The sequence below is a fragment of the Canis lupus genome, chromosome 16 (genome assembly GCF_011100685.1).
Source record: "Canis lupus familiaris isolate Mischka breed German Shepherd chromosome 16, alternate assembly UU_Cfam_GSD_1.0, whole genome shotgun sequence".
Classification (NCBI taxonomy): Eukaryota; Metazoa; Chordata; class Mammalia; order Carnivora; family Canidae; genus Canis; species Canis lupus.
In genome coordinates this window covers 6052049-6597107 of record NC_049237.1, presented here as the reverse complement: position 1 = coordinate 6597107, position 545059 = coordinate 6052049, and the positions used below count along the sequence as shown (strand labels likewise).

Genomic DNA, 545059 nt, shown 5'->3' with positions numbered 1-545059 from the left:
GTATGGCAATCACCTGTTTCCTTGCCTGTGGTCACTAGGGGTTGCCCACAGTTCCTTGCAGTCTCCCTTGTTCTCTCCACCTTCAGAGACAGAAATGCACATCAAATCCTGCTGATAGTCTGAAAGCTTTGTGGCCTCCCCTTCTGCTACCAGCTGGAGAAAACTGTGCCTTGGACACTCATGTGATTAGGTTCGGGTAGGGTCATGTGGATAATATCCCTTTTGCCAAACAATGTAACTCAATCACAGGAGCGAGGTTTTATTATATTTACCGGTACCTCCTACACTCAAAAGGGGAGGGGATTACTCACAGGCAAGGGGCACTGCAGGTTGTTCTTAGAATCTTGTCTACCACACCAAAGGAGAACAAATGCCAAGATTATCGGGACAAGAAATACAGAGAATTAGATGCAATCAAATACATTGAATTAGAATTCAAAACTACTTGAGAGAGATTTCTGAGTCCTGGACACAATAGATCAAGTTTTCCTCCTACTGTTTTATCAAGGACACAGTATAAAAGTAGAGTGGCCTGGAGTTTGGTAAAGGGAGCAAAGGGAAATTATACAAAGGAAAGATAAAGAGGAAAGATCTAGCTCCTACTGGAAGGACACCAAAGCCTCAGGGTAAGATACCAACTTGTTTTACTCCATGGGTTGAGGAAAAGGATGAGAAATGAGACCAGAACAGCTGCCAGGGAAAGGGATGGAATGAAGGTTGAGAGAATTTTTTAGAAGAGAATAAAATTGTTTGGCAAAGGGAATGCAATCTACAATGAGCTTTGTTCCTATGAATTTTGAGGTAACATAGACATAACTTTTCAGTTGATTGATTATTTGGGGAGCACAATCCTTTGAAATTCCAATTAGTCAGAAAACTAGCAACCTCAAGGCAAGACCTTGGGGAAAACAACAAATACCAGGATCCAATTAACAAGACAATATCTAGTGTGATTTTAATTTTTTTATCAGCCAATTTGTGAAAGTTTCCTGGAGAAATTGGGGATCATCTGAACACTCATCAGTGTCTTGGGGGGCAAGCTGTCTTTCTCATGAATTGACCTACCCCTTCCATGATTAGACAACAGAACTCTCTTTGGGGTAGCCTAAGTATTAATGAGTTAAGCAGGACTGAATTGCCACCTGCTGCCATAGTTGGAGAGACTGATAACTAGAAGAGGAAAGAAAAGTTAATTTCTTAGAGAGAAAAGGTACTTTCTGAGATGGCATCAGTCTCCTGTCTTTCTCTATAAGCTGGCTGCTGTCTGCCATCCCAAGATTGGGGCTGGGAGCACAAGAACCTTACTTCATAATAAATGAAACCGAGATCCATCCTCTTCACCCTGATTCCTAATTTGAACTTAAGTCCATTCAGGAGACCAACTGAACACCTCCCCCTGGAGTTTGGATATATGTCATCTTGGCCCTGCAAGCTATTCTCTGGTTTCCTGGTTTGGTGAATTGAAGTATGAGTCATTTACTTGCATGAGATTGAAGCTGTGCTACATTTCTCTTCCTCCTTTACCCCGGACACCCACTCTTTCTCCAAGAGCTTTGATTTCTAACTCCCACATAACTTTTCTTTTCATCCATTCTCTCAGTGCAACACTGTCACGTTTATGCTCTTATCAGCTCCACAGGTAAGTTTAGTAGCCTCTTTATCCATGTCTCAGGCTCCAGCCTCCCCCAACTAATGAAGCATCAGCATCCCAGTACCAAGTGCAACTTTCCTAATTGCAAAACTCTGGCCATGTCACTCCCTTCCCCTTCGTCTTTCCGTGGCCCTCTGTGGTCTAACAGATATAAAATCTAAACTGATTATCATGCAAAGAAACATATGATGATTCCTTTAGTATTTGGAAAGGAAAGAAATTAAATCCCTTGCCAAAAAGACATCTTTGTATTAGAATGTCAAGTTCTCATGAGAGTCTGGGATAAAGAGCTCTTTATTTTCCTTCTTGAGTTACAGATCCCTTTCTCCATTAAGTCCATCACAGTCGGGCACTGGGAAGGACAGACCCAGTGAGCTGGACGTAGCTGGAATGGGCCAGTGCTTCAGACTCTTCAGGCCTTCTCAGAGGAGGAGGAAACCAAATGACCTGACCAGATCCAGCCTCCGACAAACAAAGTAATTGCCCCTCTGTCTCCAAATGCTTACCAGCATTTAAAGCATGTGTATACTCTGCTCCCAAGCTTGATACAGGCCAGCAGAGCCCTGCGGATGGTGGTGAGTTTGGGAAGAGACATAAGTAAACTATCCAGGACAGAGGTGTCTGGTGGTGGACAAACTTCCTGCATATATAAGGTAAAATGACAACCCTACTAGAAAATCCCACCATACCTTCTAGCACTCACGTTCTCGCATGCTCTACTCTAGCAACGTTGAACTCTAGCACATAATATTTCCCTTGAATGGCCCATCTGACAAACACATTTTGTTCTTCAAAATATTACTTGAAATAGCACTATCTAAAATGTGCTCTGTTTTCCCAAGATCGTGGGCTCCTTCCTCTGTACTCCCACTACACCTTCCACAATTCTTCCTTTCTGCAGATGCCAAATTAAAGTGATTACAAAATCTTTATGGTAAGAAGATACGTGTTTCCAGCATTCCTTTCCCAGAATCTTCCTTCGTGCGTGGCACACAAGTTCAGTCAATCATCAATATGAAAAATCATCAGCGTCTTGGAGACAGGCACGTCATCTTTTTTGTTCGTGTATTTCCATAGTCTAAAACAGCACCTGCCACATAATTGATATTCATTATATGTCCATTAAAGGAAACGATAGAATGGCTCAGCAATGTCTAAGAGGACTGGGCCCTGGGCTTGCCTCCTCTCCTCCCCCTAAAAATTATATTTCTTACATTTCAACAGTTCCCAGTCTTACCTTCCTTTTCTAGCTAAGGGTTCCTAATAAGCCAAGTAATGCCCCACCCCAAATATTCATTTGCTAATCCTCAGAATCTGTGAATATATTGCCTTACAACATGGTAAAAGAGAATCAAGTTTGTAGATACAGTTAAGTTTGCTAATCAGTTGACATTGAGACAGACGGGGAGATTGTTCTGGATTATCCGGGTGGGCCCAATTAAACACATGGGTCCTTACAGAGTGATGTGGGAAGAATGCCACCTGCTGTGGCTCTCTTCAAAGATGGAAGAAGGGGCCCCAGACAGACCGGAGGTGGCCTCCAGGACTTGGAAAAGGCAAAGAAACAGATTCTCCCCAGAGCCTCCAGAAGAGCACATGGCCCTGCCACACCTTGATTTGAACCCAATGAGACTCGTGTCAAACCTCTAACCTACAGCAAGATAATAAATTTGTGTTCTTTTAAGCCACTAGGTTTGCGATCCTGTGTTACAGCAACAATAGAAAACCAACATGGGGCCCTACTTCTGAGCCCCTGAAAGAAGGCTGCTGCTGAAGAAAGCCACTCTGGGAGAAGCTGAAGAGGCAAAGGGATATTAAGGACAGGAGTTTGAATCAGATGATGCTGTTTTTAAAGGCGGATGCTACCAGTTTCTGCTCTTGGCATGCTCCATTTCTGCAAATGCCTCCTCTGCACAGGCTTTGGATCAGAATGTTCCAGCAGGTGTTACTGCCAGCCTCTGAGGGCCTATTCTCTTGAGAAGAATTTTGCCTTTGGTGGGACCATCCGTGGCTGGCACAGTGCACTCCATGGCCTCTGCTAAGTGGCACAGAACCAGCGAGGTGCGGTGGCTGAGGCCGGCAGGGAGGATGTCACTTTCCAAATGGCAGGAAAGTAGAATTTGTTGTCTTTGTGCATAGCCACAGAAGCCCATACATTTTGCAGCTTCCATCCCCCTGCAAGATGACCACACAAAGGCACTCAAGTATGCAGAAGGAAAAAGAGGGAGGGAGAGAGAGAGAAAGGAGAAGAATGGTCTCCCCTTGACCCTTGAACAGTCCAGCAGGAACCTGATACCTGAGTCCCTCTGCACCAGCAGTTTATCAATGCAGCCACATCCTCTGCACATAGATGGCGAACCCAAGAGGCACAGAGCCTCTGCTGCATGGCCTGACCCCCACCCACAAGATGGCCCGGATGCTCATCAGCACCCAGTTATTAGCCTTTCCTTCGCTTTTCCCCATCTGAATCGCTTTTTTTTAAATATTTTATTTATTTATTTATTTATTTATAGAGACACAGAGAGAGAGAGAGAGAGAGGCAGAGACACAGGTAGAGGGAGAAGCAGGCTCCATGCAGGGAGCCTGACATGGGACTCGATCCCAGGTCTCCAGGATCACAAACCCAGCCGATGGTGGCACTAAACTGCTGGGCCACCGGGGCTGCCCCTGAATCGCTTTCTTACCACATCTCGCTATGAATTTATAGTCTCGGTGATTGCACGCTAGAACAAGTTAACACACACTCAATGGCTTGAAATAACACAAATTTATTATCTTACAGTTCTGGAGATCAGAAGTCCAATACCGGTCTCATTCAGCTAAAATCAATGTTTTGTCAGGGCTCTATGTTTCTTTCTGAAAGCTCTAGAAAAGAATCAAATGCCCTTGCCTTATGACCTGCTTCCTCTACCTTCATAACCAGCAATGTTCCATTTCCCAGACCCTGTTCCATACCCAGGTCCCCCTCCAAACACAGCTGGGAAAGGTTCCCTTCTTTCAAAGACCCATGTGATTAGACTGGGCTTCCCTAGATCAAGGCCAGCTGATTAGTAACCTTAATTGTATGCAGCACCTTGGTTCCCTTTTTAATTGAATCCAAACATTCACAGTTTGTGGAGATTAAAATGTAAACGGCAGGGGCACCTGGGTGGCTCAGCAGTTGAGCGGCTGCCTTTGGCTCGGGGCATGATCTCGGAACTGGAGATTGAGTCCCACATCAGACTCCCTGCAGGGAGCCTGCTTCTCCCTCTACCTGTGTCTCTGCCTCTCTCTCTGTGTCTCTCATAAATAAATAAAATCTTTAAAATATAATGTGAACATCTTCAGGGCATCTGGGTGGCTCAGTGGGTTAAGTAACTAACTCTTGATTTTGGGTCAGGTCATGATCTCCGTGACCTGGGATTGAGCTCCCTGCTGAGTGGCGAGTCTGCTTCTCCTTCTTCTCTCTGTGATCTCTCTCATTCTTGCTCTCATAAATAAATAAATAATAAATAAATAAATAAATAAATAGATAGATAGATAGATAGATAGATGATAGATAGATGATAGATAATCTTTTAAAAAATAATGAAATGTGAACCTCTTTAAGACCATTTTTTTTCTGCCGATTTCAATAAGATTCCACTAGAGGGCACTAACGCATTCCTTATGAATGTTTCACTTCAGATCTTGATAAAGGGGAACATTTGATAAAATTGAACACCGTGTCACCAATTAAAAGAGAACTCACTATATAAAAGTCTCTCATGAGATCTTTCAAAGGTTAATCATATAACATGAAAATATAGAGGGCAGAGCAACTTCCTCACAACTCCAAGGGCCTGAGCATAAGTAAAACAGGATTTGAGGTGTAGTGAACATTCTAGAGTCTATAACTGGGCTCTGGATCAGCCATAGGAGACATTTTGCTGCGCACTTAAAGGGCACTTAATGTTCTCCTAAAGGGGTTTTTCAGAAATGGCTCCTTAGTGGAGTAGAGGCAGGCATAGATATTGCTGTCCAGAGACTGTTAGCCCAGAAGGACGGCTGGGAGACGCAACAGATTTGCTAAGCAGTGCCTCCGAGGAGGGAGGCCGAGAGCAGACACCGAAGAAGTCCTGGGAGAGACATGGACAGATGGACAGCACACAACGGAACACATTACATTAAAGTACAAAAAGTACAAAAGATGGAGGGAGATGTTTCAGGGCTCCTGGCCATCTCCAGGATTCCCAGACTTAGACGCCTGCCGCACATTGGGGAAAAGTTTCCAAAGTCTTGAAGGTGGTGGCCTGAAGAAGGAGAGATCAGAAGGAAGGTTCTAGGACAGAAGAGTGGGAAGGTACAGCAATTGGCTCACGATCTAAGGCTATTAGGGACTCAGGTCAACAACATCGCTTTTGATGTAGAGAAAGAAAGGAGAGACCAGAGCAGCCTCCCTGTCAATGGGGTGCAGAGGAGGAAAGCAGCCTGTTGAGGAGAGTGAATTTGCTGCTGGGTTGGGGGGAGTTTGGGAATATAAAATCAGGTGCCTCCTGACTCTTGGGTTAATCTAATATGGAGAATGCTTGGGATGAACTATAAATCTATGAGCTGTAATTATCCACTTCTATGGTGTTGGAAGCACCATAGAACCTGGGGAAATCCACTGGACCGGGGTGTAAATAGAGAGTTGGGTTTAGCTTTGTAGACGCAGGTCAACTGTGAAAGATTTCTAAAGACGAAATTCGGGATGCCAAGCTTTACTAAGTAATAAGGAAATTGTTGGCTTGAAGAGGGTTCTTGAGAATGAAAGCTGCTTGCTTTCCCACAGAGAATACCTGCCCCACAGCTAGAATATGGAAAACTCCCAGGACAACAGAAAAACACCAAGGGCTGACGTGAAACCAAGCCTGTTCCCTGCCATGCTTTTCCTGAAAGGAACCACACCGGTAGCAACGTAGGAAGAGAAAACACGCCTCCGCAGGGCAGAGTTGCTGTCCTGAGAGCAGATGCGCCTCACTGGCCGGGAATGGGGAAGGTCAGAGATGCGCCCCCAGCATGAAGGGGATTGCAAGCGGAAAGCCATCTCTGAGGTGTGAGTGCTGCCCCCAAACTGGGATGAGGACCCACCTCTTGCCTGGAGATGACAATGATTTGGCAAAATAGAGAAGGACTCCGTGAAGCCCTGGCTGTGGTTGGAAGCAATTGGGGGTGGGGGGGGGGGGGGGGGGGCGGGGAGGGCAGTCTCTGCTCTCTCCTCCTCCTCCATCCCCCACTCCCACCCCAGCCAAGAATATTCTGGCTCCAACAAAGCACAAAACAAACTTGAAGGTATCCAAGAGGGAAAACACTGTGCAATCCCCCACAAACGTCACCCCAACGCAGGAAGGACACAGTGACCCAGAAAAGGGAGCAGTATGTCGCAGCTGGACTGCCGAAGAGACGCCCTGATGCCCCCCAGCCACGGCCGGGATTCCCCCAGGACTCTCAGCACCCAGGGGCACAGCTGTGCTGCTGCGTGGAGCAGCAGGTGGAGACCAGAAAGCCAGAAAGAGGTTGCATGCCCGCAGCAGAAGAAGAAACCACGTTGGCTGGTAAAAATGTGAGGTGACGGAAGTTAGCAGCTGTCATCCCTGCCTGCTTCAGAGAAAAGAGGAGAAAGAAGAAAGATATAGCAAACCCCAACCTTGAGGAAAGCAGCCACCAGCTCCCGCAACTACGGGGCGTGTAGTCGGCTAACGAGGATAGAGCCCTGCGCCGAACAGTGTGAACTGGGTACAGACCCGTGAACTAATCCACGCTGGGGGCCTGTCCGAGGTTTTACAGACGAGCCTCTTGGAAAAGGTAGTGGCTAAAAAACCCATGCCCATGCCGGTGGAGAAGCAAGGGTAGGAACATGCTTGGACTTGCCTCTGCAGGGTGGACGTGAGGCATCTAAAATACCAAAGTGCAACTGTGACGACAGTGGAAGTTTCATGCTCTCGCAGTTCTAAGTGATAAATGTGCTCTATCAGTTTTCATCATAAAGATTCAGAATATGCAGATACCCTCCAAGTTTGACAAGAGTGTCCTGCTAGCCTCAAAGGAGAGCAAGGCTAATAAATGTTGGTGACCATAAGCCTCGCCAGCCCACAGCGGCCACCACCAGTCGCTTGTGTTTCCCTTCAGCCCCGCGAGAAAGGGAAGTGGCTTCGCTCCCGAAAATGGGGGCCAAGTAGCTGCAAAGAGGGAGATGCCACAGAAGCCGACTGGAGCCCCCGGGGCTGGAGGACACCCACGGCTTTCGGGCTGCTGGGCTGGGTGGTGCTGTGTCTCCTGGGAGCAGGTGAGTTTCAGGACACCTGGGCAAGGTGGCTGCACCTTGCAGGTCTCATCTCGAGACATTCTCTAGAGGCCGTGCCCTTCTCGGCTGACTCTAGCTCTGTTTCCTTCCCTCGCAGGCCCCGTGGAAGCCGGAGTGACCCAGACCCTGAGATACCTCATCACAGGGACCAGGAGGCAGTTGACACTGCTTTGTTCTCAGGATATGAACCGCGACGCTATGTACTGGTACGGACAAGACCCAGGGCTGGGTCTAAAGCTGATCTACTCTTCAAGGAACGTTCAGTTTACTGAAAAGGGAGATGTCCCTGATGGGTACTGGGTCTCTCGGAAAGAGAAGAGAAATTCCCCCCTGGCCCCGACCCTGGAGTCGGCAGGCACCAACCACACCTCGCTGCACCTCTGCGCCAGCGGTTTATCCACAGCGCTGCTCAGCCAGATGCTCGCTGCACAGAAAGGGCACCTGGAGAACAAGGAGGCGCCTTCCTGGGGAGCCCCACCCCAACCACGAGGAGAACTCCCTCCACCATCTGCCCCATAGTTGTCCTTCCCGGGCTCCCCAGCTCCGCAGACGCTGTCAGGGCAGCTCCCCTGCAGGGTGCTGCTCTCCTGGGGCCTCTCACCACTAAGGTGCTTGTCCAAGTCGAGGTAGGACACGCTGGCCGCGGTAGGTCTACTGCCAGGGGCAAGGGACTCTCTTCCTAGAACAGGATAGAACAGGATTGCACACAGTGATCCTGTCTCCCTACTACTACTACTATCACCCCCAGTACTCCTTACTGGGCTTCACTGTTGCCCAAACCAAACGCCGCATTTTCAGTCCAGTCACTCAACAAAACCTTGTCCCATATTCCACGTCCTATTCCCGGTTGCTTGCCCCGGGGGGAAGAGCACGCTCTGAGTTATTCACAAAATCTGACGTCCCTCTTTCTTCCACATCTCAGCAAATGGTCCCGCCCTCTGGCCAAATGTCCAAGCCAGGAACGGAGGGGTCATCCCCACCATCTCTCAGAGACACCTAGTCCCGCATCTCCTACCCTGCGTACGTGCAGATGTTACATCCCTTGCAATTTTTACTAATGTTTCTAACTTCAGTGACAACGCTGTGGCCCAGCCAACGTCTCTCACCTGGATTCCTTAACCGCCTTCCACGTAGTCGCCCCCACTGCCAGTATAAAGTATAAGCTCAAGACTTTACAAGCTCCTCCTTGACGAGGTCTTTGTGTACCTACCTGCCTTCTTGACGTGAATGTCCTCTTTCCCTCAGTGACCACAACTACCACGTATGCCCTCTGCTGACTCACTGCTGGGTGTTCACCACCAAGGTTCACTCTCCCTAGAGCGCCCTTCCTCTCCCTACCTACCCGGTCACCTGACCGATCGCTCCTCTGGATGCTAATTCGGAAGTCACATCCTCCTCCAGAAAGATTTCCTTGAATCCCTGGCTGGGTCATTTCCTCTGCTCTGTGCTCTTATGACAGCCTGAACTTCTATCCTGATGGCAGTCAACACACTCAACTGTTTATTGTTTAACATTTACAGTCATAAATATCCAGGTTAAAGAGAATAAGGATCATGCCTCTATTGCTTATCTCCGTACTTACCAGAGTCCCTGAAGGCAGTAGTAGTGTTAAATGAATGAGTGAATCAGTCTTGTCTCAAGATCCTCTTTCCAACACCCCTCTGACTAGTCCAGTATCTAGGTGCCCCGCGAAGTCCTCTCCTACACATAGTCTGGGGAGATTCCAGGGTTTTTCATATGTGTATCCAAGCAAGTCAGATCGTGTGCTCTAACAGAGATCTATTCTTCTACTCCAGCCCCTGAGCTCTATGTCCCCCTGATGACGAAGTTGCCTCCCTGGGTACCACTGTTCCCATGGGATCTTTTTCTTTTTCGGGTGGGCCCTAAAATACCTGCCAGCCACTGCTGATGCTTCAGCTCTGTACCATTTCATTTGCCATGCAGCACAATACAGCAGACTTCATCATTGCTGCCCACAGGCTCCAACATCCCTCCCAGGTAGAGCCTCCTGCAGAGTGGCACCTCTATTAATGAAGCACAAGAAGAAAAATTTGCTCAAGCTTTTCCTTTTCTTTCTTTGGGTTGGAAGGGCAAAACTACAGCTCCTCATCTTGATCCCAAATATCTTATCCAGACTTTGGCATGAAGGCTCACTCAATTACATACATTCCTCACTAACCACCAAAATAGTCGTTATATCCTGGGATAAGGAAATGCAGAGAACCTCATCCAGGATGCAAAATCCAGCAGGAAACCCAGCTGAACTCCAAATCCACTCATCCCTCCAAGAACTGGCTGTATTACTAGGTCTTCCACCCCGTAGGCCCCTTGCCCTAATCTTAGGATGAGCTCCCTCTAGGAGGCACCTTATGTTGTTACACACAGGGGCTTCCAGTGGACGTATCTCTCCTTTTTGAAAGATTGGCTCAGATATTTCTGAACTACAAAAATTGTTGCTTCTCACGTCTAAGTTGAGTTTCCATTACTACTTTTATCACATCCTCAATATAAATAGAATTATACTAATTAAATCGGAGATGGAAGTGGAAATTATAAACTCAAAGATTGTTCCCCCTGGAATGGGGATCTACCATCTAATGACTTAGTCTTATTTCCTGGAAGTCATCTTGGGTGACCCTGTATCCCATGGGAGCCCATGGGACCGTGATGTAGACAGACGCCTTCCTACTTCTGTAGGATCCCACACACCTAGAGCCCTCTGTCAAGGACCTAGAGATGATAGCTACAATGCCCTGATTCTTAACATGGACCTGCTTTAGGCACCAGGTTACCCTGCTCGTTACTCTTATTTCCCAGGACCAGCAGGGCTCAGGTTCACAGAGTTCTGAAGAGGCATGTATCCTCAGCTACTTTATGGGATCTACTCTTGATTACTCACACCTCAACCAAACTCACTCATGCTAAAGAAATACCTACAAGATTTAGTGAATTTTCAGATTTGGACACTAGTCACAGTTTTTTTTTAAGTATTAATTTTTGGTTCACCCATTGTCAATGTCCTTGGTACCCTACTCTTTCTATATATACTCTTCCCTTACAAGTGGGCTCACGAGGTATTGTTTCACTAACACCAGAGCTAATGCAGACACCCCACCATGAACTCACCTGCTGTGACATCCTCCTTGGGATAGGTAGTTCATGGGCACAGGTCTATGTTCTTGAACTTGGTTTCTCGACCTCTGCATTAAGGCTTTGTCTGGTGGTTTATACACTGGCATCCCTCTGAAGCTCTTTCCCTTGACTTACCATCTCACTTTATCCACCAGTGTCCATGGATGCTAGTGTCGCTGAAATCTCAGTGTCGGCAAAAAGGGTGACTGTGTTGTGGCCAAAACATGTACCATGACCAGTATGTGCTGATTCAGACAAGAGCCAAGAATGAGGCTACAGTTACTGTTTTACTCAATGCCAAGAACCCCGACAGATGAGAAGTCCCTAAGAGATATGGTGTGTTTTTAAATAAGCCTAAGCATTCCTCCCAGCCTTCAGACGTCCAGCCTTTTTCAGACACTTCTGCCAGCAGTGAACCCACAGCGCTGCACGGCCACTTCCTCTCTGCACTGAAAGGGTTGTCACAGGGGGGAAGGTGGCACCCACAGGAGACAGTGGTAGGGACAGCACCTATGAATGAGATGCCAGAGTCCTCACTTCCCTTCGGGACTTGCATGGGGCTTGCGCAGCCCAGGCCACCTAAGAGAACTCACCTGGTACCAGTTCAGCTTCCCTGGCACCACCTGCAAGAGGGAGCGTCGTTCCACCCAGATGCACTGATCTTCGGGGACTGTCTCCAGGGCCATGGGCCACCAGCCCTGGGCAGTGCCCTGTTCCCCATCACCCACGTTCCATCTAACACTTGCACTCCACCTCTAGACAAATTGCCTTCCTAATTTCAGGTGTTGGCTTCTGGATTTCATTACTCTGGGGCTCAACTTCTTATTCAGCATTATTTTCATGTCGGCTGTCACTGGCTCTGATCATGCTGTCATTTGCTCTGCCAAGCCCACCCAGCAAACTCATTCTTACTCTCCCGATCTCATGATTGCTTCGCATGTTCCCCAGAATGTCTCTGGTCATTTCCCGAACACACACCCTTTCTATACATCTCAGTTCAGGTCTGCAACAGCTTCACTGTGTCGTTGTTATTGTTTGCTATAAATCTCCCTTTGGGGCCATCTGTTCTTTGATTTAGGGTAATGTGTCCTCCCATGTTTGCATCACCAAACCATCATTATGCCTGGTCCACTGGCTCTGGAATGGAATGAATGCTCTGCGAGGCACGGAGCATGTGTCCATGGTCTGTGACTGTGTTCCCGGTGCCCAGCACATAGCAAGTGTTCAAGAAATATCAATGCAAGGATTCTAAGATGCCTTCAAGAATTTTAATCAGGATTTGTCTTCCTTATCTCTCTTTCCTAGCTATGAGCCTTTTAATAAGCAGCTTAAATAACAAAGCTTATGAATAAATTCTCTAAGAGACAAGCTCTTCACTTGGATAATGCTATTATTGAACACAGAGGCTACCAATTTCTGCTCTAGACATGCCCCATTTCTGTTACACGCTCACCATCACAGCTGCAGGGACAAACTTTTCCAGACACAGACTAAAATCAGCTCCAGGCCCAGAGAGGAGCTGTGGTGACTGGGGATGAGGGAGGTGAGTTCTCCTGGGGAGAGGCCCCTCATGTGAACTGCCCACGTCACAGAGCTCAGAGCGGGCAAGCGGGCCCGCTGCCACCAGACTGCTCTTCGGAGGACAAGAAGAAGACTCTGACCAAGGGATCCTGTAGAAGTAAGCTTCAAAAAAATAAAATAATAAAATAAAATAAATAAAATAAAATAAAATAAAATAAAATAAAATAAAATAAAATAAAATAAATAAAAAGAAGTAAGCTTCACCCGAGTATCTGTTAGTTTGGAATTCCTCTTCATCATAACAAATAGCAGAAAGGGCCATAATCCTCTGCCTCCTACCCATGGCGTATCATGCCTACCTGGCTGCCAGAACAAATAATATTTTAGCATCCCCTCCTGTATGCAACGATATTATTTTCATTAATAGTCATGTACATAATTACAAATCTCCATGTGCACCAAAATCACCCACTGAGGGTTTGTTTTGGGCTTTTTTTTTTTTTTTTTTGCTGTTTTTTTTTTAAAGATTTATTTATTTATTTATGATAGACATAGAGAGAGAGAGAGAGAGAGAGAGAGAGAGGCAGAGACACAGGCAGAGGGAGAAGCAGGCTCCATGCAGGAAGCCCGATGTGGGACTCGATCCTGGGTCTCCAGGATCGCGCCCTGGGCCAAAGGCAGGCACTAAACCGCTGAGCCACCCAGGGATCTCCTTTTTTGCTGTTTTTAAAAATTGTGTGTGTGCACGTGTGTGACAAGGACGCTTCGCATGAGGTCTCTTTTAACAAGTGTTTAAATGTACACTCCAGCTTCCTTAACTTTAGACACAATGTTGTTCAGATGTCATCATCTTGCAAGACTGGAACTTGGTATCTCGTGAACAGCTACTCCCGTTTCCCCTTCCCCAGCCCCTGGCAACTGCCATTCTCTCTGCTTCCAGGTATTTGTCCCTGTGCTAAGTGAACTAAGGCAGTCCCAGAAGGGCAGATATTACACAGAAGGAAGGAGTCTTTCATCACCAAAATTGTTTAGGATTTCTGGCACATGGTGATAACACAAACAGAATAACTTTTAATCGGATTTTATTATTATATTTTTATATCAGTATCTATTACTTTTTTCATATTTGGCAATTGTCCAAATAGTGTCCTTTGTAACAAAAAAGGAAAACAGATTCTGGTCTATAATCCAATCCAGAATTACATTTTACATTTAGTTGTTATTTCTCTTTACTCTGGAATGCCCCTCCGTCTGTCCTTTGTAATTCAATACTTTTGAAGAGTATAAACCAGTTGCTTCGTAGAGCCTGGTACTTAATGTAATACTATGGTAAAGCATGTTGAAGGTGAAGCATTAGATGAAAATAATTCGTACTTTCCATGTTCCTCTTGATATAACATTTTCAAGCATTTTATTCAGAAAATTGTCAATCATGAAAGCAGAGAGAGTAATACAATGAGCCCTATCGCCCAGATTCAATAATTAACACCTGCCACACTTTTATCTTCCATTCCTCCAGCATTTTTGGTTGATATCTTTTGAAGCAATTTCCCAGACATCATAATATTTTATTCCAGATTTTAGTAAGCTCTAAAAAATAATATTTTTATACAGTCATATTGCCAACCTAACAAAATTATTTGCAATTCCTTCATATTATGCATAGCCAAAATCATATTTAAACTTCTCCTATTACCTGGAAAATGCCCTTTTAAATCTTTGCTTTTGCATTTGATTGTGATGTCTCATCTTCTCACCTCCCTCCTGCACCCCTCCCCTTCTTCTTTCTCTTCCTCTTCCTTCTCCTCCTCCTCTTCCTTCTCCTCCTCCTCCTCCTCCTCCTCCTCCTCTTCTTCTTCTTCTTCTTTCTTCTTCTTCTTCTTTGCAGACATTGCACCTCTAGTGACTGCACCCCATCATTGGTACCCTACTGTCTCCACTACATCTCCAGGGGGAGCCTGCACATGTGGGCACCATCATGTCTCCATTATGTCTCCATTGTGTCTCCACCACCAACACAATGGACAGAAAAGGCAAGTGTTTTATAAAAGGAATGAGATTATTGCTTATGGGAAGACTCACACCTCGATGTACCTATATCTATGAAGGCAAATCAGTAACAATTAGAACAGAAATATCTACAACTAAATACTTTCAGCACACTAAATGTGTACTTTAGGACAGACAGATAAGAAATGTGGACTGAGGAATTGGTAAATTTTTGCAATATGAGATGCCACCTGAATACGAGGATGTGCTCTGGATGGCACTTAGTATAAGGGCTACTAAGGCATCTGATAAAAATCCCCTAAATGCTAAAGCTAATCATTTCAAAAGCAGAGAATAGCAAAACATGAAGATAGAATTTGAGCCAGAACCCAGAGTTAGGCATATTTCTTCTGGTCACTTCTGGTTATGAACTTCACCAGGAATTCAGAGAAAATAAATTGATGGCTAAGTCAGAATTATGTTGGGCTTTGTAGCTTTTCCTTCCTAGTGAGTGAGCAGGATCTGATGCTGTCTGAGTGAGGTCCCTATTACACAAGTACCATGAAGCTTAGAGACAGTAGGAAAGCTGTAGGACGCTTGGTAACGAGCCACAATTTAATATCCATGGTGGCCTAAAAGGGCATAGCAAGTGTGCTTTCAGTTTTGTTGCTTTGAATTCATTGAAAAACAATTCCTGCAGAAACATTTTGGAAGGCAAATCTAAAAAGACAAAGATTTGGGGCGCTTGGCTTCCTCAGTCAGTCGAGTGTCTGACTCTTGGTTTCAGCTCAGGTCATGATCTCAGGGTCAAGGGATTGAGCTCTGCATGGGGCTCTGTGCTCAGTGGGGAGTCTGCTTGGGGATTCTCTCTCCCTCTCCCTCTGTCCCTCCCCCTCACTCATCTGCATGCTCTCTCTCTCAAATAAATCTTTTAAAAAATGTAAGAAAAATAAAAAGATGGATGAAGATTTACCCCAAAACGGTAACATAAGGATGAGTACAAGAAATCATATCAGTGGAGAATTTTAACACACTGTCTGACACAAAATTAGTATTCAGTAAATGACAGTAGTAGTAGTAAGACTTCATGGGTTTAAAGGCTGGATTTATCGAGGTCTGCGATGATATAACCAGTTCATACGTACCAATCTGTTGCGTTCTTACAGTGGTTGGTACTTTTATTAATAGTTGATACTTTTATTAGTCCAATTTTCCATATAAGAGCACTGAGACCCAGAATTTGCCTCTGGTCATGGCCAATTAACAACAGAATTGAATTTCAAACCCAGACAGTGTAGCTCCAAAGCCTGCCTTGTAACCAACACATTACTTGTGGTAATTCTTGTTCTTTAATAAGATTGTATGAAAAACTAAAATTGCTGTGAAGGAAAAATATATGGAGAGGGAGGGAGGGAGGGAGGGAGGGAGGGAGGGAGGGAGGGAGAGAAATACAGACAGAGGACAGTAATGCTTTCCTAATCGGAATTGATCAGGAAAAGAAAATCCTTGCTGGTGGAGATTCACTTCCTGAGACTCACTAGAAGGACTTTAGGGGACCCGCATTTCAGGCCATGTGGTTAAGACTTACTACCCAGACCTCGCTAGGATACACAGGCAGATTGGAAGGGAAAGAAACCAGCCAGAGTTTGGATGAATCCATGGAGACTTCCTTATGTTCTTGCCCTCCCCGGAGGATGCACTCCTTCCCCAGCAAGGAAGATGCAGGCTCAGCATCCTAGACACTTTTGGAAGCTAATGTTATGGGCTGAAGTATGTCCCCTCAAAATTCATATATTGAAGTCCTAACACCCAGTACTTCAGAATGTGACTGTATTTGTAGATAAGTTCTTTAAAGGGGTAGCTAATGTTAAATGAGGTCGTGGAGGTGGCCCTTTCCCAATATGACCAGTGTCCTTATAAGGAGAGGTAATTAGGACACAGACACAGAGAGAGGCAACACTGTGTGAAGGCAGAGGGACGAGGCCAGCTGCGAGCCGAGAAGCAAGGTCGCTGGGAAACCAATCCTGCCAACACCTTGATCTTGGACTTCTAGCCTCCAGAACAGTGAGAAAAGCAGTTTCCATTGGATTAGTCACCCGGTTCGTAGTACATCGGGGCAGCCCTGGAACAGTAACACAGCTGATCACACAGGCACTCTCTGCCTAACACACACCCAAATTGCAGACTTGAAGAGACAAAGTGGGTGTTTGGCATACACTACAATGTTTGTGCAAGCAGTCCAGGCAAAATGAACAACACTTACCAGTTACTCAATGGTAGGAACACTCCTGAAATCCAAGTTCCCAGACGCCAGCCTGGGGCCTACATTGCAAGAGCCGGTCCTTCTAAGGGGACCTATTGTGTTAGCTGTTTTCTGCACACACACATACACACACAGACACAAAGGCACGCGCACACACGCACACACATGCACACATGCACCCACACTGCCACGTGAGACAGAGATGGCTTTCACTTTGGCAACTCTAAACTCTCTTAAATCTAGAAGATGACTAAGGGATGGTGAGCGTGGGCAGGGACAGTGACATCACAGACAACCAGCCTCCAGCCTGAGCCTGAGAGGAGCCAGTCCTGCCTCAAGTCTGCCATGGGGATCGGACTCCTCTGTGGTGTGGCCTTTTGTTTCCTGGGAGTAGGTGAGTGTGGAGTGTTAGGGGAAAACCCCTGTGCTGTTATTTCCAGGCCCTGATATGAGCCTTTTCTTTCCTTAGGCTTCCTGGCCTCTGGAGTCACATCCTCTGCTCTTCTCTCATAGGCCTTTTGAACGCACAAGTGACTCAAACCCCGAGACAACTCATCAAAAAAGTGGGAGCGAAAGTTTTGTTGAAATGTTCACAGAATATGGACCATGAAAGAATGTTCTGGTATCGACAAGACCCAGGTCTGGGGTTGCGGCTGCTCTACTGGTCCTATAATATTGACAGTGTTGAGACAGGAGACATCCCTTATGGGTACAGTGTCTCGAGGAAGAAGAAGGATGCCTTCCCCTTGATTCTGGAGTCTGCTCGCATCAACCAGACATCTGTGTACTTCTGCGCCAGTAGTTAGCCACAGTGCTCCACAGCCACATCCTCTCTGCACAAGATGCACAGAGATCATGGGGAAGTGACCTTAACTCAGGGCTGAGCTGCATTGGCTCCTATGGCACATTTGTGCCGATTAGAAGAAAGGCAGTCTCTAAAGAGGAACCCAGGCCACAGGCGCACACCTGGGCCAGGGGAGCAATGTTTCTCAGGCCTCATTCACCAGCCCTTTAAAACTCAGGGGGCCTTCCGAACCCAACCAACCCAACCTTATGTGTCATCCCCAGCCTAAAACCATGAGACCCCACCCCAGCTAGAGGAGACGTATCTCACATATTCACACCAGAGAGGCCCTGTTCATTGGTCTTTCCTCCCCTTCCTAACCTGCTCCCTACTCTGCTACTTTGCCCCATGTCTTTGCTCTTGACTGATATTTCGCTAGAGGTCATTCACACATTCTAAACCCTTTCTTTAGATAAATTTTAGTATCCATGTGCTGATTCAAGAGAAAGTTGGTGAAGTTTGGATCCTGTTCATTCAACTGAAAAAGAGAAAAATACTGACAAAAAATAAATCTTTCTGAGGTTCCCTAAATGGCCAATACCGTTGTGTTGGAAACTTCTGATCAGAGGAGTACCCTGTGACACAGAAGGTGGTAAGAATGAGTCAGGCCATACCTGTAATCACAATCATCAGGAGTAAGTATCCATTTGTTTAGTTTAGGAATGAGACATACACGATCCTGCCAGGAAATATTAATTGAGCCTATTCTGCTTTGGGAATGCAAAACAAATATAAAGGGTGTTGGAAATCCCAAATGTTGGGGAATTTGCCAAAGTATTAATGAGACAAAACAGGTATATAAGAAGTTTTGATTCAGTGCTAATTCTTTATGTTGTAGAATTCAGAGAAAAGAAAAAATCAGTGTGTATTACACTATTCAGGATCAAGTTCACATGAGTGATAGGACTTGAGCTGATTTTAGATCAAAATAAAGGCAAAAGGAAGTATCAAAAGAAGGAAATATCCTGCAATGTTTTTGTGAGAGATCCTGCCAGAATGAAAAAGTGAATTTTTTTTCTCTGAGAAAAGGCAGGGATCAGAGGTCTCCCAGCAGAGGCCAATGCCTAGAACAGAGAAAACAAACCTTCACAGAATATTATTAAATGACAAGACACATTTACAAACATTTATTTTCAGGGGGCTTTCAGGGTGTCTGGGAGTCCTGTGATGTCCAACAAATTATTTCTTTCCCACCAGAAGCATTGTACTGACTCAGAAGATCAACCTTGAGAGAGGAGAACAGTTACAGGCACTGTGGTTTCACTCCCAGTGCTTTCGGGGACCATCCTCACCGCAACTGAGACCCTTATAGGAAGAGCACCACCCCAGGCCCAGCGGCTGTCTCAACAAGGTGCCACCTGTTTCTTCTGATGCATCTCATCTCACTAAGGAACTGTCGCCCAAGCAGAGATGTAGAATACATGAATTAAGTGCAGAGACTGAATATCATACATCTCATGAATTACACAAGATGTCTCAAGAGGTTGAAAGGATTGTAGATTGGGGTAGGAGGCTTGAGTTTCGAGATAAATCGAAGTGTTCTAAGGAGAACTCACAAAATACACTCTCCAAAGCACATAAAATGTTAACTAATGTTTACCATAAGAATACAAGGAAGAATTCAGAAAATGTAAACCATGATTTTAGATAAAGAGTCATCACATTAACATCCTGAAAAATTCATAGAAGGAAAAATGCTATTTTCCTTCTATGAATCAAAGGTTTAAAATTCTGTGACATGGGTAAATATAACAAATTCTTCTGTATTAAATGAAAATAAAAGCAGGGTTTACTAGGACATGATGGGGAAGAGGAAATGGCTTCTTAAGAAACAGGGGCAATGAAAGGGAAGGAAAAAATGTTTCCTTTTTTCTAGAAAAGAACTGAAATATCAAACAAGGGTGATGCTACAGAAGAAAGCACTTCCCCTTCTTTCTAGACAAGAGTGAGATATCCCAACTAGTTTATCTGAACATACACTTGTGACATACAAGGACTATTTTCTACTCATTACAAATGAAGAACCTAAATTTAAATAATTTGCCCAAAGCCACACAGCTGGTAAACTCAAGTTGAGGTAAACTCAAGTCCAAGGTGGGTAAATATCCTTGCTTCAGCCAAATGGGTCTCGAATCCTACCGTTAATGCAAAGATATGATTCACACAGCCAAAGAATTGGACCCCCTATCTCTGTACCAGCAGCATAGCCAGCACCAAAGACACTTTTCATGATATAGCGTAAACTTCCAACACTTCCATCTTGAAATGGAATGATGAAGTGTTAAGGGAAGAAATGGTATCATCCTAGTGATGGACAAATGGAGACAGCCATAAAAAGAAAAAGAAAGTCAGGTGTGTTTGATGAATATAAAACAACTGAAACTAAGGCATATCTTCAATCAATTTCAGAATGAGGTGGATAAAATGATCTTAAAGTGATGCAAGACAAGGAAAAGTGTTAAAAACCAAAACAATGTATAAATGAAGGAACGAGAAACACAATGGTTCACATTTCTCAGCAGCAACACTGAATGCTAGAAAACAACGGTGTAAAAAATAACTATGAAATTCCGATAGAATATAATTTTCAGCCTGCATTTCTCAACTAACCCAAGCTATCCATAAAAATGTGATTTTTGTTTCTGCCAGGATCTCAAACCTAAATAAATTCTTATTTTATTCTTCCTTAGAAAGTTCTTGGATAATGTGTATCAGCAATCTGTGGGAGAAAATCAAAAAGAGAAGAAATCATAGGATTCAGGAACTAGGGAATCCAACTCAGAATAACAACAAAGAAAAGCCCTAGGATAGGAATTGTGCAGTAGAACTGGTTAGCAACGCATCCAGACAGAAGCAGGGAGACTCCAGGGTACATTTTCAAATATTGCCCAAACATAGGCTGTGATACACGAAATGAGAAACTCCTCCATAACATAATCTAGCATGAGTTAACATGTGCAGAAACCCAGATCCAGTCTGGAGAAGATGACTCCACTAAAAGGAATCTAGATTATTCAGAGGTTTCAGATATAGGTAGCAACTAAACCACAAAGTCTGCTGATTACTAGATAGCCATTTATTTATCTATTTCAAAAGATTTTATTTATTTACTCATGAGAGACACACAGAGAGAGAGAGAGGCAGAGACACAGGCAGACGGAGAAGCAGGCTCTATGCGGGGAGCCCCGATGCGGGACCCGACCCCGGGACACCAGGATCACTCCCCAAGCTGAAGGCAGATGCTCAACCACTGAGCCACCCAGGTGTCCCACTAGATACCCATTTAAAAGAATGAGGTAGGTCTTCTGATGATATGGGAACTCCTGTAAGACTCATCCTCAAATAGCAAATATACTCTCCAGACAAAAAAATTTAAAGGCCTCCCTTAACACACTGAAAAGCAATCAAAAGAAGGCAATATTTACAGGGAAGTCAACACTTGGATGAAAAGTCAGTTTTTGAGGCACCTGGTGGCTCAGTTGGTTAAGTCTGCCTTCAGTTCAGGTCATGTTCCCTATGTCCTGGGATCAAGCCCTACGTGGGGCTCTGGCTCATTGAGGAGTCTGCTTCTCCCTCTCCCCATGCCCCTCCCCTCTGCTCATGTTCTCTCTCTCTCAACTAAATAAAATCTTAGAAAAAGAAACTTCAATTTTGAGGGGCACCTAGTTGGCTCAGTTGGTTAAGCATTTGAGTTCGTTTCGGCTCAGGTCCTGATCTCAGGATCATGAAATGGAGCTCTGTGCTGGGCTCCACGCTGGGTGGGGAGCCTACTCAAGATTCTCCCTCCTCTCCCTCTGCCCCTCCGCCACACACTCACCTGCACACACACTCTCTCTCTCTCTCTTTCTTTCTTAAATAAATAAATAAATAAATAAATAAATAAATCTTTAGAAAAAAGAAAGAAACTTCGATTTTGAGGTGGAAATGAAGAGCGCAGGAAATGAAATGTAGATAGATATTAAAGATTTTTCTTAAATTCTTTGTAATATGTACGATTAGTGAAAGCAAACATTTCAGCATTGTCTTGTGAGACATGTAGTGGATACACACAGTAAAAATGACAATAATAGTGATCCCTGGGTGGCGCAGCGGTTTAGCGCCTGCCTTTGGCCCAGGGTGCGATCCTGGAGACCCGGGATCAAATCCCACTTCGGGCTCCCAGTGCATGGAGCCTGCTTCTCCCTCTGCCTATGTCTCTGCCTCTCTCTCTCTCTCACTGTGTGCCTATGATAAATAAATTTTAAAAAAATGACAATAATAATGTAAAAGATGAGGATGAAGAAAACATGCACATTTAGTTGCAAAGTTCTATATTTTAAGTGAATCTTTACCATATTAATTGTAAGTAAGCTGTAAAAAGTTTAAAATGAGTATGATAATTATTAGAGCAATCATTAAAAAAATTAAAGAAGTATACCTAAAATTCCAGTAGTTAACAAATTAAAATAGCATTAAAATTTTTTTTTCAAATAATTAAATAGGGTCTATCTATCCTAGGAATATGTTTGCTCTGACATTCAAAATCAGTCATTGTAATTTACCTTATTAATACGTGTATAAAGACTACACAGTTATTATTAGAGATAGAAAAAACACTTAGCAAAATTCCATACCCATTGATGATGGCAACACTCAGAATTGGGAGCAGAATAGAACTTCATCAATCTAATGAAGGACATCTACAAGAAGCCCACAACTAAGAGCATACTTGATGGTAGAAATATTCAACATTTTAGCTCTAAGCTAATAAACAAGTCAATAATTTCACTAACACCACTTGTACTCCACATTATTAAAGGTGCTATGCAGCACGTTAAGACAAGAAAAAAGATGAAAGGGCTGAAGAATAAATGATAAAGTAGAACCTTTTAAGAGATGAAATCACCGTTTACATTTAAATATCAAAAGAAACCTATAAAATTATAAAATTAATAAGTGAATTTCTTAAGGGCATGTGTTACAATATTAACATGCAAAAATCGCATTTCATATACTATGGCAAACAATTGGATAGTTAAATTTTATTTATTTTTAAAGATGTTTATTTACTCATAAGAGACACAGAGAGAGAGGCAGAGATATAGGCAAAGGGAGAAGCAGACTCCCTGTGGGGAGCACAATGTGGGACTCAATCCCAGAACCCTGGGATCACACCCTGAGCCAAAGAAAGGCAGATGCACAACCAGTAAGCCATCCAGGCATCCCAGGATAATTAAATTTTAAAACTTGCATTTAAAAGAGTGTAAAAACAACCCAAATATTTAAGAAAAAAATTAACAAAAGATATGCAAGACCTGTAAACTGAAAACTAAAAAGCAATACTAAGAGAAATGAAAGACAAGTTTACAACATGGAGATACATATCACATTCATGAATTGGAAGTCTGACTATTGTTAAAAATGAGTATTCTCCCCAAATGGATCTATAGCTTCAGAAAAATCCCAATTATTGTCTCAACTGGACGTTTTTTAAGAAACTTAAATACGTATTCTAAAATGCATATGGGAAAAAAAATAAAAATAAAAATAAAAAAATAAAATGCATATGGAAATGCAAAGGTTCTACGAGGAGGCAGGATCTGGTTAAAAGCCTATGTGGGATCTTTCAGGCCTCCCCAAGGGCTGCTACCCAAAGGGTGGCACACTGTGGTACTCCGTGATGGATGGGGAGGGGTGGATACTCGGTGGACACCTGACAGTGACTCACTTGTGATTCCTTGTGAATGAAGACCCATCCAAAGTGAAGAGCCACATAGCTCCACTGGGGGGCAAATAAAGCTTTCTGCAGAAGCTCACCGTCCTACTACAAGAGGGGAACAGAAATGCAGTAGGGAAGGAAGAACCCACTGGGGAGGAAAGAGGCCCTGGAGTTTGCCTTTTTTCAAGGACGGTGAAGGGCTAGCACCTAAAGATGCTGACTTGCCTGCTACTTCTCCTGGGACAAGGTATGAGGCTAATCCCATGGGGAAGTTTGGGGTTAATGTTGATGCCGAGTAGAGGTGCAGAGGGCCTGAGGCCACCCTTTGGAGGATGAGGGAAATGGGTTAAGTGATTAGTGGATTCTGACCCAATAACAGTTGGAAGAACAAAACGGAGGCAGTGCCAAGGGTTCTTTGGGATCCGAAGTGACACTGAAGCTAATGGCAAAAAGACCTTCCTGCCTGGGGACAGGCCTGTCAGCTCTCTCTCGCTCTCTCGCTCTCTCTGAAACTAGGCTCTGTGTTTGGAGCTCTTGTCTCTCAAAAGCCGCGCAGGGACATCTGTCAACGTGGGACCTCCATTACCATCCACTGTGAGGTCGATACCCAAGTCACCTTGATGTTCTGGTACCGTCAGCTCCCAGGACAGAGCTTGATACTGATTGCAACCGCAAACCAGGGTGCAGAGGCCACCTACGAAAGTGGATTTACCAGGGAGAAGTTTCCCATCAGCCGCCGAACCCTAATGTTCTCCACTCTGACTGTGAGCAACCTGAGCCTCGAAGACACCAGCTCTTACTTCTGCAGCACTAGAGACACAGCGCCCAGCACGGATCAAAGATCTGAACAAGAACCTCAGCTGGCTCCCTCCCACCCAGCTTCCAGCCTGGTGAACTCAAGGCCCCAGTCAAGGCAGGTGGGAGGGGAAGACCACAGCTTGAGCTGCTCATTGTGTGCTTGTTGGCGGATCTGGGTGTGAATAGGTAGGTCAACTAGCCACAGGGACACAATCTGCAGGACGAACTGCAGGATGAAATACAGGGAAAGTGGCTACCAAGAGGCTAAGGATAAAATTCCTTCCACGACAGTGTTAAGAAGTACTTAGTAGAGACCATCGGATAGTTTGCCTTCCAGTGGCAGGGTCAGAATGAACCTTTAACTATTTTATCTCAAAGCTCTATGTAGCTTGTTTTCCATCAATACAGTCCAGAAGGCTCTTAGTCACCTTGATATCATACAGGTCCATTAGACCAATGGCATCATGCAGGATGTTCTCAGTGAGTAGGAATTAGAAAGCACTCGCAATGCCTCAGCATGACATATGCACGCCAGACCAATGTAAGATCCCAGAAGTTCAGAGACCTGCCACATTGATGAGCTCACTGTAACATATGAAATTTTATCAGTAGCCACTCCTTGCTCAAGGCTAGGTATCATCTTCTCTGGGAAAATTTCATTTATTATTGCCATCATTTCTCTTTCTTTTAGCTATTTGCATTGCAAAATCAATGCACATTATTGTAAACATTGAAATTGCTTGTTTATTTCTTTTTTTTTTTCAAGTCCACAATTCATTGTTTATTGTTTGCTGAAAGCAATTCCACAGTTTGTCTTTACCAAATTACATCATGATGGATAATGGGCATTTGGGGCTTACAAATCCTTTAAGAATGTACCTGGAGATCACAGTATAACCCAATCCTTAATACAAATAATCTAAGGGCTGTTGTAATATGATAGGAAAAGCCTGTGAAGTTAATAGAGGTTTGCCATTACAAGCTATGATTTCTTTTCAGGATTTTATTTACTTGAGAGAGGAGAGACAGGGAGACAGAGAACAAGCAGGGTGAAGGCAGAGAGAGAATCAGACTCCCTGCTGAGCAGGGAGCCCGACGCGGGGCTTGGTCCCAGGGCCCTGAGATCATGACTCGAGCCAAAGGCAGATGCTTAACCGACTGAGCCACCCACACACCCCTGAAGTCACTCATTTAAATAAAGTTAGATCATATGATACATACTGTTTTACCATTTATTCTCTCAACCCAAGAATATTTCATAAATACCCTTTCATGTCAAAAAATGTACCCTGCATTAACTTTTATAAGACTATTTCAATATATTGATGACTGTCCTTTATATATCAATTTTTACAATCAAAACCAATGGCAAGGTAAATATCATATGCTAGATGACAAGGTTTAATTTAAAAGCAACGGCGTGTGTACTGATTTATTTCTATTGCAGTCTCGGCAGGGAATAATGGAAGCTCTCCCTGTCCCACCTTTCTACAACTGGCCCTTCTTAGTTAGGTCTCAGCTCAAATACCACCCCCCCTCCCAAAGAGATTTTTCCTGACCACCTTAGCTAACAGAGCATTTGCCAACCTGGCATTCACTCACACCTATTATCACTTTATCCTATTTTAACAATACCTAACCACCACAGTCTGATATAAATATATATACTCTATATACACGACATATATACATCATTTGTTGTCTGCTTCCTGTCACTACACCTCCTCACAGATGTGTGGACACATACACACACAAATACACATAACTGCTGTGAAAGCAAGGACACTTCTATCTTCTTCAGTGCTAGTTCCTTTCATCTTAAGAAAACTGCAGGAACGCTACAGAAATTCAGCCAGTATTTACTGAGAGTTACAGACTGAATTCGACTCCTCCAAAATTCACACAATTACAGCCCTGAGCCCCACTATTTTAGAATGTGACTGTATTTGGAGATTTGGCCCTTACAGATCTGGCCTTTAAAGATGCTATTAGAGTGACCCTAATCCAAACTGGCCAGTATCCTTATGAGAAGAGATGAGGACATCCTAGGAGAGACACCAAGGTTGTACCCATAGAAGAAAGGCCACATGAGGACGCATTGCCAGCCAAGGAGAGAGGCCTCAGAAGAAATCAACTCTGCTGACACCTCTATCTGAGACCTCTAGCTCTCAGAACTAGGAGAAAGAAGATTTCTGTTGTTTAAGACACCTATGTCTATGTTCTTTTGTTATGGTAGCCCCAGCAAACTAATACATTGACTAAATAAATATGATTCAAAAGAAAAGAGGAAAATTTGACCAGCAGTGTGGATTTCCCTGGAGAAAAAGTCTACAAAAGTATTTGAGTTTAGACAATGTAAGCCAACAAGCAAATGAATTGTTCTAATGGGGACAGAACAGATGCTTCAGCTTATGTTTGAATAGAAAGGTGGCCCAACTATCGCCAGCTCCCTCTGCTGCATTCCCACGGCTGGGAAAGGGAGTAGATGTTATGGGTTCTAGAGACCAAAGCCCAGAACGTGCTCAAACCCAGTGGCCCTGAAGTAGATGGTCCTCAAATTGGAACTGTCTTGGTGCCTATGTGGACTAAGCACTCAATGCTGAGCCTTGGAAGCCATTTGGAGATCTTTCTGGATAGTTTGGTCAATAGGAATTGGAGTCACCAGCAGCTGCCTTCCAAATGGACAACACATTCTAGAGTTTTTATAAGCCAAATGAGTGGAGAGAGCCCAATTGGGCTCTGATTGGACTTATTATTGAACTTGGCTTGTGGAGCTCAATCTGGACCTAACACGATTTAGAAAAATAAAAACACATGTTATTTATTAAACTTTGAGTATCATGGAATAATTCACGGCTGCTACAATAATAACAGCCCACATGGGTATTCCTCTTGGACTCTCTCCTGCCTTTCTTCTGCTACTACCTTCTAGAAGATGCTGGAGCGACTTAAGAAGATCTAATAGGCCCAGGAGGGATGGAAATGTGAACAGAATGACCATTACATTACAGGAAACAGTCTTTCGTTAGTGTTAAAACCTCAGTTGCTAGACACTGCCCACTTACCCCTCAAGCCTGAGCAATAGATAAAATATGCAAATGGAACTTTGCTCTGGGCCTGAAACTCACTTGTCTTCTTTGGCTTCAAGGTGGGGAGCAAGATGTAGGGGCGAGAAAGGACGGATACCCCCATTTAGCCAACTAGCATGGCCCGTCTACACATCCTCACCTCTGTCTCAGTGTTTCTCTTTCTCGGGACCACACAAAACCCCCTTCACTATTCAGAGTCAGCAACTCCCAGGCTCCAATATTCAAGAAAGCAGTTCTTACTGGACAAGAAGAAATTGTGCCATGGAGAAAATATGTAGTTTAGAAAAAAAATAATGCAGGAAAGGAGCTGGAAGGTTGGAGAGAAGACAGCTCAGAATTTGACAACATGGTTGAAGAGCGGTGAAGGATATGGGGCACAAGGCGGAGTTGACTATGAGTGGAGGAAAAATACTTGAGTCAGGGGGAAGGGCTTAGGAAGAAAGTGTTAAAAAAAAAAAAAAAAAAGGCTAGAATTTGGAATCTGACCAAAATCTACTTTTCAGACCACTGAAAGGTCCAACAGCCCCCTGTGTGTAGCAACACAATGGGAAATGAACTACCCCAAGTAGGGGAAGGCCCAGGTGTCAACTCCATATTGATTGTCCAGGTGACCCAGCAGAAGTCACTTAACTTCTGAGCTTTAGGTTGCTTGTTTCACGTTTTTATTTATATTCTAGTTAGTTAACATATAGGGTAATATTGGTTTCAGGAGTAGAATTTAGTGATTCATCACTTCCATATAACTCCTAGTATTCATTATAAGTGCCCGAGAAAGTGGTGTCTGCTGCTTCCCTCATGGGGCTGCCCTCGGGATCAAACAAGAAGACAGGAAGCTGAATGGTCTCTGGTAGAGCGGGCAGGCTCTAGAGTCAACTATCATGCTAAAATCCCATCTCTACAACCTACTGGCTGTGTGACCTTAAGCAAACTACTCCATCTCTATAAGGCTTGTTTTGTCATCTATGAAATGGGTAACCTCATAGTTGGTTGTTATAATAAAGTGAAAAAAGGTCCATAAAAGACTTAGACAATGTCTGATATAGTCAGAAACTATAGTGAAGAAACTATTCACTATTATAATTAAAAACCAGGAATGGGGCACCTGGGTGGTTCAGTGATTTAAGCGACTGACTCTTGATTTTGGCTCAGGTCATGATCTGAGTCCTGGGATCAAGCCCCGCATCTGGCTCTGTGCTCAATGGGGAGTCTGCTCCCTCTCCCTCTGCCCCTTCACACACTCTCTCTCTTTCTCTCAAATAAATAAATCTTTAAAAAAAAAAAACTCAGTGATTTGATAGGCTAATTATTAACTATGAACTATGAGAATGCCTTAGAGAAATAGTTCAGAAGGAAGATTATAAGAGTTGCATAGACTTAACCAAACCAAAGTTGGGCAAAGCTGGACCTGAATCCACCCTACCTGTCTGAGCCTAAAGCATGAGGTCATAGTCTCACTTAGAGCTATTTTCTCTGCCTATAAAGTGATTCCTTCTACATTCAACAAAAACTGACTTCATACTATGTTGTGGGTATAATAGTTTATTCTGAGGAGGAGCACAAAATATCAGGAAAAAGCTAGTCTTAAGGCTTTAGACACAGAAATTCCTTGAGCTCTTGGGTGTTCCCTTTTAGACAGAGTCAAGGCCACAAACATTTTCTCCCTATTCCTCAATTTCCTGTCTTCTCCCAAGGGGCACCTCCTGGTAGGATACCTGTCCAGGAACACTGGTATGTGTTCTTCTCCTTCTCTGCTACAGCAGGACTTCCTAGAAAAACCCCACGACAAAGGGACAAAACTAAATAGCATATTTGGTGACATTATAGGGAAAGCCTCTGTTATAAAGCTCTACAACTTGGTTCAGCTACCCATGAGCACAGAGACATGTCATCTGTGCCTTAAATGTGGTTTAGAGTAGACCAGGGCCATGGCAAGGTAAAGCTCTGAGACCAGGTGCGAGGTGGAATATTCATTCAATCCCTATTTCTGCCAGGGAGCCAAGCACCAGGAAGGAGCTGAAGGTACATTTTGTCCTCTGGGAACCTCTGGCTAAATCCCAAATAAACCTTCTCATGTGGCACCTGCCCCAATTCCCAAACTTCCAGTGCTGTCCACATCTTCTGGTAGCCTTGAAGCCAGCTCTGCCATTTTTAGATCTGTATTTGTGGGTAACACAGAACCGTGCTGTTCTCTTCTTCTACAAATGGAAATAATTTCATTTTGTATATTTCACAATTAAAATATTTGTGAAAAGACAAGTTCAAAACTCAATGCCAATGAAGACCAGCATACTGCTGTTGTTGGGGTATGTGAAGCCTTATAGAAGGCTGTCGGACACTGTACAAATATAGCACCTTCCCACAGAGGTGTGAGCCCATCAGGATGAGAGGGGGTGCTATCAGAGAGGCCAGAGCTCTGAGGGCAGTGCTCCCGTCATGGGGAGGCCAGCCTCCAGCCATGCCAGGCAATGGACTGGAAGACTTCCTATGGGCCCCTCCCAGCTCTGTGAACCCACAAAGGCCAACTTCTGCTAGTTTCCATTGACTCCATTCCCTCAGCCCACTTCCTATTTTATTTCCGGATGTCTGAGCCTTTTTCACTTTGTCCCAGAACATTTACTCATTTCCACTTTTCAAAAAATTCAAAAGTGAACTGTGTCCAGCCCTGCCCTTCATCACCTCAGAGCTCAGAGGAGCTGGGAAGGAGAACTGTCTTTGCAAGAGGGTTCCTTCACCTGGCTCATGGAATTACACTCAACACACTCTCTCCACCTCCATTCCCCTCTGGCCAGGTTGTGCCTCAATAAATTACGGGGTTGTGTTTTGGTCGCATGGAAGGTCCCAAACTGAGGCCATTTCTGGGAAGATTACCTTTGTGCTGAGTCCAGCACAATAATCTCACTGCATCTGCAATAGAAAATTCTAGAATTTCCCCCGTTCCACTGTAGTGAATGATCACCAAATACTCCACCCCTTCACTATGTGCTAATCTCTCTACCTACTGCTGATTCTTTGATTGGAACCTACATTTACCATCACCCAGAGCCTGTCTAATGTCTGATCTGGAGCATACAATCAGAGCTCAGGCTGTCAGCCCCTAGCAGGTGGGAGCAATTTTCATCACCAGTGGTGCCGATTCTCAGGGCAACCAGGAGACTACATAAAGTGAACCCATAGGGATCACCGGGTGGCGCAGCGGTTTGGCGCCTGCCTTTGACCCAGGGCGCGATCCTGGAGACCTGGGATCAAATCCCATGTCGGGCTCCCGATGCATGGAGCCTGCTTCTCCCTCTGCCTGTGTCTCTGCCTCTGTGTGTGTGTGTGTGTGTGTGTGACTATCATAAATAAATAAAAATTAAAAAACAAAAGTGAACCCATGACAATGTGAGTGATGAGAAAGACCAATGTCCTAATGGTGAGAAAGAGGAAGGATGTGATCTTGAGCTTACATCCTCCAAACATATCAGGTAAATGCCCACTGAACTTCTCCTTCCAAGTGCTCCTGTCCACAAGCCTTGATGGGAAGGAAAGACAGCTGAAAGCCCAGACTCCCATCTCCCGTCTCCCTTCTCATCGCCTCTTGACATTGGGATCCTGGTTCCCTAAAACCTTGGATGTGACCTTCCTGCCCAGTGGTTTAAACTTGGGAGAAGGGTCTTCATGCTTATAGATGCAAGACTTTACTCCCCTCGTAGGGGTTCCAGGTCACTAGCAGCCAGATTTCCTTCCAGTATTAGGCCTTGCTCAGAGCAACTTAAATGAACTCCATGTCAGAGGTCCCAGGCCATTCTTCCTCCTCTTCTCATCTCAGCTTCAGAAGGTCCAGCTGTGACATATGGGGACTTGGCTTCTTCCTCACACCCCAGAATCCTCCCAGGAGTCAGTTGTGTCTTCCTCTCTGCTCTCACAATGTAGGTTTTCTTATCACCTGAGGGTCACAAATCCCCAGACAGCCAAACACAGCAGAGGTGATACAAGGCCAAGGGAAGGGAAAGCTACAGGTGTGTTTGTCCTGGGAGGAGTGGTGACCCTCCACCCTGGAGTACACCCCCTCCCTCACCTTGGGAGGTATAAAGGCTCTCCACCACCCATTCAGTTATACTTCTGCCATCATGAATCCACTCCTGATCCTTGCTTTTCTTGGAGCTGCTGGTGAGTTCCATACATGGCTTTGGACCCCACTCGCCTCCTTCCTGGCAGGAATTCTGCTCCACTCTTGCTGCTCTTCTGTATTTGCCTGGGCTCTGAGAGTCTATCTCCCCTGCCCGGCAGCCCTCTTTCTCATTCCTGGGCTCTCTGTAAGCCCCATCTCTCCCACCTTGCACTGACCCCACTCCAGACCCTGTCATTCATCCATTTTGGGACTTTGTTGGGAGAGCCTGGAAAGGGAGATCAGGTGCAGGTAGGCCATGAAATGAAATAGGGGGCTTGAGGCTTAGTTCCATCAGCTCTGGGATAGCTCCCCTGGAGCTGTTCTCAATCCCAGATACGCCTAGGAAAGCTGAAAGAACATTCATGTCAGAGTCTTAGCCCTAGAAATTCTGATTCAGTTGGCCTGGGGCTTCCTCTCCCGGGCCTCATGGTGCAGATTTTTAGCAATGGGAAAAGCTAGGTATAGCCAGGGCTACTTAGCCAGATTTTCCTAGCTAGACCAACCCATCCTGACAATCTGGGGCTCAAACAGCCATGAGGAGTAGACCAATGATGAGGAAGAGAAGCATTCAGTGGATGAGAAAACCACATTCGGACCCGTGTTACATTGCGTGCACTGTGTCCTCACCCTGGCACCCCCAGAAGAGGTCTGGGCCGGAGCCCCAGCAGGCACCTGGCCATGTGCCCTGTAGACACGCCAAGAGTCTCAGCAGAGCTTCGCACTATGATGCCTATCAGGGATGTAACACTCCCCACTGGCCCATCTATCATCTTTGTGCTTGCTGAGGGCTTCTAATCAGCATGATCCAGCCACACGGGCTCTGGGCTCCACCTGCCTACATCTACTGAATTGGCTTCTCTGTTCCTGTCTCCATTCAAGTTGCTACCCCCACAGACGACGATGACAAGATCGTCGGGGGCTACACCTGTGAGGAGAATTCCGTCCCCTACCAGGTGTCCCTGAATGCAGGCTATCACTTCTGCGGGGGCTCCCTCATCAGTGACCAGTGGGTGGTGTCCGCGGCTCACTGCTACAAGTCGTAAGTGCTCTGTCTCCCACCTTGTTCTCCATGCCCAGAATCCTCGTGGAGAGCTGGGGTCAGCCCAGGAGTGTGGAGGTTAAGGAAGAGGGGCGGGTGGGGACAAGAAGTTGTCCCCAGCAGCCCCACCCACTCACCTAAGCTATGTTCAAACAATACTGATGTGCAGCTCCTATCCCAGGGCACTTAACTCAGAATTTTCAGGAAGATGAGTCTGAATATTGGTGATTTTTTAACGCTTTCTACCTCTAGTGACTCTATTCTGCAGCAGAGCTGAAGGTCACTGCCTAGACCAAAGGTTCTCAAACCTGAGTGAGCATCAGAATGACTTACAAGGCTTCTTGCAAAAATATGGACCACTGGGTCCCACCCCAGAGCTTCTAATTCAGCGGGTCTGGGGTGGGAACAAAAACCTATTGCTGCTAACAAGTTCCCAGGGGATGCTGAGGCTGCACATCCCAGGGCAACACTGAGAACCACTGGAGTAGATCATACAGGATGATGGCACGGACCAGCCCTAGAAGGGAGGGAGTAGAAGTCACTGCCTGTAGTCAGCAAATTACAGAGGATAAGGAATACATGGGGAACTTCAAGTCAGTCATGTATGCCTATGGCACCAGGTGCCAGGGAAGGGGTGGGGTGGGGAAGGCAGCTGGAAAAGCAGGCTGAGGAGCAGTCCCCACTGGATCCCTTTATGTCACCCCACTCTATGACCACCTACCTCTCGGGGAGAAAGTTCTTGGTCTCACATTTGCACGGATCCACCACCCCTCTCCTGCCAGGTGATATTGCCACACTCCCACTCACGAGCAGAGAGCTCGAGAACCCTGGAGAAAAGCGAACATAATGGAGAAAAGGGTTTCCCTGTGCTTGTCTTCCCAACAGCCGCATCCAAGTGAGACTCGGAGAGTACAACATCGATGTCCTGGAGGGGAATGAGCAGTTCATCAACTCCGCCAAGGTCATCCGCCATCCCAACTATAACAGCTGGATCCTGGACAATGACATCATGCTCATCAAGCTCTCCTCACCTGCGGTCCTCAATGCCCGGGTGGCCACCATATCTCTGCCCAGGGCCTGCGCAGCCCCTGGCACCCAGTGCCTCATCTCCGGCTGGGGCAACACCCTGAGCTCTGGCAGTGAGTGGGGCCCTCACTACTTCATCCTCCAATGTCCCCAATTTCCCGAACCAGCCATGCCCTGGAGCTTGAGTACCACTACACACAGGACTTTGTGCTGGGTCCTAGAAAGAGGCAAAGCTTTAAGGAGTTGACCCCCTAGAATCAAAATATAGGACAAATAGAGCACCTACTATTGTCCCATCAAGGGAGGGGCTTGGCAGGGTTCAGCCTGGAAACCAAAACCCATTGTTCCTCCGCGGGGCTTACATTCTTGGCATTCTCTGTGGGCTGCCCTCAGTGTTCAGCACTGGATCTGTCCCCATGCTGGCCTGACTCACCTTTCTCCTTGCCTTGATCTCTCCCTTCTCCTCAAAGCCAACTACCCCGAGCTGCTGCAGTGCCTGGACGCCCCAATCCTGACTCAGGCCCAGTGCGAAGCCTCCTACCCCGGCCAGATCACGGAGAACATGATTTGCGCCGGCTTCCTTGAGGGAGGCAAGGACTCCTGCCAGGTGACTGACCCTTCCCATGCCAAGACCCTTGCCCATCCACCTGCTCTACCGGGGAGCAGGACTGAGCACACAGGACTGTGGAGCTGGGGCAGGAGGGCTCCGTGCAGAAGAGAGGACTTCTACAGGGCGAGGCAGGCCAGGCTGTATGACAGTCACTGCCTTAGTCAGGACAGAGATGGGACCACCATGGGAAACATGCAGAGCCACAGAGCTGACCAGAATGCAATCTTTAAAGGTTCCGATTATATAGGTGCCCTTTCCACCTTCTCGATAAAACCTGTCCCACCTTCTTCCTCCCCAGGGTGACTCTGGTGGCCCCGTGGTCTGCAATGGAGAGCTCCAGGGAATCGTCTCCTGGGGCTACGGCTGTGCCCAGAAGAACAAACCTGGAGTCTACACCAAGGTGTGCAACTTCGTAGACTGGATTCAGTCGACCATAGCTGCCAACAGCTAAAGCCCCACCCCCACCTCCATCCCTCTACCATCACCATGCTAATAAAGTGTAACTGTCTGTCAACTGTCTGTGTCTGTGCCCCCTCCTTCTCCGGCCACATTGGTCCGACAGGGCTCCCCCTTAAAAATGAACAGAGTACCCCATTTCCCAAAATGCGTTCCTTGGAATATCGGTGGAGCATGTAAAGAGAAAGAATCCAAAAACTAATAAGCAGGAGATCATGGGGGGCTATTTTCTAAAGAAAAAGACATCTCAGAAGGCTGCATTAAGGAAGTTCCTGGTTATCTTACCAGCATCCTTGGCCAGCACACAGAAAACCTTGGGGTTTGGCTCCCTGCTAGCCTAGCCCCATAGCGTGAGTTCTCTCTGCCCACCTGCTGCAGCCGTGGTCTGAGATGCTGCTCGGCCTTCAGCTCCGCTCCTCCAAGGCTCTCTCTCCTCCAGGCCTCTCTCTGCCTCCCTGCACTTCATCGGGGCTCTGGCCCCTGGCCACCTCCCAGCGCTGAGCTCCGATTCTGCATGTTACACTGATTCCTGATTAAAACCCCTCCTGACCCGAGCTCCTTATCCTGCAGAGGGAAGGTCCTTCCTTCTCTGCCACTGCCTACATTTCCAATCTCTTGTCTCTCCCCTCCTCCTCTCCCTGACTCTGCTCCAGTGCTCAGAAATCCAGGTGGCTCCTCCAACAAGCCACGGACCTGGTACCTCTGGCTCTGGGCATTACTGGTCCATCTGGCTTGACACCCTTCCCACTTGGCCCTTCACCCTCTTTAGAAAAGTCCTTTCTGACTCCTTTGGATCTGGGATCCCCCCACCCCCACCCCTGTGCTGGCTGTTGGCCTAGTGGGCCCAGCGAGGGGTCCTCCTGCTGCAGATGTTTACTGCTGTCACAATCCTGCTCCTGCTGCCTAGTAACTCTGGATGCATCTACCTGGCATTCAACTGTGAGCTCCTTAGGCAAGAAACCTCATCTTGTTCATCCTGGCATATCTAGTGATTAAACAATACCTACCGGGGCGCCTGAGTGGCCCAGTTGGTTAAGCGTCTGCCTTTGGCTCAGGTCATGATCTCAGGGTCCTGGGATCCAGCCTCAAGTTGGGCTTCCTGCTCAGCGGGGAGCCTGCTTCTCCCTCTCCCTCTGCCGCTCCCTGCCCCTCACTTTGCTCTCTCTCTCTCTCTCTCTCCCTCTCTCAAATAAATAAAACCCTTATTAACTAAAAATAAAAAATAAACTACGCCTACAATATAATAGGTTGAATAATTGAATGACTAAAGTATGAGCTGGGACCAGAGGGAAATATATGGAAGGAAAAAATTGCCTTCCAGAACACTGGTTCTCCAATGCGGACTCTGGCCCGGTGGCACCAGAATCACCTGGGAATTTAGGAGAAGTGCCAGTTCCAGGGCCCCTCCCAGACCTACCGATTCAGAAATTCGAGGTGGAGCCCAGCCACTTGCATTTTACAAGACTTCTACTTCATTCTGATGCACGCTGAAGCTTGAAAGCCAATGTGGTCGAGGTGTTCCTAGGCCAGTGGTCCGTGCGAAAGCAGCAGCCACTCACATTTTCACTATTTTCAGGCACCACAGTGAAGCTTGGTGTGCACTATCTGACTTAGATCTCTCAGTAACTCCATAAGGTAGGTGGCTTTATTGTTAAAGGGGCTTAGCAGCACCCCCCCAGGCCTCACCCACCGGCCAGGAGGGCCAGGCAGTCTGGCTGAGGGAAGCGCAGTGGCCCTTCCTCCTTCCTCAGTGGCCCCACTGGGGCCTCAGAACTTAAATATGAATCCTGAGCATTGGTTCCAGCCAATGCATGACATCATCAGGCATGACTGCAGCAACTCACTTAGCCTCTTTGGGATTCAGTGTCATCTGAGGAAATTCGGAGACAAATTTGTTTTTTTTGTTTTTTTTTAGGATTTTATTCATTTATTCATGAGAAACACAGAGAGAGGCAGAGACAGAAATAGGCTCACTGAGGGGAGTCCAATGCAGGACTAGATCCCCAGACCGGGATCACACCCTGAGCCAAAGGCAGAAGCTCAATGGCTCAGCCACCCAGGCATCCCAAATTTGGGATTTAAATGAATCTATGAACATGCTCCAAAAGTTTCAAGAAGGGGCACCTGAGTGACTCAGTTGGTTAAGCCTCTGATTCTCGATTTCTTCAGCTCAGGTCATGCATGATCTCAGGGTCCAGAGCTGGAGCCCCACAGCGCAGGTGGGGGGGGGGGGCACGCTCAGAGGAGAGTCTGCTTCCCCTCTGACCCTCCACCCCCATGCATATTTTCACTCTCATTCTAAAATAAATAAACCTTCAAAAAAAAAAAAAAGTTTCCAGAATTACACATGTGAGAGATGCAATTTGTGTTTCTCCTTCCCACATCTCAGCCTTGGGAAAGGCAGGCAGGTAACCCAGTTTCCCCCTGCGGGGTGTGGGGTGATAGTGGTGGTGGAGGGGGTCCCCTCCAGCACCAAACACATTCTTTTCACGCCCTCAAGTGGTCACCCTGAGCGGGCAAGGATTTAGGTCTAAAATAAATAAGGAAAGGCTGCCCCCTTCTGCCCAAGATGTTGAATGAGCTCCCTGGACTCGCCTAAACTTCTAAACTTGGGTCACAGGGGGTAAAAAAGAAAAACCGCATGCGCTGCTTGGGCATAGCACCAGTGTGACTGAGTAGCAAAATAGGACAAACTCCATCGGGACTGAAAGCAGCTGTGACACCAAGACAGAGTGGTAGTCTTTGTAAGGCCAGTTGGGTTGAGGGTCCCCAGCCAGATGGTCAAAAAGAAACGTACTTAGAGAGTAAATTACTGATAAGCAAAAGGGGTAAATAGGACAGGAAGTTCCACTTGGTGAAAGCAGTCGACGACCTTTTATCCAGGCAAAGGCAAAGTGCTGTGAGATCCATCACTATTCCTGAATAAAAGGCACAGATTGTCTCTTTTTCTCTTTTCCCTAAATTCTAAGAGGCACCACCAGATAGCACTCTGGCATTCACCACAGCTGACACCTGCTCAGGGGGCAGGAGCTGAGTCCCAAGCCCCATGCTGAAATGGAAATATCTAGGATAATTTTGTGCCTGATTGTTTATTTAAATATATCGATAAACCCACTCCCGGAGATCTTTAACACTAAAGATCCTGAGGACTCCTCAGAAATACGCATTTTTCACAAGCTTCCTGAGTGATTAGAGACCCCATAAGCAAAGTCAGGACCATAACACATCTTCTTACATAAATTGATCTTTGGAAAAATAATGACTTTGTAAATTAAACAAGTAGGGTTTTTTTTTTTTTAAGTGGCACATTTCAAAATGTTACTTAAAGCAATAATTTGCTGGTATTTTCTTGAAAATTTTTATTAAGTTTGATTTTAAATAGATAATATAGCCATATGGCTCAAAAACTGAAACAATAAAGTTGAGATTTAAAAATCTCGAGTAATCTCAAGTAAAACGCAAGTAAACTTTGCATTTACTTCCACCTTGTTTCTGTCTCCTCCACTCATTTTTTTTTAAAGATTTTATTTATTTATTCACGAGAGACACAGAAAGAGAGGCAGAAACATAAGCAGGATCCCTGCTGGGAGTCTGATGCAGGACTTGATCCCAGGACCCCAGGATCATGACCTGAGCCAAAGACAGATGCTCAACCACTGAGCCACCCAGACACCCCCTCCTCTACTCATTCTTAGTAAGCAATGCTTTTGATGAGTATCTTTTGTGACTTTCCAGTGTGCCTCTGTGCAGGACCCCGGCTAATAAATGTATAATTCGTATATTTGCTGGACAAAAAGTGGTGTACAGAAATGCTGATCTGCAGCTTTCTTCCTTTTTTCCCCCAGTTAACAGTTTATCTGAGCTTTCCACAGCAGTGAAACATTTGTATTCTCTTTTAACATTGAATAGTATTCTGTTTTGTGGATGTATCCCAGGTTATTTCTCCAGTCCCTTCCTGATGGGCACTTGAGCTTTCCTGATCTTTTTGCTACCCCAGATAATGCAAATATTTTACACACATTTTTATTTGTATGCAAGAATAATTATAGGATAAACACCCAGATGAGGGAGTTCCCGGTAAAAAGGTAAACACATTTGTAATTTTCATAGATATTTCCAAATCGGACCAAGGATCCACTTAGGTGGTATCATTTTATGTGAAGTGTATGTTCCATGACACACCAGCTAACAGAACGGTCTTCCCTAGTTCAATGTCAATCACATTGGTGAACAGAGATATTTTGATGCAATTTTTTTTTGCAAGATTCCCCCCCCCCCCCTTGGCGAAGCATTATTTGCATTTCTTTTTCTCTGAACCATCTGTTCTTTGCCACTTTCCTTGTGCTGCTGGATTATTTCCTTACTGATTTCTAGGAGTTCATCATATACTGGGGAGATCGGCCCTTGCGATGAGGATTGCAGATGTTCTTTCCATATTGTCATTTCACTTTTGATTCTGTGTATATTTTTCTGTGAAAGTGTGTCATCATTATGTAGTGAAGTCTGTCTTTCTTCTTAGTAGGAGGAGGATGAGGATGGAGGAGGAGGATGAGTGAGCGAGGAGGAGGAGGAACAGAAGAAGAAGGAGAAGAGGAGAAAGAGAAGAAGAAGAAGAAGAAGAAGAGAAGGAGGAGGAGGAGAGGGGAGGAGGGATGTAGGAGGGGAAGGAGGAGGAGGAGGAGGAGGAGGAGGAGGAGGAGGAGAGAATAATAAGTAAGAAGAGAAGAGACGAAGCCTACCTCCTCCTCCTCCTCCTCCTCCTCCTCCTCCTCCTCTCTTCTTCTTCTTCTTCTTCTTCTTCTTCTTCTTTCTTTCTTTCTTTCTTCTAGATTTTAAGTAATAGTTTGAAAGGCAATAAAAGGACGTACCGTCGAGTGAAATGAGACCTAGGCCACTCAACTGGAGGTTACATTTCACGGTCATCTGACGCAGGAAAATAAAACACCTACCAGCAACTTAAATGGGTCTGTCCCACAGGGGAAAAGTGACATTGATTACATTTGAGTGTTCCTATGACTTTATGGATGCAGCTCTCCATATCCACTTCCCCAACTCCCTTTTCCTAACCCTGAAGTCTGAAATCCACGGAGAAGGGAGGCGGGCTAACGACACACGCAGTCCTCCCACACCAGTACCCTTTTGGAAATACTCGAGCTCTCGGCTGTTGTTTTGTCTCTACATAGGGAGCCCTACCGCTGAGCAGCTCAGGTCAGTTCCCTTCCAGATCACCCTAGAGATGGTCGAATGGATGGTCTGAGCATTGAAGGATCCTATTCCCAGATGAAAGGTGTGGCTTCTGAGTGACACAGTCCCAGGGGCAGGCCCTGGGTAGAGAGGGGGGTGGTGCTGCTTCTTGGGGGATAGCTTCCCACGATGAATGACGATGAATGACGACAGTTTGCAGAGGGGCGGATACCAGTGAAAAGCAGCCCCTGGGACAGATGGCCTGCAAAGACACCCAGCTCTGGGGAGCCAAGAGTGTCCTGAAGAATGGGCATGGGGGTGAGGAGGGCCCCCCTGCCTGGCTTCGTCTGTTCCCGGCCACAACCTCGCAACATGGGGAGTGATGTCACCGGCCTGCCCTCCAATGCCCTGGAAGAAGCAGCTGCTCTGGTGGTTTCTTCCAGGCTCTGATGGGCAGAACCATGGGAGGGGTCGTTTTTTGTACAAAGCTGTAACATTGTGGGTACAGGGGGCCACGGTGATTCAACTCTATGGGAAAGCTTTACAAAAACCTTTCTGCCTGTCCCAAACCACAGTTTCTTCACTTTTGTCCTGGGTCATGGACCCGAGGGCAGTGTGAGTCAGGATGCCTTCACCTCACCCCTGTTCACCTGTCAAGCCAAGACCATGGATAAGAACGGGCTTAGATCGGGACGGAAGCTTGCAGAGAGTCCAGATGTAAGAAGAATGCCTCAGTGGCCCCTCAGGTGAAGGACTCAGGGAGACTCCTTCATCCTAAGCCCCGCAGAACCCAGGGCAAGGTCAGTGTAAAGGTGAATGGGAGGGGACCCATTCTGTAGAGGAAGGAGCCAGTAATAGTCCCACTCTCCATGGACATGGTCAGTAGTTCCAGGGCCCTGCCCTCCTCTCCAGACCCACATTTTTTTTTTTTTGATGGACCCTCAGAAAGAATCAAGAAAGTAGTGTAGGGCCCTCTGGATAGACTCTGGCCGTGCTCTGTGGTCCCAAGAGTTAAAAGTTGAAAACGTTGTTCCATGCAGTATCTCTAATCCACAGAAGGGGATCCACAGAGTCCTCCAGACACCAACCAGGGACCCCTCTTCTTCCCAGGCCTCAAATTTGTTTGCCTCCTTGCCCCAGGTCACTGTGTGAACACTGAAGTGTTCTTCGGAAAAGGCACCAGGCTCACAGTTATAGGTAAGACGTACTCTGGGTCTTCCCAGAGCCCTTGTAGGTGAAAGCATATCCCAAGTGTCCATTTTAGAGTGGCCATATTCTGATGTGTTATGATTTTAACTTTGGCCCAGGGACCAAGCTGACAGTCGTAGGTAAGGTGGAGGGGGGTCTCCGGCAGGGTCCTAAGGGGAGGATTCTAACCTGGGAAATGCGGGAGGGAGGGGATCACCCAGTCTTGGGTCCTGGTTAAGGAGAGGTCGTCCCTAATTCTGGGAACTGTAGGAAGGTCCGGGTCAGGGCAAATCCGTTCAGCTATGAGGGGGGAGGGTCCTCTGTAAACTCAGAGCTGAACCTCGGTGTGTAAGGCAGAGGAGGGAAAGGAGATGGTGCTGCCCCTCTGAGTAGTTATCTGACAGAGGGAAGCCTCGAGAAAGCCTAGAAGGCAACTCATGAGCCCCTACGCTGGTCCATCTTCCTCACTGACTTGGGCTCTGGGCAGGGGCTTCATATCTTTCCTTGCCCTGGATTTCACAGGAGGCCACACTGCGGCTCCTTTTTTATGACTGTCCAGGGGCCTGGGTGAGCTCTGGAAGGGAGTGGGGAATATGTGAAGCAGGGCTGGGAGCTCTGTGAGGGGAGAGATCTGTCCCTGAATCCCAGCTGAGCTCAGCAGACAGGGGGAGGTTCTGAAGTGGATCTGGGAGGCTGTGCTTTTGAAACACCTTGCACTTTGGGGACGGGAGCCGGCTCACTGTTGTAGGTAAGTACATCAGGGATGGAGGGCTGGGAACTCCCACCCAGGTTGGGGCAGGGGTCCAGGTGGAACCTCTGTCTTGAGGGCTTGGGTTAAAGCACATTTTTATAAAAAGATCTGGATTCTTGTCTTGATGAGGACAGGCGGGGACGGCCTTCCATCTCCATTATTTCATGGACGGGCGATGCTAAGTCTGGGTTCCTCTATTGGGAGGCAGGTAGTCTCCTCTTGGGGTCACCTTGTCCATCTCCTGTCTCCTTGGAGGGCACCCCATCATGGTCACATAGATGAGAAGCCTCCGGCCTCAGAGCTGCCTTAACCCCTGCTCAGAAAGGAGAGGGACACGGGAGAAAGGAGTGGAGGCCACATGGCCAAATCGGTCCTCTGACCACGGCACTTCACACGGTACACTTGTCCCCCCACTCCCACGTTCTGGTGACAAAATTCTGCTAAGGAAAGGGAGAGAGGGCAGGAACACTTGGGAGGACAGGAATAGGATGCAGTCAGGACAGTTTTCCTACCAGCCTGCAGGGTTGTGTAACAATGAAAAATTGTATTTTGCAAGTGGAACCAAGCTTTCTGTCTTGGGTAAGTAAGGGGCTTCCCTGGGGGTAGTGTGTTGGGAGAGTGCGGTCCCAGGATGACTCCTTGGACACAGCAGGGGAAAGGCTCAGAGAGTGCTGGTAAGCAGAGGAGGTGCCCGAGTCCCTGGACATTGGGTGGAAGGAAGCTTCTGGAAACAAAGGCCCCAGAGAGCACCTCTGGGGTTTGTCACACTCTTGCTGTGCTGTGGAACAACCAGGCACAGCACTTTGGAGACGGGACTCGACTCTCTGTCCTGGGTAAGGAGCAGGACCGGGGTGGTACAGGGCCATGGTCGCTTGGACTCAGAGGGTCCCCGTCTGTCCTCCCAGCCCTGGCTGTCGGGCGTCAAGTAAGCTCTCTCATCCCTGGGGAGCTTCCAAGGAGCTGGGGCTGCCGTTCCTCGTGGTGTGGCTTGGTGGGTCCTCTGTTTCTCTTCCCTGAGTCTTCAGCCCTTCATATTTCCTCCTTACTCTTTCCTTGGTTCATCCTTCTCCTGTGTTCCCCCGCTTAAGCCAGCATATTATGGGGACCTTGCTCCTAATGGGACCCCCCTGGTCCAGAGCCAGGCATCCAGGCAGGGAGGGTGGCTGAGCCCTGTCCCTGGGAGTGAGGACTCGCCCTCTGGCAGGAGACCTCCACGGGTTTTACCACAGCTGCCTGCAGCTGTGTTTCTATAACTCGCCCCTCTACTTTGGAACAGGCACCAGGCTCACCGTGACAGGTATGGGGCTGCCCTCCTGGCTGGGGTGCCTGTGCATGACCGATCAGCCCGGGGTGGGGTCAGGGGTGTAAGGATGGGGGTCAGAGCTGTCCTCTCCCTCCTGGGGCTTCTGGGGTTGCTCTGCAGTGCTTGTCGTGGATCCTCGGGTAGGGGGCTCCGGTTTAGTCTTCAGACTTGGTATTTCCTTGCTCTGCTTCTCATTGTTCTCTGGGACTCCTCTCATTTCTTCTTTTTTAGGGGTGTGTTGTTTTACTTTCCCTTTTCTTCTTTCCTGATTCGGATCTTCTCCACTTTGCCTCCTATTCCACCTCCAATCATTCACCGTTGACTCCATTTTGGTGAATGGGTCTGGCTTCTATGTTGAAGACCTTCTAGAATCTACCCCGCACTCAGAACTCTGTGCTTGCTTTCATTGTCCTCCTTCTCTGTCTCAACTAACTTCCAAAGATCCCTGCATGCCTTCCTGAAGTGATCTAGGGCTCAGAAGGTAGTTGTGGGGAGGGGGGGGCAGACTGATGAGACTGGGCTGTTTTGAGGGGTGTTTCTGAGCCCCAAGGGCAGAAGTACATGTCACAGTATGGGTGTCTGAGGGACACCCTGCTTGGCAGAATCAGAGGAGATACAACAAGGAAAATTGTGCCATCTTAGTAAGACATAGGTTGTAGAGAAAATAGACAGGAGGCCCCACTTTCCCAAACCTCGGGATCTCTGCTGGGCTGATAGGGTAAGGAGCCCATCAAGAAACACAAACACCATTAACATGCTTGGGAGGAAGGGGCAGGTGGAGGACAGGCCGTGGAGGGATGGGTCTGTGCTGGGCCATAGAGACAAGGCCCGAGGAATGTGACACTTGGTCCTACCAGACTGGTTGGCTGGAGCAGACTTTGTCCGACAGATGGGTGCCTATGCCAGCAAGTGGATTAAGAATTAGAAAGTACAGGGATCCCTGGGTGGCGCAGCGGTTTGGCGCCTGCCTTTGGCCCAGGGCGCGATCCTGGAGACCCGGGATCGAATCCCACGTCAGGCTCCCGGTGCATGGAGCCTGCTTCTCCCTCTGCCTGTGTCTCTGCCTTTCTCTCTCTCTCTCTGTGACTATCATAAATAAATAAAAATTAAAAAAAAAAAAAAAAAGCTTTAAGAATTAGAAAGTACAATTACTGGGTTCCAAATACTTGGGCTCATGGGAGAGGATGGGGTTGCTAGAACAACTGAAAAGTGGAAATCTCAGAATCTCTGAGATGTATAAAATGGGGATGATAGCGCCAGCCTCTTGGGGTGTTAAATTATTAGGGACTAACTTATATTGAAATCCTTGTAAAAGGCTCTCCTTACTGTGGCCATCCTTTCCATTCCTGTTGTGCATCATCACTGTGTCACAGACTTTGGCCTTTTTCCCAAACTGCATCTCAAATGTGGATAAAGTGGAGACATTTGGGTTGCCCACATTTCTGCTCCCCCAAACCACTCCTCTAGTCAGTATAGAGCCAAGCAGAGGGCACGGCCCATTCCAGCAAAAAGATGGGAATGTGGGGGCATGGAAGTGCCTTCTCTCATCCGTTTGTGTCTGCACATGAGGCCCTGCCTTCCAACAACTCCAGAAATTCTCTATGCGTCAGGCACAAAAAAAGGGCCCAGGACTTTGCAACATGAACACTCTGATGACATGGCCCTTGGACTTTGGAATTTGCTCATACCCATCAAGATTGGCCGTGAACTAGTATTTCCAAAGCTGGCAGGGAGACTTGCTGGGTGCTGGAAAGAAAACAGATTCAACCCAGGAGTAGTATCTTTCATAGGATTACAGCCATCCCGGGCAAGCTACCACATACCCCGTGCGCCCCAGTGCAAATGAAGTAAATGTGGAATGTCTGATAACATAACAGCCAGAGGCTTCTTGGCTCCTCAAAGTAGATTACACATTTAACACACACACACACACACACACACACACACACACACACAAGAAAAGGGGGGAAAAGTGACTTGGGAAAAACATTTAGAAAAAAGTAGAGTCAGATGCAAGGGGACAGGGTCTCCTCCAGGCAACAAAGGCGAACTCTCATATGTGCTATCGCCCAAACAGACCGCCACATGAGAATGATCATTAGAAGGAGTTGACTTGGTTCCCAGGATCATGTGAGAACGCTCAGCCTCAAATCCTGGGCCCACTCAATTCTGTCATAGCTGCTTCTAAGTTTGAGGGAATAGATAGTCATGCACCGAAGAGGGCTTTGAATGAGGAAGAAAAAAACAGATAGACTCTTGATAGATATGGGCCAAGGCCTTGAGAAAGAGACTGTCAAGCAAGCCAAGGAAATCAGGACACCCTGCTGCCTTAGGGAGATGGAAGAGATAGTTGGCAGTATGCGTCCCATGGGGTAAGCGAGAAAAGTGGCAAAGCTGAGGGAGACTAGAACACGACGGAGACCCCAAACACACAGGACCTACTACTACATAATTTTGTTTTATGATGACTCCATTTCCAGCTCTCTCTCTCTTTCTGTCTCCCTATTAGTCTCTGTTTCTATCTCTGTTCTCTCTCTCTCTCTCTCTCTCTCTCACACACACACACACACACACACACACACACAGAGCAAACCCAGACAGCTGTCAGCCCAGCCCTGGTCCCAACCTCTCTTCCCTTGCAGAGGATCTGCAGAAGGTCACCCCTCCCACGGTCACAGTGTTTGAACCATCAGAAGCAGAGATCTCGCGGACCCAGAAGGCCACGCTCGTGTGCCTGGCCACGGGCTTCTACCCCGACCACGTGGAGCTGAGCTGGTGGGTGAACGGGAAGGAGGTCACGAGTGGGTTCAGCACCGACCCGCAGCCCTACAAGGAGAGGCCCAGCGAGAATGACTCCAGCTACTGTCTGAGCAGCCGGCTGAGGGTCTCTGCCTCCTTCTGGCACAACCCGCGCAACCACTTCCGCTGCCAAGTCCAGTTCTATGGGCTCGGGGACGACGATGAGTGGAAATACGATAGAGTCAAACCCATCACCCAGAACATCAGTGCTGAGGCCTGGGGCAGAGCAGGTGAGGGGGCCCTGGGGGATGGGCGGGGAGTGAGTCAGAGCCCAGCAAGGGGGCGGGGCGGGGGGGGGGGGGGGCGGGAGGGGTTCCAGGCAGAAGACCAGGCAGGCCACATGCAGAGGTAGAGTTCAGAGATGCATCATCAGTCTTATACGTTCATTAATCCAACTTAAATTGCAAAAAAAGAATAGGCACCCCAAGCCTTTTGTGGAAGGCAGCGAGATAGAAATAAAACATTCCCCATGAAAAACAGGAAGAAAGAAAAACCACGTGCAGAAAACCCAGGACAGAGCAAGGAGACTAAAGGCCAGCATGAGGGGGACGGGGCGCCTCGGGCTCATTCCTCCCCCAGATCCTCAGCCCAGGAGAGCCTTGCAGCGGAGGCCCTCACTGTCCTAGCCTGTAGGGCTCCGCACCGAGGGGTGCCCCCAGCCCCACCACGCTCCACGGGGTTCCGGGGTGGCGTGGCTCCATCGACACAGGCCCAGAAAGACAGTCCAGGAGCCTGCGAGAAGGCCGGTCCGGCCTGGGGTCCCTGCTCCCCAGAAGGCTCACTTCCTATGTTCGTGTTTATTTTGTTCTTGATTGAAGCCCAGCTGACAAGTCATATTGCGTTAGCTTCAGGTGCACCTACCTGGGCAGCTCCCCACCTGCTTTAGAAGATGGGGTGTCTCATCCGTTCCCTCCCCCTTTTCTCTTTCAGACTGTGGCTTCACCTCGGGTAAGTGCCCCTGTCTGCTGCTCACTCTGCCTCCCGTGGCTTTGCCCTGGACCCAGAGCACGGGGAACCCATGGGCCCTGGGGTGGGGGTAGAGAGGCCAGAGCTCACGGGTCCTGCTGCTCACGGGTCCCCGTGTGCCCTCCCTTCCCACCCGCAGTGTCCTACCATCAGGGCGTCCTGTCTGCCACCATCCTCTATGAGATCCTGCTGGGCAAGGCCACGCTGTATGCTGTGCTGGTCAGCGTCCTGGTGCTGATGGTAGGGGGGGCCCATGGGGCACTGGGGGGGGTCACACTTGAAACAAAACAACTCAGAGCAGTGAGTAGCAAGGGACCCTGCCAGAGCCAACGGTGGCAGTAGAGGAACACGGAGGTAGACCCGTGTGCCTCAGAAGACACATTGTGCCTCTGGGATCACAGTGGGGAGAGCCATGCAAGGAAGGAGAAGCTGGGGTCACCTGAAAACCCAACAGACATTGTAAAGAGCCCTACCGTTCATCTTGTCAGTGGACCCTCCTACTTCCTCTCAATTTCTACCACTCCTGACTCCCAGTAACTCCCTGAAACCTTCTCTTCTTCAGGTCAAGAGAAAGGGTTCCTGAAACTAGTTCAGAGGCAGAGCCAGCAGCTTCCAGCCTGCTGTTGCCCCAGGACGGATTCTCCTTTTTCCACTTCTAGCCAGTGCTTCTCAAGAGCTGTCTTCATCTCTCTGCTCACCCCCAACACCTATCCCCTATGTTTGTACACACCTGAATGCTCATGACCCAAATCTCCCTAACCCCGGGGGTCCCTAGTGTGACCACATTGACCGAATCAATAAAAATGGCCTGACCTGGTTTGACTGCCTTGTGAGTATCTGAGTACATCTTCTCAGACCTCCTGTGTGACTCCAGACAGGACAGAAACAGGAGGGATTCAAGGAAAGGGCAGGCCCTTCTGGTACCAGGGCTGAGGGACCCCGCCTGTGGCTGGCACTGCCCCTCCCGTCAGGGGAACCTGAGTAACTGTGAATGGGAGATGATGGGATTGAAGAGACTTCCTTAGGAACAGCCCAGAAAAATGGTGCCATTTCCTATAAGAACTTTGCGTCCTACCTGAACGAAGGTGCTCTGAGGAAGAGTCTGCCTACACAGGTGTGTCTCTCACAGGTCATACATGCTTGGCTAACAAAGCTTGCTTTCATACCCCTCACCCACATTCCCTTCAGCTGTGTCCCTGAGGCCACTGTGCTCCATTTTTCACCAAGTGGGCTTCCCGGCCAAGAAGACAAGGTGCTGACTTCTCAAGTAGCACGCGTGTCTTCCAGTTTAAGTCACAAGTCTCTAGTGAATTAAATGGGTGTGAAAATGTGCCCTGACCACTGCTGGAGGGATAGGAAATAAGGGTCCCCCAAATCCAGAATCAGCCGTAGTGCTATTTCTAGAAATCCTCTGAGGGCTCTTCAATGTCCCGTTGCCACGGAGGGGATGCAGTGCACAGTCCTGAGGATGGCATCTAGGACATGGCAGTGGTCCTCTGCTCCCTTGCTCCGCACATACCCCGCTCCTCTCACCCTGTGTCTTCGAGCCACCTGCTCTCAGACTGTTTTGCACTCCTTTACCTGGAGGGACATCGTACTCCAACCCCTACTTATGCTTGAATTTCAGCTCCAACATCCTCCCGCCCCCTCCCAAGAAAACTTCTCAGGCATTTCTTTGCCCCCTACTCCCCTGCAGTTGGCTTAGATGCACCCTATACTTTGCTATGACAGTGCCCTGTGCACACCTCCGTCAGAACCCATGCCACACTTGATGGGAACAATCTCTTCACTTGTCTGACATCCCCATTTGGCAGGCAGTCCTTGATGACAGGGATATGTTTTATTATAGTCTCCCTGGGATACAGCAGAGGACCTTGGTTCCGTGGACGTGCATAATCAATTATCTTTGAATAAGTGAATGGAGAAATGAGTGAATCCAGTGTGACCCAGTGCAAGAGCAGATATTGCCACCAGGCCTGCCTGAACCAGCCATCTACTCTCTCACTCACGGGACTGTAGCATGTGGCCTTCTCTCTCCATCACCACACACGAGGCATTCAGATGTGTGTGCTCACTTCTATAACACACACACACGTGTGTGTATATACGTATTTACATACATGCACATGGGCGCTACCACACTCATCAAGCACACATCATTGCAGTGCTCTGCCATTAACCTTCAAGAAAATAAAGACATCCAAGTCACAGTCCCCAAGGAGCCTGCCCGTTCACGAGGGGGTCGTTCATGAATAGAAATTTTGAAACACAAATAGAAATTCAATAGAAAGTTGAAATGCAAAGTGGCCCTTTCACATAGCACTGCCAGCTGTCAACTCCAATGCAGTCAGAGGCTAGCACCCGATTTCCAACTGGGATCCTCCAGGAAGAGTCTGAGAAGTTGGCAAACTCTTCAAAGCAAGAGTTGGTGCAATTATCCATGGGAGAGGGTGGTGGTGACAGTCAGAGGCGTGAGCCAGAGCCGAACAACAGGGTCGGGTACTCCTGGGTGCTTAGCCGGGGCCACGGCTCAGAGGTAGGAGGCTTGAGGCATTGGGCAGAGCTGGTACATGCTCCTCTGAAGGTGGACTCCCCGGCAGGAGGCCTGGCGCACAGCAGATGTTCATGGAGCTTGTGGAATACACGAAGGGAAGGAGCTTGGACTCTGTTTAGGGAGCAATGGGGAATTAGAGGGGTTTCCCACCCACTTGTCCCCATGCCACAAACTGCCATCACCTGCTCTGTGGGTTGCACCCCTCGCTCCTCCCACCCCGCCTCACTATAAATGCCAGTCTGTTCAGGGGGGCACAGTGAGTCCCAGAGGGGAGACCTGGTGACATAGAAGGTCCCCTCAGAGTGGTGTGTGTTCCACAAAGGGGCCTCTCTGCCCGCCCCCACGAGCTCTAAGACCTTCCTCAACCCCTCCCCACTTCCAATGTACTGGGAGTTTGCTCCTAGCCCCAAGTCAATACAACCTCTGTCACCTGCACTTCCTGTCTCTGCCCAAGGGTTGGGGGAGGAGACCAGAGGGAAAGAAACATTTTTGTATCCTGCTGTAACATTGTGGGAACTGGGGGACTCACCATGATTCAGGTGGAGGGGGTCCTTTTACAAAAAGCTCTGCCTCAGGAAATCTCTCCAGCCAGCCTAGGGGGAACACAGCTCCTGGATGGGGAGTGGCTGGGAGGTGTCTCTCTAGCTGGTCCCTAAAGTGCTGGACTCAGGGAATACCTCTGCGTCTCCCGGCTCCAGACAGCCTCCCAGGAACACAAAAGGCAATGCATCGAAGTGGGATTGTCATCCAGCACTTTTCAGAACACTTGCCCTTGACAAAAGTACTTACACAGGAGCTATTTCTTGAGAACTCATGACACTGTGTGAAAGATACCACCCCATTCTTCGGATGAAAGAGCTGAGAGGCCAGAGAGGTTGCAGGTCCTATAGGGAGTAAGAGACAGTGTCCCCGGAACACTTCCCAACTCCATCCCAAAGCACCGTCACCAGTCCTCGTTCACTTTCCACCTCCACTGTATTGTCCCCAAACCAAGTTGATTCTTCTCTGCAAATTGGAGGTGACCTCATGTAGCTTCCAGATTGCTATGTCCAGCTAGCTCTGGAGGTGGGGAGGGAGAGGCCCAAGAGGGGGGAGGAGAGCGCCCCTCAGCTTGTGCCAAGGGAAGTAGGGAGGAGAGAAATTCTTGGCAGCCCCTGCCCACTGTGCTAATATGGGGAGCAGCACTTTGGGCCAGGGACCCGGCTCACCGTCCTAGGTAAGAAAGGCGCTCCTGGGTGCGACCGCGGAAGGGGTTGCCCAGCCCGCACCATCCCAGGACCCTGGCCCGCAGGGAGCGGGCGCCTGGTCGGGGAAGGCGGGTTTGCGCCTGGGCCCCCTGAGCTGTGCCAACACGGGGCAGCTGTACTTCGGGGCCGGTTCCAAGCTGGCCGTGCTGGGTAAGGAGTGGAGCGGGGTGCCGGGCGCTCGCGGGGTGGCACGAGGCCGGCGGGCAAGTGCCCAGCTCGGCCTGGGGCTGCGCTCAGAGGCGGGGCTCCCTGGGCGGCGGGACTCGGGCTTGGGGACGGGGTGCGCAAGGGAGCGCGGCTGGCCGCAGAGGACAGCGCAGGATTTTTTTTGTGCTGGGGCTCCGGGCTGTGAGCACAGAAACTCAGTATTTCGGCGGGGGCACCCGGCTGACCGTGCTCGGTAAGGGGGGGTGCGGGAGGAGGGCTGGGGGGGGCGCCGGGGAGCGCGGGGGGGCAGGGGACGGGGCTGTTCCTGTGCTGCGCAGGGCGGGGGGGCGGCTGTGAGCCTGGACACCCAGTACTTCGGGGCGGGCACCCGGCTGACCGTGCTCGGTAATCGGGGGTGCAGGGGGGTGCGGGGGGCGCCGGGGAGCGCGAGGGGCAGGGGACGGGGCTGTTTCTGTGCTGCGCCTGGGGGCTGTGAGCCAAAATACCCAGTACTTCGGGGCGGGCACCCGGCTGACCGTGCTAGGTAAGCGGGGGTGCCCCGGGGGGCAGGGGACGGCGGGCCTGTTTCTGTGCTGCTCCGGGGGTGGGGGCTGTGAGCCTGGACGCCCAGTACTTCTGGGGGGCGGGCACCGGCTGACCGTGCCAGGTGAGGGGGGATGCCCCGGGAGCGCCGGGGAGCGCAGCGGGGCAGGGGACGGCGGGCCTGTTTCTGTGCTGCGCCCTGGGGGGGGGGGGGGGGCTGTGAGCCTGGACACCCAGTACTTCTGGGGGGCGGGCCCCGGCTGACCGTGCCAGGTGAGCGCGGCCCCCGGGTGGGGGGGTCTTGGCTGGGGGCCCAGGGCCGTGCTCTGCAGCAGCCGCTTGACCGTCGTGGGTGAGCGGGCAGCGCCGCGGGGTGGGCGACCCCAGAGGGGAGACCTGGTGGGCTCCCGCGCTGGGGGCTGGGGCGCGTTGGGGCGCGTTGGGGTTTGCGCGCGGGGCTGGGCCTCTGTGCGCTACGAGCAGTATTTCGGCGCCGGCACCAGGCTCACGGTCCTCGGTGAGATGCGGGCGTCACCCCCCCCACCCCGCCCAGCCCCTGGGACCCCGTGGGGCGCTAACCGTCCCGGGGAGGGGCGGGGGTCAGACCTTCCAGGTGGTGGGGACCCAGTCCGCGCAGGCCGGGACGGGGCGGAGGGCCAGGGCGCTGTGGGGCTCTTTTCCCGCGTCTGGGGCATTTAGGGGCAGGGCGAGTGGGGGACGGACGAGAGCGCTGATGAGGACTCCGAGCCGCTGGATTGGGGCACGGGGCTGAGGAGGGAAAACCGGGGCTGGGGGAGCATAGCAGGGGTGTAGCTGCTACAGAGAGGGGCACCGAGCCTGAGGGGCAGGAAAAAGCAGCGCCGAGCTCGTGATGGGTGGGGGGCACCCAGCCCTGCCGGCTCCTGGGAGAGGTAGATGCAAGGGAGGCCGCTGACCAGAGGAGAAAAGGAATGAGAGACAAGGGAGGCCAGAGAGAAAGGCAGATCAATGTTGAGTCAGTGGAGAAAAGACTCAAAACAAGCAAGGTGAGTTGATTTAGTCTTTAGCATGTAAAATTAGAGTTAAAACCCCTGCCCTTCTCTCCTAAGCCCGAGCCCCCTGAGGTGTGTCCACAGCACCCATTGCCGGCCCAGGGCAGCGCTGGAACCTTGGCCACTGGGGTGCATTCACCCCTCCCCCTCCAGTTGTCTCCCTCTGCCCCCCAGCCTGCAATCTTGGGCCTCACACTAAGTATCCCAGTTTCAACAGACCAGGTGGTGCAGGAGGGTCACTCGGGATACTGGTACATTAACCTGGATTGTTTGATAACAACAGGCTCCAGTTATAGTTAGGCATTAAGCTGGAGCCAATGGGGCTCAGCTAAGCTTTGTCCAGAGGAAATGCCAGAGTCCTGTGATCAGCCGGGGTGGGGAAAGACCAGACTTTAGAGCCAGGTGGACCTAGGTCCCAATCGCTGGCTGGCTAAGGATTGGGTGGTCTTGGGCAAATGAATCTATGTGAAGCTCCATCCCCTCTACGGTATAGGGTCATCATCAATACCTACCCCTTACCATTGCTGTGAGGGTGTTGAGTGGGCAAGGAAGGTGGATTGTTATAATTCAGTGCTTCTCCTCTCCACCCTTCCCCTAGGTGGTCAGTGGGGAGTGAGGGGAGAGGATGAGCCCAGTACCTGAGGAGGGATGCGATTTGGCATATGGATAATGGAGGGGAGGGCTGGGTGGGCGTGAGCCATGTGTGGGAACAGGAAAAGATAAACTTCACAATTCTGCCTAAAGCCAGTCCAAGCCACAAACAGAGCATATACAAACAGACTCTCACTAGTACACACACCCACGTAGGCACGCTCACCCACATCCCACAGGGACTCACAAACACGGAAGGATAAACTGACCCTGCCCTCACGCAGAGCTGCGTAGACATGGCATCCTGTTTGTCCTGCCCATTGCATCAATAAGCATTGTGCAGAGAGCATCGCACATTGTGCAGAGCATCACACATCATTAATTCTGCGGGAAGGACAGAGTGTTTACCGGAGAGGGAGGGTCAGAGAAGTACATTCGGTAGTGCGCCAGGAGGGCTGGTACAACTTCAGAGCCAGGTCTTTGAGAGGAGAGTGAAGACACCAAGTTGAGCAGAGACATTGATGGAACCGGGCAGTGGAGATAGGCTGTTACCCCTTCTGGTGGGTCAGCCAGTAAAGACCTAGAGACATAGTTTCGCAGTTAGCAAACAGGAGTTGCAGGGAGGGGAAGCTGATAGGAAAGGAGGCCTGATCAGCTCAAAATGAAAATACCAGGTTCTCATTAAAAATAATTTAGAATTTCAAGATGGCGACAGCAGCCATTAAGCCGGGCGGGGGGGGGGTGGACTTTGTAAGGGTGGGGTCCCATACACCCTTGAAGCTGGCCCTGGAGGTTAGGTCACATCCGTAGGAATGTGAAGTGTCAGTTAGAAGGACATTTTCTCCATCTTCCGGGCTAAACTGGATTCTTCTTATAAGAAGATTTTTCATTTTAATGGAATTGCTAAGAAATGAATAAAAAAAAAAATCAGTGAAAAGCAAAGGAGTAGGATATAATGAATGGAGAGCAGACCCAGAAGAAGTGAGCCAGCCAAATCAGAGGGTGGTCCGGGCCTTCACCCAAGACTCTGCAAAGGAGAGACTTTGGACAAAAATTGTATCAAAACTAGCAAGAAGCTGCCCTGATGATCTCAGATGCTTATTTAGGAAGCTGATGGGTAGAAAAAAGTATAAGACTGAGAAAGGAGTGAAGAAGGTCGATGAGCCCCTGAACTTGACATAAGGAGCGATTGTTCTCTATGTGAGCTAGGAAGCTCAGGGGGCACCTGAAGGCAGAGCAATGGCTAGGGTGGCCTCGTGAACCGCAAGAAAGTCCAAAGCTCCCACATTCTCAGGAGCACACCATAACACCAAAGGGTACCCTCCCCTGAGTGCACAAAAATATGCCCTCTGTAGACTATCATCTGAAGAAAACCCCCCAGCCCCCCAATGACCCCCTAACCTGCAGTTCCTCTTTACTCCTTGGCCACTTTGATTTAGAAGTAACACACGGGCTGAGGACAGGGCCTTTCTGAATACTAACGTCACTTAGCCTCCATAGCCACTCTGGAAAGTCGGTGTCATGATTTTCCCTTCACGAGCAGGGAAATGGTGCATAGAATTTAAGATGTTGTCCCAACGTCACACTGGTGGGCAAAGTCAGCTTTAAGATTTGGATCCTATTATTCTGATTCCCATCGTGTGCTTGATCCCCTCAAATAACTACTACCTGATATGGAGAAATGTAGACAGATAAGGTTTCACTGCTGGAGAAGAAATCAAATAACATCGGTGAGGGGACATTACTCAGAATGCCTACAGGGTGACTACAAAGGACACACAGGGCAGGAGAACAAATACAGAGGAACATGATGGAGACCCCAAACACACAGGACCTACTACTACATAATTTTGCTTTATGATGACTCCATTTCCAGCTCATTCTCTCTCTGTCTCCCTATTTCTCTCTGTTTCTATCTCTGTTCTCTCTCTCTCACACACACACACACACACACACACACACAGAGCAAACCCAGACAGCTGTCAGCCCAGCCCTGGTCCCAACCTCTCTTCCCTTGCAGAGGATCTGCAGAAGGTCACCCCTCCCACGGTCACAGTGTTTGAACCATCAGAAGCAGAGATCTCGCGGACCCAGAAGGCCACACTCGTGTGCCTGGCCACGGGCTTCTACCCCGACCACGTGGAGCTGAGCTGGTGGGTGAACGGGAAGGAGGTCACGAGTGGGTTCAGCACCGACCCGCAGCCCTACAAGGAGAGGCCCAGCGAGAATGACTCCAGCTACTGTCTGAGCAGCCGGCTGAGGGTCTCTGCCTCCTTCTGGCACAACCCGCGCAACCACTTCCGCTGCCAAGTCCAGTTCTATGGGCTCGGGGACGACGATGAGTGGAAATACGATAGAGTCAAACCCATCACCCAGAACATCAGTGCTGAGGCCTGGGGCAGAGCAGGTGAGGGGGCCCTGGGGGATGGGCGGGGAGTGAGTCAGAGCCCAGCAAGGGGGCGGGGCGGGGGGGGGGGGGGGGGGGTAGGGGTTCCAGGCAGAAGACCAGGCAGGCCACATGCAGAGGTAGAGTTCAGAGATGCATCATCAGTCTTATACGTTCATTAATCCAACTTAAATTGCAAAAAAAGAATAGGCACCCCAAGCCTTTTGTGGAAGGCAGCGAGATAGAAATAAAACATTCCCCATGAAAAACAGGAAGAAAGAAAAACCACGTGCAGAAAACCCAGGACAGAGCAAGGAGACTAAAGGCCAGCATGAGGGGGACGGGGCGCCTCGGGCTCATTCCTCCCCCAGATCCTCAGCCCAGGAGAGCCTTGCAGCGGAGGCCCTCACTGTCCTAGCCTGTAGGGCTCCGCACCGAGGGGTGCCCCCAGCCCCACCACGCTCCACGGGGTTCCAGGGTGGCGTGGCTCCATCGACACAGGCCCAGAAAGACAGTCCAGGAGCCTGAGAGAAGGCCGGTCCGGCCTGGGGTCCCTGCTCCCCAGAAGGCTCACTTCCTATGTTCGTGTTTATTTTGTTCTTGATTGAAGCCCAGCTGACAAGTCATATTGCGTTAGCTTCAGGTGCACCTACCTGGGCAGCTCCCCACCTGCTTTAGAAGATGGGGTGTCTCATCCGTTCCCTCCCCCTTTTCTCTTTCAGACTGTGGCTTCACCTCGGGTAAGTGCCCCTGTCTGCTGCTCACTCTGCCTCCCGTGGCTTTGCCCTGGACCCAGAGCACAGGGAACCCATGGGCCCTGGGGTGGGGGTAGAGAGGCCAGAGCTCACGGGTCCTGCTGCTCACGGGTCCCCGTGTGCCCTCCCTTCCCACCCGCAGTGTCCTACCATCAGGGCGTCCTGTCTGCCACCATCCTCTATGAGATCCTGCTGGGCAAGGCCACGCTGTATGCTGTGCTGGTCAGCATCCTGGTGCTGATGGCCAAGGTAGGGGGGGGCGGACGGGGGGGGCGGCCTGGAGGGAAAGGATAGAATAGAACATCAGGCGTGGAACACGAGGGGATCTCAGAGCCTGACTCAGCCTGATATATCCTCTGTCTCAAGGAAATTATAATGGGACTGTCAGACTGGGGAGAAAGTATGGGGATCGTTACAGGATGTCGCATCCGAGGATGGGGAGAGTCAACCAGCCGTACCCAAAATCAGGCCCAGCGTCAGGCTCCCCAGCCCCCTCCTATTGTTCATGGCTCCTGGGACCTTGACAATACTCTCTCTCCTTCAGGTCAAGAGAAAAGGTTCCTGAGACCAGCTCCAAAAGTGCATCCTGAGATGATCATGAGCCTCACCCTCAATTCTCCTTCGCACGCTTCCAGTCTGCGTTTCTAAAAGAGTTATTCTCTCTCTACCTCTTATCACCTTCCTGCTGGGATATCTGTCCCCTCTCTCTGCTTCCCTGCAGACTGAGCTCCTCAAGCCTGATCCTGAAATAGACTAAAACAATAAAAGTGTCCTGCCAGGCTGTGTGGTGTCTCGGGAGTATCTATGAAGTTCTGTCCTTTGAAGATTCAGGAAGGCACCATCCCTGACTGACCCTTCTTCCTTCTTTCTGAGCAAGACTGCTTTCTCCTGTCCATCCTGCTGGAGGACGGCCTCCGTGGTCCATACCCAGGTGTTCCGGGATTCCTTGGGTGTAGGGTTGGCCCAAAGGGCACAGAGCGGGGAAAACCTGCATAAGGATGAGCAGAGATGAGCCCTAAGATCACCTCACATGGGACCCAGGACAGGGTAGCCTATGGTCTGGAATGCTTGGTCAGCTCTCAATTCCAGACTCAGGTTTCATTTATTATCCATTTAGGTGTTCTCTGGATCTGTTCTTAATGCCTCCATCTCATCTTGTTTTGAGATTTCGGCAGAAGATCTAACTCTCTTCTGCATGTCTGGGTTAGAATCCTAAAGGAGGCACAGAGTTGCAACTACTGATGAATGAAGCCCAGAGATTTCACAGAAACGGGGCGGGAGGGGATCATGCTCCAGGGGTGGGGGGTGGTGAGATGTTACACATGAGGAGCCCCTCACTTGATGCGGTAGACAGCCGGCCACCCCAAGCGCAGCGTGTCAAGCGCATCCACTCGGGCAGAGACAGTTACTCATCTTACTGGGGGAAATCCTCCAAGGAAGTCACAGTCGCTGCGGTGGAACACACAGCAGGGGAGGGAAGGGACACAAACAGGGGAAAGAAGGACACAGACCCCCAGACCACTGAGAGAGGAGACGTGAGCTCCTTTAGGCAGAGGTGAGCAGGGAGTCCGAAAGTCAAGAAAGGATGGGGAAGGTGGAGTCCCTTGCTGGTAGCCTGCTTGTTCCAGGCTTGGGGCTGGGCGCTGGCACAGGTGTCCCGGCTCATCCCCACCGCGCCCCTGGAAGCAGGTGTTACTCTCCCTCGGCCACGGGTGAGGAAGCCACAGTTCATGGGTCACATGGACCGGTAAGCTGCGAAACCGTGGCACGTTCTCATGAAGATGGAAATTCAGGAAGCCTGTTCTGAATAGTGGCCAGAATGGTGTGACTGTCACAGGCTGACATGGAGTAGCTGCCCCCAGCTTCCGGTGCAGGACCTACAGGCACAGACTATAAACAGACCTTGACTCCTCCTGAGTGTATTCATTTCTTAGCATTGCAGTAACAAAGAACCACACACTTGATGGTTTAAAGCAGTAGACGTTTATTCTCTCCCAGTTCTGGAGGCCAGAAGTCCAAAATCAGGTGCGAACAAGGTCACACCCCCTTGAAAATCTCTAGGGGAGAATCTTTTCCGCTTCTCCCTACCTCTGGCACACTTGGTGGTCCTTGGCGTGTGGCAACATCGCTCCGACCTTTTGCCTGTCTCCACATCACCTTCCCCCTGTGTCCCTATGCCTGAATTTCTCCCTTATTTTTTCTTACCAAGACCGGAGTCATTGGATTTAAGACATACCCTGAAGTCAGAAGGATTTTGTCCTGAGATCCTTAACATGTACCTCTGCAAAGACCTTATTTACAAATTAGGCCACTTTTTGTTCTGAGGTTCAGGGTGGGCATGAAGTTTGAGGTGATGCTATTTACCCCACTGCACTGTGTGTCCAGGAATGGGAGGTGAGGGGTTCCCCAGACACAGCTGACACAGGCCAGGAAGGGACAGGACAGGACAGGGAAAGGAGAAGCTAAAGGGACTACTAAGCTTCTCAGAGAGAAGAGGGCATTGTGGGGACCAGAGGGGCTTCCCTGGGACAGGGTGTGGAGGACGGGTGTTTGTGGGCACAGAGCAGTGGCGGGGGTGGAGAATGCTGAGCAGAAGCAGGACAGAGACGGAGGGGCAGGTGGAGAGAGGGTAACCCCACACAGAAGGGAAACAGGGCTCACTGAGCAGGGCATAAGCAGCTGGGGAGGATGTGGGCAGAGGAGCCCGTGGGCACCTGGGGTTTGCCAATGTGAGGACTGAAGGAATGTCCTCCAGAGAACAAACCACCCTCCACCCTTCCACTCCGGGAGACATAATAGAGCTGGAGAGAATTACAAACATCACCTAGTCCCCACACCCACCCCGCACCCTGCTCGACCCTATTCTTACAGCTGTTTCCTTGCCCCCTCAGACAACACCCTCCCTACCTCCTCAATATTCGACTCATAGCACTAGGGAGTTAACCTCTTCTGCCTCGGCCTCTCTCTGTAGAATCCAAGTAGGTCCTTCTGGACCAGTTCTGGGCATCCCATCCATCCTTCCTCAGGTGAAACTGAGCAAAGACAGGTTAGATGCCAGGTGACCGTGTGATTTATTTATTGCACGAGCGGGGACCCTGCTGACTGTGAGAGGTAAGATTCTGGGACAAGAGAAGTGAATCAAGGGGCACATGGGTGGCTCCATCGGTTGAGCATCTGCCTTCAGCTCAGGTCATGATCCTGGGGTCCTGGGATAGAGCCCCACATCTAATGCTCTGCTCAGCCAGGAGTCTGCTTCTCTCTCTTCCTCTGCCTTACCCCTACTTGTGCTCTCTCTCTCAAATAAAATAATAAAGTCTTTAAAAGAAACAAAAAAGAAGGAAATCAAGATTGTCCCTGCAAACTAGGATACATGGCCATTCCAATTAAAAGGGCTCCCAAAGAGTTTCTGAGCCCAGAGAATGAATGGGAAGCACTGAAGCAATTCCTCAGGGGCCTGGGCCTATCAGCCTATTCCAATCTCAGGGCTCATCTAAACAGCATCCTGTTGAAGAGACCTGAGGGCAGAAGGTAGTCCAGGGGCAAACTCCAGAAGTGAGCCCAATACAGGGCAAAGCGTGCTTATTGATTGAAAAGACTTAGAAGCCAAGCATCTCTAAGGGAATGCCCGGGGTCCCCAGGTTCTCACCTTTCCCCAGGGCACGGCTGGACTCACGTTGGGAGAGTGAACCAGGAGAGCAACCTCAACCCTGTGATCTATAGAGATTTACTTACAAATTAGGAGGGAAATGGGAGCATCCCACTGGTCATGTAATCATGAGAACATCCTGGTGGGGGGTGAGGTTCCTGTAGGGAAGGGCTGCTCAAGCCCCTGTCACTTGCCCAGAAAAATGTTCCTATCAGCACTAGTATCCACGAAAGACCCACATGCCCTCCCACCGCAGGGCTTATTGCCCGGATACCCAGGCTGGGTGGTGGGGATGGGAGCCGAGGGTGCTGGGACCTTCCAAGAGACAAAGACTTCTTCTCTCTTAAGTAAGTGATAGGGGAAGAGGGAGGGAGAAAAGAGAGAAAAAAAGATTTTAGAACAAGAGAGGCCAGAAAAGGAGCAATGGATCCTGATAGATATCAATATCTCCATTTCCTGCCCTGAAACATTTCCCTATTTTTCTTCTTCCATAGGGACCCAAGGAAGGGCAGCCTGGCTGATCCCAGCCCCTTACAGTCAGAGAGACACACAGCCCTAAATGTCCCTGTGTAGGAGGAGTTTCATGAGGTCACTGCTTAGGGATGGATGTGGGAATGGGGGATTGGTACTTGAGACCAAAGACACACTCATGCCTACATGTGTTTTCATCTAGGGTGCCAGGAACTGCTGATGGAGATCAGGAATGGCTAAAACCCCACATCAATTCTTAGCACTACTACTGACCTATGGGTGAATTGCTCTTCTGCTCACCCATTGACTTCCTCTCTTTCATGACCAAGTTCACTTTTACCCTGTCCATGGAAATTACCCTATGCCCATATAAGAAGAATCAGAGTATGGAAGGCCACCAAGCCTGGACAACAATGATGACAGTTCACTCCCATTGTCTGTGGCAGACTCCTGTAGTCCCCAGAATAGTGATTTCTGAGGCTTGGTACCCCATAATCTGAGATGTTATCCACCCCATCTGGGCCCTAAACACAAAGAATTTTCTGCCTCAGTCTTGGGCTAGATATCTCCTTTCCCCTCTTGGAAACTTTCTGCTCTCAAGCTGTGTTTATGGATCTGAGGTCTCTGGGTTCCTTAACACACCACACCTCTCCATCATTCCTTAGGATTTACTGTGACAGCACTTGGCCGTATCCTGAATCATGTCCCTCCAACAGAGGACCTAGTCTCTGCTCAGCACACACTCACAGTCCCCACTACATGGTGTTCCTCCTCCATTTCTACCCATTGCCTTTACTTTTGCTGCACTTGGACTCCTAACAGGCTCCCCTCCTTGGGGAGGATGGAGTCCTGGTGATAAGGGAGTGGATCTGTAGGTCAGATCTGTAGGTCCACCAGAGTCAGAGCTCTGACTATCTCCCCCAGGAGAGTCATCAGCCAGCTGGAAGTATCTCAGCTGTCCTCTGGGAGTCTGAGGGGTGGTCCTCACAGGAGACTGCACTCTAGGGCTTCCTGCGGGCCCAGCACCCTACTGCTTCCTGATCAAACTCACTAATGGTTTCTAAGTGGTTTTTTAAAATAGCGACTTGAGGGTGGTCCTGCTAGGATGATCCTTCCTGCCCAAGTCCTGGGCCACTCCAGCAATCACAGCTGAGTCCTCTGCACCCTCACTCCCATGGTGAGACTTTAACTGGACCGGGTCTGGGAACTATACATGCCCTCACTGATAAGGGTTCTTGTATCCCCCCATTTATGCTTGACCTGTCCTGGGAACAGTGAGCTCTCCATCCACCTGAGCAGCCATTTCATCCCCTGATGGCTCTTGTGAAGAATTCTCTCCTATTTCCATATCCATCAAACTCATTGTCATACCCTCATTGGCCACTGAGATAGTCCCATGAGAGCCAGCAAGCCCACCCCAGTCGAGTCCACAAATCTAAGAGAGATAGAATAAGCACAACTTTTAAAAGCTTGAATTTGAGTTTGCAGAGGAGGAAAAGGACTCAGCAGAGAGAGAACATTATGATGACAAAGATATGGACTTCTAAGCCAAAGAAGCCTAGACCGAAGCCTTAGGTCTCACCACCTTAGGACCCCCTCTGAGACTCAGCCTCCCTTCCTATAAAATGGGCTAAATCACAATCCCGACTCCATAAGGTGGTTTCATCTTATTAATGCACACAACAGGCAAAGCTGCTATCACAGCCTCAATAAATTTTAGCCACCATCATAAAAATTGTTAGGAGCCTAAAGTCTATTTTCTGGCTAGACATTTCCAGTTCTCTCAATGTCTTTCGCATATGACCCAGTTTTGAGCACTTCCAACTCCCCACAGCCCAGCCACCCTCTTCTGAAAACATTTATGTGTGTTTTCGCCCTTCAGTTTTCTAGAAGCCTGGTGTTCGGAACGGAAGACCGTGCCAGGTGGGTTCTGACCTATATCAGGGAGACAGAGCGCTTACCCCCTGAATCTCGATATTGCCTATACTGGGTCTGTTAGGGCAATTTTCAACATCCTGTACCCACTCACAGAATTCACTTTTGACTCAGACCCTGAGTCTTTTTCACAGGTCCTGCTATGAGACTTGCTATGTGCCGACAGTTGCTTTTCTCTTTTCAGGGGAAGATGAGGGGAGATGGGGGGATTTGTTGAATTGTATCGCATTTCTTCAGCTCATCTCTTCAACCTGTCTGATTTCTGAGGAATCTAATTTTGTGGGTCATTGTATGGACCCCTCCATCCTCATGCCACTCAGGGCTGATGGTTGAACCTTATGTGTTTCTACAGAAGTGGCTCATAAAACCCACAGCAAGATCATAGTTCAATACAGAGTCCACGTTCCTCTAAGCTTTGTCTGAGATCCTGGAGCTGCTCAAACATAGATAATTAGCTTCTGATCCTCCTCTGTCCACAGCTGCATGGCTCTGGATAACTCATTTTGCTTTGTGGGGCTTCTGACACCTCGTCTGTGAAGTGAGGAGATTAGGTAAAGTGATGTCTAAAGAATCTTCAAACTCCGCTCTTGAGATTCAGTGATTCACAGTCTGCAGGCCCCAAGTCACCATGAGGAAGAGAGCTTTGGGGATCTAATTCTTCCCAGATGCAAATCATTCGCACAGTGACATGGCCCCAGCAGCCGTCTCTGGTGGGGAGGCGGGGTGCCAACCCTGGAAGCCCGCAGTTAACAAGAGGCACCTGGTACCCTGACACCTGTTCGCTGGCTCTCCTCCAGAAGGAGACCTGGTTAGGCAGTGAATGAGGAGAAGAACATAGTGTTTGAAGGAGAGTGGCCTTGAATCAAAGGCAGGAAGTAAAGAGATGCAGATTGGGGTCTTTTAGGAGACAACTGGGGGAGGTTTGGGGATGTCTGAGCCCAGGGCTGGCTGCTGAGCTGTTTATCTCTGAGCAACATCACAACAGCCACCCACCTGCCCCTAGCTCATCTCAGGGACTCACAACAGGATGTGGTTTGACATTTACCAGGTCCTGCATCTGGGGGCCTGTGAAAGCCCCCCCCCCTTCTGAGCATCATGAGAACCACACTCCCCACATCCTGCCCCAACCCCTTCCCTGCCACTCTTTCTACTGGGCCTCTGGTGAGCACCCTAGCAGTGGAAATAGAACTACAGCAGGGAGAAGAAAGGCCCTCTAGAGGGGGATCTGGGCACCTCAGCTCCCCGTGCAGACCACCCCACCCCCAACACAACCTCTACACCTGCTGGAGGTGACCCCTGAGATCAGAGAGCAGATAGTGAAGACTAAAAACAGCTGCAAACCGCTCTGACCCAATTGGGGTCCCTCCTGGCCCCACATCACTCCAGCAACTCCCTCCTCCCACCTGTTCCCTTCATGCACCCCCCCTCCTTTGCAACCTCCCGCTTCCTTCCATTCATCTAATGAGAGGTGCTAATGAGTCACAGGAAAAGAGCCCCAGATAATCAACAGACAGAACATGGGCAGTCCCTGGATATCTGAGCTAGTCTGTGTGCTGGACTCACCAGGCCTCTCTAAAGCCTCATCCCCTCCTGCTGAGGCCTGTGAGGTCTGTGTGATGGACAGTTTCTATCTCAGCTGGGTAAGAGGAGGAGGAGAAGGTAATGCAGAGAGAACAGAGGACCAGACAGAGAGAAGCCTCCGGAGGAGGGAGTAGGTAAATGATAGGCTGTGTCACAGGCCAAGCGTGCTTGTAGCAGCTCACGGGGCTATAACATTCTCAACGCAAAGCATATGATCCTGGACAAAAATACGAAGCAGCCTGATTTCAGCATCACCAGCTCTCCCACCCTGGGCCTTCCCTGCCTTCCTCAGCTGCTGAGAGGCCCCCAGCTCACTCCATATCAATCCCGTGAGTGCCCGACATTCAGGCAAAACAACTTGAGAGGAGTTTCTTTGGCCAACAGCATGTGGCTCGGTGCCCCCCACGTGCCAGTGGCCCAGGAATGACATGCCTGGGAATTGTCATCCTGGCACGCCTACAAAGTCAGCCAAGGAAGGGGTCCTGGAAGCTCTCCTAGAAAGGAGGCAGCCTCATCTGCCCCAGGCACAAGTGAGATTGATGAATTCCTGGCAGGGGAGAGTGTATCTGAGCAGCATCTGCCATCCTGAGCTGGTTTGCTTTGTCCCCCAGAAACTAAGGTAATTGTAGATTCCTGAGTCCTTAGACTTAGGGAGACCATTGGGGAGGAGGAGTCTTACTCATGAATAGGGCAGGTAATATGGAGGATATTAATTTGTTTTGATGAACTTGGAAGGCTTTCAAGCCTCTCCCTCACCAGCCTCCCCTTTCCTAGTAACGTCCTCCTGTCTCTCTGTCACTCTGTGCAATGATCAGGGTTGTTCACTCACCGCTTTTCTAGAGATCACAGTATTCACTGGGACTTCCACATTTCTATTCAAACAGACTCTCCTGCTGAGAACGTCATTTTGCTTATCTAAATCCGAGCCTCCTAAAAACCTAACCTTCACTAAATGTCTATCTCCTTTGTGAAATTTTGCAGAACTTCTGAATATCTTACAAAAATGAAAATCTGGGGGCACCGGGGTGGCTCAACGGTTGAGCGACTGCCTTTGGCTCAGGGCGTGATCCCAGGTCCTGGGATCGAGTCCCACATCAGGCTCCCCAAGGGAGCCTGCTTCTCCCTCTGTGTCTCTGCCTCTCTCTCTCTCTTTCTGTGTCTCTCATGAATAAATAAAATCTTTAAAAAAAATTGAAAATCTCTTTTCACTCTCCCATCACTTGCCTAGTAGTAGTGATTACCTGGACCAGCTCTGTGTTAGGAAGGATTCTGAGGCTGCATAAAACCCCACCAGAAACCACCTGTATCTGAATGGGTACCACACAGGGGACAAGTTTCACTGGCTTGCCATCTGAGTATATTTGGCATTTTAAAATATTTATTACATAGCCTAACATTTAATATTTTATTTTAAGTAAGTCTTTCTTTCGGGTAAGTTGGGATCAAAATATCTTGTAAACTAAAAGAGGAAAATCGTATCTATTGAAAATCGGACCCTGTGATGAGGCTTTAGAACATCTCATTCACTACACTGAGTCCAATGAGGGAAGTTTGAAGGTGAGGAAAGAGAGAGATGAGATCACGAGCCCAAGTTAAAGCAATTGGTAAATTTTGACTGAAAGACCGAGATGCCTTACAAATACAGAGACTGGGACAAGATCAGGGAACGAGAGAAGTCAGTAGGTGAAGCACAGGAGCTCTGGGCTAGTAAAACTGCCTGCAGGACCCTTTGTCAAAAGCCATAGACAGGTACCACATAAAAAATAACAAATGTGCCAGATATTAATAACGGGAAACCAGGAGAGTAGAGGGACAAATATGAGAATTCACTCAATTATCTGCTAGTGTTGGGACACCCGGATGGCTCAGCGGTTTAGCACCTGCCTTTGGCCCAGGGCGTGATCCTGGAGTCCAGGGATCGGGTCCCACACTGGGCTCCCTGCAGGGAGCCTGCTTCTCCCTCTGCCTGTGTCTCTGCCTCTCTCTCTCTTTCTCATGAATAAATAAAATCTTAAAAAAAATTATCTGCTAGTGTTTATGTTTCTCTAAGCCCATTCCAAATCCTGAAGTCTAGTAACTGAAAGTAATCTGGCAGGACCGGGAGAGATCCAGGGAGAGATCCAATTCTAAATAACCAGCTAACAAGCAAGCAATAGCTTGAAACGTTGTTTACTTTTAGGTGTGAACCAAATTTGAGTTGTAAACCCGTCTTTACTTTTACTGTCGTGGCACTACCGCTTGCCTTAGTAACTGAGTATTTCCATAAAGGGGGGGGGGGGGAGTAAACCAAGTGCCTTGATTAAGCCATGCTGTGACTCCACCCAGCACCATCCTGAGTGCACTTCGTTTTTCTTTCTGATCCCTCTGATGGCTCAGAGTTCCCAGCACGGGAGAGCTGCTTAATGCAGAAGCAGGCTGTGAGAGCCCCCAGGAATTCCTAAATACTGTCTGGATCACCATGCGTGGCCGTCTCAGATTTTCCTCTGCAGATCCAATGGCGCTGAAAAGAAACAAACATCTGAACTGTCCTAGACAAAGTGATGCCAGGAACAGAGTATTTTAAGATTCGTGTGCCCCCTCGTGGAGCACAAGGGACAGTAGAAAAGAAAAGCTTGTTAAGAATAAGGAGGATGAGGGAGGGATGAGGGACCCAGGGATGAGGAAGGAAGCTCGGTTGCCAAGGCAACCGTAGCATCTCTTCCCAGCCACCCCCAGAAGCCTTTTCCTCTCCTTCATTCTCATCCAAATAATTTCTCTTTTTTAGGGTATTACCATAATATACGCATGTCCTCAGCTTTTTCCTCGTCTCTGGTGTGTCTTTGGTCACCATCCGCTTCTCTGCTCCCTTTTGCTACAAGGGAAGGGATGAGACACAGTAGGATACGAATTAAAAAGCCTAAAATCCAAAACAATAATCAAAGTCCCTGAGTGTGGTTTCTGATACTAACAGGAGCACACTGCCAGCCCACCAGAGGACAGTCTCCAGAAGGCCTCGCCCCTTCCCGGACACAGAGCCTCATCAAAGCTTCCCCCAAGACGTCTACTCTCTGCAGAAAGGACAACAGAAGGAGACTCTCCAGGTGATGAGAATTAACCACTGAAGTCACCCGAGTGGGCCTCCTCTCACTCGGCCACCTGCCTGCCACCACGCCGCAACCCGCTACTGGTGCTTCCCACCTGCCTCCCTCCCCAGTGTGGACAGACAGGAATGGGGGGAGAGGAGAGCGTGAGGCAAGGCCCAGATCACTCTGAGGGCTGGAGGTTAACAGCCTGGGACGATGCATCCGTGCCCCATGAGCTCGAGGACATGCGTGCAATCCACAGGCCCTACACGCAAATACATTTTGTTCTCCCTGAGAACTCAGTCAACTTCTTTGGGAGAATCAGACTTGATTCCGTTGTTCTCATAGTGCCTGACAATCAGAAACCCGGATATCCTCCACCCAGCCCCAGAGGGAGGGCTCTGGGGGAGGGTGGGTTTTTTGCACAGATGTCTCCCCCCACCCACTCAGTGTGAGACTCCAGGCGCAGAGGTAGAAGCCAGAGTCACTGAGAAGGAGCTTCTTAGAACTCAGGATGAACTGGCCGTTCTGGGGCCTGGAGGCTGTGAAGTTGTGCGGTGTCTCAGGGACTATCTGGGTAACACTTAATGAGGAGAAGAGTAGCTGGGGCGCACCTCCCAGGGACTGCCGGTACCAGTAGAGATAAGGGCTCGATGCCCCCTGCACGGTACATTCCAGGGAGAGCAGGCTGCCCACAAGCTGCACCCTGGCAAGCGGCCTTTGGTGGATAGTCTGAGCTCTGACACCTGAGGGAAGTGTAAAAGGCCATTTAGAGTGAAGAACCCCAACTGAACTTGCCTTCCTCCTTGACCCAGGGGTGGCTCAAGTCCTCCCATGGCCCAGGCATATGGGATCCACAGCAGGGAGTAGACTGGAAAGGCCAAGGGTGTGGAAGGGCCCTGGTCAAAGAGAGACAAACAAAGCGAACTCCTTCCCAGAGGATAGAGAAAACCAAGACTCAGCATACCAACCACTAGGATTAAAGCCCAGTAGCCATTCGAGAAAATGGAAGGAATGTACTAAAGGGAGTCAATCCAACAACTGAGACTCTAGATTCATAGGGTTAGCATTGAGGGTGAGGACTTGAGAGGACGCCTGCCAGAGAGAACAGCACCCACCTAAGAAAGTGCCCAGGAGAAGGGCAAGGAGATAGCAGGGCATAGTTCAAGCCAGCTTCAGCTCAGCTAGTATGGTTGACACCTCATCTGGGCCAGAGTGGTGACAGGGCTCCTCCCTCTTACAGATCTGCTGCCACAGAACTGAGTGATCATTTCCCCTCAAGCTGGGGAGGAAATGAGGCTGGTCCTTTCTTAAGTACGTGATGAATCACCCCATCCTCCCTGGGAACCAGCTTTACCCTGTACGTTATCTTTACTGAAATCCTGCTGAAGTTCTAGTATGTAAATATATTTAAAGGGTTATTATTTACCTGTAAACAAGAGATGACTCTCTGGCTCCTCCAAGAGACCATTGAGTCTTTAATAACCATCAGAGAAAATGTGACATTGGCAGGATGATGAAAAGGGATTTCAGTCTCTGAAGCTAGAAACCTGTTAGAGGACGTCACCTGGGTAGCTGAAAAGGAGATAAAAGTGGATCAGAGCTCAGGAGATTTAGGTCTCCAGGATATTCAAAGCAAAAGAAGCTCAGCTCTGAGGAAAGGAACCCTTCTGACAGCCAGCCAAGGGATCTGTATCCTCTTCATCCCCGCACATGGGATCTGAGACCTGGACAGGCGGAGTCAGCTACTGAACTGATCAAAGCTGGACTCTATGTTCCATGTGCCGCTAATGACCTCACTAGATCTCATTTACGCTCCAAATGCAACATGAAGTAGAGGAAACATCAGGGAGCCTTGGAATCAAATAGATCTGGGTTCAAATCACAGCTCTACTGTGCTGGTTTAGGAACCCTTAGAAAATTCTCATCTTCAATTTCCTCACCTATAAAAATAAAAGAAGGATTAGAATATTTCCAAATGGTTGAAAGATCCATGTTGCCTGCTGTGGGCAACTCTTACAAGTATTGGCTGGCTGTTTTTTGGACCCGAGGGAAAACCTGTGCCTGCAGCAGACTGGGAGATTTCCAGTGGGATGGGCTGGAAGGTGGGGACTGAGAGAATGACACCCAAGAATCATTGCCAGGCCATGGATCCATAATAGGTAAGGATGAGAATGGGCTAGGCAGCTGGTGGAACCTCATTTGATTGAAATGAGACATAAGACCCCAAGATGCCTGGAGGACAGCCAGTGTGTCCCAGCCAATCTCCTCTTCCCTTTTCCTTTGCTATGCGAGTATGCGAGGTCCTCTGAAGGATTCATTTTCAAACTGATTATTCACTTTGGGTTGGATGTGATGGGGTGCTTTAAGGTGAGTACCTAGGAAAGGAAACGGTAGAAGTGGTCTAACAGGGAGAAGGAGCCTGAAGCAAATCAGTCATTCATGACCCATCACCATTTCATCAGGGCCCTAGTGATGCATTATCTTTGTTTTTATTGCCGATGCCACAGTAACACAATAAAAGTTAGTGTTAGGGTTCTCACTCCTAACAGGGTGTCAGCGGCAGCACTATATTTGTGGGAGAGTATTTTGGGTTTTTGTTTCTTATCCTTTCTTCATCTAATGTATTCTTTAATGATATCCAAATAATGGTAAAAATCAAGTGGTAAGCAGAGTGTGCTTTCTGTGAGCATTTGGAACATGCAGAAAATTGCTATCGCCAATGAGTTGTTCAATTTTCTTTTTTAGAAGTCCATTGATAGAAAAAAAAAAGAAGTCCATCGATAGGATTCAATATAATATGTATGCATGTCAGGGACACCTGGGTGGCTCAGCGGTTTAGTGCCTGCCTTTGGCCCAGGGCGTGATCCTGGAGTCCCGGGATCGAGTCCCACGTCGGGCTCCCTGCATGGAGCCTGCTTCTCCCTCTGCCTGTGTCTCTGCCTCTCTCTCTCTCTCTCTTAAATAAATAAATAAATAAATAAATAAATAAATAAATAAATCTTAAAAAAAATATGTATGCATGTCGGGATCAGAGAGAGTGAGCCCAAGATGGACCCGTGCCCATAGGCACACATGCAGCATCTTTTCTCCTTTTCTTTCCCTTCTGTCCTTCATGTCTGCTCCTGGAATTTTTATTGAGCCAGTGAAGGGAGGGAGACAGAGGGTGGCTGCAGATACAGGGAGAAGGGACCGTTCCTGCTCTTGATGAGACCACGTCATCCCTCCATTTAGCTGGCAGGCTTTCACACAAGCTAAGGCTGTGTGGGTCCTGCACAGCCCATGACAGCTGACGTAACCAGTCGCCTGCATTGGCTCAGTGTCATCATTACGCATAGAGAGCAATGTGGTCTTCCTCCCTAGAGATGGCACAACAGACTGGAGGGTGAAGAGACATGTCAGCCAGATCAGGGGAGCCAGCTGGCTCCTGACTCTCTGATGATTGTCGCAACTCAGTAGCTTGGAGCAACTTCCATATGGCTCCTGCCTTAGAAAAATTTCTCCTCACTCTTCATCCCCATCTGTAATATCACTTATTCATTCAAGTCATTCAAGTCATTCATATATTGAAATGTGGTTGAGAATATGACTCCTCTGCTCTGTTACAGCTGATCTCCAAGAGAAGAACTAGCCATATATCAGATGAGGAGGTGTTGACCAGACAGGCTGAAATGAAGGCTAGATTGAACTACGCTCTGCTGTCTCCTTGCCCTTCTGGGACTTTCTCAGGTGAGTGCCGCCTCTCTGGCAAGCCTTCCCTCAAACTCTTTTGTTACCGTGTTGGGTTTCTCTCTCCATGCTAGATTCTTAATGAATTGCTACTGACAGGATAAAGCTTTGTACGTGAAGAGAATGATAAATTTAACTCTTCTTTTTTTAATTTTAAAACTGAAATCTATCCCTAAATGATGGATTTGGAAGATACTTGCAGGGTCTATTTGTTCTTCTATGAAAAAGCTAAAATTACTTTGGCTAAAGGAAAGGGAGGAGAGTCAGCCAAAGAGGGATTCCTGCATTTCCCTAATCTCTCTCTTTCTCTGTGTCCCAGCCTCCACATTCTGATCTGGAAAACAAAAGAGAGACAGGTATAGAATCAGGAGCTCAATATTTCTTGCAGAGGAGAGTTATGCCAATTTCCAGGGTGAGAAGAACCAGGCCCTGGGTTCCTACGTATCACTCACACCAGACTGGTAAGTAGAGTGGTAAGCAGAGTAATGCCCCTGCCAAGTTGTCAACATCCTAATTCCCAGAACCTGTGAGTATGTTGGGTTACATAAGAAAGGAGAATTAGAGTTAAAGATTGGATTAAGGTTTCTAATCAGCTTTGTTTAAAATAGGGACAATATCTTGGATTATTTAGGTGTGCTCAACATAAGCACAAGAATCTGTAAACATAGAAGGGGAAAATGTAAGAGAGAGAGAGAGAGAGAGAGATGTGGTAATAGAAACAGTCAGAGAGCTGTTGTATCTCTAGCTTTGAAGGTAGAAGGGGTGCAGATGATCTCTAGAAGCTGCAAAAGGCAGGGAGATGGATTCTCTCCCAGGACCTCCAGAAGGGAACACAGCCCAGCTGACACCTTGACCTTAGCTTAGCAAAACTTATGTCAAACATCTGAATTATAGAACTATAAGCTATTAATTGTATGTTGTTTTATACCACTAAAGTTCCAGTAATTTATTATAGCAGCAATGGAGAGCAAATGCATGGCTCTATGATGCTTCTTGACAGAGAGACCCAAAATAGTCTCGAAGGACCCCCAAGGCACTCAGGATAGATTAGGAATAGCCATGCTCTCATTCGCATGAAAACAGATGAAGTGAGAGAAGCCATTAAACCCAGAAAGATCTCCTGCTTGAAATGTGGAAGACATAGAGCATCTTGCATGGATCAACGGGGACTGAAGGACAGCCACACCAGTGAGGCAGCAGATATAATTGGGGAAAGATGCTGAAAACCAGGATGAATGAGAATTCTGAAGAAAACATAATCAGTGACCAAAGACCAAGTACCCTCCCTGACAATGCCTTGACACTTTGTAAACTCCCCAGAACTTAGCTTCCACCAGGAAGAAAGATAAGGAGAAAAGCATGATCTGACTGAGAAAAACCCCTTAATAAATACATGTACCCCAATGGGATGGGAACTTAAAATGATATTCATTTTAGAAAATAAAATTATTTTGCCTACCCAATATTTGAAGCCACAAATTTCATATCTACCTTATGCATGTTAAATTCAATGGTAAATAGGTGGTATGGAAAACACAAAAAATAAATAAGATGTGATACTTGCCTCCCAATAATTTATTATCCATCTAAGAAGGTGGGAAAGTCATTTAGATAGCAAATGCTAAAGGAGTTTGGGGACTTCTGCTTCCCGCCATGATGAAGAAACTGGTATCCAATGAGTCCTCCATATTCATTTCCTTGAGCTGCTGTAATGAAGTACCACACCCTGTGTGGCTTAAAACAACAGAAATTCATTGTCTCACAGTTCTAGATTGTAGAAGTCCAAAATCAAGATGATGGCAGGGCCATGCATCCTCTGAAATCTGGAGGGGAATCCTTTCTCGCCTGTTCCTGTTTGTTGACTTGCTGGCGATGTTTGGCACTCCTTGATTTGTAGCTATGGAACTGCAGCTCTGCTTATTCTTATTCTTCTTTTTTTTTTTTTTAAGATTTATTTATTTATTCATGAGAGACACACACAGAGAGAGAGAGAGAGAGAGGCAGAGACACAGGCAGAGGGAGAAGCAAGCTCCATGCAGGGAGCCCCATGTGGGACTCCATCCCGGGTCTCTAGGACCATGAAGGTGGAGCTAAGCCTCTGAGCCACCCAGGGATCCCCAGCTCTGCTTCTATTGTTATGTGATGCTCTCTCTGTGTGTGTCTCTCTTCACTGGCTGTCTTCTTACAAGAATACCAATTGTATTAGATTAGGAGCCCACATTACTCCAATAGGACCTCATCCTAACCCAACTAATTACATCTGCAATGACTCTATATCCAGTGAAAAGGTCTTTCAAAAAAACCCTGCAAAAGCTATAATAATTCATCGCCAGGAGACATACACTACAAGAAATGTTAAGGATACATTTCAGGCAAAATTTTAAAAAAGAAAAGGTCCAGATAGATTGGTAAGGTAGCTGTTGGGGAGAGGTGGGGAGCTATAATATAAAAGGAGAAGAAATGCTTGGATATATAGCACTGACCAATATCATGAATAAAAATCTTTTTTCCATTTCCTTCATGATAGCCAATTCAAGCTATCAACAGTTTAGCAACTAGGTCATGATAGTTCTGAATATCTAACAGTTAGGTCTCATGAGAGGCTATAAGCCAGTTATAGAATATTACTGATGGAATATCAATAATACACATATGTGATAAATATTAAAACATTTTAATTTTCTTTAAAGATTTTATTTATTCATTTGAGAGAGAGAGATAGAACACAAGCAAGCAGGGTGAGAGGCAGAGGGAGAGGGAGAAGTAGCCCCCCTGCTGGTCAGAGAGCCCATCCTGGGGCTTGATCCCAGGACCTGGAGCTCATGACCTGAGCTGAAGGCAGACACTTAACCATCTGAGCCATCCAGATACCCCAACATTTTTTATTTTTTAAAATACTTTTGTAAATAGCTGATTTTCTACTTCGAGCCAAGATGAAGTATGGAACAAAATATCTAAAACAACAGTTGTTAAGATGTTAGACATCGAGCAAGACAAGACCAGAAAAGTCAGGTGAGTTTTATAATTGCCCGAGCTGCTCATTTGAGAGAATTTCCAGGCTGTGGCACACAGAGGGGAAACCCAGGTGGAGACCAGCAAACCCCTTGAGCTGAGAGAGGAGCCAGCTGCCCAAAAAAGAGAATTTTAGAAATCTTTAGATCTTTAGTATTTAGCAGAGTGCTGATCAGAGCACGGATGTGAGGAAACTATCTGAGACTGGAAAAACCATCACCCAAAAGGATTAAAGAGAACACTGGATTTCACACAGGGCCAGAAATAGTGCATATTCTCACCAGCCAGACTAGAAAACCTTAAAATTCACAGAGTATTGTGTAGAGTACTCAGAAGTGCTTTGCCTCAGGGGTAGAGCATAATTATCCCTAGCCTAAATGCTGGTCTAGTCCTACCTAACAAATATTTAAAGCCAGACACAAAAGGATCAGATTGTTTCCAAGGAAGTTAACTGTTCTAAAATAGAGACCCGAGAATATTTATAGGAATATAAAAATCCCAACACAAAAGTAAAGCTCAATACGTGGCATGCCATAAAAAAATTACCCAGCTTGCAAAGAAGCTGAAAAATATAATTCATAATGTGGAGAAAAATGAAACCATCAAAAGTAACGCAGAACTGACATAGATACGAGAATTACAAGACAAAGACCTTAGCAAGGTTATTTATTATGTGTATCCCATATGTTGAAGAGGATAGAGGAAAGATGTTAAATACAGACATAGAAGATATTTTTTAAAAGCCCCAAATCTAACTTTTAGAGGGGAAGATTACAATGTCTGGAAAAAAAATACTGGATTAGATCAGAACTGCAGAAAAAAAAAAAAAACTATTCATGAACTCAAAAAGCATGGTATTAAAAATAAACCAGAATAAAATCCACAAGGAAAAGGAATTTTTGAAAAATAAACAGACTAGGACAACTTCAATCACCTAATATAAATGGAATCGCAAAAGAGAAGGAGGGGGATGGAAAGAAGGGAAAAAAATTCGAAGAAAGCATGACTGGAAAAATGTTCAATTTGATAAAACTCTAAACCTACAGATCCAAGAAGCCTGACAAAACCCAAGCACAACACTTACACACACACACATACACGCACACACTCCAAAGAATACCACAAATTGCTCAAGACTATTGTTAGAGACATCTTAAAAGCAGAGGGAGAATAAAGACATGTTTTGCACAGCAGAACAAGATAAGGAAGCAGAAGTTTTCTTGATGAACACAAAGCAAGAGGAAAGATAGAAGAGTAACAATCAAAAAATGGTGCCAATCTATAATTCCATACCAGGCGAAAAGCTTTATAAAATCTTTCTTCAACGCGCTTATTCTTTAGCCAAACTTCCATTCAGCATGCCAACTACCTTTCTCTTCCTCTTTCCACAGCGGCTCCCATCCTCATTACTGTCCCAGACAGCTCAGCTCTTGAAAAGCATAGCTAGCAAAACCAAAGTGGACCAGTGGGTCAGCCCCACTGGCAAAGCAGTTCCAGCATGACTTTGTTTTACGTAAGCTTCATTGTTTCTGATATCTCCCCACCACCTTCACTGAAAGTGATTCATCAAAGTATTTCATAGACAAAGTAAGTTTCTATCTATGGAGAATTCTGCTAGTTAGAAAATAAGATTTTTCCCTCTGTTGTTTACCACAAAAATTGGTAAAATTACATGGATTGTTGAGGTGGAGGGGGGTGATAAGTGTAATTTAGGGCTCGGATCTTGTAGTTACTGTGTCCCAATTCAGTGGGGGGAAAGTCCAAGTAAAAGACTGGAGCTTTAATGAGATATCAGTCCTGATGTGGCAGTCCTTGGCAGAAACAATAGTTGAAATGTTTGGAATGGGTGAGATCTCCAAAGTGAAGGAAAAGAACAAAAGTCCAAAAACAAGAATCACTGAAAATCCACACATTTGTTGGCAATGGAAGGAAAGAAACCTTGAGATAGAAAGAAAGTAGTCCTAGATGTAATAAGAGAAGTGGGATGGCCCCTAGCAGCTCAGAGGAGAGGGTAACCAAAAAGAGAGGAGGAGAATATTTAAAGGCCATAAAAAGGTCAATAAAATCTGGAGTGGAATCACTGGGATTATTGATGCGAGGCGGTGAGAGCAGCAGATGAGGAGCACTCCTGTGACAAAGGGCAGGTGGGTGGAGAGACTAGAGGGGAGATAAAGGGGACAGTAGCATTAATGTAAGTCTTTTTTTCCCCAGGGAAATTGCAATCTGGTTGTGTTCATCAGGTAGAGGAGGAAATCTGCAAAGACCGAAGGACCGGAAAAATGAAAGATGCCAAAGAGAGAAGGTAATTGAGAAACAAGGAAAGCAGGAAGAAATTAATTCTTGGGTACTAAGAGAGGGAGAGTGCTTCCTCTGATATAGGAGAAAAGAAATTTTTAAAAGAATGTCTGAAAGATAGACTTGCAACAAGGACAGCCACTAGACATATTGAAAGATGCCAAATCTAACTCATTATCGGTGAAAGGTAAATTTAAAAAAACAAACAAATAAACATCATTTCACTCATCAGATTGGCAAAATTAAGAGAATTAATAATATCTAACGTTGATGAGCATACCAACGTCAGATATTATTCCCCCATGTATGGGAAAATACATACTCAGTTTACACAGCTAGAATGGAAGCGGCAATAATCTTTGTCGAGGGCAGTTGGCAATGTTTATTAAAAATGCACATAGTATTTACATTTCAAAGAAATAATTCCATAAAAATACATGTACATGCAGGCAGTCAGTTTTGCTAAAATTTATGCTATAGCATTTTTTATAAATGGCAACATGTAGGAAACACATAAATACCCATCAGTAAATGGATGGAAAGTAACTATCCATAACATGCCATACTAGGCAGCGGTATTGTTGAATGAAATAAGGCAGTTTGCGGTACCATGGAAAGATTCCCAAGATATGCTGTTAAGTAGAAAAAAACAAGTTGCCGAATAATATGTATAAAGCAATATGATTTATATCAAAGCACATTCACAAAAACACACGCAAAGCAGTTTCTATGTATACCTATGTGTGCCTATGCACACTCATTCACTCAACCAGTAGTCACTGAGCGCCTGCTATACATTCCCCACGTGGCTTATTTTAGTAAGGGATGCAAATAAAGAGAAAGAAAGGGCTGGAAAAATGCACGCCAGACTGGCACTAATAGTTATTTCTGAAAAACAAAGCAACAAAAATTGTCAAGAGAGCCTTTGTTTGATTTGCAGTGTTTTAAATTTTGGAGCTAGATGTATTTCTGTAACACTGTTGAGTACCATCGACTGAGCCCGAGTCTCACTCCCCTTATTTTGAGCAAGTAACTAAAGGAATTAAGGTCATTAGGCTCGAACTCCATTTACTATTTCTCAATAGTAAATATTTTATTGAGAAAGGCATCTAAAAAAAGGTGCCAGAAGAGTTCAGACCCACAGGAAGTCGGGAGGTCCATCTGCTGCTGTATAAGTGAAAGGAACAAGGAACGCACAAGCCAATGGTCCAAGACTGGGAGAAAGAATGTGTGGACTGCAAAAGCTGAAAGAAAAGATGCTGAGAACCACCTGTCTTGTAAGGTAAAGGCATAGTCAGTGCTTGGCCCCAGTGGTGTGAGATTGAAGATCTGGAGGGGTTCTACGGATTGAGAGAGGAAGCTCCTACCTGGATGTGGGGCCAGAAAAAAAGAACATAGATCTGCTCTTGAATCTTTCTAGCATGTGAAATGGGTCAGTAGAGATCCGTTTCAAGATGAGTGTGGACTTGAAATAACGCGGCGTGGTGGGAGGGCGGGAGAAGTACCCCAGTGCACTTGCTCCAGCCACCCCCCTCCCGGGCCCTCCCGTGGGGCCCACCTTGGAGAGCTCTCCGGGAGGAGAGAAAAGTCAGAGAAGCAGTAGCAGAAGAGGACAACTAGACAGACAAAAGGAAAAATATGCACAGCAGAGCAGACACTAGCTGCATAAAGTCAACAGCAACGGGGATGAGCCCGGGTGCTACCAAGAGGATGGAGGGTGGGGACCCAGTTGCAGAGGCGGGAGAAGCAGGCGCCTAGAGCTCCGGGTGTGGCTTCCTGGGATCACGGAAACCTTGGCAGGAGGCAAAAAGGACAGCCATTCAGGGGAAAGTCAGGAGAACCAGGGCGTCCGGTTGCTGTCACTCCCAGAGCAAGGTGTCCCAAAGACCAACCATCAGACTCAGGCTGGGAGAGGCCAGTGCACATGCGCACACCCTTGCACCCCTTCTCTCCTACGCACACCCTAAGATCCCAAAGCAAGCCTTGTGATGAGTCACGTCAATAGCAACAATTGTTTGACCTGGCAGGGGTGTTTACTCATGACTGCATTACTAAGAGCACAGTGACGATGTGACCAAGCCTCACAGCTCCGCTCAGAAACTTACAGAGCTCTGTTGGAAGGTGGGTGCTCCCTGATAATGGAGTTTCTCTTACTGGAGCAAGCTGAGACAGAGCAGGTTGGGAAATTTTCAGGAAAGTAGAAGAGTTACTAAAGAAAGCGCCTTAAGGGAAAAAAATGATAAGCTGCATATGCAAATTGAAAAGAAATGACAAAGCAAATCCCAAAACGAGTTTTAAAATTAGTGGATTAATGAGGTTGAAGGCATGGGCAATTTCTTTTTTCTAACAGAGAACACAGGATGGGCCCTTGCTGTGTTCAGGTGCAATCGAGTTGTCTCCTTCTTCATCGCCCTTCAAGCTGCATCATCCTGTTCCATGCAACTGACAAGGGCATTGAGGCTTGGAGAGACGAAGTCACTTGCCCAAGGTCACACAACACTGGCATCATCTGGGTTCTGTCTAATGCTGACCGACTACAAAGCACCTGTGTTTAAGCTGCTACACTTCATTATTGGTCACCAGAGAGTGGGAACAGCAGTGCTTCACACTGATGCTGCACAGAGGCTTGCCCTTCACCCCGACCATCTATTCATGTTGGTGCTTCCTTGGGCCCTGTCCTTCCTATGGAAATGTTTAACAACTCTATCCTAATAAAGACCCTGGTTCCAAGGGCTTTTATTATCAACCGCACTCCACAGATAAGAAAGATGAGGCACAGATTAGTTACATAATCCTGCCCACAGTCACAAGATTAACGGGTGGTTGAGCCAAGAGGTCAACCCAAGGTAGTCTGACTCCAAATCTCCAATGATGGTGGTGGTGTGCCCCGTTATCAGGGTAAATGCTCGCTTTTGCTTCCCCGGGGGGACACAGAAACAAGAAAAGGCTCGGATGGGAGGCAAGAGATGAATTAATTTTCCTCTTCATAGGAGGAAAACAGGCAAAAGACAAAACAACAAGATTGAGTTTTCTGTTAGCAAATACATTTGCAGTGTTAGGAATTTCAGATATTTGAAAGGCAAGGGGGATTTCACAAAAATCGGGAATTTCAGGAAATGGGTCTCGAAGTGAATCCAAATATGCTCAAAGGAAGAGTGTTGTGAAGAGGTCAGGGAATATGAGAAAGGAAAAAAAAAAATCCAAAGTGAGTCGAAAAAAAAAAAAAAAAAACAAAGTGAGTCGAATCAGACTACAAAAATATTACTACTACTGCTATAAACATTTATTGAATACTTACTATGTAGCAGCCACGGTTATAGACAGCACGTTCCCTGGGTTAGAATGATCAGCAAACACACTCAGAACCTCCTCAAGAACATGGAGTCAACAAGCAATGGATAGATTTGATTACATGAGCAATAATATCTCTTTATATCTCTTTAACTGAAATTCATTTTAAAATATTAAGTCAATAAGGCTTAGTCTTTGAATGATTCTAGATTCTATGATTCCAGATGCAAAACAAGATTCTAAGGATATAGCCACAGAGACAACCTGCTTGAAGAGTTGATTATAGTAAAACAAAACAAGCAAACCCCCCCCCCCAAGCTAGAAGATGACATAAACCCATGACAGGTTTATGTAAAATGTAGGAGCTAGGAAGAAGCATACTATGAGGGTTACCCGAAGGTGAGAAAACGAGACTTCTAGGAATATTGTCCAAGGAACACCACTGATTTAGGTGTAGCTAGGTGTAGCTAGAAGTCAGTAATAGATATACTCAGAGCTCAGGTAGGCCTAGGGATATGCACTTTGACAAAGAACCTTCCTCTACCTTTTTCTCGTAAGCTGGAAGTCTCCTAAAGACACCATAATTTCATTTGGTCACAGTAGTAAAAAACAACGTACATAGTCGCTAAGTATGTCTACAGAGACTTACTCATTAACATATCTAAATTTGAAGCATATTTGCTTAAATTTCAAATAGCTCTCTACCCATAAGGATAGAAATATTACATTTAATATGACCCATGACTGATGGAAGCAAGATGAACAATGAATAACCTAGGAGCTCCTGCATGGTGAGGGTATGGTGTTTGGAAGTTTAATATTCCTTCCCTAAGGAGTTGAAAGGTACAGGGAGTCAAGGTGAAGTGAGGACCCCTAATGGGTGTATAAGGTCATTGTTAGGGATGAGCTGTCCCTCCTCCAGCACTCCTCTGCACCACCCCTCAGGTCCTTGGTGAAGTAGTTGAAGCAAGCTCTGCCACTCTGTGGGACACACACACACACACACATGCACACACACACACACACACACACACACACACACACACCCTGGGAGAGAGAGCTGGCTTCTGCACATTTCATAAGAGCCTTAGGTGTGGCCATTACCTTTAAGCCTAATGAAGCTATAATTAAGGAAGAGTGAAACATGAAGCAGAAGAAGCCCCTATTGTGGTATTTTCACTAAGAGCAGAGGCTCCTCTAGGTCAAGTGAACTCCCATATTTCTTCCAAAAAACATCTCCTTGTCCAGGGAGAGTAAAGGAAAAGAAGACAAAGATTTAAAAAAAAAAAAAAGAAAGAAAGAAAGAAAAAAGAAAGAAAGAAAAAAAAGAAGAAGAAGCTGGTATGAGAACAACTGGCCTAGCTAGACTTCAAAGATTTCACTGGAAGGAAAAACCAAGCAGGAAGGAATTGCAAGATATTTGTAATGCGCATGTGCTGTACAACTTATAAATGGCACATATCTAACATTTCTGTATGTTTCATATCCAGTGTTATGAGAGCATTAGAATCTGTTAGAGAGACCAGAAGGCAAATAAAGAAGGTAAAGAAACTGAATGTAGAGGTAAGGAGCTTGTGAGATGTTGGCAGTATTCTGAAGATGTGCTCAATATAGATAAATAAGTTAGTGACTTCTGACACACATATGACTAGATAAAATGTAGCCTGAGTGTGTCAAATACAGATAGAAAGGCATGGAGGGGAATGGGAAGGTAGGCAGGAAGGAAGAAAGAGAAGGAAGGAAGGAAGGAAGGGAGGGAGGGAGGGAGGGAGGAAGGAAGGAAGGGATAGGGGGAGGAGAGAAAGGAAGCTAGAAAGTAGCTGGTGCAAGACTGACCAAGCCAGCAGAGGGCAGAGGGCCAGGCCTTTTTAGGAGCAGTTTCCAGGTAAGGCAGGGCAGCAAACATAGGTGAAGGTCTGGGGAATGTGAGTGATTATAAGGATCTCATTAAAGGAGTGGCACTGGTCAACAGGGCTTTTAAGAGGGGGGACACTTGGCTCCTAACTTGGGAAATTATCGCATAGTATTAACCATTGTCTCTAGGATAAATAAACAAAACAATTATTGTCACTTTGAACCCTTGAATTATATAAATATAATTATAAGTAAAAATATTAAATGATTATACTTTAAAAGTATTTTTAAAAAATTAAATCATAAATTTAAAATTCATATGTAAAAATAAAATAATAAAATCTTCTCTTTAGTTGATTATATTGGGAACTGTCAGTTCTAGGGAAGCCCACCTATGAGCCTACAGATTCATTAATTCTAACAATGAGAGGGCCTCCTAGCTTACCAAGGCGAGTCCATTATATTTATGGATGAAAATAAGGAGTCCTAAAGTTGTTAAGTAATTTGCATCATTTGACACCCATAGCTTGGTAGTGGTGGAGCTAGGACTTGAACCCAAGCATTCACGGACTAAGAAACTAGGACCTGAGAATCTAAGATAAGGCGCAGTTGGGACAGGAGTGGATGTTAGCAAGGAAAGAAAAATATTCTTTCCTGAAATGAAGCTTTGGCTACAAAGAGGAATATGAAAGGACTCACAAAATGTCCAAGTACAGAGAGGAAGATCAGTTGGTCAATGGTAGAAGACAACTTTAAAGAAACCAGCTTTGCCCAGTTTTAGGAGAGTGAAGGTTTAACTCCTTAAAACAAAACAAAAACAAAAACAAAACACACTGCCTAGATAATGAGAAGGAAGTAACAGAGGGATGACGTCTCCAGGACCTCTGCTTTGTGGGCCACCAAACGATTTCTCTGTGGCATCGTACCCCTCATGGAAGTCATCAAGGCCCAAGCTGCAATCCCAAGCTTTCTAAGCTCGTAAATTTGTACCAGCTCAGAAAAGGTGGTTGAATCTATCATGGTCTACCCACATTCAAAGGTTGCTTGATAAACTAGAATGCCAGTTTACAAATTTAAGATTCGACAATGAAAAATCATCACAGGTTCTGGAGACATGCTCTCGAGCCATCTACTTGAACGAGAGGAATTCTGAATTCAGAACCACTCATTTGTTCCTTCATCCATTCATCCAGCATATAACTTTTGTATCATCCACTCAGATCACAGTGACATCCTCTTGTCTACTCCAGAGTCCATAGAAGGGTTCTGCTGCGGTCATATCAACCAATTGATATCATCATTTGGGAAGGAGGACCTAACCAGAGTGTGATGGTATTGTCTTCACAGATGAATATTTAGTTTGCTTATCCCTTCTCTTCACTAAGCCAATACTCCCACATAATTATATTATTATTTATATAAATTCTCTATTGATTACTTTTGTACCTCCAAAACATATTCACAATCGACACATCCTTACATCTTTATTTCTTTTATCCTGTAAAAATCCATACTCTCTGTTGACTCCTTACTTCATAATGTGATGTCATTGGTGTCCTAAATTTCATCTGTTTCTTTTCCTTCCTTCCATGCACCAAATTTGTCATCTGTAATTTTACTTATACATTAATCGAGGTTGACACAATTTACATTCTATTCTGTAGCACAACTGAGCATTATGTGCTTCGTCTATAAAGTCAACTCTAAAAGCTGAAAAGTTAAAACTGTTTATGTTATCATGACCTCAGAAATAATTATTTTCTGCAAAGTCATACAGGTATCAGTACAGTTACTCTCTTGTATCACCTTATTGGTTTTACTGGAATTAGAATTCTGGGTATTTTTTAAATAAGTTGATAAATTATCATATTTTCAGTTTATTTTTCCATGCTGTCTTCCAAGTAAATTATGCGACTACTAGTTGTCCCCCAATATCTGCTCTCCATTCTTCTACTCTAAGAAACCCAAATTAAATTTAGTTGGGCATATGGGGGTGCCTGAGTGGCTCAGTCAGTTAAGCATCCAACCCATAACCTCAGCTCAGGTCTTGATCTCAGGGTTGTGAGTTCAAGCCCTGCATTGGGCTCCACACTGGGCATGGAACCTACTTAAAAAAAAAGTTAGGTGAGCATATGGAGATTTGGAATTAAAGAAGCAGATTTTCCAGATTTGCTTATAGCGAGGCATAGCCATGGGACTAGGGATGTAAGCTCCAGTGTGGTCTGCAACTGTCACTAAAAGTCCTAAAAGGAAGTGGATACATTCATTCTGGCTGCCTTCCCCTATCCTGCTCCTTTGTGCCTGAGTGGGACGCCCTCACTCATGTTTGGATCGTTAGTGCTCTGGGGAGTGCAAAGCAGAAAATTATTCTAGGTCCTAGTCACCGTGTAGCTTCTACAGCTTCTACAGCTGCCTTGAACTACTGACATTCAGACTTCTATGTAAAAGAGAAGAAACATTGATCTTGCCCAAACCACTCTGCAGTCAAACCACTTACTAGCTCTCTGCTGCCTCACTCTGGGCATCGTTTATGTAAATGAAAGCAATAATGTTTTGTTTGTTTAAATCATGTTTACTTAGCATCTCTTACCTGCAGAAGAATGCATAACCTAATTGATATAAACTCAGAAAGGACGCTTTTGTTTTCCACGCTTGCCTGGCTCCTTTACTTCACAAGGCAACAACGTAGAAGGTGCCAGTTGATTTCAGGACACACACATAGGAAACAAAGGACACAATGACCATGTCAATGGGTTTGGTGACATTTATTCCTAATCAAACGTATTTTATTTGAACTGTCGATGTAAAACAATGGATTTACGTAACTGACTACCCCCAGGACAGGAAAAGCAGAGGGAAAAGGAAGAAAAGAGGAAGAAGAAAATAAGGCTTTTAACACAAAATGTTCCGTGTAGCCAAGACCCAGAATTTACAGAAAAGTTCAAGGCAGAAGCATACCTGGTCAACCGTTCTTCTGTTCCACCCAAATTCTCTTTGTTCTATCATTTCTGGACCTAACTTTCTAACAATTTTATATTCATCTTTCCATACCCAAGTAGTCCCTTTCAATACCCAGTTTATTTGGCTGGTTCTCTCCTCTTTATTCTTTTCAAAACTCTGTCCTTCCCTTCCTGCCAACTGTTATCAAGACCCCCAGTGTTCTGGAGTGAACCGGAAATGTGTCCTCTCCCCATCCCTGGGTCATGTTCATAGAAAGACTCAGTGGGAGTGGGGGAGAGCAGAAAATCACTTAGCCACAGGAATGGAGCAGAGGGAGGAGACAATGGCAATCTGGTGGATAAATTGCTCACCCACAGATGCTCAGATAAATCTGTAATCAAAAGGAAATCTGAATGCTTGGCCAAGGGGAAGTAAATTGCCTGAAGTCGATCCTTTGTTGGTGTCTTTGATCTTCTTCAGTGATGGGTCGGTCCTGCCACCCACCCCCAAGCTCAGATGCTATCCGCATGATTTGCTTGCTTTTCTGTGCCTGAACTAGGGCTTTGGGATTTCAATTACTGTCACATTCAAGAAGCCTGGATTAGAAGGACAGGGAATTTAGCACTTGCATACTACATATATGCCCCTTCTATGTATTTTCACACATATTATCTCACTTAATCCTCATAATGACCCTGAAAGACAGCCAGCTGGTTCTTTTTTTAATAATTCATCATTTTTGTTTTTTCTTTTTTTTAAAGATTTTTATTTACTTATTCATGACAGACACAGAGAAAGAGGCAGAGACCTAGGCAGAGGGTGAAGCAGGATCCCTGCAGGGAGCCCGATGCAGGACTCCATCCCAGGACCCCCTGGGAACACGACCTGAGTCAAAGGCAGACACTCAACAAAGGAGCCACCCAGGTGCTCCCAATAACTTATCATTTTTAAAACAAAATGTATCATATATTTAGTGTGTGGTGGGCATGCCTGAGGTGCACGTTTAATCTTTACAAGATTCCCAATACCTAGACCATACTTTACAGTTGAGGAAACCAATATGCCCAATAGTAACTGCTATTAGTATAAATACATTGATAAATATTTTTAAATGATAATATGAACAGCTGATGAGCTTATACAACAGTATGCTATTTCTGGAGGGCAATTCGTTATATATATATAAAGTCCTAAAAAAGCAAATACCCTTGAGTCAGCAATTCCACTTCAAGGAATGTGATCTAAGAAAATCTTCAGATATTTCACATCCCAAGTGCAAGAATGTCCATTGCAAAACTGTCTTTTTTTTAAAGATTTTATTATTTATTCATGAGAGACACAGAGGCAGAGACATAGGCAGAGGGAGAAGCAGGCTCCCTGCAGGGAACCCGATGAGGGATTCGATCCCAGGACCCCAGGATCATGACCTGAGCCAAAGGCAGACGCCCAACCACTGAGCCTCCCCAGCGCCCCTGCAGAGCTGTTTATAATTGTCAGAAACAGTACCGAAATAAGCTAAATATTCAACCAGAGGAAGTCAGAAGACACATTATGGCCCACAAAATGGACTAATTTTCATAATTCAAAACTTGTCTTAGGAGATCATTTAGTGTTACAGAAAATAATTGTATTCACGTGGAAAACCATTTATTGCTATGTGAAAAACATATAGCTTTTAATTTAAGACAACAGATTGAAAAAAATCATTGACCTCTCCTTATTAAAAAAAAAAAAAGCCACGAACTATCAAAGTATAGGTTTTGGTAAAGATGCACAAAAGAAAAGAAATTAATATAATTGCTGAATGCTTAAAAGGAAATAACAAAACAAGACTTTATGCCTTTCTGAGAGATCAAAACCAGCTATGGCCAACGTGATACAGAAATCAGAGCCGAAACGCAGCTTAGACAGGTAGCAGAGAAAGCAGAGAGTGGGGGGCATTTTCAGGGTTCCCTCAATCCACAGGGACATGATCAGGGCATGAGAGAGAACTTAGCACAGTTGGTTGAAGAACTGTGTGTTCAAGGGCTGCTGGGTCAGAGTCTCCTTCTGACCTCCGTATGTGTATGACTAGGTGTAGACAACATGTCTATAATGTGAAGCCGGAAAACACAGCTTCCAAAGAATTCAACTGTGAACCTAAGAGGGGCAGTGGCTTTCAGAGAAAGGGTTGCCCGCTTGCTTATCTGAGAGCAAAGGCTGCCAGTCCACCCACCACACCCAAAAACAGAGAACATGCGGTCGTCTTCTCATGCAGGGAACTGGCCAGCACTTCGCAGAAAACGTGAGTCAGTGATAGGTAATAATCAACTTTTTTTTTTTTTCATAAACGTGGTTGGATAACAGTATCAGGAGACATTTGGTTTTAAAAAGAAAACAGCTGTGGTAAGGAGAATGTTGTGGATTTAACAAACCATTTAATTATCCTCTTGGGATTCTGGAAAAATGGTATTTCCCAATTCCCTAGGGTCTCAAGGAGACCAGATGACTAGTTCTGAAGAGTGGAATGTGAGCAGAAGCGTATGACGCTTGCAGGTTTGGCCCCAAACTCCTAATCTCCAACATATGATCCTCCTCTCTTCTCACCTTTTCTGTCAGCCTTGGGGAGCCTTGGGCACTGACCTCCTGGATCTGAGTCACCTCTGTAGGAGAGCTGCCCCAGTGAGCTTCCTGACCAGGAAGATATGCAATGGCCTTCATGTGAACAGAAAACAAAACAAAACGATTTCTACTGGATTGAGGTATTAAAAACTGGAGGATTGTTTCATTAACTACTCTTACTTATGTGGCAACATTAAAGGGAAAGACCAAGGTAATCGAACGAAATACAGATTTCAGGGAACAGAGATAAATCCCAAAAAGACAAGGACATTTATTTAATTCCAAGTGTCTTTTTTCTTTTCAGAAAAATCTGAGGACATATTGCGCTCATTGATTAGAGAAAGGATGAAGTAAAGACAAACAAACACCAAAGAAGAAGAAAGAGTTCATGTACATTAAAAAGTATTGCTTACATGAAAATTTCCAGAGAAAAACTGGAAAAATATAGATATAGACCCCAAACAAGCAAACACCCCTAAACAGGTGCATAACATGAGGGGGAACGGTAAGCAATAGTGGGTAAATGCTTTTGACATGTTTTCATCATCTCAGTGGTCGTGATCTCAGTTTCAATGAATGATCCCCACAACCCAAGGGAAATTTGGTGGCTACTGCATAATAGTGACAAGCTGGACAAAGCCCAGAACGCAGAGAATTCCCTAGGATATGTTCCTCTGTCCAGTATTTCTCGGTAACAAAAACTGCAGCAACCCAATGAAGCTGGGGCCCCATAGACTCAGCCCTCTGCCTCTGGGAATGCATAGACGTGATGCATCCCAAGAAGGAACTCAGTCGTGCTGAGGTGCCAGTGGAGGGTAGAGGGAAAGTGGACTGGCAGGTGAAAGAAGGTCACAATGACTATGAATTTAAACCTTGTGACCAGCTACAGAAGCCAGGACCGAGGTAGATGTGTTTTGCGTTCTCTAATGCTTTCTTTACCTCCCTTCTCTGAAACGTAGACATTATAGGAGGAGCCCCGCGACAGAGGATGACATTGGAGGTTTTGAGTGTCTCCAATTCAAATTTCTGTTCAATCTCCTGGCCTCTTAATACGACCTAGATAACTGCTTTCTCTGATCCTATGACTTCAGCACCCACAAGCATGATCTGTTTTCTCCATGTACCAGCACAGGACATTAGAGACACATTAGCTGTTGTCACAAGCAAAACTCCAAACTTCACTGTGGCACAGGCATGGTAGAATTTTATTTCTTGCTATGTGAAGTCCTCACTGGTTGTTTCTGGGTGACGGTTACCTCTCCACTACTCCAAGGAGTAATTCAAAGACTCAAGAGTGGCTGTTTTTTCCCATCTGCCTTTTTAAAAACATAACTTCCAAGATCCTTCTACTCATCTATATCAAATTGGTAAAAAGTAAAGAGAGAGATAAGCCTACCTGTCTACTGAGCTTCTTGACCTGGAGGTGACCACAGGTTATCTGCAGGTGGAGACACACTCACATGGCTTGCCTTGGGATCTCCCTCTATCTGTCTCTGTCCCTGTCTCCCTCCACCTTCCCACTCCTCACATGGTCCAGCTTCACTGTGTCTTTTCTATTTCTGGGTCCTCTTCCTTCTAGCTCAGATTCCACGTGAAAATCTCCACACAGCTCTCCAGGCAAAGGTATATGGTGATTTTTTACGTTTTTGGGAAAAGGAACAGAGCCCTTAATGAAGAGATGATAATCATTATCTAAAGAAAAGTAACTCAGGGTCACTGCATCCTTTTCCTAAAAAGCCTATCGATACTTTCTTTGGGAACCTTGTTTGCTTACACATCTGCTTCAGTTAGCAGGTTAGAAAGAAAGTCACTCTTTAATATCTCAAAAAGCAGAAATCGTTGTTCATGGATTTTCCCACAATACACTTGGAAAGTACACATAAGGTCCTGCCCTGGGCAGAGTAATAATTATGACCATGATACACTTTCTCTTTTGTGGTAGCTTTAAAGCCTTTGGAGGACCCAACCTCAGATGGCCACCGACGGGCCACCGGTGCCTCTGTGTTGTCACCCATCAGTCACCGAGGAAGCCCAGCACTGAACTAGTGGAGCTGACAACTACATCTCCTTCCACCAGTACATTTAATTCAGAAGAAAGGAAGTTCGAGTCCCTTGACCACTCCTTTTTCATTGGTGTTCTGAAATTTCCATCCAATTGCTGTTTGAAAAAGAATTAAACACAAACCCCTAAACACTCATCCCTTTATTGTGTAAAGCAGCTCAGCCCTGCTCCCACCCCTATATCCAAATTTACATATGCATACAATATTCAGCTAAAAAAAATTGAGGGAAATGGTGCTGGGAAAATTGGACATCCACATGCGAAGAATGAAACTAGACCAATCTCTTGCACCATACACAAAGATAAACTCAAAATGGATGAAAGATCGAACTGGAGGGTATTCTGCTGAGTGAAATAAGTCAATCGGAGAAGGACAAACATTTTATGGTCTCATTCATTTGGGGAATATAAAAAATAGTGAAAAGGAATAAAGGGGAAAGGAGAAAAATGAGTGGGAAATATCAGAAAGGGAGACAGAACATGAGAGACTCCTAACTCAGGGAAACGAACTAGGGGTGGTGGAAGGGGAGGTGGGTGGGGGGTGGGGGTGACTGGGTGACGGGCACTGAGGGGGGCACTTGATAGGATGAGCACTGAGTGTTATTCTGTATGTTGGCAAATTGAACACCAATAAAAATAAATTTATTTTAAAAATTGAGGGAATGACAGTCAACCTGACGAGCGGCAGGTGGAAGCATCCTACGGTACCCGAGTACACGCTAACCCCCCAGAGCTAACCAACAACACATTTCCTCCAAACAAAACAAAACAACTTTCCTCAAGGAGAGTATTCAAGCAGCTGCTCAGAGGAAAAAACCAAAAACACTGTCTTATGACACTAACTGCTATTGCTTGAATGTTGTCTCTCTGCCAACCAGTTTCTTAGCAGTCTTTTTTTAAAAAATTATTCAATGGCATTTAGCAGATGGAAAAACCATAGATCACAGAGAAAGGCACACATCATAATCATACACAAACTTACCAGTCTCAACAAAAACAGTCTTAAAGGCCTTAATCATTTATTTACAAAGACATGAAAATGTTTTCCTTTGGAAAAATAGACTAAGTGATGTAAGTGAAGAATACACTTATCAGTAACAAAGCAGATCACATAGGAATGGACACACAGTAAAATAATGTCAATATAATTAATGTGAACTAGAGTAATTCCCCATTTTAAGTAGCACTGAATCCACCATCCTTTCTACTATCACTACTAAAAAAAAAAAGAAAAGAAAAAGAAGAAGAAAGGGAAAAAAAAGAAAAAGTAAAGTAGGAGAGTTGCTTTGTAAATATGCTGATAGGATAAACTTTTGTCACTCTTCTCCTGGGTGTTCTCAGAAGTCAATCTTCTTCAGGGTATTCAGAATCTAAGGCATTCACCAAAGAAGCTATCCTAAAATCTTAAATTTTTGAGTCAAACAAGAAAAGAAAAAGAAAAAGAAGAGCAAATCTCACTCTTTTTTGTTATCGTTCAACTCTTAAACTATTAGCAATTGTGTGAAAAGCTATTGCAGGCTATGGGGTATAGAATTCTATAATACGTCCTGCTCTGCTAGTTTATTTGAAATCCATCACAAGGCACATAGATTCTCATAGGAAACTTCATGTGCCATGATTATTCGTCTTCAGAATGAATTACCAAAAATCAGAATGTGTTGCTGTGCCTTTTGCTAGTTAGCTACCTCACTCAGTTCCTACTAAATTCGAGTGAAAGAAAATGATGGCTTTTGAACGCCATTAGGAATAATTATCCCTTCTACAATCTATAATTTGATCATGGATAATTACGTGATGTAACAATAGAATAATTAGACTTGTTGCCCTGTGTTTGTGTGTGGCCTCGTCACGCCACGTTTGCTAAATGATATTTTTATATGACCTATTAAACTTAGTCAACTTTACAAATGTCATGGCTAAGAAAGATTTAGATAATTGCAATGTGTGTGATACTCAAGATTGTAGTGTAGTGTCCTCTAATACTAGGAGCATTCATCCAATACAAGCTTTTATACCAAATTATTTCAATGGGCTAGACACCGTCCGGAGATAAGTAACCAAGCCTGAGATGGAAATCATTATGGAGCCCATGGTCTCGGGAAGAGAAAGACATTCTCAAAAATGACACAAATAAATACATATTTACGCACAAGAGTAAATATGATGAAAGAAAAAAACACAAACCCTGTGAGTGTAATAGGATTTCAGAAGGTTTTCCTGAAACAGCAATCTGTGAGCTGAGGTGGGTTTTTTAATTGTAGTAAAAATATATGTAACTCAATATTCATCATTTTAATCACAATTCAGTGGCATTAAATACATTCACAATGCTATGTGATTAGCACCACTATGTGTATCCAAACATTTTTTCATCTTCCCCAACAAAAACTCTGTCCTATTAAACAATAACCCCTCCCCATCCCAGTCCCTGGTAGCCTCTATTCTATTTTTCTGTCTCTATGAATTTGCCTATTCTAGATACCCTATAAAGCTAGAATTATACAGTATGTGTCCTGGATCTGGTTTATTTCACTACACATAATATTTTCAAGGTCCATCTGTGTAGCATACCTCAAAATATGGTTCCTATTTCTGGTTGAATAATATTCCATCATGTGTTTATACCAATTTTTGTTTATCCATTCATCAACAGATGCTTAGATTGTTCCCACCTTTTGGCTATTGTGAAGAACGCTGTTATGAACATGGGCATACAAACATCTATTCTAGTCCCTGCTTCAGACTCTTGGAGCTATACCTAGGAGTGAAGTCGCTGGCTCATGTGGTAGTTCCACGTTAGCTTTTTAGAAAACCGACTAATTGTTTTCCACGGGTGCTGCATTATTTAGCAATCCCATCAGTGATACATGAGGGTTCCAATTTTTCCACATCCTCAGTATTGACTGGTAATTGTCCAGTTTTTAAATTCTAGCCATCCTAGTAAGGGTGAAGTGATATCGTATTACGGTTTTGATTTGCATTTCCCTGACTGATGAACGAGGTTGAGCATCTTCTCTATGTGCCTATTGGTAATCCGTATGTGTTCTTTGGAGAACAAAAATTCTTAATTTTGATGAAGTCCAATTCCTCTGCTTTTTGTTTTGATGCCTCTGCTCTTGGTATCATGTCTATGGAATCATTGCCAGATCCAATGGCATGAAGATTTTCCCAATTGTTTTCTTCCAAGATTTTTATAGTCTTAGCTCTTAAGTGTAGGTCTTTGCTGCATTTTGAGTTAATTTTTGTATCTGCTATAATATAAAGGTCCAACTTCAGTCTTTTGCATGTATACATCCAGTTGACCATGTTTGTGAGGATTTATTTCTGGTCTGTGAGCTGAGATTTTTAAGAATAAACAGGAGGTAACTAGCTGACCAAAGACAGAAAGTCTCCCTAGGTAGTTTGAGCAAAAGTATGATTTTCTTTTTAAGAAATGCATGCATGAATGTATTATTTTTCTATTCCTCTTTCATATACTACACTAAATTAATCTGGCATTTAAAAATCTCCTTTGGGGGGAATCCTGAATTATTTACTCTACTCTGGGGCCTCTAAGAGAACAATAAAGAAGGTGATACTAAACCCATTTTTCCTTCTTCATCTTATAACCAACATGAATCATTACTATGCCACTTTTTTTTTCTTCTAGTATCCAACAGGTAGCAGTGATTCAGAAAAGCGCAACTCACAAGGCCAAACATTAATTCTCATAGATAGTACAGAACAAAATTATAAGGAGGAAAAACCTAATTATCTAACAATTAGTGAAGCCCACCTTGCCTGTAATAAAATGAGTAATTACACTATTATGAAGAGCAGTGTTAGCAAAGCTGCTTCTGGGCAATAAGACTGCGGGAGAGAGGAAGAGCGAAGTTGGTATTGTCAGTAGAGATTTAATGAGAGTTAATATGGGAAATTTCTGTAATTTTTATTAGTTTTATTTAACATTTTACACGTCAAATGTCTTTTTGTCATTAATTTACTTTCAGTGGAATGAACGAATATAATCCAGTTAAGGAGTGAACTCTATCTTCCAATACAGAAATAATTCCATGTTTTAATTTAAAGTGATTAAACTTTTGGGGCACCTACCTGGGTGGCTCAGTCAATTAAGCACCTGCCTTCGGCTCAGGTCCTGATCCCAGAGTCCTGGGATTGAGCCCCGCAGACATCAAGGTCCCTGCTTCTCCCTCTCCCTCTGCCTGCCACTCTGCCTACTTGCACGTTCTCTCTCTCTGTCAAATAAATAAAATCTTAAAAAAATAAAGTGATTAAAGTCTTTAAGCCTATATTTTGTTTGAATTTGAATGTGACTATACTACGATTTAAAAAAAAATCATCTCTCACCTTCACACTGCATCCTCTTGGGTATATTATAATAAAAAGGAAGCTCATTTCTAAGTGTTATCTCTTTTCATGATTGCTACTTTAGCTACACAAAGACTGGAATGAGCTTGGAAGTTATTGCTTATAAGAACCTAATCAGTGGCACCTGGGTGGCTCAGTGGGTTAAGTATCTGTCTTCAGCTAAGGTCATGATCTCCAGGTCCTGAGATCAAGCCCTGCAGCTGGTGCTCTTCTCAGCAGGGAGTCTACTTGTCCCTCTGTTCCTCACCTCACTTGTGAGCTCTCTCTCTTTCAAATAAATACATAAAATCCTAAAAACAAAACAAAACAAAACAACCATCAATTCTGTAGACAAGTCAACATCATCTTCCCATCTCTCTTTGGGTTATGAGGGTGCAAGGATGAAATCAGAGGGAAGGTGGGAAACAGAAAAGATGGCAATTTTCTCCTTCCTGGTGTGTGTGTGTGTGTGTGTGTGTGTGTGTGTGTGTGTGTGTATTTTAATTCCTTGGTTTAAATATTTCAAAATTATATATTTAATTTTAACAGTATTATTTTGTACTATCACCAATAGTTCCACTTTCATCTGAGAGAAAAGGGTCAAGTTTCTCCAAATACTGTCTCATTTATATAAATATTTTTAGGCATGCAAGAGACAATAGTTCATTTCAGTGTATTATAAAATGTGGAAGAGACTCTGTTACTTGCTGCATGAGGAAATTTCACAGCGTACTTATTCCACTGACTTACCATAGAAATTGTTCTAGAATATTATGCTTATTAGGACATTGTACTAGGCTTGACATCTGTCACTTTAATTATCCTTTCTATGTTTTAATGCTTCCTTGTTATTTTTTATCTATTTTTCCTTGGATGAATGAAATATATCCATTTGTTTTTAGCTTTTATCTCTGATTTGTAAGGTTAACACTCTTTTTAAAAGATAATCTTTTTGCCTAGTTATGTCAACAATAACTATTGACTTCCTTTGATGGGCATCAAGGAAATTAACACCGATGATATCCTCATCTTTGCTATCTCCCTTTCATATCTTGCAGGCTGCTAAATTGGAGTTAAAATCTCCTTTAAGAAAAAAAGACTTTCTTTTTATGTTTACATTGAGTATTTTTCTTCAGTTGCCATAATTACCCTCAATTACTGAATTTTCCTGTTGTTATTAGTGTTTTGCAAGTTTATATTTTGTTTTGTATTTTACTTATCCTAGAATTTCATCCTACAATTTTAGATAGTTTCAGTGATTATAGCCACTTTTTCTCAATCACAACCTCCCTAATGAAGAATGCAATTGCTTATTCATCTCTTAATTATTTAGAGTACATTTGTTGTGTGTCTTGCTGGAAAACAGTCTTGAGTGGTAAATCTTCCAAAAATTTACAGATCTGAGAACGACCCCAGCTTGATGTTCAAAAAGAATAAGCCCTTAGCTGGGGATGTAATGTTTGAGTCTAACCCAATACAGCTGTATGAAGCTACAGGTAAAAAAAAAAAAAAAAAAAAAAATTCCACAATTACAGATGTTTATTTTTTCTCACGTAACATAAAAAGTATATGTCGTTGCCGGCTTTGGCTCAAGTGCCAATATGGACACTGATGCTCCAGCATCATGTCTGTGGTAGGCAGAATAATGGGGGGATCCCCCAAAATATCCATATCCTAATCCCTGGAATTAGGATGTTATGCTGGTTTACATAGTGATGGGGAATTAAGTTTGCGGATAGAATTAGGGCTGCTTATCACCTGATTTTGTGGTAGAGGGATTATCCTGGGTTGTCTGGGTGGACTCACTATTACTAGAAGTGGGAGAAGGAGACAGGAGAGAGTCAGCAAAATGATTCAGCCCAACGTTACTGGCTTTTGAGCTTAGAGAACATCAGTTAAGGAATGCAGTAGACCCTAGAAGTCACACTAGAAAAGGCAAGAAAACAGATTCTCCCTAGAGCCTGGACAAGGAACACAGCCCTACTACACCTTGATTTTTTTTAAAAACAGATTTTATTCATTTGACAGAGAGAGAGAAAGGAGAGGGGTGGGGAGAAGGAGAGGGAGAAGCAGACTCCTTGCTAAGCAGGGAACCCGGTATGGGGCTTGACCCAGGACCCTGAGATCATGACCTGAGCCCAAGACAGACGCCTAACAGACTGGGCCACCCAGGTGCCCCTCACCTTGATTTTTTTAAGCCCAATTTAGCCACATTTTGAACTTCTGACCCAACTCCAGAACTGTAAGGTAATATTTGTGTTGTTTTCAGTCACTAAGTTTTTTATGGCATCAATATCCCTATACAATGTCCAAGGGAGGGTTTCAAAGTGAGGCGGAGGCAAAAGAGCCACATCGGTCAAATCTCCAGCTCTTTATAGAAATCCAAAGGCTTTCTCAGAAGTGCTGTCAGCATTCTGTTTTCTTCTCAAGAACCAGGGTCAGGTTTGGTATCCACCCCTAACTGTAAGAAAGGCCGGGAGGGCAGATATTTAGCCCCTCACCTCAATCCTGTGGGGAGCTAAGAAGAGCTGAGAATGGCTTTTGAGAAATGGACCAATAGTGTTATACTTTCCTTCTAAAAACTCTGAAGGTATTATTGACTACCTTCTCATTAATCAATGCTCCAGAGAAGAAACAGGAAGGCATCTTGATTTTCACTATTGTTAAATATAAATACTGTGTGTGTGTGGATAACATAAGGTATTCACTGGAAAACTTTCCCCAGAATGTTTGTTGGCATTGATTTTTGCTTTTCAGTTTTGCATAAAAATGGCAAAATCTCTATATTTTCAGTCTCATGATTTTTTTTTACTTAATTCAACTATTTAATAAATATTTGTTAAGTTCTTAATATGTGCCAGATGCTAAAATAAATTTTGTTAATTTTTTCTTTTTTTTTTCCTTTTTGTGTATTTGATCTCTCCCATTCTGGAATTATTGTTATTTTAAGGTTAGAATTCCCTACTGTATTTTACAAACCTTTTACCTTCTCTGTTATTTAAAAACTAATCAACTGATGTCTCATTTCTTGAGCCTTCCAGGTTCATGTAATGTAACATGGTTTGTTTTTTCCCAGAGTTTTGTCATTTTTTTTCTTTCTGCATGACTAAGATTTTATTTTGGCTATTGTGCTTTTCTCTTTTTTTTTTCCCACTCCTTTTTTATTCCAACCTTTTAAAATAGTTTTTTGAGTCTGCTTTTAACTCAGCAAGAATATAAGGTGAAAACATGTTCTTTAAACTCTTACACCATTACTCCTTTTCTACTTTTCCTCAGATTTCTTAAAAGGCTCAAGTTTTGTTGGGGGTGTTGTTTACTCATTCTTGATATTGACTTGTTCCTTTGTTGGTGCTTCAAGGTCTGATGTGAGAGATTCCAGTATCCTGTATAAATGTATAGAGAACTACCATCTAAGACAGGGAACGCCCGCACAGTCCAACAACCAGAAGATGTTCCAGCCACATCTAGGGCTGGAGGCAAATCTTGCAGTCACACAGATCACCTTTCCCGTTTAGGGGGATGCAGGTGTTTTTAGAGAACACCATCCAGGACCAGAGTGAGAGGACGAGACTGCATGTGGTGAGAAGAGCAGACGAGGGCATCATCTGCTCCATGTTGTGGATCATCACATCTCCTGTCTGGATCTGAAGAACGAAGACACAGCAAACAAAGGAAGTGGCATGCAGTGCTTATCAACCCTGTCCTGCCCATGGGGACTGCCCCGGTTCCCATTAAAATGTAGAATGTTAAAAAAAATGTAGAATATTTCCAACTCTGAGTGTTTATAAGAGTAATTGCGGGGGATTTGTTATTTTTCTTTTGAGATGATGTCATAGTTATTTTAGTGATGGGAAGCTCTTAGCATTTCCATTCACTACAGTAACTTCCTAGGAATCACCTTTGAGCATTAAAAAGATGCATTAAATATGATGGCCCGGGAGAAAAATAACCAGCAAAGATGCCTTACAAAAAGCTGCTGTTTTTCTAGATTGCAGGCAAAGATACACATAACTGTGATCATCTTTGCTCATTTGTGACAGAGCCTGCTGGCCGCCTGTCCAATATTCTTTCTCCTCTCTCACAAACAGAACTTGAATTTTATTTGGTGCAGCATGCATTTCCCTGTCCCTTTCAGGCAGGGGTGGTCAAGCAACAGGGTCCTGGCCAATCAATACAAGGAGAGGGCAGGGGGGTGGGGATTCCAGAAAGGTCCTTTAAAGGGTGCTAGCTCAGCCAAAGCTCTGCTCTTGGTTTTGTGTCCATCTTCTTTTTCTGAGCTGAAGCTAACAGGCATTACAGCTGGAGCTCTGCTCACATGTAGAGAACCGGAGAACCAGGCGTCCTGGAAGACGGAATTATAAGAACCTAAGTCTTGTTGACCTGGGGCTTGCATAGCATTCCTGGATCACTCGATTTGTTTAAACCATGGCTGTCCAACTTTTTGCATTTGTTCTGTACAACTCTGCTCCTGTCTCAAGCAGCTGAAGCCAATCTCTAAGTGAGAAAACATTCTATTACAAGACAAGAGCCCTCCTTTTTCTCTCTGTGCACTAATGCTTCTGAATGCCTTTTGATTACTGCTTGGTTAAGGTTGGTTAAGGTTATGGTTAAGGTTACACTCAAAAGTGTAAGGCTCGCATTGGGGAACTTTGAGGATCACTCACTTTCAGTGAGCATCCAGGATATCAATCACCATTGGTCTAAAAATCACTTGCAGGGCAGCCTGGGTGGCTCAGTGGTTTAGCACCACCTTCAGCCCAGGGTGTGATCCTGGAGCCCCTGGATGGAGTCCCACATCAGGCTCCTGCATGGAGCCTGCTTCTCCCTCTGCCTGTGTCTCTGCCTCTCATGAATAAATAAATGAATAAATCTTAAAAAAGATAAAAAATAAAAATAAAATAAAAATCACTTGCAGACTAGGTTTGTCCTTCAAACAAACCTGTCCTGTAGGAAAACCCTAGAATGCTCTAGAAGTTTCTGGACTTGGGGGGGGGGGGGAGTTTGAATTGGATAAATGGGCACTTGACATTTTTATTGGGCAAAATATTTGGAGATCAGACACCAGCTTTTGGGGAATAAAACCGTACTTAGAGGCCACAGGATCTCGAGACAGTTCGGGGAGGTGCCTGGGTCCCTGTGAGGTTGTGTACATGGAGCCAAAACTAATGTCTCAGGATAAGAGATCTGGGGGTTTTGCAAATTCCTTTACTGATTTTTACTAGAATGCTAATCATGGAAATTACTTATAAAGCTCTTTGTTTATAATAACATCGGCTTGCATTAGTCGTTCTACAGGGAAATAAGGAAGAAGGAAGAAATTGAGCATCCTTGGGGATTTAAAAGATGCGGAAATGGAAAAGCCTGAGAAGGAGTAAAAACAGACAAGGCAAAGAGGCAGAATCAAAGGCCCATCCCAAGCCACCTGGCTTGCGCTCTCTGGAGCTTCTTTTGGCTCCAAATTCACATTATAGATGGCTGTGTCTCAGGATAATGAATTCTGTGAGCCACAGACTTTATTGGGTCCTGCCCCTCAGCACAGAATAAGTTTAAATACTATTATTTTTTATTCACTTATTCTAAAACACTTCTAAGTACCCGATGCGTGCCAGGCTCTGAACAAATTATAGCAAAGATTTATGTTCAACTTTAAAAAGGGATTCATTACTTTGCTTTTTAATAGCTGCAGATGGCAGCATAACTTAACAATGCATTCTGTGCTATCCACCTACCTTTAAAACTTGGTTTAACACATAGGAGATGATGATACGGGGCCAATTGTAATCACATATTTAAACCTCTTTGCTTCCTGAGTACAATGGAGCTTTCTTTGAAGACTGGATGCCTCTCCAATGTTATCAACAAAAGAAAAATACTCATTACATAAGCCTGGAACAACAAGAACTTAATTTCATATTATAGATACTTTACGGGCAGTGTAAACAATGAGCTCTATCAGACAAGGGAAAGGAATAAATACTTTTACTATAATGTCAATAGATGATGCATTGCAAATTACCACCGAAAATTTCTGGGGTTTATAAAGTAACTGCTGTTTTTGTTTTGCTGATACTTTTTAAACATAATTTCATCAGATGCATTAAAAAAAAAAAAAGGTTTGCAATTTACCCAAAGCTTTCTGGCAGTCCTGTTGTTACTGTAACTAGGATGAGTTATATAATATCGCAGACAATGTAAATTCAGGTTTCTTCGCAGAAGTGTTTCAAGGCCTCGGAGAGAACTGGTTTGGAAATGAAAGGAAGGCAGCTCTCCATCAGTGAATTTCAGGGCAAGGGGAAGAAACAAAGATATAGCTAGACTATAAATCCAGTGCAAGTGGATTTATTAAAGGTGCCCAAATGCGGAATCATTGAACATCATTAGGCTTATTAGTTGACTGCAGATCTCCAGAGTGAACAATCCCTCTGCCAAGCTGGGACCAGCTCAGCCGCCGGTTTCCATCACTCATTCAGCCAATTCATTAAAGCCTGTTTGTTTCTCCCAGGTGCCTCCTAATGAGTCGCATTGTTTTGCTTATTGTGCTTGTTGGCTCACGGATCTCTTTCACAATTTTCCTTGGTTTCTGAGTGCTCCTTAAGTACCAGTTTTGATCAGCCCGTTTGCAGGGAGTGCTTTACCTTGACTTGGACAAACGAAGTAAGTGGGAGAGTAAGATGCAGCCGGGAGGTATGGGGGGGGGGGGGGGGCGGAGGCCGGAGGGAGCTCCAGCAGCCGCCTGTGCTCCTGGAAAGAACCAGCAGGTGGTAGCAGCACTTCGTGGGAAGGCCCCAGCCCCGCGCCGCAGGACCCGAACAATAGACCCCAGATCCCGTCCTCGGAGGGAGGAGAGGTTAGGGGCGGGCGGAAACCTTTGTCCCGGCGGCGCCCCTCGGCTCCTCAAGCCCTCCAGGCACCTGCTGAGCACTTCCCAGGGCCTCAGGTGCCCCCCCCCCCCCCCATCCCGGGGAGCGGGGCAGGGGGAGGAGGCGCCCGGAGGTGCACGACTTGCCCGGGCAATGCACAGCCAGGCAGGCGCCCCGCATCTGGCCTTCCCCGTTGAGCCCCAGGCTTCCCGGCCCTTTGGGGAGGGTGCGAGCCGAAGCCCCCACGTTGACCAGATCCGGGGGCACCCACCGGGAGGCAGACGAGTGTAGGGCTACACCAGGGCCACTTTCATAACCCAGATGCCCCCCCCACACACACACAGTCCCAGCCGCTTCCTCTTCCCCACCCCACCCCCGGAACCCTCCGAGATTTCTCAGTTTGTCTTTCCCTCCACCCCCTTCTTTTCCTTCTTTCTCTTCTTCCCAGCTCACGCCCACCTCAGTGCAAACCTGAGCAGGAGCTGACACAGTGGGTTTAGTTCCTAGAGTTGAAGCAGAGAAGCAGGGGTGGGGAGAGGGCGCGGGTGCTGGGCCCGAGCCGGCCGCCCCGCCCGCCCCGCCCCGCCCCGCCCCGCGCTGGGCGCCTCGCTGCTGGGACCGCAGCCCGCGCGCCGCCCGGGGTTCGAACCCGCCGCCCCGCAGCCCGGCAGCGCGTCCTCCGGGGCCCCCGAGGGCGAGCCCCGCGCCGCGCAGCGCCGCCCAGGCCGGGAGGGCGGGCTCGGCTCCCCGGAAGGGGGAGGCGGGGGGGGGCGCAGGGGCCGGGCTGGGAGGGGCGCGGAGGGGCGGGCCGGGCTGCGCTCGCCCCTGCCCGCGCCGAGCCGAGCTGCGGGCGGCGGGCCCCGCGCCATCCCCGGGCGCCCCGCCTCCAGAGCAGAGCATCCCCGCCCCCGGCCGGCCCCGAGCCCCGGAGACGCGCGGCGGCGGCGCACCGGGCGGCGGGGAGCGGGGAGCGGGGAGCGGGGAGCCGGGAGCGGGGTCCCCGCACCGGGAGCAGACGCGGGCGGCGCGGCCCCATCGCGGGGCCTGGGGGGCGCAGACCGCGGAGCCTGCGGCGGCGGAAGGTGAGCCCGGGGTGCCGGGGGGTGGGGGGCCGTGGGGCGGCGCGCCCGGGGACAGAAGCACCAAGGTTCGCGAAAGTAGAGGGGCCCCCGGACTGGGCCTCTGCGGACGCCCGGGGGCCTGCCGGGGCGGCGGGTTCCTGGCGGGTGCCCGGCTCCCCGACCCCGTTACCCCGGCCGCTGCGACCCCCCGCCGCGTCTCCGCCCACCGCGCGCGCTCGGCTCGGGGGTCCCGATGTCGGGGTCCCTCGCCAAGGCCGGACTCCCCGCGTTCTGAGGAGGATCGCCCACCCTAATGACTCCGGTGGCATCTCTCCAATCCCCGCGGAGCTGGGAGGAGCAAGGAGGTTGATCCCACACCGCGGCCCCCCCCCCCCCCCGCACCCCAACCCCCATTATCACGCACAAGCCTTGGAGTGGAGAGAAGGCTTGGTTCATGCTCCCCAGCCATAACCCCCAAGTTGCAACCAAAGTCGGCTGCGCTGCTGCCCCAGCTCCACCCCCTGCTCTTTACATCTGGGTGCTTGGCCCTACCTGCCCTACACCCCCATCCACCAATCTTGGCTGTCTGGCATCCTCCCTCCTCCCATCCCTGGGGGAGCTGGCTCGGGGCCAGCATAGCCGATGTTGTAATGTCCCTGGCAGTGCCCATGGAGAGAAGCGGCTGGGCCTGTTCCCAATAAGTTAACCAGGGCCAGGCCCTCCGCCCCGCCAGGAGAACTTGACTCAGGTTCTAGAAGGGGAGACGCTGGTTGGGTGGGAAGGAGCTCTGGCGTTGGTGGTGGCAATGCAGGGGAACGTCCAGGTACTGGGCATTGCAGGATTGAGAGTCGTGGTTCGTGGAGGGTGCTAGCAGAGGGGACATTTGGTTCTCGCAGGGCAGTGGACCTTTCTCCTTGCGGGGAGATTAGGGCAGGGGCTTCTGTGTACCTACCCAGTGGCCAAGGGAGGAGGACTCCTTTGGAGTCTGTTGGTTCACTCAGGGTGCAGTGACCACTGTGTCACCGGAGTGCCTAGGAGCAACAGGCAGCGGTGGTCTGAGCATGGAAAGGGCAAGAACATTCCTCCTCGGGACCAGCTGCTTTCCCAGCTCATCACCATTTCCTGAGCTGGGCCCTGAGTCCTGTGTCCCCCTACTGGCCTGCCCACTAGGGGGAAGGGGATGGTGGGGTTTGGGGGGCAGGGAGCCTCAGGTTCCTCTTTCTCTGCTCCCCTGGTCAGCTCCCTCTCCCAGCCCAGATGTTTCTGCAGCAGCAGTGCCTGGGGCTGACTCGGGGTAGGGCAGGGACAGACCCAGGGTGAGAAGGGCTCATGGGCATCTGTCTCCAGTATGGGGAGCTCTCTGGCTCTGCTCTGATGTACATGCTCTCTCTCTCTCTCTCTCTCTCTCTCACACACACACACACACACACATCTCTCCCAGCGTGTGTGCTGCTCCATATCCATCTCACCTCACACACACTCCCTTACACACTCTCACACCTGCTCCAGCAGGCACTGGTCACGGCTCCTGGGGGCTTCTGCGGTCTCCCATTTGCTCATCTCTCACAGACACGTACTGACTGTCCCAACACCCTCCCTTGTGCCCTTTTCCAAAGCCACGCATGTCCCCGGTCAGTGCACAGCCAGAGTGGCTCATTCTAAGTGGCTGTCTGCCACTCCCAGACACTGCCTGCATCTTAAAAGCCTCCCCCAGCTCCACAGCCTGGGAGTGGGAGGCACATTCATCTGCATCTGCGTGCTCTGGGGGACATTCTTGGAGGCTGGAGGCCTCGGGGGACACAGGACTCTCCTCTGCTAGGTAATCCACAAATTGGCTTCTCGAACCAGGGCAGCAGGGGCTAGAAGCACGGGAGGGCAGCCACCTCCTCACTGTCTGCTCTGGATGCCTCTGTAAGGGCTGATGGGATCCCTTTCAAGGCAGGCGGATGGAGCTCTGAGACTGAGACCATATCCAAGGTGGAGATTAAAGGGTAGCAGCATTAAGCTGAGCAAGGATTATACTGGAATTTCCTGGGCGTTTAACAGCTGCAGAACAGGACAGAGGACAGGACCTATGGTGCTGACCCCTCCCACGCTGACCCTGTGGCTAACAGGTGTGAGGACCAGCTCAGCAGCCACACCGCACATTAACCACTGGCCCCTTTGCCCTTGGGACCTTCCTTGCCACCCCCGTCCCCCCTCGGGCCCTGCAGCCTGCTTCGCCTCTCTGACTGTCCCGGCCTGGGCTCACTTTGCAGCGAGGCCCTTGTCATGTGTCCCCGGTGTACAGCCCTCTTGGTCTCCCTGGTCCCTTTAAAGCCACAGTCCTTCGCTTAACACAGAGCAAGAGAAGCCTGATATTATCAGTGGGGGCAATTTGAACTTCTTTGGAGAGCAGCCTAAAGAAAATCCAGAGATAAAAGTTATTTTGCTCATTCATTCCCAACTCCTACTGCCTCTTTATCTCTGCTTTCTCCTTATACGTGGAAATTTCTACATTGTTTTGAAACCTAGAGAGCATTGGGAGGGGACGATAAAATGTAAACATATGCTATGCTAGTCTAGGTTTTAAAAATCTTTTCCTTCTTTTTTGTTTAGATGATAATTATGAGATTTTGTTTTAATTGGAAAAATAAGATATGCTCATTGTAACATGAAAACCCGTTCAAATATACATAAGACAAAATTAATACCCGCCTCCCCCCCCCCCCCACCATCCTTCATTTCTCCCTCTTGCAGTAACCAATTTTAATGTCCGGTACATTTTCTGCCATCATTTCTTCCAAGTTTATTTGGCTTATATTACTTAATTTTTTTTAAAAAACTCATTTTGTGGACTGAGGTGCATAAACTATTTTTAACCATCTCAGTTTGTTGATAAAATTATCACATTTAACATTTCAATTTGAGGACAGTTAATTTTTTAAATTCCTACAGATCTACTCATTTAATTTATTTTTAAATCTTTCATTTTTATAGATAACAGAACTCAGAAGCTACAATTTATAAGCTAAGAGTCTACACATCTTTAATCTTTGCCAGTTTCTGGAAACAAAACACAATTTTGATGCCTACGGACTGTCATATTTTTATAAACCAAAGAAATGTAGCAGGCTTGCGGATGCAGTGTCTCTACTGGAGCAAAAAGATGTAAAGTGATATATGTAGAGAAGAAGCTGAGAAAAAAAAAATGTGAAGTCATAGAATGCAATTTTTGTCATCTGAAATTTTGTGAAATGAGTCTTATTTTCTGAGCTACCATTTTCCATCCACGTTGCTGCTGCTTCTGGTGTGTTGTATTTTTAAAACCATGTACACATCTGAGACTTGAATGTTTTCCTGATTGAGAGAAGTCTTCTGCTCTTTCACCGGGTAGAAGATTTCTAAGCACTGACCGATGCCTTTCAGGAGCTGGAGAGGAGAGGGGGATCCGAAGCAGGCCTGCCCCCCTCTGTGTTGCAGAAGGGACGCACTCAGCAGCTTCCAGGATGAGCCCCTAGACTAAGCGCACGCAGATGTCCTAGGCCTCAACCACTGAAGGCACCTTTGAAAACCAAGTTCTAAGTCTCTCTTGTTCAGTATTCCAGGCATGTGGATGGAGCTGCGTGTTCTTGTCACTTATATTTCTGCCTTTGAAACTTGTTTCAAAAGAATCTGCAGCGGTAGGAATTAGCTGACAGCAGTTTCATCCGTATCTTAAAGTTTCGTCCTTCCTTGTTTTTATTCCTGCCGTAGAGGTACACCCAGGTTCTTTTTATATATTAAAAAATAAAAGATTTGCATTTATGTTTTGTTTGATAAGCAGGGATTGACCTCGCTTCCCAGTCTCACTCGACCACAGTTTTTTGGTTTTTTGTTGTTGTTGTTGTTGTTTTTCCTGAAGAAACTTGTTTATAACCTTCGGTCTTCTGGATTCAAATCTAAAAGAGGTCCCTTCAAACAGCAAGGAACACTTCTGGGCACTTGAGAATCCTCCACCATTTTTTTTTTTAATGAACATCTTTGTTCTTGGTAAAAAATTTTGAACGATTATGAAAGCGGCAGTCCACACACCATGTCTCCATTTAATTCTTTTCTTTCTGATGCCTCTTGAGGACAGAAGCTGAGTGGCTTTAACATGTTCCCTAATTGCTTTTGCTCTTTTCTGGATCCTCTGGAGAGAGGCCAGCTTCATGTTGTCATTAAGATGCATGCTGAGGCTATGCATACACGCCCTGCTGCAGCCACAAGCGACTGTGTTGCTTGTGTTGTGGGTCATCAAAGCAAATACTTTGCCATTCCTCATCCTCTAGAATGTTCCATAGTGCACAGCTGATAGGATCTGCAGTACATCTCTTCCCTCTTGTTTTGCTGTCTCTCTCTCTCAAAAAAAAAAAAAAAAAATTCATTGAGATGCATCCGAAGTGTTTATTACGCCTTCTCCATGATTATTTGTCTTGATATAAGTTTAGGAAGACACAGTGCTTACAGTTTTCTTTTTGTACAGAATCCAGGATCCATCCATCTTCTGACTGAAAGAGGCTATTTTAGAGAATATCTGCTGAGCAAATGATATAATAGCTTTTATTGTTTAAAGACATTTTGCTGGCATTTTCAGTTCTTGATAACAGCATTCCTAAAGACCCTTTGGCTCTGGACAGTCTGGTCTGCCCTGGTGTGTCAAGTGTGTCTCCAAATTAAGCCACTGAGCGTTTGGGGGATGTGCCTACAGCATACGTTACCTCAGGATATTTATTAAACAGCATTAGTGATGGGGCCGTGTTTTTTTTTACTTCACAGTCTCCTTGTTCTTCTTTGAAACATTTCATCTGTGAATGATGCTAGCATCATTCGGGAGTGTATTTGCAAAGAACCTCTGTTTCTTAGGAATAATTTGCCATAGGGAAATGCTTCCCTTTTTTCTGGCTTTATTGAGGCACAACTGATGTATAAGATATAAGATAGTGTAGGTTTAAGGTATACAACTTGGTGATCCGGAAATGCTTCTTGCTTGCCTCCACATGCTCTAAGTTAAACTCCGCCTCGCGAGCAGGGTTCTAGGGGCAGGGAAGGTGAACTGCAGTGGCTGGTGGGCGAGTGCCCATCATGTGATCAGCCCACCCAGCTCTAAAAGCAGCGCCTTTTTGTGATGACCATGCGGAGGGACACCGAAGGCTTTGGCTTGCACCAGAGCCAGTGTTACTGGGAAAAATTAGATTAGCAGGAACCAAATTAGGATTTTCTGATTTATCGAAGTTAAATGGTTTAATAGTTTGGCTTGGACTGCATCGTGAAACATGCAACTTTCAGGATGGCTGTGGGTCGCCTGGCCGCACCTGTCATGGAGGAAATAGGCTCCATTTCTCAACTCCTGTCTTTGTTCTCCCTCTCAGCATCATGTCTTTGAACAACCTGCCTCTTATTTTCTCCTCAACAGAAATAAATGGAATGGACTTGCTCTTGTTCATGCAACTCACGGACTTTTGAGACTCAGTCCCAAGGGGACAGATGGGTCACCACTAATCTCTAGACCAATGAACAGAGGAAGGCCTGAACCCATTTGGGTCTTCACTGTGCCCCCCATCCCCCAGTCATGCCCTTGTGAGCTGGAGGAGGCGGGTGCTTGTATATGGATGGCCTTCTTACCTTAACCAGTGGGGATCATACTTTACACTGTTCTGCATGGACTGCTTTCCCTTGGAAAGTATGTTCATAATCAGTGCAAAAAAACACCTGCCCTTGCCCTTTCGTAAGGTTGTACCATGCTTTATTGGATATCTTCCTATTGATGGACGGCTACTTTACAGTCTTTTCCCTTACAAACACTTCAGCCACACCCATCCTTGTTTGAACATCCATGCAAACAGATCCAAGGATACGGCACCTGAAGGACAAGCTCTCGGAAGGGCAGCTGATAGGTAGACATCACCACCTGTCCTTCCCACAAGACACACCAGTTTGAACTCATAAGCACCGTGGATATAGAGAGCCTATCCCACATACCTTCTTGAACCCGGTGCACTATTAATCCCATAGGACAAGGTGGCCTGCCACTGCTGCTGTCCTCTAGTTGTGAGCAAACCAGGAGCGTTTTTCCCAGATACAGATAGAAGGCACACTTTTATCTTTCTGTAAGCTGTAGAAGAAATGCGCCCTTGTGGAGGGAGGACCATTGTTCACAAAATGTAGTTATGCCAGACCCAGGCGGCTCTACTCTGTGCTGGCTTACTCATCAGATGGGGTGGCAGGGACCTACGCCTAGGTCCCTCTTGCTCCTGTTCTCCTATCTTCCCATCCGTCACACCCCACAGCTCTCGTCTGCGGCTCCTCTCAGTGTCCAGATCTGATGTGAGGGAGGAGGTGCTGGGGAGAGGGAATCGTGTGTCCCAACGGAAGGCGTAGCTTCTACTCTGCTTGTTTTAATGAGAAGAATCTTCTGACTTCTGATACAGGGTGGCTCAAGGAGGAAGAGGACGGGAGAGTTAATGAAAAGAAAGAACTGAAATAGCTCCTTCCAGAAGAAAAGGGTAAGATTGGCCTAGAACTATATCCTATGCTCTAAGAGGGAGGGCTGTAAGGGATGCCCAGAGATGGGTCATCTGCAGGACGTAGGAACAGACTCACCTACTAGATGGCCCTCTAAGGTGGTGGACTTGGCACAGGTCAGGAGAGAGTCTGCTTCCGACAGGCCCTTACCCTGTAGTTGGTGCTGGGGTGGTTTGAGAGCCGTAGGACGAGACAGAGAGTCAGGTTTGGGAGTCTGGGCCATCCACGTAGCAATGTACTTACCTGCCACCTGCCTCTTCTGGTCCTGTGTGCCTCCCTAGGAAGCCAGCTTGGCTGCAGACCCCAGGCTTACAAAGCAGCAGCCCTGCCTGCGAGCAGGGTGGTGGCCAGGGCAATGGTGGGAGCCCCGAAGATGCCCCATGGCTGCTGAGGGGGCTGCCCGGGCAGGGAGCAGAGCGGCGGGCATGCTGTGCAGTCTCTGGGTCCTGGTGCTGGTGTCCTCAGTTCTGGCTCTGGAAGGTAAGAGGGAAGGGAAGACTGGAGAACCCCCACCTGCCAGCACAGGTGGGGATGGGAAAGGTTCCGAAAAGGCTGAGAAGCCTGAAGACGTCAAGCAGGGGAAAGGAATGGGGAAGCTTCCAGAGAAAGGCTCCTGACAGACAGCTGTGCCCCTGCTGGTGAATGAAAAGGACAAGGGAGGGATCTTTCTGGTTTCCCCAAGGGATGGGGTGACAATGAGCAGTACTAGCGGGGGGCTTGGCCGCTGAGCGCCCCTTCTTGTCTCCGGGCAGAGGTCCTGCTGGACACCACTGGAGAGACATCTGAGATTGGCTGGCTCACCTACCCCCCAGGTGGGGTGAGTGTCACTCTTTCATCCCCCACCCGGTGCTCCTCCCCACCCTGCTCCCTGGGTTGGGGGCGCCCTGGGGAAGGAAGCCCTGGGTGGAGACTAGCGGAATAAGGCTCCTGCCCCCCCAGAGGCCCGGACCTCGCCCTCTCCTTACCCCGCCTCCCTGCAGTGGGATGAAGTGAGCGTCCTGGACGACCAGCGCCGCCTGACCCGGACCTTCGAGGCATGCCACGTGGCAGGGGCCTCCGCGGGCACCGGGCAGGACAACTGGCTGCAGACACACTTCGTGGAGCGGCGCGGGGCGCAGAGAGCCCACATCCGCCTGCACTTCTCCGTGCGCGCCTGTGCCAGTCTGGGCGCGGCCGGGGGCACCTGCCGGGAGACCTTCACCCTTTACTACCGCCAGGCGGAGGAGCCCGACGGCCCCGACAGCGTCCCCGCCTGGCACCTCAAGCGCTGGACCAAGGTGGACACCATCGCGGCCGACGAGAGCTTCCCAGGCTCCTCGGCCTGGGCGGTGGGGCCCCGGGGCGCCGGGCAGCGGGCCGGGCTGCAGCTCAACGTCAAGGAGAGGAGCTTCGGGCCGCTCACGCAGCGCGGCTTCTACGTGGCCTTCCAGGACACCGGGGCCTGCCTGGCCCTCGTGGCCGTCAAGCTCTTCTCCTACACCTGCCCCTCCGTGCTCCGCGCCTTCGCCTCCTTCCCTGAGACGCAGGCCAGCGGGGCCGGGGGCGCCTCCCTGGTGGCGGCCGTGGGCACCTGTGTGGCCCACGCGGAGCCGGAGGAGGATGGAGGCGGGGGCCAGGCAGGGGGGAGCCCCCCCAGGCTGCACTGCAACGGGGAAGGCAAGTGGATGGTAGCCGTCGGGGGCTGCCGCTGCCAGCCGGGCCACCAGCCGGCCCGCGGAGACAAGGCCTGCCAAGGTGAGGCTCTGCTCCAGACCTGCCCACCTGGCCCCCAACCTGGGCACGCCTCTCCTGAATGCTCCAGACTCCTTTTGTCCCCCCAGAAGGTCAGGAATAAGCTATTTAGGAAAGGACCCTTGTTATCTCCAGATTTACTTTCTAAAGCATACACGTTTGGTGTCATGCGCTCATCTCCAATTTCTAGAGCCTTCTGGAGACTTCCACAGCCAATGCTGAGCATCCAAGGGCTGCAGGCCCGAGTAGTGATAGAGGTCAAAGGGAGTTAAACTCCTGGGTTATCTTGCGATGGGTCCTTTGTCCCCATTTGCCGTCTAGTTAGGAAGGGGTCATCACCGGGCCAGGTGACCAGGATGCAGGTAGGAAAAGGCAGTGGAGACCAGCTAAGGGGAATCCTTCGGCTTGCAGGGCGGAGGCTGAGGAAGGCCTCTGCACAGGGAGGTCACACAATCAAGCCAGACACCTCTAGGGGTGCTTGGCCTGCTCATAGCCCCCAAGGCACCTCACTTTTTCCATCAGTGGAAATGCGGGCCATGGAAGTAATATCTGCCTGAGGGAGAGAAAGAGGGAAGGGGAGGGGTGGGGGTGGGGGTGGCCAGTAGGTCTCAGGGGGACAGAAGAAATTGCCCTGGAGAATGGAAGGCTGGAGGCATGTCTGTGGGATGGCTGTGGTGGGGCTCAGGAGGTGGAGGGTGGGGTGAGCCTAATGTCTCTGCCCCATTCTGCCCCCAGCCTGCCCTGAGGGGTCCTACAAGGCCATGGCTGGGAACACCCCCTGCTTACCGTGCCCTGCCCGCAGCCACGCCCCCGATCCTGCAGCCCCCATCTGCCCTTGCCTGGAGGGCTTCTACAGGGCCAGTTCAGACCCCCCAGAGGCCCCGTGCACTGGTGAGTCCCCCACCAGCCCCAGGGGTGGAAACAGGACTAGGGGTGGGCCCAGAAGGGGAGCCAGAGGGCACTACAGTGGGGCTGGTTTGCATTCGCAGTGACTTTTCTCCTTTTCGTTTTTTCCCTCCACTCACCTCCTTCTCACCGGACCCCATCCACGCTGGCCTGCCTCCCGCCTCCCCCCATCACCCCACCACTCCTGCGTCTCCTGGCCCGTCCCACTGTCCCCACCGGCCTCCCCAGGGCCTCCATCGGCTCCCCGGGAGCTTTGGTTCGAAGTGCAGGGCTCAGTGCTCATGCTGCACTGGCGCCTGCCTCAGGAGCTGGGAGGGCGAGGGGACCTGCTCTTCAACGTGGTGTGCAAGGAGTGTGGAGGCCACCAGGAGCCGGCCCCGGGCAGCGGGGGCGCCTGTCGCCGCTGCAGGGACGAGGTGCACTTCGACCCCCGCCAGAGGGGCCTGACGGAGAGCCGAGTGTTGGTTGGGGGGCTCCGGGCACATGTGCCCTACATCTTGGAGGTGCAGGCTGTGAACGGGGTGTCAGAGCTCAGCCCCGACCCTCCCCAGGCTGCTGCCATCAATGTCAGCACCAGCCACGCAGGTGAGCCTTTTGCTCTGCCTCCTTGGGAGCCCTCCCCTCCTCCTGCCACCCATCGGGGCCCGTGGGAACCCACCCACTAACCTCCCCCACCCCAGTTCCCTCCGCAGTCCCGGCGTTGCACCAGGTGAGCCGGGCATCCAACAGCATCACAGTGTCCTGGCCGCAGCCTGACCAGACCAACGGGAACATCCTGGACTATCAGCTCCGCTACTACGACCAGGTGGGGGGGTGGGGGTGCCCAGCAGGGCTGGCGGGGGAGACGGGAGGTGGGCCAGGGCCAGGACAGAGAGGTGCCAGACGCCGGAGGGTGGGAGCAGGGGTCGGTGGCTGGGACTGAGCAATAGGGAGTGAGTGGCTGTCACCCCCAGGCAGAAGATGAATCCCACTCCTTCACCCTGACCAGCGAGACCAACACGGCCACCGTGACACAGCTGAGCCCTGGCCACATCTATGGCTTCCAGGTGCGGGCGCGCACAGCGGCAGGCCACGGCCCCTATGGGGGCAAGGTCTATTTCCAGACGCTGCCTCAAGGTGAGAGGACGCCTGGATAGGGCAGAGGCAGCACCGGGGGTGGGGGGATTCGTGAGGAGAGGCCCAGGGGCCCTCAGGCCTTGAACCCTCATCTAGCACCCTCCAGACCAGAGGCCATGTGGGGCAGGCGGCTGTAGGGAATACTCTCATGCAAAACAGCTGGCCTCTGGGTCTGTGGGTGTGAGTGGGTGCATGGGGGGTGTAGGTGGGTGTGACTAGGTGCATGGGGGTTGTAGGTGGGCGTGAGTGGGTCCTTCGGGGTGTAGATGGGTGTGAGTAGGTGCATGGGGGGTGTAGGTGGGCGTGAGTGGGTGCATGGGGGTGTAGGTGGGTGTGACTAGGTGCATGGGGGGGTGTAAGTGGGCGTGAGTGGGTGCATGGGGGTATAGGTGGGTATGAGTACTTGCATGGGGGGTACTGGTGGGCATGAGTGGGTGCATGGGGGTGTAGGTGGGTGTGAGTGGGTGTATGGGGGGTGTAGGTGGGCGTGAGTGGGTGCTTGGGGCTGTAGATGGGTGTGAGTAGGTGCATGGGGGCGTAGGTGGGCGTGAGTGGGTGCATGGGGGTGTAGGTGAGTGTGACTAGGTGCATGGGGGGTGTAGGTGGGCATGAGTGGGTGCATGGGGTGTAGGTGGGCATGAGTAGGTACATGGGGGGGTGTAGGTGGGTGTGACTAGGTTCATGGGGGGCTGTAGGTGGGTGTGAGTAGGTGCATGGGGGTGTAGGTGGGCGTGAGTGGGTGCATGGGGGTGTAGGTGGGTGTGACTAGGTGCATGGGGGGTGTAGGTGGGCATGAGTGGGTGCATGGGGGGGTGTAGGTGGGTGTGACTAGGTGCATGGGGGGCTGTAGGTGGGTGTGAGTAGGTGCATGGGGGGTGTAGGTGGGTGCGAGTGGGTGCATGGGAGGTGTAGGTGGGCATGAGTAGGTGCATGGGGGTGTAGGTGAGTGTGAGTAGGTGCATGGGGGTGTAGGTGAGTGCAAGTGGGTGAAGGGGGGTGTAGGTGGGTGCGAGTACGTGCATGGGGGTGTAGGTGGGCGTGAGTGGGTGCATGGGGGTGTAGGTGGGCATGAGTGGGTGCATAGGGGGATAGGTGGGCATGAGTAGGTGCATAGGGGTGTAGGTGGGCGTGAGTGGGTGCATGGGGGAGTAGGTGGGCGTGAGTAGGTGCATGGGGGGTGTAGGTGGGTGTGAGTGGGTGCATGGGGGTGTAGGTGGGCGTGAGTAGGTGCATGGGGGATATAGGTGAGTGTGAGTGGGTGCTTGGGGGTGTAGATGGGCGTGAGTAGGTGCATGGGGGGTGTAGGTGGGCATGAGTGGGTGCATGGCGGTGTAGGTGGGTGTGACTAGGTGCATGGGGGGTGTAAGTGGGCGTGAGTGGGTGCATGGGGGTGTAGGTGGGCATGAGTAGGTGCATGGGGGGTGTAGGTGGGTGTGACTAGGTGCATGGGGGGCTTTAGGTGGGTGTGAGTAGGTGCATGGGGGGTGTAGGTGGGTGCGAGTGGGTGCATGGGAGGTGTAGGTGGGTGCGAGTGGGTGCATGGGGGTGTAGGTGGATGTGAGTAGGTGCATGGGGGGTGTAGGTGAGTGTGAGTGGGTGCATAAGGGGGTGTAGGTGGGTGTAGGTACGTGCATGGGGGGTGTAGGTGGGCGTGAGTAGGTGCACGGGGTATGTAGGTGGGCATGAGTGGGTGCATGGGGGGTGTAGGTGGGTGTGCGTGGGTGCATGGTGGGTGTCGGTGGGTGTGAGTGGGTGCATGAGGGGTGTACGTGGATGTGAGTAGGTGCATGGGGGGTGTACGTGGATGTGAGTGGGTGTATGGGGGGTGTAGATGGGTGTGAGTGGGTGCACGGGGTTGTAGGTGGGTGGGAGTAGGTGCATGGGGGGGTGTAGGTGGGCGTGAGTGGGTACATGGGGGGTGTAGGTTGGTGTGAGTGGGTGCATGGGGGTGTAGATGGGTGTGAGTGGGTGTATGGGGGGTGTAGGTGGGCGTGAGTGGGTGCATGGGGGGTGTAAGTGGGTGTCAGTGGGTACATGGAGGGGTGTAGGCTTGTGAAGCCTTGCCCACGTGTGATCCTGGGTGGCTGGTTCCTCAGGTGAGCTGTCCACCCAGCTTCCGGAGAGACTCTCCTTGGTAATTGGGTCCATCCTGGGGGCCTTGGCCTTCCTCCTGCTGGCAGCCATTACCGTGCTGGCCGTGGTCTTCCAGAGGTGAGCCCCTCCCAGCCATGTCCCCACGCCACTCACCCCGCAGCACAACCCCACATCGTGGCAGCCCCGAAGCCCACTGCAGAAACCCCGGCCCCCAGAGCCCACCTCCCATCACCAGGCCCTTGCCCCTGGGCCGGTGCGAGGCGGGAAGAAGGGATCCAGCAGCCTTCACCCCACAAATGCCTGGCTGGAGAATGGTGCACATGGGGGCCGAAAGGGGGAAAGTGGGAGTGTCACTCCAGGACTCTGGTTTGTCCTCAGGAAGCGGCGTGGGACAGGCTACACAGAGCAACTGCAGCAGTACAGCAGCCCAGGTGTGGGATCGGGATTGGGAAGGAGGGTGCTCACGGATGGGGCTGAGCACAGGGGGCAAGGCTGGGTTCCCCTGAGGTCGAGGGGGAACTCTTCGGCCCTGCCTTTGTAAGTGGGAGGGCATGCTGGGGTGTGTGGGCAGCCTGGCCTTGTACCACCCACGCATAAGGCACCCCATTTGCCTACAGGGCTTGGGGTGAAGTATTACATCGATCCCTCCACATATGAGGACCCCTGCCAGGCCATCCGAGAATTTACCCGGGAGGTGGATCCTGCATATATCAAGATCGAGGAGGTCATTGGGGCAGGTGTGCAGGGGCCGAGGAAGGGCACGGGAGGGACCGGAGCCCCGCGTTTAGGATAGCTCCTAAATATGGCAGGACACCGAGAGCCCACATCCTTCCTCAATACCCCCTGACCTCCACCTGTCCTCCCAGGCTCCTTTGGAGAAGTCCGCAGGGGCCGCCTGCAGCCCCGGGGACGGCGGGAGCAGGCTGTGGCCATCCAGGCCCTGTGGGCTGGAGGCGCCGAGAGCCTCCAGATGACCTTTCTAGGCCAGGCTGCAGTGCTGGGCCAGTTCCAGCACCCCAACATCCTGCGGCTGGAGGGCGTGGTCACCAAGAGCCGGCCCCTCATGGTGCTGACGGAGCTCATGGAGCTGGGCCCCCTGGACAGCTTCCTCAGGGTCGGTCTGGCCTGGGGACGGCGGGCAGGCGGGCGGGCGGGGGGCCTTGGGTCCGGGGAGCTTTGCCGTTCTCAGCCGTCCCAGAGATAGGGGACAGGGCCCTCTGTCTTTGCTGCCACCTCCCGGTCTCCTTCACTCCCAGGCCATCTTCTAATTCCCCACCCCCCTGCCCTTCCGTGCTGAGGTCTGCATGCGGTAGCTGGGGGTCCCCCCCTCCCCCCGCCGGCTGCTGCTGGCTGACCTCTGCCCCCGGCCCCTCAGCAGCGGGAGGGCCAGTTCAGCAGCCTGCAGCTGGTGGCCATGCAGCGGGGAGTGGCCGCGGCCATGCAGTACCTGTCCAGCTTCGCCTTCGTGCACCGCGCGCTCTCTGCCCACAGCGTGCTGGTGAACAGCCACCTGGTGTGCAAAGTGGCCCGTCTCGGCCGCAGTCCTCAGGTGAGAGCACAGCCCCGCAGGCTCAGGCTTTTGCAGAGGGCGCTGGAGGCGGAGCTGGGGCCGGGGTGCCCACCGCCGCTGGCGTGTCATGGCATCTGTCGGAGTGGAACCCGCCTGTGCGCCATCCAGGAGGGCACCCTGGGCAGACATCCCGGCTCGACACGTGTGACCGCGGCCGCAGTGATTGCTATCGTTGCTTCTCACCCTCCCCCCCGCCCAGGGCCCAGGTTGTATGCTTCGCTGGGCGGCCCCAGAGGTCATTGCACACGGAAAACATACGACTTCCAGCGACGTCTGGAGCTTTGGGATAGTGATGTGGGAAGTGATGAGTTACGGAGAGCGGCCCTACTGGGACATGAGTGACCAGGAGGTGAGCTCTTGACGCAGACATTGCTGGCTCCCCACCCCATCCTCCAACCCACCAGCCTCACAGGCTCGTCCGTGCTCAGCTTCTTAGTTTAGTTCTCTAATCCGCTCAGATTCTAAATTCCCTGGCTTCCTTCCCCCCACTCCAACCGCATGCTCCACCCAATCCCAGCCCACCCACTGACCTAACGGAACGCTCCTTTCCGCCACCAATCTCTTCCCATCACCATGTTCTTCTACTAACCCCCAGGTGCTAAATGCAATAGAGCAGGAGTTCCGGCTTCCCCCACCTCCAGGCTGTCCTCCTGGACTACATCTGCTCATGCTAGACACTTGGCAGAAGGACCGTACCCAGAGGCCTCATTTTGACCAGCTGGTGGCGGCATTTGACAAGATGATCCGAAAGCCAGACACTCTGCAGGCTGACGGGGGCCCTGGGGACAGGTCTGGAGATTGGGGCTGGAGCCCGGGACAACCAGGGAGGGTAGATGCAAACCGGAAAGCGAACTGAGGAGAGGGGGCTAAGATGAAGGGGAGATTTTGACACCCCCCCTTCCCCCACTTAGACCTTCCCAGGCCCTCCTGAACCCTGTGGCCCTGGACTTTCCTTCTCTGGACTCACCCCAGGCCTGGCTTTTGGCTATCGGACTAGAGTGCTACCAAGACAACTTCTCCAAGTTTGGTCTCTGTACCTTCAGTGATGTGGCTCAGCTCAGCTCGGAGTAAGCAGGGAGGGCCGGGGTGGGGGTCCCTCTGGGCCCTAGGCTAAGGGGTCCCACCTGGGATCTCAGAGGAGCTGGCCCAGACCTGACCCACTCCTTCCCCACCAGAGACCTGCCCGCCCTGGGCATCACGTTGGCTGGCCACCAGAAGAAGCTGTTGCACAATGTCCAGCTCCTGCGGCAGCACTTGAGGGAGCTGGGCTCGGTGGAGGTCTGAGGCCTGGGCGGGCGGCTGTGAGCTGAGGAGGCCTTTGTCCCCGCCCTGGCACTCGGGTCCAGGAGCGACACCTGGAACGCCAGAGACCATCTCTGTCTTGGCCTCAGCGAGAGAGGCACACCTGCCACACAACACCCAACCCTCTGGACGCTTCACTCCCTAGTCCTCCGCCCTCCTCCGCCCTCCCCCGCATTAAAGGGAAAGAAGAAACTTTGCAAATCGGAGGTGTAGTGAGACCTCAGTCTGCAAGGAAGGGCTGGGAAGGAGGCCACGGAAGGAGCGCGGGGCCACTGCCAGAGGCGACACTACCCAGCCGAATGCACGGGGCGCAGAGCAGGGAGTGACTTTATTGGAAGGTAGAAGGTGGCAAGACTCCACCCGCTTCACCCCACCCCCAAAGCGGTACCTGCCCCCCATCACTCGTGTGCTGTCCGCAAGCCTCCCTCCCAGCTGTCTGGAGCACCCTGGGAAGGGCTCTCCCCTTCCCACCGTAACACTGGGGTAGAGACGGCAAGCCTGTCCTTAAAGTGCTTTGCTCTGACAGTGCAGAGTGCTTGGGTGGCCCCGGCCCCCGTGCTCGGGGTGAGGCCAGGGCCACCGCCCTCCATGGTTTCCCATCGCCTCAGAGCTGGGGGAGCAGCGGAACCCAGCAGTGGATCCCGGGGCAGTTATTGCCACCGGCGTGCCTGGGCGTTCATTCTGCTTCCCACCCACCCCCGGGAGGGAGATTGGACCTCTGGGTGTCTCGGTTCTGCACCCCGATGGCCCCAGGGAGCCGAGAGCAGCTGCAGGGGCCCGATGGCCCAGTGGAGTGCGAGCGCTCAGATCTGGTACTCCCAGCCTTCGCAGTCCTCCAGAGCCCTGTTGGCCAGGCCCCGCACTTCCCTACGCAGGGTGCCCTGTCGGAGCCTCTCCCAGTTGGTGCTGCTGCGGGAGGTACTTCGGGACACCGAGGGGGTCGGGAGGGCCAGGTGGAGGCCCAAGGGGTGGCCCAGCTGCCCTTTTTCTGAGGCTTTATCCAGGTCGTCGGCGCCCTGGCCGTGGAAGGCCTGTGCGTAGCGCCGCGCGCGCTGCCGGTTGAGATCCTGTCTGTCCTCCACCCTGTGCAGAAGGAGGACATGAGAGGCAGCCGAGGGCGGACAGGCTGGTCCTGGGGACCCTGCCTCTGTCCTATGCGCACCCCCTCCCACTGGGACTAGCGTTGTTGCTCCTGTGCAGCTAGCTGGTGTGGCCACAGGGAAGGGCCGGGTTCCAGCCCCAAGCACCTGGCAAGGGGGGGGGGGCTCCCTTAGCAGCGGGGATCCAGTGTGGGGACTTCAGGTCAACACAGGTCACTGGGCATGTCCCCCCCCAACTGGAGGCTGTCTGAGCAGAGGGGTCGCAAGGTCACTCACCGCAGGAACCAGCGGTCCCCCAGCCCGTACTCGCGCCCGCAGATCCCCGAGCGAGGCCACAGGCAGCGAGGCAACTTCCGTTCCAGCATCACCGTGGTGGCCACCACCTGCGCGTGGGGACAGGAGGGGCCTCAGGGGTCGGGTGCAGATGGAGAGAAGGATGGGGAGAGGAGAAGGTGCAGGGCAGAGGAAGGACAGCGTAGCAATAGGTCGGAAACGCAGGGGCTCGGGGTCTCCAAGAAGGGACCAACAACACCCTGAGCGAGCACGAGGGTGGTGGTGTCCGCTTGGCTGACCCTCTTCTGCGGGAGACAGTCAGTGGGACACAAGTCCTGCAATTCTTTGCTCCATGACTTGACATCCACGCCGTTCCTGCAGGAGTTTGAGAGACCTCGCTCCAAGGAGACAGGAAGGAGGGCAAAGCAAACAGAAAGGGATCCTCGGGGCCACAGGATATTTTGACCCTACAGACATAAAGGCCATTTATAAATGCTAACATCCTACTGAGAAATCTAATATCAATACATTTGCATGGAAAACATATTTTCCTGAGCAAACCCCATTTAGCCAATTTAGGGCCTTTTAACTCTGTTTTCTACATAGCACAGTTAAGTGCCATTCAATTTGGGGGGTTTTCATTTTTAATTCTGTTGAGAGAAATTATTTTCTAAGTATATTTTCAAACGATTTGATTCATCGAAGGGCCTTCTGTCTCCATCGTGACGATCTGACTGAGGATGACTGCTGCTACTCTGGGAAGTTTTTGTAGCATTTTTTTTTTTAACCTGTCCGATTTTTCTGGGTCACGTTTTTTTACAGACTAATTTACTAAATGCACTTTTAGCCACCATTGGCTTTATTTCTTGTCGGTTGCTTTCTTGTTGACTCTCCTAGAAAAGCCTGAGGTTTTCATTTTTGAGAAAACTGGGAGGAATTCTTTCCAGGCGTTCAAGTCCTGCTCCGTTGGATTGCCAATCCCGTGCTTCTGTACACCCCGCGTTACCCGGTGTACCGTGCAGTGACCATGTCAACATATGTCGGGTCAAAATATCCTGTTTCTGTGTGAGCTCAGCCGGGTCCCTGGCTGGGAGGGAATACCCGGCATGAACCCACCCAGCCGCCAGGGGCTCACCTGGGCCCTCCAGAGCTCATCCCGCTCATGGGCCACCCGCCAGTGAGTGTCACCCATCATGGCGATGAGGAGGTTGAGCATGAGCAGGGTGGCGATGATGGCGAAGGCAGCGTAGGTGATGCTGTACATGAAAGGCAGGTCCACGTCGTAGTTGGCAGGCCCGTCGATGACGGTGAGGAACAGCTCGAAGGTGCTGAACAGTGCCATGGGGTAGTCGTAGAAGTGGCCCAGCTCGTCGGGGTCCTCTGTCTGGAAGATGATATAGAAGGCTGCTCCACCCAAGGGGGGGAGAGTTACCATGGCAACCATATACGTGGCTGGACCACGGCCAGCCCTTCGCTGCCCAATTCAGGCCCGCCCCCCGTGGCTCCATACTTTGGGTTCTGATATTCCCTTATTTTCAGTGTGGCTTATCCCGATCCCCAGAGCCACGTCTCCACAACACTCCCCGTTTTGTCTCACCTGCGAGGGACGTTCCATCCTCAGACCCTACAGCCCTGTGTCTTGGCCCTCGCTCCCACCTTCCCCCGGGTTTCTCTACAGCCATTCTGGACTCCCCGGGCTCCTCCAACCTCTCCCCGCCAGGGCCCCATCCCAGACCCGTGATTTACCGGAGGCAAAGCCCAGGATGACCACCGCCATCAGCCAGCAGAACCGCATCAGGTCGCCAAAGATCATCTAAAGGGAGGAGGGAAGGAAAATACTTCTTCAGGGGTCCCCTGAGCGGCTGCCCCTTGCAGCCTCTCCTGCGTCGAACCCCGTCAAGTCCAGCAGCTCCTCCCTCCCGGGGTTAGAAACTATGGTGCACACCGAGTCTACTTGGCCTGTTCGAGTACAGCCCTTACAGAACTAAGAGTGGCTTTTACATTTTTAAAGGCTTGAGGAAACCAAAGGAAGGAGGAGGAAAGGAAAAAAAAATATGCAGTAGAGACTACATGTGGTCTTGCAAAGCCTGCGAATCTGTCATCTGGCCCTTTACAGAAATGTCTGCAGCAGCCCCTGCTCTAGCACCTTGCTCTAGAAAGCTTGGGGGGGAGGCACAGACCTTCTGGATCATGATGGTGAAAGGGCCCAACATCTGGAATCCTCGGGCGAAGTACATGACATTGCACCAGCCCAACACCAGGGCGAAGGACATGGGCACCACCTCCCCATTGGTGTTCGTGAGCCGCATTACCATGGTCACCAGCACCATGCAGGCGTAGGTGATGCTGGGGGTGGGGAGCAGACGGGGATGTGAGAGGAGACGGGGATTATCCTGGGCACGCAAGAGCAGGAGTGACTGGGGGATGCAACACCCACACACTCAGATTTGGCCTTCGCACGTTCAGTACACGCGGCCACACACGCCGCCACACACGCCGCTGGAGAAGGACCTTGAGTTAGTTTTCTCCAGGGATTGTCCAGGGGTCAGGAATCCAGGGAGTTGAGGGAAAGGATTGGCGGGGAGAGAAAGGAGACTCACATGAGGACGTGAAATGGCCCCCCGAGGATGGTCTGTCCGAAGAAGCGAGTGACCCCCACCCTGAAGATGTCTGGAATCTGGGCGCAGGCCAGGAAGACACAAAGGCACTTGTAGCCTGGGGCTCTGGCTGGATCCCTGGGGCAGGCAGCCTCGTCCCGACCCTGCCCCCCTCTCACCTCTGCAAGCAGAATGATCACAGCTCCAATGACGGTCACCAGCTCCCCCACCAGGCGAATGTCATCCTCGGGGGTCACATAGGCCTCCTGAGGGGGAAACATGGTCAGAGGCGGCAGGCCTCCGTGGGCACCAGTCAGCGTCCCGTGCATAGGTGCATAGGGCATCTGTGTTAGGTCTGGCCAGCCCAGGCTCTGCTCTTGGAGCCCACGCGTGTTTCCGTGTGACTGTTTGTTGGGTTCGTGCCTGGGTATTCGGGAGCTGGGTGAGGGGAGAAACACGGGCCGTAGAACAGGGCCACGGTGCGGGCCTGTGGAAGGGCAGGGAGCCGAGCCCGGCCCCGAAGCTCTGCTGCTCCTCGGGCTTCACCTGGAGGAGCTTCTGCTGTAGGAGGGTGTTGTCCCGGGGACCAGTGTGGTTGTTGGTCCTGGGCTTGAGGGGGCGGTAGACGCAGCACATGGTGAAGCAGATGATGTACAGCAGGTACAGGGCCCCCAGCACGCAGAAGTACGGCCGCCCGTATCTCTTCCACTTGAGGCTCACCAGCTCTTTCACTGGGGTCTGGTCCAGGATCTGGCGAGCCTGTGGCAGGAAGGAACGCGATTCCGGCTCGGACCGGCCCGCCCTCCCAGGCCGCTTTCTGACGGGACCGCCCCTACCTCCCGCTTCTTGGTGGTGACGATCAGTTCCAGCAGAGACTGCTCGTCCCCCGAGGAGTCGATCTCCGTGAGGTCGTAGAGAGTGGAGGTCAGCGGCCCGTACGTCCACTGGATGTGCTTCCGCTTCTGCATCAGGTGCTGGAACATCTGAGGGGACACGGTGCGAGCCCGGGGTCAGCGTGAGGAGCGGCCGCGGGAGCCACTCCGCTGGGAGGGCTGCTGCCCCCCACCCCCGGCCCCAACGACCCGGGCCCCACCTCCGTCGCCCGAGCCCCCCTGTCTCTGCTCACCCGTCTTCCCCACCAACCCTACAAAGATCTGAAGGACAAGGACAAGGACAAGGACAGGCAGAGGGACCAGAACTTGGGTGACCAGAGCCGACACCCCGGGGGGACCTTCTCAGAGCCTCCCGGGCAGGGATGCCTGAGGCTGAGGCTGCGCAGGGCGCCCTCGGGGGAGCCGGAGAGAAGCAGGACCCCCGGGCCCGCCGAGTGTCCCTCACCACGGTGTTGCCCTCCACGCCGGCCAGCTTGAAGGGGGTGAGGCCCTGGTGGTTGGGCACGAGGTCCAGGGACTGCAGGTGGTCCCTGCGCCCATCATAGGACAGCAGCAGGTTGTACATCTGGCAGGCGAAGGTCTTGTTGGGCTGGAGGATGAGGATGTGCAGCACGGTGTTTCCTGGGGGAGGACGCGGGGTCACACGGCCGCCGCACCCCGGGCCCCGGCACCCCGGCTCCCCCGCAGCCCGGCTCTCACCCAGGGAGTCCTGGGCCCGGATGTCAGCTCCGTGCTCGATGAGCAGCCTCACGATCTCCTCACTGCCCACGCAGGCGGCGAAGGACAGGGGGTGCTCGCCTGTGGACACACGGGGCTCCTTGGCACAGGTGCCCGGTGGGAGGGGCACCGGCCACATCTCAGCTCTGGGCTTGGCGACGCTCGTCAGCGCCACCAGGGGCAGGGATGGAGCGAGGGCCCTGGGGAGGACTGGCTCTGGGCCTCCGCTTCCCCAGGCCTGGAGCCCTCCTCAGCCCACCCGCCCTGCTCTGGGCCCTCCCCACGCCCCTCCTCCCAGCCCGGGCCCCGCTCCCACCAAAGTAGATGAGGTTGCGGGGGCTGCGGCGGAAAGCGGTGCCCGTGGCTCTGGCAGAGACGCTGGCCCCGCGGGCAAGCAGGGCGCGCACCAGGTTCACGTTCTGGTTCACGATGGCTATGTGCAGTGCAGTCTGACCTGGCCCGGAGAGAGCCCTCAGTCACGGGGCCTGTCCCCAGGATCCTGCCGGGGTCCCTCCCCTATCCACAGCCCGTCCTCCTCCCCGGGGGCAGCCTGAGCTGGGGGGTTGGGGGGAGGAGCCCCAGGCCTGCAGGTCCCCAGGGAGGCCAGCTGCTACCTTCTCTCCCTATCCTAGACCCCTTGCATCGCAGGGGCCTGGTGCTCTAACCGGGTGCAGTGAGGCGGCCAGGAGGCAAGGGAGATAGAGAAGCATGAGAAGCAGGAGTCTCAGACTCCCTCCCCAAATCATCCACCCCAGACTGCCTGGAAATATGCAGCAGGGCGCCCCTTCCCTCCGTCCTGGGCCCCGTGGCCCCTCACCCTCATACAGCTCGGATGTCATGGGCTCAAAGACCAGCTCCGGGGCGGCCTCCATCAGCACCATGGCGGCCTCCAGGTTGTCGTAGAGGGCTGCTATGTGCAGGGCCGTCTCCCCCATGCCTCCTGGCATTGACAGAAAGCCGAGTTATATGGCTTCTCTGGGGCCGGGCTGGTGACAATAGGGACTTAGCGGCCACAGCAGAAGGGCCTGGGCTGGGCTGGGAGCCGTGGGGGGCGGGGGGGTGTCTGACGGGTGTGAGGGCTCTGCCTCTTACCTTTCTCGTGCACCTCACAGGCCTGGTACTTGAGTAGCTTGCTGAGAGCCTGGACATTGTTCTCCTTGGCAGCCAGAAGGAGAGGAGACTCCCAGATCCTACAAGGGAAAGGGATCAGAAAGGGGGCGATGCTGAGCATGCCCCGTTGTGCAGCGAGGGGGGTGATGGCAGGGCCCCCCCCCAGATGCAAACATGAGCACTTCCAGTTAGTTAACCCAAGCCAACTTCCCCCCTTTCTGTGTGTGTAGGGGAGCACCAGGACTGGCTTCCCCTCCCCTGGGGCTGGGACCAGAATGTGTGTGAAGGTGTTATCTGTGCACATGGGGCATGGAGGGGAGGAGTTTCACTTAAGTACTCATTCACCTCCTGACCTGCTGACCTCTGGAGCAACCCTGCTTAGCTTCACTAAGTGCCCTGTGATTACCCCCCAAGATAAGCCTTGTTTTCATGGACTAAGGGTACAAGGAATTCCTCCCTCATATTTATGAAGCAAGTCAACACGTGGAGGCCAGCAGGTTTCCTCCGGTGGAGCGATGCTCTCCTTTCTAGACCTTCTCAGCAAAGCCCATTGATCCTGGCACTCTCCTCCTGACAACAGCATCCTCAGAGCTCAATCGGAAAGCAACAGCAGATCCTTTTTGTTCTGACCCTAAGTCAGAGTATACTCTCTTCCTACTTCCTGTCTGCTTCTCACTTGTTTTGGGGGGAAAAAAAAAATTGTCCTCTGTGACTCACCAGATCCCTTCTTGAATTTTATTCCTACAATGAACTAAAAACCAAAATTATAATCAAAATTTAGCCCAACTAAGACCTATGGGGCCCCCTTTATTCCACTTCTCTCTTGGCCCCAAGCCATCGTCTTTTTATGGGAGCTAAATGAACTAAGACCATTTAGCCATAGATGGTCAGCTAGGAACTATGTGAATGGGACTCGCACACTAAAGTGCTGGTGGTGGCAGGAAACCAACTCCAGGAGCTGAGATGGGAGGGCGATCAGGAGAGGAGGAATGAGCACCAGACTCACACCTCCCCAAACATTGGCCCCAGCTCCCCAACCCCCATGCCACATGGGAGGCTACCAGGCCCTGCCAGTTCAACGTTGAGTGTTCTTCCCCCGCCTCCAATCCCTACCTCCTCGTCCCTCCTGACCCTCCTCAGTCCAGGTCTTCATTCTCTGTTCTGCCCCTCATTACCGAAATACTCCAACTAGTTTCCCGATGTGCTCCTTACCCCCAGTCCATCCTTCTGCATGCCGCCAAAGTGCCCCCTCTAAATGGCAATACCATCCTGGCTCAGAGAAGTCGGCCCTTAAATGCCCACATAAAAGGAACACGGAGGTCCTTTCGAGCCTCTGTGCACCTGCCTTTCCACTCTCTCCTCCTCCTATTCACTCCTCATGCCTGATGCTCCGGCCTCAGCACCCCCAGAACACCTCATTCTCCCAAAGCCTGCACCGAACGCTCCTCCCACCTGGAACCCAGCACCTCCTCCTCACCCTGGTCATTGTCTATTCCATGATCCCAGTGCCTAGGGTTGTGCCCCGCGTGGGCCAGACACTCTCCCACTATCTGCAGGATGAATGAATTTGTAGCAGTGCCAGAAGGTAGTTTGGCTTTACTGCCCCTCCTTATTATCTCCAGCGGCCACCCCCTAAGCCAACCTCAGGCAAACATAATCTAAGGAAAAAACAGTGTGCTTGATATACAAATGCAGCTGCAAAGCAAATTTTCTACAGCCCCTTCACCACCACCGCCGCCCTTTCTGACAATATGCCCAAACCCCTCCTCTATAAATATTCTAGAGCCCACTCTGTTCCCCAACAGACACACACACACACACACACACACACACACACACACACACACCGTCCCCAGGCAGTTTCCCACACTATCCTCTGGTCCTTTATTTTTGCATCTGTCACTGCGTGTTGTGATTATACTGTCTCTTCCTCTGCATTAGGGGTACTTAGAGCAGGGGTCAGTCACTTTCTCATCTTTATATCCTTTCTCTGCCCTCCTTCAATGAGCTTTACGCCCTATTTTGGCTAAAGTTTTGTGTTTTTTTAATTTTTTCTTTTTTTTTAGATTTTATGTATTTGTTCATGAGAGACACACAGAGAGAGGCAGAGACATAGGAAGAGGGAGAAGCAAGCTTGCCATCAGGACTCAACCCAGGACCCCGGATCATGACCCGAGCCAAAGGCAGACGCCCAACCACTGAAACACCCAGGTGCCCTATTTTGACTAAAGTTAATGGCAAAGTTAGAACTGGATCCAAGGAGGCTTCTAACCCACGTGCAGAGTTCTGCCCCCTGCTTCCTAAGATGAGTGGGGAGGCTAGCTGGTGGCCGGCCTGCAGACGCCCCTTTTGGTCCCCACACATCTCTAAAGCCCACAAATGTCCCCCACAAGCCTCCATTCCTATGTGTTCTTTTTCTTGCCTTGCCGACTGCCCTCGTGGCCTGGGAAGGATGGAGTTACTGTCCATCTGGGCTTGCCAAATAGAAATACAGGACGCTCCGTTAGATTTTAATTTTAGACGTACAGCCAATAGTTTTTAATATAACTATGGCCCACATGATATTTGGGACAGACTCCTGCTAAGAGCTTATTCATCACGTATATGAAAGTCAAATGTAACTCCATGTCCTGTACTTTGTCTGGCAACCCCAGTCAGACTACACTCTGGGTGAAGAATCAGCTCATGACCCAGCCCAGCGAAGTATGTGGAGAACTGGTCCCTTCTGGGTGGCAAACTCCAGAATTCAGCCAAAAAGAGGGCAGGGTAGATGAATGGTTCCGAAGGGAGCAGAGCCATTACGTGCAATGGCATCTTAGGGCCACAAGGGAGCAGCAGAGAAAGCCCTCAGTCAACTTCTTGGCTGTTGGGCTGACCCCCCAAAACCTGACTACTCTTGGGACCCATAAAAAAGGCACAAGATTATGCTGAGTGAAATAAGTCAATCGGAGAAGGACAAACATTATATGGTCTCATTAATTTGGGGAATATAAAAAATAGTGAAAAGGAATAGAGGGGAAAGGAGAAAAATGAGTGGGAAATATCAGAAAGGGAGACAGAACATGAAAGACTTGTAACTCTGGGAAACGAACTAGGGGTGGGGGAAGGGGAGGAGGGCGGGGGGGTGGGGGTGACTGGGTGACGGGCACTGAGGGGGGAACTTGACGGGATGAGCACTGGGTGTCATTCTATATGTTGGCAAATTGAACACCAATAAAAAACAAATTTATTAAAAAAAAAAAAAAGGCACAAGAGCAGACTCGTCCAAAGACTCATGCCCGAGATACAAGCAGGCCCTCCCATAGCACCCCAGCCCAGAAGTTTAGATCTGGAGCAAAATCTACGCATCGTCACCAGGTCTCAGCCAGACACCTCCTTCATCCAGGGAGAAGAGGAGGTACTGATAAAAATATGTCCTGGTTTGAACGGTTAAATTATACTCGTTCCCTTCCAGGGGAAAATTTTACTTTGTTTAGTAGAATACTTAATATTTCGGCCGGAATCTCTAATTCATAAATGGTGGCTCTCAACCAGGGGGGAGCCCCTTCCCCCTCCCCAGGGGACTTGGCAATGTCTGGATACATGTTTGGTTGTCACAACTGGGGGTGGGGGGCGGAGGGGTGCTACTGGCATCCAGAGGGGAGAGGGCAGGGATGCTCTTAAGATGCATCTTAGGGATCCCTGGGTGGCTCAGCGGTTGGGTGTCTGCCTTCGGCCCAGGGCGTGATCCTGGAGACCCGGGATCGAGTCCCGTGTCGGGCTCCCTGCGTGGAGCCTGCTTCTCCCTCTGCCTGTGTCTCTGCCTCTCTCTCTCTCTCTACGTCTATCATAAATAAATAAATAAAATCTTTAAAAAAAAAGAAGCATTTTTGGGACCCCTGGGTGGCTCAGGGGTTTAGTGCCACCTTCAGCCCAGGGCATGATCCCGGAGACCCAGGATGGAGTCCCATGTTGGGCTCCCTGCATGGAGCCTGCTGTGTCTCTGTACCTCTCTTTGTGTCTCTCATGAATAAATAAATAATCAAAAAAATAAAAAATTAAAGAAGAAGCATCTTAGGCAGGGCAGCCTCCTGTAACGAAGAATTATTCCGTCCTGCCAAGGTGGGGAAACTCTGACCTACAGGTAGAATTATTCACCAACCATCTTTTTAAAGAAAAGATTCTTCACATTAAAAACAATGAGAAGTCCCCTCTCTGTGTTTGCTCACACATCGTTAAATATTTAAGAGGAAAACGAAAAAGTAAAGCCTTTTAAACACTCACAGATCGAGATGCAAAAAGAAATTACAGAGAAAAGCTGAAACTCTAGCAGGGTGGAAGCTGTTTTCGGGATTTAGAATGTTTTATTTCGCCAGACAATTAATTATAAACTTGAATGATTTAGTGCAATGTAAGACTGGTCAAAACTGTACTTACAAACCCTAGCCCATTTTTTTTTTTTTTATAGGGTAAACAAGTCCCTGGCCTGATCTTCCCCCTGCAGTTCCCCCTGGGCCACCACACCAGGTTGTCTCACTTCCTTCTGCCGGTTCCCTGCCCTCCGTCCTCCCCTCTCCTCCTCGTCCTCCCCTCTCCTCCTCCTCCTTCTTACGGATGTGTACACGGATGTGCACATGTCTGTGTGCACATGGGCAGAGTGTTCTATTTGGTTGCTGGAAACAAGACAGAATCCAGAGTGCCTTGGAGGAGAATTCAAATCAGAATTTTAGAGCCGGAAAGTTCCTAGAAATATGGTCTATCTGTTCTTGTTACAGATGGAGAAAGAGGCCCAGAGTCCCGAGGCGACCTGGCCAAACAAGTCGGACTCAGAGCTGGCACCAGGACCCCCTCGGCGTTTCTCTGTCCCAGTTCTCTGTGTTGATCAGGCTTTGGAGAGGGCTTAGAGACACGGGGGGCTGCTGTGTCCACGGGCCTGGGTGCTTAGAGACACGGGGGGCTGCTGTGTCCACGGGCATGGGTGCCACTGGTTTCTCCACAAGCACCCCCTCAGACAAGCGGGCCATTTGGGAAGGGGAGGGCTCACACCATGTACAGGTTCCCGGGTGCGAATGGCTCTGCCAGGAGGAGATGCCCAGTCCCTTGACCTCCCGCCAACATCGGGCATAGCCTTTTGACCACCGTGGCTGTTTTCATCACAGTAATCCCATTTGTTAAATGTGCTTTTCAGCTTCCAAAGCAGCATCTCCCTTACGATCCCTTTTGCTCCTTACAACCCTGTGACACAGGCCAAATGATCCTTTCATTTTTCAGAAAAGGAAACTGAGGCAGCACAACCGAATCGCTGGGAGGAGATCCTGCAGTTACAAGCAGAAGGCTTGGCCAGGAACGTAGCCTCAGGCTCCTACCACTCAGTTATGTGGTTCTTCTAGTTTTATGGCTCTTTCCAGTCTTTCTCAGGGGGAGCCCAGAAGACTGATCACAGATGAAGGAAAGAGCAGTCATGTGTGGGGAGGAGGCATGCACCGGCCACGCGTGGGCCACTTCCCACCAGCTCAGGTTCTTGGCAACCAGAGGAGGAAGCCAGAGCCGGAAGGGGGGGGGGGGTGCAGTAGTGGTTGTTTGCAGACTTGGAGTCAGGCTGCCTTCTCTGCTGCAGCTCTAGCACATGTGCCTACAAGTAGGCCTGTCTGACTGTACTTACTGAGGCCAGGGGTCCCAGTATACCGGAGAGCCCCAGAGCTTACTTTTCCAGACACATCACTTCCCATGTACTTATACAGGTATCTATCCAAACCTCCAGTGATCACTGCCCTCCCAGCATCTGGTGGGAGGGAGAAGGTGCCAGCAACAGGGTCGGGTGTGGGCCTCTGGGAGCTGGCCATCATACCCCACACCAGGCAGAAGCAGATACCACAGCATCCTCCTCTGTGCTCTCACGACACTCGCTTATACCCTTCTTGGTGAGGACACTCCCCAAGCTCACTTGTCACCCAAGTAGGTGCACATTGGTACATTTTGTCCATGAGAACCGTGAGCTGCTTGAGAGCAGGGATGTCACGTTCATTTTCTGCAAATCTAGCAGAGTGCTCTACGCTCAGTAAGTAGTTAATACTTTGGATCTCAGGAAATAAGACAATTCAAGGTCCAGGGAGAGCGGAAGAAGAAATGGGAGAAAGATAGTGGTTCAGTTTGGGTCTGACAATGTGGATTTAAGCATAGAGAGGCGAAGACCCAAGACTCATCTGCTAGAGAGAGAGAGAGAGAGAGAGAGAGAGATGCTGGGTTCCTGACCATCTTGGCAAGCCTATAAAGCCTTCCACTCTCACTGGACCATTCTCTACCCTCATGGAATCCCCAACCCCACCCAGACGCCCTCTCTGAGCCGTTGGCTGAATCCTGACTTCAGCACTTGCTCACTCCGGGCCTGCCTTGTTTTCGGGGGGATAACAGGCCCTGACTCCCATAGGTTTGGGGTTACAGAAGATAAGGTAGGTGCTCCACACATTGTTCACGGCTTTCCACCATCAGCCTGCCTCCTCACCCATCACTACTGTCCTCACTTGCATGGTTCTCTATTTACCTAGTTGCCTACAAGTCTTCCCTAAGGTTCACCGCGCAGCCTGGGACACTCCCGCTCCGGCCATCTCAGTGTCCTTCCTGGGAGTGCCCACTCAGAGGCAGATCAATACTCCAGGCTCTGGGTGGGAAGGAGGGGGGCCGAGAAACTGTGGACACAGGCAGGGAGATCAGGATGGGAGGAGGATCCCTCAACGTGGCAACATCGGGCCTTCAGGACCGAGGCTGCAAGAGGAGGCCCACTCGATGGTCTTGAGAAAACTAGGGGCAGAAAGGACAGTGGAAGCAGCCAGGCTGCGGTCCTTCACTCTGCCTTGGCCTCGTTGGCACACAGGGCAGCTCTGCTGCCCCTTCCAAGCCCCGAGCCCTTCTGTGCTCTGTGTCTGGCTCCCCCAGCCCCGGGGTCCTGAGTGGGAAGGGAGAGGTGGAACCAGGGATGGCCTCTTCTCCAACAACAGCGCCATTCTGTGCCTTAAGATGTCATCAGCCAAACATGCGCTCAGCCCCTGCTCTCCCAGGCCTGGGGGGAGAGAAGTGGGTGGCTGGTGTGAGAGTCGGGGAAGCCAGTGCTGAATCCTGGGGCGAAGGGAGAAGAAACACAGGCACTCCCAGTCAGGCTCGGGCGGGCCTCCGCTCTGGGAGATGGAGAAAGACCCTCAGATACAAAAACCCTGCGCTTTCCTCTATGAATCAACATGGATTATCTGCCTTTAGTTAGGGACCTTCCTGCCCTAAGTTAGGGGGCCTTCCTGCCAGCATGCCAGCATCTGGTGGGGAGACCCAGAGAGTCTTTGGAGAGGGCATCGCACCCAGGGATGGCCTCAAGCTTTCCCTCTCCTCTCCTTTCCTCCTGGGGTGGGACATTTTCAGGGGCTGGAAGCAACAAGTGCAATCTCCTTGGGGCTCAAACTTTAGAGCCTCTCAAATTCCTCAGCTCGAATGAGAGAGTGGGTGAGCACTTCTGGTGTTGTGCCCGGGCACCCACCATGCCCCCCTCCCCAGTAGAGTGTCATGAGCCCCAGGGCTGGGTCCCAGCTTTGTTGGGCTCCATAACACCCCCTGCCCCGCACGTGCCTGGCACTCAGCAGGGCCCTGGGCAATGGCTGGTGATGGTGACCGTGCACAGGAATGACAACCATGGTCACATTTTTGTCTTCTGTGGTTACTGGCGTCTGCGGCTCCTTCCTGCCTCATTCATTCACTCCCACAGGGCTACATGCATACATGTATGTGTTACGTGTTTCTGCAGGAAACACTGCTCTAGGGGTAGGGGGTAGATATCAGGCTTTGTCCGGACCCACCAGCACCTCTGGGGTGGTGGTTTCATGATGCCATGATCTTTCCAAGGCCCAGGGAGCTGGCTGGCCTTTAGGGAAGTACAAGAGGCTTGCATAATTGAATAGGATCTTAAAGATAGTGAGCACCTGTGCCCCCCTGCCAGCCTCCTCCCCTCTACCCCTGACATCCTGGGGTGCTAACCCCACAGGGCCAGCACCTTTGAGACAAAATGATCCCAAGGAGCCAGGCCTAGAAACACAATCTGTTCAGATAGAGATGCCAGACAAAGACTGGAATGGGGTGGGAGGAGGGGAGGAGGGGGAAGGGGGAGAAAGGAGGAGCTAGGAGGGGGTGAGGGACATGCTGGGGGGTGCAGATTGAGGCTTACCTCTTCTGCTGCTGCAGGTTCTGCTCATCTCGGCTCTGAGCCCATGACTCCTGTCTCTGGAACCATCTACAGAATTTTCTCCAAAGGCAGAGAATGAGCCCCTTCTCCTTGGGCAGCGGCAACCCCATAGAGCGCAGGGCCGGCTCCTTGGGGGGCTGAGGCCGAGGCCAGACCCCAAACGGACTCAGCCTAGGGGCCACATCAGCCCCCTCAAGGGCCGGCCTGCCCTCGCCCTGTAGAGGTCCCGTCTCCTGCCTTCCGGGTCCCCCGCGGAGTCTCCGTGTGGCGCCAGGGCAGGGCTTGCAGAGGGCTCCGGAGTTTCTTACCCTCCGCAGAGCTGGGGCTCCCTCCTCTGGCTCCTCCTCGGGAGCTCCTCCTGGGAGTGAGCAGGAGCCCGCAGACACTCCCTCCCTCCTCCCAAATTACCTGAGATTTAAAGAGACAGGCCAGCTGACCTGCCCTGCATCTGCGGCCTGGCTTCAACTCCTTCCACACCTGGGTCTCTCTCCCTGCCCCCAGGCCAGTCCAGGAAGGGGAGGCCCTCAAAGAGGGGAGAGGCCTCCCTTGGACTTTGGGACACCTGGTGACCTTTTATAGAAAGGCCTGGACAGGTCAGACTAGCCTGAGGGCCTGGGGTGAGGGAGGAGGGGAGCAGGGGAGGAGGGGAGGAGTCAGGCCGGCCTAGGGGATAGAGGAGTGAGTGGAGCTCACCTCTCTCCCTGGGGTCTTCTCTGTGCCTGGCCCTCCTGGAGATTGAGCTTCCCTTCACCCTTGCGGTTTAGTCTCTAGCCTGGCCCAGAATAGGTGGTATAAACAAAGAAAACCCAGGGTGCCCCGCAAACCTTTTCCGTAAAGGGCCAGATAGGAAGAGAAGATATGTTAAGTTTGGCAAGCCACCTGCAGGCATATGGTCTCTGACACACAGGCTTTATTTTGTTTTGTTTTGTTAGCCCTTCAGAGATGTGTAAGCCATTCTTAGCTCAGGGGCCAGGGCATAAAGCGGAGCCATGGGCAGGATTTAGCCCCCTGGACTTCATAGACCCTCCCCCACCCCCGAGTTCTAGAACACTCCCCCAACATGGCATATATGTATTGGATTACCAAATAAAATACAGGACGTCCCATTCCATTTGAATTTCAGATAAACAATGAAGAATTTTTTTTAGTATAAATATGCCCCCAGTATTGCAAGTATGTTCTCTGGCAACCTCCCCCAGGGGTTCACCCCCTCCAGCCTGCTGGGCCCAGCTAAATGCTCCCCTGTAAACTCACACTGAACTTGCAAGGCAGGCATTATTGTCCACATCCTACAGGTTAAAAACAAAACAAAACAAAAACAAAGTCCAAAGTGGTAAAGTAAATCACCCAAGGTCACATAGCCAATTTAGCGGCAGCGGCCAGATTCATACCCATTCCCACATCCCCAGTGGGTGGGTAGATGGAGGCCCAGGGAGGTGAGGTGGCTTGCACAGACTCTGGGACGAATGGTAACAGAAAGCACAGCCCGTCCTGGTCCCACCGCACGGAATTCGGACAGGAACAGCTTGGGAGCCATCCTGGTCACTTGGTTCAGCCTTCCGGTTGGAGAGAGACCAAAGCCTTGGATTATGCAAAGTCCCATGGCAAAGCAGGGACCTGATGGCCTGGGGCATGGGTGTCTGGGCATCTCGAGTCACTGGAATGTGTGGGTCACTCCCTAGCTTCAGAGTCTGGTTTTTTTTTCTACTTGTCTCTGATTCAGAGAGCTGGAGGACACAGTGAGGAGTGTGTGTGTGTGTATGTGTGTGTGTGCACACAGGTGTGGATGTGTAGGAGAGAGGGGGAAGCTGGGGGGCAGGGTGAGGTATCTCTGTGGGCAGGGTATAGAAGGGCCGCCCTCAAATCTAAGGGAAAACCACTCTCCCATCCCTGCTCTTGGGCCCAAGGCCAGGCCATAGAGCCCTGAGCAAACACTGCAGCTCAATTAGCTTCTCCCCACCCACTCAGGGGTCAGTGGGTTCAGGTTGGGGGGGGGGGGGGGAGGCGCTGGGACCCAAACCTTCAACTGGGAACTTTGTGCCCATTAAACCAGCGTGTGTCACCCGCTGACCCCCAACCTTCTCCACACTGCTCAGCTCCAGGCAAAGACCCCAGGTCAGTCCCAGGTGGCAAAGGGAATAAGGCAATGAGGCATCTGTCCTGTGGAGGAGGGAGGCTGCCGAGGACATTCCTTCCTCCACTTCTTCCACCTGCTGCTGCCTTTGCGTGGGGCGCCACGACTTCCTTCTGGGAAATTGAGAACAGATTCAAAATGGGCATGGAGGGGGCACCTGGGTGGCTCAGGGGTTGAGCATCTGCCTTTGGCTCAGGGCATGATCCCGGGGTCCTGGGATCGAGTCCTGCATCAGGCTCCTTGAGGGAAGACTGCTTCTCCCTCTGCCTGTGTCTCTGCCTCTCTCTGTGTCTCTTATGAATAAATAAATAAAATCTTTTTAAAAAATGGGCATAGAGGGCTGGGAGGAGCGGGGGCAGGTTGCTGGATTCAGACTTCTGTCAATAGCGCCCTCGCAGTTCTTGGACCTGACGTCATGTCCTTGGACGGTGGGGAAGTGGGCCTAGGGTTGGGTGACCCTGCCTGCACAGGTCCTCTCACATCTGAAAGTCCCATCCCCTGTTCCCCCAGGGGTTGCTGGCTCTGAGCGGCAGGGAGGATGCCCTGAAGCTCCTCTGTCTTGCGGAGCCTCGCAGGGTTCCCCAGCCCACTCCGCAATGGCAGGGCTGGAGGGGACTGGGGAGATGACGTGTGTATCAGTGCGTGCAGGACAGGAGCACAGCCGGCTGGGGCTCCGGGCTGCCTGTGGCTGCTGCATTTCAGGCGTGGCATCTCAGCCTGGGCACCACTGCTATTTTGAAACAAATCATTCTTTAGTGTGCGTCCATCCCACACACTGCAGGATGTTTAGCTGCCACTCACTGGGTGACAGGAGGATCCCCTTTCCCTCAGACATTGCCAGATGTTCCTTGGGGGGCAAAATCACTCTCCATTGAGAACCACTGATTTCGGGCAAACGCGTGTATCTATTTCTCTTTTTCTGGTTTTTGTCCCTTTATGTTTATTCTATGTCTCTCAGTTTCTGTTTTTCCTTTCTCGTTGGCTCTCTTTGCAATTGTATCTCCTCCCTTGGTCTTAGACTGTGTAGTAGCACATGTGGGGTCTGTGTGCATGTGTATGTTAGGTGTGCAGGTGTGCAGGTGTGCATGCAAGTGTGTGCTGTGGTATATGATGTGGTGTGTGTGCACGTGGTAAGTGTGGGGTTGTAGCGTATGATATGCTATGTGTGTGTGTGCATGTGTGTATGGTATGTGAATGGTGGCCTATGATGTGGCGTGTGTGGTCTGTGTGTGGTTGTAGAGTATGATGTGAAGCGGGTGCGTATGTGGTGTGTGAGCAGCAGTCTATGATGTGGGTTGTGTGCATGTGCGTATGGTATGAGTGTGCGCGTGCATGTGTGTGGTTGTGGTGTATGATGGGTATGGGGGGGTGTGCCTGTGTGTGTGAGCGGTGGTCTATGACATGGGCTGTGTGTGTCCACGACTCTGAGTGGCCTCTCTGGATCCCCTGGTTCTTTTTCCTCTTTCATCTCTGCTCCCTGTGTCCTCGTCCAGCTGGCCACATCACGCCACGCCTGCTGCCCATACCTTCCAGGAGGGTGTCTCCTTCGCTGTGAGGGTGTGCGGTGCATGCCGGCCTGGCTACAAAGGAAAAGCAGGCGAGAGGCTGCGAGGATGGAGGCGGCACAGGGCAGCGAGGTCAAAGCCGCTGCTCACTCAGCCTGGAGTTTGTTCCAGTCACTGGGTTCACAGCCCCGTGTGCCAGCTCATGAAGGCTGCACGGGAGCGGGCGGCAGGTCAGCAGGTGAACAAGTGCGCGCACACGCCCTTTCCCCACCCCTGCCCCCCCACACAGGCAGGCGCCCAGCGCCGCCCAGGGACTCTGCAGATGGTGGTCTGCTGAGCAGCCCGACTGGGAGCCAGATGCACTGGGCCCTAGCGCTGGATCGGGGGTCCCCGGGGGGCAGTTTGTGCTAGAAGCCCTCCAAGCTTCTTCTCAACTCAAACATCCTGCGATTCTTTTTTTTTTTTTTAAGATTGTATTTATTTATTTATTCATGAGAGACACAGAGAGAGAGAGGCAGAGACACAGGCAGAGGGAGAAGCAGGCTCCCTGCAGGGAGCCCGATGTGGGTCGATCCCGGGTCCTCAGGATCACACCCTGGGCCGAAGGCAGGCGCTAAACCGCTGAGCCACCCAGGGATCCCCTCATACCAAGATTTTAGAGCGGTTGTGGTGTGTGTGTGCATGTGCATCTGTGTTCTGGTGTCTCCGGTGTAGGAGCCATTGGTTCTCCTGGACCATGACCCCCTTTCAGAATGTGCTCAAAGGTGGGCATATGGGCATGGGATGTAGGAAAAAGAACATTCTTCTTGACCCATGCCCGTGTCCCTCCACTGTCAGATTCTCCCCTCCCCCCACCCCACCTGGAATGAAAGATTTTCTGAGCCAGCCTTGCGGGGTTTCCCTGGGTTGGTAGCCCCTCCATCACCTTCTCAGAGCATCTTGTCTCCTAAACCCTCTATCTGGAAGGTGAAGCTTTAGAAGGAGCCTGAGCTGCCTCTGATTCTCCCCTGAGGCCTCTAGAGACTGGAGTCCTATGGCCCAAGGCCTGGGCCAGCCCCTCTGGAGATAGGGCAGTGTGCAAGAGTGTGTCAAAGTCCACAGCCCTCCTGCTGGCCACATTGTCCCAGCCTCCTGCACTTCCTCCCCTCCCCCAGACCCTGAGGTCTCTTCCTCCCAAACCCAGACCCCTCTGCTCAGCCACCTGCCCTACCCTCTCTCGTCCCACCATACCTGGAACAGAGAGGTTCCTCTCCAGCAGGTGCTGCAGCCAACTGCGAAAGAGGCTGAGGGTGTGCAGCCCCCAAAGACCTTCCCAAATATGCCAAATGTGCCATGAGGCTGGTTTCTGGAAGAGGTGAAAGAGAGCAAGATGTGTAACCAAGACAGCTGCATTCCAATCCCAGTTGGACCAGAAATCACTGTGGGACCTTGGCCAAGTCACTTACCTTTGAGTTTCCTGATCTGCAAATATAAGGACTCTTCAGTTCTCAAGTTTTCCTGTTCCCTTCCACACTCCCCTTCCCCAGGGAGCCCCTCTCACCTCCTAGGCGTGGACAGGATGGAGCTCAGAGCAACCTCCTCTCTCTCCGGGGGGGATTGTGTGTTCTATGTCTCTGTATCACTGGGGCAGATGCTCTTCCAAGCAGAGAAGAGAAAGAGAAGGTCAGCAGGCAGGACTTGGGGCCACATGGCTCTGATCACCCTGAAGCTTTACAAATGGCAGGATCCCGTGACCCCCTAATTATAAGTGGAGAGAGGGTAAAGCTCCCCCCCACCCACCGCCACAATTCCCAGAGCGCGGACACCCAGAGACGAGGCTGTGGCCATCCGCCAGGGTGGGAAGGGGCTGGCTCTCCACTCCACTCTGTTTCACTCTGGGCAGCGTTCCCCATGCTGGGCTCAGGGTGCGCGAGGAAGGAGCCGTGGGGCCGCTGGGCCTTGAGTAAACAGCCTTGGTTTGGGGCTCAGGAGAAAGGGTCTACATAGCCATTATCCCAAATCGGATCACTGTTATTAAAAACCCCCAATCAAAAGCATGTGCTCAAACTGGGGGCCATAGCCTTCTCCGCAGCAGCCCTCAGTGGCAGCCCTTTATCAGCGATCTTCCCCCAGATTTGACCCCACCTGCACTTCTTACTCTTTCTCTGTCCCCACCCGAACAAACTCAGTGAAAGGGCAATGGGCCGTGATAAGAACTCTTTCAAATTCTATTTATTTAGCTCAAGCACTCACGCAGACACCCCAGCAACTTCGTCATAAAAACCAAGCAAAATGCCAGACTTGTTCTCAAAGCAGGGCCGTTGTTGAATGCTTACATACGGGCACGTGCAAACCGGGAAGGAAGGTGAGGGCAGTCTGCCTCCTCCTGAGGGCTGGTCTGGGAGCCCAGGGTGAGGACTCAAGGAGCAGCTGGGTACAGAGCTGAACGGGGAGGGCAGAAACGGGCTGGGCTTCGAGCCCAGGACCCTGAGAGGCAAGATCGGGGCAGGAGCTGGGACTCCTCTTCCCAAAGCTGGGCTTGGATGGACCCCAGCAAGAAGGGGAGGCCTCCCCACGTGTCCAAGCAGACTCTGGGGCAGATACCTGAGCAGGGCGTGGTGGGAGGCTGAGAGCAAGGTGGAGAGGCAGGGGCCAGGGGGCCAGCAGGTACAAGGGAGGGACTGAGGAGCATTCTCCAGAAGGCTGTTGGGCAATTCTGGACCTTCCTAGGCCCCAAGAGCCTGAGGTCGTTAGGAGACGCTTGGAAATAAAAAGCTCTTCGCTGTCGGGCACCTCCCCAGCCATCTGAGCCCACAACGCATAGGCTTCCCCCAACACGGCGCCCTCCGTGTGGAGGACCCGGTGCACATGGGGCGTGTGGCTGGTACTGGTACCTGCAGGGGGGCACTTGGTGGAATTTCCTGATAGGGATCTGGTCACAGGCCCCAGGGAACCAGCGCTGCCATCCACACGCTGTGCCCTGGGACAGTTCTCAGGCCCCTGGCTGCCCTCCCCGGTCCCTCCCCCTTCTCCTGGCCTTGCTGAGGCTCCCAGCTCCAAGAGCTGACTTTGATGTGTCCAGGAGGCTACAGGGAAGTCCAGGAACCATGACACAGTCAGGGCTGGGCCTAAAAGCCTTACACACAGACCAGAGTACAGGCGACGTCAGAGCACACGGCTGCCTACCGGAGCCTATGTGGGAGGTGCTAGTATGTGACTCAAGTTAAAATGCAGGCTGTCCGGGGGTGGGAGGGGCCATGGATGTACCGTCATAGGTATGCAAGTGCCGTGAGCTAGCATCACGCCTGGGGGCCTCTGAGTTCCATCCTCTGCAGGCCGGGTGTAGAGGGTGGCGCCCCCCACCTGGGTCTGGATTTGCCCATCTGTCCACACAAGATATCGAGGGAGCTATTGTGGTGACAGGTCTCTCCAGGGGCCCGGAAGCCCGGATTATCGTCCTGCCCTGTATTGGAGAGATCAGCAACCTCGATCACACAATCTCTCCGAGAATTGGCTTCTTTATCTGTAAAGTGAGGATAGAAATCTTGCCCTGTTTACTCTAAAGGGTGGTTCTTTGGCTTAGAGAGGATAATGGACTCAAAAGACGCTATGTACAGTGTCGCATGAATACAAGTCATTTGCTTTATCATTGTTGCTTGGGTGGGAGTCTTTGAAATTGAAACAGCCAGGAAATCACTTTCTGGTAGAAATGTTAGACTCTCTTGCTTCAGGGACCCTGAATCTTGTAGGGGAAGGAGCACGTGCCTCGAGACCAAATGCATTTGGGTTTGAAGTCAGACCCTGCTGGTTACTAGTTGAGCTCAGGCAAAGGAGGCCACCGCTCGGGCTTCAGCTTCCTGTCCACCAAATGAGCAGAGTCATACTCATGTGACCTCAGGCAAGGAGCTCCCCTCCCCTCGTGAGGAGGTGACCCGCGTGAGGCTCCTGGCCCACAGCAAATGCACAGTCAGAGCCTCTATTTCTAGTCCTTTGTCCCTCTCTTCTGCTGCTGCTTTTGTGTCTTGGAGCCCTTTCAGTAACCAGCTTACCCTCCCATGGGCCAGTCCCCCTCGTGGGACCAGAGCAGATCTGACCTGTTGCCGCCTGCACAGGATGGGTTTCCATACGGTTCATCCCATAGACCTCACCCCTTGTCCCTCCCAAAGAGGCAGTTTCATCAAACTGAACTGCCTGGCTCACCACTGAACTGAGTAGGGAGGAAATAGGGTCTGTGGCATTTCCCTCACACCAGGCCCCGTGACCACGACAATACTGCCCCAGTTCAGGAGAGGCCTCAGATTAATTATCTGGCTCACAGGCTCCAGCTCATCCCTTGAAGCGGAAGTCAAAATCCCATCGTCTCTTGTCTTCCCCCTGTACCCCCCCTCACTCTGTGGGGCCTGGTCCTGCCTCTTCTGTGCCCGATCTCCCTTCTCCGTGCCCTTGTGCGAAGCAAGAGTACGGCATTAACATTGTCCCCTTACCTGCCTATCTCCCCCATTGGCGGAGCCTCACAGGAAGAGGTCAAAGCACATCGCGTCTTCTTTGTCCCCATCAGAGCACCTGGTGTAGAGTATATGTTGAATTGTGTTTTATGGAGAATGATCTGCGCCGAGGAAACTGCAAGGTATTTAGTGGGTACATTTTCTTTCCTAAGCCCCAAAGGGAAAGGTGGGTCGGTGTGCAGGAGAGCGGCCCAGAAGGTGACAGGGGAACAACGGAGGTGGCAGGGGACCCTGCACGTGTATGTGTGTGTGTGTGTGTGTGTGTGTGTGTGTGTGTGTCCCCTGGGAGGAAAGGGGATATTTGTCAATCCCCAGCACACACCACAGAGAATGACTACTGCCCTTGGAAGGTGAAGTGAGCAGCTTCGGGGCGGGGGCGGGGGGGTGTACACTGAAGCACCTAGGGCTGTCCCAGGGCTCCCTCCAGCCCACCCTCCTATCCTGAGCACCCCTTCCTGGCTGGCCCAGGACCCCGGGGGAGGCAGTGACCCCTGACCTAAGACCCAGAGGGTCTGGGACAGAGGCCACGGGGCCTGGGAGCTGTCTTCTTGTCCACCAGGTTCACACGAGGAGGGGCAGGGAAGGTGAAGAGGCAGACAGTTCCTCATGTCTGGGCAAAGGAAGAACAATTTGCCACTGTCCTCTCTGGGCCTGGTTTACGTGGTGAGAAGGGCTGGAGTCTGGGAGTCCTTGGGAGGAGGGACTAGACCTCATCCATCTGGGAGTGATGCTCTCTGACCCCGGGTGGAGTCTCTGAGGACTTGGTCAGAGGTCAGTCACCTAATGGAGCCACAGTCACCAATTTCTCTCTCTCCCTTACCTTCTTGTCTCTGAAGCAGGAGGAGGTGCTCGGTGAGGGTTGAGGAACAGCAGAGGGAGTGAGAGCATGAGAGAAGTGAACTCGCGCAAGGCAGAGACAACTGCCATGCCAACTTGTAACATCAGTAAGACCTCGGTGGCCCACGTGCTTTCAGGCGTGTGCCGCTACTATTGTCACAACCGCGGCAGGTGGACGACGCAGAAGGCCTCAGCTAATATTGCAGTGAAGTGAGGGAACTGAAATTGGGTTTTACCTGCACCTGTCATCCCTAAAGGGCTCCACAGCCTGGGCAGGAGGCTGTTCTGGAAGCACATCCAGCAGCAGGATGGGAAGGGGCCGAAGCCCTGCGGGGCCGCAACGATCACCCATCACTGGGCATGAGCACAGGCTCAGATCCCCCCTCACAGGAGCCCTGCACGGCCTGGGAGAGCTGGGGACCCACGCTCTGTCCCTCCAGCTGCAGCCTGGCCTTGCACAAGCCTCCCTCCCTCGGGCCCCGTGGCCATAACCGCCACCTCCTCAGTGCCAGGGTTAACAGAGAAGTGGCACAAACAAAGGCAGGTGTGCCTGGTCCTGCCCCAGGTGGCTTCTACCTGGCCGCACCCCCCCCTCCCTAGCGGAGACAGGGGGCCAGCCTCTCCTGTTGGGGTGACACCGGTTCAAGTATTCCTTTCCTTGCACATTTCTCATTTTCGCCTTTGTTAGGCTTCTTGACACCCCGTGGAGGCATTTTCTCAGCTACCCACTGAGTGATCTTGGTGGGGGGGCCCAGAGGATGCCACAGTCCGCCCCTCCTCCGGTGCCCCTTCTCCGCCCACCCGGAGCATCCACCCTCCAGGACCCCGGGGCCAGCGCTTACTTCCCTCATCTGTGCTTGGGCTCTCCCCGCCCCGTCTGCGTCCCAGCGCCCCAGCTTATCTTGCAGTCCTCCAGCCCAGCAGGCGGGAGGGAACCGACCTCTGCCCTTCCTTCCAAGGCTGCAGGCGGCCCATTCCTCAAGGGCTACCCAGCCATTCCTACCAGAACCCAGAAACCTGTCAATAAAATGCTTTGCAAACAAGCTAGAAGACGCTTTTGTAAAGTCCAGTGATGCCTTCTTCGGCAGCAAAACCTCCTGTGCCTTCCTGCCCCTCCTCTCCAAGGTGCCCAGGAGCTAGAGTTTTCCGGAGGAGACGGGAAGGAGAATGCGAACTGTTTGGGGGTACCCAAAGAATTCCTGAGACAGGAACATGAGCATCTCTTTTGCCCTGTTCCCCATCTCCCATCCCAGGAGCCTGTAAATGAACCTGGCATCCACTTGGCAGCACAAAACACCTGCCGACTATTTTAACACGCACACAGTTCGCTTGCTGCGTCTGCTGTGCAGTACATCGATGCCTGTGCATGCTGCTTCCCCTTTTTCACCTGGGCTCCAGAGGCAGGTGCAGAATCTTGTCTATTGCCTTGAATGCTTTTTTCAGAGGGTGCCACATACCAGAGGTACAGTAAGATCTGTTCCAGGGCTTTGCTGTTGGGGTTCTTCCCTCCTTTCCCTCTTCCTTATGATATTCCACATCTCTTCCTCAGCCTCCTCCTCCTTCCCACTCTCTTCTCTCTCTCTCTCTCTCTCTCACACACACACACACACACACACACACACACAGAAGTATATTTAACCTGAAAATTTCCCCAGTAATCACATTTGCATTGGTTTTTATCTTTTTCAAAGTGTTTCTACCCATATTATGTACTTACCTTGATTATTACAACCCCACTAAAAGGCAGGTATTTTTTTTTTTTTATCACCTTTGACAGATGGAAAAAAACTCAAGCATGGCCAGTGAGAGAGCTTAGAATAAAAACCGGTCAATCATTCATAGATCTAGTTAATGAATATTTATTGCACACTACATTGTACTAGGAATTATGCCAGACCTTGGGAACACAGTGATGAATAAGATAGACACCATCTTTGTCTTTGCGGAGCTTACAGTCTACTAAAGAAAACAGACATTGAAACAAATAAGTACAGATAAGACGCAGGATGCATATACAAAAGAAAATGTAGGTAGCCTGGAAACATAAAGCAGATGGACTCTAACCTAGCCTACGGGCCAGCACCCCCACACAAGTACACACAACCGATGTACGACCATGAGGCTGAGACCAACAAGATGACTGGAAGTCAGCAAGATGGAAGGGAGAATGGTGCAGGGAGGTAGAAAGGTCCAGAGATTGTGAAGGCCAAGAAGAAGAAGAACATGGCACTATCCAGGAACTAAGAGAAATCCAGGGCAGTGAAATAAAAGCTTGAGAGAAGAGAGGTGTGGGGAGGCTGGAGGGTTGCCCAGGGTTGGCTTATGGAGGGTTTCCAGAAGACCACACTTGGGACAGGAATCACCTCTTACAAAAAACCCTCCTGGCGTAGTGTGGACAATGGATTAAAGAAGACTGAGACTGCAGGCAAAGAGAGCAGTTAGAAACCTACTCTTGGAACACAGAAGGGTTCTGAGAGGCAGAGACAAATGGAAGATTTTTATATTGGTATGGAACAGTCTTCAAAATGTATTAAGTGAAAAAAAATGTATTAAGTGAAAAAAAGCAAAAATTGGTTTTCTAATAAACTGTACCATTATATGCATTTTTAAGGGGGATACCTACATACATGTGCTTGGGTATACACAGAGTCTTTTTAGAAGGATAAACTTTGATTGATGAATGTCCCTGGAGATAATACCAGAGGGCCCAAGACAGAGGTAGGAAAGCCTTTTTTGCCTGTATATCTTACGTGCTCTTTGAATTCTGTGCTATGTCATGTATTATCTAATCAAAATGAATTCTTTTCAAGGTCAATGTTTTAGGGAACAGAATCCACAAGATTTGAGATTTACTGGATCTGAGAGTTGAAAGAAATGTGTTGAAGATGATGCCCGGATTCTGGCTTAGGCAACTTTGCCTACCATTTGGTCGGGAACTCTGGTGGAGGAGCAGGTTTGGTGAGGAAAAAAAGCTGTTCAGTTTGGGACATGTTGAGTTTGAGGTGCTTGTAAAATATCCAGGTTCAGCTGTCTAATAGATAGGCATCCAAGCTGTTCATGCCTGGAGCTTAGGAGACAGATCTGAACCAAAGATAGGGAGTGGGGAGTCATGAACATGTGCATGTTAATACAACCTGCAGAAGCAAATGAGACTGCCCAGGTGGTGAGAAAAACAGAGAGCCTTGTGGACCAAAAATATTTAAGGGATTTGTGGAAGAGAAGCAGCCAGCGTGGTAGGAGTGTGTGGCACTAAGGTGGTGAGATCACGGTGGTGAGTGGCCGACTACAGTCTGAAGGCTACTGAGAGTTCAAGCAAGATTGAAACTGTTTGGCGAGCTTAGCCAGAGGTAGATAACATGAGAGATGTCAGCAGCATGGAGAGGCAAGGTCAAATCACAATGGGTTGAGGACTCAGTGTGAGGTCAGTAGACAATGGAGGCTTCTCTAAGAAGCTTGGCCCTGAAGAGGGAGTAGAAAAGATAGGGCAATAGCTGGAAGGAGGGAGAAGGGTTGAGGGAGGGTGTTTGCCTTTCCTTTGAAGATGGGAAAGAATAGAGCATGGTTATTTGCTGACCCCCAGGGCTAGCAGAGAGGGAGGGGGTGCGATACACAAATGAGAAGATACACAAAAGAGGATGGTGATGGACATGGGTGTCTGAAGAGAGAGAAAGAAAACTGAATGTGGAACTCAGATGGAAATTTAGCTTTACACAAGAGAGGAAGTGCTTCTATTGTAAGGAAAATAAGAGGAATCGATGACTGAGCACTTTTAGAAACCCTGCCTGTGGTCCAGCGTGTAGAACCCTGTGCCTGTGCATTCCTGTGATCCCTCATTGTTCCACACTTATCTGTGCTTTGTAGGAGTACATGGATGAACCTAGCAGTTTCACAAATCCCACTTACCTCTTGGCTATTCCAGACCACGGTCTTCCTAAACGATATTATGGCTTTTGCGTGAGGGTGTTGATAGGGCTGGGGTGAGGTGCAAAGGACTGGAGACAAGAGGGAGGCTGCCATAAGCCCGGTACTGGGTGCCCTGGACACTGGCTCCCAGTTTCCACCCTGGAGAGGGATGGCCCACCCTGCATTGTTGCTGCGACCCCACAATTCAGCACAGGGGCAGAGGGAGCCAATTCAGGTTGGCTGCTGCAGGAGACGCAGCCAGGAGCCTGCTAGCTCCATGCACAAGGATGATGAGCTGCTAATGAGCCACCTGAGGGACATACCCAGGACAGTCCCATAAAAGAAATGATTGAGCTGTTCAAGCACAGAAAGGCATAATTTACCACACTTATTTAAACATACACCTGAACACACATGAGATACAAACACTTTAGACTGTGAACCTCAACAAGCAAGGATAAGACAACTCAAAAACAACAAAAAACACGATTCAAACATAGCTCAAGCACTTGAATAGCTATTTCTCCAAAAATAAATATACAAAGGGCCAACGAGCGTATGAAAAGATGTTCATTGTCATTCGTCATTGGGAAAATACAAATCAAAACCACAATGAGATACTACTCCGTATCCATTAGGATGGCTATTATCGAAAGAAGAAGAAAGAGGAGGAGGGTAGGGAGGAGGAGAAGACGGAGAAAGAAAAGAAAAACAAAAAACAGTGTGGCAATTCCTCAAAAAATTAAATAGTAATTGTCATAAGATCCAGCAATTCCACATCTAGGGGTATACCCAAAGGAACTGCAAGCAAGGACTTGAAGAGAATTATACACCGATGTTCATAGCAGTATTACTCACAATAGCCAGAAGGTGGAAACAACCCGACATCAGGGGATGAATGGATAAATAAAATATGGCCTATCCATACAGTGAAATATTATTTGGCCTTTAAAAGGAATAAAATTCTAATACCTGCTGCAACATGGATGGATTTTGAAAATATTACGCTAAGCGAAATAAAACAGACACACTAGGACTAGTAATGCATGATTCCACTTCCATGAGTCACCTAGAGGAGGCAAATTCATAGACACAAAGTAGCATATTGGTTTTCAGGGGCTGTGCGGAGAAGATAGTGGGGAGTTCATGTTTAAGGAGTACAAGAGTTCCGGTTCCAGATGATGAACTCGTCCTGAAGATGAAGAGTAGTGATGGTGATGCAACAATATAAGTGGACTTAATGTCACTGAATTGTATCCCTGGAAGTGGTTAAAATAGTAAATTTTATGTTATCTGTATTTTCCCATAATAGAATTATTTTAAAAATAAGACAAGGGTAAAGAACATTTCTTCTTGAAGTTTTCTAGTTGGGGTTTGGTTGCTAGGTAAGGAGAGAGTCCTACAGGGGTATAAGGCAAAGGGAAGGGCCACGGACCTTAGTGCCACACCTGGCTCTTCCCACGGTAAGCCTTGTGGGACCAGGCAGGCTTCACAGCTTACTACGTTCTAGTGCCTGTGTGAGGCAGAGAGAGAGATGATTCACATGACAGTCTAGTACCCCTACCTCTTGTCTTTGATGGCCAAGTCCAACTTTGCTTGAAGAGATACCTTCTTTTCTCAAGATGTGGGACTTCCAGGAACCAGGGAGATATGTGGGGCAACAGATGCCCACTGCCCATCTCCAGAAATGCTGATGTGAAGGGTGAGACATGGCCTTTAAGAATTATTCTGTTGAGCCCCTCCCCATGATTAAGAGGCATGAACATTAGATACTGCCCCCCATCTAGGCCCACCTGTTTGCCAGGCCAACAGTAACACGGGTCCTCATCATAAATGATAGATATTGTCCTCTCCATCCCCCTCGCCAAGGTCCAGCCCGAGATTCACATGTCCCAGGGTATTGCGACGAAGGATCTCCCAGCCCCGGTGGCTGCTGCTGTGGGATGTGGTCCGGGACAGGGAAGGGGTGGGGGGGGCCAGAGAGGCTCTGGCTAGGGTCCCACTTTCAGTCACAGAAACAGAGGGCTGTTTATCAGAAAGCTGCTCTTGTCCATCCTCCTTGTCTGAACCCTTGAAAGCTTCCACGTAGCGAAGCACTCGCAAAGGATTTTGATCATGGTGGTTCTCGACTCTGAGGAGGGCAAAGAGGAAGCGACTCAGTTGAGGTGAAGAGAAAAGGACTGTGATGAGAAGGAGAGGTGGAAAGAACGCATGAAAGAAACATAATCAAGAGGACAGGGGAAGGAAGGGACCAGAGTCCCAGGATCAAATGGAGGGAAATTCAGTAGAATGGAGGGTAACGTGGGATAGAGACCAAAGAGGTAAGCAGTCAGGATTTGGAGGGTAGTGGGGCATGTGTGTGTGTGTGTGTGTGTGTGTGTGTGTGTGTGTGTGTGTGTGAGAGAGAGAGAGAGAGAGAGAGAGAGAGAGAGAGATAGTGAACATGAAAGAGAAAATGGAGAGGGGGGGAGAGCCAGGTCAGGAGCTGAAGGTAGAGTATGGAGAAGGTTAGCATCAAGGCAACAATATACTAGAAACGAGGGTCAGGTAGTGAGAAGCCTAGAGCAAGTTGGGTTGCCGATGCCCACATCTGAGCACAGACACATATATGGCCTCACAGATGTTACTGCCCTGATGTACCCAGAGCCTGGCATCAGCTATCAGGGGTCTTGTCATCCTTGTCATCCTCCTTGTTGGCTCCACCCACCTTTCCTAACAGGTTAATGCAGTCTCACTTTATAGAGTGATGTCTTCTTTGGGTCCAGTTGGGGATATTAGGAATGAAAAGGTGTGTAATAGGTGTGGAACTGGCCACCTTACTCCCATGACTTCACACTTGTTGGCAGTTCACACGTACACACGGTCACTCACCGCAGGAACCAGCGGTCCCCCAGCCCATACTGGCACCCGCAGATCCCAGAGCGAGGCCACAGGCAGCGAGGCAGCTTCCGCTCCAGCATCACCGTGGTGGCCACCACCTGGGAGGAGTGAGAGGTAGAGGAGACTCAGAAAGTCATGAGGTTTCAGAGAACACTGGAGGCTGCCGACATAGGGAACAAAGAAAAACCTGTCAGATAAGGACACCAGAGACTGGGGAGATGACAGTCCTTTAGCCATGCCCTAGCCCATGCCAGGCATCCTGCTACGTGCTTTACTCATCATTCATCGTAAAAGGAGAGAGAATATCTTATGAGTGTTTACAATAAAACTGTGACCCCTACATTACTATTCACATTCATAGAAAATGAGTCACTCCAAACTAATTTCATTTGCTTTTTTAAAGTCAAGCCATAGACTAGCTATCTTGATTTAAATAAAATGATTAAACAGAACCTCTATGATCATGGGGAATGAAGCGATGCTACCAGTGTTGAGGGAATTTGCAGCAAATTAAATACCCATATCCTACAAAGAAAAAGAGTAGGTTAATGACTGTAAACTTGGCAGGGAAAGTTCCAGGGGCACGTCACATGTTCTGTCCTTTGACCAGCCCTCATTAATTACTTAGATGAAACATAGAAGACAAGCTTATCAAATATGCCTGTGACACAAAAGGGGAGGGATATATAAAATGTGAGATGACAGAAGCAATATAAAAATGATCTCACTAGACTGGAATGCTGGTCAAAAACCAATAATGTGAAATTTAAGAGAACCAAATGTGAGGTCCTCTGTTTATGTTTAAACCCAAAGTACCTGTGTAAGTACAGGAAAACAGCAAAGGGGCTTCACCAATGAAGTTGCATAACAAAGATGCAGGGGTTCTAGTTGATCATGACCTTGGTATACGGTATGTCTGCTAAGACACCTGACTCAATTTGAGGTACCATTTATACTTAGTGTCCAAAGCAAGGAAAGGTATGATTTATACTGGATTCCTCAATCCTATTAGGACCACTCTAGTTTTGAAAGGACTATATACGGTCTTGGTTAGTTGGAGGCATTAGTAATGCTTAAAGTAGCCCCATTCCCCATGTCATATTCTTCTTCTCGATTTCTTAGTTGCACCAAGTTCCTGCCAGTGTCAGAGCACTCAATCATTTGTTCCCTTTCCCTATATAGCTCTTCTCCTTCTTTATCTTGAAGAGGGCATTTAAGGGGCTGCTGGGTGGCTCAGTAGGTTAAGTGTCTGCCTCCAGCTCAGGATGCAGATCCAGGGTCCTGGGATCGAGCCCCCCTGCCCCCCATCAGGCTCCCTGCTCATCAGACAGCCTGCTTTTCCCTCTCCTTCTGCTACTGCCCCAGCTTATGTGCTCTCTGTCAAATAAATAAATAAAATATTTTTTGGAAAGGACATTTATGTGTCCTGTTGTGCCATCAGTCAGCCCCTCCACCTTGTTCTGGTAACAGAACCTCTTACACTTAGAGCATAACCCCTTTACCACCCTGTCCATCAGTCAGGGAAGACTGGACTGCACGCAGGCCTGGCTAATTAGCCTAATCTCCCCTAAACTCCACCGCCATCATCACCCCTCTCCAGTCCTTGGCCTTAACCTCAAATTCAGGGATGCACTTATGGCTCAAACCTGTTGCAGTGAAATGGAACTTAGACTGGATTCTCAGAAAAAAGATGCTCTCTGAGGGGGTGCATATGGCACAGCATTAGGAGGCATGCAGAATACAACAGGAAAGGGGCCCTTGGAATTGTGCAGTGCAGTACATTTGCTCCTTCCTTTGGGAATTCGGAGCTTCTAGAAGACATCTCACCAACATGATGGGAGAGACTGACTTAGGAGAATCTGGATAGGAGAGCAGGACAGAGAAACTGATGTCACGTGGGAAATGGAGCTACAGACTCTGGCCAGATATGCCTAGAGCTAGTTTAGTTCTTTAAACTTTCCAGTTATGGGAACCAACATATCCTCCACCCAGTGCCTTTCTTTCAAGTCTGTCTGAGTTTGGTTTTCTGTCCCTGTAACCAGGAGTCTTGATTGATACAACCTCTAACCTTCATCTCTTTCTCTGATTCTTCTTTCCTGGTTAATTCTTACCAATGTTGAGGGACTCCTCTTAAATGCCACTCCATCAGGAAAGCATTTCCTGGGATGCCTGGGTGGCCCAGCGGTTGAGCATCTGCCTTCAGCTCAGGTCGTGATCCTGGGGTCCTGGGAATCAAGTCCCACATCGGGCTCCCTGCAGGGAGCCTGCTTTTCCCTCTGCCTATGTCTCTGCCTCTCTGTGTATGCCTCTAATGAATAAATAAATAAAATCTTAAAAAAAAAAAAAAAGGAAAGCATTTTCTGACTTTCCTATCATGCTCCTCTGTTGTTTCCTGTTCTTAGCATCTTCTACTTCTCTGTGATACTTTTACTACTGTCACTGTACAGGCTTCCGGGAAGTCCACTGTTTAATGGCAGAGTTCCCAAACAGACTGTAGGCTCCATGATGACACAGATGCCATCTGTTGTGTTCATCCCAGCGTTCCCAGCTCCTAGACATTTCCTGACACATTACAGCCTCTAAGTAATCATTTTTAAGTGAATGGAAAGTCTGAGGGGATAAATGATGGCTGTATCCAAAAGTCTGAATGGTGTTCATACAGAAGAGTGTTCTCTGTGTTATATGAGAAGAAAAGACTGGGGCTAAAGAATGGAACTGTAGAAAGATGGCTTTCAGCTCAAAGCAACATGGACATTTGTAGCAACAAAAACTTTTGGAATATGAAAAATCTCTCCTCTTCCCAACCACTCTCCAAATCCATATAATAAGGTCCTAATGAGCATTAAAATAGATATTAAATGACCCTTTGACCAATGAACAATTAATCGATGGGTAGGAGCTCAATTAGAGGACCACTAAAGGTACTTCCAACTCTAAAATTGTATTATCCTCAATGATATAAAGAAAAAATCATAGAGAAACAGGGAAAAACAAATAGAAGGTAAGGTCTACATTAAAAAGTAGAATATGCAGGAGCACCTGGCAGGCTTAATCGGTAAAGCATGAGACTCTTAATCTCAGGGTTGTGAGTTCAAGTCCCATGTTGGGTGTAGAGATTACTTAAAAATAACAAATCTTTTTAAAAATAAATAAATTTAAAAAATAAAAACTAGAATATATAAGATTAAGACAGTTTCTAGTTCTCACTGGACCCAAGGTTGACTGTCAGTCAGATCTACTTTGCCGCTGTCATCAATACCTCCCCTTGAATCTACCCCTATCATACCATTTTACCCTCCTTTTGTCTCTTCTTCTACCCAAATGTTCCTTTGTTGAGGTGACAACCCTACTGGATTATTCTGTGACTCTCCTAAGAGTCGTCTACCATAACATATTCCATTGTGATTTTTCTCTTCATATTCTTCCCCTTAGTAAGACTAACACTAATAAACTCACCTGGGCCCTCCAGAGCTCGTCCCGCTCATGGGCCACCCGCCAGTGTGTGTCACCCATCATGGCGATGAATAGGTTGAGCATAAGCAGTGTGGCGATGATGGTGAAGGCAAAGTAGACAATGCCAAACATGAAGGGCAAGTTCACTTCGTAGTTGGCAGGCCCATCAATGACGGTGAGGAAAAGCTCAAAGGTGCTGAACAGTGCCATAGGATAGTCATAGAATTGCCCCAGATTGGCTGGGTCCTCTGTCTGGAAAATGACATAGAACGCTGCTCCGCCCAAGAGTGGGCATGGAGTTGGGGAAACAGGGAGTTATCACAATAAGCATGGGCCTAGTCATAGCTCCATATACTTACACACTTGCAGACACACATATATGCCCATCAATGTACATATGTACATATGTGACTGTATACATGTAAGTCACATTCTACATTTGGACCTGGCTAACCCTGAGATGTCAAATGACCAAGTTCATCACTCTGGACAATGGTAATACTCAGCCATTTAGCAAAATGTGTATATAAAGTGTGTGTATATATGTATATTATATATATATACATAAATATATATATATGATTTTTTATATATGTATGCACAAAATAAGTGACCTAACTGCTTTTACAACTTAGAAAATAGAATATTTAAAAGACAATTTGTTACAAGAATGCATAGAATCTTCAACAATTTCAAAGAACCAATATATGAAATGGCTAAAAGAAAAGCACCTTTAAAAAAAAAAAATCTCAGTGGCCTCTAGATAACCACCCATCACTCTGAGATTCCCTGGGTGAACTCGGACCATCATGGAGAAGGTTTTCCTGCTCAGTGTGGAGTCTACTAGACAATACTGGGCATTCTGGAACTTTAGTACAGAATTAGAACCTTTAAAAGACTCCTGTCTGTATGGGGAACTGAAATACAAAGTAATCTCAAGAATGGAAATAGTGTCTCTGACAAAGCATTGCTTTTTTATTTACTGAAGCAAAAAGCAAGTGCAACCAAGAAGAGATGGTTTAAGAGATTCTGGGTATAGGACATATACAGAAGGCTACTCTGTCACCATGATCTAATTTTGTAATCGGTAAGTCACAATACCATATACTATATACTATACATATACCATATGCAACATATGCATACTATATAACTACACACACACTATGAGCAGTAATTTATGATCTGTGCAGATGGAGGGGAGGGAGGGAGAAAGAATATATAAGGAATATCCCAAATTGGTGGATTACCATAGTTTTACCCATCCATAGCTCAGATCTTGGGACTTTTTTAGTCTACTGTTCGGTAGGAATCCCTATTAAATGGGAATTCCTCAGATAAGAATAGTGTCCTCTGTACTAAAAGCCATGGTCTTTTAGAGTTGAGGGATCTCAACTGACTAGGACATCCCCCTGTCTTTTGAATGTTTGGTTGCAGACATTAAAGACTGGACTCAAGTTGCCAAATCTTACTCCTCTTCCATCCCCTAGCACTTTTCCCTAAGAACTTTCTCCTACTCATTCACTGCCCTCACCCTCCATCTCTCTCTGGTTGTTATTTTCTGACTGTGCTCCCCTCTCTACCCTGATACTCCCCTCACCCCACCAGTGGCTTAGGCTGAGACTGAGCCCTGGCTCCCTCTTTCCCCAATCTCTCTTTGTATCTCTTTTTTTCTTCTGTTTTCCTCTCTCATTCTCAAACTCTCCAAAATCTTTTTTAGTACCTCCTCTTTGAATTCTTTCCTTTTCTCCCAACTTCAATCACACGTACAAACAAAAGTGTGTTCCATGTTATTGAATCTCTATGTTTCTTTTTCTGAAGTGTAAACACAGTAATTTTCACTGTCTCTGTTTGCTCACATAGTTTTCTGAGATCCGCAACTGGCCAGTCTTTCCTGTTTAATGGCTCTCCCTCTTGAAAGCTCTTCTTCTATCTCTTCTTTAAAGATCTTGCAGAGTGATTGGATTAGTCAACATGAATGTTATTGGCCCATAAATTCAGAGCACATGGTCTAAGCCAACCTGAGTGACCCTGATCCTATGGATATGAGTGTGCTTTTTGACTCAATTTCCACAGAGGTCCCGGGGCTAGGGAGCAAAACAGAGTACAAATGAGAACTGAGCAAGACTGAGTGAACTTTGAGGAGAACTGGACCCCATGACCTAGTAGAAGAGGGGACAGTGCTCTTACCTGAGGCAAATCCCAGAATAACCACAGCCATCAGCCAGCAAAAACGCATGAGGTCTCCAAAAATCATCTACAGGAAAGGGAAAGGGAGGCAGGGTGGAGTGACCCTTCTCCACCTGCCTCTGTACAGCCAGCCTGCTAGATTGGAGGTCCCCTAGTTCCCCAGGATTCACTCAGAGCAGCGTTTTCCTGTTTGCTTCAATTTCCTCGCTCTGTCTGGAAAGATCCTACAGCTGAAGCCAGAGGAAGATGTGGGGAAAGCACTGACCTTCTGGATCATGATGCTGAAAGGACCAAGCATCTGGAATCCTCGAGCGAAGTACATAACACTGCACCAGCCCAGCACCAGGGCAATGGACATGGGCACCATCTCCCCGTTCATGTTGGAGAGCCGCATCACCATGGTCACTAGCACCATGCAGGCATAGATGATGCTGCAGGCGTGGTGGGGAGGCAGGGAACAAGGAGTGAGAGAGGTAATATTCTTGGTCCTCTCAAGGATGGTGAAAACTTGGGTGGCATCCACTCAGGCTTACTTCTTACACTGAAAGCATGCATATGAACCCACTGGGGAGAAATCCCTGGAGGTGAGAGTCAACTGAGGTCCAAGTCCTGGAGACTAAATGGGAGATCTGGAGTAGTTCTGGCAAGGGAAGGCAGGGGACTGAAAGGAAGGGACACTCACATGATGACATGGAATGGTCCCCCGAGGATAGTCTGTCCAAAATAGCGAGAAGCACCAACCCTAAAGATGTCTGGGATCTGGGAAGAGACCAGTAAAACAAAAAGATGATGTGGACTACAGTTCATCTTGGGAACCCAGTATATGACCTCAGCTTGGACCCTGATTGTACCTCACCTCTAGGAGCAGGATGATCACAGCCCCGGTGATGGTTACCAATTCCCCCACTAGACGGATTTTATCCTGCTGAGTCACATAGGCTTCCTGTAGGGATAAATTCAGGGTAGGAAGTAGTTTTTTGATCGATTGAGAGTCAAATCTTTTTTGGGGCAAGTGGTCTAAAGCAACTGAAGTTCATCCCAGATAAAGAAAAGCTCTCATTATCACCACCATCACACCCCACCCCCACCATTGTCTTTATTATTGTAGCTAACTCAGTGATCAGGGTATTAGTCTATGTATCCATGGCTTAATATATGTTGTACATGCTAATAACATGAGCCACACCCCCCTAGCTTGTCACTATAATATATATTGTGAGCAGTAGTTTATGCTGTGTGTACCAAGGGGCTGAGATCACATTTCAGAGCATCAACTTAGAAGGCTAAACCAACAGGAAGAGATATTAGTGGTTTGGGATGGTTTCAACTATGCTGAAAGTCCAGCTTTTCCAATCTTATTGTGGTCCTTGGAAGGTAGACTAGACTATAAACATATCACAGAATTCAGATTCCAGAATGGACCCAGAACCAACTAGCTTTAGCAAGACCTTGAATAAGCCACTAAACCTCTTTGGGACTGAGGTCTCTCATCTGTAAAATGGAGACTATAATGCTTTACTTTCCAGTGTTACTATGGAGATTATACTAGATGATGTATCTGGATGTAGTTTATAAACCAGAAAGCACTGTAGATGTATTTATTCATTGTGGTTTTATTATGATTTGGCAACATAGAAAAGGTCAGGACAAAAGGTTAGAGACACTGAATGGATTTTAGTTTTGGACGGGTCCAAAGCTTAAATTTAGTTAAGGAAGTTCCCTGCCTTATCCTCAGCAGTGGGTATAGAAGGTATAGCCCTAAGGTCAAGATAAAAGAAGACCATCCTCCTTGTGTACATGTGATTTTACAGGGAAAGTCTTACAACATTATACATGTGTAGTGATAGAATTCTACAATAATGATTCTTAACATTTTGGGGGTTATGAGTGCATTGAAGAGTATCACTGAGACTGTAGATCCTCTTACCAGAAAACTATGTTCAGATATATATAATCCCCACATGAAATCATACAAATAATTTCAACACATTCAAGTACACTTTAGATTTTGTGGAACTCTCTTCTCTAAGATTACCTTTCTGAGTACTGCACCCAAGAAAAGAATTGGGAGTCCCTAGGGCCACCGAGAAAGTTGATGATCTAAGCTAGGAGGGATGTCATCCCTCATTAGGCATAAGGAATGCTAATCATCTCTGTTCTGCTGATATATTGGAACCTCTAAGCATCCCTCAGCAGGCTACTTCAAGTGTGTAGTCACTGGTCCAGTGAGAGGCATAGCTTTGAAATAGGAAGAGATGCTATGTGGTAGGAGATGATCTATGAGATAAAGAAGATACCACCAGCAGGACCCCCAATGGTTGCTGGGAAACTGATAGCTCAGAAAAAGTCAAGGATATAGCCTTTTTCAAAGAGTAGGACCAGACTTACCAACAGAGGGTAGAAATATTTCAAGTAAATCCTATGGGACCAGGAAAGATCAGAAAAAGAGCTGGTATCTATGTCCCTGGTAAACTATGTGATCTAACAATCTGTGGCTAGACTTCAGTGACTTCGTTGTTGTTTGTTGTTTAAAGAATTGATGTTCTCTTGACAAACTGGTCAATTTTATTTTATCACCTAATGGGCAGTTTCCCTTTAGCCTTGCTTCCAAGGCGGCTCACAGGTTGTTTGTTTATTTTGGTTTGGTTTGGTTTGGTTTTGGTTTTGGTTTTTTTATCTCAGCGCTAATTGAATCCCCCCAACGTCTGTCTTGAAATTCAGTTCATGGGCCTCGTTCTTCTTCTTTGCCCTCATGTTCCTATAGCATCTCTAATTGTAAAACGTTCCAACTCCTTTTGAGAGTCAGGTAGTGAGTAAGTAGTAGTATAAATAATAAGTACGTTAACTATGGAAACAAAATAACATTAAATGCAGAAATAAAATAACTGCATCTGTGCCGTGTGTGTGTGTGTGTGTGTGTGTGTATTACATATATTTGTACAAAAATTTTGAATTCTTTTTAGAAGTTTGTATCTTGGTTAAATATGTCTGGAAAACTGCCACCAACCTTTCTTTCATTGGCTCAACTAAGTAAAAGGAACACCACCCTTTGGCCCAGGGTTGTGGGGATCATGGCGCCCCTAGAGGACAGTGGGAGAGTAACATCAGCTATTCCCTCAGGAAATGAAAGGGTGAAACCCCAACTGATGGAGATAGTTGGGGACAGTTTTGGTCACCACCCTCTCCTGGGGTGTCCCCTCACCACCACCCCTCTGATTGTTTAACATATTCCTTTACAAGTTGGAGTTCTGGGGTGCCTGGGTGGCCTAGTCAGTTAAGTGACTAACTCTTGATTTTAGCTCAGGTCATGATCTCAGGGTGGGGTGATCAAACCCCATACTGGGTTTTGCCCTCAGTGGGGAGTTTGCTTGAGATTCTCTCTTTCCCTCTCCCTCTGCTTCCCCCGCCGCAGGCTTGTACTCTGTCTCTCAAATAAAACAAAAATAAACCAAGTAGGAATTCTGGACAAGTTCACCAGTGAGTAACAGAGGTGTCCCAAGCTTTGTCACAGTTTCACTGGGATCTGACTGCCGTAAAGTAGATGCCTCCACAACTCTGTTCTCAAAAGTCCTCTCCCCTAAACCAAGCCACACAATGCCATAGTCTCCTGAGGGCCCCCTTCCTTGCTGCTGTCCAAGACTACCATACAAGACCCTCATGTAGAGGTTTTGTCTTTAATTGCTCTCTCTAGAAAATAAAAGGTAATATATATGTGTAAAAGTTGCAATAAAATAATGGTAATTTATACAACTCAATAGTGAAAAATAACAAATGATCTAACTAAAAACTTGTCAGAGGAACTGAATAAGTATTTTTCCAAAGAAGACATATAAAGGTGATCGACATCACCAATCACTAGGGAAATGCTAATCAAAACCAAAGTGATATATCACCTCATACCTGAGAGAATGAATATCATCAAAAAAAAAAAAAAAAACAGGGGATAACAATATTGGTGAAGATGTAGAGAAAGGGAACTCTTATGTGCTATAGGAATGCAAATTGGTGCAGCCACTGTGGAAGACAGTATGGAGGTTCCTCACAAAATTAAAAATATAGCTGCCATATGATCCAGCAACCCCACTTCTGGGCATATATCCAGAAGAAATAAAAACAGGATCTTGAAGAGATGTCTGCACTCCCATATTCATTGTAGCACTACTCATATTAGTCAAGATTTGGAAACAGCCTAAGTGTTCATCAATGGATGAATGGATACAGAAGATATGGTGTATATAGACAATAAAATATTATTCAGCCACAAGAAAGCAGGAAATGTTGCCATTTGTGACAACATGGATGGACCTTAAGAGCATTATGCTAAGTAAAATAAGCCCAACAGAGAAAGACAAATACTGTATGGTGTCACTTATATGTGGAATCAAAAGAAAAATGACAAAATCCTAGAAACAGAGTAGAAAAATGGTTGCCAGGGCCTATTGGATGGAAGAAATAGGGAGAAGTTGGTAAAAAGGTATAAACTTTTAAAGCTTTAAGATGAATAAGACCTAAGAAACTAATGTAAAATGGTTATATTTGAATGACTATAGTTTATTATATAAATGAAATTTGCTAACAGAGGGGCATGGGGTGGTTCAGTCAGTTAAGTGTCCAACTCTTAGTTTCTACTCAGGTCGTGATCTCAGAGTCATAAGATCAAGCCCTGCATGGGGCTCTGCATTTAGTGGGGAGCCTGAATGAGATTCTCTCTCTCTCTCTGCCCCTGCCACTTGTACTCTCTTTCTAAAATAAATACATAAATCTTAAGAAAAAAAAATTTGCTAAGGGAGTGGAATTTAATTGCTCTCACCAAAAACTAACAAAGAAGATAAATATGTGAGGTAATGAGTGTATTAATGAACTAGCTGGTGGGAACCCTTCCACCCTGTATACATACTCCAAATCATTGCAATGTACACTTTAGATACCTTGCAATTTTCTTTGTCAATTATACCTCAATAAAGATGAAAAAGTAATGTAACTATTGGGCTTCTAAACCACTTTGTTTTTCTTTTGGTTTTAAGGAGAAATCTAATGTTTCACACCAATGTATTTAAGGTTGCCTTTCGGTTTAGAATAAATAACTCTTTTCAAAGTTAAGACAGATTTTCACATTTTAAAAATGGATAATAGTGGGATGCCTGGTGGCTCAGTGGTTGAGAGTCTGCCTTCGGCTCAGGGCGTGATCCTGGAGTCCCAGAATTGAGTCCCACATCAGGCTCCCCGCAGGGAGCCTGCTTCTCCCTCTGCCTGTGTCTCTGCCTCTCTCTGTCTCTCTGTGTCTTTCATGAATAAATGAATAACAAAAAAAATTTTTTAATTTTAAAAAATTAAAATGGACAGGAGTATTGAATTTTGATGAATGGCTTATTTATATCTATTGAACTGATAATAAGAAATCCCCCTTGAGGGATCCCTGGGTGGCGCAGCGGTTTGGCGCCTGCCTTTGGCCCAGGGCGCGATCCCGGAGACCCGGGATCAAATCCCACATCGGGCTCCCCGCATGGAGCCTGCTTCTCCCTCTGCCTGTCTCTCTCTCTCTCTGTGTGACTATCATAAATAAATAAATAAATAAATAAATAAATAAATAAATAAATAAATAAATATTAAAAAAAAAAAAGAAATCCCCCTTGGGCACTGGACGGGATGAGCACCGGGTGTTACACTATATGTTGGCAAATCGAACTCCAATAAAAAAAATATACAAAAAAAAAAAAAAAAGAACTCCACCTTCATTCCTTCATTAATCATCTCTGTGAATTAAATCTTAAACTCAAGCAGGGAATGAACTTTCCCTTGAATTTTTGAGAATTTTATTGCCTGAAGACTGCATTCAAGATTTTCTGTCTCTATTAAAAGGCTTTTGGGATTTGTGGCCTTTCTGAAAGGGCTTTGGGACCAAGATTGTGTTTGGCACAGTAAAATAGAAGACACACTTATTCTCAAGGTCCTGTTCATTCAGTCTCCCAGTTCTCTCTCAAACACAATCCTTTCCCTCAATCCACAGCGCTGCTTCCTTAACGCAAACCCATAGTCCCTGTTGTCCAGTTTACCATGAAGCCAATTTCTCCTCATTTGACCCATCCCCTCCATGGTTCTGGACTGGTCTTTCTAAATGCAAATGTCATCACAGGGCTTCTCTGTTCACTACCTTTCTTGGCTCCCTGAAGTCTTCAGAATAGAAGTGAAAGGAAATGGGGTGTATGGATGGTACATCAGTTAAGTGTCTGACTCTTAGTTTCAGCTCAGTCAGGATCTCAGGGGCAGGATCACAGACTCCCTACTGGCTCTGTGCTCAGTAGGGAGTCTGCGGGAGATTCTCTCTCCCTCTGCCCCTCCCCTCGCCTGCATTCGCGCTCTCTCTCTCAGATAAATAAGTAAATAATAAAATCTTAAAAAAATAGAAATGAAGGGAAGATGGGCGTGGAGGGTGCTCTCTAGGTCTTTATTGTAGCAGAAATTCCATTGATAATGTCTAAATTTAATTAATGAATAAAGATATGGAAGCATATTTTTCAGTAGTGTGGAGATAACAATAGGAATGAAAAGTTTAGGGGTGCCTGAGTGGCTCAGTCAGTTAAGTGTCTGCCTTTGGCTCAAGTCATGATCCCAGGGTCCTGGGATCAAGCCCCACATCAGGCTCCTTGCTCTGCGGGGAGCCTGTTTTTTCCTTCTCCCTCTGCCTTCTGCTCCCCCTGCTTGTGCACTCTCTTTCTCTCTCTCTGTCAAATCAATCAATCAATCAATCCAAAAAAAAAAAAAAGGAATGAAAAGCTTAAAGAGGTAAAACCTGGTTGCCTTCACAGAATAAGACCTATGTCGGGAGGGGCTGGCCCCAACACTGGTGCTCTTCATTATGCTTGCTCTTTGATTTTTAAATCATGCGCATGTATTCTTTTAATTAGAAGTGCCACTGGGAGATGCGAATTTAAATAAATAAATAAATAAATAAATAAATAAATAAATAAATAAATAAATAAATAAGGCCTGAATTACCAAACATGATGTACAGAACCCTTGCTGGTCCTGCTCTTTCTCTGTGTCCTCATGTTCTATGTGACACTCCAGCCACATTGAATCACTGGGGTTCTTGAGTGTTATATCAGGCCTTTGTGTGGACTGTGCCCTTTTCTTAAAATGCCCTCCTCCATCCTGGTTCCTAGCTGACCTTTACTTAAGCCTGAAGACTCAAGTAACAGCATTTTCCTTCTGGGTCTCCTTACCTGTCCCTCCACACCTACCTCAGGGGCTCTCTCAGAGTCACATGGCACCACTCTGCTTATAGACCTACCCAGCACACTGTAATCATCAGGTATTCCATGCTTCACCAGTAATCTCAGAGCTCCCTGAGAGCAGGAGCATCTTACTCCTTTTGACCCACAATGCACAGTGTAGTGAATGCTCCATTGATTTGAAAGAAGGAAGGAGAGAACAGAGTAGGTAAGCAGCCAGGTGCACACCAAGGATGATAGGAGAGTTACAGAAGGGAGATAAAGAAGGAATTAGGAAGCTGGGCTGGGGAAACCCATCTGGAGGTGAATGGGGAAATGGTCACAAAGAATTGGGCTTTTCCGGGATTTTGAGATTTGTAGCTCAAGGTCACCTAAGTGGGCCTGGCTAATAATATACTGAGAAAATACTCTAGCCTGCTCCTCTAAAAATAGATGTCTTTCAGTAATGACTGGAATTCTTTACATCATCATAAGGCTTGGAATTTCAGGAGTTGTCAACAGCCAAATCCCCTGAGGAGGCTGATCATTCATACTTCATTGAAGTGAGCCTAATGACCTTGCTCTCATTTACCAGCTGGCTGAGCTCATCGCCTCGCCTCGAAGGAAATGCCCAGAGGAGGTGGGCATAGCAGAGTCAGAGTCACCTGTACCAGGGCGGAGACGGGCAGGGAGCACAAGCAACCCAGAGGAAGTGGGAAGACAGCAGAAACAGTGCTCAAATTCTAGTCCTAGACCTTCTTCTCCTCCTGGAAACCCTAGATGGCAAAGGAATGAAGTTTCCAGAACGTCCTGCTGGCTCGTAATGAGGAATTACTCTTATCCTCTAGAGTACGCAGGGGTTCCTAACCAGGGCTGCTCCTCATGTTTGGTGTCCCTCATCCTGAGATTAGGAATAGCTGGACAAAGTTGAGAGTGTGGCAGGTGCTGGGGGCTCCTCAAAACCAGAGCCATGAGTTTCTCAAGCAAAGGGACCTCTAAGAAAGAAGACTGGGTTCCAGCACATCACTCTGGAGAGACAAATGGCCTAACTTGGTAGTTAAAGGTAAAGCAGATCAAAACCTGATACCAGTGCTGCCCTTAGGGGCTGCTGAGTGTCTTTGCCAAAGTACTTAACCTCTCCTGGCCTCAGGTTCATTGTCTTTAAAATGGTGATACTTTTCCTTAATAATTAGGGTATCTATGTGGATTAAGTGATAAAATGCATTGTCATCCAAAATATGGTCCACAGAATCACCACATCAGCATCCCCCCAGCAGCTAGAGATCCCAGGTCTATCAGAATCTGCATTTTAACCAGCTCTTCCAAGCACTGATGAATACATGTAGCAAGCCCTCAGCACGAGTTATTTTTTACCTCCTGGCCTTCCTACTTCTGTTTATCTCTTTTCCTCCCTAATTTGCTGTGCTGGTCCCACAAAAAGGTGGTTAGGGTCCCTGAACAACAGTGTGTAGAGTTGGATGACAACTGGATTTTCAAATAGCTGTGGTGCTTTGGATTGTTCAGACCTAGTGAGGAATAATGATGTGTAGACAAATCACTCCCACTGATCATGACAGGTAAAGGACAATTATTATTATTTTTTTTTGCACAAAGCAAATTTTTAATAAACGATTCCTGAATTATTCAATCTGTTTGCTGATTTCTTAGTTATTCTTAGGACAGTGTTATTTCTCTTCTTCTTTTGTTAAATTTTAATTCCACTATAGTTAATATACAGTGTTAAATTAGTTTCAGTGATTCAACAATTTCATACATCACCCAGTGTTCATTGAGATAAGTAAGTGGACTCTTAACCCTCTTCACCTATTTCACCCATCCCCTCTGATAACTATCTGTTTGTTCTCCATAGGTAAATGTGGGGGGGTTTTTTGTTTTTTTTTTGGTTTGTCTCTTTTTTCCCCCTTTGCTTTGTTTCTTAAATTCCACATATGAGTAAAATCATATGGTATTTGTTTTTCTCTGACTTATTTCACTTAGCATTATACTCTCATTCATGCCATCGCAAATGGCAAGATTTCATTCTTTTATAAATGAATGGAAACCTATGAGTCATTCCTGCCATAGGCTGCTCTGTTCTCCTCTACATCTAATCCATGGTGCAATAGTGATGTCAACCCCCCAGCACATCTCTAGGCCATCCCACCATTATCTCTTGCTTGCTGAACTGTAACAGCCTCTTAACTGGTCTGCCCACATCCACCCTGGTGCTCTCAAACCTGTTCTCCACCTTACAAACAGACATTTTTCTAAATCCAAAGTCTCGTCAAGCCCCTCCTCCATTTAAAATCCTTCTGAGCTTCCCATAGAAAGCCCTTCTGACCTTTGGCATGGAAAGCAAAATCTTCAAGATGGCCTCCAAGGCCCTTCATGGTTTGAGAAGGGTCTGCCTGGACAACCTCATCTGGCAACTCCCCTGAGCTCCTGTGCTCTAGCACTAGCTCTTCTTTTAGTCCCCAGATGTTGGCAAAGTTCTTCCTGCCACAGGGTTATTGTGTGTGCATGCTTACTGCCTAGGACCAACTTTCCACCTCCAATTGGTATCCAGCTCTCGGCTTAGGTATATTCCTCAGGGACGCCTTCTCTGGCTTTTTTTTTTTTTTTAAATTTTCATTTATTTATGATAGTCACAGAGAGAGAGAGAGAGGCAGAGACACAGCCAGAGGGAGAAGCAGGCTCCATGCACCGGGAGCCTGATGTGGGATTCGATCCCGGGTCTCCAGGATCGCGCCCTGGGCCAAAGGCAGGCGCCAAACCACTGCGCCACCCAGGGATCCCCCTTCTCTGGCTTTTCAGCATGCCTACGACCCTGTTACAAGCTCTCGTAGCATCCTCTCCTTTTTCTTGTCATCTGAAACAATAATGTGAATTGTAACAATCACAGGTTGTGATGACATATCGATTCATTTACTTAATGTAAATCAGTCCATAGACTCCAAAAGAGCAGAGATCATGCGTGTTTTGCTCAGATCATTTGAATTCCTAATGCCTACAACAATGTCCAGGCTCCATAGGCTCTCTATGGTTATTTCCTTAATGAACAAATTAATGAAATTTTTTGGGGGGAAAAGGGTAAAGGAGAGATTGAGGAAATCTTCAGGAGACAGAGGAATTTCAACAAGAGAGTGATGCCCTCTTGCGGAACAGCCCATGAGGAATCTAAAGGATCAGAGTGATTGACTTAAGATTGGAAAGTTGTAGACAAATAGACATCAGAAATGGAAGCCAGTAGTTTTCAGCCCTGGCTGAATATTATGATGGCTCAAAGAGTTCTCAAAAATACCACTGATGGGGTAGGGGCGGGGAGTGCGGTGGTGTGGGGCTCAGCTTCGGATATTCTGATTTATTAGGTGTGGTGTAACTTAGAAACCAGTATCGTCACCAGCTTCCCATCTTGGTTAAAAGCCACTGATCTAGTAAGAGGTAGGATCTGTGCAAGGTCAAACAAATATTTGGTTTCAGAGTTAGAACTAAAACCCAAGCCACCCAGACTCCCACACATTGAGCTTTCTGCTCACCTGGAAATCCCAGAGAACTAGCGCTGCATCACATGTCGTTCTGTCCAAACCAAGGAGACATTGAATGGGGGTAGGAAATCAACTCAGTTCATTAATAGAGTTCCTAGAAAACTCTGGAAAAGCACAACTTTTATGGCTAAACAATGAGGAGTCAGAGAGAAGTCACCCCTCATATATCTCCAGAACTTGGAGACACACTGCATTCCATCCTCATATCTGTCTGCTTTTGTGTCATTTGTGCCACGCATATAAATAGCTGAGTTTTCCCTCTCGTTTCAACTGTCCTGAGAAGGTAACTCTGGGCTGCTCTCATGGAGCCCAGTGACTTCTCTGGATCCCATGAGATCCACAGAGGAAATCCTTCAGTGACAGAGAGAGCCCTCTGCATCCAGATTTATTAGTCTAATGGGAGAATAAAGTACTCATTTGTCTAAGATAAAGCTCCGTGGGCTAACCAACATGTCAATGGTTATATTGATCAAGTTGAGACACTACCGGTGCATTTTCATTTTTCCAAAACTCTCGAGTAATAAAAAGTAGAAAAAAAAAGAGATAATTTCCTATTATTTAAGAAGTCCAGTATATCATGAAATCAGGATCTATCAGGTCATGGTGATAAGTTTAGGAGCCTCTGATGTTATCCAGATGGACTTACTACTGAGTGAGAGGACACAGAGATTCCAGAAGCTCAGAACAAAGTTCAAGGAGTAACTCCAAACCGTAGGGACCTTCCTTTGGTGGTCTTCGCTACCTGAACCCCTTACAAAAGCATTCTCAATCTCTTAGCCCTACCAAGAAAAGAACATTGGAAAGTTATGAGTCTTCTATTTGGGCCAAAGTATTTATCATCTAGGTGGAAGACAAAAGGGTCAAAATGGTAAGGGTGGGGGAGGAAAGAAAAAAAGAAGGAAGGGGAGGTGCTCTCAGATGTGATTCTGTTCCACCTGGTCCTGAGGCAAGGGAGTGGGGATCTGCTAAATAGAGACCACCCAGATCAAAGGAACATGTTAGCCCTGTGCCAAACAGCAATGGGCACGGAGAGAGGAGACTCAGAATAATGGATTATTCAGCATCACCCAACTCTGAGGCCAGAATGCTATCTACATTCTAAGTCCAGAAAATCCCCCAGGTAAGCTTGAGACAAAGGAAGACTTTTCAGACAACACCTCTGAGAAACAGGGCCTGGAATGTTGCAAAAGCCCAACTTATTCATTGTAGGCATTTCCCCCATTTTCAGTCTCTCGCCCACCCCACGGGCCATCTCCTCAACATCCTGTGTGGCTTCCGTGCCAGGGCCAACCTCCTTGCCCAGTTTGAGATGCATGGAACAGAGCCTCCCCGCCAGCTCACTGGTGCTCACTCTAACCAGGCAGCCGCATCACACTTTGAATTGCCCTCTCCAGGCAGCAAACCCGACTTTGCCAGACACCGGCTCTGGATCCATGAGCACACTGAGTTGATACCGAGAGGCAGCTGCAGAAGCAAGAGAGATGGAGTATCCTGACCCACTCTGGAGTCCAGTGAAGCTCTACTCTATTGCCTCTCTGGGTATTCCACTGACTTGACTCAGGGTTTTTGCTCCTTGACTGGGCAAGCAGCTTAGCTTTTCTTTCAGACCCAGACTTACTCTCTTCCTAGCCGAGGCTGCATCATACCTGCGGCTGGCCCATCCTGCAGAGAACATAGATCTCCAGTCACCTCACTCTTACTTGCCTGGCAAAATTCTTCCTCCTCTGTCTTTTGCTTTCTGCCCACATACCTGCACCCACTCTTGACTGTTTCAGGTCACCAGGACGACAACTTCAGTTACCCATGAACAGTAAACCAACTGAATGCAGCCATACTTGATCATATATGTTCAGGAACATTCATTAGAGTCTACTTGTCCTGTCCCCTACAAAGGAGAGAATTTGCTCCCTTCGACTGCAGACTCTTAGAGCTACTCTCTACCTCTACTGAGCCATCCTCACCACCCTGGGCCTCTGAAGGACACTGTAGAATAGCAAGCCTGCAGGCATCAAAGGAACCTCAAAAATCATTTACATCAACCTGCTACTTAATCCGGGCATCCTTCTGCAGCAGACCTCACGGGTGGTCAGACACCTGACACATTATCACCAATGCCCTCATGTATCGACAGTCCACAGAAGAGAATGCAGGCCAGGAGGGATGTCTGTGTTGCCCTCACAGAACAGAAATGGACTTAGAAATGGACTTAGAATGCAATTTTCCTCCCTTTTGAACAAGAGGCCTTGCAAATTGTAAGGAAGTTTACAAATGTATGATGTTTGTAATACTAAGCGTTCTTTCAGGGTTAGTGAGGAAACCCACAGCTCCCGGGGCAAGTGCGTTTTTACTCATTGGGTCACCTTTTTTCGTCTCCTATCTCATGGCGAATGTGTGTCTGGGTGATCAGGAGCCTGCAGCTGCTGGAGCCCAGTGAGTAGTGCCTTTGCTGGGGAGTAACCCTCTGCTCTCCTGCACCAGCACCCCACGATACCACTCCCCTCCGGCCTTTTCCAAGAAGTGTCACCTGCAGTAGTTTCTGCTGGAGGACGGTGTTATCCCGGGGGTCTGTGCGGTTGCCCATGCGGAACTTGAGGGGGCGGTAGATGCAGCACGTGGTGAAGCAGATCATATAGAGCGTGTACAAGGCACCCAGAATGTAGAAGTACCGCTGCCCATATTTCCTCCACTTGAAGCTAACCAGTTGCTTCACTGGGGTCTGTTCCAGGATCTGGCGAGCCTGTCATGGAAGGAGAGCATTGATGGGACTGACATAGTGGGGCGTGCAGGATTTCCCACCAGGTCCCAGAGGGCAGGGAGCTAACAGCACCATCATCTTTCCTCCAGTTAGACAGCCATTTCATTCACAGACAACTAGTCAATGTTGGGCCTCCTGTTAGTGCTGCGGATGATCTATTATAGAGGCAAACACAAGGCCCCATAGCACCAATGAGGGATGAGCGGTCATTAGTGGAGCGAGGCAGGGGCAATTAGAGATCTCTCCATGAAATAGCAGCAGTTACCAAGGCAGGGCGGTGAGAGAGGTCATCTCCAAATGAGGTGTGTCTGGAGACATGAGAGGACCCATGGGGAGAGCAGGCAGGAGTTATAAGGGGTGACATAGATAAGAAGCTGACCATTGCACATTGCAGATGCCACAGGAGGGAGCTTGAATGGTCTTTCCAAAGGCAATGGGGAGCATTGGGGGGTTCAAGCCAGGAAGCAGTCACATTTGCTTTGGAAGGAGAGGAGCAATAGAGGCCCAGGGGGTCAGATGTGGCCATAATCTCAACCCCCAGGGTGGGCTGGGGCTCTGATATGAGTACACATTGAAGGGGTTAAGCACACATCAGACCGTGGGATGGACGGGATGATGCATTTGAGAAAGTGAGAAAAGTCAAATTCAAAGCACAGCTGGAGGAACTAACCATTAGCCAAAACAGTATCTTTTCCACTGAACCCACAGGGAAGGAGAGGTGATGGGCGGTTGCTGATGTGTTTGGCAGGTCGGGGCAGACGTGGAAAGAGCTCCGGCCAGAGAGCCTCTGTTTGTGCCATAACTGTGTGGGAGTCTGGGCTTCTGATGGAACTAAGCAGGAAATCTGTGAAGGATGTAAGAAGGGCTAGGAATTTTGCTAGGAATTTTGAGGGAATGTTAAAGTAGCGGGAGCAAGGCGAGAATAAAGCCTGTGGGAGAACACTGAGAGCTCTCAGGGACCAGAGACCCAGGATTTGTGTTGGCACAATTCGCACAGAGAGACTGGGGTTCTAATTCCTAAGAAATCCTGCTTGAAGTTTATCTGGTTCCAGGAATATTCTCTGAGCAAGATCACACGAACTGGCCTTGCAAGCTTTCGTCTGTCAGCACTAACGAGTGTTCAAGCTTTTTGGTCCTAGAAGGGTTCCCAGGACTGTCATGTTGCAGATAAACAACGGAAATTATATCTTGCCACTATTTTGGAGGCTCCTGCTCGAAGCATTTTCTCCTCTCTGCTAGAGTCTTCATCGAAGTCTCATTTGACCCCGACACTCCATTCAGTGCTATCTGAATGGCATGAGTGGTCCCCCCACCCTCTGGAAAGCTCTCTTTCTGTTCATCTTCTTGGTAATTACCAAATCTCCCTTGAAGACCCAGCTCAAGCCCTTCCTCTGAGACGTCTTCTTATCCAGGACAAGTTTCTTGACCTTAGTTTTGCTGTCACTGTGCATAGCAAGACCCCTCCGATGGCATATGTCATACTCCATTGTGATTACGAAGGACAGGGACTGGAATGTGGGGAGGCAGACTGACACGAACTGGGATTTATTTATTTCTGTATTCAGTTCCTTGGACAGCAGCTGGGACTCAGAAGGTGTTCAAGGTGGAATGAATGAATGAATGAATGAATGAGAGGAAATGACTTCCATTAGGAGAGTCTCTCAGCTGAAATGTTCGTATGACAATGGCAAGCACAGGGGCCAGAGCTGGGCAGAGGGAAAATGCAGTCAGATTGGACTTTTCTCCCAAAGGCCCCATGGTTCTGTTCTCATCCCCAACTATGAAAAGGCAGGGAAGTGTCTGGAAACCAGGGTCTGGGCAAAAAGACCATCTTTGCTCAGATACTCAACACCCCAGGTCCACTGTGGCACCTGTACCTCTCGTTTCTTGGAGGAAACCACCAGCTCTAGAAAGGACACATCCTCTCCCCAGGAGTCGATCTCCGTGAGGTCGTAGAGAGTGGAGGTCAGCGGCCCGTACGTCCACTGGATGTGCTTCCGCTTCTGCATCAGGTGCTGGAACATCTGAGGGGACACGGTGCGAGCCCGGGGTCAGCGTGAGGAGCGGCCGCGGGAGCCACTCCGCTGGGAGGGCTGCTGCCCCCCACCCCCGGCCCCAACGACCCGGGCCCCACCTCCGTCGCCCGAGCCCCCCTGTCTCTGCTCACCCGTCTTCCCCACCAACCCTACAAAGATCTGAAGGACGAGGACAAGGACAGGCAGAGGGACCAGAACTTGGGTGACCAGAGCCGACACCCCGGGGGGACCTTCTCAGAGCCTCCCGGCCAGGGATGCCTGAGGCTGAGGCTGCGCAGGGCGCCCTCGGGGGAGCCGGAGAGAAGCAGGACCCCCGGGCCCGCCGAGTGTCCCTCACCACGGTGTTGCCCTCCACGCCGGCCAGCTTGAAGGGGGTGAGGCCCTGGTGGTTGGGCACGAGGTCCAGGGACTGCAGGTGGTCCCTGCGCCCATCATAGGACAGCAGCAGGTTGTACATCTGGCAGGCGAAGGTCTTGTTGGGCTGGAGGATGAGGATGTGCAGCACGGTGTTTCCTGGGGGAGGACGCGGGGTCACACGGCCGCCGCACCCCGGGCCCCGGCACCCCGGCTCCCCCGCAGCCCGGCTCTCACCCAGGGAGTCCTGGGCCCGGATGTCAGCTCCGTGCTCGATGAGCAGCCTCACGATCTCCTCACTGCCCACGCAGGCGGCGAAGGACAGGGGGTGCTCGCCTGTGGACACACGGGGCTCCTTGGCACAGGTGCCCGGTGGGAGGGGCACCGGCCACATCTCAGCTCTGGGCTTGGCGACGCTCGTCAGCGCCACCAGGGGCAGGGATGGAGCGAGGGCCCTGGGGAGGACTGGCTCTGGGCCTCCGCTTCCCCAGGCCTGGAGCCCTCCTCAGCCCACCCGCCCTGCTCTGGGCCCTCCCCACGCCCCTCCTCCCAGCCCGGGCCCCGCTCCCACCAAAGTAGATGAGGTTGCGGGGGCTGCGGCGGAAAGCGGTGCCCGTGGCTCTGGCAGAGACGCTGGCCCCGCGGGCAAGCAGGGCGCGCACCAGGTTCACGTTCTGGTTCACGATGGCTATGTGCAGTGCAGTCTGACCTGGCCCGGAGAGAGCCCTCAGTCACGGGGCCTGTCCTCAGTTCTCTCTGGGACAAACATCCCACAGGTAGACAAGAGGTCCCTGACAGGCCCTGGCATTGATCTGTGCCCTGGGCTCACACGGAGGCATGGGACTGAGGGCTGGCTCTACCTCACTGTCCCCTCCTCTTAACTATTGTGGGTAGGGTGTACATGTCATCACTCTGCTGTTGCTATGAAAGAAAGAAGAGTTTTGTCCTTTAGGGAACATGAGGGGAGTTGAAAGGAGATAAGGAACAGGTAAAGACAATCATGGATGCCTAAGGCCAAGGCCTGGACATCTGCATTCCTTCCAGCTCTAGGCCAACTTTCCTGAAGTCTCTGTCCTGCTTCCCAGCCCACACTTCCGAGGCCCATGTTAAGAGGTGACCTCAGATCCTCCCATGCCTGTCTCCACCTTGAATTCCTGCACAGGCTCCTCACCTACAAAAGGCTCACACAGGGTGGGCTCCTTGACCAGCTCCGGGGCGGCCTCCATCAGCACCATGGCGGCCTCCAGGTTGTCGTAGAGGGCCGCTATGTGCAGGGCCGTCTCCCCCAAAGCTCCTGGAGTGAGACAGGGGGTGGTCACACACTTCCCAGAGCCTCTCGAGGAAGGAGCTCCAGCCCCGGGCACCCCCCACCACCCCCTGCAGAAATCCTCAGCCTCTGGGGACCAGGTGGGGCAGGGGCTCAGGGCCCTTCTCCCATCACACTCAACCCTCATCCCACCTCTCTGTCGGAAGTCACAGTTCCGGTCCAGCAGAAGCTTCTTCAGGACACACAGGTCATTTTCCTTGGCTGCCTGAAGCAGTGGAGACTCTTGGATCCTGGGAGGAGACGAACACGAGTCAGCTAGAGGACGAATCAGACAGGCCAATGGCAGAGAGCGCGGATCAGAGACGTTCTCTACGTAGAATGGACGCGAGTCACACAACGTGCGCAGCGACGCAGAGTTGTTTGCTGGACTCTAGCAGAGGCTCCCCTGTGGTTGCATCGTTGTCAAGCTCTTCTCCAGTTGGGGGTGATGGGGGGGTGGGACTTGGGACTCAAATCTCAGGTGGGTGGGGACTCTGTGGGAGGCAGAAGGCCTGGCCCTGCGACCCTGACAGGAGGCCACCGGGCCGGGCTGTATCTTCTAAGCTGAGTAAATGTTTTCACCCCTGCTCCCAGGCCTGCTGAACCGGCTCTCCTTAGGCAAAGGATCCTTGAGAGACTAGAGGGGCAGAGGCACAGACGGGCCAGCTGTGGGGAGATTTGCAAGCTGCCCAAATTCCAAATACCCCTCAGGGCTGCTCAGATACATGTCCCCACCGTGGCCAGGCGGGACGGTTCTGGAGTGGGGTGCGGAGGATCTTGTCCCTCTGCTTTAGCCTGCTCCTGACCGAGGAGGACCATGGCCTCGGGCTTCTCTGAGAGCAGAGCAGCTGGGAGCCAGAGAAGCTCTGTGGAGACAGCCAACCTAAGGCACCTCCTTCCAATTAATCTGTTTCTCCCCTGCCTCGATGAGCCAACCAGGAGATAAAGGTGAGGCCCGTGCTCCCAAGGTGAACACAAGGCAGGTGAGGGCTGTGAGGGAGAAATGAAAGGCAAACAAATTGACCCGTGCAGTCCCCAAGCCCCCAGACCCTCTCTCCCAATTGCCCTGTGAGCCAGGGGGAAGAACTTTTTTATTTAATAAAAAAGCTTTTTATCTCAAGGTGAAGCTTGAGTCTGTCCATTAGAAAAGCGCTCTCGGGAGGCACCAGCAGAGCAAGGGCCAGCCCCTTCTCCATTTCACCTCCTGGGAGTACACCTAAGACTCACCCCCTGTTGGGGGGGGGTGCGCGCCACACACAGCCTTAGCACCCAGGCCTCTTAGCCCACTGCCCTCGGCGGAGGGGGAGGTCCAGAACCCAGCTCTCTCTGGAAGACTGCCTTACTCTCACCCCAAAGTTCGGAGGGAAGTGGAGAGGCCAAAGGTTCCCTTACGGGGCCTGGGATTGGGGGTAGGTAAGCAAGCAGAGAGCCTTTCCCAAATGAGGGCTCAGATTGTACCCAGGGTCGGCAGCACAATCTGTGAGGAAAAGTGCAAAATGAAAATGCAGGACTCCTTGTTCAAAAATTAAGCATTTCAAGCCGACAACAGCAGTGCATTAAACTAAGTGCAGGGCTTTGCCGAAGGCCACCTGCCTGCAAAGCTGGCCTGGCTGGACCCCAGACCTGCTGAAGTCTGCTCACTCAATCCCTAGGCAGCTCTGATGGGTGACAAGCTCCCCAAATGCTCTGAGGCAGAGGCCCACCTGCAGGATGCATCCCTGAGGTGGCCATTTTTCCATGAAATGACCCGTCCCCGGGGGTACCAGCCCCACCTGACCTGAAGGTGTCCCAGGGGGCAGGCAGGGGCCTCCTTCAATCTCCCTATCCTTGGGATAAGGCCTATACACATTAGTGTCTCAATAAAAGGTTTAGATAAACCGAGTCTCCCTCATCAGCCGGTCTGCTCCAGGTGGCCTACAAAACAGCTCTCCTCCCCTTTTGCGCACAGTCAACTTTCATTCATACTAATGGGAATTCCTCACTCTTTCTCCAGGCATCAAGTCTTCAAAAACCTACGGGATCTCATGCCTTCCCCCCAGTCACTTGTTGCCCATCGGCCTGCACCTGCCTATCTCCCCGCTTCCATTCTGTCCCCCACACCCCTCCACCCCCCAGGCAGGCAGGTGAGAGTCACGGTGTCATTTTGTCCCTGGCTCTGAATCTACGTGGAGTCCCCTCCAGCCCACGCAAAAAGGCAGCTGGGGTCTGTAACAGGTGGGCTGGGTACACCCAAGTGCCTGGCCTTGAATGCTGGGTGGCTCCAAGGGGGAGATCCGCCCTGGGTGGATCGGATCGGGAGGGCTGGGAGCTCGGTGAGGGGTGGGATGCAGCATGACTGGGGCAGCCTACCTCTTCTGTTGCAGCATGTGGGCCTCATCCACGTGCTGATCCCAGTCTTGCTCTCTGACCAGCCAGGAGGCCAGAAGTTTCTGGAGTTGGACCCAGGGTCCTTCTGCCTTAGGTAGAGGAGCCCCCATATCTTCTCCTTTCAGGTGCTGGCAGGTTAGGGAATGTGGTTAAAGGAGCCCGTCTGGGACTCCTCAATCCAGGAGGAGGCGGAGTCTGTGTGGAGTTGGGAGTGAGAGTGAGTCTATCTGCCCTGTGACTTGTGTATGCAGCGTGCAGCTCATGGGATGTGTGTGTGTGTGTGTGTGTGTGTGTGTGTATGTGCAAGCATGCACACACCTGCAGGCACTGAGGGGAGTAGGGGCCCTGCCAGGAGAAAGCAGCTTTACCTAGAGGAGGAGGAGCTCTTTCTAGAGAGCCCCTGGGGCTCAGAACCTGCCCTAGAGCTGGGAGGGGCCGGGGGAGGGAACTTCATTCCTGGCAGTGGGCTGGGGCCACAGCTGAGACAGGGGAAGGTGCAGGAGAGTGAGGCACCAAAATATAGAGGGGGAGCAAGGATGGAGCCCAGAAGGTGGGCCCCACAAGCAAGGTGAGCACTTACTGGGATACCGGACAGTAGGAAAGTGAAGCCCGTCAACTCAGCAATCCGACAGGTTCTGCTTTGAATTCTGGCTCTCGGCCCTTACGGATAAGTTAGGTGAGCTTTCTGGGCCTCGGTCTTCCAATCTGTAGAATCGGGCCAATAGTTGTACTGTCTCCTGGAAGTGTCCTTAAAAGCACGGCCCTAAGAGCTGAGCTTGGGTCTCCTTCCACAGATAAGCTCCAAGCCCTGAAGGGCTGGCTGCTTCGCTGTGTTGTGGTTGTCTCAGTCCTCAACCCTGTCCACCCGCCGCTGAGAGACTCAGGAGCTGAGCCAAGGTGGTGGACAGAGAAACCTTGGGACTCTCTCCAGGAATGAGTAGGCAGGACGACTGAGGACAGATGACCTCACTGTCGTGCTTTCTGATAGGATGGGTTCTATTTCTCTTCTTATAAATACATGTTATTGAATTGGAGTCATTTAGGAGGCCAACGAGGTACACAGGAATAGGCTGGGGGCTCTCTTTATGTTTTAATGAGGAGACAGAGCACAGAGAGGGAGGGTGATGTCCTGCGGCTGCTAGCAGAACTAGAACGGGATTAAAGTTGGAAATTCAGCTCCGAATCACCTGCCACCACTTGTTTCTCGGGAACCTTCTGCCTATACAAATGTGAGAGACTTGGGAGGACTCAGGCTAGGGACCTTCCCCCTTGGGGGGTCTTCAGGAGCAGAGGACTCCCCCTTCTTTTAATGTAAGGTTGAAGGATGGACAAAACGACCTTTAAAGAAAGAGAACTGGAAAGAAGACAAATAGGAAAGGAGGAGATGCCAGAGACAAGGGGGAAGCATGCTCTCACCCAGGGAATGGGGCGGTGCCAGCCAGGAAAGGGGAGGCGGTCACCTTGTAGGGCAGTTTTCTGCTTTGCTGGGGGTTGGGGCAGTGTGGGGTGGTAATGGCCTCTGAAGCCTTGGGACTTCCAGTCTAAGGAGATGGACGAAGCGATAAGCTTGAGGTGGGGGTTGTAGATGCGCTGATAAGCGGGGGCTGGCAGAGGAAGGAGCACCTGCCTGCCGAGGCAATACTCAACCCATAAAGCTAATCCTGGAGGCAACAGGGGCAGGGAGGGGCTAGCCCGGTCAGAGCCGCACAGAGCAGGTGTGCAGGGGCTCTCCACCAAGGGCTCTGTCCTTGGGTCCAGGGTGGGGGGAAAGAGGGGGGCCCAGGAACAGGTCCCCACCTCTGGGTCTCCACCCGCTCACCTGCCCAGGCCCACTGCACAGGCTGCTTCTATGGGGATAGTTTTTGATAAATATGGTACAGTACTGTAAACATATTTTCTCTTCCATATGATTTTCTTAAAATTTTTCTCTAGCATACTTTACTATAAAAATACAATATATAATGCAGAGAGCACACAAAATCTGTGCTATTTGACAGTTTATGTTATTGGTAAGGCTTGTGGTCAACAGTAGGCTGTTAGTAGTTACATTTGGGGGAGTCAAAAGTTTCACTGGGAGTTTTGACTGTGTTGGGAGTGGGCGGGGGGTGGTCAGTGCTCCTAACCCCAGGTCACTTTAGGGTCAACTCTAGGGCCTAATCTTTAAGGAATTTCCTGCTTTCCTGTGGCTTCTTCCCCTCACTCCTCCTCCCTTGGCATATCCTTCACATAACCCTATTTTTCCCTCCTCCTTTTTCATGCCCTCTTAGCCTTCCACCGACACAAACACCTAGGACCACTCTCCCTCAGGTAGCAGCATCTGTGCAGTGATCATGGCCCCGGGGGCCCAGGAGCACCTCACTACACTGTCAAGTCCCCTTGATGCCAAAGCATGACCTGGATCTTATTTTTTAGGAAATACTCTCCCACTCCACAGCCATGTCAGGAAAGGGTTTGAATACTACACTTTAAAACATCAATAATGATTTTCACTGAATGGTGGAAATATTATCCCTTTTTGCTTTTTATACTTTTTAAATACTTTTGTAATAAAAAAAAATGAAATGCAAGGAATGGTGGTCAGTACAACCCAGTTCTTTCCACATCAGCCTGCCCCATCCCCAGGTGCCCTCCCCACCCATATGCACAGAGCCTGAGATGGCTTCTCTTTTGCTAGGAACCAAGAGGCTCCTCCCCCAAAGTAACCAGATTAGTGATTTTTTTTTTCCACCCAAGCATTGTTTCCTGGACCTGAAGGTCAATGAGTGCAAGGTAGGGGTGAGCAGGGTCACTTGCTTACTTGAATCTTTCTTCCCCCACCATCAAGTGACCTCCTGTACCACTCTCCCGTCACCTGGACTGGACCAGCAGGAAGTTTACAAGAGGTAGTATGGCTGTCAGAGGGGGGCCTCCAGGTGTGCACATCTGCTAGCAGGGCTCCATCTGTGGGAAAGAGTCTCCACTTGTACTTCCATGTCTGCAATTCTCTCTTCCAGAAAGGGTCCATGGTCCTGCCCCTGCATTTGGTAGTTCACTCAGGCATGGGATGCATGGGCTCCAGGAATGGTGTGAGCTGGTTGTGATAGCTCAGGTGTACCCACAATCTCCTCCCACCTTCCCCAGATCCCCTCCTGTGTCTCATGGTATACATTGATTTCTGGCTGTCCAGGCAGGTCTTCATCCCACCCCCACCCCACCTCATGTCATCCCATCCCAACCATCTCTGCTCCAGGAAGTAGATAATTAGCCACAGCCTATTACCGCCAACAGGTCTGTGCTCATCAGGTTCATGGGCATAGTGGGCCTTGGGACACTGAAGCAGGTTTCTCGAGATCTGTTATTTGGGCTCCTCATCCCTCTGCCACACTGGTTCTTCTCTAAAGAGAAGAATATCTGCTCTGGGTCTCATCCTATACAAGCCACTTTTTCTTTAGAGAAAGGCCGCATGGAAGAGAAGAAGATGTGATGTCTAGAATCAAAAAAGTTGGTCAAGGGTCCTGCTCTGACCTTTATTGTCTGGGTGATGTTAAGGACAAGAGTTGTGTCTTTTATGAAGCTCGGTTTCCTCATCTATATAATAGGTATGATGATCCTACAACTTTGAGTCCCTGTTACTGTGTGGATCTCATGACATAATCAATGTGAAAGGACTTTGGAAACTCTTCAGTCATTTGGTTGCCCTCCACAGGATGACCCACTATGATCATTCTAGAAGCTTTTGCTATCCACTGTTGGCTAATCACCACTTTCTTGCCTGGCAATGGAACTCTCTAATGACCTGAACGAGGAGCAGGCCCATGGTTATGATGTCACAAAGTACATGAAGTCAGAGGTCCCATGGAAGGCAAGGGAAGAAAACGGTGCTGGGAAGTGGTAAGGGTTGGGACAGGGGAGGAAGGTGGGGGAGCCAGCTGGGCACTGGGGAGTTGGGGGGGCCAAAGACAGCAGATGGGCAGGCCCATGACTTCCCTGGGCTCCCAGCTCTGCAGGGCAGCATTCCTGGCAGCCATCCTGCTGCTGCTGCGGGTCAAGGTGGTGAAGCCTCAGAAAGGCAGCCTGGACTCCAACGAGAAGAGTCAGACTGAGGAGATACCCTCTACAGGTAGGTAGAGAAGAGAAGATAGCATCTGAAATGAGGGGTCAGATCTCTGGAGTCAGCCCCCCACTACTTATCAGGCCCATGTGAAACCTGAGATAGGTTTGGGTTGTTGGAGAGAAGCCCAGTCCCCTATTATCGTAGTGTGAATGAGTCAGGTGAAGGGTTTAGGGCAAGGTTCTTAGCCAGGGCCATATTCAGGGGCACACCACAGGCTAGCTGAAAGTGCACATGTCCTTTGTGTATGGGCACAGGTGCATTTGTCTGGGAAGAGACTCTGGTTTCCATCCTTCTCGAAGCTGGTCCCTCCATCCCCAAATGGTGTAGTGCTTTGGAGGAGGCAGTTTGAGGTGGAAATGGTGGGGAACAGGTGTGCTGTGATTGAATACACATAAGAAGAGACTCTAATGGAGTAATGGGACAGGGTAGGTGCAAGTGGACTAAAAGCCCCATGCCGTAACTTCTTCCCAGATTCTCCAACTCTGTCCTCCTCCTGATACAGGTGCGGATTGGTGGCGGGGAGGGAGGAGCACGTTAGGATCAACCTTCTCAGAACCTTCCCCTGTCCCCTGTTCCAGACCAGGACGAAGATCACCTTGAAGAGCACTTTGTGGCCTCCTCAGTGGGTGAGATGTGGCAGGTTGTGGACATGGCCCAGCAAGAGGATGACAAGACGTCAGACACAGCAGCTCTTCGTGACCACCTATTTGACCTTGTCTTCTGCTTCAATCTGGCCAGCATCATGGTTTTTTTATGAGGGACATTGAGGCTGAGGTGGTGGCCTGGTTTCTAGATGAGGACCTGGATATCTACCTCCGCTTCATGATAGCTTACTGACCCTCTCTCCCCACTAGACTCCACGCCACTACTCCCAAGAGTGGTATATATATATATATGGCTTCCTGCCTCTGGCCAGTAGCTCTTCACCTCAGGATGCAGCAAAGGGAGAGACCCTTTCAACTGCCCATTGTCACAGCCTGACTGCCTCCCCACCCTCTGAGTGCCATCTCCCAGGGCTGGAGATACCAGACCCCACACCCTTCTCTCTCCCTGGCCTCTCTTGGCTCTGCTCGAGACAGCATGTTAGGGGAAGAGGGCAGCAACAATAAGAGTAACAGCAATAAAATCCTGAAAACACTTGGGGGCAGCTTTCTGAGACCTAACCAAAGCCCTTTTATCTCTTAACTGGTCCCTGTGACCGCCAGACCTGTGGCCCACTGACCTTTAGACCCACTAGTTCACCAGTCATCAGTCCTTTCCTCTTCCTGTGTCTCTAGAACTCTCCTGGCCTTTTCTTTTATGTTTTCTGACTTCAAGGCATTGAACATATCAGGAAAGAGTCATTAATGGACAGACCTATGCCATGTGCCAGCTTTTATTTTTGGAAGGGATGGGGAAAGGAGATTATCGCCTGATTCCATGGATGGAGCAAGGAGATGTTGTGACATCTGAAGGGAAGTCTCTATGGTAGCTAGGTTACCAGAGTTGGCAGCGGCTGGAGGGGTTCATGAGGGCACCGCGTGGACAGTGGAAATGTCTGGCAAAGGCAGGGGTGTTGCTGAGGGGCCCGTGGACTCGAAGGGTGGGAGGGCTGTGAGGATCATGAGGCTCCTGGGTGCCCGGCTCCCTACACATCGCCTGTGGAGGAAGAGAGGTACACACAGAGTAAGGAGAAGAGCAGAATCGTAGGGTAGATCAGGGTCAGTGCCTTGGCACAAGGCAGATCTGGTGTCAAGGTGGTGACTAGGGACAGCAGGCAGAGATGAGAGCAGGGGTAGGACAACACATTTGTAGGTCACTTATTCTGGCAGGAGGTGTGCAAGGAAGGGCTGGGGTTGTGCGATCGGACCATTTGTAAGTGACTGAGAGGTGGGGTTTGTTGAAAAACCTCTGTAAGGGGACCTTTGAGCATCCTGAGGAAGTGGGGGCAATGTCTGTTGAGGGAGCACATGGTACTTAGGGCACTATGTCAGGTGGGGACGACAACTGGGGCGAGGTCTCCGACAAGGAATGTGGTCTATAGACAGTCTGTTGAAGGCTCATTTGAGCTGGGTTCATCCCAGAGAGGGATTTGGCAGTGGAGTTTTATTTGAAGAGTGTGTCAAATTTGGTAGAAGAATGTATAGTAATGTGAAAAGATGGTCCCAAGTGGCATGTATGAAAAGATGACAATGGGGACTTCTGTGGCAGAGGGTTGGGACTCTTTGGGGGAAGGCGTTTCAGGGAGGAGCCATTCTTTAAGCATGATCAGTAGGGTACTTATCTGACGTGAAGCAGGCCATGGGGAGAGGTGGTGCCTGCCTACCTGGGCGTAGCTTCGGAAGAAGAGTTGCTGAGGGCTGAGGTCCAGGTTGGGCAGGACGGTTTCCCCGCGGTGCCACAACAGCCTCTTGCTGTATGCCTGGACATGGGGGCAGGATGGCGAGGAGCCCTCAGATTCCAGACACACCACCGTTTGGAAGTCTGATGCCCCCCACGCAATACCCAAAACCTGTTCGTGTCCCTTTTGCCCAAGTTCTGCACAGACACACTGGTCTAAGCCAGGGAAAGATGTACTTGTGAGATTTATGGATATCCTAGAAAAGAGGGATCTGTGGGGGAGAAAAGATCCCCATCTGTTTGCATGAGGAATGGTAGATCCTGGCCCCTGGGATGGGAGTCACCTGCAGTGCAATGGCCAGCCCCCCAACGTCGGCAGCATTCTCCAGGAACGTCTGAGATTCATTGAAGGAGGTTCCACTGGGTAACGGAATGGCCGCATAGTGGCGTTTCAGGCACAGCAGCGCCCCCTGTAGGGCACGGGTGTCACAGGCTGGGCAGCCCCGAGGGAGTACTGTTGAAAACAGAGTCAGGTAAAGAAACAGCCAGAGTCCTGGTGTAGGGATGAGGACAAGGGGCGACCACAGGCTGCACTGTCCCCAGAAGCATTGCAAAGGATTCAGAACCTTCCCACCCGGAGCCCTCCCTTTTGCCTCCTCTTGGCCTCTTTTGGGGCCTTCCCCTGGGTTCCCAATGGCCCATTGTTACCCACAGAGCTGGTGGAAGATGTGCAACAGCTCGTGGGCCATGATGCTGCCAGCAGCTCCAAAGTTCACGGCTCTAGGGAGACAAACGTTTGTCTTACTCCCAGAGTCCTTCAACGTTTTTGACCCCAATTCTCCAACCACAAGTCCCATCCATCATAACATCTGCTCATACACTTGGGAAATCCCCCGCCCCCCCTCAGGGAATGGCCCCTACCTGGGGTAGCCAGGGTGGAAGAATGGAGGTTGGAGGAGTCCAGCTGGGAAGACCACCACATGGTCAGATATTGAATAGTAAGCATTGACCCCCCAGGGGGACACCTGCCACCTATGGGAAGAGCACATATGAATACCAGCTCCATCATTTACGGTCCCGGCCACCAGAGATATGAAGTCCCTCTCAACTACTGTCACTGTTCCTGCTTCCCCAAGCCTCCAGCTTTCTCCCCGGCTAATCTTGAACGGATGGACATCTCTGAGATGCAGTCTGTGTCTCCCTTGCTCTTATACCTGTGGTAGAGGAAAGACGGCAAGAAGCTCTGGACAATTCTGGCTCGGAGGGATCGGACACAGCTCAGGAAGGACTGCAGGTAGTTGGGTCCAAGCTGTATCTGGGAGAAGGCAGGAGGTGACTCGGACACACAGAGACAAATACAGATGCACACTGACATACCCTGCTGGGCACATCTGAACACCGACAGATAAGCCCGACATACAGGCGCCCATAGTAAAGTGGAAAGCAGCACAATGACACCACCATATGTTGGGGTAGACAGGCTTCACACGAATCAGCGCACAGATAAACACACTCAGGCAAGTCACAAGAATGCATGTGTACACACGCACACACACTCATTGTGACCTGAAAGGTTCTGTTCTTCTGCTGGTAAGACCCACAGTGTGGATATTCATCCATAAAACCCAGCCGACACCAAGGCAAGGAAGGGGTCAGTTAGAATCACCCAAGGTAAACAGATTGTCTGCCACTCAGGCTGGTCAGGGGGCTGAGAAGGAGCTGAGGACTAATGAGGAGCTGGCAAGGGCAGGGACCCACATCCTTGTATTCCTGTCTGGCCAGTGATGGCTCCAGGACCCATTCTGGGGCCCCCATCTTCACCTGCAGTTGGGTTACCTGGGGAGAGACACAAAAGGTAGAAGAAACCTAGCTACCCCAAGTCTATCAGAGGAAATCTCTCATGTTCACTGCCCTGGTCCCACCTTTTATATCCTCACCAGGGTATGTGTGTGGCATATTGGTGCTTACACTTGCCATGTGTCCTTGGGCCTCTGCACTCTCCTCCCACCAGTGTGATCTCTGGATCCAATACCCAGTTCCACCCCTGCTTACTCCTGTCTCTCACTCCGGTACTTACCCTGTTCTGGGCCTCTTTCCGGGTCTTCTCATCCATCCAGGGAATCCTTCTGAGGCGACTGAGGAGGGCATCCTTGATTGCAGTGAATAGTTCCATGGCCTGTGAAGGGGCCAGGAGAGAGGAACAGGATCAGGGTCAGCCTTGGTCTGGGGTCCTGCCTACTGGGCCGCTAGGAAGGGCCTTGGCCCCAAGAAGTTACCAGAGAAGAGGAAAGATCTCTGAGAAAGAGAGTAGAAAGTAATGTTTACTAGGAGACCAGAAACCCAGAGCACAGAGATCTGCAGAGACCAAGCAAGAGGTGCCAAGCACAGAAAGGGAAGGTGGGAGCTGGTCACTCCTGAGAGTCAACAGGGGAGGCCGTTCCTTTCTGCAGGGAGATCTCAGCCTTCTGGGGGAGGGAGACACCATCCTTACCCTTGGCCAGCCAATCCACTCAAAAAGCAGAAAGAGGAAGAGGACCATCATTCCCTTCTCTGCCCTTAAGGGCTCTTGTCCTCACACTCTCTTTATCAAGGCCTGCATCTCCTCTCTCCATCTTCCTGGGCATTTCAGCTTTCCAACAAGCTGAAGTCTTCCCAGCTTCATAATGGGAAGTTATGTGTAGTTACTACTTCCCCAGCCATCTACCATCTTGTTTGTGTCCATTCTTGATAGAGGTAAATGGATGATGTTATCAGAAGCCTGAACTCAAATCCTGACTCTACTGTTTCATAGCTGTGTGACCTTGGGCAAGTTACTTAACCTCTCTACGCTTCAGTTCTCTCTTCTCTAAAATTAGGATAATACTAGGCATTAAGGTACTTCATGCAAAGTGTTCACAAGGGTATCAGCCACATGGTAGGCACTCAAAGACTACTCAGTACTCATTTACTTGCACTTTTTAAGATTATATCATTCCATTTTCATGTTGTTTCCCGCGCTGTTAAAAAAAAGTCATAGATAAACAGGGAGTAGCCTTAGAGGCCATGGAGTGCAATTTTCTCATTTTATGGTTGGAGAAACACAAGGGCAGGAAAGTTAGGTAACTTGTCCAAATTCCCTGCATATTATGCACAACTTGTGTCCCGCAATGAAGCAATGCAAACCCTGGGGATGCAGCATGGCCTCCTTTGGCTTCTCTCTCATAGCGCTCTCTCCCTCTCTGACTGCCTGACTCCCTGACCATCCAGACCATCGAGAAGGGCACAGTTAATAGAATTAGAGAGAATGACCGAGTGGGAAGGGGTGGAGGGACATGGGCTGGGGAAGAGCCCTCACATACAGCACTTCGGGTGCTTGGGCTGAAGGCCTCACGGACAAACAAGGCAGCCAGGGTAGGCTCGAAGAAGGCTCCTGTCTCCTCCACGCACTTCATCCATCGAGGGCGGGCTGGCTACGGAGACAAAGCTGGAATGAATGGCCCCCGTCAAGAGTTATTCCTCATCCAGCTCCCCAGGCCTGTCTTGTCTAGACCTTTACCCCCAGAGGAGGCTCTCTTTCCCAGTCTTTCTGGGTTTGTCTCATCTCTACCATCCTCTTCAATGATAAACATGGAGCTATTGCTACTTGGTAATAAAAGGGGCTTACGTCCTCCAGGATTATTTTGTGAGCTTGAATTAGGCAAATCATCCTTATTTATTGACTACTGAATTTGAAAGCAAGTCATCTCAGGGGCACCCCTCTGGGGAACAGAGAGGCTCCTGGATAGGAGGGGACTACACACCAAACCTTTCACCTCAGCAGGTCTGTTGGCCACCCAGTCCCCACCTACCACATGCACCATGCTGGTAGCCCAGTAACGGCTGCCACCCTCCCATGTTTCTTTGCTTAAATGGAAATTGGAGAAGGTAATTACTCTCTTCTTTCTGCTGCCCTTCCCCATTCTCCCAAAGATTATCATGGATCATAGTAGGACTTTGTCTTACAAAAAAGAAGATGATCAGACTGAAAATGGGTTTTAGACACCATATTGTTTGGTAGGAGAAGTGGACAAAAGAAACGACTAAACATGAATTCAGAGAGCTAAAAAACTTTTGGCCAAAACAGGGAAAATAGGATGAGATGAGGGACATATTGTCAACTTCAAAGGTGGACAGATGGTTAGACAAAAACTCAGTAGGGCCTTGGCAACTGGGGTGTTCTTAGCATGGGGACAGAAAAAAATAAGCAACATAAGAGAGAGATGCTGAGTTGGTGTTTGCGGTGGGCATGGATGGCTCTGAGGGGCTGATCATGAAGTCGGCCCAGGGATGACACAAGGCCAGCTGGGAAATGCATTCAAGGTGCCAATGGTGAGAGAGCTGGCCTAGGGGATAGCCAAGCTAGGATTTTGAGAAAATAGCTAATATGCTAATTTGGGGTAAGTGGGATGAATCCTCAAGACTTCATTCCTATAGATCCTACAGATCTCCTCACAGGGAAAGTAGTTAGGCTGCCACTGTGCTTTCTGGTGCCAAGATTGGAGAGAGAGATTAAGGGGCTTCCCACAAGAGAGGAAACAGACTAGGAAGGCCAGTATTGTTGTCATTGAAGAAGACACTCCTGGGTCTGCCTGTTCGGACATTCACCATTTTGGACATTGCTCCAAACCCAGTTGCCCACATCTGTGTGTTCTTGTCCCCTCTTGTGAGGATAAGGACTCAGCCACTTTCTATAATGTATTAGTTGCAGCTCTAAAACACAAAGGCGCCAGTAAAGACGAAAGGGAACCTGGTTCTGACAGCCATGACTGGGTCAAGGGCAGGCTCTGCTGGCCACTTACAATGTCTGTCTGTCCTCCACAGGCCTCCTGATGACGGGCCTGAATCTGAGGCATCCTCAGAATTGTTGGTTGGGGGGAGGTAGGGACCACCCCAGGGTAGCAGCAAACACATCAGCCTTGAGCTTGGTACTGTGATCTGCCTGCCTTTTCCACACCTCCTGATTCTTGAGTTGTTTCCTGATCTCTTTTGGTAATCTCTGCCTATTTTTCCAACAGCTTTTGCTTCCTCCATGACTGTCTCTATAGCCGGAGCCCCGGCAGGCTCTGACCTGGTTACTGGAGAGCATAGAGGCCACTTCGGACTACCCATTGCTAAACGCTTGTGAAACTCTGAGATTCTTTTGGTCATGGTTGGGCTGGGACACATCTTCCATGAGCAGGAAAATAAATTCCAGAACCTATAAATAAATGTAGGTCTTGAGGTGGGGGCTAACAGGTTATATATTCATCTACTGGGGGTTCTAAGTATCTGAACTATCTCTCGAGACATGGAATAATAGAGCATACCATATATATTACAAATAAAGAAAAAGAGGGGCATCTTGGTGGCTTAGTTAAGTGTCTGATTCTGGATTTCAATTCAGGTCATGATCTCAGGTTCATGAGATCGAACCCCACAATGGGATCTGCACTGGACATGGAGCCTGCTTAAGATTCTCTCTTCCTATCCCTCTGCTGCTGCCCGCCCTCCCCTCCACCACCCTGTGTGCTCGCTCTCTCTCTAAAAAGAGAGTGGAGAGTGAAATATAGAGGAAAAAAATCATTGCCAAAATATAAAAGATGAAAGAAATACTTTAAACTCAAGACAATAAAACTCAGTAGGTTAATTTTAGGGAACAGAAGATAAGTTGTGGATATAACCTTAGAACCACAAATAGTAGAAATAATAGAAATCAGGAAAAAAAATTCTAGGAGTCTGGAGGGAAGCAAAAATTTTCTTGATTTGCCATAGAGGGAAGTAAATTTTAGAGATTACAGGCCAGCCAGGAATCTTTAACGTTAATTTCTACACAAAATTCTAAAATGAGTCATTAAACCCATCATTCTTGAATACTTGAGAAACAGCATGTAACTACTAAGGGATTCTTGAGGGTCACTGAGGGCAAATAATGTCAAAATAATAACAATTTTCCGGGCTAAAAGCTTCACCAAGCTAGAATAACCCAGACACCAAGAGTCACGAACTCAGATAGGGCCCACATGGTGGCATAAGTGAGAAGCAGCTGGCATCAGACCCAAGGGACATGGAGGGACAAGGGTCAGTGGGTAGAGAGAGCACACCCTGGCTGAGGAAAACTATCACTCAGCCCCTGTCACTTGTGACTCCTGAAGATCGCTAGCCCGGCGCTGCTTAAGCTTCACATTTATCACACAAGCACACAGAAATGTTGGAACTGTCACTATCGGCATGCCATCTCCTAACTTTTGACTGTTGGTGATGAGCTGAAAATTTGTCAAAAGCTTTAAGACTAAGAAAACAGGGGCTCCCTGGGTGGCTCAGCGGTTTAGCGCCTGCCTTTGGCCAAGGGCGCGATTCTGGAGACCCGGGATCGAGTCCCGCGTCGGGCTCCCTGCATGGAGCCTGCTTCTCCCTCTGCTTCTCCCTCTGCCTCTCTCTCTCTCTCTCTCTTTCTGTCTATCATAAATAAATAAATAAATAAATAAGTAAGTAAATAAATAAATAAATTTTTTTTAATTTTATTTATTTATGATAGTCACAGAGAGAGAGAGAGAGAGAGAGAGAGAGAGAGGCAGAGACGCAGGCAGAGGGAGAAGCAGGCTCCATGCACCGGGAGCCCGACGTGGGATTTGATCCCGGGTCTCCAGGATCGCGCCCTGGGCCAAAGGCAGGCGCCAAACCGCTGCGCCACCCAGGGATCCCAATAAATAAATATTTTTTAAAAAGACTAAGAAAACACATCTATTGGGCAGATTCATCCTCAAGGAACCACCACGATACTACCTCTGAACAGAGAATTCAGCATTTACTACATGTGGATTATTAACCTACCCCCTATATTTCGGTTACACGAGCGGTCCACAGGAGAGTGACACCTGTCTTGCCTCCCTCGCTGTGTTGCTTGGGAGACCAGGTGAAAGAACGCATTGAAAGCACTTTGCAAATCTTAATATACTCCTTTACTGTGTTGCCATTGGTTTTGTGCAGGCATTTGGTAAAACCACAAATTAAGTCCGTGTGAATGAGATGCAGAAATCTGTGTTGGAAGATAATGACACTTGTGTGGCCTTTTAGCTGGCTGAGTCATAACGAAACATCAGTGACCAATGATTCCAAGTCCACATGAGCTTCCCTGACCATCCTACCAAAAACTGCGACACCCTACCCACCGAGCACACCATCTTTCCCTTTCCTGGTTTCTTTCTCTGTAACACTAATCACCACCGAACATATTTTATTTACTTAGTTTATTGTCTTCCTTTATCAGAATCTAAGTGTCTGAGGGCAGGGGCCTTTTTGTCTTTTGTTCGTGTGGTATTCCAAGTGCTGAGAGAAGTGTCTGGTGCGTAGTAGGTGCTCAGTAAAATCTGTTGCATAACTAAACAGATGACTTTATAGCTAGGTCTTCAATGACCTGAACTGCTGTTCTTCCTTCTTTGGGATTTTAATAATAGTCCAGATGGAAGATACTCTAAATAAAACTGCAAATGACCAACAGTGGGAAGGGAAAGGTAATAGAGCAGAGGACTGGAACAAGGCTAAAATTATCTGAACAAAGCAGGATGTTGGGCTGAATAGAAAGGGTTCACTCAACAGGTACGAATATGACATGGTGCTTTTACATCCCCAAATTCAGTTTTTCAAGTTTAATAAGAGAAAGAGACCTGGTTTAACACCCATTTCATTGACTGTATATTCAAAACTATTCAACAAAATATGGCCAGATAATGAGACCTAGTTTTTCTGGATTAGGAGACTCTAAATTAAAATTCATTCCAAAGAATATGGTTAGAAATCTGCAATTAATGACCATTGGGCAATACCACAAATTTCGGTCACATCAAGGCTGGTGCCTCGGGGTATCTGAGTCTCCTCTCTTTCTCACAGCACACATCCATCAGAGTGCCTGTTACTTCCCTTCAAAATACACTCTTTTGAAACATAAAATGATCAGTGTTTCTGTAGGCCTCCATATCATACTGAGAAAGCCCAAGTCCCACTGTCTATGGCCTACTGGGCCTTGGGGGCCCCCTCCAATCCTCTCTGATTTCCTCCCTTCAGCCTCTCTGTGTCATCTTCCACATATGCCTCATCATCTCTTCTCAGCCAGAGCTACTGTGGGGGACCCCCATCTGGCCCCCAAAGTTTAGCCAGCCTGCTCTGTGCCTTGTCCCAATGAAATGATGTCCCTTTCTTTGCCAGAAAACCCCTTCAACTCTAGACAACTGCCCCCGAGATCCCACTGCCATTCAAACCCTCCCTCATACCTCCCTCTTGGGAATTCTGAGTGTTTGTTGTGTGAGCCAGAGTCCTTCTGGAACGCAGCTACACCCATTCATTGACTCCATGTGCAGCTGCTTTTGTGCTACAAGGACAGAGCTGGGCAGTTGCAACACAGACTGTATAGGCCACAAAACCAAAAGTATTTACTATCTTGACCTTTGTCAAGATAGTAAAGAATTGGAAAGAATTTTCCAACCCATTTTCTGTTTTCCTACCCACTTATTTCTCAAATCCTGAGTAGTATATAATTTAAAACAGCCTCATGAGTCAGCTCTGTTTTGGAGTCTGTTTCTTCACTTAATGAGCTGTGTGGTCTGGGAAAAGTTACTTGCCCTTTCTGAGGACCTTGGAGTGTTTCTGGAAGGTTAAATAAAAGCATCCAGTTTTTTTACTGCTAAGTATTCCAAGCAGTGCCTGACATACAATAACATTCACTATTCATTAGTTATTATTCTTTTTGTTTGTTGGTAGAACCTGACTCATCTTTCAAGCCCAAGGACAACTATAATCCTAATGGCTATATGAGGATGGACGTAATGGATATAAAGGATGTATATAAGTATATAAAGGATGGCAACTTTAGCAATTTGTAAGTCTTCTAGGTTCTTTAAAGTGTGATTTCAATATTGGCACACTTACATCCTTCGAGAAGTGCCATCAGACCATGGTTCTGGGATTGACAGGAAGCAGTTTGTTGCCAAGGATTTTGTAGCAATGCCAACTAAGAGGAGGTGGAGCTCTGTCTGCTTCATCTGTGTCAAGAGAAAGGCTGGGAAGAAGCTTCTTGGGGACTTCCCACCTGAGTGAAAGTCCCAAAAAGGAGTGTTTTTGTTGTCGTTTGTTTATTTGTTTGTTTCTTACCACAATGATTAAGCCTGGAGCCAGACTATCAGAGTTCAAATCCTAGTTCTTACCAACTTACTAGCTATAATACCTTGAGCAAGTTATATAGCCTTTGTGCCTCAATTTCCCCATGATAAAACAACAAGATGATGTGCCTACCTCATGAAATCCGTCCAAGGATTAAATCAACTCATATATAGCTAAAGAGGTTTAGAAAAATATCTTACTCTCAGTACTCTATAACTACTTCCCAGTCCCTGTCCATACATTTCCCCTCTCTAATTCCACAGAGATTTCAGGTTGCCAAAGCAGTGAGTTTCTCCAAGACACAGAAACGGTCCAGAAATTACTAAGAAAAAAAGAAAACCAGTGATTTTCAAGACTACCCTGAGGCCTTTACTGAGGTTGAAGCATATCCAATATTCTAGATACTTTCACTTGTATTTGGATGTGTCTGACCTAGGGTTTCAAAGGTCTTGGTAAAGGAGTTTCTCTACATCTTATGTGACATAGTAGACTTTGGTTAGTCTATAGTCTATACAGTCTAGTCTATACAGCTGCTACCTCAGATAAATCAAGATCTGGACCATGAAGCCCATGCTGTGGCCCAACAGATCACACTGGATGTCAGAGATGAACTCTTTGTGAAACACATTTGAACGTCAAACACTGGAATCATCTATACAGAGGAAAGACCACTGCTTGCTACTCATGTCTTGCATCCCAGTGAATCCTAAGCCTTAGGTCCACATCCTTAAATCACAGAGCTCTGTATAACTAGGCAAATAGTTTAAAGGTCATGACAAAGGAAAAGCAATTGCTGGTAATTTTAGTCTTATATTTATACCCTAATACTCAGCAAAAGGCCATAAAAATAGGCAGATGTGTGCCTAAATGTCTGGTACCTGGCATCTCAGTCCTCAATGTACGTACCATATGCCCAACCTGTCTGCTTCTATGGGAAACCCAGACATTGAAGGGCACTGCCTTCATGCCTTCTCCCTGAGAGAGATACACCAACATTTATCCCTCAAAATGGCAAATTCTCTGTTAGCCCCCAATCTGGGAAAATTCATCTCCTCTACTCACCATGGCTGGTCGTTCCGTCAGCTCCCCCAGTTTCTGGATCAGCGATCTGTGTGCTTCCTGGAATTTACTATCTAGGGCTGGAGAAAGGGTCCTTACCAGGCCCAAGATCATGTGGCTCTGCAAAAAGTCTCTGTGGAGGGAAAGAGATGGACACATATACCCAGGGCTCTGGGGATGCCGTAAGAACAGCCTCCCTTTGTGTAGTCACCTCGATACTCCGAGGGAAGGGCCCTTCTCTTCTGTATCTATAGAAAATAAGAGCTTGACCTTGGAATAGGTCAAAAAGAGCTTTTCTTGGTGTGAGCTGGAAAGTACTAGTAGAAGGAACTAGATACAGAGGTGACTTCTCAAGTTTCAGGGAGTTAAGGGTGTGGGCTAGAGGAAGACTGGACTTAAAGAATTTAACCAACAGATTCATCTATTTCTACGAGCAAGATATCTCAGTTCAACTTATGCCTATTCTGTAGCCTTACATAAACCTGCTCACATCCACAAGAATGGCTCTTGGCTTCTTTCACAAAGAATTTCTAGATGTTGCTGCCAGTGAGTTACTATGAAGAAGGGCCTTGAGACCAAGGCCCTGGGAAGAAGCTACTGTCTTTAGATAGTGGCAGCACAGGCACTGGGGATGACAGCCCAACACAGAGCCTCACTGACAAGGGCCTCAGAATCCTCCCACAGCTGAGGAATGGCCTCTCCCCTAGCTCTTCCCGCAGAGAACTCCCAGCTTTCACTTCGTCCTTCCACTGGCCTCATGTGCCTCCACCTCCTGCCCACACCTTCCAGCTGCTGACAAGACACAAAGGCCTTCACTGTCCCTAGTGACTGGCCTTCTAGCATCTCCTATAGCTTTGAGGCTCTTCATGGGCTGAGTTCTACTCCCAGCAAACACTGTATCTTGCTGGGCACCTATATTCCTCGTTTCATGTGTATCTTCCCTTCCCTGTGCCTCCCAAGCCTCTCATATTTCCTGTTCCCTCCATTCCCTTTTGAACCATGCACCCCAGCCCTTCTCTGCCCTTGTGTGTCTGAGGATCCCCTCCATCTTCCTGGGACGACCTTACCAACATGCATTTTTTCATAATCTCCTTTGTCCCTGAGGCCTCCAGGTCCTGAGACCCTTTCCATTGCCCTCATACTTCCCCAATCCCACCTGAGGCGAACCTGTGTTTTGACAGCTGCTCCTCCACCAGTTGAGACATGTTTTTCAAATACTCTAGGTCATGGACCATGAGGAGCTGGGAGGGGCTCAGGGACATTGGCGTGAATGTCGCTTGCAAGCAGGACAACCAGTCGATGGCAGGGGCCATTTCCTTAGAGGAGGGACACAAAGGCTGAGGGGGATAGGATTGAGGAAAGGAGGCAGAAGAAGGGGTTTCCCCCTTCCTCAGGGTTTGACAAGGAATGGGGAAGGGGATGGTTAGGGGAAGGGATAGAGCCAGGAATGTTAGGGATGGAAAGGAATTAGGGATGAGGAGAAAGGAAATCAGATCAAGAAAGTTTGGGAGAGAAGCCCTCATGCCCATCCTCCTCCAGTCCCTGGTTCAAAGCACCTGCAGTTGATCAATAGTGACCATGTGGAAGAGCTTTCCCTGTGCCCGTCGCTGCTCCAGAGGCTTCACAAAATGAAACAGCTGCGAGGTAATGGAGATGGACAGGAAGGCATGTTCTTGCACCTTGGTTGGGTCTCCTCCCAGCAAGGTTCCCAGCTGGTACAGATAAGCCAGGTATTCCCGAACAATCTGGGGGAGGAGCAACTTCAGTCACAGCCACCAGAGGCCCCTGCCTTTCTCTGAGCATCAGAGATCAGGACCTGACCTTTGTCCACAGAGCCATCTTACCTGAGCATAGATCTTCTGTTCCTGCTCTTGCTTGAGGGGAACATCAAACTCTGGCTGGTCTATCTGGACACAAGAGATACTGGAGAGAAGTGGGGAGCATGGAGGAAGGAGAGGACAGGTGTGGGGAGAAGGGGAATGTACCACAAAAGATGGCCTCAAAGAGAAGGAGCAGGAAGGACAAAGAAAGGAAGGGATTGGGGCCAAGGGGCAGGGGGAAAAAGAGTCTAGATATGGAAATATGAAGACATGGTAGGTATGTCAACCAGTTTGGGGTGCTCAGCAAGAGAGGAGTGTACTAATCCATGTCCTGAAGGGAGCCATCCCCTGTGCTAAGGCCAGGTCTAGAGTTAAGGGAATGAGAAACTATCTCAGGTGCAAGATAAATATTCTAATTGGTATTTTAAGAATAAAAATCAATGCTAAAATCCACACTGACTAAAATAACAAACTTTGTACATCCTGGATTTTTTTCTGAAAATCAAAAATATATTTTGTATCCATTTTTGAAGAAAAATTAAAGATTTTTTTTTAAAGTCTACAGTAAAATTTTGGCCCGTTTTCGGGACAAAGGTCTCTTTTCCAAAAAACCCACAATGAACAAAAATTTGATATTTTGTTTATCATGAATTTTTGCATTGGCTTTAATTTTTTAAAAATATTATTAGAATATTTATTTTGATTACTATTTTTGATATTCTCTTTGATTTTGCACACAGGTAAGTGAGCCACTTACCTCACCTGCCCCACCTTAGTCCTGACATGTCCTTATTCTGTCCTGAAGATCTTTGCTCCCACACTTTGCCTTTTTCTGCGCTGACTTCAATATTCCATTCCCACCTTGAGCTGTATACTTCCCCCTACCTTGAAAAATCTTTCGCTTGGCTCCTTAGAAATGTGGATTCTATGTCCACATTTTGAAGAACACCTGTGTGCCTGCTTCAACTTTGTTGCCTTCATCTTAAACTCTGTATAATCTATTTCCAAAACCATTTTGATACTCCCTTCTAGAAGCTTCCTAATGGTGTCTTCCCATTCCTTACTCTCTGAGCTCAGAAATCTCTGGAATCCATGACAACCCTCCCCTTCCTAAGATGCTTCTCCCTTGTCCACTGTGTCTCAACCATGCTAGTCTGATGCCCCCTCCCTGCCCCCAGGCCCCTGTGGAGGTACTCCCTTTGCAGTCCATTTTGTCCACCTATTTTCCCCCTCAGAGTCCATCCAGTATCCAGTTGATGGTGACCACCCTCCTCCAATTCACAGCACATCAAGACTGTGGGGTCATTTCCCAACTTCTCCATTTGCTGCATTCAATCAGCCAGCAAGTCCTCTAGAATCACCATGGACCATCACCACAAGGATAAAGTTGCCTAAATCTTCATGCCTGGCTTTCCTTTTCAATTTCTACCACAATCATCTTAGTTCAGAACCTCCAAAATGCTCATCTAGACTCTTCAACACCTCCAGACTGACCTCCAAAATTGCTGCCTCTGCTAAGGGCAGTGCATAGCCATCATATTTGAAGGGACCTAATAGTTCTTTTTTTTCTATTGAGTCCAGGTGATCACCTCCATCTGTCTTCTTAGGCCAGGAATAATCAGGCCCAACCTGACCTCTTCAGCCTTGCTCCTATCTATCTCCCACTGCACCTCACCCCTCCCCCAAATCCTCTGTTCAACAAACCAGACTTCTCACTGACCCCACAGAGGAGTCACACCGTTCCAACCTCTTGCCTTAGCTCAGGACTTTCCCAAAGCCCTCCCCATGCCCTTAGCTTCACCTTCAGCTGTATGATTCAACCATGTTTCAAGGCTCAGCTCAAATTCTCCCTTCTCTGAACCATTTCTTAACCATTTCAGATCTTTAACTACTCCCTAAAGGCCACACCAGTTAAGCTCCTGAGCATACTCTTTAGAACTGAATTTTAGAATGCCTCATACTGCTTAACAACAGCTTTTCTGGTATATTCATCCTCGTATAATTTTGTGGAAGTTTTGAGAGCAGGGGCCAAGTAGATGGCACTGCATTGCCTACTACAATACCGATCTCCTTCAAAATTTTATTTATTTACTTGTTCAGCAAACACCTGCTGTGGGCCTCAAGATGCCTGGCCCTGTACTAGGTCCTGAGCAAGAGGTGAATAAGGTGTGGTCCTGTTCTTTAGGTCTTTAACATGGTGTTTAATGATGAGAACTTGGAAAGTGGGAGGACAGAAGGATATACCTAACTCATAGCTATGATGTCAGTGATGCTTTCCTGGAAGAGATAATAATACAACCCTAAATTTGAAAAATATGTAAGCGTTTTCCAGGCTGAGCTTGGGAGGTTGGGGTGTCACAGGCAAAGGGAGTAATATATGCAAAGAATTGAGAGATATTCTTGAAGCTGTAAGTCAGGGAGTGTGGCTTGAGGTTTAAAGGGGACAAGGAATGGGACAGAAGATAAGGTTGGAAAAGTGTGTAAGGGTCAGATCACAAAAGGACTTGCAAGGCTTTGCTAAGGATTAAGAACTAGATCACGATGACCTGGTGAGGCATTGGAGGCATTTAAACAGAGACAATAGCATAATTAGCTCTTGGTTTAGAAAGGTCCCTCTAGCAAAAATGAAGAGTAGATAAGAGGAGAGCAATACTGGAGATAAGGGGGCTAATTAAGAGGGTATAGGGGTAATCCAGATAAGCAGTATGGAAGATAGGAACTACTTCTATCTTCTCTGGACTGGCTCTACTGCTCCTTTCCCTAATTTCGCCTAGTGCCCCTGAATACCGCATCAGTTTTCCCTCAAGATAGGAATCTTTCCTACATTGCACATTTGTCCTCTCTCACCAGCCCACAACCTTCCACTAGAAGATGCTAGGCTAGAATTCAAAGCAGACCCAGGTCTTACTGCATTTTTGCCAGTGCATCCCTCACCTGGATGATTGGCGTGTACGGAGGGGTGGGACGAGGTTGCAGATAGGCTCTGAAGAATGGAAAATAACCATACTGACTCATCAGAAGGCTCAGAGTTCGGTTAAAGTCTAAGGAAGTCCAATTACCGGAGATTCGCCAGCCTCCAAGCTGGGAAGCAGAGAGACAGGGCTCAGCACAGGAGGATGGCCTGGGAGACCTGTCCCCCCCTTCCTCAGACAGCTGCTACTTCCTGACCTCTACTCTGAGTGCTTGGAGCCCTCGAGGCTCCACCTCTGTCCTTTCTCTACCACACCCAGGGTTCTCATGCTTCCAAAGGGTGCTGCCATTTCCATCTCCCTCCTGGAACTTGGAGATCCCTAGGAAAGAGATACCCCCTCCCTTTCTAGAAAAAAAGGAGGGCAGCCCTGAGCATACATTGGCCCTTTGTGTTGGGTATCTAGAAACGTTAGTGGCCAGGGTCTCACCTCCTCAATGACGTGTTTCAGGGGGGCAGCCCCAGCAGCTTCGATGGCACCCGTGTCCATGCAGGATTTGTAGAACTGGAAGGCTTTCTCTTCCCCAGAGCCCAGGTGCCAAGAATCTGGGGTTTCTAGAAAGGAAGCATGAAAGAATTAGAGGAGAATAGAGCTGAGGAGGGAGGTGGGACAAGGAAGACTCCTGGGAAATGGAAAGAAGGGGAGGAACACAGGGATGCAGGGGTGGGGAAGACAGGAGGGCTGGATCAGCTTGATGGGAGAACAAGTGCAGGGAGAGGGAGTGTGGGAAAGATTGAGAAAAATAAAGGAGACATGAAAGAGAATCAGGGAGGAAAAGACACGGGAGAGAAGGGAGATGGGAACATCTAGGAGCACCTGTGGGTACAGGAGAAAGGGTGCAATGGAAGGTAGAGGGAAGGTGAGTGAAGAGATTAGAAACATTTGGGAAACCGGAGGACTTTGAGGGACTGGAGGGAGGAAAACTCATCCAGAAAGGCTTAGCAAGGAGAAGAAACAGGGTCCAGACCCTCGCTTGAGACCCCAGGAAATGCACACACGCGCGCGCGCGCGCACACACACACACACACACACACACAGGGCAATAACCTAAAGGCATATGATTTGGAATCAGTCCCCCTGTAATACCTTCCACCTGTCCCTTAGCCCCCGAAACCCTTCACTCTCTCATGGGGAACAGCATTCATTCTCAGCATACATTTTCTTTCTATCCCTGGGCCTTGACTGGAAGCATTGCCCTCTACCAAGGGAATGCCTGCCTCTACTCTTTCTTCATAAAAAGGAGGACAGTGGGGGGGGGGTGCGGAGGTGTGTGGGGGAATACATTAATTTGTCCCAAATTCCAGTGGATAAGGCCATGCACTCCCTGGGTTCCCTTATGCTGGAAATACATGCCGGTAGTACCCCCGTCTCATTCCCCATCTTCACCACCATCCTCCAACTTCCTGGGACCCACTTCCAACCTCCCAGATGGTGGCAGCTCCTTCCTCAGATTTTTCCTCTCAGTTCTTTTGTCTTCTCCACACATAGCCACCCTGTACAGGCCTCTTCTGTACCCCAGGGCTTCAGGTGGGCCCTCTCCTCTTCCATCACACCCTCTGTGCCTGTCTGGATCTATTCCCTAGCACACAGCCAGATAACCCCTGTCTCCCCAACTTCTCACCCCACTGGCCACATCGCCCCAGCCAACCAGCCTGAAGTATCCCATTTCTTCCAGTGGAGCTTGCACACCAAGATCCAAGGTTTCCATGGAGAACAGAAGATAATGCTGTGAGTTGTGGAGAAGTGTCCAGAGGGAGACGGTGACACTGACAGGGGCTCTGGGAGACAAGCAGGGTGGGGGGCTGGCGGCTGAGAGTAATGGACACATGAACTTACATGCAGCAGGTGTGAGGGGACACAGTGGGAGCGATAACAAAGAGGGAGAGCTTGAAGAGAACGCAGTAGTCATGGGTAAGTAGGCAAGGAGAGGTGATGAGAGGGACCAGAAGAGGGGAGGTACTGAGGTGCAAGCCATAGTGACGAGAGAAGCAAACCAGGGGTCTCACAACCACACAGGTTTGGGACAGCAAGACGGTTCTAGGCTCAGGGTCACCCACTTGCCCAGAATGCCTCACCCAGTATTTTCCGAAGTCGATCCGTGTTCTCCTTTGCAAGGGCCTGGAAAGAATAATCGGTCCCTTTGGCCTTTCCACAGGCAAAGCTGAAGAAATCGGTGCAGGGGGCCACACTGGTGTTCCCAGAGGCCAAGTAACGAGCCAGGAGGTCCCAACATGCTGGCGTCCTACAGGGGCCTGTGGGGAAAAGCTCAGAACTGGGAGAGGGAGAGAGGGAGAGAGAAAGGGACAGGGCTCCCCCAAGGGGCTCGGCAAAGGACTGCCTGGTGAGGAAAAGGCAGAGGGACCCTATGAGAAGGACAGGACTTAACACTGCCCGGGATCAGGATTGGAAGAAGTCCAGAGTGGGGAAGGAAAGAGAGGGTCAGACAGGACCAGGGGTGAGTACGTCAGGGAACATGAAGCCTCTGGCTGAGGAGGAAGGGCTGACTAGGTTGGAGGATTCCAGGATCTTGCTTACTAGGGCCACAGCTCCGGAAAACGTAGACCAAAAGCACAGAGAAGCCAAGGAGCACACTGAAAAGCAGGCCAGCGATCAGCACCCCCCTGACTGTGGACCACCGTCCGCCAGGTTCAGTGGGCAGCCTTCCTTCTGGGGATCTCTGTGCAGGGAACCAGGAAGTGAAACCACAAGAGGGAGGGGATTGGGACAGAGGGGTGAGGAAGAGAAAGGGAGAGGAGAGAGAAGGAAGAAGTTAGTGCCAGGGGCCCTTTGTAGAGAGAAAATTCCCCTTCTCCCTAAACCCAGCCCTATTCGGACCACCCGGAGGGATGTGCAAACAAGAAAGCCACCTGTTCTGGGTAAGGACCAAGCAGACTATGAGGGGTGAGAGTTTGTGGGATGCTAGGGCTGGAAGGGATGTCATACATCGGCCCCACAAGGGTCAAGGACGGCACTTACCTCCTGGTTCCAGGGAGGTCCCATTCCACTTGGCTGGCTCATTCCCCCAGCCTGGGTTCTTCCCCACTCTGGTCTCCACCCTCCTGAACTGAGGAGGAGGGAGGGGAGAGAAGCTGGTTCAGGAAGGGGGTGCATTAAAGAGAGTTATATCAGGTCGTTTTGACGCTTCCCGTCACACAGGCGCTATCATCCAGGGCAGTGTTCCCAGAAGGGCTTCAGAAGGGGCCCCTCCCCTGGATGCACCCCTACTTTCCTCCCTCTCCAGATACCTTCCTCTTCTCTCCCATTTCTTCTCTCCAACCCTCAGATTCCCTCCTCTCTAGTGGGGGGCAGGGCCCTTGCGCAAGGGACCATTCCTCCCCTCCCCCACCCTAGGCATCTGACCCCAGAAGGGAAGGGTTTTCTCCAGGGGACTTGCCAGGGGACTTGCCAGGGGACTTGCCGTCTCTCACTTCCCTCTGGCTCCCTGAAGCCTTGCTGATTCCACCCTAAGTGCTGAGTCTGGAAACAGGGGTTCAGGAAATGGCCTCCCTCCTACCCCCACCCCAGTTCATTTGTCCTGGAGAAGGGGCACTTCTGCCATTTGACCCTCCTGTCCCCATACCCATGCTATTGGCCTCTGGGTGGAGTCTGTTTATCAGTGCAGAGACACTCAGGCCTCTCCTCCTCCTTTATCTCAGCTTCTCAGGGGAGGCAAAGGGAGGGAGTCTTCACTCCCCAAGCCATCTTGCCCTTGGGTGGCTCCTCTTGTCCTGCTCTGTGCCCTTGCTCATGGAGTTTCTTTATTTCTGGAATATTCTTTCTTCACTCCTTTCTCCTATGATTGAAATCTCCCCGGATCCTTCAATTTGCAGGTAAATGCCACCTTAGCCAAGAGCTCTCACAGCTCCTGGGAATGCTTGATGGCTCTCAGAGTATGTCATAACTTCACTGTCTGCAGGCAGAGGACTGCACAGCCAGGAGACCCTGATCTGCTAAATTATTAGTCCTGTGACAATAAACAAGCCACTTAAATTCTCAAGCAGGTAAGAAAGCTTTATCCTCTAGAAAATGAGTCTAATATTTGCCTTGCCCACTTCACGGGGTCTTGTACCTTCTACAAAAGAAGGAGGCATTACTGACTCTTTCATTCTGTGTTCTCTTCCACAGGTGGCTTGAGTCTTCATCTCCCTAGTGATTGCAAATCTTTAGTGGCAGGGATGGTGTCCCTTTTTCCTTCGTATCTTCCCACGATGCTTTATAAATATGTGTAGGAATGAACTGCATTCCAAGCCAGAAACTGTCTTTCCCACATCCTACTGAGATCTCACTGTGGTCACAGTGAGCATATTTCTGAGAGAAGGTATTTCACTTCTGTCCCTTGTTTTCCCATCCCAGGCAAAATAGGATAGTCCCTCTCATGGTACCTCAGCAGTATTTCCTGCCTACATCAGCACTGGGCGATGGTGTGTGTGTTGGGATGGAGGTAAGCACCCCCCACCCCCGGCCATGGTTAGTGAAGTGGAACACAGCTAACATGCCTATGGAGGCCATATTATGGAGTATCATGAAAGTCATGAAGAAAAGTCAGGACTTTGGGCATTACAAAAGGAGAGATTCAAGTCTTCTGAGGAAGAATTTAACATGATGAAAATTGCAGCTGTGGAAAGCTGGTATGGTACTGGGGATCTGGACTGATTAAGATGAGAGATGAGAGATACATTGGTATACTTGGGTGGTACAGGAATTAGGAAGTGACGGCTTGGCCCTGGGCGACCGTGCAGGGGATGTAAATACATGGACAGAAAAACTTTATGGGAGGAAATAAAGTCACAGAAGCTGATGGAGTTGGGGAGGAGGGAGCTAGTGTAACAGACACAGATGGCCATCATAGCTTGTTTCTGGATGACCAGGAGAATGGTGATGCCTGTGGTAGAAAGGGGGATCATGGTTAAGGGCTGCTATAGGAATCACCTTGAGACTGAAATGATGATTCGGGATTTTAGAAGTTTTCTGTCTGTTTGGATATAAATCAATTGTACCTTCTCTTTTATCTCCCCTTTCCCAGATGATCAACCTTGTACTTCTAGCTCCCTCGCACCTATTCCCCTCCATGTTTCTTTCCTCTGGGCTGATGCTTCTCTAGGAAAATGGTAGGAGGGATGATTCAGATTAGGTGAGAGCTGTTACATGAGCTCTGTGAACAGCCACTGTGGCCTGGGCTTCGTGTCTCTCTCTCTCTCCTAGAGAGGCTGAGCCAACCATGGAGATACAGCAACACGGTTGCCAGTCTGCCCCTCCCCACCCTGGTGCCTCCTGGAGGCAAAGTTGCTTCTGTTCTGGGACCTGTCTCGGGAATATAACCCCCTTATCTCCCACGTCCTACTGTGCAGTGAGTCATCACCAGCACCGCCACCACCAGGTCCCAGCACCCCACACACCTCCAGTAGAGCCGTCACAATTGGCTGTAGGCATCCAGAGAGACTGGCAAGCAACCACAGGAGCAGGCACGTCTTCATCTTGGCAGATACTGCTTCCTGGTTGCTTTTAGCGTTCTGTGCAGTCTATTTGAATTCCAGGATCTTCTGTTTGATACCATAATAATATCAAATAATAATAATTACAATAGTATTTACTTTTTGCTGAGCACTGCTTATATGACAGGGACTCCAATAAATGCTTTGCTCATGCATATATTTTCCATTCCGTCTTCTATGAGAGAGATGAGAGCTATTTTCCTCATTCTACAGATGAGAAGACTGAGATACATGGAAGTACAGTACACTTGCTCCAAGTTATAAAATCAACAATCATCAAAGCCTAGACTGAAGCAAACTCTGAACTATTGAGACCCTCAGTCATTAAGTTTCTATTTTTGGAAGGCTCTTCTTCATCAGAATCTTCTTCTGTCTAAACTCTTTCACCTATTCTTCATGGCTTGACCTTGTTATGACTGCCTTGGAGGCTATTATTCTCCAGACTCTCAAACATTCGTTTCACCTTTTGAAGATCATGTCTTTCAGGAAACAACAAATGTTGGGGAGGATGTGGAGAAAAGGGAACCCTCTTGCACACTTCATGGTAATGCAAGCTGATATAGACACTCTGGAAAACAGTATGGAGGTTCCTCAAGAAGTTAAAAATAGAGCTACTCTACAACCCTGCTAACTGCACCACTAGGTATTTACTCCAAAGATACAAATGTAGAGATCTGCAGGGGCAGCTGCACCCCAATGTTCATAACAGCAGTGTGCACAATAGCCAAACTGTAGAAAGAGTCAAGATGTCCATCAACAGATGAATGGATAAAGAAGATGCTGCGTGGGGAACCCTGGGTGGCACAGCGGTTTAGCGCCTGCCTTTGGCCCAGGGCGCGATCCTGGAGACCCGGGATCGAGTCCCACATCGGGCTCCCGGTGCATGGAGCCTGCTTCTCCCTCTGCCTATGTCTCTGCCTCTCTCTCTCTGTGACTATCATAAGTAAATAAAAATTAAAAAAAAAAAAGAAGATGCTGTGTGTGTGTGTGTGTGTGTGTGTGTGTACACATAATGGAATACTACTCAGTCATCAGAAAGGATGAATACTTACCATTTGCATTGACTCAGATGGAACTGGAGGGCATTATGCTGAGTGAAATAAATCAATCAGAGAAAGACAATTATCATATGGTTTCATTCATATGTAAAATATAGGAAACACTGTAGAGGATCATAGGAGAAGGGAGGGAAAACTATTTGGGAAGTCATCAGAGAGGGAGACAAGCCATGAGAGACTCTTAACTCTAGGAAACAAACTGAAGGTTGATGGAGCAGGAGTGGGTGGAGGGATAGGGTAATTGGGGGATGGGCATTAAGGAGGGCACATGATATGATGAGCACTGGGTGTTATACGCAACTGATGAATTGTTGAACACTACATCTGAGATTAATGATATACTATATGTTGGCTAATTAGATTTACATATTTTTAAAAAAGGGAAAAAAAGATCATATCTTTATTGTTGACCATAACCAGCTCACAATGACAGGGCTAAAAGCATCATCAAAATTAAGGATGGAACATTTATCTAGATATTATAGCACTCTCAGGTATGTCTATCAGTGACAATTTACCTCTCAGATCACTTGATTTTAGTGATAACAATTAAGAAGCTTCCTCCTAAGGAGCAATAAATCCTGTCATGAGTGAACCCGAGTAAGCCTTGATGTCATAGGCAATACTGGGTAGGCTGACCAGAGGAGGAAGAAATAGATCACTGGGTCAAGGTTGGGGACATTCTAATTGCTTTTTCAAAGGGAGCCATATTGAGAGTTAGGGATCATCTCTGGGAAAGAAAAATGTATGATTTTTGAAACAATTTAGGGACAAGTCTACATGGACTGCTTTTAATATTTTAATTTCTATATATACTTTTTCTTTTATAGGTACAAGACTAGAATACATAAGCTTATTTAATTAAGTTAGCAAATTAATTAAAAAATATATTTGAAATATAATAATTGGGTTGGTATTAAACATGGCAAAAACTTGAAGGTAGTGTAATGCCCCAAAGACTGAAGTTTGAAATATGTACATGTCAATAATGTCTCAAAAGGAAGATCTTTGCCCTTTATTTTTTAGTATTTTTCCACGCCACCACTCACTTCTTTATATATGTGTAGCAAGTCATCACATTGTATACCTTAAACTCACCCAATGTTGTATGCCAATTGTATCTCAATGAAGCTTGTGGGGGAGGTGGGAAGGTGAGGAGGTCACCCTTACCACGGTGAGTGGACATCTTCCAATCTGCCACATGCCTGAATAGAACAAAAAGAGGAAGGACAAATTTGCTGCCTCTGCTTGAGCTGAGATATCCATCTTCTCCTACCCTTGGACATTGGTGCTCCTGGTTCTCAGGCCTTTGGACCAAAAGCACAATCATTAGAAGGAAGAGTTAACAAATTGGACTTCATCAAAATTAAAATTTTTTACTGTGCACCAAACCATGTCAAGGGGATAAAAATACAGACTATAGACTGAGGAAAAAAAAAATAGTTGCAAGCTACATATCCAACAAAGGACTAGTATCTAAGACATACATTTTTAAAAACCTCTCAAAACTCCACAACAAAAAGACAAAGAATCCAATTAGAATATGGGCAGTAGACATTAAGAGGCATTTCTCCAAAATGGATGTAAAGGTGGCAAATAAGCACATTGAAAAATGTTCAATATCATTAGCCATTAGAGAAATGCAAATTAAAACTTTAATGAAATATCACTACCATGTATCAGAATGTGTAAAATAAATATTGGCAACCAAGTGCTAGGGAGGATGCAGAGAAACTGGATTACTCATATATTGGTTGTGGGAATGTAAAATGGTACAACCATTCTGGAAAACAATTTGACAGTTTCTTAAAAACTAAGTGAGGTACTACTATATTATTGGCCAACTATACTCCTGAGCAAGTATCCCAAAGAAATAAAGAGTTATGTTCACCTAAAAGCTGTACACAAATATCTGTAGCAGCCTTATTTGTAATGAACAAACTGGAAACAACTCAGATGCCCTTTAGTGGGTGGATAGTTAAACCATGGTAACCCATACCATGGAATATTACTCAGCAATAAAAAGGAACAAAGTAACAATACATGGGACAACTTGGATGAATCATATGCTGCGTGGTTACCCTAAAGATTACATACTTAATGATTCCATTTATATAACAAAGTTTACATGCCAAAATTATGGATATGGACAGCAAATTAGTGTTTGCCAGGGGATAAGGAGGGGTAGAGATAGGATGGAAGTAGGTATGGCTATAAAAGGGGATCATGAAGGATTCTTGTGGTGGCAATGTTCTGGATGTTAACCGTATCAATGTCAATATCCTGGTTGTGGGGCACCTGCCTGGCTCAGTTGGAAGAGCGTGTGACTCTTGATCTTGGGGTTATGAGTTCAAGCCCTATGTTGAGTATAGAGATCACTTAAATAAATAAATATTACAAAAAACATCCTGGTTGTGAAATTGTACTACAGTTCTGCATTATGTTAACATTGGAGGAAACGGAGTAAAGGGTACACAGGGTCTCTCCTATTAAGTTGCAAAACAGATTCTATAATTGTCTCATAGAATGATCTGGATAATTACCTGATAAGTCTAATTCTTTATTGCAAGCAACAGAACTTATTCTGGATAATTTCCTCAGTAAGGGAATCTGTTCAATGATATTTGGAATTTCACAAATTCCAATGGGATGGGCAGAGAGACAGAATCAAAGGCTATGCAGCAAAAAACCCAGAAACACACCCTGTTCTGGCCAACATACCTCTCCTGCAGCCACTGCTGCCCAGATCCTGTGGCTCCCATTAGTGATGCTGGGGAACAGACAACAGAAGCTCTGGCACTACATTTGCCCCAGGATTGTCCACACTATTTCTCCGATTTTTTACTTTGCAACTGATGTCTGGTGCAGGTATCTCTGATTGGTAAAACCTGTGGTATTATTATTATTACCTGATTGGTAATAGCCTGTGCCTAATTACAGGAGAGTCTGGGAGAGCACTGCCTGACTTCTGGTCCTGGAGAAGTAGGATTTATAAAATGGGAAATTCCCCAATTCTAGAAAGGTGTTCAAAGATATTTGTTATCCACAAACATGATGAATATCCACCATAAGTATAATGGCATGTTTTGCAAACAAGAGACCATTTACTTTTTGAAAATTTAAAGAAATATTTCTTTCTTTTTTTCGAGGGGGGTGGAGAAGCAGAGGGAGAGCGAGAATCCCACACAGGCTAGGCTCATGATGAATATGGAGCCCAGACAGTACTCAGTCTCATGACCCTGAGACCATGACCTGAGACAAAATCAAGAGTTGGATGCCTAATGGACTGAGCCACCCAGGTGCCTGAAGTTCATAGTTAAGCTTCTGACTCTTGGTTTCCATTGGGGTCATGATCTCAAGGTCATGAGATCAAGCCCTACACAGGTTCCACGCTCATCACAAGCCTGCTTGGGATTATATCTCTCCCTAAACCCCTACCCTCACTCCACTTGCACGCACACACACACACTCTCTCTCTCTCTAAAATAAATAGATAAAATCTTTATTAAAAAAACACTTCAAAAAATATGCAAAAAAAAAAAAACACTTCAAATTCTGATGAATAGGGCAGGTAGAGAAAGGAAGCATGCCTCTTTGATAACTTACCCATTTTCCCCCTCCGTTCTTATAATTTTCTATTTCTTGATCCAATGTTGATATATTGTATTTTTATTAAAAATTCATAAAGTTATCTTTTTATTGTATTAACTGTGCCTAACATTTTTAAAATAGCTTTAACATTTTCCCTACTGTATATTCTTTAGTTTCTAATTTTATTTTATTTTGCATTCTATTTTCTTTTTTATTACAAAAAAAATATTCCTTATAGTAAATTTGAAAATCAAAACAAGAAACAAACAAAAATGCAAAAAAGTGTCTCCTCAATAAATGGTGCTGAGAAAATTGGACAGCCATGTGCAGAAGAATGAAGCTAGACCATTCACATACAGCATACACAAAGATAAACTCAAAATAGATCTAAATGTGAGACAAGAGTCCATCAAAATCCTAGAGGGTAACACAGGCAACACCCTTTTTGAACTTGGCCACAGCAACTTCTTGCAAGATACATCCATGAAGGCAAGAGAAACAAAGGCAAAAATGAATTATTGGGACTTCATCAAGATAAAAAGCTTCTGCACAGCAAAAGCAACAGTCAACAAAGCTAAAAGACAACCTACAGAATGGGAGAAGATATTTGCAAATGACCTATCAGATAAAGGACTAGTATCCAAGATCTATAAAGAACTTATTAATCTCAACAGCAAAGAAACAAACAATCCAATCATGAAATGGGCAAAAGACATGAACAGAAATTTCACCAAAGACGACACAGGCATGGCCACCAAGCACATAAGAAAATGCTCCACATCCCTGGCCATCAGGGAAAATAAAAATCAACACCACAATGAGATACCACCTCACACCAGTGAGAATGGGGAAAATTAACAAGGCAGGAAACCACAAATGTTGGAGAGGATGTGGAGAAAGGGGAACCCTCCTGCACTGTTGGTGGGAATGTGACCTGGTGCAGCCACTCTGGAAAACTGTGTGGAGGTTCCTCAAAGAGTTAAAATAGACCTGCCCTATGACCCAGCAATTGCACTGCTGGGGATTTACCCCAAAGATACAGATGCAATGAAACGCCGGGACACCTGCACCCCGATGTTTATAGCAGCAATGTCCACAGCAGCCAAACTCTGGAAGGGGCCTCGGTGTCCATCGAAAGATGAATGGATAAAGAAGATGTGGTTTATGTGTACAATGGAATATTCCTCAGCCATTAGAAACGACAAATACCCACAATTTGCTTCGACGTGGATGGACCTGGAGGGTATTATGCTGAGTGAAAGAAGTCAGTCGGAGAAGGACAAACATTATATGGTCTCATTCATTTGAGGAATATAAAAAATAGTGAAAGGTAATAAATGAGAAGGGAGAGAAAATGAGTGGGAAATATCAGTGAGGGTGACAGAACATAAGAGACTCCTAACTCTGGGAAACAAACAAGGGGTAGTGGAAGGAGAGATGGGCGGGGGTTTGGGGTGACTGGGTGATGGGCACTGAGGGGGACACTTGACGGGATGAGCACTGGGTGTTATGCTCTATGTTGGCAAATCGAACTCCAATAAAAAATATACAAAAAAATGCAAAAAAGAAAACAAAAATCATTTGAAATCCAGGACTTAGTAATAACTCCAATAAACTCTCTGACAGCCATTTCCACTCATATCCCATTGGAAATGCAATTTAGGTGGATTGATTCCACCACCATACTTGGGGCAGGTCCCATTTGACCTAAGCCAATCAGAGTTCTTTCACACACACACACACACACACACACACACGCACACACACACTGCCTCACCAATGCAATTACCTCCGTTATAATCAATCAGTGCCTGGTATCCTCCTGGCCACAGTGATTGATTCAAGAGTGGTCACGTGCCCTACATCGGTCTGGGTTAAAATAGGTCCAAGATTCCCGTCTGTTAGGAGAAGCTCCCAAGCCCACCCTAATCCAGGTTTGACAAGTGTAAAGGAGAAAGATTCATCCCCACAGCTGCTAGAAGCCTGTGTAAAAGTAGAGCCTATATTCAGGAGATGGAACTAACAATGGAGAAAGAGAAATTGTGTCCTATCCCATCATTTGGTTCCTAAAATCAGATACTCCCATGTCTAGTCACCAGGTGTTATCTCTTCTTAATTGAAGAAGATGAAATTTCTAGATTTAAGAAAATGTATATTTTCCCTCTATCCCTGCTCTAGATCTACTTGTGTGGCTGTCTTGATAAGGGGTCTCCAGGACAATTCTCTTTTGGAGCCTGGGGTTTCCCAAGAAAATCCTATATTGAAATGAAATTGTTTTAACTGTGCTTTCCAGATTGTCTTGTACATTTTCTTTTCTTTTTTTTCTTGTACATTTTCTAAAGCCTGGTACATAAATATAGAACTGGCGAATGCCACTTGATTTTAGTACAGCAGTTTGAGTTTGGGTGCCAATGCTATGTTTGAAATGTAAGGATGTTATTAGATTTGTACTATCTATGTTTAAAAGACTGGTAGATTAACTGAGGCTGCAATGCCTAAGCAATCCTGGGAAGGGTCAGAATCACACTTTGTGGTTCTCTAAAAGAGATGATCCAGGGGCTGTCTGACTGTGAATGTCTGTAACTACACGACATGAACCCCTGTCCAGGCTGTTCCTCCCGAGCTTACTGAAATTCACTTAAAGTGCTGTTCCTCCCCCAACTAAACCTGGGGGCAGCCAATTTCCTGGAAGGCTTGTAGGCTGTCAAGAGATCCCCCAACTTCTCTTGCAGCACTTCCATGCTCACAGTACCTGGGGTAGTGAGAAGCCATAAGATAATTCTTTAATTCTTTCTTTGTTTTAAGATTCTCCCCTGAGAGGTGGATGAAAGCCAGCATGCTTTGTTTATATATTGAGACTCACCTGAAAAATAAAGAATTCATTCTGGCACCACCCTGGAATTAGAAAGATAGTCTGGGTGAAGCACACTTCAACTCTCATTCTCCTATTTATAGTTGGCAGTTAGTACTTCCAGGGCTTGTCTGTATTTCTAGCAGGCATTTATCAGTATAGCTGTTCTCTACTGAGGTCATAGCATCTTCATTTTGTGTGAAAGCTCTAATTCCTAGCATGTATTCAAACTACTGTGTTCACTGTACCTGCCTCTGATCATGCATGATACAGAGGACCTTCCGCAGCCTCAGAGAATGCACCACCTTCTCCAGATTTCCATCCACTTCACCTTCTTGTGTAGATACTCTTTTTTTTAAAGATTTTATTTATTTATTCATGAGAGAGAGAGAGAGAGAGAGAGAGGGAGGGAGAGAGAGAAGCAGAGACACAGGCAGAGGGAGAAGCAGGCTTCATTCAGGGAGCCTGACGTGGGACTTGATCCCGGGCCTCCAGAATCAGACCCTGGGCTGTAGGCGGTGCTAAACCGCTGAGGCACCCGGGCTGCCCTTGTGTAGATATACTTGCTGTTTCTGAGTAAATTTTTTTAAAAAGTAATAAAGGTGGGGACAGGACAAAGGTATATGAATTGATCTGGTATCCAGAAGGAGACATAGACAGACAAACACATATACAAAAGAATACTGCAATTTTAGGTGCTGAGAAAAAATAAAGCAGAAACGGAGGTGGACAGAAGTGGAGGGTACTGGTAATGTAGCATCATTTTTGATAATGTGATCTGACATTTGTGCCAAAGGAGTGAAGGAGTCAACCAAGAGATGGGAGGCGAGACTTTGAACTTTCCTTTATGTCTGATGGGAAGTCACTGGACATATTTTTAAAGTATAAGCCAGTCCCCTGGGGAGGTGGTGTTGAAAAGCAGAAAGGCTGGTTAGGAGCCTATTGGAATTACTGCAAAATCCAGGCAAGAGATGATCATATGAATTAAAGCAATTGCAATAGAGGTGGTAAAAAAAAAAAAGCAACTGAATTCTAGGTATATTCAAAAATAGTAACAATAGAATTACTCGATGGATTCCATGTGAGATGAGATGAGATGAGAGAGATATAGCAAGCATAATGCCTAGATTTGATACCTGAGGAGCTCTTGAATTCTGGTGCCATTTCCTAAGGGAAAGAAAATTGAGAGTAGGTGCATGTAGAGAGTTATGCTTTAAGTGTTTAAATTGAAGGATGCTTTTAAAACACTGAATTAGAGGTATTGAGTAAGAAATTAAATATAAACATCTAGAGATCATCAGAAAGATCAAAGGTAGACATAGCAAATTGGACATTTGAATTTAAGTAGATTATCTTTAAAGCCAAAGGACCAGAGGAGATCATGTAGGGATGAATCTAAGAGATCAGAACATAGGCCTTTCCAACATTTGATAACCAGAAAGAGAAGAATCCAGTAAAAAGATTAATTTGGGGAATGTTAGGATTTTGTGCATGTGTGTGTACTTTAATGTTTTTTTCATTGATAAATGCTGCAGATATCCAAGAGATATATGGAAGATGTATGAGTATCCATCCATTCAGATCTCCTTATGCACTAGAATTATTCTACAGTTATTAAACTATATTTATCAGATTTATCAATTTTCTTCTCTTCAAATAACCAGCTCTTAATTTTATGTATGATTTATACCAGTTATTTTCCATGTTATTAATTCATGCTTTTATATTATATTCCTATTTTGCTTTGGATTAGTACTTTGTTCTATTCTGGAATTTTACACTATATTAGTTTTTTTCATTAATATCTCTTTCTTATTTCTTCTTATGAAAGACCTTTAAATGAGTCCATTTTCTTCTAAACACTGTTTTGGTCACATCTCAACACATTATGCTGTGCAGACTTGTGATTATTATTATTTTAAAATAGATTTTTATTGTATTCTAAATTTTTTAAGCTAATTTTTACTTTAAAAAGTATTTTTTTTAAATTGTATTTATTTATTTATTTGAGAGTGAGAGACAGAGCAAGCACGAGTTGGGGGAAGGGGCAGAGGGTGGAGCAAACCCCACAGAGCAGGGAGCCTGACACAAGGCTTGATCCCAGGACCCCAGGATTATGAACTGAGCTGAAGGCAAATATTTAACCAACTGAGTCGCCCAAGCACCCTTAAATAAGTGTTTTGATATCCCAAGAAATTAAGCAATTTATTAATATTTTCATCATTTACTTCTTCTTTAAATGTGTTATGATTAGAGAATGTGTTGAGCAGAATTCTTTCTATTATGTTATGGTTGGTACTTTAAAAATGTCTTTATGGCCTGTTTATGATTTTTTTTTTTTTTTTTTTGGTGACAGATATACACAGGTATGTTTTTTATCTTTTTCATTAAATTTCCCAACAATCTATTAAAATTGCCTGAATAAAGCTCAAGGTAGGCCCAGACTGACCAACTAACACCATAAGGACCAACAGTGGCAAAGAAAGCCACTGCAGATGACTGAACTGAATTAAAAAGTGGCTCAGCACATGTCAACACCTGGAGACACCTCTGAAGCATAAGGTTCCAGGGAACAGAAGACATCACACTGCCAGGAACTACACGATCTCTTCTACATAAGGCCACTACATTCAAGAGCAGGAGTTGCAACTGCTTTTCCTAACAAAGAGGAACAGACACCGAGAGTTAGAAAAAATGAGGAGACAGAAGAATATGTCTGAGATGAAAGAACAGGACGAAATCACAGCAAGAGATGGAAGTGAAATGGAGATAAGTAATATGCCTGAATTTAAAGTAATGATTAGAAAGATATTCACTGGACTTGAGAAAAAAGTGTAGAACATCAGTGAGACTCTCAACAAAGAGGAAAAAAATCAGAGATGAAGAATATAATAAGTGAAATTAAGTATACTCTAAATGGAATAAAGAGTAGATTAGAGGAAGCAGAAGAACAGGGACAGGGTAATGTAACCTGGAGGACAGGGTAATGGAAAGTAATGAAGCTGAGGAGGTGAAAGAAAAAAATTGTGCAAAATGAGAAGAGACAGGGAACTCGGCAACAACATCTAGCACAATAACCTTCACACTATAGGGATCTCAGAAAGAGAAGAAAGAGAACGGGGGTCAGAAAATTCATTTGAAGAGGTAATAGCTGAAAATTTCCCTAATGTGGGAAGGGGAATAGAAATTCAGCTCCAGGAGGCATAGAAAGTCCCCAACAAAATCAACCTAAGGAGGTCCACACCAGACACACAGTAATAAATATGGTAAAAAGTAGTGAAGAAAGAGGATTTTAAAGAAGCAAAAGAAAAGAAAACAGTCACATACAATGGAAACCTCATGAGTCTATCTACTGATTTCTCAGCAGAAGCTTTGCAGGCCCGAAGCAAGTGGCATGTATTCTCAAAATACTAAAACGAAAAAGAATCTACAGGCAAGAATAGTCTATCCAGCAAGACTATAATTCATAACAGAAGCAGAGATAAAAGAGTTTCCCAGACAAACAAAAGTTAAAAGAATTCATGACCACTAAACCAGCCCCACAGAAATGTTAAGAGGACTCTTTGAGTGGAAAGAAAGACCAAAAGTAAAAGTAAGAAAAGTAGGAAACATACACACGCAAAAAATTATATCTGTAAAAATCAGTCAAGAGACTCACAAAATAAAAGGATGAAAATATGACATCATATACCTAAAATATTGGAGGAGAGGAGTAGAATGGGTTCAAACTTAAATGACCACCAAATTAATATAGACTCTTATATGAAGAAGGTGTTATATACAAACCTAATGGTAACCACAAATCAAAAACCAGTAAATGCAAAAAATAAAGAGAAAGCAATCCAAGTATATCATGAAAGAAAGTCAACTAATCTTGAGAGAATAAAAACAAGGGAAGAAAGGAACAGAGATGAACTACAAAAACAACCAAAAACAAGCAACAAAATGACAATAAGTACATACTCATCAGTAATTACTTTGAACAGAAATGTACTATATGCTCCAATCAAAAGATATATGGCTATATAAAAGACTCACTTCAGACCTAAAGACACAAGCACATTGAAAGTAAAGGAATGGAGAATAATTTAGCCAGCAAATGGAAGTGAAAAGAAAGCTGGCAGCAATACTTACATCAGACAAAACAGACTTTGAAATAAAGACTGTAAAGAGAGATAAAGAAGGACACTATATAATCATAAACAGAACAAACAAGAAGATATAACAATTGTAAATTGGAGACGAATGAAAATAAAAGCACAACAGTCCAAAATCTTTGGGATGCAGCAAAGCTGTCCTAAGAGGAAAGATTTTTAACAATACAGGCCTACCTCGAGAAACAAGAAAAATCTCAAATAAGCAACTTAACCTTACACCTAAAGGAGGTAGGAAAAGAACAACCACAAAAAAAAAAAAAAAAAAAAACAATAGAAGGAAGGAAATAATAAAGATTAGAGCAGAAATAAATGAAACAGAAACTAAAGACAACCAAAACCAAAACAACAGCAACAGAACATATCAATGAAATCAGGAGCTGGGATCCATGGGTGGCGCAGTGGTTTGGCGCCTGCCTTTGGCCCAGGACGGGATCCTGGAGACCCGGAATCGAGTCCCACGTCGGACTCCCCGTGCATGGAGCCTGCTTTTCCCTCTGCCTATGTCTCTGCCTGTCTCTGTCTCTCTGTGTGACTATCATAAATAGATTTAAAAAATGAAATCAGGAGCTGATTTTTTAAAAAGATCAATAAAATGACAAATTTTTAGCCAAACTCATCAAAATGGAAAGAGAGAGAGAATAAACAAAATCAGAAATGAAAGAGAAGAAATGACAACCAACACCACAGAAATACAAAGGATTATAAGAGAATATTATGAAAAATTATATGCCAACAAACTCGAAGAAATGAATGAATTCCTAGAAGCACATAATTTCCCAAAACTGAATCAGGAGGAAATAGATAATTTGAACAGACCAACCACCAGCAATGAAATTGAATAAGTAATCAAAAAAAACTCCCTTCAAACCAAAGTCCAGAACCAGAAGGCTTCACAGCGGAATTCTACCAAACATTTAAAGAATTGTTAATACCTATTCCTCTGAAACTATTCCAAAAAGAAGAAGGAAAACTTCCAAATTCATTCTATGAGGCCAGCTTTACCCTGATACCAAAATCAAATAAAGACATTACCCAAACCAGAGAACTACAGGCCAATATCTCTGTTGCAAAAGCCTCAAAAAATATTAGCAAACTGAATCCAACAATACAGTAAAAAAACTATTCACTGGGGATACCCTGGGTGGCTCAGCGGTTTTGCGCCTGCCTTTGGCCCAGGGCGTGATCCTGGAGACCCGGGATCGAGTCCCGTGTCGGGCTCCCAGCAAGGAGCCTGCTTCTCCCTCTGCCTGTGTCTCTGCCTCTCTCTCTCTCTGTGTCTATCATAAAAAAATAAAAATAAATCTTAAAAAAAAACTACTCACTACAATGAAGTAAGATTTATTCCCAGGATGCAAGATGATTGTTAATATTTGCAAATCAATCAATGTCATACATCAATAAGAGAAAGGATAAAAACCATCCATATGATCATTTCAATAGATGCAGAAAAAGTGTTGGACAAAGTGCAACATCCATTCATGACAAAAACCCTCAACAAAGTAGGTTTAGAGGGAACATACCTCAATATAATAATGGACATATATGAAAAACCAAAGCTAATATCATACTCAGTGGTAAAAAAACAAAAAACAAACAACAACAACAACAACAACAAAAAAAAACTAAGAGCTTTTCCCCTGTTATAAGGAACAAGACAGGGATGTCCACTCTCAACACTTTTATTCAACTTGCATTTACTGCAAGTTCTAGCTACAGCAATGAAAGAAGAAAAAGGATTAAAAGGCATTCAGATTGGTAAAGATGATGTAAAAACTTCACTATTTGCAGATAATATGATACTATATATAGAAAGCCATAAAGACTCCACCAAAAAACTACTAGAACCAATAAGTGAATTCAGTAAGGTTGCAGGATACAAAATCAATGTACAATGTACAGAAAATCATTGCATTTCCATACACTAATAATGAAACAGTAGAAAGAGAAATTAAGAAAACAATCTCATTTTCAATTGCAGAAGAATAAAATATGTGGGAATAAACTTAATCAAGGAGGTGAAAGACCTATACTCTCAAAGCTATACAGCACTGATGAAAGAAATTCAAGACAACACAAATAAATGGAAGGATATTCCATGCTCATGAATTGGGAGGAAAAATATTGTTAAAATATCCATTCTACCCAAAGCAATCTACAGATTTAATGCAATCCCTATGGAAATATAAACAGCATTTTTCTCAGAACTAGAACAAACAATTCTAAAATTTGTATGGAACCACAAAAAACTCCTAATAGCCAAAGGAATCTTGAAAAAGAAAAAACAAAGCTACAGGTATCACAATTCCAGATTTCAAATTATACTACAAAGCTGTAGTAATCAAAATGGTAATCACAAATAGACACATAGATCAATAGAATAGAACAGAAAGCCCAGAAATAAACCCATGATTATATGGTCAATTAATCTTCAACAAAGGAAGCAAGAATATGCAATAAGGAAAAGACAGTCTCTTCAACAAATGGTGTTGGGAACACTAGACAACTACACGCAAAAGAGTGACATTGAACCATTTTCTTGGACCGTAAGCTAAAATAAGCTCAAAATGGAGTAAGATCTAAATGTGAGACCTGAAACCATAATAATCCTAGAAGAGAAGACAGGCAGTAATTTCTCTGACAAGGACCATACCATATTTTTCTAGATGAGTCTCTTGAGGCAAGGGAAACAAAAGCAAAAATAAACTATTTGGGCTACCTCGAAATAAAGGAAAAGAAACAAACTACAAAACAAAAAGACAACCTACTGAATGGGAGAAAATATCTGCAAATAACATGTTTGGTAAGGGGTTAGTATTTAAAATATTTAAAGAACTTCTACAACTCCACACCAAAAAACCCCCAAGTAATCTAATTAAAATTGACAGAAGATATGAAGAGATATTTCTCCAAAGAAGACATACAGATGGCCAAGGGATACATGAATATCAGTATCACTCATTATCAGGGAAATGTAAATCAAAACCACAATGTGATATAATCTTACACCTGTCAGAATGACTATAATAAAAAACACTAATTCAAAAGGATGTATGCATCCCTATGTTAATTGAAGCATTATCGACAGTAGCCAAATTATGGAAGCAGCTCAGGTGTCCATCAATAGATGACTGGATAAAAAAAAGATGTGGTATATACACATGCAATATTATTGAGCATAAAAAATGAAATCTTGCCTATTGCAACAACATGGGTAGATCTAGAGAGTATAATGCTAAGCAGAATAAGCCAGGCAGAGAATGATGGATACCATATGATTTCACTCAATATGGTAAAAGAGACAAACCAAAAAAAAGGGAGATCAACAAAAAGACTCCTGAGAACAAACTGGTGGTTATCACAAGGGATGGGAGAAAAATGTCTCCCAACGTTGAAATACTATAGTGTATACGTGAAACTAATTTAACACTGTATTTTAAATATACTGGAATTAAAATTTTTAATGGCCTGAATAATTGGATAATTCTTATTAATTCATTTTATCCTTTCCCACCCTAAGAATCACTACTCTGTTGGAGGAAATCCAGACCAAGCAGAATTACATTGAGGGTCTTGGTGCTACAAGTATGAGGAGTTTGTTTCCCACACAGTATGAGGTGCTATTGCCCCTAACATTACTTGCGGTGGCTGGAAGGCGGGGGCACTCTTAGGTCCTGAGGGGGAAATACATCGCAATACAAGCATCCATCCAGAAACTGGAAAGAACTCAAATACAAAAGCCAAACTTGCACCTAAAGGAGCTGGAGAAAAAACAGAAAATAGATCCTACACCCAGCAGGAGAAGAAAGTTAATAATGATGCGAGCAGAACTCAATGAAATAGAGACCAGAGGAACTCTGGAACAGATTAACAAAACCAGGAGTTGGTTCTTTGAAAGAATTAATAAGATAGATAAACCATGAGCCAGCCTTATTAAAAACAAAAGAGAAAAGACTCAAATTAATAAAATCATGAATGAGAAAGGAGACATCACCATCAATACCAAGGAAATACAAATGATCTTAAAAACTTATTATGAGCAGCTATATGCCAATAAATTAGGCAATGTAGAAGAAATGGACGCATCTCTGGAAAACCACAAACTACCAAAACTGGACCAGGAAGAAATAGAAAACCTGAACAGGCCGATAACCAGGGAGGAAATTGAAGCAGTCATCAAAAACCTCCCAAGACACAAAGTCCAGGGCCAGAGGGCTTCCCAGGGGAATTCCATCAAACGTTTAAAGAAGAAACTGTACCTCTTCTACTAAAGCTGTTCGGAAAGATAGAAAGAGATGGAGTACTTCCAAACTTGTTCTGAGGCCAGCATCACCTTAATTCCAAAACCAGACAAAGACCCCGCCAAAAAGGAGAATTATAGACCACTATCCCTGATGAACATGGATGCAAAAATTCTCAACAAGATAATAGCCAATAGGATCCAACAGTACATTAAGAAAATTATTCACTGTGACCAAATAGGATTTATCCCCGGGATAAACGGCTGGTTCAACACTCGTAAAGCAAGTCCAGCCTGGAGTTGGAAGAGCAAGGGAGAGAACATGGGTGGAAGCATTTTAGACTGTCATGTAGTCTAAGGATGCTTGGAAAATCATTGAGGAGTCTCCAAGCTGGTGTTTCAATCAGAGGAATCCCTTGTCTTCAAGAATGGGTGTGCCTACGGGAGCAGCCCGTGGGTGCCAGAGCCTCCCACGGTGATGGATTCCACAGCCCAGCAGCTGGAGCTCTCCTCACTGTACTGGGAGGCCTGCAAGGAGAGTTCTGATGACTGCCACACTCTCCTTCATTACAAAGTTTTCATTAAAATGTTTTAGTGCTACATTGTTTGATTGAATGTAAAATTGTTAAAGTGTTCTTTTCAATTGTACCTTTTCATTATCTTATCTAGTGACTATTATGATTAATAACTTATGAATTGTCTTCTATTATGTTGAATATCATTTATACTTCCCCTATAATTTAGTAGTGTCTTAGCTCTTCTATTTTTAAACTATAAGTTGGTTTTGCTTTTAAACATAGAATGAGGGATGCCTGGGTGGCTCAGTGGTTGAGCATCTGCCTTTGGTTCAGGGCATGATCCCAGAGTCCCAAGATCTAGTCCCATATCAGGCTCCTTGCATTGAGCCTGCTTCTCCTCCCTCTGCCTGTGTCTCTGCCTCTCTCACTCTCTCTCAATCTCTCTCTCTGTCTCTCATGAATAAATAAATAAAATCTTTAAAAAAAATAAACATAGAATGAGACCTTTTCTTTGAGAGGTGAATTTTATCTTTTTAAGAATGTCTGAAATCGGGATCCCTGGGTGGCCCAGCGGTTTAGCGCCTGCCTTTGGCCCAGGGCGCAATCCTGGAGACCCGGGATCGAATCCCACGTGGGGCTCCCGGTGCATGGAGCCTGCTTCTCCCTCTGCCTGTGTCTCTGCCTCTCTCTCTCTTTCTCTCTCTGTGACTATCATAAATAAATAAAAATTTTAAAAAATTACAAAAAAATGAATGTCTGAAATCCACTCTACTGAATTTTCTCCCTCCTATACTTGTTATTCTATTTTGCTTTAACAATTATGCCTTTTTATATGTAGACTATATTTACATATACTATTTTTCTAAAATGGGTTAGATATCTTTATTTAACTCCATTCTACAAGGTTAACTAATATTTTTTTAAATTTTTATTTATTATTTATGATAGTCACAGAGAGAGAGAGAGAGAGAGAGAGAGAGAGAGAGAGATTGGCAGAGACACAGGCAGAGGGAGAAGCAGGCTCCATGCACCGGGAGCCCGACGTGGGATTCGATCCCGGGTCTCCAGGATCGCGCCCTGGGCCAAAGGCAGGCGCTAAACCACTGCGCCACCCCAGGGATCCCATTTTCATCTTTATTTATATTAAACATCCAAAATAGAAACTTTGGACTTCTTGCTCCTACACAAAGTTTCGCACTAATTGTTCATGTCTGAATGTATATTCTATTCATTCTGTTTCTTGACTTCACATATGGTTTTGAGTCCAGCATTATATTGACCATGACATCCACCCTAGAGTAGCTGTCAGAGTTTTAAATTAAATCTTTTCAATACGAGTTTCCCACGCAGTAAGCTGCTAAAAATAACTTTTAAATGATCCTTAGAGATAAAATATGTGGTAAAAAAAAATCTGTCTCTGGCCTTTGGACCTCTAAAATATCATTCTACTTTTTTTTCCAAGTGATTGATCAGTTATTTTTAAAAAATGGTCTTTGGGGGAATAGATATTTCTAAGAGCTGACAAATACTTCCCTACTCCAGGATTTTATAATTGAGGTTCTAAAAGTTGTAGGCATCCTAATTTATAATCTTTTGAATATTGTCAGCTCCTTTTTAGATTCATATATCATCATTATACTGCCATTGAAATGAAAGGTGGGAGCTAATAAATCGTCCTTTTTTTTTTTCTCTGTTATTAGCCAGTATGTTTTTGGTTGTGAAGAACAGAAACCCAACCTGAACTAATTTAGTCAGAAAAGGAGACTGCAAGAAAGGAAGCAGGACAGAAGAATAACTGTGATCATGTTCTCTCCATCTCTCATCACAGCTTCTTTCTAATATTGTCTTCATGTTCTTCTGCCAACTGGCCTCCTCCACATAGGTGGTGACGGCTCTAGGGATGCATGTTCCTTAATTCCCACCATCAAAGAAGTAATGACTCTCCTTCTCCTCATGTTCAGTATGAAAAATGCCAAGAAAGGGCTGTGATTGGGTCAGGGAGATACCTACATCACCAGTTACAATTGGGGTAAGTTGGTGGTCTTTAAGTAATTGGCTTAGCTTGGGGTAGGTGCTTCCTTTACGACCATCATTTGTGATCAGGAGCATAGAGTTGAAAAGAAAATTGCATATTGTTTAAGCCAAATGTTTGCAAAAAGGAAAGAAGCCTTTCCCAAGAGAGGGGCGGGGGGGCTGCCCCAGGGAAGGGAGGAAGGAGTTTTAGGCAAACAAAACAGTCCCTATTCATTATATAACTTTTGCTGATTTGAAATCACCTATTCAGGGATTCTCTTTAAACCCAAGGCAGATTATTATACACCATTCTCAAGTCCAGTCAGTTTTATTACTTCATTTTAGTCCAATTATACTTTTACTACATAGGGCTTCATTTACTAATATATCCCTCAATTGGGATTTTCAAGGTTAACAATATTTTTCTTTTTAAGCATTAACAAATAATTCTTAAAACATCAAATAAGATAGCTAATGTGAAGTAAAATGTGAATTTCTGGCCTTTGCCCATTTCCCCAGATTCAAAATACATAATGAGGTGGGGGACAGGGTGGTGAAATAGATGATGGAGATTACACTTGTCCTGATGAGAACTAGGTATTGTATGGACATGTCAAATCACTGTATTGTATACCTGAAATGCCTATTACACTGTATGTTAATTCACTGGAATTTAAATTAAAACTTAAAATAATAAAAAAAGTACATAATGATGTTTTGCAACTTTCTTTTTCTTCTTTATTTATTTTAAAGTACTCAGTTTTACACATCAGTATACAAAGCATTCCCTTCTATTTAATGGACGCATAATATTCCATTGTGTGGATATACATAATTTGTTTAATTAGTCCCTTTTTAGTAGGCATCAAAGTGTCTTCTAGCTTTGTTATTCCAAAGCAAATGATACGTATGTGTACATTTCCCACAGGGGTACACATATTCTTGTGAATATATCTCTGTACCCTTGTGTGAGTATAACTAGAAAAATGATTCCTAGAAATGGATAGCTGGGTCAAAGAGTATGCCAACAATATTCTTAATTACTCTATTATGGTTAATCATTAAGTTACTGTCTTTTTCATTCTAACCTGTCCTAACTGCTACAATTCCTCTCATTTTTTTTGCTAATAGATATTTTCTATTCTTTACATTTTGATCGTGGTTTTTGAAGTCATTCCATTACAGAGAAATTAGACATTTTTTCTAGAAGTCTATGAAATTATCTTATTGTGCTAGAATATTTTTCTTGCCTCATTTTTTCATATCTACTGTCAGTTTTAGATATTGATGCTTTTATCCATTGAGGCTTTGTGTGGGAATTTTACTGCGTTCATTAAATAAAGGAATCTGTGACCAGTAATTCTGCAATTTTTGATGATGTCTCCAGTTAAGTGTTTTTAAAAATATACTCCGAAACACCATCTACCTGAAATACATCATTGTACTTTCCAGAGAGCCTGTTTTAAACTCTATCATCAAAAGATTTCCTATTTCATTTAAAAGTTAGGATAAAACCCAATCTCAACAGATCCTACCTAGCATACCTGAATGTGAATCTGGTTCCTCAAGACCACTGTTAGGACATCACAGTCATAGGGATACAATCTCTGAGAAGGTATGTGTCTGGACTAATGAATCCGTATCCTGCTGTCTTTGGTCCTTGTTTTGGTTCTGTGTGCTTCTTCTCCCCAACATGCTTCTTAGATTGTGAACTAGCACTGCTGAGTGCTTTTAGTAGGGCTTCCCTGTCTACTTTCTATGAGTTGCCACTTTATCCAGCTTAATAAAATTGCCTCCAATAAATAAATAAATAGATTAAAGGAAGTCTAATGGACTTCCGCTGAGTAAAATGCCTAGGTTTTATTTTGTACATGGACTTTGGGACATTTATGTTGCCTGCTTGATGGCTTCTTTTGTTATTTCCTGATCCTAGCCAGATTCTGGAAAGGTGAAGTGATTCTCTCGTTGAATTTTGGATGAACAAGATCTTACTATATATATATATATATCACACATAGAGAATTTGGATTATAGAGTATCCTAAACACAAAGTTTTTTTAAGCGCTGGAATATCAAAGAAAAAAACAAAACAATACTCAAATATTAAAGCATGAAAACATAATATACTCACGTGGCTTAAAATTTTAAAAATACTTTAAAACATTTTTCTCCCCATCTGTTCCCCAGCCACCTGACTTCCCTTCCCCAACAGGTAACCAATGTTATCAATATTCTACTATAGTTTATAGAGATATTTTAAGCATATATGTGCAAATTCTCACAAATGCATTTTTCTCTTTTGTACAAATGGCTATGTATTAAACACATGTCCTACACCTGGCAAAATATCTTGCCCATCATTATATATATATATATATATATATATATATATATATATATACACACACACACACACATTATTTTATATATATACATAAGGGATCACTCTTTTTGCTTTTCCTTTTTCAGTTGGTCCAGATTATTCTACCGTATGGATGTGCCATTGTTTATTTTACTGTTTCCTCACTCATCAATATTTAAGTTGTTTTCAATTTGTTGCTTTTACAACCAATGGTGCATTTTAATAACCAAATACATACACATAATATCCCTGTGGCAGAATATGTGAATGACAATTCCTAGAGGAAGAATTGCTAAGATAAAAGGGTACAAAAGCACTTGTAACTTTGATAGATATTACAAAACTGGCCTTTATGCAGGTTATTTCATGGTATACTACCTTTTTTCCCATGGTGTGTTTTGATATTTGTCAATTTAATAAGTGGGAATGGTATTTTAATGTCATTTTAAATTGCATTAATCTCCTTATAAGCAAAGAGGATGATATTCTGATATGTTCTTATCTTTTGCCCATCTTTTCCTTTTTATTGATTTGTAGAAGTTCTGTATACACTAGGCAAATCAACCTTTCATCCCAGATATATTTCTCAGTTTGTGATTTGTCTATTTACTTTGTTTTGGGTGGTATTAACCACACTGGTTTTCAAAAAGTTCTTCATAAAGTCAGACTTGTCAATCTTTTTTTTTTTTTTTTTTTTTACTTCTATGCTTATGTTATACTTAGAAAGGTCTTATCCATTCCTTTATATATTCTTTTATTTCCTATTTCAATTTATGGTTTAATTTTTACAATTAAACCTCTGCCCAACTTAAAATTTAAAACTTAAAATTTATTCTGATAGGCAGAAATGGATGCAAGTTAATTTTTTCTCTAGATGGTCACCTAATTGTCTCTCCATTATGTTAAATAATCCACTTTTCCCAAATGGCAATACTTGAGTGTTTTGATTATAGCTACATACTGTGTTTTACAGGGTTAGTTCCTCCTCACCCTTCTCTTTCAGATGGTTTTTAGCTATTTTTTCTTGCTTATTTTCCATATACAAACTTTAATCAGCTTGTCTAGCTAAAAAAGGAATACAACTGATTTTTAAAATTTTTTTTCTTATTTATTTATGATAGTCACACACAGAGAGAGAGAGAGAGAGAGAGAGAGGCAGAGACACAGGCAGAGGGAGAAGCAAGCTCCATGCTGGGAGCCTGACACGGGACTCGATCCCGGGTCTCCAGGATCACGCCCTGGGCCAAAGGCAGGCGCAAAACCACTGTGCCACCCAGGGATCCCTACAACTGATTTTTTAATTGGAACTATATATTCTTATGGATAATGTTAGGAGAGAATTGATATCCTTGTTTGTTGATTCCACCTTTCTATTTGTTCACATTTCTTTTATGTTTCTTAGGAATATTTTGAAGTTTTCTTTATGTAAATCTTGACCTTCTCAGCTTTATTCCTAGTAATGTATTATTATTTCTTTGCTGTTGAAGCTTTTGTAAATGGGGTCCTTCTCATCCATCACTTCTTTTAATTGGAACCTTTGGTATGTGTGAAGATTTTGATATCTGAGTATAAATTTCATAGCCAGCCATGTTACTGAGTTACCTTACTGTTTCTTAGTTTATCTTCTTGACTTTTCCAAATATACAATCAAGTTATTTGAAATTAAGGTTAATTTTTTCATATCTTCATTTCTAATATTTTACACCTGCATTTTTGGCTCTTGTCTAATTGCATTGGCTAACATGCCAGAAGTTTTAATTCATTTACTCAGACTTGGAGAAGTATATACATTTAAATTAAAGATATGCCATTTCATGAAACATGTAATCTGTGATCCATCTCTTCACCAGGAGCACAGAGAAGGTGAAACTCTAAAAAGAGGGTCTGAGCAAAAGGAAGTCCTGTATAAACTCTGAGCCCACAGGCAACAATCCCTTCCCAATTAACCAAATTGCCTCTAGGAAGTGCAAAAACTGATACTAATGTCTTGCTGACCTCTTCTGGCTAATATGAAATCAGTCAGAAGATGGCAGATTTGATAATTTTTCCTAAGAGTTTTCCTGGACTGTCTGTCTGAAAAGATTTTCCAATATCCCAAAAGTAAATTTTTTTAAAGATTTTATTTATTTAATTGAGAGAGAATGCCAGAGACAGATCGAGCAGAGGGAAAAGAGAAGAGGGAGAAGCAGACTCCCCACTGAGCAGAAAGCCTAACGTGGACCTCTGACCTGAGCCAAAGGAAGAAGTTTAACTGACTGAGCCACCTAGGCACACTCAGAAGTTATTTTTAAATTCCATACTTTTCCTTAATTTCCCTGTCTCTTTCTTTTCTTGTCTTTTTTATAAAACTTCCACATCTTTAGCTCCCCCTTTCCTCCTTCAGATTTTTGGCTGTTTCCACATCCCTGTATCCACAAGTATTATCCCTATTTCTGTACTCCAAACTCATTCAATCCTTGGAATAGGGCAATTGGGAAGTCAATGCTCACCTTGGTTGGAGCAGTTTCACTGGACAATGGGGAGGAGAATCCATCTTGCTGTGGGTGAATAAGTGAATAGAAAGTATGGAAGTAATAACAATGGGTGTGTAATTCTATTTCAGGAAACTTGGCTGCAGAGGAAATATAAATGAATGGTAATTTAATGGTTAAGAAAGAAGAAAAAAGCATATTCATTCATTCATTCATTGTCTAGAGTGTGAAGTAGCCATGCAAATGCACCTCTAATATCTCTAATAGCAGGGTTTGTAACTGATTAACAGCCCCAGCTGCTGTGCTCTGAAAAGCTTTTCATGCTGCGTTGTAGCATCACATAGCTACTCCCCACTGATGATTGCGGGTGGCGGGGTACTAAAGCAGGTCTTCTGTTCCTGGGACGTTTAGGACAGCTCAGATGGGTGAGTTAGGTTCAAGAATAACCCAACGCTTTGTTGAACTTTATTAGGATGGTGCACTGTGTCAGACTTTGTCACCCAACCTTCTCACCTGCCCTCTCTCCTTCACAATGCTCATACTTGTATGATGATCTAATGGCTCTCCCTAACTTCCCAGCCCCAGGATTCCTCTCTTTTCTTCCTCATAGACATTTTCCCTAAGAAATTTCTTGGACTTCGGATGCTGCTTTGTGTCTACTTCTTGGAGGACCCAGTCCAACACAGTGGAATGACATTGAGTGGGTTTGAAGAATAAGAACAAGGATGGAAGAAGAAAACTTGATTTCCCTTTACTTTTTCTACAGATTCTGCTCCAGACTTTCTAGTTTTTGTGTATCTGCCAGCCACATGTTCAGCTACCTTATCACAGCTCTACTCTCATTATCTTCATTCTCTCTATGGGATCCCTGACCTTGTCCCAACTCTGAACTTTCCATCTAGCTTTCAACCTAAGAAAACCAAAGTCACCTAAGTAAAATTGGTGCACTCCAAGGTGGGCAACATCATACCTTCCCATGGTTTTGCTTCTGTTGGGGAAATGTTGCTCATTTTCTGATTGCCTACATAATGACATATTGAAAGGGTCCTTTTTCTTGTCCTAGAACTTCAAAGGCCAAAACTCAGGAAATAGGTATTAATGTACTACAAAATTGAAAGGAGAAATACCAGACACCATTCTGCAAGACTTATTAAAAATGGAATGACCTAGAGTGCCTGCGTGGCTTAGTTGGATAAGGGTCCAACTCTTGGTTTTGGCTCAAGTCATGGTCTTAGGGTCATGGGATCAAGCCCCACAGCAGGCTCCACACTCAGCAGGGAGTCTGCTTCTCTCCCTCTCTCTTTCTCTCCCTCTGCCCCTCCTCCTGCTCATTCTCTCTCTTTAAGATAAATAAATGAAGTCCATTTTTTAAAAAATGGAATGACCTTCATTATACCACCAAACCAGGCTATGAAAACAAAAGACAAGCAGTTTCTAGTGGGAAGACATTCAAAGGGGTAGAGTTTGGTAGTCCTTGCTCTGCCCACCCCAACAAACCCTAGGTAGGTAAAGGTACTCTCCAAGGTGACACCCCCATAGAGATAAGAAATGAAGGAGTAGTGTGTTATTTATTCCATTCCTTGATTGGATGCCAAACCCCACAGATCCACCCTGGTGCCACTAGAGGAGCAGCATGGTGATAAAATTCTAGGAAGAAATGAACACCTATCCTCAGAGTTTGAGAGAACAGAGAGAGCTTTGCCTCATCACAGATGGGGATGATAACAAGCCTGCATTCCTATCATTGATACGGCAAAAGGGGCATATAGATACAGAAGGTATGAGCCATCTTGAAGGTTCCTGGTCAAAGAGGGCTACCTCCTTGCATGAGGACATTCTGGCACTGAGAGGCTCTAAGTTGAACAAGCAGAGGAGGAATTGGAGGGAGAGTCACTAAGCAATGTGAAATATATAAGAATATATAAGAATGTACCCAATGAGAACCCCTGCCCCACAAAGGGCATCAGTAGGTACAGAAAAGGATGATCAGCTCCAGGCAAGATACAAGGACTGCAGTCTCTTTCTCTAACCTCTTCTTCCCTATCCTGACACCAGAAGACTCAGGGCAGAGATGGAGAATTGGAGGAGACCAACAAGAAGGGGTGAGAGAGCAAACCATTCCTGTCTCCACCTGCAGGTCTCTGAGGTTCAGGTCAGACATGACCAGGGGGGAAGAAAAACTTTAAATGAGATGAAACATTGAAGTTCTAATATAGACTAGGATGCATGGTTTAGCACCTAATAATAGGTCTTCATGAATAATATGAAGCTGTTTTTGTAAGAAAAGTGACTGGAAAATTGTAGGATCTACCCTAAATGTCACACAGAAGAAGGGAAGAAAGATCTGATGGAGCATGTTGGAAGCAAAGGTTGAAAGAAAAATAAAGCTATTTCTTATTTCTATCCTATTAAATTTAGCTCCTTTAATAATTTGGCTACACACATGTTGAGATGTCTTTATACAAAAAGGCAGGGATTAAAAGGACCAGCATAACCAAGTTAATCAAAGTGTAGTTGGGCCCTTTCAAGGGAGCCCTATGTATATTATTCCTAAGTCATGACATTCTTTAGGGAGAAGGATCTTCTAGTACTAGGAATTCCTCTAATTTTGTGGGCAGTCTAACTGTGTGGCCCTCATGGATCACTGTAATTTCTAAAGCCATGGGGCTCAGACAGGGGAATAGTCAGATTCCCTCTTCTTTCAATCTCCAGAAGCATTCTTTGTGACTTGTTTCTGGTACCGCAAAACCAATCATATTCATTCTGATCTGGCCAAAGCTGTATATATTTAGGAATATGAAAAGCATACTGTTCTACTTAATTATCATGTATAATTTTAAATATTAGCTAGTTATGATAAATTAATGGTTGCTTGGCAACCAATGGGCTGAGATTTTGAAAGGAAGAACTCCATTACTCTTCAAATCAGAACAGCAAGATTTGCGGAAACATCCTGAGTTCTGTTGAATTCTTTATGATGGAACCAAACCCTGGGACAGACAAAGGGGAAAACAAGGGAACACTCACATTTTACAGCTTAGTTAATTTTAGGAGAGTAGAGAGGAAGTAAATTGCATCTCATCTCCTAGCTTGGGTTAGAACTGCCCAATTTGAGAACAAGTACTAATTAGCTGAAAGTAAAGCTCAGCTGTGACTTGGCTAAAAATGGGATCTCTTGCAAAAATGCACTGTAAAACTGAGTGCGGTGAATCTGATTCACTTTGCATGTGAAAACTGGACTCATACTGACAAAACAACATGTGGGGAAAGAGTTTTAGAGCATTTTCAAAAACTTTGAGGCATTTGGTTGGAGAAATGACCAGCTAGCTTTCCCATAATACATCCAGAAATAAAATCCAGACTGGCATTTTTGGCTCAGACTCTTTTGATGAGGGTATCTCCAGCTAACATTAACCTGACTGGCTAAGAGTCAATCTAATAACCAAGAAAAGGATCTGGGAATAAGAACAACATTTTTTTAATAAAAGAAAGAGATGGAAAACAGACTCTGGATAATTTGGAAGCTTTTCAAGTCAGTTTTGGGAATCCATACAAACTCTGGAGAAAATTTAAGCATTCATTCTAAAGCTTACATTAGCAGTCACTCAAAACTATTCAAATGACTGAATGGTGAATTAACAAACGTTTTATTTTGAAAATCCTCTATACTTAACTTTTGACTGAATTGCAAATTCTATTGGAGCAAGCAAGGTAGTTGTGATTAAGATGTTTAAATTAGCCTTTTGTGACTTTCTGCATTAGCCATACAAATACAATTTCCTATAATGTTGGAGGCGTACTAAATTGATGTTAACATTTGGTCATCATGCACATGGATAATATACCCTGAAAAGATATAGAAGATGCTGGCAAGAGAGGCATGCCTTAAGGCAGAGGAACTGGATGGCTGGGGAGGGAAGGAGATTGCTTTCAACTTGCTCTTTTTGTTTTGATTTGATTTTTTACTTTTTGTTTTGATTTGATTTTTACTTGCTCTTACAATTCTGTACTTTTTGAACTTTATACCATGTGAATTTATTAATAATTCAACAAAGAAATACAATTTAAAATAAACATTAAAATTAAATTTTAAATGCATGTAGTTCAAAGAAAAGCAATATGAATATGTAGTGGAAAGAACAGGATCTAGAATTACAGTCCTGAATTTGAATCCCATCTTATCTTTTGGGTACTTAGGACAGCATGGGCAAGTTCTTCAGCATCTCTGCCTCTCCTTTTTCCTTAGCCTTAACCTGGGGCACAACACTTCATTTACGTGGTAGTGATGAAGATGGAGGCAGCAAAGTCCCCATGACACACCTGCTCCATGGTGTGGACTTCACAGGCTGTGGTTACATAATTAATAGCACTCATTATATCCATAAAAACAGGTTAAATTCTACCACCCATAATCCCCACAGAGACCATAAACCTGGTTAAATATGTATCTGAGAACTTGGTTTTCTCAGGCATAACAATCTGGGTTTTATAGTTCTAACTATGACCCCAGTATTTGTCCCTAGGTCCTCAGGTCTTCTGGAGGGAATCAATATAACATTGAATCTTCTTCATTTATTCTAATTTCTTCAGGCCATAATTCAATCTAGCTTTATTTTTTTTTTACTTTTATTTTTCAAAGATTTTATTTATTTATTCATGACAGACAGAGAGACAGAGAGAGGCAGAGACACAAGTCGACTCCAGGCAAGGAGCCCGATGCGGGACTCGATCCCTGACCCCGGGATCACGCCCTGAGACGAAGGTGGAAGCCCAACCGCTGAGCCACCCAGGCATCCCTCAATCTCGCTTTTAACAATTAGTTCAGTTCTGTTTTCCTATTCATGGAAATACACACTGTTATCATTCTCAGGTAGTGAGTCTCTCTGTCGACCTCCCTCAATTTTTGAAAATCTACTGTGCTTCAGAAATGTCTATTTTCAAGTTTTCAAAAAAAAAAAAATCCCCCCCCAATTTTCTTTTCCTTTTCTTTTTTCTCTTATTTTCTGTCTTATCTCCCTCTCTCCCTCCATTCTTTCATTATTTCATTCTTTCTTCCTTCCCTACTCCAGAAAATGAACATATTCTCTGGTTCTCACTTTTTCTTAGGACGTCCCTGACAGCTCCCAGGTATCACCGCTGAATCATTCAGAGCGGCCACTAGGTGGAGGTGTAGACACATTACTGAGAAGGTGCACACCTGTGAGGCTTGGTTAATCGCGGTCTCTGAAGGTTCTGGTTCTGGATTTTGAAAAGGTGGGTGGTAACAGTAGCTATTTATTAATATTAATTTACTTGAAAAAATGAGATAAATAGGGATCCCTGGGTGGCGCAGCGGTTTAGCGCCTGCCTTTGGCCCAGGGCGCGATCCTGGAGACCCGGGATCGAATCCCACGTCGGGCTCCGGTGCATGGAGCCTGCTTCTCCCTCTGCCTGTGTCTCTGCCTCTCTCTGTCTGTCTGTGTGTGACTACCATAAATAAATTTTTAAAAATGAGATAAATAGAATGAAGATACCTATAATCAAGCAGAAACTATCTCAACCAAAAGGCTTCTCATCTGATCTCTGATCAGATCTCTGATCTCTCTAGTCAAGAGCATTCAGATTTTAGTTAATAAGGACCTGAATCTCAGCACATTTGCCTTTCCGTTTCAGTCATCCCATAATGTGCTCCTCTGTGCACCTCATATTCACACGTCTCTATAAAGTGCACGGTGCCTTTTTGCACACTGTGAAGGACTTCAAGGTGCATACTTTGTGTGTGTTATTGGTCTACAGGTCACAAACAACATAAACCAATGTGACCAGCTCGAGAGAGGCAGCACGCAGGACTTCAGTTGCAGGACTCTTAAATGGTAAATTATGAAAACCCTCTACCTGACACTAAAAGTTATAAAATGGATTGTTTTAAAATCCCTCAGTTGAGAAAATTCATACCAAACTGCCAAATCAGCAATGTTTCTCAACGGGTGAGCATTTCCTTTATCAGAGCAGCAACTGCATACATTTAAACTTAGCCCTATGTTATGCTATATGTTGGCAAATCGAACTCCAATAAAAAATAAACAAAAATTAAAAAAAATTAATTTAGCTCTATTATTGCTGCAGTGTGTTGGTGACGGTTGGTGTGCACGCATATTTGCGAGCACCCTGCAATAACACTGGTCTGGAAGGAAGCACCAGGGTGGTGCTTTGGCACCAGATAGGCTCAAGTTCAAATACAACCTCTGTCCCTTTCAAGCTGTGTTTCTTAACCTACGTGGGCCTCCTACTCTTCATCTGTAAAGTGAAGATAATAACTTTTTCTTAGCAAGGCCGTTGTGAGGATGACAAACAATGTATTCAGAGTCATCAGCATGAGATCTGGTGCTGTGTTCTCAGCAATAGTGGTATTTGTTACCAAACAGTAAATTTCACTCTTAATGCAGTTTTGTTCTATCTGTGATATTTAAAGACATTTTTTATCCTTTCCTATCAGACCCCAGGTTTTCTGTCCTATTTGTCAGCCAACTGAACTAGTTGTCTCAGGATTTTGCCTGCATTTACTCTTCCCAGCTGGACCAGCCCAGCCTCTGTTCCAGGCCCTGCCTCCATGAATCTTCCCTTGGCTTCTACATGGAGTCATCTTTTTGAACATTAAGTACATTCCTTTGTACACAGTCAAATCCCCTGGTACCTCTTTTCCTTTACATGTTTCATAATCTTAAGTCATCTTGATATCTATTCACCATCTATCCTCCATCTCCTTCATCTCTCCAATTTCCTATTCAAAATTACACTTTTAACTCAAGAGGAAAGAACCATCATTATAACCCCCAAGTAAGTAAGAGATTGGCCAATTTATCATATCACTAAATGTGGTCAATCTTTTCCTAATTCTTTTTTGTTTTCCAGTCTCCCTAAACTTCTAACACCATACTTGTGCACACCAATTTTTTTCAATGAGTTCACTTGGATAATTCACCCCATAGTTCAGTGAGGTCTACCAGACAGCTTACATGATGTCTCCACACATAATATTCTAGAAGCACTGCTTCATCAGCACCACCTTCCTCTCTTAAGAGGCCCAAGCAATCTAAAGAATTTTCAGTGAATATTACCAGAAACCTATACTTTGCCTTGTACCTTTTGCTCCTCAGTCCACTTTCTGCCTTATAATTTGTCAGACCCAAGTTTAATTTCTGGCATGAAGACTGACTATCTATGAAAGGCATAGAAAATCGCCGTTCCATCTTTGGCATGGATTGAGGATTTGGTATGTACCTGTTCCTTTAAATATCATATTTTTAATTTTCTCCAGTCTCCTCAGAGGTCAACCCTGTAATAGTCAGAGAGGCTGGATATCTGACCTGGGGTCACACAACTCAGAAATGGTAGAGCAGAGACTTGAGCTTAATAATGGTCATAAATTTCATGTTTCTCCATTAATCATCTTCCAAAGCAAGAGAGGAATCAGGAAAAGAATCTAGGCTCCTGGGAAAGCTTTTCTTCTGCATTTATAGCTTTTCTAACTGGAGCAATTTTCAGCTCACATCTTGGAGTGCTCCAAAAAGCTCTAGGAAAATAGAAATAGAAAATAGAAATAATATAATCTGGCAGAAGCCAGTTGTTTTCTAGAATCCAAACTCCTAAGGCGGAAGTATCTGCTTACAAGATGGCCTTCTGAACCACCTCACAGTTGATTGAACACCAAGTGGATCTACTCTGAAACGTCTATTAACATAACTAGGAATACATGCCAGGAGATTAACCTTGACGGTAGTCAGGCCCTATTAAAAAAGAGTATAAAAACAAAGGGGAGAGAAAAATAAAACAAGACAAAATTAGAGAGAAAGAGAGAGACAAACCATAAGAGACTCCTAAGCATCGGGAACAGAGGGTTGCTGAAGGGAGGGGGTGGGGGGGATGGGGCAACTAGCGGATAGACATGAAGGAGGGTATGGATGTAATGAGCACTGGGTATTATGTAAGACTGATGAATCCCTGAACTCTACCTCTGAAGCTAATAATACACCATATGTTAATTAAATATAAATTTTAAAAATAAATAAAAATGAAAATCAATCATGGATTAAAAAAGGGATTTCCCATTTTCTGCCTGATAATGCTCACTTTTCTTTTCAAACATGAAATCAAATATGGTTGATTCTGAGAATCATTCCTTTATTTTACTTCCTCCTGACTGAGTTGGAGGTTCTCTCTCTATGCTGACACACACCCCTGTGCATGACTGTGAAGGACCCTATCCCACAATGTGCTGCTCCGTGACTCAACCCTTCCCTCCTTATACTCTGAACTCTTTGATGGAAGATCCTGGACCTCATCTCTGAATTCTCAGTGCCTAGCATAAGGCCTGATGTAGAATGAGTGTTCATTTGCAATTTGTGTGTGTGAAAGATGGAGAGAGGGAGGGGGAGATGGAGGAGCAGAGAGAGTTTGGAAATTGGAAGGATGGAAGAGGACAGGAAAGGAGAAGGGAGAAAGAGAAAAATGGAGAAACAAACAGAGGAGCAAAAATTAAAAATAGATGAATCCAGTGAAACTGCTGTGAGATATTTGGATCCAAACTCCATTAATTACCTTGCTCTCACATGTTTCCCTAATAAGAGAGCATTGATAGTGCTTTACATCCCTTAGTATAAGCTTCAATTCATACTATATTCTACAGCTCTTATCTGAGTCCACTTTGCCTAGGGATGGTTACCCGAGTAAATGACTGTAGGCTTTAGGGGCAAGTCTGGGGAAAGCATATTTAATATACTTGCTGTGGTATCACAGGGTCCTAATCCTGGTGCTTCACACTCTTTTATTTGATGATACTGGAGCTGAGAGCTGGTTCAAATCTGGAGATGGGGCAAAGGGATCATGACTCCACTGGAGTACCTGATCTGAGCCTCCTCCTTCATTCTTGATTTCTCTCAATTACATACACGAAGCAATACTCTTAATGGTTGCCTATATATCCTACCCCGTGAACACCGTGTTCTATTTTCCATATCCAAAGGTGCAGTTCAAAGTCCTGTTTGCCATTTTGACCTTGTTATTTAATAGAGGAAGTATGTGCACTTTGCATCAGTTAAATGCTGTCATGCAACCTCTCCTATTCTGGTTCCCCATAACCCCTTACCATCAGGAAGTCCAGTTCTGTAATGGCATCTCCTAACAACAGCCTCAGCTGATGTCCTCCCTAACCATATTATTTTTATCATCTTGCTGAGCAGAGTATCCTCCAGGCCTGCCTCCCAAGCAGTATGGCCAACTGGTAGGTTTCTCAGTCTAATTTAGTGGCCCCATTACACATTTCTACATTTCCAAGCCTTTTAATCACTACCTTCTGAGTCTTTGAAGGTAATTTTTAGCATTTCTACTTAATTTAATAAAGGCTATCACTTTTTTCAAAATTCTGTGGATCAGAAAACAATGTATATTAGACCTTTTCCCCAGGACTCTTGCCAAGGTTTTAATTCTGCATGATGGGGGAGTGGCTCCATATCAACAAACACTCTTTTCATCAGATTTGAGTTCCAACCACCCTTTTGATCCATCACCCTCTAGACTCACTCCTGGACAGGCTCTTCCAGTGCCTGCTAGTGCCTGCTAGTCAGTTCTTGCAGAAAATTTGATAGGTATCACTCTTCTGTTAGCAGTTTAAGCTCTTCCCTAGTTTATGTGAATATTAAACCTAATTTATGAATCTGATGGAAGGAGAAAAGATGGATGCAGATCCTGAGGAAGATAGCATTGTCTTATAAGGCCTTTGCCTTATCTGAGAGCTCTGACAGTCCTAAAGAAAGGGAGGGAGCATACCTTCCAAAAGGGGAGTGTGTCATTTCTGCAGATCAAGAGAGCTCAGAGGAATCTGGGTGTTCAAAGTTTTCAACTGTGTCTACTCAGAAATCATCATACTGAGACTGAGGGTCCCACTCATTCTCCATCAGGGCCCTGGCTTTGGAGTAGGAGAGCAGACAAGGCTGAACAAGCCTTCTTTGAAATTACATTACTTTTATAATTAAATTCTGTATCTGTTCTTCACTCTGTCAGTCCTCTGACTACAGAGAGTGAGTGTATCTTTAATGTTGCCAACAAGGGCCCTGGGAGTCTCACACTTAGCTTTAAATAGAGCTGAGCCTGCCATTTTCTGTCCTCAACTATGGCACTTCACAAATTCTATAGTCCTTACAGCTACTATTTTCCATGAACCTCTCAGATACTTAGTCTACCAGACTGAAAAATCTTAACAATTGTGTTTGATATATCATTGTAATCATTCTAGGGTCTATCTAAACAGCCAGTGACTGACATCTGACCAAAAAGTGATCCACCTCCAGACTCCCCTCATTTGTGTCTGCTTTCAAGACCACTTCCAATACCAACTGCTTTAGATTGGATTCCTTAGAAATGACAGAGAAAAGCCCAGTGGCTCAGCAGTTTAGCGCTGTCTGCAGCCCAGGGCCTGATCCTAGAAACCCAGGATCGAGTCCCACGTCAGGCTCCCTGCATGGAACCTGCTTCTCTCTCTCCCTCTGCCTCTCGTTCTCTCTCTCTCTCTCTCTCTCTCTCTCTGTCTGTCTCATTAATAAATAAATAAAATCTTTGGAAAAAAAAGAAATGACCTAAGACAAGGATTTCTGAGAAAATGATTTATGGTGGGAGTGCTCTCTGAAAGGAAAAATGAGGAAAGCAGAGCAGTACAAGGAAAGAAGGCTAATCAAAGATGTGGTCTCAACTGGGGATAGTTCAGCCTGGTCCCATAGGACTTTTGACAAAAGAATTGCTCTGTAGGGATGCCTGGGTGGCTCAGGAGTTGAACGTCTGCCTTCGACTCAGGGCATGATCCCAGGATCCGGGATCGAGTCCCACATTGGGGTCCCCGCGAGGAACCTGCTTCTCCCTCTCCCTCTGCCTATGTTTCTGTCTGTCTCTGTGTGGGTCTCTCATGAATAATAAACAAATCTTGTAAAAGAAAAAAGAATTGCTCTATACAGTTGGTCTTGTATTGAGACTAATTGAATGGCTTTTTTATCTCTGTGTCAGTCAGTCTTTCTCTGAGAAGGGTAGCTATAAAACTCCTGCATGAGGGGGCTCCTGTCCAGCCATGGGCAATTTTCTAAAGGAGCAGTTGGCTGCACCCAACTTTCATGGTAGCAAGGGGGTGGCTGTAGTCAGCTGGTAGAGGAGATGCTGAGTAGGGGTGCCAACACTCCTACTTCCACAACTTCCAAAAAGTCACTTAAGAGAAGACATACTTTTTTTTATATCTAGTGAGAGAGAGATCTCATATACAAATGGAATTGTCCTAAGTAACTAGAGAGAAGATTCTAACAATAAGCAAATTTCAAGGGAGCTATAAATAAATTATTTAACTGCTTCTGTGTATAGGGTTAGAACCAGATTAATCTTTATAAAATTAGAACAGTTTTTGCTGTCTTCAGCACAGTTGTTAACATCCTATTCTCAAAAAATGAATAGAAGGTAAAAGTTTTTTTAAAAGTTTAATCCTACTCTCTTAATTCTAGAAAAGAGAAGCCTCTATTTAGTGGTAAAGAAGAGAAAACAGATTTAAAAACTGGTAAATTTTCAAAAAAAAATGGTATTTAGTGCTAAGCATATGGAAAAAAATGCCTGGAAGTCTAGAGAAATAAAGAGAACATTGGTATCCACGGGTGATTTTGTGGAAATGTGTTTTAAACTGTGCACATTCATAGCCTTGAGATTATAGAAAATAAATTTAGGAGAGAAGGTAGTGAAAAAATGTTTCACCAAGACTAGACTGTCTCATCATGCTAAGAACAATGATCAGGAGATAGGGGATTATCCCTCATACAAATATATGGTATGGCTAGAAGAGCAAAGGTCAGCAATGTAAAAAACAGTTGTAATAGCACTGTGAAGATTTTAAAACACTTCAAAAATATAAAGGATCAAGGTGATTATTGTTTTCTGTTAAATCCAATAATGTAGATATCTAGTGTAGACACTCTAAGATCAAGATACAATAGCCTACCACTAAAAGAATTGAAAACATATGGTTCATGAAAGGCAACAAAATACCCTCAACACAGCTCAAATTCCTCATCATGTTAACTGAACCCCCTCAAACTTACAACTGGACCAAAGAAGGAGTTTGCCTATTACCAAGCATAAAGAGTATTTACCTCAGACTCAAGTGTTCTACATACAGTGTACAGCATGTGTATCACACACACACACACACACACACACACGAAAAACAACCCATTTTTAAGAGAATAAGTAAAGTAAGTAAACTCAGAGCAGATCCAGATGTTGGAACTATCAGTGAGAGACTTTAAAACAATTATGATTGACAGGGGAACTCTGCAAACTGACTGGCTAGTTAAACAAGCATAATTTGTGGGAATTATAATTTTAAAGGCCATTTAAAGTCCCTGGAATTTGTTCTAAAGGCATATAACAAATGAAGAAATGTTTATTCAAGAGAATCTGGCAAGAATAGCAAGAATCTGTGACACTTGAACTATGACCCAACATCTTCCTTCCCCTTCCCAAATCAATATGATAGAAACCCCACTGCAGACAGGTACAACCAGGAAGAGTGGGCTCCCTTACCCCCAGCTCCAAGTGAAGGGCTATAGCATTTTCCCAAAAGGAGCAGAGGTCTGTATTTCTCCCTCTTCCTCCCCCACAACTACATGTTGCAGAAGCTAATTTCCAGGACAGCAGAGGAAGTGAGTTTAGGATTCCCTGCTTCTACTCCATTTATAGAGCAGAGGCTCTACCTTAGGGGCAGCACATTGAGAATATGAGGGCTCAAATCACGCTTCCTCAAACTCACTCATAGGGCAGAAGTTTCAAAACAGGATAGGCAAGTCAAGAAGTTAAAAAACTATTGCTACTGTCCAGCACCCTGCAACTAAAGCAGGGGTATCACTTAGAAAGGATTGCGCCACCATCCCTAATCCCAATTACAAAGTCATGGCTCAGATATTTTTCCTAAATATAGAGTCAGGTCTGAAGGAACTGACTATTTGAAAGAGGATGAGGAGGTTCTAGCCTAAGGGCACTTTCAAAAACAATAAAGGTTTTGGTAGTGAACAAAGGAGGAGTCTGGTAACTTCATAAGGGATAGAAAGAAAAGTATAGGGCAGCTAGTTTAACAAAGGGAAACAAAGAAAGAGCTAAGAAATGAATTCCTAGGGTCAGAATAAATGTCAAACTCTGACCTCAAAAATCACCTCTGTAAAGGAATCCGAAATTAATTGGATCAGACTATGGAGCAATTTATGCCCCAGGACATTGTTAAAGATAATAAAAGAATTAGCCAGCAATCAGTAGAGCCTAATAACTGTAATAATAATAATCAGGGAAACAGTCAGACAAAGAATCCTGTTAAAATCGGTGTTACATCAGGGAGAATGTATATATGCTTAAAACTGTGGCCTCTAAGGAGTGACACCAGAGGGTACACCTTGCCAGGGAAATGGACCTCACTAAAATAGTCCAGCCAGGACACTAAATAAATCAGCAAGCAAACAAACTATAGTACCAAGCCCCTGAGATGGGGTATCAGTATCCATAGTGTTACCAAATAATATCTAAAATGTCTAGTTTTCAATGAAAAATTTTAAGACATGGAAAGAAACAAGAAAGTTTGGCATACACAATAGGAACAGCACACAAAAGAAACTGCTTGTAGAGGGGCCAGATATCACTTTTAATGGTCATAGACTTCAAAGTAGTGATATAAATATGTTCAGAAAACCAAATGAAAAAATGCTTAAAGAAGTAAAAGCAGATATGTTGGCAAAAGTTCTTCACATACAGAAGATAAACAAAGAGATCAAAAAAAATTTTAAAAACATCAGATGGAAAAGCAAGAGTTGAAAAGTGAAATTAAAAATTGAGTAGAAGAGCTCAACAGTAGAATATTTTATAGAAAAATAAATTAGTAAACCTGAAGACAGATCAATAGGAATTATGCAACACAAAAAATAGAGAGAGAAAAAATGAAGAAAAATGAGCAAGGCCTCAGAGAAATATGGGACTCCATTAAGTTCACCAGCATATATGTAATGAGAGCACTAGAAGCATAGAAGAGATACAAAGAAAAGTAAAAAAAAATACTTGAAGAAATGACTGCTAAATATTTTCTAAACTTTAATACTATAATATACACATCCAAAAAGGTGAATGAAATCCAAGTAAAGTAAATTTAAAGAAATCCACAAACTAAGGTACTAAATATACTTCAATGGTACATTTTCTAAAAAAACAAAGAAAAAAATTCAAAGCAGCAAGAGAAAAACTTTTCATGCACAAGAGAACCCCAATAAGGTCAACTGCTGACTTCTCATTGAAACATTTAATACCAGAAGGCAATGGGATTCAGAGTGCAGAAAGAAAAAAAAAACATGGTCAATAACTATATTGTACACCGGAAATTAATATAGCATTGTGTGTAAACTATACTTAAATAAATAAATACATACATACATACACACATAGTAAATCAAGAATCTTATATCCACAAAACTATCTTTCAAAACTGAAAGCAAAAGAGACATTTCCAGATAAACTAAAACAGAGATTTTATGGCTATTAGTCCCCTTCTAAAAGAAATACTAAAGAGGGGAACCTGGGTGGCTCAATCGGTTGAGTGTCCAAATCATGATTTTTGGCTCAGGTTGTGATCTTGGGGCCTTGGGATCAAACCCCAAGTTGGGTTCCATATTCAGCAGAAAGTCTGCTTGGGACTCTCTCTCCCCTTCTCCTTCTGCCCCTCCTCCCTATATTCTCTCTCTTTTTCTCTAAAATAAATAAAATAAAACTTTTTTTAAAAGAAGTACTGAAGAAATCTCTTCCAATTAAAATCAAATGATTCCAGACAGTAATTAGAATTCATATATATGCAAAGAAATAGCACTGGTAAAGGTAATTCTATAATGATAAAAGATAGTACAAATGCATATTTCTTCCCTTGCCATCTTTAACTGATTTAAAAAGCAACTATATAAAATACTAAGTACATATTGTTGAGTGGATAACATAAAGAAATGTAATATATTTGCCAGTAATAGCATGAAGGAGATGAGTAGAGACAGAGTTGTTTTGGAGAAAGAAAATGACATCAAATGGCAGCTTGAATCTGAGGCAACTTGAATCTCCCAGTTTCTTTAAAATATAAATAAAGTAAAAAATTTTAAAAAATTAAAAATATGTAAAGTAATAACTGTAACAATGTATTGCTAACTTTGTAACTATATAGACACATATAATAACAGTAAGAAAAGGAGAAAGTGGAGGTAGGTTGGTGCACTGGGTAAATGTGTAATGAGCACTAAGGAGGGAAAATGATATGATGAGCACTGGGTATTATATGCAACTGATGAATTATTGAAAACTACATGTGAAACTAATGATGTACTATGTGATGGCAAATTGAATTTAAAGAAAGAAAAAAGAAAAGGAGGACAGGGACAGGCTACATAAGAGTAATGTTTCCCTAGCTAACTGGCATTGTTAGTATAAATCTAAAGTCAGTTCTAAGTTAAGATATACATGGTGAACCATGGAGCATCACCTAAAAAAAAATTTTTCAAAGTTGCATACTTTAAAAAAAAAACAATAGATAAAGAAATCAAAATAAAAAGCTTTTACAAAGTGAAGAAAACCATCAAAAAAATTGTAAAGGCAACCTACTGAATGGGAGAAGATAGTTGCAAATGATATATCTGACGGGAGGTTAATATCTGAAATATATGAAAAAAATAATACAACTCAGCATAAAAAAACCCAAATAATCCAATTTGAAAATGAGCAAAGGACCTGAATAGACATTTTCCCAAAGAAGCCATTTAGATGGCCAACAGACACATGAAAAGATGCTCCACATCATGAAACATTAGGGAAATGCAAATCAAAATACAATCATGTATCACTTCACACATCTCAGAATGGCTAAAATTTAGAAATAAGTGTTGGGGTACTTGAGTGGCTCAGTCAGTTAAGCGTCCTTTTTCAGCTTGATCCCAGGGTCCCACATTGGGCTCCCTGCTCAAAGAGGAGTCTGTTTTTCTTTCTCCCTCTGCTGCTCTCCCTGCTTGTGTTCTCTCGCTCTCTCTCTCTCTCTGAAATAAATAAGTAAAATCTTTGGAAAAAAATAAAGAAAGAAAGAAGAAAGAAAGAAAGAAAGAAAGAAAGAAAGAAAGAAAGAAAGAAAGAAAGAAAGAAAGAAAGAAAGAAAGAAAGAAAGAAAGAAAGAAAGAAAGAAAGAAAGAAAGAAAGAAAGAAAAAGTGTTGACAAGGATGTCAAAAAAAAAAAAGGAATGCTTGTGCACAACTGGTGAGAATATAAATTGGTACAGCCACTGTAGAAAACAGTATGGAGGTTCCTCAAAAAATTAAAAATATAAATACCATATGATCCAGTAATTCTACTACTGGCTAATTACCAAAGAAAATAAAAACACCAACTAGAAAAGATATATGCATCCTTATGTTTATTGCATCATTATTTACAATAGCCAAGATATGAAAGCAACCCAATAAATATATACTATATATACTATATATTGATATATACTATATATATCAATAAATGAATGGATAAAGATGTGGTATATATATATATAATGGAATATTACTCAGTCATAAAAAATGAGCTCTTCCCATTTGAGACAAAATTGATGGACTTAGAGAAAAAGTGAAGTCAGTCAGACAAAGACAAATACCATAGGATATCAGTTAAATGTGGAATCTAAAAAATAAAACAAATGAACAAACAAACAAAACAATTCATTATTACAGAACAAACTGGTGTTTGCCAGAGGAGAGGTGGGTGGAGAGATGGGTGAAATATATAAACAGAATTAAAAAGTACAAACTTCCAGTTATGAAATAAATAAGTCACAGAGATGAAAAGCACAGGATAGAGAATACAGTCAGTAATATTGTAATAACATTGTATGGTGACTATATTTATTGTGGTGAGCACTGCGTAATGTATAGAGTAGTTAAACCAAGATGTTGTACATCTGAAATTAATATATTATTTGTATGTTAATTATACTTCAATTTAAAAATAAAACATTATAATCCAAATAAATAAATAAATAAAATGTCATACCAGTAAATATTCATTTAAGGTAAAAATAATATAACTATGATTAATATGTGAAATGATGTAGTGGAAAAGATGACCAACATGCATAAACAAGGAGGAATTTCAGCAGAGAAATAAAAACTATAAGAAAGAATCAAATGAAGATATTATATATTTTTAAAAAACATTGCAAGAGGGTAAAGGAATTCCTTTCATAAGCTCATCAGAAGACTCAACAAAGCTGAAGAAAGAAATCAACAGACTTGAGAACAGGCCATATCATATATACACAACATAGTTTCCTAAGTTTGCCACCACCTAATTACTTTGACCATAGTATTTTATATTCCCACCAAAAACATATAAAAGTTCCAATCCCTCTCTCTCTCTCTCTGTGACTATCATAAAAAAAATAAAAAATAAAAAAATAAAAGGGATCCCTGGGTGGCGCAGTGGTTTAGCGCCTGCCTTTGGCCCAGGGCATGATCCTGGAGACCCGGGATCGAATCCCACGTCGGGCTTCCGGTGCATGGAGCCTGCTTCTCCCTCTGCCTGTGTCTCTGCCTCTCTCTCTCTCTCTCTCTCTCTCTCTCTCTCTCTCTGTGACTATCATAAAAAAATAAAAAAATAAATAAATAAAAAAAAAGTTCCAATCCTCAAGCATTAATGTCAATACTTAGTATTCCTAGAGTTTTACTTTCTTGCTATCAGATGGAAGTGATGGGTTGATGGCTGAGTAAATTTTGGCAAGTAACTTAACCTCCTCAGGCCTTCATTTTCTCATCTGTTAAGTGAACATAATACTCCTAACCTCACAGGTTATGGCCAGGATTGAATAAAAATATGCAGAAATTACAAGGTATTTAGTATGCAATCAATACTTCATTCTTTCAATATATATGATTCCAGGGCATTCAGCAAAATTCTTATACAGTACATGGTCAATATAGAAAAATCAGCCAAATGTTATAGAAGTTATATTCTGTATCTATATTAAAAGAATTCCTCATATTCATTGACAAAATAACAAAGAAGTTAAGAGCAAACGTGTCAAGTTGCATTTCTGTTCTTTTTTGAAAATTCTTTATCAATATTAATAAAACACTGGAGATATTCCAATTTGGAAAAAAAGAAATTATTCTGGTGGCTATGCAAAATAAATAGAAGTTTTAATTACAAACAACTCCCTTATTTTTCCTTATCTCCTAATAAGCATAAGTATAAAATAAATTTCATATTTTAATTTACATAATATAAGCAATTATTTATGCATCATTAATGTTGAACATAGGGAAATACTCATAAGACATAAAATAGAAAAGCTGAAAGTCTTCTCAGAGATATATAATGGATACTAAGTGGATAAATATTTTATTGTCACCAAGGAACTTTTTCAGAAGAGAGACTATTACAACCTTTCTTGGTTGAAAGTAGCATCATCTCTAATTTTGTTTTGTTTTTACTATGAACATATAACTAACAACACAAAGCATATGTTATGAGGCCAAAGTGTAAATCAAATAAAAAACTGCAATACATTACATATGACATATATCAAAGTATACATAAGACTTACTTTGAGTATGATAACTCAATGTACACAAGAAGTTCAAATGAATGTCTATAATTAATATTTCTTTTTGAACACCTATATTGATTACATATATATACACAAATATATATATATATATATATATATATATATATATACACTCAGTTGTAAGGAGTAGAGACAAAAATATAAATAGAGCAAGAGGCTATTGAGGTTTTATAGTATAAACAGCAGAAGGGGAAGTGTGAGTCATCTAAATTTACTATTGTGTAGGTCATACCTGCAGCTTGGGAAATTAGAGTCTCTAGTATGAATATGGAGTAGACATCCAGGTTGAAAATAAGCTTGGCTTGCAGGGCAGGTGCACAATGACACAATAGACTGAAGGTCTGTGTCCTCATAAACTCAAACCCAGACACCCACTGCAGCTGATTTGGGGGAAGGGGCTTCTTAGGACGTAAATAATTTGAAATGAAGTAATTAGGCAGGGCTTTGATTACATGAGATTATGTTCCCAAAAGAAAACAAACAAACAAACCGGAGTGCAATTGCTTTCTCCTCCCAATCATATAACAAGGAAATACCAATTAAGAACATAAAAAGAAGGTGGCCATCTACAGGTCAGGAAGAGAATACTCACCAGACACTGAATTAGTATGAACCTTGAATGTGGACTTTCCTGTCTCCAGGACTAGGAGAAAGAAATTTCTCTTGTTTAAACCACAAAATGTACAGGGTTTTGTTACAGTAACCCAAAAAGGCTAACACAGTAACTCCTTCATTCAAAAATCAGAGAACAAACGGAAGATCATCGTCTTCAGTACAAGAGATCTTTAATGCCCCATTCACTAGTTCTTCAACCTGGGACTCTCCTTTTCTTCTCAAAGCCAAGGGCATTCAGAGAGGCAGTCTAGAATACTACATATCTGAGATACAGAAGAGGAATGGAAATGTTGGTTGAGCAGAAGGGGAAGGATAGGAATGTATTACCAGTGGGTGGTCAGAGCTTGACTTGAGGGGAAAGAGAAATGAGGTAAAGGGAAAGAAGGAGAAAGAGAGAACAGAAGAACTCAAGGGGAAAGGGAGAGAAGAGAGAAGATAGTTGGTAGGTGAACAAAGGGTGATCTGGACAGGGTGCAAGAGGCATGGGGGATGACAGGTTGAAAAACCAAAGGAACCATACAGGAGGACAGTGAGGCTCTCTTCTGTCCTCCTAATTTGCCTCTACCAGCCCAGAGACAACATAGGCTGTGCAAAGCCTTGTGTAAATGAGAAAAGGCATCCTCTCTGGAGTACTGAAGGAGAAAAAGTGGTATTGTTCTAGAGAGACAGCAGACCTCAGGAAATGAGCCTGGGGTGGGAGATATCTTTATGTCAGTCTTCAACCCTTTCTCCAGTGCAGTCCCATCACAACCCGTTGGTTGGCTGGGAGAGGATGAGCTGGATTAAGGCCCCACTCTCAACATCTCATCTGGTGCCATATGCAGGGAAGTCAACTAGATCATACTTACTGGTCTTCCCTGTCCTCACCAAAAGGAAGGCATCCTCACACAGTACAATCCCATGGAACACCATCACCCACTGCTGGCTGACTCAGTATCTCCACCCAATTCTGAGCTGGCAGGTGCTGTTGAGTGTTACCATTAAATCAACACCTTCCTTCAAACCCCTTCTTCAAACATTATGAACTTCCTACAACTGCATTGCCAAAAAAAAAAAAAAAAAAAAAAAAATGCCCTGGAATTCCTAAAGAACTATGAGTTAGGAGAGTAGCTTTTCATTCCTCTGATGCTCCCCACAGGGAAGATCTAAGGAAAGCTACTGAGATATTTGGATTTGGGAAGACATAGAACCAAAGGCAACATGAAGCCTGAAGCCTGGGTCTGGAAGCAGTCTCAACAGACATAGTTGGTTTAAGCAGGTATAAAACACAGGATGCTCTCTCTAGAATTAAGTCCTTTAATTCTTATTTGTCTCAATCCCCATATATGCCAAAATATTTCATATCTTGACATCACCAAGACTTACTAAAAGGAAAGCATTCCAATCCCTTAATCACCACTCTAGATCAGTTCTGTGGCAAAATGTATATAACATTATAATTTGAGGTAGCAATGGTGCCAAGATAACATGATAAGCAACATGAGAAAAGGAGAACCATAGAATAAAGTGCATACAGTGATAACACAAAGAAATTATATAAAAATATATGAAAAACCCAACAATAGTTGATAAAGTAACAAAGTGAGCATCTCTCCCTTGGTACTCTGATTATGCCAGATGCCTCCCCTCACCTTCTTCCCACTTCCTTCCCTCCTAGGAAATATATCTCCAGCAATGGATTATAGAGAAATTAATTGAGCTATGGAAAGCTACAAAAATATATGTATTTCCTTTCTCTAATCCTCACATTTCCCAAGGATGGGCTTTCATAGTTAAATATTGGAATCATCAGAAACTGAGAATTGAGATTCTAACAGGCAGAGAATGGATTTCATTTTTCTCTTCTCTTCTTCCATACCTCCTTGGGAATTGTACACTATTAACCTTTGAAACATGATGATGATAAGATTGGAATTATGGTTTTCTGGGTTCCTAAACAATCTATAGTGTGGATATTACCACCTAAAACTGAGGTAGAGAATTCAACCTTTGAAGAGTTGATTACAGCATTTCATAAGATCCCAAAGGGCCTCTTTGACTTTGTCGTTCCTGAGGGTGAAGATGAAAGGATTCAGGAAAGGGGTTAACACAGAAATCAACAGGGAAACTATTTTATTATACTCCGCTGCCTGCGTTAGCTTAGGTTTCACATGGATAAACAAGCAGCTGCCATACATAATAACAACAACAGTGAAATGAGAAGCACATGTAGAGAAGGCTTTCCTCTGGCCTGAGGCTGTGGGCATCCTGAGGATGGTGCAGATGATGTAGGTGTAGGAGATAACTGTTGGGGCCAGAGAACCAATGATAATGACAATAGCCATTAAGAAAAGAACAAACTCTGTGAAAAGGGTGTCATCACAGGATAGTTTGAACAGTTGCCCTCGGTCACAGAAAAAATGGTCTAACAGATTGGACTTGCAGAAGGTAAACTGAAATGTGGCATAGACAGGCCATATTTCAGAAAGAAACCCAAATGTCCAGGACACAATGACCACCCAGATGCAGGTGCGGCTGTTCATAATGACATTGTACCTCAAAGGGTTACAGACAGCCACGTAACGGTCCACAGCCATCGCTCCCAGTAATGCAAACTCTGTAGTCGCCACAGCAAGGTACAGGAAGAGCTGGGTGGCACATGCAGCCAAAGATATCGTCTGCATCCCAGGGAGTAGCAACCCCCAAAGCATCATAGGAACGATAATAGTTGTAATTAAGATCTCCGAAGCAGAGAGGTGACCAAGGAAGAAATACATGGGGGACTGCAGACGTTTATCAACACACACAATCACAATGATGACTGTGTTTCCCACTAATGTCACTGAGTAGGAGAAAAAGAATATAGCAAAAAGAATGTGGTGTAGTTCTTGGGACCCGGGGAAGCCTAGAAGGTAGAACTCAGTGGCACTAGACAAGTTGTTCATTGTTTAGTCCTTGTTTCTACTCCTTGTACCACCTAGGATCAAAGACACAACAGCTCCACATGGTCCTGCTCTCAAAAGAGAAGGAAGAGAGGTTAGGTTGACAAACTATTTCCAACCTGAAGATCAGGTGACGTGTCTCTACTGCTCACAAACTGCACAAGGCCACACCTGAATGTGGGCACATCTCATCCAGCTCAAGGCTACCTGTCTGGACTGGGGAAAGATTTATTCCTCTCTACTGGGGATAGGAAAACATACCCTGTCTTTCTACACCACTGGAGGTGCCTTCTCTCAGGGCACAGAGGATAAGACTGTTTAACTGGCCAGTTCTGAATATGAGTTGATCAGCCTCTCCAGTCCTGGGATCGTCCACGTCTTATGTTCGCTGTAGCAGATGACGTAATGGTGGTCCAGGTGATGTTCAAAACATGGAACGTTGAACCCTGTGCCTCATCCCTACTGGTACTGTCTAGATCCATCTTGGGGCAGTAGAAAGGTGGCATGGGATCTAAGACCAACACCCCTGCCTTCTCCAGATGGTAAACCTCCACAGTACAGAGCAGCAACATCTACAAATGAGAACTCAGCAGCTTGAGATAATTTCCCGGGGCAGAAGCATTCTTCTCTAATTCCACATGCCCTGCAAAGTGTTGGGAGGGAGGAAAAGTGGCACCTGGCACTGACAATGATAGATCTGAGGCCAGTAGCCACTTAGGATGTCTGGATCACTCTCACTTTACCCATCCCATTACTCACATGTCGTCTCCTCAGAGGACTCTTGCCAGTTACCCCATCCCAATTAGGAATGATTTCCTCATTTTTGGATTTTTGGACATTAGCATTTCTTCATAGCACTTATTATTACCTGATATGATATGTGTACCTATTTCTTTCCTTCATGTAACATGAAGCAAATGAAGCAGTGCGTTTGCACTGCTGCACAGAACAAACAAAAATCCCTGCCCTGTTGAGCTTATATTCAAGGGGAGGGTGGATGTTAGACCATACACAAGAAAAGTAACTAAAATTACGGTGTTAGTTTATTGATCATGCCAGAATAACTATAAAGCAAGGAAGATGGACAGGAAATTTAATTTTATTTATTCATGTTCCTCTATGACACTAGAATATAAACTCTATGAGGGCAGGGACATGTTTATGTATATAATATTGTTGAGCTGTAAAGTAGTGCTAGTAAATTGTTAGTATATGGTGGATGTATGGATGTGTGATATATGATTCAATAGTATTTGTTCCTCACCTGAATAGCCTGGCCACACCCCGAGAGCCTACTCTTCTTGGTTTCCCTTCATGGCTCATGTTATCATTTTCCCCTCCTCACTTCCCTTACTCATACAACCTCCTCTAAGGCTCTGTGGGCTTTGGGACAGCTCAGAGATCTATATTTCTACAATGTCTGCATAATGAGCACTAGGTGACAAACAATAGAAGAATCTTGTTGTTCTCAAGCAGCGATGTCTGTTCTTAGTATTGGGACAGAGAAGAACTGAATATTCTCTCAGTTGTGTATGGAAACACCAGAAAAGAACTTGTCCACCCTGCTGCTCCCCTTGTCAACCCTTCAGACTCTATGCCTCCTTGTTGTCGGTCCCAGCCAAGCCCAGAACTCCCACCTTGGTCTTCTTTGACTCTTTTCTTCTTAGTGGAAAACCATGAGAAGACACTCACCTCCATGGAGAGGACTCCACCACTTCTCAGGCTCCCCTGAGCTCAGCCAAGGCTAACTCCTGTCTGCCTACTGCTCAGCCATGCACAGGGGCCAGAACAACTTGCTCAGGAGGAGCTTAGGAAAAAGTCCAGAAGTAACAGTGTTGTGGGGAATGTTTCTCTTTCCCACTACCCTCCATCCCAAGGGGGACTTAGTCACTGAGGTGTCTGTTCTTAATTAGCCCAGGTTCAGGGTATCTCTAAGCAATCAGTCTGGGGAGAATAAAACAAAATTTTAGTTATTCCCATTTTGACCAATTAAGTGTCAGAAATTTCCAAAGTTTTTGCTTAATGGGGATACTGGAAATATCACTAATCAGAGGCTTTTCAACAACAAGACTGTCTTCTCAAAGGCCCAAGTCTAAGTTTCAAAAAGACATCTCAGGCACTAAGCAGATCAGCCCTTCTGCTCTATATCCTAGACTCTTCCCTGATTCTCTTAGCTACTCAGAGAAAACATCCTCCCCCACCCCTCAATAAGACACATGACAATTGACCTCTAAAATATGTACAAATAGCCAAAAAAAGCAGGCATATTGGTCTCAGTGAAAGCCTTACCTTCACCAGAAATCTCGACAAAGCCCGTTTCCTCCTTCACTAATTTTACAGAGAGGCTCCTGCTCCTCACCCTATGTACTCGGCATCAGAAGGGGAGAGTTTCTGCCTCCAAATCTCCATTCTCTGCTATTGTCTCAGGTTTCCACTCTTCTGAACACATGTGCATCTGTATGCATTCAAGCAAGATTCCGCCAGCCATTTATTTCTATGTTGTGCCCATGATTGCCAGCTGGGCATTTCAAAGTGGCGACAGCATAAGGACAGCTAATGTAGGCAGTTATATTTACAACCTAGACAACTGACAAATGTAAATTGTAAGTCTGCTTTATGCTAGAGTGAGACAGAAAAAGTGACAGTTACAAAACATTTATCTGGATTTGGGATTTCACTTGAAATATACCTGTTAAATCTGAGAATGTCAATAGGTACAGAATGGTATAAATTGGGAATAATCTTCCTTCCCATTCCTCACATTGCCATGCTCAACCAGAGTGCCATATAATTTAGAAATTTCCTAAGAAAGTATTTGCACATTCTTTATAGAAAATGGTGTGGGAATGTGTTTTATGACATTTTCTCTCTCACTTAACAATATACAAATGATATTCTCAAAATAATCCATGGTTATACAGTAAATCAATGACAAAGATGGCAAGAATATACTACGGAATAAGATGTCTCTTCAATAAATGATGCTGGGAAAACTGGACAGCTCCTCTGAAAGAATGAAACAGAACTACTTTCTTACACTATACACACACACAAAAATAAATTTAAAATGTATTTAACACAAAATATGAGACCCAAAACCATAAAATTCCTAGAAGAAAATATAGCCAGTAATCTCTCTGACATCAGTCTTAGCAACTTTTTTCCAGATATGTTTCCTCAGGAAAGGGACACAAAAGCAAAAATAACTATTAGGACTACACCAAAATAAAAAGCTTTTGTACGGTGAAGGAAACCATCTACCAAATGATAAGGCATTCTACTCAATGGAAGAAGATATTTGCCAATGATATATCTGATAAAGGATTAATATCAAAATATGTAAAGTACTTATACAAGTCAATACCAAAAGCTCCCAAATAATCCATTTTCAAAATGAGCAGAAGACCTGAATAGGATACATTCAAAGAAGAAGACATATAAATTGTCAAAAGACAAATGAAAAGATGCTCAGCATCACTAGTTGTCAGGAAATACGAATCAAAACCACAATGAGATGACACCTCACACTTGTCAGAGTGGCTAGTATAAAAAGAAGAGAAAGAGATAAGTTCTGGCAAGCATGGGGAGAAAATAGAACCCTGAGTACTGTAGATGGGAATGTAAATTGGTATGGCCATTGTAAAAAACAATGTGGATGTTCCTCAAAAAATTAAAAATAGAAATACCAGGGATGCCTGGGTGGCTCAGTGATTGAGTGTCTGCCTTTGGCTCATGGCGTGATCCCAGTTCAGGGACTGAGTCCCACATCAGGCTCCCTGTGAGGAGCCTGCTTCTCCCTCTGCCTATGTCTCTGCCTCCCTGTGTGTCTCAAAAAAAATAAAAATACCATATGATCCAGTGATCCCATAGTAGGTATCCACACAAAGAAAACAAAAACACTAATTCAAAAAATATATATATGATCCACCCCATGTTTATTGCAGCATTTCAGCAATAGCACACACACACACACACACACACACACACACACACAGAGGAGTATTAGTCAGCCATAAAAAAGAATGAGATCTGCCATTTGTGATAACATGGATGGATCCAGAGGTTATTAGGCTAAGTGACGTAAGTCAGGCAGAGAAAGACAAATTCCATATTACTTCACTGTTATGTTGAATTAAAAAACAAAACACATAAACAAAAAAGTACAAACAAATAAATACACAGACAAATACAGAGAATAAACCAGTGGTTGCCAGAGGGGAGAGGGATAGAAAATGGACAAAATGGGTGATGGGGAGTGGGAGGTACAGGCTTTCAGTTATAGACTAAGTTGTGGGGATGAAAGGTACAACATAGGGAACATAGTCAATGGTATTGTAATAGTGTTGCATGATGAGATATGGTAGCTACACTTGTGGTAGCATAACATAGAGTTGAAATCCTATGTTGTACCCCTGAAACTACTGTAATATTATGTATCAATTTTATCTCAATAAAACAAAACAAAAAATATACAATTAAACAAAAATTTTAAAAAGATAAATTCTCATATCAATACATTTTGCCTTCTTTTTTTGTATAGTATTTGTTTATATGAATGCCTCATTCTTTATTAGCTAGACCTCTTGATCAGTTTTTCCTGTTTACTCTTTTACTATGAAAAAAATGTTATAAGAGTCCATACATAGTATTATTTCTGGTACAAATCCTTAGAATTAGAATTTCCAAGTCAAAAGGTAGATATTTTTACCTATTATTGTTATTGAAACCAAGCTATCCTTCAAAGGTTTTGGATTGATTTGCACAACTTCTAAGACTGCATGATGAGAACACTCTTGATTTCCCCATCCACTACCATCCAAATTTATAACCAAAAGTTTAACTTTCAAATTGAAGAGGACAAAATTAAGATATCTTAAGAGAGAAATCAATTGGAAAACTGAGGAAATAGAAAATCTTTGGAAGATAAAAATTACCAAAACTGACTCAAAAAGACATTAAACAACTGAAAATTCCTAAATACATTCAATAAATTGAACGCATAATTTAAAATCTTCCCACCCAGAAAACTATAGGTTCAGATTACTTTGCTAGTGCACACTATCAAATATTTAAGTAAGTGGGGTGTCTGGGTGGCTCAGCGGTTGAGCACCTGCCTTCAGCTTAGGGCGTGATGCCGGAGTCCTGGGATCGAGTCCTGCATCGGGCTCCCCGCGCGTTCCTGCTTCTCCCTCTGCCTCTCTCTCCGTGTCTCTCATGAATGAATAAACAAAACCTTTAAAAACATATATTTAAGGAAATAATAATACCAATTCTACACAAAATCTTCTAGAAAATTAGAGAGAACACTGCCCAATTCATCTTTTTAGGCCAGAATTATCTTAATACCAAAGACTTCACAAGAAAATAAATCTATAAAACAATATTCCCAATGAACATAGATGCAAAAATCCTTAATAAAATGTCAGAAAATCAAACCCAGCAATACGTAAAAATAATAGTATACTATAACAAAGTCATGACTTTTCTCCAGAAATGAAAATATTGTTTAACATTTTAGGATTAATCAATATAATTTCCCGTGTTAATGGAAGTAAAGAGAAAACCACATGATCATTTCAATAGGAGCATAGAAAGTATTTGATGAAAATTAACATTCATTAATTTAAAAACCTGAAAAAAAAATGGAAACAAAAGAAATTCTTCCTCAAACTGTAAATTGCATATCACATAAAACCTAGCACTAACAATAAAATTTAATAATGAAAGGCTCAATACTTTCCCTTTAGGGAAGATGGAGAGGAAGGCAAGGATATCTGTTCTCACTTCAGTTCAATATTGTACTGGAAGTTTTAGCTAATGCAATAAAGCAAGATAATGAAATTAAAAGCATGTGGTTAGAAAATAAAGAAATAAATTGTGTATTTACATATTACATAATCCTATCTGTAAAAAAAATCCTAAGAAGTCCACAAAAAGAGGGAGCCTGAGTGGCTCAGTGGTTGACTATCTGCCTGTGGCTCAGGTCATGATCCTGGGGTCCTGGGATGGAGTCCTGCATTCAGCTCCCCATGGGGAGCCTGCTTCTCCCTCTAACACTGCCTCCCCTTCTGTGTCTCTCATGAATAAATAAATAAAATCTTTAAAAAAAGATTTTATTTATTTATTCATGATAGTCACAGAGAAAGAGAGAGAGAGGCAGAGACACACACAGGCAGAGAGAGAAGCAGGCTCCATGCAGGGAGCCCGACGTCAGATTCGATCCCAGGTCTCCAGGATCGCGCCCTGGGCCAAAGGCGGGCGCCAAACCGCTGCGCCACCCAGGGATCCCAATAAAATCTTAAAAGAAAAAAAAGAAGTCCACAAAAAAGTACTAGAACTAGTAAGTGATTATCAAGGTCACAGGTCAAAAGCTAAATATACAAAAATCTGTTATACTGAAAAACTAAGGGATATATTTTACAAACTATGTGCAAGAATTAAAGCCATAAAGCATTACTGAGAGAAATTAAAGAAGACCTAAATAAATGAAAAAAAATTCTGTTTTCATGAATCAGAAGGCCCAATTTTGTTAGAAAGCCAATTCTTTCTTAAAGATTCAACAAAATTTCAAAATCATAGTAGCCTCTTTTTTTAACATTGAAAAACTGACTCTAAGATTTATATGCAAATATAAAGGATCAGAATAGACAAATGATTTTTTAAAAAGAACAAAGCTTGGAGCCTCACAAACCTTATTCAAAGACTTACTATAAAGCTACAATAATTGAGAGTGTGTTATTGACATAATATCATGTAGATCAGTGGACATATACACTAATGAAATGGAACAGAGAATTCAGGCAGACTCAAAAATGTATCTTCAATTGATTTTAATAGTATATACTAGTGTTGAAGGAGGAGCAAAATGCTCCTTTCTATCATCATATCCTATTTCTGTCCAGAATAACCTAAAATTTTCTTTGCAATCAAAGCTCTGTCCTGAAAACTCAGTTGCAGACTCAGGTCCTACAGAAAGATTGTCAGGCCAACTCTGTCCAGCCCTTTGGGTCTTAAACATTTGGGACCCATTTGCATCATCTTCATGGGAAGATTTTTGCTTCATGTCTCTTTGTTACTACTTGTCTGTGGGTGGGGCTAAGTGACATCCACAAAGCCTGAACTTCTCTGAGGCGAAGGATTGTCACTCAGAGTTAACTGGGGAGCTTGATCATCTATCATATTGCATTCACCTTCATACCTAAGGTGTACATCTTCTCATAAAAGCTAGAGACAGGCCCTTCAGGCTGCCCAGTTCCCAACATGTTTCTATCAGGGCCTCTGTCTCCAAGAGGAAGATATCTCTTCTTAATCTTACTGTTTTGATTCTCCAACTTCTGCAAATGACACTAGAGAATTCCAACAAGAGGGCCATGTGATCTAGTGCTTACATTTCCTACTTCGCCTGATTTCAAAATCCTGGATCTGGGAGGGAGAGAAAAATCTCCAAATGAAAAATCTGTCTAACCCTGACTGCTTTCCCAGTCTGCCATAATTCCAGTCCAGGAAGGGTCAGAGAGCAGGCACCGCCATGGAATCAACTTAAGCCGTCAGCTGCTTAGGTATATCTAGGTCTCTATCTCTTTCTTCATCAGATCTTTATCTCAAATATTACTTCCTTAAAACACAAGACTTCTCATTATTCTAAGGAATAACACCAGTGGCTTATAATCCCCAGAGGACTTTTTGTTTTCTCATCATTCCCCTGAAGAACACCCTGCTGGAGTCTGTTTCCCAGCCAGTATAAGCTCACCTCTAAATCACATCAAGAATCCAAGAACTTGGAGACATGATGAGTAGAGAGAACCAAGAACACTCATCCTTGAGAGAAAAGGGGCAAAGACAGCACCTTTCCCCTCTGGTCTCCAGAAGAACTTCCTTTCCATGTTCCTGCCTCTCACCAATGTTGCTGCCGTGGGCTTTGTGGTGACACAGGGTAAGCCTTTAATTTAGGAAATTAGCATAGGGTTGGAGATATTGTAGCTTGTAGAGCCACTCACCTAGCAGTGCCATTCCAACTGTACAGAAGTCCCTTTCCACTCCTGCCAACTGTAAAACAGTACCCAAGAGCAGCGAGCCACATACCTCGGTGAACCAGTTAGATGGAGTGACCTGATTAGACAGAAATCCCTAGACATGAATTTCTTAATGTGAGCAGCTCAGTAAGACACTTAGAGGCTAAAGTGAGTGGCTTGCATATGTGCTCCTGTGCAGCACAGGCATAAGATGGGGTCTGAATTTATCAGTGCTGGATATACATTGTAGACCTACTGTTAGGCTTTATCAGTAGAATGGGTGGAAGCTAACGGAGGGACAAAGCCTCTTCTTTAAATTGGAATGTCATTGCTAGTGGCCAAGTCATAGCATCAGGCGAAACTTTTGTAGGGCCAGAATATAACTATACACAGCTTTGCTCTTTCCACTTCTGACAGTTTGCATATAGTGTTTATTAAATAAACTTAATCAGAAGTTTTTTAAAGCATCCTTTTAGCGAACTTGAACTTAAATTCTAAGGGAGCCTAAAGTTGTGGAAATATGTACATACACATAAACACACACATTTACACACTCCACATGTTGGCCCTAAAGAAGTGTGGAGAGATGATGGACCAGAAAAATGTGAGGTCATACAATAACAATAACAATGACAACAGTGGTTTGTGGAGCACTTGGTATGTGCCAGTCACTTACTAGGTAGTTCACCCATTTAATCTTTGCAATAGCCCTCGAAGCCAGTACTATCATCGGTCTTCATTTTATAGCTGAGTAAACTGAAGTTCAGAGAACATGTTATAAAGAGCAGATTCATGTTCCACCCATAAGTTTCAGCTCAGAATTCAAACACAGGTTCATAGCTTGTGCCCCAAACCACCATGTAAGAATGATGGAGTCAGGAGGGGAGGGGAGATGCTGCAGGAGCAAAGCGACACCATGAGGTAGGATGCTAATGATTTTCTTTTTTTTTAAGATTTTATTTTTATTTATTCATGCGAAAGACAGAGAGGAGAGAGAGAGAGGCAGAGACACAGGCAGAGGGAGAAGCAGGCTCCACACAGGGAGCCCGACGTGGGACTCGATCCCGGGTCTCCAGGATCAGGGCCTGGGCTGAAGGCAGCGCTAAACCGCTGAGCCACCAGGGCTGCTCAAGATGCTAATGATTTTCTAGTCACTGGTAAGATAGTCACCTGGTTCTGAGGCTTATCTCCATGACCCTGTTGTATCTTTTCAACTCTTCATCTTGGCAAGCACATACTAGAGCCCTCCTCCCAAGAAAGCTAATTTATCAATTCAAAACTCTGACCTTCCACTAATTTCATGATCATAGCTAGAGAAATGTGAATGAATGAGGCTCTTCAATAGAGAGACAGCCCAGAAAGACTTGAGGAGACCCTCCAAAAGGAATCTTGGTGCATAGTCTCTGAGTCATGACACAGACACCTCCAGCACCAACCTATGCTCCAGGGTTTCAGGGTGACTTACAAGAATTCTCTCTTTCCATGTTTCCTCCCCTCCTTATCTTTTTCTGTTTCTCCTTCTCACACATTTGGTCTTCCTCTTTTAATTCTGTGTTCTTCTTTTGTTTCCTTCTTTCCTTCTCCTAAAATGTTGATGTCCACCACTTTATTGTCTTTCTTAATCCACTCTTCTCTGTCTCTCTCCTTATTAATGGCTTTCCATGTTTTAAGACCCCTAAGTCTCTGATTCTCTCATGTTTCCATGTAGCTATCTCTCTATTACTAACCACTGACTTTGTCTTGCTCTCCCTGTTCTCTCTTTGTTTTATGGTCAATGACACCCTTTCTCTCTGTCTTACTATCTCTGTCTCTTGTTTCCTTTCTATGCAGGGACCCAGCTCCTGGATCATGGCAAATCTGAGCCACCCTTCTGAATTTGTCCTCTTGGGCTTCTCCTCTTTTGGCAAGCTTCAGGTTCTGCTGTATGGACCCTTACTCATGCTTTATCTTCTTGCCTTCGTGGGAAACACAGTCATCATAGTCATGGTCATAGCAAACACCCACCTACATACGTCCATGTACTTCTTTCTGGGTAACTTTTCACTGCTGGAGATCTTGGTAACCATGACAGCAGTGCCTAAGATGCTCTCAGACCTGCTGACTTCCCACAAAGTCATTTCCTTCAATGGCTGCATGGTCCAGTTCTACTTCTACTTTTCCCTGGGTTCCACCTCCTTCCTCATCCTGTCAGACATGGCCCTTGACCGCTTTATGGCCATCTGCCACCCACTGCGCTATGGCACTTTGATGAGCTGGGCTGTGTGTGTCCGGCTGGCAGGAGTTGCCTGGGCAGCTCCTTTCCTGGCCATGGTGCCCACTGTCCTCTCCCGGGCTTATCTCAATTATTGCCATAACAACATCATTAACCACTTCTTCTGTGACAATGCACCTCTGCTACAGCTGTCCTGCTCAGACACCAGGCTGCTGGAATTCTGGGACTTTGTGATGGCCTTGGCCTTTGTCCTCAGTTCCTTCCTAGTGACCCTCATCTCCTATGGCTATATTGTGACCACTGTGCTGAGGATCCCGTCTGCTAGTGGCCGCCATAAGGCTTTCTCTACATGTGGGTCACATCTCACCCTTGTCTTCATTGGCTACAGCAGCACCATCTTCCTTTATGTCAGGCTTGGCAAAACACATTCTGTGGAAGTCAACAAGACCGTAGCCTTGGTGACATCGGTCCTCACTCCCTTTCTCAATCCCTTTATCCTTACCTTCCGCAATGAGACAGTCAAGGCAGTGCTACAGGGGCAGATGCAGAGGCTTAAAGGCCTCCACAAGGGACTATGATGAGCCTGAGGAAACTGGCCAACTTCTGTCCAGCAGGTCTATGAGGATAGGAGGCAAAACACGAGGCTGGGTGGGAAGACCACTGCTGAATCTCTTCAAGTTGTTTCCTCTGTGCTTCTGTGTGATAACTACAGGGAATCTTCAGTGCTCAGTGTCTGGCTCTCACAGGCCACCATGGAAGTGCTCCCCACACCCAATGGCAGCTATAAGAACTCTAAAAATAGCCCAGATCCTGGGGATCCAGAAGTAAGACTTTCAGTACCAGAACATACATGAGTTTTCCATTGAAGAACAGCAGGAAGTATTCCCTGATCAAGACATATTATCCAGCCCAGGGGTGTGTGTGTGTGTGTGTGTGTGTGTGTGTGTGTGTGTGTTAAATTCCTGAAAGCTTTGGGATGAAACCTCAGCTCCACTGCCCTTCGTTCCTAACTATAATCTGCAATTTTAAAAGCCCTCCAGTTGGGGCACCCGGGTATCTCAGTCAGTTGAGCAGCTGACTTTAGGTTTCAGTTTAGGTCACAATCTCATGGTTCATGAGATTGAGCCCTACCTTGGGCTCCACACTTAGCAGGGAGTCTGCTTCAAGTTTCTTTCTGGCCTTCCCCACTGACATATTTCTCTCTCTATCTCTCTCTCTTCCCCTCCCTCAAATAAATCTAAAAAAAAAAAAAAAAAAAAAGCCCTCTTTGTTACTTTGACCCCAGACTCATGGCTTTGTTTGTTAAGATTTTATTTATTTATTCATGAGAGACAGAGAGAGAGAGAGGCAGAGACACAGGCAGAAGGAGAAGCAGACTCCATGCAGGGAGCCCGACGTGAGACTCGATCCCAGATCTTCAGGATCACACCCTGGGCTGAATGAGGCGCTAAACTGCTGAGCCACCCGGGCTGCCCAACTCATGGTTTTTTTCTTAGCTTTCACTTATCTGGATTTTCTAAAACGGCCCCAAATTAAAATATTCTGACAGGGGGCACCTATGTGGCTCAGTCTGTTAAGTGTCTGACTCTTAATCTCAGCTCAACGCCGGGACACCTGCACCCCGATGTTTCTAGCAGCAATGTCCACAATAGCCAAACTGTGGAAGGAGCCTCGGTGTCCCTCAAAAGATGAATGGATAATAAAGATGTGGTCTATGTATACAATGGAATATTCCTCAGCCATTAGAAACGACAAATACCCACCATTTGCTTCGACGTGGATGGAACTGTAGGGTATTATGCTGAGTGAAATAAGACAATCGAAGAAGGACAAACATTCTATGGTCTCATTCATTTGGGGAATATAAAAAATAATGAAAGGGAATAAAGGGGAAAAGAGAAAAAATGAGTGGGAAATATCAGAAAGGGAGACAGAACATGAAGGACTCCTAACTCTGGGAAACGAACTAGGGATGGTGGAAGGGGAGGTGGGCGGGGGGTGGGGGTGACTGGGTGACGGGCACTGAGGTGGGTACTTGATGGGATGAGCACTGGGTGTTATTCTGTATGTTGACAAATTGAACACCAATAAAAATAAATTTATTATTAAAAAAAATGGGACCCCAACAATGCTGAATTTCTGTTGAATGGGCTCTGACCTTACTCCAAATGTCTGGTTTCTCATATCATGTGCTTCAATTCTTCTAAATAGAGTTCTGTTCAAAAATTCCAAAAAAAAAAAAAAAAATCTCAGCTCAGATCTGGATCTTGGAGTTGTGAGTCCAAGCCCCATGTTAGGCTCCATTCTGGGCATGGAGCCTACTTAAAAAATATATTTTATATTTTTATATTAAAAAATATATATATTCTGCCAAATTGTCTCTGCAAATACACTTTAATTTACCAAACTACATTTCCCAGAAAACTACGATGAGAGTACTCCTAGCTTCACTTATTTTAAGAGAAAAACTATAATTTACCAAAAATGCCAAGATTTTTACAAGTCTACTATGTGGAAATAAACAAGGCAGGGAATTGTGGGCTTATGTGGTGGATACAGAGTGTCTAGCGCTGGAGCCATGGCTCCCGTGGTTCTTATTGTGTATTTCCGGTATCATCTCAGGCTAATGTCTTTCCCCTAAAAAAGGTGTCCCTTCCTCTGACTTGCTGCTGCTGTTGCTCTGATTGATTTATTTTCTATAATTATCCTATGCTCACCACCCCCAAAGAGAAAATATTTGCAGAATAAATGGAAGGAGGATGAAAAAAGTAAAAATAATTTTACTGATAATAATTTACTCATATATACATATTCATATACATATTATTCACACTTTCCAAACCACTTTATATGTGTTTTCTACTTGATTTTACCCTCATCATAATTCAGTTAAATAAAGATTCACTGATCACTCACCATGAACAATACACTCTGCTTACCACTGGCCATTAAAGATCAAAGAAATGTGAATTCTAACTTCAAAGATTTCTCCATCTGTGAGACAGAAGAAAAACCATAATGAATTTTAACATATTTTGATAAAGGATTCTTTTACTTTTAACAAGTGCCATGAGAGCCCAGAGGGGAAATGCTAATTCTTGGGCTGCAGCTGGGTAGTTCTGAGTCACTAAGGAATAGGGGAAATCTAGTTGAGGAAAAAAAGAATTGATCAAAATCATGGCAGAACTAACAGTAGTAGAATCTGGTTCTTCAAACTTTTCCATCTCTCCATCTTCAGAAATTCTTCCAGTCTGATCAAAGTTGGATTAACTAAAAGTTGGAATCTCCAGGATCTGAAGCCATTCCATGTAGACTCCTCTAGCCTCTTATTCACTGTAAATCCATCCAGTTCCCATCCAATGTGAACTGTAATTGCAGTAATTTTAGTAACTGCTTCATAACAATAGTTGTTTGTTTAATATCCATCACTTGAAAGAAACATAGTGGGCAGCCCCAGTGGCCCAGCAGTTTGGCGCCTGCCTTCGGCCCAGGCTGTGATCCTGGAGACCCGGGATCGAGTCCCACATCAGTCTTCCTGTATGCAGCCTGCTTCTCTCCCTCTCCCTCTGCCTGTGTCTCTGCCTCTCTCTCTCTCTCTCTGTCTGTCATGAATGGATAAATAAAATCTTTAAAAAGAAAAAAAGAAACATACTGTCAGAAAGCAACTATAGCTTCAGTGTCACTTTTGAAGATTTGTGTTTCATTTATCATAATAGTATCACAAACATTTGAAAGATACCAAATCATGCTTGTACATGCAAGAAATATTTTTATTCAGTCCATACATAATGTTAATTGCCTGGCAGATTCACACTTCCTTTGCTACATAGGTTCTCCCCACCCCCACTTGCTTGCTATCCAAATGTAGAGCATTCCTATGAAAACTTTCTTAAGTTTAACTGGCATAAAGCAAAGAAACAATTACCATTAATTTGTATGGAAAATGTTTTAAGCATTCCCAGATGCAAAAAATAATCTTTTAGGCTTTTCTGATATCTTAGGACACATCTTGCTAACAGATGCACAAAATAAATTGAGATAAAGCACAGATGCTCACTCAGTTCAAATCTTTGGCAGCTTGATGCTGAGCTGCCAAGTGTGGTTCCTGGCAAGGAGCTTGGTGGTGCCACGCTCATTGCTTGGGGTGTGCACTACCCCTGCAGCAGCTTGCTGCAAAACAAATGCTGAAAACTAGTTTCACTTTTTACCTTTTCTCGTAGAAGTGAAAATCCTCTTACAGTTTCTTTAGGTTAGTGAAAACAGGCACTAATGTAGGTCTTTTGTTAAGGCGAAGTGGTGCAATGCAAACTTTCAAAAAGCAGGGGGACACTTTTAATACCATGTTACTCAGGAGATGGGAAACATTGATTTCGTTGTTTGTCTACATAATTCCAGTAAATTCATTTGATAGAAGGCAGCAGCCTTCCCACTCCACAGGATTAGCTTTCAATGGGACATAATTGCAGGGGGGGTAGGAGGACAAGATTGTTTGTAACACCTAGAACTGATTTAAATATAGGTAGAAACAGTGGCAAGATTCCATGACAATGCCTGCCCTACCCCAAGGAACCCTCCATTTGTCTGACATTTCAGCCCCAGAGATACTGTGTTTTAGTAAGCAACTATTAGAAATAGCGGGTTCCGAATGGCTAACATAAGAAGCAGTTGCCATACATGTAAATTCCAGTGGAAGCCAAAATGCAGATTCATTTCTTCCACTTGGCAGGACAAGGAGCAAGAAATTAAGAGTATGGAAGTTTTGATGAGGGAAGATAAAGGAATTAAATCACTTTTCAAATAAAAGTCAGGCTTGGGTCCTGCAGGGGTCAGTAGGTAGTGTGAAGCCCCTGCATACATAGAATTTTGGAAGTTTGGTAAGTTGTAAAACCCTGTAAGGCCAAGTTAGAAAAATTTCGATGTTGTCTATAGAGAACCATGTTCACATCAATCTAGTTCACCAATTCGTTAAGCTTTCGATTTCTTAATGTAAAATCTATTCCTTGCAACAATGCTTCATTGATACTGAAGAAAGGAGGTAATGGTCCAGTGGTCCGCTGGTAAACGTTTAACCGCATCTCTGCTTGGAGAATCTACTGTGGTCCAGCACTGGCCTATTGCCCTGGAGTCAGTTTCACCCCCATCTAATCCAGTTTCAAAGTATTAACATGACACAAACAACTTCAGTAGCATAGATAAAAGTAAAATATAATGAAATAATTAGGAGTTTTGAATTTTTATTTTTTTAACATAATCTGTTTGATTATAAGTTTCTACCATTTAATTTTTCATAATGTTATGTTACATTCCTGGATACTTAACAGTCAGTTCTCAAGAGGGCTCCAGAGCATCACTGTAGCATTCCGCCTCTGGGTGTTCCCTTGGATCCTGTTTTCCATTCAACCAGCATCTCTTGCATTCTCCTTCCCTTGAGTCAGATACGTGCCAAGTCCTATGAAAGCAAACGTCATGGAATTATCCTTTAACAGAACTTTTCCTAAGCTCTTTTTTTTCTAAGCTCTTTTTGAACTTACTTAGTTCATGTTCAAAACTACAAGCAATAAAATTCCAGACCACCGCAGCAAAGAAAGGGGCCACCTCACAGCTGGGAGTGCACCATCCCTAGACTTGTTTCCAGCAGGCCTCCCTGCTGACCTGAGAAGTGTGCTACAGAGGGGATGCCTACACCCAGAGGAGGTGTGCCTGGGTGGCCTGTGCACTCCCTTGCATTTCCAAAAGCCAATGATTTCATCACATCATGATTCTAAACCTGGGGAGACTTAACTACATCCACTTTGACTTAGAACTGGTGTCCTCAGATTCCTTCCAGGAAGATGGAAAAGCTTACCATCAGTATTTTCTGGATTATGTCTTATTCAGGAGTCTCATTTGACATTGTGCACACCGAGGGTCCCTGTCACATTAAGACAAATGTATGGAACCAAAACATCTCCAGGTTATGTCCACACAGGATTCTAACAGAAAAGCAGAGACTGGACCATTGGCCTAAGTCTCTCCAGAAGTTTAAAGTCATACAAGGATGAAAATCTTGGGGCCTAAATCCTGGTTACTATCTCCAAAAAATAGGCCCTGGGGTGAAAGTCCTCAAGGAAGGGTGGCTCATCAAGTGGTCTTCGCAGTGTAGACCAAGGGCTTTTTTATACAATTTCCTGCTGAAATGTCCACCAACAGACCATCAGCACTCCTCAAATATCAGTGTGAATGTGAATCACCCAGGTGTCCTGTTAAAATGCAGATTCTGATGCAGCAGGTCCAGGGTGGGGCCCGAGATCCTACATTCTGTACTCCTGGAAATGTCAAAGCTATGCCAAGGATCACACTTGGCGGAGCTGGGGACCACAGGCAAGTTTATGGAGAATGTCATGCCTGTGGGATGCCGTGGGATGGGGTGATTACCGTGAGGCCTGGGCTAACTATGCCTTCCCAATCTGACCAGAGATCTCATTGCTAAGACAACGCTATGAAAAAGAGGCAATAGATGGCTGCAGACGGCTGATTATTTTTAATTTTTTAAGAGAATGTGCAGAAATGAGAGTAGCAGCAGGAAGGAGATTCTCAGGAGGAAAATCTGAGTGGATTTATGTGCTGATTATTTTAGAAGGAGAAGCTGAAGGAAAGTGTTTGCATATCAGAAGGAGATAATTGCTTCCCATTTAGTTCTTTAGTTTCTCACAAAGTTTGTGAGGAGAGTAAGTAATTAGTCCCTTGAGAGGTGGAGGAGAGAAAGTTCTCAGGATGAAAACTGTTTTCCCTGCCGGCCTTTTGGCGGAGTTAAAAGTATCTGCCCCTTTGTGGAAAGGCCCACAGATGAGAATGTGTCCAATGGTAGTTTAAAAAAAAAAAAAAAAAAGGCATAATTGGAGGTCAAACTCCCTGGTCATAACCAGATTCTCATGGGTGGTGCACCCTGGATGTTTCCCTCTCCCCATCCCTTTCTTCACAGCTGTGGCTCTATGGGGTGGCCTATCCACACTGCACATAAGGACCAGGACCTCTCCTCTAGATGTCCTGTGGGCAGAGCTAGCTTCAGAAGTAAGAAGTTTGCATTTACTCTTCATCCTGTTCTGCAAATCCCAGCCCAGTCCAAATTCAAGCTGGTACAAGAAATCAGATACTAGAGCTATTCCCACTCCCACCATCTCCCCCTGACTTCCTAACCATTCCTAGATTGCCAGGGAAAGCCTTCCCTCAACAACTCCAGTCTCACTCCGTTTCTTCCTTATTAGCTGGCTTCTACTGTCTTTGCTTTACCACCAGGACCCTCGGTAACCTCCTGTCTAGGCTGCTTCCAGGAAAGCCAACCTCAGAGGGCCCTTCCTCTGGGAAATGGATCCTTTAAGATTCTATAGGAGAAGAGTGGTAGTAGTGCTTGTGAAGGGGAAGGCAGCCAGTCTGGGAACAATGATCTAGCTTTCCCTTCTTTCTTGAATGCATGAGGAGAGTCTAGGCCTCGGGCTTTCATAACCTCTCTGTGTAAGGGGCTGAGAAAGTGGCCCCCAAGAGTCATTTCTGTTTAAAGGCAAGAGATTTTGAGGGGCTGGACAGGAGAAGTGGGCAGCTTGTGTGTAAGTAGTGCTTCTACTTCAGGAGCAATCCCAGAGAAGGGGTCCCAATGGGAGGCCCAAAGTTTCTTCTATTTGAGGGATCCCAGCCCTTTCGGCTCTTCTCAAAGAACCTCCCACTTTCATAACCCTATTGTAGATTCTGAAGCCAGCATGAGAAAGAAATATATCTCCCAAAAAGTTACAAAGAACATAAACAAAGGGGCACCTGGGTGGCTCAGCAGTTTAGTGCCGCCTTCAGCCCAGAGTGTGATCCTGGAGACCCAGGATCAAGTCCCACATCGGGCTCCCTGCATGGAGCCTGCTTCTCCCTCTGCCTGTGTCTGCCTCTCTCTCTCTGTCTCTCTGTCTCTCTCTCTCTCTATCTCTCATGAATAAATAAATAAAATCTTTTTTAAAAAAGAACATAAACAAAACTAAACAGCCAGACTGGGAAGGAGAGATTTTAATAGCACATTTTTACAATAATGGAAACATTTACTGAGTTTTTACTGTGTACCAGGCCCTGGACTGAGTTTTATTTGGATGATCTCTTTAGTTGATATTACCATACTGTTTTCACTCCAAAGCTCCTTCAAAATCATCTATTCCTTGTCTCAGGTTGACAGATACTTGCCTTTCTCAGGCTCACAGATACTTGCCTTTGAAACATTCAGATAATGTGAGCTCATTAGCTCTTTGTAGTGAGTGAGCAGACTTCTGTGGGGGTGAAAGAACAGGGAGAAACTGAGGCACTCCAGTGTGGGCATCTGGATGCCCACCTGCAGTGGAGGGTCCTTACTCCTGTGACTTGACTGGTCCTGGGTCTTCTCATCTGTGAGCTGCTGCATCTCTGAAGCGGAGTCTTTTGGTCATATCTTCAATGACCTCCTTGAACTTCTCATTCCGGAAGGTGAAGATGAAGGGATTGAGGAAAGGGGTCACCACTGCAGTCATCAGAGCCACCACCTTGTTGAGGTGTGTGGAGTGGCCCTTGCCTGGCCTCACATAGATGAAGATGGTGCTGCCATAGCCCAGAACCACCACAGTGAGGTGGGAGGCACAGGTGGAGAAGGCCTTCTGGCGCCCAGAGAAGGAGGGAATTCGCAGCACTGCAGCCACAATGAGGAAATAGGACACTATGATCAGCATCATGGTGGCCAGCACAAAGAGAAAAGATAAGAAGAAATCCATGCGCTCAATGTGGTGGGTATCAGAGCAGGAAAGCTTGAGAAGTGGGGCAGAGTCACAAAAGTAATGGTCGATGATATTAGGGCCGCAGAACCAGAGTTGTGTTTTCTGCAGGGTGGGGGAGATGATGGAGACGAAGCCAACCACCCAGCAGACTGCCACCAGCTTCACACACACTGGACCATTCATGATGGTTGGGTAGTGCAGAGGGCGGCAGATAGCCACGTAGCGATCGAAGGCCATGACTGTGAGAATCAAGAAGTTGGTGGAACCCAAAGAGAAGTAAAAGAAAGACTGGGTCAGGCACTTGGCCTTATGAGTAGATAGTAGGTCTGCCAGCATCCTAGGAACCACAGTGGAGGTGACCAGCATCTCCATGAGGGAGAAGTTGCAGAGGAAGAAGTACATGGGTGAGTGGAGGCGGGTGTCAAGGCATGTGAGGGTGATAATGGCCAGGTTCCCCAGCACAGTCAGCACATATATCAATAGGATGAATGCAAAGAGGAGGATCTGGAACTCATGGAGATGTGAAAATCCCAGCAGCACAAATTCCCTGACGATACTGAAGTTACTCATTACACTCGATGCCAGTTCTCTATTCTACCTGTGAGAAGCCAGGAAATCTTAGTGGGAATGTTCCATCAATCCCTTTCTTGACTATGCTCCCTGATGGCTGGCCTGGCTCCCCAAGAGTACTAATTGGTATATTCCCAAAGGGCAAGAACTGGCAGGTTCTGACTGACAGGTCTAAGAGTTGGACACTTCCACATTATCAACACTTCTAATTCATTCTCTATTGTATTCCATTGCTCATCATTCTATTCAGTGCATTTGTTAAGCTCCAACTCTGTATAAGATATTTGGTGGGTCTGGTAAACATTTTCTAGCTCCCATGTTTAATGATCATTCCATCGTTAATAATACTTGCTGTTAGCTGAGTTCTTTCCAGGAGCCCAGAATTGTGCTAGGTACCTCATCCATTACTTCTCTTCATCTTTTGTGTTCAATCTCATCTTCTTTGTGGTCTCTGTGACATTTTAGGCTACAAATAACCCATTTTTGAAATTGCTTCCACCCTTGACTACAAGGACCAGCCAGTCCAAGTTCTCCAACAGTTCTGACTTTTCCTTGTCTGGCTCCTGGTCTTTTTTGTTCTTCTTTTATCTATTCTCTCCTCCAGAAAGCTCGCTTCTTCCCTAACTAGAGCAATCTTGAAAATGTAAATAAATCTCTAATCTGCATTCTTGTTCTCAACCCACATCTCTGATTGCCTGCTGACCACCACAATGTACTCACCATGTGTAAAAATATACATGTAATCCTCCCCTCTCCCAAAGCCAACATCATGGTCGTGGTTCCCCAATCCCCCAGTCATCCAGGCTTGTCATCTGGAAGGGATCTCTGGGTTTTCCCTTCCTTCTTCTAAAACACTTGAACCACCATCCTTAGAAATATTTTTAACCCAGCCCTCTTTCTTTTTTCCATAGCCCCCAAGTTCAAGAATTTGTTTTCTCTTAATCATTGTAACCACATTCTTTTTTAGGGAGGAGGTACAGAGGGGAGAGAGACAATCTTAAGCAAGCTCCACACTCAACACAGAGCCTGATGTGGAGCTTGATCTCACAACCCTGAGATCATGACCTAGCCTGAAATCAAGGGTCAGAAGCTTAATCTACTGACCCACTCAGGCACCCCTGCAACAGCATTCTTAATGACTTTTTTATTTGTAGTTTTCTCTATATTTAACCTATACATACACTACTGTTATGTTTATGTTTCTAAAATATTATGTCCACAGGCTCTTTTTTCAATAATCTGAGACAATGTGATTTCATTTATACATTACTCTCAAAATCGATTAATCAAACTAGCTAGCCATCTACCTCCATACAGAAAAAGGCTAGAAGGATGTATTTTAAATTATTAACAGTGTCTATCTTGGGTTATAGCCAGTTCAATGTATATCTATATCTTTATCTTGTTTTCCGAATTCTTTTCCTTTAAATGCATATTTCTTCAGTGATGAGAAAAAAAAAAAACAACTTTAAAAACCAACAGTAACATCTATTCCTTCTCTTGTCTACTAAATCAAGCACATACTCCCACTAGCAATGACAGTCTTGCACAGCTTTACCCACCTACCCCTCCAGCCTTACCCTCACCACTTTCATACCACACACCTTGGGCGATCACCAGGCTGGACCACTTCCATTCTCCAAATGTTAATTCCACCATGTTTTCATAAACTTTTCCTTATTGTTCTCTATGCATAGAATACCTTGTCCTGCCTTCTTTGCCTGACAAATTCTTACCTACCTCCTCAGGGACTGTCTCAAATGTCTCTCCTTTAAGAAGCTTCATTCCCCATTCAGATGTGAACTCATTTTTCCTGGAATTCCCAACTGGGAAAGTTCTATATCTGCCTTGCATTATAGTTATTCTTATGCCAGCCTTATTTCAAACATTTATTTTTTAGTGTCAGGGCTCTCTTTCCATCTTTATAGCCCTCACAATACCTAGCAACATCCTACACAATGTAAGTACTTAGTAAATGTTAAACAAATGAATAAGTATATCTATTAAGTTTTCATTCCTAGTCCTGAGAAGAAAAGTTTGCCAAATGGAAACACGTGTTCTTTAAATGATTATTTGTCTGTGTGCCTATGGGCTTTAACAAAGTAATGAGGCAATCATGACCTGAAAATTTCTTATCAGAAAGGGAAGATGAAACCAGGTGTGTTTCAGAATCCAATCCCAGAGGGCCTGGGCAGTACCATCTAATCAAATACAGTACTATTTCTGTAGCAAATTACATGAATATTTACATTTAATGGAACAGATAGAGGCTATAAATAGCCTCACATTAGTAAGTTCAGATCAGGTTTAGCTATCTAATTAGTTCAACACAAAATTAGAAAAGAAATTTCAGTTGTCGGGCAGCCCTGGTGGCGCAGCGGTTTGGCGCCGCCTGCAGCCCGGGGTGTGATCATGGAGACCGGGGATCGAGTCCCACGTCGGGCTCCCTGCATGGAGCCTGCTTCTCCCTCTGCCTGTGTCTCTGCCCCTCTCTCTGTGTCTCTCATGAATAAATAAATAAAATCTTAAAAAAAAAAAAAAAAGAAATTTCAGTTGTCAAAACAGTTTTGATACAGCCTTGTGGTTATGGAGTGGTGAATGGGGAGACCTCATGCACTGAGTGCCACCAAGCACTGGTTTCTGTGCTGAGACAAAGCTGTGAGACAGTGACTGCCTCCACATCACAGGTAATAAAAACTGAGGCTCAGGCTGTTTAAAGATCTCAATCCTGAGTCATACCATTTATAAATGTACATGGATTTTCCAGGATTTTCTAACTCCAATACCTATTTGTTTAGAGTGACTGCAATGCCAAATATACGGAATCTTCAAAATTCTCAAACACCATATCAATTTCTGGACAGAGGATCCAAAGCCTATTGCGTAGGTCTGCAAATAGAGAAAGTATTGAGTAAATGGCAAATTAAGAAATGTATTAAAGACTAAATTTCCATGATCTGCTGTTGATTACCAGCCATGAGAAAGAGGCAGGGAGGGTGTCCCTTTTCTTGCAGAAAGGATCTAATCTGGATCTCTAACACTGCAGGACCAGTTAGAGGTTCAGCCCTCAATCCTCCTTCTCTTTTAAGGGAGGGGAGAAGCGGGGAGGTCAGGTCCCTAGGAGGCTGCTGCTCCTCCACTACCACTTCCCTGATTGTGATCTCTCCCTATGTGGCCCCATATTGACATGTATCACATTCTGTGGGTGTCATAAATGCCTGAAAAAGAATAATAAATTCAACCCATGGGCCTATTCTGGCTTATTCACCATCACCTGAAGAGCAGTATATTTCTTACCTGACAGACGTCTGTGACATAGCATCTGGATGTTCCACAGTCTAAAACACTTGAAGTCCTAGAATCAGATGTGAAAGAGTTGATTCAGGGATGACTTTGTGGTCAGGAATACTCCATTCAGTGCAGCAGGCTTTACTCTACCCCATGCTAGCTGATGTTCTTTGCAAATGGATTTCCAGAACAGCCCCCATTATTGCACACTCCACTGAACCCATTTTGCCTTCCTCCTCCAAACTCTCTCCAGGCTATTAGACATTTCACCTTAGACTTTTATCTTCCTATTCAAGATCTTGCCTCCCTCCTCAGCTTGCATGTCTGGTGCCCTCCTATATGTCTATCATGTACTTTCATCCCCTTCATGTTGTTTCTACACTCTGGGTTACCACTCGAATTCCAACTCAGTGATCTGGCCCACAGCTCAGAACAGGCCCATAGGAGTATGTTTTAGAACCTGATGTACTTATTGAATAATTTTACATCCCAGGTTTTGATTTATCAAAACTGATTGGTTAATACAAACAAAAATTAACAGGTAAAGTTCAACATGAATGTCCAACTAGCTTTCCACTGTATCTGGGTCTTCCATAGAGCAGATTTTCCTCAGGGCAGCCTCCATAGTACCCCTTGGAGCATTCTGCTTCCTCCCTTGCCTCAGACAACCTCTCTAAGGTCCAGGGGTCCTGTGTCCCACTGGTGGAGAAAAACTCATCTCCTCCTATCAGGAGATGATGCAGTGCCCCATCAAAACAGACCAAAGGCAGCCTTAGCTATCACAAGTAGACTGGCCAAGGCAAGTCCAAATTCTTTGTGCTGTAGGTTCTATTGTTCAGATCACCGTACAGTGTCAACTAGCAGAGAGCTCACCTGTCTCTGTATAATAGCCCTCTAGAGACTTGGAACTCATTTGAAAGTCCCCTTGTTATGCATCTTATTGTCTAACCACATCAACCCTCTCAATTCTTCTGACTGTATTATCCTTACACTTTTTGACTTTTGAAACAACTTTCCCATCCTGGAATAGCTCTCGTTTTTAATAATTGGGAATTCATTGGAGTTAGCAGTATCATCACCATGACTGTTTGTAGCAGTGTTTGGTCACCAGTGTTCTGAGATATGCCTAGCTTCTCAAGTGAATGAAGGAGGAGAGGTGAGGAATGGGAAAGAAAGGCAAGCAGAGAAAGTAACTGAGTATCCCCTTATCCACAGGCTTTTGTAAGGGCAGATGACAGAGTAAACAGCATAGTGGGGCAAGCAGAGCAGTGAGCAACAAGAATTAAAGGCTCAAAAAGAAGACAGAGATGCATCAAGACGAAATCCAGACAGAAATTTCCTTGAACCTAGGTCTCTTAGGGAAGAGCAGAAGGAGTAAAGTGGGACAGAAGACCCCTAGGTCTTTCCCAAGAGAGATAACACAATGGATCAATACAGGGAGTGGAGTCCTGTCAAGAGATTCATTGCTGTACCTAAATCAGCAATAGCATAGTGAGCAATAGGACACAGGCAACTCAAATCATTTATCCATTCACTCATTCATTCAGAAAAATATGATTAACAGTGCCATATACCATGGGTGTTCAAAGTACAGTAGCGAAAACAGTTCATGCCTTACAGACAAGTTGGAAAAACAGTCAGTAAATAAGTATAAAATGAAAAACCATGACAAATGCTATGAAGGCATGAAAGAAACTGAGAGGGAGGTAGGGAACTACCAGTGATAGGTCTCATCCCACCACCCAGGTTCAGATGCAGGACTCAGGATGAGTGGGTGGTACCCAGTAGACAACAAGGCAAGAGTAATGTGCTGATGGAACCAAGAAGTCTCTCTCAAACTCCCTGCAGGCACAGTTTCCAAACCTGGGATCTTTGAGGCAGTCCACAGTAAACAAAGACAACACAATGCAGGATGGAAACACCCTATCCAACCTAGGCCCCTCTTTGTATCCCCTTCCTCCTGCTCTTTAGGTACTGGTGGAAGACCTGAAACCAATAGCCTTCAGTTCTTCTCAGTACTGATGGTGTGCTGCAGCAGGGTTGACTAGGAGCATGATAGTGGTTCCCAAGGGGCAACTGTCTCCACTGGGGACTTGGACACATCCCAGCACCATAATCAAGTTCAGGAATAGTGAGCTCCAAGGATGAGTCAGATCAGCCACAGGGGCTTCCTGGGGGACCCTGACTACTCTCTCTTACTCTCTCCTCTCTCCGCACAAAGCTCAGTGTGCCCCAGCAGCCCTGGGATCCGGGCTCTGGGGTGAGGAGAAGAACAAGTGAGGGCAAGGAGTTGGGCATCAGTTGCTTTAGACACAGGCAGTGCTGAACCAAAAACAGTCAGCTAAGCATTCTCCTTATCGCTGGTCACCTTGGAGGGAAAAACAAGTCCCAAACAGAGAGAGGCTGACATAGTAAAAACACTTCTTTTATAATAAAATAGAAATCTCCAGGACCTGAGTATCAGTGTGGAGGCCGAGAAAATTAAGGCCATTCCACTTTAAGTTTAGCCTTAGCACAGGGACAGGCGTCCCAAGCCCCTGTGAATAAGAGCTAAAATTTAAACATTACTTCAGTTACAGGAAGAAAACAGCTTACAGTTTAACGTCCTAGAAAGCCCCATATTAGAATAAGAACAGAGGCCAAGCCAAGGGCAGGAAGCCCCTATTAGAATAAGAACAGAGCTCAATGCCCTTGAAAGCCCCATATCAGAATGTAAACAGAACTTGAAAAATTCCTCCCCCCCTTCTGGAGGTCCCCTAGACCAGCCCTTAAAACTAAGCTGAAACCCACCTCCTCAGGGTCCAAGTCCCTGCTCTGCTGTGTCGAGTATACTTGGACCCAAGCTCGAGCTTGTAAATAAACCCTTGTGTGCTTGCATCGGTGTCGGCTCCTTGGTGGTTTCTTGGATTCACAATCTTGGGCACAACATCAGTATATAGAGGTTCATTCTCCCACCTAAGAATGATCTTCAGAGCATCTTCTCTCAGGGCCTTAGTCTGCCCATGGATAGCAGGAGACTCAAAATCTAAATGTACGGTCCTGAGTTGGTTATGGGAGAAGAGGAAATCATTGAAGAAGGAATCCTGGCCATGATTACTAGAGAAAGATAGTAACTGAAACCAAAATGATAAATCAAGGACCTGTTTACAATTATGAAATGGTAATTATACATATGCATACACTCATACTATTTGTATTTTTGCATATTACAAAAATTTTATGAAAAAATTAAAAAATATGGCAAAGAAACACTTTAATAGAGTTATGATCCCATTGTTGTGAATACCAAAGCCATTGTGTACCTCTTTATCAGCAAGACCAGCTTCCCTGACTTCTTCACCAAACCAAGGACATGGATCACCTCCAGTGCCTAAGGACTCAGGAAATTACATAGTCCTCTTCCCTTGTCCCTTGCTCTTTCTCTCATAGCAATAACATCTTTATCACATGCATCTCACAGGCACTGTATCATTTGATTTTTTCAACAACTCTGGGAGTAGCTGTTATTGGGGTCTTCATTTCTCTGCTGATGGTACAGAGGAAGCCCTTACTCTAGGAAATACACCTTGTTAGTGGTAGCTGGGTTTGAATTCCAAATTGCAGAGAACAGGTGATCTGTGATTTGTGTACTTTAGACTTTTGTAGCACCAGAACTTGTGCACGTTCTACGCTGACATACCTAATTGTGAACCTTTCACAATGCCAAATTCATATATCTGCTCATCTATGAAGATTTCAAGTATCACAGAACATCCCTTGCCACCTAACAATTCAGTTTTGTCTGCGCTATCTTTAAGGTGTTTTAATGAAAAATAATAAAAAGCAAAAACGGAAAACTGGAAAGTAATGATATCTGTGTTTTTCTTAGAGTATAAGTCTCATAAATGTAATCAAAATAAAGTTGGTTATCATTAGGCATAGGAAGAATGAGGCATCTTTTAGCCTCAATTCATAGTTCAGTGATCACAAGGTAGTTGATTGTATGTTCAAATATAATAGAAAAGAACAACATTAAATAATATTTTTGACATCCTGATATGCATTATCTAAACTGGGATAGATCAGTTAGAAATAGTTTGAGAGCAGAGAGTATCTTTTTTAGGTGAATTCATCATAGAAAGGAGAAAAGGAAGAAGACATCGCACAAAAGATGTGCTGAGATGAACATAAGAAAAGCCAAAAACATGTTTTACTGGAGATATATACTGTGTGTGCATGTGTATTTTTTAAAATCTGAAATCAAAGGACATATTAATCAAAAAATAAGAAAAGATTCTCCAAAACCATAGTAAAGGGCAACCAGATGCATTTTTTTTTTTTTTTTCATTTAACAAAGAGTTATCAAACCTTGGCCATTACCAAGTACTATTTTGGGTACCCGACATAGAGCAGTGAACAAGACAAATTCCTCCCTGCATGGAGGTAGCAATCTAATGAAGTCACAGATAATAAGTAACCAAATATATAACTTAATTTAAGGTAGTGATAAGAAATGAAAGGAAAATAAAATCAAGGGGAAAGAGAATGACATAGATTATCAGGGAGAAGATGACTCAGAGAGAGCTGAAAGAGGAAGAGCCTCAGTCTTGGAAAGTTGGGAGAGACTGACTGGAATCACAAAAGGCTTAACCCCTGAACTCTGAGGCAAGTCTAATTGGATTCAGGCTAAACTAAGCTTACTCTTTTTCCCTAGATTTCCTCAGATTCAGCTAAAGTTATTCTGTTTTCCAGTTTCTGACTTCTATTGTTTGGTTAATTACTATGTAGATGGAGCCCAACAAGCAGAAACATGTGACCAGGGTTGCAGCTTTTGAAAAGAATGCCCCACCCACTCCTTATCTTCTCCTGTGTTAGAAATCAGAAGCATAACCAAGGATTAAGCTGAAGAGTACACTTTCTCAAGCCTATGCAATGAAAGGGAAGTCTAATAACATTTTTAAGGAGGAAATGTATAGACATGACGGCTATTAAGACCACGATGACAAGAAGACCTATGGTACAGAGTGAAGTTGAGATTATGAGAAGGCTTCTCTATGCTTGCTACTTCCCAATCAGACTATAGGGGATCTCAGCTCTACCCTGAGAATTGGGGATAGTCACTGAGAAGTCATTTATGGATGTCTTACTCCATTTCATCACAAGAATAGGTTTTTTTTTGTTTTTTGTTTTTTTTTTTTTAAGTAAACTCTATACTCAACATGGGGCTCAAACTCATGATCCTGAGATCAAGATGTGCATGCTGTATCCACTGAACCAGCATAATTGTTCAATCTTGGTATTTAGCTTCTACTGGACTTCAACATTTTCTCTTTCTCCAACTTTCCTTAAATTCTTCCCTGTGGATATAATTCTTCTGTTATTCCAGGACTCCTTGAACTTTCTTGCCAGAATCAAGTGGAATCTCGTTTTTTCCATTATTAAGTTTTACATATATCCAGAAGATACAGTGTGGTTGCACCTGGATATCACATCCTGTGCACATACATTGACATAGTGTTGAATTGCAGGTAATAACAACCTTGCTGATTTTTCACTAGGAATCCTACTTTTGAGCCCTGTTGATAATCAGAATTCCCTGCCAGGCTTTCTATGCTCCTTGACTTTTCTTCTTCATTCTCCATCCTCTATTCAAAACTCTTCTGCTTTCCATTTGGTTTCCCTACTCTTGGTGCCCTCATCATCCTTTTTGCTCTTTTAACTTCCCGTCACCTGATATAGATTAGACCTTCCCGTCAATGGATGCCTGGATGACTCAGTTGGTTAAGCTCTCAACTCTTGGTTTCAGCTCAGGTCATGATCTCAGGGTCATGAGATTAAGCCCTACACTGGACTCTGCAGCACAGAGTCTGCTTAAGATTCTCTCTCTTCCTCTCCCTCTGCCCCTCCTCTTGCTCATGCTCTCTCTCTTTCAAGCAGATAAATAAATAAATCTTTAAAAAAGTAGATCTTCCCATCCAAAGATCTGCCTTTTAGAGTATGTTCCCTATAAACTGTAAGGCAAATATCTCAAGCTTGGTGAACTTCTATTTGCATAATTAATTTACATAAGAGTTTTTGGGAAAAAAATACAGTACATCAATCTCAAAGACTGATCCCAGGATAGAGTCCCATGAACACGTGTCTATTCTCTAAAAGAAAGGATATGAAGGTGGAATTTAAAAGAGATATGACAGTCATATTGCTGTGAGATACATGTCACTCTCTTTTTCTAGACTTCTCATCCTTTTCCTTTGTCTATGGGAAAAATGTTTTTTGTGTGTGATAGGGCTGCAAATATCTGCTTAAGTTCATGTTAAATATGGTGACAGTCTCAACTGTCCCGACATAGAGCAGTGAACAAGAGCTAAAATTTAATATAAAATTAAATTATATTTTAAAATTTAATATAAAATTAAATTATATTAAATTAAATATAAATTTAAAATAATGTCACTTTAATAATTCAAATTATGAAGTGTAACAAAAATGGAGAGGGGTTTTGAACCTCCAAATCATTTGTAAGCAGTTTTGTAAGATATTTTACTTGCATTTAGAAGCTGTGAGTGAGCCATCTGAAACTAAAGAAATGGCAGTAGAGACATTGAGGGTAACAGAGAAATTGGGGGCATGGGGACTAATTTATGAAACTGGATTTAGAAAGTCATCACAAAGAACACCAGAAGAGCTGAGGGAAGTAGAGGTGCTGTGCTAATCATCCTGTAAGAAAAACATCAAAGAAAGGTTGGGAGAAGAAATGGAGAAAAACCAGCAGAGAGATTCTAGTGTGTGGTGACTAAGATAGGGTGTTTGGCAAACACAACATAAATAACTGCTCAGAGTGCCCAGAATCTGATGAGACACCGCTCAAAAGTCTGAGGGAAAATCTGAGGGCAGAGCCTATGGATGGATTTTCAGCTCTGGCAGGAAACACATATTTTTCTCATAGATTTCAAAGGAGTAGCTGGTCAGGAAAAGAGAGTGAAAGCAATAGAGAGAAACTACATGAGCAGATAAAGGAGCTCTTCCTGAGTGTGAGGGTGAGATGTCCTAACTAGAAAAAATAATGACCCCAATGCTGCTAAAGGGAAAATGAAAAAAAAAAAAAAAAAAAGAAAATGAACTCAGGAAGTCCTCCAGTGATTGTCTACCTCAGCAAGCTTGTACTTAGTAAAGAGAGGCACCTGTAATTTATCTCAACTGTATGTAAACTCTGGCTACGTTTTCCTTATGCTGTTTTGCCTGAGAGCAGATTCTGAGCTTGTTGTCCTTCCTGGGGGTTGGTCAATAGTTGGATAAACTATAGATAAGAGAAACAGAGAATTGAAGGACCTTGTTTCATGAAAAGAAAATCACCCTTCTTTTTCTTAAAGATTTTTTATTTATTTATTCATGATAGTCACAGAGAGAGGAGAGAGAGTCAGAGACGGGGGGGTGGGGAAGCAGGCTCTACGCTGGGAGCCCAAGGTGAGACTCGATCCCCGGGCCAAAGGCAGGGGCTAAACCGCTGTGCCACCCAGGGATCCCTGAAAATCACCCTTCTGATGTCTTCCCCTTTTGTACTGTATAGGCAATAGAAAATATCCCAAAGTCAATGGGGTGAAAACTCTGCCTGGGAGAGAATCTTGGATTAGGGTCTGCTTAGAATGGTTTGGTCAATCTCTGGCCTCCTTGAAGGGGAATACTTAGTTGGTAGGGGAATGTCATTGCAATGTTACCTTGGGAATTTCAGAGAGCTGGGGGCTGGTGGAGATGCGCTCATGAATGGATGCAGTTTTTATTTTTTTAATTATTTTTTAAATCATTTTTTAAAGATTTATTTATTTATTTATGATAGACATAGAGAGAGAGAGAGAGAGAGAGGCAGAGACACAGGAGGGAGAAGCAGGCTCCATGCCAGGACCCCGACGTGGGACTCGATCCCGGGACTCCAGGATCATGCCCCAGGCCAAAGGCAGGTGCTAAACCGCTGAGCCACCCAGGGATCCCCGGGTGCAGTTTTTATGCTCTGATTCTCATGGTGCTAATTACTCTATATTCTTGAGAACTTAGAACCTAAAGAAATAGCTAGAAGAACTGATCTTCTCTGAGATGGAATGTACCTTCACATAGTCTCTCCTTCTGAAATAATAGTCCTCCCCACTCAAAGACCTCTCTTCCATCTGTGCATCTGTGCACACACACACACGCACACACACACACACACAGACGACACCACTTTCTCCCTAGGACTGTGGATCTTTCACCTACAATGGCTGGTTTGAGCCCAAGACTGAGATATCAGATATTCTTCCTCCACTGTCATCTAGGTAACCTCAAGTACATGGCAGCATCACCATCTCAAAACTGACTTGAGTTCCTTATTAGTCCTCAATCAAATTCACAAACCTCACAGTAGCACAAGCTCTGCTATATCTGCCCCCAGAACACCCCCTGATTCAACAACATCCTTTACCTGTGTTCCCATTCCACACACCAACAGAATCTCATTTATTATTCAAGCAAATCAGTTACCTTCCTTTTCATAACAGCTTCTCCTGGCATCAGCTGCTTAGTCATTTGCTTCCCCCAGGAATACTGTACCTCGTCCTCCTGCACCTCACATCCTACTACACATAAAACAACTCACCAGTCTCTCTCTCTATTCCTATAAAATCCTAACTGCCAGTGTCATTTCATTTTGATCTTCCATTTAGCACTTAGGACTTAGATTCCCAAGATTCAAACCCACTTTAATATCTTATAGAGATTAGGAGGAAAGAAGAAAATGCAATTAGCAGGAAATTATAAATTGATGAGAATTAATAAAGGAGTTGGTATGCTGTTCTTAGATATTACTCTGTAATGAGAATAAAGTGCTTATTAAGGATTTCCTCATCCCAAGCAATCCACAGGACTCTTAAAGAGGTATGCCTCTGCATTTCCTCATTGAGCTCTCAGTTATCAGCCCCTGGTACAATTTCCAAAGGAGCGAAACATCATTATCACTGTATATTACAGCTGTACAGGGAAATTGCTGTGGAGGAGCTCTGCTCTCCCAAAAGGGTGCTAAACACTTATCACAGCAAAATTATGTGTGTCTGACTGTAGCTTCCTGGCAAATAATTGAACATTATGTAGGAAATACACTTAGAAATAAATGGAAAGTTCAGAAATTTAAGGCAATTGAGAGTTTTTAGTTCAGGAAATTTTGGCTCAAACAATGAAAGTACAAGTTATAGGATAAGAAGACTGTGATCGTGAGCAAAATTCATAAATGTCTTATAAACCTAAAGGGCCTGTGGATTTTGTCCCTCCCTAATACATCACCCTCATCATGTAAGAGCTGAAATCAAAGATTATCTGATAGTTACCTTTCTAGCCACCTATTTTTCCTCCTTCCACAGAGGAGCAAAATGTAAATCACTGCCTCCCAACTTGCTACCTTCTCTCTTACCTCTTATAGTCATTAGGCATTTTTTGTCACACTCACATCTAGGCCTTTTGCCCCAAACTTCCAAACTCTGATAGCACTACTTTTCTCTACTCCCTTGTTATTTGTCTAAAACTGCACGAATCAAGGCCAAGATATCTCAAAGTAGTAGTAATTAATGTGTTAACAAGAAAAAAGAAAATTTCTTTTTAGAAACCACTTGTGTTTTTCTGATTACTAGAAGATAGAAATAACCATTACCTGTTATCCATATGCCCAAAGAAAATGACAATTACCATTTTGGAAAATCATAGGCTTTGATTCAAATTGGAAATAACAAAGAATCTGAGGACTCATCCCCTAGCCCCTTGGAATTGCGCAGAAGATCCCTGCAGAGAAATTTCTCAGGAAACTTCCCATCTCTGTCTTCATTCTTTATTAATCTACTTCTTCCAAAGCATCAACTTTCAACATAGGAAGCTTTTTCCTAGATTCAATTATTATTCTTCGGTTTTGTTAGAAAATTTTTTTCCTAGATTCAATTTATTATTCTTCAGTTTTGTTTAATTATAAATGTATTAAAAATAGAACATGCTTTAAGTTCAGTTTTAGGTTTACCTAGCAGTGAGACAGTTTTGGAAACTTCATCTCATTCCTCTCTCAGGAGATGTGGTCTAAATTTAAAAACAAATGAGCACTTTTTAGCAAATGTTTTCCTTTCATATGATTTGTACCACCTGTTTATTATTCCTCAATCCTTGATAATGTATTTCACATTTTTTTGCCATTTTACCTAGCCAGAGAAAAAAACATTTGAAGTTGGACTAGGTAAGCAACTCGAAAGACATTTGCATAAAGAAGTAGAATTGAAACTCTACCATAGCCCCTACAGTTCACAGACTAAATTCCTCATCAACTCCCTCATCTTTCTTGTTGCTGTCTCTAAATAAAAGTAAGCATCTGCAAGGGCCACATCCTCAAGCTTCAGTCTTTCTCATCAACCTCTGCTGTCCTTCTGCTCCATGGCGCCTGTTGAGAATAATAAGTTGGCAGTTAATAAAAGATAGAAGAGGACATAATCTGAATGCCCCAGCTAATCAGTCACAGGACTAGAATTTTAAGTTCTATAGACTTGAAACTATAGGTTGAATATTCACCTTTCTGAATACTTAATGACAACAAAGGAAGCTAATCATTGGAGTGGAGTTTAGGTAGAAGTAAATGGAGTTGAGATCAAGAGAGGCCAAGGTGCTTAATGGATTATCTACACAGACATAGAAGTTATCTGGAATGATAACATAAGCTATGGTGAAAAAAAGATCATTCTTGGCTAGATGCCAAATTCTCCAAAGAGTGTAGGGGATTGTTCAGGAAAGCAATTGGTTACAGGGAGAAGGAGTGGTAGAGCAAGATACAATCATCGATACTAGCCCCAAAGTAGCAGAGATCATTGATGTCTAAAAGATTTAGTTCAGACACCATCTTTTCCAAGAAGCCTGCCTTGACTCTTCCTCCAATAGTAACTAAATGAATCCTGGAATGTTTCTCTGGCCACTGTGCAAATTTCTATGGTATCATATACCAAGTGGTATCTATTAGTTTATATTTCTTTTAGACTGTGATTTTCCCTGGTGCCTGGTGCATAGAGAAGCCAACTAAAAATTTGTTCAACTGAACTCTTAGATTCTATTGCCTCCACCCAATGTGATTTATTTTGATTATTTTCTCATCACCCTAAACTATGCCAAATGTTCAAATAAGTCAGAATTAATAGAGATGCTGGATTTAGTATTATACACTTCTTATCACTGTATATGTTAAAAAGAACCATGAATGTTGAAGTCAGAGAGCCTTAAGTTAAGTTCAAATTCTGACTTTATAATTTATTCAAACTCTTTGAGCCTCCACTCCTGTAAAATTCAAGATAATAAACACCTTACAAAAGATGTTTTATAAATTAAAAGTAATATCCACTATAATATGTATACAATTGCCAAACAAGGCAATTAGAATTAGAATTCTCTCTCTCTCTCTCTCTCTCTCTCTATCTCACATATTAGAATTCTCTCTCTCTCTCTCTCTATCTCTATCTCACACACACACACACACAAACACACACACACACACACATACTCACCTTCTTTCTCTCTCACATGCACATACACGGACACTCTCTTCTCACACCCTTGAATTTGGACATGGTCATATGACTAGTTTTGACCAGCCACATATGAATGTCATGAGTCAATTATAATGGAAGTTTTTAAAAGACTCCATCTTCTACTCTTACACCACATTGACTAAGGAGGCATGTAACTGGATGGAGATGCACGTGAAAGGGGCCTAAACTGTTGAGCCATTGCGAGGTAGACAATAGCTGCCCTGGGCTTACAGTGGACTTTGCATAGATGAGAAACTTTTGGTATATTTATAGACTCATATTTTTTGATGTTTGTTACTATAGCATCACCTACCTTATATACCTTGTATATCTTCATACTTTGCATTCTGATAAAGAAGACATATCCTTCTAGGCAGATAATTCTGTGTTACTGCTTCAGGATGAATACTAGAAGAGAGCTATCAGAAGGGTCTTCTGTTGATGGATATAGTGTCAACTACATCTCCCAAGTATAATCTTATTTTTTCAAAAATCTCCAGAGATGCTAATGGAAACAGGACAGTATTATAGAATACAGTTCTATTAACAAACTAGATTTAGTTTCCATTTTCTATAAGGAAGAACAAGAACTTGTGCTAGCTCCTTGACAAAAACAAACAAACAAACAAAAAAACTAGAAAACACTGGACATTTTAGAAATAAAAAATAAACTAATTTTATCTCCAAATAAAATGCTATTTCAGTTCATTATTTTTAATTAACAATATTGCTTAATTAATTAATATTTATAGGTATATTAATTTCATTAAAATTAATATTTAAGCAATTAATTTTTATTTATTTAACAAACAGTTTTTTAGAAATAATAAAAGTAATGAAACCAAAATAAAAACCTCAGCAGATGAGATTATTTTAAGAATGGAGGAGACAGAGGAAAGGAGCAGTGAGCTGAAGATAGAACAATAAAAAAAAATTGACAGGGAAAAAATAAACAGATATAAGACAAAGCTAAAGCAGTGTTGAGAGGAAATTTTATATACATTAGGTAAGAGGAAAAGTCTTAAATCAATATTCTAAGTTCCCATCTCAAGAACCCAGAAAAGAAAAAGGTAAAATAAATTCAAAGGAAATAATAAATTAAAAGCAGAAATTGATAAAATTAAAAACAGAAAAGTAATCTAAAAAATAACCAATGAAACAAAGATCTGTTTTCTTTTAAAACATCAGCAAGTTGGCAAAGTTCTAACAGTGTGAATGAGAGAGAGAGAGACATGATTTACCAACTTTAGGAATGAGAGAAGATACTACTATAGACATGAACATGTAAAAAGATAATAAGAAAATAGTAGGAACTATATAGAGTTCTACACATAAATTTGACAACTTAAAAAAAGCCTACTTCCTCAAAAGACACAAACCAACACAACTCACCCAATATTAAATAGGTAATTTGAATACCCCTTTACTATGAAGAAAGGTGAAATCATGATTTTAAAACTCTGAAAATAACTCTTCAGGCCCAGGTAGTTTAACTGGATAATTCTACCAAATATTTAGAGAAGAATTAGTGTCAAATCTACATAATCTCTTTCAGAAAATAGATGAAAAAGGGATTTGTTTCAATTTATTCTATGAAGCTAATATTACTAAGGCTTATAGTAGACTTTGCATAGGTGAGAAAATATGATTGGATAAACATACCAAAACATACCACAACATGATAAAGGCAGTGCAAAACAGAAAACTATAAATCAATATCTTTGAATATAACACAGAAATCCTTAACAAGATTTAACAAACAGAATTTAGCAATATGTAAAAAGAATTATCACCATCATCAAGTGGGGATTATTCCAGCAATACCAAGCTGATTCAATATTCAAAAATCAATTAGTGTAAACCATCACATTAGCAAGTGAAAGAAGAAAAATCACATGATCATACCAATCAGTGCAGAAAAAGATTTTGACAAATTTAGCATTCATTTATAATAAAAACTCTTAGAAAAATAGAAATAGAGGACAACTGCTTCAACTTGATAAGTAGCTTCAAAAAAAACATCCTACAAGAGTGCCTGGGTGACTCAGTTAAGTGTCTGCCTTCAGCTCAGGTCGTGATCTCAGGGTCCTGAAATCAAGTCCAGTGTCTGACTTCCTGCTCAGTGGGGAGCCTGTTTCTCCCTCTCTCACTGCTGCTCCCCTTGCCTGTGGGCTCCTTCTCTCTCTGGCAGATAAATAAATAAAATCTTTTTTAAAAATCCTACAGCTAAAAAAAAAAAAAAAAAAAAAAAATCCTACAGCTAATGTATTTACTGATGAAAGATTGAATGCTTTGCCCCTAGGACCGGGAACAAGGCAAGCATATCTGCTCTCATCACGTCTTCAACATAGCACTAGAAGTTATAAACCAATACAAAAAAGGCAATAAAAGACATATATAGCAGGAAAGAGTTGAAAAAGTATTCATGCACAATTTCTTTAAACAGTAAAATTTGTAAGTGTAGACCTAACAAAATATATATAGGACTTGTATGCTGAAAACTACACAACACTGATGAAAAGAATAAAAAATGGCAGCTTGGATGGCTCAAAAAAAGGCTCAGCAGTTTTGCACCGCCTTTGGGCCAGGGTGTGACCCTGGAGACCCAGGATCGAGTCTTATGTCAGGCTCCGTGCATGGAGCCTGCTTCTCCTTCTGCCTGTGTCTCTGCCTCTCTCTGTGTCTCTCACGAATAAATAAATAAAGTCTTTAAAAAAAAAAGAAAGAAAAGAATCAAAAAGATCTTAACAAATAGAAAGACATGACATGTTCATGGGTAGGAAGTTTCACATAACAAAGATGTCAATTCTTTCTAAATTGATAAACAGATGTAACACAACTCCTACCAAATTTTCAACATCTTTTATAGATATCAACAATATTATACTGAATTTTACACTAAAAAGCAAAGGAATTAGAATAGCTCAAACAATTTTGGAAAAGAAGAATAAAATGAGAGAAATAGAACTACCCAATTTCAAGACTTATTATATAGTTAGTGTAATCAAGACCATGTGTACAGGATCCCTGGGTGGCTCAGTGGCTTAGTGCTCCCCTTCAGCCCCAGGTATCATCCTGGAGTCCCAGGATTGAGTCCTGCATCGGGCTCCCTTCATGAAGCCTGCTTCTCCCTCTGCCTGTGTCTCCGCCTCTCTCTCTCTCTTTCTGTGTGTGTGTCTCTCATGAATAAGTAAATAAAATCTTTAAAAAAAAAATCAAGACTATGTGGTATTGGCATTGAGGTAGACACACAGATCAGTGAAACAGAAAAGAGAACCCAGAAATAGATCCACACAAATATGGCCACCTGATATTTTACAAAAATGCAAAGGCAATTTAATGAAGGAAAGATAGCTTTTTCAACTATTTGGTGTGGAAGCAATTGGATAAAAGTTATAAACGAATTTAACCTAAATCTCACATCTTATACAAAAATTCACGCAAAATGGACCATTAGATTTAAATGTAAAACATAGAACTATGAAATGTATAGAAAAAAAAAGTAAGAGAAAATCTTTAAGAACTAGGACTAGGCAAACTTGACACTAAATCAAAATCCATAAAAAGAAAAATGATAAATTGGATTTCATCAAAATGTAAAACACTTTGCAGAACTGTTAAGAGGATGAAAAGTCAAGACACAGACAAGGAGAAAATATTTTCAAACTACATATTTGAAAAGACTATTGTCTAAAATATTTAAACATTATTTAAACTCAACATTAAAAGCACAAACAGTACTGTTAGAAAATGGGCAAAAGACATAACAAGGTTGCTTAATCAAAGAGGCCATACAAAGGGCAAAAGAAAAAAACACAAAAGATTTTCAACAAAATTAGCTAATGGGAAAATAAAATCACAATGTAATATAGCCTATCATAGATTTACCTATCAGATTGCCAAAAGTTCAAATAGAAACAGCATCAAGAGCACCTGGATGGCTCAGTTGGTTAATTAGCCAACTCCTTGATTTTGGCTTAGGTTATGAGATCTCGGGGTCATGAAATTGAGTCCCCCACCAGGCTCTGCCCTCAGCTCAGAGTCTGCTTGATATTCTCTCTCTTCCTCTCCCTCTCCGTCTGCCACTACCCTTGCTCACTTGTGTTCTCTCTTTCTTTCTCTCTCTCATAAGTAACTAAAGAAATAAAATCTTTTTAAAAAATAGTAACAACATCAAATTCTTGGGAGGATGTGGAGAAAATGTATCACTCATACAATGTTGGTGGGAAAGTAAAATGGTGTAGTTACTTGGAAATCAGTTTAGCAGCTTCTTTAAAAAACAAAACATGCAATCACTATGTGACTGAGCAGTTACACTCCTAAGTATTTATCCTAGAGAAAGAAACTCTTATGTTCACACAAAAGCCTGTACATAGGGGCACCTGGGTGGCTCAGTTGGTCAATCATCTGCCTTCAGTTCAGGTCATGATCCCAGTGTCCTGGGATCTAGCCCCGTGTCGGGCTCCCTGTTCAGTGAGGAGTCTGCTTCTCCTTTTCCCTCTGCTTCTGTCCCCTACTTGTGCTCACTCTCTCTCCCTCTGTTAAATAAACAAAGTCTTTTAAAAAAGGCTTGTACACAAATGTTTACAGTAACTGTATTTAAACTAGCTAAAAGAAACCAGATGATGTTCTTCAGAATAAATTGTTGAATAAATAGTGATACATCAATACTATGAAGACTACTCAGCAATTAAAAAAAGAAATGATCTTTGGGGTAAATCCCAGCAGTGCAATTGAACTCCAATAAAATAAATAAATAAATAAGCAAGTAAGTAAGTAAATAAACAAATAAGTATGCCTTGAAATTAAATAAATAAATAAATAAATAAGAAATGATCTACTACAGAATCTGCATGAATCTCCAGAGAATGATGCTAAATTGAAAAAAAAAAAAGCGCTAATCCCCAAAGGCTATATATATGCTGCATAAGTCCACTTTTATAACATTTTTGAAATGACAAAATTACAGAAATGGAGAACACATTGGGGCTTGCCAGGGGTTAAAAGAAGGGGAGGGAGAGGATGGAAGTAGGTATGACTGAACAAAAGCAACATAAGGGATCCTTGTGGTGATAGAAATGTTCTGTATCTTAACTATCTAAATCAAGATCCTGGTTGAACTTTAATGTGATCATCAATTTGAATTTCCTATAATGCCCATGGAGTTGCAAATATAGTCATAAGAAACTCATGATTGACTAGGTAGATATGCAAAATGTAGTTCCATTTTTACTTCAGTGTCATGTGTTTATATAGCTTATACATTATACAGCATTATATAATGGAAATGTTCTGTATCTTAATTATGAATATTCTGGTTGTGATTTGTACTACAGTTTTTTAAGATGTTATCATTGGGGGAAACTGGATTAAGGGTATATAGGATTGTTCTGTACTATTTCCTACAAATTCATGTGAATCTACTATTATCTCAAAATAAAAATTTTAAAAGAAAAAATAAAGGATCTGCATACAAAACATCATTATGGGATTATAAGGGAAAGGAGGGGAACCCATGAGAGACTCCTAACTCTGGGAAACAAACAAAGGGTTGCAGAAGGGAGGTTAATGGGGGAATGGGGTAACTGGGTGATGGAACTTGATGGGATGAGCACTGGGTGTTATACTATATATTGGCAAATTGAATTTAAATTTAAAAATGTAAAAATAAAACCCAGTGTACATTAATTTAAAAATACTTTGTTAAAAACCACTAAAAACAAAAATAATTTAAAAAACCCCACATCATTTTGTGTTTTCCAAGTACATATATAGAAAATAGACACTGTGTAGATCAAAATGACTGCTTGCTGGTAGGGAAGGTGAGGATGGGATTGAGGAATTGAGATAACTTATTTTGCTCATAGCACAAAAAGTTCAAAATAAGTTTTTTAATGCTTTCATTTCAGTTGGTGTGTACTTATCTCATTACTGACCATCTAATCAGCCAGTAACGGGTTGTAGCACAGAATGCATTACTTCCTATTGAGTGCATCCAAAATCATAGATCAAGGGTCACAGACCAAGAAATAATTCTGTAATATGAGGTGTATAGGATGTCCACAGAACTCCAGATATAGTCACAAGCAACACATAATTGGCTCAGGAAGGGATGCACAATATAGCTCCATTTTGATTCCAGGTATTGAATAACTACACAACAGCTGATGCAAGTCAAGTGATTGTAACCTTAACAAGAGTTAACTCTGAATTTTAAAATCCAATTTTGGGAGCAGATATGCTAATTAGCTTATTGTAATTGGATAATTAATTTGAAATAGCATATTTCCGTTAAATAATAAAATAGGTTCAGTTTAATCAACTAATCTTATTCTTTTTTTCTTCTAAGTTTTTCTTTAAATTCAAGTTAGTTAACATATACTGTAGTATTTTTTATTTATTTATTTATGATAGTCACACACAGAGAGAGAGAGAGAGGCAGAGACACAGGCAGAGGGAGAAGCAGGCTCCATGAACCGGGAGCCCGACGTGGGATTCGATCCTGGGTCTCCAGGATCACGCCCTGGGCCAAAGGCAGGCGCCAAACCGCTGCGCCACCCAGGGATCCCATTGTTTTTAGAAGTAGAAATCAGTGATTCATCACTTACATACAACAGCCAGTGCTCATCAATCACAAGTGTACCCCTTAATGTCCATCACCCATTTAGACCATCACCCATGCAAATCTCCTCCAGCAACCCTCCATTTGTTCTTTATTGTTAAAAGTGTTTTATGGTTTGCCTCTCTCTCTGTGTTTTTATCTTATTTTACTTTTCCTTCCCTTGTCCTATGTTCATCTGTTTTGTTTCTTAAATTCCACAAATGAGTGAAATCATACAGTATTTGTCTTTCTCTGACTGACTTATTTCACTTAGCATAATATACTCTAGTTTCATCTATGTTGTTGCAAATAGCAAGATTCCATTATTTTTAATGGCTGAGTAATATCCCTTTGTGTATATATACCACATCTTCTTTATTCATTCATCAATTGATGGACAATTGGGTTCTTTCTATAGTTTAGCTATTGTTGATAATGCTGCTATAAACATTGTGCATGTACCCCTTCAAGTCTGTATTTTTGTATCCTTCCATTAAATACCTTATAGTGCAATTGATGGGTCAGAGGGTAGTTCTATTTTTAACTTTTTGGGGAACCTCCAGACTATTTTTGGAGTGACTGCACCAGTTTGCATTCCCACCACCAGTGCATGAGGGTTCCCCTTTCTCCACATCCTCACCAACATCTGTTGTATCCTGTATTGTTAATTTTAGCCATTCTGACAAGTGTGAGGTGGTATCTCATCTGGTTTTGATTTATATTTTCCTGATGCTGAAGGATGTTGAGCATCTTTTCATATGTTGGTTAGCTGTCTAGATGTCTTCTTTGGAAAAATATCTGTTAATGTCTTCTGCCCATTTCTTAACTTGTTTTTGGGGTGTTGAATTTGATAAATTCTTTATAGATTTTGGATACTAATCCTTTATCAGATTATGTCATTTGCAAAATATCTTCTCCCTTTCTATAGGCTGCCTTTTAGTTTGCTGACTGCTTCCTTCACTATGCAGAACTTTCTAGCTTGATGAAATTCCAATAATTCATTTTTGTTTTTGTTTCTCTTGCCTCTGGTGACGTGTCTAGCAAGAATTTGTTATGGCTGATGTCAAAGAGGTTACTGCCTGTGTTCTCCTCTAGTATTTTGATGGTTTCCTATCTCACATTTAGGTCTTTCATCCATTTTGAGTTTCTCTTTGTGTATGGTATAAGAAAGTGGTCCAGGTTCATTCTTTTGCATGTGGCTATCCAGTTTTTCCAACATCCTTTGTTGAAGAAACTGTCTCTTTTCCATTGGATATTGTTTCTTGCTTTGTCAAAGATTAGTTGACCATGGAGTTAAGGGTCCACTTCTGGGTTCTCTATTCTGTTCCATTGATCTATGTGTCTGTTTTTATGCTAGTACCATACTGTCTTGATGACTGCAGCTTTGTAATACAGCTTGAAGTCTGAAATTGTGATGCCTCTCACTTTGTTTTTCTTTTTCAACAGTACTTTGGCTATTCAGGGTCTTTCCTGGTTCCATACTAATTTTAGGATTGCTTGTTCCAGCTCTGTGAAAAATGCTGATGGTATTTTGATAGGGACTGCAATGAATGTATAGATTGCTCTATGTAGCTACATATGTCTATGTAGCATAAACATCTTAACAATATTTGTTCTTCCAATCCATGAGCATGGAATTTTTCCATTTCTTTGTGTCTTCTTCAATTTTTTTCATAAATGTCCTATAGTTTTTGGCATGCAGATCTTTTACGTCTTTGGTTAGGTATATTCCTATGTATCTTATGTTTTTTTTGTGAATTATAAATGGGGTAGATTCCTCAAATTATATTGCTTCTGATTCATTATTGCTGTATAGCAATGCAACAGATTTCTATATGTTTATTTTATATTCTGTGACTCTGATGAATTCATGTATCAGATCTAGCAATTATTTTTGGTGGAGTCTTGCAGGTTTTCTACATAGAATATCATGTTATCTGCAAAGAGTGAAAGTTTGACTTCTTCCTTGCTGATCCGAATGCCTTTTGTTTCCTTTTGTTTTCTGATTGCTGAGGCTAGGATGTCCAGTACTGTGTTCAACAACAGTGGTGAGAGTGGACATCCCTGTTATGTTCCTGACCTTAGGGGAAAAGCTCACAGTTTTTCCCTGTTGAGGATGATATTAGCTGTGAGTCTTTCATATATGGCCTTATGACATTGAGGTAAGTTCCTTATATCCCTACTTTCTTGTTATCAAGAAAGGATGCTATATTTTGTCAAATGCTTTTTCTGCATCTACTGGGAGGACCATATGGTTCTTATCCTTTCTTTATTAATGTGGTGTATCACGATGATTGACTTGTGGATATTGAGTCATCATTGCAGCCCAGGAATAAATCTCACTTGGTCATGGTGAATGGAACAGTTCAGAAGAACAGGTATTAACTCTAAATGTTCGGCAGAATTCTACTGGGAGACCATCTGGCCCTGGATTCTTGTTTGTTGGGAGATTTTTGATTACTGATTCAATTTCTTTGTTGGTTATTGGGTCTGTTCAAATTTTCTATTTCTTCCTGTTTCTGTTTTGATAGTTTATAGGTTTCTAGGCATTAATCTATTTCTTCTAGATTGCCCAATTTGTTGGCATGTAATTGCTCATAATATTCTCTTACAATTGTTTGTATTTCTGTGGTGGTGTTATGATCTCGCCTCTTTCATTCACAATTTTATTTATTTGGATCCTTTCTTTTTGATAAGTCTGGCTAGGAGTTTATGAATTTTGTTAATTCTTTCAAAGAACCAGCTCCTAGTTTCATTGACCTGTTCTGTTTTTTTTTTTTTTAATTTCTACATCATTTATTTCTACTCTAATCTATTATTTCCCCTCTTTTAGATTGCTAGATTTAGGCTTTATTTGCCCTTCTTTTTCCAGCTCCTTTATGTAATGTTAGGTTGTATATTCGAGACTTTTCTTGCTTCTCGAGGTAGGCCTGTATTACTATATACTTCCCTCTTAGGACCACATCTGCTGCATTCCAAAGGTTTTGGATTGTCATGTTTTCATTTTCATTTGCTTCTATGTATTTTTTTAAATCTCTCCTTTAATTCCCTGGCTAACTCATTCATTATTTAGCAGGATGTTCTTTAACCTTCATGTGTTTGTGGTCTTTCCAAATTTTTTCTTGTGGTTAATGTCAAGTTTCATAGCATTGTGGTCTAAAAATATACATGGTATGATTTCAATCATTTTGTACTGCTTGAGGGCTGATTTATAACCCAGTATGTGATCTGTTCTGGAGAATGTTCCATGTGCACTCAAAAAGAACATGTATTCTGCTGCTTTAAGACGAAGTGCTCTGAATTTATCTGTGAATTTATCTGAAATTATCAGTTTCCTTCTTTTTATTTTTATTTTTATTTTTTTTTCATTGTTTCCTTCTTGATCTTGATCTTCTGCTCAGGTAATATGTCCATTGCTGTAGCTGGGGTGTTAAAGTCCCCTACTATCATTGTATTATTATTATTATTTTAAAGTTTGTTATTAATTGATTTATATATTTGGTTGCTCTAAAGATAGGGGCATAAATAAATACAATTATTAAATCTTCTTATTGGATAGACCCTCTTTATTATGATACAGTGCTCTGCTTCATCTCTTATTGTAGTCTTTGGCTTAACATCTAGTTTGTCTGATATAAGTATGGCTACTCCAGCTTCCTTTTGATGTCCATTAGCATTATTCTCCATACCCTCACTTTCAATCTGGAGGTGACTTTGAGTCTCAAATGAGTCTCTTGTAAGTAAGATATTGATGGGTCTTGTTTTTCTTTCTTTTCAAAAATACATTCTGACAGTCCATTTAATTTCAAATTATAGATAGATATTATTTAACACTATTATATTACCTGTAAAGTTGGTATTCCTGTATATTGTCTCTGTTCCTTTCTAGTCTTTGCTGCTTTTGGTCTCTCTTTCCTGCTCAGAATCCCCTTTCGTATTTCTTGCAGAGCTAGCTTAGTGTTCATGAGCTCCTTTAGTTTTTGCTTGTCTTAGAAACTCTATCTTTCCTTCAATTCTAAATGACAGAGTTTCTGGGTAAAGTATTCATGGCTGCATATTTTTCCCATTTAGCACATACATATATCACTCCACTTTCTTCTGGACTGCTAAGTTTCTGTGGACAGATCTGCTTCTAATCTTATGTGTCTACCCTTGTAGGTTAAAGACCTTTGTCCCTAGCTGCTTTCAGAACTCTCTCTTTATCTTTGTATTTTCCAATTTCACTATATGTCTTGGAGTTGACCTGTTTTCGTTGATTTTGAGGGGAATTCTCTGTGCCTCTTGGACTTGAATGCCTATTTCCTTCCCCAGATTAGGGCTTTTCTTAGCTATATTTTTTTTCAAATAAACCTGCTCCTTCTTTCTGCTCTTCCTCTTCTGGGACTCCTATGGTACATATATTATTTCACTTTATAGAATCATGGAGTTCCCTAAGTGTATATTCATGATCTAATAGTTTTCTTTCCCTCTTCTTTTCAGCTTCATTATTTTCCATTTTATCTTCTTTTTTTTTTAAGATTTTATTTATTTATTCATGACAGAGAGAGAGAGAGAGACAGGCAGAGGGAGAAGCAGACTCCATGCAAGGATTCCGACGTGGGACTCAATCCCAGGTCTCCAGGATCACACCCTGGGCTGAAGGTGGCACTAAACCACTGGGCCACTGGGGCTGCCCTCCATTTTATCTTCTACATCACTTATTCCTTTCTTTGCTTCTTTCATCCTCATTGTGATTATGTCCAGTCAGTTTTGCATCTTGGATATAACATTTTTAAAATTTTGTCCTAACTAGTTTTTAGGCCTTTTATCTCTACAGCAAGGGTTCCCACAGTGTCTTCTATTCTTTTTTTCAAGCCCAGCTACTATTCTTATGACTATTGTTCTAAATTCTTGTTCAGATATATTGCTTATATCTATTTTGAGTAAATTCCTGGCTGTGGTTTCTTCTTGATCTTTCTTCTGGGAAGAATTCCATTTTATCATTTTGTCTAGGTTTCTGTCTTCTGAGCGTTATAAAAACTTGCTGTCTCCTGTTCCTGAGAGTAATGTTATATTAAGAAGGGGTCACATACCATTGCGTGCTGTCTGCACTCTGCTCTTGTGTTTTGGCTGATCTTTCCCACAAGTCAGCCCTCTGTAGAGTTCCTCTTTGCTTGCAGTGGGGAGTGCTTAGGCCTTTAACTAGGTATGCTTTGATTTGTTTGCTAAAATAAGCTGGGGGAAGAGAAGGAGCCTGATCAAAAATGGGAGGGGGACAAAAAAAAAAAAAAAACAAGCAAGCAAAAAAAACCCTATAAGCCCAATTCCAAAGGCAGGAGAGCCTGTGCTCATCTTCGGGGAGAGAGGCCCTGTGTGCCAGCTCACAGTTAGACCTGACCTACTAAAGATGCCCCTACAGGATGCAAGGGGGCAGGGCTTAGTGTGAGTGGCTCTAGTCTCCACTGGGGATGCTGTGTTGTACACTGAAGTCTGAGTGTGCTGGTGTGTGTGGAGAAGATAGTGTCACCTCCCTCTTCTTATTGGCAGGGAGGGGAGCTCACACCCATTGCTGTTCAGAAAGCCCTCACAGAAAAGTAAATAATCTCCTCTCTTGTCCCAGGCTTCCTTCATATCCCTGCCCTCAACCCGTCTGTGTCTGGGCCATTGGCATACCCACTATTATCTTTCTCCTATGTTTTATCTCTGGCATACAGCTGGGATTCAAGCATTGCATGGACTTCTAAAAACTCAGAATTTGAGCTCCACATTTGATTTTTTTTTAGATATTTATTTATTTATTTATTTATTTATTTATTTATTTTTTCATGAGAGACATAGAGAGAATGAGAGGCAGAGACAGGCAGAGGGAGAAGCAGGCTCCATGCAGGGAGCCTGACATAGGACTTGATCCTGGGTCTCTAGGATCACACCCTGGGTTGAAGGTGACGCTAAGCCGCTTAGCCACTGGGCTACCTAGAGCTCCACTCTTTGTGAAAACTTGCAATAGTCAGTTCTTCTTGATTCCCCAGTCAATGGTTTGGGGGGAATGTTTTTCTTCACAAACCTGGGGTGCTGCTCTCTCTCCCCCTCTTTCTTTCTCTCTCTGCTCTCTATCTGTGGAAAGTGCTCCCTCTCCTCCACAGTCTGTGGCTTCTCTCTCCCAAGTTGGTGTCTCTGCACATGATACCTGCCATGTTCTCTCTCTGTAATTATGTAATTGTGTAGATTGTTCTCTTAATCCTCAGGCCCATTTCTTAGGTGTTCAACATGATTTTATGTTGCTCTAGCTGTATTTGAGGCATGAGACAAACCCAGGGTCCTCCTACCACTCTGCCATCTTTGCAGTTTGTCTCTAATCTTATTATTCTTATGTCTTAGTTCTCTTTTAACTTTTCTGTGAATGCACAATGTTTAAAGACAAAGAGGAGAATTTCCTGCAAAAGGTTTTTAGTAGATATTTTAAACACAACATTACTGGGAAAATTGCTTGGAAGCTTCCAATCTGGAATCCAAGAAAGATTTTTATGTTTATCAGCCCTTTTCTGAGTGTCTGAGGAAACAGGAAGTTCCACAAACTCAGGCCATCTGATCTTTAAGAATGTATTCAATTAACAAGCTTCTCCTCACAACTGCTATGTGCCAAAAACTGCAGTAGACACTGGTGGAAAATATAAGTCAGACACAATCTCTATCCTCAAAGAGCTCAAAATTTAGTAGAGGAGACAAGTAAACAGAAAATTATAACTCAACATGGAAAGAAAGAAATAAAGATATGAGGGGATCCCTGGGTGGCGCAGCGGTTTGGTGCCTGCCTTTGGCCCAGGGCACAATCCTGGAGACCCGGGATCGAGTCCCACGTCGGGTTCCCGGTGCATGGAGCCTGCTTCTCCCTCTGCCTGTGTCTCTGCCTCTCTTTCTCTCTCTCTCTGTGACTATCATAAATAAAAAAAATTTAAAAAAAAAGATATGAGCAAAATCTTGTGTGAGTAAAGTGAGAAAATGTGGGTTGTAGCTTGCTCTGGGGGACCAAGTAGGAGAGGCATTTGCACTGTTCTTTAAAAAGGGTAGGTGTTTGAGTGACAGAAAAAGGAAGTGCATTCAAGACAGATAGGTACATGCCAGACTTGATGACAGGAGAGGAAACAGCAACTTTCCCATTTAAGATTCTAAATCAGAGTTCTAGTTAGGGTTCTTCTGGTTGCAGTGCAATCTAGGAAAATGTCTCCACAAGGTAAAGGATCAAGGCATCAGTAAGGACTGGCCATCTTCCCCTGTCTGTGACCACCAGGTCATCCTTTTGCTTCTCCAGCTGCTCTTTCATGCTTTTCCCTCTCCTGACCAACTTCGCTCTGAGTCTCTAGTACGTGAGAAATCTGTGACAATAATGACCCCATGCTCGCACTTACCCGGAACTTCCAGGTTGGGCATTCACACCGCTTTTGTGTCCCCCTTCAAATTCCTGAGAGAGAGTATCTAAACAGCCCAGCTCAGTTTTCATTCATGTCTACTGAACATCATAAAAGTGTCACCTGGTGAGCAGTTAACCAGCATCTCATATTGACAAAGAAAACAATCTGTCTTTTGATTCCTCTTTCTAATTAAATTTAAAAAATTAATTTAAAAAAATATTTGTATTTACTTAAGAAAGAGACAAAGAGAGAACAAGCAGGATGGGGGAGGGTGGAGAGAGGGAGAAACAGGGTCCCTGCTCAGCAAGGAGCCCAATGTGGGGTTTGATCCCGGGACCCTGATATCATGACTTGAGCCAAAGGCAGATGCTTAACCAACTGAGCCATCCAGGCACCCCTCAATTCCTCTTTCAATGTTAGGTCCCTGGCTCAATATTCTGGATTCATGTTTTCAAACTGAGGAGTTCTATGATTTAGCTACTCTGCAACCTTAGCTGCATATTAAAACTACCTCTAAGACATAGTTTAAAATTCTGATGCCAAGACACCATCTTCAGAAATTCTGATATAATTGATTGGACTGGGATGAGGCTCTGCATGTGATTTCATTGTGCACACATATCAAGAACCATGAACACCTGCTTTTAGTGCATTGTGGGAGAACTGATACATGGCTCCCTCAATCAGTGACTAAAGGCATCTTTTTAGTTTTGGTCATCAGCCTCAGCCACGTACACGGATGCTCTCTGACAACACTCAGCTAATCCTCTATATTGTAGGTATATATTGCCAAAAACAGGTGGTATTGCCTCAAAGGAAGGAAGTAGTAGCTTATTCTCACATACCTATATCTCTCCCTTCAGAAATGTAGGATTCCATATAACAGAATAGGGAATAAGCTAATGGAGAAAAGCAGGAAAATGTATAATAAGCTAAATTCTCACTGGGATTCCCAGATTCTATTAACTAACGATAACATTAGCTATATGGTTTATGCAGTGATCCTGAGGCAGCTGACTTTGACAAATAGCAAATAGCAAATTCTCCACACCACCTCACCTCCACGTGTATTTCTCCCCATTTGGTCAGAGTCAGTTCCTCCAATATACAGTGAGGACCACCTCCTTATCTCACTTTGTCCCAGCCCCTAACAGGATTATAGGATTATAGAGATACTCATATCTCCATCTAAATCATCTGCCTGGTTGGAAAAATCCTAGATGGGGTATGTTTCCTGGGATGTGTCCCTCAGGAGTTTAGAAAAACAGTTTCTTCTTCAGTAGCTAATGGGATGACAGTCCTGCTCAGGTTATTCCTGACCTGCAGCCACAAGGTTAATTTTCTGTCTCTAAGATTCATGTTCCCTGAATCATCCAAAAGCAACACTGCAGGACTAATGTCAAGTGATTTAGCCAAAGGTTTCCTGGCATGGGCTAGCAGTTAGATATTTATCCTGGGCTTGGACTGCCAATGGTATCATATGAAAATGAGGCAAAGCAGTGGACACACAGTTCAGGGGAAGCACCTGTTTGGCACCTATATTTTGGAACTCAGAGACCCCCCAGAAAGACACTGAATCATTTAAGAAATACCAAATACATTATAAATACCAGGACACATGTGCAAGCACATCAGACTGTGATCATCAGCTCTTGGCTAACATGTGAGGTCACAGGTATATGTAATTTAAACATCATTCCCAATGCAATGTCCATGATTCATTATTAATAATTGCACAAATTTAGGTCCAAGGAGAATATGGTGAGCAGCTAAACTATCTACTTCTCCTTTCACACCTCCTCAGATATCACCCTATACATCCAGGGAGATGATTGTGCCTGTGGAGAAGGAAGCCTATACTTCCTTTAGGAGATGAGCTAGTCAATTGCATTCCTCTTCTCCCTACCTAGTGGAAGAGGGGAAGTTCCTCTCCTGACATAGGAGAAGCCTGAAGGTAAGCCCACACAGTGAAGGCAGGAAGTATGGCTCAGACATTCTGATGATAAGAAAGTTTTTTCTCAGATTCTCATCTCTGATGCCACAGAAACACTGGTCACCATGAGGGCTGAGAATACCAGTACAACACACCTCTCTCCCTTTCACCCTTCTCTACTTATCATTCTACTTGCCCAAGGTCATCTCATTCAGCCCACTGCTTCCAAGAACTGGTATTTGCTGCAGTGATGACAGGCATGCTATCCTGTCCTCTCCTTTCACCCCTCTCCAAGGTCTCCCAGAGATCAAGGAAGTTAACCTGAGCAGGCATCAGTCACATGTCCATGCCTGTATGCTACAGTTGGGACATAGCCAAGATAATTCCAGGAATTGGACTTGGACAATATCCTAAGATAACCTTTCTTTTTCCCCAGGGCCTAGGTAAGTTGTATAGTTTGAGACAGGCTGCCTGAAGTTTGAACCCACTTTGTGTCTTCTTTTTCCACCTTTTACAACTGGTTGCCTACAGTTTACCTGAGGTCCAAACTGGAGGGAGAGAAAATCAGGTCTTAGAATTCAGCACAACTCTTCACACTTGGCCCAACAAGTCTTAAGTATAAGAAGTTGTGTCTTCCATGATTCAGGTCTCAAAGTTTTCAATGTTAGAGCTCCTTTTGTTATCTCATATCCTCTGTTCATATTCATCTATTTCATAAAGAATTTTGAGTTGTGTTCTGTGCCAGAAAGAGGAGATAGAAAGGAAAATATAGCACAGAGACTTGACCTCAAGGATCTCAAAGAATAATGTGACACTCTTGACTCATATTGTAACAAATGTGGTTAGGATTATTTTTCATTATAAGTATTCATTTTCCTTAATTATATTAATCTCATCAACTACTTTTCATTAATATAAAAATTGTTCTTGTAGTTAATCATACACATCAATTTATTCACTATTTGGATAGAGTAGCCAGTTCAGAGTGAAGGAAGAAGATGCAGGACTTTAGGATGGAGCCTCCAGAAAAAAATGTTTCCATGTACTATATCATATGATACCTAATATGTAAATATGTGAAAGGAATTTAAAATAGGTATATAGAAGTTTGTGCATATGTAAAAACATTGCTTTTATTTTGTAAAATACAAAATCAGAAAAAAGAATGAAATCATACTTAACTCCATAATGAATGAAGTTTTCATAATAATAATATAGTCACTGATCACTGATTTAATTAAAATAGTACTAATTCAGGGGAGGATGAGAAAGAGAAGTGGGATCTAAAAGAGTTAAATCAATGTCCATCATAACAAAAAGTGAAAAAAATCTAAAACTGATAAGTCAATCACTAGCAGTATAAGCTTATCATTCAGAGGTGTGAAAATAATTACTAGAAAAGTTTAAAGTGGTTTTCTCCATAAAATAGGATAAAAAGGGCAGTGGCCTACAGTTTTTGAATTGCATTTTGAGTATGAGCCTTTTAATATCATTTGCTTTTGTAAAACATGTGTGTGTTTTACTTTGAGTTAGAAAATGGGGTTTTTTTTGTTGTTGTTACCTTACCTTTCAGGAGACTATTCTAACTATGCTTAACTCTAACATGCTACTAAGTGCAGGGTACTTATAAGCATCAAAAACTGAGCAATAGTATTGATCTCAAGCATCTTAGCCAATCATTAGTTCCTGACTGAAGAATCCAAGATCAAGGAAAAGACAGATAATTCTATACTATTCCTGCAAGTGACAGAACAAAAAACAATGATTCACAGTAGAATAATGACATCCACAGATGTCCCTGTTCCTCACTCAATATAACAAAAACACAGTTTAGGGTTAATTCAAAGAAGAATCTGACATATGTTCACCTGTCCACCAGCACATCACAGTAGATTTCTGCACTCTGAGTGACTGATGTGAACCCAAATCAACCTGTTATGATCTTGCTCCAGTATACCTTTTAACATTTGCTCCCAGTGTTTTCATTCAGAAATCTTGTGCTCTATCCACATTGGTCTTCTTACTATATTCAAGGTATGTCATTTTTTTCTACCCCACAGCCCTTGATTACACCTTTAACTATCCCATGACTTAGATCTATGCCATTTTCTCCACCTCTCTGAATGCTACCCATCTTTCAATACTCAGTAGATTGACTTCTTATTACAAACATGTGATATGCAAAGAACCACTAGGAACTGCAGAAGTTAGTCCCCTAAGAGCTCTATGTTTCATTAGAACATGAATGCAAGAAGGCAGGTAGTTATAATATAAGGTAAAGTTAAGTAGATTCCATAAGAACAGTATACTCAAAATACTGAGTGTTTAAAATGTGTGTCATGACATCAATTTAGAAGAATTAGAATATATTTCATATAGTAGAGAGTTATTGAAACACACCTCAAGGAATGCAGGTGACATGCAAATGGAAATGTGAACTTTGCAAAGGCACAGTGGAGGGTTGGAAGGATAAGCAAAGTTCAATTAGCAGAGCATCTTAAGGGATCAATGAAAAGCCCACTTCAGCTAAGAAGTATGGATCTATGTTGGAGAGTAGCAGGAAGTGAATCTGTAAATGCAAATTGGTGACATGGTAGAAGACCTCAAATGTCAGGTTGTGGAATTTTTACTTACTCCAATAGGTAAGATAACTCTGTAGATTTTGAGAGATGAAGTGGCCCGATCAGAGTGCTCCTTCATAAAGATTAACTTAGGGGCACTTGGGTGGCTCAGTGGTTGAGCATCTGCCTTCAGCTCAGGTCATGATCCCAGGGTCCTGGGATAGAGTCACACATAAGGCTCCCCACGGGGAACCTGCTTCTTCCTCTGCCTATATCTCCACCCCCCCCCATGAGTAAACAAAATCTTAAAAAAATAACTTTTCAGTAGTTTTTAAGATAATTTAAATTGGAGGAAATAGAATATAGAGACAGCAGTTAGAAGCAATTCTAGTAATTGCAGTAAAAATTTTTGAGGATATGAACTACTGTCATCAAGAAGGAAATAAAGAAGGATGGGTTGAAATGGGGTAGAAGAAGATCTCCAAGTCACTTGATGGCTGGTTGGTCCATCTTGCCATCTATCTTGCTCCATACAAAGAAGACTCTACTTTTTGTACCTGACAGACTAAGAAAATGGTGGTAGCAATGGAAGGAATTTGATTATTTGATTATTATGTTTTGGATACACTGAGTTGAAGTGTTAGTAGCATGTCCACGTGGAAGTGAATAACAGAACACTGGAATGAGGGTCAGGAACGGGACATTCAGATATTTCAGCACCAAAATGATACCTGAAGCAGGGGGGAGGTATAAACAGAAGAGATCTCTACAAATAATAACTTTTAAAAGTCTTTGTTTATGGGGGTGGGAGAAAGAGACTGAAAAGAGAAGAAGCATCTTATAACAAAGTGATCCCTCTCTTTTAGCTATTGTATTTTTTGTTGTTTGTTTTTGTTTCACTAATTTATTTCACAGAAGAAAGCAAACATGTGGGTCAATTTTGCCATCTTGAGCTGAAAGCTCATAATAGCAAAGATTCTAATGGAGATTTAAAGGATTGTATCTGAAAGGAAGGGGGTAATTCTGGAGTGGATTACTTAAATATTTGGTTGGCACTGCCCTATTCCCAGCCCAGTTGAGGTCCCTGGAAATTATCCTGAGACCTGAAGGACATGATGAACTGGAAGAAGGGGAAAGTGGGTAGTTACCATCTGATTTGCCAAGAACTGAGAGGTTTCCCAGTACACAAGACTTTCAGTGCTAAAATGGAAAGTTCTAGGCAAAACAGGGTAAGCTGGTCCCACCCAAAGGGATGGAATGAAGAAAGTGGGCAGAAATGCCATAGGTCTCAACTTGTTTATTTCACTAAGTTCTCTCAAAATGTGTCCAGGGCTAGGAAGCAACATTTATATTTAAAGTGAGTACAGGGATCCCTGGGTGGCGCAGTGGTTTGGTGCCTGCCTTTGGCCCGGGGCGCGATCCTGGAGACCCGGGATTGAATCCCACGTCGGGCTCCCGGTGCATGGAGCCTGCTTCTCCCTCTGCCTGTGTCTCTGCCTCTCTCTCTCTCACTGTGTGCCTATCATAAATAAATAAAAAAAAAATTAAAAAATAAAATAAAAAATAAAGTGAGTACAACTCAGATGGATGAAGCTCCTAGTTCACTGGGGGGGTGGGTGGGTAGGTGTGGGGGTGTTTCTATCAGCAATCATTCACCATAGAACCAGAGCCTCAAGACCTAACCAGATAAAGTGTCTGGGGTCCAATCTCTGCAGAAATCACAAGGCAAAATAGAGGATAAGAGAGGGCAGGACTCTGATTAGGGTAGTGCTAGGCTGGCAAATGGAAAGTCAGCAACAATTATTTCACATAATTGAAGTGGTTAATATGGCAAGCAAGTGAATACAGGTGGATTAAGTTGACCTCTGGTACAAGGACATTACTTACGCTATAAACCAGGAAGAACAGCCCATCTCCTGTTCGCCAGAACAGGAGTATTCATGTATTCAATGTATTCATGACAATGTGCCATTGTGCAGATCCTGTTGACTTCTCCTGAAGAAGCAGAAACTGTCTAAAAGGATACCTGAAAAGGTTAAGAGGATGTGTTGGAAGCCCTGTCAAATGGCCTATAGAGACTCATAAACACACCCTTCTTCCTTTCCATCCCTTCAGAAATCCCAGAGAGCAATGCTTCTTCATCCTCCTATGCTTGGCTGAGCTCCCAGTTTAGATATTAGTCCTAAATTCTAGGAGCAGAGGTTGACCACAAAGATTAAACTGCAATGTTAAATTCCAAGGAGCAGCACAATAGAATGAGAAGGGGATGGCTCTGGCAAGTAGAGAAACCTCGACATTGATGTAGTCCGACCACTTATTATTTGCATCATCCTAGCAAATTAACTTGTAACATTGGTTTCATAGAGGGCATCACACAAGGGGTTTTGTGAGACAGGGACATAATCAGATGAAAATGTCACTTGAGGGACACCTGGGTGGCTCAGTTGGTTAAGCATTTGCCTTCAGCTCAGGTCATAATCCCAGGGTCCTGGGATTGAGCCCTGCATCATGCTCCTTGCTCAGCACAGAGACTGCTTCTCCTTCTCCCTCTATCTACAGCCCTGCTTGTGCTCTCTCTCTCTCTCTCTCTCTGACAGATAAATGAATAAAATCTCAAAAAACAGTAAAATGCCACTTGGCATTTGCCAATACATGAGAAAGGGAACCTCTCTTCTACCTTCATAGAGAGGAATCCAACTCCCTGTGTGTGTGTGTGTGTTTGTGACTGTATTTGTGTGACTGTGTATGTGACTCTGTGTGTGTGTGACTGCATGTGTAATTTTGTAAATATGTGTGTGTGTGTGCATGTATGTGTATCTTCAGGTGACCCTCCTTTTTTTTTGTATATTTCTTATTAAAAGTTCGATTTGTCAACATATATTATAACACCCAGCGCTCATCCCATCAAGTGCCCCCCTCAGTGCCCATCACCCAGTCACTCCATACCCCCGCCCACCTCCCCTTCCACTACCCCTTGTTCATTGCCTAGAGTTCATTGCCTAGACAACATGAGTTGTCTCTCATGTTCTGTCACCCTCTCTGATATTCCCCACTCCTTTTCTTTCCTTTCCCTTTTAATCCCTTTCACTATTTTTTATATTCCCTCTATGAGTGAAACCATATGTTTGTCCTTCTCCGATTGACTTACTTCACTCAGCATATTGTCCTCCAGTTCCATCCACGTTGAAGCAAATGGTGAGTATTCGTCGTTTCTAATTGCTGAGGAATATTCCATTGTATACATAGACCACATCTTTATCCATTCATCTGTTGATGGACACCGAGGCCCCTACCACAGTTTGGCTACTGTGGATATTGCTGCTATAAACATCGGGGTGCAGGTGTCCCAGTGTTTCACTGCATCTGTATCTTTGGGGTAAATCCCCAACAGTGCAATTGCTGGGTCGTAGGGCAGGTCTATTTTTAACTCTTTGAGGAACCTCTACACAGTTTTCCAGAGTGACTGTATCAGTTCCCACCAACATTCCAACCAACAGTGCAAGAGGGTTCCCCTTTCTCCACATCCTCTCCATTTGTTGTTTCCTGTCTTCTTAATGTTCCCCATTCTCACTGGCATGAGGTGGTATCTCATTGTGGTTTTGATCTGTATTTCCCTGATGGCCAGTGATGTGGAGCATTTTCTCATGTGCATGTTGGCCATGTCTATGTCTTCCTCTGTGAGATTTCTGTTCATGTATTTTGCCCATTTCATGATTGGATTGTTTGTTTCTTTGCTGTTGAGTTTAATAAGTTCTTTATAGATCTTGGAAACTAGCCCTTTATCTGATAGGTCATTTGCAAATATCTTCTCCCATTCTGTAGGTTGTCTTTTAGTTTTGTTGACTGTTGCTTTTGCTGTGCAGAAGCTTTTTATCTTGATGAAGTCCCAATAGTTCATTTTTGCTTTTGTTTCTCTTGCCTTCATGGATGTGTCTTGCAAGAAGTTACTATGGCCAAGTACAAAAAGGGTGTTGCCTGTGTTCTCCTCTAGGATTTTGATGGATTTTTCTCTCACTTTTAGATTTGTCAACCATTTTGAGTTTATCTTTGTGTATGGTGTAAAAGAGTGGTTTAGTTTCATTCTTCTGCACGTGGCTGTCCAATTTTCCCAGCACCATTTATTGAAGAGACTGTCCTTTTTCCAGTAGATAGTCTTCCTTGCTTTGTCAAATATTGCTAGTTGACCATAGAATTGAGGGCCCATTTCTGGTTCTTCACTCTGTTCCATTGATCTATGTGTCTGTCTGTGTGCCAGTACCACACTGTCTTGATGACCACGGCTTTGTAGTACAACCTGAAATCTGGCAGCGTGATGCCCCGGCTATGGTTTTCTTTTTCAATATTCCCCTGGCTATTCAGGATCTTTTCTGATTCCATACAAATCTTAAGATGATTTGTTCCAACTCTCTGAAGAAAGTCCATGGTATTTTGATAGGGATGGCATTAAATGTGTACATTGTCCTGGGTAGCATTGACATTTTCACAATATTAATTCTTCTAATCCATGAGCATGGAACATTTTTCCATCTCTTTGTGTCTTCCTCAATTTCTTTCAGAAGTGTTCTGTAGTTTTTAGGGTATAGATCCTTTACCTCCTTGGTTAGGTTTATTCCTAGGTATCTTATGCTTTTGGGTGCAATTGTAAATGGGATTAACTCCTTAATTTCTCTATCTTCAGTCTCATTGTTAGTGTGTAGAAATGCCACTGGTTTCTGGGCATTGTTTTTGTATCCTGCCACACTGCTGAAGTGCTGTATGAGTTCTAGCAATCTTGGGGTGGAGGCTTTTGGGTTTTCTAGGTACAGTATCATGTCATCTGCGAAGAGGGAGAGTTTGACTTCTTCTTTGCCAATTTGAATGTCTTTTATTTCTTTTTGTTGCCTGATTGCTGAGGCTAGGACTTCTAGGACTATGTTGAATAGCAGTGGTGAGAGTGGACATCCCTGTCTTGTTCCTGATCTTAGGGGAAAGGCTCCCAGTGTTTCCCCATTGACAATATGATATTTGCTGTGGGCTTTTCATAGATGGCTTTTAAGATGTTGAGGAATGTTCCCTCTATCCCCTACACTCTGAAGAGTTTTGATCAGGAATGGATGCTGTATTTTGTCAATGCTTTCTCTGGATCTATTGAGAAGATCATATGGTTCTTGTTTTTTCTCTTGCTGATATGATCTATCACATTGATTGCTTTACGAGTGTTGAACCAGCCTTGCATCCCGGGGATAAATCCCACTTGGTCACGGTGAATAATCTTCTTAATGAACTGTTGGATCCTACTGGCTAGTATCTTGTTGAGAATTTTTGCATCTGTGTTAATCAGGGAGGTTGGTCTATAATTCTCTTTTTTGGTGGGGTCTTTGTCTGGTTTTGGAATTAAGGTGATGCTGGCCTCATAGAACGAGTTTGGAAGTATTCTATCTCTTTCTTTCTGAACAGCTTTAGTAAAATAGGTATGGTTTCTTCTTTAAACGTTTGATGGAATTCCCCTGGGAAGCCATCTGGCCCTGGACTTTTGTGTCTTGGGAGGTTTTTGATGACTGCTTCAATTTCCTCCCTGGTTATCGGCCTGTTCAGGTTTTCTACTTCTTCCTTTTCCAGTTTTGGTAGTTTGTGGTTTTCAGAAATGCGTCCATTTCTTCTAGACTGCCTAATTTATTGGTGTATAGCTGCTCATAATTTGTTTTTTTAAATCGTTTGTATTTCCTTGGTCTAGGTTGTGATCTCTCCTTTTTCATTCATGATTTTATTAATTTGAGTCTTTTGTTTTTAATAAGGCTGGCTAATGGTTTATCTATCTTATTAATTCTTTCAAAGAACCAACTCCTGGTTTTGTTAATCTGTTCCACAGTTCTTCTGGTCTCTATTTCATTGAGTTCTGCTCGAATATTTATTAGCTCTCTTCTTCTGCTTGGTTTAGGTTTTATTTGCTGTTCTTTCTCCAGTTCCTTTAGGTGTGAGGTTAGCTTGTCTACTGGAGTTTTTCCCAATTTTTTGAGGGATGCTTGTATTGCAATGCATTTCCCTCCTAGGACTGCTTTTGCTATATCCCAAAGATTTTGAACAGTTGTATTTTCATTCTCATTAGTTTCCATGAATCTTTTTAATTCTTCTCTAATTTCCTAGTTGACCCTTTCATCTTTTAGCAGGATGTTCTTTTACCTCCACATGTTTGAGTTTCTTCCAAATTTCTTCTTCTGCTTGAATTCTAGTTTCAAAGCATTTTGGTCTGAAAATATGCAGGGGACAATCTCGATCTTTTGGTATCAGTTGAGACATGATTTGTGACCCAGTATGTGGTCTATTCTGGAGAAAGTCCCATGCGCACTTGAGAAGAATGTGTATTCAGTTGTGTTCAGATGCAAAGTTCTGTATATATCTCTGAGATCTATCTGGGCCAGTGTATCATTTAAAGCTCTTGTTTCTTTGGAGATGTTGTACTTAGAAGATCTATCGATTTTAGAAAGCGCTAGATTGAAGTCACCAAGTATAAGTGTATTATTATCTAAGTATGTCTTTACTTTGGTTATTAATTGATATACTTGGCAGCTCTGACATTTGGGGCATAAATATTCATGATTGTTATGTCCTCTTGTTGGATAGACCCTATAAGTGTGATATAATGTCCTCTTCATCTTTTACTACAGTCTTCGGAATAAACTTTAATTTACCTGATGTGAGGATTGCTATCCCAGCTTTCTTTTGAGGATGATTTGAATGGTAAATGGTTCTCCAACGTTTTATTTTCAGGCTGTAGGTGTCCTTATGTCTAAAATGAGTCTCTTATAGACAGCAAATAGATGGGTCTTGCTTTTTTATCCAGTCTGAAACCCTGCATCATTTGATGGGATCATTTAGCCCATTCACATTCAGAGTTACTATTGAAAGATATGAATTTAGTGTCATCATGATACCTATTCAGTCCCTGTTTTTTGTGGATTATTTCTTTGGGCATCCTCTTTCTTTTACAGAGTCCCCTTTAATATTTCTTGGAGAGCTGGGTTGGAGGTCACATATTCTTTCAGTTTATGCTTAGTTTGGAAACTCTTTCTCTCTCCTATTCTGAATGAGAGCCTTGCTGAATAAAGTATTCTTGGCTGCATGTTCTTCTCATTTAGGACCCTGAATATATCCTGCCAGCCCTTTCTGGCCTGCCAGGTCTCTGTGGAGAAGTCTGCTGTTAACCTAATATTTCTCCCCATATAAGTTAGGGCTCTCTTATCTCTTGCTGCTTTAAGGATCTTCTCTTTATCTTTGGAATTTGCAAGTTTCACTATTAAATGTCGAGGTGTTTAATGGTTTTTATTGATTTTAGGTGGGGACTTCTCTATCTCCTGGATCTGAATGCCTGTTTCCCTCCCCAATTAGGGAAGGTCTCAGCTATGATTTGTTCAAATACACTTTCTGGTCCTCTGTCCCTTTTGGCGCCCTCTGGAACCCCAATTATACTTAGATTTTTCCTTCTGAGGCTGTCATTTATTTCTCTTAACTTTTTCTATGGCCTTTTAATGGTTTTTCTCTTTTTTCCTCAGCTTTCTTCCTTGCCATCAACTTGTCTTCTATGTCACTCACTTGTTCTTCTACCTCATTAACCCTCATCATTAGGACCTCCAGTTTGGATTGCATCTCATTTAATTGATTTTTAATTTTGGCCTGATTAGATCTAAATTCTGCAGTCATGAAGTTTCTTGATTCTTTTATGCTTTTTTTCCGGAGCTACCAATAGCTTTATAATTGTGCTTCTGAATTGGCTTTCTGACATCGAATTGTAATCCAAATTCTGTAACTCTGTGGCAGTGAATACTGTTTCTGCTTCTTTCTTTTGTGATGACTTCTTCTTTCTAGTCATTTTGCTCAGTGCAGAATGGCTGTATGAGAGAGCTGAGTCAAGAATATCAAGCACAACCTAAGTAAATTTCACCCTAGATGATTCTGCCGAGGACATAGATCAGAAATTGAAAACAAATATCAGAAAACAAAAGGACCACTAAAGTGAAAAACAAATTTTAAAACAAAGTAATAAAAAATAAAAGGCCACAAATCTCAAAGAAGGATAAGAAAAAAACGGGGGGAGATTGGGAGATGGTGGAGGGAGAATGTAGTCTACCTGAGGGGTTCTAGAGGGCGATCCTCTTGGTTCTGAGTATATTAAGTTCTGTATGTTAGAAGATGCTCAGTCCCAAATTTATATAAACCAGAAATACTAGTAGAAGGCCCTAACATTGACCACCAAAACATAAATGACATAAAAGAGGGTGGCAGAATGGGAATGAGGAATCTCAGAGAATGAACCAGCATGGCATACCACTTGGTTCTGGGTGCATGCTGGTCATGTTTTAGAAGGTATTAACTTCTGCCATTGTAGAACAAAATGAGTCAGAGAAAACAAAAGACACAATACAGAAAAAACATATATCTTCCTAAAATTAAGTTGAGTATGTTGAAGGGAGTCTGGAAGTGGAAAATATATGTAGGACCTGTAATTGTAGAAATATGAAAGTCGATAAGAACAAAAAAATAAATAAATAAAATAAAAATAAAGAAATATGAAAGTCAAAAGGAAGAATCTTAACAATGAAGAGGTGGTAAGATATTGTAGTTAAGATAGGAAAAGAGAAAAAAATGGAAATTTACAGTCTGATATAAAAACGAATTGTACTGGAAAAAGGAAGAAAAAAATAGGAGGGATCCCCTCTTTTTCTCTACACTGTGAATCCCACGCCTTCCCCTGGAGCTTCCCAGAGCTGCTCGGTCCAGAACTTGCTCTTCCCCTGTCGGTCTAGCTGGTCTTCTGCGGGAGGAGCCTGCTGTGCCGATTCTCAGGTATGTGCACCTGGGGGCGCTGCCTGGGGGAGCTGTTTACCCCATGAGGCCCCTGTTCCCTTGCGGTCCTGCCCCTCCTGGGCACCAGGTGACACCAGCAGGAACAACAACAGTGGCAGCGGCCAGGTCCCCAGCCCTGGAGTCAGCTCCCGCAGTAACTACCACAGCTCCCGGTCCGCAGGGCCTGGATGCTCCTGGCGCGGGGGCACTGACCTGCCCAGCTCGGGGGCATCCGGGGGCAGGAGTGTCCTCGCTGTCCTGGACCCTCCCGGCCTCCACCTGTCCCGAGGGGAGTGCAGGATTCTGGGCTGTGTCCCCGCTCCCTGTGCTCCAGGGCCCTGCACCTGGAATCGCGCTCCCAGGGCCACACAGCCCCCTCCGCCTGGAGCCCCCGCCTGACCCACTGGCTTCTTCCGAGGCCCCGCAGGGTGCGCTCCAGCCCTTTACCCAGCTCGGCCCACAGTCTGGCCCGCTCTCCCCTGGGCTCCCCTCCTCCTATAGTGGACCCCGGGAACCTGGAGGCTCCACTGCCCCTCCTGTGGTTCTGCCGGAGTTCCCTGTTAAGTGCCTTTCCATCTGGGAAGAATCCGGGGTGGATTTTTTAAAGTTCCTGCTCCTCCGGGGCTGTGCTTTCCTGTCCAGAGGCTCTAGCCACCTGGCTTTAGTCTGGCTTCTTCATTCCCCACCTCATTCTTTTTTATTTTTTTCTGTCCTCCTACCTTGTTAGAAACGAAAACCCTTCTCTCTGTAGCGTTCCAGCTGTTCTCTCTTTAAATCTCAGGTCGAATTCATAGGTTTTCGGGATGGTTTGAGAGCAATCTAGCTAAGTTGGTGGGGACAGGTGAGTTGGGGACCCTACTCCTCCACCATCTTCGCCAACCTCCTCAGGTGACCCTCTGGCTTAGAATATTACCCAGGAATAGAAGCCCTCTCTTCTTCCTCATCCTTCCTCAGGAGTTATATTTTAACTAAATGTTGCAGCTCTGATTCCAAAACTAGACAGGCTTGTCTTCTTTTGCTCACAGAGCTCAAAAACACATCAGTGGCTCCCATCTCATTGCAAAAAGAGGGCTGGAGCTTGTTTCTTTTTCTAATTCTGGAGGAACATTTAGCTATCTCTACCTCTGAGATATTCTGCTCCAAAGTCCTATATATGCCAGGATTGGATAACTGAGTCAGAAATGATCCCCTCCCCTAATCCCAGAGACACAGTTCCTGTGACAAAAATGAGCCATGGTCCTTCCTTCCTCCAGTTGCTTCCAGCTAACTCTCAAGCCTCACCTCTGTCCTCTATTTTTCACTTTGCTCCATACACAGTAAGTTTATAGGAACATGGAAGACCCCAGGGAAAGACACCCACAGTAGAGGACCAGCATGTTTCTGGAAATGCTCGAAGAAATCTTTTAAAAATGTAAGCTTACAACATAAATCTATGAAAGGTAAGGAATTCTCAGGCCTCCCAAAATGGAGAAGTCTAGAATTAGAGAACTTCATTTCTCCATTTCCTCTCATTTCTCCTGGTCCTCTGGACTCTTTGTAGCTAAGGAAGGGTAAATGGATAAGATCTGATACAAAACTGTCTGCTTTGTTGTTTTCTAGAGTTAAACCTTTGTTCCAAAGTTCCTGGCCCAACATGCCTGAAAAGAGCCAGTCTCTAGAAGGGAACTGGGATGAAGGGGTAGTCTTAATATAAATAAGGCCTCTGTCAAAAGTGGCAAGCCATCCCCTTGAAAAAGATTAATGAAAGGTTCTGTTCTCTGGGACTGGACTGTCTGGAAAGGAAGGAAATTTAAGTTAAGACTTTCCCGAGTATTCCACATTTGCACTGGACAATCTCCCTTAGGCCTCAATTCCTTCTCACTGCTGTCCTCCTTTAGCATGAATACACGTAGGGAAGACTGCTTCCCAGCCAAGAAGGATCTGAGCTGCAGAGTGTCCAGAGTTTTCTGCAAACTCTGCCAGGAGATGCCCAAAGTCACTAGGTTACACTGAAATTTTAAGATTTATCCATTCTTTCTACCAAACTGAGAAAATTATTTCCAAGTTTTCAAGACATTTAATTTTGAAAAGAGTTTATTCAGTCATTTTTTCTCTTAACAAATATTTTTTGATCACCTACTATTTGAGAGTTACTGTATCGGAATTCTTTGCCCCTTGAAACTTAAGGCAAATCATAGAAAAATATATGGCAAAATGCTGGGTTATAAGTGCTAGGGAGAAAAATGAAGCAAAGTAAGGGGATGAAAAGAGTCTAAGGGTGATCACTTAGACAAGTTTATGACGGAAGAGCTCCCTGAAAAGGAAATACTAGAGCAGAGTGAACCTGCCACTTGTGTATGTACAATAGAGGTTGCCAAGCAGAGGGAAGTGCAAGTATAACTCCTGAGGCAAGAGTTTGCTTTGATATGTTTAAAGAAGAGCAAGAATGCCAAGGCAAATGAAGTAGAATAGAGAGAAAAACAATAATAGAAACTTAAGTTGGAAAAATCTGTAGTGACCAGACCTACTAGGGCCTTCTAGACCATGACTGGGGAGGGGCAATGAATTTATTCTACATACCATGGAAAGCCATTAGGAAGGGTTTTGTTTTGTTTTTGGAGGGGGCAGTACAAAATGTGCTTTATTTTTTTAAAGGATCACTCTCTGGCTACTATCTGTAAAATAGATTATGAAAAGGCACAAACAGAATCAAGAACAGTTAGGAAATGTTGCTGGTGACAGGTGCTTGGGGTTTTACTAAGGGGGTGGAAGTGAGGATGCACAATGAGAAGGCATTATAGATACTTTTGCAGTAAGACCACAGGATTTGCTGGGATATTAGATGTGGATATTAGATGTGGAACATTATCATTGATGACTCCGGAGTCATGATTGATTATCTGGGTACTTGGAGAGGCCATTTACTAAAATGTGTGGAATGCTGTGGAAGGAGCAGTTTGAGAATGTGGAGAATCAAAAGTTTTGACCTGGATGTGTTAAATCTGTGATGCTTTATAAAATCCAATGAAGCTGGTATGTAGGCTGTTAAATGAATGCACCTGGAATTGAGGGGAAAAGTCAGGGCTGGAGATACAATTTAGGAGTCATTATCATATAAAAACCACTATGACAGATGATCCTAGAGAGTGAGGGTCATCCAACAGTTAGAGGTTAAGGACAGGAGGACCTTTCAAAGGGGACATGATTATTACACTCAAACAAGGAATAAAAGACAGAACACAATTCATGGTATAATATAATGGGAAAAAAGATGTTGTTCAAGTTAATCACTCTTAATGTTGATAAGAATATAGGGTAACTGGCAATGCCACACACTGCTTGAAAAGGTATCATTTGGGAAAAAGCTGTTTAGAACCAGAACTTCTTTTTTTTTCTTTTTCTTTTTTTTTTTGAGGTAGATAACTGTTTTATTTTATTTTATTTTTATTTTTATTTTTTTTATTGGTGTTCAATTTACCAACATACAGAATAACCCCCAGTGCCCGTCACCCAATCACTCCCACCCCCCGCCCTCCTCCCCTTCTACCACCCCTAGTTCGTTTCCCAGAGTTAGCAGTCTTTACGTTATGTCTCCCTTTCTGATATTTCCCACACATTTCTTCTCCCTTCCCTTATATTCCCTTTCACTATTATTTATATTCCCCACATGAATGAGAACATATAATGTTTGTCCTTCTCCGACTGACTTACTTCACTCAGCAGAACCAGAACTTCTTAACTTAGTAATTCCATTTCCAGAAATAGTGATTTACTTATTATTTTATTCATTTACTATTTATTGAGACTACTCCAAGCTCTGTTCTAGTCACTGAGAAAATAGTAGTGAAATAAATACACACACACACACACACACACATACACATACATGCTCACCCTTGCTTATATTCAAGTGAGGATCTTATTACAGTATTCTTTGAGTTAAAATTGAAGATAACTAAATATTTAAGGAAGGGTTTGGTTAAATAAATAATTTCTGTTCACATAATATATGTTAAGTAGCCTTTAAAATATGAGAGGAAATCTAATTATGCCAAATATTTATAAGCTACTGTGTAATAAATGATATTATGAACAAGATACACTGTATAGATTCATTTATAAATCATATTTCTATATGTGTGCACACATATATAAGCATACTTGTGCCAGGAAAATTCGCTGAACTACTGGCTTTTGAGTTTTTGTTGTTACTGTTGCTGCTATAGGAATAAGTGGGAAATATTATTCCTCCCCATCTTAATATGTGTTGGTGTGTTGAGTTTGAGCTCTACAATTTACATTATCTCTTGGGATTTGACAAATCAATGCATAAGAGTGAGTGTACAGGCCCAAAGGAGGCTGGTGTAAGGGTAGGAGCTACCTAATAGGAATCTAAGTTCATGACCAAAATGGAAGATTTCCAAGTCCAGTAGATAGGGCTGTTCCAGATGTATTTGATTTTGACAAATACAAAAAATTCTCTCAGATCTATATGAAAATTATAAATATATGTCTTATAAATTTATAGTTTACATAATTATACATTTATAATTATATTTTGGTCAATAAAGAATAAAGAAATAGAAATGGTTGAAAGCTATACTAGAATAACAGTGGTAAAATTATGATTTATCTTTATTTTCTTTGGTTACATTTTTTCCTACAGTGAGCATTTATAATTTTGCAATGTATTTCAAGTACAGTGAGACCTCAGAAGAAAGAGGTATCGCTTTGGCTAAGATAATCAGGGAAGACGCTTTGGAGAAGATGGGATTTGAGTATCAGAGTCCTAGGGGTAGAAATAGGGATGGGTGAATAATACAGGGGCAGGCAACACATTCACAGATGCAGTAGATCACAGGGACATGTTCAGGAACTTACAGAAGTTTGGTTTGTTGGAACATACATTCTCTATGTGGCACAGGCACATACTGTTTCTAACATCCAAGGTTGTTGTTGCCTGAGGGTGGGGTCTATGTGCAGGATAGTAGGGAAAAAGCATGTAAAAATGCTTCCCTCATTACCCTCCCTACATCTCTCAGTCTTGTTTCTATATGGTTTCCTTCCTTCAAAATCATGCAATAGTAATGTTCAACTATTTCCTTAATAAATAATATCTTATTTGAAATATAAGTAAAATCATTTAAATTTTAAAATGCCAAACCCTGCATTTGCAGAGATGCTGTTTCTAAGATGGGTCCATTGTTTCTGTTTTTGCTTTTGTCTGCTCAAGCAATTCCTTACTGGGGGATTTGAGAACCCATGATCTACTAAATTCTAAAACTCCAACCTCATTAGAGCTTCAGTTTAAATTCATAACTAAAAACTCTTTAAAACTCACTTCAGGAGCACCTGGGTGGCTCAGTGCTTGAGCATCTGCCTTTGGCTCAAGTCATGATCCCAGGGTCCTGGGATGGAGTCCCACATCAGGTTTCCTGTGGGAAGCCGGCTTCTCCCTCTGCCTAAGTCTCTGACTCTCTGTGTCTCTGATGAATACATAAATAAAATCTTAAAAAAAAAAAAAAAAAAAAAAGCACCTCACTTCAGGGCAGTGTTACAATATCTTTAGGCTCATTTTAGACCATGTTGTGAACTGTCCATCTTCCTGGCTATCTTTTTAGCCTTTGGGTTTAACTCAAACTGCTATTCCCCAAGAATGTGGCCTTTAGCCCTAATCTATATACATTAGGATCTCTATATCATTGATGGAATCTCAGCATTTCCTACAGGACTTTATAAAAATACCAAATTCCTACATCATTTTATCAAATTCCTGAATCAAAATCTTTTAGTATGGAGCCCAATAATCTATTTTATTTTCAAAGCTACACCAGAGATCTGGATGCAGCTAGCCCAGCACTTCCCTACTGGCCCTAGAGTTCACCAGTTCACCAGTTCACCTTTGGTCTACAAAGAATCTGACAGACTTAGTTTCTTCTCAGCCTGAACTATTCAGACTTCTTCTTTCCTACTATGACCTATTTATACCTTAACCTTCTGCTCCAGGCTCACCCATCTAGGTACTCTCCAGGTTCCCATCCCCATGGATAATGTAGCTCTGAAGTTCATTCATGAAGGAATGAACAAGATACCTTTGTATAACTTGAAGTGAGGAATATAGCTTTCTCAACTTGGGCACTAAAATCTCTGCTGATTAAAAATGTTGCTATAGAGGGATCCCTGGATGGCGCAGCGGTTTGGCGCCTGCCTTTGGCCCAGGGCGCGATCCTGGAGACCCGGGATCGAGTCCCACGTCGGGCTCCCGGTGCATGGAGCCTGCTTCTCCCTCTGCCTGTGTCTCTGCCTCTCTCTCTCTCTCTCTCTCTCTGTGAGACTATCATAAAAAAAAAAAATTAAAAAAAATGTTGCTATAGAACATCTTTAGGGGCATTCCAGGTGGCTCAGCGGTTTAGCACCGCCTTCGGCCCAGGGCGTGATCCTGGAGACCGGGGATCGAGTCCCATATCGGGCTCCCTGAATGGAGCCTGCTTCTCCCTCTGCCTGTGTCTCTGCCTCTCTCTCTGTATCTCTCTGTGTCTCTCATGGATAAATAAATAAAATCTTTAAAAAAAAAAAAAAGAACATCTTTAGTAACACTAACTTTGAAGTACCATATGTCTTGAAGATGGTAAAAAAAACAAACAAACAATAATATGAGAGGAATTTGAACATTGCCAATGATATATTTAAGTATAATGGCCCAGAGAGTGGGAAATGTTAGCTAGCCAAAAAAAATATGGCATCTCTGGCAAGGAGCAGCACAGAGTTTATGTTAATCCTTCTGACTCTTGCATCATTAATCCAACAACAATAGTACATGAATGGGAGCTATCATTACTCCAAGGGCAGGTCAAGATTTAAAATTATCCTGAACTGAAATGCAACATGTGGCAAATTCCTTCTTAATAATTCAAGAAGGAACAGGTAACATATTCAAACCATGAAGTAAGACAACAGTACCTTATTCTCACACAGTACCAGAAATGGAATCCTGAAAGGTAAATGTCATAATCAGGAAAATACAAATCCTTGAAGCAAACCAGTGCCTGGACTTAGTTAATAACCAGGTGGAATGTATCAGTCTGTGAGGGTCAGGTGCATTGAGAATGACAGCTTACTGTTTTGTAGATACTTGTAAAATATTCATAGGAGCACAAATTTCTACTGACAAGTAAATACTTCTGATTTTGTTACCAAGGGACATTATTACTGCATTATTTAGCCCTAAAAACTCTTTCCCAGTTGGGATTTTGTAACATCAACCCCTATTAAATATTTGACCAAACACCCAAATTTGAGAAAGGCTCCAAAAAACCTTTTGCCATAATAACTATTCTGGTTCCAACTTTACTTTGATATATTTCTCCATGAAAGTTAAGGCACATCCATGTTGATGAAACTACATTCTGCAATCAAAAATAACACTAAGTGTCATTTTTGAAAAGAAATTAGTACAGAATCACACTGCTAGTTAAGGCAGATCTAGACTTTAAACTAAAGTCTATCTGATTTTAAGACCTGTATTCTTGATTACTCTGCTACTTTGCCTACTTCCAAATGAGTAAGAATTTATAATTACATGGAAAAGACTTATTTAGGTATTTCACATTGGGTGTATATAAATGGGAAATAAGTTTATGATAATGATCTCATTATCATTAGTCCTTAGGTATATACAAATAAAAACTATAATGAGATTCAATTACACACATTCCAGACTAACTAACAACAAGAAAACTCACAAAAAAACAGTGTTGGTGAGGATGTGGAGCAACTGGACTTCACACACATTGCTGGTGAAATGAATAGTGGAAATATTTTTTGGCAATAGCTGAAGTTGAACAACTTGATACCCTATAAATGCTGAATACCTCATGACTAGTCAGTGCCATTCCCAGATACAGTCAATTCTGCAGTAACACTTGTTTTGTAAGCTTGAATTTGTTTCAGTTTGATTGATTTATTAGGAAAACAATTAGAGCATAATAAGAATTTCAGTTATCCTTACAGATAGTTTTACAAGATAGAAATACAAGATGAAGTAGAAACTATACCCAGCTGAACCAATCCATGAAGGAATACACAAAACACACTACCTACCTAAAACATCTACCAGCTACCTCAGTTCACTGGGTGTGTTATACTACAAGGTTGTATTTTATTACCCCTCTGTAATTACAAACTTTTCTATATAAGCAAACACACACTGAACATCCCAAACATATCTGAGTGTGCTTGTTCAAACTGCCAAGCACTAAAAACAAAAAAAGACAATACTATTTATATTGAGAGAGTACCTTGAACAAATCCTGAAGAAGTGGCTTTTTAGTGCTATTAGTTGCTGGTCTAGTGATTTCAAGCATCACTATAATTTCCAAAGCCTTCAGCGCTCCGGTGAAACCACAAGTGCAGATGAGAAAGCTACAAGAGGATCTCTCTAGCAGTGATCTTAAACTTAATTGAAGAGGAGGGTATCACTGACAATATTTTTTAGTGTTCTGCCCTTATTCCCATTTTTCTCATAATTTTATGGGTTTTATTGTGACATTTTCCTTGGATTTTTTGGAACACATACATTATAACAGAACCGTATATACCCAAAATAAATGAGTAGGCATTTGTACTTAAAACATGTGCAAAAAACAAATAAACAAACATAACAGTTTTCCTAACGTTCATTACAGTAGAATGGAGAAAAAAGGTATATATTTTTTTAAATATTTTTTTTAAGTTTTATTTATTTATGATAGTCACACAGAGAGAGAAAGAGAGGCAGAGACATAGGCAGAGGGAGAAGCAGGCTCCATGCACCAGGAGCCCGACGTGGGATTCGATCCCGGGTCTCCAGGATCGCGCCCTGGGCCAAAGGCAGGCGCTAAACCGCTGCGCCACCCAGGGATCCCGAAAAAAGGTATATTTAGATAATATTTTTTAAATGATGGAGAAGATTTAATTACTGCTAAGTGCAACAAACTAGATAAATCCCACAGAAATTATGTTGAGAAGGCAGTCAGATCCCAACTAGTATAGGTATGTGTGTGTGTATGTAGGGGTGTGTGTGTGTGTGTGTGTGTGTGTGTGTGTATAAAATCATATGTAAATTATTTTATTGTATGAAGTTCAGGAATAGAAAAAAATAGTCTTTGGTGATAGAAATAGACATTTTGGCTTAACATTGGAGGTAACTGACTTGAAAGAGGGCACAAGTTTTTGGTGTACAAGAAATAATCTGCATCTTAATTTGGGTGATGGTTTCAGAAGGGTATTGTAAAAATCCATCAAGCTTTACTTAAAATCTGGTCATTTTATGTATATTAAACCTCAAATTTTTTACAGAAAAAAATTATTTTAAAATATGTGAAAAATATATGAGAGAATTAAAATACACAGTAACAATGACATACAAAGTTGGAGATAAGAGTAAAGGAATTAAATGATTTAAGGCTTGGCATTGTCCAGAGATGATGTAATTAATATTAGATTCTCTCATATTATATATGTATACTAAAATTTCTAGCCTAACCACAAAAAATACTAATAGATTGCATAATGCAAAAACTAATATAGAAGAGAAATTGAATAATAAAAAGTGTTACTGATTCTAAAGCAGTAAAAAAGAATAGAAAAAGGAACAATGGAGGTAGGAAAAATATAAATTATATCCTTTGATAATAATTAAAATTCAAATATATCAATTATTATGTCAATGATAATTAAATTAAATGTCTAGATTAAAACACTAATATTTTCAGACTATATAAAAATTCCAAAACTCAGTTATATGCTGTTTATTTTTTTTAAAGATTTTATTTATTTTTTCATGAGAGACACAGAAAGAGAGAGGCAGAGACATAGAGGGAGAAGCAGGCTCCATGCAGGACTCCAGGATCACGCCCTGAGCCGAAGGGGGACGCTCAACCACTGAGCCTCCCAGGTGTCCCTGCTGTTTGTTTTTCATGCTGCTTATTAAAGATGGTTTGCAAAGTTAAGAGTATGAAACGACTGAAAATAAAAAATGCAAAAGGATTTACCAGATAACTAACTAAATGTAGCTGATGTCATTATATTAATATTAGATAGAATAGATTTTACGATCAAAAAATTAGTAGGGCAAAGGGACAAAGTTTATATTGACAAAAGTTCATTTCATGAGGAAATATAAAAATCTTGAATTTATATATACCAATAACCTAGGCTCAAAATTTATAAAGCAAACTTTTATAGAATAAGAATAAGAGAAATTATAGGGCAGCCCCGGTGGCGCAGAAGTTTGGCGCCGCCTGCAGCCCAGGGTGTGATCCTGGATACCCCGGATCGAGTCCCACATCGGGCTCCCTGCATGGAGCCTGCTGCCTGTGTCTCTGCCTCTCTCTGTGTGTCTATGAATAAATACATAAAATCTTTTTAAAAAAAGAGAGAATTTATAAATCTTTAATTGTATGGGGCCCCTGGGTGGCTCGGTGGATTAAACATCCTCCCTCAACTCAGGTTATTCCCAGGGCTGGGATTGAGCCCTGCATCAGGCCCAGAGCCTACTTTTCCTTCTCCCTCTGCTGCTCCACCTGCTTGTGCTCTCTCGCTCTCTCTCTGTCAAATAAATCAATAAAATCTTTAAAATTTTTTTAATTGTAAAAGGATTTCAGCACATCACTCAATAATTTATAGGAAACACTAACATAAATTTAGTAAGAATATAAACTATTTAAACACAATTTTTAAAAACTTAACCGATTAGATACATTAAAAACCATGATATTCAAAAAAAGATATATGCAAAACCACTTTTCCACATGGGTAAAATGATGGAAATTATACAGCATATATTAGTTTCCAATTGCTGCTGCTAAAATTACTGTAAATGTAGTGGATGAAAACAACACAAACATATTGTCTTACAGGTCCAAAGCTCATAGGTCCTAAATCAAGGTATCAGCAGGTCTAAGTTCCTTTTGATGGCCCTAGGGGAGAATCTGTTTTCTTTTTCAGATTCTAGCTTTGAAATAAATTTATAGCTTTAAATATATATTACAGAAAAAGAAAATGAAAACCATTCAAGCAGACATCCAAAGAAATTAGAAAAAATAGCAAATTAGACATAAAGTAGTAAGAAATAGATGAAATAGATAGAAACATAAACTAAAAATAATCTATAGTGTCAAGAGTTTTTTAAAGACTAATAAAACTGATAAATACCTGTAAAGACTAATTTTTCAAGATTTATTTATTTTATTTTAAGGAGAGAGAGCACAAGCACAGAGGGGAGGAGCAGAAGGAGAGAGAGAGAGAAATGTCAGCAGACTTCACAGTGAGCGCAGAGCCTGACAAGGTGCTTGTTCCCACAACCCTGAGATCACAACCTGAGCAGAAACCAAGAGTCAGTCACTTAACCCACTGCCACTCAGGTGCCCAAAGACTAATTTCTGAAAAGGGTAAAAAATGTGTAGGTGGAGGATACAATTACCGATCCTGCTGATATTAACAATATAACTAGAATATTATGTACAAGTTTATGCCAATAAATTTGAAAAATTATAAAACATAGAGTAATTTCTCTTTGTCAATATTGCTTAATAAAACATAGCTTTAAAAAGTAAAGAAAAAACAGCTTGAATAATCCAATAATTAATTATTAAAGACATTGAAATTATATCTTAAATTTCTCCCACAATGAGAACACCTAGCCCTATTATCTTCACCAATCACTTCTGCCAAATATTTCAAAAGTAAATAACAACAATTACATACAATTATTCAGGAGAATAGAGAAGAGCACTTCTCAACTCAACTTATGAGTCCAGCTTAACCCTGATAACAAATTTTTATAAATATATTATGAGGAAGTAAAATTACAGGTCAATATCACTCATGGACAGATAATCAAAGATACTAAGAAAATTCTATCAAACTAAATCCACCTCCTTATTTACCTATCTACATATCTATATATTCACCTACATACACCTATGTATGTATGTGTGTTAATATGTATGTGTGTGTGTATATAAATACATATGTATATACACTTAATACCATTATAACCACTTGGGTTTATTCCTGCAGTGAAAGGTTGGTTTGATATTCAAAAAACAGGGGCTACTAAAAAAAATAAAAAAATAAAATAACCAACCATCAAACAAAAAAAAAAAAACAGGGGTACCTAGGTGGCTCAGTCAGTTAAACATCTGCTTTCAGTTCAGGTCATGATCCCAGGGTCCTAGGATTGAGCCCCAATTTGGGCTCCCTGCTCCATGGGGAGCCCGTTCCTCTCTTTCCCTTTGCCTGGTGCTCCCTCTGCTTGTTCTCTCTCTCTCTGTGTCTCTCTCTCTCTGTTAAATAAATAAGTATTTTTTAAAAATTCAACAATGAAATTCTCCATGTTAACAAAATAAAAGAGAGAACCATGTAATCATATCAATTGGACCGAAAAACTTTTTGATAAAATTCATTCTTGGGGTGCAAGCATGCAGCCCGTTAAGAGTTTGACTCTTGGTCTCAGTTCAGGTCATAACCTCAGGTTTTTTGGATTGAGACCCACGTTGCTCCATGCTCAGCCGGGAGTCTGCTTAGGATTCTCTCTCCCTCTCCCTCTGTCCCCCTTGTGCTTGTGTGCTCTTACTCTCTCTCTCTCCAAAATTTAAAAAAAAAAAATCATTATCTACCTATGATTTCTTAAAACTTATCAAACCAGTGAATTAGTATTCTATTGCTGCCATAAAAATTGTGACAAACTTAGTGTCTTAACCAACACAAATTTATTATCTTGGAGTACTATAGATTAGAAGCTCAATATAAGTCTCACTGGACTAAAAAATCAAGGTGTCCAAGGGCTATGTTCCTTTCTGGAGGCTTAGAAGGAAAATCCATTTCCTTGCTTTTTCCAAGTAAGTCTGTCCTAATTCTTGGGCTCATAGCCTCCTTTCTCCATCTTCAAAGCCAGTAATGTTGCATCTCTCTGACTCTTAACTGAGCAAAGCTGAAAATGTTTTTCTGGTTTTAAGGATTCATGTGACTAAGTTAGGCCTGCTTGGAAAATCTGGATAATTTTCCTACCTCAAGATCTTTAACATTAATCACATCTGCAATGTCCTGTTTGCCATTCAAGGTAAACATATTTGTAGGTTCAGTAGATGAAGACTTGCACTTCTTTGCGGGGTGGGGGAGACATTTTCTGCCTACCCCAACTAGTAATAAAAGGGAACTTCTGTAATCTAATAAATAATACCTACAAACATCCACACCTAGCATTAAATTTAATATTGCACTATTAACAGCTTTCACTCTGCAACCAGAAATGCCACAGCATATCTTCAATGATCACTTCTGTTGAACACTGTACTGGAGATTCTAAGTGGTTTAGTAAGTCAAGAAAATATATAAAACTATAAGGGAATAAAAAATGTGCTATAATAATAAATGATATATTTGAGGATCCAAAAGAATCAATGAGAAATGATAAGGATTATCATGTGTTTACAAGATTTCTGGATACCAGATCAATTTACAAAAATAATTGTATTTCTATATACCAGTAACAATTAGAATATGAAAAATTTTTAAGATTTTTAAAATTGATTTATTCATGAGAGAGAGAGAGGCAGAGACACAGACAGAGGGAGAAACAGGCTCCATGCAGGGAGCCTGATGCAGGACTCAATCCCAGGACTCCAGGATCATGCCCCAGGCTGAAGGCAGGCACTAAACCACTGAGCCACCCAGGGATAAGTGAAAGGACATGCTATCTTTATGGATTTTTTTGTAGACTTTTACAATACTCATGAAATCCACAAGCTAATTTTTAAATACACATGAAATGCAAAGAGTCAAGAATAAGGGCAAGGTAAGAAAATCTTGAAGAAGAACCAACTGGAAAGAATTATCATACTGGATGTCATGAGTAATTCTTTTTTGTTTGTTTGTTTTGGGTTTTTTTAACACTATTTTTTAAGTAGTCTCCATACCCAACATGGGGCTTGAACTCACAACCCTGAGATCAAGAGTCATATACTCTACTAACTGAGACAGCCAGAGTAATTTTTTTAACATTGTAATCATTAAAAGAGTGTGAAATTGGCATGATGAAAACAAATAGAACAATATCAATACTTGGGTGCCTGGGTGGCTGAGGATCTCCCTCTTGATTTTTGCTCCAGTCATAATCCCAGGGTTGTGAGGTCAAGCCCCACTTTGGGCTCTGCACTGGGAATATAGCATGCTTAGGATTCTCTCTCCCATTCTCTCTATCCCTCCACCCAAAATATGGATATCTAATTTGCAATGAAGTTGCAAAACTATGAGAAAAATATGTTTTTCAACAACAACATAGAGATCATTGAAAATCCACATGGAAAAAAATAATCTTAGTTTCCTTCTCACATCAAACACAAAAAGCCATCTATAAGAGGACAGTGGATCTAAATGTCTAATGAAACAAAAAAATAACCCTCTAGAAGATAAAATTAGTATTTTCATGAACTTGGAGCAGAGAAAAAAAATTAACCATAAATTAATCATAAAGGAAAAAAAGGATACATGTAAACATTAAAATTAAGAGCATCTATTCATCAAAAGACATCATTAAAAGAATGAAAAGAAGTATATACAGAAATCCTAGAATCAATAAGACAAGCAACTCAGTTGAAAAATGGCTGAGCCCCTTGAATAGGCACTTACAAAAAGGAATATATGATATCCAGAAAATATGTGGTAATCACAAAAAAATCTAAGTAGTAAAATCACAATAAGCTCCACTGCATATCCATTAGAACAGTTCCTACTCCTGAGGTCTTGTACAGTGGGGAGGGAGGGTCAGATGTCAAAAGTACTCAGTGTATAAGAAGTATTGAGAATGGGAGAAACACCATGGTGGAGGGTATAGCACACTGACAAGAGACACAGAACTCTCTAGCAGCTACCTTTAAGAGGAAAATGTGCAGATTGAGAAAGACATTAAGAAAGATGTCTGTGGAATGTAATGTGTAAAACTTCTCCATATCTCCGAAAGTATAATGATAGTAAATAACTTTGATATTATTTAAAACTTCTGAATCAAATTGTTATTTTATCATTTTTAGGTGTGTTTGCTTGGATGCTTTGTAAAATCTATGGATGGACAAAAGCAGGTCGTACAAGTGCCCACTCCATTTAGGTTAAACCTGTAAAATGCTTAATAGTCCTCATTAAACAGAAACTAATATTACAATTCTTATCACATCCTATTAAATTTGTTATTTTGACTGCCTCACCCATTATTTTCTATCTTATTCATTTCTGTATGCCCATCACCTTAAACCTCTCTGTAAAGTTAGGTGCTCAATCAATATTTGTAGTATAGATTATCTGAAAAAAACTAGGTAGGGGATCCCTGGGTGGCACAGCGGTTTGGCGCCTGCCTTTGGCCCAGGGCATGATCCTGAGGACCCGGGATCGAATCCCACATCGGGCTCCTGGTGCATGGAGCCTGCTTCTCCCTCTGCCTGTGTCTCTGCCTCTCTCTCTCTCTCTCTCTCTCTGTGACTATCATAAATAAATAAAAATTTTTTTAAAAAAGATGCAAAAACTAGGTAGATGATGGGTAGAAAGATTAATTCATAAAAAAAGGATGGATGCTAATTGATGTTCACATCAATTTTATGAGGAAACACCTTATCATGGTCAGCTCTGGAAGATAAATGCTTGCTTATAGTAGGCCTTGTATTTTCCTTCTTTGGGACTCTATTAGTGTTTGGGCCTCCTCACGGGGGCCTTGTCCTCAATGGCAGGCAGTGGAGTAGCCTGCATTCAAATTCTGGTTCATCCAAAGATGTATCCACCATAAAGTTAGTGATGTGAAGTCTCAGGGCACCTTACAACCTCTCCCAAAGTCCTGTATTTGTATTTTATGTTTGAAAATTTGCATTCTATTTCTGAAAGAGATTCCCAATATTGTAAAACAAAATTTTTGGATTCCACTAAACGTGGATCCAAACTTGGCTCCACCAATTACTGGCTATGTGACTTGGATTCAGCATATTTATCTATGTGCCTCCATTTCTCCATTTGTAAAATGGAATAAAGCTGTCAATCTATTCCATAGCATTGTTTTGAGTTGAATAAATACATGTAAAAAAACATTTTACATATGTTTTACATATGTTACATATAGCACAGTGTCATACACATAGTATGCGTGTTCACTATGCATTCGTTTCTTTAACTCCCTTTGTTGGTCATTTCTTATCTTCATTTTTTGTGACCTCTGTCAGGTTTAGGACCACCTTTCTCTTTGCAAATTTAGCCTATGGCAAGCTTCTCTTTAAACTTTAATCCCTTCCCCTTGCACCTGCACATTCTCTTCCATGAGCCTCTTCAGTTGTTTATAATCTGATTTTATCAAACTCTATTTGTTTTTTGAAACCTACCAGACCTGTTCATTACTTAAAGGACATGAAAATTTTGGTTTCATTTTCTCCCCCAGGAGGCATCTAAAGATTAGTTTTCTAAATAATAGCAAGGAGAAAAAAATAGCAAGGAGAAGAAGATATTATCCTCAAACTTTTGTCATAAATAACATTCTGAAAACTTTCCAACATACCATCTATAGAACTGCACCACTTGCTGAGATTCTATCTTCCCTCTGAAATTTTGATCTTTTCAGATATATTCAACCCCATGAATAGTGATGCCTTTGAGTCAACTGTGGAACAGACTCAGGACACATGGATTTTTGCCGGTGGACTTGTGTAGTTCCTAAAACCAAACTAAAACCAAGGTTTGCCTGATACTGTTCATCTCCATTCAGATCTTCAATGCAGTGTGGGTAGCAGTTGAAATTAAGTTGCAGTGATTTATTGGCTATTAGCCTTCAAACCATATCAGTTGCTAGCATAAATAGTTATTGCTGATTTAGTCATATCTGCAAACATTTACATCAGACTAAAATACTGGGAAGTCCTATAATCAAAAATACATGATGGAATAAAAGATAAAAAACAGCCTGTAAGCATCTTCACCATGTTCCATTATTCTTTGGTATCAATTTCCATGATACCCTTGACCAATATGTGACCATCATTTTAAAAATACTGATTTTGGGGGGTCTGGGTGGCTCAGCTGGTTAAGTGTCTGCCTTTGGCTCAGGTGTCCTTGGATTGAGCCCCATATCTGGCTCCATGCTCAGTGAGGAAGACTGCCTCTTCTTCTCCCTCTCCCTCTCCCCTTGTTCATGCTCTCACTCTGTCTCTCTCAAATAAATAAATAGAATCTTTTAAAAATATAATGATTTTTAAACTAAAATATACATAAATATCATCATGCAGTGCCTCTCAAAATTATGTTCCATAGATAATAATCTGTCTTATATCCCAGGAATTTATCATCTACTGAAGCAACACTGAAGCATCTTGAAGCCCAGCAAAAATGACATAAAAAATCCAGTACCACATGCCCAGCTGCCTTATCTTCTCTATTCTCCATCTGCCCTTCCCATCTGGAATGCCTACTATATTGTGAGTTTAGAACCTGATTTCACCCCAAAGATTCAAATACACTTCCAACCAATATTTGTTGCAACCCTTTCAACATTTATTATCCCTTCTCAAACACCAGCTGTATTGGGATGCTCAAATAGAACCAATAAAATGTGTGTGTACACATTTGTGTGTGTGTGTGTGTGTGTGTGTGTGTGTGTGTTACAGCCTCTAATGTTAAGGACTCAACAATCATGACATATTCGTGTCACCCAGTTCTATGATCTTAATTCCCCATCATCTAGAGCAGCTCACCTTTAGTTTTCTCCCCTTTCATGATTGGTGGTGGCCCCTAGGAGAATCCTGATCAACTTAGGAGCCCTATAAAATTTTTTTGAAGAACATTTCCTCTTGAACTTACTACAAGGGGATTAAGCAAAGATGTCCTATAGCTGTGATCTGAAATCTGCTACCACAGGTTGGGTTTTCTGCCTCAGAGACTAGGAGAGCACACTGTTTTTAAGGCTACATACAGCAGGCAGAGAAAAGAAAATAGTTCTGTAAACTAGAAAAGAGCTTCTCTGTCTTTTGAGGTCCTGCACATTCTGAGAAATTCTGGATGCTAAGTAAATAAGGAAGGATAATCTAACTCCTCTCCCAATCTGTAACAATAGCTGAATGTTGACTTTTTCCATAGAAAAACAAACTTTAGCTCAGCAAGGAAAGGGCATGGGTGGGAAGGATAATTGGGTAACTGACCACATGGATCCTCTTGGCAACTCTCCCACTTCCTCGATCTGCATATAAGGAGTATGCTGGGCACCGGGGCCAGTACTTCTCTAGGACATCACATCCTGTCTCCTCCAACATGCACCTTCTCCAGCTCCTGTTCAGAGCCGGCCCTGCCATTCTGCTCCTGGCTTTCTGTCTGCAGTTCAGGACCAACAAAGCTGAGGAAGACACGTGAGCCAAGCCTTTCTCTCCCTCACAAAAATCCCTTCAGGGAGGGCTCCTAACCTAGCCTGGAAATCTGTTTATCCCTTCCTGATGTCCCTGAAACTTAGTCTTAGGGAATCTCATAAATCCCATGTCAAGTCCCACTTCTCTCCTCTTAGGAAGCTCTAGTAACTTCCCTCCTATATTCACTTGGTGCTTTTAGGTTGTCCAGGGAAACATGGCTCCCAGCGTGCATAAAGCCTGTAGTTAACAATCAGTCTTGCTCTATGGCTCTGGTCCACATCCTGTCCATAGTCTTTACCTTTATTAGATTTATGCTCAGTGAACTTTACATTCTCATACCTTGCCTCCTAGAACAGAAGGTTTAGCAGGTCTATGAGTTCCAATGATAGCTTTGAGCAGTTTTGGCAGGACTCACTAAAGGATCAGAGGCCCTGATCACTGAGCCTTGATACCATAGTCCAAGGTTGAGCTAGCCCAGCAGCTTAGACATTCTGTCCTATTCTGAAGCCCAGAGACAAAAGCAAGTACACACTCACCCCACTACCCACACTAGGACCCAGGAGCACAATTTCAGAAGCCAAATCATTGAAGGTACATATTTGAAGCAAGCAGGAAAACTAGGCAAAATGAAGTCGGAAATGGAGCCAGGGTCTGGGGGAAGCAAGGACACTTAGAAATTCTAGAGGGTTTTCTCTATAGAAGTATGGTCTTAAATGCTGGGTTTTTGGATTGTGATTCTGATGGTACCCTCTGTGACACAACTAGATACCCTGTCCTGGAGTAAACCATTCAGAGTTTTTGACAAGTCGGTGTAGTGCAGGCAGCGTCCTAAAAAACCTTGAGTAGGGACAGGTTCAGAGGTAAATGTCACCCCGTGTAGCCCTGAGGGGGCAGCAGTTGTCGAAATAAGCTGTGCTAATTAGGGTGATCAGCCATCCCTGTTTGCCCAGGAATTTCTTGGTGTTAGCACTGAAAGGCCCTCATTTCGGGAAGCTTCTCATTTCTGGGCAAGCTGATCCAATCACTCATTCTAGCTAAGTGGATCATCTTATGAATCCTAAATTCATTTACAAATGACAGGAATTTTCACACGCCTTTCCTGTGCACTGAGCACCAGAGTAACTGGCACAAGCAATGAAGTATCTCCAAAATCAGAGATGTTTTATTCTAGGAAAATGAGACCATAAGGCATTGCAGCCAAAAACCTGAATTCCCTCTTGTCCCACCCAACACCAAAGGAGCTCAGCCAGGAGTTTCCGGGAGACAGAAAGTAACTTTCCTGGTCCTGAAACCAGTTCTCCATGACAGAAGAATCTTTGACTTCTCTCTGCCTCCATTTCCTTTTCCCATCAGATTGTGTTATGTGCCTTGAAAGTAGGGTGGCATCTAAAGCTCCCAAATACGGTCATGTGTCCAAATTCACTGCAGACATACAGGAATACAAATTCTTAGGCCCCACCAGGAACCAAAGAAGGAAGAGCTCAAGGATGACTCAAAATTCCTCCAGTGCATTAAGATGTTTATAGTTTAATAGGATTCTGTTGTTACGGAATATTGTACTAATGATGACTTGAACCCTCCCACTTAGTGGACAATCAATAGAACCTGCAGGATTTTGTTTGGAAAAAATGACGATGCTCAATGGGCACTAAAGAGGGCATATGAGATGAGCACTGGGTGTTATATGTTGGCAAATTGAATTTAAATATAAATAAATAAATAAAGCATCAAAGTTGATTAAACAAAACAAAGTCTGTAGAAAATAATCGAACCAAACAAGAACCAAAGATTCCCAGGGGTTATGATGCTCAGCAAATGATTCAGATCTCATCATTCCCTTCCCCTTGCACCTTCCCTGTTCCCTCTGCTCTGCTCATTGTGCCCCGATCTCTTGTGGGCAGACCTTTGATCTCTGTCCTGCTTCTTTCTTCCCATAACCAGCCGAAAAGTGTTATCAATGGAAGTGCAGATGCCCAGAAAAGCAGCACCAAATGAAGAAATCTCTGTGACAGTTAGAGTTCAAACAGAATTGAGAGAATGTATGGTGGTAAGTAGAGGCCTGGGGAAGTGAACTCAAGAAAAATCTGACTCCTTAGTTATGAATACAATTAGACTAATCTCTCAGTTTAATGTTGCATATTATACTTAATAATAGGATGAATAACAATCCTTATGCTCCCAATTCTCACACATGTTATGCTACTCGAGCCTCAGAAAAATCATCAGATCTTGGGGCAGATTACTATTCTTGTTTTACAGATGAGAGCCTGGTCCAGAGAGGTATAGGAAGGATGAGAAGGAAAGAAGGAATGAGTAGTGAGAAAAGTCCAGCTAAGAGGGAGAAGAGAGGAAAAGGCATAAGGGCTGGGGGAGGAGAGGTAAGAATTCCTCCAAGTCCTGGGCATGATTGTTCGAGATGAAGGGTGGGATAGGAGGTTCTGACAAAAAAACCTGCACCCTCATCCAGTGGTTTGAGGCAGGTGGGCAGAAGAGGTATGGTGCCGAGAACACATGGGATACGACTGCCTCCTCTAGAGTAAGCTCTGAGCAGAGGCTGTGTTTATCACCCCTCTCTTTGCTCTTCTGCTCTATCATCACAGGTTCATCCTTGTTCCAGCCTCCTCTCAACAAGGAGCCCACACTCTCCTCACCACTTTCTCTAATTCAGCAGTTGTGGGAGGGAGGTCCAATCCTTTTACTAGATCAGAGGTTCTCAAATGGAAATGTGTGTTGAGACTTGCCTGTGCACTATCGCTCCTATCTGGCTGTCTGGGCCATGAGGAGAAGGGACCTGTGCCGGTTTAGTCCATGGAGACTCTTCCCCAGGGAAGAGTGTGTCCTTCTCCTCCCTGCCAGCAGCCTTCTCATGTGTTGTCACACACACACACACACACACACACACACACACACACAATTTGCCCCTTGTTAGCTGGCACTGTTCTAGGGCCAAGACCCAGATGTCTCCCCTTGCCTCTTTCTAGAATAGCACTCTCTCAGGCAGCACGAGTGTTTCCCTACAGGAGTTTCCTAACTCAAATTAGATTTAAGTATGATGATTAAATCAAAAACAAAATTAGGAGCATGAGGATTGCTATTCATTAGAATATGTCCTAGACATGGCCCCATACCTGTAAGAGAAAGACTCTGGTCACTGAGTAAAGAACAGCATAGCTGCTTTGTCAGATTTGTCTGTTTACACCTCAAGAATTTGCACCTTGTATGTTGATTGGAGGTGGAAGGGAGCCACATCATAATCTTTCAATTTTGTTTATTTATCATAACCACAGGTGACAAAAGGAATGAGAATGTGTGCATAAAAGTCCTGTGATCATGGTAGTTTCTGGTGATGATAATAAAAGTCTGTTTCTACCTCTGAGAAAGTGATGAGTATAAAAAAAAAAATGTGTTTAATCAACAACATCCCACATAAAATAATTCTGTGCTGCTGTGGCTAATAGGACTATATTTTAAGAACAATGCTAATTACAATAAAAAGGCAATCTTTAAAAACTTACCCAGGTACAAGGAATCTCATAAAATAAATGATATCGCAAATTAGAATTTATGGGAAATTTTGTTAGTCTGGTCAACCAATTTTTTAGACTTTTTAAAAAAGATTTTACCTATTTATCTGAAAGAAAGAGAGCAAGTGAAAGGAGGAGGGTGGCAGGGAGAAACAGACTCCTGGCTGAGCAGGCAGCCAGTGGGGCTCTTATGACCTGAGCCAAAGGCAGCCACTTAACTAAGTGAGCCATCCAGGTGTGCTTGTGATTAATCAATATTTATTTGTAGCTTCCAATATAAAAAAAATCTGTCTATAAAAACATCTTCATATTTTTAAATGCTAAGAAAACATAATTCTTCTATGTGTGAAGATTCTAGTACCGAACCCTCATTTTTTAAACAATTGTGTTTTTACAAGCAAAGTTTTGATCAAGTGAGGTATTAGGATCACAAATTTAAAATAGATTATACTCTCAATCGTGTATTGGATTATAAAGATTGTATAATCTTTTTTTTAAGATTTTTTATTTATTCATTAATGAGAGGCACAGAGAGAGAGAGAGGCCGAGACACAGGCAGAGGGAGAAGCAGGCTTCACGCAGGGAGCCTGACATGGGACTCGATCCTGGGTCTCCAGGATCATGCCCTGGGCAGAAAGCGGCGCTAAACTGCTGAGCCATCCGGGCTGCCCACATTGTATAATTTTTTAAGGTTGAAGAGAATTTACGGCAAACCACAGTACTTAAACATTTGTGGTGTAGAGCATTTTGCTGGTCTCGTGAAGTCTAGGGAACATATCAGAAAATTGCTTTTAAATGTGTGCCTGAAATGCATTGGATTATACAGGGAAACTACCATCATGAAACACAGTGATCGGATTATTAAAAACAAACTTTTGAGGGGTGTCTTGGTTGTTCATTTCACTAAGTGTCTAACTCTTGATCTCACCTAAAGTCTTGATATCAGGGTCCTGAGTTCAAGCCCTGTGTTGGAGCTTAATAAATAAATAAATAAATAAATAAATAAATAAATAAACAAACAAACAAATAACTTTTAAGTTGGTACTATTTACATTCTTTATCAGTACATTAGCTAAAAAGGCAATATATTTAAAATGTAAACAAGTTAAATTTTATTTTATAAAGATTGTCTATGTAATGGCTCTTGTTGCTCTTGTTGCTCACCTTGAATAAGTAGCTTCTACTGTGTACTGGGTTTTGACAAGTGGATTCCAACGGATTTGGATTTTTTTGTTTTGAGTATTTAAGTGCTGAAAATTCTAATCCATTGGAATAAACTGTTGTAAATGCCAATAAAAAGGGAAACCAGGCAACGGTAGGTTTCTTGAAAGAAACGCCAGGATCTCCAAAGTAAAATTCTAACGGTGAGAATGCTTGAATACACCGTTTGTAGCTGACAGGCTATTCGGTGCACGGTTGCCAGTTAGCTGGGCAAGCCTCAGGAGATGGGCAGACGGCCCTGGCCATGACCATGCAACCTCATGATAATGTCCCTGGGTTCAAGGTAGCGATCAGAACAGGCAATATTCTGAGTTATATAAACCTATAAGTGATGCAAACATATCTACGTTTCTCTCCATGATAAAAATCACGCTTATGGCTAATGCCACTGAGGATTGTTGATGACGTAACAGAACACTTAATTTTAGTGACGGGTTAATAAAGATACAATTTCTTTCCATCCGAGTTCACAGACTCAGTGAATTCTATCTACAGACCCCTGAGGGTCTATACACCCCAGGATAACACCCCCTTGCTGGACACTAATCAGACAAAAGCTTCCTGATGCTGCTGAAGCTTACATATCTCAAATTGTAAAGCCCTCTCAAATTAAAAAAGGAAAAAGAAAATTTACCTTCGAGATTTTGCTTGTTAATCTAACCAACAGTTTGGTAGGAGGTAACGGTTTCCCTCTCACAGCTGAGGAAAGAGAGACTGAGAGCTGTCACTTCAGTCATCAAAGCACGATTCTGGCAACAAGTCCTGGTTTTGGCCTCCCTACGCAAAAGCCAAGCTGTGGTCACAGACAGGTTCCTGAAAGCCCTAGCCAGGGAACCAAAGTAAATCTGCTCCCCAGATGAAGGCTGCCCCAGAATGTGGTCTCCTTGTCTTGTCAATTCACTAACTCTTCCCATCAGAGCCAAGCCCCATGGTAGCGCTATAGCAGGAATTTGAAGACATGTTGACAGGAAATCTTCTCACATAGACTTTAGTTCCCAAAATGATACTACAAAATTGGACTCCACGGTGCCTCTGGTCTATATCTGTACCTGTTCTTTGTGCACGAAGGATGTTGTCCTCCTCCTCCTCCTCCTCCTCCTCTTTCTTCAGATTCCCTTATCTTTCTCTCCCTTTACAACTCCCCAGACTAACACAAGGTCCTCTCTTCCCACCTCCTCCTCCTCAGATTCAATGTTCCCTCCTAAGTCGCAATCCAATGGAAGGGCCTTTTAACTATGTTTACACTGCCTGTCTCTGTGACAGTAATCCAAGAACTTTCTACTGGGACTTCAGAGTCAATAGTAAGTACAGGGGTCATTCAAGGGAAGAACGATCTGCTAGGGTGGGGGAAAACATAAAGAAAGATGTGACTCCAGATGTGGAGCAGAGTGTTGGGGCAGAAGGGTAGAGACAAAGGAGGGAAGAGGGGAGAGTAGATGGGGACTATGCCCAGGCGTGAAAGGTGAGAGGTTGTGTGAGAAAAGCTAATAAGGGAGATACATTTGCAAATGATTTGGGGAAACTGCGCCCTAGTGGGGAGGTGCCTGAAGCTAGGAGAAAAGCCAAGAAATGGGGTTAGACTGTTATCAGAGAACATCTTTGTCCTTTCTCTTTCAGAAACGATGTCAATAATAGCATTGACCCACATTATTGATAAAGAAGATATCTGCCCTTTCAAAGCAGTGGTGCCCAATGGACCAAAATATTTTTATATGGTGAAGAACATAACAGTATCTTGATCTTGTTGGAAGCTCTTGTCTAACTACCCCCCAGGGTGGTTCCACAAAGAAAACTTGGCTGGAGTATCTGTTGTGGTCTGTGAAATAAACTTCTCACAAACTTCTCTGTGTTCAGTTGTGTCTTCTCTTCCAAATCTACCCCAAAGGAGCCTCAGAGCCCCCAGAATTTCTAGAACTTTGTTCTCTCAAAGAACTGTTACTGAGGAGAGTTTCTCATTGCCCACTGGTATGCAGAGTGAGAAATGAAGAAATAAAGAAGACTCATGGAATCTGAAATTCTCTGGGTTCCTAAATATGATGCCTTTTCCCTATACCCATGACCTGTGTTTCCCTACTACAGGGGAAAACTCAGAAAGCTAGGTAATGCCAGGTGTTAGTGGAAAATGAGGGGCTCTGGGAGCAATTAAGCACTGCTGATGGCCTTTTGGAGAAAACCATCTGATATTACTTAACCAAATCAATTCTACACCTACCATATGACCCAGCACCTGCACAACTAGAAGCTACAGTAAGAGACCCTGGGCTCATAGGCCAGTATGTTCTAGCTATGGAAAACAAAGCACCACTGAATAGCCAATGTTCTAAAATATATTCCTCATCTTGAAGGACATCCCTATAACCCTAAACAGTGTGATCTCCAAGCTATCTCCTTTGCTGCTCATTTATGAGTTTTATCCAGCATGCTGTAGGCAGCCAGTAGTTTCCTGATGATGCCATTAAGGGCAAACTGGTAGATTCCTTGATCACATGCCCATCGTGGCAAGCCTTTCATTAAAAAATTATATATAGGGATCCCGCCGCCCCCGGGACAGGCAGATGCCGGGGGGGGGCCCAGGACGGCAAGGACGCTCCAGCCCTGAGCTGAGCAGATCAGCGCCCTGCCCCGGAGCCTCCAGGCCCTGCAGGCCGAGTGCTTCATAGTTCCTGTGGGGGCTGAATCCAGGGCTCCAGAGCTGCCGCCGCCCACCGGAATTGTTCCTCCTGCGGCCTCACGGGGTAAACAACCCCCACTGAGCCCTGCACTAGGCAGGGGGCAGAGCAGCTCCCCCAAGTGCTAACACCTGAAAATCAGCACAACAGGCCCCTTCCCCAGAAGACCAGCTAGACGGACAAGTTCCAGGGGAAGTCACGGGACTTAAAGTACAGAAGATACAGAATCAGAAGATACTCCCCCGTGGTTTTGTTTTTTGTTTTTTGTTTCTTTTTGATTTCTGTTTGCTTCCCCCACCCTTTTTTCCCTTTCATTCTTTTTCTTTCTCTTTTTCTTCTCTTTTTTTCTTCCTTTTTTCTTTTTCTCTTTTCTTTCCTTTTTTTTTCTCTCTCTTTTTCTCCTTTTCCCAATACAACTTGTTTTTGGCCACTCTGCACTGAGCAAAATGACTAGAAGGAAAAACTCACCTCAAAAGAAAGAATCAGAAACAGTCCTCTCTCCCACACAGTTACAAAATTGGATTACAATTCAATGTCAGAAAGCCAATTCAAAAGCACTATCATACAGCTACTGGTGGCTCTAGAAAAAAGCATAAAGGACTCAAGAGACTTCATGACTGCAGAATTTAGATTCAATCAGGCAGAAATTAAAAATCAATTGAATGAGATGCAATCCAAACTAGAAGTCCTAACGACGAGGGTTAACGAGGTGGAAGAACGAGTGAGTGACATAGAAGACAAGTTGATGGCAAAGAGGGAAACTGAGGAAAAAAGAGACAGACAATTAAAAGACCATGAGGTTAGATTAAGGGAAATAAACGACAGCCTGAGAAAGAAAAACCTACGTTTAATTGGGGTTCCCGAGGGCGCCGAAAGGGACAGAGGGCCAGAATATGTATTTGAACAAATCATAGCTGAAAACTTTCCTAATCTGGGAAGGGAAATAGGCGTTCAGATCCAGGAAATAGATTCCCCCCCTAAAATCAATAAAAACCGTTCAACACCTCGACATCTAATAGTGAAGCTTGCAAATTCCAAAGATAAAGAGAAGATCCTTAAAGCAGCAAGAGACAAGAAATCCTTTACTTTTATGGGGAGGAGTATTAGGGTAACAGCAGACCTCTCCACAGAGACCTGGCAGGCCAGAAAGGGCTGGCAGGATATATTCAGGGTCCTAAATGAGAAGAACATGCAACCAAGAATACTTTATCCAGCAAGGCTCCCATTCAAAATGGAAGGAGAGATAAAGAGCTTCCAAGACAGGCAGGAACTGAAAGAATATGTGACCTCCAAACCAGCTCTGCAAGAAATTTTAAGGGGGACTCTTAAAATTCCCCTTTAAGAAGAAGTTCAGTGGAACAATCCACAAAAACAAGGACTGAATAGATATCATGATGACACTAAACTCATATCTGGCCATAGTAACTCTGAACGTGAACGGGCTTAATGACCCCATCAAAAGGCGCAGGGTGTCAGACTGGATAAAAAAGCAGGACCCATCTATTTGCTGTCTACAAGAGACTCATTTTAGACAGAAGGACACCTACAGCCTGAAAATAAAAGGTTGGAGAACCATTTACCATTCAAATGGTCCTCAAAAGAAAGCAGGGGTAGCCATCCTTATATCAGATAAACTAAAATTTACCCCGAAGACTGTAGTGAGAGATGAAGAGGGACACTATCTCATAGTTAAAGGATCTATCCAACAAGAGGACTTAACAATCCTCAATATATATGCCCCGAATGTGGGAGCTGCCAAATATTTAAACCAATTAATAACCAAAGTGAAGAAATACTTAGATAATAATACACTTATACTTGGTGACTTCAATCTAGCTCTTTCTACCCTCAATAGGTCTTCTAAGCACAACATCTCCAAAGAAACGAGAGCTTTAAATGATACACTGGACCAGATGGATTTCACAGAGATCTACAGAACTTTACATCCAAACTCAACTGAATACACACTCTTCTCAAGTGCACATGGAACTTTCTCCAGAATAGACCACATACTGGGTCACAAATCGGGTCTGAACCGATACCAAAAGATTGGGATCGTCCCCTGCATATTCTCAGACCATAATGCCTTGAAATTAGAACTAAATCACAACAAGAAGTTTGGAAGGACCTCAAACACGTGGAGGTTAAGGACCATCCTGCTAAAAGATGAAAGGGTCAACCAGGAAATTAAGGAAGAATTAAAAAGATTCATGGAAACTAATGAGAATGAAGATACAACCGTTCAAAATCTTTGGGATGCAGCAAAAGCAGTCCTAAGGGGGAAATATATCGCAATACAAGCATCCATTCAAAAACTGGAAAGAACTCAAATACAAAAGCTAACCTTACACATAAAGGAGCTAGAGAAAAATAGCAGATAGATCCTACACCCAGCAGAAGAAGAGAGTTAATAAAGATTCGAGCAGAACTCAATGAAATCGAGACCAGAAGAACTGTGGAACAGATCAACAGAACCAGGAGTTGGTTCTTTGAAAGAATTAATAAGATAGATAAACCATTAGCCAACCTTATTAAAAAGAAGAGAGAGGAGACTCTAATAAAATCATGAATGAGAAAGGAGAGATCACTACCAACACCACGGAAATACAAACGATTTTAAAAACATATTATGAACAGCTATACACCAATAAATTAGGCAATCTAGAAAAATGGACGCATTCCTGGAAAGCCACAAACTACCAAAACTGGAACAGGAAGAAATAGAAAACCTGAACAGGCCAATAATCAGGGAGGAAATTGAAGCAGTCATCAAAAACCTCCCAAGACACAAGAGTCCAGGGCCAGATGGCTTCCAAGGGGAATTCTATCAAACGTTTAAAGAAGAAACAATCCCTATTCTCCTAAAGCTGTTTGGAAATATAGAAAGAGATGGAGTACTTCCAAATTCATTCTATGAGGCCAGCCTCACCTTAATTCCAAAACCAGACAAAGACCCCACCAAAAAGGAGAATTACAGACCAAGATCCCTGATGAACATGGATGCAAAAATTCTCAACAAGATACTGGCCAATAGGATCCAACAGCACATTAAATAAATTATTCACCACGACCAAGTAGGATTTATCCCCGGGACACAAGGCTGGTTCAACACTCGTAAAACAATCAATGTGATTCATCATATCAGCAAGAGAAAAACCAAGAACCATATGATCCTCTCATTAGATGCAGAGAAAGCATTTGACAAAATACAGCATCCATTCCTGATCAAAACTCTTCAGAGTGTAGGGATAGAGGGAACTTTCCTCGACATCTTAAAAGCCATCTATGAAAAGCCCACAGCAAATATCATTCTCAATGGGGAAGCACTGGGAGCCTTTCCCCTAAGATCTGGAACAAGACAGGGATGTCCACTCTCACCACTGCTATTCAACATAGTACTGGAAGTCCTAGCCTTAGCAATCAGACAACAAAAAGACATTAAAGTCATTCAAATTGGCAAAGAAGTAGTCAAACACTCCCTCTTCGCCGATGATATGATACTCTACATAGAAAACCCAAAAGCCTCCACCCCAAGATTGCTAGAACTCATACAACAATTTGGTAGCGTGGCAGGATATAAAATCAATGCCCAGAAATCAGTGGTGTTTCTATACACTAACAATGAGACTGAAGAAAGAGAAATTAAGGAGTCAATCCCTTTTACAATTGCACCCAAAAGCATAAGATACCTAGGAATAAACCTCACCAAAGAAGTAAAGGATCTATACCCTAAAAACTACAGAACACTTCTGAAAGAAATTGAGGAAGACACAAAGAGATGGAAAAATATTCCATGCTCATGGATTGGCAGAATTAATATTGTGAAAATGTCAATGTTACCCAGGGCAATTTACACGTTCAATGCAATCCCTATCAAAATACCATGGACTTTCTTCAGAGAGTTAGAACAAATTATTTCAAGATTTGTGTGGAATCAGAAAAGACCCCAAATAGCCAGGGAATTTTAAAAAAGAAAACCATATCTGAGGGCATCACAATGCCAGATTTCAGGTTGTACTACAAAGTTGTGGTCATCAAGACAGTGTGGTACTGGCATAAAAATAGACACATAGATCAATGGAACAGAATAGAGAATCCAGAAGTGGACCCTCAACTTTATGGCCAACTAATATTCGATAAAGGAGGAAAGACTATCCATTGGAAGAAAGACAGTCTCTTCAATAAATGGTGCTGGGAAAATTGGACATCCACATGCAGAAGAATGAAACTAGACCACTTTCTTGCACCATACACAAAGGTAAACTCAAAATGGATGAAAGATCTAAATGTGAGACAAGATTCCATCAAAATCCTAGAGGAGAACACAGGCAACACCCTTTTTGAACTGGGCACCGTAACTTCTTGCAAGATACATCCACGAAGGCAAAAGAAACAAAAGCAAAAATGAACTATTGGGACTTCATAAAGATAAGAAGCTTTTGCACAGCAAAGGATACAGTCAACAAAACTCAAAGACAACCTACAGAATGGGAGAAGATATTTGCAAATGACGTATCAGATAAAGGCTAGTTTCCAAGATCTATAAAGAACTTCTTAAACTCAACACCAAAGAAACAAACAATCCAATCATGAAATGGGCAAAAGACATGAAGAGAAATCTCAGAGGAAGACATAGACATGGCCAACATGCACATGAGAAAATGCTCTGCATCACTTGCCATCAGGGAAATACAAATCAAAACCACAATGAGATACCACCTCACACCAGTGAGAATGGGGAAAATTAACAAGGCAGGAAACCACAAATGTTGGAGCGGATGCGGAGAAAAGGGAACCCTCTTGCACTGTTGGTGGGAATGTGAACTTGGTGCAGCCACTCTGGAAAACTGTGTGGAGGTTCCTGAAAGAGTTAAAAATAGACCTGCCCTACGACCCAGCAATTGCACTGTTGGGGATTTACCCCAAAGATTCAGATGCAATGAAACGCCAGGACACCTGCACCCCGATGTTTCTAGCAGCAATGGCCACAATAGCCAAACTGTGGAAGGAGCCTCAGTGTCCATCGAAAGATGAATGGATGAAGAAGATGTGGTTTATGTATACAATGGAATATTCCTCAGCCATTAGAAATGACAAATACCCACCATTTGCTTCGACGTGGATGGAACTGGAGGGTATTATGCTGAATGAAAGAAGTCAATTGGAGAAGGACAAACATTATATGGTCTCATTTATTGGGGGAATATAAAAGATAGTGAAAGGGAATAAAGGGGAAAAGAGAAAAAATGAGTGGGAAATATCATAAAGGGAGACAGAACATAAGAGACTCCTAACTCTGGGAAACGAACAAGGGGTAGTGGAAGGAGAGGTGGGCGGGGGGTTGGGGTGACTGGGTGATGGGCACTGAGGGGGACACTTGACGGATGAGCACTGGGTGTTATGCTCTATGTTGGCAAATCGAACTCCAATAAAAAATATACAAAAAATGCAAAAAATAAAACAAAAATCATTTGAAATCCAGGACTTAAGAATAACTCAAATGAACTCTCTGACAGCCATTTCCACTCATATCCCATTGGAATTGCAGTTTAGGTGGATTGATTCCACAACCATACTTGGGGCAGGTCCCATTTGACCTAAGGTAAGCAGAGTCATTTCACACACACACACACACACACACACACACACACACGCACACACACACTGCCTCACCAATGCAATTACCTCCATTATAATCAATCAGTGCCTGGTATCCTCCTGGCCACAGTGATTGATTCAAGAGTGGTCACGTGCCCTACATCGGTCTGGGTTAAAGTAAGTCCAAGATTCCTGTCTGTTAGGAGAAGCTCCCAAGCCCACCCTAATCCAGGTTTGAGAAGTGTAAAGGAGAAAGATTCATCCCCACAGCTGCTAGAAGCCTGTGTAAAAGTAGAGCTTATATTTAGGAGATGGAATTAACAATGGAGAAAGAGAAATTGTGTCCTCATCCCATCATTTGGTTCCTAAAATCAGATTCTCCTATGTCTAGTCCCCAGGTGTTGTCTCTTCTTAATTGAAGAAGATGAAATTTCTAGATTTAAGAAAATGTATATTTTCCCTCTATCCCTGCTCTAGATCTACTTGTGTGGCTGTCTTGATAAGGGGTCTCCAGGACAATTCTCTTTTGGAGCCTGGGGTTTCCCAAGAAAATCCTATTTTGAAATGAAATTTTTTAACTGTGCTTCCAGATTGTCTTGTACATTTTCTAAAACCTGGTCCATAAATATAGAACTGGCAAATGCCACTTGATTTTAGTACTGATTTTAGCAGTTTGAGTTTGGGTGCCAATGCTATGTTTGAAATGTAAGGATGTTATTAGATTTGTACTATCTATGTTTAAAAGACTGGTAGATTAACTGATGCTGCAATGCCTAAGCAATCCTGGGAAGGGTCAGAATCACACTTTGTGGTTCTCTAAAAGAGATGATCCAGGGACTGACTGTGAATGTCTGTAACTACACGACATGAACCCCTGTCTAGGCTGTTCCTCCCGAGCTTACTGAAATTCACTTAAAGTGCTGTTCCTCCCCCAACTAAACCTGGGGGCAGCCAATTTCCTGGAAGGCTTATTATAGGCTGTCAAGAGATCCCCCAACTTCTCTTGCAGCACTTCCATGCTCACAGTACCTGGGGTAGTGAGAAACCATAAGATAATTCTTTAATTCTTTCTTTGTTTTAAGATTCTCCCCTGAGAGGTGGATGAAAGCCAGCATGCTTTGTTTATATATTGAGACTCACCTGAAAAATAAAGAATTCATTCTGGCACCACCCTGGAATCAGAATGATAGTCTGGTGAAGCACACTTCAACTCTCATTCTCCTATTTATAGTTTGCAGTTAGTACTTCCAGGGCTTGTCTGTATTTCTAGCAGGCATTTATCAGTATAGCTGTTCTCTACTGAGGTCATAGCATCTTCATTTTGTGTGAAAGCTCTAATTCCTATCATGTATTCAAACTACTGTGTTCACTGTACCTGCCTCTGATCATGCATGATACAGAGGACCTTCCACAGCCTCAGAGAATGCACCACCTTCTCCAGATTTCCATCCACTTCACCTTCTTGTGTAGATACTCTTTTTTTTTAAAGATTTTATTTATTTATTCATGAGAGAGAGAGAGAAGCAGAGACACAGGCAGAGGGAGAAGCAGGCTTCATTCAGGTAGCCTGATGTGGGACTTGATCCCGGGCCTCCAGAATCAGACCCTGGGCTGTAGGCGGTGCTAAACCGCTGAGGCACCCGGACTGCCCTTGTGTAGATATACTTGCTGTTTCTGAGTAAATTTTTTAAAAAAGTAATAAAGGTGGGGACAGGACAAAGGTATATGAATTGATCAGGTATCCAGAAGGAGACATAGACAGACAAACACATATACAAAAGAATGCTGCAATTTTAGGTGGTGAGAAAAAATGAAGCAGAAATAGAGGTGGGGAGAAGTGGTAGGTAGTGGTAATGTAGCATCATTTTTGATAATGTGATCTGACATTTGTGCCTAAGGAGTGAAGGAGTCAACCAAGAGATGGGAGGGGAGACTTTGAACTTTCCTTTATGTCTGATGGGAAGTCACTGGACATATTTTTAAAGTATAAGCCAGTCCCCTGAGGAGGTGGTGTTGAAAAGCAGAAAGGGTGGTTAGGAGCCTATTGGAATTACTGCAAAATCCAGGCAAGACATGATCATATGAATTAAAGCAATTGCAATGGAGGTGGTAAAAAGCAACTGAATTCTAGGTATATTCAAAAATAGTAACAATAGAATTACTCGATGGATTCCATGTGAGATGAGATGAGATGAGAAGAGATGAGATGAGATGAGATGAGATGAGATGAGATGAGATGAGATGAGATGAGAGAGATGTAGCAAGCATAATGCCTAGATTTGATACCCGAGGAACTCTGTGAATTCTGGTGCCATTTCCTAAGGGAAAGAAAATTGAGAGTAGGTGCATGTAGAGAGTTATGCTTTAAGTGTTTAAATTGAAGGATGCTTTTAAAACACTGAATTAGAGGTGTTGAGTAAGAAATTAAATATTAACATCTAGAGTTCATCAGAAAGATCAAAGGTAGACATAGCAAATTGGATATTTGAATTTAAGTAGATTATCTTTAAAGCCAAAGGACCAGAGGAGATCATGTAGGGATGAACCTAAGAGATCAGAACATAGGCCTTTCCAACATTTGATAGCCAGAAAGAGAAGAAGCCAGGAAAGAGATTAATTTGGGGAATGTTAGGATTTTGTGTATGTGTGTGTACTTTAATGTTTTTTCATTGATAAATGCTGCAGATATCCAAGAGATATATGGAAGATGTATGAGTATCCATTCATTCAGATCTCCTTATGCACTAGAATTATTCTACAGTTATTAAACTATATTTATCAGATTTATCCATTTTCTTCTCTTCAAATAACCAGCTCTTAATTTTATGTATGATTTATACCAGTTATTTTCCATGTAATTAATTCATGCTTTTATATTATCTTCCTATTTTGCTTTGGATTAGTACTTTGTTCTATTCTGGAATTTTACACTATATTAGTTTTTTCATTAATATCTCTTTCTTATTTCTTCTTATCTAAAGACCTTTAAATGAGTCCATTTTCTTCTAAACACTGTTTTGGCCACATCTCAACACATTTTGCTATGCAGACTTGTGATTATTATTATTTTAAAATACATTTTTGTTGCATTCTAAATTTTTTTCTAAGCTAATTTTTACTTAAAAAGTATAGATTTTTAAAATTGTATTTATTTATTTGAGAGTGAGAGACAGAGCAAGCACAAGTTGGGGGAAGGGGCAGAGGGTGGAGCAAACACCACAGAGCAGGGAGCCTGACACAAGGCTTGATCCCAGGACCCCAGGATTATGAACTGAGCTGAAGGCAAATATTTAACCAACTGAGTCACCCAAGCACCCCTAAATAAGTATTTTGATATCCCAAGAAATTAAGCAATTTATTAATATTTTCATCATTTACTTCTTTTTTAAATATGTTATGATTAGAGAATGTGTTGAGCAGGATTCTTTCTGTTATATTTGTTGTTGGTACTTTAAAAATGTCTTTATGGCCTGTTTATGTTTTTTTTTTTTTGGTGACAGCTATACACAGGTATGTTTCCTGTCTCTTTCATTAAATTTTCCAACAATCCATTAAAATTGCCTGAATAAAGCTCAAGGTAGGCCCAGACTGACCAACTAACACCATAAGGACCAAACAGGGGCAAAGAAAGCCACTGCAGATGACTGAATTGAATTAAAAAGTGGCTCAGCACATGTCAACACCTGGAGACACCTCTGAAGCATTAGGTTCCAGGGAACAGAAGACATCACACTGCCAAGAACTACAGGACCTCTTCTACATAAGGCCACTACATTCAAGAGCAGGAGTTGCAACTGCTTTTCCTAACAAAGAGGAACAGACACCAAGAGTTAGAAAAAATGAGGAGACAGAAGAATATGTCCGAGATGAAAGAACAGGACAAAATCACAGCAAGAGATGGAAGTGAAATGGAGATAAGTAATATGCCTGAATTTAAAGTAATGATTAGAAAGATATTCACTGGACTTGAGAAAAGAGTGTAGAACATCGGTGAGACTCTCAACAAAGAGAAAAAAATCAGAGAGAAAGAATATAATAAGTGAAATCAAGTATACTCTAAATGGAATAAAGAGTAGATTAGAGGAAGTAGAAGAACAGGGACAGGGTAATGTAACCTGGAGGACAGGGTAATGGAAAGTAATGAAGCTGAGGAGGTGAAAGAAAAAAATTGTGCAAAATGAGAAGAGACAGGGAACTCGGCAACACCATCTACCACAATAACATTATAGGTATCTCAGAAAGAGAAGAAAGAGAACAGGGGTCAGAAAATTTATTTGAAGAAGTAATAGCTGAAATTTTCCCAAATGTGGGAAGGGGAATAGAAATTCAGCTCCAGGAGGCATAGAAAGTCCCCAACAAAATCAACCTAAGGAGGTCCACACCAAGACACACAGTAATTAATATGGTAAAAAGTAGTGAAGAAAGAGGATTTTAAGGCAGCAAAAGAAAAGAAAACAGTCACATACAAGGGAAACCTCATGAGTCTATCAACTGATTTCTCAGCAGAAGCTTTGCAGGTCCGAAGAGAGTGGCATGATATATTCTCAAAATACTAAAAAGGAAAAGAATCTACAGGCAAGAATAGTCTATCCAGCAAGGCTATAATTCATAACAGAAGCAGAGATAAAAGAGTTTCCCAGACAAACAAAAGTTAAAAGAATTCATGACCACTAAACCAGCCCCACAGAAATGTTAAAGAGGACTCTTTCAGTGGAAAGAAGGACCAAAAGTAAAAGTAAGAAGGGTAGGAAACATACACACACACAAAAATTATATCTGTAAAAGTCAGTCAAGAGACTCACAAAATAAAAGGATGAAAATATGACATCATATACCTAAAATATTGGAGGAGAGGAGTAGAATGGGTTCAAACTTAAATGACCACCAAATTAATATAGACTCTTATATGAAGAAGGTGTTATATACAAACCTAATGGAACCACAAATCAAAAACCAGTAAATGCAAAAAATAAAGAGAAAGCAAGGGAAGAAAGGAACAGAGATGAACTACAAAAACAACCAAAAACAAGCAACAAAATGACAATAAGTACATACTCATCAGTAATTACTTTGAACAGAAATGTACTATATGCTCCAATCAAAAGATATATGGCTACATAAAAGACTCACTTCAGACCTAAAGACACAAGCACATTGAAAGTAAAGGAATGGAGAATAATTTAGCCAGCAAATGGAAGTGAAAAGAAAGCTGGTAGCAATACTTACATCAGACAAAACAGACTTTGAAATAAAGACTGTAAAGAGAGATAAAGAAGGACACTATATGATCATAAACAGAACAATCAAACAAGAAGATGTAACAATTGTAAATTTTTATGCTTCTACCATGGAAGCATCCAAATACATAAAACAATTAATAACAAACATAAAGGAAGTAATCAATAATAATACAATAATAGTAGGAGACATTAAAACCCCACTTACATGGGGCTCCTGGGTGGCTCAGTGGTTGAGCATATGCCTCAGATCATTATCCCAAGGTCCTGGATAGAGCCCTGCATCAGACTCCCCACAGGGAGCCTGCTTTTCCATCTGCCTACATCTCTGCTTCTATGTGTCTTTCATAAACAAATAAATAAAATCTTAACACACACACAGAAACCCATTTACATCAGTGGCTAGATCATCCAGACACAAATAGTGGCTTTGAATGACACATTGGACCAGGTATATCTAATGCATATTCAGAAAATTCTGTCCTAAAACAACAGAATATATATTATTTTCTAGTGCACATGGAACGTTCTCCAGAATTTATCAACTGTTATGCCACCCAAATGAGTCTCAACAAGTTTAAAAAGACCAAGTCATACCCTGAATCTTTTTCAACCACAATGCTATGAAACTAGAAATCAGCCACAAACAAAAACAAAACAAAACAAACAAAAAACAAGTCTGGAAAGACCACAAATAAATTGGAGGTTAAATAACATGCTACTCAAGGATGAATGGATCAACCAGGAAATGAAAGAGGAAATACAAAGATACATGGAGACGAATGAAAATAAAAGCACAACAGTCCAAAATCTTTGGGATGCAGCAAAGCTGTTCTAAGAGGGAAGATTTTTAACAATACAGGCCTACCTCGAGAAACAAGAAAAATCTCAAATAAGCAACTTAACCTTACATCTAAAGGAGGTAGGAAAAGAACAACCACAAAAAAAAAACCCCAAACCAATAGAAGGTAGGAAATAATAAAGATTAGAGCAGAAATAAATGAAATAGAAACTAAAGACAACCAGAACCAAAACAACAGCAACAGAACACATCAATGAAATCAGGAGCTGATTCTTTAAAAAGATCAATAAAATGACAAATTTTTAGCCAAACTCATCAAAATAGAAAGAGAGAGAGAATAAACAAAATCAGAAATGAAAGAGAAGAAATGACAACCAATACCGCAGAAATACAAAGGATTATAAGAGAATATTATGAAAAATTATATGCCAACAAACTCGAAGAAATGAATGAAGCACATAATTTCCCAAAACTGAATCAGGAGGAAATAGATAATTTGAACAGACAAACCACCAGCAATGAAATTGAATAAGTAATAAAAAAAACTCCCAACAAACCAAAGTCCAGAACTAGAAGGCTTCACAGTGGAATTCTATCAAACATTTAAAGAATTGTTAATACCTATTCCTCTGAAACTATTCCAAAAAGAAGAAGGAAAACTTCCAAATTCATTCTATGAGGCCAGCTTTACCCTGATACCAAAATCAAATAAAGACATTACCCAAACCAGAGAACTACAGGCCAATATCTCTGTTGCAAAAGCCTCAAAAAATATTAGCAAACTGAATCCAACAATACAGTAAAAAAACTATTCACTACAATCAAGTGAGATTTATTCCCAGGATGCAAGAGTTGTTCAATATTTGCAAATCAATCAATGTGATACATCTATAAGAGAAATGATAAAAACCATATGATCATTTCAATAGATGCAGAAAAAGTGTTTGACAAAATGCAACATCTATTCATGACAAAAACCCTCAACAAAGTAGGTTTCGAGGGAACATACCTCAATATAATAATGGCCATATATGAAAACCCAAAGCTAATATCATACTCAATGGTAAAAAAAAAAAAAAAAAAAAAAACTAAGAGCTTTTCCCCTGTTATAAGGAACAAGACAGGGATGTCCACTCTCACCACTTTTATTCAACTTGCATATACTGCAAGTTCTAGCTACAGCAATCAAGGAAGAAAAAGGATTAAAAGGCATCCAGATTGGTAAAGATGATGTAAAAACTTCACTATTTGCAGATAATATGATACTATATATAGAAAGCCATAAAGACTCCACCAAAAAACTACTGGAACCAGTAAGTGAATTCAGTAAGGTTGCAGGATACAAAATCAATGTACAGAAAATCATTGCATTTCCATACACTAATAGTGAAACAGTAGAAAGAGAAATTAAGAAAACAATCTCATTTTCAATTGCAAAAGAATAAAATATGTGGGAATAAACTTAACCAAGGAGGTGAAAGACCTATACTCTCAAAGCTATACAGCACTGATGAAAGAAATTCAAGACAACACAAATAAATGGAAGGATATTCCATGCTCATGAATTGGGAGGAAAAATATTGTTAAAATATCCATTCTACCCAAAGCAATCTACAGATTTAATGCAATCCCTATGGAAATATAAACAGCATTTTTCTCAGAACTAGAACAAACAATTCTAAAATTTGTATGGAACCACAAAAAACTCCTAATAGCCAAAGGAAACTTGAAAAAGAAAAACAAAGCTACAGGTATCACAATTCCAGATTTCAAATTATACTACAAAGCTGTAGTAATCAAAATGGTAATCACAAATAGACACATAGATCAATAGAATAGAACAGAAAGCCCAGAAATAAACCCATGATTATATGGTCAATTAATCTTCAACAAAGGAAGCAAGAATATGCAATAAGGAAAAGACAGTCTCTTCAACAAATGGTGTTGGGAACACTAGACAACTACACGCAAAAGAGTGACATTGAACCATTTTCTTGGACCGTAAGCTAAAATAAGCTCAAAATGGAGTAAGATCTAAATGTGAGACCTGAAACCATAATAATCCTAGAAGAGAAGACAGGCAGTAATTTCTCTGACAAGGACCATACCATATTTTTCTAGATGAGTCTCTTGAGGCAAGGGAAACAAAAGCAAAAATAAACTATTTGGGCTACCTCGAAATAAAGGAAAAGAAACAAACTACAAAACAAAAAGACAACCTACTGAATGGGAGAAAATATCTGCAAATAACATGTTTGGTAAGGGGTTAGTATTTAAAATATTTAAAGAACTTCTACAACTCCACACCAAAAAACCCCCAAGTAATCCAATTAAAATTGACAGAAGATATGAAGAGATATTTCTCCAAAGAAGACATACAGATGGCCAAGGGATACATGAATATCAGTATCACTCATTATCAGGGAAATGTAAATCAAAACCACAATGTGATATAATCTTACACCTGTCAGAATGGCTATAATAAAAAACACTAATTCAAAAGGATGTATGCATCCCTATGTTAATTGAAGCATTATCAACAGTAGCCAAATTATGGAAGCAGCTCAAGTGTCCATCAATAGATGACTGGATAAAAAAAAAAGATGTGGTATATACACATGCAATATTATTGAGCATAAAAAATGAAATCTTGCCTATTGCAACAACATGGGTAGATCTAGAGAGTATAATGCTAAGCAGAATAAGCCAGGCAGAGAAAGATGGATACCATATGATTTCACTCAATAAGGTAAAAGAGACAAACCAAAAAAAAAAAAAGGGAGATCAACAAAAAGACTCCTGAGAACAAACTGGTGGTTATCACAAGGGATGGAAGAAAAACTTCTCCCAATGTTGAATTACTATATTGTATACGTGAAACTAATTTAACACTGTATTTTAAATATACTGGAATTAAAATTTTTAATGGCCTGAATAATTGGATAATTCTTATTAATTCATTTTATCCTTTCCCACCCCTAAGAATCACTATTCTGTTGGAGGAAATCCAGACCAAGCAGAATTACATTGAGGGTCTTGGTGCTATAAGTATGAGGAGTTTGTTTCCCACACAGTATGAGGTGCTATTGCCCCTAACATTATTTGCGGTGGCTGGAAGGCGGGGGCACTCTTAGGTCCTGAGGGGGAAATACATCGCAATACAAGCATCCATCCAGAAACTGGAAAGAACTCAAATACAAAAGCCAACCTTGCCCCCTAAAGGAGCTGGAGAAGGAACAGCAAATAGATCCTACACCCAGCAGAAGAAGAGGTAATAAAGATTCGAGCAGAACTCAACAAAATCGAGACTAGAAGAACTGTGGAACAGATTAACAAAACCAGGAGTTGGTTCTTTGAAAGAATAAGATAGATAAACCATTAGCCAGCCTTAGTAAAAAGAAGAGACAAAAGACTCAAATTAATAAAATCATGAATGAGAAAGGAGACATCACCATCAATACCAAGGAAATACAAATGATCTTAAAAACTTATTATGAGCAGCAATATAAATTATTAGGCAATAAATAAATTAGGCAATGTAGAAGAAATGGACGCATCTCTGGAAAACCACAAACTACCAAACCTGGAAAAGGAAGAAATAGAAAACCTTCAGGTTTTCTTCAGAGGGCAAATAACCAGAGGAAATTGAAGCAGTCATCAAAAACCTCCCAAGACACAAAAGTCCAGGGCCAGATGGCTTCCCAGGGGAATTCCATCAAACGTTTAAAAAAGAAACCATACCTATTCTACTAAAGCTGTTCAGAAAGATAGAAAGAGATGGAGTACTTCCAAACTCGTTCTGAGGCCAGCATCACCTTAATTCCAAAACCAGACAAAGACCGCACCAAAAAGGAGAATTATAGACCACTATCCCTGATGAACACAGATGCAGAAATACTCAACAAGATACTAGCCAATAGGATCCAACAGTACATTAAGAAGATTATTCACCTTGACCAAGTGGGATTTAACCCCGGGATGCAAGGCTGGTTCAACACTCGTAAAGCAATCAAGGTGATAGATCATATCAGCAAGAGAAAAATATAAGAACCATATGATCCTCTCAATAGATGCAGAGAAAGCATTTGACAAAATACAGCATCCATTCTTGATCAAAGCTCTTCCAAGTGAACATTCCTCAGCATCTTAAAAGCCATCTATGAAAAGCCCACAGCAAATATCATTCTCAATGTGGAAACACTGGGAGCCTTTCCCCTAAGATCAGGAACAAGACAGGGATGTCCACTCTCACCACTGCTATTCAACATAGTACTAGAAGTCCTAGCCTCGGCAACAAGGCAACAGAAAGAAATAAAAGTCATTCAAATTGGCAAAGAAGAAGTCAAACTCTCCCTCTTTGCAGATGACATGATACTGTACCTGGAAAGCCTAAAAGACTCCCTCCCAAGATTGCTGGAACTCATACAGCAATTCGGCAAGAGTGGCAGGATACAAAATCAATGCCCAGGAGTCAGTGGCCTCTCTATACACTAACAATGAGACTGAAGAAAGAGAAATTAAGGAGTCAATCCCATTTACAATTGCATCCAAAAGCATAAGATACCTAGGAATAAACCTAACCAAAGAGGTAAAGGATCTATGCCCGAAAACCTACAGAACACTTTTGAAAGAAATTGAGGAAGACACAAAGAGATGGAAAAATATCCCATGCTCATGGATTGGAAGAATTTATATTGTGAAAATGTCTATACTACCCAGGACAATTTACACGTTCAATGCAATCCCTTTCAAAATACCATGGACTTTCTTCAGAGAGTTGGAACAAATCATCTTAAGATTTGTGTGGAATCAGAAAAGACCCCATATAGCCAGGGGAATATTAAAAAATAAAGCCATAGCTGGGGGCATCACAATGCCAGATTTCAGGTTGTACTACAAAGTTGTGGTCATCAAGACAGTGTGGTGCTGGCACAAAAACAGACACATAGATCAATGGAACAGAATAGAGAATCCAGAAGTGGACCCTCAACTTTATGGTCAACTAATATTCGACAAAGCAGGAAAGACCATCCACTGGAAAAAAGACAGTCTCTTCAATAAATGGTGCTGGGAACATTGGACATCCACGTGCAGAAGAATGAAACTAGACCATTCTCTTACACCATACACAAAGATAAACTCAAAATGGATGAAAGATCTAAATGTGAGTCAAGATTCCATCAAAATCCTAGAGGAGAACACAGGCAACACCCTTCTTAAAACTGGCCACAGCAACTTCTTGCAAGATACATCCACGAAGGCAAGAGAAACAAAAGCAAAAATGAGTTATTGGGACTTGATCAAGATGAGAAGCTTCTGCACAGAAAAAAAAAAAAAAAGAAAGAAAGAAAGAAAGAAAGAAAGAAAGAAAGAAAGAAAGAAAGAAAGAAAAGAAAAAAAATAGTCAATGAAACAAAAAGACAACCTAGAGAATGGGAGAGGATATTTGCAAATGACGTATCCGATAAAGGGCCAGTTATCCAAGATCTCTAAAGAACTTATTGAACTCAACAGCAAAGAAACAAACCATCCAATCATGAAATGGGCAAAAGACATGAACAGAAATCTCACAGAGGAAGACATAGACATGGCCAACAAGCACATGAGAAAATGCTCTGCATCACTTGCCATCAGGGAAATACAAATCAAAACCACAATGAGATCCCACCTCACACCAGTGAGAATGGGGAATATTAACAAGACAGGAAACCACAAGGAGGGCATGTGAGGGGATGAGCACTAGGTGTTATATGCAACTGATGAATCACTACATTCTACCCCTGAAACTAATACTACAGTACATGTTAACTAACTTGGATTTAAATAAAATCTAAAAAAAAAAAAGAAAGAAATCACACATTCTCGTGTACACTGAAGAACGAGCTCTGCATCCAATTCAAAAAGCAGTAATGGGGCACTCGCTATGTGCATCATCAGTTACCAAGAACTTGCTCACTACCGTCTTTAAGATATTAACAAATCACAATTTCTAAGCTTTTTATTAAATCGGGGGCTTCCACTTCCTGAGAAGATTTACGCAGGGTGCAAGCCAAAGCCTCCATCCCAACAACCAGAAAAGGCTGATTATGCACAAATGTGCTCCCAGCGATAGTCAGGAAGCTGTCAGATGACCAGAGCTAGGTAAAGGATCTGTGCAGAGGACAGAGAGCCCTTCACTGGGGAGGCTGATGACGGAGCACCATTTTGTCCCCAGGCCACTTGCCAATTCCAGCTCAGGACATCAGCTGCACTGGGATAGGAGGACACCAGCATCAATCGTGACCACCATACAGTGACACACTGGAAACTCAAGGAGGCCCAGATGCAAGGCTGATGGGGGCGGGGGTGGGCATTGACAGCCCAGGCATTCCAGCAGGTTCCAGTCTGAGGAAGAGCCCAGGTCAGGGCGACCCACTGGGTGCACCGCTGTCCACAGCTCACCCAGTGGAAATGAGGGAAGGGCCCATAACACACGACAGGCAGGGTTTCAGGATAAGGACGGCCTCACACCTTCTAGGCCAAGACTCCCACACCTACTATAGGGTTTGCCTTGGATTCAGGAGCCTAGGATCGTGGGAAGCTATGGCCCATCCCTGCCCCGGTGGAACTGTCATCTTCTGGGCCTCCAGAATGACACAGGACCTTGTGGGCCTGGACACATGTACACACAAAGGAAGAACTTGTGGTGGGAGGTATTGCCTGCATGTGACACCCGCCTCCAATGTCATAGATATGATGCCACAGTGGCCTGGGGATGTCTGGAGGAAGCACCTGCTAGGATAATCCCTATGCCACAGGCAAGAGGCAGCCCATCCCTGACGGGCACAACGGCTTCTCCGGGGTGGAAACCAGGGAAGAATGGAAAGTTGTGTCTGAACCCAGGTGTGTTTCGAGGTGGGGCCCTGGCTGCACACAGTCCTTCCCTGGGGCCTGTGGAGAGGGTTGCGGTTGTGTCACTGTGTGCACACAGGCCATTGCCTGCGGTGGGGGGGGGTGCATCGGCAGCCCCGAGCGCTGCTTCCTCCAGGAGTGGACTCAGGGAGGGGGTCCCAGGCAGTGAGGTCACTTCTTTCACAACAGAGGCCAACAGAACTTGGAACCCCTGCCCGGGGCCCCCACATTCTAGTGCAGCCCCACCTCATGCTCACTTGGCTGGAGACATCCGCTACTGACAGATGTGCTCTTGCTGCTTTCCAGTTCCAAGGACCCCCAGGAAAACCAGCAACCCCACAGATGCCGCTGGTTCAAATGCTGGAGACTTTGGTGCCACCATCAAAACCAACGCCTCAGGGCATTTTTCAGGAGGCGCCGTAGGGTAATACGGAGCAGGCCAGGCCAGGCCAGGCCACCTGTGCCAGCCATCCTGGGCAGCCCCATCCCCTCCTCTTCAGGGAACCAGGGATGTGTGGGCAGGTTGCATCCAGGCTGGAGGACCTTGCAGGCCAGCAGGTTCCCTGGTGATCCCTTCAGGGTCACCCTGATGTCACGGTGGGCAGGGTGGAAACAGGATTCCTGAGGTGCATCTTTCCCAACCCAGAGTTAACCCAAGGCCCTGCAGCCGCATCCCTTTGCTTTCCTTGGGGGAGGTGTGTGCCGGCTGTGCTGTGGTGTGTCTGCAATGGAGTCAGCTGGGTGTGCGGATTCCCTGACCTCAGACCGGGCGCTGAGGCCTCCTGCCTGGCTGCCGCACACTGTCTTTACAGAGCTCCACATGGGACAAGGGGCGGCAGCGGAGGCCGGAGGAAGAGGTCATCTGCCCCACCCCGGTGGTGATCAGGAAGGAGCCCAGCACAGCTACCAGAGACCTGCAAGTGCTCAAAGTGAGTGCAGGGGCTGGGGGCACCGGACACCCAGGGCCCTGATGCAGCAGGAAGGGCCCCGGGTTCCAGAAGCCAGCCTGCTACTCCCCTGAGCTCCCCGCTAGACTCCTGCTGCTACAGGAGTCTGGATTCTGTATTATGTCTATCGCTCTGCAGTTAGGTTTTGAAGGAGCGCATCCCTGCCCGCCACCCCCCCGGGGTCAGGCACAGGGGCCTCGTGTGCAGCACAACATGTCAGAAGGCCAGTTGGTTCCCACAGCCACTGAGCCCTTCACTGATGCAGGACTTCGATGCGATTCCCTTCTGTTGCCAAATCACAGGGTGGCGCTGAACATCCTGCAGCCCTCACGCCCTGGGCCCTCCCACCCAAGGAAAGGTCTCCGTGTGGGCACCTCGACACAGGGACGTGTGGTCAAATTCAAGGGGTGAAGCCGTTAATGCAGGGAGGTGCTGTCAAAACTCAGCTGACAAGCGGCCCTGGGATACTGACCCCTCCCACTTGAGATCCTTGTATTGATCCAATTTTTTTTGAAAATTTATTCTCTAAGATTATTTCTTTATTGGATAGTTTGTTTAAGAGACAGACAGAGAGCAGGGAGCAGAAGAGGGAGACACAGGCTCCCCAAGCACACTCTGCCCCAAGCGCAGAGCCTGCCAGGGGCGGGATCTCAGGATGCTGAGACCATGACCTGAGCCACAACCCAGAGTCAGATGCTAAGTGACTGAGCCACAGGCGTCAAGCCCCGTGTTCCTGCTGTGGGCACTCGTGCCCCCCCTGCCCCCCGCAGCCACTGAGAGCTCGGGCTTTGGTCTGTGCTCCAACTCCCAGGTGGTTTGGAGGCTACAGTGCAGGCTGCACATCCCCTCTGTCCCACCTCAGGCTCAAAGGGCCTCAGCCCTGAGAAGGAATCGGATCTGCCCGACCACCCCCAGCCGGAGGGAGCTGCTGGAGCAGCAGGTAGAAGAACTGGTGCTAGAGGGCCTGTGCTCATGCTCATTAGTCGTCGTTCTCTCCCCATGACGAAGCCTGCCCCTGCCTCCCCACCGTCACCAGGGTCTTGAGCTGGCCTGTTTTGCCATTGAAAGTAAGGTTTGGGTCCATCTGGGGTCTGTGTCCTGGGGCATTCGGAGTAGGGGTCCCCGGGGACACCTGGGCGCCCAGGCCCACTTGGATATCGGCCATGGGCCTGGCCGGAGCCCTTTCATTCCTCAAGCATTCAGGAAGCCCCAGCAGGTGCAGGCGCTTCTCCAGGAGCTGCCCATGACCCCATGCACAGAGCTGACGGGTCCCCCAGGGCTCTGGACTAGTCAGGGGTCAGAGAGTGACAGCAGCTCTGATGAGAGGTCGAGTCCACAGGACGATTAATGTGATGTCCCCCACCCTCCTCTAAATATCAATGCATCGTCACTCCTGCAGGAACGAAGGAATCCTGGGCCAGCGGGAAATGTGAATGAGCTCTGGCTCATGCAGGAGGGCCTTCCCTCTCCAGGAGGGCAGCGAGGGGGCTGTGGGTCAGAGGGGCTGCTGGACCCCTCACCCCACACGTCTGCAGTTCCTATGACAGGGTCAAGGTCTAAGGCCCCTTCAGGAAAAGAGCAAAGGAGAGCCATGGGTGGGGTGCGGGCTTTGTGGGAGAGCCCTGGGACCCAAAGGGAGACCTCCTCCATGCCCGTGCCCCCCAACCCTCTGTCTGCCCCATGCCTGGTACCCAGAGCAGAGGGTGTGGGGAGCATCTCACTCACCAATCTGGTGGCACCTGGACCCGGGTGCACTGCAGGTGCTCTGGAGGGCCAGTGAGGGCTCACGGACCAGATGGCCCCCGCCCCGTGGGAGATTAGAGTCAGTGGGAGGACACCCCCTGGGGGCCCCTTGTGAGTGAGGTAGCGCAGAGCCACGAGAGGGAATGTGGTGGTACCTGGTGGCTCCTGGCAAGGCCTGGCAAGACACAGAGCCCATTTGCTCCTTCCTCGCTTGGACATTCCCAGAGCGACAGCGTTTGCAAGGAGGGCAACTACAGGTCAACGCCCCTCCCCCCCGGACCGCCTGCAGTTGGATTCAAGGGGCAAGTGGGCAGGGAGCCAGGCTGAGGAGGGAGTCCCGCTTGCCCAGGAAAGACAGTGATGGTCACACCGCTGGTCATGGGCTCCCACGCACAGAGGCTTTGTGGCAGCCCCTCCTCAGTGAGCAGGCCTGAGGCAGGCAGGACCGCCAGGTGGCAGGTGGACAAGGAGCAGCACTGGCCTCTGACAGCCCCGAGCAGGAGGGCAGGGGCCCCGGTTCCTGTAGGGCTTCCCCGGGACACCTCGGTGTGAGGGAGCCCTGTCTTCTGACGCCTCTGCCCACCTGCACCTCCCCAGCACCATCTCTTGCTTCCTGGCCATCTGGCTGGACTACTATCGGGAGGATTTTCATGAACCCCCAGAATTTCCCTCCCTGACGATGCTAGTGGCATTTACGGGGTAGTACTTGCCAGGCTAAGTGCTGGAAAGCCATGCCCAGCGTTACCTAGAACGTTTCAGAAACCTCCATCAAGTGGAGTCAGAGGCTGGGGGTGAGGAGGACTGCGGGTGGCCAAGCTGGGGACAGGGTGGGCCACACAGATCCAGCCTCCACTCCGACTGTTGGGTCTGCTGCAACTTCAGGGTCTGAGGTGATGGAGCTGGCCCAGGCTGCTGGAGCTGAGGGCTTGGCCTTAGCAGTGATGCCAGCTGCTGTGTCCAAGACAGGTACATGGTGGTCAGACCAATGAATCACTGTCCCGACCTGGATGAACCACCTGCACCCTCGGCTACCCTGCAGGAAGACCACGCCCCGGCAACTGCTCTCAAGGTCACTGAAGTGCCAGAGCAGCCACCTGTCTCAGTGCAGCAAACAGCCTTGGCCCCCCGAGGAGCATCCTGACCCACACAGGAGGCTGCCCCATCTCCGAGTGTCAGGCCTGCTGGACCAACAGTGTCTTAGGTGATGGAGCCAGTCCCGGCTGCTGGATCTGAGGGCTTGGCCTTAGCGGTGATGCCAGCTGCTGAGTCCAATAAAAGGTACGTGTTGGTCAGAACTAGAATCACTGTCCCGAACTGGGAGAGCCCCCTGCACCTTTGGGAGCCTCCGAGGCCGAAAGGGCCCCCACCACCGGCTATTGAGGTCACTGAAGTGCTAGAGCAGCCACCTCACTAAGTGGAGCAACCGGCATCGGACCCCGAGAACTGAACCAGCTCAAGCGCCCGCCCGAGCTCCGAATGTGGGGCCTGCTACACCTTCAGCATCTTAGGTGATGGATGCTGGTCCCGGCTGCTGGAGCTGAGGGCTTGGCCTTAGCGGTGATGCTCGATGCTGAGTCGAAGACAAGGTACGTGGTTGTCATACCTCCGAATGACTCTCCCGACCTGGAAGAGCCACCTGCACCCTCGGCCACTCTGCAGGAAGAGCATGCCCAGGCATCTGCTATCAAGTTCACTGAGGTGCCAGAGCAGCCACCTGTCTCAGTGCAGCAACCGAGGTCGGCCTGGAGTAACATCCTGAACCACCTCAGGAGACCACCCCAGCTCAGACAGTGGGGCCTACTGCACCTTCTGGCCTGAGGTGATGGAGTTGGTCCCGCCTACTGGAGCTGAGGGATTGGCCTGAGCAGTGATGCTGGCTGCTGTGTCCACGACACGGTACTTGGTGGTCAGACCTCTGAATCACTGTCCTGACCTGGAGGAGCCACCTGGACCCTTGCGGGCCTCCGAGGCTGAAAGGGCCCCACCATTGGCTATCGAGGACATCGATGTGCTAGAGTAGCCAAGTCTCTCACTGGAGCAACAGGCATCGGACCCCGAGCACTAAACCACCTCAAGAGCCAGCCAAAGCTCTGACTGTGGGGCCTGCTGCACCTTCAGGGCCTGAAGTGATGGACTGGGTCCCGGCTGCTGAAGCTGAGGGCTTGGCCTGAACCGTGATGCCGCCTGCTGAGTACAAGACAAGGTACGTGGTGGTCAGAACTCAAATCACTGTCCCGACCTGGAGGAGCCACCTGCACCCTTGGGAACTTCCGAGGCCAAAAGTGCCCCACCACCCCACCGTCTATCGAGGTCATCGCTGTGCTGGAACAGCCACGTCATTCAGTGGAGCAACCGCCTTCGGACCCCGAGCATCAAACCACCAAAAGCGCCAGCCCGAGGTCCGACTGTAGGGCCTGCTAAACCTTCAGGCCAGAGGTGATGGAGCCAGACCTAGCTGTTGGAGCTGAGGGATTGGCCTGTGCCATGAAGATGGCTGCTGAGTGCAAGACTAGGTACATGGTGTTCAGACCTCTGAATCACTGTCCTGACCTGGAAGAGCCTCCTGCACCTTCGGCCACCCCATTGGAAGAGCACGCCCAGGCGTCTGGTATCAAGGTCACTGAAGGGCCGTAGCAGCCACCTGTCTCAGTGCAGCAACAGGCATCCGGCCACGAGTAACACCCTGAACCAGCTCAGGAGCCTGCTCCAGCTCCGACTGTGGGTCGCGCTGCACCTTCAAGGCCTGAGGTGATGTGGCCAATCCCGGCTGCTAGAGCTGAGTGTTTGGCCTTAGCCGTGATGCTGGCTGCTGAGTCGAGACAAGGTACGTGGTGGTCAGACTCCAAAATCACTGTCCTGACCTGGAAGAGCAAACTGCACCCTTGGGAGCCATGGAGCAGAGCAGGCCCCACCACCAGGTATCGAGCTCATCGATGTGCTGGAGCAGCCACCTCACTCAGTGGAGCAACCGGCTTCGGATTCCGAAAACTGAACCACATCAAGTGCCCACCGAGCTCTGACTGTGGGGCCTACAGCACCTTCAGGGCCTGAGGTAATGGAGCCTGTCCAGGCTGCTGGAGTTGAGGGCTTGGCCTGAGCGGTGGTGCCAGCTGCTAACTCGAGACAGGGTATGTGGCGGTAGGACCTCGAATGACTGTCCCGACCTGGAAGAGCCACCTGCACCCTCGGCCACCCCGCAGGAAGAGCAGGCCCAGGTGTCTGCTATCCAGGTCACTGAGGTGCCGGAGCAGCCACGTGTCTCAGTGGAGCAAGCGACTTTGGACCCCGAAATTGAACCACCTCAAGCACCCCCTGAGCTCCGACTGTGGAGCCTGCTGCACCTTCAGGGCCTGAGGTAATGGAGCTGGTCCTGGCTGCTGGACCTGAGGGCTTGGCGTTAGCCGTGATGCTGGCTGCTGAGTCCAATACAAGGTACGTGGTGGTCAGAGCTCAAATCACTGTCCTGACCGGGAACAGCACCTGCACCTTGGGAGCCCTGGAGGCCAAACAGGCACCGAACCACCAGCTATCGAGCTCATCGATGTGCTGGAGCAGCCACCTCACTCAGTGGAGCTACCGGCTTCGGACCCCAAAAACTGAACCACCTCAAGCACCCACCCGAGCTCCGACTGTGGGGCCTGCTGCAACTTCAGAGCCTGAGGTGATGGAGCCGGAACCGGCTGCTGGAGCTGAGGGCTTGGCCTGAGAGGTGATGAGAGCTGCCGAGTCCAAGACAAGGTACATGGTGGTCAGACCTATGAATCACTATCCCGACCTGGAAGAGCACCTGCACCCTTGGGAACCCTAGAGGCCGAACAGGCCCCAAAACCGGCTATCGAGCTCATCGATGTGCTGGAGCAGCCACCTCACTCACTGGAACAACCGGCTTCGGACCCCGAGCACTGAACCACCTCAAGCGCCCACCTGAACTCCGACTGTGGGGCCTGCTGCACCTTCAGGCCGGAGGTGATGGAGCCGGTCTTGTATGCTGGACTGAGGGATTGGCCTTAGCCGTGATGCTGGCTGCTGAGTCCAAGACAAGGTACATGGTGGTCAAACCTCTGAATCACTGTCACGACCGGGAAGAGCCACCTGCACCCTCGGCCACCCCACAGGAAGAGCACGCCCAGGCGTCTGCTCTCAAGGTCACTGAGGTGCTGAAGCAGCCACCTGTCTCAGTGCAGCAACCGGCTTCGACCCGAGTAACATCCTGAACCACCTCAGGAGCCCGGCCCAGCTCTAACTCTGGGGCCAGCTGCACCTTCAGGGCCTGAGGTGCTGAGGCTGTTCCCAGCTACTGGAGCTGAGGGTTTGGCTTTAGCCGTGATGCCAGCTGCTGAGTACAAGACAAGGTATGTGTTGCTCACACCTCTGAATCACTGTCCCGACCTGGAAGAGCCCCCTGCAGCCGTGGGAACCCTGGGGGCCTAACAGGCCCCCCCACCGGCTATCGAGCTCATCGATGTGCTGGAGCAGGGACCACACGCAGTGGAACAAACGGCTTTGGAGCCTGAGCACTGAACCACCTCACGTGCCTGCCCGAACTCGGACTGTGGGGCCTGCTGCACCTTCAGGATCTGACGTGATGGAGCCGGTTCCAGTAGCTAGAGCTGAGGGATTGGCCTGAGCCGTGATGCCAGCTGCTGTGTCCAAGGCAAGGTACATTGTGGTAGGACCTACGAATCACTGTCCCGACCTGGAAGAGCCACCTGCACCCTCGGCCAATCCCGCAGGAAGAGCTGGCCCAGGCGTCTGCTATCAAGGTCACTGAGGTGTCGGAGCAGCCACCTGTCTCAGTGCAGCAACCCGCTTCAGCCCCTGAGGAACATCCTGAACCATCTAGGGAGACCGACCCAGCTTCGACTGTGGGGCCTGCTGCACCTTCAGGGCCTGAGGTAATGTGGCAGGTCCCGGCTGCTGGAGCTGAGGGCTTGGCCTAAGCGGTGATGAGAGCTGCTGTGTCCAAGACAAGGTACATGGTAGTCCGACCTCTGAATCACTGTCCCTACCAGGAAGAGCACCTGCAACCTTGGGAGCCCTAGAGGCCAAAGAGCCCCACCACCGCTATCGAGCTCATGGATGTGCTGGAGCAGGGACCACACGCAGTGAAGCAAACGGCTTCGGACCATGAAGAATTAACCACCTCAAGCCCCTGCCCAAGCTCCGAATGTGGGTCCTGCTGCACCTTCAGGGCCTGAGGTGTTTGAACCGATCCTAGCTGCTGGAGCTGAGGGCTAGGCCTGAGTGGTGATGCCAGCTGCTGGGTCGAGACAGGACACATGGTGGTCTGAGTCACTGAGTCACTGTCCCAACCAGTAAGAGCCACCTGCACCCTCGTCCAATCCCTCAGTAAGAGCTGGCTCAGGCGTCTGCTATCAAGGTCACTGAAGTGCCGGAGCAGCCACCGGTCTCAGTGCAGCAACCGGCTTCGGGCCCCAAGTAACATCTTGACCAAGTCAGGAGCCCGCCCAAGCTCCGATTGTGGGGCCTGGTGCACCTTCAGGCCAGAGGTGATGTAGCCGATCCTGGCTGCTGGAGCTGAAGGCTAGGCCTGAACCTTGACGCCAGCTGCTGAGTAGAAGACAAGGTATGTGGTGGTCAGACCTGGATTCACTGTCCCGACCTGGAAGAGCCCCCTGCACCCTTGGGAGCCCTGAGGCCGAACAAACCCCACGACCGGCTATCGAGTTCATCGACGTGCTGGAAAAGCCACCTCATTCAGAGGAGCAACCGGCTATGGACCACGAGCACCAAACCACCACAAGTGCCAGCCCGAGGTCCGACTGTGGAGCCTACTGCACCTTCAGGCCGGAGGTGATAGAGCCGGTCCAGGCTGCTGGAGCTGAGAGCTTGGCCTGTGCTGTGATGTCGGCTGCTGTGTACAAGACAAGGTATGTGGTGGTCAGACCAAAAATGACTGTCCTGACCTGGAAGAGCAATCTGCACCCTTGAGAGCCATGGAGGCAGAACAGGCCCCACCACCAGCTATCGAGCTCATCGATGTGCTGGAGCAACCACCTCACTCAGTGGAGAAACCGGCTTCAGACCCCGAGCACTGAATCACGTCAACCTCGGCCTGAGCTCTGACTGTGGGGCCTGCTGCACCTTCAGAGCCTGAGGTGATGTACTGGGTCCCGGCTGCTGGAACTGAGGGCTTGGCCTGGACCGTGATGCCGCCTACTGAGTACAAGACAGGGTATGTGGCGGTCAGAACTCGAACCGCTGTCCCGAACTGGAGGAGGCACCTGCACCCTTGGGAGCCTCCGAGGCCTAAAGGGCCGCACTACCCCACCGTCTATCGAGGTCATCGCTGTGCTGGAACAGCCTCGTCACGCAGTGCACCAACCGGCATCGAACCCCGATTAACATACTGAACCACCTGAGGAGCCCGCGCCAGCTCCGACTATGGGGCCTGCTGTACCTTCAGGGCCTGAGGTGATGTGGCCGATCCCGGCTGCTAGAGCTGAGTGTTTGGCCTTAGCCGTGATGCTGGCTGCTGAGTCCAAGACAAGGTACGTGGTGCTCAGACCCCAAAATCACTGTCCTGACCTGGAAGGGCCACCTACATCCTCATCCACCCAGCAGGAAGAGCATGCCAAGGCGGCTGCTATCATGGTCAAAAAAGTGTCGGAGCAGCCACCTGTCTCAGTGCAACAACCGGCTTCGGCCCCCGAGTAACACACTGAACCACCTCAGGAGCCCGACACAGCTCCAACTCTGGGGTCTGCTGCACCTTCAGGTCCTGAGTTAATGGAGCTGTTCCTGGCTGCTGGACGTGAGGGCTTTGCCTGAGCCGTGATGCTGGCTGCTGATTTCAAGACAAGGTACCAGGTAGTCAGATTTCTGAATCTTAAGAGACCAGGAGGCCGAACAGGCCCCACCACCGGCTATCGAGCTCATCCTTATGCTGGAGCAGCCACCTCACTCAGTGCAGCAACCGGCTTCAGACCCCGAGCACTGAATCACCTCAAATGCTGGCCTGAGCTCCGACTGTGGGGCCTGCTGCACCTTCAGGGCCTGAGGTGATGGAGTGGGTCCCACGTGCTGCCTGAGGGCTTGGCCTGATCCTTGTCGCCTGGTGCTGAGTACCAGACAAGGTACGTGGTGGTCAGACCTCGAATCACTGTCCCGACCTGGAGGAGCCACCTGCAACCTCAGCCGCCCAGCAGGAAGAAAACGCCCAGGCGTCTGCTATCAAGGTCACTGAGGTGCCGGAGCAGCCACCTGTGTCAGTGCCCGAAGCGGCTTCGGCCCCCAAGTAACATCCTGAACCACCTCAGGAGCCCGTCCCAGCTCCGACTGTGAGGCCTGCTTCACCTTCAGGCTGGAGGTGATGGAGCCGGTCCCGGCTCATGGAGCTGAGGGCTTGGCCTTAGCCGTGATGCTGGCTGCTGAGTCCAAGACAAGGTACACAGTGGTCAGACCTCTGAATCACTGTCCCGACCTGGAAGAGCACCTGCAACCTTAAGAGACCTGGAGGCCGAACAGGCCCCACCACCAGGTATCGAGCTCATCCTTATGCTGGAGCAGCCACCTCACTTAGTGCAGCAACTGGCTTCAGCCCCCCGAGTAACATCCTGACCCACCACAGGAGGCCGCCCCATCACCGACTGTGGAGCTTGCTGGACCTTCAGGGCCTGAATAGATAGAGCCAGTCCTGGCTGCTGGAGCTGAGGGCTAGGCCTGATCGGTGATGCCACCTGCTGGGTCGAGACAGGGTTCATCGTGGTCAGACCTCTGAATCACTGTCCCGACCTGGAAGAGCCCTCTGCACCCTTGGGAGCCCTGAGGCAGAACAAACCCCACGACCGGCTATCGAGTTCATCGATGTGCAGGAGCAGCCACCTCATTCAGTGGAGCAACCGGATTCGGACCATGAGCACCAAACCATGACAAGAGCCAGCCCGAGGTCCGACTGTGGGGCCTGCTGCACCTTCAGGGTCTGAGGTGATGGAGCCAGTAAGGCTGCTAGAGCGAGGGCTTGGCCTGAGCGGTGATGCCAGCTGTTGAGTCCAAGACAAGGTACATGGGAGTCAGACCTCTGAATCACTATCCCGACCTGGAAGAGCACCCTGTACCCTTGTGAGCCCTGGAGGCTGAACAGGCCCACTACAGGCTATCGAGCTCATCGATGTGGTAGAAGAGCCATGTCACTCACTGGAGCAACCGGTTTCGAACCCCGAAGACTGAACAACTTCAAGTGCCCGCCTGAGTTCCAACTGTGGGGCCTGCTGCAACTTCAGGGCCTGAGGTGATGGAGCCGGGTCCGGCTGCTGGAGCTGATGGCTTGGCCTGACCGGTGATGCCAGCTGCTGTGTCCACGACAAGGTACGTTATGATCAGACCTCGAATCACTGTCCCGACACGGAAGAGCCATCTGCACCTTTGGGAGCCCTGGAAGCAGACACAGTCACCACCACCAGCTATCGAGGTCATCGATGTGCTAGAACAGCCACGTAACTCAGTCCAGCAACTGGCTTCGGCCCCCGAGTCACATCCTGAACCACCTCAGGAGCCCTCCTGAGCTCCAACTGTGGGGCCTGCGCACCCTCAGCGTCTGAGGTGATGGAGCTGGTCCCGGCTGCTGAACCTGAGGGCTTGGCCTGAGCGGTGATGAGAGCTGCTGTGTCCAAGACAAGGTACATGGTGGTCAGACCTATGAATCACTGTCCCGATCTGGAAGAGCCACCTGCACCCTTGGGAGCCCTGGAGGCCGAACGGGCCCCACCACGGCTATCGAGATCAGCGATGTGCTGGAGTAGCCACACCACTCAGTGGAGCAACCGGCTTTGACCCGAGCACTGAACCTCCTCAAGCGCCCACCCGAGCTCCGACTGTGGGGCCTGCGCACCTTCAGGGTCTGAGGTGATGGAGCCAGTTGCAGCTACTGGAGCTGAGGAATTGGCCTTAGCGGTGATGCCAGCTGCTGAGTACAAGCCAAGGTACATGGTAGTCAGACCTCCGAACCACTGTCCCAACATGGAATTGCCACCTGCATCCTCGGGCAGCCCGCAGGAAGAGCACGCCCAGGCGTCTGCTATCAAGGTCACTGAAGTGCCAGAGCAGCCACCTGTCTCAGTGCAGCAACTGGCTTCAGACCCCGAGCACTGAACCTCCTCAAGCGCCTGCCTGAGCTCCGATAGTGGGGCCTGCTATACCTTCAGGGTCCGAGGTGATGAGGCCGGTCCTGGCTACTGGATATGAGGGCTTGGCCTGAGCGGTGATGCCAGCTGCTGTGTCCAAGACAAGGTACATGGTGGTCTGACCATGTCCCTTGGTCAGACCAGTTGTCTGCATCACTGTCCCGACCTGGAAGAGCCACCTGTACCCTTGGCCACCCCTCAGAAAGAGCACGTCCAGGCGTCTGCTATCAAGGTCACTGAAGTGCCGGAGCAGCCACCTGGTTCAGTGCAACAACAGGCTTTGGCCCCTGAGTAACATCCTGAACAACCTCAGGAGCCCGCTCAGCTCCCACTGTGTGGCCTGGTGCACCTTCAGGGCCTGAGGTGATGGAGCGGGTCCCAGCTCCTCCTGCCTGAGGGCTTGGCCTGAACCGTGATGCCAGCTGCTGAGTCCAAAACAAGGTACATGGTAGTCAGACCTCTGAATCACTGTCCCGACCAGGAAGAGCACCTGCAACTTTCGGAGCCCTTGAGGCAGAACAGGCCCCACCACCGGCTATTGAGCTCATCGCTGTGCTTGAGCAGCCACCTCACTCAGTAGAGCAACCGGCTTCGGACCCTGAGCACTGAACCACCTCAAGAGCCCGCCTGAGCTCCGACTGTGGGGCCTGCTGCACCTTCAGGCTGGAGGTGATGGAGCTGGTCCCGGCTACTGGAGCTGAGGGCTTTGCCAGAACCGTGATGCCAGCTGCTGACTTCCATACAAGGTATAGTTGGGCAGTCCTCGAATACTGTCCCGACCTGGAAGAGCCACCTGCACTCTCGGCCACACCACAGGAAGAGCATGCCCAGGTATTTGCTATCAAGGTCACTGAAGTGCTGGAGCAGCCACCTGTCTCAGTGCAGCAACCAGCTTCGGCCCCCGAGGAGCATCCTGAATCGCCTCAGGAGCCTGCCCCAGGTCCAACTGTGGGGCCTGCTGCACCTTCAGGGCCTGAGGTGATGCAGCCGGTCCCGGCTGCTGGAGCTGAGGGCATGGCCTGAGCGATGATGCCAGCTGTTGTGTCCAAGACAAGGTACATGGTGGTCAGATCTCTGAATCACTGTTCCGACCTGGAAGAGCCACCTGAACCCTTGCGAGCCCTGGAGGCTGAACAGGCCCTACCACTGGATATCGAGCTCATCGATGTGCTGGAGCAGCCACCTCACTCAGTGGAGCAACCAACTTCGGACCCCGAGCTCTGAACCACCTCAAGCACCCGTCTGAGCTCTGACTGTGGGGCCTTCGGCAACTTCAGGGCCTGAGGTGATGGAGCTGGTCCCGGCTGCTGGAGCTGAGGCCTAGGCCTGAGCAGTGATGCCAGCTGCTGAGTCCAAATCAAGGTACATGGTAGTGAGACCTCTGAATCACTGTCCCGACCTGGATGAGCCACCTGCACCCTTGGCCACTCCGCAGACAAGCATGCCCAGGCGTCTGCTCTGGAGTCATACCCCACCTGCCTAAGTGGAGCCACCAGCCTCAGCCCCCAAGCAGCAGCTCGTGATGGCTGATGCCCAACAGAAGGCTTCCCCTCCCCTCTCATTGTGCTGTTTCTATATTTTTTGTTTTTCATAAACCTCTATAATTGCTTCATGAATTTTATTTGTTTTAAAGGATAAGTTAACTTCGTACAAAATTTCCTCTGATGCTTTTAAATTATATGTCGTGGTACTTTAGGTCCATTCACAGTGTCACACAGACGAGACCAGAAGGTACCTGGGCCACATTTCCACCACAGAGACAGCCGACTACTGACCATCGTGCCCACGCCCTCCCTGCCGTCCCTGCAGCCACTGCCTTTCTCCCTGTCTCTGTAGCCTTTCCTCCTCTGGGACGTGCATGTGTCTGGCTGTGGCCTCCTGGCTGTGGCCTCCTGTCTCTGCCGCAGACACGAGAGCGACTCATCATCTTCCCAGTAGTTAAGAAACACGTCATTTTTACTTCAAAGCCATATTGCTGAGTGAACAAATATCACGTGAAGCCCCCAAATGAAGTATTTTCATTGTCCAGGATAGGTTCCCCCTGTGTAATGTGTCAGGTTCCTTAAGGTTTCAGACAGATAATATTTACTTCCTCAAATAAGGATTCCAACAGGAAGAAAAGAGGACATTAACCTTCTACCAAGAAGCAATCTGGCAGGGCACGCGGTTGGCTCCTCCAGGGCTCTCCCTCTGCGCGCAGCGGGAGGTGCGGGCATGGGGGTGTGTGCATGGGTGTGACGGGTGGGGAGGGCCCTTGACTTGGCCCTGGTCCTCCCGGAGGGGGGCACCGTCGCTCTTGTCCCTGGGGGCATTCTCAGGGGACACACACGGTTTCTGCAGCCGCCCTGGCCGGGGAACCACTGAGCCCCTTCCAGTTGCATGACTCTGAGCCAACAGGGAAGAGCCCATCTGTGCCAGAAATCTCTGTTTCAGGAGCACCGGGTCCTCGAGCACAATTCCTGGAACACGCGGTCCTCCCCTTCTTGGAGCACCGGCTGTGGGCCCCTGTGCCCGGGCTGTCCTCATGAAAGGTGGAGCCTCGATAGAAGGAGGGACCTGGAGAGGACAGAGGAGCCGGGAAACACCAGGGAGGACGATCCGACAGCGAGGCCTGTCCGGCGCCTGGGAGCGACGCCCGGAGCCGGGAAGAGCCTGTCCTGCGCACCCTCGTGTGTCGTCCCCACAGCACACCTGCCCTGAGTCCTGGAGCACACCTCGCCCAGGCCCTGGCCCGTCCCAGCCCCTGCCCTGGCAGGCACTCCAGCCCCGGGGCTCAGCTTCTAACTAGAGCACCCAGGCCCTGCCTCCAGCCAGCGGAGGTGTGCAGGCGGGGCACCCTGTCTGCGTGCTCCCTGTCCATCCTGGCTGGGCCCCTTCCCCTCGGGAAGGAAGCTCGGCTGGCAGCGTGGCTCACTGGGTCACACACGTGACCTGAATGTGGTCTTCTGGATGTAGCACCAGCAAGAACCACTTGTTCATCTGTGAGCCAGAGAGACGGTGACAGTCACACTGGGTGCTCAAGCATGTGGCAGGATGGACAGACCCTCAATCCTGGGCCACTGGATCCTAGGCCTATCCCCACCAGGACCCTCGGGCTCCCCCAGCAGTGACCTCCTCCCCAGCTGGCCCCAACCTTGGTAGCCCTCAAGTTTCGGTTGTGTGCAAGAGGCAGCTGTGATTCCTGCCCATGACATCGAGGGAGGAGAAGCGGGGATCCTTCTCCTCCCACAACATCGGGTTCAGGGGAGTCCATGTGATGTGAAGCTGCAGGAGAGCCCTGGGTCAGTAATCTGTGTCTTCTCTGCCACGAGGTGCAGCTCCCCAGGCAGAGGAGACAGAGCCTCAGAGAGAGGAAGTTTGGGGCTCCCCCTGAGGCAAAGAGAGAAGCACCATGGAACAGGGAGCTAGTGGGTGAGGACAGCTCTGAGCACCAGGGGAAGGGCTGCCAGGGGCCGGGGCGCTGCCCTCTTGCTCAGGGGGACGGGCTCTGTGTGGGTGGGGAGCAAGCGGCCAGGCTTCATCCTACAGAGGTTTCCATCAAAAATGAAGTCAAGAGGCAGGGCAAGATGGCAGAAGAGTAGGGTCCCCAGATCACCTGTACCCACCAACTTAGCTAGGTAAATTTCAAATCATCCTGAAAACCTACGAATTCGGCCTGAGATTTAAAGAGAGAACAGCTGGAATGCTGCAGTGAGAAGAGTTCGTGCTTCTATCAAGGTAGGAAGATGGAAAAAAACATAAAGAAATAAAAAGCCTCCAAGGGGGAGGAGCCCGCTGTGCGGCCAGGGAGCACGATCCCAGCGGTGCAGGCCCCGGAGCCCAGGGCGCCAGGGGACACAGTCCAGGATCCAGTGCTTCCCTTGGGACAGGCGGAGGCCGGGAGGACACAGGACAGCGAGGACACTCCTGCCTCTGGGGGTCCCAAGGTATGCAGGTCAGCACCCCTGCCACCCCCAGAGCATCCAGGCCCCTGCGAACTGGGAGCTGTGGTAGTTACTGCGGGAGCTGACTCTAGGGCTGGACAGCTGGCGGCTGCCAGTGTGGTTGTCCCTCCTGGTGTCACCCTGCAGCTGGTACTCAGCAGGGGCCTCACAGGATGAACAGCTCCTACTGAGCCGTGCACCTGGGGGGGGGGCAGCTCCCCCAGGTGCACACACCTGACAATCAGCACAGCAGGCCCCTCACCCAGAAGACGAGCTAGAAGGACAGGGGAAAAGCAAGTTATTGACCAAGCAGCACTGGAAAGTTCCAGGGGAAGTCGAGGGATCTACAGTATATACAATCAGAGGATACCCCCCCTTGTTTTTTGTTTTCTGTTTCTTCCCCCCACCCCTTTATTTTTCTTTTTCTTTCTCTTTCTCCTTTTTCCAGTACAACTTGTTTTGGCCACTCTGTACTGAGCAAAATGACTAGAAGGGAAAACTCAACTCAAAAGAAAGAATCAGAAACAGTACTGTCTCTCACAGAGGTACAAAATTTGCATTAAAATTCGGTGTCAGAAAGCCAATTCAGAAGCACAATTATAAAGCTACTGGTGAAAAAAAAAAAAATAAAGCTACTGGTAGCTCTAGAAAAAAGTGTTAAGGATTCAAGAGACTTCATGACTGCAGAATTTAGATCTCATCAGGCCAAAATTAAAAATCAATTAAATGAGATGCAATCCAAACTGGAGTTCCTAACGACGAGAGTTAATGAGGTAGAAGAATGAGTGACATAGAAGACAAATTGATGGCAAGGAGGGAAACTGAGGAAAAAAGAAAAACAAAAGATCATGAGGATAGGATAAGGGAAATAAATGACAGCCTCAGAAGAAAAAAATCTACATTGAATTGGGGTTCCCGAGGGTGCTGAAAGGGACAGAGGTCCAGAAAGTGTATTTGAACAAATCATAGCTGAGAACTTCCCTAACTTGGGAAGGGAAATAGGCATTCAGATACAGCAGATAGACAGATTCCGCCCCCCGCCCCAAAATCAATAAAAACCGCTCAACACCTCGACATTTAATACTGAAACTTGCAAATTCCAAAGATAAAGAGAAAATCCTTAGAGCAGCAAGAGACAAGAGATCACCAACGTGTATGGGGAGAAGCACTAGGACAACAACAGACCTCTCCACAGAGACCTGGCAGGCCAAAAAGGGCCGGCAGGATATAATCAGGGTCCTAAATGAGAAGAACCTGTAGCCAAGAATACTTTATCCAGCAAGGCTCTCATTCAGAATAGAAGGAGAGATAAAGAGCTTCCAAGATAGGCAGAAACTGAAAGAATATGTGAACACCAAACCAGCTCTGCAAGAAATATTAAGGGGGACTCTGTAAGACAAAGAGGATGCCCAAGGAAATAATCCACAAAAACAGGGACTGAATCGGTATCATGATGGCACTAAATTCATAGCTTTCAATAGTAACTCTGAACGTGAATGGGCTAAATGATCCCATCAAAACGCATAGGGTTTCAGACTGGGTAAAAAAGCAAGACCCATCCATTTGCTGTCTACAGGAGACTCATTTTAGACATAAGGACACCCACAGCCTGAAAATAAAACATTGGGGAACCATTTACCATTCAAATGGTCCTCAAAAGAGAGCAGGGGTAGCCATCTTTATATCAGATAAATTAAAGTTTATCCCAAAGACTGTAGTAAGAGATGAAGAGGGACACTATATCACACTCAAAGGGTCTATCCAACAAGAGGACCTAACAATCATGAATATTTGTGCCCCGAATGTGGGAGCTGCCAAGTATATCAATCAATGAATAACAAAGTTAAGACACACTTAGATAATAATACACTTATACTTGGTGACTTGAACATAGAGCTTTCTAAAATTGATAGATCTTCTAAGTACGACATCCCCAAAGAAACAAGAGCTTTAAATGATACACTGGACCAGATGGATTTCACAGATATTTACAAAACTTTACGTCCAAACACAACTGAGTACACATTCTTCTCAAGTGCACATGGGACTTTCTCCAGAACAGGCCACATACTGGGTCATAAAACAGGTCTTAATTAATACCAAAAGATTGGGCTCGTCCCCTGCATATTTTCAGACCATAACAATTTGAAATTAGAACTAAATCACAAGAAGAAGTTTGGAAGGATTTCAAACACGTGGAGGTTAAGGACCATCCTGCTAAAAGATGAAAGGGTCAAACAGGAAATTAGGAAAGAATAAAAAAGATTTATGGAAACTAAGGAGAATGAAGATACAACCGTTCAAATTCTTTGAGATACAGCAAAAGATTTCCCCTGAGGGGGAAATACATTGCAATACAAGCATCCATCTAAAAACTGGAAAGAACTCAAATACAAAAGCTAACTTTGCACCTAAACAAGCTGGAGAAAAAACAGCAAATAGATCCTACACCCAGCAGAAGAAGAGGGTTAATAAAGATTTGAGCAGAACTCAATGAAATAGAGACCAGAAGAACTGTGGAACAGATTAACAAAACCAGGAGTTGGTTCTTTGAAAGAATTAATAAGATAGATAAACCATTAGCCAGCCTTAGTAAAAAGAAGAGACAAAAGACTCAAATTAATAAAATCATGAATGAGAAAGGAGACATCAGCACCAATACCAAGGAAATACAAATGATCTTAAAAACATTATGAGCAGCTATATGCCAATAAATTAGGCAATCTAGAAGAAATGGACACATCTCTGTAAAACCACAAACTACTAAAACTGGAACAGGAAGAACTTGAAAACCTGACCAGGCTGATAACCAGGGAGGAAATTGAAGCAGTCATCAAAAACCTCCCAAGACACAAAAGTCCAGGGCCAGATGGCTTCCCAGGGGAATTCCATCAAACATTTAAAGAAGAAACCATACCTATTCTACTAAAGCCGTTCAGAAAGATAGAAAGAGATGGAATACTTCCAAACTCGTTCTGAGGCCAGCATCACCTTAATTCCAAAACCAGACAAAGACCCCACCAAAAAGGAGAATTATAGACCACTATCCCTGATGAACACAGATGCAAAAATTCTCAACAAGATATTAGCCAATAGGATCCAACAGTACATTAAGAAGATTACTCACCATGACCAAGTGGGATTTAACCCCGGGATACAAGGCTGGTTCAACACTCATAAAGCAATCAAGGTGATAGATCATATCAGCAAGAGAAAAAAATAAGAACCATATGATCCTCTCAATAGATGCAGAGAAAGCATTTGACAAAATACAGCATCCATTCCTGATCAAAACTCTTCAGAGTGTAGGGATAGAGGGAACATTCCTCAGCATCTTAAAAGCCATCTACGAAAAACCCACAGCCAATATCATTGTCAATGGGGAAACACTGGGAGCCTTTCCCCTAAGATCAAGAACAAGACAGGGATGTCCACTCTCACCACTGCTATTCAACATAGTCCTAGAAGTCCTAGCCTCAGCAATCAGACAACAAAAAGACATTAAAGTCATTCAAATTGGCAAAGAAGTAGTCAAACACTCCCTCTTCGCCGATGACATGTTACTGTACCTAGAAAACCCAAAAGACTCCACCCCAAGATTGCTAGAACTCGTACAGCACTTCAGCAGTGTGGCAGGAAACAAAATCAATGCCCAGAAGTCAGGGCATTTCTACACACTAATAATGAGACTGAATAAAGAGAATTTAAGGAGTCAATCCCATTACAATTGCACCCAAAAGCATAAGATACCTAGGAATAAACCTAACCAAAGAGGTAAAGGATCTATACCCTAAAAACTACAGAACATTTCTGAAAGAAATTAGGAAGACACAGAGACGGAAAAATACTCCATGTTCATGGATTGGAAGAATTTATATTGTGGAAATGTCAATGCTACCCAGGGCACTGTACACATTTAATGCAATCACTATCAAATACCATGGACTTTCTTCAGAGAGTTCGAACAAATCATCCTAAATTGTGTGGAATCAGAAAAGACCCTGAATAGCCAGGGGAATATTGAAAAAGAAAACCAGAGCTGGGGGCATCACAATGCCAGTTTTAAGTTGAACTACAAAGCTTTGGTCATCAAGACAGTGTGGTACTGACAAGAAAACAGAAACATGGATCAATGGAACAGAATAGAGAATCCAGAAGTAGACCCTCAACTCAAGGGTCAACTAATACTCGACAAAGCAGGAAAGACCATCCACTGGAAAAAAAGACAGTCTCTTCGATAAATGGTGCTGGGAATGTTGGACAGCCACATGTAGAAGAATGAAATTAGACCATTCTCTTACACCAAACACCAAGATAAACTCAAAATGGATGAAAGATCTAAACGTGAGACAAGATTCCATCAAAATCCTAGAGAAGAACACAGGCAACACCCTTCTTGAACTTGGCCACAGCAACTTCTTGCAAGATACATCCATGAAGGCAAGGGAAACTAAAGCAAAAATGAATTATTGGGACTTGATCAAGATAAAAGATTCTGCACAGCAAAAGCAACAGTCAACAAAACTAAAAGACAACCTACAGAATGGGAGAAGATATTTGCAAATGATGTATCAGATAAAGGGCTAGTTTCCAAGATCTATAAAGAACTTATTAAACTCAACAGCAAAGAAACAAACTATCCAATCATGAAATGGGCAAAAGACATGAACAGAGATGTCACAGAGGAAGACATAGACATGGCCAACAAGCAATGAGAAAATGCTCTGCATCCCTGGCCATCAGGGAAATAAAAATCAACACCACAATGAGATACCACCTCACACCAGTGAGAATGGGGATAATTCACAAGGCAGGAAACAACAAATGTTGGAGAGGATGTGGAGCAAGGGGAACCCTCTTACACTGTTGGTGGGAATGTGAACTGGTGCAGCCACTCTGGAAAAGTGTGTGGAGTTTCTGCAGAGAGTTAAAAATAGATCTGCCCTACGACCCAGCAATTGCACTGCTAGGGATTTACCCCAAAGATACATATGCAGTGAAACGCCGGAACACCTGGACCCCAATATTTATAGCAGCAATGTCCACATACATGCTAAGTATACTAAGTAAATAGGAAGGAGGGATAATCTAACTCCTCTCCCAATCTGTAACAATAGCTGAATGTTGACTTTTTCCATAGAAAAACAAACTTTAGCTCAACAAGGAAAGGGCATGGGTGGGAAGGATAATTGGGTAACTGACCACATGGATCCTCTTGGCAACTCTCCCACTTCCTCGATCTGCATATAAGGAGTATGCTGGGCACCGGGGCCAGTACTTCTCTAGGACATCACATCCTGTCTCCTCCAACATGCACCTTCTCCAGCTCCTGTTCAGAGCCGGCCCTGCCATTCTGCTCCTGGCTTTCTGTCTGCAGTTCAGGACCAACAAAGCTGAGGAAGACACGTGAGCCAAGCCTTTCTCTCCCTCACAAAAATCCCTTCAGGGAGGGCTCCTAACCTAGCCTGGAAATCTGTTTATCCCTTCCTGATGTCCCTGAAACTTAGTCTTAGGGAATCTCATAAATCCCATGTCAAGTCCCACTTCTCTCCTCTTAGGAAGCTCTAGTAACTTCCCTCCTATATTCACTTGGTGCTTTTAGGTTGTCCAGGGAAACATGGCTCCCAGCGTGCATAAAGCCTGTAGTTAACAATCAGTCTTGCTCTATGGCTCTGGTCCACATCCTGTCCATAGTCTTTACCTTTATTAGATTTATGCTCAGTGAACTTTACATTCTCATACCTTGCCTCCTAGAACAGAAGGTTTAGCAGGTCTATGAGTTCCAATGATAGCTTTGAGCAGTTTTGGCAGGACTCACTAAAGGATCAGAGGCCCTGATCACTGAGCCTTGATACCATAGTCCAAGGTTGAGCTAGCCCAGCAGCTTAGACATTCTGTCCTATTCTGAAGCCCAGAGACAAAAGCAAGTACACACTCACCCCACTACCCACACTAGGACCCAGGAGCACAATTTCAGAAGCCAAATCATTGAAGGTACATATTTGAAGCAAGCAGGAAAACTAGGCAAAATGAAGTCGGAAATGGAGCCAGGGTCTGGGGGAAGCAAGGACACTTAGAAATTCTAGAGGGTTTTCTCTATAGAAGTATGGTCTTAAATGCTGGGTTTTTGGATTGTGATTCTGATGGTACCCTCTGTGACACAACTAGATACCCTGTCCTGGAGTAAACCATTCAGAGTTTTTGACAAGTCGGTGTAGTGCAGGCAGCGTCCTAAAAAACCTTGAGTAGGGACAGGTTCAGAGGTAAATGTCACCCCGTGTAGCCCTGAGGGGGCAGCAGTTGTCGAAATAAGCTGTGCTAATTAGGGTGATCAGCCATCCCTGTTTGCCCAGGAATTTCTTGGTGTTAGCACTGAAAGGCCCTCATTTCGGGAAGCTTCTCATTTCTGGGCAAGCTGATCCAATCACTCATTCTAGCTAAGTGGATCATCTTATGAATCCTAAATTCATTTACAAATGACAGGAATTTTCACACGCCTTTCCTGTGCACTGAGCACCAGAGTAACTGGCACAAGCAATGAAGTATCTCCAAAATCAGAGATGTTTTATTCTAGGAAAATGAGACCATAAGGCATTGCAGCCAAAAACCTGAATTCCCTCTTGTCCCACCCAACACCAAAGGAGCTCAGCCAGGAGTTTCCGGGAGACAGAAAGTAACTTTCCTGGTCCTGAAACCAGTTCTCCATGACAGAAGAATCTTTGACTTCTCTCTGCCTCCATTTCCTTTTCCCATCAGATTGTGTTATGTGCCTTGAAAGTAGGGTGGCATCTAAAGCTCCCAAATACGGTCATGTGTCCAAATTCACTGCAGACATACAGGAATACAAATTCTTAGGCCCCACCAGGAACCAAAGAAGGAAGAGCTCAAGGATGACTCAAAATTCCTCCAGTGCATTAAGATGTTTATAGTTTAATAGGATTCTGTTGTTACGGAATATTGTACTAATGATGACTTGAACCCTCCCATTTAGTGGACAATCAATAGAACCTGCAGGATTTTGTTTGGAAAAAATGACGATGCTCAATGGGCACTAAAGAGGGCATATGAGATGAGCACTGGGTGTTATATGTTGGCAAATTGAATTTAAATATAAATAAATAAATAAAGCATCAAAGTTGATTAAACAAAACAAAGTCTGTAGAAAATAATCGAACCAAACAAGAACCAAAGATTCCCAGGGGTTATGATGCTCAGCAAATGATTCAGATCTCATCATTCCCTTCCCCTTGCACCTTCCCTGTTCCCTCTGCTCTGCTCATTGTGCCCCGATCTCTTGTGGGCAGACCTTTGATCTCTGTCCTGCTTCTTTCTTCCCATAACCAGCCGAAAAGTGTTATCAATGGAAGTGCAGATGCCCAGAAAAGCAGCACCAAATGAAGAAATCTCTGTGACAGTTAGAGTTCAAACAGAATTGAGAGAATGTATGGTGGTAAGTAGAGGCCTGGGGAAGTGAACTCAAGAAAAATCTGACTCCTTAGTTATGAATACAATTAGACTAATCTCTCAGTTTAATGTTGCATATTATACTTAATAATAGGATGAATAACAATCCTTATGCTCCCAATTCTCACACATGTTATGCTACTCGAGCCTCAGAACAATCATCAGATCTTGGGGCAGATTACTATTCTTGTTTTACAGACGAGAGCCTGGTCCAGAGAGGTATAGGAAGGATGAGAAGGAAAGAAGGAATGAGTAGTGAGAAAAGTCCAGCTAAGAGGGAGAAGAGAGGAAAAGGCATAAGGGCTGGGGGAGGAGAGGTAAGAATTCCTCCAAGTCCTGGGCATGATTGTTCGAGATGAAGGGTGGGATAGGAGGTTCTGACAAAAAAACCTGCACCCTCATCCAGTGGTTTGAGGCAGGTGGGCAGAAGAGGTATGGTGCCGAGAACACATGGGATACGACTGCCTCCTCTAGAGTAAGCTCTGAGCAGAGGCTGTGTTTATCACCCCTCTCTTTGCTCTTCTGCTCTATCATCACAGGTTCATCCTTGTTCCAGCCTCCTCTCAACAAGGAGCCCACACTCTCCTCACCACTTTCTCTAATTCAGCAGTTGTGGGAGGGAGGTCCAATCCTTTTACTAGATCAGAGGTTCTCAAATGGAAATGTGTGTTGAGACTTGCCTGTGCACTATCGCTCCTGTCTGGCTGTCTGGGCCATGAGGAGAAGGGACCTGTGCCGGTTTAGTCCATGGAGACTCTTCCCCAGGGAAGAGTGTGTCCTTCTCCTCCCTGCCAGCAGCCTTCTCATGTGTTGTCACACACACACACACACACACACACACACACACACACACACACACAATTTGCCCCTTGTTAGCTGGCACTGTTCTAGGGCCAAGACCCAGATGTCTCCCCTTGCCTCTTTCTAGAATAGCACTCTCTCAGGCAGCACGAGTGTTTCCCTACAGGAGTTTCCTAACTCAAATTAGATTTAAGTATGATGATTAAATCAAAAACAAAATTAGGAGCATGAGGATTGCTATTCATTAGAATATGTCCTAGACATGGCCCCATACCTGTAAGAGAAAGACTCTGGTCACTGAGTAAAGAACAGCATAGCTGCTTTGTCAGATTTGTCTGTTTACACCTCAAGAATTTGCACCTTGTATGTTGATTGGAGGTGGAAGGGAGCCACATCATAATCTTTCAATTTTGTTTATTTATCATAACCACAGGTGACAAAAGGAATGAGAATGTGTGCATAAAAGTCCTGTGATCATGGTAGTTTCTGGTGATGATAATAAAAGTCTGTTTCTACCTCTGAGAAAGTGATGAGTATAAAAAAAAAAATGTGTTTAATCAACAACATCCCACATAAAATAATTCTGTGCTGCTGTGGCTAATAGGACTATATTTTAAGAACAATGCTAATTACAATAAAAAGGCAATCTTTAAAAACTTACCCAGGTACAAGGAATCTCATAAAATAAATGATATCGCAAATTAGAATTTATGGGAAATTTTGTTAGTCTGGTCAACCAATTTTTTAGACTTTTTTAAAAAAGATTTTACCTATTTATCTGAAAGAAAGAGAGCAAGTGAAAGGAGGAGGGTGGCAGGGAGAAACAGACTCCTGGCTGAGCAGGCAGCCAGTGGGGCTCTTATGACCTGAGCCAAAGGCAGCCACTTAACTAAGTGAGCCATCCAGGTGTGCTTGTGATTAATCAATATTTATTTGTAGCTTCCAATATAAAAAAAATCTGTCTATAAAAACATCTTCATATTTTTAAATGCTAAGAAAACATAATTCTTCTATGTGTGAAGATTCTAGTACCGAACCCTCATTTTTTAAACAATTGTGTTTTTACAAGCAAAGTTTTGATCAAGTGAGGTATTAGGATCACAAATTTAAAATAGATTATACTCTCAATCGTGTATTGGATTATAAAGATTGTATAATCTTTTTTTTAAGATTTTTTATTTATTCATTAATGAGAGGCACAGAGAGAGAGAGAGGCCGAGACACAGGCAGAGGGAGAAGCAGGCTTCACGCAGGGAGCCTGACATGGGACTCGATCCTGGGTCTCCAGGATCATGCCCTGGGCAGAAAGCGGCGCTAAACTGCTGAGCCATCCGGGCTGCCCACATTGTATAATTTTTTAAGGTTGAAGAGAATTTACGGCAAACCACAGTACTTAAACATTTGTGGTGTAGAGCATTTTGCTGGTCTCGTGAAGTCTAGGGAACATATCAGAAAATTGCTTTTAAATGTGTGCCTGAAATGCATTGGATTATACAGGGAAACTACCATCATGAAACACAGTGATCGGATTATTAAAAACAAACTTTTGAGGGGTGTCTTGGTTGTTCATTTCACTAAGTGTCTAACTCTTGATCTCACCTAAAGTCTTGATATCAGGGTCCTGAGTTCAAGCCCTGTGTTGGAGCTTAATAAATAAATAAATAAATAAATAAATAAATAAATAAATAAATAAATAAATAAATAAATAAACAAACAAACAAACAAATAACTTTTAAGTTGGTACTATTTACATTCTTTATCAGTATATTAGCTAAAAAGGCAATATATTTAAAATGTAAACAAGTTAAATTTTATTTTATAAAGATTGTCTATGTAATGGCTCTTGTTGCTCTTGTTGCTCACCTTGAATAAGTAGCTTCTACTGTGTACTGGGTTTTGACAAGTGGATTCCAACGGATTTGGATTTTTTTGTTTTGAGTATTTAAGTGCTGAAAATTCTAATCCATTGGAATAAACTGTTGTAAATGCCAATAAAAAGGGAAACCAGGCAACGGTAGGTTTCTTGAAAGAAACGCCAGGATCTCCAAAGTAAAATTCTAACGGTGAGAATGCTTGAATACACCGTTTGTAGCTGACAGGCTATTCGGTGCACGGTTGCCAGTTAGCTGGGCAAGCCTCAGGAGATGGGCAGACGGCCCTGGCCATGACCATGCAACCTCATGATAATGTCCCTGGGTTCAAGGTAGCGATCAGAACAGGCAATATTCTGAGTTATATAAACCTATAAGTGATGCAAACATATCTACGTTTCTCTCCATGATAAAAATCACGCTTATGGCTAATGCCACTGAGGATTGTTGATGACGTAACAGAACACTTAATTTTAGTGACGGGTTAATAAAGATACAATTTCTTTCCATCCGAGTTCACAGACTCAGTGAATTCTATCTACAGACCCCTGAGGGTCTATACACCCCAGGATAACACCCCCTTGCTGGACACTAATCAGACAAAAGCTTCCTGATGCTGCTGAAGCTTACATATCTCAAATTGTAAAGCCCTCTCAAATTAAAAAAGGAAAAAGAAAATTTACCTTCGAGATTTTGCTTGTTAATCTAACCAACAGTTTGGTAGGAGGTAACGGTTTCCCTCTCACAGCTGAGGAAAGAGAGACTGAGAGCTGTCACTTCAGTCATCAAAGCACGATTCTGGCAACAAGTCCTGGTTTTGGCCTCCCTACGCAAAAGCCAAGCTGTGGTCACAGACAGGTTCCTGAAAGCCCTAGCCAGGGAACCAAAGTAAATCTGCTCCCCAGATGAAGGCTGCCCCAGAATGTGGTCTCCTTGTCTTGTCAATTCACTAACTCTTCCCATCAGAGCCAAGCCCCATGGTAGCGCTATAGCAGGAATTTGAAGACATGTTGACAGGAAATCTTCTCACATAGACTTTAGTTCCCAAAATGATACTACAAAATTGGACTCCACGGTGCCTCTGGTCTATATCTGTACCTGTTCTTTGTGCACGAAGGATGTTGTCCTCCTCCTCCTCCTCCTCCTCTTTCTTCAGATTCCCTTATCTTTCTCTCCCTTTACAACTCCCCAGACTAACACAAGGTCCTCTCTTCCCACCTCCTCCTCCTCAGATTCAATGTTCCCTCCTAAGTCGCAATCCAATGGAAGGGCCTTTTAACTATGTTTACACTGCCTGTCTCTGTGACAGTAATCCAAGAACTTTCTACTGGGACTTCAGAGTCAATAGTAAGTACAGGGGTCATTCAAGGGAAGAACGATCTGCTAGGGTGGGGGAAAACATAAAGAAAGATGTGACTCCAGATGTGGAGCAGAGTGTTGGGGCAGAAGGGTAGAGACAAAGGAGGGAAGAGGGGAGAGTAGATGGGGACTATGCCCAGGCGTGAAAGGTGAGAGGTTGTGTGAGAAAAGCTAATAAGGGAGATACATTTGCAAATGATTTGGGGAAACTGCGCCCTAGTGGGGAGGTGCCTGAAGCTAGGAGAAAAGCCAAGAAATGGGGTTAGACTGTTATCAGAGAACATCTTTGTCCTTTCTCTTTCAGAAACGATGTCAATAATAGCATTGACCCACATTATTGATAAAGAAGATATCTGCCCTTTCAAAGCAGTGGTGCCCAATGGACCAAAATATTTTTATATGGTGAAGAACATAACAGTATCTTGATCTTGTTGGAAGCTCTTGTCTAACTACCCCCCAGGGTGGTTCCACAAAGAAAACTTGGCTGGAGTATCTGTTGTGGTCTGTGAAATAAACTTCTCACAAACTTCTCTGTGTTCAGTTGTGTCTTCTCTTCCAAATCTACCCCAAAGGAGCCTCAGAGCCCCCAGAATTTCTAGAACTTTGTTCTCTCAAAGAACTGTTACTGAGGAGAGTTTCTCATTGCCCACTGGTATGCAGAGTGAGAAATGAAGAAATAAAGAAGACTCATGGAATCTGAAATTCTCTGGGTTCCTAAATATGATGCCTTTTCCCTATACCCATGACCTGTGTTTCCCTACTACAGGGGAAAACTCAGAAAGCTAGGTAATGCCAGGTGTTAGTGGAAAATGAGGGGCTCTGGGAGCAATTAAGCACTGCTGATGGCCTTTTGGAGAAAACCATCTGATATTACTTAACCAAATCAATTCTACACCTACCATATGACCCAGCACCTGCACAACTAGAAGCTACAGTAAGAGACCCTGGGCTCATAGGCCAGTATGTTCTAGCTATGGAAAACAAAGCACCACTGAATAGCCAATGTTCTAAAATATATTCCTCATCTTGAAGGACATCCCTATAACCCTAAACAGTGTGATCTCCAAGCTATCTCCTTTGCTGCTCATTTATGAGTTTTATCCAGCATGCTGTAGGCAGCCAGTAGTTTCCTGATGATGCCATTAAGGGCAAACTGGTAGATTCCTTGATCACATACCCATCATGGCAACCGTTTCATTTAAAAGAAAGATTCCCTTAAAATAAAGAGATACTAGATGAGATTCCATGTCTATGGCCAACAAGCACATGAGAAAATGCTCCGCATCCCTGGCCATCAGGGAAATACAGATCAAAACCACAATGAGATCCCACCTCACACCAGTGAGAATGGGGAACATTAACAAGGCAGGAAACCACAAATGTTGGAGAGGATGTGGAGAAAGGGGAACCCTCCTGCACTGTTGGTGGGAATGTGAACTGGTGCAGCCACTCTGGAAAACTGTGTGGAGGTTCCTCAAAGAGTTAAAAATAGATCTGCCCTATGACCCAGCAATTGCACTGCTGGGGATTTACCCCAAAGATACAGATGCAGTGAAACTGACTGAGGTAATATATTTTACAAACACATCCTGTGATGTTGCAGCTTACTTCCTCAAGGGGACCCAGTCTCTCTTTGAATCAATAGGCTCTGAGAGCCAACTCTGATCTGGAAACTAGATGAAGGACTATGATTTGCCATTATGTTAGCCAACATCAGCCTTCCACTTACTCAGTCTTGAACTTTTAAGTTAAGCAATCCTCCACTGTCTTTCATTCTTCTCCTAAGAACACCATGATCTATTCGCCATCACCAAATAATACCTGTTGGCCAAAGTTCCCATTATAATTTTAACCTTGCTGCCAGTTACTTTAATTATGACACCCTTGTCTCCAATACTGAAGTGCTAATTCCAGGCCTCTGCTAGTCCAGAATCTTATAAACCCCACTGACACAAGGGAACCTAGATCTATAGCAGCAGTTTCTATTCCACCTCAAACTAAAGAGGACAGTCATCAATGAACTTGACAATTACAGTGTTCCACCCCCTCCACTAGCACATTCTTTACTGTTTTTAATTTTTTTATTTAAATTCAATTTAATTATCCAAAGCTGGAGGCATTACAATTCTGGACATCAAGATGTATTACAAAGCTGTAACAATCAAGTCAGCATGGTACTGGCACAAAAAACAGACACATGGATCAGTGGAACAGAACAAGGAACCCAGAAATGGACTCTCAACTGCATGGTAAATTAATCCTTACTGTATCTCCAAAGCGTATGTCTTCTGGGATAACTCAAGTAGCAAAGTCATCTAATTGATTCTCTGACCTTGTATAATATATCCAGTCTGGCACCTCTCCCCCCTAAATCTTTTGAAACCTTCCTAAGTACTCTGACCAGACAGTTTGAGCATATCCACATCATTTTCTTTAGGTCACCACATTTCAAACTTTAAGGGACCACCCCAGCAGAATTTCAAAATGATTCCAGGTATTCTTTGCCGGGAACTCAAATTTAACTCAAAGTTAAATCAAATTTAAACTTAAATACTGAGTCACAGGAGAGTGCCTCTCTGTAAGCACCTTCCAAAATCCCAATGATCCTTACCCTGTGACATTCATGCCTTTGCATAATTCCCTTCCCTTGAAAGCATGCAAGAGCAATGACTTCCTCCTAACCAGTGGAACATAACAAAGGTGATGAGATGTTACTTATCTACTTAGGTTATGTAAGATAGTGATTTGAACCTTATTAATAGACTCTTTCCAATGCTGGCTTTGATGAAACAAGGTGCCATTCTGGAAAGGTCTACATGGCAAGCAACTGAGGATGGCCTCTGGCCAACAACCTGCAAGGAATTGAGGCCCTCAATCCAACAATTCACAAGGAGGTGAATCTTGCCAACAATCACATATGCTTGGAAACAGATTCTTCCATAATTGAGCCTTCAGATGAAAACTTAACCCTGGCTAACACCTTGATTGCAGCCTATGAAACATCCTGGAGAAGAGCTGTGCTGTGTCTAGAACTTTTAACTACAGAAACTATGAAATCATAAATGTGTATGTTTTCAAAAGCCACTATATATATTATAATTCATTACTCAGCAATAGATAACACAGGCTCAGTCTCAATAAATGCTTTTTGAGTAATATTATATTTTGTCTTTTATGATAAAAGACAGTCAAAATCGATTCCCAGACATGATCTCCTCATTCCTGTTGATAAATACTGTCAACACCATGGGGGGCGAGAGGGCAGGAATCTTTGGGAAAGTTCTCCAAGGGGTGGGGGGAAGCTGCCAAGCACCATTTTCCTTCAGCCTAGACACATGGATACCTGTGGAAACCGGCACAGTGCCAATACTCTCCACTACCTTGCTAATAGTGGATCCCACCCCTGTAGTCTTCTGTGGATCTGCCCCCTCCAAGCCCAGCCTAGGCAGGAGTCCACCCAAAGCAGCATCACAAGCATGGCAGTGAGAAAGCAGCCCTGATAGGGGTCAGCAACACCCCAAAATGATTCTTGCCTTGGGTAGAGGGGCCACATACCAGTTCAACTATAGCCCCAACAGTGGGCTGGAAGCAAACATTTGGTCTAACTGCAGGCCCTGGCAATCAACAAAAGCTTAACAGGGGACAAAACAGGGAGAGTGACCTGCACTTTGGTGCTACTGAAGCTCTGGAAAACACCTGATTTAACACAACTCAAGCCCCAGGCAGCCCCAGACTGGCCCACTAACAACAAAGGGACCAAACTACCCAAACAGGCAAAGAAAGCCATTGCAGACAACTGGACTAAAGGCAAAGGTGGTTTATGCACAACAGTACACAGAGGAGACAACCTGAAGTACCAGTTTCTGGTGAATAGGGGACATTGCACCATGGGGCACTACAGGACCTCTTCTTCATAAAGCCACTACTTTCCAGAGCAGAAGACATAGCTGACTTTATTAATACGTATAAACACACACACAGAGTTAGACAAGATGAGACAGAGGAGTATGTCCCAAATGAAAATATAGGACAAAATCACAGCAAGAGAGCACAACAAAATGGATATAAGTAATATGCCTGATAGAGAATTTAAAGTAATGGTCATAGGAGTGCATTGGTGGCATAGTCAGTTAAGCATCTGACTCTTGGTTTCTGTTCAGGTTGTGATCTCAGGGTCATGAGACTGAGCCCGTCGTTGGGCTCCACACTAAGCATGGAGTCTGCTTAAGACTCCTTTCTTCTGCCCCTCACCCTCTCTCAAATAAATAAATAAACAAACAAATCTAAAAAAAAAAAAAAAAAAGAATGGTCGTGAACATACTCACTGGACTCAAGAAAAGGGTGGAAGACCTCAGTTAGACCCTCAACAAAGAGACAGAAGACATTAAAAAGAAGCAATCAGAAACAAGAAACACAATAACTAAAATTAAAAATACACCAGATGGAATAAATAGACTAAAGGAAGCAGAAGAACAAAGTAGCAATATGGAGGACAGAGTAAATGGAAAGCAATCAAGCTGAACAACAGAAAGAAAAAAGAGTAATGAAAAAACCTGAAAGTATATTAAGGGAGCTCAACAACACCATCAAGCATAGGATTCCTGGAAGGAAAAGAACGAGAAAGGGGGTAGAAAATTTATTTGAAGAAACAATAGCTGAAAACTTCCTGGATCTGGATAAGGGAACAAAAATCCAGATCCAGGAGGCACAAAGAGTCTCCAGAAAAATCAACCTAATTAAGTCCACACCGAGACACACACTAATTAAAATGACAGAAAATAGTGATAAACAGAGAGGTTTAAAAGCAGCAAGAGAAAATCAAACAGTTATATACAAGGGAAAACCCATAAGTCTATCAGTTGAGTTTTCAGCAGACACTTTGCAGGCCAGAAGGAAGTGGCATGATATATTCAAAGTGCTAAAAGGAAAAAATCTGCAGCCAAGAATAATCTAACCAGCAAGGCTATCTTTCAGAATAGAAGGAGAGATAAGGGTTTCCCAGAGAAACAAAATCTGAGGGAATTCATGACCACTAAACCAGCCCTATAAGAAATGTTAAAGGGGACTCTTAAGTGGAAAAGAAAAGACCATCAGGAGTAAGAAAAATAGAAAGAAAAAAAATTAAGTATATCTATAAAAATCAGTCAAGGGAATCACAAAAAAAGGATGTAAAGTATGATACCATATACCTAAAATATGAAGGGGGTAGTGAGGAGTGAAATTTTAGTGGGTTTTATTTAAGATTCTATCCATTTAGGGGCACCTGGGTGGCTCAGTTCATTGAGCGTCTGCCTTTGGCTCAAGGCATGATTCCAGGGTCCTGGAATCCAGTCCTGTGTCAGGTTCCCTGCTCATCACCTTGCTTGTACTCTCTCTCTCTCTCTCTCTTATATAAATGGATTAAAAAGATTCTATCCATCCATTTGAGAGAGACAGAGCTCCCTCAGAGAGCACAGAGGGAGACTGAGAAACACCTAAGCAGAGAGCCTGATGCAGGCTTCATCTTGACCTTGAGATCATGACCTGAGTCATGACCAACTGAGTAACCCAGAAATTGTAGTGCTTCTAGAATGGGTTCAAACTTAAGTGGCCATTAACTTAATATAGACTGTGATGTGCATAATACATTACATATAAATCTAAGGTAACCACAAGTCAAAAACTGTAATAGATATGCAAAAAATAGAGAGAAAGGAATCTAAGTATACCATTAAAGAAAGCAAGCAAACGATGAAAGAAGACACAAGAAAAGAACAGAGTAGGACTACAAAAACAACCATAAAACAAGTAACAAAATGGTAATAAATACATGGCTATCAATAATTACTTTGAATGTAAATGGACTAAACACCCCAATCAAAAGAAATAGGGAGATGCAATTGATAAAAAACAAGAAAGACCCTTCTATGTGCTACTTACAAAAGACTTATTTCAGACCTAAAGACACATGCATATTGAAAGTGAAGAGATGGAAAAGAATTTAGCATGCAAGTGGAAGTAAAAGGAGAGCTGGAGTATCAACAGTTATATCAGACAAAAATAAACCTTGAAAGAAATACTGGAATAAGAGTCAAAGAAGAACACTCCATAATCATAAGCAGAATAATCCAACAATAAGATATAACAGTTGTAAATATTTATGCACCCAACATAGGAATATCCAAATACATAAAGCAGGTAATAACATAAAGGAAGTAATAAATAGTAATACAATACTAATAGGGGACTTTAACACTTCACTTACATCATCCAAACAAAAAGCAACAAGGAAACAGTGGCTGTGAATGACATTGGGCCAGATGGATTTAACAGATTTATTCAAAACATTCCATCCTAAAGCAGCAGAATGCACATTCTTTTCAAGTACACATAGAATATTCTCCAGAATAAATCACAAAACAAGTCTTAACAAATTCAAAAAGATCAAGGTCATACCATGCATCTTTTCTGACCACAAAACTATGAAACGACAGACCAACCACAAGGAAACATCTGGAAAGAACACAAATACATGGGGGTTAAATAATATGCTACTAAACAATGAACAAGTCAACAAGAAGTCAGAGGAAACACAAAAATACACAGAGACAAATTAAAATGAAAACACAACAGTCTAAAATCTTTGAGATGCAGCAAAAGCTGTACTAAGAGGGAAGTTTTTAGCAATATAGGCTTACCTCAAGAAACAAGAAAAATCTCAAACAACTTAACCTTACACCTAAAGGAGGTAGAGAGAAGAATGAACAAAACCCAAAACTACTAGAAGGAAGGAAATAATAAAAATGAGAGCAGAAATAAGTGAAACAGAAACTAAAAAGAATAATAAAACAGGTCAATGAAATCGGAGCTGGTTCTTAGAAAAGATCAACATAATTAGTAAACCTTTAGCCTTACTCATCAAAAAAAAAAAAAAAGAGAGAGAGATAAAGAGAGAACTCAAATAAACAAAATCAGAAATAGAAATAACAAACCAACACCACAGAAATACAGAGGATTGTAACAGAATATTATGAAAAATGACATTCCAACAAATTGGACAACTTAGAAGAAATGGATAAATTTCTGGAAGCATATAACTTTCCAAAACTGAATCAGAAAGAAATAGAAAATTTGAATAGATCAACTACCAGCAATGAAATTCAATCTGTAATCAAAAAACTCCCAACAGGGGCACCTGGGTGGCTCAGTCAGTTAAGCATCTGCCTTCAGCTTGGGTCATGATCTCTAGTCCTGGAATCAAGCCCCACATCGGGTTTCCTGCTCAGTGGGAAGTCTGCTTCTCTCTCACTCTCTCTCCCTCACTCTCTCTCTTTCTCTCTCTGCCCCTCCCCATTGTGTTTCTCTCTCTCTCTCTCTCTCTCTCTGAAATAAATAAAATCTTAAAAAACAAAAAAACTCCCAACAAACGAAAGTCCAGGACCAGATGGCTTCACAGGTGAATTCTACCAAATATTTGAAGGAAAGCTAATACCTATGCCTCTCAAACTATTCCAAAAAGTAAAAGAGGAAGGAAAACTTCCAAATACATTCTATGAGGAGCATTACCCTGACACCAAAACCAGATAAGGACACTACAAAAAGACAGAGAAAAAACTACAAGCCAAATTATCTCTGATGAGCATAGATGCAAAAATCCTCAACAAAATATTAGCAAATTGAATCCAACAATACATTAAAAAAAAAATCATTCACCACAATCAAGTAGGATTTATTCCCAGAATGTAGGGGTGGTTCAACCAACCAATGTGATACAGCACATCAACACATGAAAGGGTAAAAACCATATGATCATTTCAATAGATGTAGAAAAAGCATTTGACAAATTACAACGTTGGTTCATGATAAAAACTCTTCAACAAAGAACGTTTAGAGGGAACATGCTTCAATATGATGAAACATGTTTCAACATAATATGAAAAGCCCACAGCTAATATCACACTCCATGGTGAAAAACTGACAGCTTTTTATTCAACACAGTACTGGAATTCGTAGACATAACAATCAGAGAAGAAACAAAGTTCATCCAAATTGGGAAGAAAGAAGTAAAAACTTTCACTATTGGCAGATGACATGACACCACAAATAGAAAACCCTAAAAACTCCACCAAAAAACTAGTAATGTTGAAAAATGAATTCAACAAGGTCCCAGGATACAAAATCAATATGCAGAAATCTATTGTATTTATATATTAATAATGAAGTAACAAAAAGAGAAATTAACAATCCCATTTACGAGTGCACTAAAAATAATAAAATACCTAGGAATAAACTTGACCAAGGAGGTAAAAGACCTATACTCTGAAAATTATAAAGCCTTGATGAAAGAAATTGAAGATGACACAAACAAATAGAAAGTATTCCATGCTCATGGACTAGGAAAACCAATATTGTTAAAATGTCCATACTACCCAAAGCAATCTATGATTTAATGCAATCTTTATTGAAATACCAACAGCATTTTAACAGAACAAGGTCAAATAATTCTAAAATTTGTATGGAAACACAAAAGCCCTTGAGTAGCCAAAGCAATCATGAAAAAGAAAAATAAAACTAGAGGTATCACAATTTCAGATTTCAAGATATACTATGAAGTTGTAATCAAAACAGTATGGCATTGGCATAAAAACAGATACATAGATCAATAAAACAGACTAAAGAGACCAGAAAAAAAAATCCCATGATTAAATGGTCAATTACTCTTTGATAAAGGAGGCAAGAATATTTAATGGGAAAAAAAAAGTTTTTTCAACAAATGGTGTCTGGAAAACTGGACGGTCACATGCAAAAGAATGACACTGGACCGCTCTCTTACACTATATATAAAATAAACTCAGAATGGATTAAAACCTAAATGTGAGACCTGAAACTATAATAATCCTAGAAGAGACCACAGACAGTAATTTCTCCAACATCAGCTGTAGCGACATTTTTTTAGATATGTCTCCTGAGGCAAGAGAAACAAAATAAAAATAAATGGTTCTACATCAAAATAAAATACTTCTGCACAGCAAAGGAAACTATTGACAAAACGAAAAAGCAATCTTCTGAATGGCAGACGACATTTGCAAATGACATATTTGATAAGGGGTTTGTATCTAAAATATATAAAGAACTTATAAAACTGAACACCAAAAATAAATAAAAATCCAATTTAAAAATGGAAAGAAGACATGAACAGACATTTCTCCAAGGAAGACATATAGATGGCCAACAGATACATAAAAAGATGTTCAGTATCATTTATCATCAGGGAAATGCAAATCAAATGAGATATCACCTCACACTTGTCAGAATGGCTAAAATAAACAACACAAGAAACAAGTGTTGACAAGAAGTGGAGAAAAAGAAATCCTTGTGCATTGTTGGTGGGAATGCAAGCTGGTGCAGCCACTGTGGAAACAGTATGGAGGGTCCTCAAAAAATTAAAGATAGAATTAACCATATGATCTGGTAATTCTGCTACTAGGTATTTATCCAAATGTGACAATGCTAATTCAAAAAGATGTATGCAAAAAAAAAAAAAAAAAAAAAAAAAAAAAACACAAAAAGATGTATGCAATGTATGCAATGCAATGTCACTATATGGAATATTAAGCATAGAAAAGAATGAAATCTTGCCATTTGCAACAACATGGATAGATCTAGAGAGTATATAATACTAAGGGAAATAAGTCAGAGAAAGACAGATACTATATGATTTCACTCATATGTGTAATGTAAGAAATAAAATAAATGAACAAAGATAAAAACAGACCAAAAGCCCAGACTCTTAACTATAGAGAACAATGTGGTGGTTACCAGAGGGGAGGTGGATGGGACGATAGATAAAACAGGTGATGGAGATTAAGAGTATCATTATCATGATGAGTACCGAGTAATGTATTAAATTTTTGAATCACTATACCGTACACCTGAAACTAATAGAACATTGTATATTAATTATGTCATAATTATTTTTTAAAAAAGAGATACTTCACCCTCTTAAAAAAAAAATTGCCAGTATCTTGATGAGTAATCTTTTCCTTCCCATAGCAAGGACAGTCTTCAGTGCTTGCACTAAGGTGATACTTGACTCTGGTTACTGGCTAAAATCAATAAAGAGAAGATGTAGGGGCAGATTTCAAGACAAAACAAAAACCCATTTCAGGGGCATGGTCTCTAGACAAAAATGTTTGCTCTTTTGCAGCTCATCCTGATGCTTCAAACTCCAAATACGTTCTAATTGGAGCCCTCCGAGCTGTTGCTCAGACAATCTCATATGAAGTCACACTAGCAATTATCCTCTTCTCTGTACTACTAATAAACGGATCTTTTACACTATCCACGCTTATTATTACTCAAGAACATATATGACTAATCTTCCCCGCCTGACCCTTAGCCATAATATGATTTATCTCTACCCTAGCAGAAATTAACCGAGCCCCCTTCGACCTAACCGAAGGAGAATCTGAACTAGTCTCAGGATTTAACATCGAGTATGCAGCAGGCCCACTTGCCCTATTCTTCCTAGCAGAATATGCAAATATTATTATAATAAATATTCTTACAACAATTCTATTTTTCGGCGCATTCCACAACCCACTCATACCGGAGCTCTACTCCATTAATTTCACTACCAAAACAGTCCTCCTGACCATTTCTTTCCTATGAATTCAAGCATCATACCCTCGATTCCACTATGATCAACTAATACATCTTTTATGAAAAAATTTCCTACCCTTAACTCTAGCCCTGTGCATATGACATGTCGCCCTGCCTATTATCACTGCAAGCATTCCACCCCAAATATAAGAAATATGTCTGACAAAAGAGTTACTTTGATAGAGTAAATAATAGAGGTTCAAGCCCTCTTATTTCTAGAATAATAGGTTTTGAACCTAATCCTAAGAATTCAAAGATCTTAGTGCTACCAAACTTACACCATATTCTACAGTAAGGTCAGCTGAATTAAGCTATCGGGCCCATACCCCGAAAATGTTGGATCATATCCTTCCCGTACTAATAAAAAAAAAACCCATTCTCATTGCTAGCCTAATAACCGTTATAACCGGGACTATAATTGCCATACTAAGCTCACACTGATTATTAATCTGAATTGGATTTGAAATAAACATACTAGCCATTATCCCCATTCTCATAAAAAAATTTAACCCACGAGCCATAGAAGCATCCACAAAGTACTTCCTCACACAAGCCACCACCTCCATGCTCTTAATAATAGGTGTCACTATTAACCTATACTCCGGCCAATGAATACTTTCAAAAATCTCAAACCCTGCGGCATCCATCATAATAACCACTGCTCTAACAATAAAACTAGGCCTATCTCCATTCCACTTCTGAGTTCCCGAAGTAACACAAGGAATCTCACTCACATCAGGCATAATCCTGTTAACATGACAAAAAATTGCACCCCTGTCCATTCTCTATCAAATTTCATCATCCATTAACACTGACCTCTTAATACTAATAGCCCTTATGTCCGTATTAGTAGGAGGATGAGGCGGACTAAACCAAACCCAACTACGAAAAATTATGGCATACTCTTCCATCGCCCACATAGGATGAATAGCCACAATTATTATCTACAACCCCACAATAATAATTCTAAATCTAGCCCTCTACATCCTAATGACTCTCTCAACATTCATACTATTCACACTTAACTCATCTACCACAATGCTATCCCTGTCTCACACATGAAACAAACTCCGCCTAATCACCTCCATAATCCTAATCCTAATGCTATCTTTAGGAGGACTTCCTCCACTATCTGGCTTTATCCCTAAATGAATAATTATTCAAGAACTAACAAAAAATGACATAATTATTCTCCCAACACTAATAGCCATCACTGCCTTACTCAACCTATACTTCTACATGCGACTCACATACAGCACAGCACTTACCATATTCCCATCCACAAACAACTTAAAAATAAAATGACAATTTGAAAGTACAAAAAAGATAATCTTCTTACCTCCACTAGTCATTATCTCCACTATACTACTCCCACTAACACCTATACTATCTATCTTGGACTAGAAGTTTAGGTTAAATCAGACAAAGAGCCTTCAAAGCTCTAAGCAAGTATTATTTACTTAACCCCTGAAAAACAACACTAAGGACTGCAAGAATCTATCCTACATCAATTGAATGCAAATCAAATACTTTAATTAAGCTAAATCCTTACCAGATTAGTGGGCTTCCACCCCATGAAATTTTAGTTAACAGCTAAATACCCTAACAACTGGCTTCAATCTACCTTCTCCCGCTGCGTAGAAAAAAAAAGGCGGGAGAAGCCCCAGCAGTGTCTAGGCTGCTTCTTTGAATTTGCAATTCAATATGAATAATTCACCAGATGACTTGGCAAAAAGAGGACATAAACCCCTATCTTTAGATTTACATTCTAATGCTTTTATCAGCCATTTTACCTATGTTCATTAACCGATGATTATTTTCCACTAACCACAAAGACATTGGTACTTTATATTTACTGTTTGGAGCATGAGCCGGTACAGTAGGCACTGCTTTAAGTCTTCTAATTCGAGCTGAACCAGGTCAACCTGGTTCCCTATTAGGAGATGACCAGATCTACAATGTAATTGTATCTGCCCATGCATTCGTAATAATTTTCTTTATAGTTATACCTATTATAATTGGGGGCTTCGGAAACTGACTAGTTCCACTAATAATTGGCGCCCCAGACATGGCATTCCCTCGAATAAATAACATAAGTTTCTGGTTGCTCCCCCCATCTTTCCTCCTCCAACTAGCATCTTCTATGGTAGAAGCAGGCGCAGGAACTGGGTGAACTGTATACCCCCCACTAGCCAGCAACCTGGCCCACGCAGGGGCATCAGTAGACCTAACAATTTTTTCCTTGCATTTAGCAGGGGCCTCCTCCATTCTTGGGGCAATTAATTTTATCACTACTATTATTAATATAAAACCCCCAGCCATGTCCCAATACCAAACTCCCTTGTTTGTATGGTCCATACTAATTACAGCAGTCCTATTGCTATTATCATTGCCTGTATTAGCTGCTGGAATTACAATACTTCTGACAGACCAAAATCTAAACACAACATTTTTCGATCCTGCTGGAGGGGGAGACCCCATTCTATACCAACACTTATTCTGATTTTTCAGGCACCCTGAAGTTTATATTCTAATTTTACCTGGATGTGGAATAATTTCCCATATCGTTATGTATTACTCAGGGAAAAAAAGAGCCCCTTGGTTACATGGGTATGGTCTGAGCAATGATATCCATTGGGTTTCTAGGCTTTATTGTATGAACACATCATATATTTACTGTGGGAAGAGATGTAGACACACGAGCATATTTTACATCTGCTACTATAATTATTGCCATCCCAACAGGGGTTAAAGTATTTAGCTGATTAGCAACACTTCATGGAGGAAATATCAAATGATCTCCTGCCATACTATGGGCTCTAGGATTTATCTTCCTATTCACAGTAGGTGGGTTAACAGGTAGTGTTCTAGCCAACTCATCCCTAGACATTGTACTTCATGACACATATTACGTAGTAGCCCACTTCCACTAAGTACTCTCAAAAGGAGCAGTGTTTGCTATTATGGGCGGATTTGCTCACTGATTCCCCCTATTTTCAGGATATACTCTTAATGACACTTGAGCAAAAATCCACTTTACATACACCAGTTAACAATGACCAACCAGTGACAATTACTAATCAAGTCCCATAACTATATAACGCCGCAATCCCCCCCATAGCTTCCTCACTAAAGAACCCTGAATACCCGGTATCATAAATAACTCAATCCCCCATCCCATTAAATTTCAACACCACCTCAACCCCATCATCCTTTAAGATATAGCAAGCAGTTAATAACTCAGACAGTAAGCCAGTAATGAAAGCGGCCAATACGGCCTTATTAGAAACTCAGACCTCAGGGTACTGTTCAGTAGCCATAGCAGTCGTATAACCAAAAACTACAAGCATACCTCCCAAATAAATTAAAAAGACTATCAGCCCTAAAAAAGATCCCCCAAAATTCAACACAATTGCACAACCAATCCCACCACTAATAATACAAGCCCACCATAAATAGGAGATGGCTTTGTAGCAAAACCTACAAAACTCATTACAAAAACGATACTTAAAATAAATACAATGTGTTATCATTATTCCTACATGGAATTTAACCATGACCAATGACATGAAAAATCATCGTTGTATTTCAACTATAAGAAGATTAATGACCAACATTCGAAAAACTCACCCACTAGCTAAAATTGTGAACAACTCATTCGTTGATCTTCCCGCACCATCAAACATCTCAGCTTGATGAAACTTCAGATCCCTGCTAGGAGTGTGTCTCATTCTACAGATTCTAACAGATTTATTTTTAGCCATACACTACACATCAGGTACATCAACAACAGCCTTTTCATCAGTCACATCTGTCGAGACATCAATTATGGCTGAATTATCCGTTATATACATGCAAACGGAGCCTCCATGTTCTTTATCTGCCTATTTATACATGTAGGATGAGGATTATACTACGGCTCCTACATATTCATAGAAACATGAAATATTGGAATTATTATTTTCTTTTAAAGATTTATTTATTTATTTATTTATTTATTTATTTATTTATTTATTTATTTATTTATGATAGAGAGAGCCAGAGACACAGGAGGAGGGAGAAGCAGGCTCCATGCCGGGAGCCTGATGTGGGACTCGATCCCAGGACTCCAGGACCACGTCCTGGGCCAAAGGCAGCCGCTAAACCACTGAGCCACCCAGGGATCCCCTGGAATTATTCTCTTATTTGCAACCAAAGCCACAGCATTCATAGGTTACATCCTACCATGAGGACAGATATCTTTTTGAGGGGCAACAGTCATCACAAACCTACTCTCAGCAGTCCCCTACATCGGGAGCAACCTGGTCAAACGAATCTGGGGTGGTTTCTCGGTTGACAAAGCAACCCTAACACGATTCTTCGCATTCCACTTCATCCTCCCATTCATTATCGCAGCCCTAGCAATAGTCCATCTCCTGTTCCTGCACGAAACTGGATCCAACAACCCCTCAGGAATCATATCTGACTCAGACAAAATCCCATTCCACCCTTCCCTTACTATACAATTAAAGACATCCTAGGGGCCTTACTCCTAGTTCTAGTACTAATGTCACTAGTTTTATTTTCACCAGACCTACTAGGAGACCCAGACAACTATATCCCTGTAAATCCCCTCAACACTCCCCCACACATTAAACCTGAATGGTATTTCCTATTTGCCTATGTCCTCCTACGATCTATCCCTAATAAGCTAGGAGGGGTGCTTGCCTTAGTGTTCTCTATCCTAATTCTAGCAATTATCCCCTTACTCCACACATCCAAACAGCCAGAATAATATTCCGACCTCTCAGTCAGTGCCTATTTTGATTACTAACAGCTGATCTACTCACACTAATATGGATCAGAGGGCAACCAGTAGAATACCCCTTCATTATTATCGGCCAAATCGCCTCCATTCTATACTTTGCTATCCTCCTAGTCCCGCTACCAGCTATCAGTATTATCGAAAACAATCTCCTAAAATGAAGAGTCTTTGTAGTATATTAATTACCTTGGTCTTGTAAACCAAAAATGGAGACTAATTATCCTCCCTAAGACTCAAGGAAGAAGCACCAGCTCCATCATCAGCACCCAAAGCTGAAATTCTTCTTAAACTATTCCCTGATAAAAAGCCTCCTCTATTCATATATTGCAACAACTCTACTGTGCTATGTCAGTATGTCCAAAAATTTTCTTTCCTCCCCCCATGTACGTCGTGCATTACTAGTTTTCGCCATGCATATAAGCATGTACATATTATTATATACTTACATGTAGACATAAATTGTTTATTCTACTTAACTTTTATTTACTATCGGGAAATACTTGATTGCACGTCACCTAGTCCAATAAGGGCTTAATCACCATGCCTCGAGAAACCACCAACCCTTGCACGAAGTGTCCCTCTTCTCACTCCGGGGCCCATACTCATGTGGGGGTTTCTATATTGAAACTATACCTGGCATCTGGTTCTTACTTCAGGACCATACTTTTCTAACTCTAATCCTACTAATCTTCAGAGGTTCAGAGTTATCTTGAGGTCAATGTTTTCACTTGCATCTATACAAATCTCTCTATCCCAAGTCTCAGCATCTGTTTATTCCTTGTGTGGGTCCTGACTTTACAAGAAGAATCTTGCTAGGGTTGTGAATCCAGTCTTTTTTAAATCTGCTACCATTACAATGAAATCTCAGGCCTGATTCTTAGTACAATTGATTTTCATTAGGTGTACTGAAAATTGCAAAAGAAGAGGATATCTAAACTGCACTGAAGACGTTCTGATGTTGACACCAATCTCGAGTTGATCATTGACCTGCCTGACCTTGTCATTTCTTCTGGGTTTGTTTCTACAGACAATAGCTATGTGGCATTGGATAATGCCACAACCCTTATAATTACTCTTATCCACATATTATTCGAACACTACCTATATACCATATCAACTTATCAAAAGTTAAAGTCTAAATATTTTGATGCTACAGTATGCCATGTGTTATCCCCACTTCACTTAATACCTGTAGTGGAGTCTTTGTTGCTCTATAGCATGTTGATTGATTCAAATTTGGAATCACACTTTCAGTGAGGAAATGACACAAGAGAAAGAAGAAAGTACAGGGTGAGCTAATGACAGGTTTCCACTGTGGATAATTAGAATCCAAGTATTCTGGAATCTCTGAAGTTTTCCCTCTTGAAGAACAAAGAGTTGGGCTATTCTTCCATTGGCTCCCCTCCATTATTGCTTGATAGCTATTTTCCCAGAGCATTAATTCCCAGCCATACTATGTCCTACATTTCAAGAGATCCTCCAAGGATGGAGTTGCAGGCATCTGCAGCAAGAAGCCTTAGATTTACTGTCAGTTTCTTGTCCTTATCCCTCAAACCCTACTATATCTGTGTGCTCTGAATCCCACCTGACCTTATCTGTGTGTTGGAAAACCTCAGTTTTTCACCTATATATGGAAAACCCCAGATTTTCCCTACTATGGTTTCACTCCTGTGTGTCTTCTTTACTTTTACACTACTGCGTGTGTGTGTGTGTGTGTGTGTGTGTGTGTTGGTGGCTGAGGGGGTTCCCCACACCAAGAAATTTTCTGTAACACTAGCTATATGCCCTACAATTCAACTTAGTTCTGACACTATCTACCCAGAAATAGTATCAGATCCCACAGGTTAAGGTGTCAGTCCCAACAAGGCTGTCCACCCCATTTCAGATGCCAATTACAAATTCAGGTTGTCACCTATACTTCTAACCAATTGGCTATAAGTCAGAGATTCCCATGACCCCCTTCTCAGGTTCAATTAATTTGCTAGATCATCTTACAGAACTCAGGAAAACACTTTGCTTATATTTTCCAGTATATTAAAAAAAGCACACAATAAAGCATACAGATGAACATCCAGACAAAAGAGATGTGGAAGGCAAGGTATGTGAGAAGAGGCACAGAGCTTCCATACCCTTTCCAGGAATGCCTCTTTCCTAGCACCTCTACATGTTCACCAACCTGGAAGATCTCTGAACTCTGTCCTTGTGGGGTTTTATGGAGGCTTCATACATAAGCATGGTTCATTAAATCACTGGCCATTAATGGGCATCTGGCTGGCTCAGTGGTTGAGGGTCTGCTTTTGGCTCAGGTTGTGATCCCAGAGTCTGCTTCTCCCTCTGCTTAAGTCTCTGCTTCTCTCTGTGTGTATCTCTCATGAATAAAAAAAATCACTGGCCTTTAGTGACTGATTCAACTTCCAGCCTCTCACTCCTCCCTAGAGATGTTAGGGAAGAGGAAAACTAAAAGCTCCAACCTCCTAACCGCAAAGTTTCAGTTCTGGCAATCAGTCCCCATCTTTAGTTGGATTTTCCGAAAGTCACCTCATTAACCTAATAAAAGACACCTTTATCACTCTCATCACAAGAAATTCTAAGGGTTTTGGAACTGTGAGCCAGAAAATATGGATGGACGAAGACCAAATATACATTAGAAATGTATTTTGGTCATGTAAATGAGCAAATGTACGTTTCTTATAAATTATAATGCCATAATCTGTATCTCTGTACTGGTGGGCTTCTTTAAAAATATATGGAAGACCACTCTGCCCACACACATAGCAGGTTGGAAGGGCTTGGTGGGGATGGGAACACCACAACCCTAGGGAGCAACCCTCAATCAATGACAGGGAAATTGGCATGGATATACCTGAGCTCTTATGTCTCTGGAGTGTAATACTCATGAGTCACATGTTTTAACAATCTGCCAGAGATTCCCCTCAGGATTAAGCTTGTCTTCTACCTGACAACTGGCTTAATAATGTACCCTTTATTTATTACATTCCTCTGTGTATATCAATACACACACTCCCCTGCATTCCCCAAACTTTCCAGAAAAGCTAACAAACACCTTCATTCAAATCTTTGTCTGAAAGTCAGCCCCTGGAGGAACATAAACTAAGATGAAGTTTCCAGGGTGTTTAAGAATCATGATTGCTGAGAACATGTGTCCAGAGTACCAACAGCAACTCTCACAGAAAGGACAGGAAGAAAAAGAATACTATTGATCCTATCAGATAGCAGGGGCATGCATAAAATAGATCCAAAACATTGTGATGTGTCTCTTTTGGTATAGCCATTTTTGCTAAGGTCGTATTTTAATAAGCTCTAACAACAAAATCAAAAGAAAGTATTGAAATTTTAGTCATGTGATAGGGTCAGAAATGGGGTGAAATTTTCATTCCTTTTGTAGGAAAACTGCATAAAACAAAGAGCTAAATAGTTACCCAAAATCTACGCATTGGAAAAGGTCATACATGACCTTTGGCACCAATGTACACCCAATACCAACAACATCAGCACTGGACAGGAATTCTAGTTCTGGATTGGGAAGCCAGAGGGCCAGGAAAAGGTGACTGACATACTGTAGGATAGCCAGACAGGGAGGGGTGACCATGGAAAGAGGACAGAATCCTTGGTCCAAGGTGAAACTCCAAAGCCAAATTGTAAGACAGACTAGAAACTAATGATTAGGCACAATGTTTCAGGTAAGCAAGATGAATAAGCTCCAGAGTGCTGTGGTTCAACCTGAACCTATGGTCAACAACAATATTGCACTGTGGATATTAAAATCTATTAAGAGTTTGGTCTCATAGTAAGTGTTCTTGCCACAAGAAAAAGAATTTTTAAAAGAAATATAATGCCAATCTAATATTAAACTAATAGAAGTCTTTAAAAGAGGCAAAATTTTTTAGAGGCAGGAATGAAACGATGAAAAGTAAATAGGAAAAGTAACCAAATAGGAAACTTGCAAAAGAAAAATATGCTTGCTGAAGTTTTTTAAGATGCAAAGATAAAAATGAATAGTCTATTTAAAAAAAAGATGCAAAGAAAGTTAGCAAACTGTGAAAGGGACCCAATAAATAAAATATTTGTAAATTAAAAGGTAATAGAGCCAGAGAAGAGCCCTATGAGCCTATTAGTTTGTGCCTTTTGCTCCAGCACTCTGTACAATTTATCATTTGTCCCATACTTAAGTTTTTAAAATAAAAGCAATCCCACAGCATTTATTGTCTTCTGGTAATAACATAAAAGCAATCAAAACAATACGAACAAATGTTTTAGAATTACACTCCCAACAAAGGACATCTGAAAAAACAAACTACATGGCTTTCTCAAGAATTCCTCACTTCATCGATCATTTCTAGTTGGAGACACTTTGGAGTAGGGTAATGGAGTATCTCCTTTTAGCATGATCCGACCCAGTTGTTTTCTTGACTTTGTTTTAAAATGAATTTCTTCAGCGTCATCTAATAGGTTCATGTACTCATCAAAACCAATGATATAGCCCTCTATCTGCATGTTCACTTGCTCATTAAGCCATACTTGAATCTGAGATCTATTTTGCAAGTATCTCTAGCTGAGGTTGATGGGCTGAAAAATCACCTTCTGCACTTTTTGGCCCTGGCCACAGCACACCATAGTGGAATCTGAAAAAGACCATATACTACCTCAGAAAGCAACTTCTGGCACATCCTATATTTAAAAATTTTAATTAGTTGCATTAAAACATACCAGGATGAAAAAAAATAAAAAATAAATAAAACATACCAGGATGGGTTTGGTACTTTCACTTTGTACTTCAACTCCTGCCCAGGTCTTCTCTAGTTGTATGAGATGCTGCACTAAAACCCAACTGGCTTTACCCTACATTTCCCAGAAATAACAGGACTAATAACCTCTTTTGAAGGACAGTATCCAGGGAACTTACTGCAAAAACAAAGTGCCCTCATTAGTGAGTGGTTTGGGACATCTAGCTTTAGATGGTAGTAAAAAAGCAAAAATACTGCTGTTCTTGCCAGCTGTACCCATTAGCAGTACACAGCTCATGAGATATTCATGAAGCCTGTAAGCTGCCAGTTGGTGAAAACAATGAAGAAAGTGAGAAATTACAGCTTAGGTGAAACGTGTACAAAAAACAGAGACTGAGCAGCCCTGCCATAGAGCATGTAAAGAGTGGTCTGAATGTTCCTGATATGATAATTTGTCGCTATTTGTATGTGGTGTAAATCTACAACTAGTTATTTGTTTTATTTTTTTACTTTTTCATGATAAACCTTTTGTCATAGATGAGTTAAAAAAAATAAGTGTTTGGCAATAAAAAATTAAGTACTAAATTTTCATTTAAGAAAATTGATGATCGGGGGTCCCTGGGTGGTTCAGCGGTTTAGCGCCTACCTTTGGCCCAGGGCATGATCCTGCAATCCCGGGATCCAGACCCACATCAGGCTCCCTGCATGGAGTCTGCTTCTCCCTTTGCCTGTGCCTGTGCCTCTCTCTCTCTGTGTGTGCCTCTCATGAATGAATGAATGAATGAATGAATGAATGAATAAAATATTTTTTAAAAGGAAATTGATGATGAATATGCTTGTTGTCACTTACCATCTATTATGCAGGCTATGATAATATCACTGACCACATGAAAACCCTCAACCTAAATCTGCTATAGGAGCAGCAGCATCTACTTCAAAAGTTACTTGTTACTTTAAAAAATTAGACCTAAAGATGACATTAATGTACATCTGTAGAAGGTGCATTTCATTTTTATCTCTCAGTAGAGCATGTCCTTTAATTTTGGTCAAATACCTTTAGCTAGATTAAGAAAAAAGAGAGAAGATCCAATAAAATCAGAAATAAATGAGGAAATATTGCAACTCTTACCACAGAAATAAAAAGAATCCTAAGAGACTATCATGAACAAGTATGTGCCAACAAAATGAATAAACTGGAAGAAAATGGATAAATTCCTAGAACCATATAATCTATCAAGACTGAATCATAAAGAAATAGAAAATCTGAACAATATTAATAACATGTAAGGAGATTGGATAAGTAATCAAAAACCTCCCAACAAAGTCCAGGACCTGATGGTTTCACTGCTAAATTCTAAAGAAGAATTGATGCTAAATCCTTCTCAAACTCTTCAAAAAACTGAAGAGGAGGATACACTTCTAAACTCATTTTATGGGGCTAGCATGAGTCTAGGAAAGCCAGACAAAGACACTATAAGAAAAGAAAACTATAGGCCAGTATTTCTGATAAACATAGATACAAAAATCCTCAACAAAATACTAGCAAACCAAATTCAACACCATATTAAAAGAATCATTCACTGTAAACAAATGGACTTATCCCTGGGATGCAAAGATAATTCAACATAAGCAAATCAATCACTGTGATATACCATATTAACAGAATGAAGGGTAAAAATAATGTGATCATCAAAATAGATAGAGAAAAGCAATTAACCAAGTACGACGCTTTTTAATGATAGAAACAAACTATATATAAATGGAATGTATCTCTGCGTAACAAAGGCCATAAATGACAAACCACAGCTAACATCATACTTAGCAGTAAAAAATAGAACGTTTTTCCTCTAAGATCAGGAATAATACAAAGATTCTCCACTCTCACCACTTCTGTTCAGCAAAGTACTGGAAGTCCTAGCCATAGGAATCAGGCAATAAATAATAGGCATCCAAATCAGAAAGGAAGAAGTAAAATGCTAACATTTACAAGTTTTTTGTACATATACCAAAAAGGACTTGAAAGCCATTCATGTTGGGCCCCTTAGCAGAAGAAAATTCCCAGTATTATGACCTTAGATTTATGTCATATTTATCAGTCTTTCAAATAGAAAAATCAGTTAATCCAAATATTAGATTGTGTTCCCACAATTCATGAATTATAAGCAAAGCTTTTGGAAGTTCTTTCTGTTTGAAGATAAAGTAGCTGACATTATGATGTGTACTACTGAAACTTATTTTAAAAGATTAACATTGAGAATAAAAATTGGTAGTTCATAATATGAACACAAATTTTAGTGGAGTACCATGTTGCATTAAAAACAAATATTCTTGGGGCACCTGGGTGGCTCAGTCAGTTGGGGTATCAACTCTTGATTTAGGCTCAGGTCATGCTCTCAGGGTCTGGGATCAAGCCCCACATCAGGCTCCTTGGCCAGCAGGGAATCTGCTTGGGATTCTCTCTCTCTTTCTCTCTCTCTCTGCCCCTCCCCACCTTACTCTCTTTCTCTCTTTTTTTTCTCTGTCTCTCAAATAAATAAATCTTTTAAAAATATATTCTCATTAAAATAAGAAATCTGAAAAAAAATAAATCTGTGAAACAGAAAGAGAATTGGAATTGTTTGTGGTACAAGTCATAATTCAAATGGCATTCAAACAAGTGGAGCTACTTTACCAATCAAAATAGAAGCTGTAGGTGACAAGATTTGCAAAAATTTTTATATAAGCAGAGTAATTGGCCTACAAAATTTGTATGATGAACCTCATACTGGATACCAAAAAATACTTCAGCATGGCAATATACACTATCTCCCATTGCTTCTTCTCAATAGTCATACTTTAGATATGTTTGAATCTTTAAAGAACTGTTTAGGGCAGCCCCAGTGGCGCAGCGGTTTGGCGCTGCCTGCAGCCTAGGGCATGATCCTGGAGACCCAGATCGAGTCCCACATCAGGCTCCCTGCATAGAGCCTGCTTCTCCCTCTGCCTGTGTCTCTGCCTCCCTCTCTCTCTCTCTCCCTCTGCCTGTGTCTCTGCCTCCCTCTCTCTCTCTCTCTCTCTGTGTCGATCATGAATAAATAAATACAACCTTAAAAAAAAAAAGAACTGTTTAATAAATGAATTTAAATATACTTACTACTTACAGCCCATTGACAAGTCCTTGAAACAGGCAGAGTGACCTTCCTCTAGGGACTCAAGTGCCTTGATGTTGACACTTTGCTAAGGGTGAAAGTTAATCTTAGCCCTACCCCCAGGACCTTGTAAGTCTATTTTAACATATAAAAATTCCTTTGGAAAATTCCTTTATCTCTACCCCTCAAGATACGTGTTAGCAATCATCCCCCAATCATATCACTCACTGATATACATCTGAAGAGTCTCATAACTAAGGTTTTGACAGTTACAAATGACCTTTTCCTTAAAACGGCTAGCCCCCTCAAGATCCTGGAAACCTTGTTTCCAAAATTCCTTAGAGACTTAGGCTATCCCCAACCCCCTCCCAACTTGAAAGTATATAATAGACCACTCCTCATAACCCCAGTGAACTCTTTCTGCCCACAGGTCCTGTTCCTGTGCTTTAGTAAAACCACCTTTTTGCATCAAAGATGTTTCAAGAATTCTTTCTTGGCCATTGGCTTAGAAACCTAGCATCTTTCCTATATCAATTAAGGATTGATCCCTTAATCCATGGGATCTGATATTATCTCCAGGTAGTTAAGGTCTGAATTGAGTTAGAATGTAGGACACCCAGCTGGTGTCACAGAATGGCTTGGTGTGGAAAAATAGAATAAAGAACCCACACATGTGGTGACCAGAAGTGTCAGAAGTGAAGTGTTCTGTGTAATAGCAAAATCTCACAAACAGAGAGCTGGGTTAATTTTTTTTTTTTTTTTACTCAATTATTCTTCCTTTAAACAGCAAAGACATCATAAAAGATTAACAGGAAAAAAAAATGTTACAGTCAAGTCAACCCTGAATTTAGTCTTTGGCACACACTAAAATATCCACAGGTCCAGGAAGTATAAACAGTGGGGAAGAACATGGACTCTGGGACCAGGTGACTTGGGTTAGAATCTCAACTCTGTCTCTCTCTAGGTGTATGACTTTGGCCTTAGTTGTCTCATTTACAAAATGTAGATAATAAAAGTACAGTCTTTTTAAAAATTTTTATTTATTAATTCATGAGAGACACAGGGAGAGAGGCAGAGACATAAGCAGAGGGAGAAGTTGGCTCCCTGTGAGGAGCCTGAAACAGGGCTCTGTCCCAGAACCCCAGGACCATGACCTGAGCCAAAGGTAGACACTGAACTGCTGAGTGACCTCAATGCCCCAATAAAAGTAATCTCAAAAAAAAAAAAGTATACTCTTCATTGGGTTGCTGTGAAGCTTAAATATGTTAATATATAGTGTTTGAAAAGTGCCTAGCACATAATCAGAACTATATGTCTCTATCTCTAGAATTTTTATTATTGCTACTACTATTATTATTTTTTGTTATTTTCAATCAGTTCTCTGCGGTCACAAGTGAAACTAAGTTAAATGGTGATCTGGTGGGTAGATGTTCAACTTAACTGGTGCTAGTAAAGGCCACAGTTCTCAAGGCGATATTAGTGGTTTATAAAGGAGCATCTACTCAAGTCCTCCCCTGGGTCCCATAACTAAACTAATACCAACAAATCCAAATGGACATGGAAGAGAATTAGAAAGCAAATTCTTCCATCATTTGCATCTCCAGATTTAGAGCTAAGAATTCTGAGATAAACAAATGGAGTAAATTGGAAATGATGCATCAAAAACTTCCTCCTATGACATGAAGAGTGGGAGCTATCAAGGATCTGCCTAACAAATGCTAGAGAGACATCTCCCTCCAGACACCAAAGAGGGATAACAACTCAGGATGATGGAAACCTGCAATCCCCCAGAAAATGAATTGTCACCATTTGGCATCCTCTCGATTTTAACAATTACAGGCACTGAATGCATCGTTGGTATCATTGCAAATGGGTTCATCATGGCTATAAATGCGGCTGAATGGATTAAAAATAAGACAGTTTCCACAAGTGGCAGAGTCCTGTTTTTCTTGAGTGCATCCAGAATAGCTCTCCAAAGCTTCACAATGCTAGAAATTACCTTCAGTTCAACATCCCCACGTTTTTATAATGAAGATGTTATGTATGACACATTCAAAGTAAGTTTCATGTTCTTAAATCATTGTAGCCTCTGGTTTGCTGCTTGGCTCAGTTTCTTCTACTTCGTGAAGATTGCTGATTTCTCCCACCCCCTTTTTCTCAAGCTGAAGTGGAGAATTTCCAGACTGATGCCCTGGCTTCTGTGGCTTTCAGTGCTTATTTCCTTGGGCTACAGTATGCTCCTCTCCAATGACATCTACACTGTGTATTGTAACAATTCTTCTATCCCCTCTTCCAACTCCACTAAGAAAAAATACTTCACTAAGACCAATGTGGTCAACCTGGTTCTTCTCTATAACCTGGGGATCTTCATTCCTCTAATCATGTTCATCCTTTCGGCCACCCTGCTGATCATCTCTCTCAAGAGACATACACTACACATGGAAAGCAATGCCACTGGCTGCAGGGACCCCAGCATGGAGGCTCACATAGGGGCCATCAGAGCGACCAGCTACTTTCTCATTCTCTATATTTTCAATTCAGTTGCTCTATTTCTCTATATGTCCAACATCTTTGATATCAACAGCTCCTGGAATATTTTGTGCAAATTCATCATGGCTGCCTACCCTGCTGGTCACTCCATTCTGCTGATTCAGGACAACCCTGGGTTGAGAAGAGCCTGGAAGCGGCTTCAGCCTCAAGTTCATTTTTACCTAAAAGAGCAGACTCCATGACCGACATCCACAGAATACCAGAATAGCCCAACCAGAATAGCCCAACCTTTTTCTCACCTAGACCCCTCTCCTCCTACCTCCTTTTTTCCCCAAGCCTGATCTGATCCTTTTACCTGATATATTTTTTTATATACAGAAGCCTGATCTTTGTCTCTCTCTTTTGCTTCATGGGTACAATCAGAAGGATGTTTGACATAATATTTATTGAGCCTTCTATTTCTACTTCCCCTTGCTCCATCTAAAGCAGTGATTCTACACATTGGGATCTCTGGGAGAGATTTTTGAGAATACCAATGTCCAAGTCTGACCCTAGATCAATTAAGTCAGAATTTTCAGCTTTGGAACTTAGACAATTCTTTTAAGTTCTCAAGGTGATTGTTTTCTAAAACCTAAAACAAAAATTTTTAAGATGCTCAGACTGGCTTATAACAAGAGAAAAATTAAGACTATTTTGAGATATAATTTTTTACCTATAAGATTAGCAAAGATCAAAAAGTTTGGTAACACTGTGTGTGATTATGAGGACCAGGTAATCTCATGAACTGATGGAAATATTAATTGCTGCTTCCTCAAGTACAGTTTAGTAATGCTTATGAAGTATATACTTTTATTTAGCAATTTTACCTGGGGCGATTTATCTTATACTTGAGTACAAGAAAATAGATACGTACCAGTTACTTTTTGCAATATTTTGCATCTAAGATGACCATATTCATTATTAAATGGAGCAACATTGGGGGTAGCAACTAATGTTGAACCACCAATCTCCAGAAGCTAATCTATGATAAATTCACCAAATAAAAGTTATCCTACTTTCTCTTCTATCTGCAAAGAATTAGATTAAATTCCCCCTGAAATAGAGGCACTGTTTCTTTTTCTTTTCAAGAAGATGCAGAGACTCTTCTTAAAAGTTCTCATTTTCTGAACTTTAATGTCCATGGGCTTCTAAGACAAGATAAATAAAGGCAAAAGAGCAAAATTCAAAAAAAGCCCTTGTAATTTTGAAAATGCTTAATCCCAGAAAGAGGCACTACAGACCACTTGAGTCTATTCAGGGCAGGTCCTGGACTTCATACTGCATCGTTCCTCATGACCTGGAGGGCAAAGGGCCACCATCCTGAGAGAAGAAAGGGTGAACTACTACCCTCCTTGGTTTCATAACCAGTCTATAGGACAATCTGTAAACCTAGACACTTCAGGGGAGTCCTAACTGGGCCAAAGACATAACCGTGCTGGCCAGTAGTCCTCACATGTGCCATCCTTAAAATCTACCAGCAAGTAAATATGACTTGCTGTTGAAACCATGAAAGTCTTCCAGAAAGGAATAGGACTATTCCAGGTGTGAGACATACATCACTGTCTGTCATTTGATCTCTATCGAGGATTTTGTTGTTTAAAAAAAAAAAAAGTATTTGGTATTCAAAATGATGGCATGTTTCCTTGTACCTTAACAAATAGATTCTGAATAATATACTGGATGCTAAGAAAACTGGTAAACCTGTTTTGTAAACATTCTCAGGGGCTGAAGACATTAAGTCAGCAATTATCAAAACATAGTCATGGGCAGCTGGATAAAGAGCATCAAAGCCATCACCTATGAGAAAATATTGATGGAAATGATTGCTCACTGAGCAGCTCCCAAAACCGAGTAATGGATCATTGAGGAAGTACATGTCACACATCACAATTGTTTTGTCACTATTTCCTGGTAATGTAGAGGTTTATTTTCTTGTAAAATAGCCCAATTTCTACAAAGCTGTCTATGCCAAGCATCTTAACTCAATTCTCACATGTGGCTTTTTAAAAATGAGATTGTCAGGGTCCCTGGGTGGCTCAGTGGTTGAGCATCTGCCTTTGGCTGAGGTCAGGATCTTGGATCCTGGGATGGAGCCCCACATCTGGCTTCATGCTCAGCAGTGTGCCTGCTTCTTCCTCTCCCTCTCTCCCTCCCTGCTGCTTGTGCTTTCTCTCTCTCTCTCTCAAATAAATAAAATCTTTTTTAAAAAAAAAAATAAACATGAGATTGCCATTACTTACAAAAGAAATAATATTTACTACTTATTTCTAAATCTCCACCCAAAGATTACAGAAGTGAAACTAGAGTTGTTTCAAGTTTATTTTTATTTAATTATTATTACTACTATCAAAATAATACCAGCTTTTGGCCAAGAAGCAAACAAATGTTGAAAAAGTCTTTTGTGAAAATAAGTCTCCTGCCTCACCCTTATTTCCACCTCTCACAAGCAACAATTCTATTCATTTATGGCTTTACTTTTTGTGGTGGCTACCTTCAAAGCTCTGAATGCATGCACACACATGCATTGTTTTATCCCAAATTTTGAGAATTGCATTAATTTTAGCTTACTTTCATTGCTTTTATTTATTTATTTTTTATTTATTAATGAGAGAGAGAGAGCAGCAGAGACACAGGCAGAGGGAGAAGCAGGCTCCCTGCAGGGAACCCGACATGGAACTCGATCCCAGCTCTCCAGGATCAGGCCCTGGGCTGAAGGTGGCACTAAACCGCTGAGCCACCCAGGCTGCCCCCTCTCATTGCTTTTAAATTACTGAATGATCATTCTACATTTCAATGTCTTGCTCTCCATGTACAGTCAATGCCTACCAACTCTGCATTATATAAAAAGAGTATGTTGGTGCTCCTTATCCTTCCACTACTCCCTTTTCCTTCCTTCTTTCCTTCCTTCCTTCCTTCCTTCCTTCTTTCTTTCCTCCTTTCTTTCTTTCTTTTATTTATTTATTCATGAGAGACACACAGAGAGAGGCAGAGACATAGGCAGAGAAAGAAGCAGACTCCCTGGAGGACCCCGATGTGGGACTTGATCCTTTGACTCCAGGATTATGAACTGAGCCAAAGGCAGATGCTCAAGCACTGAGCCAGCCAGGTGTCCCTCCCTTTTCCACCTTCTAACTTTCTGAAAGCAACATGCTCCTTTTATACTGCCATATGCTATTCTGTAGCTATAGTTCAGTCTTCTGTGCTTTAGCTATGGATTTATTTATTTTTTTAAATTTTTATTTATTTATGATAGTCACAGAGAGAGAGAGAGAGAGAGAGAGGGAGAGAGAGAGAGAGAGGCAGAGACATAGGCAGAGGGAGAAGCAGGCTCCATGCACCGGGAACCCGACGTGGGATTCGATCCCGGGTTTCCAGGATCGCGCCCTGGGCCAAAGGCAGGCACCAAACCGCTGCGCCACCCAGGGATCCCTGAATTTATTTTAAATGTAGAAAATCAATAAATAGCATTTCTCATGTTATTAAAATTATTATTGGATTCAGGACCAAAAAGTGCTTTCCATTAAGTCCAATGACACCGTCCATAGACTCAGGTAAAAGGAGACTGTTTCCAGTATAAAACTCAAAAGCAGGGCAGCCCCGGTGGTGCAGTGGTTTAGTGCCGCCTGCAGCCGGGGGTGTGATCCTGGAGACCCCGGATTGAGTCCCACGTTGGGCTCCCTGCTTGGAGCCTGTTTCTCCATCTGCCTGTGTCTCTGCCGCTCTCTCTATCTGTGTCTCTATGAATAAATAAAATCTTAAAAAAAAACTCAAAAGCATTTTATTTTCTTACACTCCATCATTTACTCAACAACATGTAAGAGTTTAGTTTGGATTTATGATAATCCTGCTCAGTTGTGTTCCTTTATGTTGTTTTGACCTTCCACACCTCCCAGAGAAATAAGTATATTCCTTACCACCTACTCAAAGAATTCGGTATCTTAATCATGGTACTCTCAGTTAGATGTAATCCACTTTTTTTTCAGCAACTTTCGCAACGCCCTTCATCTCCTTGTTCCTTTCTTAACCAATGGCTCCTAACCCTAACTCATATTTGTCATCCACTGGAATGTCTGGGTTAAATCTATCAACCATTTCCTAGATCACACATCTTATTCTTCCTTTTATTATTTCCCCCATTACTTACTGGAACACATCCTTAAGTAAATTCCTCAACGAGGTCCTTTGGAAATGGAAAATGTTTTTATTTTGCCCTAACTCTTAATTGGTAGTTGATTGAATATATAATTCTAGGTCTAAAATAATTCACCTTAAGTAATTAGAAGAAACTTCATTATCTTTTCACATTTGTTATTGCCAATTGGAAGTGTGAAAGCAACCTGTGCCTTTTTCCTTTGCAGGTTTTTTTTTGTTTTCTTTCTTCAGACATTTTTAAAATCTTCTTTTCATCCTTAGTGATTCACCAGGAATGCACTAAAACTGCATATAACAGAAACCTGACTAAAGTGACCATATAATGCTATTTTTTAATGTAACATGAATTCTAGAGGCTAAAAAGAAATGGTCCTTCTAGCTTCCTGTCCGGCCACGTCTTGTTGCTGAGGTTCTTGTTCATTGTCATAGGATGGCTGCTACACACTGAGGCATCATCTCTACATTCTAGGCAGAACTGGGTCATATGAACACCCCCATCAGGAAATTTGTAAGAAGAATTTTTTTAATTTTTAATTATGCTCACTTCCTTCTTCCTGAGGAACAGGGAAAAATTATCATGGCTTAGGCAACTAGTATCAAAAGCTCCATTTGGTGTAAATTAAATAAAGCCAATTAAGGGCTTATCAATCAAAAGACCATGTCTTTCTTCAGCACTTGTACAATTTTCTTCTTTTTTAAAAAAATAATTTCTTCCTCTTTATTTTCTCTAAATTTGACCCCTAAAATTCCTTTTGGTCAAATTTTAAGTCTTCTGAATTAAACATCTCTCTTATCTTTTATCTTTTTCATCACTGATTTATGCTCAGCATTCAGGATATTATCTTGAATTCATCAGTGGTTTAGCGCCTGCCTTTGGCCTAGAGCATGATCCTGAAGTCCTGGGCTCCCTCCATGGGGCCTGCTTTTACCTCTGCCTGTGTCTCTGCCTCTCTCTCTCTGTGTGTCTCTCATGAATAAATAAATAAAATCTTAAAAAATAAAATAAAATAAAATCAGAGAACTTATACATAATATTTTTTCTTATTACACAAGAAACGCTAAGTCTATTTCAGAAGTTCCATCTTTGGCCCACAGTGTTTTATCATGGACAATCCTGAATTGCCCAAATCTTAATTTGGGGTCATAAAAATCCCCCAAACTGGTTTTCTTTTGGAAATTTCTAAGGAAATTTCTGAACTGGAACATTAACGCTATTGATAAAAGGCTTACCTTGTTTTTGTTTAATGCTAGTGTTTTTCTCACCTGTTAACAGACCTGCTAATTTTATTATGTGACTTACCCCTTGGGAAAGTTTATCAATCCTTCCAATTGATTAAACAGTGTCAATACCAAATTTCCTTTTCTCATTGGTTTTATGGGAAATTTCCAGAAAGCTTAAATTGGTGAAAATTGATTATTGGGATAGAAATGAGAGATTTTCATCAATAAACTAAGTAGTCAGAATACTTAAAGGAAAACATCTATATGGACCTCTCTGCATGCACTCCACACAGCTGTGTGCATGTCCTCACCATCATCTTGGGGAATTTTTTCAAAAGAATATAAGAAGAAATACAGAAAAGATAGAAGCGGGGTTTAGTCCAACCCAGCCAACTCTAACTTGCCTGCCAAGTAGATAAAAAGACATGGTGGTCGATTCCCTAAGGAGACTTGTGCCTATATCACCATGAAGACACTGCTCTGACCATGAAGAAATGGGACTCTGTACAACAAACATAGTTGCGCACATAGATGGAGCTGCTAGCACCAGGAGACTGAGCAAGAGAAGAGGCAGGCTAAGGGAGAAGAAAAGGCACCATGCTGAGCATAGGTGTCAACAGTGAGAAGAAAGAGAATTACAGGCAGTGACTCTATATAGGAAAGACATGGCTGGTGACTGGACATTTGGTTTGGAGATCAACCCAAACCACCTTCCTTCCGCCTTTAAGGAGCAGCCAGGCTCAAAGCAGGAGAGAAAATCTTGAGTGGGCTGAGTGTAACACGAAATGAGTGAGTTTACCCAGAATTCTGTTTTCACCCACCAGGTGGATTGGGGGAAGGGAGGGCTTTGCAGATACTAAACCAATTACTTTTAAATGTAAGTTGCTCTTCATACCCTCCATTTGCAAAGTTTAAAATTCATTCCCACTTTATGTGGGAGCTCACCTTGGATTCTGAAATATCCACACGGAGCATGTATCTGCACATAAACCAATTCTAACCCTGGACTGGAATTTGGAGTAAAATCATCTCCACGCTAGGCTCACCACCATCAAGAAACAAGAGACTGAGCCGTGGTGAGAATAGAGGAGATGGATTCTCAGATGCCACCACTGTCAGAAACAGAGATAAATTCTAGTGAGACTGACTTTGAGAGAGAAGAGCAGAATGCTTAAGATGCCCAAGGAGGTCCGAGATGTATTTTTCTCCCTCTCTCTGCATACTCTCCCTGAACAAGCCCCTCCATTCTCATTGCTCAAGTCTGCAAAAAGCCAGGGTCTTCCAAATTTGTGCCTAGCCCCTGTCTCACTCCTGAACCCCAAGCCCTCTCTATCTCCAGAGGCCCCTCCTTATCCCCTTTTTGGTCCAGATTTTTGCTGAACTAATGACTATATCTAACTATCCTCTGCCTTGCTAATGAAAGCTTGTTCGGTTTTAAGAACTATTATGGACTGGCATTTATAGCTGAGATTAAAAATAACCCCCACCAGACTGCCTGTAAGATGTGATTTCCTGGGAACCTGCAGGCCTTGGGAACGCAAATCAGAAAAGGATCCAATTGCCACCAACACTTACCAGAGAAAACTGCCATTTGCATCTGCACTCCAGATCCCGGATAGCTACAAATAAATCAGTGGCTCATTCAAACCAGAACCTGGCACAGATTGAAAGCCTGGGTGGAGGTGGATATGGAAGGAAGAGTGAAGAGGACACAGCTCTGGAAATTGGGACTGAGGAGTCCATGTCACTGCCAAAATAGAAGGCTAGACGGTGTATTCCCAGATATCTAACCATAGCTGACCTGGAATATTATGGACAGCATTCCTTCAGCTCAGTGAATGTGGTTTCCAACTGCCAGCCCTCCTGCCCCACCCAAAGATACACTCCTACACTTTTGTAAACTACACCCTTGCTAAGGTCATCCTTGCCAATGGCCTGTATACATTTTCAGGCCTGGAGCAAAACAGAAGGGATTTAACTGGAAACATGGTGACATTGTATGAGAGTAATACCCAGTGTGGGCACAAAGTAGAAACAAGAGTCCAGTTTTATCTTGCTTAGAAAAGAGATTTTTCTGAAATCACTTCTCTCCACATGCCTGCATGTGGTAATTCCCTTTCCATCAACCTTTATCTGACTCCCTAAATATCATCTCATCTCATATTTAATAAAATATCAATTAAAGAATCAAAACCCCTGGGCAGCCCAGGTGGCTCAGTGGTTTAGCACCACCTTCTGCCCAGGGCGTGATCCTGGAGACCCCGGATCGAGTTCCATGTCGGGCTCCCTGTATGGAGCCTGCTTCTCCCTCTGCCTGTGTCTCTGCTTCTCTCTCTCTCTCTCACTCTCTCTCTCTCTCTCTGTCTCCCTCTCTGTGTCTCTCATGGATAAATAAATAAAACCTTAAAAAAAAATCAAAACCTCCAATTCCCTTAAGATTATAATCTCTCCAAGATTCCATCAAAATCCTAGAGGAGAACACAGGCGACACCCTTTTTGAACCACAGTAACTTCTTGCAAGATACATCCATGAAGGCAAAAGAAACAAAAGCAAAAATGAACTATTGGGACTTCATCAAGATAAGAAGCTTTTGCACAGCAAAAGAAACGGTCAACAAAACTAAAAGACAACCTACAGAATGGGAGAAGATATGTGCAAATGACGTATCAGATAAAGGGCTAGTATCCAAGATCTCTAAAGAACTTATTAAACTCAACAGCAAAGAAACAATCCAATCATGAAATGGGCAAAGGACATTAACAGAGATCTCACAGAGGAAGACATAGACGTGGCCAACAAGCATATGAGAAAATGCTCCGCATCCCTGGCCATCAGGAAAATACAAATCAAAATCACAATGAGATACCACCTCACACCAGTGAGAATGGGGAACATTAACAAGACAGGAAATCACAAATGTTGGAGAGGATGCGGAGAAAGGGGGACCCTTCTGCACTGTTGGTGGGAATGTGAACTGGGGCAGCCACTCTGGAAAACTGTGTGGAGGTTCCTCAAAGAGTTAAAATAGACCTGCCCTATGACCCAGCAACTGCACTGTTGGGGATTTACCCCAAAGATTCAGATGCAGGGAAACGCAGGGACACCTGCACCCCGATGTTTCTAGCAGCTATGTCCACAATAGCCAAACTGGAAGGAGCCTCGGTGTCCATCGAAAGATGAGTGGATAAAGATGTGGTTTATGTATACAATGGAATATTCCTCAGCCATTAGAAATGACAAATACCCACCATTTGCTTCGTTTCCACATGGATGGAACTGGAGGGTATTCTGCTGAGTGAAGTAAGTCAATTGGAGAAGGACAAACATTATATGTTCTCATTCATTTGGGGAAAATAAAAGATAGTGAAAGGGAATAAAGGGGAAAGGAGAAAAAATGAGTGGGAAATATCAGAAAGGGAGACAGAACATGAGAGACTCCTAACTCTGGGAAACGAACAAGAGGTGGTGGAAGGGGAGGTGGGTGGGGGGTGGGGGGTAGGGTGTGACTGGGTGACAGGCACTGAGGGGGGCACTTGATGGGATGAGCACTGGGTGTTATGCTATATGTTGGCAAATTGAACACCAATAAAAAAAAAAAAAAAAGATTATAATCTCTCAAATTCTGAGCTGGTTTCCTTCAAAGTGACCTCTGTTCTACTGCTTCAACTTCTTGTCTCTATTTAACTTTCCCCGCTCAGGAATGCCACAAAAGTTGTCTGTATCAGTCTAGAGTAAGCTATGCTATTGCTACAGAATGCAAGGACCCTAACGTTTTGTTTTTAGAGAACACACTGAAGTATCTAGGGATAAAGGAGCATCATATCTGCAGCTTCCTCTCAAACAGTTCAGGAAAGAAGTAACATATATGTATATATATTTAGAGAGAGAAAAAAGAAACAGGCAATGCAATGAAATGGAATATTCGGGCAAAATGGGTGGAGGATATGCAGGAATCCTTTGTGCTCTTCTTGCAACTTTTCTGGAAGCCTAAATTAAGTCAAAAGAAAGAAAAGTTACCTTAGGTGCATGGTGAGCTTTAAAGGAAATAAAATCTATGAAAATATGCTCTATAAAGTGCTATGTAAATGTATTAAAACTAAAAGTTATACTATTTAAGGTATCCAGTTAAATTTATTTTCCTTTAAAAAAAATTTTTTTTTAAGTTTCAATGGCTTAAGAAAACACATTTATTCCTTGCACATTCCTCTGCAGGCCCAAGCATGCCAAGGGTAGCTATTCTCCACACAGCATCTGAGGGATCCAGGCTGCTTGGAGCTAATGAGCCACCATCTCAAAAGAGGCCCCAGGGGTTACTTCAGCAGAAGGTAATGGGAACTTGTGGAGTTGTCCCACTTACTCCTCTGTGTGGCAGGGAGGATGTCACACATCCCCTTCTACTCGCAGCCTACTGGCCAGAGCTAACCATACAGCCCCCAGCTGACTGTAAGGGGGCGGAAATGCAGAGAATGTGAAGCCAGGTTTGTGGAGTGTTCTTGTCTTGGCTCCAGAATCTCCTTGAGTTCCCGTTTTCTGCTGAACTAAAAACACTTTCTCAAAGTATGCAAAGGATGGAGCTCAGAGTGTGAAGAAGGAAAAGGGGAAGAAAGGTACATATCTTACTTTATTCTCTCCTTTCTCTTCATATCAGCTTCCCAGTGATCCAACTTAGACTCCCTACCAAACCACCAGTCACACAGGGGAGGTGGCTCTGCATTCTTTAGGGATCACCCAGAAGATGCCACCCTTCCTCAGAAATGTAGTGGCTTACTCTTTTCAGTATAAAAAACATTCCCCTTGGTCACGGGGATCAAAGACTTGGGGTCTTGATGGGAGAACAAATGAAGACAGCATTAAGGACAAAGAAAAGCCAAAAGTAAAGAAGAAGCATTTAACCGTTTTCAAGATCCACAAATATTGATCAACACCGACTTTGCACCTAGATTCTTTGCATTTAATATTTGCCACATCTCTTGTTTACACGTGTCCCAAGTTCTGGCCATATTAGAACAGACACATTTCAAAATCACACTATGGGACCAAAGGTATTTGTGAAATGAGAGCAAAAACTTTTCTGGGGATCACAGGATATAGACAACCACCCCCTCAAAACAAACAAACAAAAAAAAAAAAAAAAAAAAAAACAAGCGCCAAGCGCAAGGCTAATAATGTCCAGCATACCAACAGGGAAAAGCAAGCGTCCAGGGGGAGGATAAAGAAAGTGACCTTAAGGCAAGGGAGAAAATGAAGAAGGCACAGACCCCTTGGGTTTTACTGTATTTATGCCCCCAGAGATAGGTGATTTGGCAACTCTGGGAGAAGATCTGCATCATCAGGATCCAAGAGCTCACAGGTCACAGCAGCATTTCTCAGCCTCATTCCCAGAATAAGGATAGCTCCATTTCTCCCACCACACACTTTAAAGATATGGCACCAAAGTAGCCTCCCAGCTTTTTCTGTTACAACCCAAAGGCTTGGAGTTCCCTTCCCAGGGCTAACCTTCTCCATAATCTCCTGTGCTGCTTCTGGAAGCAAATCCATGTGACAGGGCACACAAGCACACACACAGAAAGGCAAGTTTTCATTTCCCCTCTCCTTCTGTTCTTCCACCTATCCCTCCCTCCTTCTTCCCATCTCTCCCTTCCTCTCTCCCTCCCTCTCTCCTTTCCTATTTCTTTCCTTCCCTCCTTCCTTCTTTCCCTCCTTCCCTGTTTTCCTTCTTCCTTCCTCCCTTCCTTCCAATATTCCTTCCTTCTACCTTTCCACCTTCCTTCCCTCAACAAATCACTTATGGAGAGCCTCATATGTGGCCAAGTACAATCTCTTTAATTTAGAAAATGAGACTTTACTACATTCAACTTAAAAGTAAAAGCACTTGTTCTCAGGTAGGTGGCTACAAATGCATGGGGAGAGACAGACTCCAGCTTCAGTTGGGTATTTCTGCCCAGGTAGAAGAGTTAAAAAAAAAAAAAAAAAAAAAAGATCCAGGGTCTCTTTGTTGCCAGACAATCCTGGGGTAAGACTTTGGGCATGAAGACAGCATGAGGTAAGCACATAAACAACATCCTACTTCCAAAATGTGCTGTGCACCTGCAGTAGAGTTTTAAAAGTTCATTCCTATTTAGAATCTAGAGAAAAGTGAATTCTGCTTAAGGCCCTTCCCCTGCCCATTATCTACCCATGTCAGCCATGAGTAGGGTTCCTCTCTCTGGACCTGCAGTTTATTTATTTTTTATTTTATTTTTTTTTAATTTCCAGAGAGAGAGGGAATAAGCAGGGGGAGGGGCAGAGAGAGAAGCAGGCTCCCCATTGAGTAGGGAGCTTGATGGGGGACTTGATCCCAGGACCCCAAAATCATGACATGAGCTGAAGACAGAGGCCCAACCAAATGAGCTATCCAGGTGCCCCCTCTTCTCCTACTTTATAGCTTTCCGAGGTCCAGTACTGATGTGGAAAACACAAAGTTTTCTTTGCTTTATTGCTTTACTGCATTACCTTCATTACCTGCTCCATTTTCCTTGACAAATCCACTCCACTCAGACACTTCAATGACTCTTTTCCTGCACAAAACACACATGAAGGGGCACCTGGGTGGCTCAGCCAATCATTCCACTCTTGGTTTCAGCTCAGGTCATGATCTCAGGGTCTTGAGATGGAGACATGCTTTGGGCTCCATGCTGAGTGTAGAGCCTGTTTGAGATGCATTCCCTCTCCCTCTGCTCCTCCCCTCACTCGCATGTGCACACTCATGCTCTCTCTCTCTCTCTCTTTCTAAAATAAATAAATAATAAATAAATAAATAAATAAACAAACAAATCTTTTTAGAAAAACCACACATCTATTTTTGGTGCTTCATAATTTGGTGCCCCCCAAAATTATTTTTCAACCCCTTGATAGAGTATATTTCTCATTGTTATATTCTTTAAATGGTCATTATAATTATATATGAATATACCACAATAATAAAAACTAGAGATAATTTTGGTATTAGCCTGATTGCCACTCGCAGTTTTGGTTTTTTTTTAAAGATTTTATTTACTTATTCATGAGAGACAGAAAGAGAGAGAGAGGTAGAGGGAGAAGCAGGCTCCATGCAGGTAGCCCAACATGGGACTCAATCCTGGGTCTCCAGGATCACGCCCTGGGCTGAAGGCGGCGCTTAACCACTGAGCCACCAGGCCACCCCCACTTGGAGTTTTAAATCTTGTGTGTGGCCTGTTCTTCTGTGTTTCTGGTCCCAGAAAAGAAGGAAGCAGGCTCATCTAGCCATGAGGGGTAAGACTTGGTTTTGGATATCTAATTGCTGTCCTCAAGAAACCCATGAAAGTTTTCCAGTTATAGTTTTAGGGTTCAGGCAGGCCCTATACTGACACGTTGGGAAGCACTTTGAAGTCTGACTCAGAGCCATGGAGCTGCAAGCTGCATTTCTCTCCATGCGGGGGCCATATGCCCCAGCTTCGCCTGCAAGCACAGATTTGAAACACTGTCTGCTTGCTTTTACCCACATGAATGTTGGTAGTTATCAGCCCAGGTCTATCTACCTTTTTCCCATTCTTTTCTCTCCTTCCTCTACCTCTCTCTCCAAATTTCTAGGCAAGAGCAAGATCATCCGATGTTCCTGGGAGAATCATGGGTTTTCTGAGGTCGCCACATCTCTTGGCCTCTGGATGCAGACACACTCAACGCTGCCATCTCTCTCTTCTTAGAGAGAGAGAGGAGAGCCTTCCTTCCTAGTCATGGGGTGATGTGATAGAATTTTGAAATCCTCTCTCCTCTAAAACCTTCTTGTACCAGGTTTATTCAATAAGCTGGGGTCTATGAGGGACCACGAGCAGTAACTTTTTCTCTCCCCATCACTGCCTTCAGTTTTACTGATTAACAGCCTCTCTTCTAGCCATAAGTAACCTTCCAGCTAGAGCCTGTGGCATACCAGACAAGTGGGGAATTAAAATAGCATTAAAAGAAAAAAAAAGTCCCGTCCCACTGTAATCAAAACCATTATCTTCCAAATGATTTTAAGGTCTCTTCCAGCTAGGCCTGAGCACACCTCCACATTTGGTTCCAGCAATGGGGAGGGGTAGGGTGAGATTTCTTTTTCTCACCTTCTTTTCTCACTTGCTCAGTGCTTCCAGATCCTGGGAAGAGGCAGGAGGAGAAGCAAGTAGAAAGCACAGGATCTTACTTAACTAGTGCTGGTACATCCATCTACTTAGTGTCCTCTGGTTGGCATGAGCCCAAAGACTGACTGTGGTACACAGAATGCCCTCCCCAAAGATGTCCATATCCTAATCTGTGAAACCTGTGAATACGTTACCTTCCATGATAAAAGGGACCTGACAGGTGTGATGAAGTTTAGAACTTCCAGATGGGAAGATGACCCTGGACTATCCAGGTGGGCCAATGTAATCATAAGGATCTTTATCAGTGGGAGGCAGGAGGGTCAGAGTCAGAGAAGGTATGATGTCACTGCTGGCCGGGAATAGGGAGCCAGGAACGAAGGCGGCACTGAAAAGCTGGCAAGGAAAGGAATTCTCTACCAGAGCTCCCAGAAAGAATCCAGACCTGCTGACACTCTAATATTAGCCCAGTGAGAGTCAGGTTGGACTTCTGACCTCCAGAACTGTGAGACCAAAAAATGTGTTGTTTTAAACCACTACGTTTTTGGTAATCTATTACAACAGCAATAGATTTGCTGATTTGGGGGACTCTTTATGGGATTACTTCTCAACCAGGGTCAATTTTTGACACCCCCTCTGGGGGACATTTGATAATGTCTGAAGATATTTTAGATGTCACGACTGGGAGGAATGCCAATGGCATCTAGCAGGTGGAGGCCAGACATGCCAACTATCCTACAATGCACAGGACAGGCTCCTACAACAAAGAAGTATCAAGCCCAAAGCGTCAGTAGTGTCAAGGTTGAAAACCCTGATCTAAAGCTGGCAATGAACTCTTTGTCATCTCTCTCCTGTCCGATGGGCAGCACCTCCCCCACCTCCAAGAGGGTCCTTTCAAAATAGCTTGAGCCTGATTCACTTCCACAGCATGTGCCTAAGGGGAAAGCATCACCCTTTTTTTGTGCCACCAAACACTGGCAGCCAGGAAGCACCTACACTGCCCACAGTTCTCTGTGCTCTGCCATTAACCCCAATGGTAGGCAGCCTCTTCCCTTCCAGCTTCACCAGGCAGGAGTCAAGCATCAATCTCTAGACTTCTTCTGCCTTCTAAAACTGAGGCAGGGGTTCTCAACCAGGGGTAGTTTTGCCTCTTAGGAAACATTTAGCCCTATCTGGAGATATTTTAGGTTACCACAAATGTGGGAGGTGGGGAGACGCTACTAGCATCTAGTGGGAGGAGGCCAGGAACGGTGCTGAGCATCCTGCAATATGCAGAATAGCCTTTCACAGTAAAGATTTATCCACCCAACAGATCAATAGCACTGAGGTTGAGAAATTCAGCTCCAGGAGATCCAGGTGAGGCTCTTTAAGAATGTTCTTGCCATCTGCTCTGATAGCAACAAGGGCAGGTGGATGAGTAAGATGCTAGTCTCCCTTTCTTCCAAGTGTCTTGATTCTACCCGTAATGCCCTAGAACCTCCCAACCTCCTTTGTCTTTGTTGGGGAAGGGGAGGACAGTATTCTAGAGAGACATACAGGAAAGAAGCATGATCTCCTCTTACAAAATTCCCTTTGAAGGATCCTCTCTAATGTTGGTTGGAGACAGAAGATGAATTAAGGATTCTGTCTCTAGATTATGTGGTCACATACCACTAAGTGTATTCCACTTGGAGGGCTTAGCCAACACTTTAAGACCTTCACTTAACATCCTGTTAAGCACCTTCTGAAAGATGTTTATGGCATTAGTAGGGCTTTGAGGTTTCCCTGGTAATTCTGCAGGGAAGCATTGTACGTAAGCATTCTCATTAAGCATGCTTAATGAAATAATGACTTTCATATTCTGAATGTGTCCGTTACACAAATTTATAGCACTAGAGTAGAGATACCTTAATATCATATGAATCAGAGCAAGGATATACTCAAACAAAAGAAGAGCGAACAGGGAGCTCAGTGGGGTTTGTGTGCTTCATCCATTCATTCATTGATTCAAATATTCTGCTCAAATGTTGATTTTTCTATTGAAAGCTTCTCTCATCACAGTGTTTAAATAACCCACCACCAACCCCTGCCCACTTTCTCTAATTACCCTACTTTATTTTTATTGAGAGGTAATCCCATGCTATAAAATTCATCCTTTTAAGTATATAACTCAGTGGGTTTTAGTATATTTACAAGAGTTATGAAGCCATCACCACTAATTCTGGAACACTTTCATCACCCCAAAAGGAAATCCTGTTTCTTTCATGTTTCTTCCCAATTTCTCCCTTCCTAGTCCCCTGTCAACCACAAACCTATTTTCTATCTCTGATTTGGCCTATTCTGGACATTTCGTATAAGTGGAATCATGTACTATGCTCTTTGTGTGCATCTGGCTTCTTTCACTTAGCATAAATATTTTCAACGTTTATCCTAGATATAGAATATATGAGTACTTCATTCCTTTTTCATGGAATAATATTCCATTAAAAGGATATACCCAAAAAAATAAAAATAAAAAAATAAAAGGATATACCACATTTTTAATCCACTCATCAGATATTTGGGTGTTTCTCCTTTTCAGCTATCATGAATAATTTTGCTATAAACATTCATGTTTAAGTTTTTGCATGGATCTATGCTATCAATTGTCTTATCTCACTTAGTAGTAGAATTGATAAATCATATAGTACCTCTGTTTAACTTTTTGAGGAACTGCTGAACTGTTTTTTACAGTAGCTACAACATTTTCATTTTATCCTCATCCTTGTCAACACTTATAATTGCTTTTAGCTTTGCCATCCTAGTAGGTATGATGTGGTATCTCATTGTACTTTAATCTTCATTTCCCTAATGACTAATGGTTCTGAATGCTTTTTCATGAGTTTATTGACCATTTGTATAGTCTTTGGAAAACTGTCTATTCAAATCCTTTGCCTACTTTTTAAATTGGGCTGTCTCTTTATTGTTGAGTTGTAACTGTTCTTTCTGGATACTACACTCTTATCAGATATAGGGTTTGCAAATATTTTTCTACTGTTATGTGATGTATCTGTTCACTTTCTTGATAATACCTGTTGAATCACAAAAGTTTCTAATTTTGGTGAAGTCCAATTTCTCCATTTTTTCATTGCTTATGCTTTAACTGTCACATCTGGGAAGCTACTGCATAGTCCAAGGGCACAATGACTTAAACTTCTAGTTTCTTCTAAGACTTTAATAGCTTCATTTCTCACATTTCAGTCTTTGATCCATTTTGAGTTCATTTTTGTATGTGGTATGAAGTCTAACTTCACTCTTGGCATGGAGATATTCAGTTGCAGGTGTTCGGTTTTGAACGGACTATTCTCTCCCCACCCCCATTAAATAGTCTTGGCACCCTTGCTGAAAATCAATTCTTTACTTTTTTATGGTAGTTATCATCTGAGATTATATCATTTACTAGTTTACTCCCTGCTCTTCTCAAACTCTCACTCCCCTCCTCCTCTCCTCCTTCCCCTCCCCACACGGCCCAACCCCCTGCCCAGCAAAACTAAAGGGTAAAATTCAAGAAGACAGGAATTTGTCTGTTTACTATTTATCTCCAGTGTCATGGACATGATAGATACTTATGTATTTGTTGAAAGAATGAGATTCCAGTTTTGTTTAGAAACAATGGTCATTGTGTGGATGGATACCTCCTAGTGCAGGAACTCATTTAGGGAGGAAAAAAAATAAAAGGTTGGTGAGCACTGTGCCTAAGCTTTCATCACCATTTCCTGGATTGGATAAAAAGAACCTAATTAGGTAAGTAACTACCCATTAGAACAGAAAGCGCCTCCAGAGAAGTTAATAGAAATCCAAAGGCAAGTGTAAAGGTACCACCTAAGATGCATTATTCCAGTAAAGAGCTCAACAGGTGAGTGGCCTCAGATAATCCTCTTCCCTGCTTAAAGCCTCCATTCTCTCATCCCCAACACCAGCTCTGGGTCACTTGAGGTACTGGTAGTCTAGATGTTCTGGCATCCTTAGAAACAGGTTCTGTTGTCAACTAAAGTTTGTCTATTTAAAGGATATGGTTTTTTTTTGGGGGGGGGGATATGGTTTTTATTTGCAGTTTACCTTTTAAAAATAATAAATAATAGTGAAAGGGAATAGAGGAGAAGGAAGAAGAAATGGGTAGGAAATATCAGAAAGGGAGACAGAACATGAAGACTCCTAACTCTGGGAAGTGAACGAGGGGTGGTGGAAGGGGAGGTGCGGGGAGTGGGGGGGTGTGACTGCGTGGTGGGCACTGAGGGGGGCACTTGACGGGATGAGCACTGGGTGTTATTCTGTATGTTGGCAAATTGAACACCAATAAAAAATAAATTTATTATTAAAAAAATAAAAAATAAAAAATAAATATTAACAAAAGCAGAGGCTTTATTAAGAGATAATATAGGTTTCCTCATGAAAACTGTCTGTCCATGACTATAACTCTGACCCTGAGTATAAAGATTCAGAGGTCTCCCTAAAAGTGGGTAGGTAAAACTCTTAGCCAACTGCCTAAAATAGAAAAGGTTGTCAAAGGTTTTCCAGAAGCTCTTATTTAGAAAGAAAGTGCATGCCCGCCCACTAGTGGACAAATTCAGTAATTGCCCTATTTTCCAAGGATTCCCAGGCTCCTAACCTTAGGTGAAACCTGTCAGCTAAACTTTAGAGCCCACACATTAACTGCCCACACAAGACACGCATTAAAGAGGTCACTGAAAACTCCAGGCTCTAAAGAAGCCAGGGACAGAAAAGTATGGGTGATCATGGAAGAGGTAAGAAAAACAAAAACCAAGTGCCAGGAGCATAATCAAACTTTATTTTTCTGAACTATGATGACAACCATACCATGTAACACATGCTCGTATGATATTGACAATTGTAACTTAGATTCAAAATTGAGGGGAGGACAGATAAAATAGAAATATTTTACTCTGACCATTTTACCATTTTCTTTCACAACTTGTTGACTTCTGTTTTGGAACAAGAAATCAGTGATTTTTTTTTTTCTTTAGCCTGTCACTGCTAAATCTTGTACCAAGTTCAACAAGAACACAGAATTCAGCCTTGACTGGTAGCCTTGACTAGGAAGTGATACTTAGTTTTACTTTAATAATTGAGAAGAGGTGTTCACAAATGTAGGCATTTTCAAAGATTTTTAACAATCATTGCACAATTGTTCTGACAGTTGCAGGAGTTTGGGTGCCACCGTGCTCAATATTCACCCTTGTATCACACTGCAGATTACCTTCCACACTGTAGGTATGAAGACATGAAGGGGCACTGGGCAGGGGGAGGTCACCTTCACAGAGCTGGAATCAATAAGCCACTTGGTAAAGTCAGCGTTTGGCCTAACAGAATTTCCACCAGGGGCTCAGACCATCAGTTACAGTTCTAGAACTAATTCTAGCGCAGAAAAGAGGACCAAATAACACTAGGCCAGATACCTTTCTCCATAGTGTTTCATAGCTAAGGTGAATGCCTTTGCAGGGCATTCAAAGTGTTTGCCAACCCAAAAGGCCAATTATGTGATAACAATCTTTGCTGCTTAGCATAAGCAGAGATTTTCTTTCCCAAGTGATGAGGCATGAGCTCATTTCAACAGCTGTACACCTCTCCTTAGCTTCAGCGCTGGCTGAGCCTCCCCACCTATGTGCAGTGAGCAGACCGCTGTGCTTTGTGTCCCACTCATCCAATGGTGCCTGCCACGCTCCGTGGCCCAAGCCCCAGGGGAGATGCAGCTTACAGGTGGTGAGCTGTGTCCATGATGGGTCCATTTATAACTTCCAGAAGAAAGCAGTTCCTGCTGAAAAGTGCAAATGAGTAGAGGTGAAGTTGTGTCCTTGCATGACTTGCCAAAGGGAACTTAAATTTTACTGCAAGTCCAGTATTAGCACCCCATCTATCCCAGGAACATCATCCAAATGAAGTTGTTTGAAAGTTTCCTCTGTTACAAAAATGAATTTCTTAATTACTTCCTTGTGTTGTGCCTGTCATGGGCACACTGTCTAAAATATTTTCAGTCATATAAAAATTCTCAAACCCACAGCGAATAAATAGAGCTAATTATTACATCTAAGTATTACTAAATATGTACCCTCATCAGCTGCAAAAGCAAATGTCACAATGTTTAAGACTTCCTTCACACAATTTTCCTTTTAATTTCCTTGCCACATTTCTAGTGCATTGAGCAACAGTGTCTCTGGTTACACTTATATTTGCACGTGCTTCTATCTTGTTTCAGGACCCACATTTCCACCACATTCAATAGACACTTTTTTACAACTTGCAATATGTGAAGAATGTCATGTCCTGGGTGGATTTTTCACTTAAATACAGAACTGCTTATTCTATTAACAATCCAAACAAATCTTGTTGACTTTTCTGTTCTCTTTGCAGTTCATTAGGATTTGGTCACATGTCTCCCACATCCCTGGTCTTTGTTCTTATGGTGGTTGGTTTCTGTTTTTTCTCTTTTTTTTTTTTATTGAAGTTTGATTTGCCAACATATAACACCCAGTGCTCATCCCATCAAGTGCCCTACTCACTGCCCGTCACCCAGTCACCCCATCCCCTTGCCTGCCTCCCCTTCCACTACCCTTTGTTTGTTTCCCAGAGTTAGAAGTCTCTCATGTTTAGTCATCCTAATTTTTCTCACTCATTTTCCCTCTGTTCCCTTATAATCCTTTTCACTATTTTTTATATTCCCCATATGAGTTAAACCATATGATGATTGTCCATCTCCAATTGACTTACTTCACTCAGCATAATACCCTCCAGTTCCATCTGCATCAAAGTGGTGGGTATTTGTCCTTTCTGATGGCTGAGTAATATCCCATTGTATACATAGACCACAGCTTCTTCATCCATTCATCTGTCGAAGGACACCAAGGCTTCTTCCACAGTTTGGCTATTGTGGACATTGCTGCTATAAACACTGGGGTGCAGGTGTCCTAGCGTTTCACTGTATCTGTATCTTTGGGGTAAATCCCCAGCAGTGCAATTGCTGGGTCCTAGGGCAGATCTATTTTTGACTCTTTGAGGAACCTCCACACAGTTTACCAGAGTGGCTGCACCAGTTCACATTCCCATCAACAGTGAAGAGGGTCCCCCTTTCTCCACATCCTCTCCAACGTTTGTGGTTTCCTGTCTTGTTAGTGTTCACCATTCTCACTGGTGTGAGGTGGGATCTCATTGTAGTTTTGATTTGTATTTCCCTGATGGCCAGTGATGCGAAGCATTTCCTCATGTGCTTGTTGGCCATGTATATGTCTTCTTTGGTGAAATTTCTGGTTGGTTTCATAATGGCTGTTTTCATACATTACATCCTTTGCCAAATAAGCACATAGGAGAGGTCTACAGTTTATAAACTGGAAACCTATGACTCTCTACATCTATGTTCTTTTTCCTCCTTGTCATAGAGATGTGAGAAATATTTGCTTTTCTAACACCATCCAGTAGAAGTGACTCTCACAAGGCAAAAACGCAGTTTTGTAAAACATTATAACTGTTCCCTGTAATTCAGCCCCTGGATCTCACCCCCTCCACCTGGTGGAAGAACATGACCTCAGTCTTGTCCAGGAAGTCATTCAGTCACTTCCAATGAGGACGTTGAGTGGCAGGGTTCCTATTGTCCCAGAATTGGCCTTGGAGCCCATACCATAAACCAGGCGGGTAAGCACCCCTTGCCCTGCTGCCACTGCAATTGCAATGGGGAGCTTTGGACATGCCATTGCTTAGCTTTTCTCCAGAACAATACTGGGGCTCTTTGAGGAAGGGACATGGGTACAGATGTTTTTTAAAGCCCTGCAATGTGAATGCAGGCAATTCTGGTATATGCACAAGGTTGAGAAGGATAGATCTAAAGCAAGCAGCCAACAACAGGGGCTAAATACTGACTCACCAGCCTTACCAAGAAGTGACGATGCCAGCTCTACTGTAACTAGTGGCAGCCCGCCATCTATGCCTAGACTCAACAAAACAGGAGGGAAGGGTGACTGGAACTTGTAAGAACTGACTCCTGTACTGCTGCAGAGCCCTCTAGAGCTCCCACGTGCTCCTCAGGAGACAGCCAGTACTTGATGCCTGGGCTCCAGAGCCACATATGGCCCGAAGGTGTCAGGGCAGCAGCAGCAACCACAAGAGGACACATTTACTGCAGCAGCCAGTAAAATAAAGAGATAAAAAAAAAATCTGTCCCTTCTCCCACAGCAGCACCCTGGAAGAAGAGACAGGTGTCCCAGACCCATCAGGTCCCCCTCCGACCCAAGCAGATAGGGTCTCAGCTCAAACTGTGCTTGGGGAAAAGGAAGATGGTAAAGGTTTAACCCACACATGAAACCGAACTGGATTAAATATTAGTAACCAAAAAAAACTAGAAAAGATTAAATCTGCCCAAGATGTCACTTCAGGATGGGAAAGGAGTGTCAGCAGTACAGAGCTGGAAACTATGATTTAAGGAAAGAATCTTGGTTGTGTTTATCCTGCTCAGTGAGTTCACACCACTTTATAAACCAATCATACTTCAGTGTTTTCTCGGTCATACTAGGTTTAAACAATCTGATTACAAGATTTTCTGAGGATTTCTCCTTCCTGTCTTCCAGGAGGTGACATCTATGTTCTGTGGGCATCAAATAGACTTCGTGGGAGGTGAGGGGTGGGGAGCCTCTTCCATGGCCATTCCTCTTGCATCGGCTTCATCCAAACCCAAGCTTGCAAAGCCTCCTGGCTAACCACTACACACCTTTGGAATTCACTAACCCCACCCCCTCAGCAAATTTCTAAACCCTTTGTGTGAACCCAAGGAAGGCTTAGCGGCTGTCTCAAGTGTACTTTGGGAGACTCAGGAGCAATCCTGCAGCCCCTCTGCCTCTGCTACCCCATGCAGCCCTGTGGTATGCCCCATGCAAGGCAGGATATGGGATCCCTTTCACAAAGATACTCACCTTCTCCAACTCTTCCCTGCACTTCTCATCCCTCCCCAACTAGGAAACCTTCCTAGTCTACATGGCAGTGCTTGAGAGAGAAGTGAGAGGAAATGGTTCCCCTTATCACATATTCTTCCAAAACGGACCTATCCAACACCTGTACCAAACCTTTTGAACCCAATAGCCAAAAATATGAAACCTTTGGTCTTTGGTTCTCCCATGAGAGTTTTCCTAAAATAAAGGAGATTCCATTCTAGCTCCCCAAATGAGAAACGATTACAGCCTAAAAAATGAATTGGCCCCACATCCCTATTAATATGGCACCTGTTCACCAGCCCCCACTGCTCTGTCCTATTAAGATCAGAGAAAAACGTGAACGAACTCCAATAGAAGAAGGTACCAGAACAGCAGAAATCAATTATGTGCAAGGAATTTAGGGAGATATTTATCACGAACTTATGTAAATTGAAACAAAACACACAAAAAGATGAGTTTGGTGCACTGGAATCAGTGAAAACTGACGATAAACACTACACTCTATTATTTGTTTAAGATTTATTTCTTTATTATATATAGAGAGAACAAGAGCTAGGGTAGGGGCAGAAGAAGAGAGAAGGAGAGAATCCCAAGCAGACTCCCCACTGAGCACAGAGGCCAATGCTGGGCTTGATCTCACAACCCTGAGATTATGACTTGAGCTGAAATCAATAGTCCAATGCTTAGCCAAATGAACCACTCTGGCATCCCAATATCACTCTTTTTTTTTAAAATTTATTTATGATAGTCACACAGAGAGAGAGAGAGAGGCAGAGACATAGGCAGAGGGAGAAGCAGTCTCCATGCACTGGGAGCCTGATGTGGGATTCGATCCCGGGTTTCCGGGATCGCGCCCTGGGCCAAAGGCAGGCGCCAAACCGCTGCGCCACCCAGGGATCCCATTATCACTCTTTATTTGTAGAAGTAACTGAAGTTGGTTCTTACCGGATGTGTAGAACTTGTCAAGTAATCTTATTGTTTATTTCTGGCCATTGTTGAGTAAAGCTGCTATGAACACTCTTGTACAAGTCTTTGTGTTGACATGAGCTTTAATTTCTCTAAACAATGTTTTCATAATTTTTCAATATATCGCCTTTTCTGGTGCTATTTTTACACCAATATGATTTAATAATAAAAGGCAATTTTATAATAAAAATAAATCTGACTTTAATTTGAATTAAATTAATTTGGGAGTAGGGAAATGCATTTTCATCATCTCTGCACTTCTAATATAAAAGTTATAACAAGGCAGGGGTGCTGGGGTGGCTTGGTCAGTAAAGTGTCTGACTCTTGATTTCCACTCAGATCCTCATCCTCAGGGTCGTGAGTTTGAGCCCTGCTTTGGGCTCTGCACTCAGAGGGGAATCTGCTTGAGATTCTCTCTCTCTCTCTCTCTCTCTCTCTCTCCCTCTGCCACTCCCTCTCACTCACACATGCTCTCTTGCTCTCCTTCTCTCTCTCAAATAAATAATTTTTTTTTAAGTTATAACAGGGCCATCGCACCAGCACGAAGCCTCAAGGGTAAAGAAAACACTAGGAGTTGGTAGATACTGTAACAAACTGCAAAGTGCACACATACTCTGTTTTAAATGCACAGCCACTGTTCCACATCAACCAATTGACCATGCAGCCCCAATACTTGCCCGATCCTCTCATTTTGCAAGGACAGGATTTTTGTTTATATATGCAATCTCCTAAATTTAAATGTTGACCAATAAAAAGTATTAAGCACTGGTAGGCTAGTGCTGTCCAGGGTTAGGCTATACAAGATAAAATACAACCACAGTTCAGATTTGGCCCAAGACTCATTAGCCTCTAGCTAAGATTTTGGTTCTCCATCTGGCTATGAGCAATATGAACTTTTAGCTTTTTAAAAACACAACATGCCTGGCTGGACCCTATCTCGTGATTCTGACTTACTCAGATTCTTAGATCAGGAATGAGTCTCCGGCATCCACACATTGTTTGAAAGTGCCAGAGTTCACTCTGTTTCACAGTCAGGATGAAGAAGTAGGGAATTAAATTTCAAGTTAACAGTGTTTGGTCACATGTCCCAAATTCAGCACTGTGTTCAGACTGTCGCTTTCCTGGCCTAATTCTACCTATTTCAGAGTTCAAACACTGATGAGCATATCAGTAAATTATAACTGGTGATACACACACAAATAATGAAACTGTCACAAGGCAGTTTCTCTTGTCTTAATTAACCCAAATGGCATCAAATGTTGGCTCTTCTGTGCTTCAGAACATTGTAATACCTGACCTTTGTGGAGGAAACTTGATTCTAAGTAAAAAATGTTCGGATACAAGCTGATGGGAATTTTATTCATGAACATGCTAAACATAAAAACATTTCTCCACAAATAAGGGAGAAAAGAAAGGAAGCAGGAGAAGGCAGATCAAAGGAGCTATTTTTAAAGACAACTGAGCAGGTAACAGGTCTTGTGAGATGAGTACAAAGGTATGGAGACAGTACAATCCCTAACCTGGGACTCTTGTCCATCAGGTGAGTATGGGTTTAAGGTTAAGGTAGAAAGATACTGTGGTAGGAACCGCTCTCAATTTTTTCCCAAGAGGCTCCTGCAAGCCAGAGGCAAATGGGTCTTTATGAAAAATGGAGACAGCCAGTAACAAGATCCTTTCATCATTTGCATTTCAAGCCTCTGACTTGTGGTCGTGTGGCAAGCAAATGAAGAAAAATGAAATAAACATTAACGGGGGTGGGGGCGGTATTTACAATAACATTGAGTGAGGGTCAGAAGGCTACAGAGCAAGTACTGGTCCTTGGCGTGGAAACCTGAAAGTCAGGGACAAAGAGAATGGCCACAGTGAGCACAGATGCCACGGATAGAGACATGTCCAGGTTTAAAATCGTCCTCACCTTGGTGGTCCCCGGAATAGAGTGCCTCACTGGCATCGTTGGGAATGGCTTCATCACAATCATCCATGGGGCCAAGTGGGCCAGAGGCAAAAGGCTCCCGGTCACTGACTGCATTCTGCTGATGCTCAGCTTCTCCAGGCTCTTACTGCAGATCTGGATGATGCTGGAGAATATTTACAGTCTACTGTTCCGGGTCACTTACAACCAAAGCACAGTGTTTATAGTCTTCAAAGTCACTGTCATTTTCCTGAACTATTTCAACCTCTGGCTTGCTGCCTGGCTCAACATCTTCTATTGTCTGAGAATCACAAACTTGGCTCACCATGTGTTCTTCATGATGAAGAGGAAAATCACGGAGCTGATGCCTCGGCTTCTGGGACTGTCACTGTTCATCTCCTTATGCTTCAGCTTTCCTTTCTCTACAGATATCTTCCATGTGTACGTAAACAGTTCCATCCCTATCCGTTCCTCCAATACCACCGAGAAGAAGTACTTCTCTGAGACCAATGTGGTCAACCTGGTTCTTCTCTATAACCTGGGGATCTTCATTCCTCTGATCATGTTCATCCTTTCGGCCACCCTGCTGATCATCTCTCTCAAGAGACACACACTACACATGGAAAGCAATGCCACTGGCTGCAGGGACCCCAGCATGGAGGCTCACTTTGGGGCCATCAGAGCGACCAGCTACTTTCTCATTCTCTACATTTTCAATGCAGTTGCTCTATTTCTTTCCATGTCCAACATCTTCGACATCAACAGCTCCTGGAATATTTTGTGCAAAATTGTCATGGCCGCCTACCCAGCTAGCCACTCAGTGCTACTGATCTTGGGTAACCCTGGGCTGAGAAGAGCCTGGAAGAGGTTTCAGCACCATGTTCCTCTTCACCTGTAAGAGCAGACTCTGTGAGTGGAACCCAGAGTACCACATGACTGGTTCAACCAGTTCTGCCTTTCTCCACTTAGACTTCTCTCCTCATCCATCTTTTCTGCCTGAATCATGCTCTGATACTTCTCCTCAGGTAACCGGACACTTCTCAAACAGGATGCTTACTTTTTAACATGAGATTCTAAGCAAAAGTAGCTAAGCCACACTAAGATTGATTTGTGAAAGCTTTTGGATCTATGCTGATTCATCTCGTACCCTGTGCTCCACCCTGCATCCTCCTCCCCTGAGCCTGAAGGAGAGGATGGCCAGATATCTCTGTTTGCCTAGGATGATTTCAGTCTGTGCCTCTTGTCACTCAGCATCCTTTACTTCTCAAGCATACCTTGGTCTGGATGAAAAATGACATGGCCACCCTACTTAAGGCACCCTACTAACCCACAGTGAAAAAACAGGAGGGCTAGTGACAAGCATAGTATGCAGTCAAGAGGCAGAAAGGAAATGGGAATACTGGGATGCCTGAGTGGCTCGGCAGTTGAGCGTCAGCCTTCAGCCCAGAGTGTGATCCTGGAGACCCGGGATCGAGTCCCACATCGGGCTCCCTGCATGGAGCCTGCTTCTCCCTCTGCCTCTGTCTCTTTCTCTCTCTGTCTCTCTTATTAATAAATAAATAAAATCCTTAAGAAAGAAAGAAATGGTAATATCTACAGGGAAAAGGGATTCCAGAAAGAAAGGCTGATCAGAATTATCAGATGCCACAGAGGTTTCAAGAATGGAGGCCACGTATACTATTAGAGTGACAGGTGGCATTCAGATTGCAGAGGTTTCCAGAGAAGGTGAGGAAAACAGTGCGGGAGTTTGTAAAGACCAACAATCGCAGGACACTCTCTGGAGAGAAACATGAAATACAGGGTGGTGAGTGGGATAAGTAGATGGTCAACTGAATGCTTTATTTTTCCAAATGGTAAAAGAGACAAGGGCTGAGGGCAAGAGTGGTGTGTGCAGCCACAGAAAGAAAATAGAGTCCAGAGTAAAGGAATGTCTATGTTGATGTGCTCCTAAGTCTGTGGCAATGCAAGGGCGTCTGTTTCTGTCGTCGTCATTGCTAGGTGCCCCCCAGGAGGGCGGGGCGGGGAGGAGGAGGGTAAGTAAACATTCGAGAAGGAAAACATCACACTTTACTGTCACTCTTCAGAATGACGGCATCGGCATTGCCTCAAAGGGCTATACCCAAAATAACACACCCCACTCCTAGATATCTTAGAACCAGAAAGTTAGGAATTTGGGGGTTTCTTGTATTTGGTGTTTTTAAAATCAGAATTACCGAGGAAAATGTGAAAAGAAGACTACTGAGGCATCAGGGCTGCCAAATGAAAATGTAAGATAAGTAACAAAGACTAAAATGCTGAGCATCTGGACTCTCAAGCACATTTTTCTGAGAAAATCCCTTACATCTGTGAACAGCAAAAAATTACATGCACACACACACACACACACACACTCTCTCTCACATACATCTCTGTATAGTTCCAACAGCACAGGATTTATTCAAACTAGAAGGGAAAATATTCATGAAAATACACATTTTCCACAGTTTTCCTAACTGACATTTATTTCTCTGACCATTTAAGGCTGGTTTGGTTATTATGATAAGATAAACCAGATTCTGAAGTGTCATTCCAGCTCCTAAAGAATAAAGAAATATACTTTTCCCCAATACATGCATACCTACCACTGAAAAACAGAGAAAAAAAGAAAATTGATTCAGAGCCACCATATGATTTTTATGAACAATGCCAAGATAACAAACCATATAATCCCTCCCCATGCTTATTATGAAGAAATATTATGTTGTTGTTTGCAAAAGCCAAAAGCAGCCAAGAGCTAACAAGAGCTTTGAGGATGGTGATGTCCATACTGTAGTTGCCCTACCTTCAAACAGATAAAGTTCCCTCCAGTTCTCCCACCTTGCCCCTTCCTTCCTTCCTTCCTTCCTTCCTTCCTTCCTTCCTTCCTTCCTTCCTTCCTTCCTTCCTTCCTTCCTTCCATCCTTCCATCCTTCTCTCCTTCTTTTTCTTTCTTTCTGTACAACCCACCTAAATTCCATAATGGGCCAGAACACTCTATCTTCAAATTGGTTGGCCTTAGACAGAAATCAGAAGTCCTAAAGGATCTGCTTTGCAAACCCTACATGATACCCCTATACCCTGGGAGAGGTTTGAAAGTTATGGTGTGATGGGTTCCTTTACCCACAAAGTCACTCTGGACATTCATCCACCACATGGAGCAGCAGGGGCACTTCAGTTGTCATGGGTCTCCAGTGTGGAAGGCCCAGTACAGGTCGAGGTGTCTCAAACCTGGTTGAGTCCTAGTGAAGGAAAACTAGAGTAGAAGCCAGGGCCAACCTAACAGCTGGGATTTGAGAAGCACAAAATTGTCCCACCATACCACACGATCTTTGCCTCCTAACCCGTCAGTGTCTGCTAATTCCACTGTGGTTCCTGCTTTTCTGGGAGTGGACTCAGCAGGAATTCTCTCGTATTTTTCTCTTACACATTCTTTACTCTGGGCTGCTAGGGCACAAACATCTATTGGATTAGGGAAAAGGAACTACACACTCAATCAAGGACATGTCTTCAATTGGGAGAGGGGAGCAGAAATGAAGGGGGAAATTGGGAGCAATCATGGCAGAACTGAAAGGAAGAAACACTGAGAGCCCCATTTCACTCCTGTCTCCCTTTTGCCTCTGGACAGAAGTGGACTCCTTAGGGGAGAGGTGGGAGGAACAGAAATTCCTTGCATGCTCAGAAAGTTTGGTTTGCAGGAGAAGGAGTAAGGATAAATGAGCCAGGGTGCCTGTCCTTAGTGTTGGAAGGCTGGGGGACCTCTCTGGATCCTTTTGCTAGATCAGGAACAGGTTGCCATGGAGAGCAGAGGCAAAAGTCAGAGGAAAATGCTCATCTCCATGTCCTTTGAGGTGAGGTAACATGTTATGTGGTTAGAAACTTCTATTGGTGGAAGCAGGACAGAAGCATTTTAGAGCCTGGGATGTGGCCCAGAAGGGGCAGGCTGGGGCAGCACAAGAGGTGTGGGATGGAAGGCCAGAGCAGAAGATCTGGAAAGGGAAGGTGTGAAAGTGCCAAGTGCTTGGCCAGGCTCCACTGGGAGAAGCACTCTACTTACAGCTCCTGCTTGGCCCTTGGGGGCGATCCCTGCAAGCAACAGAAGGTCTTCCAAGAGCTTTCTAGAGGAACATTCCTTGGTGGGGCCTTCACAATTCAGACTACCAGACAGCACAGGTGTTCCGTGTCTGCAAAGCCTGCCAGTCAACCAGCCTCACTGAGGTGGGACCGGATTTTTTATAGTTTCTTATTTGTCTCTCATTTGGTTTTCCTTATTATTATTTTTTTTTAGCAAATTTCCTAAATTTTTTTTTTAGCAAAAGTGTTTTATAAATGTTCTATCCTCTCTCAGTTTTGTCAGGAGAAAATAAGAGCAAAGTGGTTTTGCAGACATTTGAAAAGACAAAGAATCAACGATACCTTGGGTTTGGGTTGGGTTCGATTGTGGCAGCAGCAGAGAACCTGACCTGAGGAAAGAATTCCAAGGTGGATCATTGCTGGGAAAATCTTACCTCAGGCAGCTGGCCTCCCTTCTCACCACACAGTTCCTGGAGTCACAATGACTTCAGTTTGGGTCTGGGCTCTGCTACTTCCTAGTGTTTGCAGGTTGTTGTTCCTTTCTGAACTTCAGTTTCTGTATCTGTAAAATGGGAATAGTATTAATAGTACCTCTCTCCTAGGATTATCGATCCCTGTAAGAAATGAGTAAGATTAAAACACAGTGTAAGCTCTCAGCAAATGATAGTTGTTAACGTTCTAAAGGGAAGGGATGTAAGGCTGAGAGGCCAGGAGTATAGAATGAGGCTATTCAGAGCAGGCCAGATGTGAAAAGGCCCAGGACTGGACTAGAGGTGCACAGAGGGTTTGGCTTTTTTAGAGAAGCAAAACCTAGTCCAATCCATAGCAGCTCATTATCCCAAGAGGTGTGGGGTGGGAGAGAGGGGAAGGAGGGCAAAGGAGGGGAGGCCAGGGTGCCCTGAAGTTTTTGGCTCTCACAGATCCTTCTGGCAACATCAGAAAGACATCTAGTATTCCAGGGCTGAACCCCCTGGTGATTTTGAACAAGGTAGGGCACTAGGTCAGGGGCCAGCAAACTTTCTGTCAAGAGCCATACACAATAAATATTTTAAGCTCTTGGGCCACATGCAGTCCCTGTCACAAGTCCTCAACTCTTCTGTTGTAAGCACAGGAGCCACCAGAAAACAACATGTACATGAACAGGCGTGGCTGAGCTCTAATAAAATTTTATTTACAGACATGGAAATGTCAATTTCATATCATTTTCACACATCATGAAATATCTTTTGATTTTTTTTCAACCATTTAAACATGTGAAAAGCCACCTTAGCATGTGGGCTCTACAAAAACAGGCAGTGGTGAGTCAGATTTGACCTCCAAGCCACAGTCGACAATCCCATCCTTGGTACTTTCTCCAGACCAAGGGGGCACCAAAAACCACCACCAAACCCCAGCTACCTAAACCAGAGACACTTGGCATGATAATTTTGCCATGATTTGAACATGACAACTTTCCAAATATCTCTGCCACTTTTAATTCCTCCAGCTTTGGTCCACCCCTTGGTGATCTCTACACCATAACCCTTTTATTTGATTTTTTTGTGTGTGTGTGAGAAACAAAAAATGAGTGCTCTAATCTCTCTCTCCTACCACAACCATGCTGTTAAGGACAGACACAGGGCCCCAAAGATACCACCGTGAAGCTACTCAGTCAGTAACAAGGAGTAAAAATCATTAAACAGATTCCTACAGGGTCCTCAGGAGCATTTGGAGGGCTATGTCTCTAGCTCTGAAATGATCACTCTCCTACAGACTCCCACTGTGAGACTGGACACAGGCTGAGGGTCCCTGGGTGGTGCTGACCCAGCAAGGCAATGTTGATATCTTTGTGTCCTTTTGGTTGTTTTTTTAGCCGATGATGGGAAATGTCTAGAGTTAGTGTGGCACATAGGGAAGAACCTAGACTTTCGTGTCAAAAATCTAGATTCAAGTCCTCACTCTTAGGTGATCTTTGGAAAGTCACCAACTCTGGTTTGGCCTCAGTTTCCCCATCTGGAAAACAGTGATGCTCATAATATCCACTTCACAGGGCTGTTCTGAGGTTCAAAGGAAATAATACATACATGTGTAACTAACTACAAGCCACCGTAAGAAGGTGAGCGTGTTTATTCATTCAATGAAAGTGTATTGAGAGGGCTGCTCACTGAAGGAGATGCTGAGCATTCAAAGGTTAATACAGCTAAACTGTCGATCTCCAAGGGCTCAGAAGGGAAAAGAACAATTCATTTAATTACACAGTGGGAAATACAATAGTGGAGGTCCATGTACCATGGGGTCAGGAACATACCTCAAACCACAAATGTTCAGTTAGTTAAAATTTTTCCAAAAAGAAAATTAAATGGGAGAACCTGAGTGGATCAGTCGGTTAAGTGGCCAATTCTTGATTTCAGTTCAGGTCTTGATCTCAGGGTCATGAGTTCAAGCCCTATGTTGGGGCCTGTGCTGGGCATGGAACCTATATATATAAATATATATAATACATATAATATATAATATACATGTAATAAATTTTAAAATAAAATGAAATTGTTGGGGCTCCAGAGTGGCATAGTTCCTTAAGCCTCCGACTCTTGGTTTCAGTTCAGTTCATGATCTTGGGGTCTTAAGATCGGACCCCATGTCAGGCTCCATGCTCAGCTTGGAGTTGGCTAGGGCCTCTCTCTCCCTCTCCCTGCACTCTCTCTCTCTCTCTCTCAAATAAATCTTTTTTTAAAAAATTAAAACTTAAAAAAAAAATTAAAACTTGTTCTGCTTTATTTCTTTCTGGGATAGAAAAAGGGGAACTCAGGACAGAACTCTTCCCTCTCAGTTTCACTGGACCAGTTAGGAAAGATCAGGACTGAGAGAATATTCCACTGAGAATCTATAGAAATCACCACGACCAGAGGATGCAAAAGAGAAAAGAGTCCCAACACGTCCAGTCCTCCTTAAGGAAAGCTGCTGTTTGCATCCCCTGCCTAGAGCCCTCAGAGACTAATAGATAAATCTGTGTTTTATTCAAACCAGATGCTGAATAATAAATTATGGCTGGTGGCCCTGAGTGCAGCTGGGAACAACAGCGACAGAATGCTTAGCAGGGAGGGGGTGGCAATTTGATTCTTTGAAGACTGGAGACCTCATAGGATCCTAGTCTGGTTTCTTGTTCATCTTACTTCTCAATGGAATAGGACCTGACATTCACATTCTATTCATGAATGCACAGAGAAAAAATTGTTTGCCTTTGGACTCAAAGGCCCAGAAAAATGCCTTGAAAGACTCAGTCTAGCCCCCTTGGAGGTTGTGGTTGTGTTTAATACAGGGCCCATGGGCAGCCCAGGTGGCTCAGCGGTTTAGCACCACTTTCAGCCCGGGGTGTGATCCTGGAGACCTGGGATCGAGTCCCACGTCAGGCTCCTTGCATGGAGCCTGCTTCTTCCTCTGCCTGTGTCTCTGCCCTCCACCCCCTCTATCTCTCATGAATTAAAAAAAAATACAGAGCCCTGCAACCACTCTCCACCTCCTCCCAGCCACCACCTGCTCCCCAAGGAACAATTGCAAATCTACCTGGAGGACTCTACGGAGGCAGGGAAGAGGAGCTGGATTTTGTGTCTTTTGCTGGGGTTGGAAATAGGAGGAAACATGACTTCACTCCTATTTCCACCCACCCCCCCCCGCTTCCCTTGGGCTACCCCCAACTGCCTGCCCTCATAGTGCATGGATCCTGGATTCCCCACCCCACCTGAGCAGGTCCTGAGAGGCAGTGGCATCAGGGAGGAGAATTGGGGGAAGCATGCATTTTCTCCGTACTTATGGAGTGTTGGAGATATCAACAGGAGTAGATTATGTCAAAGGTAAGCTCTGGCCATAGAGTGACTGAGGTACAAGAAAGGAAAGGCCATATAACTTTTCGGGTCTCTGGCTGAGGTGTGTCTGAGCAGGGCAATGCTCCTACCCAACTTTGGTGAATAAACCCAAAGTCCAAACTGCAAACCCGAGAGACTATACAGCCTGGGATCTCTGTGCTGTTGGATGCAGCCTTCTGACAAATAAAGACACCCCAATCATATTGGATCTTTCTAGTCCCTAAAATCCTTAGCCAAGGACTTCATTCACACTGCAGCATAGCCAATGCCAAATAGACTCAATTAATCAGTTAAATAAGATTAGCTATTAGGTTAAAATTACTTGCTCTGGAGTATATAAGTTTTCTATTTGTTTATGTTTTATATTTGTATTTTGATTATTCAGCCTCATGTGAAATTTATTTTAATATAGGAAAATATATAATATAAAAATTAAATACTTCAGGGGATTGCTTTAATCTTTTTATGAACTAGTCAAATTATTAAATGATAAAATGCCTTTGCCTTTGCAGTTTACCTTTTCATGAGTTACTCTAATTTCTAAATCTGTATTCTAACATCTGAAAGTATTAATGCAATTACATTTTTGGCACTGGTTAATTGTATGTGATGTAAGCTTTGAATTTGGTTTTCAAAGGCTGAGTAACTGAAGAATATATCTGGCAAGTCCTCATCTGAAGAGGTCATCCACAACATCCAACTCTACAGCCTGAGTCTCCACTCTCTTGGGTCCTCTATGGCCCGGGGCAACACAGACTACCACCTGTTTAAAAACTCTCCACCCCTGGCTTCTGTATCTGTTCAGCTGCCTGGTCTTTATCCTGTTTCCTTACCATCAAGTACTTTAATTAAACAAAGAACTCACTCACAATTTCCACACTCTATTTGTTGCTACCACTAAGGTGACCAACCACTGAGGTTTTAAAACCCAAAATCCTACATCTCAGAAAACCCTGTCTTGGGCAAACTGGAGCAGTTTGTCACCTGAGCACCACTCAAATAACTGAAGTTATATTCAGACTTCAAGTACTATCTTCCTTTTCTTTTTTTTTTTTTTTTTTAAGGATTTTATTTATCCATTTGAGACACAGAAAGAGAGTATGAGCAGAGAGGAAAGGCAGAGTGAGAGGAAGAAGCAGACTCCCCCCCTAAGCAGGGAGCCTGACGCAGGGCTGGATCTCAGGACCCTGAGATCATGACCTGAGCCGAAGACAGACACTTAGCCATCTGAGCCACCCAGGCGCCCCTAGATTTCAAGTATTGCCTTTCAATGACAGCTGTGATATTCGCTCCAGTATCATTCCTTTAGGAGCAGACATTCACAGACTAGAATTTCTCACACAAAACACAAACACAAACGCTGGTGTACACGTGCATACTACTCCTTAAAATCCTCCACTACCTTCCATTATCTATAGACCTTCAGATGGGCATGCAAAGCCCTCCATACTGTGTCTCAGACTTACCTCTCCTGACAGATTTTGATGCTTTATAATAGTCACTGTACTGAATATAATCATTTGAAAAGTCTGATGGTTTGGATATGGATGTTTTCTTTTAATTATGGAAAACTATACATTCAGAAAAGCAGAGAAATAGAACAGTGATCCCTTATGTACCTCAGCCTCAACAACTATCAATTTTCTGCCATGATTGTCTATAGAAGGCTTCTGAGTAGTGTTATATGATTCAAATATTTCTATGAGCTTTAGCCTACAAAATTTTGTGCGTTCTAAATTTCCCCTAAATGTCATGTCCATTCTCAGTCTGTGATTTGATCCCCTTCAAATTAGCATAGGTGTGTGTTCTCTGAAATTTCTAATTCTATTTTGCCCTTTCAACAATCCTTAAGTACGTCCCACTGTATTTAGCTTAAGTTCCTTGAGAAGTGGTTCTGCTTGTTTTTCCTAACTCATTTCTTTGGCCATTTTTTAAAAAGTAATCTCTGTGCCCAAGTGTAGCTCAAACTCAGGACCCAAAAATTAAGAATTGCATGCTCAGGCACCTGGGTGGCTCAGTGGTTGAGCATCTGCCTTCAGCTCAGGTCGTGATCCCAGGGTCCTGGGATCGAGGCCCACATCAGGCTCCCCGTAGGGAGTCTGCTTCTCCCTCTGCCTGTGTCTCTGCCTCTCTCTCTGTGTCTCTCATGCATAAATAAATAAAATCTTTAAAAAAAAAAAAGTGTTGCATGCTTTATCAAGTGAGCCAGGTACCCCTCTTGGGCCATGTTTATTTATTTTTTTAAGTATTTTTTTTTTTTTTAATGATAGGCACACAGTGAGAGAGAGAGAGGCAGAGACACAGGCAGAGGGAGAAGCAGGCTCCATGCACCGGGAGCCCAACGTGGGATTTGATCCCGGGTCTCCAGGATCGCGCCCTGGGCCAAAGGCAGACGCCAAACCGCTGCGCCACCCAGGGATCCCTTGGGCCATGTTTAATGTGTGATTTGCAACACACACTGTACAATAGTTTTGTCTTCTTTCCTCATAGAGCTATTGAGCAACCCTACACTACTCTTCAGTAAGTCTTCATTTTAAAGAGTTCTACATTAGTCATAAAATATCTGTTTGTTTTAAAACCAATAAAATCAAGAAGAAAAGTCCTAAGATCTCTTTATCCATTCCCCCCCACCCCCCAAAAAAACAGGTTTTACTTACTTTCCAAATCTCTTGTCCAACTTTCCTGAAGAAAGCCTAGGGTCATGTCTGAATTCTCAGTCCTCCTTAACCAGTGTATGCTGGCAAACCAGTTCTCTGGGAATGAGTGTGGAGGAGAGAGAAAGGAGAGAGAGAGAGGAAGAAAGCAAGCAAGCAAGTAGGCCTGATGAGTAGAATATTCTGATTTTCATTGTATAAATACTCCCCCTGTGATGGAACTTGCATTACCATCACGACGTCATTAAATGGAAGTTGGGAAGAGATGCACACCCCGTCTGTGCTCTCTATCTGGTAGCCGACTCCAGGACATCACTCAATTTCCTCAGGTCAAAATAACAGAAAGGCTGAACATACCAATGCTATAGCCACATGGTCTAGATTTCAACATAGTACTAGCTCTGTGACCTTGGGCAAGTTGCTTAACTCCTCTGAGGCTCAATTTCCTCACCTTTACAATAGTGGTAATAAACACTTCTGTCTCATGGGTTTTGCTGTAATGTGCACAACTCTTACAATAGCTCCTAACATCCTGTAGGCGCTCACGTATTTCCTGTTATTACCCAGGAAAGAAGATCAAATGGTGCCGCATGGAGTTACTGCCACTAGATGGCATCCTCCTCATTCTTGTAGCGCGATTTGTTCTAACAGAGGTATTTGCAACGGGACAGTCAAGGAGTCCGTAACAAGATCAGATGAATTAACTAACAAGACTTCCCCCTCTCTCATCTCCTGGCTTAAGTTTCATATTTTCCTTTAAAACGTCCATTAGGAACCCAGCTATTGATGCTTATGACCCTTGCTGCCACTTCTAAAGCTCAATGCAGAAGCTATTTTCAATAAAAAATGCCTAATCTTGGGGATCCCTGGGTGGCTCAGCAGTTTAGCGCCTGCCTTTGGCCCAGGGCACGATCCTGGAGTCCCGGGATCGAGTCCCGCGTCAGCCTCCTGGCATGGAGCCTGTTTCTCCCTCTGCCTGTGTCTCTGCCTCTCTCTCTCTCTCTCTCTCTATCATGAATAAATAAAATCTTTTTTTAAAAAATGCCTAATCTTACTTAGTCATTATAGGAATCAAAACAAAAGCCACAGTTGTCCTTGTTACATAAGGGGTCAACTCTGATCTTTGCTCTCCTCAGCTATCTCCTCTCACTCAAAGGAAGACAGTACGGCTTCAAATGTGACATCCATTATCGTCACATTGTTTCCTGCCCAGTCACTCTGAAAGGGGACATAAATCAGTCAAACAATAGTTCAGTTCTATAAATATTTACTGAGCTACTGAATATGTGAGCTACTGTACCAGATAATAACGATATAAGGGTAAATAACTATACAGAAGGAAAGAATTGGCCTATCAACAAATCTAGATCTTTCCAGAAATCAAATATTAATTTTTTTATGAACTCAGCAACTTAGTTAAAACTTACATAGAAGAATAAAGGTCCTTGAATAATTAATCTCTGCCAGATACTAAAGCATACTGCTAAGTTATTGTTAAACTAATATAATGGGCAAATGAGCATAAAATACACTCATTTATACATGGAAACTTAAGATATGATAAAAAGTGAACCATATGTGAATGGGCAAAAGATAATTTATTAAAAATTAATGGTGGGGGCACCAGCTGGCTCAGGTCAGTGTGAGGCATGCACTCTTGATCTCCGGGTTGTGGGTTCAAGCCCCATGTTGGGTGTAGAGACCAGTTAAAAAAATAAAATCTTTTAAAAAATAAAGTTAATAAGTACTAGGAATGAGGCTCACTGTTTGAAGAAAAATAAAGTTGGATCTTTTCCTCTTACTTTATACAAAGGAAAATCCAAATGGATAAAAGATCCAAATGTGAATGGTAAGATGATAAAGTTAAGAAAATACAGAATTTTGTCACTATATGATAGAGAATGGCTTATTAAATAAGATCCCAGAAGCTCAAAACCTAATTAGATTTCCATTCAGTGAAAGGTAGGGATGACAGTCAGGGAGAAGGCATTTACAACATCCAGAAGCCACAGGAGACCACTAAGAAGAGTGTACAAGGAAAACTGACGTACACACATGTACACATATAAATACAAACAGAGGAAGCTCGAGTGGCCAACAGAGGGAAGAGGTGCACATTCCCACTTATAACCAGAAATATGCAAATTAAGTAAGAGTGGCGCCTGGGTGGCTCAGTCCATTAAGCTTCTGACTCTTGATTTCAACTCAGGTCATGATCTCAGGGTTGAGCCCTAAGTCGGGCTCCATGGAATATGTTTGAAGATTCCCTCTCTCCCTCTCCATCTGTCCCTACATACCCCCTATCCTGGCACACACACACTCATATACACTTTGTCTCTCTCAAAAAAAATTTTTTTTAACGGAAAATGATAAGATACTATTTCACATTCATCAGAATAGCCAAAAATTACCAAGCGTTGGCAAGAATGTGAAGGAAAACCCTGGTGCTGCTGGCAGGAGTGATAAATTGTATCACCATTCTGGAGAACCATTTGTCAATATTGGTGAAATAAAATATTCACATACGCTTTGAGATAGATCCACTCACTCCTGCGTACATCACCAAGAGAAACTCTAGCACAGGTTATTAAGGAGACACAGATAAGATGTTCCTTGGAGCACTGTTTGCAGAGGTAGCAAGTCGAAGGCATACCAAACAAGGAGAATGGGTCACTGAGGTGTGGTGGATGCCCAGGGCAGAAGAGCATGCAGCAGTCAGATATAGCACATTAGAAGTCAAAACAGCCCTGTGGATATTTTCAAGAGAAAATATAAGCAGAACAACAACAAAAGAAACATGACAAGATCCACAGCCCAGCACCACTTGTGTATATGAAAAACATCTCGCATGTGAAACAGCAGGTCTGAGGAGGTGATATTCATGTCCACAGACGTCATCCACCACAACAGCACATGTATCCGAGAGAGCACACAATGTAGTAAGTTAAGAATATGGCTGCTAGAGCCAGACCACTTGGGTTCAAATCCTGACTCTGCTGCTCACTGGCTCTGTTGCCTTGGGCAAGTCCCTTAACCTCTCACTTTCTTCGTTGGAAAAACAAGAGATAATAATAGCAAGTACTCTATGTGGTTGTGAGGATTAGCTGAGTTAATACAAGTGCTTAAACAATGCCTGTCAGTGCTCCCTAAGTGTCACTGTTGCTATTACTATCCATAATATGAGCAGGGGAACTAGAAGAGAAAAATAAAACTTAAAAATCTATGGTGAGAGGTGCCTGGGTGGCTCAGTCGGTTAAGTAGCTGACTCTTGGTTTTGGCTCAGATTGTGATCTCAGAGTCGTGGGATGGAGCCCTTGCATCCGGCTCTGGGCTCAGTGTGGAATCTGCTCCAGATTCTCTCTCCCTCCAGCTTGGGCTGTCCCCCCCCACCACCACCTTAAATAAATAAATAAAATCAGAAAAAAGTAACAAAACAAAAAGCTAGGGTGGAAACTTCTATGTATGATAATAGTGAGCTATGTATTGAAGGGAATGTTTAATTCAACTCTCTCTGTACCTGAGGTTAAAACACACACACAGCCCTCTCTCCTTACACAAGCTTACAATACAGTGAAGATTGGAGGTATCAATCTACTGCGATAAGGGCCACGGTAAGAGAAAGCATGGGGTAGCACAAGAACCCAGAAGAGAGGTTAGCTGGCAAGTTCACAAAGGGATTCTGGAGGATAGGAGTGTTGGGAGGCAGGATAATTTAGAGTTTAAGATTTGGGACCTGAGGGGCACCTGGGTGGCTCAGTCAATTAAGCATCCAACTCTTGATTTTGGTTTAGGTCCGAGCTCAGTGGGGAGTCTGCTCAAGATTCTCTCTCTCTCCCTCTGCAACCACCCCCAACTCCCCCCTCTAAAATAAATAAATAAATAAATAAATAAATAAATCCTTAAAAAAATTTTTGACACCTGATCACAGTTGTGCCTTTTATTATTGTGCGTGATTTTTGATAAGTTACATTCCCAGAGTAATTACAGTTGGAAAACACCCAGGCCCTAAGAATATATTACTAGAACTCAAAAACCCCGGCAAAACCTCTCCATTATCTCGGCTATGACTATGTAGTTCCTATCTCTTTAAGAACAATCCCCCACCTGAAAACGTATCTGCTCATTGATTTATTTAGAATTAGTTGTAGAGCAAGCTGTTTCCTTTTTGTAATCTTCAGCAAAGGAAGGATGCTAAGGGAACTGATCACATAAGAACTTGGAAGCAGAAGCGGATGATGATGAGGCTGGCTCTTAAAATCAGGAGGAGATAGGGGCGCCTGGATGGCTCAGTCTGTTAATTGTGAAACTCCTGCTTTCAGCTCAGATCAATGATGTCAGGGTCAGTGCTTAGCAGGGAGGTTGCTTCTCTCATGCTCCCCCCCTCTCTCTGCCCATCCCTCCTGCTCCTGCTCTCTTTCTCTCTCTAAAATAAATAAATAGGGCAGCCCAGATGGCTCAACAGTTTAACTCCACCTTAAGCCCAGGGCCTGATCCTGGAGTCCCGGGATCGAGTCCCACGTCAGGCTCCTTTCATGTAGCCTGCTTCTCCCTCTGCCTGTGTCTCTGCCTCTCTCTCTGTGTCTCTCATGAATAAATAAATGAAATCTTAAAAAATAAATAAATAAATAAATAAATAAATAAATAAATAAATAAATAAATCTTTTAAAAAAATCATTAGTTGGTAATTACCTGTAAGAGCCAGAGGGTCTTTTGAGCGACTGACTGATACTTTTGAGTATCAGCCCACAAACTATTATTGGCAAGTGCACTGCAGGGTGACAGCTGCATTAAAAGGAAATCCAGCAGGCACACACTGATTCAGTAGCTAGAATGTCATTTTGCCATAAGACGGTGGTTCTTGGTCCAGAAAAGGGGACTTGGTCACTGGAGAGTTTACAAATCCCAAATGCAAAACATTTGCTAGGTTTGTTCATTTTTCTCACAGAAGAAACACAAAAATAAAAATACTTGAGCAGCCTGAAATCTGCTTAAGGAATGACCTTGAAAGTAAAGAAGAAAAAGGACATCACACACATTCCTTCAGGCACAGTTCCCATGGACAGAGCTGAACAACATGTTCTCCAGCAGTTTGAAACCAAAATCAGGTAAAGGAAAACAGACAAGTTCCATTTTTGAAATTGAGAACAATCTCCAATGCAGGAAGTGGCCACCAAAGTCTAGTGTCAAGGTCACAAAGATGACTTCAGACCACACAAGTTCAATTATCACCCCCACCCCTAACAGGGGTGAATCACTCCATAGCTTGGTTTCCCCATCAACAGAATGGGAATCAGCATGAAAATAGTTGAACAGACACTGGGGAGTACAGGTTCAGTTTCTTAAAAAGTTAAATGTACCATTAGGCCCAGAAATTCCATCGCAGCTATCTACCCAAGAGAAATGAAAACATATGTCCATACCAAGACTTGTCTGCAAATATTCATAGCAGCACTGTTCATAATGGCCAACAATTGGCAATACCCCAAATGCCCATCAACTGGTGAAAAGATAAACAAAATGTGGTACTGTACATGTGTGAAATGCTACCCAGCAATAAAAAGTAAAAAAAACCAAACTACTGATACCTGCTACAACATGGATGGACCTCAAAAACATATAAACTGAATGAAGCCAGATGCAAAAAAAAACTATATATGATTCCATTTACATGAAATGTCCAGAAAAGGCAAATCTATGGAGAAAGACAGCAGACAGCAGATCAGTGGTTTCCTGGGACTAGGAGTGGTTGTGGCATCAGCTGCAAACTGGTCCAAGGGACTTTTTGAGGTAACGGAAATATTCCAAGAAGGATTTTGGTGATGATTGCACAAATCTATAAATATAAATCATTGGAATGGTATACTTACAATAGGCAAATCTCATCTATGTAAATTATACCTCAACAAAGCTGTTAAAAAATAGCACCTACCTTTGTAGGGTTGTTACAATGATAAAATGAGTTCATTTTTTCAATCTATTCATTTATTTTAGAAAGAGAGAACGAGAACATGAGCGGGAGGGGCATAGGGAGAAGGAGGGAGAATCTCAAGCGAACTCTGGGCGGGCTGATAGTGAAGCAGGAGGTGGGTCTTTATCTTACAGCCCTGAGATCACCACCTGAGCCTGAGCCGAAACCAAGAGTTAGACACTTAACAGACTGAGCCAACACCCAGGTGCCCCGAAATGAGTTAATTTTAATAAAGCACTTATAATGGTATCTGACATGTAGCAAGCAATGTGTGCTCTACATGTATTTGCTAAATAGTATAAATGACTTTTTGTGGTTATGTGATGCATCACATGAGTAAATTACTGACAGTAGTTACATGATTTCCTACAGCACAGAAGGCACGACATCTGAGTAGTTAAGCAAGAAGATTACTGCTCTTCTATAAAATAGGTTTTAAGAATCGGGGGCAAGGAGACACCCGAGTGACTCAGTGGTTGAGCCTCTGCCTTTGGCCCGGGTTGTGATCCTGGGGTCCTGGGATTGAGTCTTGCTCACTCTCTCTCAAACAAATAAATAAATGAATCTTTTTTAAAAGTTTAAATAAAAATCATACTTAGCTTGAAGTCCCTCAAGTAGAGACTTTGAAACTTGTCACATGACCTGGCTTCTACCACCACCTCCTCAGGCCACTGCCTTCTTTGCCCAAAAGAACTTCTCTCAGTTCCTTGAGACTCTGGACAGCTTTCTTTTCTATGTGTTACTGGCTCTGGGTGTAAATCTACCTACCTTCCCTCTCCAGTCTAACACCTACCTAACCTCTCCCTGCCTTTCAAGTCTTCATTTAGGGTCACTTTTTTCTAGGAATTTGTTTGGTTCTTTCTTGTTGCCCCAACGCCCCCCACTTCACACACACACACACACACACACACACACACACACACACAATTTTAACTGAACCAACTTTATGTCTTTTGATTCTCACATCAAAAGATAAATGCTGTTCATACCCATCCCCAGGCACTCACAATAGTATGTGGGGCACAAGAGGCCCCCAAGAAACACTAGTGCAATGATTCTTAGCCTGGGGTGATTCTGATCCTGCAGACATCACCTCAGGAAGTCCTCTCATGCCAATTTTCAATCACTTCCCACTCCCACTCCCAGCTGCAGAAGAAACCACTGATCTGCTGTTTTCTCTGAAAATGTCATACAAATGGAAATGTACATTATGGAGTTCTTTGCATCTGTTTTCATTCACTTAGCATAATATTTTATTATCACAACTAGGATTGGGGGTACTCCTGGTACCTCGTGGGTAGAGACCAGGGAGCTGCTAAACATCCTATAAGGCACAGGACATCCCCCCACACAAGAATTATCCACTCCAATATGTTAACAGTGCTGAGGCTGACAACTCCTACACTCGTGGAATGAAAAGTGTAAAGTAATGAGTAAACAGATCATGTTTTTAGACCTGAAATTAAGGATTGCTCCCAGTGCCCTTTGAAAATCTCAATAAAGTCTCTAAAAAATGCAATATCCCTTTCTCTCCAAAATGCGAAATTTGTTTCTTGAGTACTATTTTCAAAGAACTCCTTAGGATGCGAGAACCATCAGAATTATTATTATATCAGGGGCACTGTGGTGCTTTGCACAGATCCCCTTCAGACATGACCTCCAGCTCATGGAGTGCTGCCAGCAGACAGCCCTCAGCTGAAGAGACGCTTCAGCCCAGTCAGGCCACCTTCCCAGGACAGCCCAGATCCTGTGACTGACATGTGAGGGGCTGTAAAGGCCCAGTCAGCTCACCCAAGCTTCACAAGTCCTTGTGGGGTTGACTGAGAATCAAGCATGAAGCCCAGTGCCTCCCTCAGCCTTGCTCCTCCCCTTCCACAGGAGGCAGCCATAACATCAATCCCTGCTCCGTAAATAAATCAATTCTCTCTCTAGTCTCCAGGAGACTGTGTTCCTATGACACCAGGAAACAATGGCTCCAGCTTCTAAAATGGATTTTGGAATACACATTTTTTAATATATATGTGCCAGGGCGGCTCAGTTGCTTGGGCGTCTGCCTTTGCCTCAGGTCAGGTCAGGATCTCCAGGTCCTGGGATTGAGCCCATCTGGGTCCTTGCTCAGTAGGGAGTCTGCTTCTCCTTCTCCCTCTGCTGCTCCCCCTGCTTGTGCACTCGCTCACTCTTTCTTTTTTCTTAATTTTTTTTTTAAGATTTATTTATGAGAGACATAGAGAGAGAGGCAGAGACACAGGCAGAGGGAGAAGCAGGTTCCATGCAGGGAGCCCGATGTGGGACTTGATCCTGGGACTCCAAGATCATGCCCTGGGCCAAAGGAAGGCTGTAAACCGCTGAGCCACCCAGGGATCCCCACACTCACTCTTTCTAATAAATAAATAAAATCTATTTTAGAAAGGGTTTTCAATGTATAAAGAAATATGCAAACTAATATCTAGTGACAGAAAGATTACTGCAGACTCATGTCTAGTGACAAAAGGCCTTTCTTTCAGTGGTTGTTTTGGGAACAGAGGGCAGAGTTCACCAACTGTCTCAGGGAAACTTGCAGCTACGTTCACTGTCTTGATCATGGTGATGGTTGCACAGGTGCATACCTATGTCAAAACTTAATTTATTTATTTATTTATTTATTTATTTATTTATTTATTTATTTATTTATTTTTTATTTATTTATAGTATACTTTAAATATTTGCAGTTTATTGTATGTCAGTTACACTTCAACAAAGCTCTTCCATAAAGAAAGAAAAAAGAAATTGTCAAAGCCTTAAAGAGTGTCTAAGAAATAAAGAAAAACTGTATAATCCCTACTAGAATTATTTTCATTTTCTTTAGTTTTGATCCATATGTTTACGTGTCTTATAAGGGTATAATGACAGCACATACTTGCTGTTCTCAGTGTGCAATGTTGTCACACTGGTATGTCCTGATGAACTGTGAGATGTTCAGCTAAATAAGTTATTATTTATATATCAAGTATGCCAGTTTGCCAAGGTTGATCTCTTCTAATAAAGCATAGTGTTTCCAAGATTAGAAGCATAATAATATCAACCTCACTCTCTTGCACTTCGGCATGATTTATTCAGGGGAAAAGCTAGCACACAGGGTTTCACACAGCCCTTGGTAAATCCTTAGGAAAATGTCAGGCCTTAAGAACCCAGATGTTCATCTCAGTTGCATCTTGGCAAATATTGTACCTTAAAACTGTGTCACATGTGTTGCTACGTGCCATTTCACAACTGACATTTTCCTTAAAGCAAAGTAAAATACACAAATGGTAATAAATCAGATAAACCAGTCTCCTTGGAATCCCCTTCCCTGTTCTGCTAGTACAAGTTCCCAAAGGCATTTTCCTACCTTTCTTACTTTTTCTTCCTTCCTGCCTGCCTTTCTTCCTGGGTAGATAAGATACTCAAATGGGTCAAAAATCAAAGTGTTAAATGTTACATCCAACAAAAACTATCTACCTTGCCCTCTCCCAGTCCACTGGCTTCCCTCCCCAAGAGCAACAAGTTTCACCAGTTTTTTTTTGTCTCTCCATCCAGCTGATATCAGTATGCACATATGTGTATCTGTATACCACATACTTGGAAAGTATTGCAACCGTTAAAAACCACACACTTGGAAAGTACTGCAACCCTTAAAAAAAGACAGCAAATAACATGTACTGTTTTATATCTTGCCTTTCACTTATTAATATATACGGTATCATGGAATATTAATATTTAAAGAGCTTCTAAAGTTGAAAAATAGGGGATCCCTAGATGGCTCAGCAGTCTAGTGCCTGCCTTTGGCCCAGGGCGTGGTCCTGGAGTCCCGGGATCGAGTCCCACATTGGGCTCCCTGCGTGGAACCTGCTTCTCCCTCTGCCTATGTCTCTGCCTATGTCTCTCTCTCTCTCTCTCTCTCTCTGTGTCTCTCATGAATAAATAAATAAAATCTTTTTAAAAAATAAAGTTGAAAAATATTATAAATATTGGTGAATTGAATTAGCTTCACATCAATGAACATTTAGGTAGTTTCCAATCTTTTGCTATTATAAACAATGTAATAAATAACCCTATAGCACATCATATTGCATTAGGCAAACATGTTTATAATATAAATTCCTAAAAATGGAATTGCTAGGTCAAAGGGTATATTTGTAAAACAGAAAGATATTGCTAACCTGCTCTTCTTGTTAGAGGCTGTACCAATTTATACTCCCACCAGTTACATAAGACAATGATTTTCTACAAATTCCTGCCAAACGTCCTGAGTCATCAAACTTTTTGATCTCTGCCAATTTGATATATAAAAAGATATCATAGTGTAATCCTGACTCACGGTTTTTATAAGTATATACAAGCATAATTTTTTATGTTTCATATGTCCATTTCTGTGTATGTTCTGTTCATATCGTTGGCCCATTTCTCCACTGGGCTTCTTTTACTTTATTGATTTTGTAGCTCTTTCTACACTAGGTTAATTAGCTTTCTGACTGTAAAATGAACTCAAATATTTTTCCCAGTTATTTTCTGACTTACTGGAGTTTGCCAAAATTTTAAATTTTATGTATTTGAATGTATAAACCTTATTTTAAGGTTTCTGCATTTAGTATCACAGCTAACAAAGTGGCCTCTATTCCCAGATTTTATTTTTTAAGATTTTATCTATTTATTTGGGAGAGTGACAGAGGGAGCAGAAGCAGGGGGAGGGGCAGAAGGAGAGAGACAAGCAGACTCTCTGCTGAGCAGGGAGCCCAATGCTGCTTGATCCCAAGACTCTGAGATAATGACCTGAGCTGAAATCAGACCCATAATCGACTGAGCTACCCAGGTACTCCTTCTACTCCCAGATTTTAAAAAAAAAATATATTTTCCCGTAAGTTCCTTGGGTATTTTAGTGGTTTCTTTCTTCAACATAAAATATTTGATCGGGCTAGACACGTTCCTTGTGTAAGGTGTTACATATGGGTCCAGTTACATTTTGTTTAAACCTCCCAGTTGTCCCAAAGCCATTTATCCAGCAATCCATATTTTACTTATTTGGAAAGGCAATTTACTTAAAGTATTTGTAGTTCCCAATATTTAACGCCAAATTACATGACCAAAGCTCCAGGGAGGTTTCAAATATAGACATATCACTGACCATGAAAGATGAGGATTTGGCTTAGATATCCCACCCTGTCTCCACGCCTTCCAAAGTTTGATAACCACATCATATTTAGTTCCTTTACTAGTTATTTTTGCTACTATAAATAATTGGCTTATGTCATTATTTCTTGTGCCAACAACTCTAGTCAGTAGCTAGACATTCCTCTCAGCATATATAAAGAAATGTACATATTTTTTGTTGTTCTCACTTAGTATTACCCACAGGCCTAATCTAAATAATAATAATAGTGTAAGAAGGCAGGATGTAGAGACTCAGATCAACATTTTACCACGCTATGATTCTTAAAATCCATCAGCCCATACAGTATAAACAAATGATTAAATGAATAAATACAAACATAAATACATAAATGGAACAATTCTCCTTTCAAAATTTCAATTAATAAATGTAGAAGAAACAAGAGAAATAGAAAAACATCATTAGAACACCACAGTAATCATTGCTGCAGGCAAATTCTACCAATGAGTGATAAAATTGGTAGGCGAAAGTTTAAGAAGAAACAGGAAATTTTATAGCTTCAAAGTATCTCCCTCAGAATGCATCTAGGTTACCATAGTGGTTTCCACATATATCCACAAATTCTTTGATGTCTTTCCCTCCAAGAGATGTGTTTAAATCTACTCAACCAGTATCCCCACCTCCAGACTGGGCTGCACTTAATGACTCGTTCCAAAGAACAGAGGATGAAAAGGGGGAAACGATTTTTAGAGAGAACTTGACAGTTTTTTCCACTTTGCCCAAATGGTCAAAGTTAACATCATGAGTAACAAGTCATGCTAGGATCAGGAACCCCCGATACAATTCAAGCAGAAAGGTGTACTTTCAAAAAATCCAAATCCCAGCGTAGACAAGAAAAAACATCAAACCCAAGTTGAGGGACATTCTACAAAATATCTGACCAATACTTCTCAAAAGTGTCAAGGTCAAGAAACAAAATAAAAAGTCAAGAAATTTACACAGATAGGAGGAGACTAAAGAGACAAGAGAACTAAATGCTAAGCGGTACTCTGGAATGAATCCTGGAACCGAAAAAAGGACAATAGTGGAAAAACTGGTGAAATCTGAACAAAGCCCATCATCCAGTTAATAGTAATGCACCGATGTTAATTTCTTAGTGTTGATCATTATACCATGGTTATATAAGGTGTCCACAACTGGGAAAGCTGGATGAGAGGTATGTAGAAACTTGCTTTACTATCTTTACAACTCTTCTGTAAGTTTACAATTATTCCTAAATATTAAGGTTTTTAAAAATAAGTGATGACTTACTTTTAAAATATTATTATGGGGGCTAAATTGCTCTTGGATACTTTTAAATTAATATTACTAGAGAAATGCGTAATTTTTCAGTTTCAGTTATTGCAAAGCAATTAGTTCAATTTGCAAGTGGGTGAAAACAGCAGCCTCCTTTCATTTCATACTTCTATGTAAATGTTGATACTGTCTTTCTATTCTGTTGGCTTAGGGTTGTTTTTCTAATGAATACAAATGAGGAGTGGAATCTTTACGATGTGTTTTCCAATTCATAAAATTAGTAACATAATTTTAATAAAATTCAATGGAACTTTAAAAAATCATTTCCTTGCGGTATATATAATCCCGATGTAAGGCGATAGGACCTAGCTACAAACAGAAAAATGGAACACACCATTCCCCAGGATCCTTCCTTATCGTGGCCCGGGAGGGCTCCTCTCCTGCACTCACTCTCCGAGTAGGTACTGATTGTCCAACATGTTCCAGACTAAGCTCTGATGGGGGGGGGGGGGGGGGTGTGGAGTGTAACTTGGACACTTCTTACTCTGCTCCGGCCCTAGAAAGTTCCTGCAACCGCCAAGTCACGCTAATAACTCACATCGATCAGCTACACAAGCCACTGTCACAAGGCTCTAGGCCGTGCGACCTAGGGGTTACCACCACGTAGGCCCACTCTTAAGCGAGAAGAGGAAGCAACCGAGGCCCGCGAGGCCGGCCCACGGAGCACAGCTGCGGGCGAGGCGGGAGGGAGACGGCGCTCGGGGCCCGGGGACGCTCCGAGGCCCCCGGCCCCCTCCGGCCCGCCCGCCCGCCGAGGCCTTTAGCCACACTCGGCCGGGGGCGGCCCTCCCGGCGCGGCTGCGCGGCTGCGCGGCTGCGCGGCGGGGGCGGGGGCGGTCCTCGGGGGCGGTCCTCCGGGGCGGTCCTCCCGGGCAGGCCGGGAAGCGGGCGGGATCGTTGCCCCCCTGGGGCGGGAGCCGGAGCCAGAGCGGGGACGGCTGCGGCATGGGGCCCCTGCCGCGGACCCTGGAGCTCTTCTACGACGTACTGTCCCCCTACTCCTGGCTGGGCTTCGAGGTGACTCCGGGGGCCCGCCCGGCCGGCGCGTGGGGGCGAGGGCGGAGGGAAGGGCGGGAGCGGGGCGCGGAGAAATTCCTGGCGCTGCCCGACGGGCCTCAGGACGCGCGGTGCAAAGCTAGGGGTGAAGGTTACTTTGTGTGTCTAAATGCGATACGGTCGCTGGCTCCAGGTCCAGCCGTTTCATCCTAAGGCAGTGGCTTCCCACAGTGGTCTGGAAGAACACGGGTAACTCCGGACAACCAAGGAGACATCCGTGGCACAGCCACCTCTCAGCCCTGCGACGTTAGTTTCTGGGGAGTGGAGTGCACAACAGGATGAAGCCGCCTACTGAGCAAAGATCCTGGGATCGATTTCTTGGGACAGAGCAAAGTTCATGGGATCATTTCTGGGAGTGGAGACATTTGCCATTTAAAACCAAATAGTTTAGGGTGCCCGCACAACCCTTACTCTTCTGCACTCAGAGCCTCCAGCTAATCAGTTGCCATTAACAGCCTGCCTTCTCCATCAGCCACTTTCAGTCTGTCCATCTTACACACTGGTTCCCCATCTCTACCTCTGCTCCTGCAGGTCCTGTGCCGGTACAAGAACATCTGGAACATCAACCTGCAGTTGCGCCCCAGCCTCATTGCAGGGATCATGAAAGACAGCGGTGTGAAGGCAGCGGCAGTTGGGACAGGGATTTGGGGGGGGGGGGGGGGCGGAGGGAGGGTGGCTGCTCCCAACTGGGTCTTTATGTTGGCATGGACAACTAGTAATTTGCACTCTCCTGAAAACCGGGTAAGGGTCACCTCAAGCCTGGGACTCTTCAGTAGTCTTTCACGAGTGTGCCCAAATTTCCACTTACAGGAAACCAGCCGCCAGCTCTGCTTCCCCGCAAAGCCCAATACCTGATAAATGACATTAGACTCCTAGGACAGCATGTCCAGGTTCCCATGCAGTTCCCCAAGGATTTCTTCTCTGTGATCCTTGAAAAAGGTAAAGAGTGAGATACAGATGGGGTTATTAAGTGGAAGGCAGCAAAGCTGCAAATCATAGTGCCAGGAGGTTGGGACTGGCAACTAGTTCCATGAAATGGAACAAAGGTTGGGAAAACACAGGTCAGCACTGAGTGAGCAGAAGCTTGTGGGGACCTAAGGGGACAAAGAGCAGGACAAACCGGCTATGAGAAAATTTGGGTAGGAGACTGAGGGCAGTTGAGTTCGGGGGAAGTGAGAAGCAGGAAAGAGCCAGTCCTCCTTTGGAGACAAACTAGAAAAGCACTGCCTCTGAGTACCTCTGCCCCACAGGAAGTTTATCAGCCATGAGATTCCTCACTGCTGTGAACATGGAACACCCAGAGATGTTAGAGAAAGTGTCCAGGGAACTATGGATGCGTGTCTGGTCACGGGTAAGGACATAGCTCTGGGAACTACTTGGGAGACCCTGGATAATGGGAGGACCATCCCCTACGACCCAGAGTCTTGGTCCTACCTTCCCCTGTTGTTCACTGCCCTACCATCCTCCCTCCCCCATCTCACACCTCATCACCCCTTTCCTACTGAGTGTTCTCTTCTTCTCAGGATGAAGACATCACAGAACCTCAGAGCATCTTAGCTGTGAGTGTCCTGGCTCTGTCCCCGGTCCTCTCATAGGGAAGCTGAGAACAGCTGGTGTTCAGGAGCAGAGAAGACACAGTTTTCATATTAGGTGGAAGAGGTGATAGTTATTTGGGAAGAAAGGATGCTGTGTTTGAGGGGCCAAATTACTGAAAGGTTGGAATTCAGAGGACTTTCAAAGATTATCTTGTGTCCAAAAAAAAAAAAAAAAAAGATTATCTTGCGGTTGAAAGGGAAGTGCAGAACTCTACATGGGTAGATTTTATTTCATGAAAGAAGTCAGTGGGAGAGAGATGTTAAATGTTGGCACCCCCAGAATGGGGAAGGATGAAGCAGTGGCCCCAGTCACAGACCTCACCGATATATCCAGAGTAGAAAGCAGGAGACTTTACAGACAAGCTTTAAAAAGAAAAAAAAAGAGAGAGAGAGAGAGATAACTCAAGCCAGAATGATACAGAAGCCAGAGTGGAAACAAATGAAAAAGCTCAAAACATTGAAATGTGTGCCAACCATAGATAAAGGTATAAAAAGTAAATTTTTCTTGAGGTTAAATCAGGAAATTCAAAACAATATTTTCCCTCCAGTTTACAAAACATAGTTGAGGCATATTCAAATTTAATACATAAGATAGCAGATCACAAAGAATGACCAATACGTTCCTCCAGTGTTTTTATTCCTGCAAAGTATTTGCATAGGCTTGCCTTTGCACTTATTAACTAACAATCATTTTCCATACAGTTGTAAACTCTTTGAAAGTACCATTCTCAGTGGGCCTACTTTTGTTTACCTAACTGATCCTCTGTTGAACATTTGGTCTAGGACACAATTCTCTCTCATGAAGCCAAGTCAAAGACCGTGTCACAGCAGAATGCTCTGCATGACTTCATGTTTGCCTCTCCAGCTTGAGGTCAGGTTGCACTGGTTCTCAACCTTGGCTGTATATTTTATCACCTGGAACACCTGGGCACTGCCTGTCAAAAATTCTGTTGTAATTGTTCTAGGGGATGACCTGTGTGGGATTTTTAAAGCTCCCTCAGGAGATTCTAGTATTCAGCCAAAATTGAGAACCACTAGTCCCAAATGATACCAACACACCCCAAACTGAAACTTTTATTCTTGTGAGGCCCCACAGGCAGCTAGCTATATCCCTGTGCCCTGCTCAAAAGTCCTCAGGAAATGATACGAGAATTATAGCCCAGCCCTTGATTCAAAAGAGCACAAGATACTCAGGAACTCTGAGAAGTAGAAAGGCAAGAGCCCAGACTTAATGTCAGGGGACTTGGATTCTAACATTGGCTCTGCCACTAATGAGTTCTATGATGCTAACCAAGTCATGGACAGCAGTCCCCTTCCTAGTTAATAAAAAGGTGGGAAAGCTGGTTTCTAAGATGCCCACTGGCTTTAAAGTTTTGCACTTGTTCTTTCCACCAATCACAAGATTTTTGAAGGGGGGAAAAAAACAGCCCTTCTTAGCAAAGATAGACCTTTGTGGGTGGGTTAAGGCCTTACTAGGAAAATGGGAGCAGAGAAGAAAGACTAGAGTTTCTCCTGAGATCCCTACCCCCACTAAAGCAGACAAAGCTGTGTTCCCTTCCGTATCCCCCCTCAGGCTGCAGAGAAGGCTGGCATGTCTACAGAACAAGCCCAGGGACTTCTGGAAAAGATTGTAACACCAAAGGTGAAAAACAAGCTCAAGGAGAACACTGAGGCAGCCTGCAAATATGGGGTAAGCAACTCTTGCTGTGGGTCTCCAACCCCACTGCTGAAGATAGGCTGAGAATCTACTGGGTCCCCATGCTCCTGTTCTAAATGTTGCTCCCAACGTGAGTCCACCCAGTTGTCCCAGACAACCCTCATCCTCTCCCTTCCTATCCCAGAGTCCAAGGAAAGGAAGAAGGGAGCCAGATGGTGACAAGGAAAGACACGTATCTGAGAGTTAGAAAACTCTCTAGAGCTGTGGAGGCTCTTAGCAGACCCCTCTTAGGCTGCTCTGCTTCTATGACCTCAGACAAGTATTGACTCTTAGCCTTCAGTCCCAGACTAATAAATAACTGCTCTATCACCTTACTCCCTACATTCTAACTGCTTTCTCCAGGCCTTTGGGCTGCCAGTCACTGTGGCCCATCTGGATGGTCCAAACCCACATGCTATTTGGCTCTGATCGGATGGAGTTGCTGGCACACCTGCTGGGTAAGCCACAGGTTCATGGTGAGCTGCCCTTGACCCTAGCCCCATCCCCATTTATCAGTTGACCGAAGGACAGATCCAGAACAAAACATGTTCTATGCATTTCCAGTAATGGAGCCTCATACACAGAGGTTCCTGGGGGCTGAATGGGGAGAGGCCAGTTTCACCCCCATAGAAAAGAAGGGAACCAAGCAGAGCTCTTCCTAGAAAACCCCTGGGGGCTTGTGGGGTCAGCCTCTGACATGTAATTTTTTCCATCTAGGAGAGAAGTGGATGGGCCCGGTGCCTCCAGCTATAAATCCCAAACTTTAAGGATAGCCAGGGAAGCCTATAGGGATGAAAGCAGACCATCTGCTGCTTACCCTTCTTCCACCGTTGTGACACATCTCTTGGGGCCTGATTTCTCTGATAGAGGATCCTCTGTGGCCCCGAGAGATGCCATGTAGGGGGCTTCCTGGTGCCCCAAATTCTGCTCTTCCTCAGAATAAACATAATATTTCTGGGTCTGTGTCCTCCCTGGTGTTTGTGTGCTATCTCTGCAGTCACCTGTCTACTCTAGGTTGTTTGCAAATACCTCCTTCCATACCATGTGCCACGCTGCCCACTTCAGGGCAGCTTTATGGAGGGAGCAGGAAAGAACCCCTCTTCAGGGATGGAAAACTGAATCAGATGGATTTTGCAACTAACCAGTTTGGCACCTCAGCCATGGTTACTGATATGGGGCTGGGATCAAAGGTAGCCAGAGCTTGGCTGAGGTTCTGCCCAGATATTTGAACCACCTCCAACTATACTGACTAGCAGAACCAGGGCAAGGTGGCAACACAGGGAGACAGGCTAGAGTTGCCAAGGGCTGGGAAGTTGCTCATCTGCATGGTTCTCTCCCTTTAATTACAAAGCAGATCCTGAAAAAAAAAAAAAAAAAAAAAAAAAACCCAGGGCCTCTCTCTCCAGCCTAGTATAACCCCTGTTCCTTTCCACACAAACCTACAGCTTTCCCACTCCTGCAATTATTTATCTAAAGGCTCTACTGTGTATGTGCCCGCTGTGCAATAATCAGAAAACTTGTGTCTTAGTAGTCTTTGGACTTCTTTGAGGATACTCTTTGTCCAGAAACAGAAACCATACTTTGACATCTGTTGGGAAGCAGTTGTGTATCCTTTGATGGTTCAGTGGCTCCAGAGGTGTTAAAAGAGGATTCCTTGAGGCCCTCCCCTGCCTCCCTGCCCCAGCTCTTTCTGATCTCAGCTCTTTGCCCCCATTTCCCCTCCATCACTCGCTGTTTTCCTCCTCTCCCCACCCATCATTCCAGCATACTCCAGGGTTTCCAGTCATCCCTACTAGGCTTATCTGCTAACTAATGCCAGAAGTACATAACCAAATACTCCCTCTTTCAAAGAAGATTTCATGATGTGTAGCTAATCTGAATTTAAAATACAGGAAAATGGGGGCACCTGGGTGGCTCAGTGGTTGAATGTCTGCCTTTGGCTCAGGTCGTGAACCCGGGGTCCTGGAATCGAGTCTCACGTCAGGCTCCCCCCACAGGAAGCATGCTTCTGCCTCTGCCTATGTCTCTACCTTTCTCTGTGTCTCTCATGAATAAATAAATAAAATCTTTTTAAAAATATATGGGAACATGTCTAATAGTTTACATAAGAGCAAATTAAAATGTTACTTCTCATATATTCAAGTTATATATTCAAGTATATAGAAATTCTCATATATGCTGAGAGCACGGTGGTGAAGGCAAAGTTTTATGAATAAAGATGCCTTCTCATGGGATCCCTGGGTGGCGCAGCGGTTTGGCGCCTGCCTTTGGCCCAGGGCGCGATCCTGGAGACCCGGGATCGAATCCCACGTCGGGCTCCTGGTGCATGGAGCCTGCTTCTCCCTCTGCCTGTGTCTCTGCCTCTCTCTCTCTCTCTATGTGACTATCATAAATAAATAAAATAAAAAAAAATCTTTAAAAGATGCCTTCTCAGTATTATTTGTGATATCATCTAACTTACATATGTAACAATAGGGGGATACTTGAATAAGTTATGGTACATCCAGGATGTAATGTTTCATAGCCATCAAAATTTTTATATATGTATAGTAATATAATAGAAGAATTATCTATATATATAAAAGATTTACTTATTTATTTATTAGAGGAGAAAGCACAAGCAAGAGAGGCAGAGAAAGAATCCTCACCGAGCAGACTCCTCACCAAGTGGGGAGCCCAACACAAGGGGCTTGATCTCATGACCCTGAGATCATGAACCAAGCCGAAACCAAGAGTCGGACCCTCAACCGACTGTACCACCCAGGCAGAAATGCTTAAGATATAATAATATTAGTCAGAAAAAAAATGAAACTATATATAGTACAATCTCATTTATATCTTGATGTATAAAAACTCATTACAGAGGACATTAATTTATTAATCCTGGAATAAAATATGCCAAGATGTTTCCATTTCCCTTGTGTACTTTTTGAAATGAGCATTTATTCTGACAAAAAAAAATTATTTAAATGAGAAAATAAAACAATTTGTAGATTCGTATTAGGGCACAATTGTGCATCCTTCCCATTTTTTAAGAGCTTTTTATTATTTTTGTTTATCCATGAAACACTCGGACAGAGAGACAGAGACACAGGCAGAGGGAGAAGCAGATTCCATGCAGGGAGCCCAATGCGGGACTCGATCTCGGGACCTCGGGATCACACCCTGAGCCAAAGGCGGACACTCAACCCCTGAGCCACCCGGGCATCCCCTTCCCATTGTTTTTGAAACATTATTGGCTGCTTACCTTAATCCTAAATCCTATGCCACGCTAATGTGACATAATGTTGTATTGTAGATGTCTATTTCCTAGCTCTGCCCAGTCTTCCTTCAAAGAGTCTAACATCCTCCTTTCCTAATCTGATGGCAAATTTAATTCTGGAGGAGTGAGACAATTTCTAGACTAAACCTTACAAACACGATCTAGATTATGATGTCTGAACTTCTGCCAAAGAGAATCCAATAGTCAAGGTTCTCCAAAGAAACAAACAAGAGTGTATTTATAGATATATACAAAAAGAGATCTATTATCAGGGATTAGCTCACATGATTATGGAGGTGGAGAAGTCCCACAATCTGCCGTCTGCAAACTGGAGGCCCAGGAAAGTGGGCTAGTGGTGCAGTTCCAACCCAGAATCCAAAAGTCTGAGGACCAGGAGTACCTGTGTCTGAGGGCAACAGAACATGGATGTCTCAGTTCAAGCAGAGAGAGCCAAGTTTGCCCTTCCTTCACTTCTTTGGTTCCATTCAGGCCCTCATAGATTGGATGATGTCCTCCCACACTAGTGAGGGCCACCTTCTTTACTCTTCTGGAAACCACCCTCACAGACACATCCAGAAATGTTTTGTCAGCTCTCTGGGTGTTCCTTAGCTCAGTCAAGTTGACATGAAATTAACCATCATAATAAGAAAGGGGGAAGTCCCCAAATGCAGCTGTGATTTTTAAATAAACACTTCTTTTAACCCAAAGAGTTTCACACTTATTATTAGTTTCTCCCTCTCCTCCCCTTCTGCTCAACAGTTGCAATGTAATGAAAAATTTGCAGTTATGTCAATACTTGGAGTTCAGTTCCAGAAAGAAATTGGTTTATTTCTTGCACTATAATTCAAATTCCAAGTTTACCAAATAACGTGCTTCTAAAACAAACTTCTTAAGTAAAATTTCTAGAATTATATTTTTTTTTTACAGACCTAAAACACGAGTACTAATTAACAACAAAAAAGCATCACAGGAATGTGGTAAAACAAAAAGAAAAAAAACCCAGCAAACTATCAAGTGAAAAGTCTCCCCTTTGTCATTTCCATGCCTACTCTCTGGTTTTTTGTGTGTGCAACCAGAAAAGTCCATATTTTTTAACCCACGAATGTCAGAATTCAGAGGGACTCAATATACCCTGCATCTAGTTTCCCCAATGGTAACATATTGCATAACTACAGCACTATGACACAAGCAGGGAATTGAAGTTGATGCAGTCCATCAACCCTATTCAGATTCCACTGGTTTTTCATGCACTCATTTGTGTGTCTGTATTTAGTTCTAAACAATTGAACTGTATGTGTGGCCACCATCAGTCAAGATACAAAACATTTCTAGCATAAGGGGTCCTCATGTTCTGTTTCAGCCACCTTCTGCCCTCCCCACTTCCCTAAGTCCTGGCAATGACTAATCTGTTCTTCATATAGTTTTGTCATTTCAAGAGTGCTATCTAAATGGAATCAGATTTATTTTCACTCAGCAAATTCCCTTGAAACCCTCACAAGGTGTTGTGTGTCTCAGTGGTTTGTCCTTTTTATTACTGAGTAGTATTCCATGGTAGGGATATGCCACGGTTTGTTTAACCTGTTGAAGGACACTTAGGTTGTTTCCAGTTTGGGGCTATTACAAACAAACCTGCTGTGAATATTCTTGTACAGGTTTTCGGATGCATACAAATTTTCATTTTGGGGGGTAAATGTCCAGGAGTACAACTGCTGGATCATATGGCAAGTAGATGTTTAGTTGTATTAGAAAACCAGTACGGTTTTCCTGAGTGGCCAAACCATCTTAACCTTCCCACCAGAAGTGCATGAGCGATCCAGTTTTTCTGCCTCCTCACCAGCATTTGGTGTTATTCCTCTTTTATTTTTTTAAATTTTAGCCATTCTGATAGGTGTGTCGTGCTATCTCATCGTGATTTTAATTTGCATTTCCCTAAGGGCTAATGAACAGCTTTTTGTGTGCTTCTTTGCCATCTATACATCCTCTTCAATGAAATATCTGTTCATGCCTTTTGCCCATTTCCTAACTAGACTGTTTTTGAAATGTCCATATTGCCCATAAACAATTAATTAAATTTGTCTTTAATTGTTTATAAGTAGGATCCGCACCCAGTGTGGATCCCAATGCAGAGCTCAAACTCAGGACCCTGAGATCAAGACCTGAGCAGAGATCAAGAGTCAGACGCTTAACTAACTGAGCCACACAGGCACTCCTTTTTTGTTTTTTAAGTAGGCTCCATGCCCAATGTGGGGCCCAAACTCAATGACCCTGAGAATCACATGCTCTATTGACTGAGTCATCCAGGTGCCCCCTCAATAGTATATTTTAAAAGAATATACAAACTGGAAGAACACATTTTGAGACAACTGGGGGAAGATAACATGGATTGAATATTAGGTGATCCCAAGGAATTAATATTAATTTCATTAAGTGTGATAATGGCAGGGTGGCTGTGTACAGATAAATTCTCATCAGTCAGAACTGCATTCTGAAACATTTAGGGTAGAAGTGACATGCTGCCTTTTAAAAAGCAGGGAAGGTGGAAAAAGTAGATAAAACATAATAGTTGAAGCTGAGTGATGAGTACACAAAGAGCTTGTTATACTGTCCTTTCCTCTTTTACATGTGTTGGGATATTTCCATAATAAAAGTGTCTTGAAAATGTCCTGAGGAGGGTAACTGGGGGCTCAGTTGGTACAGCATACAACTCTTGATTTCAGGGTCAGGAGTTTGAGCTCCACGTTGGACGTAGAGATTACTTTAAAAAAAAAAAAAAATGATCCCTTGATCCTCCCTCAATTACCTCTCCACCTTTCCCAGTCTTTTTGGTCTGGCATCAGCTGGAGCCAGCCATACTCTTGAACATAGGCTTGGCTGACAGACGAGGGAGTTGGTCTGATCCAAGCCAAGGGTTTTTTTTTTTAATGTGCTGAGATTTTAATTCTGTGATATTATACATTCTCAGCATGTCCCCACAGTACTGTGCACATAAAGTCAGCCTCATAGACTTGGCAACCTGTGAACTGATACAGGGCCTCATAACTGGTTTGATGCTCTACTTTGTCTTGAAATTCTTCTTAATTTCAATTAGGAGGCCCTGCATTTTCATTTTGCATGGGACCTCACAAATTATGTACTGTAGCTGCTCCTATAAGCACATTATACATGCTAAGTAAATGCTTATCAAATAAATGGGCCAAAGAAAAGAGCACAAGGTGAGTGAGAGAAGGGAAAAAGGCAATGTGGGTGGCAAAAGGAGGAGATCACTAAGTTCAAGGGGAGATGCAGGAAGTCTCTAAATAGAAAAGCTGAATGGGGACTGGAGGAAAGGATACCGCTGGGGAGGTGTACAAAGAAAGCAGGAATCCAGCTGTAAGATGAACTTAGGGCCCACCATTCATCGTTCTCCTCAGAGGAATTATAGTCCTTCATCTGACTATGATTCCCGGGTATAAGCAAAAGTAAAAGCAGGAAGAAGTAGCTGCTTGGACGCCAGGGAAAGGGTATTGGCGGCTGGGTGACCAACTAGACCATTGTTCCTCACTCATCCCATGGCCTTAATCCCAGAGAGTACCTTCAATGTCTCCACAGGGGACCAGGGAAAACTGAAACCCTTGGCTTGGATCAGACCAACTCCCTCGTCTGTCAGCCAAGCCTAAGTTCAAGAGTATGGCTGGCTCCAGCTGATGCCAGACCAAAAAGACTGGGAAAGGTGGAGAGGTAATTGAGGGAGGATCAAGGGATCAGAAGATCATGAATCATTACATCAGCAAATATTCACTAATTACCAATCAATGATATAAGTATTATCTACTCCATGCATAATGAGTAGATGTAAAAGGAGTATAAACAAACCCCATCCTTATCCATGATGCACTCTGATCCCCACCCCTTGGAGCACCACGTCTCTCCTGGGAATCCCAGCAGCACTTTGTTCCTTGTCACTTTGTACCCTGTCTTACAATTAATTATGTACACGCCTTTCCTCTTATAAACAGTAAACTCTCTGAGGGTAAAATTCCTTTCAGATCTACCGAATATACCTTGGAGTGTCCTGTGTAGCAAGTGAACAGTAACAATTTATCAAATCCAAGTTTGATAACTCACTGTTGATCAGGGTGTGGACAGATATTCTTGCAATGTGAGCATTAGAGTGAATTTTTATAACTCCTTTTGAGAGCAAATGGCAATATCTATCAAAACCTTCACTTTCAGGAATTTTTCTAATTTATACATATGAGCAAAAACATGCACAGAGATGTAAGAATTGTAGGGTGCCTGGGTGACTCAGTCTGTTAAGTGTCTGCCTTTGGCACAGGTTGTGATCCCGAGACCCTGGGATGGAGTCCCGCATTGGGCTCCCTGCTCAGTGGGGAGGTGGCTTTCTCCCTCTCCTTCTACCTGCTACTCCCGCTGTCTGTGCATGTGCGCTCTGTCAAATAAATAAACAAAATCCTTTTAAAAAAATGTAGGAATTGCAAAATCCTGGAAACTAAATGGTTATCAGTTGGATAACTAAATGGTTACTGATTGTTATCATTAAATAAATTAATCGTTGTTCCAGAAAATAGAAACCATTTTCAAGAGTATAAAAGATGGAAAGAAACCAAAACAATTGTTGCCTATTTGGGTTGACAGGGAGAGGGCATGAGGGAACTTTCTGGATGATAGTAATGCTTTGTATTTTGATTAGACTTTGAGTTACACAAGTGCAAGTCTTCATGAAACTTATGGAACGGTCTATTGAAAATCTCTGCACTTCACTGTAGACAAATTTTATTTCAAAAGAGAAAAAGTTAACTGATATTTAATTCTAGTTACTTTCACGCATGCAGAAAGGTGAAATAGCTCACAGCAGGTCACACAGTAAGTGGTAGGAATGAGATTTAAAAACTGGTCTGTACACCTCTAAAAATATGTGCTTAATCACAACCCCAAGTGCCACTCTGTCTTCTTTTATTTAGGGACACTCATGTGGGACTCCTTTGCCGCTATAAGTAGACAGCTCATAAACACAATGCTTTTTTTGTCCCTGGGCAACAACCACACTCAATTCTCATATATGAGCATCGCTTTTTGTAGCTTAGTGCTGAATAGCTGAGCTGGAGGGACAGCCTGAACCTCATATTCACTTGGTTCATTCCCAGTGAGCTTGGTGCAGTATTACAACTAGTTGATGAGAGTGAAAATGTGCATTTATTCTTACATACTTGAGAATTCATCATTTATTGGAAGCATTTCCATCCCAGAAATATCAATGATATTTCTGATGTACTTCATGTTATTAAATCATTTATCTACCTTCCATACATGCTTGAAAGAGTTTGTGGGTAAGGCAACAAACCCAAAGAGAAACACTCTCAACTGAGTTAAAAGGGCAAGATTCTGAGTTTGACTCTAATGAAACAAATCATGTACTTTCTGAGCTGGTTTCTTCTGTAACATGAAAAATGATAACCAGGGGCATGTGGGTGGCTCAGTGGTTGAGGGTCTGCCTTCGACTCAGGTCATGATCCCAGGGTCCTGGTATCGAGTCCTGCATGAGCCTGCTTCTCTCTCTGCCTGTGTCTCTGCCTCTCTCTGTGTATCTCTCATGAATAAATAAATAAAATCTTTTTAAAAAATGCACAGGAGCCAACTTGAAGTGACTCCCACTGTTCACATCTGGGACAATAAAGAATGATAGCAACAGATTATAAACCATTGAATAAAATAAGAATTTAAAAAAAAAAAAGAAAAATGATAACCAGACTTATCCCACATGATTGTTATTAAGGATTAAATCAGATACGGCCAAATCATTTCTACACACACAAACACACATGTGTATTCCCTTCACCTACACCCCTTTTTTTTTAACAAGTCACCAGCACATTGGGCTTCTGGAGCTATTCAAGTAAAAGTCTCACATTTGTAATCAGTCTCAATTAGCTCATAAAAGATAAATATCCTGATACAGAGCCTACAATTCTAATTTCTCTTTCTTGCCTTATATATTGATAAACTTATTTAATCTGAAAATCTCTTTAGCTGCCTTTGCTGTCTGAAAGCTAGCCTCATTCTTAAGATGCCAAATAATGGAGAAAATAGCACCTAACCACTCTTCCAGGGAAGACCCCAGAGTAATGATCTGAGAATGTCATAGGTGTTTTGTTAAATTATCATTATGAAAGCAGCCAAAAAAGAGTGCTTAGAGTTGGATGGCATAGTGTTTAAGAGCCAGGTTTCTGAACTGGAACTACAGGTTCAAATCTTGGTCCCACCTTTGACTACATTTTCCTCAAGTTTTTCACCTTACCTAGGAAATATAATAATAGCAATTACTTATTACATTTTTTAAAAGATTTTATTTATTTATTCATGAGAGACTCAAAGAGAGAGAGAGAGAGAGAGAGGCAGAGACACAGGCAGAGGGAGAAGCAGGCTCCATGCAGGGAGCCCGACATGGGACTGGATCCCGGGTCTCCAGGATCACGCCCTGGGCTGAAGGCGGCGCTAAACTGCTGAGCCACCCGGGCTGCCCTCTTACGACATCTTAAATTACTGTTTGTGTAAAGCATTTAGCATAGTGAGCAGTACAAATCACTCCACACATGCTGGCTACAGACTCAGATTCAGAAACACAAAATCACAAGAATATGGAGAAACAGAGAAGTGTGCGTTAGTTGAGCTACCCTTCACAGGAAGTCTGTCAAAGATCTCTACTTCTCCCTCCCACCCTGCCCCCCACCTTCCACTTCCCTTCACTGTCACTTCCCAAAATGAGATGGGCATAGTGGGCTGGCCTAGGGCACTAATCTCACCTCTAACGGAGTGGTTTGTAGAGGCAGGCAAGGAGAAAGCAGAATGACAAATAGTATCTTTAGCATTCATATATTGCTAAGGATACTAAGTTGATGAAAAAAAGGAAAGCAAAACCTTTGGGAAGTGTGGCCACAAGTATTCAGAGAAATAGGAGCTTTCTTCACATTTCTTGTCTCAATGATGACATTTCTTAGAAGTCAACTGGAGGAAATAATCCAAATAGAAGGAAAAACTACACATAAGAAGAGGTTCATTGTAGCATCATTTTTTAAACAGTGTTATGGAGGCATAAATTCGCCCTTTTAAAGTGAAAAATTCGGTGGGTCCTTTTTAGCATACTCACAGAGTTGTGCAAGCATCACTACTAATTTGTTGTAAAGACTGACTGATTTGGGGGGGAGGGGGGAGAGGCAGAGAGAGGGAGAAAGAGAATCCCAAGCAGACTACATATGGAGCCTGATGCAGGGCTCTATCCCACGACTCCGAGATCATGACCTGAGCTGCAATCAAGAGGCCAACACTTAACTGATTGAACTATCCAGCCACCCCCTACTGATTTTTAAACATCTTCATTACCCCCTCAAAAAATCCATTAACAGTTACTCCCTGTGCCTCCCTCTCTCCAGCCCCTGGCAACCATTAATCTACTTTCTGTCTCTTGAAACATTTGATGACCAAAAAAAAAAGAAAGAAAAAATAAATTCAATGCTACCAAGTAACATAGCAGTATGTTAAACTATGATACATCCATTCAAAAAAGTATTTCTGTGGCTGTTAAAAATTATCACAACAGAGACCGTATCAAAATGTGTATTATATGTGATACAATGTTTAAAATCTTTTAAAAATACAAAATGGCATATATACTCTGATTTCAACCAGAGAGCACTTCCATCAGTGGGGGGGACAGATTACAAGAAATGTGCAGAAATTTTAAGTGGCCATGTTAAGATAATAAGATTGTGGATGATTTTTTTTCTTTATAATCTTTAAATACTTTGCAAGATTTTATATTTAACAAATAGAATTTCTTAGGGATGCCTGGGTGGCTCAGTGGGTTTAGTAGCCAACTCTTGATTTCAGCTTAGGTCCTGATCTCAGGGTCTAGGATCAAGCCTCTGCATTAGGCTCCAAGCTCAGCAGGGAGTCTGCTTGAGGATTCTCTCTCCCCCTCCCTCTGCCCCTTCCCACAGTCACTCACTCAATCCTTCTCAAATAGTAACAGTTTTTTAAAAAATGGAATTTTTAGAAAATCCATTTAAAATTATTGTTGATAGAGAATATATTGACGGCACAGCCAGCCAGCAGTCCAGCCTTCCTGACTTGGAACGGATTCTTAACTAGCAAGTCTCTCTAGTGTAGGTTCCTTCTGGCAACCAAGAGTCTTATGCTACAAAGATCTCATTCTCCCAACTGCAGTGTCTTTCACACAATAGACATTCAGCCCCCTTCTTTGACTCCCTTGCCTCTCAGCCTACAGCCCCTGCCCCATCTCCCTATCCAGAACTCACTCGCAATTTCCTTCTATTAATATATTAACTGTAGATGCAAATCCTTCTTTTTAAAAAGATTTTAAGTAATCTCTACACCAAACAAGGGGCCCAAACTTGTGACCCCCGAGATCAAGTGTCATACACTCTACCAACTAAACCAACCAGGCACCCCAGATGCAAATCCTTCTGATCCAAGTCATACTTTCCTTTTATGAGATGAACAGTATGGAAATTGGTGTAAACAAATCAACAACCAGCTTTCCCCCCACTCTCCATTCCCACTTCCTATAGAGACACAGCTCATTTGGACTAGCACAGTCTTCCTGTTACATCTCCTCCATCTGGTCTGAGAATCATCATAGACATCCCACTGTATACACACCTGCATTCCACTCCAGGCACCCTCATCCTCATCCTCATCCTTCTTTCCCTCCCTCCTTCCTCTCTCCTCTCTCTCCCACTCTGTCTCTCTCTCACACACACACTCACACACTACACACATCCTCTGATCCTGCAGCTCTGGCTGTGCCCCATGACTGACCTTGGAATTAGATTTGTGCCCCATCATCTCCTACTCCCCTTGGTGTAGCTAATGGTAACACTCTGAAGGCTTGGAACCCGGCCTTGTGTCCTGTGTCTCAAGAGTAAAGTATGCTTCCATCCTCTCTAAACCTCCCAGCACCTGCCTCACCTAGACTTATTACCAAGATTCCCCTTAAAACAGTGGATCCTGGGTCTCCAGTGTGTGGTGAAACCAGGTAGAATGATAGCCTTCTGATGCGTTGAGTGAGCACGTACTTTGTGTCAGGAACCATGTCAGCTGCAGGAATTCAGAAATTATTGCAACTGATCACTCACTTTGAATAGCTCACAGTGGAGGAAAGGAATGTAAACAGAAAATTACTATATAAGCAGCTAACGGCTTGAACAGAGGTAGCAATGAATGCCGTGGCTACACTGGGCAGACAGCCTCCACAGTAGGCATCACGTCCATCATTGGACATGGCTTTTGAAGACCAAGAGTTAACTGGGCCAAGAAGCATACACAAAAATGACTTAAGCCCCTGCAGAAAATAAGTTCAAAGAAATGGTCCTTTGGCAGCTGAAGCAAGACACTCCATTCCATGCCCACAGCAAACCACGCAAAGCACTATGTGATCTAGAGATTAAATAAGCCATGGCCTCTGCTCCAGGCCTAAAATATATAACCTAAATAGAAGACAAACTACTCGGAATACAGTGCACATTGAGAAGAGATGAAGAAACTGAATATAACTCTGATCCTAAGTACAAAGATCACTGGGGTGGGGAGGGGGGTGCAGGAGCACGCTCATTAAGGCACTGTAGGGGGTGAGTAGTGTAAAAATAAAAAAAATCAAGGTGGGGCAATAGCAGGTCGGCTGTAACCAGAAAGGGGAGGAGGAAGCCTAGGCAGGAATTGAGGGATTGGAACAGAAAAATGGGTGGAGCCCAGTGGCTCCACCCCCTCTTCCTCCGGCTCCCCTAGGCTCCCGTACAACCTACTTTCTGTGGAGTCGGTCCAGACAGGTGAGGGAGGAATTCCTAACGCTGGTGAGAACAGTGGGAGGGCCATGGGATTGGGGTTAAAGTTCAAGCAGGGGGGAGTCTGGCCCCTATCTAGAGTCTGTGCTTTCTTGCTATGCAGAGTTCAGGAAATTCCTGATAGGTTGTTTTGGGGGCACTGCTGCCTAGATGTTGCTGCTGTGTTCCGGAGGGAAAAGAAGGCTTCTCCCCAGGAGCCTCCCAGCCTTTGCAGTAACTACAGACAGGAAACTTAAAATCTGAGCTTACTGAGTTAAGGCCGGTAGAAGATGGGATACCTTGGCAGATATGGAGGGATCAGGAGTTATCTAGGCCTCTGCCCATTGCCCTAGGCCTTTGTAAGATTCTCTCACATAGTTGTGTCCCTGTGGCTTTGCTGCATCCCTGTGTACTTTGTCCCGCAACCAGAGCATGGGCTGAGTAGAGGAAACGGGAAGATGGGGTTGGACCAGGGTAAGTGGTGCTCCTCCCCAACCTCCCTCCCCAGTGGGGTCTGACTGGGGAGATGGGGGTGGGGTTAGGGTGGAGATCCAGTACTGAGCAATTACAGAGAAAAGGTAGGGCCTGCCTCATCACCTGGATTCCACAGATGCTGCTGAGCACTCAGGCTCCAGGCAGGGCCAGCCGGGACTGGGTCTTGGATGGTGTAGAAAGATAGAGCTGGAAGGGAGATTGCAGAGAAGAAGGAAGAAGGAAGGAAAGCAGGGCCACGACACAGTAAGTCACATGAAGGCACCTGGGCTTATTTCCTGGCTACCCCACACATACTGATATCCTGGGACAACGGTGTGATCCTAGAGAGAATCACAAAACTGAAGGGAACCCTGAAGATCATGTATTTGAGCTATTTACTTGATTTGAGATTGAAGAACCTAAAACCCTAAGGTGTCTAAGATGGTTACTTTGGAATCTGACCCCACTGGGATGCCAACTGCGGGTTGAGACACATCTGTCTTTTTGCAGGAGCCTGGGGAGGGGCCATGGTGCCAAGCCAGTTGTGGGGGAGACTGGAGAAGCCGCTTCTCTTCCTGTGCTGTGCCTCCTTCCTCCTGGGGCTGGCTTTACTGGGCATAAAGCCAGACATCGCCCCTGTTGCTTATTTCTTTCTCACCTTGGGTGGTGTCTTCTTCCTTGTCTGCCTCCTGGCCTGTTCTCTGGAATGGGGGTACCGATCAAGGCAGACGGAGAGCACAGGGGCCTCAGGCAATGCACGGTGAGTTAAGGGGTGGGCTGAATCCTAGGAATGCACAATGGACCCTTATTCCCTGTGTCCGCTAGTCTCTCAGGTGTACAGCTCTGCTTTCCTGTTACTGGTATCAGTGAGGGAATGAGTGGGGTCAGGGGTTGGTGGGTCTTTTGCTACTAGAAGACAGTAAAGCGAAAACAGACTCCTTTCAGGAGGCCCCCAGTGACCTTATTTCTTCTCCCTCAGTGACAATGAAGCCTTTGAGGTGCCAACCTATGAAGAGGCTGTGGTGGAATCACAATGCCGCCCTCAGCAGTCCGATCAACCACCGCCCTACAGCAGTGTTGTCATCCCCCCAGGACTTGAGGAAGGACAGCCTAGCCACCCAGAGGGGCCCGATAGAGCCAGATTGGAAAGGCGAGTGGGCTCAGAGGGATCTATGACCCCACAAAACTCTGGAAGAGTTCCAGTCAGCCTTCGGCTTCGGGGACCCCGGGTCACGTCCACTGTCCCTGATCTGCAGAGCTTGGGGGTGCCCCCCAAATTGGAGCCCCTGACTCCTCCCCCTGCCTATGATGTCAGCTTTGGTCAACCTGATGACAATGTTTTCTTTGAAAACAACTGGACGCCCCCTTAAAAGACTTTCCTGCGATCTATCATCTCTGCACCAGACCCATTCATGAACTCGACCAGCATTTCCCAGGGCCTGCGATGTGTCAGGGACTGTGCTTCTGCTTAGGGAACTGAACGCAGAACAGAGTCGGTCTGTCGTGCACCTTTTCCAGCTGAGATGTACTCGGCACAATTTGAGTCTTAAGGTTAACACTGAGTCAGCTACCTACCCCATATCCGATATTTCCAGAGTTAGACGGCGAGAGGCTGATCCAGACAATCTGGAGAAGGAAGAAAAGAAAAACGTGAGTGACAGCTGTGTCGTTTCTGTTCTGAGTGCTTCTTTCTCCTAGCTCAATTAGGCTTCCCAGCCGCGAGGGACGTTCCTACACGTCATTTGGGAAAAAAAAAAAAAAAGAGGATTATCCCAAGGGACGGTGAAGTCTGAGCATTTGCACGGGGGCGCACTGCTAGTAAAAACAGCATAGAAACGATTTTAACTCTACTATTCCGATCCCAAATCCTGCCGTTGTTTTCAATCGCGAAGTCATCCGCAAATCCCTCAATCTCTCTCTCTCTCTCTCTCTCTCTCTCTCTCTCTCTCGGACCACCGTTCTGGACAGAGGGGAGAGGCTTCCTAGAAGGCGCCAGGGGCATAGTTGCGTCTGCAGGCAGTCCGGGCTCAGGGTGCCCGGGAGCGCCTCCTCCTGGGGAAGCACAACTGATGGAAGCTGCGAGGGCCCCTGCTCCCGGTTCCTGCCCCCGGGGGGAGGCCTGCAGCGCAGTCTCCAGCGCGGGATTCCCAGCCTAGCGGGGGGAGGGGGGAGTGACGTAAGCGGCCCCAAGGGAGCGGGGCCTCCAAATTTGAGAGCCTTGAATAAAATAAAGAACAAAAGACCTGAGCTCGGCGAAGGTGACGGAGTATCTCAGGACACCTGCGCTCCGGCTGCGGGGTTTTGCCCCAGCCCCCCCCCCCCCGCACCTTCCTCGGATCCCTAACGCCACACCACGTTTTCTGGAATGTTCTGCGGCCGTTGGCGTCGTAGGATTTGGCCGCCGGGAGCTGCCCCGCCCCCCAGGGGTGCGCTCCCCACTCGGGCATTCCTCCTCGGGGCGGTACCTAGCGCCTCGCGGGGCTCTCCATCTCCTCGGGCCCGGCCCCAACAACTCAATAAAGCGAAAAGCGCGGCCAGCCCGTGACCCCGCGGCCCAGGGGCGGGGGAGGCAGGCGCGGGGGCGCCCCAGGGCGGCCGTGATTTCCGCGGGAACCGCCGACCAATCGGGTTTCGGCGCAGGACGGAGCGACGCCTCCCCCCGCCCCTTCCCTTTCCGCCCGGCGCGCTCTCTCACCCCATTGGACGGCGCGGCCGAGGCGGGGCTCCGGGGCTGCGCGCGCACCGGCGACGAGGGGGGCGGGGCTGGGGGCCGCGGCGCGCAGGGCAGACGCGCAGGCGCGCAGTGCGCGGGCGGCCGGGGCTGGGATGCGGAGGGCGCGAGGGCGCTGGGTCTGCCTGGACTGTGGGCGGGGCGCGCACAGCCCGGGAAAAGCGGTAAATGGCGGCGGCGAGCGCGGGCCGCCCGGCCGCCCTGCAGCGGAAGGCGCCGACGGCCGCTGGCAGAGGGCGCAGGTGAGTGAGGGAGGGTCGCGGAGGCGGCTGGTAGGGCCCCCGCCCCCTGGGCCTGGCCGCGCGGGGCGGGGGGGGCGGGCTGAGCCCGGGGGGCGCGCGGGCGGCCTCGCTCGGCCTGTGCCCCTGGAGCAGCCGCCCCAGCCTGCTTTGTGCGCTGGAGGAGCTCCGCCGGGACGCCCGCTCTCGCTTCTCCGAAACATCCTCCCTCCCGCCTTTCCCCTTACTCCTTTATGAGGAGCTTTGCTCCGTTCCCGTACAAACGGACGAGACCTGCGGAGCCCGGAATTGGCCCCATCACGACGCGTATTGACCAGCGCCTTTTTTTTAATTGTATTTTTTACTTTTTAAGGTTTTATTTATTTATCCATGAGAGATACAGGCAGAGGGAGAAGCAGGCTCCACGCGGGGAGCCCGACGTGGGACTCGATCCCCGGTCTCGAGGATCACGCCCTGGGCCCAGTGCAGGTGCCCAACCGCTGAGCCACCCGGGCTGCCCTTATCAGGGTTTCAAAGCCGTCGCCACCGGCTTTGGGGCCTGAGGACTTTGAAAGGACCAGGTGGTTCCCAGAGACCCCCCAAGCGTGTCTCCGCCTCCACCCCGTTATAGGATTGATTCCATGGTCGACATCACCCCGGATGACATCTTCACGCCCCGTGCGTGGTGCAGGCCCAGAAGAAGATCCGTTTAGGGCTGTGGAGCCAGAAGCTGGAGAAAGACCGCATCCAGGCTTAAGAATTGCCTTTGTGTCCTTGTCTCCTCGCCCTCCTCCCTTCCCGGTCCGTGTCCTGAAGTTCCAGGTGATCATGGTCACTTCGGGAGAGACCACATTTGCGGCTTTCCGACTCGGGTGGACTACAGGGAGGAGCAAGGGTTTGGAGAATGGTCAATGCTTCAGATCAAACCTAATGAGTTAGTGATTGCAAGTCTTAAGGTTAGGGGCGCCTGGGTGGCTCTGCGGTTGAGCATCTGCCTTCGGCTCAGGCGATCACCCTGGAGTCTGGGGATCGAGTCTCCCATCAAGCTCACCTCAGGGAGCCTGCCTTACCATCTGCCTATGTCTCTGCCTCTCTCTCTCTCTCTCTCTCTCTCTGTTTCTATGAATAAATAAAATCTTGATAAAAAAAATTTAAATCTAGAACTTGAAAAGAGTTAAGAACTGGGAGCCAATTAGCAGATCATCCCGATGGATGAAATCGAATCGGGAGCAGCAGCTCTTTGACGGGTGTTCCTAATGGAGTGTCCACGTTTAAGGGCAGCTGCAAGGTCTTGTGAGGGAGCAGGAACATAGTAGGCGGAGAGAGGAACTGGAGAGAATCGGATCAGGGAAACCGAGGGAGGAGAAAGCTTTAAGGAGAAAACACCACTGGTAAATTAAGGGAAGGAACTTGAGTAAACCTGTCCCAGCAAATGATATGAGTGATATGTATCTTGAGGAAATACCAGCATCCAGCTGTGATGTCTTGCAGTTAGCCTAATAACACTTACTTTTACCAGAGTTTCATATATGCAGTCGTTGTCACTGCTTTGGTGTTTTCTAAGGTGATTCGTAAATGGATTTTTTGATTTCTGTAAGATGTATTTTTTGGCGGGTTTCTACTGAAGGTTTGGGGTCATAGTATTTCTATAGAACGGAAACCTGAAGTTAAAATGGAGTTTCTCTCTCTCTCTCTCTCTTTTTTTTTTATTTATTTTTTTTTTTGGAGATTTTATTTACTTATTCATGAGAGACACAGCCAGAGGGAGCCCAATGTGGGACTTGATCCCGGGTCTGCAGGATCACACCCTGGGCCAAAGGCAGGCTCTAAACTGCTGAGCCACCAGGGATCCCTTTTCTTTCTTTCTTTCTTTCTTTCTTTCTTTCTTTCTTTCTTTCTTTCTTTCTTTCTTTCTTTCTTTCTTTCTTTCGAGATTTTATTTATTTATTCATGAGAGACAGAGGAAGAGCAAAATGGAATTTCAAATATCACTGTCCCAAACCCCAAATTTAACCCTAGTTGGCTGCTTCCAGCCTTGGAAATGTTAGTTACTGACAACTTTCTCTGCCTTAGGATCCCACGTGCCATCTTCTTGGGTCTCTCTCAGCAATTCCAGGAGTCTGCTTTTCCCTCCTCTATAAATCTTTAACCTAGAGTTAAGCCAAGTACATCCTATAAATGCACAGTATTTAACTCATTCTAAGATGCCCAACCCCTCCTCCCCCCCCACACACACACACAGATTTTAATGTTTTTGAAATCAGTATTCATTTTTTTTTTTTTTTTTTTTTCAGTATTCATTTTGAAAAGGCTTTTTAGGTATAAACTAAAGCTGTTATCTCATCCCTTTCTCACTGCCATCGGGCCCTTACTATTGTCATGCTTTTGGAAACTGAGAAGATGGGGAGCTCTGCACTTCTATAAACTAGGTGCAGAGATGATAATCTGTTGGAAATGGGTTTTTTAAAATTCGCAAACAGAAGCCGCTCTTTCCAAACCCAATAGCAAAACCAAGGAATCCTTGAAATAAAGACCTCCCTGATAAATTACCAAAATAATTTAGCCTTTATGCTATAACTGTTTCAACTGATTTCGTTATGTTGTGTTTGTCACTGGTGTTTATCAATTGTGACTTTGTATACTTGCTACTTACTCAGTTCTTCATTCTTACATGATTCTGGTCATTTTGTCACAGGAACTGAAGTTTTAAAAACAATAGGTATAATTGGTATAAAGTGGGCTAGAGAGTAATGTGGGTGTCTGTCAGCCTGTCTCATGTACTTCCTTTGAAAGCCAGCCATTGGCCTTCATGGGAAACCATTGGCTTTTGCCATTTTATCAAATTATTTTATTCCTCACCCAGGATCATTTTCACTCCTATCACTTCTAGTAGTCTAGATAAATGATGTGAAAGCTTTTCTGGAATAATCTCTTAATTGAAATTGGTCTGTCAGACAGAGGAGTTTTCCTTCTCATGAATATATGTGTGCTTTTGTGTGTATTATTTTGGTCCAGTTAGGTATTTCCTTCCCCTAGACAAACTATTCATCTCAGAAGATGGTCTCGGTTGAACATTCTCTATAAAAAATTGTATGTTATCTCCTTATGATAAGTGCGTTACTGCTTAATACTACTTCGATTTTAACCAGATTCAGTAAAATATGCCTAGTATTGGTTATCGTAAGTCCCATTCTTTTTTTTCTTCCTACTCACACCTCTTCCACTCTACGTTTCTGTGCCAAATCTTGTGCTTGATGGCCTTTCCCTCTGCCTTTTATCTGTAGGATATTGGGAGTGTGTGGCATGCATCCTGACCATCAGGAAGCACTAAAAAAGAACCGAGTGGTGCTAGCCAAACAGCTGTTGCTGAGTGAACTGTTAGAACACCTCCTGGAGAAGGACATCATCACCTTGGAAATGAGGGAGCACATTCAGGTATTTGGAAGAAAAAGAGAAATACTAAATAAATAAATTGGTTTTAGGAGTAGGGACAGAGCATGATGAAGTATGCTAAGGATGTCGAACCTCACTAAGGAAATGAAAATGCCTTTCTACCCTCAAGCCTTTAACAGAAAAGATGGGTAATTTAAGAAAAATAAGAGAGAGGATACCTGAGTGGCTCAGCAGTTGTGTCTTTGGCTCAGGGTGTGATTCTGGAATGCCAGGAGAGAGTCCCACATTGGTCTCCGCACTGGGATCCTGCTTCTCCCTCTGCCTGTGTCTCTGCCTCTCTCTCTCTCTCTCTCTCTCTGTCTGTCTCATGAATAAATAAAATCGTTCAAAAAAAAAAAAAAAAAAAAGAAGAAGAATAGGAGAGACTTCTTTCATACATGTATTTTTCCTGTAAGAGGATTCTTGAGATTACTGGGAAGGTCATCTGGAGAAATAGAATTAGAGCTGAATAATGTATTCAAATGTATTCAAATAATGTTGTATTCTTTTATCTTAGGCCAAAGTGGGCGGCTTCAGCCAAAATGTGGAACTTCTCAACTTGCTGCCCAAGAGGGGTCCCCAGGCTTTTGATGCCTTCTGTGTGGCCCTGAGAGAGACCAAGCAGGGTCACCTGGAGGATCTGTTGCTCACAACCCTCTCTGGTCTTCAGCATGGACTCCCACCGGTATGAAGCCCTAAACCTGTGACATATTGAGAAGGATTATTTTGGTGGGAAAGGAATTTTTGAGACCGGGCAGGGGAGACTAGATTGTGTTTTTATTCAGATTGGACCATCTCCCTAAGGCCTGGCATGGTGGGTCCTGATTTCTTACAGTTGAGCTGTGACTACGACCTGAGTCTCACCTTCCCGATGTGTGAGTCCTGTCCCCCTCAGAAACAACTTCGCCTGTCTCCAGGTGAGAATCAATGGGATAACACATCCCACAGGTTGACTTTTTTCTTGACTGATATCTGACTCTGCCCTTGCACGATACCTATTTTCATTCATACTGGGTATAGTCTCCTCAGTGAATTTGTTAAGGACTAGCATTAGAGTTTAGATGGGATGTTCATTGGGCCTGTTTCCCCTCCATCACAGATTATTTTTTTTATGGCAGTTAACCCGTAGAACAACTGGTATAGGTAGGAAATTCCTACCCATGACTTGCCTGGCTCCTTAAAGCTGTTATTTTAGGGTGTGGAAAGACTGCACCTTGGGCCACTAGCCTTTTGACTGAGTAGTCTAGTGATGAGAACAAAGCTTTTATCAGATATCCCATTCAGTCATTCAGTGAGTTAAGCATCTATTGTATGTGAGCAAAGTGCAGAGGATCCAGTGGTGAGCAAAAAAATGCCCTCATGGATCTTCTAATATAGGGGATGAGCAAGACTAGTAATGATTAAAACCCAAGTTCAACAAGGTGCCTTGGGTTATAATGAAGTACTGGGATTAACATATAGATTGTATACTAGTTTTTTGGCTCTCTGTGCCACAGATACTGTGGAACACTCCCTAGACAACGGAGATGGTCCTCCTTGCCTTCAGGTGAAGCCTTGCACTCCCGAGTTTTATCAAACACACTACCAGCTGGTGAGTTCTACAGAATGCAGGAGGAAGAGTTGGGAAATGAGACACCCTTCCTGGGCATCTGAACTTAGTTTGCATACATATCTCCTTTGTCAGTCAGAAAGTCAGTACTCATTGGTTATCTTCTCTGAGCGTTTCTCTGTACTGACTTAGTGTAGTTAACGAGAATATGGTGGCTTTGTTTTCTTGAAATGTCTCGTTTAGTTGAAGAAACATAGTTTCTCTCCATAAGAAGCTCTAATTATCTCCCCCTCACCCCTCAGGCTTATAGGTTACAGTCTCGGCCTCGTGGCCTGGCACTGGTGCTGAGCAATGTGCACTTCACTGGAGAGAAAGACCTGGAATTTCGCTCTGGAGGGGATGTGGACCACAGCACTCTGGTCACCCTCTTCAAGCTCTTGGGCTACAAAGTCCATGTTCTACTTGACCAGACTGCACAGGTACATCTAATGTGTACACTAGAGAGCTGGGCAACACTGGGGCCAGGAACACCCTCTGCTCCTCTGCCTGCTGGATGGGTCTTACTCAAGTTATTTTCTTCTTACTTTTTTACTCGTTCTGTTCTGTGTCTCATGTTGCAGTCTAGTAAAGAAAAAAAAAAAATTCAGGCCAGCCAGCTGCTTCGGTGTTAACCTCTGGGGGTCACTGTGCTCTCACTGAATAATACAGGTCCCAGGTTAGGGCATATATAAGTGAAGTTCAGAAACTTCATTCCCAGTCACTCAGGATGTGAGGACACCCTGAGATTTGCCCCACCAATCAGGAAAGCTATTTATAAGCCAGGACAACACAGGACACTTACTTCTTGGTTGATATTGTTGCTTATAACTCCAGTTACTGTTCAGAAGATTACTTTGGCAAATGACATTCTTGCAAATGGACATTTGCTAGAGCTGTCCATGGTGGTTTAATGAGTTAACATGGGGAAATTCCTTAGTCTGTCCAGTTACGTGACCACAAGACAGATCTTAAGGTAGATTATTTCTGGACTAGATTCCTGCAGATCACAAGCATTTTCATTATCTGTTATTCCCTGTTAACCCCAATTACTGAGCTGTACCACTGACTTAGTTACCTTTAGGTATTTCTGTTCTGAAACTGATAAATAGATACCAATTCTTTTTTTTTTCCTCCATTTTCTCCATTTCTCCATCCCTTTCCTCCTCCTCTTTAAAGTTTTAATTTTAATTCCACTTAGTTAACATACAGTGTTATATTAGTTTCATGTATACACTATAGTAATTCAACATTTCCATACATTACCCAGTACTCATCATTAGTGCTCCTCAGCGCTCCTTAATCCTCTTCACCTATATCACCCATCCTCCCCCACCCCCATTCTTCATTTGATTCCAGAATTATAGCACTTTCTTAACTTGACTTTGGGAATGTCAGTGGTAAAAGCAAAGTTTCTAGGATATTCACTTTGTTGAGATAGAGAATCTTTGTTTTGTCTTCAGCATTATCTGTGGTCTTTATTTCTGTATCTTACCTATCTTCTGTGAGAATGATTGTGTACTTGCTATACTTTTTGATAAGGCCAGTTTCAACAAAGATTCCTGAGTATTATCATTTACATGCCCTTTTTGCCAGCTTTGCAATAATAGCCCATGAACAAAAGTAAACCCATCCCTGCTTCAAAGCCACAGCTGGAACAGCTTTTACTTGCTTGATAGTTAAAAATATAATTCTGAATCACTAAGTCAGCTATATATTACTGTTTTTCAGAGACATTCAGCAGATTTGGGGGCCCATAAGTCCCACTTCACAAATGCCATTCCCATTTATGTTAAACCTGATGCAGATTCAAGTACCTATTGGATTCTGTCTAATTCTCTGGTTACATTGTCCTGTAACTGAAATTGCAATCGATTGAAGTTTTGAGCCCTTTAGCAGTACCTGGCTGGCTCAGTTGGTAGAGCATGCAACTCCTGATCTAGGGATTGTGAGTTCAAGCCCCATGTTGGGCGTAGAGCTTACTTTTAAAATTAATTAATTAATTTTGAGCACTTTATAATGGTGAGGGGGGACTATATGTGTTACTAAAAATTTTTTTTAAATATGAATCTTAAGTTCATAGGACCTCAGTTAAATGAGGGAATCTTGACAGCAAAAAAGGAAGTACTTCCCCTTACATTGCTACTGACCAAGGAAGAGTTGACATTGTCTTCTACAGTAGTTAAGAGAAATTAAAAATCTCCTGGGTAGATCTGGTCAGTAGGATACATGGAGGGTGTGAAATTTGAACTGGCCTTGAAAGATAGAAGCCACTAAAGCACAAAGGAGTGGTGAAGGGGTCCTGGGCAGAGAGAATAGCCTCTAGATAAGAAATGTGTAATGTTAGGGACCTAATGGGTAAACCAAAGGCCTAGGGCAAAGGAGTGCCAAAAACAAGATTGGAGATATGGGACCAGAATCCCAGGGCCTTGAATTTCTTGTTTTAGAAAACCATTCGTAATTTTTTAAAACAAAAAGATGATACATTCACAGTGATGATTCGAGGCACCATTGAAAAGAATGAAGTAGAGAACAGTGGCAGGGAATCCAGTTTGGAGTTGAAATCCTAATGCCAGTAGAAGATGCTGGGCACCTGGACAGAATGTTTATGGAAAATAGCATAATGGTGTGATTGTACTGTCCTTGCTTAGTGATTAAATGATTGTATATGGAAGAAGATAGAAAAATTAAGGAAGGAATTGAGGGTCTCAGAGAAGTCTAAACCAAAAATGTAGATTTGGGCATTACCTGTGTAGGAGAAATACTTTAAGTGACGAGAGTATGAGATCTTTGAGAAGGAAATTAGAGTAACGAGCAAGAGGCGTAGGACCAAACCTTGGGATAGAACCCACCTTGTAGCCTAGTCTGCAGCTCTGGAGATTTCAGAAATGTGAGGAGGGCATTGCAAAGCCAGTTTCCAATGGTGGCCAATCAACTTTTCAGATATAGTTAAAACCAAGTAGTTACAGTGGGTATGATCATTTGATTCTTTAGGTGTCTTCACAGAGTACTTCCTTACTTCCTGGTAGGACTTCTCAAGGGACTCAGTATTTTTATGGTATTATTTGGTAAGCAAAGAGAACCAAAAAAATTAAGATCCTTTTTTCCCCCCATTATACCTTTTTGACTTTAGAAATAATTGCATTAAGAAATTCAAAGCAGGGGGATCCCCGGGTGGCTCAGCGGTTTAGTGCCTGCCTTTGGCCCAGGGCACGATCCTGGAGTCCCGGGATCGAGTCCCACGTCGGGTTCCCGGCATGGAGCCTGCTTCTCCCTCCTCCTGTGTCTCTGCCCTACCCCCCCTCTCTCTATCAAAAATAAATAAATAAATAAATAAATCTTTAAAAAAAAGAAATTCAAAGCAGTGTAGTCTTAGAGAAAACCCTCTTCACTTGACAGTGCTAGACAGTACACGGGTATTCTCACTGCTTCTGTAGGTTTTCACTTTTTCTCTTGATCCTCAAAGTCTTCTGTACTATGTCTCCCTCCTGAGGTTATTAGATCTAGAATTACAATTTATTAAATATTAGGAAATGAGAGATGTTTTAAAGTGGCAAATTTCCTTTTATCCAGTGGTATTGATTTTTAACTTGCATTTGGGTCATAGGCTGCCTTGAAAATGTAAGGATATGCTGTGGGTTATCCCTGGAAAATGCAGCTAGCCATAAAATTTTGCATATCATCAGAGGCTTTATAGTTTATTCTCTTCTCTTGTGTCCCCCAACCCCCAGCCAAAAGCACAGGCAAAAGAACCTTGCTATTTTTAGAAGCACTTGTAATTTTATCAGAAATAAATCTAGAGGGGCCCCTGGGTGTCTCAGTCGGTGAAGCATCTGCATTCAGCTCAGGTCATGATCTCAGGGTCCTAATATGGGGCCCTGCATCAGGCTTCCTGCTCTGTGGGGAGCCTACTTCTCCCTCCCTGTTTGTGCTTTCTGTCAAATACACAAATAAAATCTTTAAAAAAAAAAAAAAAAGAAAAAGAAAAATCTAGAGATCCTATTTTTAAGCTATGCTGCTTTTGGAAAAATTTCCCCAAAGTAAATAAACCCCAGTTATCAGGTTAGTACTATTAAATTCAGTTATTGAATGTGTGTGTTCTTACTTAGAGCTTTGTTGACCTCTATTGATCGACAGTCTCGTGTAGGTTCCAAATGCTCCTGAATAGGTGCCAAACATACATTTTTATTGCCTTGTTCCAACAAAATTAACTTCAGCTATGCTGTGTTAAAATTCTATTATGATCAGCTCCAGAAAAGCATTCATACTTCTGTATTCTGAGATTATATATTCTTTTAATAGATGAAATTTGTGTATCTTAAGGTGATAACCTTAAATTTCCAATATCATGGTTGGCTTCGCTGCTCAGAAAATGTACATACATTTTAATGAAGCCAATTTCTTCATTTCTAGTGTAATTGCAGACTTGCAGGTAATTACGAACAAAAGTATTGCGAACAAAAGTATTGCAAACAAATATAGATCAGTTGTTCTCAAACTTCAGCATGTGAGAATCACCTGAAGAGCTTATTAAAACGCAGTTTGCTGGGGCCCAAAACTTTGTGTTTTTGCAAGTTTCCAGAACTGCTGCAAGGTCTTATACAAGTGTGTTTTTTACTAGGAACCATAACTGGAACCATAACTGTTAGATAAAGTTGTGCTGTCCTGCCTAGATTGCTATCATTATACATTCATTATAGTTCACTAAAATTCACAGTAAAGTGAACTTTTTTTCCTCTGCTCATCTCAGGTGAGCCGACATCTTGTGTTGTAGAGGGAGACATGGGTTTAACAGTTTGTGTTGGATTATACTATTTTGTATACTCCATTGGATGGGCCAAATGCTTAAGGTCACTCTTGATACTTATGGATGGCAACCTGATGCAGAGCAGACAAGATCTTAAGTTGGACTACAAGATTGACCAGGAGTACGTCTCTTTGAAAAAAGCACATCGTGACTCTTACTCTTTGTTAGATATGCACATTATAATAATGGCAGAACTTTGCAGTATGTGCCAGACATCGTTATAAATCCTTTCTGTGCAGCATTTCATTTGATCTTCATGAACTTGGATAAAATTTCCTCTTCATTACCTTCCTACAGAATGAGCATTAGAGCTGTGAGGAGCCAAATACCTGCTTCAGGTTTATGAACCCAGGGGTCAAACCTGTCTGATCCCATAGCTCATGTGTGTAGCTGTGGCCCTGTGCAGAATCCTCCCAACAGTGTGCTCTTCCCTGAATGGAGCATTTTGTGCAGATACCATCACATCTCTGGGAACTTAAAATCTCAGACCGAAAACAGTATGGAAGTACTGTTACTCCCTATTATCATGACTCCATTAGCCCTTTGTCAGAACAGCTTCTTTCCTAATGGCTGGATAGGTATTTTACTCATTTGTAGCTCACCTGGTGGTCCCCGTCATGCCACTGATGTACAAGGGCATTTGCTCTAAGAAAGGATTGGCTTTCTTGCCACTCCCAAAGTGGCAAGTAGATAAAGTTAATTAGCTTCATTAGTAACTTGGTTTAGTTCAGGAGTTCTTAACATATCCCAGTGAGTTTGGGGTTTGTGAAATTATATTCTGAAGTCCTGCATTTTTCTGGTGAGTCCGTAGCTTTTTTTAGCCTCTCACATAATCTCTGACTTCTCTTATCATTGACCACATTGTAAATACAGAAAACGTTTTCTTTCTAAAAGGGTTTCAAACACCAAAGAGAGAGTTGGTGCAGACTCCAGTGACAACACTAAAATGTGTTTTTCCTCCAGGAAATGAAAGAGAAACTCCAGAATTTTGCCCAGTTGCCTGCCCACCGTGTCACTGACTCCTGCATTGTGGCACTTCTCTCTCATGGCGTGGAGGGAGGCATCTATGGTGTGGACGGCAAACTGCTTCAGGTGTGTGTCATCTTCTTGCCAACAGCTGTTCACACTAGGTGACTTCCCCTCCAGCCGGCCCATCTCTAGTAGTGGCTGCTGTCGTGTATACAGGACTCAGGAAGGCCTACAGTCTACTTAACCTCCTTTCTCTTCTCTTTCTCTCTGGCAGCTTCAGGAAGTTTTTCGGCTCTTTGACAATGCCAGCTGCCCAAACCTACAGAACAAGCCGAAAATGTTCTTCATCCAGGCCTGCCGTGGAGGTGAGTGCCCTGGCAGATCCACACTTGGGTGGTGGCTCCTGGGCAGCCTCCCACCAGCTCTCACTTTGCTGTTTGCTCCTCTCAGGTGCTATTGGATCCCTTGGGCACCTTCTGTTCACTGCTGCCACCGCCTCTCTTGCTCTGTAAGTGTCTCCCAATGCATGGGGTGTGCTGGGACTTGGGCAGCCCATGGCGCTCAGGTTGGTCAGCTCTCTGTGCGCCACCATATCCTCTTCTCAGGACTCACCTTGTCAGCGCCTTTGCCTTCTCTCCTGAGAACTCTCAGTTCTTCCATGCTATTAACTTGGGTGTGCTTTTCTTTTTGTTACTCATTGCAGTTAAGGATCTTCTGTCCATCTCTTCTTTCTCTCACTTCGTACCCTTCCTCTTTTCCTCTCTCCAGACCTCTTCCCCTCTTCTTTTTATCTATGCTCCATCGGTGCCTCTTCTCTGCCTCATGCGTGTATCTCACAGGCCAGCAGTGCGGAAGCCCCAAGTCGGGCTTTGGCTCTCACTCGTCCTTCAGCTGCTTTGATCCCTCCTCTTTCTTGCATACAGTCTCTTAGCCAGCCTCTGAGAGCTGCGATGCCAAGAGTATGCTTCGAAGACCTGCGGGCATACTTCTCATCCTGGAGGGAGAGAGTAATAATTAAAAGCTCTAACCACAGACTGGTTAAACTTAGAGAAGTTTACTTGATGTCCTTCTGCCTTAACTTTCTCCATATAAAATGTGGGTAGCGATCAGATCTACTTCATCAGGTTGTTGTGATAACTGAATGGAAGAATGCATGTGAAGGCCTTACTAGCACAGTACCTGGCTCATAGTAAAAAAGCACAGCAAAGGCCAGCCGTGACTGATAGAGCATGGTCAGTGCCCTCAAGGGGCTTACAGTTTGGTTTAAAAGTCACTTTGTCCTAACATGGGACAAATCATTTTCTTATCCCTTGTGTGTTCAACAAATGTAAATGATTAACATTGATAATATTCTTCCTAATACCACCAAAGAATATAATTTATTTAGGCCCTACAACATGACTAGGATACTGTCACAAAAGCAAAAAAAAAAAAAAAGAAAAAGTGTGGTCTTTCAAACTACTCCTATCTTAAAAAAAGAGAGAGAGAAAATGTGTCTCTCAAAAGAGCCTACCAGTCACTAGAAAGGTAAAGCAAATGTACGTGAAGTGGCGTGAGAATAATGCAGAGGCCTTGAGCAAGGGAGAAATCAGTGAGGCACGAACCATACATGAGGAGTAAGCGGTGGGGAGTAGATTGGTATGAATTGGATTGGTCTAAAGACATTTAGTAAGTGTATTAATGTTTGGTAAGGCTTAATTTGGACCCAGAATGATAAAATCTACCTAGGTGTCAGTAGTAAATAGGGCCTTTCGGAGGAAACAGGAATACAAGGTGACAAGCACACCAAGACTGAAAGGTCATCCTCTCCCTCCCCCAAAATGTTGTGCTGGGCCGGGAGTCTGCCCAGATCTAATTTAAAGACTGGGCATCTGTGTAGGCATGTAGTAAGACCAGGCTGGCTGCAGGAGGTACATCCATCCAGCTGATGGTCAGCTTTTAGTCAAACTGAGATTTTGGACTTCAGATAATGGTGTGGAGCTGTTGGTAGCTCAGGAAAATAATGTGATGGATTCTTCCCCAGGCTGATTACCATGCTGGGGAGCTGCAGTGAGGAAAGAGTATGTGAGGGCGGGAACTTACTGTTGATTTACCAGCTGGATGCCCAGGCCCAGGCCACTGTCTGATATGCGAGCACTTAATAAATATTGAACAAAGGGATGAAATTAATCTCAAGAATTGTTACAGTAATACGGAAGACAGATGGAATATTATGTTATTGGAAGAAGCAGTAATAGTTATTGATTAATAGATCTGAGACATGAAGGAAAGAAAGAAGTTCCTTTTTCTTGAGGGACAGATTTAGCTTGGCTTGTGTCCTTTAGGAGGTATTACTGGCAAAACAAAATGAAATAAAGACCTCTGTGATCATTTTTTCTTTCTATATTCAGAGACATGTATAATATCAGGTCTGGATAGAGAGAAACTGCTCTTTCCTGGGGCAACCTGAATCTTTCTTGAAAATGAAATCCTTCAAGAGATGACCTTTGAAGATTTGAGCTCACCTGGCTTGTGTTGTACTTGGTTAATATAATTGATGTCTATAAAATTACTGCCCCTTCCCTAGTTGGCTGGCTCCTCAACTGGAGTATGAGCTTCATAAGGGCAGGAATCTTGACATCCTTAGGGTTAATGCAAAATAGTGCCTGGCACATGGCAGTTGCTCGATAATTTTTTGTTGGGTCAGTGAATTTTGGTCATTTCTCCATAGTTCTCTCCATAGTCTCACTTGCCTTCTCGGTCCTCTGTGTTGCATGGAGCAGGAAGTCCTGTAGAAGACTCTGCTCTCTTATGTTTGGTGTGTTGACGTGTGTGTCCTCCCTGTCTCTTTCCTACAGATCACACCCCTGCCCACCTCCAAAATCAAACTGCAGTGTCAAATAAGAATATGTCTGGGCATAGATAAGGCCTGGGTCAGGAGGTTAGACATGTACTCAGGGTATGTTGAAAGACTGCTAAAATTGAGTAATGGTGTTCTTTTTTAATCATATGAGGAAAATAGTCAAATTATTCCAATTTTTTAAGTTTTTCCTTTTTTAAATTTCTCTTAAATCTTGGATGCCTGCTACACTTTGGCTTATGAAATTAATGAGTAAGTAACTTAAAAATACCAAAAGACAAGGCAGCTTGGTGGCTCAGTGGTTGAGCGCCTGCCTTTGGTTCAGGTCATGATCCCACAGTCCTAGCATTGAGTCCTGCATCAGGCTTCTTGCAGGGAGCCGCCTTCTTCCTCTGCCTGTGTCTCTGACTCTCTCTGTGTGTCTCTCATGAATAAATAAATAAAAATCTTCAAAAAAAAAAGAGAGAGAGATTTGGAAACTGATCACGTTTAGTTTTTGGGGATTTTTTTTCTGATCATGTTAAGTTTTATAATATTTTATTAATACATAGATTTGAGGTGATTTTTATATAGCATGCACATAGTAATCATATTATTGGTTTATTAACTTGGTTTTTCTTTTTTATGTGTAAAACTGAATTATCAGTGTTTAATTGTGTATTGTCATAAAAAGCACCATGACTTCCAGGTATATTGCTAACTGAACAAATAAATTAGGGACGTAACGATTTTTAGTTCTATTTACAAGGAGTGTTTGATCAGCACTTTTCATGTTACACAGAGTGGATAAAGCTCAGACCGCATCTGTTTGCAGATGCTTGAGCATGGTGCTGGCCTCTGGGTACTCCTCTGAGTAATGGAGCCATGCTGGGCAGGAGTGGGAGTAATGATTTTTTTTTTTTTTTAACTCATCAGCCAGAGGTTGGAGACAGCAGCTGGAAATGGCTCTTCCCCGTCAAGGTGGCAGGGAACTCTAGCTGGCCTGTGGCAGACCCAAGAGCCATGGGAGGAAATAACATCTTTGTCCATTCTGTCTGCCTTTGCTACAGATGAAACCGACCGTGGGGTCGACCAGCAAGATGGAAAGAACCACACGGGATCCTCTGAGTGCGAGGAGAGTGACGCCAGCAAAGAGGAGTTGCTGAAAACCCGACTGCCCACACGCTCAGACATGATCTGTGGCTATGCCTGCCTCAGAGGTATTCTGAGTTCCAGAGACGGGTCCGAGGATGCACTCTCCGGGATGTGTGCTTTTTCATCTGGCGCTCTGACAGGGGAGGGTACAGGGTGCTACAGAAGTTGAGTTTGGGACATCCAGCCATTCAAGCTATCCCTCAACCTTCCACTGTGGCTAACACCTGTCGTTGGTTACAGGGACTGCTGCCATGCGGAACACCAAACGGGGTTCCTGGTACATTGAGGCCCTCACTCAAGTGTTCTCCGAGAGGGCTTGTGACACGCACGTGGCCGACATGCTTGTGAAGGTCGGTAGCCTCCGTTCAGCTCCATGTGCACGGGTTCCACCCTCCTCCTCCCTCGCCATGTCTTTTGTCATCTCTGTAGCCTTCCCCTCGTGCTGGGATGGTGAAAACACCAGATGCTCAGCCTGGGGACCATGGGTTTCTGTCCCCCCCTAGGTGAACGCACTCATCAAGGAGCCGTGAAGGCTATGCCCCCGGCACTGAGTTCCACCGCTGCAAGGAGATGTCTGAGTACTGCAGCACTCTGTGCCGGCACCTCTACCTGTTCCCAGGACACCCTCCCACGTGATGCCGTCCCCACCGCCCTGCCACATGGAGACTGCTGGACCATTGGAGGCCTGATGGAGCCTCTTTTCTTCCGATGCACGGTTTCTGTTCTCCCTCAGGGATTGGGAGTCTCTCAGGCTTGTGGAGTATGCCTGTCATCTCTGCCTTGTCGTGCAGGACCACAGGCCAGCTCCTCCTGTGAAAGCTCCCTTCCTGTAGAGCCAGGTCTGGCTGGACCGCTTGTCAGGAGTGTTTGGCTGCTGTAGAGGAGCCTGGCCAACAATATAATGAACACAGTGTCTTTATGGGGAGAGGGCCTGTGGGTTTCCCTCACTGTTTGCATTCGGTTCCTGCCCCCAAGGCTTTTGTAGACCGGCACTTTGGTAATTGTTTTTATTACATTAGCTAAGATGTTTCAGAGACCATCTCCTGTCTTTTGTTTCTTCCCTATTCAAACCCCATTTATACCAGACTGAGTGTTTGGAAGGTGTCCTGATTCAGCGTAGGCATTTTTTGTTTAGTCTCAGAACAAATGGGACTGGCGGCAAGGTGCCACCAAGGGCGTGGTGGTGACCTGTGTGCCCCCTTGCGGTACCACAAGGCCACCCAGTGGAAGGCAGTGTTGTCCGCTCCACTCTCAGTTCCTTTGGGCTCTAGGAATCCAGCCTCTCAGCAGAGTTTACAGCATGGACACCTTGTACCTGGAACTCACTGATCTTTGCCTGGGGAAGTTCCAAAGATCTTCTAATCAGTTATTCTCTCTCTGAGCTTTGTTACTGAAGTGAACCTCAGCAGAGAGTACTAGTGGAGGCAGATAAAAGTGATACTCTTCCTCATACCTTGTAACCTGTCACCTTATCTTTTGCTTCCTCTGAAGTGTCTTTTTCTAAAAAAAAAAAAAAAGCATCCTAGTTGTTATCTCCCTACTTCCTCTTTCTCCCCTTTCTCCCCTTCATCTCTCCCTTCATCCCATTTACTGCCTCCACCAAATCAGTCTAGAAAATACTGCTTAATTGGATCATTTGGCTGCTTGTAGATATAATGTAGTAGCTTTTTCCTGCTTTCTGTTTCAGTATTAAATCCCCTTTGATTTCATATGGCCTGTGTCCCCTTCTCCTATGTTTCCATCTTAGAGAAGCTGTTGCTCTATGTGCTATGTACCCTAGAAGCCTTCTTTATCTGTGCCATGTATCTGCTTTTCCTGTTCTTCGGGCCTTCTCTTGTACTTCCATTCTTGCCCCCTCCAATCTAATCTAGGACAGATTTTGGTTTGGGTTTTGTTTTTTTTTTAAGATTTTTTTTTATTATTTATGAGAGACACAGAGAGAGAGAGAGAGAGAGGCAGAGACACAGGTAGAGGGAGAAGCAGGCTCCATGCAGGGAGCCCGATGTGGGATTCGATCCCGGGTCTCCAGGATCACACCCTGGGCTGAAGGCGGCACAAAACCGATGAGCCACCCGGGTTGCCCTGGTTTGGGGTTTTTAAGTATAAATCTGATCATACCACTCCCCTGCTTTTATTTGTTTTACACCTGAAGTAAGGTGCAGACTCCTAACCTTTTGCCTGCAGGGCCCTTACCTTCCTCTTGAACCTCGGAAAACGCTGATTTCCCTCTAAGTGACTGCCCCAGCGCCGTCCTCAGTTTCTCAAACATTCTGAGCTCTTTCCTACCCTGGACCATCACAGACACTCTTCTGGGGTCTACTGAACTCCACTCCTCACAAGTCTTGGCTTAAATGCCACCTTCTTGAGAAGGCCTTCCCAGGCCATCCTGTCTCTAAATAACCTTCCGTGTTCATCCTGTTTAATTGCTTCATTGCACTTAGCATGATTTATAATTATGTATTTGCTTGCTTCACTTCTGTCTCATTACTAGGTTGTAAGCTCCCTTAGGATAGAAACCTTGTCTCTTTTGTTCACCAGTATATACCCAGTGCCTGGCACATGGTAGGTCTTCATTAAATGTTTTTGGGTGATGGAAGGAAAAAAGCAACCCTAGCTAGAATCCTATTTTTGGACAAAACTTCCCCTTAACAGTATATACAGTTTAGTATTTATACTTTGGGTTTTTCCATGTGTTTTGTTTTATCCACTGATACTGCTAACTCGGGAAGACAGATATCATGTGTCAGACAATGTTCTCCATGTCTCGCATGGTCCCTGGCACAGTGCTCCGCCTGTAGTAGTTCAGGTGCTCAATTAATACTTATTCTGTGAGCTGGGTGATTTCGAGACTTGTTGCCAAGTCCTACCCTTGGGTCAGTATCATATGGAAGTATTTGGGTTATAGAACCTTTCCACTTCCCACTGCCAGGATTTTACATTGCCTTCAGGTGCCAAATAAATGCTCATATTTATTCTGATATGTGCCTGACATCTCTTTTTCCACAGATAATCTTCTGAAGCTTATCTATTCTCATTTGCTTAGCCTCTTATAGCAGTCCTCACCACCTTCCAAGGTGAACACAGAGCTGAACACCCTTCTTTCGTTGCCACCATGATCTTTGTTACGTATACAGGTGGGGGCCCATCTCAGCTGTCAGGCCACAGTCAACTGCCCAAAATACAGCTGGCACTGGGATTCCTCAGTGTCAGAGGAGACCAGAGTCATTAGCAAGCAGTGTTGTTTCTGGATTATGTAGATTATGGGATGGAGGCTGGTGAAAGAGATTGAACTAGAATTGGAGGGTAGTGAGGATTATAGAATTTACATGGTCCCAAGTTGGATTTTTTTTTTTTAATTTTTATTTATTTATGATAGTTACAGAGAGAGAGAGAGAGAGAGGCAGAGACACAGGCAGAGGGAGAAGCAGGCTCCATGCACCGGGAGCCCGATGTGGGATTCGATCCCGGGTCTCCAGGATCACGCCCTGGGCCAAAGGCAGGCACCAAACCGCTGCGCCACCAGGGATCCCTGATTTAAAGTTTTTAGAGTAGACGTGGACTATATAAGAGGAATCAGGGCAGCACGAAAGAGAAGCAGTGGGCTCTGTAGGTTGGGGAATTCTTTGGGTGCAGTGTAATCCAAAGTGTGTGCCTGGAGAGGCGATCTTGCAAGTGCCCGTGGGCTTTGGAGGCTTAGCAAGAGAGGGAAATTCTGTAGGAACAACTTGGTAGGAAGTATCAGTGGGACCTGGGGGAAAGTGGTTGAGAGGTACAGAGGAGGAAAAGCCCAAAGAGATTAAGTTGAGCTGAAGCATATCAGCAAGTGTAGGAAAGGGAACTGGTTGAAGAACACAGGAAAAGCATGAAAAGCTGGTTGGCTACACCACAAGAGAAAGCAGGGGCTGCTCTCAGGGGAGGAAGGAATGCAAAGTCTCAGAGGTTAAGAAATTACTGGAGCTGTGGGAGTAAGCAAAGTGCCCATTTCCAGCATAGGCAAGCTTTCTGGAGGTGTGGTGTGTTTGGGAATTACAGAGCAACGGCAACCCGGATTGTGTGTCCTTCCCACCCCGCCCTTGAATGAGAGTATCAGGTTGAGTTTCATAGCTCTCTTCCCTTCCCCCCTGCTACCTCTGCCAGGGATTCTCTGCTAAAATTATCCCCCTCCCTGAGCTGGGGGCTGCCCTTCTCTGCTGCTCTCCTCCATCCTGCTTCCTGCAAGGGGGAAGAGGAAAAGGCCGTGGGAAGAGAGCCAGGATACAAGGGGCCGGCAGGGCAAGCCTCTGGTCGGAGGAGGAACACAGTAATGATGGCCATAGCCGATGGAGCACTTGCATCTTCACAGTCTGCCTTCCCTGCAGGTCCCTGCAGGAAAATGAGGTAGTCATTTTCCTAGTCGTTGTTTCAGAAGAGGAGAATGAGGCTCAGAGACTTCAAATACACAAAAAAGGAGGAAATGTAGCTTTAAGGCCATGAACTCTAGAATTAAATAGATTTTGAATGCTGGCTCAACCTTTTGAGATACTGGAGACCTTAGCTAAGGTACCTAACCTCATGGAACCTCAGTTTCCCTTAGCTAAGTAAGAAGGAGGAAAATTGTTTCTCCTTTAAGGTCCCTGTGAGGATTAAATCTGCATGGTAAAGGACAAAGTGTTAGCACATTAAAAACGCTGGAGGAAAAAAAAAAACCGCTGGAGGATGGTTAGCTGGCACAGTGAGCTTCAGTTTTGGTAACAGGCATTCAGACCCAGTGGTTACTGTGGGGGCAAACAATGATAAGTCTTTGGCATGCATTTTTATTACCACAGCCCCCTAAGTTACTGCCTTTATAGAAACAGGTCAGGATGTGAAACAAAATGTTAGCTTGAGTGTACGCTTTGCTAACAATATTGCTTCTGTGATTTCCTAGCATGGGATTCTTTTTTTTGCACTTCTTGGGGGAAAAAAAAGAAAGTTTCCCACTGAGCTGGGAGAATGAACCTGAGGCCAAAGACTATTCCATCTTTGTGCCAGTTAGGTAGAGAATAGGCCCCCCAAAAAAGTGTATCATGTTTGAAAAAAAAAAAAAAAACAGAAGGGAAAGAGACTTGTCCACGGCTACCAGGAAGGCCTTCTGTAGGCCTTGGAAGGGACTGGGATTTGTAAAGATCTGGGGGGCGCAGGGTCCAATGGAGGATACAGGAGAAATGACTTCCCATGAGTACATTTAGAGAGTATGGGGTGAGAGGGTCACACTTGCCTAGTTGAAACTAGAAAGTAAGCAGTTGTGGGTTTGGTGCTAGGCTGGTTGTGCAGAGGGAAAGTGGTTAACTGGAAGCCCCTGAAAGAGAGTGTAGTGATGTGTTGTCCAGTGAGCTGGGATGCCAGATTTGACAAGATCTGAAAACAAGAGTGTAACCCAGAAAGTTCATGCTTAAACTGATGGGAGGCCAAGGGGCTGGCCCGTTCACACCCACCTATACTCCCAACACACGCTTTCCCCTACACATGTGCTCCATATGGTCATTTTTTACAACCTTCCTTCAAATAGCAATTCCATAAGTCTATAGGTTTTACTTTTTAGTGTTATAGACCTCAAGATTATCTATTCAACCCCTCAGGAAGGATATATACCTTACACAGGATACATACCTTATGGAATGCACGTATGCTTACAAATTTGTTTTCCAGGTTGTAGAGTTTTTCAGAACTCCCCAGAAACTCGTCTTCCAAATTAGAACCTAAGCAGTGTACTCATGGGTGGTTGGGAGGAGGGTGGCATAGTTTATATTTTATTTTCTTGTTCTCTTACGGTAGCCCATGAGATTTTAACTATTTCTAATGTCAAACTCAAGATAATTACTCACAAATCCTTGCTTTGCAGCATTAGCAGCTATATGTTTCCTTGATCCCAAGTCAGTATCTGGTGTTTAGAATCGCAGCTGGCATTTCTAGTTGAGTTGGTGGAATGAGGATTTTCCCAAACCCACTGATCTCTGCCTTCAAATCTTGGAATCCATAACCAGGTCCTGATTTTCTAAGGGATAGTAAAGAAATAGTAATAGTGTTCTCGGGGTTATCGAGTCCCTGTAGAAACTGGCTACCTTCAGGAGAGCCATACTCCACAAACAGGTGACAGCCTTTCTGTTTCCAAAGCCCCCCAAAGAATCTACTTGCCACTTTGTCACTCTGCCCTTCTTAAGAAAGTATTCCTTTCACCTTATACCTAATCCTTAGATCTCTTCTGTTCTGCCTGCCAAGAAGGTGAATGTCACAGCCTTCAGTCCCTCAAACCATCACATTTTTAATCGGTGGTGGTGGATTATAGGCCTTCAAGCTGTAGGATTTATGTTTGAAAACATGCTTTTATTTTTTTTAAAGATTTATTTTTTCTTAAGATTTTATTTATTCATAGAGACACACAGAGAGAGAGAGGCAGAGACACAGGCAGAGGGAGAAGCAGGCTCCATGCAGAGAGCCCAACGTGGGACTCGATCCAGGGTCTCCAGGATCACACCCTGGGCTGCAGGCGGTGCTAAACCTCTGCGCCACTGGGGTTGCCCTAAAGATTTATTTTTTAAAGTAACCTCTATACCCAACATGGGGCCCGAACTTACAACCCCAAGATCAGGAGTCACATGCTCCATCAAATGAGCCTGCCTGGTGCTCCAGAAAAACTGCTTTTAATGGCATCCGTCTCACCTGCTTTGGACAGTTTTATTTAGCTGACATGAAGCTTTAACTGTAGACCAAATGAATGGTGTCCCTATTCTGTAGTCCATGAACCTGGAGTGTCCTGGGGCAGACCCTACTGTGACAGATTCTAAACTACTCATTGGCTCATGTTTGTAACTTTTCTTCTAAGGTGAAGAGTTCACAGGGGAAGGAATGTCCTAGCAAAGTCCGTTTAAAAAAAGAAAAAAGTGACACCAGATAGAGTAGTTTGGCCTTGGCCAAAAATTATTGATCTGAAAAGGGGAAGAAGAGCAGAGTACTTCCCCTGTCATCTTTTATGTTTGTGGGGCTTGTAATGAGATAAACTTACTCTCTTCCTAGCCACCCCCTCCCCCCAATTCTCCCCTATGCCCCTGACCCACTTCCCCTTCTCCCGTTATCTGACCTGCCCTGACAGACCTAGGCAGGTGCTCCACAGTCTAAATGGAAGCTCAGTCCCTCCCTAAGAGTCCAGGCTTCTGATGTGACTGACTGTCTGGGAAGTGGGAGAAAGGCCAGAACTCAAGGCTGTTGTTACCCTTGCTTCCCACACCCAGTGGGTAATAAGGGTGTGGTCAAGGAGATGATACCAAAGCATTATTAGCAGCCTCTGGCAGATACAAATAGCAAAGCTGGAAGAGAAAACTGAAAATCGGATGAGTTGGGAGAACTGGTCCAACAAATGAGGACTCGATCTTGGGAAGGTACCAAGCTGGGAGCAACCCAACAGGGGAAGATGGCAGAGAGGCACCCGTTACTCTCTCCGGTGAGTTACCCTCCAGGGTCCTCAGACCTTAGAATCATTCCATCCAGCACCCACCTCTCACCTTTCCATGCATGGAAGAAAGGATGGGACACTCGCTGGGAGCACACAGACCGGAGAGCATGCTGAGCTGCTTTCCCATCCTGGTCTAAGCGGTATTTATAGAGGGCCCAGGCGGCTTGGGCCTGGAAGCCTCCTTGTGACGATGGAGGGGGACAGTGCTGCTGGCCCTGCTGAGGGAATTCCCTGTGGGGCTGTCCCTCAGGTTCTCATCCCTACCCCTCCCCCACACTGCTCTCACACCTGCTTCGACCCCAAGCAGATCAGATGTGGCAGTGGGGGGGTCATGTGATGGAGAGATGGCTATAAATAGCTGGGGCATGCTGCCCCAGACGCCTTGGGGACAGGCAAGAGGACAGGCTTAAGGAGCTGTATTGGGGGGTGGACAGGGGCAAGCAGGCCGAGGCCTGGCCCAGGGAGGGAACATGCAGCCATCCCAGTCCCTGCGGCGTGGGGGCGAGCAGAGCTGGTGGGGTAGTGCTCCCCAGTACCAGTATATGCCTTTTGAACACTGCACCAGCTACGGACTGCCCTCCGAGAATGGAGCCCTTCAACACAGGCTCCACAGGGATGCAGGCCTCCGCGCCAACACCCGCCCCACACAGGTAAAGTCCGAAGGGGAGGGAGTGGTGGAGTCGAGAAGGTAATTGTGTGATGGATTGGGGGAAATGAGGAATTAGGTGAAAAGTGGCAGAAGTGTTACCTTTTAACTTAAAAAAGTACGTGGTAATGTGTTCAAAATATGAAAATCCTTCAAAGGGCTGAGCTCAGCTAAGTGTGCACTTCTAGAGAGACCCATGCACTTTTATATAACCCTGACTAACAGAGCACCCAAATCCTAGGGACGATCGGCACCACGACACATGCTTGACTAGCTCGTGCTTACATAACCGGCATGGAGTGGTCGGCGTGGGAGCCCACGCCTCTGTGTGTGCAAGCTGTCTCGTCCACCCTCAGCCCTATGCAGACACTACCAGATTCCTCCCTCCTGACCCTTGGTACAACACCCACAAAGGAATACTCTTGCAGAAGGCAGAAGAAAGGGGCTGGGATAAGCGGAGAAAACTAACTGAACTACATATGAGTGATCAAAGATGCACTGGGGTTAAAGGAGCAGAAGAAATTTAATCAAACCTTTGGGTGGGAAGATTGATCAAGTAAGAGCCTACTAAGTGGTAGGCGCCCGGGAAGGTAGAAGTGTCTGTTCCCAGTGAGAGAGGCTTGGGGGCTCATTGGGGGTGTCCAGGGATGACCTCCCTCAGGAGTGGGGATTGGTGGGTTGCAGACATCAAGAAAGGGAAATTGGGAGGGCACAGCCAAAGGAAAGCCCCTGAGGTTGCCATGGACAGACACGCAGGTGATGGCCAGTGAGGAAGGGTGCATGGAAAGTGTCGCAGGATGGATCCTGTCAGGACCAGGAAGCCAGAGTTTAAAGTGTTTTAGCTAACGATGGATGCAATGGGTCCAGGAGTAATTGGGGGGGGGGGGGGATTGGGGGGAACTGAGGGGTGGCTGCACAGGGGTTGTCAGCATTGGAGGAGTCTGTAGGATTCACACTGCAGTCCCATTCAGTCCCTGAGAGGAGGCAACCCTGGGGAATCATTGGGAGATGGGGATACAAAAGCAGGGGAGGCTGAAATGGTGAGTGCAAGAGGGGGCCTGCCCTGGCCTGGGACTAGGACAGAAAGACGACCCCCCCCGCCCCATGCCCCAGTCCTCGAACCTGTGTTCACCCACCTGCCTGGGTAGGGACAGTGAAAATGAGAGTAAAAGGCACTTTCTGGTGGCAGGAAAGCAGACAGACTAGCATGCAGCTTCATGTTGGAAAGGAACGGTAAAGTAATTTGGGAAGTAGAGTTGGCCTGAAAATGAAGAAGGGTTTGGACCTCAGGTTTTCTATGTTTAATTTTTATTATGGAAAATTTCAAACTTAAAAATAAAGCTGTATAATGAATCCCCAAGCACCCCTTACCCAGCCTCAACAGTTACTGGTATTTTGTCGACATTGTTTAGCTATCTTTCCAGGGCCCAGCCCCCTCGTCCACACGCTGGTGTTTCTGTTCAGGAATCCCAGGCCCAGCATCCCCTTCAGGTTTGAGCACACTACTCTGATGGGGTGCTTAGTCCCAAACCAGCTGGCACCAGTTTGGCTTTTTCGGGGGTTTCCCAGCCAGGGTCGGTTTGGGAGCACCCCCTTCCTCATCTCCACCTGCCAGAGGCCGGGACAGCTGAGACGGCAAGTGGAGGGACATGCCCTAAGCTGCAGGAATAGTGTCTGCTCTCTGGGGCCAGGTGAGGCAGGGAGGAACACACGGCCTCCCTCGGTCACTAACCTCACCCCAAAAGACGAAGCAGCCGTGAGCCGGGCAGTCAGTGTGTGCCTGTCCAGAACTGGGGCGTAAACTCTGCTGCTCATATTGTGAAATCAGATCTCTCCTACCCAGGCTCTCCCAGAACCAGCAACACGACCTGGCCTGACCCTGGCCCCAGAGGACGGCTAGCGTGTGGGCTGGGGGAGGGCGGGGGCGGGGAGGACGCAGAGTAAAAGCAGTTGAGAGCCTCTGCTCCCCCTACCCCAAATATACGTGCTCCCTGCAGGGATGGGAGCAGAGAGCTGCCAGACTGGAGGGGTGTTCCTCTGCCCTGCCCACATGAGCCTCTAGGTATCCTGCCCTGGGAAGTCCCTTACTGGGACTGGTTTCTGTGTGTGCACACGCGCACAGGGAGGCAAGGAGGATGGGCTTTCTCTGAGCTTGCCAGAGCATCTCAGACACACCAAGACAAAGAAACCCAGAGTCACCTGCTAGTCTGTGCTCAGTGGTCCATGTCAGCTCTCCTAGGAGGCAGGCCAGGGCAGAGGAGGGGGTGCCTGGGATATTAGAGGGACAGAGGTTGAGACACGGTTAGCTGAGTCACACATAAACACCTCATTGACACTGATGTCCAGTCTTAGCAGAGTTCCTGTGTCTCTCCTTCAAAGTAGAAACTGACCTCCTTCGACCAAGATGGGTCTGGATGGGGTGAGGGTGAAGACAGGTGGGTAGGGGATCCCTGGGTGGCTCAGTGGTTTAGTGCCTGCCTTCGGCTCAGGGCATGATCCTGGGGGTCCCGGGATCAAGTCCCGAATCAGGCTCCCGGCGTGGAGCCAGCTTTTCCCTCTGCCTGTGTCTCTGCCTCTCTCTGTGTGTGTCTCAAATAAATAAATAAATAAATAAATAAATAAATAAATAAATAAATAAAATATATAAAAAAAAAAAAAAGGTGGGTAGGTTAAGAGGTAAAGAGTGGAAGCATGCAGGCAGAGAGCTCAGGGCGGGGACAGCCCCAGGGTGGCCCTATGTGAGGCTCTCAACACCCAGTTTTAAAAGTTGCTTGTTTTTCCTGTGGGTCTATGTGCTTCCCTCAGTCTATTCCTGTTAAGTCCAGCAAAGCAGACATTTCCCATTCTCTCTGTGTCCAGATCTATGGCCATTACAAACAGCAATTCTCAGACAAGGAGCAGGACACAGGGATGTCCAAGAAGATGGGCTCCAGTGAAAGCATGGACAGCAAGGATGAGGATCACTATTCTAAATGTCAAGGTGACAGGGCCTGAGGGATAAAGGGATCTGGGATGGAAGGCAGTGCAGGGCTTAAGAGAATAACTGGGGTGTCCCGTTGCATATAGCCTGCCTTCCACCCTCCGCACATCCACACTGAAGTCCTCCAAGCATTAAGGAAAGGCACCTGCCTCCTCTCCCTCCCACCCACCCCCAGGAAACAAGAGTTTTAGAAGGCATTCAGGTATCCCGTGGGAAACTGGACTGGGTGCTTTGGAAGGGGCAAGGGCAGCAGCTGGCAGAGTGGTGAAAAGAAGCTCCGTGAAGGAGCCTAGAGCAAGACCCCGGGGGCCCAGCTCCTCGGCTCCTTCCCCAGTCAGAGCTCAGAGGAGTGACTGGTTGGCTGCTCTTCTTTGCTCCTCCTCTTCCCAGGCTGTGTCCACCGCCTGGGACACGTGGTGAGAAGAAAGTTAGGAGAAGACTGGATCTTTCTGGTGCTCCTGGGACTGCTTATGGCCCTGGTTAGCTGGAGCATGGATTATGTCAGTGCCAAAAGCCTTCAGGGTAGGTTTACCTCCGCCCTTCACCCTCAGCCTCTCCCCACACAGTGGCAGCTGTTTCTCGAGTTCCTACCTAGGATGAGTGGGGTGCATCTGGGGAGGAGGGTGTTGCCCAGAGGAGATCTGGCCCAGGATGAGACCAGACCCAGACCCAGATCCATTTCTCCTGCCCCTTCACCTGCTCCCAGCCAAGCTGAGGGCACCCCTCTAACCCGGTGGCCAATTTTCCCAGGGTTTTTCTGGTTTGGGCTCTGACCACCCCAAGGCCCAGGTACTCAGTTTCGGGGCAAACCGGGACAACCCTGACAGGGTGCCTGCTTGAGTGGGGTTGGCAGCACTGGCGCAGACTCTACAAATGGTGGGAACATGGGCAGGTCACGTCACCTCCTACAACTCAGGTTCCCTGTGTGCAATGAGAACAGTACCATCTTGTGAGGTCGCCCGGGATTGCAAGGGCATGAGGACGCTCACAGCACCAGGATGTGCTGTGGCTGTTGGGGTGGGGGTGGGGGGCAGTGACATCCCAGCCACACTGGGACTGAGCCTACGCCCCTGTCTCTACAGCCTACAAGTGGAGCTACTACCAGATGCAGCCCAACCTGCCTCTGCAGTACCTGGTCTGGGTCACCTTCCCGCTAACTCTCATCCTCTTCAGCGCCGTCTTTTGCCACCTCATCTCTCCCCAGGCTGTTGGTGAGAACTGCCCCCCCCCCATCCTACCCCCATCTTGTCATGTTGTCAACATAACCTTGTGGCCCTGCAGATCCTTCCAGTCCACTTCCTCTCTCACCTGGCCCTACTAACAGCCCACTTCCCTGCTTTTCCATCAGCCCCCAACACTGCCTCTTCCCCCACCCACCCCATCACCATGTCCACTATCTGGATGTTCACCTCCCTTTGAACCTCTATCGGGAAGCTGTACATAATCGTTCTCTGACGCTTCTAGGCTCTGGGATCCCTGAAATGAAGACAATACTCCGTGGAGTCATCCTGAAGGAATATCTCACCCTCAAGGCCTTTGTGGCCAAGGTTGTGGCCCTGACTGCGGGGCTGGGCAGTGGCATTCCTGTGGGGAAGGAGGTAGGTCCAGCGATGCTCCGGGAGAGGGCAGCACTGAGCCCCGGAAGAGCCAGTGCCCAGGGCCAGTAGGGAGGGGAAGTAAATACCCGGGAAGGGAAGCCAGTCTCCCTGCCCAAGGAACTGTTGACACCTTGGGCTGGATAATTCTTGGTCCTGAGCGTCTGCCCTATGCATTGTCAGAGGTTTAGCAGCACCTCTGGCCTCTACCCCTTAGATGCCAGCAGCGTCCCCAGTTTTGTTTTTTTTTTTAAGATTTTATTTATTCATGACAAACACACAGAGAGAAAGAGAGGCAGAGACACAGGCAGAAGGAGAAGCAGGCTCCATGCAGGGAGCCCGACATGGGACTCGATCCTGGGTCTCTAGGATCAGGCCCTGGGCCGAAGGCAGGTGCTAAACTGCTGACCCCCCCCCGCCCCCCCCCCCAGGGCTTCTCGCGTCCCCAGTTTTGACAATCAGAATGTCTCCAGACATTGGCAAATGTCCCCCCACAGAAGGGACCACTACTTAGGAGATACTCCACACCAGTTTCTTTGTTTCAATACGTGAAAGTCAAGACCCAGAAAGAGGCTGTGCTTTTTTTCAAGGTTACACTCCTATGCATTCTTGCCCTGCTACAATCAGGAATCCACACAGCAGCCAGAGGCCTCCTTTCAAAATGCAATCAGTGCTGGCTGATGCCTGCTCAAGAATTTCTAATGGCTTTCTAGTCTTCTTGAAATAAAATCCAGACTTCTTACTGGGGTCTGGGAGACCTGTGGTGATCTGGATTCTCTCTCTGTCTGGTCTTCCGCCCTCCAGAAAGACTGTGCTTGGGTTACAGCTCTTCCTGTCCCTCAACCCCATAAGCTGATCCTGTTCCAGGGCTCCTGCACTTGCTGTTCCCTCAGCCCGGAACATTCTTCCTCCTGACACCCACGTGGCTCACTCCCTCATGTAGGTGGAGACACCACACAGTGGTGACAGCCGAAGCACCTTCTCCGGACAACTACCACACCCCCATCTGTCCTGCCTCCTCCACCCCTCTCCCTTCCTCATCTCTTCCCCATAGCATCCCTGAAACGCTGGCAATTTCCTCCCTTCCTCTCTGGGATGGAGCTCCCCCAAAGACCCTCTGTCTTGCTCACTGTACTTCTAGCACCTAGCTTCAGTGCCAGGAGCCAGAAGGCTTGTCCACAGAATGCCACACAGCCTCCCAGGGGGACCCCCGGCCCTGACCCCTCCCCTCCTTCTGTCTCCCAGGGCCCTTTCGTCCACATCGCCAGCATCTGTGCTGCGGTCCTCAGCAAGTTTATGTCCATGTTCTGTGGGGTCTATGAGGTAAGGTTGAGAAAGTAAAATGAGGGAGGGGCTGTGTGTGTGTTCAGGGTGTTGGGAGGGCTGCCTTTGCTCTGGGCTGGCCGTGATGCTGGAGTGGGGCACTGTGCTAACCCACGCTCCCTCATTCTCCCCACACGTCCTTCCACCCATCTATCCCAGCCACACAATGCCACCCATCCCTTCTGGATCTGTGCCCCTGCTCCCTGGCCAGTTCCTCTGCTGCCCTGTATCAGAGCCCCTCCGCACTGCACTCCACGCTGCCCACCCCCATCCCTGTGTCTTCCTGGCCCCCCACCCCACCCCTTCCTGAGCACGGCTGCCGGCCCCAGCCCTTTGCCCTCCTTGTCCCGCGTGCTTCTCTGTTGCAGACCGCGTCTGGGCAGCTTGATCTCCTGGTGTCGGCCTGCGCGGTGGGCGTGGGATGCTGCTTTGCAGCCCCTGTCGGAGGCAAGTCCCACTTCCTCCCTATCCCTGTTGCGAGCATGAATTAGAAGGGGGTTTGAGTAGCTGCCTGAGCTTTGGGGTGGAGAGGGTGCTGGCCAAAGCGACTGGTGGGGGGGCCTGGATCATAGCCCCTGGTTTGCAGGCACCCCTACTTTTATGCCAAAGGGCTATGTGCTCCTTTGCAGCTGGCAGCTATTTTATGCAGGCTTTATTGGTACTGTTTGTCTGAAGTCCTTCCTGTTTCTCTTGCTACTGACACTTCTTGCCCGGGTTGTCCCCATCTCCAGCCCCTCTCTGATGATCACACGTTGGCTTACCTGCCTTCCATATATTTATCTTCCATTTCATATTCTATGTTTGGCCTTTCGCTGTGAGGTCACTTCATGTTTGCCAAACTAACTGAGTTTCTCTTGGCCTGGGAATCACTGGGGGAGAGGGGACACTGTGATTCCCTGTGACTGAAGCCTCTCCTGCCTTATTCCCCACCCTTGCTTGTTCTCCATTCCTCTCTGCCTCCCTTCCCTGCCCCTCCCATCTCTCTGTCTCTCTCTCCCCTAGTAGCAGCCATACTATTACACTGACATGCTGACGGTGGGCTGTGCTGTAGGAGTTGGCTGTTGTTTTGGGACGCCACTTGGAGGCAAGTGATTTACCCCTCCTACATCAGTCCGCTGCTTGGGCTTGCTCCCCAGCCAGGTTTTGTCAGCATCCCCAAGTGTGACATTACCAGTTACAACAAAAGTATAACAAGAATAGCAAGTTTTTAGTGAGCATTTACTATGTGCGGGTGATATACTAAGCACTCTACATTCAGTCCTCCTAAAAGCTGTACGAGACCGACAGCACAGAGAGGGAGGAGAAAAGAGATTACAGAGAGGGTAAGTGACTCGAGCAAGGGGTAGAGCCAGGAATGAAAACCCAGGCAGCCTCCCCAGTTCCCCCACGTGTATTAAATAAAGCCTGTCGATATTGTTGGACGTTTGCCCTCCTCCACTTACTACATCTTCTACAGGAGACTCTACATAGTTTATTCTCCAAGGGAAAACCTCCGTTGTATAATCAGGACACAGAGGTGTAGGTGAACCTTACTTAGACTAATGGTCAGCTTTCACGAGGGCTCTGGATGAGAGTTAAAGCCCGCAGCTCCCTGACGGCAGCTCAGACCTGAGGTTAGCTCTTTCTGCATGTGTAAGGCAAAGGGTGGCTTTTCAGTCTGCCGCCTTTGTCCTGGAATAGTAACAAATGGCCCCAGACAGAGAAAGCAGTGGTACCTGTTTGTTTACAACTCAATGTGAATTCTAACAAGATGAACACGGTGGGGGTCGGGGAGCACAGAGATTGCCTGGGTCATTCATTGGATTCATTGCTGACAAAAAGGACATCAAGTTGACAAGTGGGGAAACAGCATTGCAGGAAAAGCCTATGCTCCTTAAACACACCTGCAGTTAGATGTGTCTTTTCGATTATGAAAATGTCATCAGTCCCTTTGTAGAGGGGTGCTAAGTGACTTGGCTCAGGAAAGACACGGGGATGAGCATTCAGAGGGGATGGAAGCGGGTCCTGCTCGCTTGTCCTGATGCTGTGCCAGTACGCACAGCTCAAGGAGACCAGGTTGGCACACATATCAGCTAGCATCCTGCCTGCACTTTTGCCATCAGCTCTTGTCATTAAGGCCACTAGTCCCCATGAATGAGGGCTGTGTCTGAATTTCTGTACACGGTAGATGTTCACACTTACATTCATAACCACTTTCACCTTTACTCACTCTTTTCACCTAACAAATCCAGAAGACCTAAAAAACATTTTTAGACAGGCAGACTTAGAATTTTTGTATTTAATCAGCCATATTCTTTTAAAAATGAAGAAAATCTGTATTTTTTTTGCATAAAACTAGAATTTCTAGGATGAACAACAAAGGTTTATCTTGGTCCAATGTAGAATATAGGGAAGATAAGACAGTTACAGATAAAATGTGCCTCTTGATGCGAGAAAAAGTTTGGTATTGAAAAGTTACAATGCCATTTTCAGGATGTTTCTACTGAGTGCAAGTAATAAATGTCCTGGCAGGTAGCTTTATTTGATTGTTTTTCTTTTTTTTTTTTTTATGAACATAGAATAATTCTGAAACAAAATTATTCACTATGTAACCAAATCTGTTGTTGTTGTTGTTGTTAAGATTTTTTATTTATTTGAGAGAAAAAGAAAACATGAGTGAAGGGGGAGTGGGGAGGACAGAAAGAAGGCTCCCTGCTGAGCAGGAAGCTGCATGTCCACTCTTGATCCCAGGACCCTGAGATCATGACCTGAGCCAAAGGCAGATGCTTAACCAACTGAGCCACCCAGGTGCCAACTCATAATTCCTTACACCAAGGAAAGAAATCTGCTTCAACATTCTGCTAAAAGGACAAGCATGCTTTTGCTTGCATAGTGTGCTCTCTGGATGCTGCCCTGGATCCTGTGCTCTCAGATGCTCACAGCTGAAAGGGTTGACGCAGATAAACCTATCCTCACAGCCCACTCAAAGAAGTGTCTTGATGGCATCTTGAGCAGAGCGCAAGGAAGACTGTGAGGACAGGGTACTCTGGATGGAAGGAACAGCAATCAAGTAATCAAGATCTGGGGGCTCTAACCACAGATGAGGGAGTTTCAAGAGGATACAGGGGAACTGGAATGAGTCTGGACGGGGAAATGGGGCTGCTTCATTAAGATCCTCAGCGGCCATGTACAAGAATGTAGGTTCTATTCTCCAGACTAGAATATGTCCAAATGTGTTTTACAGAACATAGTTCTCGACAGTATTAATAGCTGTAACATTTGAAAAGGGTCCCAAAGTCAAATAAGTTTGAAAATACTGTGTTAAGCAGATAGTTTTATTAAACTGGAGAAGTTATCAGAATGTCGGATATGCTGGCAGGCATCATGAATATGCAAACTGTAGCTCAAATACAGCGTTTCCCACAGAATCCTCTTTGCAAGGAACTTTCCATGACACACATAGTATCTCACAGATGGACTTGGGAAATGCTGTCATGGGTGAAGGGGAGCCATGGAAGAGTTCTGAACAAGGAAGTGACACAACAAGCTGTGCACGTTCATCCAATCCCTTTGGCAGAGGTGTGTGCAATAGAACTGGCCCGTGGATTAACAGCATTCATCCAAGATTAACAAGAAGACTATTGTTGTAGCCCTGATGCTAGATGATGAGAGATTGAACTGGATGGAGGCAGAAGAGAGAGAGAGAGCACGAGAAGAGGATGATGCGTAAAGGCGATAGGAAGTAAAATTAAAATTGACAGGATCTAGAGGTTGTTTTTATGCGGGGTTACAAAGGATGAGAGAGGAAGAGGAATTTGGACCTGCTCCCAAAGTTTATTTCAAAGAAAATTGGATGGACAGCAGTGCTAGTAAGCAAGACAAGGAATATAGGAAGTGAAACAGGTCCCGAGGAGTTAATCAATTTCACTTTTTTTTTTTTTTTTTTAAGATTTATTTAAAAAGAAAGAGAAAGAGAATGGGCAAGTGGGTGGAGGGGCAGAGGGAGAGAATCTTCAAGCTGAGCTCTGAGTTCGATCTCTCGACCCAGGAGATCATGACCTGAGCTGAAATCATGAGTCAAGAGTCAGCTGCTTACCCAACTGAGCCACACAGATGCCCCCAATTTTGTTTTAAATATGCTGAGTTTGAAGTTCCTGTGGCATCTCCAAGTGATACCAAATAGGCAGCTGGAGCCAGAGTCTGAAGTTCAGGCCCAAGCTGAAAAGAACGCTTTGCTAACCAGTAGCATGTAGATGGCAGTTGAAGCCACGGGCATTAATGGAATTGAGAGGGTGCGTCTGCGAGTAGCAAGAGCAGGACGCCAAGCACAGAGCCCTGGCCTGAGCCGAGACAAAGGAGCCAGAGCCAAAGAACAGAGAACATCCAGCGGGGCAGAAGAGAGCAATAGTATTGAACCTCAAAGACCAGAGAGTTTTCAAAAGCTGTTTGTGTTTGCAATGCTTTGTTTGCTTTTAGCAGCACATTTTCTGTTTGGCTCAGGCTAATATTAAAATCAGTTCTCGTTCCTGAGCATACAGTGACAGACTGCTAGGGAAAGCATCCCAGAACCACCTTGTAGGAAAGAAAATCTAGCCTAGGGTTTCAAAAAATGGTTGTAAAATATTCATAAGTTGGATAGCTTACACCCCAACACATCAAAGCTGACTTTGGTTTTATTACTAGTAAAGAAAAGGAGAGAGACTGGCTCCACCTGCTTCCCCACTGTGTCAAATCCTCCTTTTAGCTCGAGGAGGCAGGCACCTAACCTGATGTGATTTGAGGCGCAGGGGCAGAAGGGGTAGCTGGCAGCTCTCTCTGCCCCAAATTCCCTCACTCTGTCCCTCACTCTCTTTTCTGAAATATCATCCGTTCTGTCCTCTTTTGTTCTCCTTCCTTCTCCTCTCCTCTCCATCCACAGAACAGACCATAAGCCCCGACAATGTACCAGGCATGGCAGGAGGTGATGGTGGGTTCCAAGGAATTTTCAATCCTAGGGAGATCTCGGACATGCAAATAAGTAACTATGTCTGCAAGTGGCAAGTGCTCAAATAGTCCAAAATTCTGAGACAGGAAGATGAGAGAGGGGCTGTTTCTACTTGCCCAGAGGGCCCTGGGAATGCCTTCCCAGAGAGGCTGGCATTTGAGCTGACCACTAGGGACCCTCGGCCAAGTGCTGCAGCTGCTCTGTGAGGGAGTAACAGTTGGGCCACCACCCCTTGGTGCAAGTGACCTCCTGAGACTGTCACCTGTGAAATAGAGGGGGGATGTCCTGAGGGATCCAAGAGAAGTGACTTTGACTACAGAACAGGGAGGGAAAAAGGGCTGAGGTGTGAGATGCTACCCGAGGGGGAAGCGGGAAGCAGGTGGGCATTTCCAGCAGGCCAGCAACCGTCTACCGTGGGGAGAACAGGGGAGACAGATCTCAACCGTTCCTGGTCTCTCATGGGGCCAGGCCTCTTCTTCATTCAGCGGATCGTACGCTGCAGTTCCCTGGTTTCTCCTCACTTTTGATAAAGATGAGGCTTAGCTAGGTCCTTTTGTCATCACTTTTTACCTTGTATCTAATCAAAGTCCACTCCCTTATTCTTAATATGTTCAAAGGTAACTTTCTCTGCCATCTCTGGAATCTTGCTTTATGCCCTCATTAGCATTCCTTACTTGGCCCCTACCAGTGCTCGCTGTGGGTGTGCATATCCACCTCCTTGTGTTCCGCTGCACCCTCTGCTCTCAGGAGCAATACTATTTAGGACTTTCCGTCCACCTCACCCACCTTTCTTAACCAAATTGTTTTTACCTTCTAGCCCCTTGGGTTTCCCCCTTGCTTTGGTTCTTTTAAGAAAGGGTTTTTGATAAATTTTTTAAAACTCCGAGTGCATCCTCTGCTTTCTTTTCTTGGAATACTGAGTATTGTCAGCCTTTGTGAAGCCTTTTCATGTTCGTTTTGATTATTTGTTCCTTATAAAGCTGCCCTAAGGTACATGGTGCACGGGAGGAGGGAGGTGAGATTGAAGGGAATGTGAAGGAGAGTCTCTACTAATCCTGAACTCTGCCCTTGCAACTCCGCTGAGCACCTGCTCTAGGAAGGTTCTCTCTCACAATTCTCGGCAGCAACTCACATTCTGTGGATACCAGACAATTGTGAATCCCACCCACCCCTATTTTCTAAGGGAGGGAGAGGGCAGGACCCAATCCTCCTGGATTGTGGGCTGAGGACCCCTCACCCCCACCCCCGGTGCTCCTCTCTGTATCTTGTTGGACCACAGACAACCGCCAGCATCAGCAAGTGTATGGTTTAGAGCCTGAGGTTACAGGAGACCATTACTTCCCACTACTGCTCCCCTCATGATTCAGGTTTGAGCAAAAGCACCTGAAGGCCGCAGGGTGGGAGTGTGGGGAAGAGCCTTTCACTTTTGTCTGCACCTGACAACCTCCTTGCCCCTGCAGGAGTGTTGTTCAGCATCGAGGTCACCTCTACATACTTTGCTGTGCGGAACTACTGGCGAGGATTCTTTGCAGCCACGTTCAGTGCCTTTGTTTTCCGCGTGCTGGCCGTGTGGAACAAGGACGCTGGTAACAGGGCTTCGTGGGCTGGGAGTGACACAGGGAGGCCGGTAATGGGGCGTGGAGGAAAGGAATGGATAGCATTATTTGGGAAGTGAGCCCAAAGCCCAAGGCTATAGGGCAAATATATAGGTCTAGGAGTAGGAGGGCAGTGTTCAAGCATAAAAACTGGAAGCTCAGTGGAAGAGGAGTCGGTGGCCTTGGTGGAAGGAAGGAGTTGATGTGACTCCAGCTTCCCCTTGGGTTTCTGTGGCGCTCCCACCATGATGCCTGGCCTTTCCATCCCATAGTCACCATCACTGCTCTCTTCAGAACCAATTTCCGAATGGATTTCCCCTTTGACCTGCAGGAACTCCCAGCCTTCGCCATCATCGGGTCAGTAGGGTGGGCTGCTCAGGGTGGGCAGAGGTGGCTTTGGACTGGAAGAAGGTGGGGCAGGTGTGGATAAATGTGAATTGCTGGAGCAGGAGGGCAGCAGGGGAGGGGGGATACGGGGTATTCATTTCCCCGTCAGGAACAGGTCCAGGAAGTGGGTTCCACTGCCCTATAACTTATGCCCTCAGGATTTGCTGTGGCTTCCTGGGAGCCGTGTTTGTGTACCTGCATCGCCAAGTCATGCTCGGTGTCCGAAAGCACAAGGCCCTCAGCCAATTTCTGGCGAAGCAGTGAGTCACCGCCCTTCTGTGTCCTACCCATTTCTTTTCTGCTTTCTCCTTGAGCCCCTCCCTTTGAATCTTTGTCAAAGGCCATCCATCCCTTTAGGAAGCCTGCAATGAAATATAGAAGTCTGGATATTCCACATAGGGAGCAAGTGGCGTGGTCTTCCCCTGAAAGGTTGCTTTTTGGTGGCAAGAACATTCTATGTTTAAAGAGCTGAGGCTGCAGTGTGCTACTGAGGCCAAGCTTATCAGCTCAGGGTGGTGTGCACTGAGACTAACTTGGGGGGGCTCAAATCTGTTTCTTTTCAGCCGCCTGCTGTATCCTGGAATAGTTACCTTCATCATTGCCTCATTCACCTTTCCGCCAGGAATAGGCCAATTCATGGCTGGAGAGGTGAGCTCCAAGGAATCCGGGGTAGAGGGGTGGGTCAGGTCCGAGGGACTCAGCCAGGGCAGGGCCATAGCACAGACGTCCCTCAGGTCTCTGAGCACAGGTACTTTTGCCCAAGGGTAGAAACTCCCTGAGAGAAGAACAGGAGAGCCCCTTGAGCAATGAGACTGAGCCCCCTGAACAATGAATCAGTTCTGTACAAAGCGCTAGTACCAGATGTCGTTGGAGACTTGCCCCCTTTGCTTCCTCCTCTCACAGTTGATGCCTCGTGAAGCCATCAGCACCCTATTCGACAATAACACATGGGTAAAGCATGTGGGTGACCCTGAAAGCCTGGGCCGGTCAGCTGTGTGGATCCACCCACGGGTCAACGTGATCATCATCATCTTCCTCTTCTTTATCATGAAGGTACCCCTCCTTGAACTCCTGACCCCTTCAGCTTCTGTCCATTTTCGAACTGAAACACACAGTTTGCATAGAGTAGGAGAGGGTACAACTTCACTGGGGCTTCATCCAACCTAAAGAGAAATAGCTCGCCTCTAGAAGCGAGCCAATATCTGGATTAATTGCTCATTCATGTCAACTTAGCAATATTGCCATAATTACCATCAGCCTGCTAAAAGTTCTACTTGCAAAATGATTAAGACATCACAGCAGCCTAGTAAACAAGGATGAAACAGGGCTGAGCAGTATAGGTAACTGTGTAAACACCTGAGATAAATTAACCAAATCCCCTCACATATTAGATGATTAGGAACTCCAGTCTCCATGTATCCCATTATCCATTTTTAGATGATTTTCATATCCATTTGTTCCCCATCTAGTGAGCAATCTCTTTTCTGGAATTGCAAAAGAGATAAAAATATTTAACTTAATTTTATTAGTGACTATAAATAATTTTTTAAAGATTTTATTTATCTATTTATTTAGAGAGAGCACATGAGCATGGGGAGGGGCAGAGGAAGAGAGAGAGAGAGAATCTTAAGCAGACTCCCTGCTGACCATGGAGCCCAACATAGAGCTCAATCCCACGACCCTGAGATCATGACCTGAGCCAAAATCAAGAGTCGGACACTTAACCAACTGAGCCACCTCCCCAGCCCTATAAGTAATTTTTATATGCATTTTGTTCCTATTTTGATAGCGAGGCCATAAGGATTTTGCCACTTTCAAGCCATTTTCTCCTCATTTCAATTAGGAGACCAAAGCCTGTCTCTTCCATGTCTGCCCATTGAAGACCATGTCTTTATAGACTTCTCAATCATTGCTTTATACAAAGACATTCTCATTTCCACCCCCCAGTTGTGACATCTATTACAATTGCTGTTTTCTCTTTTTCTTTTCTTTTTCAGTGATTGCCTTATTATTAATGCTATGTCTTGCCTGAATGATCTAACATTTTCCTCTGTATGTTAGGGTTCTCATTAAAAAGTCTGTCCACACTGATCTTTCATGCTTTTGAATTCCTTGCTACTCACTTATTCATGATACTTGCTGTGAATCTATATTTTCCCAGAATATGAGTCACTAAGTTATATTTACATTATAATAGCTGTAGTGGGTTCATTTATCCATTAATGTTTTTACACACCTACCATGTGCCAAATATATAATATTTGGTTATTAATCTTTGGCAAATCCATGCTTATGGTTGAAAAAAAGGTCTTTATTTTTTGCTGCTCCTTTAATGTACTTGTTAAGGATCCTGTGATTAAAGACAGTAGGTGCTTGACACACCAGGTTCCAACTCTGTGACTTACATTCTCAGGATTTGCTCTGGGTTTCTGGAAGCTGTGTCTGTGCATGTTCTTTCTCATTCCACTCCGTGTGGGTTCAGTGGGTCAACAGCTTCTGTATTTTGTACACCTACTTTATTAATTAGGTCTTTTTTATTTCTTCTTTCAAAAGATTTGATAGTTTTATCATAAATAAGTCCTCAGTGTCTTGTTAGGGATTTGACTTTTGGACTTTCAATGCAGAGTTCATCTTCTCTGAACTTCCTGTAAGAAACCAGTTCCAAGTTTTGATAACATCTCAGAATTTATTGCTCAAGGATAATGATTATGTTTTCCGAATATCAGGATGATATTCCTCTAGACTAAACTATATAGAAACTGTGGGATCATACATACTTTTAAAATGTCAAGCTTTTGCAAAGTTTTGTGGAAACAAAATACCATATATTTTTCAACATTTCCCCCACACCTCACCTCACTCTCCCAGATTCCCAAGTATATATATTTATTCGACTTCATAGATTAAAGTTTATTCTCAGAAGCCTACATGGATTATATAGCAGGACTCAATTTTATGTCACTATTACTAATTTCTCACTGAATTCAACCTTGATAATGTTTATGTCATAACATAACAAGGGAAGAAACTCACATATCTCCTGAGCTATATTTCAAGTCCCACAGTGTACAGCAGGCCTATGCCATTCCATAATATTTGTAAACATAACACCACTCATTGCTATAAATCCATGATATTGTCTGATTATCACTGCTTCCAGCATTTTCACTTTTCTCTTATTCCAATAAGAGAAAATACACATATACACATCCATCCCTTTATTTATTCCTAAGTGTAGGTTATAGGCTACGTAGCCAAATTAGAATATGAAAGTGACTATAACTATTTTTCCACAGTCTGATTTGAAATTTAGCCTGTGTGGGCTTCTGGCTATATCCGTACGAGCAGATGACGTCCTCAGCTTTTGATGAAGGGGACGTCCATCTTCCTCAATCTTATCAGGTTGTAGTCAGCAGCTCCTACAATAGGGTGTGAATAAAATTACAACTTCCTGGTTTCCCTTTTTAATAAGTCTCATTACCTAGTGTCACTGATCAGCATAGCCTGAGGCTCTGTAGAATTCTCCATAGCACTTCTTCTTGTGAAGGTTCTAAATAGAATGGAATCTCTCATGATGGGTCTCTAGTTTCCCAGTCCTCTAGAATTGGGTGCTTAAATTCTTCGGAGTTATTTGTGTTCTACATTATTTACATTGCTTCTGTATCTTTCCTTTCATGTGCTAATAGCTCAAAAAGTTTGCTAACCTCATGTGTCATTCTTTGTCTTTAGGAGTTGATCACTTCAGTGTCCTCTCTGATCCTCATCTGTTCTTACACTTATCTTGGGAGATAATCCAAAATTCATCCTCAGAAATCACACCTATCAGCCACCTATAAGCTGTATTACTGGAGCTTTCAGATTAACCCGAGCCTACAAAATCCCATAAAGCTTTCCCATGCTTATTCCAAAGAGATGGTACAGAATAGTTCAAGGGATCTCCAATTGTTATATGTCAGAATCATTTGCGAAGGTTAAGTAAGCTCTAAGCGCTTAGAACTCCTTGTCCACAGAGACTGACATGGTGTCTGGTCATCTGCAGTTTCAACAAATTCCTCAACAAGCATTTCTGTTAGGTGTTTCAGCAAATAGGAGCTCTGAGAAGCCTTTTCTGTGTTGCATGGACACTATTTGACTAAGCTCTTTCTTAGAGCTTCTTTTCATGGGAGGGGGGGTTGTGGGGCATTGAGGGGATGGGGGGGGGGGGGGAGGAGGGAGGGAGTGAGGGAGGGAGGGGGAGGGGGAGGAGGGAGGGAGGGAGGGAGGGAGGGGGGAGGGAGGGGAGGGGGGAGGAGGACGGAAGGAAGGAAGGAAGGGAAGGAAGGAAGGTAAAAGAAGACGAGGCACGACCTCCATCTCAAACTACCGCCTCCCTCCCTCTCTCCGCTTCCTCCGTCTCCTCCCTCTCTCCCTCCCTCCCTCCTTCCCTCTCCCTCCCGCTCTCTCCAATGACCTACCAACATTGATGAGCACCAGTCCAATACTGAAAACAGACAGAGAAAACAAGATACAAGGCTGCTTTATACTGGAGACTTTCTCAGTCTATATTCTGTTCCTTTGTACATTTGACTTTGCCATTCTCAACTATTTTACATGGCCATATCTGACATGAAGAAGTATGCATTTTGCCTCATCTCAGAGTCAAGGATGAAGCCTTCTCAGAGCTTTGGTCATGGCCTCTTGGCATCAGTCCTGGCTCAAGAGAATCTTTCTAAGGTTCAGAATAGTAAGAAATGTATTTCTCATTAGCTTACAATGCACTTAGTACAGATTTTCAATCGTAAGTATTTTGATCCTGGCAATTTGGTCTGATTTAGTTACTACCATCCTTCATCACATGAGTTTGAGATCCTTTTGTAAGATTGGCTTACTTATTTTGGAAGTGATATGTAAGCCTATTTCTTAATTTTACATGCTATATCTCATATTTTTATTTCTTCTGCAGATACTTCAAAAGTTCAACCAATACTCCTTTCTTCACTCTATTTCTCAATTCTTCCACATTCTTTGCCACAGAATGTACATATTATTTCTGCTAAAACTGTCCCAGTTTCTGTTGGAATACTACCTGACAAAATTGGCCTTCAAGATCTTTTCTGGCACCTTGGCTAGCTTTCTCAATGTGCCCTTCCAGTATGGTCAGGGCAGATCTGATTTTTTGAGCCTCTTTTTAAGGCAATTTGATGTTAAAGGAAATGACTCAGACAGGACAGTCTCTAGGCTTCCTTGTGAGATTTGCCACATAAACGGGTCTGTAAATGACTATATCAAAGCTAAATTAGTCACATAATAAGTCATTAAGACTTTAAGGTGTCTGCAACTTAGAGCTGGGCTATTCCTCAGAAACATAATCTGACCAGGAAAAGATATTCTTCAGCTTCAGGAGTTTCAGGCTGTTTTGCTGAGGTAACCTTTTTGGGCTGGGCGGTATGGTATAAGCTAGGACCCTTCTGCAGCAGTGACAGGAGTCCCCAGGGACCCCACTCCTTGTTCTAGATTGTTTAAAGGCAAATATAGTCATTCCAAGTAGGAACGATTTGGGTTAACCATCAGGAGGAACTTTCTTACAGTGTTGTCTTTGGTGGTCTCTTAGCCTAAGCAAGCATTCCACGTTTTCTGGTTCCGAAGGAAAGATGCAGACAAGATGGTTTTTCCAGGAGGATTAGCTACTCCAGGGTTTCTGTGACCCTTGAAGCAAAAGGAGGGTTGGAAGTGGGAAGGACGTGCAGTATGTGCATGTGTATTGGGCAGAGTTGAGAGGGTGTCCTGATACCTCTTTTTACCCCAGTTCTGGATGTCCATCGTGGCCACCACTATGCCTATACCCTGCGGAGGCTTCATGCCTGTGTTTGTGCTAGGTAAGTTCTGAAGGGAAGCCTGGGATCTTGCTGATAGCTGCAGTCTAGGGTACTGGGAAATTAAGGAAGCCTGGAATGCTAGGGGCTTGTATTTGGTCTTAGGGCACAAGGAGGGATTGGCTCTGAAATCTAGAGGATAAGGAAGTGGATTTTCTTCCTTTCATCTTTCCTCTAGGAGCTGCATTTGGGAGGCTGGTAGGAGAGATCATGGCCATGCTATTCCCTGATGGTATCCTATTTGATGACATCATCTACAAGATCCTACCTGGAGGCTATGCGGTAATTGGTGAGACACATTCCACCCTCTGGTAACCCCTAATAGCCACACTCAAACTGTCCCCTAGCATCTTTATTCCATACTACACAATGCAGTTTTAATTTTATGCTGTTTGATTCAACTTTTATTCAAATAGTCAACCTTTGACTCTGACTCTCATTAGCTTTTACTAAATGTCTTTGAGCTGTAGTTTCTTTATGTAGAAAAGGGATTATAGGGATTAAACGATAAGAATGAAAGCACCTAGGATTGTGTCTGAATGTTTGGTAAGGGATTTTTTCTTTCCCTCCAAAGACTCATAGAAACAACAGTACAGGTGACTGGCTTGGATAATCCCAACCTGCAGATGTGCTAATTTTGACGGGACTTAAGAGTATATGACTAAGAGCAGCCCAGGTGGCTCAGTGGTTTAGCGCCTGCCTTCAGCCCAGGGCGTGATCCTGGAGACCTGGGATTGAGTCCCACGTCAGGCTCCCTGCATGAAGCCTGCTTCTCCCTCTGCCTGTGTCTGCCTCTCTGTGTCTCTCATGAGTAAATAAATAAAATAAAATAAAAAATAAAAGTCCATGACTAAGAGCTGAGAAACATGGGCTCTGTACTCACCCCTTCCACTTGTCACCTGGATGACTGTGGAGCAAGTTAGCTACCTTTCTGCACCTCAGTTTCTTTAGTCTAAAATGACTTCTAAAGTATATTACAGCTCTATCATTCTGCGAATCTGTGATAATCTTTTTTTTTCATTAAATCTACAATCCCATCCAACCAAAACCATGCCTAACACAGTGACCAGTATAATCTTCAAAATGATTATGCCTCCTCCCTCCTCTTTTTCACCAAAACCCCATAACATAGATATAGAAGCATTAGGCAGCTTTCCGATGCATATGGGTGACCTTTCTCCTCCATAATAGTCCTTTATGGAAGTCTCCTTCGTCAGTAAGAGTTATCTGCTCTCATTCCCCATCTCCATGCCTCTCAGGTGTCACCCCATCTTCCCTGGTGGACATTTCCCAGGATACATATCTCCTGTGACAGTTAAAGTTCTGGAGTATATCATGTGCACCATCCTGTAAAAATATCCCATCCCAATATTTCCCTTTTGCAATTTTTCTTTTTTTAAGTAAGCTCTACACTCAATGTAGGACTTGAACTCCACCATGAGATCAAGAATCACATGCTCTACCATCTGCGCCCTTCTCTTTTGTGACTTTGTCTTGTTCTCTTTCCATGTATACCTTCTAGTAACTATTTTTGTTGATGGGAAACATAGCTAAAAACAAGTAAGACAGATTTTGTTTTCAAAGAGTTCATAGAATTATAACATTTTAGAACTGCAAGGGCCTTAGAACTTATTTAATGATCTTTTTTTACCTTAGAGATGGGAGTATGGAATTCCAGAAGAATCAAGTTCTACTCATACAGTTTAGAAGTTGTAGAATCAGGATCTGACACAGGTGTCATTGTTCTAAGACTACAGCATGAGTCCTGGATTTTGACTCTCTTCTCTCATAAATTGTTGACATGAAAACCTGAGGTCCAATGTAAAGTGCTATCACTGGGTTTTAAAATGCTTAGTCAACAATAATCCAAACTTTTGGTGCACCTGGCTGGTTCAGTCAGAAAAGCATGTGACTTGATCTCAGGGTTGTGAGTTCAAGCCCCATGTTGGATATAGAGATTACTTTAAAAAAAAAAAGAAAGAAAAGAAAAGAAGAACAATCCAAACTTTTAAAAGCAAGGAATACATAGGACATCAGTATCTTCATTTTATAAATGAAAATTTGGGCACACACAGTGATTTTGTAAATTGCTAAAGGACATAGAATGAGATCAAAAGGATTTTTCTAACAGTTCAGCAGATGGTTATATCAGGAGTGTTAGCACTGACCAGGGTCATGTCTCCCATCCCATCCTCACATGCCCTCCATGCTAAGAATGGCAGCCCTAACCCACCAGTACATTCCCATGTCATTCTAGGGGCAGCAGCGCTGACCGGTGCAGTATCCCACACAGTCTCCACAGCTGTGATTTGCTTCGAATTAACGGGTCAGATTGCCCACATCCTGCCCATGATGGTGGCTGTCATCTTGGCCAACATGGTGGCTCAGAGCCTGCAGCCCTCCCTCTATGACAGCATCATCCAGGTCAAGAAGCTACCCTACTTGCCTGACCTTGGTTGGAACCAGCTCAGGTCAGGGACACCAGCTGGAATTAGTTCAGACTTGATGGGGTAGGGGTGGGAGGTTCTGAGGTTGAGACTGAGGTTAGAGTCAACATTTAAAAACACTGCTTCTTACTTATTTTTATGTTCCCATGTACTTAATATTATGAGTGATGGAATGCGTGGCAAACCATGGGAGGAATAGAAGGGACGGCAAAGGAATAAGCATATGGTAGGGCTAACCCCCCATGCTTTCTCCCCCATAGCAAATTTACCATATTTGTTGAGGACATCATGGTTCGTGATGTGAAGTTTGTTTCAGCTACTTGCACATACGGGGAATTGCGAACCCTGCTCCAGACCACCACAGTCAAGACTTTACCACTGGTTGATTCTAAAGGTCAGTGGGAAAAAAGGAAGCAGATCCCTGAGCTAGTGACCTGAACAGGTGCTCCACAGAGGTGGAGGGGACACTGTAGTGTGGGCTTATCTCTGGGACCTCCTGGTCTGCCACAGGATACCCAGCCTATGTTCCTTAGGGAACACAACATCTTTGAGAAGGAAAACTATAGCCAGAACACAAGCATAAGAAGATAGTTAAAAATCCAACTAGAGAGGGGCAGCTGGGTGGTACAGTCAATTGAGTGTTCAACTCTTGATTTCAGCGCAGGTCATAATTTCTGGATGGTAATCTCAAGATTGTGAAATCGGTCCTTGCCTGCATCGAGCTCCATGCTCAGTGGAACATCTGCTTAGGAATCTTTCTCTCCCCCGCCCCTCCTTCCTGCTTTTTCTCTCTCTCTCAAATAAATGAATCTTTTAAAAAATCCAATTAGAGAACTACAGCCAATACTCATTAGTCATTGCAGCTATGTTCTCTAAAGTCACCGTGAACACTGAATTAGGGGTACTATACTGAACTGTCGCCCTGGAGAAAATATAGGGTTAGATTTCTCTGGTCACATTTTCTTCAAATAATGAATGCATAAACTTATTTTATGTGTGTCTCTCTTTAAAGACACCTTATTTAATATATACTGTTGATTCATTAACTAGAATTCATGGCCAAGAGGGCTACAGCTCATGCCTGAACGAAGCTTACCTAGCACACATATTTTCTCCATAAAGCACATCACAGCCTTCCTGCTTGGGGTGGGGGGTGGGAGGGTCTTAAACAGCAAAATTACCAACACAAACCCCACAAAAATGTGCAAATGCAGCATTAAGTAGACCACTGAAAAAAATGCTTGTTTATGAGAGCTGAGACAAGAAGCAGAATGTTGCTTTTCCAACCTCAGCTGGGAATGTGTGCATGGGGAGGTTTGCTGCTCTGTGCAGGTCTGTGTATGCCAGTAAAGGCATCTTGAGCACTGATTTGGGGTTTACAAATGCCTGTATTTTAGCCAGGAGACAAATTCATAAACCGGGAATTCATGAATAGTGAAGCTCAGCTGCAAATCTGGAGCCCCTGATGTGGTTCTCTTTGCTACTTAGCTAAATGGTAGCTGTCCTTCAGTGTCCAACCTGAGGGACAGAAGAAACTGTTCTGGATGAAAAGTTTTTTTTTTTTAATTTTTAAAAGAATTATTTATTGGAGCACCTGGGTGGCTCAGTCGGTTAAGCATCTGCCTTTGGCTCAGGTAATGATCTCAGGGTCCTGAGATTGAAGCCCCACATCAGGCTCTCTGCTCAGTGGGGGGTCTGCTTCTCCCTCTCCTTCTGTGCACACACACACACACACTCTCTCTCTCTCTCAAATAAATAAATAAGATCTTTCTTCAAAAAAAAAAAAAAAGGAAAGGCTGCATCAAAATAAGTATAAATTAGCACCAATTAGTATACCATCAATTGGGTCTCTAAGCGCTAAATGAGTGAAATAAAAGGTCAATCCTGGAAGATGTTTGAAATGAGTTTTCAGGAAGAAAGGGTAAAAGCTAGAAAAGGAAGCAGGAGGGCTGGACTTCTGTCCCCCACTCAATCCTGTTGAGGGGGAGATGGGCAGAGGGGAATGGAGCAGGCACTCAGGCTGAGCTTGGCTCTCCCCTAGATTCTATGATCCTGCTGGGCTCCGTGGAGCGCTCAGAGCTACAGTCCCTCCTGCAGCGCCACTTGGGCCCTGAGCGGAGGCTGCGGGTGGCCCAGGACATGGCCAGGAAGTTGTCTGAGCTGCCCTACGATGGGAAGGGACACCAAGGCATCTCACCCGAGGGCCGAAGGGAGTCCTTTGCCTTTGTGGATGAGGATGAAGATGAGGACCTCTCTGGGAAGCCCGAGGTGACCAAGCAGGGAAGGGCTGGGGGAGCAGGATAGGATGGGGAAAAGGAAGATCAGGAAGAGGGAGAGGGGATGCTGGTCACTGAGAAAGTCAAGGAGACCAGTGTCCCTGGGGGCCGGGGGCCAAAGGAAATAAGTTTGCAGACGATGGTACCAATGAGAACTTAGAGGGATATAGGAATTCTGACCAGGTGTGGGGGTAAATGGATGGAGACAGACTTTCCAGGACACCAACTGATAGAGGCAGGAAGGCGCTAGGCAGCCACTTCCCCAGGACTAAGAATTTTTACTGTTCCTTACAGCTGCCTCCTCTTCCTCCTCCTCACCCCTTACCATCTGCCCCATTGTCCTCTGAAGAGTCCAATGGGCCCCTGCCCAGCCACAAACAGCAGCCAGAAGCACCGGAGCCTGCAGGTGAAGATTCTCCCAGCATGTACCCTCCCTCATGCCTTGTGGGTTCTCTCTGGGCTCTCCACCATCTAAGAGCTGCTACCATGGGGAAGAGGACAGGGGAGGGTGGGAAGGGAGTCTTAATCACTGAATCTCCTTATTACTGTCCCAAGGAGTTGGGGCAAGGGCTGAGTTAGGAGCATAGAAGGGAGGGTGTCTATGGAGGTGGAGCATCTGGGAAGAACAGTTTGTGTGGCAAAATGTCAGGGGGCCCTTGGAAGTTCCCCCTACTCATTTCCTCCCAGGACAGATACCACTTTGTTTCTGTTTCCATCTGCTCACCACTCCTCTCAGATCAAAGACCCTCTGTCTTTCGGTCCCTGCTGCGCTGCTTACTTGGCAGACCTCGCCCCACGAAGAAGAAAACAACCCAGGTGAGAGCAGATGTGCTGTGGAGGGTGGAAGGGGAAGGGGGCATGCCTCTAAGAACTGGGAAACCTATGGTCCCTAAATCAGGGGGAGAAGGTCCCACCATGGAGGAGTTTCAACATAGGACAGAAATTACAAGTAGGAAAGCAGGCATCTCTGGCCCTGGCCTGGGAGGGTTGGCTAATGGCTAGTGGAGCCACAGCTGCCATGGGGAGAAAGATGGAAAGAAGTTGGACCTATGGCTTTCTTCTCTAGGAGTCAATGGATTTAGTGGACAACATGTCACCTGAAGAGGTAAGAGAAACAGAATCTGGGGTGGCGGTGGGGGGGATTGTTCTGTGTGATGAAGACATTGCTCATTTGCTTCATTGTGTTGTTGTAAGAATAAGATGTGAATCTAGGCCAGAAAGCATTTTGAGAGGTTGGGAGCAAAATGTGATTATGGAGAAAAGGATGGGCATATCGCTCAGCAGTGGGGGATACTGGGTGGTGTTCTCAGAGGGGTCAGAAGAGAAAGGTTTTGAGCCTCCACGTATAGATGGGACCATCATGCTAAGATGGGCCTTAGATCTCTTAGACATTAGGGATGTTCTGGACCAGGTGGAGGCTGTGCAGGAAGGATGAGCTTGCCTAAAATAAAATGCACCAGGCAGCCAACAGTTACACGTACCAATGTGGAAGAGCAGCACGGAAACTAGAATGGTCGGTGCCTGGGGGAGGTTACAATGCTGGATTGGCCAGGACCCTGAGACAGTGAACAACTAGGAAATGCTAGGAAGCAAGACTGGAAAGAACTGAAAACCAAGAGCAAATATCACCAGCGGTGTCTCATTTGGACAAACACCTATTTCCTAAAAAAAAAATGTTGTTATTGAGTCCATGAGAGAAAACCTAGCCTGGATCGGGCTTGTCTGTGAAGAACAGAGAGATGTGGAGTAAAGATTTGGAGGAGGCAGCAGGGCAGTCCTGGTCAGAACTGACCTCAGGGTTGCCGAGAAACAAGAGTCCATTAGCAGCCATTCCATTTAGTAAAAGAATGCAGTTCTCCTGTGGAGGCAGTAAAGGCAGAGCTTTAAAAGTATGTAGATGACAAAGAACCTTAACGAATATTATTTTAAAATAATCATCTCCTTCATTGTCCACATCAAATGAAGGAGTGCACGGGGAGTCACAGGAGAGAAGGGAAGTCTTCCCCTTCTCCCCTGGTCACGCCTCAAAACACACACCCCTCTGATCAATGGTTACTGGAAAAATCGAATCCATGAGCACAGAGGAAAAAAAATAGTTCTTGTTCCTGCCCCTAAGCAGGAATCAGATGGGTCATAACTATGGTTGAGAAGGGCTTTGCTCGAGTACTAACCCAATCACACTCTTCACAAAAGTACACCAGCAGGAAAAGCTACTTGACCAGTGAGGCTATTTAATGACCACCGGAAATAAAGTGCAATCAGGGGTCAAGACAAAGCATACATTTTTAGCTTATGTCTTTCCCAAAGAAGACTTTAGATATCTAAAAAAGATAAAGATATCTAAAGACTTTAGATATCTCCATGTCACCCACCAGGAACTTTCAGAAGGATAAGATCCAATAGTAATAAAAATGCAGGATATTTTGAAGCCAGTTTTCAGACTAGATGGAGGAGGCACCTTTGGCAATATTCAGGTGATGCCTGTGGGAAGAGTGGAAGAGTGCAGTCACACGTCACCAGAAGTGTTTAATCTGTTCCTCTGTTAGGAGTACACACAGTCAGAGCTCCAGTTTGGTACTAGGGCTGAGCCTCTGCAAATAGTGGGACATGTCAGACCCCGAAGCAGACATCCCCCACCCCTTGGACACAAGCTGGGACTTCCTGGAATGTGACTGCCAGGCAGTCAAGGTCGGAAGCCACCTGTGTCATCTTGGGCAAATGACTGAAGCACTCTGTGCCTCTGTGTCCTCCTCCTAAGATGGAGATGATGAGAGGCCATTGGATACCACTCAAGGAGTAAAGCAACTCGAATAATGCTTGGCCCAGAAGAAGTGATTGGTGGTCATGCACTGGAAACAGTTCTGTTATTTTTGGTCCTCAAGGGAAGACAAAAATGGAGCCAAGGAAGGCAGGAAATGATCCTAGAAAGGTCCAGGAGGATGGGAGCAACCAAACCAGGGTTGGCAAGGGTCCTACAAATAAATCATGTCTACAGCACACCTGCTGAGTGGTCATCCTGTGCTGTGAGAGCCAGCCAAGCCCAGTGTGAACCTTCAGTCAGGGAGAACAAGGTTTGGAGGAGGTGGGGCTGTGGCCCAGAACAACCCGGAAGGGACAGATGGAGAGCACACCACTGTGGACTACCCACTGGGCACGAGAACTAGGAGGCGGCCTTCGAAGACGTTCTCTGACGCTTGAGACGTGGGGATTTGGACAGTAGGAAAATAAGATAGTACAGCATTCAGAAGGTACTGAGTGAAAAGGGATTTCAAGGAAATTTGAGATTCAATTATGAAAGTCAGAGCTAACCTGACTTTGGAACTTGCGGGTTTCGGCATGGATATCTAAAATCAAGAGGAGATGAAGGCCTTCATGCTTTCATGCCTCCATGCCTCTATCACGGACGAAACAAAAATGGTTTTACTCAAGTCAACTAAGTGCCACGTGATTCAGTACAGCTCTTCAAACCCAACAAGTAGTTGCCGCAATCTGTAAGAGGCAAATGTGCTGGACTCTCCACAACACACGGTGGGCAACCCCACATCACACTCTCAAGAGCTTCCATCCTCGCCTCTGTCCTGTAGGCAGAGGTAAGACAAACTCCAGTAAAAGATTGAGTGCCATCCATGTTGTTTTTGAAAAGGAGAGACCAGCAAAGCACTTTGGGGATGAAAAATCGTGCTCCTGGGAGTGTCAGGGTGGGGGCAATCAGGGTGGGCCAGCAAAAGCAGGAAGGCACGTCTAGTTTCCCTGGAGTGGGTGTTACAGGAGTGGGGGAAAATGAGACCCAGCAGATGGCTTGGAAGTGACAAGGGTCTGGGGCACCAGGGGCTGGAAGAGCTGGAAGACATGCAGGCAGCCGTGCTTGAAGTGCCTGAGGGTGAAGGGGATGTGGGGCCTGATGGGGGTTGTGCTGCCCCTGGGAAGAAGCGGGAAGTCTAGTGATGGGGGAGCTGTTGACAGTTGTGCATATTTCAGGGTCTGTGGTGGGGCTGGGAGGGCTGTCTGGGGTCAGGCTGCAGGTCTGAGGTCATAGGGGGCTCCGTGATAGGGAGTGACTACCCTCCTCTGTCCGGCAGATCGAGGCCTGGGAACAGGAGCAGCTGAGCCAGCCTGTCTGTTTTGACTACTGCTGCATCGACCAATCCCCCTTCCAGCTGGTGGAGCAGACGTCCCTGCACAAGGCAAGCGCTTGCCCTCAGACTGCTCCCGGCCGCAGAGGGCAGGGGAGGCCCAGGCGGACACGTGCTGACCCGCTGCTCTTTCCCCGCAGACCCACACGCTCTTCTCGCTCCTTGGCCTCCACCTTGCCTATGTGACCAGCATGGGGAAGCTCAGGGGCGTGCTGGCATTGGAGGAGGTAAAGGTGGCATGTCCCGTTTGAGCAGCACAGGATAAGTAAGGGTGTGGGGAGGGGATGGTTTAACATCTGGGTGGTCCCCCACATTTCCCTCTCTGTTTGTCATATGGAGACAGGATGCAGGGTGGGGGGGAGCAGGTGGCGGGTGGAGGGGGCTGCCCCCACCATCTTCCACAGAATGGGGGCTTGGGAGGAGGGTTCAGGGCAAGAGTCACAGGTTCCTGTGTGTGCTCGTGCTCGGGCAACGGCCGTGAAAAAGAGGGCAGAGATGGGACATGGCTGAAGGACGCCTGAAGTCATGAAGGAAGGGGCCTTGTCAGAGGAGCTTGAGATTCCTGGCTCTGCAGGTGGGCCTGGTCCCCAGGCCTCTTTACTTGCCACTCCACATCCTTCCTTCCGGTGCTCCTTGTGCGAATCTGCTCTTCTCTCCGGCCTGCTTCCTCTCACACCCATCTTCTTTCTCTTCCCACTTTTATCCCCTCCCTCTCCCCACCAGCTGCAGAAGGCCATCGAGGGGCACACCAAGTCTGGGGTGCAGCTCCGCCCTCCCCTGGCCAGCTTCCGGAGCACGACTTCCACTCGGAAGAATCCGGGAGGCCCACCCCCTCCCACCGAGGCCTGGAGCCTGCCTGAGGATGGAACTGGGGCTCCTGCCTCCCCAGAGCCCCCCGCACCCTCCCCCTCCCCAGCTCCCTTGCTCTCTGAGGCTCCAGCCAAAGTGGAGGGTGAGCTGGAGGAGCTGGAGCTGGGAGAGAGTCCAGGGCTGGAGGAGGAGCTCGCTGACATCCTGCAGGGCCCAAGTCTGCGATCCACGGATGAGGAGGACGAGGACGAGCTGATTCTTTGACGGCCTCCAGGATCTCCTCTTAAAGACCGTTCCGGGGCCCAGGCCAGAGGCTGGACTTGTGTGTCAGGGGTATGTCCTGAAGTTGGAGACCTCACACCATCGCCCTGGCCCCTTCTGGGAATCTTAAAATGTGATAGTGATAGTCTGCTATTTAGGCCCTGTGCCCCCCATCTGGACAGGCAGGAGGTTCTGGCCCCAGTGAAGGACCTGATACTCCACAGGGCTTCCCGAGTCCCCCTGGTCTGTGAGTGGGAGACACCCTGCCTCTGCCGGCCTCGGCCTCCCCTCAGCCCCCACAGTCCCTTGGTCTTCTTGTTCCGGCACCTTCCTAGCACCTTCCTGGCTTTGCCCCGTGTCCGCCAGTCTCCATGGGGGGAGGCCCACAGTGACTGTGGCCTGGGGGGAGATGGGAGAAACTCATGGCCTCGTGGGCTGATGGCCCGGGATACACTCAGGAATAATCCACACGCCACTCTCAGAGCCCCCAACCTCGTTCTCCCACTTACAGCCGCTCCCTGATATTTGCCTCCTCCTCCTCCATCCTGGCTCCCACTACCTGCCGCCAGGCAAGGGCCAGTCCCCTAGCTCCCCTGGCCGGGATATAGGCAGCCCGCAAGAGAAAAGGTCTCTGTGCAGGAAGCAGGTGTCTTGCTGCCCAGCGTTCATGCCTCCTTCAGGCACAAATCCGCCCCATCTCACACCAGGCATGGCTTCCTCGCCCTCCAGGTCCCAGGGCACTCCTGGGAACTAACCCTCACCTCCCCACGGTCCTCCCTGATCTATCCTGCCCAAGGGTCAGGTGTGCCCTCCAGCTGCTGGGGCCAGGGCTTCTCCCACCAAGACCGAGGCTCAGGGCAGCCAGGCCACTGGGTCTCTCAGCCACCAGCCCTACTGAGACTAGTTCTTTGTGTTCGTCTTCTAGAGGTGGACAGATGGGGGTTCAAAGTCAACATGGCAGGCCCCTTTGATGCTTCCCATGCTCGGAAGTCAGAGGCCCTCCTCCCCAAATCAGCGACAGGATGCCTGCCGCTGGCCTGCCTTTCCTATGAGGTGGTCCCAGGTGCTCTGAGCCCCCAGAAGCCCTCATTTCCACACCCACGGCTCCCCTGCTCCCTCCTTTTGTGCTCCGTCCAGTTGTGTAGTTTTACCCCCTGTCTGACATCCTCCTGCCTCCCCTCCCCTATGCCCAGGCTCCATCATCCCCCAAATAAGACACTCATAGTCAGAGGTGCCACCACATTCTGTTTAGTACCATTGAACACAGCCTGTCGCCCTCCAACATGACATCCCTTCCACCTCCCCAGGCCGAGAGAGAGAGGGTGCAGCCTGGAGAGGGGGACTGGCAGTGGGCATTTGAGCCCATGCCCATGTGTATATAATCTATAATATTTATATATATATATTTATATATAATTCTCTCTGTAATATATGTCATAGAATCTCTCTTGGGCCTGGGGTGGGAATGTCACATTAAGAAAACATGCTAAGACTGGCCATAAAAATGGATATTTCCCAGACCTGGAAGACAGAGTATGGGACGTGGAGGTGAGGGCAAAGAGAAGGTCATACGCTCATTCACCAAGAGCCCCTCCCAAGCACAAGGGTAAGAAGGGAGGCGTAGGGGGAGGAGGGCCAGTGGAAGGGGAGGAATGGGAAATTTGGATTTTTCTTTAATAAAGTGATTTGAAAACGAAAGTGCATCCCCCCTCCCCCCCGCCCCCCCCCCAACCAAAGGAAAATCATTTAGCAAGAGCAGTTTCATTCACAAGAATATAAAAACAGCCCTGTTCCGGGACTGTTGAAAAACGTGCTGCACAGCCTTTAACCCCAAAGGAAAAGCGACCCTCCCCCACCCCCCCAGCCTCTTCCTGCACATGCCCCTCCCCTCCCCCTAGAATAGGCTATAAGCAAACCCCATGCACCCTGCCCCCAGCACCAGAGAGGCAGTTCCTCCCCGCAGAAGAGTCCTAAGAGGGTCCCAGGCCAGCTCCTCGGCTCTTCTCCCTCTTCAGAGCGGAAAACGCAGGCCCCCACCTGACGTGAGGTCCGCGAGCCCCCTCCACGTGTAAAATCGGCTAGACTCCCTCACAGCCTCAGCCACTGCTGCAGGGACCATTTGGCTTCCTCGGGGAAGGGAGGGAGGGGGCAAGAACGCTGCTTTGGTCCACCTTTCTCAACTCCACAGGCCCTGAGCAAAAAGGAACTGTAATGAATGAACCTGCTGGATTGGATGTCCACCGTGGTCTGGGGGCAGAACGTAGGCACGGAGGGGATGAGACGAAGAGAAAAAAGATGCTACACTGAGACAGCAGGTGGCACAGGGCGAAGGAACAGGGACCCGTGGCAAGAGGGGACCATGAGCATGCAAAACCCAGAGGACCCACGGCAGGAGGGCCAGCAGCCAGTGAGGTCACGCCAGGCGGCCAGGCCACCGCCCTAGGTCACCCCCCGCCCGGCCACCCCCCACCCCACCCCAGCTGCTAGCTGCCAGGTCCTGCAGCCTCCTGAACCCCATCACGTGACCAAACGCAAAGCAAGGTCTTCCGTTGAGACAGCTGTGGACAAGGCGACTTGGCCTCCCCACACACACCATGCCCACTCCTGGGTCCTCCAAAGTCCCACCCCTGGCCTCGGCTGCATTGTAGGAGCACGTGGGGATGAAAGTGTGAAGTCTTTGAGGGTGGGGGCATAGAGGGACAGTAACCCCCTACCTCTCAACCTCCTCATTCCCGAGAAACAGAAGTCTGGTGGGGTGGGGAGGGGACAGTTCTGCCCAGGGTCTGGGAAGGGGTGACAGGTGCTCCCCTCCTGGCAGAGGGTAAAGTGGCAGGACCCCTGACGAAGCGTGGGCAGGACACAAGGCCTTGGAGCTGGAGCGTTAGTTGGGCACGAGGAAAGAGGGAAGGCGACGATGCAGCTCTCAGCTTCTCTCCTACCCAGTCTCCCTGTGCCACCGCAGCGGGGCGGGGCAGTGTGCCAGCCAGCTCCACAGCTGTGGCGTCCTGGCTCTCCCCGTCCCCTGCTGTCAGGATCTCTCAGAAGTGCTGCGGCGGCCCTCACCGCAGCGCAGCCGAGCCGGGTGTGGGAGGACGAGCCGATTCAGGGGCCCGTGCCTCACTGTCACCGGTCCTGGAAGGAAGGATCCTCGACTCTCCTCTCTTTCCCCACAGCAGGCCCGGGAGGGAGGGGGAACACCTGCGGGGGGGCCCTCTTTGGAGTCCTGGGAGAAGCTGAAGAAGGGGCAAAGGAGCCGAGCGCCCACACCGCTCCTCAGAGAACAGCCCCCCTGGCCGGGGCCTGACAGCACCGGACTCCTCCCTCCACCCCACTCAACCCTGAGTCCCCAAGAAGTTATAAAAATGTAGAAAAGGCAAAGAGAAAAGTGTAAACAGCTCCAGAGAATTAAAGGGTGGATGGAGGGAGACACAGCCCTCATGCTTCCCCTTTTGGCCAGGACACCTGCATCCTGTGTCACCCCCTCAGGGCAGGAGACAGAAGAAGGCAGAAAAGGGGAGCAAGAGCTGGAGCAGCCAGCCCCGGCTGGGCCTTCCCCGGACCCTCGGATCCCGCCTCCAGCTACGGGAAGTGTGATCCTGGAACAGCGGCCATTCTGGTTGTCCTCGGTGACCTTCTGGTTGTCCTCAGGTGACCTTCTGGTCTCGGGGCAGGCCTTGACAGAAAGAATCGCGGCTGTGTCCTTGGGCGTCCCAGCTGCAACGTCCACCTCCCCCATGACTCCTGATGTCAGAAGCCAATTTTTCGCTGAGGGCAGACTCTCTGCCCTCTAAGGACACGCGACGTGAGGTGGCTCCCCCTGTGCCCGTCGAGCCGTACCAACAGCCCCCGAGGTCTGTTCCTCAGAGCCGGGATGAGCTGGGGCCACGGCCAGAGAAAACACGGAGTCGGGAAAAGCAGGAGAAACGCGGAGAAAGGCGGCCTTCCCACAGCCACGGCCGAGGCTCCCGGAGACGAGTCAGAGTGAAGAGCTGGGGTCCAGGTCGACGGCCACAAGCCGCCCGAGCTTCACCAGCACAGGCCCAGAAGCCTGCGGCTAAGCCTGTGCACAGCCATCTGTTGGCCTGGGCCTTGGTTCCCGGCCCCGTGCTTCCTGCAGCACAAGCCTGGATAAAATCCCACAGGCTCCCGTTCTCCTGGTGAGGACTGGCAGCTCCTGGGTCCCTCGCGGTCTTCTGCCCGGGTCTCAGCTGTACTGCTGGGGGGAGGGAGGGTATTGTTGCAGCCATGCCCCTCAGGTGGGAGTGGAAGGCCGGGTGCCGAGTGGGAGGAAGCTAGTTGTTAGCCTCACCCTCCTCCTCATCAAAGGATTGCACACCTGAGGATGTGACATCAGACACCTTCCGGCTGAGAACAGTCGACATCTCAGGGTCTTCTCGTGGGGAAAGGGACTCCAGGTCCCGGCATCCTGCGTCCTCTTCCTCCTCAGGGGCCAACGGCCTCTTCTCCTCCTCAGCAGGGCCCCTTGCCAGGTCCACTCCAACCACCCCCGGAGCCCAGTCAGTGTCTGACCCCAGCAAAGGTGGAGGCTCCTGTGCAGAGTATCCGGAAGCAAGTTGGGAAGGCCCCATTTCGTGCAAGCTAGGCTGTGAGTCATCAAATGCAGGACCAAGATAGGATCCTGTAGCCGGAGAGGCAATGAGGGACTGGTCGCTGGCTTCCCAGGCATCCGATGACCCCAGACAGTACATGCCCTGGGACACGTAGGAGTGAGGCCATCCGTCCATGGGCGCTTGAGCAAGGGCATCTGTAAAGAGAATCACAGAAGTCAGCGGGGTTACAGAGCATGAAAGGCGGCAGCAATAGTGCAGACAACGGAGTAGGCGGGGGGTGGGGGGGAGCGTAGGAAAGCTGAGACGGACAGAGTCGTAGAAGAACACACAGGAATGGAAGTAGCCCAGTTAAGCTGGGGAGGCCTCTTGGGCCTCAGAGGGGCCATCCCTCACCTTGACTCTCCATCAGCTCCTGGTAGTTGTCACTGTAGTTGCAGCCCAGGGGCTCCTGGGCCGAGTTGACACTCATGTCCTCACCATCCATAGAAGACCAGGCCATGAGTGTGGCCTCGGAGATGGCAAACTGTTCCATGACACCTACGAGAAGAAATGTAGTTGGCACAAGATACCCCTGGGAACCCTTAGACACGTGCACGGTGGAGGGTGACATCGGGGCAGTGCTGTTCAATAGAAAGACCATGCAAGCCACTTGTGCAATTTAAATTTTCTTGTAGCCATAGTACAGAAAATTTAAAAGAAACAAGTGAAACTAATTTTTATAAATATCTTATTTAACCCTATATATATATATATATATTAGATGATCTTTCAACATGTAATCCATGTGACAATTATTAATGAGATGTTTCACATTATTTTATTCGTACGAGTCTTTGAAATCCAGTTGGTATTTCATACTGAATCTCCATTGAGATGAGCCACATTTCAAGTTCTCAGATGCCACGTGTGGCCAGTGGCTACTATATCTATGGGACAGCATGCACTTCGCATACACCCCCAAACAAGGCAAAACAGTGTGGGACGGTCCAGAAGGTCAGATCAAGGATTCTTAGCAGATAGAGTTGAGGGGTCTTCTGGTGAGCTATCCAAAGGGACTGAAATGAGGAATTTCCAGGAGTTGATCTCCAGAAGCTCGTAAGAATGTTAGCTAATACTAGGTAGTCAACGGCAGAGGAATCTAAATGAGAGGGCTCAATTTCAACAGAGAATCCCCCAGGGAACACCATGGGCTTGTAGGTCCACCATGGTATCAAGACGAAAGTTATAGGAATTGGAAAAGAGAAGGAAGGGAGGATAGACTAGGGAGCCTGGGTAGCCTTAGGGGTCCCCATTCTAGTCAAAGCCGTACGTTGAAGCTTCCATTGCCAGCTGCCCTGAACTACCCCCTACGCACTACATGTTTGTCTCCCTTCCCCACTGATCCTCCACCATCTACACCACCAACACAGAGATGCCTCTCTTCTCTTCTAGATCTATCATTCTTCCCAAGTCTCTTTTCTTTTTTTTTTTTTAATTTTTTTATGTATTTATGATAGTCACAGAGAGAGAGAGAGAGAGAGGCAGAGACATAGGCAGAGGGAGAAGCAGGCTCCATGCACTGAGAGCCTGACGTGGGATTCGATCCCGGGTCTCCAAGATTGCGCCCTGGGCCAAAGGCAGGCGCCAAACAGCTGCGCCACCCAGGGATCCCTCTTCCCAAGTCTCTTATTGAGACCTGCAATAGGGGCTTGGTCGCCGTGGTAGGTACGCTGTATGCCTGTCTCCTAGCAACTCCACTGTCCTCTTCTGTATAACACGCTCTCCTTACTCAGACCCCCCGATCTTCTCGTGGTTGGTTGTCACAAGTAATGAGCCACGTAAGTGAATGAATCCACTACAGCAATGTGCTGAGGGGCAAGGTCTAGAAGGGATTTTCCCAGTGCCTCTTCTTCTTTTCCTCAAGAGACATGGATAGAAGGAGGGACTTTCAGTGTCCAAGGCCCCTGACTTTTTGTCCTATACCGATAGTCCTATACCGATGTGGGAGAGAAGGCACCTGGAACAGGTGGACCTTCAGTCCCATGTAATTCTTAGTTTCTGACATGATAATAAAAATAAGTTGGAGGCCACTTACCCGGATCAATCAAAGTTCTTGATATCAGAGCTGATTGCGAAATTAAGTCTTATGGTCATCATATGCCTAGAGCCAATCCTGCCATAGGGGATCAGGCTGGAAGGTCAGTCTCTGACCATCTTGAAAACGCGTCTCTGGAAGGTCCCCGGAATAAGTACCTGCTAGGAAACGTGCCTCCTTCTCACCATCGCTGAGGTCGGAGTAGGCGTCTGTATCTCTGCGCACCGCCTCATGGCTGTGTTGCGGCTGAATGGCTGGTGCCTTCCCCCAGCCCTGCCACTCAATCATGTGGGCCACCCGGCCTTGCCCCATGGCTGTGGGCTTCGTCACATGGTCCTTCATGCTGCGAGAAATCCCTGAGGGGCCAGACATTCCCCTCCAGAACAGCACACGATACCCATACAAGATCCACCCCAGGTCCCCACCCATGACCCACGGGACTCCATTCAGTGGAGGAGCTCCATACGAGGGGTAGACTGGACAGGAGGGCTTTCCAGAAAGGGTAAATAGGTCAGGGACGGGGGTCTTCTTTAGGCCTCAAGGAGCAAGGAGACTGAGACCAGGAGGGGGTCGGTATTCTCCTGTCTGGATGCATCCCCAGGTAGGGAGTCTCACCTGAGAAGGATGACTTGGCCAGGGCCCCGATGCCATAGGCGTTAGAGTTTCTCTTAAGCTTCGGAAGAATAGAAGTGGTGTCCTCCATGGAGAGCTGGAAGAGGGACGGTGGGAGGAGGGGCAGAGGGGAGTTCAGGGTTTCTGGGAGGAAGGGACTGAGCGAGGGCAGGTGAAAGGGAACCCTTACACCAAGGAGACCCAAGGATGCTTATCCCCCAACTACCCTTGAAAATATGGGGGATCGGTAGGGAATGTGAGGGCTCGGGGAGCACTGCATTCTGTGGCAGATCTAAGGGAGGATGTGAGAGGAGCTAGGATGCACTGGGGTGGGGGTGCTGGGGGAAGCTGCACTCACATTGATGCCATCCCAGGAGAAATCAGTTCGGGTTTGCTGTGAGGAGAGAGCAAAGGGAGTGGGGATCCCAGGGACTCCCAGGAATGCAAGTAGCCCCCACCCCACCCCCATCCCAGGGACTTCCAGAAGTGTCTGAAGTAGAGAGGTTTTTCCTCGGCTTAATTTAGGGGATTAGGATCTCAGTGTGGAACATTTGGCCGTGTTTTGAGGAAAGTAGGAGAAATGTTCTGTAAAAGCGTCCACTCTGAAGGGGTGTTTGGGCTGTTCTCTTGGAATTTAAGAAAATAATTCAAGGATCAGGCAAACTGGGAGACTTTGTTCACCTTGGTTTCTGTTTTTTTGTTTATTTGTTTTTTTAAAGTCCTTTGGTTAGGGGCTCCTGGGTGGCCCAGTTGGTTAAGCGTCTGCCTTCAGCTCAGGTCATGATCTCGGGGTCCTAGGATAGAGCCCCACATAGAGCTCCCTGCTCAGTGAAGAGTCTGCTTCTCCCTCTCCCTCTGCCCTGCCCCTTGCTCACTCTCTCTCTCTCTCAAATAAATAAATAAAATCTTAAAAAAAAAAAAATCCCTAGGGCGCCTGAGTGGCTCAGTCGGTTAAGTGTCTGCCTTTGGCTCAGGTCGTGATCCTGGGGTCCTGGGATGGAGTCCTGCATCGAGTCCCACATCAGGCTCCCTGCTCCATGGGGAGCCTGCTTCTCCCTCTCCCTCAGCTCCTCCCCCTGCTTGTGCTCATGCTTGCTTGCTCTCTGCCTCTCTGTCAAATACATAAATAAAATCTTTTTAAAAATAAAATAAAGTAAAAGTCCTTTGGTTAGGGGGCTGCTGGGCATGGGTCCTCACCTCGGTGGAGGGCCGGTGGAGGCTGCTCCCGTGCAGTGAGCTGGTGCTGTCCATGTGGATCTGGTCGACATCCTTCAGGCCCTTCCAGTCCACTGCAATCACCTCATTCCCTGAAGTGGCCACAGGGTCATTAGTTGCTCTACCGTCAGCCCCCCCATCCCCACACCCCCGCAAAAGGCCCCTCCAGGCCTCAGAGGACAGCCCCTTCAGCCACCACTCCTTCTGATAGCACATTTCCCTTTACATCCCTACTCTCCCCCAGGTTTTGGTAGGACAAACCGTTATGCTGAGCCAAAATATTCCCTTTGAGCTCAACCAAGAATAGCACATTCACAGAAAGTGTTATATGGCCTTATTTGTTGTTATTTAAGTGGAGGGGTCAGTGGTTGGGTTTTACCCGGAAAACAGTTCTTTATTCTGTCCTGAGGAATCTCTGAGGGTTCCTATATGGGAGTATAGGGCAGCTGTGCCTTTCATCCATGATGTTTCTAGAAAGAAGGGCAGCACTTCTTTCCATATAGGTAAGCTTCCCTATATGTGGGCTTTATGATTCGTATCTTGGAGCTGGTGCATCTGTGTGATGGTGGGGTTAGAGGCAGGACTGGGGCATGTTCACCCAGAAACGGTGATTGGAGAGAAAGCAAAGAATGAGATGAGATGCCATCATTTTCCCTGACTGCTGGGGAACCAGGGATGGATGGAAGGGGAGCCAAGGGGGACAGAGGATGGGGGGGGGGGGGGAGAAGGGGAATTTTTAAACTAGGAACTAAAAGAGCAGGCATTCAAGTCATGCCTGGAGAGCTGGGGGCTGGAGGACCATGGTAATTGTTTGGGTGAAGCCAGAGCCTGGGGCCCAGGCAGCTGCTGGCAAGAGGGCAGGGTGGTGCCTCTCCTGGGAGGTTGGGAAGAGCCACTGCTGGGAAGACACTCAAGCATCAGATGGCTCTGGAACCATCTGACCTTACAGATCCCCCCTGCACACGGAGTTTTGTGATTCTGAATTTCGGGCCAGGGGTCCGCTCTTGAGAAGGGGTGAAGTGCTGGGGTTTCAAGCATGGGGAGGCACGCAGCTCTCATCCACACAGCCAGGGCAAAGGGACTGTGATTAGTGGGTGGGAAGGAGGTAGGGCCCCTCCTCAGTGAGCCCCTCTCCCTCGGGGCTGCAGGGGAGTGATGAGGGGGCAGAGCAGGGGCCATGGCTGGAGGGGAAGAGGACCTAGGGACCCCTGGGCCGAGCCGGAGAGAGCAGGAAGGGGGCAGACGGGGGGGGGGGGGGGGGGGGGGGGGGGGGGGGGGGGGGGGGGATAAGGGAGGGAGGAGGGGGGGCCGGGCAGGGGCGAGGGGAGGGCGAGGTGGCCTTTGCAGGGGAGGCAGAGCTGAGTCAGAGCCCCGAGGGGCGGGCAGGGGGAGAGAGAACCCCAGGAAGAGGTGAAGGCAGAGAGGGGAGCATCCATGGAAATAAATCGGGTCTCCGAGAATCAGGCTTCCGGAGAGTGAGTTTGTTTGTGATGATAATAATAATACTACTAATAATAACAATACGAATTATTCTCCCAGCCTGAGGTCACTGGGTCGTGTAGGCGGGAGAAACCGGGAGTTGGAATGGGGGAACGTTGGGGGTTTGGGGAGAGGGTTGGACTAAATCGCGGAGCCGGGAGCGTGGAGGGGGTGCGCGGGGTGGGGGTAAGGGGGTGGGAGCAAGGCAAAGGCCGGGGGCAGACCCCGTGGGGGGCGCGGTGCCCGCCCCCCCCCCCCCCCCCCCCGCCCCGGGCCCGGGTAGACAGCAGGCGGCCCCGCGCCGGCCCCCGCCGACAGGTGCAGGTCCGGCCCCACCCTCCGGGAGCCCGTCCCCGCCCCGCCCCGCCCCCGCCCCGCGCCCCCGGGCCTCCCCCCCCCCCCCCGCCCCGTTTGTCCGGGCGTGGACCCGGCTCCGGTCCCCGAGGCCCCGAGCGCATCCCGCCCCCGCCCCCGCCCCCGCCCCCGCCCCGGAGGGAAGGTGCACGTGAACAAAGCGGCTCGGGGGAGGCAGGAGCGACAGAAAAAGGCCACGAGAGAGAGGGAACGAGGTGGGAGCGGCGCACCCGGGCCGGACGGGGGCGGGGGGTGCCCGAGGGGGAGGCCGGGGAGCTGGGCGGCTGCCCCGGAGGGGAGGGGGGCGCCGGGGGAGGCGGGGGCGAGGCGGAGGGCCTGGCGGCGGCGGGCGCGGGGCCGCGGAGTGGGAGCGGGGCTGCTGGAGACGGGATGGAGGGGGCCGCGGGGGGCGGGGGGCACGGGAGCCGGCCGGGGGGAGGGGGAGGGGAGGGAGGGGGGGAGGGGAGGGGGGCCCGCCCTCGCCCCCGCCCGCGCCCGCGCCGCCGCGGTACCCACCCACGGTCCGGGAGCCGATGCAGCCCATGGCTCGGGCGCCTCCGGGGCCGGGCGCTCACCGCCGCGGGGCGGGCGCCGGGGGCCGCACCGGGAGCCGCGCCGCCGCCCCAGCCGCTCTGCAGCGCCGCGGCTGTCTCCGCGCGGCTCCGCTCCCCCCGCCCCTCTCCATCCCTCCCCGCCGCCGCCGCCGCCGCCGCCGCCGCCGCCGCCGCCTGGCTCCCCCGCCCCGGCTCGGCTCGGCTCGGCTCGCTCGGCGGGCGGCCGCGGGGAGGGGGCGGCCCGGGATTGGCTGCGCGCGGCGCCTCCGCCCCCGCCCCCGCCCCGCCCCCGCCCCTGCCCCGAGCTCCCCGCGCGGGGGCTCCCCGCGGGCCCCGGCCGGGCTGGCTCCGGGGGAGGGGCGGGGTGCGGGAGCCCGGGGCACCCCGCGGGGTGCGGCTGCTGGAGGCCGAGGCTCTGCCGGGATGCGCGGGGGGCGAGGGCGGGGGGGGCCGCGGCCGGGACGCGCGGGGGGCGGGGGGGGGCCGCGGCCGGGACGCGCGGGGAGCGGGGGGGGGGCCGCGGCCGGGACGCGCTGGGGTCGGGGGGGGCCGCGGCCGGGACGCTCGGGGGGCGGGGGGGGCCGCGGCCGGGATGCGCGGGGGGCGGGGGGGGGGCCGCGGCCGGGATGCTGGGGGGCGGGGGGGCCGTGGCCGCCTGGCTCCGCAAACACGTGTTTTCCTCCGAGCCGCGTCCCGACGGTCAGATGCGGCCGCGGCCACGCGGTTCCCCGCGCACCGTCCGGCCCCCGCGAGCGGGTCGCCGAGTCCCGGCGAGGGAACGGGAAACTCGCGGGGGGGTGCGCCTGGGGCAGGTCGCCCCCGGGCCTGATCCCCGATCGGGGGTGCGGGCCTGCAAGGACACAACTCGGTCCCAGTTGCAGCGAAATAAAAATCAGGACTGACTGGAAGCACAGTTGTAAGCCCAGTTGAACTTTCTGAGCCTTGATCTCCTCTGATAGGTGACCGCAGGGATGTCCGAAGCAGCCAAGACAGCAGAGGACTGCCCCCCCCCCCCCCCAAGGAGTCAGGCAGGTACCGAGTGAGGGCCTGGGGGGTGAGAGACTGAGAGAGTGACCTCCGCGGCAGGGCTCAGGTGGGCAGCATCCCCACCGCGGCACCAAGTGAAGTCCAGAAAAGTCACGCAAGAAAGGGCCTGGGGACTTGTCTAAGCAGCACCCCCAACCCAAAAGTGTGACAGAGCAGACCTAGTCTGCACCAGTGACGGCAAATGCTAAACCGGGCTCTGCTCCCAGGAATCCCAAGTGTGGGGTGCGGGCGTGTAACCGGACAAAAGATCCAGTCTCCCCGAATCCGCCTTTTAACCCTTTAGGGTCTGAACGGGGAGCTAAACTTTAGGGTGGTAACCACTATGTTCTGCAGGAATCCCAGACGAGAGGTGCTAGCGAGGATGCTGATAATGTCCCTGCAGACCTAAGGGATGGAATTGTGGAGAGAGAACTGATCTTTGATCTCTGTGCACGAAGAAATAAACCAAACCTGCATATGTAAAACCACGAGAGAGAAGAGGGCCTAGTCAGTAGATCTGCCGGGATTTGAATCATCCAGAATGATTCGTGGCAAGATCAGATACCTTATTTTGACGGTGAGAAGAATGAGCAAATATTCCTCCCCCCCCCCCATATTTACTCTTGTTGGATATCCAAAAGAGGCGTCAGGAGGTTTCTGCCCTCCTGGAATATATTGCCTAGCCGCAAAGGAAAGAACAGGGAAGAGTGGGAGAAAAAGAAGAAGGGGGCGTGGAGGAGAGGAAGGAGAAGAAACAGCCTCCAATGCTACAGCAGCGCCACTGGACCCCTGTTGTTTGTGGCGAGAAAGCACTGACGGGAATATCCAGCCATCCAAAGCTGGGTTTATCCAAATGATTGAAATCAAGTCCACACAAGGGACCTCGGGTCCTGAAGACTCATCATGGTTCCCATTCTGCCTTAAAGGTATTTCCGGAACCAGAGAAAAACAGAATATCAGAGGCACAGCACTGGCCTGCTTTCTTTCTGCTTCTGGTACAGGATCCTCTTACTTCTCACCATTGAGAGGCATTCTTTCCCAGCCTCTTTGCCATCTTCTGAGCCAAGGTCAAAGATTCCAGTTCTGATATGAATAGGAACAACCTTTCCGGAGGACGATTTGACAGTACTGATCAAAAAAAATCTTTAAAATATGCATTGCTGTTGTTGCGACATTACTGAATTGTGACACAGCTATTCCATTTATAGAAATATTCTAGGGGAATAAAAATAGAACGTGGACAAAGAATTAATCTACAGCACCCATCAGAGCACTATTGACATAATGATGAAAGATTGTACACAACCCACATGCTCAAACCTGGGGATTAATGAAATACATTAGGGTATGTGCTTATAACAGAATATATGTAATATATGGTAATATTTTATAATTGAACAATTATAATATTTTATAATTGTTGACAAATTATTCATGATATATTGTGACATTAAAAAGAAGCAGGCTGTAGTATAAAAATGAGAAGATATCAATGTTTGTTGGAAAATCACATACACGCATTCTCCTGCCTTTTGTCAGGCTTTCCATCCCAAGTAATTTATGGGATTCCCTGAGGAAAGCCTATGTTTTACAGATGCCCAGGCTCACTCATCAGTTAAGTTTGGCCCTCAGTAAAACCACAATATTAATGAGTCTATTTCCAAACTCAAAATAGAGGACTTTGCCCCAGTGTAGCATTGGTACTTCCTGATGGTCCCCTTTAGAACATGACAGGGTGGAAGGGTGTTTCCCCCTTCTCTGTGGTTGCTGTTTCGTGCCCCCAATCTCCTATGGATAGATCTTGGACAGAAGGAACAGAACCAAGTTCAGAAACAGTACCGTCTAAGGGTGCCTGGGTTGGTTAAGCGTATGACTCTTAACCCAGGTCTTGATCTCGGGGTTGTGAGTTCAAGCCCCACGTAGGGCTCCACAGTGGGCATGGAGCCTTGAGAGAAAGAAAGAAAAAAAAAAAAGAAAGAAAGAATGGAAGGAAGGAAGGATGGAAGGAAGGAACTAAAATAGGGACTCTAGGGGCACTTGGGTGGCACAGTCGGTTAAGCATCTGACTCTTAGTTTTGGCTCAGATCATGATATCAGGGTCATGACATCAAGCCCCGTGTCAGGCTCCCTGTTCAATGGGGAGTCTGCTCCAGATTCTCTCTCTCTCTCTCTCCCTCTCTCTCTCTCTCTCTGCCGGTCTCCCAGCTCGCTGTCTCTTTTAAATAAATAAATAAACCTTAAATAAAATAAAACAGGGACTCTTGTCCCAGGATCCATGGGCAGAATCTAAATTCCCTAACCTTGGTTGGGAAAACTTACATTTTTATGTTCATTGGCTTGTAACTGAAATTCTCCTTGTCCTTCTGGTATGCATATAGGCTGCAAAGCACAGCGGTGTCAGAGCTGTTGTTCTGTGTCTTTACCGCCTATAAAAATTCTGGATGCTTCTATTATACAACAGTAGTTGTAGATTTCTTACAGTATCCTCTTTGTTCATCACTACTTTGAGATGATGGTGTTACCGAACCTCCCTGTACATGTTCCTATTTAGTGCTTTTATAAGGAAGCAGGTATGTTACTATATCACAACTGTGTAATAACTGTTTTTTTATATTAGTCATTTCCTTTTTATCTTTTTAAAAATATTTTATTTTTTTATTCATAAGAGACACACACACACACACACACACACACAGAGACAGGCAGAGAGAGAAGCAGGCTCCCTGCAGGGAGCCCGATGTGGGACTCGATCCCAGGTCTCTAGGATCAGGCCCTGAGCTGAAGGCACGTGCTAAACCGCTGAGCGACCCGGGCTGCCCTCCTTTTTTATCTTATTGTTTAGTATGTAGTATTATTCTGACAAGGAAGCCGTGGATTTTCCAGATTGCCAAGGGATCCAGGGCAGAAAAATGTTTAAGAATCCCGGCCTCAGGGGCCTCTGGCTGGCCCAGTCGGCCACTCTTGATCTCAGGGTTATAAATTCAAGCCCCACATTAATTGTAGAGATTACTTAAAAAAAAAAAAAAAAAGAATCCTTGGCTTCTAAATATATTTTTGGTGGCGGTGGCAGTTTGGGGTGGTCTCTAATTCTGCAGGAGCTTAATCCTGTTAATAGTACCAACTTAAATGACCAAGCAAGGCACTTGACATCCCATTTGGAAGCCTCAGTCCTCAAGAACAAAGATATGTCCCTTTTAACTGCGGGACTAAGAGTCACACCCAAGCTCCATGCCTGCCCCCAACAAATCGAGAGGAAATTCTGAAAACATGGCAGCTTAATAAAGAATTGCTTTTGTTTTAATGGGAGACACTAGGTCACAGTTAAGGGCAGATGAAAAGATCCAACTGAAAGGGGGGAGGTTGATTGTGCTGGGGAGGAAGATTCAGGATGGGGGGAGCGTGAATGCTAAGGCAGTCACCAGGGTGGCGCTCCAGGCTCAGGGAGGGGGACTGGGCTCCGACAGAGGAGCCCAGCTATTCCGGCAGATGGAAGGATGGAGCAGATGCCAGTAGGTTGCACGTTTGGTGTCGAGAAGAGGAGGGATTCCAATCTGATGGTGTCTGTTTTCTCCGAGACGTAGGAAGTAAGATCATCTACTAAGTCTGGGAATGGGGGAGATGGACTAAAATAATAATAGGTAATATGCAAATATCACTTAGCAGTTGACAAAGAGTTTTCGGTGTCTTCCTACAACAATCCGGGAGGGAAGTCATTATCTTAGTGTTGCAGTTGAGAAATCTGGGTGTAGAAGCCCATGAACTTTCTTTTCCCCAAAATTACCCAGCTGGAAAGAGAGAAGGAGCTGGAGCATAAACTTAGCCCTTCAAATTAAAAATTCATCCTTGATGCTGTAGGAAAACGCTTTTTGTGTTTGCTCATCTGTTTTTTAAATACTTAGAGCTACTTGGTTCGTGGTTTTATTTTTTTTTAAATTAGGGGTTTTATTTGATACACATTTTTTCACTCTTTTTTTTTTTTAGATTTTATTTATTTATTAGAGAGAGAGCACACAAGCAAGGAGGAGGGGCACAGGGAGAAGCAGCCTTCCTGCTGAGCAGGGAACTGGATGCGGGACTCGATCCCAGGACCTTGGGATCATGACCTGAGCCAAAAGCAGACACTTAACTGAGCCACCCAAACGCCCCACATTCTTCCACTCTTGTGTTTCTTTTATGAAGGTGGGGCCATAAGCTAAAGAGAGGGAAAAATCTGTCTATATTCCTAAATTTTGAAACAAGAAGGCGAGGATCTTTCCTCAGGGTACTTGGAGCCCCTGCTCAAGGTCTCTGGTGCTGTCACAAGGCACTGGAGCATTGGTTTCTACTTATCAATGTCGGGGTTCGTATCAGAGTCTCTATCTCAAGGCGACAAGCAGGTGATTCAGGCTACCCCCACCTTTAGACAGCCTTCGGGCAGCATTTGGTGGCTCACAGCAGGCCCATGTGCTGAAGCCACCAGCACTGGGCATGTGGCTCCCCCAGACTCTGGGAAAGGGCTGCGGTAGGTTACCAGGTGGCGGCGTGCCCGGAATAGCGTGGGCATCTGGGTGGAAGTCAGAACAGCAGTGTTGGAGGCCTGGATTCTTTTATTTATTATTATTTTTTCCGGATTCTTTGAAATGGGAGTAAGTTACTTAATCTTCTGGGAACAGGAAGGGAGCTTGGGGTGTGAGTTGCTGACACGGAGAGGCAGGCTCAGAGCTGGGTCACCAATGGGCAGGGGTGTTGGTGTGGGCAAGTGGGATTCCCACGGAAATGGGAAGCGGCCACCGAATCCACAGTGGTGGAGTTCTCTTCCCCACGCCACCCCCCACCTTCAGCCGGGTGCCCCGAATGATCAGTGGATGAGGTTCGTTTCCTGGGCAGAGCAAGTTTGCTGAGCAGGACGGGACGTCTCAGGGCAGCTGGCTGTTCCATAGCAGAAGTGCTCTGGTTTTGGTGTCAGTGGTGGAGACAACAAGGCCTCACTTGGCCAATCTCTGATCTGTTGGACACTGAGGAAGATAAAACCTTTCAGACCAGCATAGGTCATTGCTAGCTTGACTTTTTGATGAAGTTTGAAACTTCGCAAAATGTTAGGGATCTGAGTAAGGTGAGCTCATTCCAACGTGTACTGAGATAAGGAAGCTGGGCAGCGCAGGCTGGGCGCGAGCTCTCGCCGGGGCAGCGCCCAGAGACACCCCTCCCCGTGTGAGGCAAGGTCTCCTGCATGGGCAGGTCACCAGCCCTGAATGGACACTTTACAGGATCCTGTGGTTTCATTCAGCAGAGGAGGGTACCCAAACAAATGTTTCCCTGGTGACTCTACTAGAGTCTATTCTTCAGCTTATCAAGGGAATGCATTCGCCCTGTCTTCTCTTTGAGAAATAGGTCTGTGGGAAAGGCTGAAAGAGAATCACTTAGGATTTGGGGGTTCCTGCCAAACATTCTGATGAGAAAGTCCAGGCCGGTGGTTCTAGGCCAATGGGACCCTACCTCCCTCAGAGTTGGGGAGGCTTTGGAGCAGAGGGCCCACAACGATGTCAGTGCTTCACTACTGCTCCCACGGCAGGCCTCACGTATATTCAGGGTTTCGGGGGTACCATCTTCATGTCCGGGTCACAGCCGCCAGCAGGCCAGGCAGGGGGCCAGGGCCAAGCAAGCAGGCTAGCGTTTGGGCAACTGTGAGCCAGAGGCTGGGCCAACAATACAAAAGTGGAGCTCAGGGCAGCCCAGATGGCTCAGCGGTTTAGTGTAGGCTTCAGCCCAGGGCCTGATCCTGGAGCCCCGGTATCGAGTCCCACATCGGGCTCCCTGCAGGGAGCCTGCTCCCCCCTCTGCCTGTGTCTCGGCCTCTCTCTGTGTGTGTCTCATGAATAAATAAATAAAATCTTAAAAAAAAAAAAGTGGAGTTCATCAATAGCAAGAGAGCCGGACCTGATGGGAACTTCAGAGGTCAAGCAAATTCTCAGCCCTCACACATCCCAGAGCCACTGACAGAGGAAGGGAGGAATCACACAGGTAACGCCGGGGCCGGGCGGTGGCTTGGTCCAGCCTACCTGCCAGTATCATAGACCTTCCTTCCAGGAGAATCCGTGAGAACTGGGAATTGGAAGGCGGGGTCCTGAGCATCACTGATAGCTTCCTGCCTAGTATTTACTAACTCAGAGGGCAGGAGCAGCCCCTCTCCCCAACATCAGCCTCTGGAGGCCTCTCACGCCCCCTGCTGGCACCCCCTTGCCCCACCTTTATGGCCAGCTCCCCCAGGAGAGATCCTGCCTATGCTTACAGCACCCCCTCCCCTGGTCTTGCCTCTGAATACAGCCTGGGGGTGGCTCTCCATTACCACCTGCCACACCTGTCACCAGCTGACAGTTGACGAGCCCCCACTTTCCGATCCCTGAATATACCACCCCCTCCGGGTTCCCAACCCCTTGCCTTCCTTAACTTTTGGGATGTCCTGCAATCTCAGCATGGATTCCTCTTGCAAATGCTTTCTCGGATGAGGATCTGTTTTGCCGCACAGTCTAACTGCCTGGAACCTTTTCTTCTTTCTTGCAACTGGTCCTGATCCTGGATGGTGGGTTTACTACATGACAGGCCTGGGAAGCTCCAGGATACTGCTCTTCTCAGTCGGCTGTCTTCTTCTGTGAGCAAGCCAGCCGAGTCCAGAGAGGACAAGAGCAGAGGCATCTCCTTGACTGGGGAAGAGCAGCGGATATACAGGGCGTTAAGTCCTGGTCTGCGAGTAGGGGAACTGGACGAGACCTTGGACATGAAGTCCGTTGCTATAGTTTCACAGACATGGAAGATTCACCTCTCAGATCAGATCTTCACAATCCTATGGCTAAGTGGCTCAGCTGCGACCAGAATTCATGTTCTCCAACTCTCTTCTAGCATTCTTTTCTCTGTCCTATGATGCTACCCTAAATGTATGGTGGATTATTTTCCTGATTTTTATTATGTAAAATGTGTATGAACCTAAAGACCTAAACACTGTTGAAATACGTTCACACCCCATACTCCTTTTGCTCATGTGGATTCATCAGCTCCTTCTGGGTAAGATGAGGTAAAAAGAACATCGTTCTAAGAGGGTAGATTTCATGTTAAGTGTTCTTACCACAATAAATTTTTTTTTTAAAAAGAAAAGAACATTGTTCTAACTTTGTTCTTTGTGCTTAAGAATGGGTGTGTAAGAAAAAAAAAAAGAATGGGTGTGTAATCTTTGTGTACATGTCCAGGTCATTGTTTGGTTAAGGGTTTTCCGTGGTGATAAGCTAAAGGGCTTTACTTTCCTGGGTGGTGGGGATGGTGGGTGTTCACCTGAGGACTGTTCACTCATCAAATCAGTCCTGATTATCTTGCCAACAGGCAATGGACCCACCCAGATGGGAAAGTCTAAAAGAGACTAGAAATTTTGAACTCTGGGTGGTATGTACATGTTTTCCCAAGGAATATGCACTTGTTTTAGAAAAAAAAAATCATTATTGACTTATTTACTTTTAAGTAGGCTCCACACCCCACATGAGGCTTGAACTCGTGGCCCTGAGATTCAGGGTCACATGCTCTACCAACTGAGCCAGACAGATGCCCCTAGAAAAAAATTTTCATACACACAAGCAGAAAGAAAGAGACCAAAGTCATTGCCTATTTCTTACACTATTAACATTTTACAACATTTCCTTTCAAACTGACTCATGCATCCATATACACCGAGGTGGCTGGTGGTAATGGACGTTGGATTTTATTACTGATGGTGGAAAATTGTGTTGAGGGAGGAAATGGGAGCAATTTCTGCATTCTAAAGTGGGAGCTCGAATTTGCCACTTGATCTTTCTTTCCCTGTATCTCGAGTTTCCTTCACAGCCCAAGTTCTTGAAAGAGCTGCCAACATTCGTCCTCATTTCCTCACCTCTATTCACTCCTCATCCCACTCCAATCTGGCGTCTTCACTTCACTGAAACAGCTCGCATGGTGGTCTCCTGTATCCTATGTCAGCAGATGGGGTTCATTTCTAATATTAACTTGACACATGAGGAGCATTCCACAGTTGACCACTCCCTTGTCCCTGAACATTCTTTCCTGGTTTTCCTCCTCCCTTTCCAGCTGCTCCTTCTCTGCCTTTTTTTCTTTACTAATTCATTCATTCATTCCATATTACAAGTATTTCTCGAGCACCTATATGGCAGTACTATTCCAGGTGCTAGAGACCAAAACTCACACCTTCATGAGGCTCACAGTCTAGTGAGACATGGTAGCAATTAAGAAATTAAGTAAGTAGTATAAATTATTTTTTGGTATTGAAGTTCAGGACCTAACTATAACATTGGAGGTGATAAATGGTATGAAGAAAAATGAAGGAAAAGAGGATAATAAGGAAAGAGCATTGGTGTATGTAGTTTTACTTTTTTCTTTGTTTCTGGTAGAGAGAGAGAGAGTGTGTGTGTGTGTGCACATGGACACACACATACTCTGGGGGAGGGGCAGAGGGAGAGAAAATCTTAAGTAGGCTCCATGGAGCCCAGCACAGATCTTGATGCGGGGCTCGATCTCACCACCCTGAGCTCACGACCTGAGTTGAAATCACGACTTGGTTGCTTAACTGACTCAGCCATCCAGGTACCCCATGTAGTTTTGTAGTATGTAGTTTGAAATACATGTGGTTTTAAGTAGGGTGTCAGGGAGGGCCTCACTGACAAGGTGGCATTTGAGGAAGAGTGTGAAGGGGATAATAGAGTGACCTATGCAGATGTCTGGGGAAGGGCCTTCCTAGCAGAGGGACAGCAGGTGCAAGGCTGTTGGGTGGGAATGTGACTTGCATGTTGGAGGGATAGCAAGGAGGCCAGTGTGTTTGGAGCAGAATGAGTCATAGGAGATGAGCTCAGAGAGTATGTGGGACTCGTTTGGATAGAGCCCTGTACTCTGGCTTTCATTCCGAGTGAAATGAGAAAGGAGAGTTTTGATCAGAGTAACACGATGTGAAATAAGATGAAAGGATAACATTGGCATCTATATTTAGAGTAGGTGGTAGATAGGGAGACCAGATAGTATGGTAAATCGGGGGAGATGATGGAGGCTCTGACCAAGAGAGTAGTGGTAGAGATGGGGAGAAGTGGCCAGATTCTGGAAAGA

The 545059-nt window shown here is 45.0% G+C and overlaps 18 protein-coding genes, 5 long non-coding RNA genes, 1 pseudogene and 3 gene segments (V, D, J or C); 17 read left to right on the top strand and 10 right to left on the bottom strand.

The window, feature by feature from the left end:
* The first annotated feature begins 6894 nt into the window (after window positions 1-6894).
* Window positions 6895-12861, top strand: LOC111090221. The segment is given in 2 exon segments: window positions 6895-7937; window positions 8053-12861. Coding segments are annotated over 2 exon segments (645 nt in total).
* Window positions 12862-31283: 18422 nt separating this feature from the next.
* PRSS2 (serine protease 2) lies at window positions 31284-34628 on the top strand. The gene is made up of 5 exons (XM_038559354.1): window positions 31284-31438; window positions 32319-32478; window positions 33364-33617; window positions 33975-34111; window positions 34413-34628. Exons 1-5 carry the CDS (start codon window positions 31399-31401, stop codon window positions 34563-34565), a joined length of 744 nt encoding a protein of 247 aa, XP_038415282.1. The 5' UTR covers window positions 31284-31398; the 3' UTR covers window positions 34566-34628.
* A 7197-nt stretch (window positions 34629-41825) lies between these two features.
* LOC609053 lies at window positions 41826-47584 on the top strand. The segment is given in 5 exon segments: window positions 41826-42272; window positions 45639-46025; window positions 46726-46743; window positions 46901-47001; window positions 47324-47584. Coding segments are annotated over 5 exon segments (828 nt in total).
* A 1617-nt stretch (window positions 47585-49201) lies between these two features.
* On the top strand, window positions 49202-56797 carry LOC480788. The segment is given in 6 exon segments: window positions 49202-49297; window positions 50532-50712; window positions 54895-55281; window positions 55983-56000; window positions 56158-56264; window positions 56560-56797. Coding segments are annotated over 6 exon segments (810 nt in total).
* A 9061-nt stretch (window positions 56798-65858) lies between these two features.
* Window positions 65859-67947, bottom strand: LOC119869514. The gene is made up of 3 exons (XR_005371049.1): window positions 67829-67947; window positions 66421-66499; window positions 65859-66148 (listed from the first exon to the last, which is right to left on the bottom strand). It is a non-coding gene; the product is annotated as an uncharacterized LOC119869514 (long non-coding RNA).
* Window positions 67948-69999: 2052 nt separating this feature from the next.
* Window positions 70000-88822, top strand: LOC100686343. Of its 4 annotated transcripts, none has more exons than XR_005371048.1 (8): window positions 70000-70233; window positions 70319-70439; window positions 70759-70900; window positions 74843-75038; window positions 75663-75753; window positions 86430-86572; window positions 86737-86937; window positions 88375-88822. It is a non-coding gene; the product is annotated as an uncharacterized LOC100686343 (long non-coding RNA). The 4 variants fall into 4 exon arrangements; XR_005371045.1 differs by having other exon boundaries at window positions 86430-86643; XR_005371046.1 differs by lacking the exon at window positions 74843-75038 and having other exon boundaries at window positions 86430-86643.
* Window positions 88823-96742: 7920 nt separating this feature from the next.
* Window positions 96743-99521, bottom strand: LOC119874719. Its single transcript, XR_005371044.1, has 3 exons — window positions 98968-99521; window positions 98571-98685; window positions 96743-97183 (listed from the first exon to the last, which is right to left on the bottom strand). It is a non-coding gene; the product is annotated as an uncharacterized LOC119874719 (long non-coding RNA).
* A 1138-nt stretch (window positions 99522-100659) lies between these two features.
* EPHB6 (EPH receptor B6) lies at window positions 100660-116212 on the top strand. Of its 6 annotated transcripts, none has more exons than XM_038559348.1 (20): window positions 100672-100783; window positions 103742-104051; window positions 104171-104349; window positions 107194-107268; window positions 107569-107767; window positions 108040-108104; window positions 108268-109021; window positions 109754-109909; window positions 110153-110509; window positions 110605-110729; window positions 110878-111040; window positions 113137-113251; window positions 113513-113565; window positions 113752-113871; window positions 114001-114248; window positions 114510-114683; window positions 114904-115053; window positions 115300-115493; window positions 115616-115771; window positions 115880-116212. In XM_038559348.1, exons 5-20 carry the CDS (start codon window positions 107668-107670, stop codon window positions 115986-115988), a joined length of 3039 nt encoding a protein of 1012 aa, XP_038415276.1. In that variant the 5' UTR covers window positions 100672-100783; window positions 103742-104051; window positions 104171-104349; window positions 107194-107268; window positions 107569-107667; the 3' UTR covers window positions 115989-116212. The 6 variants fall into 6 exon arrangements, with proteins under 6 accessions (XP_038415275.1, XP_038415276.1, XP_038415274.1 ...); XM_038559346.1 differs by having other exon boundaries at window positions 104171-104499; XM_038559349.1 differs by lacking the exon at window positions 104171-104349.
* A 103-nt stretch (window positions 116213-116315) lies between these two features.
* Window positions 116316-131006, bottom strand: TRPV6 (transient receptor potential cation channel subfamily V member 6). Of its 2 annotated transcripts, XM_038559352.1 has the most exons (15): window positions 130879-131006; window positions 122679-122776; window positions 122404-122526; window positions 121903-122040; window positions 121569-121667; window positions 121315-121490; window positions 120813-120959; window positions 120523-120735; window positions 120156-120242; window positions 119980-120056; window positions 119560-119725; window positions 119126-119192; window positions 118515-118783; window positions 117383-117489; window positions 116316-117089 (listed from the first exon to the last, which is right to left on the bottom strand). In XM_038559352.1, exons 1-15 carry the CDS (start codon window positions 131004-131006, stop codon window positions 116810-116812), a joined length of 2175 nt encoding a protein of 724 aa, XP_038415280.1. In that variant the 3' UTR covers window positions 116316-116809. The 2 variants fall into 2 exon arrangements, with proteins under 2 accessions (XP_038415280.1, XP_038415281.1); XM_038559353.1 differs by lacking the exon at window positions 130879-131006 and having other exon boundaries at window positions 121903-122035; window positions 122679-122695.
* Window positions 131007-135181: 4175 nt separating this feature from the next.
* Window positions 135182-144396, bottom strand: LOC119874629. The gene is made up of 5 exons (XR_005371220.1): window positions 143760-144396; window positions 138999-139077; window positions 137782-137977; window positions 136076-136170; window positions 135182-135880 (listed from the first exon to the last, which is right to left on the bottom strand). It is a non-coding gene; the product is annotated as an uncharacterized LOC119874629 (long non-coding RNA).
* A 25-nt stretch (window positions 144397-144421) lies between these two features.
* TRPV5 (transient receptor potential cation channel subfamily V member 5) lies at window positions 144422-175628 on the bottom strand. Of its 3 annotated transcripts, XR_005371217.1 has the most exons (20): window positions 175115-175628; window positions 174654-174796; window positions 172437-172561; window positions 171839-172051; window positions 169643-169740; window positions 169355-169477; window positions 168755-168892; window positions 168421-168519; window positions 168167-168342; window positions 167671-167817; window positions 165563-165775; window positions 153139-153225; window positions 152965-153041; window positions 152548-152713; window positions 152283-152349; window positions 150096-150364; window positions 146631-146737; window positions 145553-145890; window positions 145324-145449; window positions 144422-145018 (listed from the first exon to the last, which is right to left on the bottom strand). XR_005371217.1 is itself a non-coding variant. In XM_038559335.1 (19 exons), the coding sequence occupies exons 4-18, from the start codon at window positions 171964-171966 to the stop codon at window positions 145587-145589; spliced, it is 2199 nt and encodes a 732-aa protein (XP_038415263.1). In that variant the 5' UTR covers window positions 171967-172051; window positions 172437-172561; window positions 174654-174796; window positions 175115-175628; the 3' UTR covers window positions 144422-145449; window positions 145553-145586. The 3 variants fall into 3 exon arrangements, 1 of the variants encoding a protein (XP_038415263.1); XM_038559335.1 differs by having other exon boundaries at window positions 144422-145449; XR_005371218.1 differs by lacking the exons at window positions 174654-174796; window positions 175115-175628 and having other exon boundaries at window positions 172437-172757.
* LLCFC1 (LLLL and CFNLAS motif containing 1) lies at window positions 175573-177087 on the top strand. Its single transcript, XM_038559344.1, has 3 exons — window positions 175573-175726; window positions 175835-175955; window positions 176528-177087. Exons 1-3 carry the CDS (start codon window positions 175691-175693, stop codon window positions 176704-176706), a joined length of 336 nt encoding a protein of 111 aa, XP_038415272.1. The 5' UTR covers window positions 175573-175690; the 3' UTR covers window positions 176707-177087.
* Window positions 177088-177296: 209 nt separating this feature from the next.
* On the bottom strand, window positions 177297-472266 carry KEL (Kell metallo-endopeptidase). Of its 40 annotated transcripts, none has more exons than XM_038559306.1 (36): window positions 472078-472266; window positions 471188-471238; window positions 470271-470396; window positions 459587-459708; window positions 439248-439343; window positions 433183-433310; window positions 298987-299125; window positions 295075-295274; window positions 293451-293504; window positions 278930-279121; window positions 269858-270106; window positions 267077-267134; window positions 266566-266668; window positions 259773-259902; window positions 257370-257447; window positions 200915-201021; window positions 199811-199848; window positions 198663-198806; window positions 196243-198148; window positions 195802-195943; window positions 195342-195518; window positions 193696-193820; window positions 193232-193378; window positions 190322-190384; window positions 190034-190222; window positions 189645-189814; window positions 188481-188610; window positions 181607-181717; window positions 180346-180444; window positions 180027-180104; window positions 179483-179583; window positions 179190-179300; window positions 178981-179048; window positions 178613-178782; window positions 178255-178350; window positions 177297-177587 (listed from the first exon to the last, which is right to left on the bottom strand). In XM_038559306.1, exons 19-36 carry the CDS (start codon window positions 196375-196377, stop codon window positions 177426-177428), a joined length of 2274 nt encoding a protein of 757 aa, XP_038415234.1. In that variant the 5' UTR covers window positions 196378-198148; window positions 198663-198806; window positions 199811-199848; window positions 200915-201021; window positions 257370-257447; window positions 259773-259902; window positions 266566-266668; window positions 267077-267134; window positions 269858-270106; window positions 278930-279121; window positions 293451-293504; window positions 295075-295274; window positions 298987-299125; window positions 433183-433310; window positions 439248-439343; window positions 459587-459708; window positions 470271-470396; window positions 471188-471238; window positions 472078-472266; the 3' UTR covers window positions 177297-177425. The 40 variants fall into 40 exon arrangements, 38 of the variants coding, with proteins under 38 accessions (XP_038415234.1, XP_038415227.1, XP_038415253.1 ...); XM_038559299.1 differs by lacking the exon at window positions 470271-470396 and adding an exon at window positions 222035-222156; XM_038559325.1 differs by lacking the exon at window positions 470271-470396 and having other exon boundaries at window positions 190322-190400; window positions 193232-193280; window positions 193357-193378.
* LOC111090219 lies at window positions 196489-199446 on the top strand. Its single transcript, XR_005371219.1, has 4 exons — window positions 196489-197096; window positions 197183-197267; window positions 197392-197707; window positions 198972-199446. It is a non-coding gene; the product is annotated as an uncharacterized LOC111090219 (long non-coding RNA).
* OR9A8 (olfactory receptor family 9 subfamily A member 8) lies at window positions 243291-244232 on the bottom strand. Its single transcript, NM_001389059.1, has one exon. The coding sequence runs from the start codon at window positions 244230-244232 to the stop codon at window positions 243291-243293; it is 942 nt and encodes a 313-aa protein (NP_001375988.1).
* On the top strand, window positions 254090-255634 carry LOC119874624 (olfactory receptor 6V1). Its single transcript, XM_038559336.1, has one exon. The coding sequence runs from the start codon at window positions 254090-254092 to the stop codon at window positions 255029-255031; it is 942 nt and encodes a 313-aa protein (XP_038415264.1). The 3' UTR covers window positions 255032-255634.
* OR6W1 (olfactory receptor family 6 subfamily W member 1) lies at window positions 262844-263779 on the bottom strand. The gene is given in 1 exon segment (NM_001388569.1): window positions 262844-263779. A coding segment is annotated over 1 exon segment (936 nt).
* Window positions 324147-330890, top strand: LOC119874625 (prolactin-inducible protein homolog). The gene is made up of 4 exons (XM_038559343.1): window positions 324147-324305; window positions 326244-326349; window positions 330234-330348; window positions 330665-330890. The coding sequence occupies exons 1-4, from the start codon at window positions 324211-324213 to the stop codon at window positions 330784-330786; spliced, it is 438 nt and encodes a 145-aa protein (XP_038415271.1). The 5' UTR covers window positions 324147-324210; the 3' UTR covers window positions 330787-330890.
* On the top strand, window positions 371248-378025 carry PIP (prolactin induced protein). Its single transcript, XM_038559342.1, has 4 exons — window positions 371248-371406; window positions 373345-373450; window positions 377369-377483; window positions 377800-378025. Exons 1-4 carry the CDS (start codon window positions 371312-371314, stop codon window positions 377919-377921), a joined length of 438 nt encoding a protein of 145 aa, XP_038415270.1. The 5' UTR covers window positions 371248-371311; the 3' UTR covers window positions 377922-378025.
* Window positions 397298-398179, bottom strand: LOC106559813 (annotated as a pseudogene).
* On the top strand, window positions 402583-403545 carry TAS2R39 (taste 2 receptor member 39). Its single transcript, NM_001145498.1, has one exon. It carries the CDS (start codon window positions 402583-402585, stop codon window positions 403543-403545), a length of 963 nt encoding a protein of 320 aa, NP_001138970.1.
* TAS2R40 (taste 2 receptor member 40) lies at window positions 428637-429557 on the top strand. Its single transcript, NM_001145495.1, is given in 1 exon segment — window positions 428637-429557. A coding segment is annotated over 1 exon segment (921 nt).
* On the top strand, window positions 452543-457007 carry GSTK1 (glutathione S-transferase kappa 1). Its single transcript, XM_038559337.1, is given in 9 exon segments — window positions 452543-452710; window positions 453281-453362; window positions 453560-453688; window positions 454000-454100; window positions 454273-454308; window positions 455918-456034; window positions 456404-456442; window positions 456444-456498; window positions 456758-457007. Coding segments are annotated over 9 exon segments (681 nt in total). The 5' UTR covers window positions 452543-452638; the 3' UTR covers window positions 456808-457007.
* On the top strand, window positions 469012-471261 carry TMEM139 (transmembrane protein 139). Of its 4 annotated transcripts, none has more exons than XM_038559340.1 (4): window positions 469130-469168; window positions 469749-469876; window positions 470123-470372; window positions 470592-471261. In XM_038559340.1, the coding sequence occupies exons 3-4, from the start codon at window positions 470140-470142 to the stop codon at window positions 470980-470982; spliced, it is 624 nt and encodes a 207-aa protein (XP_038415268.1). In that variant the 5' UTR covers window positions 469130-469168; window positions 469749-469876; window positions 470123-470139; the 3' UTR covers window positions 470983-471261. The 4 variants fall into 4 exon arrangements, with proteins under 4 accessions (XP_038415267.1, XP_038415269.1, XP_038415268.1 ...); XM_038559338.1 differs by lacking the exon at window positions 469130-469168 and adding an exon at window positions 469230-469612; XM_038559339.1 differs by lacking the exon at window positions 469749-469876 and having other exon boundaries at window positions 469012-469144.
* A 174-nt stretch (window positions 472267-472440) lies between the features above and the next one.
* Window positions 472441-488828, top strand: CASP2 (caspase 2). Its single transcript, NM_001195151.1, is given in 12 exon segments — window positions 472441-472585; window positions 475846-475996; window positions 476511-476678; window positions 476829-476910; window positions 477490-477584; window positions 477845-478021; window positions 483349-483477; window positions 483629-483719; window positions 487243-487392; window positions 487568-487677; window positions 487831-487852; window positions 487854-488828. Coding segments are annotated over 12 exon segments (1359 nt in total). The 5' UTR covers window positions 472441-472511; the 3' UTR covers window positions 487964-488828.
* Window positions 488829-495174: 6346 nt separating this feature from the next.
* Window positions 495175-525759, top strand: CLCN1 (chloride voltage-gated channel 1). Its single transcript, NM_001003124.2, is given in 23 exon segments — window positions 495175-495445; window positions 498301-498421; window positions 498812-498943; window positions 499504-499632; window positions 499886-500019; window positions 501262-501339; window positions 502345-502423; window positions 507763-507888; window positions 508170-508254; window positions 508443-508544; window positions 508848-508932; window positions 509188-509337; window positions 514070-514139; window positions 514315-514425; window positions 516394-516607; window positions 516844-516977; window positions 518625-518851; window positions 519154-519265; window positions 519596-519675; window positions 519926-519964; window positions 522939-523043; window positions 523133-523219; window positions 523716-525759. Coding segments are annotated over 23 exon segments (2931 nt in total). The 5' UTR covers window positions 495175-495265; the 3' UTR covers window positions 524067-525759.
* A 1687-nt stretch (window positions 525760-527446) lies between these two features.
* On the bottom strand, window positions 527447-534989 carry FAM131B (family with sequence similarity 131 member B). Its single transcript, XM_038559296.1, has 7 exons — window positions 534885-534989; window positions 532518-532627; window positions 531679-531714; window positions 531324-531417; window positions 530867-531064; window positions 529028-529171; window positions 527447-528828 (listed from the first exon to the last, which is right to left on the bottom strand). The coding sequence occupies exons 1-7, from the start codon at window positions 534910-534912 to the stop codon at window positions 528356-528358; spliced, it is 1083 nt and encodes a 360-aa protein (XP_038415224.1). The 5' UTR covers window positions 534913-534989; the 3' UTR covers window positions 527447-528355.
* Window positions 534990-545059: the final 10070 nt, after the last annotated feature.

Coding starts and splice junctions, on each gene's coding strand:
- PRSS2 (XM_038559354.1), top strand. CDS start 31,399: ATGAATCCACTCCTGATCCTTGCTTTTCTTGGAGCTGCTG. Junction 32,479..33,363: donor GCGGCTCACTGCTACAAGTC/GTAAGTGCTCTG, acceptor TCTTCCCAACAG/CCGCATCCAAGTGAGACTCG. Junction 33,618..33,974: donor CAACACCCTGAGCTCTGGCA/GTGAGTGGGGCC, acceptor TTCTCCTCAAAG/CCAACTACCCCGAGCTGCTG.
- EPHB6 (XM_038559347.1), top strand. CDS start 107,668: ATGGCTGCTGAGGGGGCTGCCCGGGCAGGGAGCAGAGCGGCGGGCATG. Junction 111,041..113,136: donor TTTCCAGACGCTGCCTCAAG/GTGAGAGGACGC, acceptor CTGGTTCCTCAG/GTGAGCTGTCCACCCAGCTT. Junction 113,872..114,000: donor CGAGGAGGTCATTGGGGCAG/GTGTGCAGGGGC, acceptor CTGTCCTCCCAG/GCTCCTTTGGAGAAGTCCGC.
- TRPV6 (XM_038559352.1), bottom strand. CDS start 131,006: ATGGGGTTGCCGCTGCCCAAGGAGAAGGGGCTCATTCTCTGCCTTTGG. Junction 120,243..120,522: donor TACAGCAGAAGCTCCTCCAG/GTGAAGCCCGAG, acceptor TTTCCCCCTCAG/GAGGCCTATGTGACCCCCGA. Junction 117,490..118,514: donor ATGAGCTCTGGAGGGCCCAG/GTGAGCCCCTGG, acceptor CCCCACGCGCAG/GTGGTGGCCACCACGGTGAT.
- TRPV5 (XM_038559335.1), bottom strand. CDS start 171,966: ATGGGGGCTCCTCTACCTAAGGCAGAAGGACCCTGGGTCCAACTCCAG. Junction 169,741..171,838: donor CACATGCTGCAACAGAAGAG/GTAGGCTGCCCC, acceptor GTCTCCTCCCAG/GATCCAAGAGTCTCCACTGC. Junction 146,738..150,095: donor ACGAGCTCTGGAGGGCCCAG/GTGAGTTTATTA, acceptor CACTCCTCCCAG/GTGGTGGCCACCACGGTGAT.
- LLCFC1 (XM_038559344.1), top strand. CDS start 175,691: ATGGAAGGCAAGGGAAGAAAACGGTGCTGGGAAGTG. Junction 175,727..175,834: donor GAAAACGGTGCTGGGAAGTG/GTAAGGGTTGGG, acceptor CTGGGCTCCCAG/CTCTGCAGGGCAGCATTCCT. Junction 175,956..176,527: donor TGAGGAGATACCCTCTACAG/GTAGGTAGAGAA, acceptor CCCCTGTTCCAG/ACCAGGACGAAGATCACCTT.
- KEL (XM_038559306.1), bottom strand. CDS start 196,377: ATGCACCCCCTTCCTGAACCAGCTTCTCTCCCCTCCCTCCTCCTCAGT. Junction 195,519..195,801: donor TTTCCGGAGCTGTGGCCCTA/GTAAGCAAGATC, acceptor TTTTCCCCACAG/GCCCCTGTAGGACGCCAGCA. Junction 188,611..189,644: donor GAGCAGCTGTCAAAACACAG/GTTCGCCTCAGG, acceptor TTCCCTCCACAG/AGACTTTTTGCAGAGCCACA.
- OR9A8 (NM_001389059.1), bottom strand. CDS start 244,232: ATGAACAACTTGTCTAGTGCCACTGAGTTCTACCTTCTAGGCTTCCCC.
- LOC119874624 (XM_038559336.1), top strand. CDS start 254,090: ATGGCAAATCTGAGCCACCCTTCTGAATTTGTCCTCTTGGGCTTCTCC.
- LOC119874625 (XM_038559343.1), top strand. CDS start 324,211: ATGCACCTTCTCCAGCTCCTGTTCAGAGCCGGCCCTGCCATTCTGCTC. Junction 326,350..330,233: donor AATTGAGAGAATGTATGGTG/GTAAGTAGAGGC, acceptor CCTCCTCCTCAG/ATTCAATGTTCCCTCCTAAG. Junction 330,349..330,664: donor CTGGGACTTCAGAGTCAATA/GTAAGTACAGGG, acceptor TTTCTCTTTCAG/AAACGATGTCAATAATAGCA.
- PIP (XM_038559342.1), top strand. CDS start 371,312: ATGCACCTTCTCCAGCTCCTGTTCAGAGCCGGCCCTGCCATTCTGCTC. Junction 371,407..373,344: donor AACAAAGCTGAGGAAGACAC/GTGAGCCAAGCC, acceptor TCCCATAACCAG/CCGAAAAGTGTTATCAATGG. Junction 373,451..377,368: donor AATTGAGAGAATGTATGGTG/GTAAGTAGAGGC, acceptor CCTCCTCCTCAG/ATTCAATGTTCCCTCCTAAG.
- TAS2R39 (NM_001145498.1), top strand. CDS start 402,583: ATGGAAACCTGCAATCCCCCAGAAAATGAATTGTCACCATTTGGCATC.
- TMEM139 (XM_038559339.1), top strand. CDS start 470,140: ATGGTGCCAAGCCAGTTGTGGGGGAGACTGGAGAAGCCGCTTCTCTTC. Junction 470,373..470,591: donor GGGGCCTCAGGCAATGCACG/GTGAGTTAAGGG, acceptor CTTCTCCCTCAG/TGACAATGAAGCCTTTGAGG.
- FAM131B (XM_038559296.1), bottom strand. CDS start 534,912: ATGGGCTGCATCGGCTCCCGGACCGTGG. Junction 531,418..531,678: donor TCTCCTGGGATGGCATCAAT/GTGAGTGCAGCT, acceptor TCCCTCTTCCAG/CTCTCCATGGAGGACACCAC. Junction 529,172..530,866: donor GGAGGCACGTTTCCTAGCAG/GTACTTATTCCG, acceptor TTCTTCTCGTAG/GTGTCATGGAACAGTTTGCC.